The sequence below is a fragment of the Numenius arquata genome, chromosome 10, assembly GCF_964106895.1.
Source record: "Numenius arquata chromosome 10, bNumArq3.hap1.1, whole genome shotgun sequence".
In the NCBI taxonomy this organism is placed as follows: Eukaryota; Metazoa; Chordata; class Aves; order Charadriiformes; family Scolopacidae; genus Numenius; species Numenius arquata.
In genome coordinates, this window is record NC_133585.1 from 26,529,002 (window position 1) to 27,105,717 (window position 576,716).

The following is a 576,716-nucleotide window of genomic DNA, read 5'->3' on the forward strand; positions in this document are numbered from 1 at the left end:
AGGTGCTCCATGCCTCTGATCATCTTCGTGGCCCTCTGCTGGACCCGTTCCAACAGGTCCATGTCCTTCCTGTGTTGAGGACTCCAGAGCTGGACACAGTACTCCAAGTGGGGTCTCACAAGCACAGAGTAGAGGGGTAATGATAATAATAATGCTTCTCTTCTTTCCAGAGCCCGGAAGAAACATGTGTGCGTGGCCCTTGGATGCTGCAGGCACCAGGGTTGTACAAGCACCGGTACGCCAACAGCATCATTTTTGGAAACCCCAGCTGAGCGACTCTCACTTGCGCTCGCACGGAAAGAGAATAAACCATAGCCAGGCAGCTGGGTCGGCAGGGTTATCTACTCTCAGTTGTGAGTCACCCTCTTTATTTGCATATGTTTGGGGCCAATAGGGACAAACCCATCTGGTGCCTTAAAAATTTTGTCAGTCCTGGCTTGTGAGCCAAGTATCTGCGACCACAGTGGGGAAATTTTGACCTTTGGTCACCAGATATTTAGTCTAGGCCAGACAAACTCTGGTGTGACCTTCATCTTCAAAGCCAGGACGCTTCCTCAGAACACCGACTTACGGCTCCTCATGGCAAATATATTCCTTTCTTAACCAAATCTGTGTAAATCAGCATGCATCCGACAAGGACCAACTCTGCGTCATGTGAGATCAACTGTCCAGCTTGGGCTCAGGTGGCCCACTGAATGAGCCACTTGAGCTGGACCATAGCCTACGTAGGAAGTGGGAATTTAATATATGAAAAAAAAAAAAAAAATCAACAGACTACATCTATTTAGGAAAGCAGTGCAACTTCCACCAAAATCAATAGATTTTTTTTTTTTTCCTTTTCTGTCTTGGCACGTCTTAAATTAACACTTTTCCTGAGAAGTCTCTTAACTCAGCTTCATAGCATCGCTCTCTTCAGTCTCTTCTTCAGTGTGCACTTCGGGGACAGCCCATCCGAAATCCCTCTTTTCCAGCAGATAAAGACTTTTAAAAATTAGAAAACAAAGGTCTTTCAAATCTCAAAATGAATGTGAAGATGCAGGTTAATACCAAACCATCTCTCGTTGCACAATATCTGAGAGCAGGTAATTTCAGGATTATAGAATAATCTGGAAAATTACATAAGAATTCTCCTTTTGCTGTAGGAGCTTTGAAGCTCGTTCAGACAGGAAGGTAATTTCCTCTATACAGCAAGTTTCAGATTCTACTTATGACCTTGGTGTCATGACAATTTTGGAACTAACTTGTTCCACACTAAGTATTGCTACTAGAACTGTGAATAATCATCAGAATTAACTAGCCTATAGAGTGATTAAATAATTTCCTCCAATTTGCATTTGATATGTTAAGTGCTGGAGGGTGTTCTCTGCTCTCTTATTTTTACTGCTGTTAAACACTATGTCTGGATTTTTGGCACAGGTGCAGTATGATTACAGTTACTCCAAAATTTTAATCAGATTATGGTATGAGTTACCATTTGACACCGTAAAAATGCCAGTAAGCAGTAGATAAATATTAAGATACAATTAGCTGCCACCACCTTTTATTGTTTGGAATTCATTAATATCGAAATGTCTGCATTCTGTGGCGATGGTATTTTTTTTAACGTTCTGGTTTTTACAAATTATATTTTCTTACAAGTAGTAGTGCAAGTAGTAAATAGGAGACAAGTTGACAAGGTAAACAGATACAGCTATATTAAAGCTACAAAAAATACAAAGTACTGCCAATGGGTTATTCCTTGTGCTTCGTCTGTCCTACCATTGTCAACGAGACCTATTACTCACAACAAGTAATTCTTGGTGAGACGTTTTCATTTTTGAACTGGATGAAACTCTTGGTGCTGATCGTCAATAAAAACTGTGACTTTAAATCTATTGCAAGTCTGGGTTTTCAAATGCATGTCTTGGCCCTTTACACAAGCAAGTGGTTGCTAATGCCAATATGCATCAGAAATGCAATTGTACTATACTTAGATGTGGTTCAACCACAGTTACAACATGGGCCATTAAGGAGCATTAAAAAAAAAGAAGAAAAAAAAAAAAAAGACAGAAGAGAGAGAATCCAGGTTAAAAGGGAACATGTTCTGCTGCTCAGCTGAAAGATTTATCTATAATTAGAAAAACAAAATTGTTCAAAGTTAGAGTAAATAGGTAAAATATTGATATGCCAGAGAACATAAGCATACCACATAGAAAACATGCTTACTTACGTTTTCTCAGGGCTTGTAAAGAATTCTAAAGACTTTCAGCATGGCTCAGGAAATTAGCTTTAACACCATTAAGTGGTGGGACTGTGGACTCCACTCTCGGAAGACTCGCACCTGTTGGACAGGGAAAGGAAACTCTCATCCGTCATCCTCAATGTTTTTCCAGTGTCTTCCATGAAATGCAACTCCTCCCCATCAGTTCTAAGTCTCAAATAATCAAAACCGCATTAGCCAAACGGCATGAAAATTAAATCTACGGTTAATAACATTGGGTAAAGAAATAATAAATGCGACCATGTGATAGCCTGCTTTCCTGGGCTGGAGCTGGAGAGAAGTGGGAAATGCCCAGCTGCCTTAGTTGGAACCGACTCAAAACTTCATCCGCTTTGGTTCAGTTCTCAAAATAGGGCACATGACCTCTAAGTAAGACAGTACAGTAGGTTGTTTTTACGCTACATCGCCGCTCCCGCAGCCCCTAATACAAATTCACTCTCTTTACCGAGCAGGGGAGGAGGTAAAATTTGACACTTGCCGGGTTTCGGCATTATCTTGTTTTGTAATGCATTATCCTGAGCAAATTTACCACTATCTTTAGGAACAGAGATGACATCTGCTACAGAGTGGCTTACGCTTGTCTGTCTGCTGCTTTCAGTGTCATGTGTCTGACATGAGTTAACCTCTTATAAAATCTAATGCGAGGGGAAGAGAATTGCTCATCGGAGGTGTCCGTGCTGCTCCTCTTGACCTACTTGGAAAACTACAACTTGACTCCTTGCGGCTCCCCCCATCACGACACAGCTGCAGAAGGCAGCAACAGGACCACTTTTAAAGGGGATTTGAAATGTGCTATATATACACATTTCTATGCCTTTCAAGAGCGTTATTTCCAAACCTCGCAAAGCCCATTCGTTATTTTATCAAGCCCACTATAGGTCCTTTTTTTTTTTTTTTTTTTCCCCATGGAATTGGCATAATGAGAAAAGATAGCCTTTTCTCTTCACAGATCAAGATCCGAATTGCGTTTTATAATCTGACAATTATGTAGTTTGATTTTTTTAACTAAAACAGATAATCTCCCTTCCCCATTCAAGATGAGATCTTAGTTGTTAGTGACAGCTGTTAAAATGCTGCTAAAAATAGATCTAGTGTCAACCACTAAAAAGCTAAGTGCTCCTGTGAACCACAAGCAGAAAACAAACGAGGTTTCTACTGAATTTGTGGAAAATCTGTGAGCATCTTACATGTACTGGGAAGGGTGCTTTATTCTTCCAGCAGCCATCTCTATATGTAACGCAATGGGAGGGGGAGGGAATCAAGCATTTGGTATGAAGGCAGAAGATAGATATATTCCCTTACTTAATTTTATTTTCTCTCTCCTTTTTTTTCTCTTAAAAAAAAAAAAAAAACACACAACCCAAAAATCAAACCCCACAACCAAAGATGATGATGCAACACAAAGGCTGTGGTTACCTCCAGGCATTTCAGACGCCTTTTGCATTTACACCTTTGCCCTGAAAAAAAAAAAAAAAACCAAAACAAAAAAAGAAAAGAATAGCAGGAAGAGTAAGACAAAAGAAGAGCAACCAATCAGCCAAATACACCGTTACTATAAATTAACAGAAAATAGTTGTGCTCGATAACGGTGGTTATCGATAGACCCAGCCAACGTGCTTGGGTGCTTTTTTTTTGCACAACTGTGATTTGCTGGATAACTTGCCGAGTTGCATGGAACTTTCCTCTGCCTTGGAATTGCAGCCTCCGACCCATCCCGCGGTAGCTCTGCTCGATTAATAAACTAGCTGTATTGCAAACCAGATGTATGACACGAAATGAGTAAAAAGAGAGAGAAGAGAATTGTTCACATTCGATGTTATAATACATCTCAGTAGGTTCCTCCTTTTTAGCTACATTATGGCTAAAAATAGAGCACTGGTGTAGGCACGGCGAAATATGATTTGCTTCCAATAATATAGCAAACTAATTGTGAAATTAAGCTATTGAATGCGCTGTTATCTCCAAGTCTGGCCTTACCAGCACTTTATGCTTCCCTGTTTAACGTTTATCAAGTTACCCACAAACTTTGAGGGATGCAAACAACAGCTGATAAAATATCCGCCTTTTCCAAGGCCCCGATTCCACAGCACAGGTAAAATTCCCTCTCTGTGAGCAGCCCTTTTACGTATTTAAAGACTTCGCCGAGGGTATTAAAATAGGGCCAACTTCTCCCCTCCCTCCAATGCCTTTTTTTTTTTCTTTTTTATTCCTTAAGATGTTGAAAGGAAGAGACGTTTAATGCCCTGAACTTAAAAACGCTCAGTTTTAAAAGACCTTAGCCACAAGTGAAATATTAATTTAAAACCAGTATCGATGTTATTAGCGCCTGTTTTGGTTGGGTGGGGGTTCTTTTGGGTTTTTTTTTTTTTTTTTGGTTTTTTGTTTTTTTTTTTTTTAAATGTCAGGCTGGGTTTGCTCCCCTGCAGCCGCACCAGTGCCGAGGATCCGCGCCCCCCTCCCCGGCGTTACCCCGGAGAGGGGGCGAGTACGGGCCGGGGAGGCAAAGAGGGTCCCGGCCCCCCCCCCCGGCAGCGGGGAAAGGGGCGAAGGAAGGCGCAGGCTCACCATTGGGAGGGTGAAGAGGTGAAGGGGGGGGGGGGGGCGCATCTTCCTCCCAAAACCCCATCCAGGGCCGCCCCGCTCCCCGGGGGCCGAACGGGGCGGTCGAAGGGGAAGCCGGGGGGGGCGGGAGGGGGGGTGTGTGTGTGTGCTGAGGGGAGCGGGGCGGCCCTGGATGGGGTTTTGGGAGGAAGATGCGGCCCCCCCCTTCATCCTCCCCAAAGGTGACCGGGGTTGGGGGGGGAAGCTCCGCCGCCGCCGCCGCCGCCGGGGCCGGGAGAGACGCTCCGCCTGGGGAAGGGCGCGGGGAGACACACTCCTCCCCCGCCGCCCGCCCTGCCTCCCCGCCGCCCGCCCGCCCTCCTTCCCTTCCTCCCGGCGGCTCCGCGAACCAGGAACCGCGGCGGCGGCGGCGGCGGCGGGCTCCGTGCGTGAGAAACCCCGCGGCGCCGCGCCGCCGCCGGGAGCCGCCGGGGCGGGAGGAGGAGGAGGAGGAGGAGGAGAAGGAGGAGGAGGAGGAGGAGGAGGAGGTGGGGGGGGGCGGGGGGGGGGGGAGGGAGGGAGGGAAGGAGGGGGGGGGCGGGCGGCGGGGGCGGTGCGGCCGCCGGGCGCTGCGAGGGGCCGGGCGGGCACCGGGGAGGGCGGAAAAAGTTTACACCCTCGGCCACTCTCTCCTCCCTCCTCTTCCTTGGTGGCGCAGATGGGAGTTTTACCTGGAATGACATAAGTTGGGGGTTTCGGGGGTTTTTTGGTTTTTTGGGTTTTTTTTTTTTTTCGGCTTTAATTTTGGTGGTGGTTTTTTTTTTTTGTTTGTTTGTTTGTTTTTTGGAGGGTGCCTCCCTCCCTCACCACCTTCTTCCCCCACCTTCACCCCCCCCTCCCCAAATTCCACACACCCCCCCCGCACCCCCCCCCCACCCCCACCCCCCCCGAGGGTGTGACCCGCGGGAACACCCACCCACCTTGGCGTCCATGGTGGGAGCTGTCCGCCCCGCACTCGCCCAGCCCCGCACTCACTCGCCCAGCCCCTCCGCGGACCCCTCCCGCCGACACCCCCCATTCCCCCCCCCCCCCCGCCACCAAGCGCCCTTGCCTCGCTCCCGGCGTTTCCTCCGCGTACTTTTTTTTTTTATTATTATTATTATTTTTTATTATTTTTTTTTTTTTCCCTCCCCCGGTGCGGGGCTCCGGGATGGTTTGCTGGCAGTAACCGGGAGCCGTGCCTCCTCCTCCTCCTCCTCCTCCTCCTCTCGCCGCGCCACCATGTCGTAGGGGAGGTGAGTGTCAGCGCGGACCCTTTTGCGCGGGGCGCGGAGCCGGGGGCTTGGGGGGTGGTGGTGGTGTCGGGGGTCGGGAAGGGGTGTCAGCCGCACCGTATCCAGGTCACGGCCGGTCCCGTCCCCCCCATCAGTGAAAAAAAACTTGGCGGGGAGGACACGTCCATTGCTCGGCGGGTCCGGTCGCGCCGCCGGGGGCTGGGGGGGAGCCGCCGCCGCCTCGGCCCCCGTGTCCCCCCCCTCCCACCCCGGGGCGGCGAGTGCGGGTCGATATTTGGCAGAATATGAAAAATGCGAGGGGCACGTGACACCCCAAATCCTGGGGGCTGTTTGCGCTTTTCCCCCCAGGACTGTGGGAAGACAAACACCCCCCCCCCCCACACACCGCTCCCCGCAGCACACGCGGGTCCCGGCGGGCGTATGAGGCGGGTGTGTGGGGGGGTGTGTGTTGGGGGGGGGGGGGCGATTTCGGGTTAAGGTGCGCGATGCCGCCCCCCGACGGGCTCAGCTCCCCCCGCCCCGCTCCCGAGGGCGCCTCTGTCACCCCGCGGAGCTGTCCCCGCCGAGGGGGGGGGGGGGGGGTGTGCGGAGCGGGGCGGGGGGTGTCGGTTCGGGGCCGTGCGTCAGCGGCTGCCGGCCGCTCGCCGGGGGCTGGGGGGCGTTATTGAGGGAGGGAGTTGGGAGCGCATCGCCTGAAAGTTTGCTCGGCGTCTTTTTTTTTTCGCCGCCTTGGGAAAAGGGTATTCCTGCAGCCGGGACGCGGGCACTGGGGCGGGGGGGGGGGGGGGGGAACGGGGTGGGGGGGGCGGCGGGGGGAACGCTGGGGAGAGCGGCAGCGCCCCGGAGCCGGGGTCCATCCCGGCTGCCCCTGGGTTGGGGGGAGGCAGCGGGCGGGAGAGCCCGGCGGGATGCGCGGATGCCCGGCGGAGAGACCGGAGGACGAGTCCTTGAAACCCTCCCGCGCTCCTCCGCCGCCGCCGCCGCTCCGCTCTCTTCTTATATTTATTTTATTTTTTTATTTTTATTCCCCCCCCCCCGTCTGTTTTTCGGTTAAATCACCGCTGCACGGGTACCGCGCGTATTAATTGCGCCGCTGAAAGGCGGAAATCCCGGGCCGGCGGAGAGGCGATGCCCGGCCCTGCCGCCGCCACCGCGGCGCGGGCACCGGGCGGGGGCGGCCGCGCCCCGCGCACCTCACCTGCCCGCCGTGGGGGGGGTGGGGGGTGACGGGGACGGGACGGGACAACGGGGGCGGCCCGGCCTGACCCCCTGTCACCCCCCTTCCCCGGGGTCGCCTCCTGCCGGGGTGGCGAGCGGGGGGGGGAGTGGGGTGTCCCCCGGCTGCCCGGCGGGGGGCTGCGCGGCCGCGGCGGCCCCTGCGGCTTTAAGGAGATGCGTTTTCCAGCCTGTGTCGCAGCAACTTTGTATCAGTCATGTCGCCCGGCGGGTGACTGACGGCCGGCCCCAGCCAATGGGGCGGCGGCTTGGCCCCTGCCGCGCGGCGCGCCGCAGCCCGCCGGCCAATGGGAGCGGGCGGCGGGCGGGACGTAAACTTGAACTTTATCGGGGCACGTGACATGTTTTTAAAAGGACTTGGCACCTTTTCCCGTCCCCTCCCGGGTGCCGCTCCGTGTCACCGGGCGGCGCGGCGCCCCTCGGGAGGGCGGGCGGGGGAGGAAAGGGGGGGGGGTGGCTGGGAGAGGGGGGACACACGGCACGACACGACACGACGAGCGCCGCCCGCCCCGCCGCTCCTCCGCGCCGCCCTGCCCTCCCCTCCCCTCCCCTCCGCGCCGGCGGGGGCTCGGGGACGCGGCCCGCCGCAACAGGTACCGCGGGGTGGGGGGGTGGGGGAACCGGGGTCGCCGCTTCTCTCCGCCACCCGCACCGGGAGGTGTGGCGGGGACTTGGGGGGAGGGAGGGGCACCGGGGGAGTGCCGTCACCCCGTGTCCTCCTTTTTTTTTTTTTTTTTTTTTGGGGGGGGGGGGGGGGAGTGTCACGGTGATAACCGGGGGGGGGGGGGGGGAGGGGAGGGTTGGGGAGCGGAGATTGCGCGGAAAAAAAAAACGTGTTTCTGCCCCGCCGGGGGGTCCGGGCGGCGGCCGAAAGCGGGTTTGGGCTGTCAGGATTCCCCCCCCCCGCTCACCCGGTTCGACGCTTGCGAGAGAGAGAGAGGGAGGGAGCTCCCGGGCACCGCTGGGTTCCCCCACGCGTGACAGCCCCGATTGTACACGCAGGAAAGCGGACCGGGGTGGTGGGGGGGGGCGGTGGGGGCTGAGGTGGGGAGGGGGGGGGCGAGACGGTGCCTTCTGCTGAGGAGCTGCGGTGATGCTCCACATCGCCTAGGACAGGTAGGGGGAAATGGAGGTGCGCCCTCCCTGCGTGGTTGTTCACACGCGTGTGTTTGCCAGGACGAAGGGAGCACCTCCCCACGCGCCCCCCACCACCACCCCGATTCTACTGGGGGTCCGCGGGTGGCAGTGCCCGGGGTGGGGTGGAGGGGGGCAGCGCCGGTAGCCGACCTGCCCCGTGCTGCCCTGGAGAAAGTTGGGGGGGGGAACCCCAGCCCATTTTTAAGGATGAAACTCGGGTCCCCCGGCCAGTTTTATGTCACAGAAGCGGCTCGCGGGCAGCGAAAGTTAAAGAAAATTTCATTTACCAGCAGCGAGACTATAAGAAGTGGGTGGTCGCTTGAGCCATCGGTTTAGTTTTTTTATGAAACTGGATTTACTTCGGATTTTCCCGTATCTAGGTGACCTTTTGGTTGCAGGGATACCGGGTGCAATTTGATGATTTTTTTTTTTTAAATTTTTTTTTTTTTTCTTTTTATGTGGCTGTTGCTGTGAAACTGGTTTCGTGCCTGATTGATGGGAGGCTGGTGCTGCAGAGGGCTGTGTTTGTTGATGTGTTTTGGGGGTGAAATACGTAACTCGCAGTGTCTGAGTACTTATTCTTGGGGGAGGTGGGCTGGAGAAACCGCTGTGCTCGTAATATAAGTTTCCTTCTGCGAATTATCAGATGTTAGAGGGTCTATCAGATGTTAGAGTTGGTTCCGATACGTAACGCGACCTCGGCTTCTGTGCTGTGTCCAGGGATGTTTTAGCCGGCAGCCAAATTCACTTAGTGAAAGTGGGTTAAAAAGGCACGTCCGTGCGGTAGGTGAAGGGGTGGATGCCGTGGAACGACGTGCTAGTCGGGCTGTACCAAGTTCTGCTCAGAAGAACAAACCCCAACCCTTGACGCTATCAGCAACCCATGAGGCGATTATTCGGTTCCGGTATCCGCCGAGGCGCTCGGAGGAGACACAAACCCAGCATTCCACCCCCCAAAAAAAGTCTCTTCGCTGCTGCATTCCTACTAATTTGTCTCCGTCATTTTAAACCGAACTTGTATCAGGCCACAAATAATCTCTCTGCTGCTTTTTGATCCTCTCCGATATATTTACCAGACAGTGCCTCTCTCTCTTGAAGTGCAGGACCAGGGCATTTTCCTTTATTTATTTATTATTTTTTTTTCCTTCGTGTGACCCAGATATTTTTATTTATTTATTTATTTATTTATTTATTTATTTATTTATTTTTCTGAAGTTTTAAAGCATGCTTGCCTATTGATTATGTATGAAGTTTGAAATTCACTGCTGCGGGAGAAGTTTGCTACAAAGCTCGTGCACCAGTGTAACGTTAGGCCTCTGACTGAGATTTCCCGGTCCGCGGTAGTTCTGAGGGTTAAAATTCACTTGCATCCCAATTTTAAGCCTTAACTAAGTTTCCTGGGTTTCAGAAATGCTGGTCACTCACAGCTGCACTTGATTTCTCTAGGAATTAGTCTTGCTCAGCACTTAAATCAGGGGTAGGTGATTATCTGGGAGTGGCTTTACGTGAAAGTAGGCACTTCTATCTGAAAATTTTAGGCTGCAAGAATGTGATTCAATATACGTGATGATGTTCTAATAAAATTTGGGCTCGAGGGGAATGTAAGCATAGTACCATAGTTCTAAGTAAGGGCAAAGAGGTATTTAAGTAATTCATTTTACATGTTCTTTTGTTTTGCTTTTATAATTTTGCTTAAAATAACATTTTTTAAATAGTGTTAAGTAGAGGGATGAAACACTAAATTAAGTATTGGAAAATTAATACAGTCTGAAAGGAAAATATATTTGCATAATATTGATATTGAAACTATTGGCACTTGAGTTTCTATAGTTTCTAATGATACTATGAGCCAATTCCTTGAAAAAATATAAAAATTGTTGTTATTTATGTGTGATTTTCAGAATAATGGAGGGTAGGTCATGCACCTTGATCCCTGACTCAAGAGGGTGGCATGCTCGATGGGAGGGGTTTTTTTGGGGGTCTATTTCAGAACAAGGTTTACTTTTCTTTATATATTCCTCTTGCTTGCTGCCATGGAGGTTTGCAGAATTCCAGATCCCATTTAGTAGCCCCGCGTCCTCACCTAATCCAGATCCCCTTCCTCGGTGGCAGAAACGTTTCCCATCCCACTTCTGCACCGCTCTCCTGGCTTGGTGGCTCCTCAGGTGGCTGCACAAGCAGTTTGGATAGCCGGGAAGGGGTGAGTCAGCACCCAGCCCCTCGGAACTCCTGCTTCCTTCTAAAGCATCCCGTGTTTACGCTGGGGGATGAAGAGGTAAAAAACCCCTTAGCACACCAGCTGCCCTTGCTTTGCTGCCCCTGTAGCACGGCAGGGGAAGGTCTTTGGAGGAGCAGAGCTGTGATAAGCGATTTCCACAGGGTTTATGTCCTGCCTACCACCACCGTGTCCTCTCTGATTCCTTCCCTTCCTTCCTTGCTGTTCTTTTCCCTTTTTTTCCCTGCGGATCCTGGGTGAGAGGTAGCCCACGGTGCTGCTGGCACTGGTCATGGGGCTACGGCCGGCAAGGGTGGGCAGTTGTTGTGCCGACCTTTGCAAGCTGTTCCTTTCGGGGCAGGGCGGGGAGCAATGATTTTGGGTCTTTTCTAACGTTTTCTCTCGGAACCTGTAGGGCTGTCATATCTGCGAGACCTTCTCTCTCAGTTTGATTGAAATTGGACAAACGGTTGAGAGATGATGGATGGGGCAGGGAAACGGGGCTGGCAGACAGACAGAGGAGGATGGATAGAGTGAGCGGATACGCCTTGTTTCCGTAGGAAATTAGGAAATTTCCGTAGGAAGTCGCACTGTCCTGTCATTTATTAATTTTACCTTTTTTTTGTTTTTTTGGTATATGTCTTTGCTAGTTATGGAGACAAAAGGATACCACAGCTACCCAGAAGGCTTAGATATGGAGAGACGGTGGGGTCAAGTTTCTCAGTCTGTGGAGTATTCTTCTATAGGTGCCGGGGAGCAGACTGATGACAGTAACTATATGGAGATTGTGAACGTCAGCTGCGCTGCTGGCACTTTCGCCAGCAGTGGTGCTCAAGGAAACAACAAAGAAAAGCCCGAGCTACTCTCCTGCCTGCAGCAAGACAGCAGTCAGCCTGGTCTCCTGCCCTCTGACATCAAAACCGAAACGGAGTCCAAGGAGCTGTCGGCAACGGTGGCCGAGTCCATGGGTTTATACATGGATTCGATCCGAGATGCCGATTACCCCTATGATCAGCAGAACCAGGGGAGCCCAGGAAAGATCTACCAGAATGTGGAGCAGCTGGTGAAGCTCTACAAGGAGAACGGCCATTGCTCTTCTCCTCTCCACAGCGCCAGCAGGCCCTTGAGGTCTTTGATGTCGGACTCTGGGAGCGCTGTGAACGGTGGTGCCATGCACACTATTGTCAAAAGCCCCATCGTGTGTCAAGAGAAAAGCCCTTCGGGCTGCAGCCCCCAGAACATGGCTTCCTCAGTGTGTAGTCCTGCTGGAGTTAACTCTGTGTCCTCAACTACTGCTAACTTTGGGAACTTTGCAGTGCACAGCCCCATCAGCCAGGGAACCCCTTTGTCGTGCTCGCCGAACGTTGAAAACCGAGGGTCTATGTTGCACAGTCCCGCACACGTTAGCAACGTGGGGTCTCCGCTTTCTAGCCCTATAAGTAGCATGAAATCACCGATTTCTAGTCCTCCCAGCCATTGCAGCGTGAAATCTCCTGTCTCGAGTCCCAATAATATCACGATGCGATCTTCTGTGTCCAGCCCTGCGAACCTGAACTCAAGGAGCTCCATCGCCAGCCCTTCCAACGCCAATAACAGGTCCACCCGTTCTAGTCCAGCAGTTAGCACCGTGGGATCATCCATCTGTAGCCCTGTAAACAACTCCCTAGGATTCCCGGCTTCAGGCACGACGGTGGGACCTAGCAGAAGCCAAGATACTGTTCCCAGTCCAGAAACAAAAGACAAGGGTGCTCAAGAACTCCCGTTCCCGAAGGTGGAGGAAATGGAGAATGCCATCTCCAACAACAGTCAGATGAACCTTGTTCAGTTCATAAAACCCGAGCCAGACGGTTCGTTCGGCAGCGCCTGCATTGGCGACAGCGGCAAAATAAACTCTGATTCCCCTTTTTCGGTACCAGTGAAGCAAGAGTCGGCCAAGCATCCTTGTTCTGGTGCCTCTTTTAAAGGGAATCAAACAGTAAATCCTTTCCCATTTACAGATGGCTCGTATTTTTCTTTTATGGATGACAAAGACTATTACTCTCTTTCTGGGATTTTAGGACCACCTGTTTCTTCCTTTGATGGAAATTGTGAAGGTAGCGGTTTTCCAAATCCAGGCCTCCCTGCGGGAATTAAGCAGGAGCCTGACGATGGCAGCTATTATCAAGAAAACAGTATACCATCCTCTGCCATTGTGGGGGTCAATTCAGGTGGACAGTCGTTTCACTACAGGATCGGTGCCCAAGGCACGATATCTTTGTCGCGGCCAGTTGCTCGAGAGCAGGCGTTCCAGCACTTGAGCTCCTTCCCTCCCGTCAGCACGCTAGTGGAGACCTGGAAGTCGCATTCGGAGTTGGCATCCAGAAGAAGTGATGGGTATCCAGTTCTAGAGTACATTCCAGAAAACGTGTCCAGGTGAGCAGGCAAATTGCTTCTTTCGGGGTTTTTTTGATTGGTGTTTTGGGTTTTTTTTATTTTTTCTTCTTATTTTTCTTCTTTCACTGCATTAAATAAACAGGGTGTGAATTAAAAATGGGGGCTGGGGTGGTATTTCTCAAGCTGGTGCTTAATTCTTTGTTTGCATTTCAGTTCTTATCGTTAGATTTGCTGGTTTCTTGCTGTATTTTACTCTGCCTTTAATAAAAACAAAGTGCTGGCTTTAATATTTAAAAAGCGCATATTATATTCTATTGTTATTAGATTTGAAAGTGTAGCTTTAGTATGTTTATGAGCTCTTACTACTATAAATGTTGTTTTTCCCATAATGAGAGCTCAGTAAAATTGCTCTCATGTGTCCTGTAATGGTTATTCCTTCTTAGCTGGTGCTTGAATGTGTTGTACCTCAGATGAAATGCTGAGGTGAGAATAAGAAAACGATAGTGTCGGAAATCCATTTTTGTAAAGATGCCTGGTTATAAGTTTGCACTGGACTTTAACTGGTTAAGTTTAAAAACTAAACCTTACAAGCCTGTGGCAACATATTATTTCTGTATTTTAACTGTAGGAACATTTGGTTTGTATATATAGAGAAATGCCTCCAGAAGGAGGAGGGCTGTTTAAACTTGACGCGTTTGAAAGGGATAAATGGATAAACTGATCTCCTCACTTTTTGGTGGAAGAGAAACACGCGAGTGTCATTTGAATTTGTGTTCTTTGACTGATTTGTGGAAGCATGTGCTTCTTCAGCAAAGAGGTGTTCCTCTATCTCGTAAAGGACGCTTACTTTCATAAACTCTCTAGTTTCATAGTCAATATTATGAGTTAATAAGCTCATCTGACAGCATGACTGTGTTAGAATGGTTACATAGCCTCTTCATGCGTGAAACCGGCACAAGCCTTTGGTGAGCCTAAGCTCAGAGAAATAGCCAGTAGCAGATTTTGCATTTACCTTTCTCAAGTCTTTTTATATTTTATTTTTTTTTCTCATCACGAGATACGCAACTGCCCTCGGTGAATGAAATGTCTGCCTTATTCTTGGGAATGGGGTGGAGAGGATACGTAACGTTTTCCATATTTGTATGATGCTTCTTGCTTCTGAAAAAAAAGGCAATATCACAGTGAAAAACATAATACCTAAAACAATGATACTTTTGAGGAGGGAAAGCAGCCTGTCTACCCAGGAGGAAAAAAAAAAGACATTAAATATTTCCATTTTATCTCAGACCTGTCCAATACCTCTACAATCTCCTTATCATTTTGCAGGCCATACTTCACTTTGGCAATTTCAAATATGGTCTCTAAAGAACGCACTTTCTCAGCGTGAAAGAGCTGCATCCCACCTTCATACTGACCTTTGCATGCAGCTGTATATTTGTTATCACCCAGGCTTGGCTCAAACATGCTTTCTTGGATCAAGGAAGATGAAGTTACTGTTTTCTAGTTATTTTACCTGATGAAATTTTCATAAATTGCATTATTTATATAGCGAGAAAAGTTCACTAGAAGACTAATGGGATGCCTGAACAGAAAGACACAGTATTTTACTGCCTGTGGAACACTGTTACTTGGACAAGTAGCTCCTGCCAGCCATAAGAGCTCTTGTATGACTAAGTGCTGCTTGCGCTGAGTTAAGGTTGTCATCCGTTGCAGGGACAGGTACGATAAACAGGGGAACGCTGGTAGAAGCATGGTTGTCATCAGTAGTTGCATTCTGAATGACGTTTTTTCTTAAGGTTTTTGAAGGAGGCTTCTGATCTGACGTTAGTCCATGGTAGCTCTTCTCATCTATTTACCTCTAGACCAGTAATTGAATAATCTGTGTCATTGGGCTCGGTGATGGTAGAGGCTTGATATGCTTTTCTGTCTGTTCTCTGAGCTGGTACCTCAGTAAGGTATGCGGGTGAGGGTAGCTGTTGCCTTGCAAGGTTGAAATCCTGAAAATTTTAGTGCTCCGAGCTATTACTGGGCGTGCGGAGTTCTCCTCAGGTGATGGAGGTCTGCAGGGCTGCGACGCTTGAGTCATCCCCACCTGTAGTTCAGGTTAGGACATGTGTCGCCATTTCAAATCCCTTAACTCAGCCCCATCCTTTAACTAAATGTTGCTCTTAATCTGCTTGGTAATGGCTTTATGCTAACGGGTGCAGCTGGGGACCCGTGCAAAGCCCTTACAAGTTTCAAGGTAAATTCACGCAGAGGTCATTTTAGCAGTACAGGTCTGAATGCGTAGGTTCCTTGCTCAGATATTTGTCTGCTGACGAGTCGTAAAGACTCAACACAGGGCATCAGCCTATGTAAAAGCTCACTCCTGCTAATGGACCTTGCGTTGATCTTAACCATTCTCTTTGTTTCTGTGCCACGTTCCAGCTGAAACAGAGGCAATCAGGCGCGAGTTTATCCACGCTCCGAAGTGTGGTAATAAAGCACGTGCCGTTTAAGACCGTGTCAGACCCAAGGTCCTAAGGCAGGTTCCACCTCTCCCACGTCCGCGTGGTGCGGGGGTCGCACAGTCTCTCCTTTCTTCATGTCGTCAGGACAGCGGCATTGCACCTCTGCAACGTCCTTGGGACTTCCCAAGCCAGGTTTTTGGGGTTTTTTTTTGGTTTTGGTTTTTGGTTTTGGTTTTTTTTTTCCTGATGTGTCAACAAGACCAGGCATCGCACCTTTTCCAAACTTCTACAGCATGAGGTTAACCAACCCTTCAAAGTCTGCGATATTTTGAAAGTTTCGGGTTTTCTAGGTCTTCCATCTTTTTTTCAGGTGTACTTACCCTGCAATGTAAATTGCCATTAGCGAAGACTATGGTGAAGGGAAAAAAATAAGCTACATGGTTCTCTAAAGCCAATATAAATTAAATGTAGCTTGTTCTGGCAGTGTTATTTTCTGAACCTTGATATCGTACCCTTTCTAGGCTGCTTCTGACTTGCAGCTTACATGGTGAAAAGGAGTGGGTGACCAGGAACGGAGAAGACCTTCACACTGAGAATGAATCTTTAGAACATTACTGTAATTTTATGGTTTTTTTTTCCTATTGGAATATCACCTTTCTTGAGTCAGTTATACTTGCTGATAGTGCCTGATAAATGCAGTTAAGGCATTTAAAGTGCCTTGCTAACTTACTGACTATGGCAAGTACCCACTATCAACTAGAACGTTTCTCTCTTTCTCCTTTAGTTACTTTTATTAGACATCCACAGTTACGGTTCTTTTTAAGTTAGCTGGTGGTAACTTTCTTTATAACATTGCAAAGTTTGGGGAGCGATAGCCTCTTAAGCAAAATCAAGTTTCCTTATTCCCCTTTAAATGTTTTTCTTCTGCTAATATCATGCAGGGTGTGTCTTTGTTTTTGAAAGATTTCTATATGTTTAATTTTTAATAGAGGGTGAATCATGCGTGTCTGTCTGTGTGTATAGATTCCCCCCCCCCCAAATGACATTTCTAAGAAATAATGGTTTCTAAACTAGATAATAGCAAAGTGGGCTTGAAAATAGTGTGATGTCATTGATGGAAACCCACGCTAAGAATCCAGGTGAGATTTGACTTTAAGATGATTGCTCGTCTGAATCAGGGTACCAGGCTAAGCCTCATGATCGTGCCAGTTAATGCATTTTCAACGTGGCCTAGGAAAATGTCATGGTTGCTTGAAACAACAGCAGAAATTGAGGAGTATGAGCTTTCTGCTGCGTTAGCTCTTACCTGAAGCTGCTTCTGCAAATGTGTCTTTCCTCTCTTAATTTCCATATTGACCCATGTATGTACATGTACATACGTGCTCGTCTCGCCAGTTGTGGTGGACACAAAGGGCTGATGCTCCTCCTGTGGTTTCCAGTGGTGTAATCCGGTGGGGGATGAATTCACAAAGTTCGATGTGGTGTTGTTTAAAAAGTTGACTATTTTAACATCAACTGCATACCTTTAGCAATAGTTATGTCTCAATTTGTCATTCGGACAAGGAGATTTCAAAACAGTGTTTCATGATATTTTTAGAGTCTAATTTGTGTCTCTTAAAAGGAGTTGAAACTTAAGGTTTATGGTCAAATCTTTGATCAAACATTGACAATATTTTAGGGACTTCTTAGACCTATCTGTTCCTGAGTTATTCACATGGATCAGCTTTTTTTTTTTTCTTCATAGACTCTACTTGTAGCAGCCCCCCCCAAAACCCCACCCAACCCAAAACTAAAAATTGACGCAACAACATGATCTTTGTTTACGTGTAACCTTCACTGACTTGAATGGGTGAGTCTGTTTAAAATCTGATTTCAGGCTATTGCAAGTATTTTTGTAAATAAACTTTTATGTTAAATATTATCTAAAATAGTCACTTATCAGAATTATACCTGCCAGCGAGATAAAGGTCTGGTAAATATTATTTTTAGAATTTATGAATGGCCTTGACCTCTGTTTGTTTGCTGCCGGACTTTATGGGAGAAACACTGAGCTGTTAAAATATTCTCCGTGCTTGGCAGGACTGGTTTCCCCTTTAGCTTCCCACAAATCTACTGTGCAAACTTTTTTCACCACTGGTTCTCTCGTATTGTGGACGGTAGCCTTAAATCTGTACTTTTTGTTTGTTTGTTTTTCCAGTTTAAAAAGATACACTTTTTTTTTTTTTTTGATAGGTTCTTGTATAATTTTGTGTCATTTTTAGCAACTCTGGGTACAATCTTGATACAACAGGGACCCCTATATATGGTTGTCTTTATTTCTCACCGAAGTTAGGAGCTTGTATTAATATGTCAGGCTAGGAGTTAAAAAATCTGTATGAAGTTATCACTTGGAAATAAGACTGCTAATGATGCCTTATTTGCCCTTAAAATTGTACACATCGATTGACTCCGGTGCTGTGGCAGGGAAGGGTCCACATTGCTGGAAAATTGTGCTCCGTAACTGGGTGGATCTTCCAAATCTGGGGAAATCGGAGCTCTGTTGTTGATCTGTGTGCCAGTATCTAGGGGTTGTTTGTTTCTTTGTGCGTGGGGGGTGTGTGTGTGGGGGGGTAAGTAACGTTGTGTATTATTAAAACTTTTCTGTTGCCAGTTGATACAGCTGAACTTTGCAATACTTGGCTATTGGAAATCAGTTTGCCGTGGTTTATTATGATACTAGTTAATAATTGTTTCCTAGCTTTTGTATCACTTTTGGTGATACAGAATATCACTATGATATCTTCCTTTGGCTGTTTTCTGAAAAAGGGCAAGGTGGGATCACCTTTGTGCACAGATTTTATCAAGTGGAAGTGTTGTGGTTTTGGCCGAATTTACCAAAACCAGACTGACAGATGGCCCTTCCCTTCCACCCACCCCCCCCCCCAAAAGAGGAGAGAGGAAGAGATAAAGGAGATTCAGAAGTTTAGAATGAACTAAACTACTTTAGTGAAGAATTAATATTAAAATAAAAACAAAGAAGAAAATAATGAAATAGATACAATATATACAAAACCGTATCAAGCTCCCAGGATGACAGTCACGTCACCGGCAGGCACTGGGGAAGTCCCAGACTGGACTCAGTGACGGATGGGAACTGGGTTCCAGCTCTGGAGTCAGGAACACACGGATCGGGATCAAAGGCAGATGAACAGACAGAGTCCTCTCTGGACGTCGGCCATCCCAGGAAAGAACCCTTGACCCTTCGATCCCTCAGCTTTTATACTGAGCATGGGGCAGATGGGATGGAATACCCTGTTGGTCAGGTTTGGGTCACCTCTCCTGTCCCCTCCTCCCCACCGATGTGACCCCTCTACGTTTTTTCCCGTTTCCGACCCTCTAAGGGGCAAATAACGAAAATTGGCTGCCCTTGGTTGTTATAGCAATAAGGATAAGCAAGGGCCTCTCTGCACACCATTCCTTGGCATGGAGCACAAACATTGGTCTTATCACTCTGAGAACGAGCAGTTTTCTCCACAATATGCCGTTAATTTCAGAGAGTTAGAGGAGACCTAGCTTAGATGTAAAATTACAGAACAGAAAATTTGTTCGGGTTTACTTCAAACTGGGACAGGAAGAAATTTTCGTTACCCGTATTCTGACAGTGTGGGTCGGTCCGTTTTAACAAGGGCTGGAAGACGCTGAAGCCTGAAATACGTACTGCATACAAATATTCCCGTCCTATTTTATGGGATATGCGTTGCAATTATGCAGGTATAAGCACGCGTAAGAGTCGCTGCACCAGTACCAGTACTTGTGAAGCGCTTGTGTTGTCTGCCTATGAAATACCCTGAGCGCGTGTTTCTGCTAAAAGATAATGCTTCGTTGAGCCGTAATTTTGGCATTTGTGTTTTCGGGGTATGTTTTAACAAGGTGGGTTCTGTTTTATAACTGTAGGTATTGCCTCGTCGAACGGAGTTGTAGGAGCTGGAATTAATAATGGACTGATTTCAACCAAAACTTCTTGAACAGGGGAGTGCTGTGATTTCAGGTTTAAGCTCTCAGAGGTCAGAAAATACCCCAGTTTAGGATGAATATAGTACCATAACTTGTTCTCTGGCAAATGTGTCTTACAATATGGCTGTGTAAGAGTGATAAAAAGGGTCCGACAAGGAAACTAAAGACAGTGTGTCAAAACCAGGTATTAATATGTCTAAGTTTAGTACTTTTATCAGTTTTCACGTCCAGCTGGTTGCTACACAGTGCTTGGTGCTCGGCATATGAATTACTTTACTTCAGCTGCAGCCTCCTCTGAGTTGAGGGAGATCTGTGGAGAAAAAATGAGGAGTTATTTCCATTGTGTGCGACTGTCCGAGTCCTTGCAGCACGTTTGAATGCACCCTAAATAGACCATGGCATGATGCAACTGCTTGCTGCCCTACTGGTGCAAACCACAGTAGAAGGTCACCCACCGTCTTATGGGTCATCAGGAAAGCCCTCTCCTGCTGGAGCCACATTGGGTTTGCTGCTGGAGGAGGCAGGCTGACCTTGGAGGAAGGCATACTTTTTGGATTTATGCTGCAGGGGAAGGGATGGTAGGTCAGGAAGGGCTGTGTTTGTCTATGCCAGCAGTTCCCAGTATGGCCTGCGCTGGTACCACTGCTGGCAGCAGCTCCAGGCTCCGTGCTGGGCTGTGCACATCCTCGGGAGGAGGCACTCCCTTCTCACGCTGGGAAGGAGGGTGCCTGTGCATCCTTAGCAGTACACGTCCTTCTGCTCAGGAAGCCTGGACTTTTAAAAAACCTTGAGAGTTGAATTACTTCCAGAATGGTTTTTGAATTTTTTTTCCGGTGGATTTTTTTGGTGTCGTGTTTTTTTGGGGTTTTTTTGGGTTTTTTTTGCAACTGAGGTTTATTAACATGATTTACCAGAGCTTAACAGTGTGTTTTCTGAAAGGATGTGTTCTGGGCGGTTGTCTTTCTCTGCCTTACTGAAATCAATGCTGAAGGATTTAAAACAAAAAAAAATTAACCCCCTCCCCAAACCCCCAGAAAACCCCTCAAAACAGAAAAAAACCCCAACAGAAAACCAAAGCTGTGCTGTTGATGATTCTAGATTCTTAGAAGGATCAGTAACATTGGTTGTATCTATTCAGTATGTGAACATGTGTTTTGCAAGACATTGTTTCTTTACTGAATTGTATTATGGCAGAAGTTCCCAGATTGTTGGTAGGTCACAAGAGAATAACTTGAATTCTATTTCTTTATCTTAAACTGTGAATTAAGCTCCTGCAATTACATTAGAATGTGCTGTTAGCTGGTTGCTAAATTAAATTTCTATAAATCTGCAATCTGTAAGCTTCATATTTGCTTCATGGAAAAAACTGATAGCTTAACTTTCAAATTTGGAGGTGGACTAACTTGGGGTTAATATATATTAAGGTATTCCTTTAAAAGGAAAAAAAGTACATTTTGGTTGGAACATGTGAACAGAAACAGAATCCAGTATTTGTGGATATGTAAAATGGCTTATAGGAATTTGTACGCTCTCCTAAGATGCATGGGTACACTGCTGATTGTGGTTAGTGATAATTAATAATAGATCAAAGAGTTACAACCCTGAGGTTAAAAAGCAAATTTCAGACTAATTGCTGAATGTTTCTGACGTTTTTTATATCACTTCACTCATTTCCATTCTGTCTTCTAAACAATACTTTCTACTTGTGTCTGGAGGTGAAATAACTTTTTGAATGGGCTTTCAGGCTAAAGTTTGGACTTGACACGTGAACCTTTTTGGTTTTACTTTTCTTCCCTTGTCTGCTTTTGAGAGGTGCTCTCCCAAGTTTCTGGAAGCGGTGGCTTTATAAACCCAATTCCCTAGCAATTAGGTTTCTGAAAAAGAGGTTAAAAAAAGTCTGTCATCTTTAGTAATGTTTTCTCATTGTTTTGGATTTGGGAGAATATCTTACTACCATTTATATGCGTACATGTGACCATTTCAGGTTCATTTTCAGTCTGAAGTCCACAAAATAAGCATTTATTTTAGAAGTTTCTTTTTGGATGGTGCGATCTATCAGTGGTCTGAGAGGTGTTTTTTTGAACACGGGTCAGAATTGGGAAGTAGGTGGCAACATTTGTTCTAACTGGGATTTTGGCTGTCCCAGCTGTGGCACTGTAGCTTCAGTCAGTTCTAGCGTTTTTTTGGCAATGGTTTTCCGAGGACAGCGTTGTGCTAACGTGACAGCACCATCCTGCGAAGCCTGTCACTACGGTACTTCGTTTCTTCTGTTTGCCAACTCTTCTGGAGAACTCTTCTTCTGCCAGAAGAAGAGTGGGGTAGAGAAGGGTGTGGACGGAGGGTGCACCGAAACCACCCTGGCCTTGGCTTGTGCGACCCCCAGGGTGACTGTGATACCTAAGGCAGATTTTATGTAGTTCATAAATGGTTAAACTGTAGAGAAATCTTCTTTTAGAGAAGAAATTTAGCTATTTTAGTAACCATCCCAAATGGTTTCAAGGACTTAGTAAGATAAGAAAGGATGTAGGTGGCCCTGAGAACATGGTGACCTAAGGATAGGGATGCAATAAATATGGACATTGTTTGACAAACAGGTGGTAGCAGGGAGATCATTAGTTTTAATGAGCAATTAAGCAGTTAGAATGTTTTGCCAACATGAGAAGTGAGCCAGAGGACAGGTGAAGATTGAGGAAGAAAGGACCCTCACTCAAAATGAGGACCACCAGAAAGCACAACTACACATGCCCCAAAGCTTATTATAATACGTAAATGAATTCTCAGAAAAGTAATGAATATGATAATGTTTTCTTGGAATTACATTGAATACGTATCCCTGTTGTGTATAAATTTAATTTGCCAACAGTATTCGGTGCGCACAATAGGAGGAGCGATCCCCCGTGCACCCGGCGCCGCAGTAAAGGAGGCCTGCTTTCTAAAAACTTTAAGTCTTAGAAAGTTCCACCTGCCAGTTTGTGGTGGCAACTGGAGCACCTCTCCCAGTGACGCCCTGCTCCTTAAATCCTTATTTTAATCCCAACCCGCGTAGACTGTGCTAACGGCGCTAACTTCTCGATGGCGGGACTGCAGGCCCTGCAGGAGGAAGAGGTAGTCAAAGTCTGAGGGAGCTGTGGTGTGAGGAGGGGCCTGAGGCGCCTGCGCCCTCCTGCCCTGAGGTGGCCCTTGCGCAAGGCGGCCGCGGCCCTGTGCCCATGTGAATGCGTCACCCGCCGTGGCCTTACCGGGACCTGTGCTCTCCCAGCCCTTTGGAAACAACGGTTTCACAACCAGCCAGCCCCGGTTTGCTCTGGCAGTGTCTCACCTTGTGGGGGGAGGAAAAAAAAAAAAAACCCAACAAAAAAAAAGAACACCACAAAAAAAACCCAAACAAAAAAAATAAATCAACCACGTTTGTATCTTCAGCTCTTATAGAATCATAGAATCATCCAGGTTGGAAGAGACCCTTGGGATCATCGAGTCCAACCATCTACCCTACTCTACAAAGTTCTCCCCTATACCATATCCCCCAACACCACATCTAAATGACTCTTAAACACATCCAGGGATGGTGCCTCAACCACCTCCCTGGGCAGCCTCTTCCAATGCCTGACCACTCTTTCTGTGAAAAATTCTTTCCTAATGTTCAGTCTAAACCTACCCTGTTGGAGCTTGAAGCCATTCCCTCTCGTTCTGTCATTAATTACCTGTGCGAAGAGACCAGCACCAACCTCTCTACAGTGTCCTTTCAAGTAGTTGTAGAGAGTGATGAGGTCTCCCCTGAGCCTCCTCTTCCTCAAACTAAACAGTCCCAGCTCCTTCAACCGCTCTTCATAGGATTTGTTTTCCAGGCCCTTCACCAGCTTCGTTGCCCTCCTCTGCACTCGCTCCAGCACCTCGATATCTCTCTTGTATTGAGGTGCCCAAAACTGGACACAATACTCCAGGTGTGGCCTCACCAGTGCTGAGTACAGGGGGACAGTCACCTCCCGACTTCTGCTGGTCACACTATTTCTAATACAAGCCAGGATGCCGTTGGCTTTCTTGGCCACCTGGGCACACTGCCGGCTCATATTCAGCCGCTTGTCAATTAGAACCCCCAGGTCTCTTTCTTCCAGGCAGCTTTCCAGCCACATTTCCCCAAGCCTGTAGCAATGCACGGGGTTGTTGTTGCCCAAGTGCAGAACCTGGCACTTGCCCTTGTTGAAACTCATGCCATTGATTTTGGCCCAATGATCCAATCTATCTAGGTCTCTCTGTAGAGCTTAGGTTAGTTCTTGGTTAGCTTCTTGGTTCGTAACTGCTGCAAGGTAGGAGTGTGGGAAGTGGGGGCTCTTTTGCAGGTGGTTTGCTGTGTTCCCCATTCCGACACTGCCTCTCGTCTGGGCTGAAGCAAGGCTGGAGTTGGGAACTGGTCTCCTAGTCAGCTTTCATGTCATAGAACCGTAGAATCGTCTAGGTTGGAAGGGACCTTTAAGATCATCTAGTCCGACCAGCAAGCTAACACTGATTTAAAAAAAAAAAATAAACCACAATAAAACCCCAAAAGAAAATCATACAAAAGAACCCCCCACATCACTAAACTATGTCTCTAAGCACTATGTCAACCCATCTTTTGAAAACCTCCAGGGATGGTGCCTCAACCCCTTCCCTGGGCAGCCCATTCCAAGGCTTAATAACCCTTTCCATGTAAAAATTCTTCCTAATATCCAATCTGAACCTCCCCTGGCACAACTTGAGGCCATTTCCTCTTGTCCTATTGCCTGTGACTTGGGAGAAGAGACCGACCCCCCCTTGGCTACACCCTCCTTTCAGGGAGTCGGAGAGAGCGAGAAGGTCTCCCCTCAGCCTCCTTTTCTCCAGGCTGAACACCCTCAGCTCCCTCAGCCTCTCCTCATAAGACTTGTTCTCCAGACCCCTCACCAGCTCCGTTGCCCTTCTCTGGACCCGCTCCAGCACCTCAATGGCTTTTTTGTGGGAAGGGACCCAAAACTGGACACAGCACTCGAGGTGGGGCCTCACCAGTGCCCAGTACAGGGTGATGATCACCTCCTAAGTCCTATTCACCACGCTGTTTCTGATACAGGCCAGGATGCTGGTGGCCTTCTTGGCCACCTGGGCACACTGCTGGCTCTGCCCTCGGGCTAGGAGCGGGAAAGGGATGGCTTCTGGAAGTGTGCCTTAAGGTCGGGGCATCAAGACAGCAACCTTTATTTTCCTTCCGGAGGCTTGGGTCCAAATGTGAGCCACTCCAAAAGGTGGGAGATCTCACTTTTAGCATTGCTGAAGGCTTGTCTCTAGAAACCTGTCATGCACTTCAGGGTTTTTTGAAGACTGGAGTGCCAGGGACCTTGCAAATGAAGGTGGGTGGGAAATTCGCACTGTTTCCAGGCAGATTATCTGAGTTGTCAGCTTCATTATTTTAAACTAAATTAAATTTGTGCTAGAGCGTGCAGTATGGTAGAGCAGTTAGGGAGCTCTTCCTCTGATAGAAGCTTCAGATCTACTTGGCTAGATCTAACTTTGTTAACTTCCAAATTCGTTTGCTTAAATGAAAAAAAAACCCAATGCAAAACAGCAAAAACTTTGCGCAGGTGATGATCCTGGGACAACTTTCTGGAAAAATTAAAGAGTCTCATTTGAAGATAATATAGTATTATGGATGCCATGTCTAAGGATCTAGGTCCATTCTCTTATTTTTTCTTTTTTTTATTTATTGTTTAGTAGAAAATAAACACACCTCATCAGTTTGGGCCCGTCAGTCAAGGGATGCTTGCTTCTGGAACATTGCAGGTGTCGCTTTCCATAACTGGCAAGAGTCTTCACAGAATCACATAGGGTTGGAAGGGACCTCTGGAGATCATCTAGTCCAATGCCCCTGCCAAAGCAGGTCCACCCAGAGCAGGTTGCACAGGGACATGTCCACGTGGGTTTGAATGTCTCCAGAGAAGGAGACTCCACCACCTCCCTGGGCAGCCTGTTCCAGGGCTCTGCCACCCTCACAGGAAAGAAGTTCCTCCTCATGTTTAGGTGGAACTTCTTATGTTCAAGTTTGTGCCCATTTCCTCTTGTCCTGTCCCTGGGCACCACTGAAAAAAGACTGGCCCCATCCTCCTGACACCCTCCCTCTAAGTATTTATAAGCATTGATCAGATCCCCCTCAGCCTTCTCTTCTCCAGACTAAAAAGACCCAAGTCCCTCAGCCTCTCCTCGTAAGGGAGATGCTCCAGGCCCCTCATCATCTTTGTGGTCCTCTGCTGTCCCCTCTCCAGCAGTTCCCTGTCCTTCTTGAACTGGGGAGCCCAGAACTGGACCCAGTGCTCCAGATGGGGCCTCCCCAGGGCAGAGTAGAGGGGGAGGATGACTCTTGTCCCAGAGCTGGGCACAGTCTGTGTCACGTGCATGTCCATGTCTGTAGGTTTGGGGTATAAAGCTGCCCTCTGAAGCTGTGTACAGTGGGAGGCTCCTGCATCATTCCGGGCACCCCGGGGAGCCCGGCAGGGAGAGGACAGGATGCCCTGGGGGGATGCTGTGGCGAAGGTCCTCTTCCCCCCCTTTCTTGGAGGTTGCCCCACAGCTGGTAGCCTGTTCGCTTGGATTTGGGGCGCACCATGTTTTGTTTTCGCTATTTTCATTTTAAATTTGTTTTAAGTGCTAAGACTTTCTTAAGTTAATAACTAAAAGTAAATATTGGCCAATAAACATTCCTTAAGGATTAGAAAAAGTTACTGAACGTGACTGGCTCGTCAAAATTCTGCACCGAACCTTTGTGACATACTGCCCTGCTGCAAAAGGCATCAAGTTAAACCACATTGCTGCAAAATTAGCTCCGTAAACCCTGTATGGCTTTTCCATACTCTTTTCTTCAGGTACAGGGTGGCGAAACAGAATAACCCCAATTGGTTTGAGTAGGATTTTTAAATCCTTATTTTAATCTGAGTCCACGTAAACTAGCTGGAAGATGAACAAAGTTGGGAGGGAGGAGGGGTTGGGGGGGGGGGTTAGACATGTCAGCTTCTACTCAGTGTATGGAAGTAAATATTGGAAGTGGTCCAGAGCTTTATGGCTGCTGCCAACTAATGACATAAGATAATGTTGCAATGAAACAATGCACTTGATTTGCGCTTGTTTCCCAACTAACCTTCCTGATTCTTGAGGCTGCGTGGAATTTATGTTTTTGAAGATTTGACAGTAAAAAGGAGATTAGGCATTGAAAAATTTGACTGCTTAAATGTGCGGTAATGACAACTTCGAACCGCACGTACAGATAATGAGATAAAGGACTGTTACTTCATATTAAACCCATTTGGTGGAAGAAGCAAGGAGGATGAGTGTTTTGGATGGATGTGTTATTTCAAAAAGGAAAAAAAAAAAGAGGCACCAATTTATATAGAAATAGTAGTGCAAAGAGCGAGTTGCTGACTTTTTTTTTTTTTTTCTGGGACCAAAACTGCAGCCATTGTGGGTTTGCAAATTGTCCTGCCTTTCTTTTGTAACATAAACAAGAGTTAACTGTGTGCAGAAGGCTATTAACAAACTCCCTAAGTTTGTATTAGCATTTTTATTTGGATCGGAAATGTGCTTTTGGAAGCAAATCTTCCAGTTGCCACCATCTTCTGTGCCGTGGTTCGCATCACCTGGCAGCCGAGGAGTGAAAAAACAGATGCTTCTTAGCCAGGAGTGAATGAAAGACACTGGAAGAGGCTGCCCAGGGAGGTGGTTGAGGCACCATCCCTGAATGTGTTTAAGAGCCGTTTAGATGTGTTGTTGGGGGATATGGTGGAGGGGAGAACTTTGTAGAGTAGGGTTGATGGTTGGACTCGATGACCCCAAGGGTCTTTTCCAACCTGAATGATTCTATGAGTCTATGAAAAAAAGTGCTCCAGGAACTGCCTAGGGCACTCCAGCCCCCGCTGGAGCTGGCCTGAAGCGTGACCCTTGCGACACCTACAAGGTGGATCCTCAGGACCAACCGGTCCTCTCCGTGGAACTCCTTCTATTGCACCACGCTGCCTGTAATGTAGATTCTGCCTACGTGCTAATTGCTTTTTCAACTGCGAACTCAAGCATCTGTAAATGGAAAAAAAAAAAAAAAAAAAAAAAAAAGGATTCAGGGTTACAGGCAGAGGAGATTATTCCACAGAAAAATTGGAGGCACTGTTTTCACACAGACGTATTCACTTATAAATTGTGTCCAGAATGAGCAGAGTACCTACTTACTCTTCCTTCACAGCAATCTAGAAATCTTAAAAACAGCTGAATTAAATCCTGGAAGTAGGAAATGAAACTGAAGTGACAAATAGGCCGTATCCTGGTTTTTTTCATTGGTGAATTTCACTTCTTTTCAACTAGTTGAAAGATCTAGATGTGGTTTGCAGATATTCTCATATTTATTATAATACTAATCTATAAAGGAAAACAGAATTGGTTTGATTATAGGCAGCTGCGTTAAGTATTTACAAGCAGCTGTAACTTAAGCAAACTAATTTAACAACTTGGAATCGTCATTTCAGGAAAAAACCTACTTTGTGGATCAGTATGTTTTTTCTAAAGTAAACCTATTGATTTGCAGCTAATTTTTATTGCAGATGACTGATAATTTTAATATGAGGCTGACTGAGTTGAATAGGTGATGTGTTAGTGGCTTGTAAATGACTTGCAGCCATTAAGTCTATTTATAAGATAGATACCGGAAAAAAAGAGCTATAAACCTATCTTAATTTCTATTGAAACAACACTACAATACCAGAATCCAGATGAGTTCTGAGCTTGTTCAATAACTTCTTAAGAGGAGCTTCATGTTCTTCTTACTTTCATACCCTCCATACTGTGATGAACAAGATACCCCATGTCCTCCACCATTGTTCTGTGTCCTTCCACCTGTGTTAGCTCCTTCCATGATCTCAAGATACTTCAGGTTCTGCTTGCTTCAGCACAAACACCTGATATTGTGCTTATTAAAAGAAAGTCTTTCTTAAGGTTATGGCAAGGTCCATGAAGCTGACTCTGGTGCAGCACAGAAGCCGGATCCTCCATCTGCCAAGCTCATGTTCAAAGCTTATGTGATTTGAGGTGTGAGATGCTGGCAGCTCCAGCCGTGCTTTTGGGTTATAGCAGTGGTGGGGGGTCAGTAGATGTTCCTGGGGACTTCCCTACACCAGTGCCGGCAGCGTTGATGTTTATAGTTCTTCCCAAATTCTCCTCGAGGTCCCTGAGGCTTTGAGTTTGCGCTGGGTATAATTCCATAGGAGGAGTTACTGCTCATTGGGATATATATTGGCTTTTTTCCATCATGTGGCGTACCCCAGTCTCAGAGGTGGTATTGAAACTGGCATAACTTAAATCAGTAAGCCAATAGAAATGAATGCAATTTTCATGCCGAGCAGAAAAAATATTCAGGACTAAATAGGAATGAGCTTGAGATAAAGAATGCAGAAGAATAAGAAAGGTGATTTAATGAAAAAGAAGAGAAAGATTATAGGAGCAAGGAAAATAGCAGATGTTGGCACAAGAGGATGCAAGTTTAATATAGTGCACCAGATCCTAGGGAAACTTGTAGTTTTATCTGACATGACTAAAAATTGAGAATATTCAACATCTCATCAGTTAGGTTTGCAAGAAATAGCTTTGACTGACTTTTATAGATGTATCTCATGCAATCAGTTTGAAAGACAGCAGTAAATACACAAATGTTTCCCATTTACTGTTTTTGGTCCAATCTAGCCTTTGTCTCATGTTTCGCATGGGCAGATTTAAGGTACTGTTTACCTCTGTACTAGACATGAGACTGGAGGACAGAATTTGTTAAATTATCCACTATTTGGAGGACAGAAATACAAAAATCATGTGCCGTTTGTAGAAGAGCTTGCATTGATGTTGTGGCTTTATTTTTATTTTTTAAGTATACACAAAGCCCAGCAAAAGTGCAGAATTTTTATTCATCTGTTACTTTGTCTACGCTGCCTGCAGCATCCAAAATGCCCCTGCTGTTACAGGTCCCGCAAATGTAAGGTAACTTCCTATCCAACTCTTAATTATACTTCTATATTACGTCAGTTCTGTGGATTAGGAGAGTGAGATGTCAAGAGTAAATTTAGTTTGAGGCTTCTCCGCCAAGTCCTCAGTGCTCCCACCAGTAGCTTAGTATGAATTAGTCTGTTTCTTTAAAGGCTTAAAGTAAATATTGAGTAGGGTTTCCTAGCAACATTTGTAAGGTTAAGTAAAAATCAGATTTGCCAGGTATAGCTTCTAGAGCACACTAGTTTTCCTATTTCAGAGTTTATACTTTTGATACATTATTTGCAGTATGAAATGCTCAACAGAATCTGATAGTATTGTAAATAAATAATTTTAGAGAGTCCTATGTCCAAGGACAAGTCAGCTGAAATATTATTCTTACTTTGGGACACAGATTTTCTTTTACTGTGTATTTGTACTGTGCCTAAACTAACGGGGACTAACCTTACTTGACATCTGCAAGTATTGGCTACATATATATATATGTGTGTGTGTGTGTGTGCATATGTATAAAATAAAAAATATAACAAAAATAAAGCCAGTAGGTATCTTCCACTGTTTAAGCCTGCTAAAAAAAGTTCTTATTTATTGTTGGTTTTGTCAAAGTAAACGAAGAAAAGATGTGCCTGCCCAAACTGGTCTTTTGAGTTAGCAGAGGTGTGAGATACAGGTGGTAGAATCTCTTACAGAAATGCTGGGGTTTTTTTCTTCAACTTTGATTTGTAGTGACAGGAAAGAAGGTCAGCGCGATTCCTTTCCACGGTGACATAAAAGTAGAGGATTCGTGTTCTTTTAGCCTGTTCGCTAAATTGTACGGAAGGATCTTCAGAGGTGCTTTGGATGCGCAAGAAGTGCGTGTGTGCCTATGGTATACCTGTTCTGGGTAGGATAGTTCCCTCTTGAGAAACATAGAAAGCTGGAATTTAGGTTAGCCCAGGACAGACAGATAGATAGATAGATAGATAGTGGAGGGGAGCAAGGAGTGGAAAAATTTGGTTGGCTGCTTCCAGTCCTAAGTTTTTGAGTCTATAAATAGAGTCTATCAGAATATTTCTAGTTAGTTCTGGGGAAAGTCAGCTGCTGTGCTGGGGATTGGCTGTGCTCCCAGAATGAGGAGGGGAAGGGGGAAAAAAAAAAGAAAAAAAAAAAAAAGTATGATAGGAGGCCTATTGAAAACCTACCAACTGACACCAGTGAAATCAAGAAGATTGGGAGATCTTGTATTTGGGCATCGGTTTGTTTTTCTGCAGCCCGTGTCAGTGCTGGATATTCTGCAGAGCGACTCTCCCCCGTAGGCTAGTATGAGCTTCCAAGTTCAGCGGGCACAGGAGGTAGGTCCGCACCCAGCACCTGACAGAGTTCGTAGTTCAAAAGGCAGGACTGAAGCCTGATGTCAGGAATGAGTATGGAAGTAGAAGGAAGCAGTGTATTTATCCTCAGTTCACACCGCAGTGGCTGGCCCCGACAGCCTGCCCTCTCTCTGTGTTAGATGTGTTATATAAAGGGAAAGGGAGAAAGGAAAACAAAAGCTGAATTTTGAGCTAATGAAATTAAGTTATCATGTAAGACGTGATTTTTTTTTTTTTAAATAAAAAGAGAAAGGTCTTGCTGATAATTTAATGTGCAAATTAGTTGAATTGTATTATGATACCAGAAATAGATATTTAAGGGAGTCATGATAAGCTTTGCCAACAGTTAAGATGCTTTCTAGGAAATATAAATTATATACTTGAAAAAATATTCTGGATTGAGATTTAAACACAATCATAGAATTGTTTAGGTTGGAAGGGACCTTTAAGATCATCTAGACCAACCATCAACCTAACTCTGATAAAAAAAACAAAAGAAAACCATACACCACCCCCACCCCATCACTAAACTATGTCTCTAAGCTCTATGTCAACCCGTCTTTTGAAAATCTCCAGGGATGGTGCCTCAACCCCTTCCCTGGGCAGCCCATTCCAAGGCTTAATAACCCTTTCCGTGTAAGAATTTTTCCTGATATCCAATCTGAACCTCCCCTGGCACAACTTGAGGCCATTTCCTCTTGTCCTATTGCCTGTGACTTGGGAGAAGAGACCAATCCCCGCTTCTCTACACCCTCCTTTCAGGGAGTTGTAAAGAGCGAGAAGGTCTCCCCTCAGCCAATGTACAACTAGATTTTAAGTTTAAAAATTATAGTATTTTTAGAAGGTTCTTAAAGTAAACGATAACCTTTCAGCAAAACTTTCCCTTCCCCCCCCGACGTAACCGCAGAAGGATGATCCTTCATACTCTAAGTGGAAAAAGTAGCTTTGGTCAAACGAATAACATTATGCACGTAAGCTGAACCAGACTACTCAGATGAGCATTTATTCACACGTCAGAGTTCATAGGAGCTGAAATTATCTGAAAAGTAAATGAGCTTTTTCAGTGCTGAACTAATCCCAGAAAAATCTGTGCTCACATTGAAAAGAAAAGTGTTCATGACAACTGTGTTGCTGCTCAGACTTTGCTGGCAACTCGTCTTTTTCATTTATCGTTTTTTTAGATGTTGGGAAAAAGTGGTTATATTGAATGTTTTATGGCAGGAGGAGAAGGGATGGAGCAGTGTCAGTGCTTTTAAGAGGTGCGTGCTGCCTTGTGATGTCCATCAGTGTCATGTACCAGTAAGATGCTTGCTTGCTGCTTCTAGATTTCCATAAATATTAGATAAAAAGTCACACCTGTGTTAAACGGTTTTTTGGGGTAGGTTTTTTTTGCTTTTTTTTGGTAATAAATTTAATAACTTTTTGTTATTCAATTATTTTTGTTCATCTTTGTAATAAACCATGAAACTTTAACTATTGCATCAGAAGGTTCTCTGTATTAGTTGGAATAAAATCTCGCACTAACTGATATCCTCAGCTATCTTACTAAACTTTTTTGATTATTTAAATATTAATAACAGTAGAACCGTTTTAGGCATTCTTGAGTGGTTTTATTAAATGGGTGAGTGTAGGTAAAATTTTCCTCAGATGCTCAGCAAAAGGCAAGGCTTTTGGTTTTGAGGAAATGATGGTAATAATTACTTTGTTATTGACAGTTCTTGAAAAAAATGGGGTAAAATGGTAAAGAACCATTATATTCATTATATAACATATAACATTATATATAATATTATATAACATCATATATAGCATTAAATAGAATATTTTATCTCATTAAGATGTGAAAAAACAGCTCCTTAAGAAAAAAAAAAACACCCAAGTTGTTACTGTTTGAACTAACAAGGAGGAAAATCTGTCAGATGTTTGAAATCTGCCCTCATGAGAATCAATGACCATTCTCACTCAACATTTCACCAGAGGATGTCTGTGGGAATTAAAACTCTAATTCACTGTAACTGTGTGTATTGCCTTGGAGAAATGCTGAGGAACAGCTCATCGGTGGAGGGAGGAGGGGAAAATCAACCTATTTGTGGCCCACATAGATTTAACTTGGAATAATGCACTAAATTTAAAAAAAAAATCCTACCAGTATCAGCTGTGTTGTAAAGACTCCAGGAATATTTCACTTTACAGTTCCATTTTTCAAAAAATGAAAAATTTGAAACAGAAGATAAACAACTTCATAATATTTTATTTCTTTTCTGGATAATTTTCTGCCAGGTATTGGGAAGCTTTACTGAAATCTTTGTCTCGTTTGAGGAAGCAGCTCAAAATTCATGTTAACTTATTCATATTCCTTGTGCCACTTGACAAGTTAGATTACGCAAACCAGTGTGATAAACTGATCTTGAACGAGATCAGAATAGCGTTCTAAAATGATGCTTGCAAATAAATCTGGTGACGGTGGATGTTTTACTTCTTTCCAGACTAGTACATTTAAGATGTACATCACATACCCCCAAAAAATCCAAAACCAAACCCCAGCCACCCCCAAAGACTCAAACCAGCTCTGGATTAGACAGTGGTTTATAATCCCCATTTTCTGAAATAGCGTCTGCTCCAAGTTTTAGGAGCAGAGAGAATTGTGTCTTTGGACAGAGGGTTTGGTCTCCCATCAGTTTAAAGTCCTGATGGCTTCTCCTCAGGGGTTGTTTGATGCACAGCCTGGCAGCGATGGAGCATGGAGCTTTTTATTTGCAGTAGTGGCCCTGTTCATATCAGTGGCACTGGCCGTGTACAGAAGGCTTTGCTTAAGCTGCTGTAGGTTGAAAGTTTCCAATGTTTCTAACTTACAGTGTTTCTAACTGGTTTATATTATGCTTTTTTTCCCCCCGAGTTGTTCTGGCACTTCGATTCTTGTCGTGCACAGCATGGCATCTTTTCACACTCCCAAGCCCTGACTGCGGTGGCTTGAATCCTTCATTATTTTGTGATTAATTGTAGAGATACAAACATTATCAAATCAAAATCCCCAAAAGGCCTCTTTTAAAGGATTTGCCTAGCTTTTTTGATTTAGCTGCCCCACAAATTACTTATCTGTTGGCTGTGTGGTTTTTAACATCCTGCTAAACTTGGAACAGGTCCATAAAATACTTTCTGTAATATCTGGGGAATAGAAAAAAAGCTTGGTAAGTTATTTAGTCTGCTGCTTGGGTCAAGTCTTCCAAGGGACAGCAGTGCTGAGTGTTGAATCCATTAAGTACGAATCAGTGGGCTTGCGGTATCATGGTTTGTGTTGTCAGTTACTGTATTAGGGTGTTCAGTGCAAAATTTTCAAGTGTTAGAAGTCCAATTTTTGTCTTTCAGATATATGTAAACTCATAAACTGCAATCGTAGCTGTATAGGAGAAAATTGTGATGCAGGTGAGAAATAGCATGGCAAGAAAAGCGCTTTGCATTAGCTCTTTTATGCGTTACAACATGTGGTGGGTTTTTTTAAAACAGCTTTTATCCCTTGGGATCTAATAAAAGGCTAGAGTTATTTGGTTTATAAACCTGTGTGGTATATTATTTAGATATTCAGAGGGAAAAGGTCAAAGAATGTCTCCTGTGTTATCAATTCCTCAATAGGAAACTATATTAAAACCTAGAAAATATAATACTATATAATTTAGAAACACAATATATAATGTGGGTTGAGAGACAATTACTGTGTTTTATTTCTTTGTATTTTCCATTTTACTGAACGTATTTCAGCAACAATTGGGTTTTGACTGTAATGCTATTTGTAGCAGTTCCATGAAGCTATACAGCAAATTACTGTGGTGTACCAGATAAAATCAGCTCCTCACTTCATTCGTGAAAGTCTTATTACAAAAAACTCTTACTGCTGGCCTACAAAGGTAACAATTGGTTTTGTCCACATTTATACAGTTTCATAAAATCCCCATGGTAAGTTTTAAAGCATTTTTAAGGTGGATGTATTTTATGTGTCTTGTCTGTCATTTTTTCAGAGTTTATTCATTTAAAGCCGTCTAATTTAATTAATGTACAGATACACAGAACATGGCATTTCTCACAAAATCCTGGAATGCAAATATTGAAGGAACCGGTCTCATGTGTCTTAAGTCTTCAGCAGCTAAGCCTGACAAGAAATTAAAAGTGTGTCGGTTGTAGGTGTTTAACAACAGAAATATGTTTATTGTCAGTGGCTGCCTTGGCGTTGGTGTTCCTGTGTACCAAAGATGGTAAGTATTTTCCTGGTTTTGATGACCAGCCTTGGAGTGCTAAATGGCTCACACTGACACATTAGAAAAGTTGGACAGATTGGGTTAAAAAAGGAAGTTTGTGTTGCTGCCAGCTTGGTGGTTTTTCCCAGGAGCATCCTTAGTACGTGTCTCAAAGACCTAATGTACCGCTTACACGTGGTTTGGTACAAAATGGATTGCAGAAGGGAGGCCAAGAGATGGTGTTAAGAATGACTATTGGTAGAAAGGATTAAGGTTTACTTCAAACAAAGGAGTCAAACATAGGCAGAAGAACATTTGGAGAACATAGGCAGATGTCTTCAAGACATATCATAATAAATGGCGGTTTTCTGCCTCCGTTTTCGTCTGGCTACTGCTTAACAGCTGCAGGAAGAAACCTAGATGTAAATAAATTGTTTCCTTTCTAGAAAGTTCATGCTGGGCTTTCCCAGTGATGTGCTGAAGGTACTTGTGCAGCAATTGCAACCAGCCCTCCTCAACCTTGGCGTCCATGAGGACGCGAGCCCTGCTGAGGGGCTTGGGTCAGTGGAGCAGATCTTGCCGTTGGGCGCTTCTGGAAGGGGTCTGCTCTGTCCTTTGGAGCCACTTAGAAAATTCTAGAAAGGCTGGTGGTGTTCTTGGTGCTCCCTTCTGGGGGAGGCAGAAGTTTTGGAGACACAGAGCGTGTCTGGGAGGTGGGATTCAGCTTTGGCGTGCAAGATGTCGTTTACATCTGGGCAAAAGTCCCGTGTTTCTTTTTGACGATGGACTTGAGCATGTTTTGAGTGAAGCGGGCAAACCAGATACAGGAGGTTGCTAATGACTGCAAGTGACTGAGGCTAGAAGGTGCCAAAATGAAGTCCGTATTTATTCTGTGATCTGTATCCCAGAAGTTTACCTTTCTTTCCTGCCTCTGTGTGTGGATTTCACTACTTCTCCCTATTCCCATTCACTGCTGGCTGAGAGTTGCCCCCAGGAGAAGCCCCTCCATGATGTGCAGGAGGAATATGAGGTGACTCTTGCCAAATACAACCTTTGTGAACGGTGTTCCTTTCTTGTTGTCTTCAGTTAAGGTTGCGTGTGTTCCCACGTGTGTTCCCACGTGTGTTCCTTCAGGTTTCACTGCTGGATCAACGTCCTGATGGCCTTTTAATTAGACCAACAAGGAACAGGTCTGTCCAGATTTTCTGGTCTCATCAGGAAGGCTTTAAAAGACTTTGGCCGCAGCAAAGGCAAGCGTGTGTGTGCTTACTCGCTTCAGCAGCAACAAGGGCAGAGGACACGGATCCACCTGTACAGTCTCCTCTGATCATTTGCTGGCTTTTCAGTCTCCTCTGCGTTTCCAAGGTCTCCTGTCTGTTCTCACCCTTCAGAAAGGAGGGTGAGAAGCGATGGAGTAGTTTTTGTGTGCTCTAGCTATCACGTGGTTTCCATGCGTGCTGGGTCTGAAGCACGCGGCAGAAGCATGTTCTCCTCCAGTAAAGCGCAATACGTGCAGATAAGTCTCCTGTTGGCCTTAGGTCTGAAGTTTCTCTGTCCTCGTAGTCAACAGGAAATTTTGGATAGGAAAATGTGATTGTTTACAGTGAGATTCTACGGTGAGGCGTGTGCACATATTTAAAAGATATTCCTATCTGTCTTCCTGGCAAGGGGTGGGATGGGCGTGCAGCCCCTCTGTGCCCCATTCTGCACAAGAGGTCCCGGGCAACGCGCCCCCTTTCTGCCACTTCACTTTTCTGAGCTCAACAAGTGAAGTTTCAAGGCAGGTACTCTACAGCTGCTGTTTTCCACCTAAAACACATTTTGCGATCGTAAAATCAGAGTTCATTTCATCTTGGGGATTAGTTTTGATTTAGGATGGGTTAAGGGTGGTTTTGCTGCCACCTTTATTTTTATAAAACCCATGCAGTAATGCTTGTAAATAATTTTTCCCATTAAGTAAACATTTCACTTTTGTGGTGATACTGACACTGTCACGAAACCAAGCCTGAGTGGTAGAAGAAAGTTTCTCTTGCACGATAAATTTCAATTCTTCTACTCAAAGTGTATTTTCACTCTTAGCTAGGAGTATTAGAGACCAGCGTTGTCTTTTTCTTTTTGGAGCTGCTGGGTCTAATTAAACCAAATCAATAGTTTTTGAGAGCATTAGAGTTTGATTATTCATTATATGGCAATACATGCTCATTTTGATTTTTCTTCAGGTTACTGTATATGTCATGAAATTCAAAGTACCTTGAAATTAATATGTATTTTTAATACGTAGCCTTTTCTTTATTGTCTTACTGCTCTTTCTCCCCCATAAAAGCAACCCTTTTTCAATTTTTATATACCTTGGCATCATAAGTGACACGTTTTCATTTGTAAGTGAAGTTTAGGAAGTGGATATATTTTAGCAAGAAGAAGGAGAAAGGCAAAAAAAAATGGTTAACATTGATTTACATGATGTTTTCCATTTTTTATTCTACCAAAATTATTTTATGTAAAGCACACACTAAACTGTTGTTCTGTTCTATTTTATTCCCTTTCTTTCCTCTTTCACCATTTCAGCACAATACATGTACATATTTCCACTAGTGAAATTCTAAATGTGGAACATATCTCAAGTTGTTGGCCAGGAAACAGTAAACGGGCTTTTACTCTCTTACCTCAAAAAAACGATTCTAGCTAATTTCCCTTGTGTTTGTTGTGAATCCCCAGCAGGGCATAAATGTGTACGACCACACGGAAAGATAAATTAAGAACTGCAGATAATACCAGTCTAAGCCTGCCCTCTCCTTACAGCTCCATATTTCTCCAGTTAACCTTGAGAAAGATTTTATTTACTTGCTAGGAAATTGGGAAAATGTAATTAAATGGCAATTAAAGCATAGAAGTTATTTCATGGTGCTATCGCCTGGTTTGAACTCAGGGAGTTTCTTTAAGAAAATGCTGTGCTCGAGTGAGCTGCTACTGCAAATGAGACAGGAATAAAAATTACTCCGGCTGGCCAAGGAAGGGATGCATTTGGTTGAAAACTTTTGTGGTTTTATAGGAATACTGGAGCAGATGAATGCTCTCATCGTTGGAGAGATGGTGTGTAGGGTCCCAGGTTGAAGCTAGTGTGAACAGGATTAAAAATAGCAAGTATGACAGACCCATTACTTTGTGAACATAATTTATGTTTTGGAAAATAAAAACAAAAGCTAAAGTTTAGAAAGAGATTTGTCCTTGAATTGGTAATAGCATTCAAATGGAAATCTTAGCAATGTGAGGTTGCTCTATGGAGCATAAGAGGAGCTCCAATGAATAATTAAACAAGTGATAGCTAATAAAATATACAGCACATTGCTTCAAACTTAGAAATTGTAACTCTGCCTAAGGGATGAATGTTTTTCATTACTTTTTAATTGTTGCCAGTGTTGACCTTCAAGGTCTTTTTCTGGCAGATAATTTGTTATGGTAAGGATGAGATCATTAAGTATTTTAGCACAAGCCGCATGATGCAAATAGTTTCCTAATATTATAGAATGCTGATGTGGTAAGGGTTTGTTTTCTTAGGAATTTATTCTCCATATTTAGTGATTTTTGGGATCATATCTTAAAAGAGCAATTCTACTGTGATCCTGCAGGAGGGTGGTTGTAGGTAGTACAGTAGCGAACGTCAGGAGTTTCCGCTGTGAGGTTTTTGTGACAGGTTTTGAGTTGTAATAAAAAGGTATTTCTGTAAAGTCTCACCATGATTTTTTGGCTCCTAATAGTGTTTGTATATACCAAGAGCAAATAACCACTTTTCTCCTTTTGCTGGGTTCATGAAAGCATCTGCATAGCAGCCTGCAGGTTTTCCCCGCGCTGAAGCGAACCTCTGTGGCGTCTGAAGCTCCAGGGCCTGTAGGCAAGGAATTAAGTGTTACTAAATTTTGCTACTTTTATACTGTAACTCTGTTTTTACTATTTTAGTGTTTGCATAGGTAGGCACTAAAAATAGGTATTGGGTAAACACCAAATGCTGTCAGGCTTTATGTTTGCAAATCTTAGTTTGAACTCTCTGCAAGTGAGTGTTTTAGTATTCAACTTTTTTTCTTTTTTGTCAGAGAATGGAGGTCAGAGAATGGCTCAGAGAGAAATGGCAGTGGGGAGGAGCAAGCCAGTGTATGACCTCTTTTCTTTAAGTTTACTTGCCGTTATTATTTTTCTAGCCTAAGATGCTTGGAACAAATGAATCAGTTGTTTGCTCAAACGTTTGTTGATGGAAACATTTATTGCTTGCGTGGTCGCTGGTGGAAGATGAACAGAGCTATTGTCTTGTGTTCATCTGTGCTATGGCCAGTCACTTGCGGGAAGTCTATAAATAATTCTTAAGGTAAAATTTACCTTGCTACTGCTCATAATCTAAAGAGAAAAAGCTTACTGACACCTGGAGTTGGGGCAGAGAGCTTCAGCTCAGAGAGTTTCCACAGGTCTGCCTGTAGAAAGGATGCTCTGGTCCAGCCTGCGTGTTCCTGAGGCATCGGTGGAAGGAGGGGAGGAAGGGCTGCTGCAGAGCCTGTGCCGTGATGGATAGATAAGGGCCACCAGCACCAGCAGCCAGTGCCCTGGTGAGGGAGTAGGAGCGGCTGCTGGCCTGGGAGGTGATGGAGGTCCCCGTCAAGGGGAGCGGGGCTGGCCTCACCCCCCAGGAAGGGGGGTGAATTGCAGAAATGGAGCCCGATCCCCCTCAACCTTGTCCCAGCAGCCTCCGGGGATTTCTTGGGGAGAGGGTGGCACGGCTGGCTCGGCTCTCCTCTCCACCAGGAACTGATGGAAGAGGGATACCAGGTTTGTGCTCAGGTCTAGCCAAGCATCTTGCAGTTGCAGGGCCATGTTATTCCAACCCCAGGCATAATGTCCTGGGGTTTCCCCGTGGGAAATGCAGTGCTGTGTTTTGAGGTGGTTAGTCTTGGTGGTCTTTCTCTTGAGCCTGCATCACAGTTTGGGTGGTTATAGATGAGGGAGGAGTCCCATCAGGGAGCACCATAGGCTGGCCCAGCTCATCCCAATTTCTTTTTACCCTGATGTACCCCTTTGGAGAGCTGCAGCAATAGCTGTTTTGTGGAAATGATTTCAGTTTTTTAAATATGCCACATCCTGTAGATTAAAAAAGAAAAAAAAAGTCATTGCTGTGAATTATATTCAGTTGTCCTTTGCTAATCTGCAGACCCAGTAATTTTCACATAAAAATAGTTTTCCTCCACTCTTTTGTGATTGAAAATCCAGCATGTCATTTTCTGTATTCTTGCGAAGAGATACCAGAATCAGATCTGTCACTCATGCTCATGAGTAAGCCCCGTGCTTTGTGGGGAGCTCCCTGCTCCCAAATCAATAAGGTTGGAATGTTTTTTCCCGAAATGCTAATTCAGGAAAATATTCCAATCAATGCAAGCGGAAATGGAAGCCTTTTGATGATAGCCATCAAATATGTTTTAATGTTCTTCCAGAGGTAACGAGCTAACTAAAGCATCTGAGGTGGCTAACGGGGTGATGGAGCCGTGGTGATCCCTGGGGAGACCCGGGGTAGTCGTTGGTGTGACTGTGACGTGCACAAATAGATATAAATTACATGGTGGACGTGGAGAGGTGTAGCACCCAAACTGGCAGGTGGTTTCCCCGGCGGGAACCTCCTTGCTGACCCGAGGTTTGAAGTAGCAACTCCCGGTCTTGCCCTGTATTTCATATCCTTGGAGCGAAGGGTGTGTTGGTGGCTGTTGAGGATATGAAGCCCGTGAAGTGAAGGTGGAGTTTTCCTGTGCGCGGAGGCGTACAGTGGTGAAGTTGATTTCAACATGTAAACTCTATCGTTTAGTTACTTTCAGCTCACTTTCAGCGATTTCCCGCTTACATGTATCTCAGAAAGGTTAAGTAGATACTTAACTTCTTTATGATCAGCAGGAAGGCTAGAATCCGTGGGATCGTCAAAAGTTACTGGCAGCTTTAGAAGAGGAGGTAGTGCTGATCAAAACGAGCCCGGTTAATTACAGAGCTCTTTGGCGCAGGAGGGATTAACGCTTGCAACAATACCAATTATGTTGTATCTGTGGAGAAAGGAAGGCAGTCACATTGCATAGAAAATGTATGCCGGTATACAGACGGTCCGTAGCCCCAGAGCCTGTAGAGCTTCTATACAAATGTGCCACTGAAAGGGAAGTTGCGGTAGAAACCTTTTAAGGTCATTAGAATCACAGAGACCATAGTCAAAAATGGTTCCTTGCCATGAAAGTTTAAACTGTTTTTCAAAACAATGTCAAAAATTTTGGTCATTATATACATATACATATATGCCACAGAAAGGCTGCCTTTTCTAAATGTGACTTCAGTGTTCAGTGTGACATTAGGGAATGCAGGCTGTGTATCAGATATCTGAAGTCAAGTTCTGTTTTCTTTTATACAAGTATAAACTGGAGTAGCTTCAATGAAATTATACTAGATTTATATTGGCACAGGCATCTAGTTCAAATTCTTCTATGGCTCTATTTTTTCTCTAAATACAATTGTGTATACAGTGTGTATAGCGGAGGCCACGCAGCCTCCCATCTCCCCAGGGGCTGGAGGTGGGACAAGCTGAGTGAGGGAGCTGCCTCTGGGGTCCAGATGCTCTCCCTCTAGGCTGGGTACAGCAGAGGGCTACAAAGATAATTAGGGGCCTGGAGCATCTCCCTTATGAGGAAAGGCTGAGGGACTTGGGTCTTTTTAGTCTGGAGAAGACTGAGGGGGGATCTGATCAACACCTATAAATACTTAAAGGGAGGGTGTCAGGAGGATGGGGCCGGTCTTTTTTCAGTGGTGCCCAGGGACAGGACAAGAGGAAATGGGCACAAACTTGAACATAAGAAGTTCCACCTAAACATGAGGAGGAACTTCTTTCCTGTGAGGGTGGCAGAGCTCTGGAAGAGGCTGCCCAGGGAGGTGGTGGAGTCTCCTCCTCTGGAGGCATTCAAAACCCTCCTGGACACGTTCCTGTGCAACCCGCTCTGGGTGGACCTGCTTCGGCAGGGGCATTGGACTAGATGATCTCCAGAGGTCCCTTCCAACCCCATGTGATTCTGTGATTTCTGGTTGGAGAGGAAACCAACCCAAAGAGTTGCACTGCAGTGTGCTGGCTGGTTGGACCTTTTCTAGTACCATCAGCACTGTAGCATCAGTGAGAAAGCAGAGATGCAAAGTGGTGATGAAGTAGCGTTAATGGTTGGCTTTGGCTTGGGGCTGTGGCGAGTTCAGGAGACCACCCATCTTCTCTCGTGCATTTTTGACTTAGCAAGTGGTTACAGCATAGGACAGGAGTAAGAACTGGGCAGTAATAAGCTCCCTCTGAAGACTTACGCCACGGTTTGTCTGTGTACTTTGCTCATCGTACCAACCAAGGGTTTTGTTGTTTGTCTTCAGCAAGTTTGCATTCATGACCCAAATGTGATGTGTATCCTTCAATTCACACAAGGATGTCTGAGTCCATCAGAAAATGTTCTTTTTGGAACATTCACCTCAAAAAAAAAAAAAAAAAAAGCCAAATGCTGACTTTAAAGAAACCTGTGATTTTGAACCCAAATTAGTCAAGTATTTGAATAATGTATTCTGGAAACATACTTTCTCAAGTCAACTAGGAAAGGTACTGCATGGTGCAGCATGCATAATGGCAATGAACCAAAAGAGCTGTCAGGAATGCAGTCTCAGAGCATGAAGCAGAATTAAGCATCATCTAACCATGGTATACACCCTGCAAAACAGTAGATTAGAAGTAATGATAATTATTATCAAAGCTATCATTGGATTAAAAATAGTATTAACTCCTTAAGAGGAAGCACTGTTAATCAACTTGTACTAGAACAGGGAATTCAAAAACACTGGCAGGTATTTTATTACTTGCAGGAAATATGCTACTGCAAAAATCCAGAAGCATAAAGACAATGTTTTGATACAGATTCTTAATGTGGTAGAGAATTTAGATGCCTCTATTTGTTGCTTAACTTGAAGCACACTTCATAGCAATGAAATTACATATTGTTGCTGAATTTATTCAGAGGTGAAATGAAAAAGGACTTTGAAAAAAACAGACCTAAAAAAGCATAAATGACACATGAGATCCCCGACACCTTCGGAAAATAGTCAGCAGTTGTAAGAGTGCCCCATTGACGTGGGAAATATCCCCTTTGCTTGCAGAATTGTTCAGTTATCCCATTGGCGTTCCCTTCTCTTTTTGCATTTGTTTCTCAAACACTGCAAAGAACGTTGCTAAATCAGAACTGTGATTTAGCACAGTACAATTAATTTGCATTATGGTATTCGTATAAAGGGAAGAAATTTGCCGATTGTGTTATTTACTGGGCCTGTTAAACAGTATCTGGTTTACTAAATACAATTTTCTCTGCCTGTAGCATTGTAGGAGAGTTATCCCTTGTATTTGTCTTATGACCTTGATGCCTCCCTGTCCCCAATGTTCTTTTAATGATGGACCAGCTTAATTTGTAGCTGCAGTCTAACGAGAGACTAGAAATGTGTTACAGGATGTGACAATGATCCCAGTTTTTGTGAATGGTTATTATGTGTGCTTATAAAGTGAAATTAAGTACCCTAGTGTTTACTTACATACATACATACGTATCTATCCAGTTTGTCTGTTTATATATAGATATGTACTGTATAACATAGAATTTCTTTTCAATAGCTAGAATTACATGTATTTGTTCTCTGTTTGTGTAATTCAGTAGCTCTTTCTTCTAATAAATCACAGGCAAAATGCTGCATGACAAGCTGGGGAACCGCTGCCCCTTTGGAGTGCGTAGTGTAGGCGCTTGAATTACTTCAGCGTCGGAGTAGCCTGTCCAGTCTCCCCGGTTCCCAGCTGAAATGATTTCTTGCATTCCACTTATTTTGAGCCTTTGGTGTTTGCACAAGATGAATGCTTCTTTTTTTTTTTTTTTTTCCCTTTGCTTTTTTTTTTTTTTTTCCCCCTGCCTGTGTTTATGTCTGTAAAGTGGATGTGGGGAGAGCAAATGCCCGAAGTATCAGGAACTGAAACGGGATGTCTAAAGGCTGGCTTCAGGCCAAGATGAAACACATCTCTCTTGGCAGCTGGGGTGCTTGAGACAGCCCTGTGATACTGGATAACTTTTTTTTTTTTAATCGGTTAGGCTCATCCCTACCTCGGCTGACCTCCTTTGCTGGGCAGCGGGCAGGTCCGTGCTCAGCTGCCGGGGCTTCGCGTGTCCTCCCCGTTGTGTGGAGGTGCGTGGAGCGAGTGATGCTCTTCGTGTGTTTGGTGGTTGGTCTGTCACTCGGGTGGGAGATCACCCCACTTAATCCCAGGAGGAGCCAGCCAGCCCTTGGCGCGGGGAAGCCGCATGCCAGCGAAGGGGTAGAGCGGAACCCGCTGGTGCTCCCCACCTTGGTTGGCATGCTGACTGGAAACAGTGCCAGCGGGATTTGTGGTACCTGTTCCCGGAGGAGACATCTCCCCACAGCCACCTTGCTGTCTGTTGCCCACACACCCCCATCGGGCACCGCTGTGCCCGGCTGGCTCGGGTGTTTCGGTGTCATTGACAGGGAGCAGCTGTCGGAGTGTCTCACCCCTCCTTAGGACGAGTGTCCACTCTGTTCGGTCAGGAATGCATTTAGAACATGTTTTGCTTCCCGTGCCAGACACAATCAGCAAGGAATATGGTTCGGGTGGGTATTTTCTTAGGGGCCTTTCCAGAGAAGTGTAACATATTGGAGTGTCGACCTGCTGGAGGGTAGAAAGGCTTTGCAGAGGGATCTGGACAGGCTGGATGGATGGACCGAGGCCAATGGGATGTAGTTCAACAAGGCCAAGTGCCGGGTCCTGCATTTCGGTCACAACAACCCCAGGCAACGCTACAGGCTTGGGGCAGAGTGGCTGGAGCTGCCTGGCAGAAAAGGACCTGGGGGTGTTGGTGGACTGTGGGCTGAACATGAGCCAGCAGTGTGCCCAGGTGGCCAAGAAGGCCAACACCATCCTGGCCTGTATCAGAACCAGCGTGGTGACTAGGACTCGGGAGGTGATGGTCCCCCTGTACTGGGCACTGGTACACTTCGGCCCCACTTTGGCCCCACTTCGAGTGCTGTGTCCAGTTTTGGGCCCCTTCCCACAAAAAAGCCATTGAGGTGCTGGAGCGGGTCCAGAGAAGGGCAACGGAGCTGGTGAGGGGTCTGGAGAACAAGTCTTGTGAGGAGAGGCTGAGGGAGCTGGGGGTGTTCAGCCTGGAGAAAAGGAGGCTGAGGGGAGACCTTCTCGCTCTCTACAACTCCCTGAAAGGAGGGTGTAGCCAAGGGGGGGTCGGTCTCTTCTCCCAAGTCACAGGCGATAGGACAAGAGGAAATGGCCTCAAGTCGCGCCGGGGGAGGTTCAGGTTGGATATTAGGAAAAATTTTTACACGGAAAGGGTTATTAAGCCTTGGAATGGGCTGCCCAGGGAAGGGGTTGAGGCACCATCCCTGGAGGTTTTCAAAAGACGGGTTGACATAGTGCTTAGAGACGTAGTTTAGTGATGTGGGGGGTGGTTTTGTATGATTTCCTTTTGGTTTTTTTATCAGAGTTAGGTTGATGGTTGGACTACATGATCTTAAAGGTCCCTTCCAACCTAGACCATTCTATGATTCTATATGGCTGCTGGCCCAGGGGAGCTGTGCAGCCCATGTGAGCCGTGGCCGGCCCAGGAAGAAGCCTCTCTGAAAACTTTGATTTTGATGAGACAGAAAGGAGAAGCAAGGATTAGCATCAGTAAGTGGCTTCAAACATTTTTCTATGATTTTCTGGTTTTTTTTTTTTTTTTTGCAGTGGAGCTGAGTGTCTGGCCTGTGTGCTTGGCACCCTTCCTCTCCAAGCTGTGGAAATCTTGCTGGAAGTTGATGCTTCCACTGCTGCTTTCCCTTTTTTTGCCTTTTTTTTTTTTTTTTTTTTTTGCCTTTTTTCTATTTTCTAATTCTGCATATGGATGCTAGCAGGAAGAGAGCTTCAGGTGAGAGCAGAAAAGTGGAATAGAGCAGAAAAGATTGCTCGCTGAACCATCTCTCCTAGAGAGAGAGAAGGGCTGCAGCGGGCTGGGGTGCCTGGGAATGCAGTAGAGTCCTGGTCTGCAGCAAATCCAGAAGTTCTTGCAGGATGTCCCATTGCATAGAATCAAAGAATCATAGAATGGTTAGAGTTGGAAGGGACCTTAAAGATCATCTGGTTCCAACCCCCCTGCCATGGGCAGGGACACCTCCACTAGAGCAGGTTGCTCAAAGCCCCATCCAGCCTGGCCTTCAACACTTCCAGGGATGGGGCATCCACAACTTCCCTGGGCAACCTGTTCCAGTGTCTCACCCCCCTCACAGGAAGGAATTACCTCCTGATATCTAACCTAAATCTCCCCTCTTCCAATTTAAAACCATGACCCCTTGTCCTGTCACTACACTTCCTGACAAAGAGTCCTCTCCGGCTCTCCTGTAGGCTCCCTTCAGATACTGGAAGGCTGCTATGAGGTCTCCCTGGAGCCTTCTCTTCTCCAGGCTGAACAACCCCAGCTCTCTCAGCCTGTCTTCATAGGGGAGGTGCTCCAGCCCTCTGATCATCTTCATGTCCCTCTGCTGGACCCGTTCCAACAGGTCCATGTCCTTCCTGTGTTGAGGACTCCAAAGCTGGACACAGTACTCCAGGTGGGGTCTCACGAGCCCAGAGTAGAGGGGTAGAATCACCTCCCGCGACCTGCTGGCCACACTTCTCTTGATGCAGCCCAGGATGGGGTTGGCTTTCTGGGCTGCCAGTGCGCATTGCCGGCTCATGTTGAGCTTCTCATCCACCAACACCCCCAAGTCCTTCTCCTCAGGGCTGCTCTCCAGCCATTCTCCGCCCAACCTGTATTTGTGCCTGGGATTGCCATGCAGCCCTTAATTACTGTGAGAGTTTCACCTTTCAGTTGTGAAGGGACAGACAATTTCATTTATGGTTTTAGCGGCAAAAATACGTGGGTCAATCAGGGTATTAGTTATCTGTTGCATTAAAATGTTAATGAGTTACTGATTTTTAAATGATTTTTTAAATACTTCGGAATCGTTGCTGCAGGTACTGTGCAACATAGTTATGCGCGTGATAGAACAAATTAGGTAGAGAACCTAGGGAGTATATTTAACTAAAAATGTGGACATTTTTTGCTTATAGCAATTCATTGCCTAGGGTGAACTCAATGGCATTTCATAAATTATCTAATGAACTGAAGTAATTAGTGGTGTAATTAGAAGCCTCGATGTTTTTACAAACTATTCTTATTGTTTTGTAATGGTGTATGTGGAATAATGCTACAATTATTGTATAATAGCAAAATATATATAATTGTATAATATGTATTGTATAATAGTATAATTGTATAATATTATAACATGCAAGGTGCATCATTATTTAAGTTTTTCTAGCTCCTATCTTTTAAAGTTAAATCTGGCATTTATACTTTTACAGAATTCTGCAAACAAAGATTACCAGATTGAAGCAAATGAGTAAAAATAAAATATTTCATGTTTCAGACATGGTACAGGTAGAAAGTTTTTAAGAAGTAAAAGTCTGCTTTCATAGGGGACGCTGAGTACTTTAAATTTAAACAGAACAAAAAACATTCCAGTGTTTCATAGTTTAAAACAGTGTTTCACTTTTATTTAATTGACAAAAGACTTGGGTGAAAAAGAGGTGCGTAACCTGGTGCGAGGTAATGAAAATTGCACAATTGGCAAGATTAATTACATTTTGTAGGGCATCTGTATAAACAGGAATGAGTGGTTATAGCTGATGGCATTATAAAGAATCTTAAACTCTGAAAAGACCAACAAGAGTGAAAAAAAAGCGCCTTGATCTTGTGCTTTCCCATGGATTAACGTAGAGTTCCTTCCTTGAAGCTACTAGGCAGGTCAGTTCTCCGACAGCCTGAAGTTAACTGGAAGTGGGCTGTTAACTTCTAATATGTTTTGGATCCCAGCTCTAGTGAATTCCTTTCTTCCTTGTAGGAGACACTTCAGCACTGTGTCAGAATAATTTAAAAAAAAAAAAAAAAAAAAAAGAGTCATTACAAGGTTTATTTTATTTTTGATTTAAGCAGTGAGGGAAACTTGTAATTGGACATGGTTATCAAAATATGTAAAAATGGTGCCTAGAAATGTGTTCTTATCTCACGTAATTGCTTTATAATTGTTGGGGAGAGGAATCAGATTAGGGAGGATAAATATTTCCAATGCTGAAGTTAATATATATTTTGCAAATAGTGACTATAAGTCTGCATTCCTTGAAGTCAGTGGGAGTTTTGGGGCTTTGCAGAATTGGAGCTAGTATTTGCAAATTCTCAGCTTTATGTAAGCAAGTTTGTGGGGTTTTTTTTGAAGAATAATCAAAACTTTTAATCAAAGCTTTATGTTTAGAATATTTTTTAAAGTAGGAAGTGTTAATCTTGAAGGTATATTTTTTTTTTTCTTCACTTCTTCTCTCCTACTCTCCATTTTCTCATTTAAAAATAATCTGCAGGAACAGTTCCATGAAGCTTAAAAATTGGTGACTGTTTTTCATGCGTGCATTGAAAACAGTTGTTTGTTGGTTTGTTTTTTTTTTTTTAAACTCAAGTGTGTTGTTATGAGAACCACCAGGACTTGCTGCATTTTGTACCTGAAGTTAAATTATTTTTCTGGGACGTTGGGAAAGTATTGAAGAGATTTAGTGAAAATGCTTTTTTTTTTTTTCCCAATTGCTAGCTTTAAACTAAAATTTTGTATACGTAAAGTTACTGTTTTGATGTCAGTAACTTCGTTTGGGAGAATAAAGCCAGTAGCTTTCCTAAACTCTTCCAAAGATTAAAAAGAATTTGTGTGCAAACACATCAAAACTTGTGCTGTAGGCTGTGGTGTAGATGAAGATTGGAAAGGTAAAAACTGACCTGTGGATGTTGTGCTTCACCACCAATTACGGAACTTCTGAAAAACATGCCCAAAATATTTTGTTTACGTGCTACTTCCAGCAAAAATTGTTTCCCTGAATCTGGTGCAAGAGCAAGTATTTTTGCTGCTGTGGAAGCTGGCTCTAATTTTGTTTTTTGTGCTAGCCAAATTTGCATTTTGCTTGACACCCATGCTTGTCTGTTCCCTTGCTACTGAGTAGCTGCAGCAGTCATAATACACGTGTGCTAGATACTGTGTCTATGAAGGCAGTACCAGCCCTAGAAACAACCTAGAGCGTGCCTGATTTCCTATAGAGCCTGCTTTGAAAGTCCGTGGGAGTCCTTGAACAGAAGGAAACCTTCCCAGTTCTGGGAACGCAGAAATGGAGACGTGGAGAATTGGTTTTCCTAAAACTGCCCTGGGCAGACCCGCAGGCGGGGGGCAGAAGCTAAATTATCAGCCTGCGTATGCCAACGCTTGTCCTGGGACCAGCTGCCTCCCACCTGCCCGGGAATAATGGGAAAGGTGCCCCTGTATCCCGCTCGGATGCGTGCCCATCCCAGGAGAGTGTGTAGCAGCCAGGCCTCCGGGGAGCAAATAGGTTTGGTCATCTGTTCAGAAATCCTGTTTTGGGGGAAAAGTGGTGCTCAGACTTCTTTACCCTCTTAGGGATTGTTTGTTCTGGAGGATTTCTATATTTTTGTTGTCCGCTTGTGCGGTCTGGGAGGGAATTTGCGACGTGATATAAAAAATTTCTGCTCTGTGTCAAAGCAGTTTTGCCGTTAATGTCTTAGGTTTTTGGGGTGGAAAAAAAAAAATGTACTTACCCCGTACATCAGGCTCGCCAAAATCAAATCCTTGGTAAAGCAAGCTGCATGTCAAACAGTGATTTTCATACCTTTATGACCTGTACTGGTATCTTTTGAAATTGGAGTCTAACATGAGATGTTTAGTAATTTGCAAAGGTCATTTAAATAAGGCGGTTGCTGACTTGCAGTAGTTACTCTGGGCAATTTTACTTCCTCAGCGAGGCAGGGAAAGAAAAAAAAAAAAAGGCTGTCAAGAACACAAAAATCAGTGTTTCCAGCCCTTCCAGGACTGAAAGCAAAGCTGTCTGTTTGCAGGAAAGCTAGGAATCCCTCTGTTCCCTTCCGTGCGAGTTGAAAATTCATTTTGAGACTAGAGAGACTACAAGATATCAAAGCTTAAAGTTTGAATACTATTAAATGCAGAGTTAAAAAAAGCATTTAAGTTTTGGAAATTGGGCGTGGAAGTAAAAGAATCAGATAAAGATGCTACAGTCTGGACAAAAGAAAATAACCCTTCTCCGAAAGCAGGATTTTTGGCGGAAAATGCCATGAAGCTTCTGGGGATATTTAGAATGTCTCCAGACATAAAACCGGGCAGGGTAGGAGCAAAATAGTTGGAAAGTCACAGAAACTTTCAAGGCTACATAATAAAACAAAGGCACATCACATGGAAGTTCACTTCATGTAGATGGGGTCAGTGTTCCTTTTATTTTTGTTTCAGTAGTGGAAGGAGCGCTCAGTCTGTACTTATTTGTAATCGTTGATCCTTAGCTCTCATCCATATTCTCTGTATTTACACATGCGTTCTCTCTCATAATGCAGCATAGCTACTTTCTTTGTCCTTTAACGACTTGTTTCCTCTTCAGTCATGCTTTCATTCACTTCCTTTTGGCTCTTTCTATTAACTCTAGCCTATTCTGATTCCCTCTTCTTGCTGCTTTTTACCCTGTCTCTCCTTTTCTCCCTGGCCCTTAATGCCTCCCATCTTTCTCTTCGTCCTTCCTTCCTGCCTCCTGCCACTGGGTCCGATGGTTTTTGAACAACCCAGATGTGGGAATTTTGCACCATACGTGTGGAAGGGTGGAACAGAGCGGCGCACTGAGAAATGTATCCTCAAAAAGTCAGTCCTAATTTCAGATTTCCTCATTGCTGGCAAACAGCTACCTTTGTAGATGAGGAAGCTTTAGGAGTAAACCCTCGGAAGACAGGGTTCCCCGTGGCACGGTCCTGTTGAAGCCCTCCTGTAGAAATGGGTGCCGGCATCTCTACAGCTCTATGGAGCATGAAGCAGTAGAGTACGTGCACTCGTGTCACGGGGAAATAGAAATATGAACCAAACTACTTAACCCAGCATGTTGTATTTCTGCTGGAGCAATTCCATTTAGTAAGTTAAAACGTCACTGCTGTGACTTTAGCAAACACTTCCATTTCCTTTCCATGCTTGCTGTACGACGGTACTCCAGGGTTTTTAAAAACATCCACCAAGAGAAGGAAGGATCACGAAAAACGCGCTCTTAATTGCAGGCAGTTTTTTAATATTCCTGGGACCTGTTTTGAAGGGTACATTTGACAGAGAGAAAGGCAGCAGCCCCACACTGAATCCTTTGTCCTTCCTGCGGGGTGAAACAGTAGATAGCTTACTGTAAGTGTGGCTGGCTGCCAACCCGTGGCGCAGATTCTTTTTTTAATACTGTAAACTGGCAAGAAATCAAGAATTGCCGTTCTTCCTCTTATTTACTTTCCCTTCTGTATTAAAAGAGCTCGGTAAATAAGAGAAAGTTAAATGTTGAGAGAAGGTTTCGTCCTGATTAATCGTTGAATAGCAGAGAGTTATTGGTTTGAGGGTTTTTTTTGCCCCCTTTTTTTTCCATTTCTTTTTGGTTGAAACTGGAAATATCAGTTGCTTCATCTGGAATAGATTATCGCAGGGAAAAGTCTGTGCAGAGTTTGAAATGAGGACAGAGCAGAATGCATCCATCATGCATAGTTTAAAATAATCTGCAAGACTGCTTCTGATTTGATCCTTAGATGTACTTCCTCCTGATTTTCTTCCAAACTTGTGTTAATAATGAGTACTCTGTCTCTAGAAAAGACTTTTTTTTTTTTTTTTTTTTTTTGTAAAGTGTACCCCCAGCCTCTGCTTGTAAGTATTTTCTTATTTGTACAACTTAGCTTCCTGAAATAGCTGCTGAGTTTTTTGTTTTGCTGTTATATATAAAAGTGGTAGAGGGGTGTGGAGTTCCTTCTGCTGCTTCTCAAATCCAAGGCATGCCTCGCGAGCTCCTTTGCTTTCATGCTAGAAAGGGAATTGGCTTTTCTGACGATTGTATCGCTAAATTATCGGCAAAATTATCCCCAAGGAAAATAGTTCCGTTGATATTGATATCGTGCACCTTTTAAGGATGTATATGGAGGGAAATACGTTTCTACATGAACGATACAGGAGGTCAAATTGAATTTAAAACTTACTGTTGCCATTAAATACAGACTTAATGTGAAAAATTAGCCCGCAACAGATTGTTTTAAATCCCAAAGTGTATTGTGGTTCGTTCAGAGCTCTGTCTATCTCACTTAAAACATATTAAACATTTAGTAATATCAATGTATATCTGTTGCTGACTTGAGGAACCTACCATATAGGTCATGTATGTACAACTCTATTAAAGGCATTGTTGAAAGAAAAACAGGATTCGTGTTTCGTTTCTTTTATACTTCTTGGCTAAATGGAAGGTTTCTGGAAATGATAAGGAATATTTGTGTTTTGAAAGCAGTGGACTGTGACTGAAGAAATCTGGACTTGATCTGCCAGATTTCTTGAAATAACTCCATCAAGTCATCAGTTGGGTTTTTTTTTGGTTGTTTTCTTCCCTCCCCCCGAGTCCTTCATGTGTAAAATGGAGATAATTCCGTTCCCTTACCAGACGGCAGTATGGTATAGATAAATTCATGAATGTTTGTGGGATAATGTAGTAGCACTTAATAGGTTCAGCATAAGTATTCACATTAATGATTCATGTTAAAGAGTGATTGAAAAACTGCATTAACTCAAAAGTTGAGAGTATGTTGTCCCAGAAGCAGAGAATGTCTGAGGCTTAGGTTCCAATCTGCAATGCCCAAACGAGGGATGCAAGAAATATTTATGCAGGAAATTTTAGCAGTTTACAAGTTTCCTTCCTTTGGTTCCTTCCTTCCTTTAGTTAGAAAGAAATTTTTTTTTCAGACTCTGTTGGATGAGTCTGGATTTCTGAAGTAAATTATTTTCGAATATAAAAGGAATAGGCACATTTTTGTGGACATTTGTGTAGATGACTTGGAGAAAAAAAAAATGATTAAACTGTTTCAAGACGATTAAATTTGAGAGGTGATCCAAAGAATTGAGAGCAACTTTTCTAAGCAATAATTTAAAAAAAAGCTCTTCTGCAAAAGCATGGATCAGAAAATATCCCCTGTCTCAATGATAGCCGTCAGAAATCTTCCTCTCACTCTCCCTTTTCTTCTGTCTTGAAACTGTATCTTGAGCTCATTCGAGATACATAGGGAAGATTTCTTGAAAAATGACAGGTAGAACTATCACAAACTTGTTACCATTTTAAGGGTGTTGGATGAGATGCATAATTATCTTGAATACGGTTTCGGTTTTGCTGCCTTTTCAGTATAGCACGCCACAGGGAAAGCTCAAATTCATTCTTCAAGGATCCTCGATGTTAAAGGGAGAACTATGTAGGTAACAACTCTGTTTTCATTGGTATTTTGCGGTCTTTATTTTTGGTAAATGTGGTTGTTTATTTTAAGTGTAAGTAACATTAGTTTCATCCCTATTTTATCACCCACGTTAGGGGAAAATAAAGAAATATCTGCACAGAGTCTGAGTTATAAAGTGGCCGTATGACTTGAGTCTACTAATATGTGTTTCTCCTTTGATACTGTGAGAAGATTATCTCGGATAGCCAGCAGATTTCAGTATATATTTTTAAAATGCAGGAATAAGTGCTTGATATAAGTATTACAGTGACTTTATTTAGCAAAGAACAGTGTATTGCTGCTGCATTTCAGAATTACGACATTCAGGTAGTTCTCCTGTGGATCTCAAAAGCTAGGTTTTTGTGCTCCTTTAACTATATATTTGGAAGAAACAGAAAATGGTTTTATCACTTTCTTCCTACTGACGTCCTCATTTCTTACAGTAAGAATTTTCCTTGGCTGTTGCAGTGTGTGCCAGGAGATTGCAGATCCTGTGTCTGTACGTAGACCTGATACCTCAGAAACCGTCTTTTATCCGATACGCTCGTGAGGCAATTACCATGAGTCAGATGAACCCTCCACCCCAGGTTCCTTATTATGCTCAGGCCAGAGCAAGACCTTTTCTGGTCAGGGAGCCAGTCTGTGAATTAATGTCAGTGAGAATTACGGGTAAAATCCCCAGCCGTGGCTACTGTCCAAAATCGGTAGCAAGACTGGTACTTTAAATGTCTGCCCCTCCTGGATGAAAATTAGTTGCTTGCATCTCGCTCCTTCTCTCATCCTAGCAAGGGTCGTTTCTGATTTGTCCAACTCAAACCAACAAAATAAGTTAGAGGAGGAAAAAGCATGTCTTCCTCCTTCCCTTCAGTAAGTTCATGTTTGTCCTCACCAGTAAGTCTTCCACTTTTGTTCCCCAGCTCCTTAAACCAGAGGAGGGATGTCCCACTGATTGTCTCTCCCAGCAGGTCACGGCATAAGCTGCTCTCTGTTTTATCCCCCTGGCGAGGCCGTATACCGCGCACTGCATCTACTCTTTCCCTTCCTTTGCCAGGTCATGCCTGATTTTCTCCTTTCAGACAGGGCTTAGACCGACCACAGTTCTCGCCAACTCCTTACTCCCTTTCCAGAGCCAGGGACTGCCGGGCAGAGTGATGTTCGTGGCCCCAGGACCTCCGTCGCCTCCCTGGCCTCCTCCTCTCCACCACGGCACCCGCGCCAGTATCGGCCACAAAGGGCTTTTCTTTATTGCATTAAGCTTATGAGAGAAGATTTAGTTGGTGTGTCACAGTGCCATTCGCCTCCTGTGACCCCACGTCTCAGCAAATCCTTTCGTGGCTGTGAAGAATTCGTTTTGGTTTGAGCAAATTCGTCTTGAAATATTAGAGCCATCTTAGGGGAAACTGTTTTCTCTACCCCACGGTGCCATCTTCTTAATTCTGGGTGGCTGGACCTACGGATGGTATTTGAGTCATTACACCAGTCTTGACTAACATCCCATCTGGCAACAGGAAATTTAAAAATACAATTAATTGAGTTTCCTTAAATCATATGGTGGTGAAATCTTTTCTGACAAACTTTTACACAGAAACAGAAATTTTATGTTTGTGGTAACAGTGTTCACAAAATATGTTTTGGTGTACTTAATGCAACGTTTCAACTTCTGGAGGACAACCACAAAATGTATTTAAAAAAAAAAAAAGTGTTTCCTGATACACAGTTTGTTGATGTTTGTCTACAGTGCAAGCCAGTTAATGAGCTCTTTTCCTATGTGAACAAGGAGCATCTCCTTACAACACCTTGAAATCTTTAAATAACTTAAAGGCTCTTTTCTTTGATGTGAAGTTCACTTTGTGACACCTCGGTGACAGAGTTGTTACTTAATTATTGTCTTTATTATAGGTGTGGCCTTATTTAAATATCTGTGAAAATATCTCATCGGTGGCACTCTGATGCTGCTTGAGCACATGTCTCTGTTGTACATGAGCCACCTTCAGATGGGGCGTGCTCATTCATAATAAAGGAAATAAAATGTTCTACCATCCTTCAGATCCTAAGTGGAGGTCTTCTGAAACGTCAGTGGAAAAGATTGAAGAGTCCAAGCCTAGCTTGGAAAAAAAGTAAACAAAATAGATTTTTTTAGGTGGGATACAGGTAGGATGTGGCTGCGCAAGTACGAAAATGAGATCTAAACCAGCAGGTTAGCTTCCTGCCAAATTCCAGATGACACAATGATTAGAAGTGACTTGGTCTGGGTCTTTGGGTGTGTAAATACCTGTTTCCTCTATGACTGCAGAGTCTTTTATTTCTGGGAATTGCTGAGTCATCATGCCCAGGGGATTGGAATCCACCTAAAAGTACAGATGAGGTTTCTGGTTTCTTTGGAAAAATCATTGGAAGACGAGATACCGGTGTCTCTGTTGGATGGATGCACCGTGGTAAGACCTGCTGCCCAGTATTTGGGGTCCAAGGTCCAATTACTGCCTTTGCTTTAGGGTGCTCAAACATTTTTTTTTGCAGGTTAGTGTCCGGGGGCTAGAGTCAACCCCAGAGCAAGCGCTCGCGCCGCCTGACTGAAAATAATTCCTTTTGACCCTGTAAATCTTCATTTATCTCAGGCGGAGACAGAGACTCGCTCTGACCATGCGATGAGGAAGGTGACTCACGCGTTCCATTCCAAAGACCTTTCATAGACTTGACATGCGTTAGCTCTTGGATAAAGTGTGGACCCTAAGTGCAAGGATGAACTGCTAAGATGAACTTTCATTGCCAAATACGGGAAGGATTTAAGACCCATTCCTGGCATTTTTTTCTGCTAGCAAATGTAAAAAAGGCTTTCCGCTTCATGTGATAATTTGGGGGGATCTCACTCTAAAATTTTCATTCTCCTTGTACATTGCTTATGAAGAATTAAGCACGTAACTTTTGGTTATGGACGATCATTGGTGGAATTTCACGTTGTTTAGTTACGATAATCAAAGGGTGTTATGGACGATCATTGGTGGAATTTCACGTTGTTTAGTTACGATAATCAAAGGGTCAAATAATTTTGTGAATTGCTAGTTTTTGTTTCATCTTTAATACAGTGGATATAGTCCCTGGGGTTGAAGAACAGTGATTGTTACGGTTTTTTACCATCTGGCACTGTGACAAAAATACCCTATCTTGTGTTTCTCTGGCATGATGAAAAAATAGATAAATAAATAGGATTTATGAGTTTTCTTTACAAGGCTTTTCCACAGGGCAATTGATTTTATTTTAGCCTGTGCAAGACAGACCAAGATAAGGAAAAAAAAAAAATGTATTTCTCTCTCTTGCTTTCACAGATCCAGTGTAAATGAAACAAGACTGATATGTACTTACGGATCTTAAAAATACCTTAACAGTTTTTATTTGGCTTTCTGAAAAGAGGATTCTGGTCCTGTATTGTTAGTTCCTTCCGCAGAAGAAAATAGGGTGTTTTTTGCAATAATTTTGAATACCCTTGGGCCCCCTTATGCAGAACTTCGTAATACTTCATGACGAGCACCTTCCACAAGGCTTTTTGGGGTGGGAACCTTTCTTTTTAATTAGGTTGCAGATAAAGCAAGGATTCAGCTCTGTGACGTTAATCTGTTGGAAGTTTCTGCAGTGATTTTTCCCATCAATTGTATATTCTCTGTCAAGGTCAAAAGTATTACTTTTCTTCAAGAATGAACACGTAACCTTTTGTTTAAGGAAGTAGTAGTCTGCTTTGGAAGAGACTTACACAACAGATTAAATTGGTAGAATCAGGGATTCAAGGTAAATCAAAAGGCTTTTTAAACATGTTGAAGAAGTTCCATTTAATACTCAGCTGAGGTTTTCCACGTTGCATGATTAGACAAATGCAAAATTAATTAACAAAAGTCAGGATCAGATGCGTTTTGAGGGGGGTTTGTTAGTGTTTAAAGTTGCTGTTCTTGATAGGGGAATATGCTTTGGGTAAGTACCGGGTCAGGCTGTGAACGGCAAAACCGGCTTGTCATCTTACTTAAAAGGTGCCTTCATACTGAAGGCAATGTAATATCGTTAACATAGTGCTTGCCATTGAGAGAAATGCAGTGGAATGCTACATTTAACTACTTTGTACGAGTCAAGCTGTTGTGATGAGAAAATTTCAATAAAGTTTCTAATATAAAAATGTATTTTGCAAGTCTATAACTCTCTTCAGCTTCTATCACTTGGAATTATATACTGGTTGTCTTCTTAGAAGGAGCCATGGATGTCTTTAATAATTTTCAAAATATGAATAGAATTATAAATTTCTCATTATAATAAGAAATGTACCAGTTGGATTTTTTTAGTGTATAAGATGGTTGAAAGTTGGTGTCAGTATATCACACATCAGCAAACGTGTATGTTTGTGAGGTGAAAAGTAGCTGTTTGGTGCATTAAGGATATTAAAGTTTAAAAACCACTTAAAAAACGTGCCGTAGAAAGTTTCCTCATGCCTGTAGTTCTGTGCTTAAAAGACCTAATTCCATAGTTGTACCAAGAGGGCATTAAGCAGAGTGGAATGTGACGGGGAAGATGCTTCAGGACCCATCCTGTAGCAAGACCCGGTTCAGCCTCGGTCACCCTTTGGAGAAGGGCACCTTCTGGAGGGCATCTGCTGGATTCGGGGCCGGGGGTGTGTGTCACTGATTCAGGACTTGTTGGACTCTCAGGGCAAGAATGTGTTTCGTTGGGCAGAGGTGTGTGTCTGAGCATTCTGGTGTGTGCTTCCGAAGCAAGTCCGCTCATTGTCCCCGCTTCCTGCCGATGTGCGCACCCGTTGCCGAAGGGGCTTGGAGGGCGCAGGCGGGGTTTCTTTTTGGGGCGCCGCTCAACCCAAAGATGTTTCCAACTTGGCAATACCCATTCAGCCAGCGGGTCCAGACTGGCTTTTAGTTGGAAGGGAAAACATCCGAACCAAGTGTGGGCGCCGGGTCCTCGGTGTCCTATGTTTTGCCCTCTAGATGGACTCCTATAGAGTTGCGCTACCGGCTGTTGTCGTAGCCTGTCCTGTCCCGGCCAGTGACTGATAGCAGATGCCTAGGGAAGACGGTAAAAGGCAAGCGTGTAGTAGTGCTTTCCCAGTATATTTTCCCAGCTTTCAGCAATCTGCATCTCACAAACTTCCTGAAGCAGAGATGGTATCTTGTGTTTAATAGCCCTTGATAGATTTTTCTTCCATTAGTTTGTCTGATTGTTTTTAAAACCATGTGCATTTTTATCATCCGCAATATCCTGTGCAGTGAGTTCTACAGTAGAACAATGTATGTGTTAAGAAGTACCTTCTTTTGTTTGTTTTGAATTTGCTACCTGATAATTTCATTTGATGCTCCTTTGTTCTTATCTTGCAAGAGACAAATGATTCCTTATCCACTGCCTTTATGCTGCTCCATTTATCACAGATCTCTTTGATACCACCTTGATCATTTGTCTTCCAGGCCGGAAAATCCATGTCTGTTTAGTTCCTTGAACAGAACCCATTTCATACCTTTGATCATCCTTGTTCTTCTCTTTGCATTTCCTAGTTCTGTTACATCTTTTTTGAGACTGAAGGACTGTGTGCCAGCTAGATAACATGTTCAGCGTGCAGTGTCTCTCGTTTAAATGCTGGCTTAATGATGTGTTCTGTGGTGGTCTACATTCCCGATAATTTTTAACAATATTTGATTTTTTTTTATATTTTTTTTTTACTGCTGCTGAAACTAAACTGGCATTTTCTTTAATATGTCCCTAATGAGCACAATATCTTTCTTTGTAGCGGTGACGGCTCACCCAGAGCCCACGTTGTATACATAGGGTTGGAGTTGTTTTCCTCCCCACCCATCCTCACCACCACTCCCTACAGTTCTTTATGCCTGTCAACACTGAGTTTCGTCTTCCATTTTAGTATCTAGTCCTTTGCAATTCTCCCACTCAGCCTTGGTTTGTATTGCTATGAGTGACTTAGTAGGGTACTCTTTCTGCACACCATTCTTCCCCCTTTTCCAACCCATTTATTCATCTGTGTCCTACAAAACTCCTGCGGAACACTGATACTGACCTATTTTCATAGAGAAACTGGATGTTTAATACCACCTTTTATTTCCCATCTTCTAAGAAGTTATTTATTTGTTTGGAGATCAAACTAGTTGATTGATCCGATGGTGTTTGTCCTCTCATACATTGATTCTCTGGCAGTGCTAACAGATTTATGAGGCAATTGTGCAAATGCTGTGTTGACTCTTCCCCGGCATGCTGTATCTAGCTCTCTGTGCAGACACTTCTGTTCTTTGTAACAGTTCCTATCAATTTGCAAAAAAACAAAACAAAACAAAACAAACCTCCAAATTAATTGTCTTGTAGTTTTCCGGATCCCCTCCGAGAGCCTTATTAGGAGATTGGCACTGTTTTTGCTATCTCACATTTTTCTGGGTTTAAATAAGATTAAGATGAGCAGTAATAGCTCAGCTATACGCACGGGAGTTCCTGCAGAAGTTGAGGGAACACCATCTCATGCTTGTGATCTGTTACCATTCATTTTGCCCATATTTCTTCTCTGACCTTCATCACCGACACTCAAATTTCAGACTGATCCTTAACCCACAAAAGAAAAAAAAAAAAGAAAAAGTTTCCAGTCAGGGGGTCATTTACCTAACCTCTTCCATATTGAGCACAGCAGCAAAAAAAGTCATTTAGTTGTGTTACTGTTTGGGGGGTGGAGTGGGGATTTCACAGAATCACAGAATCGCACAATGGTAGGGGTTGGAAAGGACCTCTGGAGATCATCTAGTCCAACCCCCCTGCCAAAGCAGGTCCACCCAGAGCAGGTTGCACAGGAACGTGTCCAGGTGGGTTTGAATGTCTCCAGAGAAGGAGATTCCACCACCTCCCTGGGCAGCCTCTTCCAGGGCTCTGCCACCCTCACAGGAAAGAAGTTCCTCCTCATGTTTAGGTGGAACTTGTTATATTCAAGTTTGTGCCCATTTCCTCTTGTCCTGTCCCTGGGCACCACTGAAAAAAGACCAGCCCCATCCTCCTGACACCCTCCCCTTTAAGTATTTATAAGCATTGATCAGATCTCCCCTCCGTCTTCTCTTCTCCAGACTAAAAAGACCCAAGTCCCTCAGCCTCTCCTCATAAGAGAGATGCTCCAGGCCCCTCATCATCTTTGTGGTCCTCTGCTGTCCCCTCTCCAGCAGTTCCCTGTCCTTCTTGAACTGGGGAGCCCAGAACTGGATGCAGGACTCCAGATGGGGCCTCAGCAGGGTGTTTAGTTTAGTTCTGGTTTGGTTCTGTTCTGTTTAGTTCTGTTTCTGCTTCAGCCTTTTCTGCTCTGTACAAAGTCATGCCAGGGTTTCTTTTCAGACAGAGACAGATTAGATGATCCAGAGGCAGAACGGATAGACTTTGCTCCTTTGGGACAGTCCATCAGCTTTCTGTTCCCTGTAACCCCAGGCAGCAAGAAGGGACTAGAGCAGAGCTCAACGCGAAGTCTGCGAGTGAACCTCCTTCAACAAAGGCACTGATGAGTTGGAGGAACTTGAAAAACTTCTGAGTTGCGTGGGCTGGTTTTTTTCTTGTTCATTGTTGTCAGTTTTGAGTGGGGTTTCTGGGGTGCTTGAGTTTGGTTGGGTTTTTGGTGTGGGTGGGGCTTTTTTGTTTGTTTGTTTGGGGTTTTTTCTGTTTGGTTTTTAATTCTCTTTATTATTTCCCTTAAAGACAGCTAGAAAACTAAACATGGCAGTTATCTTAGTGCAACATTAGGATTTCATAATTAAAGTCACAATGGGAGGAAATGCAGAAGTTTAGGTTTCGGTAGCAATATTAGCTACATATGGACTGTTTTCACTTCCTGCTTTTCATAATCAATCCTTATTTACGTACTCTGTGACATACATTAATAGCTGAGCAACTGGCAAAACAGGATGATTTTTACCCTAACAGTGTTCCTGGGAAGTGTGTCTGTGTGTGTGTGTGCGTGTCTGTAAAATCAATTTTTAGGTAAAGAATTCAGGGGCGAGAAGTTTTAAGCGTTTTGCTCTATTTTGTGTATGAAGCTTACAGAGCTTGGAAATGACCACGGGCTTTCTGAGTCCTATCCCAAAGTTTGGTTTGATTTCCCATAATATTAGTAATTAGAAATTTGAGTCGTATTGCTCTCCGCTAACACAGGTGATAGGGCACAAGAACCCTGAGAAGGGGGAGATTTGTGACAAACCTAGGGTTGAGGAGTGCGGCAGAGGCTTGGAGGCTGAAATCTTGGAAGTTCAGGGACTATGCAAGAACCAGGGTTAACGTCAGCAAAACCTGTAGAATTTGTCAGGGCTGGACACAAAAGGCAACGATTTGAGAAACTGAAGCGACAGTTCTCAGACCGGGGGGGTCTCATGGATACTTGCAAGGAGGGTTCATGCACAGCAAGCGTGAATGTACTCACCAGCCTTGACAAGAGAAGTGCTGGTCCTCTAGGAGATGCTTGCAGATACGTACAGCTATTTGGAGTCTCAGAGACTAATTGAACGCTTTAATTTTTGTTTAGTTAATAGGTATTTGTAATTCCTGCGCTGTATCAATGTTGGTGGTTAATTGCTTGTACATTTCATTAGGAAAGCAAAATGAGACTGCGCCTGTAAGGTCCTTGGTGTGATCTGCTTGGTGTTGGCTATCGTGCTGTGCAGAAGTCAATATTGCTCGTGAAAAAAACCAGACATGAAACGCAGCCAAAGCACATGAGAGTCCTGGGCTTTGAATGATTCTGACAAACTCCACGCTACCTTTGCCCACTTCTGTCTTAATATATTGTTAATACTTTATGTGGTTCCCTTGTGGATGGGATGTTCAAATTGCCGTGGGATTTACTTTTTTTTTTTTTTTAAGTTGTCCCATATTCGTAACTCAGCAGTGAGTAAATGGTCTGCAGAGCCATTCTTTTTCTGCCTTCTGTGATTTTGGAGTAATCTCAAATGTGACTCCTTTATAATATGAATGGTATATATTTCCGGTTGTGATTTAATGGTTTGGAGAGTGACTAAGGTAATGAGCTGAAGGACTCGAGTTGATGATCTCATCTTTCAGCCCACCAGCCTGTCTGAAATTTTAGTTAATCGCTGCTCATGCACAAATACTCAGTTACCTAGAATATTTCTTGGTACTTCAAAATTTTTCGTATCAAACATGGGGTGAATTTAATAATGTATCAAATGTGACTTTCTATTATTTGAAGGAATTTTCTTCTGCCTCTTTAAGATAAATGAATTTTCTAATTTTCACTGTAAAGATACTTCCCTTCTTCACTTCATAACTTCAGAGAATTTTTGAACAGTGAAGATCAGGCATAACATTTGATGGAGGAAAAAAAAAGTTTGTTTATGAGCGGAATTTAGATCTGATTATGCAGAGCCTCTCAGTGCACTAAAACTGTTGCATGGCATGTTTCATAAAAGTAATATTTTAGTTAAGGAGGATCTCGTGTGACATTGCTTTTCATCATTGTTGAGAAACAGTGATGTTTCACTCTGGGCGTGAGCCACAGCGCACAGATTTGTGGAATGAATGTTTATAAACTCTGAGTTTTCAGGTACTTGTGGGGTTTTTCGTTCTTATTTATGTTTCCAGAGTTGACTGAACTGAATTGATTTAACTCTGCCTGTAACATATAGATGTTTCGGTAGGTATATTAAAGGTCTGCATTCATCCCACGGGGTGGCTTTTTGGACTAAACTGAGACATCCAAGTTAGCGATGCAGCTGCTGTAGTCTCTCTCTGTAATCCATAGAAGCAGAGAGGTACTGCCAGAGGGTAGTTTGAAGGTGCCTTTGTTTCTGTTTTCCATGCAGAGATAATGGAGAAGGGAGCAAATCCCTTCCCTTCTCTTTTAATTCTGAAGTACTGTCATCTTTTCAGCGGTGGGGTTTGGCATCCTACCTCGGGAGAGGTTTGCTCAGTCACAGCCTAGTCTGTGTAGGATGCTGTTCTCGTACTGTTGTTTTTTTCTCGTTAAGAGTGCGACTGTCAGGTTGGCATCTCGCTCTGTTTTGTATCTACAACCAGCAGAGCTTCATTTTTGCATCCCTGTCATGTACTAATGAACTGAGTCTTGAATTCTGCTGTTGCTCCTTGAAAACTAAGTGCCAAATTTGTTTCCACACAAAGCTCCTTCACTCGAGATGTGAAGTAGATTCAGATGTGCTAGCATATACACTTTGTAAAGTTTGTCTTTCACTGCTTTCTGGCTACTGATGGAAAGATTTGATTGCAAGCTGGCTTTGCAATCTTCCTCTGTACAGAGGTTTGTAAGAGCTCTTTATCACCAGTAAATATTCTCAGTAGCATATGGCACTTGGAAACTTTAAACAGGAATAAAATATAAACTTCAGAAACATGCCAATATAAAGAGAGATGCTAACTTCCAATTAATTTTGCACTTACATTAGTTCAGAAATAGTAATTTTCAGGAGCAATGTCTCTACTGATTGTATGTTATGGATTGCTTTGTTCGCAGCGTGCCTCACTATCCTGGCCATATGACATTTGTAACGTGACTGCACTTCTGCAATTTTGCTGCTCTTTCTAAAAATGAACACTGAAGACGCATTCAAGGAGTCTGCAAATAGCCTTGCTGTTATCGAGTGATAAGTCCAGTGGCAGTCTATGATGCTTCTAGAACTAGCTGTGGAGGGGATGACATGGTTTTAAGGTCCGCGTTTTGGTTGAGTGATGTTAGGAGAGTTGCGCTACAGAGCATACGTAGATTTTTGAGAGTTGGGCAGTCGAAGATCCCTTTCAGGGGCTGCATCACCAATGCTGCTTGAATACTTCATTGGAAACCTAGTGCTGATCTTTTTGGATATAGCAGATTGCCCTTTTTTGCTCCTTAAACATATATTTACATATGTTTTGTAAAAATGTATGTAAAAAAACATATTTACGTTTGTTTTAGCTAAATTAGCAGGTGAATTTAGCCTACCCTTTGTAGTCACCCCCCACCAAGACACATACTTTCATTTAATCGAGAAATGCAAGTGTAGAGTAATGCTCTCCTTATGCTGCCGGTGCTATTTACGGTAGTAAACAACCTTGATACCCAGGTTTCTATCTGGCTAAATTTATGTAATTCTTTTGTACTTTTATGGCAATGGAAGAGTAAGAGAGGGCTAGTCTCAGGTAATATAGTCAGTCCTTTGGACAAAGGAACCTGCCATAAGGCAAATTCTTAAGACGTTGGATGGAGAACTGTGGTTTCTCAGAAGACTTCCTAGATCTCAATGCCAGGGGTGGGAATGATTATTGCGTAATGAAAGCGCAAAAAGAAAGTGCCTGCTGGCTCGTAACTGGTGAGGTTTGAATGTAGCCCTTTGATAGACAGAGGAACAAAAAGCTTTGTTATTTTGAAGATGGAGTTTCATCAGTTTTTATAAAAGGGATGGCAAGACAGGGTTACCTCTAGTAGGAGAGAGGTGGGCTTGGTTGCCTAAAAGGTCCCACCCAGTCTTATGTTTTGTGTTATCTAGCTAGAGGAGAAAGATGACCTGCCGGTGTGGAGGAGGTTCGTACTGTCAAGAGAGAATCATATAATTGGGGGTAGCCTGTGAGAGGAGGGCTCTTCTTTGGGGAGAAAAATGGAAATCTTTCCACAATTCCCTGTCTGCTCCATAAATAATGTACACTTGATATAAATAAAATAATTTTCATGATTTGATGGGAAAAACCTATTTTTTCCAAATAATAATTTCCTTTTTCCGTTCAGTTAACCAGATATTCTGCCCATATGAGTTTGTAACTCACAGTCGCGGTAAATACCCAGTTGACAAAGACTTGCCAATGCTGAGAATGAGCATTAAAGTGCTAAAAGAAATCTTAACCAGATAATAGTTAGTAGAAATAAAGCTTAACTGTGCCTTACTTTACATAATTAAGAGTTTGAAGCTTTTAAAATAATTTTTTCTGTCTTCGTTATTTTCCAAGGATATGTATTTGCTCCTGGATATTATTCTCCTTTAGGTCAAGGAAAGATGTGGTGAACTTTGAAAGTTCCTTAGAGGTGTTATTGTTAGGTTTGCTGTACTTTATTCAGATGTACATCTCAATGGAAAAAATGTCGCTTCCACTATAATAGCGATATTCCCCACAAATGGTAGTTTTGTTACTGACCTTAAGGGGCTTTGATTTTATTTATTAGCTTAGTATTATTCTCACATGGATTTTTCATTTCATTTACACGGACCAGTTAGGAGCTGAATTTTGCCTTGACATGAAAAAAAAAAATACTATATTTTGAGTGCTCTAGGTGGCACTTTGTTCATTTGGTTTTTGTATTAATTGTATCCTTATATATTAATACATACAGTAATTTTGATAATTTCTGCAATAAAACATAAAACACATTTCAAACGATATGACAGTAATACATTTAAGATTAATGAATAAACAGTCTGTGTTCATTAAGCAAAGGGAGGAATATGTGACGTGATACTGCTGTGTATGTAAAAGGTATCGTAAAACTTTTAAGCCATATTTGCACTATTTTGATTTCAGCGGAAGGTCAAATGAGTTTTAAAAGAAAAAGTCCACATCATTTACCAAAATGTTGATCTTAATAATGACATGCATTTGTGTAGTTTGTAATATCCATTCTTTATGCCATTAACTTTTATATATTTAAAAGGATAAAATACAAATGCATAAATACAGTGCACGATCAAAATGGTTGGAAATGCTGCTATTCTGGATAAACTAAAAAAATATTTGCATTCTCCAGTTAACAACCATCACTCTTCTACCAAAAAAAATGAAAACATATTATCTGTTATAGTACTTTAGTCGCTAATTTAACATTTTTAATTAAAATAAAAATGCGTAACAGTGAATGTAAGAACTTTTAAAGTTTTGACCAAGAAAAGGAACCTCACATAATGCTTAATGAGATTATAGATAAAATGTTTATTCATAGTGCTCTTTATATAATATGATCTCAGACATCCTTTGAGAAAAAAATAGCTAAATGCCAATCTTGAACTTCAGCTGAATAAAATACAGCGATCCTTATCACTTCAGTAAAAGCTTTGTAACAGAACCTAACTTTTATTTTCTTCGCATAGCAGAGGGAGCTTAGGATATACTTGGAGACTGATTCATTTTTCATGGCAGAAGCTAAAGTTGAAATAAATATTTTGAAAAATAAAGGGCTAACCACTATTCGTGGGTTATGTTTGAGTTATTTCAGGGTACATCGGTTTATTTGTAGTTCAGGTTTTGCTGTGTATTTGAGTCTTGTCTCTTCTAAATCGTGTTCGCTCTTACTTACTAGCTGTGATGAAAGCCATAAAAGTTCAATATACTTCCACAGAACTTGCTGGCAAAATAATAGCAGTCTTTGGCTGAAGCCTGAGTCCCAGCTGTTAAGTCATATTTAAACTCATTGCAGGAAAAAACTGGAGGTCAGTTATCAAAATACGAAGAACCCATATGTTAGCTTGTTGGTTACTCCTCTTTTAATCTTTCAAAGTAGGCATGCATTGTTGGAAGGCTTGGCTTCTTAGGATCTGCTCTTAAAACTTACGCAGCAATAGGAAGATACAGAAAGAGATGTTTTGTCTTATGGCTGTACGAGATACTTAACTTGCTAAGAAAATCATGTAGATAAAATACCAACCAGTGTAACATTTTCACATCATTTGGTCCCCGTATGTATGCTAGGCATACAGATGCTGCTGGTTTTCTGGCTAATACTTCTAATTTGCTTTTCAGAATGTAATTTAAATACTCCTGGAGTATTTTCATTTTTCATGCTGTTTCCTCTGTCTAATCCCATGGGATACGATGTAGAACCGCTAGTAAAGTTTGTTTGTTTTTGTAGGCTTGGGGGGGGTGTGTAGGTGGGGGTTAGTTGCATTTCCTTAGGCATTGTTAACTATGTGTTCAAACGTTGAAACTGAGCCAGGAAATTTCCCCTCATAATTACATTTGTGGTTTAGTGGCAGAACATAATACCACTGCCTTTAATAGTAGATATGGGAGAACGCACAAATAAGATTTCTAGTAAGTCTGTTTGCAAAGCACAGACCTCAGGGATAAAGAGCTGGTTTTGAATATGATAATCACATTCCTAAATTTATTTTCAGTGCTTAAGGGCGGTAATAGAACAAATGGTTGATTAATAGTAATTCTATGAAAGATTTTTTTTTAAAATATCTTAATTTTGAATTACAAAGTAATATATTAGATTAATAATAAAGAGAAGGAGGACTTATTGCAGTAGGTCAGGTTGTTGACTTTCAGATTAGTTCTTTTCTATTTAGCAAAAAAGCAGCATCATTACAAATACTGGAGTATGTGTGTTTAGAGCAGTACTCTTGAAGCCCTGATACTAGTAATTCTATAATGAAACAGGGACGATTTTTTCTTTATTTCTTTGTATTTAATTTCGGGACATTGTAATCCATTACATTCTGCATCTTTAACATGGCAGCTGTAGGGAACGCAAAATGGCAAGCCACCAAAAGGAGGAGTTTTCCTGCATTTAATGTGTAAGCAGCTGCCGCGCCTTGACTTTGAAATTAAGGGCTGGAGTTTGGGTCTGGCAGCAGCCGTCAGCAAGGTGCTGTGCTTTAGGAGGAGGTCCCGAAGATGATGTGATCCGACTCACCTGAGAGTCGGAATTCTTCTCTGTTTTTTTCTGGGGGCAGCAAAGATAACACCTACATAATAAAATACAGAGAGCTGTACAAAAGCAAGAGCTTAAATAATCCCCTAGTATATAGTGGTTACACAAGTCAACTAGTCACGGATGGAGCAGCTCCTCAGCACCAGCAAGAGGGAATTAGTAACTATTCCATTCCTAATTCTCCAAACCGAAACCAGAGGTGCCCTACCTACACAGGAGAAGGGTCTTTTTGTCCCAGCACGTTCCTGTGCCGGGAGCTCCAAGTGCAGTAGGAACCCAACGTTCATGGAGAGAGCGGAAGATTAGTGAAGTTCACAGATTTATTTTACTGAGCCTGTCTGATGAGTTCATCTGGGTAGGACAGTCCCGTCTTCTGTGCCAGGCGTTGGAAGGTATCCATTAGATACTTTTAAGTATCGATTAGAAAATAAATTTTCATGGGCCTGTGCTAACATTATTTCTATTAACATGATTAAACACATTGTTCTTCACATAAGTCTCTTATCAGAATTAATAAAAAAAGAGGAATGAACTTAATGCTGTCCCAATTTGGGTAACATTTTTAGGATTATGTTATTCTGTATTCACCCACCTCGGGCAGGTGAGTGTGTTGTTGTCAACCTTTGTGTTGATTCAGCAGCAGTCTTCATCACTGTTGTATCCAAGGATGAATTCATAGGATCATCTAGATTTTCAAGATAGCCAGACAACTGCAGGTGACAACAGTCAAATTTTTTTGACACATATAGGCAAAATAGATGGGCTCATTAGCGGTTAGGCATCTAGCCCACTTTGACTTCTTTATTTCCTATATATGGATTTTGAGGTATTGAAAAACCTTGAAGGCCACATAGAAGCACATTAAACTTTCTAACCAATAGTTGTTCCATGCTTCACTTTCCATAAGGAGCAGCATCAGTCTTTGTACCTCCCAAACCATATTGCCCTGTTTTGGGAGATGGGCTGGATTAATCTCTCTCCATATGAAACGGATGTTTTAATATCAACATGAATTTGGTTGGGAAAGCACAAGTCACTATTGAATTTGAGGCATAGCTTACCCCAGTCTGGGCTTAATTCAGCATGTAATTAAACACATTTATAACTTTAAGCATATGAATAGTTCTAATTAAATTAATGGGTCTCAGTGCAGTTACGTGATTTTGCCTGCCTGAAACATAGTATAGGATTAGGACCTTAATTTAAAGATCGTGCTTTACAGAATGCCAGAGTTCATCTCTGTTCTTACTAGAAACATTAGCCTATGGTAACATTTTAGAATCAATAAATATTCCTGCTATAGAAAAAGATAAATGCCAGTTTGTTGTAGCTTTCCTGAAGACTTTTACCTATTTGTTTATACAAAGGGTTAGGAAGGCAGCACTGATGAGTAATAACGAATGTATTTTGTGGTTTCGAGTCTGCCACATCAATGTTCTCCAAATGAATTTGGTTTGCAGTAGACACTGCATATTGTAAACTTTTTCTGAGGCAATATTTAAATGCACTTCCCTGGCAGCATAGAAATATAAATAAACATGCGGTGTTAACTATTAATATTATTAATCTGAGTGAACTTCAAAAGTAGCTTAAAAAAAACTGGAGAGTTGTTTTTGTTGGATTTCAAAGGAGACGCTGCACAGATAGCAATGTTTTATCAATCACACAGTGAAAATAAAAGTAGAAACAGCATTTGGGAAAAGGCTTGTAGAATTTTGTACCGATGTGCTTAGTCCATTCCAATGTTATTGTTAACATCTGTGCTGTGATTGGAAGACTTACCACACTAGGGGCCCTTGAGACAGCTATTATTTACATTTGTGTAAATGAATTTGATAAATACATTTTAAAATGTAGGGAATTGGGCAGTTAAGCTATTAATAAAATTAAAATAATATTAAATGTGAGAAGGTGATATTACTACTAATTATTATTATTATTAAGATAATGTTCCAGATAAACATCACCATGTTGTTTAGCTAGAGCTTCTGCATTTATTTAAATGATAATCATATTTGTAAAGAGCAAGGAAGAGCACATTATAAATGAATTAGCTGATCATGACCTGCCTCCATTTCAACCAGCTGCATAAATTTGCTGTTGACATCTATAAAGGCGGCATCTTTGCTGCTGATACAGTTTTCTTGGTCTGTCAGGGAGCTCGTGGCAAACAGTTTTAATGGAATTTCCCTACACATGGTGGCAGTGTGCAAGGTCTCGCTGCACGGAAACAATACTTGCTCTATTTGCTTTTCGTTTGATAAGCCACAGTATAAAGAAGCGGGTTTTTTGCTGTTGTTGTTTTTTTTTGGTGTTGGTATTTTTGTGTTCATGCTGGCTGATGAATAAGGTGACTGTTGTCTGTGTGTGTTTGTAGCCTGCAAATACAACTACTGTCACACTTAATAGAGGTTGTTTATGTGTCAGTGTGACGCTTCTTGTTAGCAGTATCACCTGACCAAGTAAGTTAGGCTTAAAGTGATTAACTTCATAAACATTTCAAGCCTATGTGTGTGCACAAGTGTATGCAGTCCTCAAGTCTGTTTGGAAATTAGTACTGAAAATCACACACGCTGGGCAGAATGCAGAATTTCAACGCTATTGTTTTGCAGATATGGCATTGGGTTCACAACATTTGCAGTGCATTAAAAAAAGTGCTTAAGTGAATAAAATTAATTGTAAAAGCTGTCAAAGCTGTTCTTTCCACCAAATATTTTCCTGTCTTTCTCCGCCACATTTGACTGTCTCAAAGACCTACGTTACTGACATTTAAAATAAAGTAAAATTTCAGCTAGTGGAGAAAATGCTAAGTTATTCTACTTATGCTTTATATAGAAAAGGGTATCTCTTTCTAAAGAGTATCAGCTTTCTGATATGACCTGACTCCTCCCTTTGACAGAGGTATTCTAAGAAGAGCTACCTAGCTAAGGGAATGTTGTGGTTGTGGTTTTTTTTGCAGTAGGACTGGTTTATGTTATTTTTTAACAGAGAAATGAACGTATTTTTGCATATTTTTGGATAAGGATCAGCACACGTGTGCCTTTTCTCAGAAGTCTTCATTGTGGCGTTGTGAAAGGGCTGTCTCCATCACATTGGAATACAGAAATAAAATGTCATTAACAGTGGAATTTGGTCTTGGTGAGAATATCTACAGAGTAATCGTGTTCGGTGTCTACACTGTATTTCCTGTGGTCTTCTGTTGTTAAATTATGATCTCCGTCACGTCGTTTAAAAGTACCAATTGCTTTCATATGGTAATACGGAAAAGAATTGTAGCTAAATAAAATGCTTCTTTGGCACTTACTTTTGGAAATACACGACTGTGTAATTCCTAGGGGAGTTTGAGATGTGATCTTAGATATTTTAGTTTTTCTTGTTTTCTGCACTGTTGAGCATCTCGGTAACCTACTGCTCTCGGACACTCCTTTTCAACCCAGTAAAGCTGTAGATCCTTCCTCCTTCCACATACCTTTGTGTTTCAGGCTACTGACTAATCGACTGTTGTGCAAATATTTTTGCTTCCTGTGCTCTTAAAGAGTCTTCCAGGCAGAAGCTGGGACAAAGACCCCCAACTTCTGGAGAAACACAGGGAGCCTGGTCTTTTCTCCCTTACCCTCGCCGAGATCTGAGCACTGGGCTCACAATAAGGTTGAGAAGCAGCTCAGTAGCCCGAACTTTTCTTACCTTACTTTCTTAAAAATACATGTTTTTTTTTTTTTTTACCTCTCCACTTCTCTTACATCTGTGCTAATGGACTGTATAGCTGTGGTAGTTATCGACGACTAAGCATCTTGAAAGTAGGGCACACCTTGCCCCTGTACAGAGCCCGTCGTGTATGGGAAGGAGCAGTGTAATTAAATCCCACTCCCGAGTTCAGCACTGAGAATTACTGAGATGGCCAGTACCAACTTTGAAAATTAGTTTGTGTCCTAGGATTTTCAGCTGTGGCTCATCAGCTCTCTGCTGATAGTAGTTATCAGCTACTGCTGTCTTAAAATCAGTAGCCCCTAAATCCAACATCTTTGTAGCACTGCAGAAAATTGTTCTGTAAGCATTTGATTGCTCTCTTCAAAGAGATTGAGTGCTTTTTTCCATGGTTGAGCAGGTACAAATAACATTACAGATACTTAGTTGCATAAAAGCTTACAGAAGGTTTAATAAACTACCAAAAATTTAACACCGAAATAAATAACTGGAAACATTACACTTTAGTGCACCTGTTTTATTTGAGCATAAACTTACTGTTTTGAAGAGTTTATGTCTATAATTTAAATTGCAATATGTAAACCTGTTTTCTATTAAAAACAGTACATTCTCTCAAATTGGGCACGTTGCACCAGAACTTTGACTAAGCCGTAATTCACAGCTATCTTCAAAAACCCGTGTCATAAGAAGTCATAAAAAAGTATCCTACCCAAGTTTCATTTGGCAAGCAGAAATAGCTCAGCTACATTAAAATTGTTTCTAAGTTGTTACTAAAATATATGTGTATACTAAAATATATGTATGCCTCTCTGTTTGTAGCATATGCTGTAGTTCAACTGTATTTTTAATAGCCACATAACTGTTTTTCTCTGTACTTTGCCAGAAGAATTCTTTTCAGTTTGAAAACTGTTATGCTTACATTCATCCCAAGGAAGGAATTATTTTGGGAAGGTTGAGAAAAATGTGTTTAACCATTCTGTCAAAAAAAAAAAAAAAACCAGTTTGAGTTCTTAATGGTTGTAATTGAAAGTTTCAAGGAAAAAAAGAAGAGAACAAAGCCTCTGTCCCTCCTGGGATGGGAGGACATGGGACGAAGCACAGTTGTGTATGCGCAGAGCTTCGTTCCAGCTAAGGGAAGCTCTCAGGTGGCTGTTGTAGGGTAGTCCCTCATCACAACAAGCTTGCTTTCCAGTCCTCGGAACAGGCCAGGATTGGGAATCGCATTAAAATGAATTTATCCCACCTTCTTTTGGGCTGAGAGTTGTGAGGAGAGCCCCCTTTACAAGGGGATTACAAGGATTTCTTGTTTTCTGTGCTGCCATACAAGGGTGTAAGAAAAACCTTCAAGAATCCAAGGGACATCTAGTAGTTCAGTGGTCATGAATATTTAAATCTGTAGCTTGCTGAACCGCCTTTGGGTTTCTTAGGGTTTTTTTCCTAGATTTTAATTTTTTTTTTTTTTGGACATATTTAAAGAGCCCCATATTTAAGACCCTCTGCAGTCAGGAAAAGCGGCATTAATTTCCATGGGATTCATGGGCTTCGCTCCTGAAGGTTCTTCTGAAAGCTGACATCCTTCAGAGCACCCCCAGGTACCGCTGCACCCCATCGGTGCCCTGAGTACCAGTCAGCATAGGAATACGCAGCATGGCTCGGCCGTGGTGTTACTTAGGCTTAAGCAGAAAAAGCCCATGATGAATACACGGATGGAGGGACTTCTAGTGACATTCGATGGCTTTAGATCAGGCCTGCTGTCAGTCTATTTCTATATGATGCTTTCAGTGTACTCTGAAGGGTGTGGGGGAGGAAATAAGTGTGACTAACTGAAAATAGACTTCATAGGGGAGACACTATATTGCAGGAGTGATTGCTTTCTAAATAAAGAATTTCTGTATCTCTTGAGAGAAATTAGGAAAAGGACCATAAAGTTTCTGTTGGCCAGCAGGAGAGAACCATCTGCTGGAGTTATGAACAGTTGGCTGCATTTAACAGCCAGTGGTTGATGGTCTCTCCTCTAACCAGGAGGAATTAGTTTATTCAATGCAGGTGATTGAAAGTGAAGAATAACATGCTGGAGTTGAGGAAAGGAAAAAAGAAAAGTGAAAAAAAGCTGTTTAAAAACAAAGTGATGGTTCCAACAGGACAGTATTTTTCTATTTCAATTTTTTTTATCATACATTTCTCAAATCGTTAAAAGGCACTTGCACGTGCTATGTCATGATATTGGTGAATCATTAGCTTCATCTGCAGAGAGAAGTACGACATTTTGGCACTTTCTTTTCTTTTTCCTTTCTTTCCTTGTGGTTTTCCATTTCTCTTCTGCAAACAGTTAGGATGAACTAAAGCATTCTCTGTTTTCCATTAGGTCTCATTTGCTACAGCTTTCTGCCTTTAAATTACTTCTGAACCACAGAATCTGGCAGGGCTCATTGGAAGGCATTTGAGGACAACTACTTGATCTGGAGTACAGCCATGTACGGTACTTGAAGGCATAGAACAAAGCAGTATAAATTGAGATTATTTTACTAAATGTTTATGGCTCTTCCAGGACAGCCAGTAAAATTACAGGAAAAAAAATCTTAATTAGGGCATAGTATGTAAATACTTAATTTTTATTGCATTAAGGAATGCTTTTACCTTCTCTGTGTTAAAACAAAGGCCTGTTTAATGGCTTTTCCTTAGTAGAGTCCCTAATCTAACATTTCTCTTCTAATTGTTGGAGATCAAGTACATGTAAAGAATTGCCAGCATCAGGGGTATTGAATAAATGTTTTAAGGAGGACCGGCTAGGTTAGTCGATTAACCACGCTTCCACAACTTTGCAGCCCAGTTTGAACTCCGTAATGGAGAAAAGGAAAAGCAAATTTTAGTAATACCTAGTGGGAGCCAGTTTAAACATTTTGGACCAGTTCTATATTTTGATGCACTCACGCAGCCTTAGTAGATCCTGTGGACTTGTTACGTGCTGCAGGTACACGTATGTAAAATCAAAGTGGATACCTCCAGCCCACTTGAGTGCATCCACAGAGAAAGTAACTTAGTAAAAGTAATGATGACTTGAGTGGTCTAGCACTGCAATAACTAGCATCAGAATAGAGAATATTTTACAATGTGTTATAAAGGAGTGCTATCCTTGGAGAAAGTGAGGCAGCAGGAAGGGAGAAGTGATGCACTCAACGTTGCAGAGAGGGCTGGAGTTGAGGAGGTGTGACTTGTGTTCCCAGTTCCTGCCTGTTCCTCTAGACCATGCCATCCTTCCCGGGCACTGGACCAGTCAGTCATTCCTGGAGGCACCGTGTTTGATGTAATTCTGAATGGCTGGCCGAGAAAGGGAGGCAGAGCGCAGTAAGTAGCACAGTGTAATGAAAAATAACATTCCTGCTTACTCCTTTAGTTATTATGCAATAGAGGAATTCAAGCCATGTAAACTGTTTTGCAAGGTGTTAGGTCATACTGTTTTCCCTCCTGCCCATTACGGTTTGCAACAAGCTCTGTGTGTATTCAGGAACTGTAAATACATAGAAGCATGTTTTCGAAGCTTGTCCAGTTGCTTGAATGCAAATGAGAGTGATCAAGGTCTTTTGTTCAGTTTTCTGCCGGCGAAAGAGAGTGCCCATGCAAATTATGTAGATCAGGTTATTCCTAGGCAGGTTCTAATTTGTTTGCATGTTACAGGTTAAAAATCATGAATACAAATGGAGATTGACTTGAACTCTTGGGGACCTTCGATAAATAGAGAGTGCTGGGTTTTCTGTGTGCGTTATTTCTCTTACAAAAGAACAAATCCAAAGGGCGTTCTAGATGGATGAAACATCTTTGGGTTTAGTATTAAGATGTATCTGTTGCTGGAAACGGCATGTTTGTATTTAAAGCACACTTTTTCGGTCTTAGGTAACAGTGTGGTTATGTAGTGTTTCAAATTCGTGATGCTGATTCTATAATTATGTGACTTCCTTGCCATTGGCAGTAATGTAGTAGTGAAAGTGATATGCAACGCTTGAAAGGTTAGTGTGGCCAGTTTGATTAAAATACAATGATTACACCTTAGAGATGGATGCTGGTTGTTTATTTTCTGTGCTTTCTTTGTCAAGCTTACAGTCCCTCCAGCTGAAGAAATGCTGGCTTTTGGAGTATGCTGTTGGTACCTGAACGCCCCACCCTTCTAGACTCAATGGGTCTTGCAGGCTGATGGTTTCGTGTATTTGCCCCAAATTGTATCAAATGGCTACTGAAGGATCTGAATGCTTTCTCTCATCGTGACTTTAGTACAAAGCAGGACATGAAGAAGCACCCAGCAGACTCCCAGGATCATGTCCCAGGTGATAAAAGTGCGTAGTTGGAAGAACATTATCTGTGAATTCATGAAGACACTTTTATATATCCCTGTAGCAATGTTTTCATTTGAGGAAGGCTATTAATGAATGTTCTTCTTCTGTTTTCTTTACATTGGGAGTTCCTGCCAAGGGCAAATGCTGCCCTGATGAAAAATGCGAATGGGAAAAGTATAAAGACATATTGCTGATTTTAAGTCACAGCCATGCTTTTCTACTTTAATATTGGCGTGCCACGTAATTTTGTTCCTCGTATACATCTTGTTAATGAGTAGAATATTCCATGGAGAAGCAGGCTTAGTTATCTGGTAGCTAATTAGGCAAAAATTACTGTTGTGGCAGCATTATTTGAGATATAGCGAGGGGTCACAGGGAAGGGAATCTGTTTTTACTTTACTAAAATCTAGAGTGCTGGTTTTCATACTCTCCAAGAACGGGTTGAAATCTTGCATGTCTTACTTCGTTGGGCCAAATGTGGAATTTATTTAGATCTCAGGCAGATACAGTAGTAACACGTTCACATTCAGCAGTATGAAATTTCCCAGACTACTTTAAGTGATGCCAATTAAGCTAACAGCTACATGAGTCACCCAGAATTAAAAGAGAGAAAAGTGACCAGAAAAGCACATAGCCATCTTTGCGTGCCGAAGATTTAGGAGGTATGTCTGAAGACAAGAAATAAGTGTGACATTTTTAAATTTTATACTCTATATAAGTGCCAATTAATATATGCTGATGAAAAGCTGTTTGGTTTTAAAAGGTAAATACCAAATCTAGCTGTGTTCTACCAATATTAGAGAGAGGGTGCTTAACGTGCATCAGGCTTGGTTTTATGAAATGGAAGGCAAAACAGATAAAATGTAAAGTTTTCCAGAGTTGTTCATTCTTTTGTATGTGCTGTCCAACAACCTATATGGAAGAAGAATTCATAATAAGCATGACAGTTGCCAGGGAAGGCTCACCTCTTAGCACAAGCACTCTGGAAAAGGTTGTAAATATTACATTCTAAGCAAGTTTAGCATAAAGAAGAAAGGTGTGACCAAAAAAAAGTACCTCTTTCTTTCTGCCCTGGTTCAAAATTCATCGTCTGTGCCACTGGGGCTGATGAGGAGCTTTTCTTCGTCCAGCTTCACGTCTAGCTGCCCCCTTCTGCTCAGCATGGCATCTCGGTCCTTTTCAGAAGGTAATTCTGCTTGGGGAAGAAAAAAAAAAAAAAAAAAAAGCATGAAGGTGATTTCTACAACTCCTTTATATTTTCTGTAAAAGCAGAGAGCTGTTTAAGTAGCAAGGAGGAAGTCGGCAATGTTCAGTGTGTTCCTGATTTCAGCTCAGCTGCAGAAGAATGAGAAGGGAGAGTGGAGCAATAGAGTGGCATCGTTGAAGGTATTTTTCGTGGTTTCAGCCCAATTTACCAAAATCAGACTGACAGGTGGCCCTTCCCTCCCCCCCCCCCCCAAAAGAGGAGAGAGGAAGAGAAAGAGATAAGGAGATTTAGAAGTTTAGAATGAACTAAACTACTTTAATGAAGATTTAATATTAAAATAAAAATAAAGAAGAAAAATAATGAAATAGATACAATATATACAAAACAGTATCAAGCTCCCAGGATGACAGTCACGTCACCGGCAGGCACTGGGGAAGTCCCAGACTGGACTCAGTGACGGATGGGAACTGGGTTCCAGCTCTGGAGTCAGGAACACATGGATCGGGATCAAAGGCAGATGAACAGACAGAGTCCTCTCTGGATGTCGGCCATCGCAGGAAAGAACCCTTGACCCTTCGATCCCTCAGCTTTTATACTGAGCGTGGGGCAGATGGGATGGAATACCCCAGTTGGTCAGGTTTGGGTCACCTCTCCTGTCCCCTCCCCCCCACCGATGTGACCCCTCTACGTTTTTTCCGTTTCCAACCCTCTAAGGGGCAAATAACGAAAATTGGCTGCCCTTGGTTGTTACAGCAATAAGGATAAGCAAGGGCCTCTCTGCACACCATTCCTTGGCATGGAGCACAAACATTGGTCTTATCATTCTGAGAATGAACAGTTTTCTCCACAATATGCCGCTAATTTCAGAGAGTTAGAGGAGGCCTAGCTTAGACGTAAAGTTACAGAACAGAAAATTTGTTCGGGTTTACTTCAAACCGGGACAGTATTACTGTCTGATCTTGGTAGTGTGATACAGCGGCAAGGGGATATGGTTGAAATCACTGTGTTTGGTGTAGTATACGTCCTTGCAGGAGGTAGGCACACATTTATGGATACTGGCAAAATGTGGATGTAGGTAGCATGTAACTGTAAAGCTACGAAGAGAGGTGCAACGGCTACCTTGCAGGGAGATTCACCCTCACTAAGTTTGCAGATGACACCAAACTAGGTGGGGGTGCTTGAGGGTCGGCAGGCTCTACAGAGGGACCTGGACAGGTTGGATCAATGGGCCAAGGCCAATGGGATGAGGTTCAATAAGGCCAAGTGCCGGGTCCTGCATTTCGGACCAGGCAACACTACGGCTTGGGGAAGAGCGGCTGGAAAGCTGCCCGGCAGAAAAGGACCTGGGGGTGTTGGTGGACAGCCGGCTGAACATGAGCCAGCAGTGTGCCCAGGTGGCCAAGAAGGCCTATGGCATCCTGGCTGTCTCAGGAACAGCGTGGTCAGCAGGAGTAGGGCAGTGATGGTGCCTCTGTACTGGGCACTGGTGAGGCCTCACCTCGAGTGCTGTGTTCAGTTCTGGGCCCCTCACCACAGGAAGGACATTGAGCTGCTGGAGCGTGTCCAGAGGAGAGCCACCAAGCTGGTGAGGGGTCTGGAGAACAAGTCATATGAGGAGAGGCTGAGGGAACTGGGCATGTTTAGTTTGGAGAAGAGGAGGCTGAGGGGGGACCTCCTTGCCCTCTACAACCTCCTGAAAGGAGGGTGTAGAGAGGTGGGTGTTGGCCTCTTCTCCCAAGGGAATAATGACAGGAGCAGAGGAAATGGTCTGAAGTTGGGGCAGGGGAGGTTTAGATTAGATATTGGGAAGAATGACTTTCCTGAGAGAGTGGTCAGGCACTGGAACAGCCTGCCCAGGGAGGTGGTGGAGTCACCATCCCTGGAGGTATTTAAGAAACGTGTAGACATGGCACTTCAGGGCACGGTCTAGTGCCCGAGATTGTTGGGGTAGGTTTTTTGTGTGTGTGTGGTTGGACTTGATGATCTCAAAGGTCCCTTCCAACCATGAAGATTCTGTGATTCTGTGAAAAAGGGATCAAATTATTAATGGAATAAAATACAATAGAAATAAATGCAAAAGTGGAAAAGGCCTAGTATTTTTCCTGCCTGTGATGATGCTAGTGAGGACAGGATAAAACCTGCCCTCTATCATAGAGATAGAAAAAGTCCATGGGATTTAGTGGTGACTGTAAAAGAATGAGTACTTACACACGTAAAGGCGAGAAGCGGGAAGAGGAATGGGGCTGAAGAAAGGGAATTCCAGATGGATGAGGCAGCACAGGCTGAAGGGCAACCCCAGCTGCATGGTCATGAGGATGGGACAGGAAGGAATGCATGAGTGGGCAGTAATGGGATGATGGACACCAGATTGGAGAGGCAGGGTGGAGGAGGGCCAAGAAGAGGTTATGAAAAAAAACCAGGGTGCTAAATATAAATGGGATTCAGACATTAACTGTGTCACAGTGACATAATTACAGCCATTATATTGTTTTAGTCTGGAAGGATACAACATCAGTCCTTAAGGCTTTAGGTTACAGGGACTGAGGGACAAAGTTAAATAAATAGTATGAACGAAGGCAGGAAACAACCAAACCCTGAGTGGCTGCTAATGGCTCCAACCATGGTGGAGCAGGTTGGTAATGAATTAAGTAAATAAATCCAGCTCTATTTATTTAGTTAGTTTTAAATTTAGCGTAATTTGGAAAAATTCCAAAATAAATTTTCAAGCTTTTTTTTTAAAGATAAAACTGAAGACATTGTTTTTTATTGGTAGGTGTTTTTTTAGAACTTCATATTCACTAATGTGTTTTCAACATATCTGCTAACTTAAATGTGTTATCTCGAAGTCCATTAATTCATTTTAAAAACCTGTCATGCAGATTCTGTGATGTAGATGTGTTTTAAATCCCGAGATGGGTTTATTACGACAAATTGCATTTCAAATCTTGGACAATCATTGTCTTGTATTTATTGGCTGGAAAAAAAATAGCGTTGAGCAGATTACTGCTAGTTGAAAAATGTACCGATCTCATTTTCAGGTGGTAAAAACATACTAATAATTAAATTTAACGTGGTTTATGCTCTTACCAGGTTACTGACTTTTTCATCCCTAGGAAAATTGTGCAAGTAATGAAATCACTTATCTGTAATATTTTGTAATTACAGCCTGCCTTCTCTTTCAAATCACTTTTTTTTTTCCCTGACCAAATTCACAGGTGTCTTACGCTTCTCTGCTTGCTCTCTACAGCTGGCGTGAATTTTTTTTAAAAAAACCTTTTCCTTTCACCTGGGGGTAACTGCAGACAATTTTCTAAATCCTCAGCAGCTGCAAGACCGTGAAGTGCCCTCTGGAGGGGTTGGCTTGGCTTGGCTCTGCTGGATGACCTGCTCTGTCTGGGAGGCAGGAGGTTGGGAGAGGGGGTGAGGGAGGTCGGTGAGGGCAGCAGAGGGATGCAGAGGGCTTGTTGAGGAGGAAGGGAGATCTCCTGCAGCCTCCTCCTCCCCCACACACAGGCTGTGGGATTGGGAGCAGGAGCGGTGCTGGTGGTGCTCCCAAGCTGTGGAGGTCAGGTTAGTGATCTGCTCTTCGTGGGAAGACTTGGGAGTGGGTTTTGGCAGTTCACTGGGTCTCTCCGGGCTATGACAGGTGTCCATGAAGCAGTTTGGTGAAGCAGTGAATGCACCACGGTGCGGGGCTAGCCTTGTGCAGGCACCTGCCTGTTGAAACCAATGCCCTAGATTTTGAGGGGGCTTGGGAATTGCCACTTTCCTTTGAACTAGGGCTGCGGACACGCTTCCATCTCGTGTTGAGCGGTCAGCGTCTGCTACCTGTGAGCTTCCAGCCTCCAACGGTCTGGTCCTTCCGCCTCTCCCCTCAGTCTGGTGAGTAGTAGCAGAAAGTCGGGAGGATGGTGGGGTTTCCCATGAGCTGGTGGCACATTTGGTAACTGCAGTGCCATGTGTCGGAATGGGGGAGCAGCCTGGGAGCGATGCCTCCCCCGTGGTGTCTCCCGGTCCCCTCCATCTCCTGTGCGAGCAGGATTAGAATGAAACTCCAGCGCTGTATTGCCAGGTTGTTTGGGTTTTTTTGAGCGATTGAAAATGAGTGTGTGTTGATGTATTGATGGACTTGGCGAACGCTGCTGGGAAGCTGAGGAAAAGGTTACGGAAGTTACACCTGGGAATACAACCTGGGTCATGGGATGAGGACTGCTCTTGGTCTCGCCGTGCGGCCATGCCGAGCTGCGTTGTAATTCTCAGCTCTCTCTTATGCGAACCTTGTGTTTTGGTTGGAAGCTTAAGATAGAGAATGCGTGGGATTTTTTTTTTTTTTTTTTTTTTGTAAGCTCCTAGATAGAAAAACAAAATCGAATGTGACATAATGTAGCACTGGGTTCACTGGGGGCCTCAGGCTCTACTGTATTACAAATAATACTTGAAAGTCAGTGTATTCTGGTAGCCTGACAAAAAACTTGATTATTCTGTACCAGCCTTTCCACTGACAGAATTTTTAATTTATAGTTTTGGTTTAGAGGTTTTCTGTTAACCTGCTGAAAACTTAAACTGAAAAGAGAGAAGTACACTTGATTATTTGCACCAGGCCAGCTTTTCATGTGACAAAGATGTTCTCATCTGTCCATTTAAGTCTCTCCCAAATCACTTCAGTTTTTTTTTGGACTCTGATTAAATAACCAGCACAACTAGGGAAGTTACATCTTGTCTTTGATGAAGGAGGTGGTTTTTTCGTTGTTTTTTTTTTACCTTGTTATTTATACCATTCTCTTTTAATCCCACCACTATTTCACTTCCCAGCTGCGTTGAGGGCAGAGAGTCAAAATGGGGGGAGCTTGGGTGAGGGGCCACGTCCTATGAGAAGATCATTGTTACTGACCTTACAGAAGAAGCGGGTGGTTTTTTGGTTGGGTTGTAGGTGTTTGTTTTTTTTTTTTTAATTGCTACGCTGGGGTCTCTGCTGGATGTCCATGAAAATGCTCTTTCCCCCCACCCCCGGGTATGTGCAGCTCCGTGCGGTCAGTTTTCCACGTCACTTCCCAGCAGTGGAGGATGCTGCCCGGCCACCCTGCCTCTGCAGCACTGGGCAGCTCTGCGCCCCGTTGCTGTCTTGGTGCCTTTTTTTCTGTGGGTGGCTTCGCTAACGCCAGGTTGCTTACAGCCTCTGTAAACTGATGTACCGTCGATGCTGTCTGATCTCTCGATTTATTTCTGCTGCCTTGAGGTATATATTTAAGCAGCGGAAAGGGTGGTACGGTTTATAGCACGTGGGTGCATCCCTGTGCTCGCTGGGTTTAGCTGCTGCAGATAACAGAAGGAGCAAATATTGCAGGGACCTGGGATGACCTGGGAGTATTGGGCTGGCACCTAGGACGCAGGTGCCCCAGGATGCTGGGGCACATGTCCCGGCTGCCAGCCATGGCTGCTGCGTCCTCACCACTGCTGGGGATCTTGCGGCTCTCGCTTCACTGCATAGACATGCTGCAAGTGTTAGTCTGGCACACCTTGAAAACCAGGATAAATTTCCACCACACCTTCTCCTTGTGTAGATGTGACCACTCTCCTTGCTGATTTCAGTGGTTCTGCCTCCCTTTTCTTTTCACTTCTTTGCACCTGCCACCAACAAGCTGCTGCCCTCCATCGCTACGCCTGTGATGGTATTCCTTTGCATTTTGGTTGAATACACCCCTTGGTGCCAAAAATAGCAATGTCTACTCATCAACTGGGCCTCTTTTTATTTTATTTTTTTTTTTCTTCTTGGATTTCTTTGCTTCGACTACTTTGTGTGCTCGTGGCGTTCAGCTCGCTTGCTGTGTGTGCCTTGCTGCGAATAGCCCATGCCATGGCTGAATCTACTGGAGGGCTCTGGCGCTAGAGCAGAAAGATCCCGTTCAAGTCTCGTATTTAGAGCAGGTCGCTGCAAACTCACCTGCCAGGGGAGCGCAGGCAGCCTCAGGGCAATACCTCTAGGGACTGCAAATTCTTTTTCAAGTCACAGTTTTTACCGAAGCCACTATTGTGTTGCTGGTTTGCAAAAACAACCTTTACTTCTTTTTCCGTCTTTCAGGAAGCATCACTTCTTTTAGTGCTGCCGGTTTGGAGATGCTATTTGATCGCATCCTGTGGTTTGTTTTTTTTTGATTCGTGTGCTCTTCGCACGCATCCTCATGCAAAGAAGGACAGGAATCAAAAAACACGTGGGAATGCATCTCGGTACATTGCTCCCATTCCTTAGTCTGCTTGTATCATCTCTGTTTAGCATCTCTTCTACAGTATCACTGCTTCTGTCATCAACACAGCTGTAACTTCTATCTGTTAATTATTTTTCTGTACCCTAGCATGTTGAAAGAAGGGAGTTTAAAAACCCAGAAAAAGCTGCTAAAGTGGAGGTGAATGAGAATGTCTACTCTGTGTGTCCAGCGCTTAAAAGGGAAGCAAATAGAAAGGAGCTCTTTGGGACGTTATCTGCATCTCTTTGTATGTCTAACTCAGTGCCGAGGCACCTGATGACATACTTTGAAAAGTGAGAATATGTAAGTGTCTGTAAATCACCGTGGCTTGACATGCAAGACTATTCATGTCTTTTGATTTGTAAATATGATTTATATTATGTTGCAAAGGATCTGAAAAGTCCTCCCTAAGCCAAAAAATGAACAAACTGTTGGCGTCTGCAGTTTTTTGGCTCATCACTGTACTTAATGATACTTACAGCTTGGAATATTACGTGTTAATGGTTTTACGTGTATGAAATGCCAGTAAACTTGCTCTACTGATAGCGTAAAAGACCTCAACACTGGGAAGTTAATTAATGGGCTCTTTTCTTTTGTTGTCTGAAGAACGGGACTATTTCTCATGGGTGTAAATTCATGATCTGTTTCCCCGCAACTTGTGATCCGTCCAGTGAGTTGTGTCTGGCTCCTAACAGCCAGCAGAGCGGGTGAGTCAGCCCGTCAAAATGCTTTCTGCGAGTCCATCATACAAAGGCTGACGTGCCGACGTGGTCCCTGCCGAGCCTCGCTGCAGACGGTCCTGAGCTGGAATCGTGAAGCAACATTTGCCTCTTGACACGGTTTATTATAGTGGGCTTAAACGTGCGTGACGCCTATGCGGAGTTTAAAAATCACAGCAAATACTTCTAAAGGCGAGTTGGCCAGAGCTGCTGTTACTGCGTATGATGTGCCTTATGTCTGGGTGAGTGTTCAGTCCCGACCTCCTGGCTGGCGGTCAGTTCTTAAAACGGCAAAAGTTTTTTCTCTCATTGCGCTATTTTTAGAATTGGTAGTGGAAAAATCGTGTGTAAATGCACGGGAGTACTTTGGGGACTACTGGCATATATAACTTGTAGGATCTTACTGCTTCAGCCTCTATTTCCATTGTTTGGGTGGCTTCTCTGGGATGAGTGCAGTTTTGGGCCACTTCGTAGAATCACAGAATCATTCAGGTTGGAGAAGATCCTTGGGATCATCGAGTCCAACCATCAACCCCACTCTACAAAGTTCTTCCCTACACCATATCCCCCAACACCACATCTAAGTGACTCTTCAACTCATCCAAGGATGGTGACTCAACCACCTCCCTCGTCAGCCTGTTCCAGTGTCTGACCACTCTTTCTGTGAAGAATTGTTTCCTAATGTCTAGTCTAAACATACCCTGTTGGAGCTTGAAGCCATTCCGTCTTGTTCTATTGCTAATTACCTGTGAGAAGAGACCAGCACCAACCTCTCTACAATGTCCTTTCAAGTAGTTGTAGAGAGTGATGAAGTCTCCCCTCAGCCTCCTCTTCCTCAAACTAAACAGTGCCAGCTCCCTCAATGGCTCTTCATAAGATTTATTCTCCAGGCCCTTCACCAGCTTTGTTGCCCTCCTCTGCACTCGCTCCAGCACCTCGATATCTCTCTTGTGTTGAGGTGCCCAAAACTGGACACAATACTCCAGGTGTGGCCTCACCAGTGCTGAGTACAGGGGGACAATCCCCTCCCGACTTCTGCTGGTCACACTATTTCTAGTACAAGCCAGGCTTTCTTGGCCACCTGGGCACACTGCCGGCTTATATTCAGCCGCTTCTCAATTAGAACCCCCAGGTCCTTTTCCGCCAGGCAGCTCCAGCCACACTTCCCCAAGCCTGTACCCATGCATGGGGTTGTTGTGGCCCAAGTGCAGGACCTGGCACTTGGTCTTGTTGAAGCTCATACCATTAACGTTGGCCCATCGATCCAACCTATCTAGGTCTCTCTGTAGAGCCTCCCTGTCCTCATGCAGATCAACGGTCCCGCTTAACTTGGTGTCATCTGCGAACTTACAGATGATACACTCTATGTCATGATCAAGATCATCAATGAAGATGTTAAACAGAAATGGTCCCAACACTGAGCCCTGGGGAACTCCACTTGTGACCGGCCGCCAGCTGGATTTAACTCCATTGAGCATCACTCTTTGGGACCGTCCAGACAGCCAGTGCTTGATCCAGTAGATCGTATGCTCACCCAGGCCATGTGCAGCTAGTTTTTCCACTAGAATTCTATGTGGAACAGTGTCAAATGCTTTTTGAAAGTCCACTTGGCTTGTGTGAGAGCGAGCCATGTCTGCTGCAGCTCCTTGGTAGTTCTTTTGGGCTTTTTCTCTGAGTGATGGAGCATGTGGAAAAAATGCAGGTCCCAGGAGCTTGTCACCGCTGCTCAAGAGTGGGGGAAAAAAAAACCAAGCAGGTATTACTAGACAGGGTTGAAAAAGTAATTAAGGTGCCCGAGTATGTAATTCTGCGTATGGTAGGATTTCCAGAAACACCCACTGTTTCAGATGCACAAACAAGTTACAGTTCATCAGCTATTTATGGTAATTGTTTGTGCATTATTAGCCCCTGGCAAAAGCAGGGTCACTTGAGTTAAAGAGCATGCATGTGCAATTACTGTTCATGGGTTGATTAGCAGTAACTTGCTATCACACGGTATTTTATTGGGGTTTTTTTTTTTGGTCTTTGGATGGGCAGCCTCCTGAGCTGGGAGCTGCACCTGTGTCCACCGTGCCGGGCACCGCCTCCGTCCCCCCAAAATTGTTTCTAGCAGAAAAGTCTGTAATGCCGCAAACAAAGCGACGACTTCAGCTGAACCAGATTCAATTACTGTGTCTATTTTTGGACTATTGGAAATGGTGCTCAGACATCAAAATGTCTGAGCCTGTGTCAGTCCCGCGTGTGACGTTGAGCCGCTGCGTTCCCGTGGATGGGGTCGGTGTCTGTTGGAGGTTATGGAGAGCGGGACGTGGCCCCCTTTGCGCTGGGAAACCCATCTGGGATGAGGCCAGCTTTCTTGTGCATGTGTGTTTCTGGATTAAAAGCCTCCTTTATCGTTTTCTTTTGGAAAACAGAGGAGCCTTTCATGATCGTGTCTGAAGAAGTATCTCCGAACGGTTCAGGATGTCTTAATTCGGAGCTTCTGGGTTGCTTTCCGTTTTGTACATGGTGTTTTAAACACAACTTCAAAAACAGTGGGAAAAGCAGATGCAGTGAAAGTAAGTTAAACTTTATTTGCAGTACTAAGCCTTTTTTTTTTTTTTTTTTTGTCTAATTTGGATTTGGGTCATTGCTTTAAGTGAATGTTACAGTGCCAAAGACAGGGCCTGAGGGCTTTGTGGTGGTGGTTCAGCCAGGATGGTGTAGGGCTGCAGAGGCTCCAGGGCTGCCACTGAACCTGGTTCAGTGTGGGGACCTGGGGCTGCTGCAGAAGGGCTGGGCACGAGGGTCGGTGGATACCAGTGGTTGTCCTTGTGCAAGGACGCCTCAGTTCGGAGATGCTGAACCCAGCCTTTTCTGTGTCTCTTGACTGCCCCACCAGACCTCTGCCCCATGGCTGAGAGCTCTCGGGGTCCCCTGAGCAGCCCCCCTGCGCTGCCCCAGTGTTTTGCTGCCCAGGGGGAAACCTTCGCAGGGCTCATAGGCAAGCGGTGTGACCCTTTTTGCTTCCATCTCCAGCTTCCCTGCACCACAGTCCCCTTGACATGGGGTGGCTGAAATCTCTGAGAAGCCCCGTCTTTCTACTGAGGGTAGTTAATACTGTTCCCAATTTGTTAATTGCAAAAAAAGTTCTGTGAAAGCTTGAGTAACGTGCAAAGTCCTTGCCTGAGTCTGTCAACCATCCTTCAGTGGAAGTATAGGCAGGAAATCCAGGATGAGGGACGAAGGTGTGTTACTGCAGCTGTGTAATAGAAATGCCTTATTGTGCATACAGGGTGTAGAAACATGTTGCATAGGAATATTTACATAGTGCTCAGGTCGAGAGCCAGGCGTTTCATTACGCTTTTGGGCCGTGGAGGAGGAACGCCACTAAGGGACGATGAGTCTGAGCATGGCTTCCTGGCTGGAGAAGCTGTGGTGGGCTCCACTCCACAGCTGGAAGGGCAATCAAGTGCTGGTGAGGGTTAGGACCCAATACCAGCTGGAGTTGGAGAACTCCTACGTTTGTTTGGCGTCACCAAGGGAGTTAAAAACCCATAAATTGAAACTTTTAGTTGAAAATTCAGCATTGATTTTTTCTTTTTTTTTTACTTGACAGACCATCAGCAGTCTTCATCAAAGCCAAAACAAAGAGGAGGATTAAAAATAAAAGAAAATATTATGTAATTGCGTTTCTTCTCTGTTGAAAGTTGTTTTGTTGTGACATCTCTGAAGGCATTGGCATTTCATACCAGCTTTGTTTGGTTGGATGGAAAGCTATAAAATAGGATTTGCTAGAGGAATAGATTGGTTTATACTGAAGAAAAACCTCAAAGGGTTGTGCTCTTGAAGGGGCAGCTCGGTGAGGGTTTTTGGTTTGGTTTTTGTTTTTTATTGATGTGGCTTTTTTTTTGTTGTTTTTGTCTGAGAGAGGAGAGCTCCTTATTAATCCTAGATTAAAAGGGGGAAGAAAAGGTCGTCTTTCACAGAATCACAGAATCACAGAATCTTAGTGGTTGGAAGGGACCTTTGAGATCATCGAGTCCAACCACATTAAAAAAAAAAAAAAACAAAAAAAACCAACAAAACAAAACACACACAAACAAACAAAAAAACACAACACAAAACCAAACAAACAACAACACCCCCCCCCCAAAAAAAAAAAAAAAAAAAAACCATCCATCAACTAAACCCCACACACAACACCCCACCACAAACCAACAATCCCGGGCACTAGAGCATGCCCTGAAGAGCCACATCTACACGTTTCTTAAATACCTCCAGGGATGGTGACTCCACCACCTCCCTGGGCAGGCTGTTCCAGTGCTTGACCACTCTCTCAGTAAAGTAATTCTTCCTAATATCTAATCTAAACCTCCCCTGCTGCAACTTCAGACCATTTCCTCTGCTCCTGTCATTATTCCCTTGGGAGAAGAGGCCAACCCCCGCCTCTCTACAGTTTCCTTTCAGGTAGTTGTAGAGGGCAAGGAGGTCCCCCCTCAGCCTCCTCTTCTCCAAACTAAACATGCCCAGTTCCCTCAGCCTCTCCTCATATGACTTGTTCTCCAGACCCCTCACCAGCTTGGTGGCTCTCCTCTGGACACGCTCCAGCACTTCAATGTCTTTCCTGTAGTGAGGGGCCCAAAACTGAACACAGCACTCGAGGTGAGGCCTCACCAGTGCCCAGTACAGAGGCACGATGACTTCCCTGCTCCTGCTGGCCACGCTATTCCTGATACAGGCCAGGATGCTGTTGGCCTTCTTGGCTGCCTGGGCACACTGCTGGCTCATGTTAAGCCGGCTGTCCACTAACACTCCCAGGTCCTTTTCTGCCAGGCAGCTTTCCAGCCACTCTTCCCCAAGCCTTTACAAACAAATGTTTACTCTGCAGCTTATCTCAAATCTGTGCTGAGTCATTTATTAATCAATCGCTATTAATTTTTGTATCTTTAGAGGATTTTTACTCTTTGGACTTGTTACTCCTGTATTTATTCTCTTTCAGTTATTGATGCTCATGTTCTTGTTACATATTTAAATTAGTTTGGTTCTGTTCTGAGCTCTTGCCTTTACATATCCCAGCCCATTTGGCAGTTTCACTTTGCAAATTAATGGAAGGCACAGGTAAAGGGATCTTAAAAGGCCCAGCAGTCCATGGAAGAGTGGAGTTTGTAAGATCCTTTAAAAGTTAGTAAGAACTGGCCTTCATCAGGTTGCCATTAATTTCTTGACTTATTCTCCTTCAAAAATAATTGCCTAGGCAAGAAAAAAAGGTCAAAACCCAGCACTGTCCGTTTTTTTGTGACAGTCATTTAGGAACTAATCCCCGACCCAAGTGAATCTGGAAAATTGCACATGACATAGGCAGTAAAAATATTATGAAAATACCTTTAAAACATTCATGTTTTTATTGTATATATACTGCCTTCATTTACGCTATAGAAACAGCTCATCAGAAGGGACCAAGTCAAGAAATGACATCTGCCGATGTGACCAGCAGGATTATGATGATAAAAAGAGGGATGTGGAAACACCTGGCTTCGGACATTATTGGCTTGTTGGGGTTTTTTGTTTTTTAAGAGATACTCCACATTAGAAACTGTTATCTAGGAGGGATTCTGTTGCTGCCATTGGTTTAATTTAATTGTGTTTCCTTGACTCCCTTCTTAGTCTAAAGAAGACATCTGTTCATCTTGTGTTAGTAAAATAATATTTTAGTAACAGAATGTGTCCTTCTGGCTATGCCCTCATTTATAGGGGCTAGTTTCCAGCTAACCTCTGGCTGAAGGATGTTAACAGAGGACAGAGTAGGGCCTGAATACAGTGAATTTAGGTCATACTTGAGTTGTAATTATTCTTTTTTTTAAACTGATAGTTTCTAATAGGTTTTGTAAGTCCAGAGTACCTAGAGCTACAAATTTAAAGATTTTTTTTGTTCTTATCTGTTCTGTTTTCATGATGTTTTTGTGAAATACTCTTTCATGATTGTCCTTGTAGATCCATCCACTGTTGCTATGCATTTAACTTTGCAAGTAAAATGGCATCTTTTAGGTAACTGTGTTCAACAGTACCCCATCCTTTGGCATTTGGTTTTTCCCCCCTTTCTAGAGCTGCAGTAAAACGGATTTTTTTTTTTTGCTGTTGTTGAAACCTACGCCTAAATATCACTTGAACTTTATTCAGCTCTGGTAATTTGGATCAAGATTATAGGCATCCAGCAGACTGAGTGAAGAACTCTTTCTCTGTTGTTGTTTTGAGAGTTTGAGAAACGGAAAAGGTCTGGGTTTTGGGTTGTTGTTGGGTTTTTTGTTTTGTTTTTTTTGGTGTTTTTTTTTTTTTTTTTATAGAATGTCTGTAGGACTTGGTAATTTCTTACTTGACAGAGCAACTGATATAGTTTGGAATCAGAGTAGATCCAAAATTCCTGTCCAGTATGTGGAATTTCCCACGGGCGTCCTTAGTGTTTTAGTTATACTCTAAGAATATATCAGAAAAGTGTTTTGTTGAAATAGTAATGTCGATAGGTTTCTATAGCACCTGTGTGCTTGGCGAAAGTCTGTGAAATCGTAATTATTTTTGGCATTCTAATTTAGTTTCACTTCCACCTTGAAATAAAACTGTGAAAAGATTGAGTAGGCTTCACTGTATACTATTCCCTGTGTAGGAAAAAAAAAATAATTAAGCTGATACCTTTTGCCTCTGGCAGTAGTTTTCAGGATGATTTAGGATTACTTAGAACTCATTTTCCAACTTATCTTCTAGTGTTGGAAAAATGTTATAGAAAGTATTGCTTTAACTGTTGCTGGTACACCTAGAATGCATGTTTTATATGTATTAAGAACAATTCTGTTATTTCCAGAGATCTTTAACTTTAAAAATATGCATAATGAGGAAGCATAATAAAATAAAAGTCTGAGGAGGTTGTATTTTAGCGGGGGTTCTATTATACTGCTTAGACACTCTGACAATGTATAATTTGCTACTATTTATGTTGGTATTTAGTCACACTTTTGGAACTCAAAAAATGCAGAAGGCAGACAGACATATACTTATCCACCAGGTAACAAGCATAGAGTTGGAAAACCGGAATGTTCAAGCAGTTGCAGAGGGTCTCATTTACTTTGTTTTAACCCCTCTGCAGTAATTTGGTCCCTGGGTTCCTCAAGCTGCTTTTGAATTTTGCAGTGCAGTTTCTGCCTTATTCCTGACTGTTCAGTTTTTCAGTCTCTCTTGGCTTCTCTCCTATCAGTTTTGATTTTGAGGGTTCTGTCGTTTTTCTTAAACTTGAAAAATCACAGGTTAGTTGGAATCCAGAAGTCCGTTTAAGGCTTTGTTTAGTCTCCCAACCCTCTCTTCCAACCTGTTAGGTTTGGGGTATTTTTAATTGAGAAGAGCAGGAAAGGTTTACGGCTAAATGTAGAAATGGTGTCTCCCCTTCCAAACAAAGTAGGGAAGGGAGGAAGGTCTTGCAAATCATTGCAAAAGTAAGAGCTCAGGAGGATGATGCCTGTCACTGTATCAGGCACTAAGCCGTCAGCAACCTTTATCTTTCAGGGAAGTTACTTAGCTTCTCAGTTCAGTAGACGTGGAAACAGCGCAAGACAAGATGCACGAAGATGGAAGCTGCTGGGGATTTTTGATGGTTGGGTATTTAATATTTAATTCGGTCAATATTTTCTTTAGAGGATATTGTGAAAATGAGAACGGCAATTACATGCGGTTGCAGAAGTGAAAGGGAATTGTTCTCATCTTTTGTTTTATTTTCAGCTGTTGCTTTTTTTTTTTTTAAATTGAGTTTTCTAGACATGCTTAGCTAATGCAGAGTGCCTCAAAATACTAGGGATATATACAGAAAAACCTACAAAACCAAAGAGAAAGCTGCTGAAGCCGTGCTCCAGTGGGGCACGGTCTATGCCAGTGCATGAGAAGCAACTTTTTGTAGGCTTGTTTAAGGAAAACAAAACGTGCTTTAATTTTACTCTGGATTTTTGTCCACCTTTCAGATGCTGGATTTTTTTTTTTTTTACTATGCTTGTAAAAGAAGACATTTCTGTAATCAAATTTTTGCTTCTTGCACGGGTGCTTAGGGGCTGGTGAAGCTGCTGTGAGCTGGGTCAGGCAGCCGGGGGTCCGGGAGTCTTCCTCCCTCGGTGTCAATAACCAGCTCTGTAGGGACCAGAAGAGCTGGTCTCTATTACAGCTGCCTTTTCAGGTTTGCCCATCACCTCTCAGTCTGCTTTAGTGTTTGCTAATGCCTCTTTTTATCTTCCTGGTTTCTTAATCAAGATGTTGTGAGGCACTGAGCCGAGTTCCGTGCAGAAGTAGCATATCTCATCAATGCTTGTCTTTGCAGCTAAAAACAAGTCAAAAACCAAAGTTCTGTCCAAAAAAAAAAAAAAAAAAAAAAATTAGTTTGACAGGACTTACTTTCCATGAGCTTTTTTGATATTAATTACTTTAATTACTTGATGCTTATTAATTAAAGTCTTTATTAATAAAATCTGAAATCAAACTTCTCATTATTTTGGATGGGCTCAGTATCCAGATGACAGGCTATCATAAAGTTAATCTCCCCAATTACTCATTTTAAGTATTGCAGCAACCCTGGTTTTCTTCCAGGCTTTTGGAACTTCCCTGGTGCTCTAGGAGTTTCTGAAAAGGAGTGTTAATAATTCAGATAAACCTCTTGGGTGTCCTTTGGATACAAGTTATTTGGACTTAATGATCTCAAAGAGTTAATAAATGTTAATAGCTGTTGTCTAACATTGTTTAACTGTTCAGATACAGAAGAAAAATATCTGTTGTGTGTCTCTGCTCTTTTTTGCGTGTTTTTTTTTCACTGTTAGGAGCAGTTCCACAATTTTAATATGGCTATTGGTATCTCTTTTTGCTTGTTCCAGTAAAGTTAAATGAGCTTTTTTGTTTTATTCATTATAATGATGATTTGTACTTTGCCTTTCTTACATTTTAACACTTCTAATTAGTAAAACTTTCTGTTGACTTCCATTTTTTCACATACATACCAGGGTGAGAAGCATAGTGGGGAGCTGCTTGCTTACTTGCTACACTTAACTAAGTTGTTTTTCTTGCTAATTTTGCAATGCAATGTATAGTATTCTTAAAAGTTCCAAGTTACCCTTTACATCTCTAATTATTTCTTCAGTAGTTTTGATTTGGAACTGTTGAGTTTTACAGAACTGCATGTCATAAAGCATTTGTGTATGGATTGCAGGACGGGACTTGATTTTGCGTTTGCTCATATGTGACCACTAATTATTATAGTGTGAGAATAGTTATCTTAACCCTGGTGGGGCCCGCAATAAATTTTCTGCATATTGATCTGTATTGGGGAGATGGGTGTGGAAGGTGTTTGTGACTGTTATCAAATACAGGTAATGTTTTTCTGGATTGTTTAGATCCAGCTAAGCAATGAGTCCTATAAAGGCCCTGTACCATCTGCTGCTCCTCTGTGTGCATCACCTGCTGCAGCTCTTCAGCCATGCTGTTCCAGTTGTGCCGTCCTTTACAATATGTAAGGACTTTCCAGCACCTTTCCCTGTGCCCTTTTCCACGTTAAGAATTAGGCCTTTGGGTTGAAAGCAAGGAGACCATGCTGAAGGAAAGGCAGGGATTCAGACCCAGGGTGATGGGAGCTGGTTTAATCTCCTGGCCAGGAAGGACTTCTGGTTGTTTTGCCTTGCTTTTTTTTTCTACAAGCTGTATTGGGATGGATTTTCCATTGAAAAAAAATGTATTTCTGGTGTTTTTGTCTTTTTCACGAGCTTACAGGTAGTTTTCTTTATTTAAAATGAGCAGTGGATCCATGGAAAATATTTTTACAGGGATTATTGTTTGTTTGTGTGTGCAAAGATACACCTAAAACAATCCACGTAGCGCTCAACACCTTTAAAAGTTTTATACTGCAAGCAAAGCAAAACTTTGGAAGTAGGCCAAAATGTATCAACTTATTTTATTTTTTGATGAGGTTTACCTAACAGAGGAGTTAATTCCACAGACGTATAGATATGTTTTTCCTGTCTGTGTTGGGTGCTGTTCTCGGGAGAGTGAGACTGGGGTCCAGATTTTGAACAAACCCTTGCGAGCTGCTGCGATTCTGCCCCTAAAACTATAACACAAAAAAAAAAAAAAACTAAGAGGATGCCGCAAAGCGAACACTGCTCACCTCTTACTTTGCTTTTTTTTCTCGGCGTGATTGACTGACGTCAGTCAATAGGCAAAATATGTTAAACCGTGTTTCTCAAATATGTAAATGAATATCCACAGTAAGTGTTGAAGGCTGCTCGTGTTGTGCAGTAGGGAATGGTTTACATTGAGGCAGTAGGAAATTTTGTCTAGGTCACAACAGGAGGATTAGTTGCTAAGTTATTTACAGTACATTCCAAAATTATAATTCTCTTTCATTTAATGACTCATCTCCTTAAATGCTCTTACATGTTCTGAGTGGCTCTTTCTCATCGTTCAGATCTTTTCTACTGTAAGTTCTCCTTGAGCCATTGAAGTATACGAAAGTGACCTATATTTCTCCCTGTTCCCAAATTTAATGGCTGAAGAAAGGAAATGAAAAGATGCAATCTGTCATTTTTCTTTAGTATTTATTTTTTTTAAATAAATAAAAAGCTGAATGCTGGAATGCATACTGTATGGAATACCATCTTCAAATGAATTCTCTAAACTAAAACCATCTTGCAAACTCTTATATATTTTATTTTTAAAAAGACCCAAAAACCAGTGCGTGTACGACTTTTTTTTTTTTCTTTCGCTGCCATCACCTAAGGTGACCTGTCAGCATCGTGACTTGGAGCTCAATGGGGGTGCAGATCTTTGAGGAAAGATGTGATTTAACATGAAGACCGCGGGTTCTTGGTCTTTCAAACCAGAGCTTTTGCGTTTTAAATTCACAGGTCTGTTCTTCCCTGCACTGTAAAGAGCCGAAGGTGAGGCTTTTCCCTCATAGGGGCGAGGTGCTTTTCGGTGGCGTTTGCCGCCTGCCCCGGCGGCAGAGCTGCCGGACTTGGGACATGCTCTCCTCCACCGAGCGGAATGAGCATGTTGCAGGAGGCAGGCGCGCACAAGCACCTCTCCTTTCTGAATCTCGTGAAACGCTTCCCGGATTTCCACCTCTGCCATGTGGAATTGAGGGTTTTGCAAACTCATGGACAACGGAGGGTTTTGGCATTAAGGAGTCTGTGGTGGGTACGAAAGAGGCGACACAAGCTCAAGCTGTAGATCACACTCTTTGTGCTCAAAATGCTCCGCTCTTAGTTTCTAGGCTACCTTTAATGCTAATATATTAATTATACTAATAAGAGATATGTCAACGGTGGTTTTCAGATTTACTCTTACTTTATAAATACTGTGAAAATTGAATACAGTTCCACTTCAAAAATATCCATAAACCTGACGTGTCAGTTGGTTCTTTCGTCTGACTTCCTCTCACTTCATCTAGTTGAGAGATGTTTTATCTTGCTGCAATCTGCTTCTGAGGTCAGAAAGTCAAGTTTCCTTCCTGCAGTTGATGCTTCTTCATCAGGAATACAAATACTTTAACTGAGCCTTCTCCCAAGTCACATCTGGGCAGCCCTCTGGTCTTCAAATTATGATGACCAACACCCACTGTGCAACCCTGTGGACTTCAATATAGATGCATTTGAGCAGGCATCTGAGGACAGATTAACAGGTTTCTTGATGTGAAAAACGGTATTTCATTTGTCCCAGAGTGGCATTGGCCTGCAAGAATAAAAGATGTTTCTGGGGTTAATTTTTTTATTTTTTAACCTGCTAATGAGTGATGTTATTTGTGGTGCCCCCAGGAAGCTGAGGAGTTGGGTTCAACGTGGTTTGTTTTTTTATTTAATGAGATTTTTGAGTCTGTACTAAAGTTGATGTATATGTGCTTATTTAGTGCATATAGATGTGCTTTATTTTGAGGAAGTGTTAGTTTTAAATTAAAGATCAGCAGTTGAATATTCCTTCTACAATGGCAAATACGCACTGGCTGCAAGTTTTACTTGCTGATGTTCTAACACCAACCGATCTCAGCCATGCAGTGGAAGATTTTAACCCCCTGTAGCTTGAAGGAGCTGCTGGCAGGCTAAGAAAGAAAAGGTTGCTGTTTGTTGGTGGGACGTTGGTTTTTACGAAAAGCTTGTGGGCTCTTACTTCTAGAGTTCTGTCACACATAATATAGGCACCAATATGCCTATATTATGTGATTCTATGGAAGGTTAGGGGTGGATCTTCTGGAAAGCACTACTGAGGAGAAGGATCTGGGAGTCCTGGTGGATAGCAAACTTTCCATGAGCCAGCAATGTGCCCTTGTTGCCAAGAGGGCCAATGGAATCCTGGGCTGCGTAGGGAAGAGTGTGGCCAGTAGGTTGAGGGAGGCCATTCTCCCCCTCTACTCTGCACTGATGAGGCCACAACTGGAATACTGAGTCCAGTTCTGGGCTCCCCAGTTCAAGAGAGACAGGGAACTACTGGAGAGAGTCTAATGTAGGGCAACAGAGATGATTAAGGGATTGGAGCATCTCCCTGATGAGGAAAGGCTCGAAGAGCTGGGGCTCTTTATGCTCAGGACCAAGAGCTGCAGCATGCACGTGAAGCCTTCTTCATTGGAGCAGCTTCCTCTGTGTGACAGTGCCTTACTTCTCTGAAACATTGTGACATCTTGGGGAACCAGGAGAAAATTAGGAGGAGATCATACAGTGTAAATTTTTAAATATTTCCATATAGATGTTTAGCGCAGATCTTATTTTGGATATTAGAGGGGGGAAGACGTGGTGAGACTTCGCTAAGGTGTTTGCAAGTTCAACAAGAAGGCCTTTGTTGAGGAAATCTAACCTAAAGCTTTTATAGGACATTTCTGTTGTAAATTATGCTTGAGATAGCCAGGCATAATTTTCTACTTAGCTGGATAGAAAAATAATAATGTCCATTTAAACGAATGATTACAAGAACTGTTTCTGCTGCTGGTGATACAGAACCGTGTTGTTTTGAATGGAGGATTCATCTCAACCCTGCCGATAATGGGGATTTCACCGGACTTCGGAAGGGGTTTGGCGTACGCTTCAATTTCTTTTTAGCATTGTGAAATAAGCTCACTTCTAGCAAGTTTCTTAATGCTGTCTTTGAAAAACTGAGTCATGATGAAAGTTGAGAAAAAAAAAAAATTCTCTGCATAAGTATGTTCTGTAATTTACATAGGATCATTTTGATGAATATTAGATTAACATTAAATATGATCCTGTAATATGCTTTCTTCAAGCATAAGGACAGTGGAAATGGCATTCATTTGGCTTTATTCATCTTCTGGATAGAAATGAGGCAAATAATAAATTAGGAGTCTTTTTTTTTTTTTAATAAAAGAAAATTAGTCGATGCATACAGCTTAAGGCAGAAAAAGCTGTTGGCTCCATGATGTTAGCAGATTGAGGTGAAATAACTGAGAATGGTATTCTAACATTTCCTGGGCTTATAGCCTTGTTTAAAAAAAAGTGAACCTTCTGAAGGGGCAGCTCGGGCTCCGAGCTCGACATCCCCGCAGAACGCATCTGAGAGCCCGACCGTAGATGTTCCCATCCTGGCTGCTGAGTTTCAGCCCACTGACCCCACCGCTGAGCAGCACTGAACTCAGCACCGCGTGCTTAACAAAAGCACCACTTTTTTAGCTGAGTTATCTTCCAAATAAGACTATACATCTTTTTTAGACTTTAATAAAATATGGAGGATCTATAGCTTCCCTTCCCAGCTTGTTTCTGTGGTTTATTACCTTGCCTGTTAAAAGCTTTTCTCTCAGTCCCATCATAGACGCTTGTTTAAAAGCTTTTTAAAAGTCCTTTTAGCATGCACAGTCTCTCTTAAGAAAAATGAAGTGACCTATTTTTAAATTTTCTGTTATCTTCAGTCCTCAAATCACTCTTTTCTGCACCTTACCCACAAATTTATTTGCTTTTGGACATTTGTATTGTGTATTTCCTGTTAGTTTGCTTTCACTCATTTCATAATTGAGTACTCCAAACAAATTAATCTAAAGATTACTGTGGCCTTGTTCACTCCAGGAGTTCATGGTGAGCTCCTGTTGGGGTTGCTCTGGCCCATTTTAGCCATCCTAAAAAAAGACAGCAGCAAAAAGGAAAGCGAGAGAGAGGTTGTCCCATGGGTGGCACTCCTTTCTAGATGGCTATCAAAAGGCATATTTTAAAAAGTGTTTGTTGAATGGGCTTACCGGTCCAGAGGACTGCCATATTAATGCTGCATCCTCTGCCAGCCTTTAAATTCATTGCTAAAGAAATATTCAGAAAAATATTAGTGATCTGAGAGTAAGTAACAGTACGGTGCCAGCCTAGACCCGAGTCCTGCAGAGCCAGATGCAGTGGCGTGCAGTGATGCTCCTTCGCCTGCAGCTGCTTGTGGAGATGGTAGCCTATGGTTAGTCTGTTTTCTAATGTGTACTTTCTCTGGTTTGTACACTGATAATCTGTGTTAAAATATCTTACATTTTTCAGAAATATTGAATCTATATTTATGCATGAACTTCTGTCAGTTAGACTCAGCCTACATCAGTAATGGATTGGGTGCGTGCGTTTTGAAGCTTGTCTTCCAACAGCCTGAAAGCTTTTCATTGCATTTCTTTCTTTTTATTGGCTTTTCCCAGAACTTCTTTAAAAACTATATTGTTTGAGGCAGATCTCTTATTCAGTCAAACTCCTGAATACAGGCTTGTTACAGCCTGCTCAGGCTTGCTAATCTAAATATGCATATCCCTAATAGAGGTAAATTAGGAGGATGCTTAAACAACCAACGGGCTGGAAATCATTAATTGCCCTCCTGTGATGCAAGCCTCTCATTCTGAACAGAAGTAATCTGCTGCTTTCTGGTCGCCATGTCTGTCCTCTGTGTGTAATCGTTAACAAAGGTACCTAGCAAGGGATCGTTTCTTTTCAGGTTTTCCTGGGCTTTGTGTTATCGTTGTCAGTTTTGTTCATAAACCATATCATTTGGGGAAAATTGGCCAACAATCTTTAGTTTTCCTAATGAATTTCCTACACTTTTTTTGTTTTCTCATTTGTCACTCAAATTTGTCATTTGTTTATTTTTCAGTGCGGCTTCTCATTTGTTACCGAACTAGGATGGGCTTTTACCCAAAGTCTGGGGCATTCTTTTGCAAAGTAGAGCAGTGGATTGAAGTCCTCGTCTGGCTAATTCAGAGCCAGTTCCCCATCTCTCGTGGCTTTACCATTGGCATTAAGGGCCCTGTGCTTGCTGGAGCAATTCTGAAGAGGCTTCATAGGTTGGGTGTGACCCCTGCGTTAAGCTTTGGAGATTCCCAGTTGGATCTGGATGATGGAGAGGACCGAGCAGCTTGGCATTGTCTGGGCATGGATAGCTGCAGAAATTTGACTGCTGGGGGATATAATCACCAGGGAGATTACTGACACCTGTAAAGCCTGTTAGCTGTCCCCTTAGTATTTTATTTTACACGGGTGGCAGCAAAGACAGCAGTTTAGCTGAGTGTTGTCTCGTGCCTGGGCGACCAGGCAGCGGTGGTGGTTCTCTATAGACAATTGCTGGTTACTAGCGTGCGGTAGCTTAATTACTTAGTTTCTGCCTTGGAAAACAACCTGTGCTTTTGGAAACTCAAGACGATTTGCTACAGGCTATGGGAGGTCCAGAGCACGTAAGTTCAAATCTGAAGACTTCTGTTTCTACAGCATTATTCTTTTCATTTATTTGATAGCTGCTTAGTTGGTGGCATCCATTCTCTAACACAATTTGCTCACAGGTTCCTCTCGGTGCCCCCTGTGCTGCAAAGAGTTAGCCTGCAGATCTATCCACGTGCAAGATCGTGTAAGCAATTAGTCTTCCACGTATGTAAAACAGAAAATGAGGTTTCATGTAAAATGTTGTACGTGCCCCATAACCTGTTTAGGAGGGGTAGAACCCCTAGTTTTAATATTTGGAGGACATGAATTGTCTCACCCTTTTTCAGTTGTGCTATTCGTGTCAAAACTTCTTCTGTCAAGCAAGAATTTTCATTTAGTCTTCCCTTTTAGCCAAACTCCTGGCATCGGTGTATAAGCAGTTGGGGAAAGGGTAGGAGGAATGTTAATATTTTCGGCAGCATTGCTTTGTGTCTCACAACAGTAGTTTGTTATACCGTAGCTGTATTACCTTCAGTATGGTGTCGTTCTAGCTAGTCAACTTAATCCTCAGCTGGAGAATTTAGGGATGCAACCAGGAAATGCATTCCATTCTCATGTCGGTGCAAAACAGTCGACCATAGATTTCAGTCAAGAAAAAAACAACAGACCTTACTCCTTCCCTTAGCCTGTGAAATACGAGTGGTTGCGTTTGCACTGCTCCTTTCCATGCCTAAACTTCAGGAAGTTATTTAATATCTTCTGTTGCCATTTTCGGTTTTAATTTTAAAAGGGAAACATTTTAATCACTTCCATACATGTGCTAACTTGAAAGGGTAAAATTATTGCATCATCGTTTTATAGCATTTGGCAGAGATACTATTCTTGCTAATTTTATCCCAAATCATACCAACTTAAAGTACTTTTCATGCAATCTTCATCTTTCAGTACATTTTTTATACTTAACACACGATTTATATGCTCTCCATAAAGATTCAGAAGTCTAAATGACCTTGTCCCTGTTTGGATGCCCTTCATTTTATCTAGTACAGATTGTCAAATGTAATGTGGTGGCTTTTATGATAGAATAGTCCCAAAAGTGATGGTTCTGTGAGAAAAATACATCAGGGTGACAGTGGCGTACGACAGAGAGAAGGAGCTGATTATAATATTTCATACTAAAAAATGCCAAGTGGCCCCATTACAAATCCGGTTGTACAAAAAGGAGCTGGGGGAGGGGGAGTTACGCCTCTCCAGGAATTGCTTTGTATTCATGAATTCAAGTTTTGATTTCCTTCTCTCTTTTCTTTCCTGAGTATTGCAGAAACTTTCCCAAGGAAACATAAATATTTGCTTTGAATAGTTCAGAAAGCAGCTAGGGGTTTGTAGAAAGCAGGGCAGAACATTTCCCTGCTCGTCTTGACTGTAATAAAAACCCCAGGGCTTCCCAGGTGTGGAGGGCATACACAGAAAATCAGCTGGGTGGGGTGGTTTTGTTTTTTTTTTTGTTTGTTTGTTTGCCTTGAAATTTTACTGCGAGCCGTTGTCCTTTCCCTTTCTTTCGAAGAAACTTCCTTAACGTCACTTACTTAAAACCAGCCAGCAAGATGGAGCAGTCTGCATCCCGTGCTGTTTGGACTGCGAGTTGCGCCGCTAGACCTGGCTGGTTTCCCTCCTTGCGACGATAATCCAAGGCTGGAGTTCACTACGTTTGCTACGCTGAGAAAGTTGCTTTCCCTCAAATTTGTTCTTGCTCTCGTTCCTTCTGAGTGAGGTCATGCGGCTTTTTATACACACCGAAATCTTAAGTTTTCTTGGTTCTGATAGAGAGATTAATGACTTTGGGGGTACGACATATTCGGGCTTCAACCGCATCTTTCTTCCTAGTCGGATGTTGTATTCCTGTTTCATTTTTTGCAATGTTTTTATCTCATTTCATGTATATTTTTAGCATAAACATTTTATTGGATGATGGAGAAAAAACTGTGCCAAGGAGGAAGTGAGAATACTTTTGCTTGAAGCCAAAAGGTGATTCCACTCATCGGGTTTCTATCCTGCACAGGGAAAACTTAAAAAATGGTCATTTTGCTATTCGTGTACTGCACCTCCTGTATTTCCAGTGTTAAACTGCAATTGTTAATAGTGTTCAAGAGTGCTTGTAAACAAATCCCGGGCATGAGTTAATTTAGTCAGTCAAGTGGTAGAATCTTTTACTGCATCTTTTCCTGAGCATAACATACATTGCTGCAGATCTCTTAAAACACATATGAGCACAGCTATTTGTATGAACTAGAAAACCATCTGTTCAGAATTCACTGTCTGAAAACTTCTTCCCTGCAATGTTTTTTTTCATTCTGATTTCAGACCCTCGTTTATTATATATTCAGCCTTCCAATATCTGAAGGGAGCCTACAGGAGAGCCGGAGAGGGACTCTTTGTCAGGAAATGTAGTGACAGGACAAGGGGTCATGGTTTTAAATTGGAAGAAGGGAGATTTAGATTAGATGTTAGGAGGAAATTCTTTGCTGTGAGGGTGGTGAAGCACTGGAACAGGTTGCCCAGGGAAGTTGTGGATGCCCCATCCCTGGGAGTGTTTAAGGCCAGGCTGGATGGGACTTTGAGCAACCTGCTCTAGTGGAGGTGTCCCTGCCTATGGCAGGGGGGTTGGAACCAGATGATCTTTAAGGTCCCTTCCAACGCTAACCATTCTATGATTCTATGATATTTGCATCTATGGAGGGGAGACAGGGCGGGGAGTGGGAAAATGTGTCTAAGTGGGGAAGTAATTCCTGTGTGATTCACACATCTTCTTCACTAGAGAACAAAGCTAATGAAATGTTGTGTTTCTTGCTCAGGTGAGTAGCAGCTGCAGGTGAAGCTGTTGCAACGTATATGTATTTTGGTAACCTCTGAAGAAGTTCTTTATTGCAGAATTTCTTTGGAAGCAAAAGTTCCAGGGGATAAAATTTAAATTTGAACAAGTAATAAAGTAATTCCTAGGACTGATCTTCCATTTGTGTCCTGAGAAAGTTTTAGGGATCTTTGCTGGCAGAGACCTTAGTGTTGCACCAAAGTCAGTGGACCCACTCCTTTTTTTGGTTCAACCCTGGACCGGAGGCAGAGGTTTCAGATTCCTCTAGAGCATTATTTCATTAGCAAGTATGGGAAACCTTTACCATAAAATATTAAACTTCGAGACACAGAACATGTTGCTCTACATAACTGCAAGCCCACAAACCTGAGATCTGTAGTACGCAAAGCACTAGAATAACATTCATCAGAGAAGTAGGTAGATGCAAAATAATTGAAGTAAAATGTTTGCCAAAAGTAATCATACCAGGCTAAGATTAAATTTCAGTGGACCCTTTGGTAGAGTCGCAAACTGAAAATATGTGACTTTAAACTAAAGACAAATTAAAAAAATAGAGATGTGTTGGATTACAGCTGTCTCGCAGGGAGACACAAATTGTTTGTGCCAGAGAATGCTTGTTAGTAGATAAGAACTGGTCTTTGTCTTGTCATTTTCTTCTACCCAAGCTTATGGCAACAACTAAAAGTTGAGAACAACTAAATGCATGATCTTGCATTTCCTGCGTTTGAGCCTTGTCCCACTTCTATAATTAGATATTCAGTGCCTATGCACGGCTCTGATCCTTTTGTGTGGTGATGATAATCCTCACCATTGTGCTAAGGGAGCACATTTTAGTAGAGCAGTGCTATTTTTATGAAAATGTGAAGAGGGAAGACTTGGGACACCATTAGACCACATAGAAGTAACATTCTGGAAATAAATAAGATCATCCATGCAGGAGCGGTTGTATGATGTTTAATAGCAGTGTTCAGTGCTCCGGAGAGCCCATCCTACTTGCAAGCTCAGGAGAAGAGCAGACTTCTTATGACTCGAGACTAGTAAAGCAGGTAATGTCTATTTGAGGAAAAGGAAGGCTGAGAGAATGTATGGTTATGGGGGGTGGGTGTGTGTTTTGTTTTTAAGTAAGACTTTTAGAAGGAGTAAGGACTGTTCTATAAAGTTTGGGGCTTTTTTTATTAACTTTTTTTAAGGTGAAGAAGAGTAATGCTGGGACAAGGATGAGTGCATATAGCTTGGGTTGTGGGACTTCAACCTGGAGATTAAAAGGCTTCTAGTCACGGGAGAGGCAACATTCAGAAACATCTCTGAATGGGAGTAATAAGATCAAAATATTTGATTAGTTTTAAATAGGATTTATGAACTTATGGAAGGGATTACCTTGTAAAGTGTAGGACTGTGCAAACCATGGGGTCTCATCCAGTTTCATAACCAGTTCCGCTGAGCATGGAAGAGCTTCAGTGCTATAACAGAGAGATAACCTCTCTGCTAGTTTCTTTCCTTCTGGTACAAATAGGGAAGAGATGAAGTTCAGACTTGTCGTTCGTTAGAATCCAGTGAGAGAAGTATCTGTTTAGCTTATTAAAAAAATGCATCAGAAAAAAGCTACTCTGGCATAGTTCGGACAACCAGGATATGGCCAAAAATGTTGAGAGTGTGCTAGTATTCTCAATTGTCTAAATACAACTTGCGAACCGCATAACAAAACAGTTCAGACACTCATACTGGACAACCGTACAGCCCTCTCAACTTAAATAGAAACTCAGAATATTTTAGTGATTGTTCTGTTAATATTTTTTTTCCTAACATCTTACCTAAGATTAATATTTTTAATCCCATCTGAACAAGGTAATTTCTGTATCATTTCATAATTGCTTTTAATTTTACTAAAGGCTGTGTGTGAGTAGGCACTTCTTACGCATTGAAGCATTGTAACTGAATCTAGCGCTTCTGCAATTTTGATTTCAGAAGATTTCTTTTCCTGGATTACTGCAATGACCCAGCAGAGACTGAAGAAAGAAATGATAGATTCTTTTCATTCATTTTACTTCTATGTTTTCTGTGGCAGTAAATTCTGTGGTTTTGGCTCGGTGCAGGAACATGCAGAATTGTATTTCTGGGTAGATTATCAACTTATTTTTTTCCAGTAGGAACTTGAATTATAAAGAGGAAACTTTTAACGACATTTGAGGAGCAAGGTTGAATGTGTATATATGAGTCTTATTTTTCTGCAATGCAGTTAGAGGGCTGTGCAGAGAATGTGGAAAACCTTTGGCAGTATTTTCAGAGCAGAGCACTCGTGCTGAATAAAAACGAAGCAGTCAAGAAAAAAAAAAAGAGAACAAGAGAATAAAAAAAAAAAAAAATTGCCTTCCAAATGGAGTCTGGAAAGCTAATGAGCATATGACATCATTTAACTAGTTATAAAAAGATTACAGCTCCTCTGATCCAAGAAGCAGACCCTCAAGGTTTCTGATGTTCCCTAGAAGAAGGAGGTCTAGTGTTGGACTGCTGAAGTTTGTCCTTGCCAGTAACAGGGCACAAAGCACCTCAGTGCCGGCAGGGAGGATTGCTGCTGGTTCTCCATAGCAGCAGCAGCCGTTCCTGGGGCTGGCAGCAAAGGGCTGTGGTCCATCTCAGCTGGGACAGGCACCAGCAGTGTGAACCGGCTGGCCAGAAATAGTCTTCTGCTCTTGGAGTGCCTCCACCTGTGCTCAGCAAGAGGGGAGTTGCTGGAGATGACCTTGTGTGCTGCTCGCACATACCTGTGGAGACACGCAAGCCCCCACAGGGTGGTGCGAGGTGTGAAGGGCCAGGGGGGGACACATCTGCCGTGGGTGCAGAACCCACCCTGGGGAGTCACCACCTCCCTTGGGCCACAGCTCCTGCCCCTGATAAGGGTGAGCATGTCGTCCAGAGCGGATCGGCTCCTCTGAAACCCAAACGCCATCAAGCAGACCTTACTCATGTTCGCTTGTATCATCACGGTGAAGTAGGCAGATCCCCAAGACCGTAGGTGGCCAGTAATCCCACTTCTGTGGTCACAGCGTTTCGGATGAAGGCCGGAGCACCGGTTTGCCCGGTTGGTAGCTCTCGGTACTGGGCATCTTCCTCCATCCTGGTGGCGTGCTGCCGCCTGTGTTACCTTCCCGCTTCCCGACAGCAGCTTTCTTGCAAAGGCCTCCATGTTCCAACCTGAGAGCTAGTAAAAACCATGGAAACGTCATCTTAATTTTTCAGTCTTAATAATTATATTTCAAGCTAAGGATGTATTTTTAGGATGGGGAAAGAAAGAAGTTACATAACTCTTGATTTATTGCCTTGGCTTAAAGAGCTAGCAAACCTGGGATTTTCCTCTCTTGTCACTTTGTTGTAAGCGTTTCCCTTTATGGCAGCAGGGAGGCCAGCGTATGACTCTCTTCTCAAGAGCAATTCAAACTTTTTATAAATCTGCTGAGCGTGTTCCTCTCCATCATGTCTAGATTGCATAGCCAGGAACAGCCACTGCGTCAAAGCGAACCTTGGAGTGGAGACGTACCTTGCTGTTGAGAGAGCATCTAGGAAGACAGGGAGAGCATCTCAGCCCTTTCCCTGTGGGCGGAGGTAGTTTCAAGGCAGTAGGTAGATCTGTTCCGAATTAGAGAATTTTTAAATTAGTTACTTAGGGACAGGGCATTTATCTGTAATGCGCGTATGGAGATAATTAGGAGTAACTCTGCATAGGAATCCTGAAAGTTGGAAAATGTGGTGGACCCGAGATGGAGAGAAGTGAATTATGGTTCTGCAAAAAACAAAATTACAGGTTAGGAAGTGTGTGTGTGTCTGACTTGTTAGGAATAATTTGCATAATAAGAACAACTTGAGAAAAGCAGCATAGAAGTTAATGTGCATTTTGTCTGCTTCATCTGAGATTTGCTTTTATTCTTGTCCAGCAACTACAAACCAAAGAGAAAACTTTCAGTGTTCAGAGGAGGGACATGGTTGGGGCGGGGGGAGAGAACTACAAAAGAAAAATAAGTACTGGATATAATTCAGAAAAGACACGCAATCAAACTGAACAGATTGCTCAGGAAAAGATCTATTCTGTTGCTGAAATCCAAGAAAATGGGGGAAAAACAGGAAATAGTGAAATCTGTTATCGACCATCTGCTAAGCCTAGGAACTTGAGAACCATTCCCATGACAAAAATACTAGATTGTGAACTTAATTTTATATTTCGTAATACTTAAAGTACAGACACAGAAGCCCAATGGAGAGTCTTGTATTACTAAATGCTTAAAAGATATTTAAAATTCTACATATAAATCTGAGCATTAACAGGTTTGAATCTTTTTTTCCGAGATCCTTATTGATGGATTTCACAGATTGTGCCTCGTGAGGGCAAGGCAGCCTTCTCAAACTTCGAAGAGGAGAGGGGAAATGAGCAAGCTAAATTTTCTTTGGAAGGAGGCAGCGGTCTTTCTCCTCCAACTCCCTTGGTTTCCTCCTCGCGAGCGTTGCCACATCTGTGGAAATGAGGCGAGGACCTCCTAATCGTTACCGTCTGGCGGTGGGTCATGCGGATGCGCGGCGGGAACTGTTGGTGCGCTCTGATGTTCAGGAGCTGCACTCTTCCCCACCACCTTCCTGGTGGACGGCATGTTTGTTCTGGCCTGCTCTCTTCTCGTCTCTCCTTCTACGTACACGTAAGAGCCAGAGAAAACGTGGTCCAAAACAATCCCAACAGTTTGGGGTGCTGTAAGCCAGCTGTAAATTCTTCTGGACTCCCTGTATTTACAATTACTCCACAGGTGTAAAGGTGTGAATACTGTTTGCCGTAAGCACTTTCAAAGTGTGTAGATGGAGTTTAATTGTAGAAAATTGTAATCACAGAATCTTCTTGGTTGGAAGGGACCTTTGAGAACATCGAGTCCAACCACAAAAAAAAAAAAAAAAAAATCAGTGTGGCTATTCAAAGGTTACATTGTTCATTAAATTGTCGGTATTAATGAACTTGGTGAACAGTTTGCAAATTACCTTAAATGTGGGCTATTTGGCTGGCTTAGCTTTTTGAAGTCTTTTTCACAGTTCAAAGATAAAAGTGAGAGAAATCTTTGGGAAAAGCATGTGTTTGTATGAAGACTATCTAATTTTTAGCATGTGGAAAAGTTATGATAAACTCAGTTTTGATATATTCAGACATTGTACTTCCTTAACTTATATAGGTCTTTTTCTGTCAAAACTTTCCATCCTTGTTCATGTTCCTGATGTGATGGTGCCTCTGTACTGGGCACTGGTGGGGCCTCACCTCGAGTGCTGTGTTCAGTTCTGGGCCCCTCACCACAGGAAGGACATTGAGCTGCTGGAGTGTGTCCAGAGGAGAAGCCACCAAGCTGGTGAGGGGTCTGGAGAACAAGTCATAGGAGGAGAGGCTGAGGGAACTGGACATGTTTAGTTTGGAGAAGAGGAGGCTGAGGGGGGACCTCATTGCCCTCTACAGCTCCCTGAAAGGAGGTTGTAGAGAGGTGGGTGTTGGCCTCTTCTCCCAAGGGAATAATGACAGGAGCAGAGGAAATGGTCTGAAGTTGGGGCAGGGGAGGTTTAGATTAGGTATTGGGAAGAATGACTTTCCTGAGAGAGTGGTCAGGCCCTGGAACAGCCTGCCCAGGGAGGTGGTGGAGTCACCATCCCTGGAGGTGTTTAAGAAACATGTAGACATGGCACTTCAGGGCACGCTCTAGTGCCCGAGATTGTTGTTTTGTGTCTGTTTGTGGGTGGGTGTTGTGTGCAGCTGTGAGTGTGTGGTGCTTTTTGTGGGTTTGCTTTTTTTTTTTTTGGTGCTTGGACTTGATGATCTCAAAGGTCCCTTCCAACCATGAAGATTCTGTGTTCAGGTTGGGACCTTCTCTTCCTGTCCGGTTTGCATAGCAGCCATGCGTTTGCTGAGATGAAGCAAGATGAAGTGTCCTTCATCTCTGTTGAGGTGCAACAAGAAATGAACATTTGTGCAGAGGCAGGAAGGGAGGAGAATGAACTTTGTTCAGCCCTCTTCTACAGCTTTCTCAGTGTAGATAGATAAACTGTGGAGGGAACACCGCTGCAAAATGCTGTGAACCACTATCGAGCACGTGCAAACACTGCTTTTAGGGGATGGGCTTGAGTGGATTTTCCCCAGGCTGGAAAAACTCTGACTCTAAGGTCAATTCAAAGTTCTTGACACTAAAACATGGAAATACTGACTTTCAAAGGGTCAGTTGTAGGAAATTTGAAAAACTGTCAAAACAGTGTCTTCCCCACACTTTGGTTTTTCAGAAACAGCTATCACGTTTTTCCTGAAAAACACAAATTCTTTCAGCATGAAGCACGTCCATGCTGGAAAATGTTAAATGCCTGGTTTTAAACAAGCAAACAAACAAAAACTTCTCTCCACTTGCTGATAGGAAGAGAAATGTTGGGCGGTTTTAGTTGTAGCTGCTGTTCTGTTGGTCTTACTTAACTTTGTCAGGAGTAATTAATATATTTAACATTTTATGGTATTTTGCAGTTGTAGCCGTAGAACTCGTAGTCACCCTGCACACATACCAGATGTTAGTTTTCATGAGGATTTGGGTGTGATTTTTTTTTTTTTCTTTTTCTTTTCTTTCAATTTCTTTCGACTGACCCTGGTGTATCATATGCTATCCGCAGGAGGGCAGGCAACTGCACAGGGGTGACTGCGGGGGATTCCCACGACTCAGGGTAACTCTGTAAAATGATAAACCTTATGGAGAGATGTATGTATATATGGCATTATACAGTTCAGGTGCAGCAGGGCCCTTCTTGGCGAGTCGTGATCAGGGTCTACACTCTGATGGCACTTATCTTCTGGCTCCCAGCAATGACAGCCTGCGCCTTCGATGGGGGAATAAACCCTGCAGACAACTTATTGGGTGACGTATCTGTATATGTGCCTGTGTGCGGATACATATGTATGGTTTTCAGAAAAAGGCTTGGATGCAGTTCACGTGCAGGCTTTGTCACGCTGCGAGCGCCTGCCTTGCTGCTGTCCTCTAATGCAAGCTGCCACGTCCTTGAGGAGCGTGGAAGAGATGGAATAAAACATCCCCTGGCCTTTATTTATTCTCTGTCTCTGCAGCCCACTGCCCAGATGTACAGTTGTTGCAATTCTTCTCTGCCTACTGTAAATTATAATTACTCCTTAACTACTCCCTAGCTTTTGAGTTACACTGAAATGTGTGTTTTAAAGAAATCTTTGTATCCCGAACAATTTCAGGTTTTGTTTGTTTGTGGTTTGGTTTTTCTTTTTTTTCTTTCTCCAACTCTAAACCAGAAAAGATTGCAGTATGAGGGAGGGAATATAATTGAAAATTCATTTAAAAAAAATACTAAGCTTTTCTTTTACTCTCTTGATCTTGAAGGTTTTTTGGGGGAAAAAAAAAAAAATCTGTGTAGTTCACTAGTACTTAATATGTTGAAGCTTAATTTTACTTGTCTCTCTGCAATTGCAAAAAAGAAAAAGTGCTTTTCTGTGAGGATTAAGTTTCTGTCAGGAGTATGGGTGCCTCCTGGCTGCTTGCTTGAATGTTGCTCAGGTTCTTGCTCTGGCTTTGCGGCTAAAACTTTCTGTGGGCTGGCTTAAGGGAAGGACTTCTTCGTAGCGCGGCTCAGTAGCTGCTCTAGCATACTACATCGATCATGAAGTGAATTTCTGGCCCACATTAAATTAGGTAGAAATTTAATCACGGATCTCAGCGAGACTCAGGTCTTACTTAAGACTATGAGACCAAGACTCAAATAAGCGCTCATAGCTTGCTGAATGGGTTCTTCATGTTCACGTTGTATTTTTTTTTCTGCTTGAAATTTTATTTTGTGTAATTTTTTGCTTTTTCATCATACTCTTAACTTTGTGGTTTGTATCTCCTGATAGATGGAGAAGTGTGCTCTGTGGATTCGGGTGGATATAGCGCTCTATAAATACTGCCCTGCTTCTTGTTCCTCTAAGTTGATGGTAGTTAAACTGGTCTCGCATTCTGGCTGGATGCAGTGTAACTCCGCTGAAAAGGTTTTCCTCTTGTGATCTTTCAGCGTTTGGGTATTCGATTAATAATAGGGACTTGGGCCTCAGTCTGGGCTCAGAGATTTTTTTTTTCTACCCATCCAGTTTTTGGATATAGACATCTGAGATTATACACATACTGAGACTATATACATATTGAGATTATATACATATACTTCTAGCTCCCGCGATGCCATGGCAGGACCACTCTACTGGGAGCAGCTACAGAGCCCTGGGTTTGCTTGTGCTATGGTCCCTGTAAAAGTAAAATCTTCAGTGTTTAAGTGGAATATTCAATTTGGTTATAATCCAATAACTCTTTAATTCTGAGGCTCAAAAACCAGTGAGTGCCCTAAGTAGAGATAGGGCGAATTCACATCACCGTAGACCAGAAGTGGAAATGTCCCTGGAGATTTTAATAAAAAGAGCTCAAGAATTATCTGTCAACTTCTTTAGCTGCTGAATAGAAATAAGAATCCTTGCAGAAAATTTCTAATATGGCTGTAGAAGGGATGACTTGGGATTCTGTTTCTATTCTTAACTAAACCAATGCCTTATCCCATCTCAAAGGGCTGATAACAGGATTCATGTCCGTTTGGCATGGAGGGGTGTCATTCCCTCAGGATTCACAAGTGCTTCCCTTGGGAAAACCATTCCCTGACCTACAGTTAATTCGACTTTCTGTTCTTGCTTTCTGTCTCTCCAGAAACAGGTTGGTAGGGGGTGGCGAGTGATACTACTTTCTACAGCATCTGAGCTGTATTTGTCATTGAATGCAATCTTTGTTTTATACAAGAAATACACGGAGATGGAATAGTAAGTGATGAAGGAATATTTCCAGAATTACTTTTGTTTCTTTTTTTCTTTTCTTTTTTTTTTTTTTTTTATTTGGATCGATCTTGAGAATTGAGGACTGACACTGCAGTATCTCCTACTGAAGAGGAGATCTCTGCAGTGTGTTCTCTTCTTGATTTGAAATGGCCAGCATGGGACCCTTCCCTGTGTATTTAAGTGTTCATTTTTATTTTTTTTTAATTATTATAGATTTTGTATCTGTTGAGGTGGGAGCACCTCATGGCCAGGTTATCTATCTGGTAGCTGTCACCTGCCTTGGAAAGATGGATTCTTCTGGGTGTGGTTGTTCTCATGTCAGTAGAAGTTCCCTGTGCCATTTCATTGTTCACTCTGTGTTTGGTGTCTCTGTGGTCTATCTCAAGATGGAGGTTAAAAAAAAAAAAAAAAAAAAAAAAAGAAGAAACAGACTCCGTATTTCATAGCCATTTAATTTGATGATCATTTATACAGTAAAATGGCAGGATTAAATTTATAAATAGTGTAGGATCAAGTTGATTTAAATGCTTCCGTCCACTATTAATCTTCAAGGAAACCAGTAACAGAAAGGAAATATTGCTGTGCTGTGTCCCACCTGTCTCCATAATTACTTTTTTGTGTCATATTTTCCTAACTCTGTTGAGACCTAGAAGTAAAATGGTGCTGTACAGTAAAAAAACCCCACAACTGTGTGGTACTGTATCTTTTATATATGTACATATTTATTATAATTTTTGTTATAATAATAATTTTAGTTACATAAATATGTATATATGCAATCTGGGCATGATCATCGAACCTGTGACACTAAGGCAAAGCAGCCTTCAATGTGCATAGGATAGCTTGGGCATGTAGAACAATTTTACAAACCCATGTGGCCATTGGCTCCAAGACATCCTGATGATCCTTAATCCCCCCTGGGCTCCTTAACTCCTGGACTGACCTTTTAACTTGCTATAAATTACAGCAGGCTTGAGATGACTTTTAATTTGTGATTGGAGATGATGTTAAAAATTACCTTGCCTCCGTCAACGTACGTAGAAGTCACTTGGAAAATTTGGCTAACCATTCTTCTATGTGTTCTGACTTAACTGCATTATGGGGTAATCTAAGAGCAGGGTACCTAATAAGCTGTATGTTAGCATAGCTAACGTGCATCACAGAGTTGTTGTGATGGCATCAACTGATTTTTCTAGCTTTCTGAATCTTCAGTTATCAACTTTTTAGTAAGCAAGCGGGCAGAATTTTGACCTTGATTTGTATCAGAAAACTGAGCTGCCAGTCTTCATTGCCAAAGGTGTGTTTGACTACCCAAGCTAGATTTTTGAGATATACATAGGTCAGTGTAAGTAGTGTATTTACATCTAGCATTTGAAAATGTGAATTGTGAAGAATCAACGCTATACTCAATATTGCATATTGACGAAAATATGACATAGCTGCTTTCTGTGGGGCTGCCTGAGAAGCAATGCCCACCATGGTGAGCAGATTAGTTTTAGATGTACTCTACTGGGAACTGAGGAAATGTTTAGAAAGAGGAAGAAATGGTGGCAGGGTGGGAGTTGTCTGTCTTTTTTTCAAAAAAAACTGGTATCTTAACTTTTCTAAGCATATCTTTTAATATTTGATTTCTTACAACTTTTGAACATCTTGCCTGGAGATTGGAGATTGTCCTGTTTGTTTTTTGGGGTTTTTTGTATTTTTTTTTTGAAAGTGAAAATACTCACATAATTTACTGAAACTAGTCTCACTTTGGTCAGTATGAGATTTTCTAGAAAAGGATATTTTTGCAGCTCCAGCTCCAAAAAGTTTTCTTTACTTAAGTATCAAGTTGTTAACACAAACCCAACAGGTGCTGCTTCTGAATTATGGATGATTACACGCTCACTTTAGTTTTAAAAAGAGTCTATGATAAAATACTTGGGTTATTCCCAGCCGGAAGCTTCAGCAGATAAACTACAAATGCCAAAGACAGTATTGTTACTTTAGTGCAGGCATTGCATATATGATTTCTGACTGAGATGGGAAGAGAGAAAAATAGCTCCAACTTTTATATTTTGATGAAGAAATCTAGAAGAAACCTGGGGAATTGTATAGAAAAATATAAGAGTATGTAGTATAGTATATTCAAACTTTATGGTGACACATTTAAGCAAAAAAAAAATTTTTTTTAGCCAACAAATACAACATTTATTTCACCATAGCCAAGATTATCAAGATGGCATTGCTGCTAGAAGAGAATAAAACTCACAGGCAAGTTTCTGCCTCAAATACACTTATCTTTGGAATAGCCTAATGTGCCAGTTCTGCTCTGAAAGAAAAAATAGTTTACATACCTGACATCTGAGCCCTTTAAATCTAACCCAAAGATGTGTTTAGCATGCAGAAGAGTGGAAGAAAACGTCTGAATCTTAAGAGAAAAGCTTGAGGAAATAAGGAAGAGAATACAAACTAAGGCAGTCACAAGGGAAAAACTCTTGAAGTGAAAGCTTAGAAGTGAAAAGTATACGTAACTCTTCTAGTCTTCTTATCCTAAGGTTTAATGCTTGAATTATGGTATAACACTGCAGAAGGGATAGTTCAATATAAAGTAATTAACAAATATTGACCAAAGACTGGGGGGGGTGGGGGTGGGAAGGTTTAAAAAATTTTGTGTATTCATCCCTAGCTGTAATGGGGAGATGGAAAGAGAGCAAAGAATTGTTTGCTATCTGTGAACTCTCCTCAAATAATTTGAAAATTAGATATAAAAGGAGTAAACATGCAGTGAGGAGAATGACTTTCTTACATGTTTTAATTCATACATAAATTTACAGCCGAAGTTGTACAGCATCACACTTAGTGCTTGTGACTTTTGCATGGTTCGGGACGTTCGGTCTCTTGCTCAGTTGAGCAGACACATTAAATTTCTATCACATGCAGAAGTATTCTGTGTATCAAGTTAGCATCCTTGTCGATTTATACACAAAAGGTCTTCATAGAGCAAACATAGAACAAACAAGCGATCTCTCTCTCTCTCTCTCTCCTGGGGAACCAGCAGTCCTACTTGTGCACGTATTGACAGGCTTGTTTGGAATTTCACCAAATATATTTAATCCAAACTGAATGGGAGTTTTGCCATAGACTGTCATGAACTTTTACAGATCTAGTATTTAACATCCTTTCAGATCTGTGAATTTCACTGTTGGGGGGGGGGAGAAAAAAATTTAAAATAAAAAGGACGACCATACAAATTTCATGCAGTATGCATTGTATAAAGGACAAATGATTATAAGCATATGGTACCTTTCCATGAACAGACTTGCATATGCATAAAACTTTCTTTAGAAGTAGCCTTGGTAGCATGTAGAGCTTCCAATATATCATTCAGACCCCTAAATTAGACTTTGTTCTTCCACCACTCTCCTCCATGTTACCGTAAAATGACAAGAGATAGGAGTAAATATACTCCCGAATTCCTTTCTTCTTCACTACCTTTTCCCTCCTTCTCCCAAGAGATTCCAGGGAATCATTGTTAAACATTGATACTCATGCTAGCTCTGTGATGCATAACGTGAAGAGATTGCCTTCAGCTGAAAGGCAAAAAGTTAGAAGATTATTGGAAAATACAGGGAGAGAATAATACTATAAGTAAATGATATGGTAGTATGTTAAGGAGCTGATCACACATCTCAACACTAACTTTGTCATACTGGGAAAACCAGGAGAACGTGATTTTTTTTTTTCCTTTGAGTGGGTACCTGTATGACCTATTCTGTATTTCATATACACTCCTTGAGTAAATTAAGGAGGTTTGTAGTGGGGGAGAATTACTATTCTTTGTGCGTGTCAGTTGTCCTCTGCTCTGTTTGCTCCCCTCTGCAGGCTGACAGCAAACTATAAAAAAACTCTGGAATAGCTCAGAATTGCGTTTCTGTATCTCGGCTGAAGTGGGTGGCGTTGGCCCCAGCAGGGCTGGAGTTAGCTGGCGTACAGCTGCTGAAAATGCCATACTTTGTCTCTGTGGCCGGGCTGAGTCTCAATATTGCCCTTCGCTATTCTTGCATATCATTTTGGTTTTAGGTGGCATTGTTTATGAGGACAAAATCAGAGAGGGACTCTTTGTCAGGAAATGTAGTGACAGGACAAGGGGTCATGGTTTTAAATTGGAAGAAGGAAGATTTAGATTAGATGTTAGGAGGAAATTCTTTGCTGTGAGGGTGGTGAAGCACTGGAACAGGTTGCCCAGAGAAGTTGTGGATGCCCCATCCCTGGAAGTGTTCAAGGCCAGGCTGGATGGGGCTTTGAGCAACCTGCTCTAGTGGAGGTGTCCCTGCCCAGGGCAGGGGGGTTGGAACCAGATGATCTTTAAGGTCCCTTCCAACTCTAACCATTCTATGATTCTAAAAAGAAGAGGGGTGGGAGACAGAGAGGGAAAGAATGGTTGTTGGACTAGCAACCTTAATACACGGAAGAAAGCTGGTGAAGAGTTGGGTCACTAGAGCCATGCTCAGAGATCTGGTCTTGTGGGCGGGTAAACGTTAAGATCGAGTGTGAGTTAACATCAGAGTATTAGCAATTTATAGCAAGGTTTTGCATTTATTAGATTTTTAGGTAATGTGTCCTCATGTAGATTATGATGAATCGCGTGCTTTGTTGCATGAGAGTGTTGTTCTGATGAACTTGCAGCAGAGGAGGATGCTGCAAAATAACGTGAGCACTCGAGACAGGTAAACGTGCCAGACGGTATTTCAGATGGGCACCATCATGTTATCTTCCAGGAACAAATGTGTGGGATGCAGCGGTATTTTAAGCAACAAGCTCATTTGGACTAACATAACTAGATGCATTTGAAACAACTGGGTAGACAGTAATTTAGAGGGTGAAGTTCAGTAACAATTTGACAGGTAGTGCTTTAGTGTCGATTATCATCAATCCGATAATTTAGGTACAAAATACTTTTGCAATTTGCCCAAGATATCTCTGCCTGCTAGAGCATCAGATGAGATGGCTTCTTAGGTACTTTTAATAAGGAGACTGGGGATGAAGGGCACAGCTTCAAGTAGCAGTGGTTGTTTTACATGTGTGAATTTCTTGGAACACTTGAGGACTGCGGTAATATGAAAGTGGTGTATGTAATCTTTCTGTACCATCAGTAATAACCACAGCACCTCAGAGAACTCTCAAGAGTTTAGCAAGTCAGTGGTTGATAAAGTTAGACCAGGACAGGTTTTGCCTTCCCACCACCCTTTTTTTTTTTTTTTTTTTTTCTTTTTTTAAACTTAATTTGCACTCCACTTGAGGGGGGAGGAATTTCGGTTTTGGAGTGCGGAGTTATTCCCAATAGTGTTTTGGATGTAAAGAGAAGCTTTCCTACAGGAAGAGGTCCTTTCTTACAGGAGGAGCCACGTGGAAGCAGCACCCAGCCCTTGCTTCCTGGCCAGTCTTCAGACTGTGGCCGCCCTGGTTTGGCGCGGTGAGGAAGTGGGAGCATATGCATGCCTAGGGTAAAAGGGCACAGAAATAAAGGATGGAACAGGTTTGCAGGGCTATTTTAACTACATTTCTGCCAACGAGACATTATTTCCTATAATACAATCTTAAATCCTTTCTTCATTAAAGTTTTAAACCACTCAGCTCCAGAGTAAAACGCTTCTGTTCCTTTTCTCCTTAAAAAATAATGCACATATGTCTACTGAAATTGCATTGTTATATTTAAAAATACCTTAACAGGCTGGTTTCTAATGAGCAGTTCTTTTCTGATAGCGGTGCACTTTTTCTAGAGCAGTGGAACAGCTCATAAATAGTTAATTGGAGCGATGGCCATACTTGTGCACTTGAGTAAGAGTCTTGGTGGCTAGCTTCTCCATCATGCAAACAGGCACCTTTCGGCCTTATCAGGAACGGCAACAATATGTCAAATCTTGGAAGAGGAATGGGAGACACCAACAAACTTTCCCATCTAATTCTAGTTAAATATAAAGCTTAAGACAACAGTATCCAAAGTAATCCAGATATCTTTCTGTAAATGTGGTTGTTTTTTTTTTTTTTTAGGACACAATACCTATTAAAATAAATTTGGTCTTAAGTTAAAATTTTGAAGCCCTTGCTTTATATAAAAGATTGTGTGTTTCTTTTACATCATCTGGATTTCAGCTATTCGGTATGTAGTTTATCCCTGTCATCTCTTTCACAGCACTGGAATTTAAATGTCTGTATCATGTTTTGTTAATACTGTGGCAGTGTATTAAATTACTCTATCTTTAATGCAAGCTCTTCAGGTTTAATGAGTAAAGAAATAATGTAAAATATAATAACCCAAGCCTTAATATTTTCTTGATCACAAGTCAAGCCTTCTGTATAATTTATTAAAGTAGCATAATGTCCTTAAATTTGAGGTCAAGATTTTGCAGGCTTAGCAGAGATTTTTATGCATAAGGGAAAGATGAAACTTTAAAAATATTATTTCAGCAGTTTCATTATTTAGGATTGTGACCTCATGCTCTAAGAATAATTATGGCACATCACGATCAGCAGTTTATCAATATTCATTCATAGACTTCTTGGGCTCTGTTCGTATCACAGTTTCTTGGTTTTTTCCTTTTCATGCAACCATAGTAACTTCAACATAGCTAGTAAAAGCCTTAAGGGGCACAGCCAGTTGCATTATTCGTTTTGGGGGGCTATAATACTCTACAGTATTTATGAAAGCCGCTTTTATTCTATTTTTTTTTTCCTGTATTTTTATTTAGTTGTTATACCTTCTGCTGCCAGTTGGGACCAGTGTTTTTTAGGAGCTATCACAGTGACCAAACACAGCCCCTAGGGCTTGCATTTGGGGCTGCCTGGTAAAAGCTTATCAGCTATGCTTTGGCTGTGGCCACCATGAGCTTTATTGTGGCTGCACAACTGGTTCCTGCAAAAACCTGGGGGGTTGCCACCGGTTTAAAGTGTAACTGTAATGGCAGAAAAGGCATTGAGAACTTAAGTGAGCTTCTATGGCTGCTTAAAACTAGTGTGTGGCTGTGAATGCAGTGGTTCTGCATCAGTCCATGGTCAGGATGGTCTAACACTGAGAACCAGCTATAAGGAAATCCAAAATTAGTGGCATGAACACTTCACCAGTTTATTAAAATGTCCATCTGGCATCTCTGACGAAGCATTAAATGAAGTTCTCCAGCCTACCCACCCAAGAGCAGCCAGCAGCAAAATAGCACAAACTCTTGTATCTGTTCTGTAAATACTGCAGAGGAGGGCGACAGGCACTCGTGGTACTTCTGCTGGAGTAGCTGATCAGAGGGCACCACCTGGCCTGACAAAGGCACAACTGTTTACAGCCATCAAGGACAAGAAGATGATTCCTGAGAAGTTCAAAGATGCAGAGATTCAACTCTACAAAAAGAATAGAGCTCATGCTTTGGAAACTGGTGTAATCATTGACTTCTTACAGGAAAAAGAAACTTCTACCTTTGCTGAAATAATGGTCAGCAGACCCGGAGGTTTGGTTGGCTTGAGGAACAGTTAGTGCAATTTTGCAGCCAAGGAAATCTCAGAAAACCTGAGAACAAAGGTCTGTATATCGTCTTTGTCAAGTAAACCAAAACCTGTAATACCATTAATCTCAAGGGTAATCTTCATGCTTCAGCAAAATTCAGCTGTTTGGGCAAGCTCTTGAACTGGCAACTCTGGCCAATCAAGGCAGAACATCTCAACTTCTCCACATCCGAAGGGCACGAAGCAAGGCTTCATCCACCCGCCCTGATAGCCTTGGTACCTTGTAGGCAGAGCTGCTTCTTGACATGCTTGGAGCCTGCAGTAGGGGAAACTGCATGCCATGTTCATGGGGTTGGGGGAATTTTCAACTTTCAGCAATTTTTTTTTTTTTCTATTTGCATCAAATCCAAGGTCACGCAGCTGATAACCTGCAGCCTGGTCTCTGCCAGTGACTGCAGTTGGTTCCCAGATGCTGGAGAGCCAGGAAGGACTGACTTCCCAGATTAATCTGCCAGACGGCTTTTGTGGGGAAAACTGAGGTCCTGCTTCAGCCTTGCTTCTGCTAGGAAACGTGCCCGTTAGCAGCGCAGGCTAGACGTTTGTAGGCAATTTCTGCTGCTTCTGCAGCAAGTCGCCCGGGCGCTGCGCTTGACAAACACAGTCACGAAAGAGGATAACAAAAGACAGAGCAGCATTTGCGAGATTAAAGCAGCGTTTCTGGAATGAAAGAAGCACTGAACTTCAAACAAGTGCTTGGTAGGCATTTACTTTTATTAACATTCCTCTGTACGACTGTGAAATTTGGATAACGGCCTTGTTTCTTCCAAGCATTAACCAGTTCCTCTTGGATGGTCTTTTGAGCCCTTCCTGGTGTAAAAGGCCTGGAAAGGGTTTTAGGTGTCAAGTTCTTCCAAGTGTTTTCAAATACTCAGCTTAGAAACACTGTTTTTGTATATACAGGAGCACAGATGTAGATTTTCAAAGAGAAGGATGGACGGTGTGCTGCCTGAAGCTGCTTTCTGGGGACTTATTAAAATCAGAATGGCTCTGAGGCAAGTCCAGGAAATATTGCAAAGACATGTAGTTTTGGACTCCAAACATAAAAGATGACTCTATCCACTGTGGCCAAGCTTTTTCAGATTCAATATCTAAACTTCTGTAGGTATACACAAAACTAGAGCTCAAGGAAAACAAGCAAAACAAAAATACTTGCATCGGATGAGTATCTGTAGCCGTTAGTGTGCTGCAAAAATGGGGTTAATTTCTTACCAGCTTAAGCCAAAAAAAATTACTCTTACTATACAGAATAGCAGGATTTAATTCATCATTTCCATGAGCCAGCAATGTGCCCTTGTTGCCAAGAGGGCCAATGGGATCCTGGGCTGCGTAGGGAAGAGTGTGGCCAGTAGGTCGAGGGAGGTCATTCTCCCCCTCTGCTCTGCACTGGTGAGGCCACAACTGGAATACTGTGTCTAGTTCTGGGCTCCCCAGTTCAAGAGAGACAAGGAACTACTGGAGAGAGTCCAGCGTAGGGCAACTAAGATGATTAAGGGATTGGAACACCTCCCTGATGAGGAAAGGCTGAGAGAGCTTGGACTCTTTAGCCTGGAGAAGAGAAGGCCGAGGGGAGACCTTATCTATGTTTACAAGTATCTAAAGGGTGGGTTGAAGGAGGATGGAGCCGGGCTCTTCTCAGTGGTTTCCAGTGAGAGGACAAGGGGCAACGGGCACAAGCTGGAACATGGGAAATTCCATTTAAATATGAGGAAAAACTTCTTTCTGGTGAGGGTGCCAGAGCCCTGGAACAGGCTGCCCAGGGAGGTGGTGGAGTCCCCTTCTCTGGAGATCTTCAAGCCCCTCCTGGATGCAGTCCTGAGTGATGTGCTCTGGGCAACCCCGCTTCAGCAGGGGAGTTGGACTAGATGATCTCTAGAGGTCCCTTCCAACTCTGACAATTCCGTGATCATAATGGAAACTCTTCCAGAAGCAGGCAGAAGAACTTCAGAGGTGCACAGGTACCATTGGTAGCACCGTCTCTGATGTGCAACAGGACAGGCCCGCTGTCTTGTGTGCTCTTTTTAGTGGAAGTTGGTGCTTTGCTTCAGTCACTTCGAATTACAAAAAAAAAAAAAAAAAAAAAAGAAAATATGAAATGGAGCAGTATCCAGTTGGTTTGGGCCTAAGTCTTCTCCTGGCTTTGAACCGAGGAGCGGGGGTTTCCCGTGTGGGCAGCGTTCATGGTGGGGGCGAAGAGAGGAGTGACGGGCTATGGTACAGTCCCACAGCTGCCGGTGAGCTTAACTCAGATGAGCTTGGGTGAGGGCTGCTAACGAGATTTGAAAATGCTGCTTTGACTGATGATTAAATTAGTTTTGAATGAGCTAAATCAAGTATTCGCTCTTGTCACAAAGTGGGACTCCCCACCCCTTTCCCCAAAGAGACCTGGAGGGTATGAGGGAGATGGCGATGCTCCCCAGCTCCTCACTCCTTGGGCGCTGCTGTGCCAGCGAGGTGGATGCTGGAGACCTGTGGACCACGATAGGAAGAGGTGGCAGCCTGGAGGGATGAGGAGAGTCAGAAAGGTTTGTATGGGCTCACAGAGTGCATTTGGACACGCTTGGTGGGATGGAAGACAGGTTCTTCTGGGGGGGATTGCTTGCTTTAATTAAGTAGGTGACACTTTTTAAATATGCTAGTATATGTGAAGGTCCAAAGCTCTAAAGCGATGAGAGTTTTTGAGCACTTTGTCCTACATAACTATTGGTTATGGTGGCAAGTCCAGCAGAACCCTAGACAGAGCCTTAAGGAAATTAAGTTTTATGTAACTGAGCTGTCTATGTGTTCCCACCTAATAAGTTTTGAATGTCAGCCAACTTCAACTAAATTTGACAGTGGGTAGCTATTACCTCTTTCAATTTTAGCTGTTATCTCTTACCAGTTCCATTAAAATAAGTGAGAGGATGGAAGAGAGGCACCCAATTAGTACCCCCACTGGAGGGAAGGTGGTAGTTTGCATTTTTCTCCTGCTAAAGGTTGCAAGCAAGAGGAAACCTTAGGACGACAAAGTTTTGTTATTTCTGCTCCTGAATAACAACTTAATAATTAAAACAAAACAAAACAAAAAAACCACCAAAAAACAACAGTGAAACCACTTTCGTATACTTTGGAGCTCAGCACTTGCTTTATTTTGTGTGTGTTAATTGGGAATATGGAAAGCAGATAGGGAAGTAAGAAGAACTTGTAGGTTTCTTAACGCTTTGTGAGTGGGAGCTGCCTGGAGTGGCCTGAAGCCTGAAGGGCTGCAAGTGGGGATAGGCAGGGGCTACCCGGATCCTCTGGCCGTGTAATAAGTTACGCTGTGATTTGCTGCAAGGTTTGGAACCTGGGTCCTCAAAACTTACTCTTTATTGAGTTGTGTTCTTTCTTCCCTAAGTGCTTACACCGCACATTGCACACCTGTTTATAGCAGAAATAATTTCGGCAGCTACAGCGGGGGTTTGGGGGAGCAGATTGTTTTAGAATAGGCAGAAATTGCTTCACGGAGCAAAGAATGTGTGTCGTCAGGTTCTTTCTGCTTGGTTTTAATTGCCTGTGTCAGTGAGCGATATTGTGGCTTAACAGTGATTGTAAATATCGCGGTCCTTGCTACAGAAAATTCAAAGTCCGTGCCACAGACAGGCTGCAGAAATGAGATCTGGGGGGTGATGGCTTAGCAAGTAATAATGTTTGCTCACTCTGCTATACACCTTGATTACTATGTAAATTGTGTAAATTTATGCATAAGCACATAATTATGCACACTCAACTGTCAGTTTGCCTCTTCAGTAACGTGCTTTTGTGCATAAACAGTTAAACGTCCTTTTCCGGAAACGTGAGAGACAGTGGTATTTTTAATTATTGTACCAGCTCTTATTCCCACTGAAGTTAAATGCAAGCTGCCTTCCAAAATCAAGGCCTGCTATATATTGCAAGAGAGTTTTGACAGTATCCAGCAGAGGATTTAGGAGAGGAGCTGGGGCTGGGTTAGTTGCAGAACATAACTCCCGGGGTCTGTGTTTTCCTTTAATAGTCCCAATTTTCTTTTAGTCTTTGCTATCTGGGTTTCAGCTATTCAGCCAGAGAGAGCGGTAGGTACAGTACTGTGTATCATTAGTATGTGAGCAGTAGAGTGAATTTCAGCTGAATAAAAATGAATTCTTTGACTTGCAATTGTGAACGTTTCTAGTTTGCCTTGACAATCCTGTCAAGACAAATTTGAACTTTGTCAGCAATTGTGATTGCTTGTGGGAGAATTACCAAAAGCCTTTGCTCTAGGTATCAGTCAGTGATTGCAGCCCTCATCTGCTATTTGACCAAAATTTTCCATGGCACTCGGCAGGCTATTACTTGTCACTGCTGACATATAATGGAGGGGTATTTTAATTGATTTAAAAGTTAAAATCTATAGTTATTTAATATGATATAACTCTATTACACGTCAGCCGTTACACTTGCTGTGAAATTAGGGAAAGGAGGGGTTGAAAAGGCTTGGGATTTGGAATATTTTTAAAATACATGTGCAATTGATTTTACCTTCTACAGGCTAACAGTAGAGTTTTTATTTAGTTAATGGGCGCAGAGATTTCCTATTATGTAATTATTGTTGATTTTAAAGTGATTCTTCAGAGTTAACTGTGCGTCTAGTTTCCAAAACCTGTATCTTCCATGGTTCAATAGTACTTCTACTCCAAAGTCTTCACTTTTGTAGTGAGCTCTGAACAACTGCATTTTTGGATCTGATGCTGTTTTGTTTCATGACCTAAGCCATTCCTCTGTTGTGATCTCCTGGTGTCTAAAACAGATATAATTCTGCCCAAACCCAGGGGATGTGTAAAATTAAAAATTGTGAATCTAAAGCCGTAGAGCATGAGTGCATTTGCATATACGCAGGTTACGTATATGCTGGGACTATGAGATCAGATGCTCTAGCAATACTGTCTTCCTTAATTGCTCTTGTGGCTGCAAGTATGCAGTGTCTTTCTAACTGGTGATGGTGATGATTAGTTCAAAACATCTTTTTCTATGTGTCCATTTCAAAACAAGCTCTTTTGCAAGAGAGAAAATGGAGGGAAAGGCTCTACAAAGATGAGCGGTTCACATCTTTCTTCTCTCTCTTTCTTTCTCCACCCCCAAGTTGTTCAGTTTACCTGGCTTTCTAAGTTAGGAAGAAGGATGGAAAGCATACCTGCATTCCTTCTACAACAGTAGGATGAGAATTAGGACTGTTGGAATACTCATTAGTGTATCTCTCTTTTGGCCCGTACTGCCTGACCCTTCACGTAAGCTATGGGCAAAGGGAAGACAGAAGGACTTGAAGTGTACAAATAAATGTGGTAATCAACAATATCACCACCAACAAGAGTGACTGTACTTTACCTTGGTGTAAATATAAAACAAAGCCTCTCTGCAGGTTGTCACTTCGTGTAGCAGAGGTGGGACAAGTAGGAAGCGATGTCCCTGTCTGAACCGGAGCTGCTACTTGCCGTATCCCCTGCTAATCACAATTTTTACAAGCAGGTATGAAGCCTGAAAAGGCTGTTTCACTTGTGACAAAATTCACAGGTTGGACTGGGATCAGAATACTTTTTAAAACCTTGATTTTGTATCAGTGTATTTTCTGAAAAGGTACCACAGAGTCCTTTACCAGCAGCTGGTCATTTTAGACCAAGGTGTTACTCCCGTACTTGGTGGAGCTGTGTAGGGTAGATGTTTGTCTCCTGAAGTTAAGGCAGGAGAAGGGTTGCATAGCTACTTGTTTGCACTAAAGAGAAAATGGGAGTGTTTTTTCTTATTTCACTCTGGTTGGTGAATATTCTGTGAAAACATGAGAGAATCCTCTGTGGAAGGCTGGCCCGTAGGGAACAGTTCAACAGAGGAACTTCACAGTGTGCTGGTGAAGAAACGTAATACATGGATTATATCTGAAAACCAGGTTATACATGGGATTGCACACCTAGAACTTAAAGCTAGCATGTGATGGGTTTGAGTTTCATATTGTGTTTCCAAGGCATCAGCTCTTCATTCCCAGCCTTAGAGTGGCACCTTTATATTAGATACATCGTTTGAAGAAATGATGGCTAGAGAACTTGCGAAGGTGTTGGAGCAAGTCCAATTGCAAACTGTTGGTAAGCATCCTGAGAGTCAGAGAGACTGGGAAGTGAGTCCTAGGCTAGATGGTGTTTGCAGATAGGCACAGGCAAAGCCCACTGGAGATGTAGTTGGCCAAGCAAAGAAGCCACAGTGAGAAGAATGAGGGATTGTAGCAGGAGGGCCAGCCTCACCACTCATAGGCCACATGAAGGTCTGCCTGAATACCTGTTCCCATCCCATTTCTCCTTCTTTGCTTTTCCTCCTTCTCCCAGAAGCTGGCAGGTGTGAATCCCGCATCCATTTTCCCTGTATTGCCTCCTCAATGCAGGCATATTCTGCTTGCTATAACCCTTGGATGTTCCTCAGACATCACAACTGTCATTTTATTGTAGTCAAAAGGTAGCAAAAGCACATGAATGCAATGAGGGGAACGGTAAAGGAAGTAGAAGGGGAAATTATCCTGGCTTTTCTACCTTCTAGTTTTAGGAAGATGTTTCACTGGGGCAGTGGGACCAGGAAGGTGGAAAAAACAAACTTACAAACTGCTCCAAGGTCTGTGTAGTTCTCCAACCTAGAGCGGCAAGAGTCTTTTTATTTCTTATATCAAGTAATAATTGTGTGCATTAAAACACCATGAACAGCTTGAATTTCTTAAAACGGAATAATGTTAGATAAAATGAAGCCTTCATTATTTAAAATAGTGTTTTTAGAAGTCACAGAAGAGATTTCAAAATAATGTGACTATTTGCCTTTTAAAATATCTGTTAATCAGAGATGGTGGTAAAAGTTGGAGTTTGGCTTTTACTGTATCATCTGAAACAAGTGCCAAGCTGGAATCTTCCAGTAAAACATAAATCACTGTGCCTAACGTTATTAAGGATTATTACCTTTTGATGCGTAAGGTCAACTTGAGTGGATTATTTATTTTTCCAACCTTCCTTTTACAAATGGAGGCAGAGCTCACTGCGCGTTGCAAGGTGCTTAAGTCTGTTCATGTCAGGAATTTCTCCGATACGCGTATGAGCTTGGGTCTTATTACTCAGTTCTGTGTTGGTAACTCAGACTAAATAATATTGTGAGCTGTCTGTTGCCTTTCATCCTTGTTTATGAAGTTTAGATTACTGTGCAGACTTTCCTACTGCTAGTTTCTGTTCCTATGTGGAATTATAATATATAGCATACACTGGTACCGTGATGCCAATGTGCTTTCAACATCCATACTAATTTTGTCTTCTTGGATGTGGGAGAGCACAAGGGAGTTGAAAGGGCAAACTCCCCCTCCATCCACCCATTAGATTCTTTTGGCTCAAGCAATAATTACACATGTTGCCTTTCAAAGCCTGTGGGATTGCTCTTATGAGTGAAGGTCTGCCATACTGGGGCTTGTATTTGACAAGTTGGAAAATAGTCTTTGTTCCCATGGTAACCTTTTTTTTTTTGTGCTTTGGTGCGTTTTTCCCCTATGGTTTCATGGTTACTCTGGAGGTTTTTCTGTTGAGGTATTTTAATCCCTGGTAGACTGGGGATGGCAGTTCAGTTTAGTTTTTGCTTTTATGAAATACTTTAATATGATTACAGAACTCTTGTAAACTTTATATTGTGTGGTTAGAGTATTAATGGTGCGGTGGCTTTCTCCGTAAGCATCTCATGCACTCAGAAGGTAAAGCAAACAGTTTGTAATAGGCAAGTACATATGATTGGACCAAGCTGCTTCTGTTATAAACTAATATTTTTGATACAGGTATTCCTTTAGGACTTAGGGGGCCAAACCCTTGCCAGGCATACCAGGTAGACTTTTGTCTCAGCAACAGAATGACATTTCTTAAGGTTGAAAATGGTCAATGGTCTGGTCATCAATGTCATTGTTGGAATAAGGGGTTCCTAAAATAAAGATTTCAAGCAAAGGCAGGTATTTTGGGGAACTGCTTGTTTAGACTCTAAAGGAAGAATTTGAAAAAAATATGAGATTTACGTGAAAAGAGGTGGGTTTCTAAAGAGATGTTCTTATTACTGCTAGCATCTCCCTGCATTTCACTTCTACGTATATTTTTCTTCCTTGTTTGTTCAATTTTTCCTTGTCTTAGAAATCCCCAATAGCAGAGCAAAATAGTCACGCAGTCTTGTCTTGCTTGCAATTCCTCATGGTAATGATTTCCCACTGGTGCCCTCGTCAGCAGGTAAACCAGTTTTAAAATATTGCTGACCAAGAAGGCAGCAGAGCCTCACCGAGTAAACACTGCTGTGCTCTCGTGTGAGAGTGATCAGGATACATAATTAGTTTACACATTTTTCAGGGGTGGAAGATGAGGCCGTGCTATGAAAAATTGGATTTTTCAAAGCTAGGTCTCTTTCCTTTTGGTCATGGCAGGTGAGCAGGTGCGGGAGAAGAAAGAGTTAAAGCAACTCTCTGCCACCCACCCACCCCCCAATAGACTTTCAATAATTAACTAGATCATTTTTTCAGATAAACTGTTCCTGCCTTATCTTGCCATACAATATATGGCAATTTATAATCAGCAGCACAAATACCAACATTGCATGCATTTAAACTGCACTGATTCTATAAGTGAACGAAATATGAAAAGTTAGAGCAAACGCGCCGTGGGGCTTACTGCTGGTCTCTGGTTTCCAAAGTTGAAGGTTTACTCCTGGTAAGAAACTCCCGTCTAGGTTAGCCATTCCATTTCAATAGATTATCATATTTACGTACTAAAAAAAAAAGAAAAAAAAAATCAGAACAAGCAAATTTTATTTCCCTGGGGCAGTTGGATCTTGGTACATTGTGGCAGTAGTTAGAGGAAAAAAGTGCATTGCAGAAGAATATTAGGAGGATGTTAAACTTTTCCGATCTCTAGATCAGTGGGTAAAAAGTAGATTTATTTCCCTAGGAGATAAGTGCTCCTCAGTTTCAGTCCATCAGAACGCACTTTTGTTTACACTTCAGTTTATATTTTTCTGTATTTGCCAGATTATTTTGAGGTAAAAATTTGGATGGCCAACTGTAGTTGCTACCAAAAGATTCCAGTAGAGAAGGTCAAGGGAAAGTCAAGGCTTACAGCTGGGTTGAGGAAAATGCTGGGTCCTCTCAGCATCCACTGAGGTAAATGGAAAGTGAAGGAGCTTAGTACGCTTGCTTCATTTTGTAAAATCAACATATGCCTTAAGGTTAAACTAAATCCAGGAACCTGTTTGGTGGTGACTACAGCACAGGAGAACCCATCAGCTTCTATTTGCAGAATAAACACTACAATTTAAATGCTTTTTTAAAATCCTGAGTGAATCTTTTAAGGGAGGGGGGCAGGGCTTGGGAGAAAATGTGAAGCCTTTTCTCCCAAGTTATCAGTGCATGTCAAAGTTTGCTTGTTTCCATAATTAAGATCCAGGTACAAGTGGGATATATCACCCTTAGGCATTGCTAAATAAAGTAGTAACTTAATGTGAAAGTTGGAGTTGCTGAGGAAAGAAACCATGTGATTTCTCAGTTTGCTTTCCCTTAACTAAATGCGCTTTCCTCTCTGATTTATACATGTTTCATTGTACCAAGCATTTCCTAAGGGGGGGGGGAAGTATAAATACTGGATTAATTTTGTATTCTATACATTTGTATTACAGTTGTGGTATTTGAAGTTCAAACAATTGAAAGTTTTCTGTCTTGGAGTAGAATATTTTTGTGCTTTTAAAAAAAAAAAATAATTGAGAGTAACCACTAAGTTAAATGTAATATCACAGCTACTGAATTTGTCTGATTTTTTTTTTTTTTAAATTTCTTAAAAATATATCATCAAGGTCATAGGTGGAAAAATAAGTTTATTTTGGTGAGATACTGGTCCATTTTTTTTAATTATAGCAAGTAACACTCGATTGCATGATCATCATTAGCTCAAACAAAACAAACGAAAGTGAATAAATGGTAATACAAGTAAGAGCTTCAGGATCCTGAAGTTTGGGATGTTTCAAAAATAATTGATTTATAGCACAAGAAGATATTATTTTCTAGGTTGTTTTTCTTCCTTAATTGAATTTCCTGAATATTTCACATTGAAAATGTATTTTCAGTGGATGTTTTTGTTATCTGTGTTGTTCTAGTAGAGAGAAGACATTAAAAAAAAATTAATTATTTCCCTAACCATTTTTATTACTTATGGACTGTTACAATACTCCAGATGTCAGTTAAGCGTGCAGATATTACGCCTGCCTCAGATATTACGCTTGGTGTCTATCATCCATAATAACCACTTAAGTACACAGCCTCCCTAAAAATATATAGATTTTGTTCAAGATTTCTGAGTCTTAAAGTTTTCGTTTGTTTGTTTTTAAGGGTTAGTCTTAAAAAAAAAAAAAAAAAAAAAATTAGCCTTTTTCAAAGGCTGCAGGTATAAGGGTTGGTATATGTTGGAAATAGGACTCCATGTTTTATCCAAGGAAACATAACCATTTCTGTAATGTCTGCCTTCATCTCTGTAGGAGCAGGATAATGCCCTGAGAAGCTCAGCCAGCAGAATTTGCAGCTAGGTTATTTTAGAGATATTTTTTTTTATGCCTCTCTGCCAAGGGTCAGAGGGCAAACGTGGCTCCGTCTACAAGCAGGAGTGTTGCTGCTGAGGCTCAGAGGTGGCTTGGTTTCAGCGGTCCCCCCCCTCAGCTCAGCATTCGTGAGGTGCGATGCGACTGCCTTCTCCTCCAAAAATCTGACCCTTTCATCCCTGCACCTTTTCGCTTCTCCATGCTTTTCTCGGTCTGCTGACAAGAAGATTGGTTTATACAGTCTGACATTTAAGAAATACCGATTTCCAGGCTGCTGATGTGCTTTATGCAAGTAGTTATATGAGAGAGCCAGGGTGCCCTCCTGCAGTGAAACTTTTTTAGAAACCGATACTGGTCAAGCCTTAGTATTGACAATTAAAATGAGCAGCACGAGGCAAAATCTGGGAGGTGACACACGCTGCTGGGGGAGGTTGTGACCAACATCATTGTGTAGTGGTCAAATAACCTATTGGGCAACCAGCATAACATCTTCTAAATAATTAGTAGGTTATCCTGGGCAGCGAAATTGTTGGTTTTATGTGAACACGCGCAAAAATAATGGAGTTAATGTGAAGAGGAGATGGTTATGCCATCTACGGTGATGGCTGAGTGAATGATGAGTTAAAGAAAGGAAGATACAAGGAGAGCTGCTAGAGAAGTGACAAGTCAAATGGAAGCACTTGGGGACATTAAGATTAGCTGTGGAAACCAGGAAGAATTTGGGGGGCTATTTGGAGGGGGAAAAGAGTATATTTCCAGGGTAGCATAAACTTGGTAATCAATCTCTTGATTTTAGTGCCAGGTTGTGAGGAGCTGTATTGTCACTCAGCGTGGGAGTTCCTTGTCTCCCTTGGGCAGCATCGTCTGGCCTGCTGTGTGGAGGTCGGTGAGGGCCAAGCGTGTGGGTGTGCTCCTGCACTGACATGACCTGGCTCGGTGGTGCCAGGGGCTCTTTGGTGGCTCTTGGTCAGCTCTTGGCTGCCTCCTGACCATCTGAGCTTGCTTGGGTGGGAAGGGTGGGCCAGATCAAGGTCTGGTCTCCATGCTCAGCCAGGCCAATGACATCGTGGTTGTGTTTCAGTATCTGTGTGTGCAAAGTGGACTATCATGTTTTCATGTGCCAGTCCCCAGTAGAGGATGACTCTTGATGGAGGTTACCCTTCAGAAAGGAGATGAGAGGGTAGAAGGAAGATGCCGGCAGTCTCTGCATCTTGAATCTCCTGATTATTTCTTCCTCTTAAAGGTTTTTTCTTTTCTTGAAAATACGATGCTGATCTGATACGATGCTAATCTCAACTTCATCGCACCTTTGCTTTTGCATAGCTTCATTAATTGAGGTGTACCCAGCTTCCTTCTGTTTGTTTTACTACTAGAAAATTTCTGTATGAAAAAGAGAAGTCAATGATGTGGAATTAAAATAGACTCGTCTAGATCTCATAATAATAAAAGCGCTTGGAACAAATGAGTTTGGGATTCATAATTGTGGCTTATGTTTCTTTGGAGTGCTTCATCTTATCATCAGAGAGGCATCGTTTGTTTAAACTGTGCTCCTGTATGACATCTGGTTTGAAAAGCATAATAACCTATATAATCAGCTTCTAAAATGCTGGATTATCTGTAGGTTTATTGACTCTTCTTTACAAAATCTGTTATTTCTAATTAATTCTCCATATAACTATTACTGAAGCCAACTTGCAGAGACACAAATGAGCTTTATGGCAATGGCTAGTCAAGGTCAGCATTTAACTGCCAGTATTTGCACTGTTGAGGATAATAAATCAGGCTTATTCCTAATCACATACCCTACAACGTGACAAATGTTAGTGGAGCCATCTAAGCAACCATTTTACAAATCATTTAGAAGATACATTTGGCATTGTTAAACTGCTCCACGCTGCCCTTGGCTGTAAAAGCCTGGCGATAAAATATGTATGCACTGTTAGATCTCATGTATTTGAATCCTGCCGAGTGTGTGTGTGTGTATGGAGGGGTGTGTATGTTTGCTGCTTTTTTTTTTCTTTTCTTTTCTTTGTATTGGAAATAATGAAAGAGGCGTGAAAGTAATAACACCTAATCAAGCTATGGAAACCACTGGCTTCTGAAAGCAGTGATGAGTAGCCAGTTCTGTGGCACTATTTCATATTTCTTGTGTTTTCACTTAGAAGTTTGTATTGAGAGTAGGTTGCTGCCCACAAATTTTCTGGGTCAACAATAGTCCATTGTGTGAAAGTTTTTAAAAAAAAAAAAAAACTGTTAAATATTAGAGCAATAGTTGTTAGGCTCTAATTTGGATTTGGGCAAATGCATAAACACAGCATTTTCACTTGGTCTAAAGTTTAAGACTTGATCCTGCTGTGGTCAGATTTAGTGTGTCAATTCAAATAAATATTTGGCAGTAGGCTAATTACTGTCCAGGAATTCAACTGTAATGTTTCCGATCTTTTTTTTTTTTATGGTATCTGTTCTTATTTGGACCAACTCTTGTATTTTTCAAAAGAGAGAATGATGTATTACTGAAATAATCTGGATTATTGTAACCAAACTTCTCATCTGGAGAAAAAAAAAAAAATCAAACTAAGCTCAAAAAAAAGAACTAAAATGAAATTAATGTATATAACTTAAAATCAACTGAATTTAACACTTAGTTTTCACCTATTAAGTTTTACCTGCCTGTAACTTTTTCCCCATACCAGTTTACATTAGGATTACTTAATAGAAAATTGTGGGATGTTTCTGTGGAAAATTTAATGAAAAGAGAAATATTTAGCTTGGAGCATGCATGAAAAACACTTTCAAAGTGTTTTGGGGTTTGTTTTTTTTTTAGTGTGATGTTTCTCCCTTTACATATTATACTATTTAGAGCTATACTGATTAATTAAATGCTTGGTTTAACAAAAGTAATGAATAAATAGTGTGTTTCTGTGTCATAAACATTGGATATCTGGCCTTGAAATGAGGTCGTTTGCTCACCAGTTGGATCTTGAAGCAGATCTTGTTAACCATGGTCAAGTCGTTAAGAAAGGAATGACAGCCTGAACGTAAGAGAGATTCAGGAGGAAAAGGTGTAACCGTCCATGCATGCCTTGTTGAGAAAGAAAAGCTTCCACGGAGAGAATGACTTAATCTGAGGTTTAGCAATACAATTTGAGCATATTTTTTGGACCTGGCCTTTTATTATTTGCAGGTATGTACGAACACCACTTTACTTTTGTATGAGGAAATATTAATAGCATTTTGAATTGGCAAATACTTTAGTGTAGCATGGGTGAAAGAGAACATAAGAGATTTTAAAAACAAGCCAAACATTGTTCATTAAAATACAGTCATAGCTAGAGCTGGCACAAGTTGGAGGGGATTTAAGTGCCAACAGCTAATATCAAAGTTTCTTTGCAATAGAGTATTTGAGAATTTCTCTATGTTGGATACTCCTATTAGGAATAAAAATACTTCATTTGTGTTTTAACCTATTCCACTTTGAAACTGATCGAAAGGATGTATGGGAGCTAATTGAATTTCATTCCAGAATGTTAAGTTTCCACCTGTGATGCTGTGGCTGAGTCGTTGAATCCATGCTTTATATTCAAGCTGTACGCTTCACCTTTCAGCTACATTCAAGCCCTTCTTTTAGAGAAGCACTGCATAAAATATGCTATAGATTGTGTCTTAGGTAGGCATTTAATAATAGTCAAGCATCAACTGGTGTCTCAATGCGTCTTTACGGGCTTTTTTACCCAATAATTCTGTGCAAGTGAAATTTTATAGGGTAGCTTGCATGTAAAAAAAGGCTTCCCCACCTTCTGCAAATCCTATGTGACAATTTATTTTCAACTAAAATTAATATATGCTTACATATATATATACAGTATGTAGATATAGAGAGAATGCATGTGTATATGTGTGTGTGTATATATATATAAGTAAAAAACCACGCATACTGCTGTGATACCCTGGAAACATCCCTTTTTCCACAGGAAGTGCTCTCTAACAGAACTACCTTTTTTAGATATTAAAAAAAAATAATAATACACTGACCTTTTTCAGGGTAGAAAGACTAGGAAAATTTTTGCTAGTCTTATGAAGAAATGGGAACATGCAGCATCAAAATTACAAATGCCCCGAGACATTTTGGTGGTATGTCAGAATTGAAGTATTTCCCTTCCCAGACAAAATACCACTGTTTGCAATGAAAAAGAAAAAAAAAAATACTTTTCAAAGAGTTAGTTTTCCAAGTTATTCACATTTACTCTAGGAAGCAGTAAGAAGAATTTGGAAGAATTTTGGAAGAATTTTGTTTAATGAGAAGCTTAATGTTTTTCGTGCAGTATGAAACGTGTGAGGGGGATAACAAATCCAAATGCAGAACTGGATGCTGGCACAGTCTTGGCAAATCCTGAAGAAGACACCTTTCCTTAGGGGTGGATTGATGCTGCGTGCATCAGTATGGCTGTGACTTGAGCACACAGGACTTAACTTAAAGATAGATTTGATGAGGCTTTCCTTTGTCTCTCTAGCAGATGAGCTAATGCCATCACCTAGCAATTATCAACTAGTGTGATGTTATGTAATGAAAGTATAAATAGCACGAGGGCTAAAACTAGTAAATCTAACAGACTAGCGAGCAGACAAGAGCAGGAGCACTATTTGGAACATTTTGATTAGCATCTGAACGCTGTCATTTAAAAAGACATCTAGATTTGATGTTACAGTAACGCTGCAGGCCAGGAGAGTTGTGGTCCTTGATCTGGAGTGACATTTGTGCTGTGCCCCTGGGTAAATCACTTGGCCTCTGTATACCTCTTTAAAGGAAGATAGAAAGTTGGAAAAAGGCAAAGGGTGCATACTTGAGATTTCTTAAGCAAGCTGGTTATCTTATGTTTGAATTAAGTCTACCTGTGAACTTCATTTCCCAATGACTGACCGACAAAGAGCCTGTGACCTGCAATTTGAACTGTCAGATTATTTCACCACCAGTGTAAAGTCTTTTTAGGGTTGTTTTAGTAGTTGTTTGGTAGCATTCAGAGAGGTAATGTGTGAAGAAATGCAAGAGGTCACGTTTACCTGGAGAAGAGAGGCTATGTGGAACGAAAGACTCTCCCCAGCCCCGCTGAGGCGTGGGAGGGATCCAAAGCTTTCATCTCCTTTAGTATCTGGCACGTTTTTCCAAGCATGCCGATTACATTAGGGTGGCATTTCCAGTTCCCTGGGGGAGGAAGGGAGGGAGGAATCATAGAATGGTCTAGGTTGGAAGGGACCTTTAGAGATCATCTAGTCCAACCATCGACCTAACTCTGATAAAAAAAAACAAAGGAAAACCATACAAAACCACCCCCCACATCACTAAACCATGTCTCTAAGCACTATGTCAACCCGTCTTTTGAAAACCTCCAGGGATGGTGCCTCAGCCACTTCCCTGGGCAGCCCATTCCAAGGCTTAATAACCCTTTCCGTGTAAACATTTTTCCTAATATCCAATCTGAACCTCCCCTGGCACAACTTGAGGCCATTTCCTCTTGTCCTATCGCCTGTGACTTGGGAGAAGAGACCAACCGCCCCTGGCTACACCCTCCTTTCAGGGAGCTGTAGAGAGCGAGAAGGTCTCCCCTCAGCCTCCTTTTCTCCAGGCTGAACACCCCCAACTCCCTCAGCCTCTCCTCACAAGACTTACTCTCCAGACCCCTCACCAGTTTTGTTGCCCTTCTCTGGACCCGCTCCAGCACCTCCATGTCTTTTTTGTGGTGAGGGGCCCAAAACTGGACACAGCCCTCGAGGTGGGGCCTCACCAGTGCCCAGGACAGGGGGACCATCACCTCCCCAGTTGTGCTCACCACGCTGTTCCTGACACAGGCCAGGATGCTGGTGGCCTTCTTGGCCACCTGGGCACACTGCTGGCTCATGTTCATCCCACAGTCCGCCAACACCCCCAGGTCCTTTTCTGCTGGACAGCTTTCCAGCCACTCTTCCCCAAGCCTGTAGCGTTGCCTGGGGTTGTTGTGACCCAAGGGCAGGACCCGGCACTTGGCCTTGTTGAACCTCATCCCATTGGCCTCAGCCCATCCATCCAGCCTGTCCAGATCCCTCTGCAAAGCCTTTCTGCCCTCCAGCAGGTCAACACTCCCACCCAACTTGGTGTCATCTGCAAACTGACTGAGGGTGCACTCGATCCCCTTGTCCAGATCATTGATGAAGATGTTAAAGAGAACCGGCCCCAGTACCGAGCCCTGGGGGACACCACTCGTGACGGGCAGGAGACTCACTGCATCATGATATGTGGCTTGTTTTTGAAGAACACTGTCTTTTAGAGTTGGCAGTGGAAAATACTTCCAAAAGATACCTTCAGAGAGTCATGGTTCAAAAAAAAAAAAAAAGCCAACAGAAATGCCCTGTCTTTTAAGAATGCAGTTGATGGTTGAAGCTGGGTTTGCAAGATGCATCCATCTGCAGAACTTCAGGGTGGTTTCTGAACCTCCGGTGCTGCTTTTCCGGCACCTACAGTCATACTTAACAGGCTTCAAAACTACTTCGAAAGTAAGCTGTTAAATTACAGAAATATTAGATATAAGCTCCAGGACCGCTGTCGTGGTAAGCAGGAATGCGGTCAGGAGAGCGCATACTGCTTTGCTGCGCCGCTTCATGAAGTGGTCTTAGTGGTTTTATTACAGGTATTCTTTAGCTGTGAGGGCTTGAAACAAACAAAGAAAATTTATAGCTATCAGGTCGCTGCCTGGGTGGTTTGTTTGTTTGTTGTTTATTTTCGGTTTTAATCATCTGCTACTAATAAATTCCACTGCCCTTGTGGTAACTTCTTACATTAACATTGATATATTATGAGTGTTTTAAAACAGACAATAAAAATATTGCCCTTACTAATTAAAGCAATTCATGTATTCAACCAGGCACTGCCAGAAAGAGTTGTGGTTTCCTAATTGTTAGGTGCCTTGAGCAATATACCTTGTATAAATTCTTAATTGAACTTAGCATTATGGCCAGCGTGATTTGAAATATTCATACCTGTTTTGTTTTGCCTTTTTTTTTTTTTTTTTTTTTTTAACTCCAGCTCTTCATTGAGAAGTGTATCAACTGGATCTTCAAGACCTTCCAAAGTATGTTTGGTGTGCGGAGATGAGGCATCTGGATGTCATTATGGGGTGGTTACCTGTGGCAGCTGTAAAGTTTTCTTCAAGAGGGCAGTAGAAGGTAAGAAAATACAAAATGAAGAACATCAGCAAAAAACGAAAAGACAAAACATGTGCGGGTTTGGGTTTTTTTAATAGAAATATGTATACACACATGCACATACATGTTTTCTTATCTGTTTTCTGCCATTGATAAAATTGTGTTGTTAATCTGAAAAGAAAAAAAATGTTGAATGAACTCCAAATACGTGTGGTATAATTTACGTAGAATATACCAGGATGTTTGCAATGTACACCTTCTGCTTTACTTCATGCCACTGCTGAATCAGGCTTCTTCTCCACTCCTCTGAGTAAATTTTTGTAATTTTTGATGGATACAGATACAATTAATGTAAACATACTCCTGCTTGTCCTGTACTGGAGGGTGAATACGGTTGTCTCGTTATGCTTTGGCAACCTTATGTGACAGTACAATTCACTCGGGTCAGTTATCTGCCTGTGAGTATCTCCAGGGCTTTTGACTCAGTAGTGCATCTGCTTCATCTTTTAGCAAAAGAGAAGATGGCTTTGCTGTACTGTGGTAGATTGATGAGGAAGCATGAATTGAGCGTGGTGCTTTACTTAGAGATTGTTTTCTTCGTTAAGGATTAGGGCTTTCAATAAGGACTATATTCTGATACCTGTATCATCACAGGAGTGTTTTGCTGACGTCTCCCTATTTTATGTTAATTATGGTATAGCTGGTCTTTCCTGGGCACCTCAATAGAAAGAAGTTAGGATCACTCAGAGTGCTGCAGGACCTCTGGTAGGTGTTGCCTTTCTGTGACTTGGGCTATTAGGGTAAAAGAAAATGTTTGGCCTTTACAGACTTTGTAAGCAATTTCTTCAAGTGATAAAAATAAAGTTTTTAATACCTGATAAAGAGTAGGAGTTCATGGCTTGCAAAGGACAGAAATACTGTATAGGTTTCTTGAAGTCTTTGCTGATGAATAGATGTTCTTACAACCACTGATGAAGCAAGCGATATCTACTTACTCATTTATTTTCATGAGGAAAAACCTAGAAGGAACAAAATAGACTCTTAATGTGGTGTCCAGCTTGTGCACTGAGTGAGGCAGTGATTAATTTCTTCTGTGATCATTAAATTTGCTGCTGATGGCAATAAGGATTTAGCTCTCTGTTAAATAGACCTGGAGGGCTTGTGCGTCATTGAGGTCAAGACCTCATATAATATCTCTCTATCAATCTATTTATCTGTCTATCATCAGAAGTGTCAATCTAATTGAAATGAACTTCCCGAAGTTATAAGGACATGGAAAAGGTTTCCCTTGTCTGAAAGTACTTTCTCTTACTGTTGTGCAATAGCTGACCTTGCTGCCTTCATTCCCTAACTTCTTCCTTGAGGTTTTAGTTGCTTAACAAACATGAACTGGAAAACCTTACTCATTTTCACCGAGTGATTTCCTCTGTGTGCTTCCATACCACATCACGGATAGGTCTTCGCACATTCATGTCTAAACTGGCCTCTGAATCATGAGGATATCTTTTGTTTTGGTGATGGTGGTAGGTTTTGCATACACCTGCAGATACTGTGAAGGGACAGCACCTTTTGTTATCTTCCTTCCTCCTTCCTGCCTTCCAGGAAAGCTTCCTTCCCAGTCTTGAATCACTGTGCTGCGTACCTACATTTACCATGCCCCTCTTTTTTTCATGTCCTTTCTGACATAATCTGATGGATATCCCTATCCCTTTATAGGAATTTATTTAAAAAATACCAAAATATCAAAAAATACCAAGGATTCCTGTTATGAGTTAACAAAGTAGCAAGACTACATTTCCAAGCCTTAGAAGCCAAAATTATTAGGAAAAGATTACTCTGTAATCAGGTATAGAAATAAATTTTTAAAATGTACTTAAAAGTTATCAATAATTACTGAAAATTTATGAGTTAAGTAAAAAAAACCCTCAAAACCTGAAAGACAAAACAGTCTTGTCATCCCTAAAAATTGAAGATAGGAGATTTGAATTAGCTTCAAATATATGTTTTAGAATTATTATAGAAACATGCATGTTCCTACCAGTGGTTGTGAACATGACTGTGAGTTCTTGATGCTACCAGTAGCATTGTTGTTACGCAGACACTGAAAATTTGGCTTGCATTTCTCTGTTTTATATACATTTATTTATATATAGATTTTTTTTGTGTGTGTGTGTATATATATATATGCATAAAAGTACATTGTAGAGTATTAGCCACAAAAGGAACTACCAATGTGAATAAAAATTTGTGTAGGTAGTTTTGTAACAACAAACATTTTTTTGTAGAGTCATTATAAATTTTTCAGTTGGGGCACATGACCAGTAAAATACCCCGTCGTGAGGTTTCCTAATTTAAATGAAGTATTTGTAGTAATTAGTCTGTATCATTTGTTCATGAGGATGTTTTTAAAATTACGGTAGTTCAGTGCATGGTATAAATAAAAAATAAATCAAAGTGGAAGGACTATCTCAAATGTAGATCCTGGGCATACCTGTCTCAGCTCTGAGCTAAAGCTGTGTCCTTAAGTGTTTGTGTTCTTGTCTTCATTACAAAGAAAACAGTAAAACTCCCTCTGTGAACATAGAAACAACTTTCTGGGGAATTTAGAAATACAGTGGCTAATTTATTTGAGTAAAAATGAATTGTTCCCTCTATAAAAGATTATAGTGAAAGAATAGAAAAGATTCCTCAAGTTTCATTCACCATATCCCTGAAGTCATTTCTATAGACTTTTTAAAGATTTATGAATATTTTTCCAGTTATATTTTACACACTGTATATTGCATAGGCGCACACACACATATTTCTTACTTGATGCACTAAACATTCTTCAGTAGAAAGTGGCACAAGAAATTATATTCTGTCAAAAATGGCCCCCTCTTCCAATTGTTACTAAATATGGTAGCCGTAGCTGGTGCCATTTTCACAGAACCACAGCATGGCTGAGGTTGGAAGGAACTTCTGGAGGTCATTTGGTCCAGCATCCCCTGCTCATGCAGGGCTTCTTAGAGCCAGTTGCCCAGGACCATGTCCAGATGGCTTTTGAATATCTCAAAGGATGGAGATTCCACAACCTCTCATGCCAGTGACTGGTCATCTTCACAATAAAAAAGTGCTTCCTGATGTTCAGACAGACCTTCCTGTCTTTCAGTTTGTGCCCTCTTTGAACAGTGGAACTCTTCTTCTTGAAGGGGAAGAGGCTTTTGGTCGTTTCTACTGATTAAATGAAAGATTTACTTAGTTTATTTAAGAAGTTACATACTGATAGTCCTTCAGAAGGTATGGTGGGATGAAAGTCATGGGAAAGAGCAATTGGTGTTCAGGTGGAAGGACAAGAACAAGTGATCTAGTTGAAGATGTCCCCGCTCATTGCAGGGGAGTTGGACTCGATGACCTTTAAAGGCCCCCCTCCAACCCAACCCATTCCATGATTCTATGAAGTGGGGAGACAAATTGTGTCAAAAAGCATGGAAACAGAGAAGGGGGATTTGGAGAGAGGGACTGCTGCACACTTCCCAGCTCCTTGGGTCTCACCTAGAATTGCTGACGTCAGCCCACCTTGAACAGCTTTTGAGTGCCAATTCCTTTGCACTCCCCTGAAAAATTCCAAAACAGAGGGATTATTACAGAAAAGAACAACTGCATTGAAATTTAAAACCAAGAAAGTGCACAACAAAGAGCCTAAAGCTTGCGTCTCCCATGGTAAATCTGGTAATTGTATTCCCAGTGAATCTTATTTTGGTGACTTGCAGGAAACGTCTAATGAATTTATGAGAAGGAGAGCTGTAGACTAAAAAAGTATTAAAATGGGTTTACTGGTAAAATTTCAAAAGTAATTTCAGATGGAATTCATTAAAGGGATGTAAATTATCCAAGTGCAAAATTTTGGTGTCAAGTAAGCATGAACTTTTTGGTGACGGATTTGATGAGCAGGAGTCTGGTGTGAAGAAATAGGATTGTGTCATTAATATATATTTGACCTGCCTCGCGAACACTAAAATCCTTTAACCATAAAAGTGTTGATAGATGGTGTCACTGCAAAAGTTAAGACATTTGTATTTATAATACATTTTTACCTAGGATACCTATATTGTATCATTTTCTAAATTACGGATATGGCCAATCATAAGGTTATTTAAACTTTAATTTATGATCATTAATAGAGTCATATGCTGAAAATACGCTATACTGTGAGGGAACCTAAGGTACCTGGCCAGTCTTCTCTTTTTCCACTTCTCCAAGGAGAGTAACAGGCTTGAAGTCAGAAATCACAGCTGTTCTTGCGTATGCTTTGCATTTTTAGTCTTCATTTGTTCAAGTTCCAGAAAAGTATGAGGTAATCTGTCCTAAATCAAAATTTATATTGCTTCTTAAGTTGCTAAAGTTAATCTTTCATTCTTCCTTTGGCTTGAAGGTAAGAAAAGGAAGGCATTTTTTCATCTCCAAATGGTACTAAAGACTACAGCAAAAACAACCATCATCTTCCAGTTATTTTGCGTATTTGCTGGGAGATTTTTGGCTACTTAACAAATTATATCATATTAGTTATAGGGAAGCTTGCTGGTTTGTTTTTTTTTTTTAAATACAAAGATGTGATGTTCAATAAATTTCAGATTGCGCTGTTGATTTCTGCTCCAGGCAGTTCACCTTAAAGCTATTTCTGCCATTTTAAGTCAGAAACCTAGATCTCTCTTCACCTCTGAAGTAGAAACACAGCTACAGCAGCAGAGGATTTCTAGGATTGTGTTTCTTTTTCACCTACACGTATGTTAATTTGACTATTTAAGGGAGGGGGAAATTTGGCTGAAGGACGCTTTTCAGAGTCTAATCTGATGCTGTCTTATTTAAACGGCCTCCTGGATATAGCAAACGTGCTGTGCACCTCAGCGAGCAGCCCAGTAACAAAGAAATCCTACCTCTGCTGCGTGTTTGCACAGCAGGTTATCCAAGACTTCGCTTCAATAGCGGAAGGGATGAAATTTCCCGTGTAGCAATCTGCAGGGACTCAGCCCAGCTGTGGGAACCGAGGTTGCCTCAAAGATAGGGTTACGGAAAAGAAGGGCCATTCTTCATCTCCCTTTGTGCCAGGCTGCTCTGAAAACACGGGACCGAAACAACCCAGGGGGCTGCAAGATGGAGGGTCCAAGCCACCAGTCACCAGGGGTACCTCCCGCTCTGCCTTGCCAGCCACCGAGGCCGATCTTTTTGCCATAATCAAAGGGATCCAGCATCCTTCTAGAGACTCGTCTTCGCAGGAAGGATTGCAAGCTACTGCCAGCCTGAAAATTCAGTGGTAGATAAACTCAGTTCTTTGGCAAGCAAAGGCACCGTGCAACCATTTAGCAATGGGCCAGATGCAGAATATCCCAGGGATGCTCTTTTTTTTTTTTTTTTTCCTTTTTCTGGAAATACTCTTGAGTTTCTGCTTCCAGAAGGCCACACAAGAGGGAAAGGGATAAGTTAGGTGTAACGTGTTTTGTCAGAAACAGGTAATCTTCCTGTGGTTTTCCCATGAACTTCCCAAAGCTCTATACCCCCCCCAGTAGGAAATAAAGAGAAACAAAAGCCTCTGTGTGTGCCTCCTAAATTTTTTTCATTTTAATTGAGGTGGAAAAAAAGTATCGAGGTATGAGAATTTAAATATGCTGGAATATATAGTTCTTGAAGAATTTGCTTAATTAGCATAACATATTTTTATAAAATACTACTTGTGAACAGAAAAGTTTTACCTTAGTGATCATTTAAAGAAGCAGTATTTTTTTATGCTGTAGAAGCTGAAATTGGTACGTTATAGAAAGGCATTTTCCACACCATTTTGCAGTGTGTGCACCCATGAATTTTGTAGGTCTGTATTACTAGAATTAATTATACATACAGTTCTTCACTCTCCACTATTCTGTTCATTCACTGTAATGGAGTCAGTGTTTTTCCATCACAGGCTGTAATTTTCCTTTTATCCACTTTCATAAGGTCAGCGGCCTCTCTAAATTCGACATCACTCAGTATAGATGTCCATATGTTTTCATAGAAATTTGTATGTGGGATTTGAAGTTGACTCTGTTCCTGACCTATTGCAAGAATCTGTTTTACAACCTATCAAACAGAAATATTAGGTGAAGAGCAAGCAGATGGGTGATCTGCTGAGGGCAAGTGAGCTGGTCAGATTCATGTAGCAGCTGCTACTCTTACTTGATATGCCATGGTTAATAGGTGTAAAATAAAATTTAAATAATTAAGGCATCTTAGTTTTGAAACTGCCACCAGCCTTCCATGCTTTCATAGATATAGAAAGGACTTTTCCTGCTTTTTGCTCTGGCAGGCAGCATTGCTCAGTGAAATGAAGTCTTCGTTTACTGCTTCTGGTTGGCTTTAGTTACTAGGAGCTTGGAGTTCAGGAGGGTGGTAGGAGGAAGGATCTAGGAAGGTTTGCACTGGGAGCCCAAAAAGGGGAAAAAAAAACCCAAGCAGCCACAAGTGTGACACAAAACCAGGAAAGATTAGTGAAGGATGGAGCATGTATTAAAATTGAATATTTTTAAAGCTGGGGAGAGTTGGAATGTGAGGGAAAGCTTTTCTTTTTGGCTCTTGGAATATATGGCCTGCATGAGAAACTCCGACTGACGCTCAAAAATAAATACTGGGCGCATGTTAAATGTGGGGTGCAGCGCCAGGAGAGCAAGCATATTGCAGTTGTGTTTCAGCAAGGAGGGGGGTAGGCTTGGAGACCATCTAGGTGATACAGTGTCTTGGTTTTAAAACAAGCAAAGAATGGGCGAGTTTAGCAGCTGCGGTGCCACAGAGAACCACAAGTTGGTTAACGGCTGGGAAAACGACCTGAAAAAATATCTTATATCAAGAAAGCTAAAAATCTGCATTCATTCCTTTGCAAAAGCATTAATAATTTCTTTCCCTCCGCCAAGACTTCCCAACATTTGCGATTTTTTTTTTTGATTGTAACTGTTATTTACCATGTAAGCGGGTGTTGCTGTATAGAGGGAGGGATGAGTACAAGGATGAGAATTTAAATATAGGCTGCTGTTCTAGCCTTGAAAAACGCTCGCATGATGCTAGGAGGTCTGCGTGCAACTATTTTTCTTCTGCACTCTTTCGTTTGTCTTTTGTTATTTGTTTTATGAATACTAATTTCTAAAACTGCTTCATCTACAAAATGATACATTCCGTAGGTGATAGCCAGCCTGCACAAGCACAATATGCAGTAAACAGAACATATATGCAGTGGTAAGGTTCGTTTATCTTAGGTAGTGGCCTTCCATCACCACAAATTCAGGCATCACACAGGCTTTCACGTGCTTACCTTCTGCATCCTGATAAGAGAGGGGAAATTTTGGCATTCTTACGATGTGACAGGGAACTGAGTTGCAGTAATTTTTTTTCCAGTTGTTTTCTTTTTTAACACATCACAGGGTAACAGTCCAGTAGATCAGTGTCTTCATAGGGGTGTGATGGCCCTGTGAATGCATGCTGATTCAAGGTAGCCACAAATATTTTGGCTAACAAAAGTTCAAATGTCACAGCCGTTAGTTTAGTGTTTTCTTGTACACTTCAACTTCCTTTTCTTTAAAAAAGAATGGACTTTTTCCGTATGCCCTGTAGGGAAGGTAGACAGCGTGAGTCTTGGGAAATTCGCCTTTTAGTAATAGTTCCAAGATGGCTGAGCCACTTGTGTAACGTAATTATACAAAATCCATATGTTCAGATGCACCAAGTATTTCAAGCAAACAGGGAAGTATTCACACCATCGTGATGGAAACAATGCTGCGAATGCTTATGTGGAGTATTGTATATACTCACCAGCATGTTAAGGACGGTTTGATTCAGAGTCAAGCATTAGGAAAGCATCTTAAATGACCTGGGGAAAAAAATAATTATCTTATGTGAGGTGACTAAATGCTTTTAGCTTGTTTTAGCTTACCCAAAAAGAGTCTGAGTTGGGACAGGATTGCTGTCTATAAATATTTCACAGTGGAGGAATAGACAACTGAGAGGGAGGAGAATTTATTTTGAACTAAAGACTGTACTGACGTAAGAGCAAATGCGTAAAAATTACATTAGTTCAATACTTTTCTGAGAAGGCTGCAAACCACCAAAAACAGGGACTTGGGGGGGGCACTTTCCTGAAAAGAGTCAGAAGGATTTAAGTACCTACTTTGAAATGGAGTGTAGAAGAAGTAACTGATGTATAGTACGTTTTGGTTATCTTTCATAGTAAAGGATAAGCCAAAGAGGTCTTATTTGGTTAATGTTGTGTCCTGGTAAGGCTGGAGAGTTCATCTGGCTCCAAAAATGAAGGAAGTATGAGTAGTAAAAGAGAGGATGAACCAACTAATATATTTTTAGGATATGCCACTTGTAACGAGGGTAGATGCCCAGATCTTCACAGGGATACAGGACCCAGTTTGTAAAAATTGATGTAAAGTGCTTTGATCTTGCAGAAGGCGGAATTGCTTTGTATTTGTACTAGTAGATGGATGTCCTGCGATGAATTTCCTCATTTTGAGTTTAGAAAAAAGCTCAGGAGAGTGAAGTCCTTTTGGAATAACTCCATCCTATCCAGCTAAGCCTCTGCAGATACCCCCCAGACCCCATCAGGCGACCTTGTGCTTGATTATGTTTGCTGGTAATCCCCTCAAGTGAGAGCCTGGCTACTGAGAAATCCTCTGTCATTGAAGTATAATTGGTCTGGCTTCTTGGGACACCGTGCTGCTGGGGCTTTTTTGTAATGCCTAGTACAATGCAACTGTAAATGGGTAACCAAAACTTGAACGAACATTCAAATTGGAGTTTGCAATCGGACATAAATATATGTATGGGATCTTCTGTATCAAACAGTATAAAGCATATCAAATACCATAAAACATCCTTAGTCAGGTGCTTTAGCTCCTTACAACTGTCGTACTGCTGCTTAAGAGACACCACTTTATGAAATGCTGTTATCTACCTGCCTTGGCAGCTTATCGAAGCGATGTTATAATTTTCACTTTTAGTAGCAAATAGCACTTCTCTTCTACAAACCTCAAGGTTTAGAGCCTGAAAAGGCTCTTCCAGTCTCACGTTAAGTAGTCAAGAGCCAAAAGGGGATAATCCTGCAAGGTGCCGTCAGCTAAACAGTGTTAGAGATAAGGAATTTTGCAGTGTCGTGGCTGAAAGAAATCCTAAATAGATAAAACCTCAAAATAAACATATAAATACATAAAGCCGGAAACAAAGCATCTTTTTGTACCTCCTAATCCCATTTTAAATAAGAGGGTAGGAAAACAGTCTCCAGACAAAAAAAAAAAAAAAGAGTATGTAAAATGTACATACAGATCTGTCTGTTATAGACAGAGGGAACAAGGCATCTGCTAGCATCTCAGATATAAATAGAGTGGGAAAAGGTAATGGCAAATCTCCCATTGCTTTAAAAGAAGCCAGGATTTCAGCCTTTTTTTTTTTTTTCAGCATAGTTTTAGGTTGTTGAAGGTTGGGAGTGCCTCTGTTAGGTTTGAAGTCTAGACTTAGACTGAGGCAGTTTTATCAGGTTTTTTAGAAACAATAATGGCCTGTGGTCAACTTTGAAGCCCACAGGTCTCTATTGTTTAACGAGAGGAAATTCTGTAAGAAGAAATATTACCCAGTTTTAACCTATGCAATTGCTTGGTGCCATCTCTCATAGCTGAGTTGCCAAATCCAGGGCCCTAAGAAGGGGAAGATGTGTCAGTCAGTCCATCTCAAGAGTGATGATGATGCAGGGCTTGGGATTTGTGCATGCTGTGGTTCCTGAGCAGTAAAACTTGCTGATGTCCTGCATCACAGGCAGTGTGGCAGACCCATTCTTCTCCCATTTCAGAGTTTGGAGTAGCAGGGCCACCTGAGGTGGTTGTGTCCTCTCCGACTCATTTCTGCTCCTTTATATGGATTCTTATATTAGGTGCAATGGTGAGTTTCACAGGTTTTGAGCTTCCTGTGGTTTTTTTTCAGTTTGCTATTTTAAAAATATGTTGGGGAGAAAAAAAAAATAACGTTTGCAAAACCACAACTAAATATGAAAATAATGAATGCTAATGGCCTGCGTGGTCTTTGTTCATCTATACCACATATAATGATTTCTAATTCAGCCTTAATTACACAATCACATACAACTTCTTCCATTAGACCTCTGCCTTGTTCATTGAACAGATTGGATAACGTTCAATTAATGAGCAGCTATTCAATATCTTGTATTCTTCTCATTGCTCAGTGTATGGTCCTGTGCCTTCACTGCTGATTACTATTCATCCCTTGCTCAGAAGACATAATTACTCATTTCTTACAGAGCTTTTCTGTGGTGCTCATCACTATAATATCTAAGTGCTTCACAAACATTGTTTAATTTATCCTTGCAATACGAGATGAGATGAGTGGTTATTACCCCTGTTTTACAGTTGAGGAGTTTAGACGCAGATTAAGCTCAGACACACCCGCTGATTTGGGGTTCATGATTTATGATGTCTAGGGCCTCAGGGGGCAGAAGTACTTGGCATTTTATAGCACTTAATATGTCCAAAGTGCAATTCCTGTTGATTTTACTTGCAGCTATGATTGCTTAAACCACTGCAAATCAGACTCTGGATCTCAAGTTGGATATTCAGGAAACAAGGAGGATAATTAGTGATTTTTTTTCTTGCTTTATTATAAAGTAAATTCATGGCAAAGGAGATGCAGTCCAGTTCTTTAGGGCAACATTCAGCTCCCTCATGCATTGACTTTCTCTCTCCTCTCTCTTTCTTTTTTAAATCTCTATAATCCTTTATATACTTTGTTTTTGGTAGCAAGCAAGTTTGGACTCCAAGGACAAGTTTCCCTTTGACTTTGTGGTCCCAATTCACCCTAACTCACTGTCCCCATTCTCCCTAGAATAAGCTACAGCTCTGGCAAGGTGAGACCAAGGGTGTAGATGTAAGACATAATGTAGTTAGAGACTTCTGTTAATCTGCTGTGGGGATCAGATTCAGATTTTGAGGTGTTGGGGCATCTGAGACTTCTTACTTGTTCAGTGCCAGCAACGGGAGCAAGGTTCCTAGGTGGTAGTCGCATGCAGTAAACATCGGTGATGGTGGTGCTTCCTGGCAAAGCTACTTGCTGCTAAGTAGCCACATGGTGCATCAAGGTCTGGGGTTTGACTGAAGTGAATTTGGGAGGGCTGTAATCCAGCTTCATCGCCAGACCTTATCTGCTAGAAGCTGACGCTGTCGGAAAAATATGACGATAATTTCAGAGTGTTATTTAGTTAGAAGAGACTTAACTGAAAAGTAAAATTACTGAAAAGAAAATCGGTCCTGTTTTACCTCAAACCAGGACACTGGTACACACACTGAGACTTGCATTAGATGGAGTTTAGGTTAGGGTTCCTCCAATCCATTTTTCCTTATCTTTGCTCATACAGTACATCCCAATATGTTTAGTATTCCAGTTTGAACCTGTATGAGTTTTCTGCAGAGGTTATTGAAACACATCATAATGATGTGGTTAATTTACTGTCTTTTCTGAATATGCTGCAGAAGTTTCACAACATAATTTTTCTTTTTAGAACATATTCTTTTCTTCGTGTTTTGTTTCAAGCTTCCTTGTGTAACATTTCATCTCATATTTGGCATAGCATTTCTTTGATATGGAAGATATGCCTTAATCACTTTATGCCTTTAGGACTATGAAAGGCTGTGATAATGCACATACATTTATGAAAGAGCACCAGTTTGTGTGGATTAACTTTGTCCAGATGAGAGAGCATTATCATATAATCCCAGAATTCCTGAGATTGGAAGAGACCTCTGGAGATTATCTAATCCGGCCCTCCTGCTTAGAGCAGGTTGGTCAGTGTTGTGCCCAGTTGGGTTTTGAGTATCTTGGAGGAATGTTTGGAGGGCAGAGACTCTACAGCTCCTCAGGGCAACCTGATTGACCATCCTTACCATAAAAATAAAAATAATAATAATAATAATAATAATAATAATAAAAAATTATTCTTGCTCTTCTTGAAGAGAAAAGTGACACCTGCATCCTTCTAGTCCTTGGGAGCCTCACTGTGACCTTTTAAAGATAATCAGGGGTGGTCTCTCGGTGACACAAGCCAGCTCCCTCAGCACTCACGGGTGCAGCCCATGATGTTCCATTTTTTTATATGCTCCTGAGACCGATCATCCTCCTCCCAGGGTAAGTCTTCCTTGCTCCAGGCTTTCCCTCTCACTTTAGATTCTGTTATTTCTCTGCTTTGGATTCAGTTGATTCTCATCTAGAAAATGTCCCTAGATGTTTTTTGCCCTATCAAGTTGCTTTGCTTTACATGGGTGGGCTTTGCAATCTATTAGTGGAAAAGTAAGTAGCTGGGACCAGAGGAAGTGAGCACAGGAGAAAAACAGCAAAGTGTCACCCTCCGAGAGCCTGCTTAACTGCTAGAGGAGCTCAGGCTTCTGCCTGGACCTAATGAAGATCTCTCGCTGACTCACACTGCTAGTTAGTGTGTGGTTGCAAATGGGAAAGGCAGCTCTGTCAAGTCTGAATGATATTCTGCCTCTCAAGATTGACTCCCATGCTTCCTAAGACATTATTTTTTTCTGATTTATTAAGTAATAATTTAAAAAAAAAAAAAAGTCCATCTACAGATTTTTCTTCACTGGTGCACCAGATGATCAGTAATAAGAGCAAAAAGCGGTAATGGAATTACTGTTTTAGGTAGTAGATTTTTGTGTTTATTGAAACTGCTCAATGACTCTCGCCTGGAAAGAGTATCTGAAGAAATTCTAAAGGACTAAATGAATGCATCTGAAAATAAATGTGGAAAGGTTATATTTTAGAAATTTATTTTGGAGATTTAGAACGTAGGCTGACTTTCAAGTCACAGGGTGAGAAAAATGCTAAAATGGAAATAGCCTCTGCAATAGAAAGACAGATGCATTATTTTAAAACACAATGTGATGTCCATAAAACAGAAAACCAGTATAGCATTAGATTAGAAGAAAATTGAGTTTCTTTGAAACTTTTAGTACTGTTCTTACAAGATGCCAATAAAAGGCGTTGCTATTTGTGTGTTACTGACTATTCTGATAAACAGAATATTTTGAATTCTTGTCATTTAATGTTTCGCACCTTTTCCAGAACAGGTGTCAGTACTATCAGTGTTAATGCAGTTGTATCAGATTTCTATATCTTGTTTCATTTACCTTTAATTCTTCTTGCTTCTTGCTGAAAACCGCATCCGGGATAGTGGAATTTTTTCCATTCATTTCCTGTTCACGGCATATTTACATTCATTTGGGTACTACCAGGCATAAGTACTAGAGCATAGTTTTCTCATTTTTACCCGACTATTTATTTTACTTCATCTGGAAATTGCTTTATGTTGCACTCTGATACAGAAAAGGACTGCATTTGATGTTTCTTACTTATTGTTGCAAAGCCCACTCCCTCATTTCTTTACATATATAACAAATAACTAATGCGACTCATGTATTGGAAGTAGACATATGGCAAGCAGTTCTTGCAACGTCAGAACAGCGATGCTTATTACAGAGCAGGGTGATGGATGATATTAAAAAAGCTAATGTTACTTTCTTAGGGAGAGGCTGTATGGTACTGTGTGTGGGAACAGATCAGAGCAACTGAGCTGTAACTTTTTTCTAACAGGAACAATTTAAACTGCAGTTTGAAGGTTTACAAACCTTTTGCATGCTCTGCACAAGTACTCTGCAAAGTCTTTTCTTCATTAAGCTGGGACAACATTTTGAATTTATTATCTGATGCCTCCGGGGAAGAAGTGCGATAGTCCTGTACTTTCAAAACTTGGGCATTTATGCAAGTTTTCTATAAACATTTTAGGAATCTAACTATATTATTCCATTTCTGAAAGGCCATTTTTTGTCTAGGGTATTTAGTTGTAGATGAGTATTATTATATGTATTTTCACAGACTTGTGCTCTAATTTTTTTCCTAAGAATAATTATATATTTGGAGCTAAGCATTCAATTATTTATTCATCCATTTTAGCACGTGGACTTAGCAAATGGACTTGTGTTAGCCTATACACCATATCATGCATGCAAATTCCACTCTTAACAATACTGCTTGAAATTATGTAAGTGATAGGTGCTAATTTTCTCTGATACAACAGAATGATAATGATGGACTATTGGGAAAAAATAATAATAAGTACTTCTTAGGTTGTGTGCACTGGCATACTAAGCTATTCATAAAATTTTAAAAAGGGAATGAAAAGACACTAACGTATTTTAAAATGATGTCTTTTAGTCTTTTTAGTAATAACAGGAAGACAGTATTCCTACAGTGATAGCACCGTATTCCTGAACGAAACTGTCTGGATGTACATTCATTTGTTTGCGAGGATGGTGGTAGTTAATGACTTCAAGTGCGTACAGCCAGGCAGTTGAATTCCAGATATCCAGATATCCAGGTGTTTTATAGAGCCTTGAGAACTACTGAATGTAGGGCACCAGGCAGTCCGTCTTGTACAAGTAGATGTGGGTATGTTTTAGTACAGCAGCGTTGCATACAACTTGATAAAATAAATTAGGGTCTTGGAAAATAGCGCAAGCGCTTGGATACAGTGGTCACACCGAGCTGCACCTTTTCTTGTTCCGCTTCTATTTTGTGAAGGAATCCACTTCCATGTAAGAAGTTTAGAAAAAATATCTGTGAATTATTCCATATTAATTATTCATTTAAAAGTAGGAAGAGGAGATATGACAAGGATGAGATCTTTCACTGACTGTTTAATAATACAGGATCACTCGTGGAAAGCTTATGAAACAGTGAAGGACATAAAAGCACAAGCAAAACATATATACTAGTACATGCTCAAAGAGTTCTGTGATAAGACAGAACAGGGTTGAACAGCAGAGGTTTTTTGAACAGTATTTGGGTAAATTTGCTTACTTGAGTATCCCTTTTTCCATGGAGAAAATGTTCCAGAAATAGAAAACTGAAGGACTGTATCATCTTTCTGACTTTCATTTCAGCCCTTCCTATTTCCATTCTCACTGTATTTTCTTTTACCGTTCCACTACGAATGGGAGAAAGTCCTTGTTGCTGTCACCGTTCTTTCTGTCCTTGAAGCCTTCAATAACAAGTTTCCGATGCAAGAACAATATGCCACCAGGAGAAGAAAGTGGGAAATGCTATGTGTGTTTGTACGAGCCAAGGTGCCCGCTCAGATCCGGGAGGCAGAGACAGATCTGAAGTATTGCCCTGTGATGCAGGTGGGGGTAATCCAAAATCCATATGCGTGTGCATTATGTGGCTTATGCAATCCAAAATCAACACGCGTGTGAAGTCTCAAAAAAAAATTCACTTAAAATTGTCAACTAAAGAAGTCAGGGAAATCATTAGAATTTAGCTATTTCCATCCAGATGTGGGACGGATTAAGATTTCAGCTGAAATCAGAAACGAAGGTTTAGAAAGAGAGGGGAGAAGGATCTCTGGCACCCAGAAGGGGGCACGGAGCAGGCCATGGTAAAAACATTTCTCCCATTCCAGACATGAAGGTAATGCCTTAAAGCGGGACGTGCCAAGCCTAATAAAGGAAGATTAAATTCAAAGCGAGAGAAGTACACCTCTTCAGAAAAAAATCCTGGTGCTCAGGCCCATCCTTTCTTTCTTGCAGAATGAGCTGGCACATTCTCGTGTGCCTGTTTATCTTGTGTATTTCTCCTGTGCTTTTCCCATTTGCTCTGCGTGCTTCCTCAGCTCTCTGGGTCCGATAGGTCTACAAACAGCAAACCCGTTTGAGAGCGTGAGGAATACATGTGACAATCCAGACGGTGCCAAAATTCAGCCTAAGGGACTTAGGGGGGGCCACGTGGCTGAGTGTGTAAAGGGGTAAAATAGCGAACCTGTCTGCAGAGGAGGGCAGTCAAAAAAGGGATTTGAGGGACAGGGCCATCTGCAGCAGTGCAGCAGGTATTATGTAGCACGTCGTAGTAGACTGCTCATGTACTTGGTGATGGGTGAAGTCTGTTGCTTCCCTATCATGAAAGCACTGAATTTTCACTGAATTTCACTGAATTTTTTTTAGAGTTGGAAGGGACCATAGGGATCATCTCGTCCAGCTCCCCTGCTGAAGCAGGATTGCCCAGAGCATGCCAGAGCATGTCACTCAGGACTGCATCCAGGCGGGTCTTGAAAATCTCCAAAGAAGGGGACTCCACAACCTCCCTGGGCAGCCTGTTCCAGGGCTCTGTCGCCCTCACCGTGAAGAAGTTTTTTTTCAAATATGAGTGGAACCTCCTATGTTCCAACTTGTGTCCGTTGCCCCTCGTCCTCTCACTGGCAACCACTGCAAAGAGTCTGGCTCCCTCCTCCTTCAACCCACCCTTCAGATACTTATAAGCATTGATAAGGTCTCCCCTCAGCCTTCTCTTCTCCAGACTAAAGAGTCCCAGCTCTCTCAGCCTTTCTTCATAAGGGAGATGCTCCAATCCTTGAATCACCTTCGTTGCCCTTCACTGGACTCTTTCCAGTAGTTCCCTGTCCCTCTTGAATTGGGGAGCCCAGAACTGGATGCAATACTCCAGTTGTGGCCTCACCAGTGCAGAGTAGAGGGGGAGAATGACTTCCCTCGACCTACTAGCCACACTCTTCCCTATGCAGCCCAGGATTCCATTGGCCTTCCTGGCCACAAGAGCACACTGCATGCTCATTGTCATTTTGCTGTCTACCAGGACCCCCAGATCTTTTTCTTCGGAGAAAGATCACGGAGTACTCATGGTTGGAAGGGGCATTTGAGATCATCGAGTCCAACCGTACACACACACAAACAGACACAAACCAACAATCTCGGGCACTAGAGTGTGCCCTGAAGTGCCACATCTATACCTTTCTTAAATACCTCCAAGGATGGCGACTCCACCACCTCCCTGGGCAGGCTGTTCCAGGGCCTGACCACTCTCTCAGGAAAGTCATTCTTCCCAATACCTAATCTAAACCTCCCCTGCCCCAACTTCAGACCATTTCCTCTGCTCCTGCCATTATTCCCTTGGGAGAAGAGGCCAACACCCACCTCTCTACACCCTCCTTTCAGGGAGCTGTAGAGGGCAATGAGGTCCCCCCTCAGCCTCCTCTTCTCCAAACTAAACATGCCCAGTTCCCTCAGCCTCTCCTCGTATGACTTGTTCTCCAGACCCCTCACCAGCTTGGTGACTCTCCTCTGGACACGCTCCAGCAGCTCAATGTCCTTCTTGTGGTGAGGGGCCCAGAACTGAACACAGCACTCGAGGTGAGGCCTCACCAGTGCCCAGTACAGAGGCACCATCACTGCCCTGCTCCTGCTGGCCACGCTGTTCCCGAGACAGGCCAGGATGCCGTTGGCATTCTTGGCCACCTGGGCAAAGATGTGGACTTTTTCTTTAAGATGTGGACTTCTCAGTTAATATTTACAGTGCAGGTTATTATGTTTATTCACTGATTGGTCAAATTTATCATATGTATTCATTTTCATGGGGTGTAAGCATACTGTACCTTTTGTTTGCTGGAAGCCCTTGATGGTCAGCAGAACCATGGCTTCTCAGTGCTTGATTAGCTGGGTTAATTTTATTTTGCACAAGCATAACTAATGGCTATTTAAAACTTCCAGAAGCCCGCCATGGGTTTCTCCTCCTGCCTGACTGTATTTGTGAGCAGTGCGTTAATCAGCGCTCTCTGTCACGCTTTATTGCTTAATGATGAGGGTTAACTGACCACTTCCTAATAATAATGAAAAACAGAGGTCAGCAATCACTGACTGAGCAAAGAGAAGGATCTCTTCTGACTTGGGACTTCTACTCCTTCATCCTCGGGCAGCGACAAATGTGTCTGCTCCACCACTTAAACATGGATACTTATCTTTAAAGCTCATCTTAATGATAGGTCAATCCATGTCACGTGTTTACCCAATTGAAACGATCAAAACCACTGAGCCAGTTACCTAATTGAAGTCGATGTAATTGTATGTGCAGGAAAACATTGTTTGATTTAGCAAAGTCTGGTTTAGGAGTGTGTAGTTACAGCCGTAGTGTGACGTGGGGATGTGGTGCTGGAGCTCCCCAGCCCAACCATTTTTCTGACGGTTCAGTTATGCCTGTCCCTTCCAGCTGTTGTAGTTTAATTTCTGTGTGCAGGTACAGAAACTGCCGGAGTTCACTGGACTTGCACATTTTGATGATTCTGGTTGACAAATTCATGTTGAAGGATACTTTCAAATTTTTTATTTTTTTTTTTTCCTCAAGCTTGTATTTTTACTACTTGTTTGGGTTTGTGCAAGCTTCGTGTACCTGAGACATCATGCTAGGTGGCCTCGCTGGCCAGTGGGCATCCATGCTGAGGTGGGCAGAAGTGTGTGCTGAGGAGGGGACAGCAGCATTTGCCTGCCTTCTGTCAGCGATGGGGTGGGCTTGCAAAGTTCCTACAAAGTTTTAGAAAAGCACAGAACATAAATTAAAAGCTAATATTGTCATAATTTTCTAAGGTAAATATTGATTTGAACTCCTGAGGCTGAACTGCAGGTTATGAGGGAGATTTTGCAGTCTCCTGTACCGGCATGGCGTATCAGGTGCTGTGGAGCTGCTGTAATGTCTTACGGTTTTCTTCTCAGGAGTGTGTGGGCCAAAGGGGGAGAGGTGAAATGGGATGTGTGTGGGACGTCCATCCCTTGGTGCAGCACTCTTCTGCTACGTAAGCACCTGACAGACCACTTCCAGGCCGTGTAGCTGTCTGGTAGAAGTAACTTGGGGGGCAAACAGTATTTCTTGGGGTCTTTCTTGTGTCCGTAAGTTTCTGTGGCTGCCAGCAGCTGTTTCCCCAATGCCTACAAGAGAGCAGTAGAGGTGGCACCAGACCTATTTTGGGCTCACCGTCTGAGATGGGCTCAGCAAGTGAAACCCCAGGTAGAGCTGGGAGCACCAGCACACGGCTCCAACGGCCTTAGTGGAAGCTGCTGCCTTACATGGAGACGGTTACCCCAACCAGGGGGTTTTCAGCCTCCTTGGAAAGCAGTCTCTCTCAAAAATGCTAAACACAGAAAAATTAAGTTGTGGGAGGGACAGGTCCGGCCCCATGCGTTAGTAGGCACTTTTGATTTTTTTGGCCTTTCTTGAGTTTCCAATCTGTAAAGTAGAGATGGTTGCTACGGGAATTGAGTCTAAGGTTTCCTGCATTCAGCCCTAACAGTGTAGAGACATATATTCTCCTGACTGTCCCCGAATAGTTTTCTTCTGAGCTGCTTCTCTTTCTCCAATTGCCACCTATCTACATCCCCTGCCCCTTCTGCTTCTGTCCAGCATTCACCTCTGGACCTTTTCTTTTCTCCTTCAGCCATTAGGCTCCACACCATCAGATTCTCCTGACCGTTTCCTCTCTTCCCTAGTTTCTCCAATATCCCACTGCCTACATCTCCTTCCTTCCTCCACTGCTTTTTGTTTTTTTGGAGCCTTTCTCCTTTCAAATCTACTACCTCCCCAAACTCTTGTCCTCTCTCCTCATGAAGCTCCTGGTGGTTCCCTTTGCTCTTGCAACCTGTGCCTTGTTCCTCTTCCCTCCAAGCTCTTCCCTTTGCTGCATCCTGGGAGCGTGATGGGGATTTTCTGCATGGAGTCCCCATGCCAAAGTATCGCCTGGCATGTGGAAGAGATGGCTGGAGCACGGGCTCAGCTCAGACCCTCTGCCCTGGTCCATCCTCTCTGCAGAAGGAAACTTTGGAGGTTGGCAGCCAACCTCCACCAAAACCTTTGCAAATCATATCACGTACAAACTGCAACTTTTCAGTGTTTTATACTGTGATCCGTTATAATTTTAAGTGATAATGTATGAGATGGCAAAAGGCACATCTGTGGTATCAGAGCAGTGATGCTTGAAAGGGTCTGTCTCAAAGTGTGAAGGCTCTTGAGCTTCTCAAATATGTCTGCAAAAAATGTAACACGGGGGAAAACCAACATGTTTCTCCCTACCCTTATTCACAAACTTACTTTGCACTAAGCTTAGTACTTCTAGCTGATACATTCTTACACTCGCAAAATAAAATTCAGCCTGAGGCAGACATCCAGCATGGAAAATTTCAGCCCTAACTGCTAATGTGTGGTAAAGTTACAAGCAATAGAAAATGAGGTCTTAAAATGAGAAGTGTCAGGCAACCTTAACTATATGTAGTCCTACAAGATCCACTGATGATAATCTGGTTTTTTTGACAGATTTCATCCAATTTGCAGATTCATTTTGACATATACTATACAAAGAAAGGGAGGAAAAAAAAAAAAAGTCCCTGGAGTAGAACTCTCAGGCTTATAGGTTCCACCTTGTAAGTAGTGAAAGCAATGATCAACCATGCAGTCGTTTTACCTTCTGCCAAATCTTTAAAACTGTACTGCAGAAAGTCCATAAAAAAAATCGCAATATAAAATCAAGGCACTGATGCACTGAACCTGAGACCTGTTGACTTTGTGCCAGTTCTTATCTCATTCTCATAAATCTGAATGTAGTTGCAAGTAAATGTTGAATTATAAAAAATTTTGCAGAAATGGTAACATAAAGCTTGCATTACTTGCACAAACAAAAGCCAGATATTCAGATATGCATATCCAACACAATTTTAGTAATAAATGCTGACTTTCCGGGAAACACTGCAGACTTCTGTCTCGTTACAGATCCTGTTCCCCTGCTGTAAGTTTGTTTGCTTTTTTTTTTTTTTTTTCCCATTTATGGGCTAAAAATCTGTCCAGGGTATTTCTCCGGAGTGGAACTATGAACTTTGTTATTTGGAGCATCAAGAAGTGATTTTAAGTGCAAGCTGGGTGCGGAGGGGGTGGAGGCACGTGGTTACCTTTAAGATAATGTTTCTGGGAGGCCTCGCCTATCAGTGAAGGGGCTCAGGAATCCTACGTGCCCAAACATGGCCATTGGCCTGGAATCTTGTTTGGGGATTCTCTAGCAAGCTGCATCCCCAGCAGGCTTGCTTGCACGCTGCCTGCAGCTGGGCTATTTGCTTTTTTTTTTTTGGGGGGGAGGTGGGGTGGGGTTTTTTTGTTTGGTGGTTGTTTTGGTTTTTGTGTTTTTTTTTTTCCAGATTGCATGCAAAATCTGTGTGAGTGGTAATCACCTGTTCCCTCGATCAGGCTCTGACAGTGTCTACATGACTTTCAAAGTGTCTCTCAGTAGAGCCCCGCTGACAGCTCAACAATTATATAAAATGCTGCTTTCCTAAAAATCACTTCCCAGCGATGTCAGTGCGTGAGGAGCTAGGAGAATCCAGTTACTTTCCTGCTGGCATATAATTTGTCATTTTTCAGAACCATTCCACCTGGCTTACATAGTCTGGGGGGAAAATATTTGCTTAGTTAGGTTTCTTTACCTGGGCAGGCTAACTTTGTGCTGTATGTTTGTGGCAAAGACTGCAGAGATTTGTGTATGTGGGTAACACAGTTTATTTTGAATAGTCCTCTTGCCTCACGGAAAATAAACTTCAGATGTGAATAACTCTTTCCATTATCAGCAATAAAATGTGAAATTTCAAGCAATGCAATCTCCATCTTTTATGGTAGCTTAGTTAGTCATAATTCATTCCTGGGAGGATTCCACTGGTATGTAGCCTAAATTATTTTCCTTACTTAATCTTATTCTCTTCATCAGGTCAAAATCTTTGTGTACTCTTTATTTGTAAAACTAGGCACATGCTTAAGTGCCCGAGGCAAAAGGGCTTAAGGCACATGACTGGAGACTTGAACTAGGCTGTTATCATTTCCCGTCTCTAATTATCAGAGAAGTTACAGGCGGGTGAAGGGCTACTTTAAATTTTCTTGGTAAATCACTCCCTCCGGCTTCTAATCATTTCCGTTCCACTTCTCTGGACTTCCTCCAGTTTGTTTATATCTTCCAGTAATGAAGTGCCTGAACTGCATACGATATTCCAGGTGTGGCTTGTGGCTGCAAAAGAAACGCATAAAGAGAGCATTGCCATGCCAGCCTGCTCCGCTGTGGAACGCTCCTGCAGAAAGAGCCAGAGGTGTTATTGGCACTTAGTTCTCCTCTGCCGCATTGCTTCTTGCATCCAGATTATCCTCTTGTTCCTGGGTGTCTTTGGACATTTATGCTTTCCAAATTTTGCTTTGTTATTTTGTTTTGTTGTTAACTCTTTATTTTGTATTACTCCCTTAGAAGATGCAGTAGCATTTTTGCAACTGCAATTTTATTGCTTGTTTCCTGTCTTTGCTTCTAATTTCTCTACACCCTTCTGTATTATTTTTCTATCCACCCTTATGCTGACAGCTCCTCCTTCTTTCTTCCTACTTCCAGTGAAAAGATCAAAATAAGCAGTGGTTCCTCTGATACTCCACAGGATATCCTCCCAGTGTGATAAACTGTCTGCATTTGGCAGTGACTTATCCTCAGTAGGAATTTGCTTTAGAAATTCTTAACGGCAGAATTGGTATAGGGTCTTCTCGTCAAGAAAATATTGCTAAACAATAACAACTGGATTCTAGATTTCTTGCTTACTGTATAAACATTTTTTTTCAGTTGAGGAATAGAAGGAGAGAGAGGTTAGTGGATGAGAAATGTTGTGGATAAAATGAACTGGGCATTGTGCATCAGTGAATAAATAAAATACATTTCCTGCATGAGTGCATCTCCAACAGCATTTCCATATATGTGTACTTCACCCTTTAAGGTAAGCACTCCTGATCTGCTGAGTGGCTCAACATCTTCAGGGACCATTACCTTGGAAATATAAGGGGTAAGGACACTCCTAGAGGCAGGAGTATGTTGTACCCAGGAGGAAACTGCCAACAAGCATTATTTTTCTTCTGCAAAGAAATAGTGGATTTTTTTACAATAACAGCCTGATTTCCCCCTTTACTTGGCGTAGACATCTAAACTTGGGTAAAATAGAGGTAAAGCACTGTCATTCCTATCCTGCAGAGTCTTCTGCTTGCTTTGTACAGGTATAAATGGCTTTGTACTCTTGGATTAGTTTCAGCTGTGCCTTGCCAAAAACACTACTGCAGGAGAAAGTGTGGACCTTCAAGCAGTCCAAGAAAGCCCATGGGGATGGTGGTGTGCCTCCTTCAGAGGCCAGAGAAGCTTTGTGGAGGCATCATCTGGTCATATAGTTTCCCCACCGTGACCTGCACGCTCCGTTTTCCAGCTTTTCTTTGGTCTCCCAGAACTCATGCCTTCTGTGCTTACGATATTTTGAGTTTTATTTTCTTACTGTTTTTTATAGAGTTCTGTATCTGGTGGGTAAACTCAAGAGCAGGGCGTAGGTGCTGTCTGGAAAAAAACAGTGTTTTCCTGGTTGCATTAGCACTAGTGTAGAGAGGTCTTCTGTACCAGGTTCTCCAGGCTTAGAGGGGCTGAAATGTCAGGGCAAGTCAGGCTCCAGTCATCTTTTCGTAGCGTCTCTTCCCTCTCAAAAACTAGTTCACTTCTGCAATTCCTCTTCTGTTACAACTACTTTAACTTTGGTCTTCTGGTTAACTACAAAAGTAAGCCTGTCTCTCTTTGGAAAACCCCCGAAACCCAACAATGACCCATCTTTCCACATAGCTTCTTAATTATTTCTGCATTTGAGTTTTGGCTGCGCTCCAAATTTGAGATCATTATGCTGCTTCAGAGTGTAAATAAGTGGGACTGGATTAATAAATTGTATGAAACATGGTGCCACACTTCATTATAATCCAGTTATAAAAGTGGAAAAACCTTTTAGTACATAAAGTGCATCTGCTTTTAATTTTCATTTTGATCTTTTCTTTGTGTGTTTTCAGACATGAGTGCACTTTTTCAGGGAGGCTTTTAATGCTGGTGCCTGGCAGTTTCAAAGTTACTTCTGAAGATGGCAAAACAGAGCTAGGAAATTCGGGACGTATTTGGAAAAGCATAGGACTGGATTATCCTCTCATAATTATAAATCACACTGAAATCTGGCATAAGTAGAATCATAGAATCGCAGAATCATTCAGGTTGGAAAAGGCCCTTGGGATCATCGAGTCCAACCATCAACCCCACTCTACAAAGTTCTCCCCTACACCATATCCCCCAACACCACATCTAAGCGACTCTTCAACTCATCCAAGGATGGTGACTCAACCACCTCCCTGGGCAGCCTGTTCCAGTGTCTGATCACTCTTTCTGTGAAGAATTGTTTCCTAATGTCTAGTCTAAACCTACCCTGTTGCAGCTTGAAGCCATTCCGTCTTGTTCTATTGCTAATTACCTGTGAGAAGAGACCAGCACCAGCCTCTCTACAGTGTCCTTTCAAGTAGTTGTAGAGAGTGATGAGGTCTCCCCTCAGCCTCCCCTTCCTCAAACTAAACAGTCCCAGCTCCTTCAACTGCTCTTCATATGATTTGTTTTCCAGGCCCTTCACCAGCTTCGTTGCCCTCCTCTGCACTCGCTCCAGCACCTCGATATCTCTCTTGTATTGAGGTGCCCAAAACTGGACACGATACTCCAGGTGTGGCCTCACCAGTGCTGAGTACAGGGGGACAGTCACCTCCCTACTTCTGCTGGTCACACTATTTCTAATACAAGCCAGGATGCCATTGGCTAGAAGGCAGATTTTGTTTTTGGTGTTAGTGACCTTTTTAAAATTTCTGTTTTCTTAATTCAAATTTTATCACTTTTATTTAGGTGTTTCAGACAAGTGGAATTTTGCCTTTAGCTGCTATTGTTTTTCAAAGGTAAAGCAGTTGCTTTTGATGCCAGTGGTGAAACCCACCATTTGGGGAACGCAAACATCCATTGTCAGCCACGTGAAACTGAGGTTGAGCTGGTTACGGTGGCTTTACGCTAAATGACTGCCACCCTCAAACATCCATTCGCTACACCAACCTCTCATGCAAGCTTTCCATCCGATAACGGTGCCTGAAGAGGTTGGGCTTTGGCAATGGCTAACTTCTGTCAGTTTAACGAGAAGATGGCTCTGTTTTTAATGAAGGTTAGCCCAAAGGATTTTTTTGTGCTGTTCATCCGCTTCTTGTAAGCAATGACATTTTGGTTCATGTGAGTTTGTATTAAATAGCTACTTGCAGGAAACTAAAATTAATTCAATCTGCTTAGTACTACTGGAATTTTAATTATGAAAATTGAATTAGAACTGTAAAAAATCTGTTTTCTAACATGCCCCTTGTAAAGTTATATGTGAACAGAGTTTTTATTTTGTTTTTCTTAAATGTATTGAATGCAAGGAGTGAGGTTTCATACCATGAAGGAGCAGCTACCCTAATCTAGGGGGGAATTCTGGATGTAAATTATATCATGTTTGGTCTTTAGGTTTTTCTAAGCAAAACACGTTTTGAAACCATGATTATGTCAATTAGGCGGAATGATTTTTGAAAGTAGAATGGAATAATTCGATTTATGCCTTGGTAATGTTGTATTTATGCCCTGAGATGACTTTTTTTCTCTTGTCCTATGTCTCTTTCTATGGTTTTGTTTTCAGTGGCCACCAGCATTTGGGCTGAAATTTGACACATTTGTTTTTGCCTAAATAAACATTCCTTTATTATGAAGGGAAGGACTGATCCCTTCAAGATCTCCTTCTGGCGTATGAATTACGTGTCTGAAAAAAAATTGGTATGCTTTAAAAGATTAGTCTTTTTTTCAACTCCCAGTGGTAACTTTATAGGTGTTGAAAATGTCATCCGTGAGTTTAGTTATTCAAGTTATTTAGTTATTCAAGACCTAGGGTGATTCCGGTGTGAAAGATCACCTCTTGATTTATTTCTGTGGCAAAGCAAATTGCAATTCCTAGTGAAAAGGTGCGGTGATGAAGGTGTGGGTCCGGCACCCAGCTGGTGACCCTTTGTTACCGAAAGGCAAGCTTTGCTCTCGATTTGAGGTTGTCCTGGGGCCGGTGATGCAGCCAGAGACATCGGATCCAGCCCACCTGGCTGAAGGGGGACATGGAGGTGTCGCTTGTGAGATGTTCCCCATTAAAATTTGGGATAATTAGGTGAATCCATCAGTGGTTTTGCTGTTATGTGGTGCTTTGCTCAGCCTCTTGGGGTCAGATGAGTAAGCAAAGGGTGAAGTAGCTGTTTACAGGGGCGCGGGAGGGTTGTCCTGTCCCCATCAGTGGACAGGGACTGTTGACAGGGCTACCTGGCGAGCCTGACCGGAATTCAAGGGACAGAGAGGGCTGGGACCCGTGGCTCTGCAGCCTGGAAATTCTGCCCCCGCTTCGTAGGGGTGCTTGGAAAGACCTGCTCATCCCTTTAAAGATGAAAATAGTGATCGTAATGGGTGTAGTACCCTTTCTGCTAATTAACTTTTTGGTGTAGGTTGTTACAGTACTTTAACATACCGTGAAATTTCATCATAATTGTAGAATCTTCTGCTATCCCCTGATCCTTTTTCTTCTGGCCATTTCTGAGTTACCTGAAGTAAGAGAGCTGAGATTCCTGATAAAAAATTAATTCATGGAGAGAAAAATAAAGAAAATAAATAGGCAGATGTACATATTTCAAAGGATAAAACAGACTCCTTTTTAAAAAGCCAGCAAGCAAATGGAAAAAACCCTTAAAGTTCACTTTGGTGAGCATCTAATATTACTTTGGTCAACATTTCTCTGTTTGGGATATTGAGAGATTCTGCTAAAAGGCTCTGTTGTGATGGTATTGCTTGCAGTCTTTAAAAGAAAATTATTACTGACCAGGGTTCCAGAGGAAAAGATTTGTCAACTTATGTGCTAGCAGTATTTTAAGTTGTCGCTATTATTCATAATAATATTCATTATTATGAATTTAGCATATTTCCAGTCTGAGCTGTAGTAAACTGTACATGCAAAATGCAAGAGAAAAATATGCTTTGAAGATAATGTGTCATTCACACAGAATAAAATTTATGATCTGTTGAGCGTGCTAAATGCAAGAACATAGCAGACTTAAACTTCAAAATGTTTGCAAAAACCAAAGGGTAGTTAGGTTTTGGGGTTTTTTTGAAAAAAAAAAAGTTAACAGAACATTTTCACTGAGATCAAGAGTTGGGAAAAGTTTTTGTGAAAAAAAAACACTGCCGATTTTTCTAGTAATATCTTATATAAATAGCATGAATCTCCAGTCCAGAATTGCAAATTTTAAATGGGAATTGCAAAATACATAAGTAATGCTGTATACCTTGATTTTTCTGTCTGTCCTATGAGAACAGAAGTTCTCTCTTAGTTTGCCTGTTCCATATCATTGCTACAAAGAGAGTTTGATAGACGCCTGAATATATCAGTAGGATAGCGGGGCAGACTAAGTGGTTTGAAATAGTAAGTAGAGTGTAACAGGCTTCAGCTCCATATACACTTACAAATACGAATATTTTTATGGAGATGAGCATTTTCAGTAGAGTATTCACTGAAAGAGTATGGCTTAGGGAGCCATACGGTCAGCTAGAAATCCTTACGTTACCAATTAGCGCTCCGTATTCCAGAATACACCCTCCCACCCCGCCCTCTCAAACATTCCCCTAAATGAACTTGATATTTCACACGAATCTTATTTTACACTCTGTACTTCCTGAAATCCAGTTGTAACAGTGAGCTAATGGCAGAACAGGATACTACATCGTGTGTGTAAATGTAACAGAGTTGTTGACCGCTTGTATTGGCAAAAATGGAAGGAAGGGCTTTTCAGTTGCAGTTCAAGATTTTTTTTTTGCATGAAAAGTCTTTCCAGTCCTTCTAGGCCATTTCTTGTACATTGAAATTTTCCGCTAATGTGCATTGAAATTTATAGTATGTCAAGAATGCCTTATCAGATTTTTAGCATGGGAAAGCAGAAGTAGCCATCGTGCATGCAACATAATCTCTTATAAATCTATCATACATACTGCTCTGCAGATAACAGAGACTTCAGAATTAGTCTTCAGTTAAAATTTAAACTAAAATGAAAATTTGGAAACTTGCTGTGAAAGAAAACGCTGTAAAATATTAGATGTCTGATTTTGTCAAAACAACATCCTCTGAAGCTCAAATTCTCACTCTTGGTATTACTGTATCCATTATAATCTCAAATCAAAAGCAATTGAACCGAAAATTAATTTCAGAACAGAAACAACATGATTTAGCTTGGTAAAAAGGATTATTTTGGTGTTTGTAGGTATTTTTCCTTGGTTTTCCTCCTTAACAGATCTCCAGCACTGTGTGGTTTCACTGAATCTGAAATGCATAGCAAAGACCAGATACTTTTCCTATTCCTTTTCTGTGCTGTCTAGTATCATTCAGCATTTCTTAGACGGCATGAAAAGGGAATTACCGCCTTGCTGGTTACGTGGCCATGTTTAGACTTCCAACGTACCCCAAGCTTTCTTAGCTCCTCTGTGTTTCAGGAGGCCCCAGCTCTCCTCCGTGAGTGACTGTTGATATGGCTAGTTGGTATGAACTCTGCCTCTTTTGTGGAGGTGACAGTGGGAGCCCTGGAGATGGTTTCAGTACCGGTTTGGGGCATATCTTGTCTTGGTGTCCCAGTCCCTCCGGATAACGGGATGTCTGGAGCACCAGGTACAGGCTTGGAGAGGCCTTCAAAATCCTGCAGCATGTTTTAAGCGTGGCAGAAAAAAATGCACACGTGTACCTTAAAATTTGAGATATTTATGTGTATTTTTTTGCTCACTTGTCTCACTGTTGTTAACAGGTTTCATCCCTGCTGGGTGGTTTCTCCTGCAGAAAATAGTAGCCTTTTTGGGCTACATCCCATGCTCCCTTGCCAAATTTCCTCTCTCTCCTTGATCCCTCTCATCGGTGCCCTTTCAGTCTGCTTAAAATAGTGAGTGAGAACCATTTTTATAACTTCCCATCTCCTTTGCCAGGATCACCAGACTGAACCAATTGTTTCTGTTAACCTGGTCTCAACCCGGTGAGAAAGTAAGTTTCCTAGGAAGGTGAAAGAGCAGGAGACAGTCTCCATGTCGAAAGGGGCAGAGCATTGGGGTCTGTGCTCTTAGATGTGCTGAGGGAGGGTGTAACAGTATGGCAATTTGAAAACTTCGACATATAAAGCATCAGGGGAAGCAGCCCTCCCTGCTCCGCTTCGGGGGAATCAGCTTTATATCTGTAGTAACTGTTGGAGGAAGTACTGGTAGTTCATCTGGGCTTTCAAACTTTGGCTTTCTGGAGGAAACAAGTGAGGTAGCTAATGCACAGAGCGTTAAGTCATTGTTCACGACGTTATCACCACCTAAGGACAACCTGCAGCTTTCTCTGGGATACCGAGTAAGAATTGGTAGTGTGTTTCACATCGGGCAGAGAAAGAAGGTCGGGTGATCACAAGCCAACACGCTGATTTGAGAACGTTTTTCTCGGTTAAACACTGTTTTAAACAGTTAAACACTGCTTAATGATAATGTGTTATAATTAAACAGCAGTTAAAGACAAGGTTTAAAGCACATAGAGGATGTAGAAAAATACTGTGTTGCAGAAGTTCATAGATTGTCCTCACTATCTTACCACCAACTGATGTGCCTGCGCTTTTAAAAAGAGCCCTAGCTGGGGTTTGTAGACCCTGGAGGAAATGATGCTGTTGAGACTATGTTTTTATCCATGTCTCGGGTAGTTTTAATATGCTTTGCTTGGGGATACTAAATGAGCTGTAGCCATGCCTTTGACTGCAGCGTAAATTGCCCTATGAAATCTCCAATTACTGGTGAATGGAGGAGGGAAGACATTTAGAAGGTAAAGGAGAAGACTGAAGAAAGAGTTGTTGAACAGGAGTGGGGTAAAAGACTGAAGGTGAAAGTAGGTAAAGGAGAAGGTCAGAAAATAAATTTTATTGAAGGAAGGAAATAAAAGGGAGTTGAAAGTAAGGACACTTACAAAAATACCATGAAAATGGTAGATGAATTCATCTGGTAATATAAAAGGGTAAAGAAATTTAAAGATGTCTTGGGATCCAGAAGTAGCAGAAGGTAATTGAGAATGAGGAGCAAGCAGGAAATATCCCAGATATGGTGAATATTTTGCCAAAATAAAAAAAAATTTTAATTAAGCCTTTTATTTATCATAATGGAGGGAAAGCTGTAAATTCTTGCTTCAGAGAAGGGTTTAGACTATACCCATGCTATAAGCGCAGTCTGTAATAATGTTAATAATAGATTGATATTGTGATTTTGAGCAATTGGCAGATACAGCCTTTGTCTGCAGCCGGAAAGCATCTTGTCTGGGAATGATACGGCCAGATAAGTAAAGCTGTGGAGTAATAAGGGACATAGACCCTAAAGTCAGGCTGAATTTTGGGAAACCCCGAGATTTGATATCTAAAATACAAACTCCGAGCGTTCATTATATAAAACGAAGGGACAATATTCATATTTAAGTTCCGCACCTTGTCTGTGGCATTGATAAGCTTATTCTGCATTACTCGTAAATCTCAGCGTGAGGAATCAAGTTTATTAGTTTACCGTGGTCAGACCGGACCGGTTTAAACAGAGCCGAGGAAGTTAATTATCCGACATCTCAGGTGGGTCTAGCAATAAGTAACTAGTTCTGGAGAGAGGGACTCACCGTGGCTGCAGCCTTTGGAGCTGTAGGGGGGGGGGGGGGGGGATGGACGGACGGACGGACGGACGGTGGGGGTGGGGGGGACGGGTCCTGCTGTCGCATGCGGATGGCTGGCTGGGAGGGACTGCCCTAATCTCTTTCCCAGGTTGTTCGAACCAGTTCAAGAGCAGTAAAACAAGGTTATGTAATTGACATGTGATGTAGCCTAAAATAGTGACTGCAAACATAGGCTGCTGTTGCTGGGCAGTTGTCAACTGCTAAAAAAAAAAAAAAAAAAAAAATGCCCTCAACTGTGTAACAAATGGACCTTCTAAATGAAAATGCAGTTCTGATTTCCACTGAATAGCAGGCATTTTCCTTTTTTTTCTTTTTTTTCTTTTTTTTTTTTTTTTACCCAACTGCAAGAAACAGAGGCTCTGTGAAAACTAAAATTTGGAAAGAGATTCATCATTGTACTTATTGTGCTGATTTATCTGAGAGTACCTACCCTACTGCAGATGTTGAAATAAAAACCTCAGGTGTATGCAGTTTGTTTCTTGGTGATGTGATACAACTCCTGTCAAACAGAAAATCCTTTTCTGTATGTGGAAAAATCATTGTGACAGGTCTTACCACTAATTTTATTTATATACTGGCCACTAAAAGGTAGAAATAAGCTCTTTTAATTAATAAAAAAATAAACTATATGGATTACAGAGATGGATTACCCGTTTCACAAAATCTGTGAAGGTTTCGGAGCTGGATGAGGGGAACACATCACATAGCTCAGTGAGCACAAACGAGAGGTTAGGATGTGCAGATCATGCGATGCATCTTGCTGTAGGAGGCAAAGCCCTTCATTAGGGCTAGAAGAGAAAGCAGAAAAACCCGATGTTAAGTTCTATTTGCTGACCAGCTATTCTGGAGGTGAGACCTCAGAAAATCCTGATGATTTTCTGTAGCATGTTTTCTTCGTCTTTCCTGCAGCTGGGAAGGTCTGTAGCCCAGGTCAGAAGTGCTGCAGGGGCTTGTGCAATCTGACAGGCTGGTGGGCAAAGGGAAGGGGCAGAGCTGAAAGGTAAATAACATTTATGGAATTGAGGGAAACTTGGTGTAGATTACAGCCATTCAACCCAGATTTCTTTTTCTCCCCCTTGTTCGCTAGTGTTATCGAGAAGTAACTTCAGTAAAATGGGTAGTTATGCTGGTAAATACTGATTGGAGCAGTAGGAGGATCTTTAGAGGAGTTCCCTGCACTAAGGATGCCCAGGGAATAGTTAAACACCTACACATGCCGGCTGGAGCAGGTGCCAATAGGTACTCCAAACCATAAGGTTTTTACACGTATTGTTGTTATCGTGGATGTAAACTTCCCACTCGGGAAATAGGGAGAAATCTAAGCCCTTATTCCAGCCCAGAAGCTGCAGAAAAAGGGATCCTAGCTCCAATGTGCAGATCTGTAAGGCAGGGCTGGAGGTGGCTTCCAGCTCCTCTTTCCTCAAACCCTGGAAGAAGGCTTGGCCGTTCTGGCAGCCTGCAGGGAGAAAGAAGACAACATTGCCTGCAACTTTATGAGTCAAGGTATTAATTCTCATTGTGGAGGAAGGAGGAAAGTTTATTAATTTTATGTGCATTTTGATGTGCTTCAGTGAGATGCTATTTTAAAAACTGAGAGTTTTTCAACCTTTTTCTGCTTTATTTGGTCCGTAGCTGCCACTCCTGTTTTCTCACTTTCCTGTCCTTTTGCAAGGCTTCCTCAATCACGTCTTTGTATCGGGACCCAAAGCACCATCCCAGGAGTGGCTTTTGACTTTTCCCTTTCCTCTCCCAGGGGATGTTGCCATGGACGTGTGGCTCTAGCAGAGAGGGGGGGATAAAAACAAGAGAGTTGGCTGCCCAGGTGGAAGCGGGAAAGAACAGAATGGAAGGCAGTGGTGCTGCAGGAGAGGAGCTGGGCGTCAGTGACGCACAAGTGAGCATGAGTCAACAACCTAACGCCATCGCCAAAAGCCAGATCTGGTCCAGGGTTGCGTTAGCAGGGCCATTTTCTTTGGCTTAGTGATGGTGAAACTCAGCAAGAAAAATGTACCCAGTTTTGGGCACTCCACGGTATGAAAGAAACTGGAGGAGAATTAAGAGGAATGACAATAGATTTAGGGAACATGACCTATGAGAAAAGATTGAGAGAACTGGATTTGTTTAGTCTAGAACACAGATGGGGAACATAGACGTTTCAATAGGCATGAAGTTGTTGGAGAGGGTGGCGATCTATTACTCTGTATGTCTTGGGGGGAGTGTTAACATCTCCTTCAGTTGCAAAATATTCTCATTTGGGTTAAATGCAAAGGCAAAATACGCAGCTTCAAGGCTAGCTAATCACTACCCTAATGATAGGACTTGTAGGGAAGTTGCAGAATACCTTTCTTCAGAAGGTTTTAAGACAAATTTAGAGAACGGAAAAAAACAAAACCCAAACCTGCCTGAACTGTTAAGCTAGTCTTATCATCTTTCCATGAGTGGGCTTGAATTAAACAATCTTTGGATCCTCTTCCAGCACTACGCCTTTTTTTTTTCCCCTTACAAAATTTAACATTTGATCATAGTAGTTGCTATTTTAACAAGAGAGCAGAATTGTAGAAGACTCATTAATGGTTTGCAGTTCCTGACTTACGCTTCAAAAAAGATTGGGGGGAAAAAATTTTCTTAGGAGGAAGATAAAACATGTGGAGTATTTCAGAAATTTCTGTAATTTTCTAATTTTGCCTTAGTAACAGAAATATTACTGACAAGAAATATCTATACCCCATTCCTACTGCAGCCTTACACGCCTGGAAGTATCACGGCCCCTTGAAGAGCGCAGCATCTGTCAGCTCATCTGAGCAAGTCAGGTTTTGGGACCAGTGGGCCCCATCATTGTGCTGGAGCTTTAAAATGGGGAAAGGCACAGCTTCTGCTGCAGCCTCATCTTGGCAGTAATTCATAGGCCAAATAAGAACAGCTCTTTTTCTTCCCTCCTTTACTGCTGGATTTTGCTTGTTCAAGAAAACATAGGAAGGGAAGACTGAATTTCATGCATACTTCCTTTTTGTTTTCTTTTTTAAGCATATATAAGCAGGGAGTTAAAGAGTCTTTGCAGGTGAGAGAGTTGGAAACATTAAAGTATTCTTGTATGTACATTTGGAAGTGTCATTATGTGGTACATAGTGACACAATAACCTGGAAAGTGCAAACTCAAATATTCCTCTAGCTCTACTGTGAATAGGATAGATCTCTATTTCTTCTTAGTGTGGAACTGTGTAGTACCTATTACTTATTTATTTTGAACAGGAAATTTTCCTGCCATCTTTTGTAACTCTGTATTTTAGATGGAACAGGAATTAGCTTCTATAAGTGCACTTAATGGTAGCATATGTAAAAATTACTTTCATCTTAATGCATTTAGCACATGGGAGATGAGAATTCGATATCTACTGTGTCACTTTCCAGCCCACTGGTGAGTGATTAAACTGGATAAAAAGAACAACTGGATTAAGCTAAACACAAACTGCACAAGCAGATCGATACACGTCTTGAAAGAGTTGGAGGATCTAGCACCACAAAACATCAGCCTCTTTACAGGACCATCTCCATCACCTCATTGAGATCCTGAAGAGCCCTGGAGGTCGAGAGCTGCATCAATTTCAGATGTGTAGGTTTTTGTTTTGATTCTGAAGTTTAGAGGCATGAGTGAGGCTCATGCTGCACAAATGGAAGATACTGATTCATTATGACTATCTTATGAAACAGATTTTATTTTAAAAGTACCATATCCGATTGCATGGAAATCTGAAGCCATTTTTTTTCATCATAGATGATAAACTTTTTAACTGAAAAACTGTTCATTATTATTTCATAGGTGTACTCTACATAGAGGGTTTGTCTGAATGCTGATCTGTTCTGCTTTTTAAGGATTTTCAAGTTACTTCTATTAATGTAAGCTTTAAGATGACTGTGGTTATTTTATTATTTTTTTTTTTTAGAAACGAAAAAAAAATGGTAAGACGACATTTGCTTTTTGGAAAGTCTTTTGCCTTGCTTACTAGAAAAACTATTTACAGATTTTGTACCATACATAAGTATTCAGAGATGCATGGTTCAAAAATTGATGAACCTTGAGTAAGTTATGTTTTCTGAAATTTTGTCTAGAGTAGATAAGCCAGAAATTAATAATTGCAGGCTACTTAAACCATCTGAAGGGTGACTTACAGAATTATTCTGCTATTGTGGGAATATTTCTTATGAGGGTACAGTGTGACAGTGATTGAATCAGCTGAACATTTCCACAATATTTAAGAATGTGACCCAAGTAATTATCCTGGAGTACATAAATGTTAACCTCGTTTTATTAAACCCATTAGCTTTTGAAAGCAGTTGTGAAAAATGTTGACTTTACAGGTATACAATTTCATAGAGCAAACTGCCTTCAGGGTAGTTCTGCAATGGGGTTCATTTTGCAGCATTAGAACTGACTTGTCATATTAATAGCCTGCACCCGCCTGTGGAAGCCTAAAAATGGTATTGCAGTAGTCTGTGATGTACAAAGGACATTGTAGGAGCACTGAGCAATCGTACTTGCATTCCTAGCACAAAATAACAATTTTTTTTCCCTCTCCCCACAAAAAGGTAGTATGCCAGTATTTGTTAGGGCATATAACCATATTTAGACTGTATATATCATCATTTTAAACACTTTTGATTTCTACTTCAATTTTACTTTCATGCTGTCTGCATGATATCTCTTTAGATGTGCTCAAGTCAGCACAGAGCAAAAATGCGAATGGGAATTAAATTGACTTTTGTGTATCTCTTTTTTGTATCACATCATAAACACTATGTGATAAGTAGGTTTTCATTTTGTGATTAGCTGATAATTTTATCTTTTTATTGTTTAGCAGGCCTACTTAAAGACCAACTGATAGATACTGGTGCCATTGCTATATTGTGCAACTTGATTTTTATGCGTGATGTAACTTTATGAGCTCATATTCATGAATTATTTTGCCTAAGATTTATTGTTGTTCATCTGTGCCATAGTGCTAGGTAAGGTCCTTAAATCAAAACCCTTATTTGCCCATCTGCTTGTTGTTTAAACATCTAAAGCATTATCTAAATGTTGGTACCTTTGTGATGTTACAATAGCACTTCGCTTACTCAAGATCTGATCTCTTGTGTGTGAGGTGCTCAGTGAAGAGATGTAAGAAACATCCCTAACTTCATTCACTGTCTAAATAGATAACATTGGGTAAGGGTGAAGGGAAGCCAGATGCAGAGATAGAAAATTACTTATCTGAAGTTTTATGGCAAATTCCTGAAAGACAAAAGCTGGGTCAAACCAGAAGCTAGGTCTTCTGTGCCTCATGAATGTTTCCTCTGTCTTTGTCCTTCCCCAAGGAAGCATGTGTGTGTGTTGTGGAAAATATCTTAGCAAACCTATTTTATGCCTCTTGTGCTACAGCAGCTCCGTCCTCTTACCAAGCCTTCATCTTAGAGTTGTGATTAATGGGGTGAAATCCAGTTGGCGGCCGGTCACTGGTGGTGTCCCTCAGGGCTCAGTTTTGGGGCCAGTCTTGTTTAATATCTTTATTGATGATCTAGATAAGGGGATTGAGTGCACCCTCAGTAAGTTTGCAGATGATACCAAACTAGGTGGGAGTGTTGATCTGCTTGAGGGTCGGAAGGCTCTGCAGAGGGATCTGGACAGGTTGGATCAATGGGCCAAGGCCAATGGGCCAAGTGCCGGGTCCTGCATTTTGGTCACAACAACCCCAGGCAACGCTACAGGCTTGGGGAAGAGTGGCTGGAAAGCTGCCCGGCAGAAAAGGACCTGGGGGTTTTGGTGGACAGCCGGCTGAACATGAGCCAGCAGTGTGCCCAGGTGGCCAAGAAGGCCACCAGCATCCTGGCCTGTCTCAGGAACAGTGTGGCCAGCAGGAGCAGGGCAGTGATGGTGCCTCTGTACTGGGCACTGGTGAGGCCTCACCTCGAGTGCTGTGTTCAGTTCTGGGCCCCTCACTACAGGAAGGACATTGAGCTGCTGGAGCGTGTCCAGAGGAGAGCCACCAAGCTGGTGAGGGGTCTGGAGAACAAGTCATACGAGGAGAGGCTGAGGGAACTGGGCATGTTTAGTTTGGAGAAGAGGAGGCTGAGGGGAGGCCTCATTGCCCTCTACAGCTCCCTGAAAGGAGGGTGTAGAGAGGTGGGTGTTGGCCTCTTCTCCCAAGGGAATAATGACAGGAGCAGAGGAAATGGTCTGAAGTTGGGGCAGGGGAGGTTTAGATTAGGTATTGGGAAGAATGACTTTCCTGAGAGGGTGGTCAGGCCCTGGAACAGCCTGCCCAGGGAGGTGGTGGAGTCGCCATCGCTGGAGGGATTTAAGAACCGTGTAGACATGGCACTTCAGGGCACGCTCTAGTGCCCGAGACTGTTGGTTTGTGTCTGTTTGTGGGTGGGTGTTGTGGATGGTGTTTTTTTGGTTTTTGTTGGGGTTTTGTTTTGGTTTTTTTTTTTGTTTGTTTGTTTGTTTTTTTGTGGTTGGACTCGATGATCTCAAAGGTCCCTTCCAACCATGAAGATTCTGTGGTTTTGTGATCTTCTCTCCCTCTCCCTGCACGTGTTGGCCATCTCAGTGCCGCTCTGCTTCCCAGCCCTGCCCAAGTGTCCCCTCCCCACCCAACACTGGGGATCGCTTCCATCGTGGGCATCACCTTTAACGTTATTTGTACAGCTGTTGGGTTTCTGCACATCTCACCTGCTTCATCCGTGACCTGCTTAGGAGTCTCCCTGCTTCGTTGCTGGTTGGTGTTAACTGCATTTGCAATCCAATTTTTTTTTTTTCTTCTACCTCACGTTTCGGGCATCTTTGTTATGAACTTGTGTTTTGGTTTACAGAGTGTTGAGTTTCTTATGTCTAAAATGCCTGTCCCTGAGACTCGGTAGTTCTTACAGGCGCTTATTCTACGGAAGCCTGCAACACGCTGTGGTATTTTACGCAGGACTATTTCCTTGGCGTTTGTGTGCTGGCAAGTCCTGCGGGTTGCCTTGCAGCCTGTCGTCCCACGTCCTCTCCTTTCATCCCTGTGCACTTGTAGCCCAGAAGGCCAATCGCATCCTGGGCTGCATCAAAAGAAGTGTTGCCAGCAGATCCAGAGAGGTGATTCTGCCACTTTGCTCTGGTGAGACCTCACCTGGAGTACTGTGTGCAGGTCTGGAGCCCTCAATATAGAAAGGACATGAACCTGATAGAGAGGGTCCAGAGGAGGGCCACTAAAATGATCAGGGGGTTGGAGCACCTCTGCTATGAGGACAGGCTGAGGGAGCTGGGGTTGTTCAGCCTGGAGAAGAGGAGGCTCCGGGGAGACCTCATAGCGGCCTTCCAGTACCTGAGGGGGGCCTACAGGAAGGCTGGGGAGGGTCTGTTTACAAAGGCCTGCAGTGACAGGACGAGGGGCAATGGTTTTAAGTTGGAGAAGGGGAGATTTAGATTGGATATTAGGAAAAAGTTCTTTACTCTGAGGGTGGTGGAACACTGGAACAGGTTGCCCAGGGAGGTGGTTGAGGCCCCTTCCCTTGAGATATTCAAGGTGAAGCTCGACGAGGCCCTGGGCAACCTGGTCTAGTTGGGGGTGTCCCTGCTGACTGTGGGGAGGTGGGACTAGATGACCTTTGGAGGTCCCTTCCGGCCTGGACCAATCTATGAATCTATGAATCTATGAATCCTGCCTCTGGAAACCTTCTGCGTTGCTTTTTTTGTCGCATTTGCTGCGGACTGTGTGCCACATCTGGATTGAGACAGCTAAAAAAAATAATCTTCTCTCACTTTTCCTGTCACCCCTCGTGGCTTCCTTTAATCTTCCACATCGTATTCAAGCACCTTACTTTGAAAAGTCCATGTGGTAGTGCCCTCGGCTGACACATTGCATACGTTCCTCCCACAAAGGCAAAACACCTTTTGAGTCTCCAAGTTGTTAAACGCCAGCCTCTTTCCCCAGTTGCCACGTATTTCCCTTCTGCTAAATGTTATGTGTTAAATACCTGCTGTCTCCTCAGGAGTGCTTCTGTGGTGCTTTGCAGAATCGAAGCGATACAGTTGTAATTTAAGCCTGTTTTGGTAAACCCTTCAGAAACCTTCTGCTGTATAGAAAGTGACTGATTAAATCGGAAATCAAGCACTTGGTGAACTGGTTAAAAAGAGAGTGGAGTATGTTGGGAAGGTTAACCTCTACTTTAGTTTAATTTCTGCTTTAGGCTGTGAACTCCTTTAGCGTGAGAACAGCCCTTGTTTTTTGTACCAAAACTAAGAGTTGTCAGGCTGCTCTGTGACACGGCGCATGCAAGAAGGTTTGAAAAAGCTCAAACCAATCATTTGCTTTTTTGCAAAAAGAAAAATCCCAGTCCTGCTTAGAAAAAAAGTGATGAGATCTCTCTTGTGAGTGACACACCAAAACTCTTTCCCAAATTAAACAGAGGAGATGCTCATAGAAAGGCCTGTGACAAGTCGCCAAGATTATTGGGAAGGCTAAAGAATGGAATTGGGAATGTCTGGATTAATAAGAAGCTCAAAATGACTGCAGAACAGCAGCAGAAAGCAAATTGGAATTATGTGAATACATCCTCTAATAATCTGTTTTGTTTTTGGGTCATTCAGGACAGCACAATTACCTGTGTGCAGGAAGGAATGACTGCATCATTGATAAGATTCGGAGGAAGAACTGCCCAGCATGTCGATTACAGAAATGTCTGCAAGCTGGAATGAATTTAGGAGGTAAGCAGAATATTAATAGTTTGGTCTCTTAATTTAATTAGGCAAAAACATTGGAAATGTGCAACCTTTTTATAGTTCTGGCAGCTGCATAATCTCAAAAGTTTAAGGTGGAATTATCCTGAAGAAGTGCTTAGTAGCTAATAACCTCTATTGTCATTCTAAATCAGATTTTTGAGATACATATTTTATGGCTCAGAAAGAAGAAAAGTGGGTGTTTTATGATGACAGTAATTTTAGTGGAATCTCATATAGCTAAAAACGTTAAGGTTTCAAGTATTGCACACTATTCTTTTTGGTGATGAGCATTCTCTCAAAAACCAAAAAACATTTTACACCATCATGAAAGCAAATTCACACGTAGTGACACCTCTCAATTTTTTTTGTTGCTTATTCAGCGTTTATATTGATTTATTTCTGTGACTGTTCAGATATGCAATAATTCCTATGATGTTGCTCCATTGTTCATATACCAGCAATAAAAAGGCAAAACCTTTTCTTAATTATCAAAAGCTATTTGAAAACAGTATGATAGCAAAACTTGCTATATTTTTTCCCATTGTTTCAGTTCTTCAATTGTAGTGTCTACACAAGTCTGACTGTGCTTCAATGGGCATCTCGTTTCAAGTAATCACCTGAGCAAATTGTATTACAAATCACTTTTTCCCACCACCCTTATGTTTATTATATGGTCTGTGAATGGGGGTTTGGGTACTGCTGCAGGTCTTCTCCCTGATGCACAGGGTAACCCTTCCTTTAGAGTGTTTTCACTGTGCCAGAAAATTATAACACAGTCACATTAATTCCTCCCAATCATTTCCTATCTCACAATTTGCTTTTTATCCTCCTGGACCTATTCTTTTAGCAGCTTAGTTTAGTTCTACAGACAGATTTAGCTGCTTGTCTTTTATAGGTTATATGCAAAATCTTGGATCTTGTCTGCTGCTGGGTACCTTTTTCTACCTCCCAGACTTCTTTTTCTGTCTTGTCTCCTGGCAGAAATACTCAAGCAAGCCACTTCTTACTTCTTGGAGGAGAGTAGCCCTGTTAAGATCTCTTTCAAACTCCTTTCCCCATTTTGTGATGCTGCATTGCCGCTTTGCTTTTCCTTCCCAAAGGAAAACAGGACCAGATCGTGGCATGCTGAGGGGGTGATGACTTTCCCTTGATTTTGATCTGCGCTATTGAATCTAGCAAGGGAAGCAGAACGGCACCTTTGTTTGATGAAAGGGGAGCTCCATGGCAGTAGCTCCTTCTTCCCAAAAAATGGTGCTGAAAAACACGTGTGGAACAGGAAGCCCAGGTCCCTGGAGTGCTGGAAACTTTTACTGCAGGTTTTTCCCTCAGCCTGGAGAAGAGAAGGCTCCGGGGAGACCTCATAGCAGCCTTCCAATATCTGAAGGGAGCCTACAGGAGAGCCGGAGAGGGCCTCTTTGTCAGGTGTAGTGACAGGACAAGGGGTCATGGTTTTAAATTGGAAGAGGGGAGATTTAGATTAGATATTAGGAGGAAATTCTTTGCTGTGAGGGGGGTGAGACACTGGAACAGGTTGCCCAGAGAAGTTGTGGATTCCCCATCCCTGGAAGGCTGGATGGGGCTTTGAGCAATCTGGGCTGGTGGGAGGTGTCCCTGCCCATGGCAGGGGGGTTGGAACCAGATGATCTTTAAGGTCCCTTCCAACTCTAACCATTCTATGATTCTATGATTCCCGGTGGCTGGCGTGGGGCATCCTCCGTCGCCGTGCCCTGCGCAGTGCCAGCAGAGCTCCTGCAAGCCTGCCTCCCCAGAGGGGTGTGTGCGTGCCCAGCGCCGCAGCAAAACACAGGGCTGCCGTCCCACTTGATAACCTTTGGAAACAGAAGCATGTGAGGCTCCGTCTGCAGTGTCATGAGTTCATCACTGCCATTTCCTGGGGTGTTGCAAAGGACGTGTCCACACTGCTGCCTGCAAAAAAAAACAAGGGAGGGGATAAACTTTGCTTGAGGGGGTTGCTTTTGTGGGGTGTTTGGTTTTGTTTTTTTTTTAATTAGCCAAAATGCTGTAAATGGGGAATGCATTGAAAAATCTTCCCTCGTGTTGGAGCTTGGTAGTCTGCTGGAAATTGTGATCAGTGATCTGCATTGAGTGACCTGGAAGGCCAAGTCTGCCTCTGCAGCGTACAGCTGGCGTGCGGTTGAGCTTTGCGGTTTAGCTGTTCTGATGATCTTCTTCACGTAGAAAGTGAAATTCTCATTCTGGATTTGATCCCTTTATGCCACATAAAGGAGCTAAAATGGCCTAAAAAGGTCCTTCCGTCACTGCCGTGAATGAGATGTCTGGGGAACGGCTCTGGATGTCAGCGCAATATGGTGCCTTCTGCGTGGTCCAGGAGAGAAAGGCCAGGTTGGGGGCAGAGGGGAGGACTGCTGGAGAGAGGTAAAGTTCCTGCAGCCCAGAGACGGTGTTTAGAGGGTCCCAGAGGCTGCCAGGTTCTGCTAACGGACCTTTCTGCCTTCGAGCCAGCCCAGCTCTGGCAAGAAATGTTGGTAGCCTAAGGCCATTTGCTGCTTAAGCCATCCTTCTTCCCCGAGTGCGAGCTTCGCATTGGGCAACTATGGGGGAGCAACGCAGCATCTCAGACTTCATTTTGGGAACTTCCATCTGCTATCGCAGGGGGTTTCCGGTAGGGTGGGGATCATCACGAAAGCGGGGGAAATGGCAGGAAGAGATACTAATGCTTATTTGAAAATAGTAATTTATCTTCATATAAATTTCCAAGGTTTGGTATTAAATAACATTTTTTCACAATTAGCTTGAGTAGACTATGTTCATATTACTATGAAGATACATTGTAGCTTACAGTTTCATTCAGTCAGCCTAGTTTTGCCAAGAATATGCATTACTCCAATAAAAAACGGACTTTTACCTGTGTCTAATATGGATTTATAGGTAAAATGTGCAAGTATTTTGTTAGGCAGTGTGATCAGTAAGGAGCTGGAGGGAAACAAATTTATAAATGCAATTTAGTTTAAGTCCTATTTGCAGCATAGTACTCTCTATAGCTGAGTCACACTGCACAGTGCTGTGCTCTTTGTGCAGTAGATCTAATTTAAGCTCTCACCCTCCAAATGGAAGCAAAGATAAACACACACAAAAAAAACCCCACAAACTGTATCAGAGATGCCTATGTGTTTGGTTTGGGAGAAACAGAGTAAGATGATACATGAAAAGGGTCGTAAGCATGGCTCAGGGCTGTAATGTAGGCAAGTTGCTGAAGCCATGGACATTTCTTTTCCACTTGTACATAATTATAATGCTTTAACCCCTCATTTACAAAAAATAAAAATACAAAAAAAAACCCAACAAAGCAACCTCCAGTTGATCTAGGAAAAATGTTGCCTTAGGGAGCAAGGTACTGTCTCCCATGGGCTGGAAAAGAAGTTGACTCTCCTTTGCAGTCTACAGATGGGGGTGAAAGACCCCAGGCTGCCACCCAGCTCCTCCCAGTTGCTGCAACAGTAAAAAAAAATGGGCTATAAAGCCCATTTTGTCATTTGAAAGTTTGTGATTGTCTTCCTACTATTACTGAAGATATTACTTGCTGTAGTGGAAAACTGGAAATCAGAAAGAGTTTCCATGTTTCCTGCAGTACGTTTTTGCACAATCCCCAGTTAATCTACTGACCTTTTTTCTTTGGTGCTTTTTTTCTTTTCTTTTGCTTATATTCTTTCTTTTTTTAAAGAACACTTTTAAAATGTTATTTCTTCTGTTTACTGTGTCAAAGTGTTACAGGTTTGTTTTGATGGCATATCTTCTACTTCCCAGTATGCTAACATTTTTTTTTTTTCTAAATAAATGTTTTGATGTGTGGCAGCATGCCATGCTTTAAGCACCTTTTAAAAAATATGTGTAATTCAGTGATACAAAATACACCTTTTCATGAATGCTCAACCAAAATAATTTGGCAGTTTTATTGTTTACCTCCTCTTTTTGTTTGTTGAAAAACAGGAGTATTTTCCAAGCTTTTATATCCACTAATAATCTTTAGAAAATTACTCATCAAGTCAGCAAATAATTTACCTAATTATGTTCTTTTCTCAATTTTTGTTTTGGCTTTATAAGAAGCATCCACAACCTGTAATTTCTGCAAAGCTGAAGTTGCCCAGTACCGTGTTAATTTATCCGGCTTATTTCTAGGAAGTATGTGTGTGCACTGCAGACAGACATATCCCTTTGGCGAGTAGGACTCCAAAACTTTTTGGGGAATCATAGTTTGTTTGTTGTTTTGGTGTTGTGTTTTTTTTTTAAACTCCAGTGCCATATGCTAGACTTAATTATTGGAAGAGATTCAGAGTGAGCAACTGCACTATGAAGGTATGCTGGCCCATTTTTGGTTTATGCTCTTTTCAAGATTCTGTAATTAATTTTCAGTTAATTATGGACCAGAATGACTTCATGATTTGTGAAGTTTCTTCCAGCATACGCTGTGATCAGATTTGTCGAGTCTCTCGCTTCCACACGAGACATTTTCATTTGACTCCCACCTCATGCTGCTGTTCCATAGTCGTGTCTGTCCCCACGGCAGTGGAGTAGTGGTCACAGTGAGACTCCCCCAGTCTCCCACACTGGTGCTCAGCATGGTTTCTTATGCCACCACCAGCTGCATCCAGCAAAGCAGCTGGTGGCTTGCAGCAGCGCCTGGGATGATGCATGGCAGCCAGGGTGGTGCAGAGCCGCCCGGTTTCACTCCTGCTGTGTGCCCTGCTCTGTGCTGAAGCCTGGAGAAGGGAAATGTTTCATATGGTGTGACTTGAGGGGACCCACACCCACCCCACCCTACCCCGCCTTCTGTTGGCAGGTTAGTCCTTGCCCCTCTGATGTGACCTAGTGACCAGGCGTCCCTCCTCCTTCTGCTGAGGGATCAGTGAATCATAGAATTGTCTAGGTTGGAAGGGACCTTTAAGATCATCTAGTCCAACCATCAACCTAACTCTGATAACTGTCATTTAACCGTGTCTCTAGAAGGATCTTCTTGAGAAGATCTTCTTCTTCTTCTTCTCTGGCCATGTCATGTGCCATACATGCTTAGGGGACACAAAAGTGTTGAGAGGTCTATGCCACGTAGGACTGCAATCCTTTTCCTGCCTCAGCTCCCGTATAAAACACTGCTGAGACTTACTGGTACTGGTCTCCCACAACAGTGAGAAGCAGCCTGCTGGAGTACCCTTTGGATATCGAAGGGAAAGAAAATAGATTTCACCTTGCAAATTACATAGTTCATCGCTCTGTCTGCAGAGACTGCCTGTGAAATTTGAGTCTTGGGTTTGCATACATTTACATGTGTAAGACACTTCATGCACAAGATGCTGCATGTGATTTATAGTCTTCACTTGCAGATATTCTTGGTTTTTATACATTAAAATATTTCAATAATCTGAAAAATAGATTAAATGAGAGAATCAGTAATAAGATACAGTACTTCACCTTTTTGCCCAGCTTTCCATTTTCTGTTTAATAACTCATACTAGTAGGGATTCGAAACTGCGGTATTATTTTCAGTTACTGCAGCTTATGTGGTTTATATTATCAATGCTCCTATCTTTTCGAGAAAAAGAAAGCAATAGGGAGAAAAGAGGAAAAAACGAGTATTAGAAAACTCAAAACTAAGACAAACTTAAATATAGCAAAAATGTATACTCTTGGTTTTCTTAAAGAATTTCTACCAGCTTTATACAAACAAAGGTTTCATAAATTTGAAAGGAAAAAAAAAATCCCTGTGTGTAAGAAACTAAAGCAGTCTTGGGTACATGTGTGGTTAACTTTTATCTTTCATTTAAACTTTAACTGCAAATTATTTTGAAATGCCCGTTAACTTTAACTGCATTTTTATTTGCATTTATTATGTGGCATTTTCTTCTGAGGGAATATAGTGATTTTTTCTTCAACTTGAACGTTCAGCTGGGTTTGCGTCAGTTCTTCAAAGAGACTTTTACCGATATACAGCAGTATATTAAAGTTATTTTGGGTTTTGTGAAGCAAAACCTCATGGTGTCAATTTTTCTCGCATGTTAGCTGGACAGCTTAGTTGTGGTACCTACCAGTGTCTAGTTTATCATTACTGTAGTTTCAAAGAACATTCATATTCTTCAAGGTGTGACAATTTTCTGGAAACATTTGTGTTAGAAATCCATCAAGTTACGAGATTGTGTTAAAGTCTGTGCTTTCTCTTCGCAGAGAAGTGAAGCACTGATTTACCTACTTCTATTTGCATGTGCAGTGTATTGAGCCCAAGTGAGTAATGTAACCTTAAGACGTAGCTGGCAACCATGCTACCTTGTGTTGTGATTTGGTTAGGTCTCCCAAATGGTCTTGTGGGCGTACTCTTAAGAGGGATCAGCAGGGAAGTTCATGTTGCTGCATGGAGTCCATGTTGGTGACTCTTCAGAAGAGGACAACCTTCTACCTGAGTAAGGGTCAGTTGTTCTTAAGGTGCTGCTATTGCTGCACCACCACCCCACACCTCGTGAACATATATTTTTAAAAAAAAAAAAAAGAAAAAGAAAAAAATCAGTTCTACTCTTTTGGATCTTGGAGGAACCAATTTGTTCAGCAGTGAACTTTTCCTGCTTTTGTGTCCATCTTCTTATTACAAGATACTGCTCTTGCAGTGCTTTCAATGTGACTCTAACTTTTCAACTTGAACCATCCTCAAGAATACTGTAGGCAACTATCACAACAGTCACTTTTCACAACGATTAAGAAACTATTTGGAAATGGTGATTAAAAATGCAGAATTTTGAAGAGGGCTGGTAATGTCAGAGTAATCTCTCAGGCATCGATTTAAAAAACAGTATTGAAAGCTTGTCCTTCTACTTTGCATTTTGCTGGTGATTTTATTTCGTATGTGGTGGCAGCTCAAGAAGACGCACTGCAGTAGTCGAAAAGCACACAGCTCACATCCTTGGTCAAACTCCTAATCAGGTTCATGTTCTCAATCCTCCTTTGTTTTTCCAAGTTTTTCTTCAGCTCTGCCTTCTGACGAGCTCCCAGCTGCCAGCAACGTTTGTCTTTCCTCCAGGAACAGCCTTTCAGGCTTTTGGCACAGCTCTGCTGAACTCCAGGCTTCCCTGCTTTATCTGCTGGACCTTCCATGGTACCATTCAGGGCATAACACCCTTGGTTGCCAGCCTCGCAAAGGAGCCGCAACTTTTCTGGGCTCCTGCTGGGAGTACGTGTCCCAGCCTGCCTGGTGTCACACAGCAGCACCGTGTGCATGCAGGCTGTATAGTGTTTTGTCTGATTCCAGCAGTGTACAGCACTACTGTACAGGCTCAGAGCTGGCTCTTTCCCGAGCGGTTCGTATTCTGTACGCGTTATCTTGCTTTGGTTCAAAACACAAAATGGAGAGGGGTGGTCACAGCTTTACGAAAGGAAAGTTTAGGTCCTCCCAGAGGAGGTACAAAAAAACTCCCCCACTGTTGTGCTGCTGTTAGGTGATAGGACTGAGGCACAGCAGTGGCTCTTGCTTGGATGCCTTCTGCCAGGCATTTGCTGGCTGGCTGGCTTGCGTGGATCCCCTGTGCAGTGCCCATGAGCTTTTAAGCTTTTCTGTCTGTTTTCAGGGCTCCAGCTTTTGCCTCCAGGATGCTCCCAACGTAGATGACTTTTGTGGGCTCTTGATTCGCCAGGACCAAGGCTGACCCCCTTTTTTCCCTCTCTGCCCTGGTACACCTCTTCTCCGTCTTGTAGGACATTTAAGTATAACAACCTTATTTTCCCCAGGACCCTGAAATGAATTGCTGTATATCTTTTTTGCTCGTACAGATGCATAAAAGCAAGTAAGCCTGTAATACCTCGTGTTCATTGCTTTGTCTCATCATGCAGGAGCAGACCAGAGTGCTTCAGTGTTTCCGAAATTTCTTACACACAGCTTTTGGTGATGTTTTGTTTTTTCCTGACTGACCAAAATATCATGCTTCCTTCCGCAGTGCTCTTAAGTCCATATGCTTTTTACTCTTCCCCACAGTAGAAGTGTAGTCTCTGCTATGAGAGCATGCCTGTGCCCCCCATTCCTCTTTCCAGAGCTGCTGGTTACTGCCAGAGCCCTTCTGAAACCTCCCGCTGTGGTCTGTGGTGGTGTCTTTCCATTACTCACTTCCCCATCACTGCAAGAAGCTGTAGGAGAAGGAGGAACTTGTCCTTTTAGCTTCCGCTGAGCCGTTGCTTCAGAGAGTTTCCACCTGAGTAAGAGGGCATGAAGATTTAGGTTGCCATGCCTAACACGACCTTGGCCAAAGTATGGTGGGCTCGCTATGCTGAACAGTGGTTTTTGCTTTAAAACCCTCGTTAGTTGCCTGCAAGTGTGCTGCAGACCAATTTGGAAGAGCCTGGAGTAGAGCAATGAAGAGTGATCAGCAGTCTTGGAAAGTTGACTGGTGGGGACAGATTGAATTACTTGGTATCGTTTAATCCAAAAAAAAGGCTGGAGGGAAAGGCAGCAAGTGTTGCTTTAGCAACAAGTGTTGGTAAAGAGAAAAAGGAGATGATCTGCTTTCCATGTCTGTGAAAAGCAGAAGAAGTAATGAGCAGCAAGGAAGATGCAAGTGAGGAAATGGAAAAGTAGCTGTTACTGTAAGGCCAAGGGAGCACTCGAATAGGTGGTCTGTGGGCAAGATGTCTGTCATTGAGCGTCTTTAAGATCAGATAAGACAAATGTTGGTCAGAAGTGACGAGGGTACAGTTGGCTCTGGTCTGAGCAAGAGGATGGATCATGCGACTGTCCCAGGTCTCTTCCAGACTGTGATTCACAGAATCACAGAATCTTCTTGTTTGGAAGGGACCTTTGAGATCATCAAGTCCAACCAACAAAAGAACCAAACCAAAACAAAAAAACCACAAAACACAATACCAAACATTCATAGTAGGTAAGTGGACTTTAGCTAGATAAATTGTGTGCAAAAGAAAAAAAATGTGAAAATGTTACTTCCATGTATGAAAGACTTCTTATATTTTGAGGTCAAGGGTCTTCATTGAATGAGCTTTTCTGTATCTCCCCCCTCTGTGCGACAGTATGTTTTGAAGAAGCAATGATGCTAAGACTATGCAAGTCATGTGTTCTTTCTTCTGACATTGTGTTGCTTTTTTGATTGCTACTTTGGCACTTCACAGGTTTTAAATTGACTCTGGAGCTGTGGTTTACTCTAGTAATGTCACAAGAAAAATTTATTCCATCGCAGATTGTGCCTCAGCACGTGAATCTGTTGCTCTTTCCCCTTGTCCTCTCATATGTACTTTGCTTCACAATTACCTTAGTAACTTGTATTTTGTTTTGAACTTATTTCCTGCTTTTTTTCCCCACCAGTTCCCAGTCCATGCCTTTCCATTTTTAGTATCTGTGTTTTGCTAAAAGAAGTGTGAGGAGTGGCAAGGATACCTGGCTCAACGAGCAGGCTTTGGAGTTTGATGTTAGTAGAAGGAACGATCCACAGCAGGTTATGAAGGAAACCTTGAGCACATTTAAGCCTTAGAAATACACAGCAGGCAAGAAGGTGGTGTTTAACAAAGGTGAAGGCACCGGTTGGAGCCACCCAGTACCACACATCTTCCTGCAAATTGATGCTGGTGATTTGTGTGCTTTTGTGGTTCTCTGCCATCATTTTTCCCATTTCCCCCAACGCTGTAACCTTTTAGTAATGGAAATCATCTTCCCTGCATAAATATCCCTGCAGAAGGTGCAAGAGTAGGAATATTGTAGAACCTGAGTTCACAAGACCAGTAACCTACCCTGAACGGACAGTAAGGGGATTTGTCAGTAGGGAGTAGAGAAGGTACTGATGTGGGGCTGCTCTCCTGCCCTCAAAACCATGCAGTTGTCATACTGGAAAGAAAGAGCTGAGGAATCACAGAGTCACAGAATCACATGGGGTTTGGAGGAACCTCTGGAGATCATCTCGTCCAACCCCCCCAATTTGTGTGTGGCTCCTGAGTCTGTCCGCACATGGACCCAAGCACGTTCAGGCATGTCATTTAGACATCCTCTTAGAGAGGCATGTCTCCATTTTAGTCATTACTGACATTCCATACGCAGCTACTTCCACTTCAGAAGAATTTAGAAATGTGCCGCGCTGCCAGTCACAAGGAGATACGTGGTTTCATGATTTGGATGATGTATATGGGTAATATTGCAGAGTTGCATTTTCCCTGGAAAAGTGGTTAATATCGCTTACAGGGTGTTTCAGTAATGTTCAGGGTGATTTACTAAAGCAGGAGATTAACATGGTTGTATTCTTTTTTGTTTTTAATGACTAATCATGAACTAGATGGTGAAAAATATGGCTGAGATGACTGCAGAAGATAAACAGCCAGCTTGTATTTCACAGATAGCGTTGCTGTTCTGGGGAGCAGAGTAGATGATTTCTAGAAGATGAGGGACAGACCAGCAGCATTGAATATATTAGGAATAAGGTCATTTGAGAGAAATCTGAGGTTGATGAAAATTGGGGATATGGAAATCACGCAGGTGAGGAGACAAAGTATCTCAAATTTTTGTTATTTGGGAAAAATACAAGTGGGGATGGGGTGCATTACAACGTAAGCCAGAAAGACTGCAGAGGGAAGTGCAGCACTTACCAAGATGAGTTCTAGTAATAGTAGTGCAAGAACAAAAATGAAACATTTAAAGCATGGCACACTCTTTATTTAGCATGGAGTGGAAGCAGGAGCACTCAAGATACAGGATGAGAGGTGCTGCAGCAGAGTTTGCTTATCAACACTTTTGAAAACCTCTGAAAAGCTTGTTGAATATTCTTCGTAAATATGAAAAGGAAATTTCACACACGGTAAATGTCTACAGGACTGTATCGGGGGCAGTCAGGATGGCTTAGTGTTATGATCAGGATGAAGGGTGCGTAAATCATGGAGCAGACTTAGCATTGGGTATCAACCCAAATAAAAGCAAGAGAGAAGACTTGGACGAGCAACGCCTGCAGAAGGTTGGACGGGAATGGGTGTCTTGAGAGGAAGGTTGTCGCTTGGCACAAGGCAGAAACCAGTGATCATAGCCAAGAGCATTCAGTCTGGTACAGTGGAAGATTTCAAAATCTGTTCTCCAAAGTTTCCCTAACTTTTTTTTTTTTTTTTTTTTTAACCAAATTATTACCAATGCTGGCGGTTCAAACTGCTGGTGTTTCATTGCTGCAGGTGACAAATACTGGAATTGGAGGTGACCTACTCTTCGCGTTTGTTGTTGGTATTTTACTTCCAGTCTTTAAATCTATTTGATGAATAGTCAAAACTACTGATGCATTTAGTAGACAAAGCTTAGCTCAAAAATCATTTGCCATACGTTTGAAGAATGAATAAATAATCAGTAAAATATGAGTTTTGGGAGCATCTGAAAAGAACTGATTAAGATTGGCTTTCATCAACATTATAATTTTCTTTTGTAAGCTTTTTTTTAAGGCTTTGTTTATTGGATGATTTAAATATTTAGTAAATATGTTTCTTTTGAAATTAATGAAGAAGTACAAGAGGGAGTTTTATATACCAAAAATGTTAGCTGTGGGACTGTATTATGTCAGTTTGGGATTTTATATGAAATATATGTGGGGGAAATTTTCATTCTTTAGCCATTTCTCATTAAAAAGCATTATCAAAAACAGCTTGATTTGATTTTAACAGGAAACCACTAATTGGCATTTGGTAAAAGTTGTTCCCACACAGGGAGGAGTACCCCTATGAAACTGTTATTTTTCAATTAATTATCACTTTGAGGATTGCTGAGAAACAAGCAAATGTGTTAGACATTTTCCCTGACAACCTAAATATTCCTGTAAAATGCACTTTGGAACTCGGCTTTCTTTTGTCACTTTTGTCCGCTCTCTCTTCATGAATGCATAGCCTGTAGCTCGGCGCCGCTAAAACAGGGATTAATTCCCTCTGTCTCTTGCCCAAACCCTCCCCACTGTGGAGGAACCAACCCCTCCCTTCTTGATTGCTGTGGACATCACTGTCCCACTCATCAGACAAGTAGGTAACCTGAGCTTCAGCGTTTGAGTCAGACCTCAAAATATGCAAGATTTGATCTGGGCTTTCAGCTTTCACCTTAGTTTTAATGTGATGGCTTCTGTGCCATCTTTGCAAGGCTGCTTCTTTTATCTGTGCTACAAAGACCCATCCCTGTGAGCAGATCTCCCTGGCTATGGGTCTGCAGTCCTGCATCCTGTGTGCAAAAGCCCGTGCACTACAGAGGAACCGTGTCTGTTCCGTGAGATGTGCACAAGTGCTGTCGTGAGGTGCCACCTCCCTGTAGGTGTTTGTATTTCACTGCTCAGTATCTCTAGCCCTAAGTATAATCAGAAGGAAATGCAGAATTCTCATGAAAATATGGTAAGATTTCTCATTAACTGGGTATGTAATTACTTAAAATAGCATTCTCCAAAAGTAGCTGTGAGTGGTTTGCTGTCACACTGGAAGGGCGTCTGAAGCAGAGTCCTCTTGAGGGTCAATTCTGGGTCTACAATTTTACCAATTACTTGCATAGCAAAGTAAAGAGTAAATGCGTAAATGTACAGATTTGGAAATTCTCTGTGGCCAGAATCAGAATTCAAAAGCATCTTCACTTCTAGTGTCTGAAACCAACACGATAGCATTTTCAGGGTAGTGCAGAGGGGTGTGTTGAGGAGTTCAAGTTGAGGTGTGCAAGAATTAAATACCTGAGAGCAGCTGTTTAGAGACTGCAGGGAAGAAAAAAGCACGGTTCCGTGATGATTGTATGGTTAAATTTAGAGTCGGCGATGTAAAATTGTTGGAAAAATAGGCAAGTCTGGTTTGATACTAAGGCATTATTCTGTTCTTGTCAGAGCTGGCAAGTTGAGGGCTTGGTGATTGCGCCCGGTTTTCAGCAGGGCTGGTCAGGGTGGTGGGGATGGGGCAACCTTAGGAAATTGTCACCTACGTTCCTGTGCCACTTGGGAGGATTAGCAGGTACCTGTGTCCTTCCCGATGGACGTGTCTCGTCTCTTTTTGAAGATCTCCAGTGTGGGAGTCTCTGCTGTGTCCCTTGATAACCTATTCCAGTTTTTCGCAGACCTTTCCATTTAAAAAGGGTTCCTTAATATCTAAACTGAATCTTCCTGAAATTTTGTATCGTGTGCCTGAAGAAAGGTGTGTACAGACTAGAGGCCGCCCGAGGAAAAACAAGGATAATAAGAAGCTTAGAAAAAAGAACATAAATCTATAAGGAAGAGTTGAAGAAACACAATTTATTTTGGTGTAGAAGAGAGAAACATAGTAAGAAGACCATGATAGCAGTCTTTCGATACAAAAAGTGGTGTAAAAGAGGGGACAGGAATGATAAGTTGTTCTTTATGGCCGCTGGGGGAATGATAAAGGGAAATCAACTTTACTGCAGAAAAAATGATGCAATGTAATAGATGTTGGAGGAAGAATGAATGGTTAGATGTTGGAAGAATGTGGAGGATATTACAGAATTCCCTTTACTGGAGATTAATAACGTACTGGTTTGGGCAAAGTATAGCTGATCCTGCTCAAAGCAAGAGGATAAACTGCTTCACATACGTTCTTTCTGTGCTTTACAATGCTGTACTGGAGCAGCATTGCACTTCATTGTTTATTAGAATCTGTTCCAAACAAAGCAAAATGCCAACACTTCTGAAATTGGTGTATAAGTAAGCAAAGTAATAAGCGGGAAATATTTACCTAGTTACAGTCAGTTTTTATTAGTAGTTTAAATTTAACTTGAACAAAGAACCAGTATGTTTAAATGAACCCAATGAAAATAGCGTACATTTATGTAGATTAAAATGTGCATTAGAAGCTTTTTCTTTCATTTGTGCTGTACCTCCCTTTTTGGTGTACAGAATGTGAACCAAGAACAAGAATAACATTTATGGATGTGCTTGAATCTTTGCAGGGTCTGACTGAAGGCAAGTGAAATGTGACATACCCACAGATCAGACTTCATGCACGTTTATTCCTTGTCTTTAAGATGTCCAATCCTGTCAGATTAAAGCGTTAGTTATTAATTAGTAAGCAGTTGTGAATGATGTTGGCAATGCCAAACTATGTCATTATTTCAGTTATGCCTACCGTTTCATTCTACTGAATTCAATCATTGGCTCTGCACTTATTCCCCAGTAAAAGCTTGCTTCTGCTGGTGGGGGATAAGAAATTAGGAAATTTTCATTGCTTTGTTAATTAAACTATACTGATTCCTCAGGCTCATGGCTTGTGATACCATTTTCTATCACTCTCTGTCTCCTTTGGGTCACAGCTGTCAGGAACAGATTTTAAAATTTATTTTGCTATGTGAAGGCCAGACCTTTATTTTCTTCCTCACCAGCTTTTCTTTGTATATTTAGACAAACTACTTGGTCTCTTCGGCATATCCCAAATGCCACTGCAGAAATCACCCTTGAAAGGCCACTGCTTTGCAAGAACAAAGTCCTTTTGGTGGTGTGTCTTACATGATAATCTTGTGCTCTCCTTTTAAGTTCCTGTGCAACTTGTCCCTTGCTTCAGTAGTTGCTCTTCATTTCCTTCCCCTCCTGAGTCTGTCCAGTCAAACCAGTGACTCATCCACTCGTCGGTGTGTCTCCCGGCTTTGTACGTGACCCTTCCTCTTACTCATGGGTCACTTTTTGAGGTTCTCCATCTACTGCTGCTCTACCTGAAAAGCAGTGGTTTGCTTCCCAGAGTGGGTAGTGGGTTTATGGAAACTTTAGGGTCCTGTCTTGGTTGTTCCTTTCTTTTTTTTTTTTCCTGAAGAATAAAAGGTACATGCCTAAATGCACTTTGTAGAGCAAATGGGGTGATGCTGTAAGATCTTGTTCACGTTACTGCTTTTGACTTTAATTCCATGCATTTGCGTGCATATGTGTGTGTATATATATAAAATGTCTGTGTTATTATCTAGAAATTTCTCAGCAAAATCTCATAGCCATTGTGCTAGACACTTAAGTGAAAAAATGTCTGTACCAAGATAGCTCAAAATTTTCATATATGTCAAGATACAACAGATTTGGGGGAAGGGAAACACTATTTGTGGTAGCAGTAAAATAGCTAATGAGAACAGATGTCAGCTCACTGAAGTAAGTGAGGCAAAGGCACCAGGCAAACGTGATGAAAAGATTCAGAGGAGGAAAAAGTGGCATTTTGATGGAGCATTTATCCATACAATGGTGGAAGCAAGCGACAAAGTGTGTATGCTTGGTGAAGGCTAAGAGAAGAGTCTACCCAAAGCCTGGTAGAGCTGCCTCAAGGGGAGAATTGGCAGCTTGATCCTTTGGTGGCTCTGGTGCAGTGGGGGGCCGTAGGTGGCTTTTGGAGAGCAGAGGCAGGCGGCAGTAGAGGGGTGTGCGGGGAAAGCCCTCAAGCATTTGGCGTGGGGTGGAAGGGAGAAAGCTGAGAGCTGTTGACCTTGGGAAGGAGGTGGTGGTTGTATCTCAGGTGTCGAGCTCGAGCAGTGAGGATGGAAGAGCTCAAGCAGTGAGGATGGAGGAGCTCAAGTGTTTGAAAGGCAGGTGTACACTGGTATGGCATACAGAACCAGCACAGGTAACGGTGGTCGGAGTGTGTTTGTTTTGCAGCATATTGTCTACCCTCAGACTGCGTAGATCACTGGTAGTACTGTACATACTTTGAAATAATCCCAAATTATATCTTGTTTGAAGTTTATACCAGGATTATTTTTTTCCCTTCCATCTTTTACATGTATTTACTCAAATTACCGCTTTCTCTTCTTCTCTTTTACCTCTTTTTTAAACCTCCATCGCTTTCTGTGTTCTGTGCTGTGTCCATTTTGATGTCCCCTTCCGCTGATGTTCTCTGCTTTACACTAGAATTGGTATATGTTCTTATCATGGGCTTTTGATATCACTTACTGATTCAAATATGTTCTGCAACATGGGTGGAGTAAAGATCTGTTGGGTCAGGATCAGTTTGGTCCTGGCTCTGGTGGAGCTTTACATATGTGATAAATAAAGCTCATCTGTATCATATCTTTAGCTATGCACGTAATAATTGGTTTTTGATAGGCTGCAAGACAAACCCTTATACCATCTTTTTTTCAAAAAGACGCGATTCCACGGGATTATCACTGCAAGTCTTGTAATTCGCTCTGTGTAAAACTATAGATAATTTTCTAAATTTCAGATTTTGCGTTAGAGCACTGGATGCCAATATGAATTTGCAGAGCATTTTAGATTGTTCATTTGCTAAATTTAAACACTGATAACAATTCTGCAAACAAGATACTACTCTGTTACAAAACTGCTGAGCTAAATCATAATATTTATGGGTTCTTTTATCTACTATTGATAGCATTTTGTTCTTTGGCTTTTTCAGATCCCATTCTTTTAACAATAATGCTGATGAAAAATATTAATTTTGAGCCTATGAAAAATAGTTATCAGATGTGTGGCTGTATGGAGTCCTTAACTTAATTTTTGTATACTCCCTGGGGACAAAGGGAATATAGATTAGTTCCCTTTAGACCCAACTTGTATAGGATGCGCAAGTTTACTGTGGTATTTTTAAAAAGAGCATATAGTAGCTTACCTGTCTTGTAACTACCCTAAAACCTCAAACTTAACCTTTAAAAATTGGGAATGCCATAGATTTGTAGCTGATATTCACATAAATTTGTGTTCAGAAAACAATTTACAATAGGATCACATCCAGTTAATGTCCTGTTATCTGACCTAGAGTAGCATTCACTGTTGCAGATAACCAGAAGCCTATTCGGTGTTTTACAGATGGCATGAAAAGTCATGATCCTGAAATCTCGGGTCTCCCTGTGTCGGCTTTGTGACAGGAGTCTTACAGATGAAGGCTCAGTACTAAGGAAGCAGTTGTCCAAATATGAGTTCTCCCCCGTCTCCTGCCAATAGATGTTTTCAAATGATCAAGTCCCATCTTTTTGCTAGATCAAGGCTGTGTTAAACTGGTTTTAATATGGCATCTCAGCCTTCGTCAGTGCCTCTGCAGCAATTCCATCCTTCCTTTCTAGGCAGGTGGGACTGGTATTGAGGGCGATAAACAAGCAAGCTGGTGTTTGCAGGCTGCTTTCTTTGAAGTCTTCCAAGCATATGGAACAATGTGTGGTTTTGCAGAATTTGCAGCCTTTTCTTTGAACATTGGACACAGGCCTGCTCATATTAAATCCAGGTAAAACTTTGCCTATCACTTCCAGAGGAACAGGGACTACGATTTGTGGTCAGACCTTGTAGCTTACTTACTCCTCTGTTATACCGTAATTTATTGTTAGAGTGGCAGAGGTCTGTGGACTTGTCTTTTTAAAGTCCAACTTTATATGACTTTTCAGATACTTCACCTTGTTTTTCATTATTGTTATTGCAACGTGCGAGAGTTTCTAAAATACTTAGTCAAGAAAAGTTGTGTCAGATATTTCAGGTGTTAACCTCAGGTATATCTGCAGTGTGTCTTTCACTATGGTTTTTCTTCAGCTGTTGTTCTGTTTAAAAATACAAGGATTATGATACAATATCCTGGCTGCAACAACACTGAATAGGAGGGCCCAGAAGTCCTGCTTTTAGGGATAATGCAGTCACCGGCTGTGCAGCCATTTGGGTGGAAGTCTTGTCCTAACCCCAAATAGAATCATAGAATTGTCTCTGTTGGAAGGGACCTTTAAGATCATCTAGTCCAACCATCCAACCTAACTCTGATTAAAAAAAACCAAAAAAAACCCCAAAAAAACCCACCCCACCCCACATTACTAAACCATGTCTCTAAGCACTATGTCAACCCGTCTTTTAAATACCTCCAGGAATGGTGCCTCAACCCCTTCCCTGGGCAGCGCATTCCAAGGCTTAATAACCCTTTCCGTGTAAACATTTTTCCTAATATCCAATCTGAACCTCCCCTGGCACAACTTGAGGCCATTTCCTCTTGTCCTATCGCCTGTGACTTGGAAGAAGAGACCAACCGCCCCTGGCTACACCCTCCTTTCAGGGAGTTGTAGAGAGCGAAAAGGTCTCCCCTCAGCCTCCTTTTCTCCAGGCTGAACACCCCCAGCTCCCTCAGCCTCTCCTCATAAGACTTGTTCTCCAGACCTCTCACCAGCTCCGTTGCCCTTCTCTGGACCCGCTCCAGCACCTCCATGTCTTTTTTGTGGTGAGGGGCCCAAAACTGGACACAGCCCTCGAGGTGGGGCCTCACCAGTGCCCAGTACAGGGGGACCATCACCTCCCGAGTCCTACTCACCACGCTGTTCCTGATACAAGCCAGGATGCTGGTGGCCTTCTTGGCCACCTGGGCACACTTCAGGCTTCAGCTTTGCCACATGAAATGCCCCATGTGTACCCCATCCTTTGGCCTGGGTGGAGAACCTGTGACTTCTGGAGCGTTTTCCGCGTGGCAGTGCTGATGAGCAAGGCTTTTACCCACCGATTCAGCAGTGGCTTTTTTGGGTTTTGTAGTTGGTATTGCAGTTAGAGAGCAAATGTGAAAAACAGCTTCAAAAGACCGACTCGGAGTATGTACTGCTCAGGGTTTGTATTTAATCTTTAGTTGTTAGTTTCTGTGGGAGTTACCAAACCAGTTGAGCTACAGCGCTGGCTTGAAGCCAAATGAAAAATACAGTTTTCTTCACTGTAAACATGACTGTCAAGCAGTAATGTTTTTCTCAGCTTCATTTTAAAGGGATTATAATGGAAGAAAATGAAACTAAAACACGTTTTTATGCCAGTATTATACATGGAAGAATGTTATTTCCTTTTAATGAAAAAATCTTACAGAATAGAACATCCAAAATTATGTTTTAATATGTAATCAGTGATCTGTGTTGCTAGATACTTGATGGAGTTGGTAAACCAATACGTTTCTTATTCTGGTGCAGTTATGGCGAGAGTGCATTCTTTTTGGCTCTGCAAACGTGAAAGATATGTAAAGTTCTTTATTTTTAGTCCTGTTTTGATAAAAGAAAAAAAATAGTGGCTGATAAAACCTAATGAATAACAGCAGCAAACACTAATCCCTATCCACTCCTTTGGGCTTATTTCTAAACTCTCTTTTCAGTGGCCTGTAGCTCTGCTAACTCGTCATCAGGTATTCTGCTGAACTTGGCCATCCTTGCTTTGCTTTTGGCATTTATTTTATTGAAGAATGTGTAAGTTCAGCTTTGCCTTTCTAAGATAAACGGAAACTAATGCTCACAGTGATTTCACCAGGATGTCGTCATCCAGGTGCAACTGCACCAAATGGGGGACGACAATATTTTCACTTACTTTTCAGAATTAAATTTCTCAGAGTTGTCTGCTTTGCCTGTAACTCCCTCTGTTATATTTCGCAGAGTGAGGAAAAAGCTTGTTTAACAAAATGTCTGATCAGCTGCTGCGTTGTAAAATGGCTTTTTGGGTACTAGGAATGGAAATTACCTCCTGAAGAATGGATGTCAGCATCCGTGTAACTTGATGCACTGGAGGATGAAAAATCCTTCAGTTGTGCTTCGCTGTTTGGATGAGCGTTTTTAAGAGTTTCGTAATAGAAAAGTAAGAAACAGGATCGGAAGGGACTTTTATACGGGTCTTCTCCGATGTCCTCTCTCTTGAGACGGAATCAGCTGCAGTGAAACTTCTCCCGACAGATACTTGTCTCACCTCTTCCTTATAACCTCAAATGACAGCGATTCTTGTGTTTCCCGATGTAATCTGTGCTAGTGCTCCAGGTAATTAGGAAGTTTTTATTACGTATGTGTGGATACTTATACAACAGAATTTTAAACTAAATTTTATTTGGACTGGCACATTTTTATTTGCATATCTAATCCTTTTAATAAAAAATGCAACCCAGTGCACTTGGTCTGGATGTTTGCAGGCATAAAGAAATTTAAGAAATTGTTGAAAGCAGACATACCTGCTGTAGGTGAAGGAAAAGGGATGAAAGTTACGCAAAGACCTCTGAAGTTCTCTGTAGATCTCCTGAGCAACATTGATCCTTCTTTCACTGTGTGATGGAAATGACACCAAACTGATGGGGAGTTGGGCTAGATGATCTCTAGAGGTCCCTTCCGACTCTGACAGTTCCCCGATGTTCAGATTTTGCACTTGTTGCTCAGTGCAATACGAGCTGCAGTAGTAATGGATTTTGTGCATTACTATGAATAGCAGGTGATAGTCAAGGAGCAGCCGTTTGACTGGGCACCTTCAACATCTTGTGTAGGAGTGGTAACATTGCTGTTTTCTGTAGCAAAGTCCCGTGTTTACCTGAACAAATAGGCTTTTTGTTGGATCTTGGGATGAGCCAACTCCTCAGAGTTCAAGGTACCGTCCCAGCAAGGAAGTGTTGAAAACAACAGGCTATTGTTGCGCTTGGGCGTGTGTTGTCCCGGACCCTGGGCGTCTGTATCCTGCCTCGCCAGGCGCTACGAGCTCCACCGCAGCCGCTGGCTCTGGGCAGGCAGCCCCAATTTCAAGGAAACAGTAAAACACTGATGGCTGCCGTCACCAGCGATGGTATCAGGGCAACAGCAGCTCTGCTGCTGAGGAGACTTTTCTTAAAAGGTGGGGGTTAATGAGCTTGTAGAAGAGTAATGAGGTAATTTTCTGGGTATTTGTGGGGAGTTTTCTGCACCATAATAAGAGGAGAAGGAAGAAGCACATAGAGCAAGCTTTGAAAACTTCCCAGGAGGCAGTGGCATGGCATGCTGAGCTGGGGTGGAAGTGAAGATGGGGTGGAACGGGTCCAGCGGAGGGCCATGAAGATGCTCAGAGAGATGGAGCACCTCCCCTATGAAGACAGGCTGAGAGAGCTGGGGTTGTTCAGCCTGGAGAAGAGAAGGCTCCGGGGAGACCTCATAGCAGCCTTCCAATATCTGAAGGGAGCCTACAGGAGAGCCGGAGAGGGCCTCTTTGTCAGGAAGTGTAGTGACAGGACAAGGGGTCATGGTTTTAAATTGGAAGAGGGGAGATTTAGATTAGATATTAGGAGGAAATTCTTTCCTGTGAGGGTGGTGAGGCACTGGAACAGGTTGCCCAGGGAAGCTGTGGATTCCCCATCCCTGGAAGTGTTTAAGGACAGGCTGGATGGGGCTTTGAGCAACCTGGTCTGGTGGAGGTGTCCCTGCCCATGGCAGGGGGGTTGGAACTGGATGATCTTTAAGGTCCCTTCCAACTCTAACCATTCTATGATTCTATGAATGTTTTGATAATGGAGAGGAGGGGTGAGATGGAGGTTGGCCAGAAAGGATCCTGAAACTGCAGAAAAGGCGCTATATTTAAGGAAAGATAGTGAGGGGAATTGATGACAGGGGAAAATACTCAAGGAGCTAGACTTGGGACAGGGCACGGACCAAGAAGGGTGTTTGCAGTAGTATTCTACGTAGGAATGAGATAGACTTGTATTTACTGATGCCAGTAAAAGGGATGTTGCAATAATCAAGAGACAGGAAGATAAAAGTCCAGACAAGGGTTTAAGCTGTGTAGAGATAGACAAGAAAGACTGCATTTGAAAGAATTTACTCTGAAAGAGCTGCAAACAAATTCAGTTCATTATTTATTGATTTAAAGATTATTTTAGTTATGTTTTTCTATCGAGAAAAGAGGAGTGATGGAGTTCTGGTTTATTTTCTTGAGTGTGTTGTTTTTTTTAACTCAGTTGTCTTGCTCTTTACTTCCCATTCTTTCCTCATGCTACAGGATCATTTTGCTGGAGTGGGAGCAGGGCTTTCTGCCCACTTACTTATCTGTGCTTCACATGGCAAAGCTGGGAAGGCAACCCACAAAGAATGGCTGGCATCTCTGTAAAGAGTGGAAGCACACTGGCGTTCTGTCTTCTAAAAATAGTTAGTAAAGAAAAGTAGGGAGGGTAGCATTAAAGAAAAAAGAAAAGGGGAAAAAAAAAAAGGGGGAAGGCAAATCATTAAAGAAATGTTGATAGCGGTGAGAAAGGTGTTACACGAGGCTCAGTGGTTTTCTTTAACTGGGTACATATTTTTAGCGTTCTTTCAGAACTACTCAAGAGGACGAAGCTCTCACAGAAGTATCAAAGCAGTAAAAGCAAAGGGATTTGACTAGCTTAGGCTGTTCAAAATGGATTGACGGCATTTCAAGTTGAGGCGCAGCCAGGCGCGGGACTCAAAAGCCTAGGAGGGCTCCGGGTTTGATAATTTTAGGCACTGCCAGGGAGATTTCTTTTGATGACCGAATGCAATGGGGAATATGAATTGCAGACTTGTAGGTGGTGATTCATTTAAGCTACAAAACAAATAGACTTCTGAAAATGTTTAATGGGCACCGACCACCGTAACTAGGATGTTTTATGCATGTCTGTATGGACACAGGTACTGGACATTCTGTCACCTGTAAAAATATCCAGTAAAGCAATGAAAATGAGCTCATATGTGTCTTTTGGTGCTTTTCCCAGTGTAACAATGCTGCAGGCAGTGAAGTATTTTTTAAGGTCCTACACCTGTTTCACTTGAGAACTTTGAGATGAAACTTTATGCTTCCATTTTCTCTAAAGCCAGGGGTCACACTGGCTTCCTGTACTGACCTGGTTCTTGTGCTGCTCATCTTTACAGCCCGGAAGTCCAAAAAGTTGGGGAAATTGAAAGGGATGCACGAGGAGCAGCCACAGCAGCGGCAACAGCCGCCACCCCAGAGCCCTGAGGAAGGGACGACGTACATTGCGCCCGTGACCGAGCCCTCCGTAAACACTGCACTTGTCCCCCACATGTCTGCTATCTCACCAGCACTTACTCCCTCTCCTGTTAAGATCCTTGAAAGCATCGAACCGGAGATCGTGTATGCAGGATACGACAGTTCGAAGCCAGACACAGCGGAGTACCTGCTTTCCACCTTAAACCGCCTAGCCGGCAAGCAGATGATTCAGGTGGTGAAGTGGGCAAAGATACTTCCAGGTGGGACCACAAGGCATTTGGTGAAATTTCTCTTCACTGTCTCTTTTAGCTTAATGAACTATTTGCTTGACAAATTGCGTCTTTAATCTGTGGGCTGTGTTGAAAACCCTCACAGGGGCGTGTGCAACGAACATCCGAGAGAAGATTGTTGGATTTTTTTTTTTGATTTATGTAATGTTTGTTTCTTATGTCTGTGATTGATATTTTAAAAGCTTTCCTTTTGAATAATAGCCTCTTAAGAAAAAAACATGTTTTGTCACTGTGATGAAAAATTATAGTTTTGTTTTTTCAGAAGTATACTTTGTGGGAATGTTGCTCTTGTTTATTAATACTAGAAAAATAATGAGCAATGTATTTGTTCAGTGCTGTTTTGGCCAACCATTGTAGAGCGCAATGTAGTTCATGGGTATTTTCTGGTTTGATCTCTAGGATTTAGAAACTTGCCTCTAGAGGACCAAATTACTTTAATTCAGTATTCATGGATGTGTCTGTCATCGTTTGCCTTGAGTTGGAGATCATACAAACATACAAACAGCCAGTTCCTCTATTTTGCTCCAGACCTGATCTTCGATGAGTAAGTATTCCTTAATGGTCCTTTTCAGTGCAGGCTGAAAGGATTACTCTGTCTTTATTTGGTTTTCAGGCATACCTGCAGTCTAAGAAAATTTCAGCTAATTCCAGCTTAATAAGTAGCTTAATTTATGGGTTTTTTTCAGGGACTCAGTTTTCAGTTGGCAAAGGTTTGATACTGCCATCCACTTCTCCTTATGTATGTAGATGTGTTCTCAAACTAGGACCATCCTGCTGGCTTGAAATATGACTGATACACAACCAAGACTTATAGAAAAAAAGCTTTTTTTTTTTTGGTATCTACTGGAGCTTGGAAAAATATCTGACTTCTAGGAAATGTGATTGTTTAAATTGCCAGGTTTTTTCAGAGCAGTCATATAATGCTGCTTTTCTTAACAATATACAGCTGTTCAATGTGTGTTCTTGACAGTCTTAATTACCCTTCTTTGCAACCATGAAGGGAGCCAGAACGTTTTTTCAGTAATGAAACATAACTTCTTTTATGATGCATTCAGACAAAAAGAAGGATCAACCAAGGAACCGTTCCTTCTGAGTATGTGTGTTCCTTTATATTTTGTGTTTTAATGCTTTGCTTTTGATGAGTATAATTTAATTTCTCTTCCATTTGCCCAATGTTTATTCCAAGACAGTAACATCAAAATTTAAGCGAATACACATGCGGTCAAACTGGGGTCATGTCATATGCTTATCCCAGAAGGTTTGGTTTTTTTTCTAGAGGTAAAAATGAGCCATAATCAATAGGATATGGGTACTCTTAAAGGAAAAAAAAAAGGGTAGGAAAAGAATGAACAAAAAATAACTTACCACTCAGTCTACTGAGGCTTTCTGAAATGTTTTTCTTGGAGAAGAAGATGCTTTGTCGCTGTCCATCTTAATAGTCTTTCTTTGATTTAGGAATTCCTAAATAATTAATGCATATGAGATTGATCCCAAAGTAGTGAGCAATATTAAATAAGGATCGTTTGGTTTGGGTTGTGTTTTTTTTCAGAGGAAGAACTGGCGATTCGCTGTATGTGGTTGAAAATGTAGTGTTAGCCATTTTCCTTGGTGAAAGCACCTCTGCTGTGACTTGGACATTAGAGAATCATCACAGAAAAAGTATCTGTAGCTAAAGCTAAGTGAAAATGTGAACTTTGAAGAGTTTGGTTCTCCTGGGGAAATGTAGACTCAAAAGTTCAAACACAGAAGCAGCTTTACCCCATCTAAGGAAAGTCAGTCAGGGCGTCAAAATTTATTGGACAGGGAAGTCAATCCCACTTGCAAATAAAAGTGTGTATGCGTTGATAGCGTTCTTGGTACAGCAGCTAGAAGCAGCTTCCTGAAGTCGAGATCAATTGTGAGTTTTATGCTGCAAGCCTTGAAGGTAGGTGCCTGCAGAATTGTACTGAGGTTGAGGTTGGGATCCAGTCGGTAATTAGGAGTGCAATGTTATGGAGTGCAAAATAAAAACATCCATCCAAAACCAGATATGAATGTAAGATAGTGGTCTGGTCTCCTGCATGTTTGTGCTCGTTGCAGAACTACCAAAGGTAGCAGAAGGCAGATGTTTCTAAAGAGAAGAAAAATAAATTACTAGGAGCTGTGAGATGTGTGACAGGGGCTTTTGAAGTAGCTAATGAGGGCAAGAAATGTCCTGGGAGGTAAAAGGGCAGGAGTTCAGTGCTTACTCCAGGACGGTAATGGGCACATCTCTGGAATGAGAGGGCTTTTCTCGCTTTGCTCATGTTTCACTACTTGATGGGAAAGCATTGCCGCTCAGGGTGGTAGTTGTGAGACTGCATTTGGAGTCTGAGTTTTGGGCTCCCCAGCACAGGAAAGTTTTTGAGAAACTGCAGAGAGCACCTTGGAGGTTGGCCAAGACGGTTGGGGGCTAGCTGGGACAGTGAGGGAGTTGGGTTTATGCAACCAGGAGAAGACCATGCAGGGTGCAGTGGGGATTTAATTGCAGCCTTCAGCTTCCTGATGAGTTGTTACAGAAAAGATGGAGTCAGACTCTTCATGGAGGTACCCAGTGGAAGGATGAGAGGCTGCAATCACAAGTCTAGGACAATCAACTGCCTCCTGGGCAGCAGGAGAAATTTCATAATGAGATGGTGAAATAGCAGAGCAAGTGCCCAGAGGGACCTTGGAGTCTCTGTCTTTGAAGATGTCCAGTGCTTGACTGGGCAAAGCCCCGAGCAGCCTGCTCCAACATCAGCATCAGCCTTGCTGTGAGCAGGGGGTTGGAGACTTGAGACCTCCAGAGGTCCCTCCCAAGCTAAATTATTTTGTGATTCCAAGTTTGATAGAGATGCAGTGCTTTTCCCAATTTTGATATAAAGTCAAAGGTGAATTACTGGAGTTGTAAAAGTCAGCCAATACAGTTCAGTGTAGAAAGCATTCAGATAAGCACAAAACATAATATATATTTTTGTTTGTGAAAAGGCACTGTTTTGAAGCTTTGCTCTGGCATAGCTGAAGGCTGGTCTTACCTTTAGTTTTTGAGTACCATGAACGTGGAAATGTGATGTGTAGTTATAAACATGGCGCTTCATTTCTGTGCCATGAGCTTTACCAGACCTCTCTAAGGTTCACGTGGTGCACCTTTTTGAGTGTTTTACTGCCCTTGTCAGTTTAGGACATGTATTATTTGGTGCAGAATGAAAGGGAGATGGTTTAAAATGACTTTTCCTTCTGCTGGCTTGAGAGAGTTATGTTCCTGTTATCACCTGGCCAAGATTTTCTTGGTATTCCTTCACATTGTGTCTGGAGAGGTCATTTCCCATCTCTACGCGAGAAGCAATTAGGAAGGTCCTTGGCCAGCAGGATACACTCAGGGCCCTCGAGGGTTTAGCATTTTTCTTCAATGAACAGTTAAAAAAGAGTGAAAGTAGAGGTTGGCATTAGCAGAATTATGTTGCTTTGTTTTACATTAAATGAAGTTTCTGTTTACTCTTAACTACTATGAATAAAAGGAAGTCGTAATGTTTCTGGAAGGCCATGATATATGATCTTGTTTTCTTTCTTATTCTGAAGGCCTGTAAACAAGGCAAATAACAAATGAGGATCTGTGTCATTAATAGCTGTTAAATGTACCTTTGGTTGTATAAGTACAGTGCAAAATGCCTCTCTACTTGACACGTGCCTTGATTTCCTGTTAGGCTTATGGAAGGCTGGAAATACTTGTCCACCTTCATTTAGTCATGTTACCTATCTAATTAAGTGTACTGTTTGTCTTCATGGATCATGCCAATATTCCATTGCTTTAATTGGGCTTAAGTAAACGTGAAGATGTGAACTGAGGGATAAGAAAATGGTTGCTCAGCCTGTTACAGAAATGCCTAAAAACAGCCTGAAAGAGGCATAAAATAGGACAGTACATTTTATGGGGGGGTGTGGTGTGTGTAAGTTACGGTACGTGGGGGTTTTTCATCTATTTCTTTTGTAGCATAATAGTTGTAATCAAAACTAATATTCTATATATAGAGTTTTAGTTTTAATCCACAGTAAATCTTTAAAAGACCATCATATGTGTGACACCACATAATTCCTATCGCAGGTAAACAGTCTTAAAGGATGCCTATTGCATGTGTAGTAACACTCAAAAGATGTTGCAATAATGTTAAGGCTGCAAGCTCAAATCCAAGAAGTTGCAAAGTTCCAAAATTAAGGTGGTCTGTGAAGTTGTGGTTTGAACCTTTGAGTATCCATAACCAAACCTTTGATTTATGTTATCCCATAATATTTTTGTGTGTATGACTCCTTCCTTTTTCTATCGATCAGGTTGGGCGAGTTGTGGGGATGACAGAGTATCATGTAGTGAGAGACTGTTGGATTTTTTGCTTCATTTGTTGCTGGTGAGGAAGCGTTACCTGGAATGAATCTAGGGATTTGGGAGAACAGAGAGATAGTATTGGGGAAGATTTTCTTACAACATGGCAAAAGATTATCACTGATTCAAGACCTAAGCTTTGAGACATTTCAGGTTCCTACTGCAAAGTAACAGAAATCCCACAGAAAAAAAAAAAAAAAATGGCTGTTGTTTATTTAACTCGAGGGAGGGAGAATATTTCTCTTAAGACTTAGCCAAAGACTTTAGCTGAAATTTTCTGATCTAATTCAACCTGAGGCAGGCACATGCATGGACAATTCAAGTCCAGAGCATTGAATTGGTAAAATTATACACAACTGAAAGCAGGAAACTGAGTGGTGCTGCTTGGAGTGGGTGTTAGAACAAAGCAAGGGATGTAGCAAAATACAGGTTTTTTTTAGTGGTAGCTTATTTTCGGGGATGCTGTCTGAAACTATGTAAAATGAACTGTTTGCTACAGGGAACAAGCTAAAACATGATTTTTAAGACATGGTCCTGGAAGATAGGGAAGTTAGTTTCAAATTTCTTTGGTCTCTCCCTTACTGGATTAATTAATCATTGAACTAATAGCTAAAACTGCTCTTTCTCTGGCTGTGTCCTTTTGAAGGAAAAGTCCCCAACATTTTTGACAAGAGACGGCATGACAGTTTAGGTCCTACAAGAAGTCTGATGATCTGAATCTTTCAATAGTAGGAGTTTATGTGTTTGCAGGGCAGAAGTCAGATGCCTGAATCCCAGAGGAAGGCAAGGGATGCTCCTTCTTGCCCTTGTTTCTATGATAGGCTCAGCCAGTTGCTGTCCCACCAGCTAGTGGTAGCAACTTCCCAGGTATCTGCTTCCACCCGTACATTAAGTCAGGGCATCGGCTGACAACCTTTCAGAGGCTCAGGAAGGGATAAAAAGCATTTACGAGTGCAGCACTGCCAACAGAAACCCAGCAGGAGCCAAGATGTGGCATGACGGGGATCCTTGCTCCCCCAACATGGGAAACCAGTGGGAGCAGTGGGACATGGGCTGCTTTTCAGGGCCACGGCTTCTACTCCCAGTACATATCCCCCTCCCAGCTGGTACCCAGAAACTGTGTCACCTATGGCAGGCTGCCCTGCTTATCCACCCCTTCCCTAAGGAAGTGGGATGGTGGCTTTTCATCTCTCCACAGGTCAAAAACCCAGCCAATGGCATTGCTGATGAATATTAAAAATCAAGGCACGTGTCTTCTTGGGCAAGCGTTAGTTTCTGCTGGTGTAAAGAAACCAGAGGGCCAGCCCAACACTGGAGTTCCCCTACAGGTCTCGATTTTTCTTTTGGTCTTAGGTATTACATGGTGTCTCTGTAGACTTCTGAATCCTTAGGGACTTTCGAAGAGACTCAAATTCCAAAATCATTTACTCTTTTTAGGAAATCTACCCAAATTATCTTATTTACCATTCCAGCCTTATCTAGCTGTAAAATAGCAATGATGTGGGATACTGAAAGAGTTCAGTAATGCTGAGACACTGTGCTGAGACCACATTAGTACATTAAAGTCAGCATCAATATTTCAGCAGTATTTTGCAAATGCAGCGAATGACTAATGTACTGTGTGTTTTCTTGCTCCTTTGATTTTTCTTGGTTTGTCATCTGCAGCATAGAGAATAAATCATAGGAGCATAAGTGTGCAAGTTCTGAATTTCATGGCCGTTGTACTTTGTTCTAACTGTCATCAGATCTTTACAGAGATTTTTACCGTCGTCAAGGACTTGAGGGTTGACCTGATAAAAACAGCACTAGGCATTGCATGAGGTACCAAAAATCAGTAAAGTGAACTTGAAAAAACAAGTCTGAAGACTGGGGGCCAGTTTTCACAAGCACTTGGATCAGCAGTGTCTTTTTTTCCATCTCTGAAATTATTGTATTACATCATATGCAGCTCGCTCCTTAGAGTAAAAAGGTTTCAGTAGAGGCTGCAGTTTATTGGATATTATGTGCAAAACATTAAGAGCAGAATATACTGATTGACGTATTGGTGCTGCTTTTGACTGATGAGGTGAATCTTCAGGCTATGGATTTTGAGCTAAGAAGTGGCTGACCTTTCATTGTAGCCACCTGGGCAATTGTAACACTACTGGCCACTTTTCTAGTTTGTAGTGCGGTATGGATGGCTTTCTGATTATAAAATTCAATCATCTACTCCAGGTATTTTTAAATAACCCAATAATACTATGTATGCAGTGTAGTTTAACAAACTAACAAAGGTTACTACAAATTAATATAAATCTTTCCTTTACAGTGCAAGATTTAACTTTCAGTAAAATAAAAACATAGTATTGCAAGGATCTTTCATGCTATGCCTTTGGTAATTGCCCCAAGTGTGAATTTTTAAAATTTAAAAGCAGACAGAGGTTGATATTAGCAATAGAGGAAAAATAGAGAATAAATTTTTCAAATGAGAAGGTTGATGTAGAGCAAATGAGGTAGAGAGAGCCAGAAAACCAGCTTCAATACATGGCGATTTATGTGAATTTTCTGTGCTAATGTTATCATGGGATGTGAACGGGTAGAGGATTTTGTAACACTGAGGAAAATCATAAAACTAAATTAAGAATTAAGATGTAGCTCGGCTGAATAGGTAAGATTTTATTTTAAATCTGCATTTATTAATTATGTGTATTTTATTAGTAAATAGCATGTTTATTGTCTATTCATTATGTTCCTAATATCCTCTCATCATATACTTGTGGAGGCTGGGACCATTAGGATTTGGTGTTCCTAAGGCAGTGCGAGGATGCAGCTGCCTCTCTGTGCCCTTTCAGTGCTGAAGCCTCTAAGTCTTTCTGGTATTCTGATTTCTATAGTAACAGCAGAAAGATAAATGTAATAAAATAAGCTGAATATTTAAGAAGAACAGATTTTTTTTTTTTAATCTTAAATATACCCCAGAGCAGGGGGAAAATGATTACTTAGATCATCTGTGAGTGGCGATAAAGCCAGGAAGTAACTCCTTTTATTGTTTAAAAGATCACTTTTTCCCCATTTACATTTTGCAGGATGATGGGTGTTAACCCTTTTGGTTTCTTTTGCAATCTGTTAAACCTGTAGTGTCTAAATTTAGGTACATTTTTGTAATCTCTTTCATCTGCCATTCTTCAAATCCCTCATTTTTAATTAGTATTGCCACAATGATTGTTGATAAGAGTTGTCAGTGTTCATTCTTTGCTAATAAATTGTGTGATCCCTGATCGTGTTAAAAGGTCAGCAAGCTCCCCCTGATACTCCTCCCTGCATGATTTTTGCTTGCATATATTATTTTGAAGAGGAGTGCTGCATTCATACAACCTAAACTGTCAGTGCATTGAGAAGTGGATGTCTTGATCAGTAAATTTTTATATACATTGGTATTATTATTTACTTTTTCATGAAGTGCAGCTCAGGGATTCTGTTACATGCCCACCCCAAAATAGTGCAGGCACAGAAGGAAATTTTGAAGAGCTACTGTCATACTTGTAGATAATAGATGTAATATGCTTTAGCTAGATTCCCCAAGTCTTATTTTGCTTTTTTGTTTGTAAACAGGTCAATGGTTGGGCAAAGCAATAGATTCAACTTCTTTGCATAAATTTCTAAAGGCTCTGCCTTTTCATGCCTTTATCTCTAAACACTTAAATTTCTAAGGGGTTTTAGTTGAAACTGTGAAACTGTAAAGGAAGACAGGATATAAATTTTTAAGGAGATCCGTAAGAATGTGAAAACTGACAGGAGAAAGGTCCATCTAGCACAGTTTCTCATCCTTTAGAATGCCCACTTGCAAAGAAAACATAAGATCAGGACAAGGGTAAAATGATACTTTTTCATTTGCCTGTTCCAGTGGTCAGTCATATAGGTACTTTCTGAATGGGAGATTGCATTTGGACAATTGTGCTTAATAACCCTTCTGTATCTTTGTTCTGTGAATTTGCCTAATACTTTTTTGAACACATTTATAATCTTGATATCTAAAATGTTCTGTGGCAGTCACTTCTGCAATTTAATTATGCATATGTTTTTGTTGGAGATGTTTCTAAAGCAGGTAACTGATAATTTAATGGAGTGCCACTTCATTCCTGTGTTTGTAGTAATACTGGATATATTCCTTTTCATTCTGTGTAGGCCATTTATCACTTACAGATCTCTGTCAAGTCCCATTGTTTCTTCTATGAGCTAAAGAATCAGCTAGTCAATGTAATCTTCCCTTGTTTATCAGTTGTTTGATACCCCTGGCCATCCTCATCTTCTCCTTCAGTGCTTTTGCTAGCCTGTTGTATTAATTTTGGGAGGAGGCCAGACTGACTGTTCAGAACGCAGTGGATTTATGCAGTAGCAAAATTATGATTTCTGTCTTGCTCTCGACTCTTCTTCTCTCACTCTTTACTTTTTTTTGACCATTAGTCAACATTGAGCAAGCATTTTCAAGACAGAAGCCCCAGAAACCTGTTCTCAATTACACTTGGGTCTCTTTATTGTGTGATGTTTGTTAATTTAGGGCCAGTTCTTTTGTATGTGTGGTGGAAGATGATTATACTGTCTGCATTGTCTTGCAATTAGTGATTTTCACCATCACAGAGTGATATGGTGTTGGAAGGGACCTCTGGAGATCATCTAGTCCAACCCCCCTGCCAGATCAGGACCACCCAGAGCAGGTTGCACAGGAACGTGTCCAGGTGGGTTTTGAATGTCTCCAGAGAAGGAGACTCCACCACCTCCCTGGGCAGCCTGTTCCAGGGCTCTGCCACCCTCAAAGGGAAGAAGTTCCTCCTCATGTTTAGGTGGAACTTCTTATATTCAAGTTTGTGCCCATTTCCTCTTGTCCTGTCCCTGGGCACCACTGAAAAAAGACCGGCCCCATCCTCCTGACACCGTCCCTTTAAGTATTTGTAAGCATTGATCAGATCCCCCCTCAGTCTTCTCTTCTAGTCCATTCTTCTCTTCTTTTCCATTTTGTCCGCACAGTTTTGCAAGATTTTTCAGCAGTTTTTCACAGGCAGCTCTTGATCTCATTGTCTGGAGTCATCAGCAAGCTTTGTCACTTCCATAGGTCTGATTTTTTTCAGATGATGTATGAGTACAGTTTTCAGCCCAAGCCCCAGTGCAGAGCTCTGTGAGACTTCCCTGGTAACCTCCATTACTTGTGAAAGATGTCCATTTATTATTACCCTTGGCTTCCTATTTTTAAGCTGCTAATAATCCATGAAGATGCCTCCTCCTTATCCCTAAGCTCCCTTTAAGAGCTTTCAGAAGATCTTTTTAATAGCTTTAAAATCCAGCTTTGCCGTGATTGCATCCCTGCATACCTCCTGGTGCAAAGCGCAGCATGCAGGAGGTCCTAGACCAGCAATTACCCCTGCTGGCACGCCGACAGACGCTATTGCAGCCCATACCCGAGCTGCATGCCCCAGTTTCCTTTGTGTGGAAACCAGGGCAGAGGAGAGGAGGAGGAGGAGGAGGAGAGGGTTGGTGTTTGCTTAGGTCTCACCCCATATGGCCGTGGGATGCAGCTAGACCTGGCATGTGCAAAGCATTTCAGTCGTACAGACGTTGCCTGTACCCACCAGAACATCCTTGTGCCATCATCAGAGTGCTCTTACCCATTCGTGAGACATGACCTCTCTTTGCCGAAGCTGCGCTGACTTTCACCCTGTATAGCGTATTTATTTATCTATTAATGCTTCTCTTTCAGTCGTTTTGCTAGAGATAGAAACGAGACTTACTAGCCTCTGGTCTCTTGAGTGCTCCCTCTCCACTCCCAGACCCACTTTAAGAAATCAGTCACGTTTGTCACCTTCCACGCCTTTTATAAGGGCAATTTAAGCAATAAGCTGCACAGCACAGTTAGTAATTCAGCAATTCCGTATTTAAGTTACTTTACAGCTCATGGATGGATGCCATCTGGTCATGGTGATTTATTACTATTCATTTTACTGTATTTTTTTTTTCTTTCTAAACCCTCTTCTACTCACACTTTAATTGGAAAACAGTCCTCAGTCGCTTACTGAAAAGGGAGACTCTGGTGCAGAGCCTTCCTGGGCTCTTTTACGGGGAGCACTGACGCAAAGATTTTATTTAACTTTTCTGCTATGGCCTGATCTTTCTCAAGCACTTCTTTTTCCTCTTGATCAGCCTGTTGGCCCAGCGGATGTGCTGGCAGGTTTCCAGCTTGTGATGTGTTTGAAAGGGTTTGACTGTTAGTTTTTATGACTTCAGCATGAAGGCTTGGCCCATGATTTTTACATTTAGCTGGCCTAATTATGCTCTCTTAGTATTGCCTCGGCATGGCTTTGGGATGTCCACAAGCCTTTTGGGGGAGGGTGTCTTTTCACTTCTCTCAAGGTCCTTGGGCAGGAAGGGCTAGGATAGAGGAAGAGGTTTGTTCCTTTCAAGCTGAACATGGTGCTGCCTTAATCTTTCTGCACGTCAGCGAGCTGTTTGGTGGCATCTCCAAATGCCTTTCACGTGTGTAGTGCTTCCTTTTGCTACTGACCCTATAGAGTTAAATATTAATCTTCCAGATTAAAAGAAAAACGAGGAAGTTATTTCTCTATAAACGAGTACGAAAGGAACGCATGGCTCGGTTTACTTCCAGAAAATGCCAGGCTTTGCATGGCAGCGTAAGCAGCGTCTTGATTTCTGAGGCATTGTCGGCACAAGAGGAAAATTGCTGCTGCTTGTGGAATATAGCAGTAATTTTGCTGATGAACCACTGCAGGTGACAATGAGCCCTGGCATAATGGATATATAAAACGATACCTGATGGGCACCTTTTCTGGCTGGTGATACCTTTCTCTGATGAAGTTTAACAGGGTGTTTGTTGTGATGTGTACATTATCATCACTTATTATTGAATGTGCTATTGAAAAAGCATTTTGGTAAAGGCATAATTATGTATTTTCTCATTTAAGCTGTGATTTGTCTCTTTTGGAATGCAAATGCAAGCCGAAAGAGAGTATTTGGTATCAGCATTCTGCTAACTGCATAATTGACTGTTAATTCCAGAAGATACTTGGGGTGTTTTGCTATCAATGTGCTTGGTATTTTAGGGTTACATAACTGGGTGATTATTAAATTGAATTTTAGCACAAGTCCTCTGTTACTGATGGGGAGCTGAAACTCTTCTTTGGCAGTCATTATCCACGAGCAGTTGCCAGTTCCTTTGTTGATACGCACATAAGAGGAAAATGCTTAGCTGAAACTTTAAAGCAGCTCTAAATTTCTTAGTATCAGTTCACGGAATCGCGGAATTGTCAGAGTTGGAAGGGACCTCTAGAGATCATCTAGTCCAACTCCCCTGCTAAAGCAGGATCGCCCAGAGCACATCACTCAGGACTGCATCTAGGTGGGGCTTGAAGATCTCCAGAGAAGGGGACTCCACCACCTCCCTGGGCAGCCTGTTCCAGGGCTCTGGCACCCTCACCGGAAAGAAGTTTCTCCTCATATTTAAATGGAACTTCCCATGTTCCAGCTTGTGCCCATTGCCCCTCGTCCTGTCACTGGGAACCACTGAAAAGAGTCCAGCTCCATCCTCCTTCAACCCACCCTTTAGGTACTTGTAAACATAGATAAGGTCTCCCCTCAGTCTTCTCTTCTCCAGGCTGAAGAGCCCCAGCTCTTTGAGCCTTTCCTCATCAGGGAGATGCTCCAATCCCTTAATCATCTTAGTTGCGCTTCACTGGACTCTCTCCAGTAGTTCCCTGTCTCTCTTGAACTGGGGAGCCCAGAACTGGACGCAGTATTCCAGTTGTGGCCTCACCAGTGCAGAGTAGAGGGGGAGAATGACCTCCCTCGACCTACTGGCCACACTCTTCCCTACGCAGCCCAGGATTCCACTGGCCCTTTTGGCAACAAGGGCACATTGCTGGCTCATGGAAAGTTTGCTATCCACCAGGACTCCCAGATCCTTCTCCTCAGAAGTGCTTTCCAGAAGATCCACCCCTAACCTATATTGATGCCTGGGGTTCTTCCACCCCAGGTGCAGGACCCTACATTTGCCCTTGTTGAACCTCATTAGGTTCTTCTCTGTCCATCTCTCCAGCCTGTTCAGGTCACGCTGATTGTATTCTCTAGCATCACCAGGAGGACTTTCTTGGGATAAAACTAATTTTTAGAATTGACTCAGTTTAAAAATTGCCAAGTTTGTATGCCTGGGTGGCTAAACCCCACAAAATACCAGCTATGTCTGTAGGTCTTTTTTAACGTGAAATGACTTTCCTTGTCTGATTATCAGCGTTGAGCACTGGTGGTTCTCAGTATAACCCCTGTTTTGTCCTGGGTTTGGCAGCTTCTTCTGCCAAGGTCGTTGCTGTCGTGCCAGTGCTCCCAGCTACGCACCCCTCCCCTGGCAGCATCCCGGTCACCGGCAGAGAAGCTTGTTGGGGTTAAATGTTTTACTTTGGTAATGGTAGGTTTACACCTTCTTGTGGCAGGGTTGGTGAGGGGAGATCCTTACCCCGAAGTGCTTTCCTTGCAGCAACTTTTAGAGCCGGAAAGCTGTCTTTTTCGCATACTGTGCTTCCTTGCAGGGAGCAGCTTTCTCCTGTTGCGTGTCAGATTCCTGCAGGAACACAGCAGCGGGAGGCTTCTCCAGGACCCTTGAGCCCAATTCCCTGCTGCTGCCAGAGGATCTCACTCTAAAACCTCCTTAATTTCAAAGTAGTGCCAAGTCCTTGCTGCTGTGTCAGATTCATAGGGCACAGAGGTTTTTTTTTCTCCCCACCTTGCGGGTAGAGAGAAGAAATGCTGACTGTCAGTAGTGGCTGAAGTCAGGCAGGACAGGGCAGAGTGATTTGGGGGCAGCAGGAGGAGCTGAGGTGACATTTGGTGGCAAGTCTTGCAGCTTTGCTTTAAGACATGACTGCTGGCACTTACCTGCCTCTGTATGAAGGAGCATGTACACAGGCAATAGCTGCAGCAGGCAGTTCAGTGGTATCAGCCAAAATGGTCTGGGAATGTAGGAGTATGCTGAGAACCCAGACTGATACTGGGGGCTGAGGAAGTGGCACTTTGGTTTCAGTTTGTTTGGGGTTTTTTCCCTGGGCTGTTTTCCAGCAGCACGGTAGAGCAGGCAGCCAGGGGCTGTGATGTTGTAACCTGGCTGAGATCCACCATCGCTTGTGTAGGCAGCAGGGTGGTCGTCTGAGGGTGTCACCTCTATGCTACCTCTAGACTAACACTTTCCTGGATAAACCACCGAATTCCCAGCCTATGTTTATCCATGGCAGTTTAACCAACAACAGGGTAATCGTTGAATAGTTGAATACTCTATCCTGTACTGCTTAGGGAGAGCATCTGCTGCCTTATCAGTAGGAGGAGGAGGTCGCTGGTGGTGCCAAAGATGGGTTGTTTATTTTTGCTGACTTACTGACAAGTTAAAGGAAAAATGGGCATGACCCAAATTTCTCTGTAGTAAAAGCTGATGACAAAACTGCCGTTAATTTTGACAGGATTGAGTGCCCACATTTGCCATTGATGCAAGGTAACAGGTATTTTTTCCTTCCTGGAAGGAGATCGCTCTAAAGCTTTAAGAGTTGAAGGCAGAATGTTGAAGGGAGTATGTTTTAGTCTCTTTCTGCTGTGCCTTGCAGAGTGAGCAGAGATTAGAAAGTGCTGAATAAGAAATAAGTGCTGAATGAAAAGTTGTGATTTAATTTTGCCTGAATTCTGCATGTATTTTGGCTTGAATTTTGATCAGTGGAATAAATTAATGATGCTGCTCCAGTACTGCTGACTTTGGTTGCGTTTTTAATGGCTTCGAGGTGGGAAACAGGTGTCTGGGTACAGTACATTGAGCAGAATGATGCACAGTGTTTCCCAGTGCCACCGCACACAAAGCAGTGCAGAGATTGCCCCTCTGCATGGAAAAAGAGGTTCAGTTTTGTGCTAGGAAGTGTCATTCTGTTCCCCATCATTCTTCACGATGGAGCTGGTTGAAGTAGAATACTCCCTCAAGAAAGACTAAATTGTTGTTACAATAACATGTTTATTTTTTCCTTTCCCCAAGAACCTCAAAACTTTATCCAGACAAGTGAACCCCTCCTAAGGCAGGTAAAACAATTCAGGCCAAGGGCTTTTTCTGATGAGATGGTTTGAGCAGCTGGACAAGGGACTCCTGTGATCCCATGTCCCTGGTCTTTTTCTCCATTTGTCCGCAGCTTGCCTGCCTTGCCCTAAATGTGTCTGGAGATGTTTCACTCCTCTCTCTGCCAAGTTCAAACTGACCCCTCCTGGCATGGTGGAAAGCATACCTTTATTTCTGAGGTTTCCAAACCGGTTTTTGACCTTCAGGCCGTTGGCAGGTTTTCTTGTTGGGTTGCGTTTGTTTGTTTATTTGTTTTGGTTTTGTTACAGTGTAATGTGCTTTCTGAATTTCCCTGAAATGATTTTACATGATGGACAGGCTTCAAAGGGATACAGGTTTTATTCTAGCAAAGGAATGGCTCATGATTATAAAATTGGAAACAGTTCTTGTAGGGGAAAAAAGTGTAAAATCAGGAAACACAAAGAATATCTTTTGACATCAGACTTTTCCTACGGGTGTTGCTTAGTATTTTCCTAAGTCTTTTCTGAGCTGCAGAGGCCAAGTGACTTAAGTTAGCTGCATGTTTGTTCCTCTGAGGTGCTGTGAAACGGGATGCCTTTGCCCAGTTTTTCTTGGGATTATCAGCAAGCCACTTAAGTACTGATGAAACTTCAAAACACCCACCACAGCTTTCCCTTTCTTTGCTTCCGTGTCTAATTTAGGAAGATGCCTTGTGTTGCGCCTTTCAATAGTACCCATGAGAAAGTAAATAAAGCATGGTGTCAGGTTTGGTTTGGGCCTGAGTTTCGTTTGTGAGTGAATAATCCTCGGTGCGTGGGTTCCTCTTTTTCGTTACGGTCAGTTGAATTGCAGTTTCCATCCTCAACAAGGAGATTAACGATACTAGACTTTATGATGACTTCATAAATTATAAGTTACTTATTCATAACAAGTTGTTTCTGTACAGCATGCCTATAGTTTCACAATTTTTGATGTGGCTGTTTGGTTTCTGTGGAGGTCATGTAAGGATATTCATGAGACACATGCCTGGTTTGGTATTTAGGATGCCTTGTCTTAAACAGTTTCCTTAAGCTATCGATCCTCCCCTGGTGGGACTGCTCAAATCCTACTTCTCTGCTGTAGTTGGGTGGCTCATCCCTTGGTGATCTGGGGCATCAGTCCCCTTTTGGCCAGGTGCTAAAGCCACTTGCCTCATCGCTTGCCCCTATGTAAAAGGACGGCTACTTCCACAGAGCAGGGGAAGAGGGGGGTAGCTGGGTTAGTTTGCCACTTTCTCATCCATGTATTCAGCTCTCCCTGGGTAGATGTTGAGGATGACCAGGCTGGATGGGGTGTTGAGCAATGTGGTCTATTGGGAGGTGTCTTTGCCCATGGCAGGGGGGTTGGAACTAGATGATCTTTAAGGTCCCTTCCAACATATACCATTCTATGATTCTGAAAAAGAGGCTGAGGTGGTGGGCTGGTACCACAGAGCTGACCTCCATGCAACCTGCCTGTGGAAAGGTGGTAGGAGATCTGGATTCAATTTGGGAGTAAAGGTGGCAGAGATGAGAGAGGCGAGGACCTAGAGATTGCATGGGGAATTGTTTGGGACTCAGGGAAAGTACCAGGGAGTCTCTCAACTAGGAACACATTTGCTGTAGTTCATTGAGAGAAACCCAACAGCACGAGCAAAACCCTTCTTCTCACCGAGGCACTTGAGGTGCCTCGGAGGGCTTCGCCAGCGGAGGTACCCACCTCGTCTTCCTCCCGGGGGAAGCGAGGGGAAAAGCAGCGGCAGTTCAGTTCCAGTGGGGATGCGGTGAGCAACTTGGTGAGCAGTTAACACACGGTACCCTTGGCCAAAGCAAAGAGGCTCTGCAGGAGCAGGTAGAAATTGGGCAGAGCAGTAGCTGGGGGCAATGGGCTGGTTGCGCTCTACCTGCGGGAAAGGTCAGGCAGAATGTGAGCCGGGCATTAAATTAAGCCTGTAAGGAGACACTCGGGGAACTTAAGATGGATTAACTTAAGGTGTAAAGTTTAAAGCATATTATTATGAAGGAGGATTAAGCTAAACTGAGCTAATGACACCACTTTTGAATGCGTATCCACACAGTGGATTCAGAGCTTTGGCTCCACGCCTTTTATTACTTAAATGTACTTACCTTCTTAAATGTCCCCATAAAGATACATGCCCTTACATTCCAGATCTTCACGTTCTCCATTTTCCATGTTGAGGAGTTTATATGCTGTGTCAGAGGTAGAACTGGTTTTGGTTGGTTGGGTTTTGCTTTTAATTTTTATTTCCTTATTAAAAAAAAAAAAAAAAAAAAAAAAGGCGGGGCGGGGGAAGACAACATAGAAGTTTGTTTTAATTTTTCCCCGTGGCGGTAATGGCATTTGTGATGACCTGGTGGTATTTATTCTTAGATGAGGCATTTGTTAAGAAAGTAATAACTTTGTTCATGTTATGTTGACATGCCTTAATTTCTATATGCCCCGTCTCTTTTAATATATGAGCCATTTCTATTGCTTGGGATATCTGCGATGTCAGCATCTGAATTTTCCAAAAGCTCTGTACCCTATGTGGGTTAAAAATCGGATGCAAAGTTGAATACTGTAAACTCCCCACAAAATGCTTCTCTTACGGTAAACAGTCATGAATTAACTAACATAATTTGTAGTTAGTAATAATTTGTAAATTAGTAATAAATCAACTGAATTTATTTTTCAGGAGGGAAATTGGTTTGAAATTAGAGGTTTGCTGTATGTTAAATAAACTAGTGACTAGTTCTGTGTATAATTTTATCTCACCACAAACAATGCCATCAGGTTTTCCTTGAGGTAAACTAGAGAACTTCTATTTAGGCAATCGTATAAAAGCACAACAAATACTTTTTCTCTCTTATGTTTTTCTTCGTAAAATGTTACAAAAAGTGCAATGCAATGTAAAAAAAGAAAAAAAAAAAAGGTTTTGAGTCAGGAGACTTTTAGGTTAGCTGTCACAGACAGTATTTTGCCACACTGTTTAGTGAAAGCATACGAAACCTGAGACAAAACCTCAAAGTGTTCTGGTTTTTTTGCTGTGTGGCTTGTGGTGTCGGGTGAAAGCTCGGGTGCTTCTTCTGTTTGTGGAGGTCAAATGCAGGCAGGGATGGTGGCAGCTGCTTTGTGATCTGAGGCTGGAGAAACTAACTTTGGTGTGCTGCAAGAGTAACAATGGATATAATGGACTGCTCTTTTTGAATCCTGCTAGTCTTTAGCAGTCTGAGATGTACCTTAAAATGTCTTTTTAAAAATACAGATGTCCCTTATTAATCATTTGCCTTTCAGCTTCAGTACGTATCCCTCTCAACTTCCTGGGAAAGGTCAACTAGGAACCACCATTATCTGTGTCTTAGACCTGGATTTGGTAATTTTGGGAAGAGGGAGGGAGGCAGGCGCAGCAGGAGGGAGATCCCTCTCTGGGGTTTTTCAGGGTCTTTTTCCCCAGCTGTCTGTGGGTCAGCTCACAGGTACCTGCAGCCATTTGGTCTCTGGGCAATAGCAACCCAGGCAGGTGGACCTCAGGCTAGTTTAGGGTGATGCTCCCAACGGGTGGTAGGCTGAGTCATGCAGTGGTCAAACATGAAGGAGCCCCCATCCCTGCCATACTTGTTCATCCATGCTAAGGGCATATCCAAACACCAGGAGAGATCCAGCTGCTGATGGTTGATCCAGGGTTGGCTGCAAGCATTGGACGGTGGCCACCAGCCTCAGGCAGACCCGATGCTGGTGCAGGACCTCAGACACAGCAGCTTCAGAAATGCCTAATTCTGTGCATCTGGCATCTTTTAATTCTGCAAATCCTTTTCTGTTTCACCCAGTTCCTAGTTACTCAAGGTCCCTCCATGTTTTTTCATAGCATGCAACCAGTATTGAGTGTCCAAGTGGCACGTGTATCTCCTCTGCAGCTTGTGGCCAGGATTGTGTGCTCATGCCAGTGTCCATCCAACAGCAGAGGCTGATTTTCTCAGAGGGCCAAGTGGTATTTCAGTCACAGTCCAAAGCATTCAACGACTACTTTTTTTCTATTTGTTTTCTTCCCTGCAGTCCATGATGCCTAATAAAAATAAATAAACGTAGTATTACTACTACTATTAAATTTAAAAAAAAAAAAAAAAAAAAAAAGAGAGAAGCTGGAAGTTCTCAGTCTCAAGAAGAGGGTGGAGCAGGGGAAAAGTGGAGAGCCCATATAACAATGGGGAGTCTGCTTTATTAGTATTAAGGAGGAAAATAAAATCCGCTCTGGCAGTAGTGAAATACAACACCAGGAAGATTACATCAGTCTTTGTTTGCACACAGTATGATTCTTTTCTTTCACCAGCCAATTTGTATATTTGAAAAAGTGGTTGCTTGGTTAAAATAATTAGCTGTGCTTCATCCAATTCCCCAATTATGTGAAAAAAAAAAATGTTTGAAGAAATAGAGACAATTGTTGTTGACCAATTTAAAAACAAAAAACTAGTGGTCACTGAACAATTGTCTAAATACCTGCATATATATATTTATATATATATAGTAGTTTCAGAATGAGGCAGGCAATTCTCAGTGAGGCTTTGCTGTAGGTTTGGGATAGCGGCTTCAGAAATGTAGCAAAATCCTAACTAATTCACCTGAAACTTGTGCAGGATAGGTTAGCCTGGGGTTGCCTCGGGGAAGACAGATAGGGTCTGAACCTAACCTACCGAAGTATACTTAAAGAAAAAAGAGAGTAAACTGAATACAAGTCACGTATCCTTATTATTTTACAATATAACAGGCAAAAATCTGTATTAATGAATGAGATCATCTTATTATATACTCCTTTATTCCAGACTGGTTTAGATTATTATTTTGGGGAAAAGCATGCAGAATTTCTTACTCTTTCAGTGTTGAATAAGAGACCATTGCAACAATTTGACTAAGAATTCCCCTAGGAGGTCCAGTGTAGTATATTAACAAGAACTTCAGTGACTGGGAAATCGTTTCTCCTTGTTGTTCCTACACTTTCATCCTTGGAGCTAGACCTGTTGCATTTTCAGGACAAGTAGTAATCAGAGATTTTGAAGTGGAGGTTAACTGGGAAGGATGCATAAGTGCTGCTGGCTGAGGCAGTGGTCATCCCAGTCATTTCTTAACTTCAGGCTCCCCAGTAGACGTAAAGGCAGTAACACAAAATCATGCGTTTTATTTTATTTTTTGTTAAACGACTTCCCCATTTTCCAGACCTGCCAGCCGTATTCTTAGGGGACTACTTGGGATTAGAAGAGTCAAGATGTCTGCTGACATGGTGGAAATGCCTTATCCCAGGGCCCTCCTGGCTTGTGAACCCAACCATGTGTGGTGGGCAGCAGAGCTCGTTGCCATGGGTTTTTTCCTCTTGTCTGTGGCTGCAGGCAGCCTTGGAGGCTACTGGGCTGGGGCCAGGGCTGGCTGCCCTGAGGGGTGCAGGCTGCAGCTCCTCCTTGGCCATCTTTTCCCCCAGCTCATCGCTGTACCAGACACGCCTGAAAACTTATTTCCACCTGTACGTCAACTGATGGGTGACGTATCCTTTGAAACGTGCGTGCAATGAGTATAGGTTCCCCTATTTGGTGGCCTTTTATGATACTGCCACAGACTTGGTGGACAAGGGCAGAGCAACAGACATCATCTTACCTGGACTTATGCAAAGCGTTTGACACTGTCCCGCATGACATCCTGGTCTCAAAATTGGAAAGTCATGGGTTCAATGGATGGGACCACTCAGTGGATCAGGAACTGGCTGAATGGCCGCACTCAAAGGGTTGCGGTCAACAGCTCAATGTCCAATTGGCAGCCAGTGACGAGTGGTGTTTCTCAGGGGTGGGTACTAGGACCAGTGCTATTTAACATCTTTGTCGGAAACATGGACAGTAGGATAGAGTGCACCCTCAGCAAGTTTGCCAATGACACCAAGCTCGGTGGCATGGTCGACACACTGGAGGAAAGGGATGCCATCTGGAGGGACCTGGACAGGCTTGAGAGGTGGGCTTGTGCAAACCACATGAAGTTCAACCAGGCCAAGTGCAGGGTCCCGCACCTGGGACGTGGCAATCCCAGGCACAAATACAGGTTGGGCGGAGAATGGCTGGAGAGCAGCCCTGAGGAGAAGGACTTGGGGGTGTTGGTGGATGAGAAGCTCAACATGAGCCAGCAATGCGTGCTGGCAGCCCAGAAAGCCAACCCCATCCTGGGCCGCATCAAGAGAAGTGTGGCCAGTAGGTCGCGGGCGGTGATTCTGCCCCTCTACTCTGGGCTCGTGAGACCCCACCTGGAGTACTGTGTCCAGCTTTGGAGTCCTCAACACAGGAAGGACATGGACCTGTTGGAACAGGTCCAGCAGAGGGCCACGAAAATGATCAGAGGGCTGGAGCACCTCCCCTATGAGGACAGATTGAGAGAGCTGGGGTTGTTCAGCCTGGAGAAGAGAAGGCTCCGGGGAGACCTCATAGCAGCCTTCCAGTATCTGAAGGGAGCCCACAGGAGAGCCGGAGAGGGACTCTTTGTCAGGAAGTGTAGTGACAGGACAAGGGGTCATGGTTTTAAATTGGAAGAGGGGAGATTTAGATTAGATACTAGAAAGAAATTCTTTCCTGTGAGGGTGGTGAGGCACTAGAACAGGTTGCCCAGGGAAGCTGTGGATTCCCCATCCCTGGAAGTGTTTAAGGCCAGGCTGGATGGGCCTTTGAGCAACCTGCTCTGGTGGAGGTGGTTCTATTGATTCTATTGCACCAGTTCTGACCCCTTCACCAGCCTCATTTCTGTCAGCCAGGGCACAGCTGAACAAATGCTGACAATTCAAACACATTTTAAAACGTTTTTGCCAGTTCATTGACATCGTCAGCGTATATTTTTATTTCTGTTCCTTTTTAGGGGTGTGGGTGTTACTGCTGCCTGTGGTCTACTGGATAGCGAAGTGAACTTGAGCCATCCACAGGAGTTGAGCAGGGCGATGCCCGGGTCCCCAAAAACTCACAGGCAGTGGGTTTTTCTCCCAGCCCAGGAGCATGGGGGACCAGGCAGCCGGCAGGGGGGCTGGCGGGACTCCAGCTTCGTCTCCGTAGTTCCCAGCTCCCTTACCTAACCCGAACGTTGCAGCTGCGGTGTGTCTTACTGACCTCTGCGCCGTTGAGGGCTTGGTTTCCAGGTTGCGCCTGGCTTTCCACGTCGCGCTCTCCTGTGTTCATCCTCTGGATTTTGTTTCTTTCTCGTTGCAGGGAACGGATGCGCCAGTCCGCTATGTTTGAACTGTGCCAGGGGATGCACCAGATCAGCCTGCAGTTTGTTCGCCTGCAGCTTAGCTTTGAGGAGTACACTATAATGAAAGTTTTGCTGCTGTTAAGCACAGGTAAGTTAGACGTGTGGTTACGTGGGAATACTCGAAAATATTCCAATTTACAAAGAGGTGTGGTGATTTTAACTAATGTGACAAAGAGCCAGACTGTTTCCAGCCAGGCTGCAGGAATAAGCCTGGGTTTATGTCTTACGGTTTATCTGCAGATCTCGCTTTCTGTTAACCCAGGAAGTGTCGTGTGTGTTGGAAGGACAGTAGTGACCGTGCAAGGGGCTTTGGCCCCCCCTGTCTCTGTAGGGAACTGCTCAAGTTGGCCAGGTGTGCCAAGAACGTGCAATAGCTGTGGGGACTGGGGAGAAACCCCAACTCAACGCTCAAAGCCACTGGTTTGGGTGACTTAACGTGACCTTCAAGATCAAAAGATGTACATTGCCTGTACTGCAAAATGGGTATTTTTCCAATGCCAAGTGAATTGAGGATGATAAGCCCTTTTACAGGGCTCTGAAATTTTAATAAATGACAGTGCACGCTTTATTCTTCTCTCTAGTGTCATGCTGTGAGTTTTCTTAAGATACAAAATTCCGTCTTGATGTTTGGTACAGTGCTGTGGAGTAATTAGCAGATCTCTTGATCGTATCTTACTGAAGATACTGAAAAGCTCCTGTCCCAATACAATTGTGTAAATGCGCAGGCAGTTTGTACATCCCTTTTCCGTCAGTCTTGGTGGAAAAAAACCAATTACCCGTAAACTAGCTTTATTCTATATAATTGTGCTCCTTTTTGTGGGACCCACTCAGTGACATCGTGACGAGAAAACGCATCAGCTCGACTGGTGATGTCGCTGCTGTGAACTCACTGGGCAAGAATCCCCCCAGCAGGAGGAGGCTGGTTGTGGGGGCTTTGCGTGGGGAGAGGAGGAGTGGGAGATCAAAGGGGCCGCTGTGCTTATTCTGGCTCAGTGGGCAGGATGCACGCCTGAGGCTGCTGGCACCAGGGGCTGCCGGGGCTCCTGCTGTGCACGGAGCATCTCCCCAGTTTGGTGGGGAGCGGAGGCCAGCACGCCCTTTGAGATCTGGCTGTCTTCTTCCATATCCCCATCTTCTGCCCCAGCAAGCTGGGGGAAGAAAAGGAATGGCAGACGACAGGAGTTAGCTGTGCGGCACTGGAAGGCGCTTATCGCCGAAACCACTCCAGGACGCCGGAGCTGCAGATTTAGACATGCAGGAGCCTGGATGTCTGAAGTCCAGCCACAGCATGAGCAGGTTGGCTGCAGGCAGAGTTAGGTGCCTACGAAGGGGTTTGCATCCAGCAAAGGCGAGTGGCAACCCCTTCGGGCGAGGTGGTGGGATGGGCACTTTCTCCCCGTCTGCGGTGCCTTTCCTCCAGACCTCACCCTTCCCACCCAGCTGGTAGCTCTGTGGTTAAAGAAGGAGGATGTGAAGCTGCAGTTCCCATCTCGGCTGGAGGGGATTTGGATCCGCTAACAGAAACCTCCTGGGGCTGTAAGTTTTTTGGGCTCGGCTGTCTCTTTCCCTCCCTGCTGTTGAACATTCCAGCTTCCCCAGATGGGGGGAAAGGACACCGGCTGGGGAGCACTTTGTCTGCTGGCCCGCAGGGTCTGATGCCCAGGTTGCACTCCGAGGGTTCAAGGAGATGGTCTGCTGGTGAAACTGGTATGGGGGGAGCTGATGGGCTCCGAGGGGAGCCCTGGGAAGTAAATGGGTTTTTTTGAAGGCTGTCACCTGCGGTCTTTCCAGAAGCAGCTAGCAGTGCTTAACGTGGATGTACTTGAGGATGTACTAGCTCCCAAAATGTTCTTGAGAGAGTATCTGGATTGGAGATCTGGCTCTGCTGCTTTTTAATCAGCCCTAAAGGGGGAGAATCTTTAGAAAAAGAGCCTAAAGGCATTCTAAAAATGTAGCAAAATTTCTTTAAGCTAGGTATTTATTATTCTACTCTCTTGGGACTGTTAACTAATGACTTGAGTTATTACAGGAGTCTGTTAGGCGAGATCAGCCTGGCCAATTAACTTCAGCTAGCTGCATCCCTTTGAAACGCACACCACGGTCACGAGAAAACCTACTAAAAATAGTTTGTTTTGGGAGAATCAGCATATTTACATTAGAGAGAGAAGAGTGAAATAGAAATGAAGGCAGTGATAAAAGCCGGGAAGTGTCACATGAAGGGCAGCAAACCTGGTTTCAAATGATTATACCTTGATACAACCTTATGACAGAAAACACCAGGTTTGTTTTCACTTCAGTTTTTTTATTGAATAGTGTGATGAGCAGAGTACAAGTTATTCTGAAACTTTCATGATGACCACATCAAGGAAGTTTCACTCCATTTACATGTGGAAGAAACCACACATTACAACTCAATTGTTTTCTTGCTATCCACAGACCATAGATTTTGGGAGCTTGCCAAAAGCATTGCTGCATTTAATAAGTAAAATCAGAAACACTGGGCAAACCTCCAGAATTTCATGTTTTGCTTGAGTTCTCTTTATTTGTGGTCTTTCTTTCTTTCTTTCTTAATCATCTGGCTGGGCTGTTGGTATAATAATTTTCAGACAGAACAGTAAAATACATAGTAGCAGGCAAAGGAAGAGTGGCTCTAGCAGTCTTTAAGCAGCATGTAGGAATACAGGCCTGTAAATATTAATGGAACTGTAAAGCCCATGCTTTTTTGTCTAAGGGCCACCGTATGCTCTGATGGCTTTACTCATCTTGATTGGAGTATCTATGTTCATTCATCTTGAACTGAATTTTTACATCTGTTCTTCTGTCTGTCAGCTGAGTGACTTGGAGATTTGGCATGTAGAATTTAAAAATTAAATATTCTGTTTATATAAGATAAGATATATAATAATTAACGAGCAATAGCCAGGTTGGTGCATTACCTCATAGGCTTTTTCTAAAGATTCCTCCTTATGCCCCTTTCCAGCACCTCATGGTCGCAAGTCCTTGCTGCTCATGTGGTGGTAGAGCTCCTCCTTGTTTGCCATTGCTAAATTTGCCTGGTGGATACTGGTGATAGAAGGAACTCGTGCTTTTTCTTAAAGCTTCTACTCTGGAGCCTTTTGGGCGGTTGTTGCATGCTTATGATGTGATTGCAGTGGGATAGAAGGCAGTTCACAAGAGAAGGAAAGAGATGAACAAGACAATTTCTGTCAAGATGTTAAGTCAGGGTAAGCTACGTTAGAAGATCACCTCTTTTTTTTTGCTTTCGTTTTTTAATAAGTAACTTCCCATTTAGCTTACTCTGACATAGCTGTCTGGCTTGCTTAGAAAATACTACACCGTACAGGAGTGAGTTTATTTTATCTTCCTTCTGTGGACTAGCATTAAGACATGCAGGGTAGAAAAATACTTGATGGTTAAGCATCATTCAACCAATCCAGGTATTTAAACGCCATAGCGTTTTGTGTAATGTTCTTAATAACCTTTTTGGGGTCTTTCTAGAGATCTGAGCCTGTAAGTCATTCCTGTTTGGGGCAGAACCTGCCAGAGTGCAAGGGTGTTTGTAGTCTGTAAAGAAACAGTGTATTTTATTTTTTTTTTTTTGGAAATAGCCTTGCTGCTATCAGTCACAGCAAAAAGCATCAGAAAAGTCTACTTTAGTCCATTTGTGAAATGATCCCTCTGGCAGATGGGAACTTTGATAGGACACTATTGCGACTGTGTGTTGTGGTCAAACACTGGGTCATGATGCCTGTTTGAAAAATAGTCTTCCGTTTCATGCAGAATCATGGCTCTGTTTGTTCTAGGTGTTATGCAGATGCTTACTAACATTCAAAGACATTTTAGATGTTACTTGATGGCATAAAAATGTGTCACTTGGTCTAGCATTTCTGCACATAACAGCTGTAATTCTGTACCTTCCCCTCCTCTCCCAAGTGTGGGGAACCATTCAAGAACAGTAAATCACTTCTTCAGCTTCTAAAAAAACACCCTTGATCCATCTGCCTCTTTTTTTTGCCTTTTTTTTTTTTTTTTTGTGGTTGGGTTGTATTAAAAGCAGTTTCAGCATGAGGTTAGCATGTGTTGTATTTCTGAGATGTTATCTTGTCCTCTGCCACAGCTTCTGCAATCACAGATCTGGAGAGGGTGCTTGAATCACTTGCAAATCTGTATGATGTTGTTGATTCCTTACCAATGTCTGTAAAATTATGGACTTTGCTTAATGGTTTAATTCTTTCATCCATTAACTAGTGTAACTTTTTAAGTATGCACATCAAAAGAATAAGCAATGCAGTTAATATTAATGTAAGACTGTCTTTTCAATGACAGTTCCCAAGGATGGTCTCAAAAGCCAAGCTGCATTTGAAGAAATGAGGGCAAATTACATTAAAGAACTAAAGAAGATGGTAACTAAATGTCCAAGTAACTCTGGGCAAAGCTGGCAGAGATTCTACCAACTGACTAAACTTCTTGACTCCATGCATGATGTAAGTATAACTCCTCAGGGAGTGCAGACAAGTTAAGCAAAAATCTCTCCGTTAAGGTAAACCAATAGTCTTTAATTGTGTTGACTAACAGGGAGAAAAAAAAAAAAATTGAATTCTTTTTAAAGGAACATCTGAGAGAAGTTGTTAGCAGATGAATTTAAGGACAACTGCCAGGTAAAATAAGAAAATATAAGTCATTAAGGGCTGGGTCCTGCTGCCTTCTCCTATGTTAAATGGTAGTGTGTTCCTCCGATGATTCGCTTAAGGTCGGTAGAACTATCCGTGGGGTCAGAGGCTCCTCATCAGGAGAGGTGATGTTACCTGTGACCCTGAGTTAGACACAGTGCGAGTGTGCCACACAGTATCCCGCAAGCTGCTTCTCAATGAAAAGTGCCGGGTTGGTGCGTCGTGCATCTAACATGCCTGATGTGCTAATACATGCTGAATTAATTTGGAAATCTTTTACAGCTGGGGTTGCAATAATGATGACTTTAAAAGACGTATTAAGACCTTGGAGCCATCTTGGGTATTTGAAGCTTTATCTGAGCTTTTCAAGTATAAGATTCACTGTATTGTTTATTTCTACAATCCTGTCTTGTTCCAGTGCGAGGTGTTTGTTTTGCATGTGTCAGGTGTGAGATGTGATGAATGACACGGGAAGCTAAAAGTTTAGTCCCGAAGCATCCGGGCTGTTGGTGCCTCAGCCCAGAATGACTCTGAAGGGTTGTGGTAGGTGGCTAGTGCACAGGACCAGCTTGTGATTTCAGGAGGGGGTATCCGTAACATTGAGCTCTGTTGGGTTGGGAGCAACCCGGCTCTAGCCAGTCAAATGGTAAGTGCAGAGATTTACCTCTCCAGATGCTTTGAGCAGCAGCGGGATTGTATCTCCGTGCTCTCCATAACGGAGCCTGGAGTCCCTACAGATGAAACCAGTGACCCAGCCTCTAATGGTCTCCTCAAGCTTTTCCCTCCTGCCCCCTGAGAGTGCCCTGGCCACCAGCCGCTTGCCTGGGGCCATCGGGGCTAGCATCCATCCTCTCTGAAGCTGCACCGTGGTGCAGCAAGTGACGAGAGACTCGTGGGGCCAGTGAGAGGGACCCGTAGTCGTGTTTGGGTACAAGAGAGGGAGGGGTCCTGTGAGCAGAGGCTGAAGCCCAGCAGCACACCCTGGTCACCTCCCACTGAAAACTGGTAAACTGGATCACCTCCCACTGAAAACTGGTAAACTGCAGCAAAGGATAAAACCGTCCTACTCCCTCCTGGGCCAGCAGGGTGGTAACTTTGCTGCATGAAGAACCTACAGCACTTGCTTTTAGAGCCTGCATATAAATGTACTTCTTTGTCCTCGGCTTAAATTTCGTTTTTGTAGAGACAGTACAGTACAGTGCACTTCAGGTCAAATCTGTATAAGAGCCTGAGGTCTGTTTACAGAATGTACATATGGAATTATTTTTCAAATATTGTTCTGTTGTTCATTAAAACATTGCACATCTTAGTGGGAGGCAGGGAGAGTACTATCAGTGCGGCAGTAATAGCTCGTTCTTCAGAGATCTGGTTTCGCTTGCTCCATGCCAGCAAAGGAAGTTGTAGCGTTTCAGTGGAAAGAAAGGGGATGGGCGATAAAATCATTTGCAAGATACTCGCATCTGAACCTTGGGGCGGCATAACAAACCCCTGCGCTTTTAGGGAGTTTTCTAATCCTCTTCAGAATAGGCAGTGTCTACGATTTGTTATTTAAATGGGTGTGTTTGTGTGGTTAAGGTGACTGGATGACAGACTCGCGTTTGGTGAGAACGCTGCCGTGTCCTACAGACATTTTCCAAAACACAGCGTTAACCATTGGGAGCTGGACTAACCAGAGGAAGCAGACTGCTCTTGCGTTTTATTTAATTTTTAATTAAGCTATTTTTACATTGCTTTTGTTTTAATAGAGCACTTTGTTACAAAGGACTTTTTAAAGAAAGTCCCATTGTCAGCATTCTCCATTAAAATGGCCAGTTGTCTGCACAACAGTGCTTCCTTTCAGAGGTGATATTGGAGACTTGTTCAACAAAGGCACTTGTTTATTTTTTCTCTTTAAAACTAATTTTTTTTTTGCTTTTTGGTTTTTGAAATCCATTAGAATAAATTTAGAGTGGCAAGAATTACTCTTCCCCCCCCCCCACTGACTGTTAGCACAGAATCTCTCTGTTCTATCAACATAAATGCAAATTTTCTGCTGGATTCCTTAGTATAGGAGGAACAATTTTTCAGCTGTCACCTATGGATTTTTTAACTTTAACTTTAAAGGATGGGAGAAGAGAAGGCTCCAGGGAGACCTCATAGCAGCCTTCCAGTATCTGAAGGGAGCCCACAGGAGAGCCGGAGAGGGACTCTTTGTCAGGAAGTGTAGTGACAGGACAAGGGGTCATGGTTTTAAATTGGAAGAGGGGAGATTTAGATTAGATACCAGGAGGAAATTCTTTCCTGTGAGGGTGGTGAAGCACTGGAACAGGTTGCCCGGGGAAGTTGTGGATGCCCCATCCCTGGAAGTGTTTAAGGACAGGCTGGATGGGGCTTTGAGCAACCTGCTCTAGTGGAGGTGTCCCTGCCCATGGCAGGGGGGTTGGAACTTGATGATCTTTAAGGTCCCTTCCAACTCTAACCATTCTGTGATTCTATGATTCTGTGATATTTGGCGCTGAGTGGTCTAACTGGAGCTGAGGCCCCGTGTTTACACGCTGCCGTAGCCGTTTGCAGCTCAAGCCTGAAGGGGCCGGTGCAGAATTCATGCTTATTCAGCCTTCCTGCTGCCTCCAGCTCTTCCACCAGAGCAAAGCAGCACCTCGTCGTTCGTGGAGTTCGCTTTACCTGAGTGTAGCCATAAAATGATATAAAAATACTGCTCCTTTGCACCTTCGCACTTGCTTTCATCGACCTCATTTTTAAGTAGTCTTTCTGAGGGCTATGTGAAATAAAGCACGTGGGAATATCAGATTACAGTCTGCTTGGCTTATATAATATAAGGAAGGGAAACAAAAAAAAACCAACAACCCCAAACAAGATGGTTTTACATTGCTCGGTGTACTAAATCACTCATCCACACAGTGAACATGTGTGCAGGTAGAAAAGTGCTGAGGTGAAGGGAAAACAAACAAACAAAAAATTTTCAAGAAGGCCAGGTAGGCACTTAAGTATTTCAAAAAAATCAGCAACTTTATTTAATGATCCATAAAGCCTCCAAGCGCTAACAGCGCAACCCAAAAATAAAAGAGATGGAAACCCAGCAGACAAGACAAACAGGGTTTGGCACCCGTGCGTGTGCACGCCTGCACCCAGCCTCCTGGAGCCTGCCTCACTGCTGCCACTGGGTCGGAAGGGACCTCTGGAGATCATCCAGTCCAACCCTCCTCCCAAAGCAGGTCCACCCAGAGCAGGTTGCACAGGAACGTGTCCAGGAGGGTTTTGAATGTCTCCAGAGAAGGAGACTCCACCACCTCTCTGGGCAGCCTGTTCCAGGGCTCTGCCACCTTCTAAGTGAAGTTTTTTCTTCATGTTCAGGTGGAATTTCCTGTGTTCCAGTTTGTGCCTGTGGCCTCTTGTCCTGTCACCGGGCACCACTGAAGAGAGTCTGGCCCTGTTCTCTTGACACCCACCCTTTAGATATTTATAAGCATTGTTGAGATCCTGTCTCAGTCTTCTCTTCTCCAGTCTAAACAGACCCAGGTGGTGCTCCATTCCCTTGATCATCTTCATAGCCCTCTACTGGAGTCTCTCCAGTAGCTCCCCGTCCTTGAACTGGGGAGCCCACAGCTGGACACAGTACTCCAGATGTGGATATTTACTTGCTGTTGTGCTATGGATCAGCCTTGCTTGCGCGGATGGACCCCAGCATGGGTATCTTCTGGGAGCATTCAGAGCAGAAACGTCATCAACATACTTCCTTCTTGTAGGGGTTGTATTTCTACTGTTGTGGCTGGCCTGGGTGCATCGTTTCACGAAGCAGCGTTATGTGTTGAGAACCATACACAGGACATAAAGGTTTCAGTCTTGTGCCCGTGGGATGGCCGTGGGCATTTCAGGGAAGAGACGCGTATGCAAGCGCTTGGCTGTAGGTGGACTGTGCTGTGTGATCAGACAAACGGCACGCGGGAACATTAGAAACAGATGTACTGCACATGGTATCAAAAACTTCATTTGGATCCTCCTCAACATCTCCTGTTGGCTTTGGCAGGAAGGGTTGTATCTTGCATGGCAAGCCTCATTTCGTATAGGGAGCTGAGTGTACGGTTAGGCAGTTTGCAGAACAAAAGCTGAATTTGGTTTCAATCTGGCCGATACTAAACAGACTTTGAGTCGAGGGGCTTTTGTTTCGATGCCATGACATTAAAACCCTAATGTGAACCTTCCCCTTGTCTTGGCGAGGCAGAGCGCTGCACTGCCGTGTGCTTGTTGATACTTTCTGCCAAACAAAAATAGATTCTTTAAGGCTCATGCTGCTGAATAATTAATTTTTTATGGTTCCTGAAGGGAATACTTTATAGCTGAGGCGGATCTTTCCGTAGGCTGAGAGCGCTAGGATTACACTCGCTGAAAAAGCTGTCGGTGGGAAGAGGGGCAGGGACCCCCGAGGGGCAGGTTCGCCAGGCACGCTGCGGCGGGGGCAAACGTGCCTCCGCAGGGGCTTAATCCCACCAATACAAAGCCGCAGATGAGCACCCCTCGGCTGTTGCCAACACCTTTGGGTGCACTTACTCCTGCTACTCATCTGCCAAAGTTGTGTCCCACCGCTGATGAGCTGTTTGGAGCCTTGTTTTAGTCCCAGTGCCTGAATTTGCAGAACAGGCATTTTCTCTTGTTTGCTCAGAGGCTGGATCCGGTCCCTGCTCCCGGTGTGGCCCCGACAGAAGCAGCAGCCCCGTCAGAGCGTGCGCGGAGCTGTGTTGCAGCAGCTCACGTGCATGTGTCGAGTGAGAAGTTGACTCCCAGCTCCCTAATGTAGACAGGGGCTACTCTGCTCGGTTTGTGATGGTTGGGTCTCTTCTCCTTCACATTAATAGGTGTTTGTTGGAGGAGGGCAGAACCCCGCTACTGTTGATGGAACAACAAGGGAGTCTCGGCTCGAAATTTACCCTGGCCGAGGGCTGAGGATGCTTCATTGCTGTGTGATACTGTGGGTTTGCGTGCATCCTCCGAGCATAGAAAAGTGGTTTGGCTCAGGTTGTCCTCCATGTCATGTCCAGGTGTCAAGCGCTGTGGTTTTGGTGTGCACATGTTTATGATGAAAACCCGAAGAAGTGAGTGCAGTTCTTAAATCAGATAAATCACAGAATCACAGAATGATATGGGGTTGGAAGGGACCTCTGGAGATCATCCAGTCCAACCCCCCTGCCAAAGCAGGTCCACCCAGAGCAGGTTGCACAGGAACGTGTCCAGGCAGGTTTTGAATGTCTCCAGAGAAGGAGACTCCACCACCTCCCTGGGCAGCCTCTTCCAGGGCTCTGCCACCCTCACAGGAAGGAAGTTCCTCCTCATGTTTAGGTGGAACTTCTTATATTCAAGTTTGTGCCCATTTCCTCTTGTCCTGTCCCTGGGCACCACTGAGAGAAGACCGGCCCCATCCTCCTGACACCCACCCTTTAAGTATTGATAAGCATTGATCAGATCCCCCCTCAGCCTTCTCTTCTCTGGACTTTTAGTCTTTAGACCCAAGTCCTTCAGCCTCTCCTCGTAAGAGAGATGTTCTAGTCCCCTCATCATCTTCGTAGCCCTAAATGCACCTGTCCGGGCAGAACTAGGTTCCACATTTGTTCTGGTCAGATACTGTTAGTGCCTAATCCATATGTATTTTACCTGTGAGGTCAATACTCTGCATAGGTGCAATCAGAGGCTTTATCCCTCGGTCTTAGAGGTTTTACTCTTTGGGTTAGAGTTCAAGGTTTCATAAGGAGTGGGGAATTAGCCACTGTGGCACCAAAGGACCTCTGTACCTCTGGGAATCAGCCTGCGAGCCACCCCAGGGGGAGATAATTTGTTTCCTGAGCCCTCAGAGTAGTAATTAATTTACATCATGGGATTTTCATAGGACTGGGAGCAACAAGGAAAAATAGTGGCAATGGAATAATCAAGACCTGGCTGCCAATGGTTTCCCTTAACCTTACTGATTGTATGAGAACACTGAGGTTTCTGACAGTAATAGCTGTAGCTAATAATAGGAAGAAATTACTCAGCATTGTGTCGTTACCCTACTGCTGTCTTAATTGCTGTATCAGTAGGCTTAATCGCCAAGATGCTCCTGATAGACAGGTGACTGTGGGCTTTCATACCACACTCGGAGATTGCGAGAGGTTTTTGAAGTCAGGAAAGTAACTGAGCGCAGAAATGTGCACCCCTTGCAAATCAGACAGTTCTTACCGTTTCTGGAAATACAAGGACGTGGTGAGATTGCCAAACTAAAATCAATTCTTTTTGCTGTAAAAATTCTGCAAGTGCTCAAAGGTCGCTGTAACTGTATTAACTTCGGGGACTTCATTAAAGGATTCATTTTTTTTTAATTATGAAGAACAGTATGGGTGAAAAAGTCCATTTTATGGAAACCCCACCCCAATAACAGAAAATGATGTGTGATTAATACTCCTATTTCTCAGAGGTGCTTAATACAGCATACAAACGCGAAGATTGATTTAAGTAAAAATCTCAGAGTTTCTAAGACTTCTGTAGCCTTGAAAATGTTGAAGCGCAGCACAGTCTGTAGGGTGGTGATGAGAGAAAGCTCCGTAATTAATGACTGCAGCGGTGATGGGTTATAGCTAACAGCTGATCCGCTTGCCAGCGGAAGAGCTGTCATGTCTTACAGCCGTCCGGGTGACACAAAGGTGGTAATTCTGACCTCTCTGTGTGTGTGTGTGTGTGTGTCTGCATCCCCGCAACCCAGCTCACATTAATTTATTGAGTGGTGTTCTCCTGGCTAGAGAGGCTGGGGTCTCCGTTCTGGGAGATACCCAGGACCCAGCTGGGCAAAGCCCGGCACCCGAGCTCCCGTCCCCGGGCACTGGCCCAGTTGCCTCCCACGCAGATGAAGGCTTGCAGTGCCGTCAAAGCCCTGTTTTATTGTCAGGTCCTAAAGAGAGTTAAAACAGCTGCCCACTAAAGCGGTGAGGACGATGTCCTGGTTGCGTCTCAAGGAAATGGGAATTATTTTAGTTGTGGCCCCAACTGCGCTCTGCGAAGCTGCAACTCTTCAGCCGTGTGCTTCAGCCGCCGAAATAACTGGAGATTGCAAAAGTAAATATGCTTCTAGTGCCTGTTGCGCTGCTTGTGAAAAGAGCGGGGCTTTCATTCACGCTGCTTAATTTAATTCTTGAAAGAGGATGGATAATCTGCTTGTTCTCCTTGCCTGTGATCTTGATAATGTCACAATTTAGGGCGGGAGGCTGATCCTGCCAAAATTTTGCCATAGGGTTTGTGGTGTCACTTCTCAGGGAGTGAGGACCATCGTATGGGACACGGGTTAGTGGTGGTTTTGTCAGTTAGGTTGATGGTTGGACTCGATGATCTTAAAGTTCCCTTCCAACCCAGACCATTCCATGATTCCATGATTAGCGTTGCCTTTCAGGCCGCTGTACTGGAGGAGGGCTCAGCATTTCCAGTATAAACTGCCAGAGGCAGAGGGTCAAAGCAGTCAGGTAAAATGTAGTCAGGAGTTCCCAGAGCACGGGGATTTACGAGCCTTCGAAGAACAATCAGAAGTGTGTTTGAGGTAGAAGATTCCTAGGCCAGATTGGGAGGTGCTGGGTGGCTCGTGTTGCCTCACCTGTTACCTTTGGTGTACCAGTCACGGTGACTGCGGTGACAGAGCTTGTGCCTTACAGAAGAAAGCAAACTTTTTCATTTCCTTACTGAGGGGAGGAGCTTCTCTTTTAAAGCGAAAGACTAGAATCACAGAATGGTTAGAGTTGGAAGGGACCTTAAAGATCATCTGGTTCCAACCCCCCTGCCATGGGCAGGGACACCTCCCACTAGAGCAGGTTGCTCAAAGCCCCATCCAGCCTGGCCTTGAACACTTCCAGGGATATCTTATCCTTAAGGGTCCAAACCCAATTATTATTTGATAGGAGGTTGTAGGTATTTTCTTTTAAATTGCTGTGTAAACTTAACCCTTCTCCTCTGTGGTGGGAGTCATAATGTGCTATGTTAGGATAATATCCATGATCGCATCCTGGTTTTTCCCCCCCTGGACTGCTAACTAACTCATTGATTGTATAGAACGGAATATTCTCGCTTCAGGAATGTTACTATTTTTTCATTTCCCCTTTTTGTCCACGTACTCCCCAGCTATACGTATCTACTGGATACTACTAAAAGCTTGCTAAGAAGGCAGAATTAATAGTTTCCACGTAGGCTTTTCTGTGGTCTCGCTGCGTTCAGAGGCTTCACGGGAGCGTGATGCGGCAGGAATTAGCTGGCACTGCCCGGGAGGGGAGCCATCAGCACCACCGGGATGGCTGGCGATGTGACAGAGATGACACCCCCCCCAACTCCCTCCCTCCCAGTCAGTGGTGGGAAACTACTCCTCTTCACCTTCAGGAAAAGCAGCAACTTCACCAGGTCACTGTCAAGGTCGTGTTGGGGTGCGAGGCTTAGGTGCTGGTATTTGGTGACAAAGGCAGAGATTACACCAAGAGAGAGTTTCCTTCACTTTCTTTGGGTCTGTGTTATGTTTGGAATGCTTTTTTGGCACCCAGTATGAGCAGAAACTGCCTCCTCCTAATGGGTCTATGCTACTTATTTAGCATGCATCCGTTTAATTAATTAGCCTTGCCTCATGACGTGCCAGACCCTCGGGAATGAAGTTAAGCAACAGCAGCCAGGCTCGTGCACCGCTCAGCAGCAGGGAGCCGTGTGTTCAGGTGATCTCACCACTTCTCGGCGTCATTCATAAACCACGTGTAGGTTTGCAAGGACAGCTGTGAAAGCCCTGAAAATAAGTAAGTTCTAAGGTGCGGTGCTACAGGAGGGCAGTCTGTTGGTGCCTGTATTTTTTTTTTTTTTCCTTCGTACCCTTTTCTGCCTTCCAGAAGTCCCACTTTTATTTACCCTGGCTTGAGCAGGAGCCTTGCGGCAGAGTGCAACCCCGCCTGTCAGGAACCGACGTGACAGACTCGGGTTTGATCGGCCACGCCAGCCGAAGTGGTTTAAGTGCTTTGCACGGACACAAGGCGCCAAAACGTGCATAACTTCTGAATTTTTAAACAGCGGAGGCTCTAGGTTGTTTTTTGTTTTGGGTTGTTTTTTTTTTTTCAGTCGTGCAACACAGTAATTTGGTGAATTTTTAATGGAAATTAATAGGCAAAGGGGAGCCTGGGTGCGCTTCGTTCGCGGTGCCGCGGAAGCTGACTTGCCTCTTGTCTGGCTTGCACCGTTTCTCTTAGAGATTGCAAAGGGTCCAGCGTGCTGCACGACGTCAGGAGAGTCGCTGAGATCACAGCAACCAAAAAAAAAAAGTAGCTTTGAAATAACATTCTCTTTGCTACTAAAGGCCATGAACAAGTGCTCCTCGACTGGATCAAAGTATGACTTAAACCTAACCCAGCAAAAGCCTGCACGCGTGTAGGTTGAGCCACGAGATTGCTTTGCCATGTTTGTATCATTAACACAGAAGCGATAACGATGGCTAGAAGTGGTCTTCTTCTTGTTCTCCCACTCTACCAGCATCTTCCTTTATAGCACAGAGGATAAGCTGCAGTTTGCAATTTTGCCTGGAGAAAATAGCACCAAGCGAGGGACGAGACAAAGCAAAGCACTCAAAAGCCCAAATTAATCCTCGTTCTTGTAGTGCGATTAGGTTTCCCGTAACACGTAGACCAAAATGAAGCTCTGTAACTGACAAAAGAGACCACCACAACTTGGGACAAGGTAGAAGAAATCAGACTAAACTTCTTGGTGCCTTGGAGACACATGGTGTTATTTTGCTTCCCCACACACCAAAAAGCTCGTGGTAGCTCTATGCCGCTTAGTACTTCAGCTGGAGACCCCCTCACCTTTATTAGGGTGTACAGACCGACTGTACAAACTTGGCAGAACTGGGATAGTTTCACCTGTGAGAGCCTCTGGTGCCCAGAGGAAGCCAAAGCAGTGCCGTGGGACAGGTTAAGGGCAGGTTTGTTCTGCTGGCAGAGGCGGTTCCCACCTTAACAGCTAACTGGGTCCTTGTGGTGCTACGGAACAAAGCTTCCTTCTCTGTCATTGAAGAGCTAATTAGACATTTTTATCTTTAAAATTCTCAGCGTCATGCGTAATCCACTGAGAGAAAGGAAAAGTGTGCTGCTAGCCACCACTACAAAAATAGAGAACTTAGGGTTCTCCTCAAAAAGAAATACTTCCCTAAATATTGCCTCTATAGTTTAATGAGTAGTAAGCAGGAAAAAAGCTTGGGGGTGGGGTGTGTATTAAGAAATGCTTTTGTATATAAGTAGAAATGCTTTACAATTTGATATGGACTGGGATGACCAGATAATCCCATTTAACAAATGTGTGTCCAGCTGCAATTTAGAGACGCGGCAGTTCACGCCTGATCCTTTCCCTCTGGTGAAGACATTGAGCACCTATGGTTTCCATGATGGCCGGTTGCCTGTTGGTGAAAGGAAAAGTGCAGTTACGCTGAAAAATCAAATCTGTGGTATTTTGGTTTTTTTCCCAGTTAGCACATTTCTAACAAGTCAAGTGGCACTTTGAGATTCACGTTCTTTTGTTTGCTTTTTAACCCCCGCCAATGGACTGCCACGTCAGCGTAAGATGCCATTTCTTGGTAATAATCCATTATCAATGAGCAGCTGTTTGCGTGCGAAATTCTCTTGTGGCTTTCCTAAAAAGTGTTTCTTTCTGTGTTTCAGCTTGTTAGTGACTTATTGGAATTCTGTTTCTACACCTTCCGAGAGTCTCAGGCACTGAAAGTAGAGTTTCCAGCCATGCTGGTGGAAATCATCAGTGACCAGCTACCAAAGGTGGAATCCGGGAATGCCAAGCCCCTGTACTTTCACAGGAAGTGATAGAAAATGTCTTAAATGGAAGAACTTTGCCTTAAGTTTCCCTGTGTTATTCCACACCCATGAAGGACCCAAGAAACCATATTTTAAACATGCTATTTACACTTGTTCAGCAGTCTCCGAATAGTCTAAAATCATATGAAGGGTTTGGGGAATGGAAAGCAGTTGACTCGGATTTGGCAAGACCTAGATGTTTGGAAATCACCCCATAACCCTAAAACACTTAGAAAAATGTTCCTGTTCCTCTGGATGAAAAGCCATATCTAGTCAATAACTCTTTGATTTTGATATTTTAACAGATGATGGAGTTTTAAATATGCCATGTAGTTTCTGGTATTGTTTGCTTGTTTTAAAAGGGTTCAAGAACTAATGAGAACTTTTTAAAGCTTACCCTTGGTTTGCACATAAAACGTAAAGTCAATATGGGGCATTAATATTCTTTTCTTGTAAAAAAAAAAAAAAACAAACAAAACCTATATATATACACACATATATACACACACACACACACACACACAAACCCTAATGTGTAAAGTAATAACAGAACATTTGGTGTGGAATACTCTGTTATCCCCACCTGTGGCATTTGTTATCCCATGTTATCCCATCATAGATGATATACACTGTGTTAAGTGTCCATTTACTATTTAATTAAAAAGGATAAGATGTGAAAACAAATGCCCTGGTATCAATTTATAGTATCTATTGTGCTGGCTTTACAAATAATTTTTTGCAGTCTTTTGCTGTACTGTACATTGCTGTATGTATAAATTGTGAAGGACCTGAAATAAGGTGTAAGGAACTTTTGTAAATGAGACAAAAAAAAAAAAATCTTTAATGGTTAATAGGATGAATGGGAAAGTATTTTTGAAAGAACTCTATTTTGCTGGAGACTATTTAAGTACTATCTTTGTCTAAACAAACAAGGTAATTTTTTTGTAAAGTGAAATGTTCTGCATGCATAATGAACCGTTTACAGTGTATTTAAGAAAGGGAAAGCTGTGCCTTTTTTAGCATCATATCTAATTTACCATCCTACAGTATCTGTTGTAAATAACCACACTTAACCTTTTCAGTTGTATTTAAGCCTTTCTATTTCCCTCTATATTTTCCTCCCTTTTTGTCTCGCTTGCAAGCGTATGTGACTTGAGCACATCTGAGAAATCCTGCTTCATGTTTCTGTAGGAAACTACACTCTGTTGTGTTTGCCACTTTACGAAGGTTTCATTTAACAAGACAAATTACGGTCTCTCCAAAGCTTTTGCCAGCTTAATGATATAGTGAGTTCTTGCCCTCTATTCCCTTTCTCTCTCGGGGGAACGGGGGGGGAGAATAAGATGTTGAATGATTTTTCTTTTTTTATTAAGGTTTCCCAGATTGTTTGTTTTTCCTTTGAATACTGGATACATAAAGCATCTTAAAAGGTCAGATTATTATTTCAGATGGGGGAGAGCGATTTCTGATTATGATGAAGGGAACATGCAGATCATTACAGTAAGTATATTGAACAGATTTGTACTGGTGAGAGGGATGGTAAGGTACCGATAAGGGCAGATTAGCTGAGTAGAATTTTTAGTGAGAAACTAAAACGTATGTAATTTTGTAAGCCTTTTTGTAATAATCAGAATACATCCGAGAAGACAAATGTTCACACTACAAGTTCGACTCAGTTGGTCTGATTTTGTCTCAAAAATGTTTTCTCTAGAATAAGACTGCAAAGAAAAAAATTTTTGAGGTGATTTTCACTATTTCACAATTTATAAGCAAATACAAAATTTTGGAGTAGAATAGAGGACAGGTGGACTTTTCTGAGGCTCAATTGTTGCTACCATATGCTCATGTTTAAATAGAATAGATTTTCAGAGTCCTAATCTCTAGTGTTCTCTCTGGGTGCCACTGGTATTTTTGAGCTCTAGTTTGTCCCTTGGCCGGTCAGAATGTAGCATTTCTTTTCAATGGTGGTCGAGTTAAGAATTCTACACCCTTATGAGTCCAAATTTCGAGGTGCGCTTTGGTGCACTGAAGACGGTCAGTGCTACTTGTCTTTTTAAATGACACCTGCCTTATGCAATGGGTAATCTGTAAAGACTGTATTCAGAGAGGTTTTTTATATATAAATATATACATACATATATTATTTGCATTTTGGAAGTCTAATTCATAGGCAGATCTTTAAATACTGACCTGCACAGCAATATGAAAGCCAAACTTCCAACGTTGAGATACACAGCATGCAGACTGGTTGTTTACAGTAAAGACACAGTCATACATCCATCTTTCCATTTACATATTTTTTTTTTAAAAGTCTAAAATAGAAAATTTCAAAGCCAGGTTCTGGGTGAATACAGTCTGCAGCAGCTTTTTATATTAACAAAGTTACTGCCTCCTTTTCTGTCTCAGAGTAACTTTGCTTGATTAAAATAGCAAAGCCATATTCTACACTTCACTGTTAAATGCCTGTCCCAGTCCAAATTGTTGTCTGTTTGCTCCTATTTTTGTACCTTATTACTTTTAATCTTGGTTTGGTACAATTCATAATTCACAGAAACTTCATATAATTAAACACACTAAAATTAGTTTTAAAAAGCAATTTATATCTTTATGCAAAAACGTATGTCTGTCTTTGCAAACAACTGTAAGCAGATTATAATAAATCCTTTACTTTAATCACCTGTTGTTTATGAAACCATTCATTGATTATTATTTTTTGCTAGAGATCATTGAAGTAATAGATACAATTGGATATAGATGTTGTAAGAGGCAGTATTCTCTTATCAAGGACACTTAAGCAGAATAGCCATCACTTTTTTTATCTAAACCTGTGTACAGAAAAAAAACAAAAACAAAAAACAAAACCCCAACCCTATTTTTTAGCTACCAGGACGTTACGTTCTTTTGAATTTGTTTAGAATGAAATAGGCATTTGTCTCCTGCAAAATACAAGACGAACTCAAAACACCTTTTTAGAAGTGGGCTTCTCTTCATCGAGCTAAATTATTTCGTTGTAAGAAGGAACGGGGATATACAGCAAGAGCATTGTATACACAGTTAAAAATGTAAAATAGTGTTAATGTACTGCAGCGGGTGTTTCAGGAATACGACACGCGGTGCGACAGCACAGTCGCGCAAAATAAAATAGAAAAGACTAAAGTTCGCAATATCAAAATCTTATTAAAAAGATACTTTACAATCAATAATGCAAAAAGCTAATTCACAGGGTGGTGTTTTTCACTGACTTGTTTAAACATTTATGAAATTAAACAATTCTACAGTTAATGCACTTTTAATTGTTTATTAAAGATTTGACTTTTTCTTTTTTTAGAGCAATGTTTTCAGCTGGAGGTCAATGACTTGATAAGATAGACAGCAGTTCTGAGGCCAGGAAGCTCAGAGGAATGTTTAAGAATTCTTGGAGTTTAAATAGATTCCTGGATGAAAAATAAAAGCAGCCAGCAGTATGGTGTAAACAGTAAAATCTATGCATAATGATGCATTTATAATTAGGGGTTTGCTTCTGTATGTTTAAAGCTTTTTAAATAAATAGAAAATATTGTTTGGTCTTTATGTTAATGTCTGCAAGTACCTATTTTTCTTTTTTTTTTTTTTCTTTTTTTATACAAATTGTACAAATATACATGAATTAAACTGGTTTGATTGCAAGTATTTCTTGCATTTTAATCTCAGATAGGTGCTGATGCAGCGATACCCTTAGAGACGAGACTTCTGCTCATCTAGAAATGGTATCAAGTAACATAAAGTAACTAACCAGGTAATATAACAGCTTCCTTCACACATCTACAAATTCGGGTTCCTCAAGCTCCGTTAATTCGGATGACGCGCTGTAGAGTAAGGAACGCCCAACTGCGAGGAACTGGGTTCACTTCACCTGGGTATAACTCTGCTCGCCAGATGAGGTGCTGCCACTGTCACCCACACAACCCCACGTCCCACTCCGAGAAACAAAGCCGGCAACCTTCACATAGCCAGGCAAGCCTGGCTTCCCCTCTCAGTTCACCTGGAGCTGTTGTACCCGTTGGCCAAAGTCAGAATTTCTCTCATGGAAGTAGGGATTTGCTATTTTAATATACCAAGGTTTCCCCAGGGACTAAATCAAACTGCCTTCTCGGGGTCAGGTCCCTTCCAATTATAATCGTGGCGAGATAGTTGGAAGGGGAAATAAAACCCCTGCTATCTTGGGTTTGTTCTGTGCACTGTCTACCTCAAAAATTCACCACTGAGTCCCGCACGAAGCTAGGTCTGTGGTGTAAGACCACCGTTTAATTGCATTTGGGGGTTTTTTTAATAACAAGTTAACACAAAATTTTATTGCCAAAAATCCTTGCACCTGCCTTCTGTTTGCTGAGTTGTCAGAAGGAAAGAATAGGAGAGGCTCAGCAGTGTTAAGAAAAATTTCTCATATGTTTACAAGCAGATGTATCTGTCATATGCTGTTCTAGAAATAAGAAAACGCTAGCGCTACTTAAAAACATAATGAAACTTGTGATCTGACCTCAAGCTGGGACGCTGCTTTCTTTCAGGTGTCTACAGAGACTGGGAGTTTATGATGAATACAGTATTACTAAGAGAGAAAGGAGCGGGAAAAAAAAAAAAAATGCCCTTTAATTTCAAAGATTTAGCTAGGTAACACATGCCATGCCATGAGGTTTTTCAAAAAGACCACGTTAATTGTAGCTGTCGATTGGATGAAGTTTATTTGGTGCTTACCTGTGGTCACGGCAAGCACGGGTGAGGACACTCTCTTGAACTCCGATGTAGAAAGCGACGTCCAAGGCACGCTCAGCTTAAAAGGTGAAAAGTCCAGTGCAGACTTTCAGTTAAACCGTGTTTAGCACTGATGCGTTTACAGCCTACGTAAGCTTCTCTACCAGCAACTGTTCTCTGTAAGTTGCAAACCAGGTAAGAATTGTGAAATGGGTTAAGAAAGAGAACAAGGAACAGAGCATTGAGAAGGGCAAGCTTCTCCCCGAGTCTTTTCTGTGATATAATTACAGAAGCTCAGCCAGCAAAAGCTGTAAAGCAATGTAGCAGGAGCACTTATTTTCATTACAGGGCAGATAAATCAGCCAAGGAGATTTTTCTTTCACTCCTGATGAAAAACTGGGCATCAGACAGAAACCTGCCATGAAGATCAGCTGGGACAATGACAACCAACATTCAGCGGCCTGAAAACCCCGGGGTTTGTCACCCAGCAGAGTGAAAACGCTGCCTGGCCGAGGCACAGAGCTGCACACTGTCCAGTGATTTAACACAGCCTGTAAATTCCTACTGAGCCCAGCTGGTCAGGAGTCTCAGCTTTTCCATTAATTATTCAGCAAACACACATTCGACCTTAATCCCCAGGCTGAGGGATTCGACCTCTGGCCCCACAGTCACGGCAAGGCAAACGTCATTTTGCATAAAAAGCACAAAATAGGGTTTGGTTTTTGTTTTGTTTTGTTTTTTTTTTTTTTAATTCGCCCTCTCTAATTTTCAGCCCGCGTTACGCATTCACTACCACGAGTCTCAGCTTTTGAAAACTGACAAGTCCATGCCCCTACGCACAGTGACCAGCACGTACCAAGGGAGGGGGAGCCCAGCCGGAGGATTTAGCTGAACCCGTACCCACAGCCGTGACATGAGAGCAGTTCACTGTGAGGGGACAGAGTCTGGCCGAACCGACAGAAAACAACCACGAGAAGAACCACTCCCACTGCCAGGCCAAAAGAGAAGAGCCCTTCCACCAGCTTTCTCCACAACCGATTCCCTGTCCTCCTTCCTGCCTCAAGTTAACAGTGCGTTCCTCTGCTCTTCCCAAATCTACCAGGCCGTGGAAAAAGCCAGACAAGAGGCATGCCCTAAGGCCCAGCTTCAGGAAAGAAAACCATCTCAAAGGATGGGAAAAGGGGCCTGACTTTCTTTATATGATTTTTAATTTCTAGCATCCTTTAATCCATCCTTTAATCAGTAGGAGGGCATCGTTTACAGCACTGTTCGGCAGCGAGGGTGAGGAATGAGATGTGCCGTGGCTACTGGGCTGTACAAGGCTGTACTCGCAATTAGTATGACGGGGCTGACGTAGAAAAACCGTACGGTGGGTAGCAGTTACCACAACTCCATTCCGAAGAGGCAGCGTGGTTAGCCTGAAAGCCAGATCTGATCTGGCTCAGCTCACACCACTGCCTTTAGACAACGTCTAGGACGTGAGAAAGCTTGGATTAGCCTTACCTCTGCTCAGCGTATCATTTCGTAGTAGAAAAGTTTTCGTCTTGTTTGGGTTCCGCGTGGCTCCAGAAGTAACAGGAGTCTCAAAACATCTCACCTAAAGGCAAATAGGGTCACAAGACTCGATGGAAGAGACACTAAGTCTTTTATTCCTTCTCTATATATCTGCCTTTTTAAACCACCTCAGTTAAACAGGAAAAAAAACCCCAACCAAACCAAACCACAGAGCTACAGCTGAGAAATACATTGAGAATCTTGGAAGACAGCGGCCAGAACAAGATCACACACGCGCTGCACGTTTAAACCAACAACAAAACAAATGGAAGCGACTTAAAAGAGCTTGTAAGCTTCAAGTTATCACAGCTCCGGTGTCTGGCGAGTCAGCATACCTAACTGCCGCTCCTACTAGGCTAATACCAAAGGTTTACCTTCTCCCTCTTCTTTCAACATTTTCCACTTGATCTCCTTCACAGAAGTCCAAAACTCATCATCTTCAGTGCTTGGGTCACTTAGTCACCACCCCAAGACAAGAATTGCCTACAAGCTGTACAGCAGAGAGTCACTGCTGAAATACCGGGAGAATCCACCAAATGAAACTCCTCCAAGTGAGGAGGTTTAGTGCTGGAGAGCTGCACTGACTTGGCCCACCGTTGCTCCATCTGGAAATGATTTGTGCATACTCCAATGGTCTGTGCAGGCTGGGCAAAGGAACAAAATAATGCTACGGAGTTAAATCTTTGGGGGGAAAAAAGCCATCCCAACCTTAAGGCAGCATTAACCATTAACTGGTTTACTAATCACATTAGTTAGAAAAAACTTGCAAGCTACGTGTATCTGCAGTAAATGACTCAATCCAGAGTCCCATTTAACAAGCAAGTGAGCCTGTGTCAGCATGTCATCCCGTCATATTTTCCTGCATCCTCTCCGCTGCCTCCCAGAGGGTCTTGCTTGAAGGAGAGAAAAATACAAAGACTAATGATAAATTGCACATAGCTTTTTCTTTTTTTTTTCTTTTTTTTTTTTTTTCTTTTTTTTTAAATAATCACAAGGCACAGATTTGTACACCAAAAGATTTCTGGAAGGTTTTTCTATGACCACAGATAACCCTCTTACTACAACTTATGAGGCAGCTACTTGAGGATTCTGATACTATGAAGTATCATTAAGACCTTCCAATTGACAATTACAGGGGAGGACAAAAGGGAAGCTCAGGGAGGAGCTAGCCCGAGAGACAACAGATAAAACGCAAGACGCCTCCAGGATGCACAAGGATCACAGCCAGAGTTTCGCTTTTCCTTTTGGCTTGAGCTTGCAGAGTTGCCTATTTTAAGTAAGGAGCCTGCGTGAGGCTGACTGCATACAGCTGCCAGTAATTATTTCACATCGTAACTTACAGAACCAGAGCAAAATATTCTCCAACGTAGGAATGACTTAGGTCAAATAGCAAATAACGTTTTATTTCATTTACAGTGATATTTTTGAGTAGTAAAGGAACCCCGGCATATAGGAGCCTGTAATAAAAGTTCATGTGTCTTATCTTTATAAAATAAATGAAATCATACACACAACATAAACGAATGTGTTCTTTGAAGACATTTGAAAAATGTCATGTCTTTATACCTATTATTTTACTTACTGGTGTCTGTTCCATACTGTCTATTCCACTTGGAAATATAATTTAATTGTCGGCATGATAGCTATTTTTATCCAACAGTATTTTCAAAACCCAAATAATATTCTGTTAAAAATGCTGGTTATCAATGCATAATCTCCAGGACACTAAGTTTATAAAAATCTTCTTCAACTGATAGTCGAATCACAGATCAACCAAATATTTGACTTAAAATACTAGTTATCTTGCAAACAAACACACCGCTACTGCTCTTTACAATTGAAAAAAGCACCCTATTAAAAAATTAACCTGTCCCTCCATCCCCCTTTCTTGTCGTCCCGTCCCTCCCCCCCCACATTCCAACCCTTAAAGAATCTTTTTTTGTAATTCATATTTGGCAACACTTAATGTCTTTATACAGATTAGGATCTTCAACCCATAGTCAGGCTCTTTGTTGATTAAAAGCAGTCACAAAAGTAGAGAGAAGTGACTATAACAAAAATCCATGGATACCATGTACACCTTCTTGGCGTTCAATGCACAAAGCTATAAAAACTGAACATAATTTTGTGGAATAAGTCCTCTCTTGCCATTTAGCGTGCCTTCTAGCCATCCTGGTTCTCTGGAAAATTGCACTGCAAAAGAAAAGGAAAAAAATTACTGCGACTTTTTATGCTCGAGTTAGTACTTTTAGCTTTAGCTCCATGACACCAGGCAAAGCATCCATACGAAACATCCAGACTCCTGCAATGACCAGTTTAAGAATCTGGCTACGAAAGATGAAGAGGATGATGAACTCAAATACTTGCACAATATAAGTGCTCAAACTATCTTCTGCAAAGAATACATGGTGAAATAATAGCTTTTAGGTACAGGAGACTTCATTAAGGAAACAGCTGATGGAACTTAGAACGGGTTTATAAAATAGAAAAGGAGGAGAAGTTAGAATTTGTATCAAATAGCGGGAAACAATTTCAGTAGCTGGGGGGCAAAGCAAGACCAAAACCACCTTGAGCAGAGGTGATGAATCTGGAAGCTCCGAGCCACAGAAAAACAGCATAGGACCTTTCTCTGCATGAAAAGTAAGCACGTAAAGTATTACAGGGGAAACAGAAATGAGCCAGATCTCACTCCAGGTATCATCTCTTCACAGAGTAGAGCTGCTATTGGAAGAGACCAATGGACAAAATCATTCCTCTGGTTAAATCCTCTCTCTGAAATTCAAATACATAGCGCTATTCACAGAACACGAAGGAAAGGCTTGAATGACACGCCACGTTCCTTATTGCCACCCTAAGTGTTCAGCAGTGCTGAGCCCAAAGGTTATGCAAGAGTATCTGGGAATCTAAAATAAGAAAAATTTCAGCTCAGACTCTAAATGCCCCACAAGTTATTCTGTGAGCAACAGAACTAATGAAATCTGGCTTCCTAGATATATTTTCACCACATTTGACAGGAAATTAAAAAAGAAGCATACGCCTCGGGTTTTTTGGAAAACAGGCTAAAAAGTCCTCAAATCCCCCTATCAAATTTCTTGTAAGAATATGATACAGGTATCTATCTACTTACCTATGTAACCGCAAAATCCCACGCTTCCAGTGACCTACAATATTCTCTACCCCATTAATTTATCCTCACAGTGCTTCCGAGACAGACATTATTTAGGGAAGAGATCAGACAAATGCTGAAACATGCTGCCAGCCATGTCAGTGCTTTATTTAAAACACATTAACACATTGGGGAATGTGATATTTGTAGCCTCTACGAATCAGGGAAATAACAGTTAAGAGAGCACAACATGTTAAGTCTCACTTTCAAAAGCATTGTAAGGCTCTAAATTTGAGCACTTAAAACATACTTTCCTCTAGTTTTTTCTTTGTGTCCTATTATTGTCAGACGGAGAAGCTAGAAGCTGTGCTCAGAAACCCCGGTTTAAAACAACAGCGATACCTCCAAGGAATCCAGAAAACAAAACTGCTTTCAAATGATAGCAATAGTTTAGATTCAGACCAAAAGTCTGGGCTTGTATTTATAAAGAATGTTTGACAGAAGATTCCAAAGGAAAAAAAAAAAAAAAAGAACACCACACAGCAAATTACCTTTTAGAAAATTATGCACAGTCACTTACATTACTATTAGTAATTAGCAGTCCCTCCTCTCCCTTTGTCATTTTTATTCCACAATTACAGAGTACACGTGCGTTTGAAACTGCATCGCTGACACCACCAGAAACCTCCCTCCAGCAGCTCCACCGCAGCGGCTGCAATTCTACCCCTTCCAGCAGCTCCAGCAGCAGCCAAACCTCTCCCTGAAGCCTCCCATGGCTACGGAGCACATCTGTATTACAGGAAACAAACTCCAAAAAAAAAAAATAAATAGAATGACAGATTGGGAAGAAAACAGCTAGAAAACCTTGGAAAAAGTTGGAATTTTCTGCTTGTCCTCTGGAGCTCAACCTCAATTTCCATTAGAGAGAGGACAGATAGTACTGGCACGTGGGTGTCTGTCATGCCGAAATTTACTTTTCCCTAAAATTTACCCAGGGGAGGAAATGCTCAAACTGTGCCGAAACACTTGGCTCAACACAACGGCAAATTTCAAAAGAAATATTTTCTAAACAAGTTCGGTAACGTAAGACTGAAGCCGGCACACTGCAGCACGGTCACAGGTAACGCAGGATGGCCGAGCAACTGGGCTCGAGCGACAAGTATCATATTCACCCCCGAAGATTAGACATCGATGGTACAAACGGAGCTCTGTGCTTGGGAAATCAAATATCGTACGTGTACGCTACACGGCCCAGGGCCACGTAATTTGTTAGCAGAAGTTTCTTGTAGCCTCTACGAAGACGGAAGAAAGAATTAGCACTGGGATTACATGCAAGATCACCGTTTCTAGAGATCAGCCTTTTTATAAAAGAAAAAAAAAAAGCACCAAGAAGTAATTCTTAATATTCAGCAGCGGTGGCAACCCATATTGGGTAAGACACTTCTGCCCCCATTCAAATCACCTTGAGCAAGAAAGGTTAAGATGCCCACATACGTCGCTGACTTCTGTAGGCAAATGATATTCACGGGGAAGCTGTCCGAACGTAAAGCTGCATTAAGCTCCAATGATCCTGTTTTCTTTGCTAATCCGTTTCCAAAGTTTAGTGTACAACAGCATTCATTGCAAATAAAAACCACTGCACCGCACAAAAGACATCTTGCTATCGTGCACGGCTCCTCCTAAGCCCAGGACACAGGCTATTCCTGAAAAAATACCCTGCTTAAGGGAAGACGTTCCATAGTGTCCCCTTTCTGTCATTTCTTCTCCGTCAACGATTACAGTTCTTAGCACTTTCTCAGGCCTGCCTCATTTAAAAATACCTTGCTGCAGAAACCACAGATTTGGCCTTAAAACTACAACTCATTATTGGACCAAGCAGCCCATAGGAGTAAGTCTGATGTTGCCTAGGGACAGGAGGGGAAAATACTTGTAGTGTAAAAGATACAGAGAACTAAAAATTAAGTATTTTCGGCAAAGTTTAACACACGTATAGCAAGACTACACAGCAAGGCCAGCCTAAGAACCACCACCAAAAGCCATCACACCTCTGGGGTCAGGGGAGATAGCAAAAAAGTTGAGGGCCCAGAGTGGGACGGCAGCTTCCTCAACACCTGCTGCAAGGCCATTTCAGCAGTCTCACGCTAGCGGAGGCGAAGTGTAGGGAAGGAGAAGGTCTGACCATCAGTAATGATGGCGAGCGCCACGGAACAATCATGCCAACTCAAGTGGACAAACAAAATCCACAGACTCTCAACTTGCAATGAGATCTCTAAGTAAAAGCTTTTCCGATTTCATCTTATCAAGAAACACAACAAGGTCAGCTTGGCATTTGCAGCATTTCTTCTTACTTTTGTGTGTTGTCTGTAGGAAATAGCTTCAATATTGCCAATGTTATGATTATCTAACTGCAAATACATAGAACTTGCAACCAGCCTTCCCAGAGACTCAATGCTATAAGCAGACCTTGTTCTGCTTTGGCAGCTCAAAAGTTTCACAGGTCTCAACTACAAATGAGACCAAGACTCTTTTCCACAGTGGTATTATAGAATCACAGAATCATTCAGGTTGGAAAAGACCCTTGGGATCATCGAGTCCAACCATCAACCCCACTCTACAAAGTTCTCCCCTACACCATATCCCCCAACACCACACCTAAATGACTTAAACGCATTCAGGGATGGTGCCTCAACCACCTCCCTGGGCAGCCTCTTCCCGTGTCTGAATTCAATAGTGTGTCTGAAATGTCAATAGTTCATAGCCTTGGTGCCACTGACTTTAGCAGGACTGAATCAGACACCGATTCACACTGATTTCCACGCCTTTGCGGAAACTAGCTGTTTCAGGAGGGAACAGAAACGGGGGAGGCAATCTAACATGCATGGTGCCTGGCACAAGAGGGCCTCCCTTTCTGATGGACCACTTTATCAAACAAAGCAGCTAGCTACATAAATGAGGACGGCATTTTGCGGCAACAGAAATCTCACCGCTAAAACCACTACACCACCACAACACACTTCCACATAACTCAGTCACGCTGGCCAATTTTTCACTGAGAAATTAAATTAAGGCAATAAAACGTGCCTGCAAGCCCGCCGTGTTCAGAAATCCCTAGGGGGTTTTGAAACAATCCCTGTGGGTAAAGTTGACCACAGAAATACACAAATATTTAGCGTGCTTAGGGTTAGCATGGAATTTGAAATTTAAAACCTCGCTGTTTCCCTTAAGTATGTTGTGAGAAGCCGAATTATCCCATGGGCAGGACACAGGGTTAGGAGTCAAGGGGTCTTCCTGACCTTGTTGAAGATTTACTGTGTGACTACAAATAAAATAGTCTGCCTATAAGGGCTCAGGCTTGTGAACAAAAGCAAACACACTGATACACCACGACAAACCAGTGAGGGTGGAACTCGGCTTGAGACTTCCCTATTTAGCAGTGTCTAAACTCCTATTACAGCTGGTAGAGATCTAGTCGATACAATGGAAAGAGAGAGCACCCAAAGAATAATTTGGCTCGCTCTAAAACAGAAGCGAGTTCCCTGTGCTACAACTCGGTGACCTGTGTATAGACACTGAGACTTGGGGTCTTTCTCCTGAGTTGATTCTCATTCCACCTGGCAGCTGAACCTCACTGACAGTCCCAGGCACACGCCAACTACAAGGTAAGACGCATCAGTTTAAACATCTTCCACGTTGACGTTTCTCTTCCAGAGACCACTGCTTCCACAGCACTGTTGGCAGGAGCAAAGTCCGACCGGTTAAGGTCAAACTACCTTTGGTGACTTTTTAAAATTTCTAGCAAAGTCCGTAGGAATTCGGTAGTGCTCATCTGGTGCTTTTTATCGGTGAAGTGACTGTAACTTTCAGCAGCAGTTTGAGGTAACTACTTCCAAATGGCCCAGAGGTATCTGAAAAGGAGAACATCTGTCCACAGCCTGTACACTCAGTTTCCCCAGGTGTAAAATGGAGATAATTAATGCACACGAGTGTTTCCAAGTGCTTTGAAATCCACAGATGAAAGGTGCACAAAGAAGTAGCTTTACCCCCATTTTTACCTCAACAGAAGAATTACTTGCACATACAGTGCAATGCAGTGTTTTGGGAGCACCACTTCTCTTTGATGTAAATCCTTCATTTGTCAGTACCATAAAGAGAAGGAGTCCAGAAGCCACAGCATGAGTAAGAGGGAAGAGAGTGCCTTGGAGTCGAAACCAGGGACAATAACTAAGGCTGGCACTTTGTTACACTGGGAAAGACAAAGGAATAACAACCGCTGTGTGAACGTGGCTTTTTGTGTTCCTACTATGCTTGGTAGGGACAATCGATGCCACACCTTTCCTGAGGAAAATGACTATAACAAAACACTTTCTCAGTTTTCCCCATCATTTCTCTGCCCTAAACCCCAATTTTAAAAAATGGTAAAAAGCTTCGATGAGAGCTATCTTGTCAAGTTTTCAGGAACTGCTAGTAATACTGCCAAGGGATTTTGTTGTGTAAACACCATTTATGCTATCTGAAATACTTCTCCCTAGTGAAACTCCCATTTACTGACTTCTAAGCAGTCTCTTTCAAGAATCAGAAATTTAATAACGCTTGGCTCCGAGGCTGGCAAGGTTTCAATGCCAGGCAGTCTGATTATTTTTTCCATGATTATTGGGAATATCTGCTTCAACAACAACAACAACAAAAATATACAGCCAGCATATGTCTCTCACAACCTCAGATCAAACTCTGCTTCTTCCCATATGTGCCCTTATCCAGCTGCAAACTCTTCAAGCTCTGCCTCTAACCACTTGAATTATATTGTTATGTGCTGTCAATAAAATAGCCTGTAGCAACTGGGAAATAAAAATATTGGCACAGCCTAAGGTAAATTGAATTGAAGATTTATAAAAAAAAAAAAATTCCAGTGGATATTGTTCAGATTACATTATTCATTTTCTTACACAATACAATTAAGTAGAAAACTTTGCCTTTTCTTTTTAACTTACCAGATGGCACCTTAGCGTTTATATTCTATGACACTTTAATGGAAAGACTGTGGGATTTGGGGCATCACAACATAGATGCAATATTGAAAACACTTGAATATGCAAATGTTCAGATTCTATACAAATTCCTATCAGGTGATTCCTTGCCAGTCTGTAACACAAGCAGGTTTGGGGTTTTTTGCCTTTAGAAAGAGGAAATGGAGACAAGAGTAAAGGTTAAACTCTTAACTTCTTGCACCAGTATTACGTTTAGCAGCTATGACAGGTGCAAGACTGTACTTCACTAAATGCCATTATCCTGTCTCAGGCTAGAGCAGCCAGAAAGATTCATCCAGGATAATAACAGATAAGAGAGAACTGCTGCAATCAACATCTATGGATCATGAGAAACGAAAGAGAAAAAAGACCTGGGAAGGGAAATGAAAGAGAAAAGGAAACAAAGCAGAAAAGAGAGGGAAGAGAAAGGAAAAAACTCAACAAATAAACAGTAAGAGGTGAAAGAGGCAGGATTAGAAAAGTGAGACAGGCAGGGTGGAGAAAGGAGAAACAGATAAAACCTTCACTAATGGCAGCAGTGCTTTTTAGTAGACATTAATTTAACAGTTACTTTAATGGTTGATACTAGCTGTATGTCAACTTGATTGATGCGTTGTCACTTTGATAGTTAAGGTTATTGGTAGAGCGGCAGAATTGATGTATTATTACTTTAATTCTTCATTTGGGGGCTTTATTAGGGCATATGGGAATTTAAATTGAGTAACTAAAGAACCTGAATTGATTCACTGGGATCTGATCCCAGCGTAGACACATGGGTGCCCAGTGCAAAAAGAAAAGGCCAACGTGAAGGCATTTCAGAGGTTTCAAATATGAAGACTGGTCTGCACTTTTAATGAGAATACCTATCTATACTGACAGAGCCATCCATGACATAACCCACTGGGAAGCATTATGGAATGGCCATTAAGTTATTACATGCGTCCAGTTACAGCCTTATTACTTGCACGGTCTCCTCCTTTCTTTCTGCCAATCCACAGCCTACCTTAGGCTGAAAGCCCTGCAGGGCAAAGACAATGCCTATAAAATAACCAGGATACAGTGGAATAAACCAATGCAAATATATTTAAGGAAATGTGATCTTTCCCATTGGAAATCTGCAATTAGGTGTTCAAAAGGCAATCCACGTAACCTTTTCCCAAGCTTCCAATCTTATTTGTACGATGATACGGAAAAAGTCTTACAGTTGAAACTCTAAGTCCGCAGCTGCCAAAGAGTCGAATTCCCTATTTGTTCTTGAAAAATCCAAATCCCTGTGTGAAAAACTCAACTGAGGCTGTAATGCACCAAAACCCTGGTAGCTTTGCCGTAACTTCTAGCCATCTCTTTGCACAAGAAAAGAATCTTAACATTGCTCTCGCACAAACGCGTGACACAGAAGGAACTGCTTCTTGAAAGACCTTCTTGTCCCACGCCAAGACAACTGGCGTGCAACCCTTGCCGTTCTGCCTTAGAAATGCCTCTCTTCTATGTATCAGATCTTTTCCCCCATGCACTAGATTATTTTTTTTTCCTCTACACAATTTTACGTCTGCTGAAGGTCCCTATCAGTCATGTTTTAAAAAACTTAAATTAAAATAACTGGTGTTAGATACTTTAAAAAGAGCAATCATTTAGCTAATTCATCTTTAAAAGGTTTCCCACCTAACTTGATTCAGACGTGATTTGCCTGCAAGGCAGCTCTAATAGGAAACACCAAGTATGATTTTATAAAGTGGGTGCTTTAGGAAAGAACCTAGTGGGGACCCCAGACCACCTTACACTGCAGAAAAAAGCAGAACTGAACTCTGGAACAGGCTTACTATTTACTTGTTTGGGATGAGGCAGAGGACAAGAATGTACTATGCTCTACCTGCTTTAAAATAAGCATCACAAAGGACGGGATGTGTGATTTTATTGTTGTTGTTATACATGCAAAAAAAAATAGCAAGATTCTGCTGAGCTTCCCATTTGTTTCAGCTCATTAGACAAATTAAGAATGTTCTACTGGGGTTGGGCAGGACAGGATGAAAAGCTTCTTATTTATGAGAAGAACTTTCCCACACACACTTTTGATCCAGTGCTAACAGAGTTAACAGGGTGCATTTTGGGAAATATAAGACATATTTAGTTAGCTTTTTAATGCCTGCAGGTTGATGTCTTCCAGCTGTTTTAGACTGTGTACTTTTCTCTTTTTCCTGCTGGATGTAAACTGGGAATTTGGAATGCTCCTCCTTCATTGGACATCCAACCAAAGACTCTCACACGTGGTATTTGAATGATCGGGCAGTACACCTCCTAAGTGCATTTGGTCATGCAGAATTAAATACCACTTTCCATCTGGAAAGCACGTATCAGGTTTCTGACCTGGTGGCAAAGCTAAAAGCTGACAATGGATGAGAAGAAAACAGGCATCGCTGCAGAATTCCCAGATTCTTTAGAGGCCAACATGCCTCTTACTACCCCCCTGCATCTAGATAGATGACCGAAATACTCACAGGGTTCTTTGGATGTAATTCTCGGATCACTTTGAATCCCTTAGTCTGCACAAAACATGGCTGAAGATTTGGCCAAACTTAGGAGTCTTCTGACTTTTAGTATGAATGCAAATTTTTTATCAAGGTCTTGTAACAAACAACAGTCTTACAGTACTGCTGCTATGAACTAATTTCTGCTTAGAATTGTTATTAAATTGCATTCAAGTAACAAGAATTGACAAATTTGTCCAGGCCCATGTTGAGCCATTCCATACCATCTCTTATAATAGGAATTACCTTGGGATAGAAAGAAACTATGCATCTTCAGAGTTTGTATTACAGTAGTCATTGGCATAAGGTTTAAAAACTAAAACCATCTCTATCAGCATGAAGTCCCTGTGCAGTTGCTGAAGAGTAGAGCCATGGAAGCTCACTGAGAAGCAACACAGTCTTGAGCACAGGAATCACCTTCTGGATGTTCACATGTAATAGTATATTTGGGTCCACAAAAATCTTTAAACACAGGCCTCTATTCTGCACCTTAGTCACTATTCCTTTTTCTACAAGCACATACACAGACTAAGGCACCCCTTGACCCAAAAGGTAAACACTCCCTTTTCTCTCCTGCGATCACCTGATTTACCTGGAGCTCTGCTTGCTTGAAAATCCTTAAAACAAGTTAATAGGCTTTAAATGAAAGCCCATATGTTATTTTTACAATGATAGGTCACATTTTAAAAAATACAGTTTCATAGGCCAAGAAGTTTTTCTCTATCGCCGAATAACGTTTTTTGGTACTACAGCACATTTAAACGCTGATGAAAAATTAGACCAATTGAAAGTGTCTACTCATCAGAAATCAAAGGCATTGCCTCACAGTGCTAAGTATATGCTAAGTAGCTTCTGCGTACCAGAAATCTTCTACGTCACCAACTGTGTGCGATCAGCAGCGTTGGCAGAATAGCAGTTAGGCTTGTATTTTTATCCAGAGCCATTTAAGCAGTATTGTCAATTCGTTTTTCATTGCTTTATATTTACTCAAAAAGTACTTACCATCTTCAAAAATTGCTCCTATCTGAAATGATAATTCCGAACTATGTTCTGCTTCGCATGAATAAACTGCTCTTGCTTTTCGGTGGGCAAGGCTGAAAAATGAAATTATGAATTATAGTCTTTTTTTGACTAGTACGAAGACACTCTCCTTTCTCAACCACTCTCTCTCCATTCTTATTTGGAGATGACTAGAACTTTAAACATGATCTCACATGCATCATTACAGGCTTATAATTCATACACACAAATGCCAAAGCTGAAACTTCACAGCTTACTGTTGGCATTTCTGAATATCAAACTCCCAACTTTATGCACACTTATTTTTATGATCATTAAACTCAACTTTCAACTACAGTTAAAATTTTGCCAAGTGCTAATCAGCAATGAAATCAATAGTAGGCAAAGCATACCATACTTAATTTATCGTTAATCATCGTTATATCTTCTGAAATGTGTCTTCATGAATCTTGCAATTCAGCTTTTCACTACCACTCTGCAGAATTTGCTTTTTATATTTCTTTATGATACAACATTACTAGACTACTGAACGTACTGTTTTGTCCTAAACACGGTAAGATTTCTAACATTTCAGGTTGAGGTGTTCTCAGGGTGTTCAGCCATCAATACGAATTTGTCCAAAGTACTCATTTCTCCAAGTACCATAAGCAGAGATCTTCGAATATATAAGTATTTTTGGCACATCTTCCTTAATCACGCCTTTGCTAACTGACAGTTTGCTGCTGCCCAATGATGCTTTGTTTAGACACACCACCCACACCATTAAATCATCTTTTGTTGAGCCCAGGCAACAACAACTACACATAAAACATTGGAAAAGATTCTCCTTGCCCCGAGGAACTTGCAGTCAAACATACAATGCAATTCTGGTGCAAAATGTGACCAGTAATGGGAAACGGAATTTTCTTACCAAGTGTCGGAAAGAATTAATGAATATACTCAATTACTTTAATTAGAAAAATAAATATAATAAAACTTCAAGGAAAAAGCTAAGATGGTGAAGACTTTCAAAGGAAAAAGGGAAAATACTTTAAAAGATGGACAACAACATGGAAGGAAAAACAAGATGGAAGAAAAGCAGGCCAGAAGAGTGAAATAAATTAATGAAACCAGAGAGACAGGTAAAGACACGGGAGAGTCTTTCAGAGGCAAGAAGGCTAGGTTGAAATCTTAAATTTTAGGTGGCTACGTAGCCGTAGGTGGCTACGGAGAAGAAAGAATCTGTATTTTAAAACACTGCAGTAGAGACGCTATGAATTGACCACTCAAATCAAAATCTGCTTGTATTAACCAACAAGCCACTGGCTCAATCTGGATGCTTTCTACAAGAAAGGTGTTCAAAGGAAAGATAAGACAAAGTAGACAGTTATATTATTCTGTCAAAATCACTAAGGTTGCATTTCTTGATTTGAGATAATTGTTCCCATACTGCAGAAGACATGAATTAGCTATTTTTAAAAGCATACAGAAAAAAAGGAGGCAAATAAATAACCAGCAAAAGTTGAAGTGTACATCATACCTTTCCACTGCTCTGTCACTCCCAGTGGCAGGGTTAGAGAAGAAGAAAGCGGGTGGTACAGTATTTGTGGCAGCAGGGTTAGCAGTTGGAGTATTCATCCACGAGACCATCGATGGGCGGCTTTGACCAGGACTAAGAGGAAATATATTCAAGGCAGAATTAACAAGGTGAATAAAATTTCTTTCCATACCGAAATGTTTGAATCTCTATAGCTAGATAACTAGTTAAATTCTCAAATTCAAAACCTGTAACAATGTCGAGCTGCTTTTGCAGACGTGGACATCATATGATTCCGCATTTCCTCCTGGAAAGTATTTCTCCTACATGCCCTACATCCTAAGCTAAGACAAATTACCTGAGATGTATGACATAACCAATAAAAAGACAAAACTCCACATTCCTTATCTAATAAAGACAGATACAATGAAACTGCATATAGCAGGCTATTATTCGAGCTGCCACTTTGCCTTTACACGTTTTGACGAATCTATTTAAAAAATCTTCTCAGTGCTGTACTAAGGCATGTATGACTGGGAAGATTTGAAAAAAAAGGCTGCAGCTATTACAACATTGGGATCACGACGTTGGCTCTGGATTGAGATCTCATTCGCATAACTGCGTAGATACTGCCTCAGTGGCTGCCCTCATGAACACACTGTTCAAATATGTATTAAATTAATGGCTGAACACATAAGTTGCCACAAGAGGAGAAGAAATAGCAGCCAAAGGTAAAACTTTTATTAGTCACTGAAAAACACACAAAGTCCGGCCCAACTTAAAGGACGTTCCTAATTTTACACCTTGAAGAACTAAAGTGTTCCAGCACCTGAAGGTTTGCTTTCCCTACATGGACAAAACAACAAACAGTCCAAATGCTTAATGTCAGCATAGCTTTGGAACAAAGAGCTGGACTTCAAGCAGTTTCTAAGCAGAAAGAGAATTAAAATCATTCACACGCAGCTTTCACACAGGAACCATCACTCAGAAGTACAGACTTAACAATACAGCATTTATCAGTTGGTCCGATTCCAACGTTAACCTCTTCGTTAGCATAAATCTGCAAAGTACCACCAAAATCTAGGAATCCAGTCGAGAAGGTTTTTGTGGGGGTGTAAATGCACACCTAATCAAGGTGGGTCGACCAAAAGCAAAAAAGGGACCAACAATCACCCCAGTTATAATTGTAAATGAATGAAAGCAAGCAGGAAACCTAACTTACATAGCTCATTTTAATCTTCTTGTGCACTGGGACGTTTAATTTCCAGAAGAAGGATCACTAAGATGGTTTACAACTAAATTCAACTTTTACAAACTGATTTTCCTAGCCAATATATCTCATAGTCGTTCTAGCAATTACATTGTTAAGCAGACATTTATTTTGATTATTTATTCTTAAATTTAGTACACTGTAAACTGGTGAACAGCACATTCCTTATTTAACAAGACAACAGTTTTTCCTTTGGATCTGTGTCAGGCAGCATTTGGATGAAAACTGGAATTCACAGTGTATGAAAAACAGCATTCTACAGTTAATTCCACTCATAAAAATGAAACTTAAATGTGCTGGAATCATAACCAGAAAGGTTTATCAAAACATGCTCTGCTTTTAAAACTATCACGTTTACCAAATAAAGGAAGGAACCGTATGTAGTAAACTGAATGACAAGCTGGAGTGTGATGACTGGAAACATATTTCACGATTAACTTTGGGAAGGGGACATCCAGCCTGCTTCATCACTTCCGAATTTTCCACTACACGATTTTTTACATCTTCCAATAACTACATACCTTTGAAGATGAGCACCTACATAATTCTGGGGTTCACTTTTCCTTGAACTTGTCCTCTTCCCCCCATTTTTATCTAATCATTGAAAAAATTTCCTCAGGTAAAGCAAAAACCTTCAGCTAAAAGTGACTTCATTCAGAGAAGAAAAACAAAAATTGAACATCAGCATTTGTATTATTTTCTGTAAACGCTAAGGATAAAAAATTCCTTGATGCTACTGTAAAGTTTATAAAGTTTGCTAGAAAGTAGATTATTTCTCCCTTATTCTGCACATAATGTATATGTGCAGAATTAATTTTAACTCAGTAACATAAAAGGTAAACCTAAGATAAAAGTTTTTCAAAAATGTATTAAAAAAAAGTACCCTATTTGCACAGACTAAACTACTACAGTTAAAACGTGACATTTAAACAAAACTAATTTTCCTTGTGCTCTTATTTATTCAATTCAAATCAATTCCAACATTAAGACTGGTGTCAGGCACATTTCTTAAACATGTAAAACTACAGAAAATATTAAAATAATATTCCAAGTATATTGCCAGAAGCGTATTACAATGTCTCTAATGCAAACTAATCACGAGTCAAGAATATTCTACCAAGTGGTCCTCTCTAGCGCATACCTCTGATGTGTTCTGTTTATTTTTCAACAAGTAAATAACAAAAGCTCCCATTTATTAAATATTTCATCGAAATGCATGATATGAACCTATGCAACTTGATTAGCTCTAGAACAACACACGCATGTAAGACACAGGATTAATGATTTCAAAGCAATACTCAGAAGAGAGAAGACACAAAAGATACCCTCCGACCCAGGAAAGCAACGGTCATTCGTAAGAATAGTTGGAGTAAATGCCAGATGGTTTCTCACTGAGACTTGGAGAGAAAAGAAAAAGGGAAAAAAGAAGGAAGGTGTGCTGGCGTGTTTATTTCTCACATTGCAGAGACGCAATCTATCAACTGGTAAGACTACACACTGTCCTTTACCAGGCAGCACGATATAAAAGCATGTAAAAACTGGCAGGTTTTCTACCAATTCTGAACCACTCCAACAGTTCTAGGGGAAAAACACTCCAGAAGTGCAGGTACGTGGAGGGCTGGGCTGTTCCTTCCCCCACTTCTTGATGAATTCCCTTAATACATTTCAGCTGGAGTGAAAGCACTGCAGCACAGCTCCTGAATTCGCCTGTCACCTCCAGCTCCGGGTTACCGAGCGAGAGATCGTGATCTTGGATCCAGCAGGGGGGAAAAAACATTTTTCAATAGCAAAAGTTTCACCATATTAAGAAGAAGAAGAAAAAAAAAATTAATAGCTTTAAATATTAAGCACATTCTAGGATTTCAGGGAGGGGGTTATTTACTGTACTTGGCTATCTCAAGAACCACTTAATTTTATTATTAAAACAGAAGGTTTTACTCAATAGGAAAAATCAGTTCCAATGTTGTGGTGTGTAAGCAACAAACTGCTGGATTTTATTTTGTTTTTCTTGAAAAGATTCTTGTGATAGAAAAGTTACCTTGCTATGAAGCTTTGCACGCCCTGTTTATCGAGATGATGATATATGAGAAAGTATTGCGTAGCTTATCATATAGCATCTCAACTTTTAAGAAGGTATGTTGAAGAAATCCTTTCTCCTAAGGGCTAAAACGAGGGCAATGCATTTCTTGTGGGAGGGGGGGGAAAAAAAAAGAAAGCCTGATATAACCATATCTCTTTGAGGAAAAAATGCTATTGTCTGACATAGGGAACGTTGGGAGAAGGAAGGGGGGGGGGGGAAATGGCCTTACTGAAAATAAGCTAGAGATTTTGTACTGATATTCCGAAACAAACTCCTGAAAACAAGATTTTATTGGATGTTTATCTGGCTGGTTCCTAAGGTAACACAGCTAAAGAGCAGCCTCTTATCTTGAGAGCGAGGAAGAGACTCTGTGAAAAGAATCCACGCTGCAACTCTTCAGGAAAAAAAAAAAAGAAAAAAAAAAAAAGGGTTGTTTCATAGACGAGTTTGGCAGCCCCACGGCTGTCGTATCACTGCGTCTGGCTGACAAACTCAATGAGAGTGTTCTTCAAAGGTTTCATTATAAGACAACACAGGACACCAAAAGGTGTCGGCTATTTCTGATTCAATATGCAATCCAATATTCTCCACCACCAGACAATGATCTTCCTGCATGTAAAAACCCTGACGCCTTGGCGAGGTGAGGAGCAGGAAAAAAAAAAAAAAAACACAAAAACAAAAAACAACTGTGGACAAAATTCTAGGAATTGTCATAGTTGGAGCAAAGCTGCAGACAAAACAGGGCAGAATTTCCTCATCCGTGTTCCCTCTGAAAAGAAACTCCACCCCCAAAATCTAAAGTATGTTAACGTGCACACAACATTCCCGAACCCTCATTTGTACAGAACACACCAGCCAGCACTGAAACAGAGGTTTTGTTAAACTTGGATTGTGAAGTCTCAGTGAAGCGGCTAGCACCTTAGTGAAATGATCTTTCACGCCAGCCTAGCAAATCTGAAGCTAACGTCTGTAGCAGCTGTCCTAAGTTAAAGCATTTTTAAATGATAGTTCACAGAATCACAGAATAGAATCACAGAATCTTCATGGTTGGAAGGGACCTTTGAGATCACCAAGTCCAACCATACACACACACAAAAAAAACCAAACCCAACAGTCTCGGGCACTAGAGCATGCCCTGAAGTGCCATGTCTACACATTTCTTAAATCCCTCCAGGGATGGCGACTCCACCAACCTCCCTGGGCAGGCTGTTCCAGGGCCTGACCACCCTCTCAGGAAAGTCATTCTTCCTAATATCTAATCTAAACCTCCCCTGCCCCAACTTCAGACCATTTCCTCTGCTCCTGTCATTATTCCCTTGGGAGAAGAGGCCAACACCCACCTCTCTACAACCTCCTTTCAGGGAGTTGTAGAGGGCAATGAGGTCTCCCCTCAGCCTCCTCTTCTCCAAACTAAACATGCCCAGTTCCCTCAGCCTCTCCTCCTATGACTTGTTCTCTAGACCCCTCACCAGCTTGGTGGCTCTCCTCTGGACACGCTCCAGCAGCTCAGTGTCCTTCCTGTGGTGAGGGGCCCAGAACTGAACACAGCACTCAAGGCGAGGCCTCACCAGTGCCCAGTACAGAGGCACCATCACTGCCCTGCTCCTGCTGGCCACACTGTTCCTGACACAGGCCAGGATGCCGTTGGCCTTCTTGGCCACCTGGGCACACTGCTGGCTCATGTTCAGCCGGCTGTCCACCAACACCCCCAGGTCCTTTTCTGCCGGGCAGCTTTCCAGCCGCTCTTCCCCAAGCCTGTAGCGTTGCCTGGGGTTGTTGTGACCGAAATGCAGGAGCCGGCACTTGGCCTTGTTGAACCTCATCCCATTGGCCTTGGCCCATTGATCCAACCTGTCCAGGTCCCTCTGTAGAGCCTTCCTACCCAAAAAGCAGACAGAGCAAAAATGAAGTAGGTACATCTATAAGCTTATAGCGCACTGCTGTGTTCCCTGGAGTGACGAAAAGAAAAAAGGAGAGAGGAGAGGAGAAAAAAAAAAAAAAAAAAAAAAAAAAAGAGAAACTTTAGCTCATCACAGGGGTTGCATCCGCATCTGTCCCTTCTCTGAGCACGCATTCTGCTTCCCCTGCGCTCACCCAGGGGTGCTGCTGCCAAAGCCCAGCTGCCCAGCTCACTTGGACCACAAGACAAGGAGATGGCAAAGTCTGCGTTGCACGAAGCCCCCGACTAAGTTATATTATGCCTGTTTCAAAGGAGCTGCAAAACAAGCGCTATTGCTTTGCTCTGCTTGAGTAACAAAAGGGGGGCAAAAAGAAGCGCCCGCTCCGCTAAACCCCGCTCTCAAGCTGCTGAGTCACTGAAGAGGTGGCAGCTGAAACAACAACAAAAAAAAAAAAAGAACTGCAAAATAAGCAGAATGAGGGAAGAGCACGGCTATGTACCTGGACTGTGCCTTCTGCAGCTGCTACAGCATCTTCTTTTAATAAAATGTGATGATGACATTAGGTGTTATAAAAAGTCTTCCAAGAGGCTGAAACTGAAGTCACTCATCATTTATGTAAAATTGCAAATTCACACCACTGCCAGAAAGTACAAAAAGAAACTATTCCAATTTTAAGGAGACTATAGATGCAGTCTACTGATGTAGATATAACAGGGCTGACGGGAATTCATTCAGCAGTCAAACAAAATTAGTAACTATCTCCAAGGCTTCTATTATGTGCAGAACACCACTATTTCTGCCCTCCCTTGCCATCTGATGGCTCTTTTAACATCAGTTTGCTCACTGGGAATTTGAACAGCCTGAGATTTCACGCAGAACAAGTAGCTTCTTCCCAGCCTGGTCACAAAGACCCTGAAAGCACTCAGGATGCTGCACAGCACGGCTCTCATCACCATTTTGAAAGCCTCCGTGGATATTAAAAACCAAAAAATGATGCCCATAGTGTAGCACATACACACCAGTGAGCTGGGAAATGCAATATTTTAGTGTCAGGAGAACCAATAAAGAAGAACTACAAAAGAAATGAAAGAAAGACTGAGTTATTTCCTCTGGTCCCTTGCATATTTCTGAAAAGCCATTTACGTTGGTGCTTCTGTTTCTCCTCTGGGTCTTGAGTACCTTCAGTATTTGACTGCCAAGACTGTACCTTACATACTCCTATAGCATCCCGAGGTGGGATTCAGTTTGAAAACTATGAATCTTACTATTCTGAGCCCAGAAATGTAACTGCTTTAAGGAGCCATGCACCCCAACTCGTATACACACTCAGTGAAGAGATGTGAGGGACAAGATGGTTTCCATTCCCTCCAGGTGCAAAATCCCAAAGGCTTACAGAGGGAAAGAGGAAGGGGCAAGGTAAACAGATACTCAGGATACACCATCTTGCACCATGACTCCATCCAGGACAACCATCAGAAGCCACCACGTTCCAGTTCCCTAGAAAACCCAGAAACCCTGCAGTCTCAGATCCCAAAAATGAACTCTCCAGCTGAGGAACAAGACACTAATTTTCATGATCTGAATGAAGACGAGATCATGCAGATAATGTAAGGGACTTCCATCCAAAAAGGAAGATTCTGACCCAATTCTGAAAACCCAACACTGTGAGAGGTAAGTCTGTAAGCTCTGTAGATAAGCCCGGCACAGGGCATTGTACAGTAAGCACAAACAGATCCCATGACAACAATGGGCCAGTGAGAGTAACAAATCTTTCCTTATCAGAAAAAGATCCCCAGAAAGATTAATTACAACACATACCAAGTCCAGGGAATACCAAGTGTTCAGATTTTTTGGTTCATTCTGAGGTCAAGTGAAAACAGACATAAGGCAGTCCACAGTGGCCACAAAGATGGTTGGAAGTTTGCTTGGTTAGGGGTTTTTTTGTGTAAATCCAGGTCAGAAAAATATTATGGGCAAATCACAAAAATATATCTATTCCGTATGGAGGGAATAAAGAGTTACAATACATGACCTGCTTGTTAAACCCAGGGCACAACATGGCAAATATCACTGTATTTGTACATTTTCCTTTACAAAGCAAATCCCTGAAACAAGGAATCCAGTGCCTCAAATAGCAGAAGATACAGATCAAAAAAAACTGCTAAAGAATGCCTACATGGACAAACACATTTCATCTAGAAAACACTGCTTACCTTCAGAATGCCAACTACGGTGGCAGTCTGAATTAGAAGGAACATGCAAGGAACTGGCTTCATCTAACACAGAAACTCTATTTTTTTTTTTTCCCCCCCAGAACCAACTGCAGCTTTGAAGGAAATAATCATAGAATTGTCTAGGTTGGAAGGGACCTTTAAGATCATCTAGTCCAACCATCAACCTAATAAGCATTTTGAGAATGCACTGCCAGTGAAACTATACCAACATCAGCCCCAAAACAGTCTGAAACATGCTCTCCCTTCCAGAAAGAGTAACCACCTCTGTCAGAGCAAAGCGGAGTGGAACCTGAGGAAGATAGATGGCTGTAAAACGTTAATTCTGTAGCCTGAGGGCAAGTGTGTACGAAGACTTAAAGCAGAGAGGAAAAAGAAAGAATTCAAATGCTTTGGTTAACATTAACCTGAGATTGCCACTGCTGCTCTGCCATAAAGGGAAAAAAATGTCCGTACCAGTGGGGAGCACTACAAGGGAGCAATACTTTATCCAGCTCACTACCATATTTATCGGTTTATGTCTGAAATTAGCTTGTGCTAGGTATCCTTGGATAGAAGAGATTTTCAAACATCAGGTAGAAAAGCTAATTTGCCCATCCCAGGCTACTTGGAGTTTGAGTCCCGTGTCTATATAAACTACTCTGTAACTTTGTGATTGACAGGGAGGAAAAAAGTTCTACCATACTGCGTATGGAAAAACAAAATGTAGTTATTTTTAGTATTTGGCTCTAAATGGAAGTGCGAAGTTAAAAATATCTTCAGGAAAAAGGTTGAAAAAAGTTAAGGGTGCAAGATAACCTTAGACCAGCAAACTTGGGTCTCTACTGAGAGCCACCCCTGCCGTGGGCAGTAAGAGCCAACCACCACCCAACCCTCTACTCACCCTTAGAGCAGCACATGACAACACAGGGCATATGTCTGATCCAGACAGGGCTTTCAAAGAAAATCTACCATCAGGCAGACACACACTCACAGACATGAAAACCAACAGCTTAGCAGGGCTTCAAAATGGCACATATGTGAAAACATCACCTTCCAGTTCCACCCTATGCATAGTACATCTTTAAATAGTGACATGACAATTGAGCAGTCGGGGCTTTGTGAGACGTTTCAGATCAGTGGTGTAGCCCTTGCACTCTTAGCTTCTTTCACCACTCCGGCCATGCAGTCTCCCTCCTAGTGGCAGCCGGGAGGTGAAGGTGTATTTGCTTTCATTTGGTGCTCCTCTCACCATGCTGGAAGCTGTAGCTTCTTTTGTTTTTTAAAGGTGAGACAAGGAAAGGGCATGCATCACAAAAAACTCTGCCAGGAAACATCAGCTATCATTCAGGAAAAAACAAGCTTTTCCTTCCTTGAAAACAAATACCACAAAAAATATTCTTGCTATCCTTCACGTGTTCTTGCTTAAAGCCAACTACTGATATAAACCAACCTTGGAATATCTGACATATCCTGACCCACAATGCAACATCCCTCCCCTGGGAAACAATGCAAGCAACTCTTCTTCCACAAAGAAGTCACCATCACCTTGTTGACTACATAATTCCATAGTGATGGATCTCTTACGAGTAACACCCGTGTGTTACAAACATCAGCGCAAACTTGAGAAACCGGATCCTCTTGTATTTCCATCTCCCCTAGACTTGGTATGCTATTTACTGTAGCTCAAGTGAAGACCTGCAATACCATTTTAGAGAAGATACTGAGACTTTAAGAATTGTTCCAATTTGGCACAAAACACAAAACATTTTGAAATTCTGCACAAACAGAAAGGACTGTTCTCTACCTAATTCTGGGATAGTCCAATTTATGAGAATAGTCTATGACCAAAGCAGAGTTCAACAGCCAATGCTACATTTACATGAGCTGTGAGAGCAACCACAGCTACACAATGGCAAGTCAACCACCTCCTCCCCCTGCCCGCAGGACCCCATGATGCACAATGACTGCTGCCCACCAAGTACATTCTCCGTTGCTGACATTTATCTCTGCCATTAATACAGTGGGACTGTTCTGGGTTTGGTTCTTTGTTGGCTTCCCCCCCCCACCCCCACCCCAGGCAATGCCCTCTGAGTCATCAGAACTAGAAATGGAAGAGAAGCCGATCTAGGGTGAGAAAGTAGAGGAAAAAAAGAACGTATCGTTCCCAGACTACTCTCTGTCACTGTCCAGGCTTGTTACAGAGGTAGCCCTTAAGCAAACTTCACAGACAGGTGAGTGGAAGAAAGAAACTACTTCTGACAAATAATCTAGATGCGCATACCATGCACTTTTTTCTTTTTTCTTCCAGAGTTGTTTACTTAATTCTTTCTAACTGAGCACAAAACCTCAAGTCATCAAACAAAGTTTCCAAAACAGCAGTATAATTTTTGACGAAAATCAACAAATGCAAAAAATGCAGTGTTCCTTCAAACACGTGAAGTTCCTGAACCCTCTGGATACAACCAACACTTCCTTCTTTTATTCTCTGAAGTGACAACATCAATGTTCTGCTAACACTATAACTTGTTCCTTAACAAGCTATGCTTGCTTTCATAGACATTCCAGTTTTATACCATCCACAGCATGTTTTCCACACACACACCTCTTTTCATCAAATACAACTTACTTTAAATCCTACCCACTACTAGAAGACAGTACAAGAGGATAAGGAAAGAGTAACTTCAGTCCTCTACTGAAGAAACTACATTTATGTAAAATACCTTTAAATATGGAATTCTTTCAATACTTACGAGAAGATACTGCTCTAGCTAATAAGTACTCTAATCAGCAGTTAATTATTTGTGTGTGCATACAGAAATAGAAACCCATCATACGGCTTACATCTATACATTCTCATGTGTTACATACACCTACAAGTATATTTTACACACTTGCTTCATCAACAGAACAGGCTACTCAGAATGCCATTATGGAAAATATTTGTAACAAATCTTTTCTCCAGACCTGCTCCTTCCATCTTCTTGGCACTGAAGGCTGGAAAACTTTGTCTTGATACGTTAAAGTTTGCATGAATAGCAAACCAGAGAATTCAATTCCAGTTCAACTTCTGCTTTAAAAAACAAGTTGTGTTCAGCTTTTTTGTGTATCAAACCTGAACACGTATTACAGAGACAGGTCTAACACTGTAATGTCAATTTTTGCTAAACTGAAGTCATGCTCAAAACCGGAACATCTACAGAGTCTACTGAAAGTGACAGACTGCACTTTCGTTGCAAAAAAAAAAAAAAAAAAGGCATTTGTTAAGAAGAGATTAACAATGATAATGTTCTTAGACAACAGCAGCTGAGGTACACTGGTTAGTGTATTTATCCAAACCCGAAGTTTGACCCTAAATCTTAATTGCCCTGCATCTAAGTGTAGCTTAGCACTGTCTTGAAATAAAACTAGGCTAACACATCATACGGGGCATAATTTACATATTTATTGCCTCAATAAAAAACATTTACAATTTTATAACAGGTTACAATAAAATGCACTAGGTTTCTGTAGAAAAAGAAAATTTCTTTCCTACAAACATTCAAGTAGCCTCTAAGCTCCACCACAACATATAACCACATACCTTTTTGTAGCAGAAGAAAACCAACACAATTATATGTAATTTCTAAAAATCACTCACTTGCCACCACACTGAATAGGGAAATGTGTGCACAATCATACTAGTTGAAAAATTGTTACCAAATATTCAGGTTACTTACAGATTTGTTGTCCAGCCTGCAAGATCTCCACTGTCCATAATAAGGTGATTTCCGTCCAGGAGTCCAGGGGGACTACTAGAGAAGGCAGGCGTCGGAGACTGGGAAGAAAGAGAATCCATGCTCCCAGTTGGGGTGTCTTCTCTAGGAGAGCTGTGACTGTCGGCTAGAAAAGAGAGCACAAGTCAGAAGGATACTAAAAGAATCTTCTCATGAACCAAACAAGCTGCTTTGGTAACAATGTCCTGAAACATACATGAGAAGAAACCTTACTGTCCCATACAGGATATTTTAGAGGACAAGTAATCCCCCAGCATTTCCCAAAAGATACCATTGTACAATTTCCCCCACCCCTACCACCAAGCTATCTTCGCAGCACAACGTATTCCCCATCACCTCTTCCACTTGTGTTTTATGTGGACGAAATGCCAGATTTTGGGGGGTTATTTTTAGACAAATGCATCACTTCAGATAACAAAATAGTTTAGGCTATGCACATTTGCATGTCTCTCTAAAAACACAGTCTCTAAAAATGATCTAATACACACTAGAGGAAATGATTGCTCTCAAGTACCATAAGCACAATCCTATCAAACATGAAACAATGAAATTTTAAAAGGTCAGAATAAGTAGGAGATCTCTAACAAACACGCAATATCCAAGAATGTTACTTTTATTATTCCTTTTCAATAGCATTACTTTTAAGAGAACTCATTGTATTGTGGTCTACTATTTGTTTTCATAGGCTACTCTTAGAATATTACTCAGGAGGCAACACATTCAGATATGGTTGCTTAAGAAAACATTAAAGGAACACCATTTCTATTCCATGAGCAGTAAAAAAAAGTTACCAATGTGGCACAGCCTTCACCGCAAACCATGCTGACACATTTAGCTAAACAGCACATTCTTCACCAAAAAGGTAACCTTCACCCACATCGCTTTCACAGAATCACATGGGGTCGGAAGGGACCTCTGGAGATCATCTAGTCCAACCCACCTGCCAGAGCAGGTCCACCCAGAGCAGGTTGCACAGGAACGTGTCCAGGCGGGTTTTGAATGTCTCCAGAGAAGGTGACTCCAAACCTCCATGGGCAGCCTGTTCCAGGGCTCTGCCACCCTCAAAGGGAAGAAGTTCCTCTTCATGTTTAGGTGGAACTTCTTACATTCAAGTTTGTGCCCATTTCCTCTTGTCCTGTCCCTGGGCACCACTGAAAAAAGACCGGCCCCATCCTCCTGACACCCTCCCCTTTAAGTATTTATAAGCATTGATTAGATCCCCCCTCAGCCGTCTCTTCTCCAGACTAAAAAGACCCAAGTCCCTCAGCCTTTCTTCATAAGAGAGATGCTCCAGGCCCCTCATCATCTTTGTAGCCCTCTGCTGGACCCTCTCCAGCAGTTCCCTGTCCTTCTTGAACTGGGGAGCCCAGAACTGGACCCAGTGCTCCAGATGGGGCCTCCCCAGGGCAGAGTAGAGGGGGAGGATGACCTCCCTCGACCTGCTGGTCACACTCTTCCTGATGCACCCCAGGATGCCATTGGCCTTCTTGGCCACAAGGGCACATTGCTGGCTCATGGTCATCCTATTGTCCACCAGGACGCCCAGGTCTTTCTCCTCAGAGGTGCTCTCCAGCAGGTCAGCCCCCAACCTGTGCTGGTGCAGGGGGTTATTTCTCCCCAGATGCAGCACCTACACTTGCCTTTTTCCATTTTAATTTTTTACTTGAACAACAGTTGCACATTTTATAAATTCTAAAGGAGGTGTATGAGGACAATTGCAAACATTAAAGTGTCCAGCACAGCTAAGCCCGCAGTCTCAAATGGGGCCTGTGGTTGTTTTCAGAATATTAATATTTAAAAGTAATGAGATTCATTTCCAGCCACCCTTTACAAGGCTCCCTGCATCCTTTCCTTTCCTCCTCTGCCCATCCTACTCCCACTACCACTCGTGAACACAGCCCACAGCCCTGCTAAACAACAACAACATGTACCTCTAGAGTGGATTAGACACCGCTGACCCCACGGCCTTGCTTAAAAAGAGTTCTGCTCCTTTGGGGTCAAAAGCTTTGAGGGGAAAAAAGAACAACGAAGTCCTAACGCAGCATCACAATAATATGATCAAAAGCTATTAAAATATTGTGCTTGGTTGACGAGCAGTATCTCTTACATACAGCACTATACAAGACAAAGTCCTACACAATATTACTATCTAATTCTAAACAAATTAGCATCCATGCAGTGAACAACTGAGCTTAATTCTATAACATCAAGCTAAGCACTACCGTTGCAATGATTTCTTTCATTTATTATTTTTTTTCCTACTTAATTAAAAAGGTAACAACAATGAAACGCTGACAATGAAAAGCCACCTTCACTGGATAAAATCCTTCTCGCAACTTTATTACTGCCTCAACCAGTTCAGTTCTTTCTGCTTCAAAAGTAGAAAGCTAACAAAGCACTCACCCGCTTCCCCAGCCATCTCATCCTCCCCCCCTCCCAGCAACTCTCAGAGAGAGATTTCCCTAGAGAGCAAAATGACATACAACGAAAAACACCAAAATGATAAAAGTGATCATCTGGAAATTTCTCCCTAAAGCAGCTGCTAATTTAAGGATCTAAATTAGCCTGTAGTAATAGAGTATAATAAGCTCCGAGGAGGAGAACGTTAACCTGGGAAAGTGAGTCACTGGCATTCCAGCCCAATCCTGCTCAGCCAGGCCACGACGCTGCTGCTCACGTTTACATGGCATGAGAATCGTAGGAGTGCCAGGTAAAAGCTAATTAATTACATCTCATTTGCAGACGTGTGTGTCACAATGATAAACACCTGAGAGGTTAGACAGCAAGACTGCAATTTTACTTTACAAAAAGAAACTGAATTCCTTAAAACTAAATGGATTTAAGTCCTTTTAATTCATCACAATGTCTTTTCCAAGTGGTAGTATTAATGCAACCCAGATTATCAGACTACATAAACCATAAGACCTTATCTATGTTTACAAGTACCTAAAGGGTGGGTTGAAGGAGGATGGAGCTGAACTCTTTTCAGTGGTTTCCAGTGATAGGATGAGGGACAACGGGCACAAGCTGGAACATGGGAAGTTCCATTCAAATATGAGGAAAAACTTCTTTCCGGTGAGGGTGCCAGAGCCCTGGAACAGGCTGCCCAGGGAGGTCGTGGAGTCCCCTTCTCTGGAGATCTTCAAGCCCCGCCTGGATGCAGTCCTGAGTGATGTGCTCTGGGCAACCCTGCTTTAGCAGGGGAGTTGGACTAGATGATCTCTAGAGGTCCCTTCCAACTCTGACAATTCCGTGATATTAGAAGGCCACGTTTACCTCAACCATTCAGTTGAACAGCAGTAGAAAGGAATATTAATCCATTCTTTGATATTATGAACATGACCAACTCACCGCACCTCCCTACAGAAAGCAGACGTTTTTCTGTTGAATCGCTCCTCAGAGCACACAGAAAAGGTGAAAAAATGCTAAACACTTCAGTCACGCACAGTAGAGTCTACACTGGAGACTGCAGTACCCAGGCAATTGCACTTGACGTTATCATAAATGAAACTGTGTGTTAAATCTTTCCTCAAATTTTACTTCTTCCTTCCTGAGCCGGTGTTTTCTCACAGTCAATACAGCGTTGCACGCTCAAGAATAAAGACTGGGTTTTGAACACTAAAACCAAATCCGGTATTTAAACAGGAAGACAGGGATTAAGTGAACACCCTCTAAAAACATGTTTAAAGATACTTCATGTTTCTGATGTTTTCAATTATCTCTTTCTGTAAAGTAAAATACCTTTATTCAGGAAAAAGCAATTCTGTATAACTGCAAAAACAGATGATCAATGATCATCTAGCACACTTTGATGAAAACAATACGTGCTGCTCAAAACCTAAGTCTTCAAAATATAGCGTCATTGCTCTAATTTCTGCAGTAGAAATAATTCACCCTGCATGTCAGCGGCAGAAAGTTCTGCTAACTTCAAAAATTATAGTAACTCCTGCACACGGCAGAGGCCATAGAATTATATCTAGTTACCTCTCTATTAAGATCAATAACCTGCTTTTGATTAATCTCGAGTTGGGCTAAACTATCTTCCAAAGGGTCTTTGTCTGAAGACATCAGCAGATGATAAAGGTAACGAACTGATATTCGCTGATTAACGCATGTACCTTCACTTCGTTAGGCTTTCTTTTCAGGCATGACCCATGTAATATGCATTGCTAATAACTATAGCATCTCCCATATCCAGTTTTTGTGCTGTGTGAAGGTATTTAAACAATCTCCTTTGTAAGTTTAACACTAAATCTCTTACTCTAAGAGATTTTGCAGTTTTGGAATCCTACACCTGTCTTATAAATCTGTTACGATTTCCCAGAGTTCTTTCTGAAGAGTGTACATCAGATCTGAATTCATGATTTTTTGCTGCGGTCCCACTTGTGCCATGTTGAGCGTTAATTCCACCACTTACTCCTACTCACCAGTCCCCTGTTTGTACATCCAAGGCTGGCACTTTTTTGCCCTGGCTTTAAATTAATAGTTTCTGGTGAGCTGATTGCTCACTGTGACTTGGCAGAGTCACCATTTTTAAGGATGTAGCTCTCCATTCTGTAGCTACGGGCTACACTTTTCCTCTAAAATCTATAAATTCATTTTTCAATACAACCAAGCTTATTTTGTTTGAATGGGTGCAGCTTCGCACACGACCACAGCTCCTACGGAACTTCCATTGTCATTATTTGCAATTCCCCCTAACTTTGTCCCATATGTAAATACCTCATCAAGGATTTTTATTTATTTTTCTAAATACTGCTATTACATTAGCATTCTTCCAGTTTCTTCAAGCTTTTTCAGCGTGCTACAAGATGTTTTAAAAATTAACATCGCCGAGCTATACAACCACAAGACCAGAGAGCTTTTTTAGAACAAGTCAAATGACTTCACATTATTCAAAATATTCACCTTGCAATAGGCCTGTCTGGGAAGATTTCTGTGTGATCCTGCTGATTAGAAATCCCGCATCGATTTGCACAGCTAAGTTCTTTTTAACAATTCTTCAAAACTTGTAACATATATTGACTGCTAGCTATTTCCTCATTTTTTCCCCTGCATTTTGCTTTGAGGAGCCAGTAAAGATTCCAAGCTGCTGGAGATTAAAAAGCCTTTAAAGGTTTGACATCGTTTGTTTGTTAAAGAGTGTGTTAAGGACATTGCTGGAATTGAATCGACTTTATGGTTTTCATTTTACCTCAGAATTCAGGGACTCCCTAATATTGATAGTCTAATATTTTTACTGTTTCTCTCCTCTCACTCCTCTTTACCTCCAACATTGTTCTCCGGGGAACAGCATTGTCAGGTTTCCCACATCTATGAAAATGCTAGCTGCCACATTGGACTGACAGGTCCTTTCGAAGAGGAGCTCCAGAAACTTCCTATTCTTCTTTTCTACCACTTGAATTCTAATGAGCTCTTACACTAAAAAAAATAAGGAAGATGTGATTTCTTTTAAAGCTCATTTATATCACTCTTCAAGCATACAGTTTGGTGTTCTTGGTGCCTTCACTTTCTCTCCCTAAAAATGTCGATCCCCTTCCCTTTTCCCTCCCATTACACTTTTACCTTTGGGTGCCAAAGAGTGCCAGAACAGATGAAGGACACGAGGGTTCTCAGTATAAAAGCAGTAAGGTCTATATGAAGTCTCATAAATTTTTGTTACCACTCCAGCCATCAGCTCTTCACCTTTTCTTCCTTATATTTGTGGGAAGCCTCTGAGTGCCTTTGGCCTTCAACTTGGCCATCTTTCTAGAGTTGCCACCAAACTGCTCCTACGATCCATCTCCTCAGCCTACGCAAACAGGTGTAAGATTCAATTTTACTCTCAACAGAGTTAAAACTGGTTTCACATTCTCACCACCTTTTGCATACTATTTAAATTTTTTGACTGCTCAGATCCTTTTAAACTGTCATCTAAATTATCTTCTTGTTTCACTGTTCTAGTCACAACACTCATCCAAGCCTTAGAGCTTTCACTCTGCCTCTGCAACAGACACCCGTGCTTTGCCTTTATGGCTTTTCATAGTTCAGACCAGCCCTATCTAGAAAATAAGATAACTTAGGTTGATCCTAACCATTTACTGGTTGTGTCTAAGCTGGTACTACTTACCATTCCGTTTCTAACACAAATAACCTTCCTCCTTCCCCTCTCCTCCCTGCCTTGCGTCACCTTTTCTCATAATGAAAAATCCCCAAAAGGTAAGAAAGTACCTATATAGACTAACACTTATCTCATCTAGCTTCTCTCTGGCAAATACGTAACCCTCAATTCCTCTTCTTGTTTGTCTGAATGAGCCTCAGATAGTAAAGGCTCTCTGACCCTCCATACCAGAAATTTGAACTCAGCTTCTACCTAACTGAGCATGACGTGCCTCCCAGTTGCCTTTTTTTCCTCCTTTTTCCATCTGGCTAGTCTAAGAATATTTTTTGTTAGCATCCAAAGTTGAAAAAAAAAAACCTGAAATACTTTGGCAGTGTCAATAATCAGATCCTTACTTTACTCCAAGAACTCTAAATAAGAAAAAACACTTGTAATAAAAAATATAAAAACCCCAGTGCTAACACTCTCAGTTACTTGCTTGAGTGACAGCGTTTTCTTCCAACTTCAGCTTAACTAAAGAATTACATTCTTTGCTATTAAAAGAAAGACTAATCTTTAACATCAACATAGCAACCAACATCTATAGTTTAAGGATAGCCAGAGGATGAAAACAGTTAATGAAAGTGAGTGTTTCTGGAGTAAATGAGGAATATATGACAGTTTCTACTGAGATACACAGAATGGGCAGAACCAAACTGTCGTATATGTTTTAAATGCTCATCAGATACACAAATCATGGCAAAATAAGAGGATAGAAGACACATCTAATTCCACTTTGATACAGTCACACAGGTCTATTCGTGGACAAGGGGCGATGGGGTGAATTACTGAGGAGAGTATATTAAAGATGCTGCAAAATCCCTATTACCACCTTCAAGTCTGACATTTTCTGCATCAGGAGATGGAGAAGCAGCAGCTGCACTGCTATGCAGGCACCCATCCTCCCCCATCAGCATCACAGCTGCATCCAGCTCAGAGATAACAAACATCCATTCACCATAAATAGCTAACTTCCCACAATAATACACAAGTTTAACCAAGTAGAAAGTAGCTTTGCTCTTATGTTAATTTGTGGGTATGTACTATGTTTTCATTTTAATAGGAGTCTCGCAGATCAGAGATAGAAAAGAAATATGAGTATCATAAATATCCTCTGCCAAGTGAGAACTTAGTTCCATGTGCTAGAGCTTCAGCATCCGCAGAAAACAGGCATGAAAATCCTAACCAAAGATAAGTTGTCTCACCCAGTTCATAAAACTTGAAGGGATCCCACGATCCAAAGTACCAGTCCTTCTGGAAAGGATTCAGCCATTCCTGGAAAACTAGAAGTAATTCTAGCGGAGAAAGCTTTATGTGATAGTCAGAGAGACCAGAGGACTCTGCAGTCAAGGGCGGCCTTTTCTAGATGCAGGGCCACATCCTTTGTTCACTATTTACAGTACAAAGCCTCCTGTGGCAATCCCACCAAGTCCCAGGTGAACTCAGACATTCTTCTATTTCTTCAAATTTTTAACCTTTTCTGTATTTTAATGAAGTAATCTGCTTCCAAGTAAATTAAGAAACTGTGTGCTTTCCTTTATCACACCACTGAAACTGGTCAACACAATTGTTTAGTCCTCACCTCCAGGTTACAGAAATTGTGCTATTTAAACACGTAAGTTCCCAAACTAAGGTGAAATCACATAAAAGCAAGCTAATAGTGATCTATTATTTGGCTAAAAATAATCTCAGAGAATGCTAAAACTAAACGAGAGAGTTACTTCACTGTTCCCGAATAATGGGTACTTTGGAGGTCAGATTCCTGTAAACACTCAGAAGAATAGCTTTATATTACCACATTTCATTATCAAGAAGTATCCATTATCCTCATTGGGTAGCAAATCCTACACACTGCAGTGCTGCCTTAGGATGCAGCTAGTTCTTACATAAACTTAGATATTTAACTAGATATAAACTAGATACTTACAGACTCATACACCTAAAACCAACAGAGCTTTCATGGAGCAAATGGACAGCAGACGGCCCACGTACCCATCAGGTTCATGCTATCTTTCAAAACACAGGCAGTAAGAATTAGATCTCTACGCCAGCTCTTTTTTTTCCTCTCAGACAAAATAATTAACACGGCTATTAGAGCTGACTACGGGTTTTTTTGCCTAGATAAAGACCAACTTTGATATATTTTTCAAACGCATGCACGTACAAGCATGTGTATCTTCAGCACAAAGTAGCTTTCCTGTAGAAAGATTGTTTTTCCCAACTCCATAATGATTCAGATACATCAGAAAAAGGAGGAAACTGCACTAGACAGAATTTGCCTCAAGACTGGCTGATGTAACTCAAGAATTGTAGCCAGAAAGGTGGGTGTCTGAGTTGGGGCTAGGAAAGGGAAAGAAATGTGCTCATCTGGCTAGTTACTTAGGGGCAAGTGGGGTTTTGGGACCGTGCCCATGCCCCCCTCCTTTTTGATGCTCTTTTGTTTATTTCTAAAATGCAAAATTCAATTTTAAACAAGCACCTTTCTAGACACACACTTAGCCTTAGCAAGCAATTATTTCAATAAATATCTCCCTCACTGCAGGTCCTCTCTCAAAATTCAGGAGAAATATCGCTTGGATTACTCCTTTACATCAATAAAATCTGAAAGACACACAGAATTGTAGGGAAAGCCTTTTGCTGAGCAAGCTAAAACTAAAACGGGTAAAGAATTCCAATTTATTCCTCAAGCTGTGGAAAACCAGTTCAAGACAGAGTCACGGATACAAGGCTGGGGTGTTAATTTATATCACATAATTAAATTTTGAAACACAACAGAAATCAGATACAAGCATGCAGAGGGGTTCCTCTTTTGATTTGTGTATACAGTAACAACAAGAACATATCTAAACTCAAAGATGAGTCATTTTTTACTAGAGCTTGCCTGGCAGGAAACCACACACAACCTCCAGACTTACCAAGCTGGCCAGATGCCACACATTAATTTCATGGCTGAAAAATGCAGTGATGAACCGAAGCCACTTCCTGAAAACTCTGTCAAATAGTAAGATAAATGGATCATCCCACAGCTTTCATGGGTTTTTTTTGGTAGCACTGAGCGGTTTGGGTTTCCATAGGTCCAGGCAACACTTATCTATGGTCCAGACCTGTATTGAAACCTACCAACAGAGCAGCTCTAGTCTGATCAGTGAGCATGAATATGAAAAACTAAAGCAGGTTAAAGGGGTGCAATGCTGTAATCAGAGCTCAAAGTTCCCTAATTCAGAAGCACTCCTTAAATAGCATAAAAACCTCCAAAGTCCATGAAAATATTTTTCCACATTTCCTCCTCTTTTCTGTTGTGTTGGCAATTCAGCCACTTATCAGCCAGAAAAGGTCTTTGTAAGGGTCCTTCCACCCCCAAAAGGGAAGGTGTTCAAAAACTCTTTTCCTGAGCTGTCAAACAGAGACAATATCTCTGTGTTTCACTCACAGTTACCTCCCACGACTTAATAAAGGAGAAGTTTCTTACCAAAAATTCCACAACCCATTGTGGTACTTGGATAATGGCAAAGACAAACAGCCCTCACATCGTGTCTGTGATGGGTCTCTCATAAGAAAGCCACTCTGAAACATTTTCAGTGTTCTGCTGACACTTGGCTGTGCCCCATTTTGTTCACCTCTTTCCTTTTGCCGTAACAGTGGCTTCAACGGAGGAACGGATGAAGCAGGATGCCTATGGCTTATTAAAAAGACAACTCAACAGAAGCTAAGCAGCCCTTAAGGAAGTTTTACCAGCAATTTTTACTGAACATCCAGGTGACACATTTGGTGAGGAACCTCCTAATCTTCTAGCTGATCATTTAAAAGGCAGCAATTAGGAAGACAGATTTTGCTACCTCGATGTAGTTAGGTCAACATTTTCTTCCATGCTTTGATTATTCTACCACTATCCACGCCTCTCAAACTCTAGGGTTAGATGTCTGCAAGTGCAATTTTTTTATTTTCTCCTTAAACATCTGGCGAGGGCTCAGGGTTGGATCCAGCAGCACTGTGGAACGGAGGCTGTGGAGATGGCTCAAGGGGGCTGTGCAGCACACAAGGCAGCACTAAGCAGTGTTACTGGCCAGGGGGACAGAAGTAGAATGACAGAATCATAGAAAGGTTAGAGTTGGAAGGGACCTTAAAGATCATCTGGTTCCAACCCCCCTGCCATGGGCAGGGACACCTCCACTAGAGCAGGTTGCTCAAAGCCCCATCCAGCCTGGCCTTAAACATTTCCAGGGATGGGGCATCCACAACTTCCCCGGGCAACCTGTTCCAGTGCCTCACCACCCGCACAGGAAAGAATTTCCTCCTAATATCTAATCTAAATCTCCCCTCTTCCAATTTAAAACCATGACCCCTTGTCCTGTCACTACACTTCCTGACAAAGAGGCCCTCTCCGGCTCTCCTGTGGGCTCCCTTCAGATATTGGAAGGCTGCTATGAGGTCTCCCCAGAGCCTTCTCTTCTCCAGGCTGAACAACCCAAACTCTCTCAATCTGTCCTCATAGGGGAGGTGCTCCAGCCCTCTGATCATTTTCGTGGCCCTCTGCTGGACCCGTTCCAACAGGTCCATGTCCTTCCTGTGTTGAGGACTCCAAAGCTGGACACAGTACTCCAGGTGGGGTCTCACGAGCCCAGAGTAGAGGGGCAGAATCACCTCTCGTGACCTGCTGGCCACACTTCTCTTGATGCGGCCCAGGATGGGGTTGGCTTTCTGGGCTGCCAGTGCGCATTGCTGGCTCATGTTGAGCTTCTCATCCACCAACACCCCCAAGTCCTTCTCCTCAGGGCTGCTCTCCAGCCATTCTCCGCCCAACCTGTATTTGTGCCTGGGATTGCCACGTCCCAGGTGCGGGACCCTGCACTTGGCCTGGTTGAACTTCATGTGGTTTGCACAAGCCCATCTCTCAAGCCTGTTCAGGTCCCTCCAGATGGCATCTCTTCCCTCCAGTGTGTCGACCATGCCAGCGAGCTTGGTGTCGTCGGCAAACTTGCTGAGGGTGCACTCTATCCTACTGTCCATGTCTCCGACAAAGATGTTGAACCTGGTCCCAGTACCCACCCCCAAGAAACACCACTCGTCACTGGCCGCCACTTGGACATTGAACCATTGACCGCAACCCTTTGAGTGCGGCCATTCAGCCAGTTCCTGATCCACCGAGCGGTCCATCCATCGAACCCATGACTTTCCAATTTTGAGACCAGGATGTTGTGCGGGACAGTGTCAAACACTTTGCATAAGTCCAGGTAGATGACGTCTGTTGCTCTGTAGTGAACACACTCTTCATCAGTGAATTTGCACCCATTACAGAACAGAAATCCACTTGCTCAGTGCGATAACCAAACTTGCCAGGCATCATGCACCTTCTTGCTTGCAGATTCCCTGGTCTCTGAAGCTAATCAGCTTGGCCCCAGTCAAGTAGTCTCAGACTACAATCCTAGCCAAGCTAGTCCCTCCACTATTACTTCTCCACGACATCCCCCAAGTTCTCCTTCAATCTCACTATTGGTTCAGTAAGTTGCAAGTACAGCTGAGAAGGAAAGAAGTGATACTAATGTAATTCACCTTGCACTGAGCGCAACTTTCAAAAGAAGAAAACAGACAATAAAAGGGAAAAAGAAAAGCAAATAGAACAAAGACTTCCAGAACCTAATGGAAGAACAGGAATAGCTTTTTTTCTGACTGAATGAAAAAAACTGAAAGAGTGGGAGCAAAACAGGAAGAGGAATCATATTTTCTAACTCGCATATCAGCCTTTCAGAAAGTTCACCACCACCCTCCTCCAAGATCTCCTCTCCTATCCATGTCACCAGTGAAGGGAAGCAAGGGCACCCCATGTGAGAAACCACCTTACTGGGTGAAATGCACACTCCCATCCATAGGAAACTGCCTGAAGAGCTGAACAGCTTCAAGTCTTCGTTCTGTTTCTACTCTTGTGGGCTGGGTGAGAGCACTTACTTTCAACCAACAGAGGTTGGCCAGGGTACAGCTGGCACGTAGCAAAGATACGTCAGTGACTCTCAATGCCCAGGATTAATGGCTTTTAGCATGCCAAGCTGGCCTTCTTACAGTATTATGTGCCTTTGCACGTCTGTGTGCAGAAGGCGGAGAATTAAAGAGACGATGGATTATTACAGGAGATCAGAGATTTTTAATAATGCCTGACCTCAAGGAAAGACTGACACTTTCTCCTGAACTCCCCATTCTTTCTTTAAATTCAGATTTTAGTTTGAAGTCTATTCATATTCCCGTTCCCTACACCTCTGACTCCTGTTGTGTGCGTGCGTGTGCACATGGTGACGTGTTTATTTTGAACATTTCTACAGCCTCTAGATTTCACGTACTGAAAGTGGACAAGCACTGGCGATGACACCAAGGCAACTCTCATACAAACCATGAAGATTTGACGAATATCATTTGAACAGAAGTAAAAGTTAGGAGATGTTTAGCACGTTATGACAGTTAAATTTGATTTCAGGTAACTGTGCAGCAAGTAGGCCACAGCAAGTAGATTTCTCACAGGTATGACAACGGCCATACGATGTATATTGCGTATACAAAGCACGGACCAAAATTATTCCACACGTCCAGGAAAATAAGTACCTTCCATGGACCCAAAGCTTTCCAAGCAGAAGTTGATTATCTGATAGAAAACTAGGACCCTACACATACCCACTATTACCTAAGAAAAAGCTTCACCTTTACTGACAGCAGCTCAAAAAGCCTTTTACTTTGCACTCATCCTACTCCGAGCCACCAGGTGGAAAAAGCTGTGATAGATCAGGCAGAATTGCAGGAACTATTCTTGCAGCAAGGTGAAATCTGAAGTATCTTAAATTCCACATGGCAAACCACAATCATCCTGATCTTCCCCTCCCAACTAATATTGGTGCGCCTGTTTCGTAACAGCAGAACTGTGTGTTTTGCTCAGCTGTTAATAGCTTTGTAAGCAAGTGTTGCAAGCCCTTATGGCTTTTTGATATGCCTATGTAGCTGCTTTTCTTTCCATTTCCCCTGCTATGTGCCAGGTTACAGAAACACTTCCAAGCAGCAGATTCAGAAATAGAAAGAGTTCAAGGCCAGGTTTCGCACCTGCAACCTTGCAGCTCTGGGCTGCTCCAGCCCTGAAGACCAGTCCCCCTATTATAAATCCAAGGCTTCCTCTAACATCCAGGTTTTATGTTCAGTAATTCCAAATTAAGTTTATGGTTTTTTACTTAGTTGTTTGGGGCAGGAAGGGATGGGAGGAGGAGGGAGAGAGAATACTGCATGCAAGCTATATAACCATTACATGTATTACATTTGACTTTGATGAAGTAATTTAATTGAATGCCACAGTAGTTCATCCAAATTGATTTATCACTCAATTTAAGGACACTGTTTCACTCCAATTCCCACCAAAAATAAATAAATAAATAAATAAATAAATAAATAAATCAAAGAGAGGTACTCCTATTCAACGCTAACATACCATTCATACTTTGGCTTCCCTAAATACTTCAGAGGGTAATACAAGTTTGCACAAAGTTTTAAAGGGTTAAATGAGCAGTTCCAATTTTTATTTCTATTGGAATTCTACACAAGAATCTGCTTTCTAAAGTACTATAAATATAATATTTAGTTTACAGCAGCAGCAGAAAGCTATTGCAAACACCCCATATGCCTCCTGGGAAACCCCCCCAATATGATACTCGTGTGCTATGTCCATGTATGTGCCAATGAGAAATTTTGACACCTAGAGTGGATTCAAATAGAATAAGGCATCAGCAAGTGCCGTGGCTTACGAAGCGTGTTTTGGTTTGTTCAGAAAACAAAGTTGTTCTGTAGTTGGACAAATTTCCACGCAAGACCCATTTCTTGACTCCAGGTGTGATTTATGCAATTCATGCTGACTTTCTGTTCAGCTTTGATGTGTTATATTGCCTACCTTACATAGGACTTTTCTTGCCATGTTGCCCTAGTAGCCCTGAAAAATAGTTTAATAATCTCTAAGTCTCTGGCGTGGAAAAAAATTAAACAAAACAAACCAACAAATTTTATTTTGCTACAAGATGAGAAAAGTACATAAAAATTAAAACAAAATTGGAAGGGAACAAACCTGTAACTATGTGTTGCCCTCTAGAAGAAATACAAGCAGAGCTCTCTTCTTGTATATACTGACTGTCAAAATGGAAAATAAAGACCCAACAACATTTTTAGAAGAACAGGATAAACAACTCGCCTTTCTAGCTAAGTCTTTCTCTCTCTGCGTAGAGAGACAGAGAGAGAATGCAAAGTTGTTTGTACATAACCGAGACTGTAAGCCACAGGAGTTCCTGCATTGCTACTTGATTCACACTAAAATTCATTCAGATGGTAGACGGGAGGGAAAAAAAAAAAAAACACAACCAAAAAAAAAGAACAAAAAAGCTATTTCCAGAAAAGGGGAATTAAAAAAAAACAAAAACAAAACAACCAAACCCCATGCGTTCATTTTAGAAGGCAAGAAAACTCTGGAAACAATCCTAATGTAAATCTCAGACAAATCTGCATTTTGCTGAAACAAGAACTTCGGGTTTAGGCCACGTATGAAAGTAGCTCAGAGTTCCCCATTAAGTCTAGTTCTGCTTGAGACAGCGAGGTGTCGAAAAACTTCAGAGCGAAAATTTAGTAACTAGCTTACCACAGAGGAAAGAAGTTGAAAGAAAAACAGACAGTATCATCTCTGACTTAAGTTTGTCTTGCAGAAAATGAAGATCCTTACGGTAGTAAATATAATACTGGAATTGTTTGCAAATAGGTTTAATCATCTAATTGCCACGTGCAAGGAAAATCTATGCGCTACCAGACCTCAGTACAGCTAATTACTAGAAGGCAAAATAAAGATTTTTATCAAACTTAGTGTGTGTTCTTCAGCAATTATATCTATCAATATTTATGTCACTTACAGGCCTCGCTGGGTGGTTGCTGCATACATTTTTTGTGCAGTCAAGAAGCTTCCCGACTGCAAACGTGCTTTTAAAAAGAAAAGCTGGCTCGAACCCTGCATTTCCAATTCAGGCAGTGGATTCTGAAGCCTGTTAACTCCCTGGAGCAGCTGATAGTTAAAGACTTGTTTCCGCTTTTCTAACAATTTCCTGGTTTGCATAACAATCCTAAAAGAAACACACTCAAGAAGTTTTCCAGCACAGAGAGATTTTTGTCTCCAACATACTTCTAGTTTCAAGGCATAGGAAATATTTATATATAATTACAATAACTTCAGAGAGATATTTGTCTACAAATACATTTACGTATAAATATGTATCAGCTACTTGGTTTAAAACAAGATTATGATAATTTTGCCATATCCAGGAAATACAAAACACTGGCTTATGCCTGGTGCTTAACTCATGCCATTGTGAATAAAGAGGGGGGAGGGAAGGGGTTTAATGTTTAATTTCCTGTTAAAAACACACACAGGATAAAATCTTCCAAAGAGCAGTTATAAAACATGCACTTGTTAGCCAAGAAACTAGGTAAATATGGAACGAAGCCCAGGCTCACTTTTATTCCTTTCCCCCCCCCTCCAAAGAACAAAGTAACTGAAGGCTACGGCGCGTATTTGGAGTCACTGAGCTCTACTCAGTGACTAGATAATTAATCATTCCGGCTGATTTATGCACCCTCTATCCATTGGGGTAGTTCTTCGGATAACGCAATGACACAGTGGGGCCCAAGGTCCCGTATTGCCATGTATATTATATTCCACACATGCCAACCAACCATTATATCGACTGCTGACTACCCTACTGACACAACTCTCCGGCTAAACACAAATAAAATAAGCATTAGCATGTAGTTGGGACCTACCAACAGCCAGTTTCTAGCAACAACAGATTGAGAATACCGCTACCTTCAGAGGCTGCTGGAGACACTACAGAGGATATTATTTTTTTTTTTTAGAAGCCACAAGGCAAAATATTATTTTCAGATCCCACTGAAACTCGGTGCCATCCAACCTGGAACTGTGACTTCACCTTCACTGTGATTCAGCCTTCATCAAAGTTCCACCATGCAGAATGACGTATTAGACTATTCTTTAATTCACCACACTAGAACTCCCAGACAAGTACCAAATTTCTGTATGATATATAACAATTTCAGCCTTTAACAATCACAGTTCTTCTCTTTGTTGAGGTGCCAGAATTAGACAAAAATGCAGACTATATTTAGGGGAAACTGAACATTCATAACCGTTTTCAAGAGTAACACTGTATTTTTGGATCTTACAGTAAAAAACAAGCCATCAAATACTTTCTGTCTACTGCATTAGGGTCACAGTCAGGTCCTCAGTGCACACCTTGCACCACGGACTTGGAGAAGCTGTGGTACTTCTTGTGACCTGCTGGGATTCCCATTCAAAATTAGATGTAAACAACTCTGTGAGTAGCTTCAATTTTATTTTGTTTTGTTTTTCAAATGAGGATAAATTTATCAAGAGCACAAGAGCCTTCTAAGCTTTTGGTAGCACATTATTCAAATTAACACAGCTTAAGCTTTTTAAGCAGATGCACCTTAAACACCTTCTAGTCAAGACATTTAGTTTCATATTTGATGCAAGAAAAGAAAGGCACAGAGATTACGTATCTCTGGTGAATTAAACTGGATGGCAGGCATGCTGAATTTCTTGTAGACTCTTTGCAAAGCTGGCTTTGAGACAATAAACAGTCCTGAGTTTATTTCTAAAGCCTGCACTTAACAGCCATCGTAGGCATTTGTGCTTTTTCCTTAAGAAATCAACCACTGTTGACCACTGATTTAATGACAGTTCATCAGTGAATCTCATACTACTGCATGAGCTCAAAATCCTCCTGTTTATTTTCACTTGCTGATAATCAGGGCACTTTGTGCCCTGATTCCATGATTCTTCATGTGAAACCACAATTGACTAACAACATTAGGTGGGAGAAAGGGAATAGGGTGGAGAAACTCTGTAACACAAAGATCAGCCCTGACGTGCCTTCACAGTACTGTACATACCCCCAAGCAATGAAATTTCAGGAAAATGATTATGTTTCTGGCCAACAGTCAGAATATATAAAATGTTATACACCCTTTGCCTCACTGTATGTTGCTACTGCAGATTCCGTGCAAAAGCAAGATTAATTTTTTTCTTTGCTTCTCAACAGTAAGGCAAGTTTACAAGTATCACTGCTAGTTACATCAAGGTATTAAAGATTCAAGTGAAGTACTAGTATTCTCAAGTGCAGTGCTGACCTGAGTCTTTAATCCAGATGAATTTAACTGTAGAGTGCATTATCTCTTCTCATAAAAGATTTGCTATAATTTTCGTTCTCTCTCCATTTATCTTTTGGCTGTGTCATCTTCAGTAGAGGTCAAAGAGACTTCCCCAAAGAAACAGGAGCTGCTTCTTTTTTAGAGGGGGAAAAGCATATTTAAGACAGTTTGTCCTACTTTTAAACATGTCAGAGGACAGTACTCTCTATACTCTTCTTTCTCTGTACTCTCCTTGCTTCTTTACGTGTCCCAAAGCAATTAAACGAGCACGCACGTGTATGCACACACGTATACAAATGAAACATGACACAAAAACACCTACTGAAGATAGGATATACAGCCCATCTGCTGCAAAGACTGAAATTATTACTAACATCTTACCATCATCCAGCTCAAGACAGAGATTGTACACAGCCAGAGGCCTCTTAATACGTTGTCCTTGTCTTCTTGATTGCCTTGGTGGGGCATTTGGAGGAGACACTGACATAGAGATTGGCTCAGGGAAAGTGGCATCAGGCAGGGTTTTGAAAATCTGCAATCAAGAACACAAAGGGTGTTAATTATTTATCACGAAGAGCAACCTGTGTAATGCAACTGTAAACCATTATCAAACAACATTTGTTTTGGATTTCATTCAAAGCGGGCGGGAGCCAAAAATCCATTCCTTCAAGTTTGGGAGTATGCCGTGGGCCTTTAATGAGTGCTTTTAAAATAAATAAATATAATATGAAAATAAGCAAGAGCACTATCTACAGATTAACCAAGCTGCAAATCAGTTAATCCAAAGACAAAATACTTACAGCCCCACTTGCCTGCTAGGATGAAGGGGAAGGGAAAGAAGGGTGATACTAACTTTGTGAACCAGTAACCAAAAAGCTTTATAAGCTTTAGCTAGGTTCTATAATTTGGCCAGAATACCCATTTTAATTTTCAAAACTTGTGATATCATTATAATATCATCTCCTTTAATGAGAAAAAAAAAATACTCTTAAGAGAGCAAGGGGCAAATTTTGAGGGGAGGAGTTTTTAGTGAGAGATACCACAGTAACATACCATGGGAGAATTCTTTCATTTAACTACTGGATATTGATTCACATTTATATGAAATGATGATATTCACAAAGACGCATATAAAAAGGATTTCCTTTCCTGTCATCGTTATCTTTTGAGTCATGACCATTAGCCTATCAACACTCCATACAAAATACCACGGCATTTCTCTCTGGATTAACCAGCAATGCAGATTTGCTCAACCCGATAGCATTTCTACTTTAACTGGCACATCCAGGGTACAGTCTAATGATGCTGATTTACTTCTAGAAAATTATCATTATGCTGATGTAGAATTTAACAGCAGCCTTTTACAAGTGATCACGGCAGATTCACATGAACAAATTAGCTTTATATATATATATATATATATATATATATCATCAAAGACAAACCAGTAGATGAAGAAAAACACAAACAGCAGCTATACAAGAAAAGTCCTGTGTCTGTACAGCACCTTACAGCAATGCAACACGGTAATACAGCAAGATGTAATGAAACAGTATATGGTGTGTTCTTCTACCCTGTGACTTTACATTGCCACCTATCTGTATAGGAAATATTATAAAGAGGAGAATCGTAATGAATCTTCGAAGGAGAAGCTTTTAATGAAGTAGAAATTCATGCAGAAGGTATAAAGAGACACCACAGATAACATGTTTTTGGATTCCTACAGCACGTATCAGGTGCAGCATGAAGCTAAAAGCCAGCCAGGCTACTCTACAGGCGAGAAAAAGCCATAAAAATCCTCTGGTAAGGCACTCAAGACATAGTGTTAAGATATAAAAAGCTCTATATGCCATCGTATACTGGCACGTTAACCCTGAATATTAACAATTGTAGGAATAAAATGACCCAAGAACCCATGTATACACTGGTTTATAGCTGCTTAATCATCACGCTCGTACTGGCAGGTAGAAGACTCTGCTGGTACAAAAGAATCAGAAACACCGTTTTCCATGAAAACTGTCAAAGAACGATCATATTGCCAAAATTGGGCAGCAGCGGGCCGGAAGCCTATATATGGTGTGCAAAGGAAAGCTCCAATGAAAAATATTACCTTCCTTCCCACTAAGTGAATGTTGCTGCGGGGGAGATAAAATGATGTAATTTGAACTTTCCCACACCGGTGTTAAGAAAACTGGCTCCCACTCCTTCGCGTGCTTATGAACAAGGGATGGCGAGAGAGAGTCAAAACAGTGCAAGGAACTCTCTGAAAACAAAATGTTTATAAAGCAGAAAGGAAACAGTCCAACCTGGTTCTCCCCAGTACAGGCACAGCAGCACTCTCAGACGGTGACAAAGCTCCAATTGTGCTCAGAGTGTTAAAAGCCATTTCTTAAAACACGATGCAATATATCAGAATGAAATCTAACGTGCACCTTCCGTGGCACTTGGCTAACAGTACCACACTGCCCCCTTATGTGTAAATACAAGGGTAGATTGAGCAGGTTTAGGGATAAATATTTGCTTCTGAAAAATTCAAAAGTACCAAAACTTTAAATGCCATCTTTTCCATGGACTAAGTGTTGCAGTTGGGCTCTCTGGTAAATAACTCTCTGCCAAGAGGTTTCAAGCATGTTGTTTACTATGTCACATTCCGCAGCTGTGTTTATTTGTACAGCCTTATCCACACATCTCCACTGAAATTAATGATGGTGAGAAGAACAAGTATTCCCCAGGAGTACTTTGTAAGAGATGAGCTTTCTTGTATGCATTTAGGTGTCTTGCACAGGTAGCAGTAAAATCCTTAAGCGCTTTTTTCCTTGTCTCTCACAGGTATTTCAACATACTCTTCTAAAACTATTAGCACGAGAAACCAAGTCACAAAAGCAAAACACAATCAAGAAGACCATAAAGGTGATCCTTACTCAATGATAGCGCCAGACGGGCAACAGGACAACGACCTGGTGACAGGTATGAAACCAAGTAGATTTCTAATTGCAAGTAGCTATGTGATGGGGAAAAAAAAAAAAAAAAAAAAAAGTTTGGTGGTTTGTTCTGTTTTAGGGAGGAAAAACCCCTATACAATAAACAGGAGAAATAACAAGAAAGGAGTGAAGTCACACTTCGGCATCCGTCTCCACAGAGAAGAAAGGGATTCCTGAAAGAAGTATTTAGATGCGAACCAGAGAATGCAACCTCTTGACCATCCGCAGAGCAAATCTACCCATGCAGAGCAAACTGAGACTGTCACACTCAGCAACGAAATCACCAAGTATCACGAGTTGCCCTGCAGGACTCAGAGACACACAAAACCAAACAAAAAAAAACCACTACTAAAAAGATCATTAGGGTTTCTTTAATATATAAAAGAAGCAGGAAACATCCTGTCCTCACGTGTTCCACAAAAAAAAAAAAAAGTATATTCGGGGTCATTTTTGCTCTTTCAAGCAGCTCATATTTGTGTTCATCCCTACTTTGGTATTTTCTTTTTGTCTTTTCAGTCGGAAAATAAAATCCAGTACAGCCCATCCATAACTAGACCTGCTTTTTCTCTTTCCGTTGCAGGCCAAAGCTACGGCTCATACCACGGTTTTGCGAAGGAGAGCATCTGAAAAGCAAGCAGAAGGTCGACCCCTGCCCTAAGAAGCACATATACAGCATTCTGCTTCTCTTTCTTGCTTTATTTTCACTTAAATAGACAAGTGTTTTTCATCATGCCTTGGTGCAGTGGACAAACACCCCCTAACAAAGCATTGTGACGCCGGGGGGGACGGAGACGTGCCTGGTTTCAGTTGTGGGGAGGAAAGTTTTTTGGTTTTGATTTTATTCAAATTTGCTCCTAGCCTTATTAATTATTTAAACAGCACCGAAGTATAAATGTTTCACAGCCAATAAAAGACGCCTGCTGTGAGTGACCTGTTGTCAGAAGCACACTGCATACGCAGTGTAGATGGAATTCAAAAGTCATACGCACGCAACGTCCTCCGTGAGCATCTGAAACGGCACCGACGTTCCCGTGGTTTGACTGACTGCACAACAGCATAGGACCACACCTGCCTTAGGTTCAGAATATCTTCTCACACTGCAAGCTGTTGCTATCAGATGGACGGCGAGGCAATCACATCTATTCCAATCGGATGGAAACCCTCCCATGGGAGAACAGGATCGGAACATGCTATTTAATAGAAGATTTCTTTGCTGCTCCGAAGAAAAGCCTCCCTTCAAGTAAAACCACCACCACTCATCTGGACTGCAGAAGTTACCATAGCTTAGACTAATAAAAAGACAAGAATGAAGTCTGCTCTTCTCCCCCTCTGCTCTGCACTGGTGAGGCCACAACTGGAATACTGCATCCAGTTCTGGGCTCCCCAGTTCAAGAGAGACAGGGAACTACTGGAGAGAGTCCAACGTAGGGCAACTAAGATGATTAAGGGACTGGAGCATCTCCCTTATGAGGAAAGGCTCAAAGAGCTGGGGCTCTTCAGCCTGGACAAGAGAAGGCTGAGGGGAGACCTTATCTATGTTTACAAGTACCTAAAGGGTGGGTTGAAGGAGGATGGAGCTGAACTCTTTTCAGTGGTTTCCAGTGAGAGGACGAGGGGCAACAGGCACAAGCTGGAACATGGGAAGTTCCACTCAAATATGAGGAAAAACTTCTTTAGGGTGAGGGTGCCAGAGCCCTGGAACAGGCTGCCCAGGAAGGTCATGGAGTCCCCTTCTCTGGAGATCTTCAAGCCCCGCCTGGATGCAGTCCTGAGTGATGTGCTCTGGGCGATCCTGCTTTAGCAGGGGAGTTGGACTAGATGATCTCTAGAGGTCCCTTCCAACTCTGACAATTCCATGATTCTGTGAATTACCTCATTCAATAAGGAACAAAACCAACCTCAAAGGTTAAGGGCTTCACAGTCACATCCAGTGTCACACAGGTTTTTGAGACTGTGGCTTAACTGCATTAGATTTCTAGAATGCCAGTTCTCTACGATTTAGTTCTCAAAAGCACTGGCATCCTGCTATTGTCCTACTTGGGGGCCGACTCGGAAGCTAAGTGAAACAATTTAGGTAGGGGAGAAGACTTAACGCACGTAGCCCTCAAAGTTTTATCATGCAACAAATCCTGACTAACAACTGACTCTTACTCAGCCGTACCCCAGTTAGTCCAGCATTTTAAATGGTTGTTTAGGTTTGATCTTACATGAAAGCAGAATTGAAAGCCACGCTTAAGCGGTGGGATCAATCTTCGAGTGTAAAAATCACAACAAAAGAGACGAGGCTCCTGTTGAGCTATTCAAAGCACTGGTATGTTTGACCTATTTCTCTCTGCGCAATAGTACAAAACGGGTATTTTACAGGGCTCAACAAACCACAAACCATCTTGGATATACACCGCTAATAACAGCTCTGTCTAGAGCAGTCTGCCCAAGACCATCCCTACACACAACCATTCCAATCCCTAAACCTGTGTCCCACAAAGTCTATGGCAGCATTTCTTGAGAGTAATGAGCCAAACTCAACATATTATCATACTGCATTCTACCAGCAGATCCACATGGCAGCAGCCCAAGGAATTTTGCCAGATTCCCCTTAATCTGCAACAACAGTGTTGGACTCTAGATCCTGAGCTCTTATACTAGAGCCAATTTTAGAAATTCAAAAAAACCCATGGCTGAGAGGATTTAACTTGGCCTATTCCACAAGTTTATGACTGGATGTATAGTTGTACATGGAAATGTAGATTAGATTCTGCTGCTACAAGAGAATACTGATCTGTTCTTTCTGGTCTCAAGCAGAACTAATTAATGAATTTCAGTATGTTTGCCAGGAATCACTTTAGGAAAAGACCCAGACATCAGGTCATCTCTGTCTGCTTTGTATCACTGGGGTAATTAAAATTTCCACTAAAAATCAGTGGGAGGCAAACAGCAAGGACAGAGTGGGATGAAAAAGAGGGGAGAAAAAAACTGGAGGCTTAGTAATAGAGCTAATGAGGATAAACTTATAAAAAATCATTAACAGCTTAAAGCTGTGCCATAATTTTGTTGCAAGACAAAACCCCCATTCGCTCTCGTAACACCTACCACACAGAACACACATCTATTTCCTTGGAATACATGAAGAAGAATCAGAGTACCAGAAGTCACCACCTAACGCAGAGGTGGCTAGAACCTGCAAGGTCATTCCAAAGTCTTTGAAATTCAGGTAGCGGTATAGCTTCCACTACTACAATCATATTTTTTTAGAGGACAGTATTTCTCAAGACAAGAAGAACATCACTAGCAGTTTTTATTTGGGTAATTTCCGTTCAATACATACTTGATTTGCAGTTGGTAAATAAAAGAAACACACCGATGCTTCAACTAATGTTTATTGAACAATATAAACACCATCCACCAAGGCCACATATACTGCTCTGCCCTTATACATTTTATGGCTATTGTACTCCTTGCGTTTCCATGACAATTTGCTATAATATACGCTGGTCAAAGAATATTTTATAAATTAGCAGCTAATGAGATAGTGCAAGAGAAACTTATCACCACCATGGTCTTTTCTCGACTAAGCTTCTTTTCAATGAAATGCAAACCCAACTCAGTTTAGATTCAGCAGCCTGTACAAAACAAAAAAAATCATATATTTATATTACAGGCAAAAATGTCCCAAAAGAGAGGCCTATTGTCTTAGTGGTTCACAGCGTGCTCTTACCCTGATAGACTTTCTAAGCTTTTTTTTCCTCTTAAGATAATGAAGACAGTGGTTGTGCCATTCTTTTTGCCTTTTCCGCAAGCATAAAGCAACAATGTCTTTTATGTCAAGTTGTAATTTTACTGTACATATAGGCATTTCAGGAAGCGTAAGGTGAAAATAAGCATCTAAAAATACATCACAGTAGCTCAGCCACTAATTATAACCACTAGCCGCTAATTGTATACTAATTGTATCCATTTTTTAACAGTAAAAACACATTCAATAAGATGAACACTTCTAGATTATTTTTTTCCTACTTGAAGGGAATGCAGAAGCTAATTGGAGCTATGAAAAGTTTAATCATAACAGGAATTGCAAAAGATCAACTTCTGGAAAGCTAGGACAAATTTTATTTCAAAATTGATTTCTGCACCAATTATAACAATTTTATAAAATTTCTAGTGTACTGAAATTTTTTAAAAATTATCCTATTTTACTGTAGTTCCTTACTTTTTTGCATTATACTTTACTATGAACAATGTTAGATCAATTTGTTTCATTTCTGGTTTTAGTCAACATGATCCATTTCTTCTTCTGGTTCTCAAACACATGATTCTGGGTCCAGTCCTTTTCAATATATTTATCGATGACCTGGATGAAGGGATGGAGTGTACCCTCAGCAAGTTTGCTGATGACACAAAACTTGGAGGGGTGGCTGACACACCAGAAGGCTGTGCCGTCATACAGTGAGACTTGTAGGAGACAGGCTGGAGAGTTGGGTGGAGAAGTGTAGGTGCTGCAACTGGGGAGAAATAACCCCCTGCATCAGCAGAGGGTAGGGGCTGACCTGCTGGAGAGGACCTCTGAGGAGAAAGACCTGGGCGTCCTGGTGGACAATAGGATGACCATGAGCCAGCAATGTGCCCTTGTGGCCAAGAAGGCCAATGGCATCCTGGGGTGCATCAGGAAGAGTGTGACCAGCAGGTCGAGGGAGGTCATCCTCCCCCTCTACTCTGCCCTGGGGAGGCCCCATCTGGAGCACTGGGACCAGTTCTGGGCTCCCCAGTTCAAGAAGGACAGGGAACTGCTGGAGAGGGTACAGCAGAGGGTTACAAAGATGATTAGGGGACTAGAACATCTCCCTTATGAGGAAAGGCTGAGGGACTTGGACCTTTTTAGTCTGGAGAAGAGAAGGCTGAGGAGGGATCTGATCAACGCCTATAAATACTTAAAGGGAGGGTGTCAAGAGGATGGGGCCGGTCTTTTCTCAGTGGTGCCCAGGGACAGGACAAGAGGAAATGGGCACAAACTTGAATGTAAGAAGTTCCACCTAAACATGAAGAGGAACTTCTTCACTTTGAGGGTGGCAGAGCCCTGGAACAGGTTGCCCATGGAGGTTTGGAGTCTCCTTCTCTGGGATATTCAAAACCCGCCTGGACACGTTCCTGTGCAACCTGCTCTGGGTGGACCTGATCTGGCAGGGGGGTTGGACTAGATGATCTCCAGAGGTCCCTTCCAACCCCTACCATTGTGTGATTCTGTGATTCCATAAATACAAAACACATGCACTAGAAATACTTGACATCTAAATAGAATCTGTGTTCAGTGTACAAAATGTGATAAAAGCTGATTACTTCTAAAAATCATATTAAATCTTTTTGAAAAAGGTTTACAAAATCTTCAGTAAAAATTATCAACAACTTAATTAGAATCCTTAAGTAACTTACCTCCCTAAGAATACCATCGCGTCCACTCCAACACAGGTGCACCTGCCTCGAAGTAGTTATCCTGACTTTTGCGCTTCAGCATCTCTACACTGTAAAATATGATTTGCTGTGCACTGGCTTCTATGAGATTGCACAAGACAGATTTTCTGAGGCTGTGGATTTGGAGGCTTGAATTCCACTACAAACCACAAAAAGCTTTTATACAATATTCACAGTCGTTATATTTTGAAAAAAAAAAAAAAAAAAAAAAAAATCAGATCAAGATTTGAAAGATACCTGAAGCTAAGTCTCTAGAGAACCACCAACCAGAAAGCATCAATAATGCTCTTGATGTTGCCTGGCACACTCTATTTAGCTACAGTGCTACAGAGGATGCAGCCTCTGAAAAGTAACCGGGTATAAGTCAAAACTAGAAACAGGAAACATCCTTGGCTGGGCACCAAACCACAAAGCTCTATAAATAAATAAATAAATCCATCCAAGACAGCCTTTTCTTCATAGCAAAGATATCATTTGCTGAGACCATCTGCCTAGCAGCCTGACTACCCCTAACCACACTGAAACACTGCTTTTAGGGATTTGTGGACACCGTGAGTCTCAATCTCAAACTAAAATTGCAATAGCTGCTCCTCTTAATACAAAAGGAACTAGAGCTCTGGACAAACTGTAAACTACGAGAGCAACAAAAGAACCAAAGGAATTTTCAGATAAACCTCATGTATATGTAAGACTGTAGATCCTAATAGCCGCTCATTTGGCCTGACTACCTTGAATCACGAAGTTCACATTTGAGCTTTAATGAAGAAACTGAACATAGCCTGTAAAACGTGACATTACGGTCTAGAGGACAGCTGTGAAAGGATGAAAGATAAAAACCTGTACCAAGGTTAAAAACGCGTGTCCTTTGATCGCTTGCGAATTACGAGTTTGTTGACTCAGCCTTTCTAAAAGTAGCACTCCCGATACAAAGACTGCAGCTTTCCCTGTATTGCATCTCGCTCCACCTTTTAACAATTCATGAGAAGGACGCTCCTGATAGCAGCCCATTCACTGCTCCCAACCAATCCCTTTTACTCATTGAAGGCAATGAGAGAGTTAACCATCCACCCGGCTGGAAATACCCACACATTTGTCCACTGCACCAGCAGAAACAGCAGATTCACCTTCTCTTCTGTGTTCACCTGCTGTAACTCACACCAAGGAGAGTATTTTAAAAAGGTTGTCCTTCACTGTTACAGCTACACATAATAGCTTTGCGTATCTTGTTTAGTTACAGGAAATACTTAAAATAACAACAAAAAAAAGTCTTCAAATTAAAAGATTAAATACTCAATCTAATTACCTAGCTTTCTAAAACATAACATACTAAACGCAAAATAATGCAGAAGGAGAACGTTTGTATGTATTTTCTCTTGCAAAGAGCATGAAAAGTCCTGAGAAGATAAAAGGCAGCACTTACAAACCCAAGTCAAGAGCCAGCAAAAGTAACAACCACGGCCAAACACACCACAGGTAAACACCATCTCCCCTTCACTTGTAATAAATATACACATATAAACATTTATACACACACACAACTACAAATAGATATATCTGTCAGGTGTCGTTTTCTACAAAATTTATGAACAGAAATATAAATAATTACGTATTGAGAATAAAAACCTACATTTGACCCCTGACCACAATGTCGTCGTACATGAGAATGAGACGTCAAAATCTTTGCAAATGACACTGCTCCAACTGTAGCTGACCACACAGCCTCACCGGTATTTTCTTCACCACAAATTTCCCTGCTGCCTTTATAAGGATTGATATCATCATTGCTTTGTACAATATTTTCCACTCTTTGTTTTCGTTAAAATACATTATTTATCTTACGTTATGACTGTAGGGTATTTGGAGGCAAAGAACGTATTTTTCATTTGTATGTCCATTTGTATTCTCTGCATCAAAGTACTGATGCTTCATTAGTGTAAATGGCATGCATATGAAAATATTGGAAATAAAGAGTTAACAGCTGACTGCCACATCTAGTTTATTCAAAAAAAAAAATCTGTTAAATGGTTTGAAACACGCTAACCTCTCTGGTAAGGCAAAAGGTTGCTGGAATTTTGAAGAATACGTACAAAAACACAAGCACGTCTCGCACTATTATCCATTAGCAATGATCAGACAGGACGGCACTCAGGTCAGTTTAGCCAATATAAAGAAAAAACAGTTTGTAAATTCAATACTTACCATTTAAAGCAGCAATAAAATATAATTCTTATGTCACACAGCTGCTGCATAAGAATTTACTTTTTAAACTCTTCAGGAATCCAACATGCCCCCTCTCCATGCCCCCTGCAGTATTTCACAGAATATTTTCTTTGACTAACAAAATTTTTATTTAAGAACATGCATTTTAGCATTCTCCATAAGGACTTCTCCTTTGCTTCCTCCTCCACACGTGAAAGTACAGCACCCTGACCATCAAGACTGAAGCAAATATTAGTCAACCGAATTCCACTACCTTATCATCGCTTCTGTTTACTTACTTAGGAACGCTGCCTGTGGGCAGTGGAAGATGAGATCTGTATCACCCGGAAATTTCATATAAAGTGAGGGAATTTTCCCAAAATCAACCGGAAATAACGTAGGCAAAAGGAGAAGGCAGAAGTCTGTGTCCCTATTATTTGAACGGGCCATGTATTCGTAGTGCAGCATCTCAGCAGACCGGTTCTATCCTTGAGAACATGACTTTTGTTTTGGTTTTCTTTTTTAATCTAATATGGTTACTCACTGTACGCGTTTTGTTTCTTTTGGAGCAGTCTAACAGCATACCAATCCAGGTATTGATCCAGACTCAGTTCCTTTTAATTTCATCAAGTGCAGTCACAAACGTGAATGGAGATTTGATATACAGTCCTCTTACTATGCATAAACTACATGAAGGTTTAGAAAATGGTAGTCTTTTAAACAAGCAAACAAACACAGATTTGCAGTCAATTCAGCACACCACGTGTGCCTGTCTCGCATGGAAGGGCTTTCTGCTACCCACGAGGCAGAGAAATGGTTTAAAGAGTTTGCGCACACTATAGTGGAATGTAAGAGCTGCTGTGACTCCACCAGAAACCATGACGAATTTCTTTGTTGTGCCTGCTGCCCTTTCTGCAGCCAATCATTAAGGCCTGTAATCTGAATTAAGTACAGGAATTGTTTCAATGACACATCCGATTAGTTATGTGCTTAAAATTAAGCACATGCTGAATCCCCTCCTGAACTGAAGCTCATGAATTGCTTTGCAAACGCTGCCCTAATGGAGATGCCTTCATGTAATTTTTCCCCCCTTCAAGTCAAATGCTTGTTGACTTGAGAATCATTCTGCTTGGGGAGCTTTCAAATTGGGAAGTTATGGATGCCCCATCACTGGAAGTGTTTAAGACCAGGCTGGATGGGGCTTTGAGCAACCTGCTCTAGTGAGAGGTGTCCCTGCCCAAGGCAGGGGGGTTGGAACTCGATGATCTTTAAGGTCCCTTCCAACTCTAACCATTCTATGATTCTATGATAATTACAATGCATTGCTTCTGGGTCTTCTGTTGCAGCCAAAGGCAAAGCAACATGAAAGCTGAAACAAGACTTCTTTAGTATTTCTCATTATCTCCATTCACTAGGACTTCGAAAGACCTGCTGTGCCATCAGAAAAAAAAAAAAAAAAAAAAAAAAAAAAGTCTTAGATGACGGGAGCATCGCTGTACCCTGAAGCATCTACCTGCAACAGAACAGCTTTAAACGTGCGGTGATGGTAAGTGGAGACAAAAGCCACACCTGGCTGTGCCACTTGGTACGCTCAAGCACACAACTGACTTCACCCGCTTCCATTTCTTCTGCCTCACGAATATTGCGTGTGTTACGTGCCGTGTAGCATGTTTTAAGACTGAAGATTTTTCAAGTATTACTACACGAAGTCAATGCTGGCTTAAGAGCTCAGTAGTATTAAATTCTTGTCTTCCTTTAGTCAAAAAAAAAAAAAAATGTATAAAAGCGTCTAAGGTAAAAAAAATTAAAACATTTCATTAAAAAAGATTTCTCCATAAAACTCTTTTGAACAAAACCAAGCTAAAACAAAGACAGATTTTGTCTAAAGTATGTAAAATCTTTGCCCTTTATAAAAAGATTAATACAGAAAACAAGTGAAAACGGTATCTGATGTACACAGGAACTATTGAGCTTTTCAGAATCAACATCTTTGAGGTATTTTTGCCCACAGGTTATCTGAATTCTAGAAAAAGTTATCTTTTACCATGCCTATTCCCTTTCAGTAGACTCTGGCTTCCCAGTCTCCACAAGGGACTTCTGTCTAGCCTCTCTCTTTTTTCCTTCTAGTTTTCTTTCATTGTAATTTTCATCTTGTTCTGTTTTTGCAATCTTGCTATTTGTACTCGCTATTCTTTCCTCCCCCATACGCTGGTTTAAATATTCCAGACCCACTGAGATTTTTATTCCAACCTCCTCCCTCATCTTCTTTCATTGCTTAGACTTCTTTTTTTATCCTTTTTTTTTTTTTTTTTGTTCCCCCCCCTTAAAATAATGTTCAGGGAATCGAGAAACCAAAATGGCTCACATTACCTCTGAGGCATCTCTAAATGGCAAATAAAGCCCTTTGAATAGTGACATTCATTCCAATGAGGTGCCAAAACACAACGAACAGCCAGATGAACATGTGCGTGCTCTTCATGCTACCGTGGAGGAGACTGCTCTTCTTCCTCACCGCAAGTGAGGGAAGAAAAATTAATTTATACCCTTGAAACTTCATTTGGGGGGAGGAGGAGAAATCAAAACCTTTTTTTGGGGGGGGTCCACTTTTCATCAGAGGATTACCTAAAGGCCAAGCAAAGTTTGTTCCCGGGATTGTAGAAGCACAGCTGCAGTCAGCCCCCAAGCTCGTCACCTCAAGAAAAGGAACACCAAGGAAAAGTAGAGCTTCAAAGCAAAATGAACACAGTAACAAGACACAAACGTGAACTTCTTGATGCTTTTTTAGTGAAGGGAAAGATATGAGACATGGAAATCAAGGGAGACCAGACAGATAGGACAAGGGAGAAGGGGACAAGACAGCCAAATATGAAATTACAACGATCTTGAAGACCTGCAAAGCAAAGGAAAAGAAGAGTGCTGGCACACGTAGCCCAGCCAGCACAAAACACGGCAATTCAAGGCAAAACTATAGAGAGATCATTTAATTTCAAACCTGAACATGATCCTACTTTGCCCGGCATATCTGGCCGGCCTTCCCCTACAGCCATATGACAGCAGGAAGCAAGGCAATTCACAGGTCTCATTCTCCTCTGGTCTGGCCTCCCTTCCATAGCGGGTGTTTCTGAGGGCCCTGGGTAAAATATTGTCTCATCTTGGGTCTAGTTTTTGCTTTTTCTATCACAGATCTGCTTCTACAGCTCATCTTCTGACTGAACACTGGGAAATACTCTTCCTGGAAGAGCCTTAGCCATAACTGACAAGAACAAAAGCTAAACAATTTTTTCCTTAATGCTCTTCCATCCCCTTTCTAGTCTTCATCATTGTGCAATTCTAAGGCCAGTTATACAACATCCCAGGCTGCACAGTCTAGTTCCAGCATTCAAGTCTCAGCGTTGGCCTGGTTTTGCCAAACATCCCCTCCTCAACCTACTGTAACTGGTTCATAGCCATGGTTTGGAAGGACGTATGCAGCCTGTAAACAAGGCGAAACTGGTACTCACTGGTTTCTTGCACAGAAATTCTCTAACTAGGACCCAGCTGAGCGATGATGGTGGAATGACTGCACCAGGATTTCAAAGCTAGTAACACAATTAATTATGTCTCCTCCTAAAAATGAATTGTAGATCTCCTTCAGTGAAGGTATCCACACAAGACATAATGAACATTGATGGAATTTAAAAATATTTGAGGAATTACAACAATTTTTTTACCATTTTGCCCACCAAGTTACTGTATTTGAACCAGAAATATTGATGGCTATTCCTTCTACAGTTTGGAAGTTTGTTAGTCGTTTCATTTGCTACAGGGGAAAAGAAACACCTCTCTGCAATCTGCCAGAGCCATAGATTACATATACATGAAGTGTGAAGTGTTGCTTCACGTTTGTTTGTGTCAGGGTATCTCCATCTTGATTCCACCACTCTTCTACAATTCCAAACTTTGCTTCTTTTAGCAGAAGCTGCTAAAAATTAGCAGAGGCAGAGTAGTGGCTGAATGAAATGTTTTTAAGTATTTTATCTCACACCTGGTGACTTTTCCTAGGACTTCACCAGGGCTATAAATAAAAATACCTAGTGCAAGACTCTTAGAAAAGCCTGAAATGCATAAAAATTCAAAGCAACAATATAAAAGGCACTTTAGACTGACAATAAGCCTCCTTGCCATTAGAAGTAGGTCCTCGGTCTGCCCTAATTGAGGAAGGCTCACTTGTAAAGGCAACATATTCAATTTGACTATCAAATTTCTGTAATGCCTTAACGCACAAACTCCATCGCCTTCACTATAAATACACAGAGGTCACACTTAGGGCTTCCTTCCATCTTGGAAGCAGCTCTAGCGTGGGAGAGGTTGCTGCAGGCAGACCACTGATGGCAAGTTCACTGTTAGAAGTGACAGTGAAATGACAGAAATCCCTTTAAAAAAAAAAATTATAGCCTTCTAGTTCTAAAGAAGGCATAAAAACAAGGAATTACAGAAAATGATGCAGTATCATTTTGATGTACTTTCCATTCCCTGCTTCTCTACGTTTTCAGAGGAGCAAGAAAGGCCACTACAAATGATGTTTCAAACGTGACACTGATGTCCAGGTTTTAACGACATGTGACTGAGCTGGCGTAAGAATAAGATGGTGTTAATCTGTGATTTGAATAAGCATAACTCAACCTCCATATGTTATTAAATCACCCTGGCTCTGCTCACTCTCTCTTCACTTTCTTAAATTTGTGTGGTCACTGCAATAGCTTCAAGATCACGAGCTTACGGTACGGTTTACCTTCGTTTGTAAGGTCCAAAATGAATAGCATGGCTTACAACTCTCAGGATATTTATCCCTTAGAACTTGAGCCACATCTGCAGCACGGTATTTTTCCAACAGAACAATACCATGTCTGCTCAATGCGTGTGTGTGAGGACAGCATTACACCCTAAGTCAACTACGCCAACAAAACCCACCATGTGGATGCAGCTATGCCAACAGACGCCCGCTTTGCCCACCCTGCATCATTCGGGGAGGTAGCACAATTACATCATCAGGAAAACCTGAGACAGATATTATTTAGAGTAGATAAGACTTGACTTAGCCAATTTCAACACTGTTAACCTTTAAAAGAAGTAGCTATTTCAATGCTCAGAGTACTTAAGAAAGAAGAGAGGAAAAAAATCACATCCTGAAATTTTTCTAAAGCACTTTTTTTGACAATAAGAGCAACGGAGATGCTGCCCTTCCTCCCAGTACAAGCGAAGTGCCTCAAAAATCCAGTTCCAGAAATCAGTTTAGACACAAAGGATTCCCAAAGGAGTACCCAAACAAAGAGACCAGACTTTTTTTTTTTTTTTTTTTTTTTTTTAAATTTCAGATCCCAGATTACATGCAGTGATATTCTGGACAGTACCTTGTATGTGTAAGACACCTTAGTAACTGGCAGCTGCCACAGCAGCAGCAACTTCTATTTTCAGTATTACCTCAAATGCAAAGGCTTAAAATAACACACATCCAGCTGAAAACAAAGGAAATGTTAATACCTGACACTCTCATAATGCTTTTTACCCATAAAATTCAGAGTATAGAAAAAAATTCTTTTTACTCTGTGATCTCTGAGAAAAATGAAGACATAGAAAAATTAATTCAGATCCTGGTTAAAGTACTTAATGAAAGACCTAAAAATTGAGCCTGGGCTTTCTCTTTTCCAGTCCTGTCTCACTTTTGCCCAGGAAAAAAACCCACGGAAATATCATCATGAAAATCTATCTGACTACCATCCACACAGAAGCACCACAATTGCCAGGAAATATCCATTCTGAAATACCAGTTTACCTGCGAACAGGAATATTTTAGAGTATAAACAGCGAAAAGCGTACAGTGTATAGAGGATATTCTTTATAATTAAGCTACTTTTAACATCATACTTAACATCCACTCTATCCATTAAGCCTAGTAGAACGGTTTAGACAATGCTTAGAAACACAGAGATGTAGCAAAGCTTACCTTCTCGTGATTTTCTATCAGGATTTCAACAACGATATTCTGAAACTTCAGGTCCATGATGGCTGCTACAGTTTCTTCCTGTGGCCTCATTAAGGTTGGTCCAAATACTACCCCTAGATTTGCCACAGTCATTAGATTCCTCTTGGCATGCTTTGAAACACTTTTTGAAAAGAATTGAAGGAAAAAACAGGAAATAGGTTATGAAAAATTTCCATTACTGTTGGAAACTGCAGTCTACAAATGAAAACATTACATTTCCTTAATCTATGTTTTAGAAGTTTGTTTTGTGCACAGTTTCTTCAAATAAAGTCTTACCGAATTCTGGAAAACAGAAAAGCCATTCTTCCACTGGCAATTTAAAAACAAAAGCAGTCTCTTACTGAACTTAAATATATAAAATGCACTTAGCCTTGGACCAGGGCAAGTGTGAAACCAACTTAAATTTGCTAACAGATCTCCACTATTCACTTTGCCAGAATTTGCAGAAAGAAAGTATAATGTTCCCTTTCTCACTTCAATCAAACCCTCAACCGCTGGCAGGACTGCTAAAGTAAATACTTATATGGCTTCATTAATGGATTAGATTTCTGCCTTTCCCGCCAAAATATACACAGCATGAGTCAAATGCCTTTTCTGCTTTTGCACGTTTGGTTCTTGGTATTGTGTATGACAGCATCGAGACGGGCTTCAGCTCCAGCCACACTTAACTAAGGCCCTCTGTAGTTAAACAAAGGTAAGGACAAGAGTTCTGATGAGGCAGGAAAGCAGGTGATAACACTTACTTCGCTAAATGCTTCACCAAAATTTCCAGCATCTCTTTGTTCTTTTCTGGGAGTTTATGGACCAAGAAGTGAACAGCATTAACTCGAGATTCAGGACTCCCACTTTCTATGGGACATAGAAATAAATACTGATCTCACAAAATAAAAATGAAATAAAATCCACGAAAACACAAAGCTTCTTCCACCCCCCTGCACAGAAGCACACTGCACATACTTTGCTCCACCACTTATGTATCTCCAAACAGCAATATTGAACATATGCGCTTTGTTTTCACAAGAAATCTTGTTCTAGAATTATCAACTGATTTGCTTATTTTGTAAACTGATCTTTCAATCCACCTGCAAAAGGATGCCTTTGTTCATCTATTTTTAAAACCCGACAGATGTAGTTATTGTTTTGCTGCATTGGACTCATCTGCTTATGAATATACTGCAAGATGAGGAGCGACATTGCTGGGTGCCACGGGGTGGAACTGTACTGCTTTACATTTCAGCATCGTTAACTGATTGTCCTCATCATTAGAATTCAGTTTTGTTGGTACTATGCAGCTAACGATACTGCATTTATGCTACCTCACATTGGAAACTGCATAAGACAACGCGTGCAGAAGATACATACACTCAGAAAATCTAATGACCTCAGACGACACAGAAAAATAATCATGCAAAAAACCTACCGAGTGAGATTACTACAATAAAGACCCCTCAATAACAACAGCATCTCTCTCTAGTACAGTACAGAAATAAAGTAAAAATAAGCAAGGGGCTTTTTATTTTTTTGTGTTGAGTTGAATCATTTTGGCCCATATAGGTTTCACTAGGACACAGATGAAAACAAGAATCTGTAAAAGATTAAAATAATTCCTATTCCTGTTTCTCAAAGTTGTATTGAATCACAAAATTACATCTGAGTCATGGTTACAATGAGTGGAGTGGAAGTTATTTCTCTTGTATATAATAATACTTAAGTACAAGGTATATAAAGAGAAAAATTTAGAACCTACTCTGAATGCAAGAAGTTTTGACACCAGGACAACACATCAGGTCCCATTTTACTTGAAGGCAACTATGACTGTTAAAAGTATTTCATATAAAATACCACCATATTTCTTCAGTGCATATTGCTACAGCTTTTTCTTTTTTTTTCTCTTTGCATATTGCTACAGATTTCAGGGTTGTTTTTTTTATTCTTTTGCAGTGAACACCCCTGCACAGATTGCAAGAAGAAAGGCTAACAAAATGCAAAACGTTTAGCTTCTAGTCAGCTAATCAAAATTCAGAAAGCCAGAAAAACATAAGCCTTCTTTAAAGCAAGACTATTTTATATACATGTGAAATCACAAACTCTAATTAAACAATAGCTAAGCAACTTAACCCTAAGATACAATCAAGGCTTATATGGTTTCAGTCTACACTGGTATGTATAAAGAAAAGGAAACTGAAAGGAGAACCTTTTAATTTTGGCCTTTTCCTCCTCCCCTCCTAATAGTTGCAGAGGAAAGGATATTCCTTACTATTCCTGGTGTTGTTGGTTTTTTATAGCCAACATAGGAAACAACGCTGACTACCTATTTTTAAGCGTACCGTAACTCAGATCTGCAACATTGATTAGATTTCCCTCCCCACTACATAGAATCAAACCCTCTAACAAAATTGTTTACTGCTTACGAACACTGTACTATTTAAAACAGGTAACTTCAACTGAATTCCTTTATTGGAAGAGACTATAAAATAGAGAAAGGAAAATAAAGTGAGAAACTCCTAGCAAAACTTCATAGGTCCAGAAATTATTTTAACACTTTCCAACACAAACGGGCAGACGCACCATCAAGGTAAGTATGTTGAATTTTGTTGAAGCACTTGGCCTCTAGGATGTGTTTTGGCAATTAATTTCATCAGCTAATTCTCGTTTCAAATTAAGGACCACAAATGAAGACAATCTGCAGTCCTGGAAAGTTGTAACAGCAATCCGAAGAAGATAAAGCGATTGTCTCAAAGTTTATTTTAATTTTCCTTTCCACAGTTTGCCAGAAGTGCTACAGGCTGGAAAGAAAATCACCTAAATATCTGTTTGATACTTTGCCAAAAATTTTCTTACACAGTTTCCCTCCATCCTCTTCCAAAAAAATTCCATGTACATTAGATAACATACAGCTGAACTACAAATGCTGTTGTGTCTTCTCCAAGTCTGTATTTGAACTGCCATCGTGTAATCTGGCCTGCTCTTCCCTTTCTTCTACTCATATCTGAGGAACATTCAAGCCAGCCTGGATGCGGAGCTAAGGGCGCTGAAAACAAGGGTCAGGCAGCTGTGCCCGATTCAAATGAGCCCAAATTAGTGTATTTTCTTTTACTAAGCTTCGTACTCTTTATAAATGGAAGAAAAAAAAAAATCTAAGTAGATGTTTATCATTATATAATTAAGATAATAAGAATGAAAGTTTACAATGTCTATCCAAAAGTTCTTCAATAAAGTAAAAATTGCACTTTGTTAAGTCTGTCACAAGCTTATCTGTCAATAGATACGCCATATGTAACACATACTAGGACTACACACTGGTTAAAACCTACATATTTTTACATATGGTTTATTCCTTATTTCTGTTGATTATTTCTTATTCCTATATTTTTACTAGGTTGAAGAATTTTTCTGAAGTTGCATTTGCAGCATGCTCCTAAGGCCATCACATTAGTATAAGAAAAGATTTCTATTTGAACTACAGTCATATATTTACTGGCAGGAACGATGAATTCTCCATGCAACTCATATGTCATCAGTGGCTCTGGAAGGCTTCTGTAAAACAAGGATGATGTAATAAATTCAGCTATACTCTTTTCTGTCTGTGTTTACTCTAAGCAAGAAATCATTTCAACATTAGTATAATTCAAGAGTAGTATAATCCTCACACTAGAGGCAACCATTGTTACGGTGGTCCTTGAATTCAATGATGTCCAGCACAAATAGACAACTCGGTGTCATCAGGAAAATAAGACTAAATACATCTATTTACCTTCCAGGAGCTGAAGTGATGCTTCCAGTCAATCCTAAAGCACCTCCTCAAATTACAACACTGAGACCGTTACTCAGATGAAGATGGCATATATATAATATGTGATTAATTCTTCATTAGGGTTTTTAAAATACAAAGAATCACAAGCCAAGGTCTTACTGGGAAGAAATAAAGGTCCTAAAACAGTAAGTTTGCTGAACAGTAGCCATTCCCAAATCAAAATTCTCGAGCATTTCAAATGGAAAAATCTAAATTGAAAACCTTAGTCATCAATGAAAAATGAGCGGAATAATGGAAATCAGAGTTAAGACCTTCATTTATTAAGTTGACTTTACTGACGCTTATGAAATACTGGAGTAAACACTCAGATGGCAAATACTGTAGGTAGGAAATATTTCATCATGTGCACTTTTTTTTTTCCTTCTGACTTTTTTTTTTTTTTTTAATTCTTTCCTACGCTCCGTAAGAGATACTTTTATCTTGATAATAATTCTTCAGTATTCTTTGATAGTGGTTGCAGGAATACAGCATTTAATAAAAACAGCAGATTAGCAGATTGAAAATGCTGTATTTGTATTACACTACGAGAGATACACAGGAGTTCTACGGTCTATGTTCTTAGGCAATTCAGTAAAACATTTTGATCAGGAATTGGCCAAGCCATTTGAACAGAGAACACATCTAAAATGCTTACTTTTAATGCTCAAAATATTATTACTATTGCACCTAGAACATCACAGCAAGGGCCAGAAGAGAAAGAGGAAAGTATTAAAAAATCCATAACCTTTTCCTCTTTCATTCTACCACCTTAAAACCCCAAAAGGCAAAAAACTCTTTTAAAAATCTGAGCTGATTTTCAGTAACGACTCTCAGTGAGTTTACTAACAATTCAGCTTTCTGTACCATCAGTGAAATGCTGATTTATCTAACGCAGAAATGTTTGGGGACTTGTCTCATATGAACATGAGTATTAGCGTTGCTAAATCATTTTGCTTCCGCCAAGACAAGTAACAAACATGGTATCTGCACAACGTAGAACCTGTATTCCAAAATACAGGAAAAGGAAGTAATGTAGCTTAACACACTGCATAGGAGAATTAGAATACAGAATTCATAGTCTAGAAAATAAATAAATGAAAGAGACAGGCTTACCGCAGATATTGCTTCATAGCACTAGTAATTGTCTTCACTTCCCAATCTACAGAGTTTTCCAGGTCAACTTCGTTGCAGGTTTTTGCATCTAGAAAATAACCAGAAAGAGAAGCAGGACATGAAAAAAAAGGGAATTCTAAATCAGTATGCCCTACACGAATGGCAATTGAATTTTATCATTATGTATTTGCTCACATGAAAGTAGAAGAAATATGTCCTTACTATTAGTTTACACTAAGACTTAATACCCAAACCGCTTTATAAATTCTATTTCCATATTTTAAGAAGTATTTACCGTTTTTTTTCTTTAATGAAGGATTAAAAAAATCACTTTCATGTAAAAAGATCTCTATAGCAATTGATATTTTCACGCCCTTTAAACAGAAAGATGCACACAAACACAGAAAGATGTATAAAAACAGTTTAGAAAAAAGACCCACTAAGCATACCTTATTTTTTCCTCTTTTATTTAAAACGCAAGTACACCTTGAATTCTTTCCATAGATTTTCTTGTAAACTGTTATTTTGGACCGCTGATGAAAATAGCCAAAGTGCAGTACGACCCTCCTTATTGTGTGAAAACCTTCAAAAGTTGCTCTTTGTAGAGCAAACTAGTTGTAGTTCCTCTTGTAGAGGAACCTTACTGATAGAGAAGAATCCTTTTTAGAAAAGGATTAGAAATTTAGAAAATATAGAAATTAGAAATTATATAGAATTTAGAAATAAAGAAATTTAGAAATTTCTAAATCCTTTAGAAAAGGATTTTTTCTAAAAAGGATTCTTCTCTATCAGTAAGGTTCCTCTACAAGATGGCCTGAACGTTTCCCTTCCCTGATGAGCTTTAGCCAAAGGGAAAAAAATACTTGCTTGCTTGACCATTTGTCAGGTTCACAGAACTCCTCCTATCTTCTACCAGGTGAGCTGGGAGGGTCTTGTAACACAACAGATGAAATTGAACTCTCTCATGTCTGAATGACTCACCAGGTGAAAGGTTTTTCGACAGAACATAGAAAACAACACAGCACACCGGAATGTTGTGCAATCAAAAAAAAAAAACAAAAACCAACCCCTTTGGGCCTCAAACCAGGAAGCAATAGCTAATTGACACAAGATGATCACATGTATACGGCCAAAGGAGCCCAATGTATTTGGTAACTTCAAGTGCTTGAGCTTCTGTTATTACCACGTTTCCATCAGTCACTACAGTGAACTACAGCAGTAGCTGAGACCGATTACGTGTTGACCGGTTCATACAATTCAGAATTCATTTGTTACGTTGCTCGTCAGACAAATGACAGACACGTTTGAAAAATCAAATTAGGATCCCTGATTAAAGGTGCAGTCCTTTTACTGGGACAAAATAATTCTGTTCTAAAGGCTGTGCCAAGCAATTATTTCTGTAACTGAATATTCTCCCTCGTTATATCAATTATTTAAATCTCATTTTAAAATACAAGTCAGATAACATTTTCTCCCAAGTTGTTACGAGCCAACCACCACCAAAAAATACTCAAGATTGTCTCAGGAAAAAGTTTCTTTTTTCCTCTTTTTAGCGTGCTCGTTGTTTTCTGTGTTCAAATTCTCTTTTTTGAGAAGAAAACCTTTCCACTGAATTAATTAAATAAAACCTGCCATCGCATCAGAAACTAGTGAAATCTCTGGGGATTTTCTTACTAAACCACTATGTAATATCCAGTTTTTAAATAACTCTTTCATAATCATCAACCTCTTTTACAGTCAAAGGATGCGCTCAGTTATGTGAAATTTGTTGATGAATTTGGGGAGGAAAATAACAAGCATCTGAATCTCAAAGCAAGCCTCTTAAAATAAAAAAAATAGAAGGTATTGCTGAAATATTTCATTATCTCTTGGGGGAAAAAAAAACCAAAATGAAATAAATCAAAATATAACACCTCCCCCAAAAAAAACCTCGCCCTTCTACCAACCCCAAACAATCCCTAGTTTTGGGTTTGACATTTGCCCTACATAGCTCTGCCCCCCCCCACCCCATATTTGACTGTTCCCACTCCATCTTTCCTCTCTACTTCAAACATCCTGGGCCATTATACGAACTGGAACTTCAACAGGGATTTCAAAACTGACTCTACTAGTTTTCATGCTGCTTGTTCACGTAGCAGCCACTGTGCACCGCATGGCAACTTTACGCGTATAAAAATAACCGTGCACATTTATGGAACAGCTTTTGACAGATCAGCTCTAAATTTTATGCAAATCTTTCCGACAATAACAGAGCTAGAGTTTATAAAAACAGTCCAGTTCACCAAACTAGGTTAGGAGGAGACTCTCTCTGCTTTCATATGCAATATGCCCACTGTGGGAGTATACGCATACTGTCATTCACTGTATATAAAATAATAAGGAATTCAACGTCATTGTTCTGAAAGCTGCTGGTTTTGAGAAGGCAGAGATACCTAAAAGTTTTCTTCTTCAATATGTAGAATTGTAGAGCCTGGAGAAGAGAAGGCTCCGGGGAGACCTCATAGCAGCCTTCCAATATCTGAAGGGAGCCCACAGGAGAGCCGGAGAGGGACTCTTTGTCAGGAAGTGCAGTGACAGGACAAGGGGTCATGGTTTTAAATTGGAAGAGGGGAGATTTAGATTAGATATTAGGAGGAAATTCTTTGCTGTGAGGGGGGTGAGGCACTGGAACAGGTTGCCCGGGGAAGTTGTGGATGCCCCATCCCTGGAAATGTTTAAGGCCAGGCTGGATGGGGCTTTGAGCAACCTGCTCTAGTGGAGGTGTCCCTGCCAATGGCAGGGGGGTTGGAACCAGATGATCTTTAAGGTCCCTTCCAACTCTAACCATTCTATGATTCTATGTAATGTCTGGCATTTTTCACGCCAGGCAGTACCAGAAAGCGAAACTGAACTCATCAGCAGAAGCTCCAAGTCCTTAGCCATGAGCCAGGGTCTGTATGAAAGCTGACCCCTATAGCAGTTTGCACAAAACTTCTGTATGAAATAAGCCACATCGGATCTATTACGTAGATCGCAGATGAAACAGGAATTGGTCCTTGACGCATCTCAGGAACTGAGCCTCCTGACAGCTGACAATGCACTCTACACTGCTTATAGCAGATTCCCATAACATTGGAAGTCCTAATTCTGTATCCCTGTTTACAAGGAGTTATCAGATTAATTTAACATTTTCGCTTGAAATTTAATGAGCGTTTTCCTTCCCAAATGCCTTGCTTAAATTTAGGCAAGATTAATGCTGCAAAACTGGTCACCATAGCACAGTGCTAGTTACAAGTAACTTCAAGGACTAAGTTAATTGCAAAATTAAAAAAAAAAAAAGGAAAAAAGTTAAGTACTGTGTATTTAATTGCTGACCGTCGTTTTACAGAAGACTTAGTTTCACTAGATTTTTTACATTAAAGATGAAAATCTGTACATTCATAGTACTAGAAAAGCATATCTTGGTCTTCTCATGCTCTCTTGACTCTCAATGCACTTTCCCAAATTTTATAGCAAATATTCTGAAAAAGATACAAAACTGCATGCTATTACGTCCCTGGTTACCATTTGGAAGATTTTCTTTTTGCACTCTGGGCCTTTCAGGCTGTGAATCTCATGGCCAATGACAGGTAGCTTAAAATACTTTGAAATCTTATCAAACATTTTAAAATACAGAAAGTTAATATGAGGTTTCTGTGATTCTGAAAAGATCTTTCATATAAAAGGGTATCTAAGAGTATACCCAGAGACAAAGGATTAAAGATTAATCAGTCATTTTAAATTCTCTGTACCGCTGTATATAAAAAAAAAAAAAGCCTCTTTATTCTTCTCTGAGGACAGACAGATAGAGAGCACAGATAGGATCGCTTTCAACAGAAAAAGAGCACCTGCTTGCACCCAAACTTTTTTCTGTTCGGTATTTTGCCTCGTCTTGATACCGCTGTATTCTTCATACTTCAAATAAATATATGAATCTCGGGAATGACAAAAAAATGTTTCTAATCTTAAAAAAAAAAGTAACTAAAAGCAGATGCTGGAATCCCCAGTAAACTCTTCCAGCTGCTACTGAACCACTGGCAACTTGAGTCTATTTAATTTGGATACCGCTAATGGCAAAGAGGAAAATTTGCCTGCCAGACCTGCCCGCCCAAGCTAAGCCAGTAAGTACAAAACTGAAAACCATCTTATGGTGTCAAATGCATTTAATCGAGACACTCTGAGTGATAACACATCATTCTTCCTATGATCAACGGCTAAAGATGGTTATTGTTTATTGAGGCTAACTCCAACACAGATAAACAACCATGAGAATCTGTTATAGATCAGTCATTTTTATTAAGCTCGGTTCTTATTTCCAAAAAGATTCTTTTGCTACAATACTTTAAAGATACAGGCAGGTTTATGTGCACTAATGGAGAAGTTCTGGGTGCTGTTAATATTGATTAAAGTAAGATATAATAAATTAATATTTAGCAAGGTCATTATGACAGATTGATACGACATGCAGGTCCTCAAGCCTGATGTCTTATCATTTCTAGAGAGACAGCCTGTTTGAAAAAATAAAGGAAGGAAAAGAAAAAGTCTTACAGGTGGCACTGAACTGACAGCAGCATATAATATAAAAGCGCTTTGTCATTCACATAATGTCTGGGGTAATGAAATGAATTCACTTTCTGGCTTCCTCCAGTTTGCAGTGCCAAAGAACACTGTGTTATCAGCACAGATGGAGCATGCATGGTTCTGGAGAAGAGCCTGGTGCAAACTGCAAACAAGCTTCTTTGCATACCAATGAATCCCTGAGAATCAGACCTTTGCTGTCAAGTGACAGGTTTGGAAGCTCTATAAAAATGAACTAATCCCAGTGGTCTTGTCTGACTGCGTGTACTGTCAGTGCTCAGGACAAGAAACTGGGAAACACGACACATCTTGCAGTCATGGCTACTACTTTGGTGAGAGGTACCAGGCAGACAAGAGATTTCATTCAGGTGCCAATACCTCTCTTTATTTTTCCCTAGGGACAGCAGAATGGCAAGAGAACTACAGTCACTGGGGTTCAAGACGCATCAAAATTTGCAGAAAGAAAAGAGGGGGAAAAGTTTCTGAGAATAATTTTATGAATCAAAAAAATCTTAAAAGCTACACATGGCTAACTGGGTAGAAGAGAGACTAAGATGTTACCCACATGTAAGAGCTATACTACTAAGTTTATAAAAACAAATCCTTTCTCCATCTGTCTCTCGCCTTGGCACATAGTTATTATTAATACGTATATCATATTCCTCCTCTTAAACCAAAGAGCTCTTTGCCAGTAGGCTTAAACTAAATGTCTTATTTTGCACAGTGATTAACTAAAGACATGCATGGGCGTGTACACCTGTACGTCTTAGACACGGGAGAAGAAAGGTGGAAATTTCAAACAACGAAGCAATAAGTTTCAAACTTTCTTGAATTTGTATTCTGAGTTTTCTGATCAGACCCTTCAACTTAGGCTGCTTTAATCCCACTTACATCAACCTCGTGCAAAGCCCGCGATTTGCTCCTACAAGTCCCATAGCAGTTTAGTCTTAGTTTATTCTTACCAACTAATCTTTGTCTTGCTAAACCAGGGGAACTTACAGTGATACGGGGATTATTTACACGGACTAAAGCAAACTCGATTTGGCCCATAGAAAGAACAACTACAGGCATATACTTTGAAAACTAAATATTGGCAATAACAAAACACAAAATAAAACATTGAAAAAATGATTGTAAAATGGAGGCATACCCATCAACAAACTCAGAAGTCTCTGGACCTTTGAACTCACCCCCACAACTCTGTACAGCCCTTGGTCATTTATACCTATTACACAAAAGGAGAGAAAAAAAAAAAGGTCAGAAGATCAACCACAGTCAAATTTAGCATTAAAGCTTTTCCCTGGGCAACAAATTGTCCTCAAAGACATAAACACTACGTAGTGTTAACACAGCCATATGAACAACATTCTAAATAAAGTAGCGCAAGAATCCTTTTGGTTTTCTGTGTTTTTAAGATAAGTTCGTGTTACGTTTTGATAAAGGTTTCATGTACCTCAATTCCACTTCAGAAACTGGGAATAGAAGCAAATAAAGACAAACCTTTGCTTGAAAAAAAAAAATTAAGAAATCACTAGCTGTTTTAAGGTATTTCTTTTTAAATCATCACCCACATTCTAATAACGCAAGAACTGAAACAACAAATGCTAAATTAAGATTTCTTTAATAAATATAATTTTGCTTTTTTCCAAATATGTGGCTGACAAAAAGAGTTTGGATAAAATAAAGAAAAACTTGAGCCTATTCCCAGTCCTCAAAACCAATGTTTTTTCAAGTTTTTAAACGCTTTTCATGTAACATATGAGGCCCCAGTCCAACCCACTGTGGTCCACATACTAGTTATGTCCAGAGGCACCATCAGAGGTTACTGAAATTGGCACTTCTGGTTTTCTTTGGGATGAATAGAGTAGCCATCACCAGCATAATATTTTCAGTTCCCTACTCTCATTTCGTGTGGACACTAGACCACTTTCTTGTCATTCCTCAGTGCCCTTCCATCCTCACATTCATTTCTCTACCCCTTTTCCCCTGCTTTTGCCTTCCTTCACCATACCCAGTTTTATCCCCAGGGAAGTAAAACTACGAATATAAATTGAAGGAAAATTGGAGGGGGAGAAGGGGCAGGGAAGGATAAGGGCAAAATAAGGCATGTCTTTCTCTGCACATTGTTTCAGAGCGCATCCAGTGGGAGGTAAAATATTACAGTCCTGAAGCTGACACAGATGTTCGAGGCCACATAACAAAGCAGCCATCGACAAACAGCACCATACTCTACCTCTATATTCACATTGGCCTGGAAGAGGAGAAATGCCACAAAATACCTGTGCTTCTACTCCAAGGAAATCTTTTCAAGTAACAGATTATGTGGTATTCTCATTCAAAATATCCTTCAACAAAAGACTTGCGGAGAATTCCCAGTTTCAATACCAAGCTGTTCCAACCCAGAGAAGGAAAATTAAAACCAGTCATATGAGAAAAAGTTTCTTCCCAAATAAATATTAGATGAAGTATGTAAAAATCATTAGCCTTTTAATGAATTACTGTCAGACACAACCATAATACACAGCAATAATTCTCAATACGGTGGAGAGAAATTTGCATTTTCTACCTCCTCCTCCTGCCTAGCCTTGCTCCATCCTTTCCTTCTTCTCTCACCCCCTTCCTCTTCCTCACACAGACCGCAGCCTTCTCAGCCATCCCAGATCTTTGAGAGCCTGCTGAACTCCTCCCTATTAGAAGAAAGCAGGAAGCTGATGGCCCACGGCAGCAGCTGCTACTTTCTCTTGGTTGCTCCACCTGGGCAAAACTGGCTCTTTTCTTTCCCCAGGATGCAGGCACCACTGTAACAATGCTGAGCCTTAGGCTAGATGTCATGGCCAGAGCTGGCTCAAATTAACCAAATAAGCCAGATCTCCATTATGTCATCAAAACCCACAACTCGCTCACAGTTTAGCTGCATGCAAAAGAAAGAACCACAAATGCTATGTGGCCACATTTCTATTCTTCTCAAAATATGAAGTTATCAACCCAACCAAGTAAGTTTTCCAATGATCCGCAGAAGAACAGCGTGATAGCATGCTATACACCATTTAAAGACTGCCAACAATAATAAAAAAAAAAAATAAACATAGTCCTTGATTCACTCCAAACAAGGATGCACTAGGAATCTGCCCTGAGAGCAGCAATTATTTACTTCAAATTTCTCAGAGGTGGCCATGAAAACTCTGGTACAAAACTAAAACCGAGCTTTTTAATGCTACGGCTAAATGCATCACACTGTTTTTATACAATGTCCTCCACTACTTTGAGTATCACAGAACAAGCCTTTTGCATCATATGCAGGAAGCTAAAAAACTGAAGAAAATACTGTCACAATCAAATACAGCTCAGTTTTTGCTTGTCTCTGAAGTTGATTTGTGACTTCCTGTGATTTTAACGGTAAAACTAGGGGGAACCAAACTGTGCTGACCCCAAACATACATTTACAGGCTTAAAAATAATTAAGGTAAAACCACAGAAACTACTGCTCAATATGAAAACAGGCATGATATGTAAAAGTCTCTGAAGTTATGACAGTACTGAAACTAAGACAATCCTCCAGCAATAATCATGAGCCTGTGATAGCAATTTCCAGCTAATTGATCAGTTTCAAATTCATCAACCTAAAAAAAGCCCAGCTAATTGCTAGTAGACATCAAGACATTTCAAAGAGGAATTCATATTCCAACATAGTTTTAAATGATACCTTCAAACATACCTTTAAACGATGTTTTATTTAAAGTATACAAACCTGGCTTGAAACAGTACCGTTTCTGATTTAATCTGTACGTTTCAGACCTTCAGCAGATCCAAGACTGATAACGCTTGGCATTTACAGAACACAATTGACAAGATGACTCATTGCAAGGAATAGCTTACCCCGAAAACGTTGAAGGGTTCAGACGCTGCGTCTGCCGGCTCAACCAGTCACTACTGGCAACTTTTGAGCGGTAAAGCCCTGCAGCCTAATTTCCTTCATATTTACATTTTTCTCAAGATGTTTGGGCTGTCTGATAGTGGAATTTGGCACAGGTATACAATTTGTGAAACATACTTAGGAAAATAAGGTATTGTAAGTAAAATAGTAATTTATACTATTGCAAGCAAGGTATGTAGGCAAGTTTAGTTTCTGGCTGCCGTGGTACACGGGGTTCACATAGACTAGTAATATAGGTGAAAATACAACTTTTTATACCAAACTGCATAGTACAGAAACAGTCATACAAGTGACACCCTAAATTCACGGTAAAGCCAGATTTTTTTTGTTCCATGAAAAGGTTTTCTACTTTTCCTCACCGTCTTCTTTCTCTCTCATGAGCAGGCAAGACCGGACAGACAGCTCAATGCTGCCATCTCTCTCTGCAGCTCAGATTAGCAGCTCCAGCAGTTTTAAAATCAAGACAAACGCTGCTCTGACAAAACACTTCCCTACCACATCCTCACACAAAGGTACAACCAACTACTCACACACAAAAACACGCAGGGACTCTTCACTACCGGAGCAAACAGCTCTGATGTTTCTATAAACTTTTACCCCATTGTGTTACTCTTAGTACAGAATTCTAAATAAAATACTCCTAACAGAATCCCAAAATGTTCTCTCAGACACAAAACACGGGGGCGCATCCAACCAGCATCGCGCTCAGTACATGACAGACAGGCTGCATATCTTGATGCCTCGGTGTCTCCTACCAGGTAAAGCATAGAGAATGCTGAACCAGAAGCCTACATGCTTTTTAACCAAGACACTGCCTTTGATTCTTCGATTCATTCAGAGCAAATAATTTCCCTTTTGGCTTTATAAAAGGGAACGTAACTGAGGAAAAAATTATCCAGCCATTGACAAGTTTGTGTTCAATATCTCTGTTATGCTCTTCTCTCTCTGAATACCAGACTTTTTCTGCTATGACATGACAAGACTATTCTCAGTTTCCACCCACACTAGACTGTCCTCTCTTTCCACCCACGCCAACCTCACACCCATTATGATTAAAAGAGATAAAAACATGGCACACAAGCACAGTCTCTGAAGAGGCATCTGTCCTGTTTTCTTCTGCCGAGCATAACTTGCCTTTGATGTGTTATCATTAAAGTAAAATAATCAAGTAAAGATTGTTTTATGAACAAGTATACATATAAAATCTGCAGCCTGAAGGATGGATTTTCTTCATCAAACAACTACTTGGCCAAACCCTTCTGAAGCAAACAACTGAATGCTCTCCTGGCCCTCCATTTGTTTAGCTCAGCAGACATCAGCAGAAGGTCCTGCAGCTTCTGCAGAAAACAGAAACCGATGCTTTAGAAATGCTTCGGTCTGTCTCATGGATGAAGTCAGGATTTTGTTTGTTAAGCCTTTTTTTTTTTTTTTTTTTTTAAATGCAGTTGACGTTAAGTTCAGAATCGGTAAACAGAAAATCAGCAACAACTGCTTGAAATGCAATGGATGAATCAAGTTCGTTGAAACAGAGCTAGGTGGATTGCTGAGTTCCTGGAAGGTAGTACCTCACCTAAACCCATTCTTGAAACCCTGGGAAAATAAATATTTCTTGAATACTGGTGTGGTTTTTTTTCCCTTAAGTACTTCCCAAAGCAAAATTAATAGATAAAAGTCATTTTCATTGGTAGTAATTACCAAAAAGCAGTCTATTGACTGCAGGTCTTACAAAGGCTGTGTACATGGGACAGTGAAGCTGCAAGATCTCCAAAAACAGGAAATAGTGCAGCTAAATTTGGTAACTTCAGTTCTCTACCAAGTATGTTTCAGGGCAGATCCCACTATGGGGACACACACTTCTGTCCCATGCAAGCTTACCAACTGTCTCAAATAATGATATTAAGTGGGGTTACACATATATTTTGCACCTTCTTACATGCCCCTAAATCGAGGCATAAAGGACAGAATGGACTTGAACCACCACTCAATTTAACCTATCCACCCACAGCCACGAGAAGAAACCCCATATCTAACCCATTTTTCCAAACAGCCACTTCATGAAGAAAGTTATCACATTTTTTCCACAGTTATGGTATCAAAGAAAGAGAAAAAAAAAAAAAAAGACTACTTGAAGAGAACTATTTGAACACACCTATAGATAACAAACCAAAATATAGTGGACTCCACACTGCTTACAGTAAGCATGATTGATAAGGTATTGTAAGGTAGAATCATAGAATCATCTAGGTTGGGAGGGACCTTTAAGACCACCTAGTCCAACCATTAACGTCACACTGCCAAAACCACCACTCAACACTGTCCCTAAGCTCACATCTACCCATTTTTTAAATACCTCCACATATGGTGATTCAACAACTTCCCTGGGCAGCCCGTTCCAGTGCTTGACATCTTTTGGTGAAGATATTTTTCCTAATATCCAATCTGAACCTCTCCTGGTGCAACTTGAGGCCATTTCCTCTTGCCCTATCACCTGTGACTTGGGAGAAGAGACCAACCCCCCCTGGCTACACCCTCCTTTCAGGGAGCTGTAGAGAGCGAGAAGGTCTCCCCTCAGCCTCCTTTTCTCCAGGCTGAACAACCCCAGCTCCCTCAGCTGCTCCTCATAAGACTTGTTCTCCAGATCCCTCACCAGCTTTGTTGCCCTTCTCTTGACACACTCCAGCCCCTCAATGTATTTTTTGTGGTGAGGGGCCCAAAACTGGACACAGCACTCGAGGTGGAGCCTCACCAGTGCCCAGTACAGGGGGACCATCACCTCCCGAGTCCTACTCACCACGCTGTTCCTAACACAGGCCAGGATGCTGGTGGCCTTCTTGGCCACCTGGGCACACTGCTGGCTCATGTTCAGCCCACAGTCCGCCAACACCCCCAGGTCCTTTTCTGCCAGGCAGCTCCAGCCACTCTGCCCCAAGCCTGTAGCGCTGCAGGGGGTTGGTGTGACCCAAGGGCAGGACCCGGCACTTGGCCTTGTTGAACCACATCCCATTGGCCTCGGCCCATCCATCCAGCCTGTCCAGATCCCTCTGTAGAGGCTTCCGACCATCAAGCAGGTTGACACTCCCACCCAACTTGGTGTTGTCTGCAAACTTACTGAGGGTGCACTCCAATCCCCTTGTCCAGGTCATTGATAAAGATATTAAACAGACCCGGCCCCAATACTGAGATACTGAGCCCTGGGAAACACCACTCATGACTGCCCACCAACTGGATTTCATTCCGTTCACCACAACATTTTGGGCCCAGCACTCCAGCCAGTTTTTTACCCAGCAAAGAGTACACCTGTCAAGGCCATGAGCAGCCAGTTTCTCCAAGAGAATGCTGTGGGAAACAGTGTCAAAGGCTTTACTAAAGACCAGGTCCTAGGTAATTAGTTACTGTGCTATAGACCAAAACCAGCCTTTCGTTACATGGTCACACGCTGCCCTTTTCATAAAATCTGCCTCATCCTATGCAAAGAGAAGATCCAGTCTATATCAAAGCAGGGTTTTGCAGTGAAGGCACCTTATCTGTAGGACACCAGCTTTATCTGAAGTGTTTCCCAGCTGAAATACGCAGATTGTAAATGCCAGTAACTGGAATTTTAAAGTGATGAGACAGGCAAACCTTATTTGAAAAATATTCAAAAGAACAGAATGAACAAAAATAACACCAGATAGAATACGATCTAATCTGGAATAACGTATTTAATGCATCAGACAGGACTGATACAAAAAAAGTCCAAAAGAAAAAGGATTTCAGATACTTCTTACTGCTTAAATGCTAAACTCATAGTATCACAAATGCTGCTCAGTCTTACTAATGATATTGTACACTAAGTGCATATATGGAAGTTATAGGAACTGCCTACAAGACACAGGTTTTTTTCTCAGCTGCTGCACCACATAAACATTGGCTTCCTTTGTCATGAAAGGGGCTATTACCTTCTTCTGAACATTTCTTAAAAACACATTTCTTGAGGGAAAGCCATAAATAAAAGGCTGGGACTGGACAGAAGGAAGCTCCTGCCCTGCTCAGTGTTTTCAGTGCAATATCTACCAGGTTAAGTCTTTCCCAGGGATCTACAAAAGACTAGATCACTCAGGCCTTCTTTGAAGAGCACCCCAGCTGCTCCACCACCTCCACAAACAGGTTGGGTTGATCATTACCTCGTGTTTCAACAGCACTGATGCACTTTTTGATGACGGTGAACCCTATCTTATCCAACTGTGCACCTACAAGGGAAAAAAAAAAAAAAACCCACAGTTTGAAAAGTTTTAAAGCACCATTACAATTATGTCTTTTCACTGAAAGATAAGGCTGAACTTAATCACATAGCTAGTACTTCTCAGGCAAAACTGTAAACACTCTGGAACAGGAATATTTCACCACTTTTTCTAGAGAAATTCCCCTTTTCTCCTTCACAACCCCGCCTAGCCGATGCAAAGGTTCATTCTGGTGGTAGTGGCTTCACTGAATCTGTTCACAGCAGCAGCCTTTGAAGAATGGGATCTCTGATTAGGTGCATATGTTGGCAAATGCAAAATGGAGCTTAACAATACTAACTGCAACATCGACAACATCTGAGAGAGTTAACCAAACGGGACAAGGAAGTACTTATGATGAAAAAAAATAATCATAAACAGCAGGGCTTTTACTGAGTCCTACCCTAAGCCAAAGAAATTCCCACACTAAAGATACAGGACACATGTATATCATTTCACAGCAGTTAATGATCGGACTATATAAAAGCAGATGCATTAACAGGACACCAGCTGAGACCCAGCGTTCCTTTGTTGTTCCTATCTTACGCTTTTTCTTCACATCAAAATTTCATTTAAAAGCTTATATTGCAAAACTGCCCTTCCCCCAAACATCTGGCCTTCTTGCTCCTGGGGACCTGATCTTGCACCAAGAAAATAAAAATCTGTGGAAAAACTTCTATTAATAACACCAAGATCCAGCTTTAACCAACAACTTTTTTTTAAAAAAAAAAAAGGCAAGCGTAAATTGCCTGATAATCCAAGAAGGATAACTGTTTTCGCTCATATAGTTTGCTAACAGAAGAAAGCTAATGTTGCTATATGTTATATAGACATCTCTTCTACTTCCATATTATGGTTTACATTTTAAATACGTGCATTCAGGTTCTTTGCTGACCTATACGTTCAGCTGTGATTGCTTTTAAAATGATACTTATGCATTCCATCAGATGTGTACACACAATCTGGATTAAGAAATTATTATGCATTTACATACAAATTAACCTTTTCTGGAGTCAATTCAAGCATGAAGTAAATTGGCAAAAACAGATTATTTCTCTAGCTTATGTCCAGTCCTACAATTCCTACATATGTACTAAACTGCATTACTACAAACCCCCATCAATTACAAGACCCACAAAAATATATTCAGAACTCGAGAGTAAAAATAAAATATTTAATTATGTTGAAATCCATAGGAAAAAAATTACCTTTGCCTTTCTCAATTGTAAACTGTTAACAAAAATCAGCTTTAGTAGTAATTCAAATACTTACTTCCCTCTCGTTTTGCATCTGCTCTATTCAAATTGATGAACAGCTAACACAAAAAGAGTAAAAAGACAAATTATTTTAAAGAATTTTATGAAGCCAGAAGCAAGACACCCCCAATCTTAATGCCCAGTAGGCACAAATACAGCTGTTTGCAGCTAGAACATATCACCTTAACTACAACAGCTCTAACAGCAGGACAAGAGCTCCGTGCCCCCTCAGAAAGCAGATAATTGCACTTTATAAGAGTGAAATTTTAAAAAAAATTCTCAACAAATACAGTTCCTTGGGGAGCAGAACAATGTTACTTATAGCCACTGAAATTAACTGTGATTTATGTGCTCCATGTTCCTATATTTCTCTGCAGGTTAATTTCCCCACAGTTCAAGTTCACTCAAACCATTGTGAACTGCTTTGATGAATCTTGGGAATTATGTCCCTGCTCTGCATTCCCAGAAGTTGTAAGCTTATTGGAAAGTCCAGCTCAGACAATGTGTGATGGCAATAAACACCTCTGCAGATGAAACAAGATTTTTACGACAATGATGTCAATAAAACCTACTGCTAAAATCCCCAGTAGCCAGCTACTGGGGACAGACACATGACGGTGTCATTGACTAGAAAACCTCATTATTTTTGGCCCATAAAACCAAGACCAATATAGTATTTGCAGTTGTAAGAATAATCTGCAGTGCGTTTTAATTCCACTGTTCACATGCATTTCCTGATGTGAACCAGAAATTAAGCAAATTCAAGTACAACCTTGTTCCCATTGACATGGATTTTTTTTTTTAATCTAGTTTTAAAATAATAATACCATCACCACCTTATATCTAACTCACACAAGTCTTACCGCTGGAATGCAGTATGTCAGCATAAGGCTAAGTGGACAAGCTTATACTAGACATTTTCTAGAATACCAATATCATCATTGTGATGGGAAACCACTTATAAAAATCGATGCCATCTTACAATGAAAAATACCTCATATCAGCATTAACAGTTATCTACACCGAGCTTTACCAATTTACTCTCCTGAGTTTTACATCACTTTTATTCCTTCTTCACTAAATATATCATTTTGCAAACTACATAATCCCAGTTTATTAAAGTATAAATGGGATCAGGAAGCAGGGGGCAACGAACGTTTAAACAAAACAAAAAAAGTCACTTACAGCTTCTTTTCCATCCAAGGCTTCCATCCACAGCTTCCTGTCCTCCTCGGAAAATGCCTGCATGGTCACAGGAACCCCAGGCCTGCAAAAGTACCGACCACACAGAGTAACTGCATTCACCAGCAACTAAAAAACTGCCTTGTCAAATTCTACTTCCAACTACAAGCAAAAGCTCATTGCCCTGAAAGTCAGGGTTGGTGGTTTGTTTTTTTTCTTTTTTTCTTGATTACTGAACGCTGTTCATCTTTAAAATGAAGGTGTATAACTGATACACACAGTAGGAAATGGGGAAGATAGGCAGGAAAAAGGAAGGGAAACCTGCAAACTATTTATTGAAATTCATTGTGGATAGCTTGCTGGTTCCAAAACTTGCTGGGAGTTACTGAGTTTTGTGAAGTCTAAATAAATTTACTCTTGAATTGCTGTGCTGCTACATAAAAAAATGTCTTTTGTCAACTTACTTGATGCACAGTCTTCAGCTTAAGAGCAGTGACCACAGCTTTCCAGTAAATATTTTATAAAAAATAATCATGTCTTAATCAGTATCTCATTACAAAACTCCACTATTGTAACTTTCCTAAAAGGCAAGGATGGACAACTGTGGGACGTAGGGATTAGTGAACAGAGCTTAACATAAATCTACTTCTGTGTTTATATAATAGGAAACTAAAAAGAGTAATCATGTGGTTTCGCATAGTGTAGAAATCAAAGAGAGTTAAAAGCAGAACAGGTTATTTGGGTAATTATTTTTCTGCCAATTAAAAAAAAATAAATCATTATATTCAGCCTGCCAATACTTTTGGCAAATTTGTAAATCTGATTATATAGAGATGGATAGAAACAGAGAATTCATAACATCCTCTCTCTCTTTTCTATTAAATCTATCTTCAAGGAGCAAAATAGCTGTAGGGGAAAATGTTATCTGAAAACAACAGCACAGAGAAAAACAGCACAAATCCCACTTCTACCTAAAACTGTAACAGTCCATATTTTTAAAAGTAGAGACATTTCTAGTTCCTTTTCACCTTGTCATAAATTTTACCAAACCATAAAATTTAATCACAGCGTAGAACTCTATAGGTACAAATACCTCCTGCTCAAAATCTCTTTTCAAACAACACGTGGAGGACAAGGCACACAGACAGCCTCTAGCAACCCAATCTAAACTCAGGAGACAACTCTAACTTTGGAAAACGGCAGCAATCAAGCAAGTCACTCTCTTTTGATTAGTTAAAGCAAGGAGACTATTAAGCCATAAGCACGGAATCTCTTACTATTCTCACCGATAAATATTGAACTCTTACGGTGGATGAGGGAAGCCTTGCCTCAGTTTCTGCAACTAATAAGCTTTATGACTAAAATAAGCTAATACTGGTATCAGTAATAAAAGGTAGCAACAGCTTCTCAAGCCATACCAGCTTTTTTCAATGCAAACTGGTCTGCTAGTAATACAGAGCTACAACCATCAGAAACATGCAAAATTAATCACTTGGTAGAAAAAAATACCCTAAATAATTAGCTAAATTAACCAAAAAAACCCCACACAATGGTTTGGTTTTTTCTTGTCTACTTTTTTTCACTAGTTAAAACTAAAACCAAAGGAGTTACTTTTATGCAGGTCAAACTTTCCTTCTTTTCACTAGAATTATAACTGTCAAGTCTTCAAAGAGTATCACCTAGAGGCAAGACATCAAACTTGGTATATGTTGCATGAAATATTATTTATTTGTCTTCAAATTAAAGTCAAAAGAGACAAAGCCTTCCCTCCTCCTTGTCCTGTATTGGTAAAATTAAAATATAAGTAGTATTTCAGAAGGATGACGCTCCTTATCAATAGAAAGTCTTTTTCCTACCCAAGAAGACCTCTGCTGTCTCTTCAAGATTTAAATTTCTCTACATTTACCACTAGTCACCTCCACTAAACATGATGGAATACTAGAAACAGGAAACCATCACTTTCCAGAGATTTAGCTAGGATCCTAGCACCCTCAGAGCTTACAGTCGTTAAATACCAGAATTTAAAGGAAAAAGAATCATCTCAGCTTTCTTTTTAAAAGAAAAATCTGTAAATATTCAGCCAGCTCCAAACTATGCTCCAGTCACGCACGAGGCTCAGTGTTTGCTACTGAAAAGTCCTTCGTAAAATTTTCGAATCTTGCCTTCTTCCGCAGCACAGGAACAAAGAAAACCCCATGGCCAGCTGTCAATCTGTATGTTATTTTTTAACTTGGACAAGCCGAGGGATAAGTGTGCCCTGAACTGATACCAAGGAAACAAGCTAATGGCCTGCAGCATAGAACTGATCTCCATGGGAACATCTCAGTACTACACACATATATTATTAAGAGAAAAATGTCTGATATCAAGGTCACGGTGGACCAGTTGTGTCTATTATACCTAGACAGAAAGATGGATTAGACTTTTCCCACTTTTCCCAGAAAAGAGAATGAAAAATTGTTTTACAGGATCAAGGAAACACTGCTCTCCATCCATCTCTGTTTAACTCCAGATACCCTATTGAGCAGGGATGACACACAGAGGCAGGTGGACTGACATTTCTCACAGTACTTTCTTTAGCAACTTTATCAGACACAGTTTGAAATCTGTTATTCGTACTGACCAAAACACTGACCCAAGAGGAGCTGATGTCAAGACCTTAAATCTCTACTTCCTCTCCTACTGTTGGGACACAGTGTTAGAAGAGCTAAAACACACACACACACACCCCCCAAGTCAAAAATGCAAGTCCAAACCAGCTGCAGACTTGTGACAAATGCCACCTGAGCTGTAAATGGGTATCCTGCCATCAGATGCAGTGGTAGTTTCACATTGCTTTACCCACTGCTTGTATTTATTTACCCACTTTACACCCACTTGCTCTATTTATTTGCAGTACCCTATTAAATTGGATTCCCTCACCTTCATAACCGAAGGAAGACTACACTGCTGACAAAAAGCCATATTTATAATCTTTTTAAGATCCTTCAAGAGGAATAAACAAGCAATTCTTGTCTTTTGAAATAAACCAACAAAATGGTGGTGTTTCTAGAAGGAGCTGCAACAATATTGAGGACGCACTGGATGATTACATCAGCCACAAAAAGCCTCAAAATCCCAATGATCTTATTTTCAATCTCAGAATCAAACATAAACCCTCAGCAACATGTCACTTTGGAGAACAGGCTTGTGATAAAACATGGTCGTGACTGTATGAATTACTACTGTGATCGTAGTCTTTCACTGTAGTTATATGTACTTCAGTTTAAGCCCCGTTTCTTCACTATGATAACAGCAATTCATAATAGTTTCTCTAACTTTTTCTACGCTTTTCTTTTACGTGAGCTCAGACGAAGTCTATATTTCAGTTTACATCCTCACCGCTTCCGCTACGCACACAACAGAAGAAAATCCAGTGAGCCATGGCAGCGCTTGCCTGCTCCTCCGGTGACTATTTCCCATTGGCAGTCTGAATGAGCATTGAAAAAAATAAGTAGAAAACACAACAGTAATATTACAGTCCTTTGTAGCGTGTTTCATGAGCTTACCTGTCGGAAGCTTCTAAGTCAAAACAGAATCGCCTGTCTATAGTATCTATATTTCTTTTGGTACAATACGTAAGGACGAAGAGTTCCTCATCACCCTGTAAAAACAAAGTTTTTATGCGCTTGACCCAGTAATTGAAAGCTTTGGTAAGCCAGCTATAGAAACCAAGTAAGGTAAATTTACATTAAAATAATGGCAAAAGCCATACTGAAAACTGACACTTGCAAAAGAATTTGCTCATGGGTGCCGTTCAGGTCTCTGCACAATAGAATTCCATGGTTATTTATGGAACATAATGCAAAAGCACTGAGTCCATTTTAGCTGGTACTTTACAGCATGACACAGTACCACAGTAATTTAAACTAACAAAGATATTTTGCTATCAAGATTTTGCAGATTACAACATAAGCACATAGTGAGTGTAAGAGTCTTCTCCCATTTTATGTCAGACAGTGATTTTCATAGTAAAGGCTATTGCTAGAGAACACAAAGTGTTCTTTACTATCTGTAATCCATCTTATATATGGTCTTATGGTCTTATATATATGGTCTTATAACAGGTCCAAGGATATGGACCTGTTGGAACAGGTCCAGTGGAGGGCCACGAAGATGATCAGAGGGCCGGAGCACCTCCCCTATGAAGACAGGCTGAGAGAGCTGGGGTCGTTCAGCCTGGAGAAGAGAAGGCTCCGGGGGAGACCTCACAGCAGCCTTCCAATATCTGAAGGGAGCCTACAGGAGGGGGACTCTTTGTCAGGAGGTGTAGTGACAGGACAAGGGGTAATGGTTTTAAATTGGAAGAGGGGAGATTTAGATTAGATATTAGGAAGAAATTCTTTCCTGTGAGGGTGGTGAGGCACTGGAACAGGTTGCCCAGAGAAGCTGTGGATGCCCCATCCCTGGGGGTGTTCAAGGCCAGGCTGGATGGGGCTTTGAGCAACCTGGTCTAGAGGGAGATATCCCTGTCCATGGCAGGGGGGTTGGAACTGGATGATCTTTAAGGTCCCTTCCAACTCTAACCATTCTACGATTCTATGATTATAGACAGAACCAGTCTTTTCTTTGAGACCAACCAACACCAGGATCGTATTTTACCCTTAAGTATTCAGAAATCAAATAAATTCATCCGTGAATGCTGCATGGGTTGTACCAGATTTAGTCGGATTAACTGTACATTTTAATTATGTCTTGTCTTATTCAACATCTCCAGCCACGGGAGGTTGTCACTGAGGGACTTATCACATTGTGGGTTTCAAAATGGGAGATCTTTTAATACAGAAAAACTGGCTTCATAAGTGTTTTAGAATGCCGAATGCTTACACACATACTATATTAACTAAAATGGCTTATTACAATTAGAGTAAATTGGGATAAAAAATTCATAGAAGTACTGAAATGATTAAGGAAGCCAAATGCCACTAATTTTCAGTATGGCAGGTTTTCCAGATCTTTTGAAAGATTCTTCCAAATCCAATATATTTGTAAACATACACAGCCCTCAAAATGATGAATGCCATCTCCCCTCTGCTCAAACTAATGGGCTTAATACCCTGACAAAATTCCAACAACGTGATTTTCTAACCAAATTTGAAGATAGGGCAAGGTACTGCATTTACAAGCATTTACTCAAGCATTATTTTCCAGTTTCAGGTATCTTTTTTTCCTTGCAACAAAATGCTCTTCATCCATATTAATGCATTCATTTAATGCATCATCTCTGAAGGTGCCGAGTGCCCTCAATTCCCAACTATTTCAATAGGAATTAAAGCCATTTAAAGATCAACAGAGTCTTGGGTCTTGAATATTTCAGATGCTATCAAAGATATCTGAAATTACATTCAGTTGTCAGTACAAATTACATTCCTATTAAAATCCTCTTTTCGAGTTCCTCTTCTGGCACTTACACCTCTGAAAGAAAAATCTGACTGGAACATGTAAGAAAGAAATTTTTAAGTTTATTATATTTTCCTGATTTATACTTTAACAAGTTAAATGCCCCATAGATAAACCAGATTCTAAATGGTGAAACATCGTGCGTTATCTGTACCATGTTCTCTGGTCTTCTAAAAGGAAGCAACTGAAAAGTCTGCAGAATTCTTATCTATTAATCCATCCGTAACTTTAGGTTAATGTCCTTAAATGGTAGACTGAATTGTATGAAGAAAGAAGAAAAAAAAGGGGCAAGGAAGTAGAGAGGGAAAGTATTTGACATATCTTATCTGACACATCCTCTGATCTTGACACAGGGCGAGTATAAGAGTAGAATATAAAAAATACACTTACAGCTTTCCCTCCTGATCTGTGTTCAAATGGGATCATGGTGAATTTCTTTGTCTCTTTCCTATACGTGCAATAGTGCTTCACCCAACTGGAGCCGAAGGGGGCAGGCCCTACAGAAAATGGAAGCATTAAAATAGTATGTACTTTTTCCAGTTTGTGTGTTTTCTTCTCCTGCTTTTCAAAATGATACTTAAGACTCCCACTTAATTCCTAATAATGAAGAATTCAAAACAAAGGTATGAATTAAGAATAAAGTAATACAAATGTTAACCAGTGCTCACTATTTTAAAAACTGATATAGGTAGTGTTTCACATTTACGCTTTATGACAAATTGAAAGAATTATTAACATATCTTTCTCTCACTACTACAGATAAAATAATTTTTCCCTATGAAATAAATATCTCTTAGAAACTTTATTTAAGCAGAACATGGAAACCTAGTTTTACACTTGGGGTAAAATTTGGAGCTAAATAACTGCAGATTAACGCAGCTGCGTTGCGAGCTCTACATTATCTACTGATTAAGGTCTGATCACATTTTCTGACATCACTCACTCCTAACTATTTACCAGTGCACACCATACATAGCATTCACTTACTTAAGAGCCCTGGTGGATAGCAAACTTTCCACGAGCCAGCAATGTGCCCTTGTCGCCAAAAGGGCCAATGGAATCCTGGGCTGCGTAGGGAAGAGTATGGCCAGTAGGTCGAGGGAGATCATTCTCCCCCTCTACTCTGCACTGGTGAGGCCACAACTGGAATACTGCGTCCAGTTCTGGGCTCCCCAGTTCAAGAGAGACAGGGAACTACTGGAGAGAGTCCAGCGTAGGGCAACTAAGATGATTAAGGGATTGGAACACCTCCCTGATGAGGAAAGGCTCAAAGAGCTGGGGCTCTTCAGCCTGGAGAAGGCTGAGGAGAGACCTTATCTATGTTTACAAGTACCTAAAGGGTGGGTTGAAGGAGGATGGAGCTGGACTCTTTTCAGTGGTTTCCAGCAACAGGACGAGGGGCAACGGGCACAAGCTGGAACATAGGAAGTTCCACTCAAATATGAGGAAAAACTTCTTTCCGGTGAGGGTGCCAGAGCCCTGGAACAGGCTGCCCAGGGAGGTCGTGGAGTCCCCTTCTCTGGAGATCTTCAAGCCCCGCCTGGATGCAGTCCTGAGTGATATGCTATAGGAAATCCTGCTTTAGCAGGGGAGTTGGACTAGGTGATCTCTAGGGGTCCCTTCCAACTCTGACAATTCCATGATTCCGTGATGTTAACTGTTAAAACTTGGATTCTGACCCTCTGTATTTCCTCACACCTATGAATTTACTTTGTTTGCAAAGGAATCTTCTCTTTTGAAGGACTCTGCTCCAGAGTATCAGGGAAGCCCTTCCCAAGCAGCTCAAGCTGACAGAGGATTTCACTGCTAACTTGGAAGGTCTCACTGCTCCTCCCCAACTCAGCTTCAGGAGTACCTACCTCTTCTGAATACTTCCAGCTGGTTCTAAAGCTCATGAGGAACAAGACCAGTGAACTGATCTCACAGAATATCAATTTTTTCTTAGGTTTTTTTTTTACTGCTAGTTCTCTTAAAACTTGTTTCTGAACAGTGTAATACCAATGTTTCCATGAAGAATGTTGTAGAGTCTTCAATTTGTGAATCATTTTACGGAAGTCTTTACTTACACAGTAATCAATTAAATATCATAAAAGTAAAATCTCTCATCAGAATAAGCCAACAAACTGCCAATAAGGGCACACATCTAAAAAATATGACTTATGCATAATGTTTTTTTAAAAAAACAAAAAAACAAAACTAAGAGAAAACAAAAGAGAAAACAAGAGAAAAAAAATAAAAATAAATTGCTTTATGGTCATTCCTTGAGTGGTAAAAGCTCTGCAACTTTTTCGACTTATTTTACTGGAGTGAGAAAGACTTATAATTTTTCCAAGTATTGACAAGATGCGATTTGTGTGACATGCATCTTCACAGCACGATTTTCAACACCAGCTATCTAGCATATAGCCTGCTTTATTTAACCCTGTGATCCCAATTAGGTAATGAAACCGTATCACTGAACCACGGAAATGCCAGTGAATATCATCATACTAAACTAGCCCAATTTTCAGAGGCCAATTTGATCACTCGTGTCCTTGTGTGACAGCAAATGTTTGATGGTTTTAGGGGAGGTCATTAGTAAGTGATTAAAAATAACATGAAATACAACTTTTGGTCAAATAAAACTTCCCTGAATTCAATCACCTTTGCTAAGAACCATCAAGCTTTCAGCACCACGCTCTTTTTAGGAGCTGCAGTAACACTGCCATTAGAGACTTTGAACATTTACTCAGATGACTCTGTTTAATAAACTGTAAATTCTTTGCATCTTCATGTCACCCGCAGAAATAAAACTTTCCTGTATGCACAATATGGGCACTAAAGGAATACAAATATACCACTTACTTTTTTCCTGTACATAGAGATAGCCTTCCATCGTGAAGTGATTTGCTCTTTTATGTTCCTGAGGATTTCTTCTGATCTTGTTCATGAGCTCCTCCACCTCTGACCTTGTGCCTTCAAAACGATTTCGTGTCTAAAACAAGATGGCAAAACCCCATTAGCAGAAAGAGTGGAAGAAAGACCTACTCTTCCTGTCAGATAGGAGTTATAATAATTATTTATAAAATGAGAGAATGATTTAGGCCATTTTATCAGAAGTTTTCTGATATTCTTCAAAATTGAAGTGTAGTTCAGATATTAGCTCTTGTACTGTGGGACAAGTAGATTTCTAAAACAATGCACTGATCTATTCAGAAAGTAGTGAAATACAAAGTACAAAATTACTTTGGATTTAAATATTGAAGTTTCCTTAGAAAAATATTACTACAGATGTTGGTTTAATTCATGAGATCCTTACTAGTTGTCAGGAAGGAGAGGATTTTCTGTGGTTATTGAGAAAAAAAGTGACAGAAAGGTCAACAATGTATACATGTTGAGACTACACACACACCAAATGTTTTGATCACACACAAGCAGCAGCATGAAAAACAAAAAACCACACAAAAAAAACCCCAAACCACAACCAAAGTCCAGTTGATCGTTATTCCTGAATGTCACTCATTCCAAAGGTCGCAATCAGCCACAAGAGAGATATTTATTAGAATATCAGTAAAAACAATCAGAAAGCAACCACATCATCCACAGCACAAATTATACAACGTGACCACACAAAATAACAGAGCAGCTCACATGGGACACAAGAAACTCTTTAGTTTGGTCTGAAGAACACTGGCAATTGGCCAACAAGCAAATAACAAAACCAAAAATGATCCTGGTGGTACCTAGTTTTCTCCAGATACCTACTTGCCCAAACTGCACAAACTGAAAACACACATTTAAATTCCAAGCTGGTATTTTCCCCAGTTGATACATGTGTTTCGAGGAAAGCACTTCCAGATGCATGCTTATGTGTCTTGTTGCTTTCTGAGATCACCTGTATTTTTTTGAAAATGGATGAGCTTCTGAAAACGCTGCCTCACCTATTTTTTCTCCCCCAGGACAAGCATACAGTTGCATACACTGACAAATATATCATGAATATAAACAGGTATCCATTCCTGCACATAGACAGTAACACTGTGCTCCTGACTGGCCATCTGTATGTGCAAATTCCAGATTTGTGCTTGGAAGGAGTTTATTCATGGGCACAAATACAGTCCATGCAAGCTGGTCAGAGCAGTCACCCATACCCGTACGTTTTACAGAAGAAAGCTGAAGATATTCTTTAGGTGATGACTAAGAACAACGGCCTTCTTACCTCCAGGCAAAACAACTGCTCTGAACCCTCCCCATATCCATCATCTCAATTTCAGGTCACATCTGCTTGCAAATTTTGGAGTTAGACCCTGCATATAAACTCATTTCCAAGGCTCCAAACAATTTTGTAAGCTCCTTTTCACTTCCTAGAGGAGCTGCATCAAAAAAAAATACACTCTGTACTCAGGACAAAGGCAAAAAAATTGACAGTGACAGATTGCTCATACCTAAACACTCCTGTTTGAACACCGATGACTCCAAAGCTAGATGTTTTAAGTGATCCTGACAGGATCTTTGTCTTAGCTGTGCAGGGATCACAAATCCGAGGTGTGTGAAATGCACTCTGGGAGCATCCCGGGTTTCTTGAGAAACCCCAAGAAAACATCTGTCTCCCTTTGCGCTGTGACAAAGCTAAGCTTAACCAGGTGTCAACCACAGCTGCTGCACCAGCGTGGCTATTCCTCCTCTTCCCAGGGAAGGCCAGGTTTGCTTGCAAGGCAGGAGAGCGTGGTCACGGCTGCAAGGACCTTTGTATGGGGCTGGGCAGAAAACTGAGACAACAAGAGAAAAGTTCTGGGAGCGCAGATGAATCTAGTTGGAGATGCAGGATTTTTTACAGAAGAATAAGACTGTTGGAAGAATCAGCTTACTGGAGCTTGGGCTACAAGGCTGGGGTGGAGTTTTTTCTTTCTTTCGTTTTAGGGCAGGAGTGAGGGGGGGAAAGCAGGGTCTGGGGCAGGGCGCAGAGAGGAAATCCACAGCATAATTCTCAAAGTAAAGACAACCCGAATGAAAGGGAAGGCAATTACTACAGCTATACTGGCAATTCTCAAGTCGCTCTCCATATCCAGCCAGGCTCTCTGTACTCAATCTTGTACCCTTCAATTTCTAACATGTCAGCCCAGTGTTCTGCCAGCAGCTCAGCTGTACCACAGCCAAGCCCTAGTTCATTTTTCCTTTGGGATGTTTTGTTCATCTTCAACACAGTGGAGAATGTGTCATGTCCTCTCATGATCTTTTCAGATGCTTCCTTCTATTCTCTTCTTACCTCAGATGGTTATTAAGCCTTGCCTCCTTTCTCTCTACAGCTTTTTGATATCCACGTCGTTCATTCTATCTATTCATAAAACTTGAACTGTAATGCTCGACCCCTTTTGGATTTCCTGGGGGACGCTATAATATCATTCAGTCAATTGAAAATGCAGCTGTTGAGGTTAGCTTACTTTCTTATTGCTCATTGCTTCTTCAGATCACTTCACTGGCTCTTTTCCATCTGTAATCTGAAATCCAGCTCTTCAAAACTGTATCACAGCTTCCCTCTCATGTTTCATTTCTGGCTCGTCTCGCATCAGCTCCCCTCTATCCACTGCAGCTCCGTGCTGCTCCTCACTCTGTTAAGCTAAGCACACAAAAGAAGCAAGACTGTCCTGAAATTCCTTCCAGCAGCACTGATTTCTGCCATGAAAGTCTGCTTATGAAGTTACCACTACTCAGTTCCCCTACCCAAACCAAACGATGGCCCAAGAGAAAACTCGAAACTTAAACATATGGGAAGAAAATTAAAGGAATGGTATCATGACACAGGAATCATTCCACTATGGATTACAACAGCCCTAATCCTCTCTTCCACCTTCCTGCCTCCCTGCTATTATCTGCTAGCTAAGCCACTTCTAAAAATAGACTGCAAACCCTGAGAAGTAGTTTTTGTGTCTTAATTCCAGGTGCCCTTAGAGGTCAACAAAACAGATGCACCATCATGAATTGTTCCCAGTGATGTAGATGGTTTGTTCCCTACCAACAGGCCTCTCGCACACGCAATTTCCTCTGAACGAGTTTTATTCTTCAACAAATCTCACTACAACAGACCATCTGACTAGGGACTTTCAGTCCCACTGCTTCAGCCTGTCACCTTGCTTCCTGGTCTCCCAGTCCTGAGCAGATCACACCGCAAAAATCTGGTGTGAGGGTACACTAACTAGTGGTGGGCTAACCTGTTAGCCTGCCCTTGAAGGAACACGTCCTTTCGTCAAATCACCACGGGTGCTAATACCAAGTCTCCTTACACAGTTCTGCACCCCAAACCAACAGAGATGTTTCTGGCTGCTTCAAGAGAAACGGAAACTCCAAGTCACACCGCTGGCAGACAGTCAAAAATGTGCTGATATGCCAAAAACCTGCAGATAAGCCCAGCCGTTTTTCTCTGTTTTTCTTAGTTATACATAATATAGCCCTAGCAAGCAATGACCCTCAGACGTGACCACCACATACTCGATTTCAAACACACCTAAACCACACCAAGAACTTCGGCATCTCATTACCTGTCCTCCGAACTCTTCAGTGTTGTATGTATTTTAACAGATTTAATTCGTTTTTAAACACGATCATGATATTCCTTGTCTTATTTCTCTATAAAAAACTGGAAAAAGGAGTGGTGGCCTTTTACATGGTGTTTGTTTTTTAGAGGAATATTAGAAAAGACAAAAGAACTCCCTGCAATCAGTGGTGATTTGTTCAGTGATGTGGCTGGTTAGCCAGGAGATGGCACTATATCCCCAAAGTCCACAGGCAACTTACTAACACCGAGGAAAAGTACTGGCAATATATAGAGTAACTTAAGTGTGCGATTTTACTCAAAAAATTAGAAAAGGCATAGGTATCAATCTCAACTTACATTTTGTATGTTTATCTGCAGGGCCATTTTGTAATGATTGAAGTCTTTAGCAAGTTCATATCCCTGGTGATAAAAAGTGAACAAACCCTGGAAAAACGATAGCACCTGAAACACAAACAAAAGATTCATTAGAAGGAAAAACTCCATTTACTAGAGTATGATTGCTGCACATTGCCTTTTCTGGAAAGATGAGAGGTGACAGAATGATTATTTTTAAACAAATTTCCCCTAATGCCTACAATTTATTAATAACTATTTGGAGCCAAATGATCAGCTATGTATAAAGACATTTTTGAATCATTCTGTCCCTGGAATTTCTCAACTGATCTCTACTTTAAAGTTGACCATAGGCAATGTATAATGTCTATTTCCCAAACTTTCCTACGTAACGTTTTCCTACCGCTGCTCTGATACCAATGATGTCTGGAATAAATACTTGTGCACAAGGAGGTAATGATCATTCTGACTTTTAGTCATCATTTCCCTGGTCCTTCCCCTCCCTGCCAATGACCACGTTGAGCTGACTATCACAACGGTCAACCGGTTTGTTCGAAGAAGCCCTCCAGTAATTTTATCCATCACTGCTTTTTTGAATGCAGATCTGACCCTTTATCACAACCAGCAAATGATCCACATTGCAGTTGCTGACTTCAGTGTTCCAATTTAAAAGAATGAACAAGTTACACTATGTTGGAAACAAGGTGAGGAGCAGTACTGCCTACCTCTCCTGTTTGGTTCAGGTTTTTGGAAAGGAGCAAGTTACAAAGGAAAGACCAACTCTTCTTTAATAAAGAGAACAAACCAAAGAACATATTAAATAAAGTCTGAAGTCATATGCAAATAAACCATTTTCAAAAGGTATTGTGAAGGGGAAAAGGGGTAAGAATTTGGTACTAAATAAATTCAGTTTACTGAAATAATTTTACTAATTTTCAGTTTACCCTAGTGTAAACTTCAAATGCAAATTAAGCAACATAACGTTCAGCCCCATCCAGAAGGAGCTTTCAGAAAAGAGAAAGGGACATGTTTCAAAAACATAATTTGAAGACTCTAGCCTGGCTCTGAGGAAAATTCAAATGGTTTGAAACACCAGAACTGAATCCAAGCCTATTTAGGATTTTAAAAAAAATACTATTAAAAACTAGAAAATTAAAAAAAAAAATAAAATCCCAGGAACAAAAACCACCAACATATCAACAACAAAAAAATGCCACGCAAACATTTTTCAAATATATTTTTCCCATTCCTTGAACAATGCCAAGGCATTTTAAGCAACTGATTCCCACTTAAGGATTTTAGCATTTTTTTCATAAAGGAATAAGCTATATTAAAATATGCAGCTCATTAGCTCCATAATGACCAACTACTTTGATTAGGGTCATTTGGAACTTTTTTCATTATTACATTAAAATAATTGTATCAGAATAAAAGGGTAGGTTTGGCCCAAAACCACAAACCTCAGAGCACGAGCGAATGGAAGTCACTTCCACAATCCAGCCTCCCTTTATCTCAGCGTTACACTTTACTGTTCTCTTGCTGTTTCATGAAGTTGCATTTATACTACAAAGCTAATGCAGACTTCAGAAAATTTTATAATAAGTTGTTCTCAGAGATTTAAGTAAGTCTGGTGAGTACATGTATGATTTTCACTGAAATTCAGTGGAACCCCTTGATTTCTGCACAGATTCAATTACAAAATCAAACATATCAGACTACATGTTAACTAGCATTTTAGCCAGCAGCACCCTCTTAATTAATTTATATCTGCACTCCTTCACTAACAGACCTCTAAGTGCAGCCTTCATATTGAAAACAGAACTCCTTCCACTAGTTAGGAATAACATTTCACTGGTTAAAAAACACAAATGCAAGAAGTCTGACCCAAACATCATCATCTTGAATCCTCTATTCTAACTCATACCATAAATCAAGGTTTTTGCAGTACAGCACAAGGTTTCAAACCTTCTCTGAAAATCAGCATCAATGGATCCAAATCAACTGTGATTACCAAGGTCAACTTTGAGACGCCTGGTTAACTGTATCTGCACTGGGAATTTGCACACGTGTTAACAAGTGCTTTAAATTGTGTTAAAGTCACAGAATTGCATAGGCTTTCCCAGAAAACAAGAGTTCCTTGGCTTTTGTCCAATTGCATTGCTTCTCTGTCCCTTATGAATGACAGGGTAGGCTGAATTCACTGGTACTTACAGGTTCCACACACTCAAATTTCTTCCGCTCCTGTATCTCTTGCAACTTGCACACATACTCGAGGGACAGCTCGTAGAAGTGTTTTCTATTCTGCTCCACTTGGTTATCTGCCTGCACACAGAATACAGCTAATGAAGTTTCAAAGACATTTTGCAGACAGCTTCAAAATGACACACGTACTGCATACAAGTGGCAAGCGATAAGATTTCTTCAGACTGAGATTTGTTCCTTTACAACACAGCTCATTCATTTACTTTTAAACGGCGGCAGCAATTCCCTTTTACTAGATAAGGTATGTTGGTTTTAATCACCAGGCTAATATTTTAGAAATAACACCTCTTCAAGCTTCTTTTCTATGGAATCCAAGCCAAATACATCAGAGCAGGTACTTGTGCACTGCTTTAATCACATTGAAAAGGTGCCTGCCCAGACAGAGAGAGGGGGCTAGCAGCATCTTCCGTTAGAAAAGGGGGAAATCATCTCTCCAGTCAAACGAAGGAAGAAAATGTTATTGTTGAAAACGACATTGCTGGTACTGTAAGCTTTACGCTATAAGCCAAATAACTGCTGTAAATAGCCAGAATTCTGTCGTACCCGTCCCACACCTTTGCTCACTCTGACTGGCAAGAAAAGTAATTAAAAAGAATTCACTTATTGGTAAAACACTTCACAAGTTTCCACAGACCATCAAATATTTTAAAGTGCAGCTTTATCAGCTGCAGCTGATTTTCAGCTCAGCTTTGCTAAAATGCTTACACCATATTGATGGTGAACAGTCATATTTCAGCTGCCATTCATCTGCAGATAAAAAATTAACTTTCTAGCATACATGTATTATTTCATTAAGTTACTAAGGTACGTGTGCTCTCATTAAACTATAAAACTTCAAGAATGGGGTAACGGAAACCTTTATTAAAATACATTAAAGAAAGGCTACAAAGGAATAGTCTATGTGATTAACACTTAGTCTGCCCATGTGATAATACCAAATGCTTCTACACTAAATTACAAAAGGGAATGGAGAAAGGGTTAGGTGAAAAGACCAGACGCACTATCATATGCTCTCTCTTAAATACTGAGACTATATCCTTCAGGCAGAACAGTGACTGCTGTGCTTTAAGAGGATAAGTCAAATTAGCTTTAAGACAGTTTTGCCTTAAGACGTACTTTGCTTTACTGCTCCGTGCTAGAAATGTGTCAGCAGTTAAAGGGGCATAACAACAAATGCCATTAAAGAAATTATGCACTGCTACGCACATCAGTAAGAAAACACGTTTCGAAAAGCCAGACCATTTCTATGCGTGCTATAAGCCATCCAACATCGGAATTGCTTTGAGTTGTCAGCAAAGCTTCTAATGATATATACATGTGCTGAAGGGTCGCCATAGAAAAAAAGCTATGAAGTGTGTCCACTGGGACATCTGGCTAATCGATTGTAAGACTGCCCTATATACACCAAAGCCCCATATAAGCCTGTTTCTATCCCTCTTCTTTGCTTTTCAGCTGTTTATTGCTTTGGTTGCCTCCCCCAAGAATACAATACCCAACACAGCCCTTTTATTAATTCCCTCAATTCCCCTGTAAATACATTATCACATCTCTCTGCAGTTTTTTTGAGGGATGAGCCTCCCTGTGCACCCAGCAAGTTCTTTCACTGTTATGTTGTAACTTTGTGTACTGCCCAAGAAATACAGAAATAAGGCACACACCATGCCTCAGCGGAGTTTCAGGAATATCCTTCCACTAAGAGACTCAAAGGCGATGTCAATGCAAGACACACTCCACAACAGGGAATGTTTTTCATCAGTTTTTTGTCAAATTTATACCTGCATATCTTATTTACTCCAGTCAGAAAATCACACAACTAGTCATGTATAATACTAAATTAGGAAGCTTTTATATATATATTTATATAAATATGCAATTATATACACCTATTTTCTAAGCTTGTGCAAGGAAGTTTTTCCTATTTAGCACTCTGACAACATGATGCAAGTCTTTTTTCTTCTTTTTGTTTTAAACTGCTTATACTTTTATACTCCAAAATTAAATGTACAAATAAGAAGAGCCTGACTGAAGAATTTCAGAATTTTTGTTCATGAAACTTTGAAGGACATCTAAAACAAATCTATTTGCTCGTTCTAGTCTCCACACATGCTCTAAAACGTTAGACTGTATTTGATAGAACTTCAAAATGCCTCATGCAGGCATGTTGTATTTTTCCCACCGAGGTTAGGTCTCATTTCCAACTTTGAAATATGGTTCTCAATGTCATCAAGTAAGAGATCATAATTAATACTTTTTTTTCATATTTTCTGCGTCAAGTTCTTTGGCAGCTGATCAATTTGATAAAAGGTCCTGAGACACGAGCAATGCCCATTAACTTCACCGGGACAACTCAACCCCCCCCCAAAACACACTTGCTCATGCATATGAGGGCCTATATTGCACGTACACTATGGAGAAGTAACATCCTAGTGAAACTCGAGAACAAATGAAGAGTTCTTAAGTTCCTACCTACCTTGCCAGTTACATTAACCATTTTTTATGAAAAATGGCATAGATTCTATGGGGTGAGGTAGACAGCAGGGAAAAGAGTTATCTCTGAGGAGAACACTGTGTTTAGTGATACAAGGTATTAATAGACCAAGCATTAATAATTCTGACATAATTACATTTCTCTGGAAAAAAAAAAATCCACTGCCTACAGCAAGTCTCTTCAAGATGTCTCTGCTGTTTTCTCACGTACTATTTGCTGTGCCTTGAGGAATAAAATCTATTACAAATAAGGATGATGATAATAAACCCACAGGGACGGAAGGAATGTCAGGCAAAACAGATCTGTTTTTAAGTTATAAATTGTCAACAAGCTTTTTCTTTGTAGCATTATTTGAAAAAGAACAGATCTTCAAAACATCAGAAAGGGAAAAAAAATAGCACAAAACCACTTTCGTTCAGGAATATGTCTTGCTGGACTTTGCTTTAAGCATTAACACTGGACACTTAGTCAATACATACAATGCAATGCAAATTACATATATGGTAAAGCCTCATTGGAAATGCAGCATTTTCCACAATATACTTGCACTTTGCTATTCCCTTATTATATATAAAAAAAACCAAAAAAACATGATGTTCAGTGCTTCATACACACGCCAAGTAAAGCCCCCAATTCAGAAAAAGGTATGGGTACACCACTAAGTCCAGCAAATACTGATTTTCTCACCAACCTTTCCAGTTGACAGAATTTTTTCTTGTACCACTAAGAACGCTGGGTTTGCACCTGCATAAAGTATATTTACCTATTCAAAAGCTGCATAAAAAAAGAGAGAGGCAACACTACCTCTTGTAATTGTAGCTCTTTCTTCTTAGCTGATAAATTCAAATGCTTTTCTAACAAACTGTAGTTCTTCTCTGTCTCTTTATCAAACTTCTTCTTTTCCTCCTAGACACAGAAACAAAGTAACATTCATTTATATATAAAAATGTAAGAAAAGCCTCCTTCTTTCCTCTTTTAAAATCCCGCTTAATCAGAAACAAAGAGAAACAATGTATCATAGCTGCAGGAACTAAGGAAAAGTATGTATTCAACTCATTTTTTAAAACTAATTTAAATGCTAACTTGAAATGAAATTCCATTGCATCACTCTGGCGAAGGTTATCACACGAACGCTTACATCTTCTAAGTGACAAAAACCCAAAAAAACACCTCTTCTTGATTTATTGCATCATCCAGATCACTTTGTTTTAGAATATGGGACTTCAAGGGAAATATCAGTTTCACTGAAAAAAAGAACTTTCTATAATTAACAGGGGAAAAGTTCTAACAGTTCCACAGTTCAAAACCCAAAGTGAATACAGCTCCATATTCCATAGGATTTCTTGATTTTAAAGCCATACAAAGACCTCTGTGTTGAATTCCTGCTTCTACCAGACTGTTGTTGCTCCAGAGGAAAATAAATAAATAAATAAAAGGGAAAAAAGAAAAAAGAAAAATATCCGTAAAACATAAAATCATGCTAGCAAAAGAGAAACTCCCACAGACAGGTATGCAAATGTATTTCTCTGACCATCAAAAGCAATGTACTGCAAGAGGGACAGCCCAGGCACAAATACAGGTCGGGTGGAGAATGGCTGGAGAGCAGCCCTGAGGAGAAGGACTTGGGGGTTTTGGTGGATGAGAAGCTCAACATGAGCTGGCAATGCGCACTGGCAGCCCAGAAAGCCAACCCCATCCTGGGCTGCATCAAGAGAAGTGTGGCCAGCAGGTCATGGGAGGTGATTCTACCCCTCTACTCTGTGCTCATGAGACCCCACCTGGAGTACTGTGTCCAGCTCTGGAGTCCTCAACACAGGAAGGACATGGACCTGTTGGAACGGGTCCAGCAGAGGGACATGAAGATGATCAGAGGGATGGAGCACCTCCCCTATGAAGACAGGCTGAGAGAGCTGGGGTTGTTCAGCCTGGAGAAGAGAAGGCTCCGGGGAGACCTCATAGCAGCCTTCGGGAGCCTACAGGAGAGCCGGAGAGGGACTCTTTGTCAGGAGATGTAGTGACAGGACAAGGAGTAATGGTTTTAAATTGGAAGAGGGGAGATTTAGATTAGATATTAGGAGGAAATTCTCTACTGTGCGGGTGGTGAGGCACTGGAACAGGTTGCCCAGGGAAGTTGTGGATGCCCCATCCCTGGAAGTGTTTAAGGCCAGGCTGGATGGGGCTTTGAGCAACCTGGTCTGGTGAGAGGTGTCCCTGCCCATGGCAGGGGGGTTGGAACTGGATGATCTTTAAGGTCCCTTCCAACTCTAACCATTCTATGATTCTATGATTAAGTGTTTCTAGGAAATTTGAGTTCTTGGATCTACTTTAGTAGAAGACACTGTAAAACAACCCTTTTGTTCCCTCAGTTCTAGTTTACTAACTCTGTGAGTTAAGAGAGAAATCAGTATTGAAAAAAATGAACCAAGCAGTTTTGAATCTATTTTTAGTTTAATTAATTGCAGTTGAAAATAATCTAAAATAAGTAAAATCAAGTATTATATTACATCTTCAACAACTGACTCTAGAGACCTACTTGCTTTTCTTTTTTTCTGTTAACCTTTCATTTTTAATGATACTATATAAAAAAATATTATAAATGACACATGGTTTTGTTCTCTGGATTCTGAAGATGGCATTCTTTTAAAGAGGGGATCTAAGCTGTTTAGAATTGCTTCTCAGCAAGCGTTTTTACCAAGAATGCTAGTTTTTTCTCCAGTACAAGTCTAAGAATTTCCTTTAAAAAAGCAGCCACAATATTCCTTACAAACTGAGAAATGTAAAGATACACACATGGTATTACTGCCATTAGAGACAACATATTAGCATACGGGAAATTAGGAAGAAAGTAGGGGCGGGGAGGGGGAATCTGTGTGTTTATATTAGCAAAATTTTCATTGATCTGGTCGACATTTGAGAGCTGCCAGAAAAAAACTAAAAAAAGACTGCTATTGTCTTCTAAGTAGGCAAAGCCAGAAACTCTACACGTGTAGTTAGGGATTAGAGCAGCAACACCTTTTACTAAGGGGTAATTCGATAAGGGTGCCGGCATCCAGCACTATGGAGCTAAACTTTTTTCCTTTTCTTTTTCTTCTTAAGCCTAACTCAGACCATTTAATCAGCAGGGGATGTAAGATACAGGAAAATGTGAGGCCGCAGATTCAACTTTTATTTTGTAATGGCAGAGCGTAAATTTCTCCTAAAGCAAATACTACACAATGTTCCAGCTATATTTCACTACTAGATGCCATAACTTGGTTTTCAGAGCTAAACAGTATTATATTTCTAGTGTCAGTACTTTCATTGTATTGAATAAGTATTCAGTTAAGAATATTCAAAGAGTTAAGTATTTTTAGAGGATTTTTACTTAAAAGTTACACAATTACGCATGACTGTTCTATTTAAGGTCATCAAGAATTCTCTCCAAAAAAAAAAAAGGCTAAATCACAAATAAGAGCTTCAACTTGAAGCAGTATACAGGGACACAAGGGAAGAAACATCCATTCAAACAAAACTGCGAGATGCAGACTGTGTGAATGTAACTTGTCATGTTAGAAACATCAAGGACAGAGTTCTGACTAAGAAATGAGTGAAGATCATGAGATAATTTAAAGCATTAGGGGTTCTCACCCCAAAAATGGCAATGTTCTTTAACACCCAAAATACTTCTGAAATAATCCATTCACGACAGCTTCTTCTATGACAACAGCTTACATCTAGCAGGAATTCTCTTCCTCCTTGGAAGATTCCCTGCACTACAGACCAAGTTTTTATTGAACGTTGGGTGTGACGTCTGATGTACTTCTCAGAAGTCCATAAAATGACACAAAGCTCATTGTACTACTGAACTGCAATGATTTATGATCAACAGGGCATTTTCCATTCACGAACACTGAAATCGTATTCAGAACATGTTAATCATTCCTGCGAAAGTCCAAATGTATAGCGCGCTCATAATTGAAACATTATCTTAGCTATTAAATATCACTGCTGATGAAGTCATGAAATCATGAAGTAAAACATCTGCAGAGTGGTAGTTTAAAAATATATGAATTGAATTGTGCAGCAGAAAACTGTTGTTAAATAGCCAGGTTTTCTTTTATTTATTTTTTTTAATACACATTCAAATTTCTCATTGGAAGAAGGAAGGTAGACAGGTAGAAAGAGATCAAACTTGTCCTTGTTACTTTTATCCAAAGCTAGTCTGTATTTAATACATGAAGTTTACTTTGCATTGATGGCTTTTTTTCAATATACACAACACAATGATAAACTTAAAAAAATTACTGAACACTCAAAAAAAATAAACAAAACACCAACTTTGCATGAAATCTTGTCTTTAGCCTCTCCATCCCTATTTTTTTTCCACTCATGCAGAGGCAACGTGTTATTTATTCAAAATAAAAAATAAAATAAAGGCAATTTTCACTTTGCAGGTTGCAAAAAAACACGGTTAAAAGCATATGGATGAGCAAGCTCTTTTGGGTAGTTAATATTTTTCAGCCTTTGATTGTGCAACTGCAAGCAAATACAAAGCAGACCAGGATTACCCATTAGGAAGGGGGGCAGGCTGTTAGGAGGATTGCTCCTATTCCAGGCACAAGAGACAAGGGAGGGGGAGGAGAGAAGAAAGGGAGAGGACACATTCTTCTCTTCTCTTCTGGAAACATACTTCCCATTTGTTTCTGAAGCAAGTTCTCAAAGTAGGAATAAAAAAAAAAAAAAAAAAAGTGTGAATGCATGAAATATAAATAACAGTATTGTGTCTGCCAAATACATGTCATTACTGCAATGCAATCCAAGTAGAGAAATTTAACAAACTTATCATAAAGGCAAGGAGGGACAAACCTTTACAGCTCCTAGCTGCTCTTTCCTAAATCTTTCCAAAGGTTTGATCAGAGTTTCAGTAACACTGAGTGCCTGAAGAAAAAAAAAAAAGCATGGGTTAGGTTTCTATAGCCGGACGGACAAGTCACTTTAGCATCAGCAATAAAAAGAAAAAAGCAAGCAAGCTCTGGGGTAAAATAAAAGAGAAGCATGCAAGTTAGGAGCCTTAAGTCCTAACTCAAAAAAAAAAAAAAAAAATCACATCTCTGAGTTCATTCAAGTTTTCAAAATTTCTATTCCTTATTTAATTTTCCTGACAGTGAATTGAAATCTAAAACAAATGCAGAAATTTACAGGCTTTACTTGTGCCAGTCTTGCAGCTCAGGCTGACGGTCTCAATGGCTGAACACCAGAATGAGACACAGGGCAAATTATTTCCATTTGGGGACACAGAAATGTCTGCAACAAGAAACGCTACAAAACAACTGCAGAATAGACTACTGAGTAGCAAGCAAATAATCATCTTTTAACACACAGTGAAAGCCATTAGCATTCATATATATTTCCAAATATTTGCATTGAAGTACATTAAGAAGACCTTAAGTTAAACTAAAATCAAGAGGTACAAAAGTCAAGAAACAAGAGGTTTAGTTGACTGGGTGAGCATCCACCAGTGCACTTATGATAAATGGCCTCATAGCCATACTAAAGAGAAAGGAAAAGGAAACAATATGCCCTTATGAGACACAAAACTGTAGCTTATTAGATCTTGCCAGCAAACACAGTTTTTAGTTCACATGAAATTTCACCAGAGATGGAGTAGGGTTGGGTTTGATGCAAACAAGGCTTAAAATTTAAAACATCTTTGAAATTTCAGCGAAGGTTGGAATTTCTTAAAGGCAACAACAGCATGGAAAAGATGGAAAGAGCATCGGAGGTGTGGAGGAGCAGGTGGGTTCCTTTTGGTCTCAGTCCTAAGGGAGACCCCACAGCATGAATTGTGCCGAGACCTGGGCTTAGCACAGCCATGGGGCTGAGCTGCCAGGAGTCCAGGCAGAGCTCCCTGGAAGCCCACCTTAGATACAATAGGCTTTCTCTCTCTTTTTATCTCCTGTTGTCCATGTCCCCCCCTCCCTGCCCCCCCAAAATGTTTAAAGTTTTAGATAAAACATTGCAGGCTTAAACAAGCCTTCTGGAACACTTCTGAAAAGCTCTTATCATAAATAAAACACAAGAGGGATGTATTAGAGATCCGGCACAAGACAAATCTGAACAGCACTGGCTGCTCTCACCCACCCCTGGAGCCATGCGGGGATTACTGCCGGAGTCATCCTGCCAATTTACTGTAACCGGAGCAACCCAGCTCCTTAAACAGCCAGGGCAGCACACTAACTCATGTAGCTAACTGGAAACCCAAATATGTGGCAAGTCTGGGCCAAACTGCACGTTGCACAGTCATCCGTACAACAGACACTTCCTAACTGAAGAGCGTTTGTTCTCGTGGCCCAAACTTTTCCCTTCCGCATCCATTTCCTGAATTTTGCCAGAAATCCTTAAAGCACCCTTCAGTGCACCCTTGGCAGGAGGCAAAAAGAAAAAGGAAACCTGACAATTCTGTCCTTCAAAAGTGTAGAGCAACACCAGGCTAACCACAGCACAGGAGACCCTTGCCTTGAGCTGGGGGGCGAAGAAGGACAACAGAGCAACTTCTGCCATGTCTCTAGCCCAGCACAGAGCTATCCCGAAAAGCTCATCCCAAGGCTCTGGGAATCCTCTTGGCGGCTGGAGAACCATTCATTCCCCGAGCTGCATCTACTCCCACCAAAAGAGAGCCAGAGTGGTCAAATGTCCCAAACGGGAGCTGAACTGTGGTTCTAGGAAGGATTTAGCCCACCTGGCAGCCCGTGCTCATACAGCCTATCTTCTCAAGCAGTTAACAGGAGCCTCCAGAGCAGCTTCTAGGATACTCAAGTTTTTCAAGTTTTGTCAGGCTCCCAAAACTTTCCTGGAAATTCTTAAGGGCTGAAAGGGAATTGTAAGTAATTTGGATTTATGATCAGATCGAGCACCAGGAACAGTTTCCTAAGGGCACTGAAGAAGCGCCTGAGGACTGAAGGATCTCTCCTTGCTGACCACAAGGATTCTCACAAGTCGGAGTGGAGAACTAGCCACAGAAGTCCTTCTATATCGGAAAACTTGGAAGTTTAAATTGTTTCTGCCAGTTTCCTCTACACTGACAAAGTGAGAGAGAAAGCTTTGAGGCTTCCTCAGAGCAAAACGCAGAGAGAGGATGACGCTGGCTGCCAGGAGGTAAGAGCATTGCGGTTAGTGGAATCATTTAAAAGCATTTAAAGGTAGCAACTAAGCACTGAAATGGTCAGAAGGTTAGAAATAAATATCTAACAACAAGTTGCTTATTAGCCGTTTGAATCTTTACACAAAGAAAGTGAAATGTAAGATCAGCAGGCAGTTAATGTATGCTGAAGTCCAAGTCAAAGAAAACCATAGCACCTCGATGAAAGAAAAGAGAAGAAGAGAAGAAAAAGAGAAGAAAAAAGGAGAAAAAAAAGGAAAAAAGGGGGGGGGAAAGAGAGGGGGAAAAGGAGGGGGGAAAAGGAGGGGGAAGGGGAGGGAAGGGGGGGGAAAGGGGGGGGAAAGGGGGGGGAAAGGGGGGGGGAAGGGGAAAAACACATGCAGAAAAACCAGCAGGGCTGGCTGGCTGCAAATCACTTGGTCTGCTACGCTCCTGTGCAGCATTAACCATGGGAACCACTACAGGAATTTGAAGCAGAAAATAATCTTTAAATCAAAATGGGATGTTCCCTCAGCGACTGCCAACAAACAGATTCCACTGCTGCCAGTGGTATGATATGCCAGTAACTCTCTCATTAAAAGAAAAACAAGCTTCCCCTTCTCCCAGAAAAAGGCATTTCTCATTTTGCACAACTTAAACTTTTGTTAACAGATGTCCCTCCAGCAGCATTTTGCCTGCCATAAATACAGGTATTTATGATTTGTCACCACCTTTGCTTTCTGTGTCTGGGTTAAACAACGGGGCTCTTGAGTATTTCTTGGTGAAGTGAGATTTTATAGACCTTTGGTCATTCTCACGGAGCTTCATACCAGGCCCATGTGTAAAAACACGCAAGGAATATTTCCTCCTCACCGAAATGAGCATGTATGTGAGTTTGTATGTGTATAAACGGAAACTGTCAACCAAAAGGTGACTGCTAAATTGAACAGTGTACTACAGAGGTGTTCTTCTGACTGCCAGAAATAAAAACAATGTTCATAATTAAATTATGCACTATACTAGATCAAATAGGGAGGGATTCGCAATGTTTTCCAGTACTTAGAATCCAGTGCCGGTCATGAAAAGCTACAAAAGAATACGTACTTATTTATAGAACAAAACCATTATTTACACTGCTATTCATCATTAACTTAGTTTATTTATAACTTAGGAACTCAAACCAACTTTTTTTTTTTTTTTTACCTTTTTTTTTTTTAATAAACCCATGGATAACAGGTCAGTACACAAAATAGTAAAATTCTCCCAGTATAAGACAGTAAGCTAAGGATTCCTTGAATATATTTGTCATTATCACTTGCACCTACCTTAAGAATTAGGACTATGTTAAAATGCAAAATTTCCAAAAAAAGTTATATTAGGCATTTAAGTTAAATATTCATTAATATAAAATTGCACGTTCCTTCCTCTTTCGACTTCTGTCTTGACTCTAATTTTCATCCCTCCACGCCTCTAATCCTGGCAGATTATGATGACAGGAACGTACTATTTAAAGGGCACGAAAAAGCTTCCTTCTCTATATCTCTGATCTATCCAAACCTACCTGAAAGGAATATACACTCCATTTTAAAATCTGACAGGCAAATTATAGCAAGTGTAATTCCTAAATGAAATGAATATGAAGAGGTCATGTCTCAGGTAACTATCTTAACCAGCTTTATGAACGTCAAAGTCGCAGGAATGCTTTAAGAAATGTTTAACATGAACAATGAACACATGCCTCGGGCAGACAGTCTGAAACTGCTTATGCTACTCCTTTTCTATTTGCTGCACCCATGGAAAGGTCAAAAAATTACCTTAACTCGAACATAAACCTGGCAATAGCAGCAATAAAATCATCGTTGCCGTCATCACCTGATGATTGCTGCATTTTCAACATCTTAAAGCAGGCTTTCAGCTTTGTGTATACCTCCTGATTTCAGATGCCTTCACAAAACTCCATCTGCTCAGGCAGAGAAGTTGTACAAAATGGTGATAATCCTGATTTTTCCAGCTCCATATTCTTCAAAAGAAATAAGTAACAGGTCACAGATTCAGGGACCCAAACCAACATTTCCTAGAGCAGCCCACAAAGGCACAGACTAAATCCATTAGCAAGTACATTTACAGCTGTTTGCTACTTCATCAGTCAAGTCAACAAGATCCAACAAGTAATTTACCAGTCGGTGCCAGTCCACAAGGTGACTCCATTTACCCTGTCACTTCTTCCCTTCTCAGAGAAGGTGGGAGTATAGCTGTTTAGGGAGAAAATGCTTCCCCAAACACCTCCCTCTATGCACTGGAACCCGACAGACAGCACCACCCACCAGCATTCAGTGTTTCTCATGCTTTCTCACCCTCCTGCAGTAGACAGGAGCAGTCTCTCTAAATTCCCACTCCCCTTGCAGGCACAACCAGGCTTGTCTTGCAGAGGAGGAAGGCTGCTTGCATGGACTGTACAGGAGCATCAACCCTCAAGGGCTGTCCCAGAAGCTCAGTCCATCCCCTACGGCTTAAAAGGCTAGCACCAACCCAAGTTAATCAAAATTTATTTTGCCTTATTAGACAAATGCAGCAGTGGCCTCCCAGCTTTCATCCCAAAGATGTCCTTAGATCTTTACTGGAAGAACTGGAAATCACACACTGCTCATCAACAGCTCTGGTGGCGAGGTAAATACACGCTCCGACTCTGCTCCATTCTGAATCCAAGCATTCTCCCATACAAGACAGGTTTACTGGGAAAGGCGGAGGAAAAAAAGCAGCCGTAAACATACACTTTGCTGCAGATGGCACAGTGACACAGGAGTGCCGAGTTCCCAATTCTCATCCCAGGAACTGGAATGCAGATTAGATGCCAAACAAAAAAAAAACAAAAAACAACAACAAAAAAAAGGGTTTTAAGTTTCCCAGTGCACTGACTGGAAAGATTTATTTGTAGACAGAGGCAGGATGGTTTCTCCCCTCGACTAAGGGGGAGCTAAGAGCTAAGAGGGATGCCGCCAGTTGGTAGGGAAGAGCTCATGAAACTGAGCAAGTGTCAACGAAACTGGATCTGGGAAGGAAGTTTTGCCCGACTGAGTGCAACAGAGAACACGGAAAGGAAGACATACCTAGCAGTGACTCAATAACAAAGTAGTTAACACTGCTGCTAAAGAAAGACATTTACCTTCTAATAAATAAATTTACAACCTACAGCTGCACTTCTGCTTACAGAGGATATAGCTCTTTTGTGTTTTTTCCTAAGAAATTGCAACATTCAGCCTAATAAAAAAGTTTATCATGATACCGCCCATGTTAGGGGAGAGGGAAATATATAAAAATTGCTTATTCCTCCAAAAAGCTTTCCTGTTTCATATAGTGATTTGTTATTGAAATTTCTCAAAGCATTAAGATGTATGCCTGAAACCCTGTATTATTTAACTTTGCAGATACAATTCCACTACTGAGGGCACCCTATGTTACTTGCAAAGCCTTCATCTCTGTTCTTTCTTTTCCCACGAGAACGTGATTTGCTCTCCCAGTTACAGCAATATGCTCCCGGGTAGTTGCACTGCCAACTCTCCTGCCAGTAAGCCCTGCAGATAGAGTGGCATCTCTCTCTAAACACTTCTCAGCACTGGTTTTGTCTTTAACTGGAGCACTGATGACTGCAGTCAGCACAACCCACACCCAAAACTCATTTGCTTGTTTTCAAATGCAAGTTTTCTTCTTGTAAAAGCCTCTGGATTTTCTCACTGCTCTAGAGCTTTCCCTGGAGCTTTACAATCGTAAACAATAAAAGACACTCAGCCACACATTGGGACTACAAACATGGGTATTAGAGGTTTTGGGCTTTTAGAAGGGCTGGAGACTATAGACTAATGGATTTTTAAGGTGGTCTCATACCACATTAATACTTGCGCAGAAGCTATAAAAAAGAAGTGATGCCTGTCCCTCTGAGTTCATCTGCTGTGGAGGAAGCCATCTGGTAACAAGAGAGTCCAGCGGACAGAGATAGCTGTCCTGGATACAATCTATTTCTGAGACTTCTGAGATGCCAGCAGGCACCTGTAACAAAAAAATCACCTTCCTCTTAGATATTCCAGAAAACTACCCCTGGGGTTTGGCAAGACGACAGCAACTTTCTCAAATTGTTCTAGGGTGAATTTCCTAGTCCATCGGCCCACTGCCCCACAAGCCACGACGCAGGCAGACTCCTGTGCTTCGCACTTTCTAGCTCTTTTAAAAGCAGCACCCTTGTCTCACAGAGAATATACTAGCAGGACTCCTGGGTCCCACCTTCTGGCCAAAGGTTATTTCCTCTTCAGTGGAAGTTTATGACTGATCTGAAGGACAGACAGCTAAAAATGCCTCCTATGACCTATCAGCTCTGCTCTGAAAGACCGTTTGCATTGATTCACTTGCCACGAAACCACTGGCCTCAAAAATTAATTGGTATCATAAGCACACAATAAAAACAATAAATTCTTTAATTTAAAAAAAAAATTAAATTAAGACAGTAGTTCTTAGTAAAGACTACTTACTAAAAGCTATTTAATAGTCCTGGCTTTTGAATAAGTTTATGAAACACATTCCACTACAAAGAGAAAAACACTACGAAGTCATAAACATAACAAACAGGAAAAGAAATAGAGACAGAATTTCACAAATAGTAACACATCAGCTTTTCCCCATCTGAAGTGAAGGAAAGCTGTAGGTAACTCCTCCAAAGCCAGAGCTTCCCTAGCAAACCCAATATGCAAGAGCTGAACAGTGGGACACAGCGGAACATTGGTCCGGTTCTTATACAAGCAGAGAATCACTTCCAGTCCACACTTTGAAATCAGCTATCCTATAAAGACCTCGACAAAGGGAAAAAGCTGCTCAGGAAAGGAAATAGTATAATGCCCATTTTCTTCATTCATGGCAAACCTCATCACTGAGGAAAAAAGATGCCACTGAAAGGCAAGGAATCCAACAGCGAACAACAGCTTCAGTGTTCAGTCAAGAATGAACTGCTCGATTATTGTCCGTGCTGTCCTCCACAAGAAACAGTGGTGTTATTAACAACCAGCAAAATCCAAACTGGTGACAGTTTTACAATGCAAATTCCAAACATTTCCCATTGATGAAATAGCAGAATGAAAATTCTCGGGTGAATTATGTTGAGAGATGCGAGACCACAAAATCATCTGGAAGAGGAAGCTAGTGGTAATGGAACTTTTCAGCCATATTCACTCAGAGGTGGGAGGAACGCCCCAGGATTGGCTTTGTAGTTTTTTCCTATTGTACAGAAAACAGTCATCTTTGTTTTATAGGTTAACGTGCACAAGTTCATATGTAACTCACAAAACAATTTCAGAAGACTGTATATAAACATTCAAAAAGAGACAAATATATAAACCAAACATTCAAATGTAAGGAATCACCAAAACATAAGAGATGTGCCTGAAGTAGTCTTAGTTCAGCATTCCTGTTCCATATTCCAATAATTCTACAACTGCCCTCTGGCCTCAGGCCATGCAGAGGAAAAGTGAAGGCTGAGCAATGAGATATGGCAGCAATTGTTCTGCTTGTTTCTAAAACTGGAAAATGTTTTATTAAATTGGACAATTTGCAGGAAGGAAAAAAGGGATCGAGGTCCTGTGATTGAGGTAGTCAAATGCTGTTCCTGAGAAAGTCTGTTTTATCTGTGCCTCTATCTCTGCATCTCAGATGTTCGATATGCCTCTGGCAGCCTAATTTTTCAGAAGTGGTCACCAATTATGTCTTTTCCACTGTCTCGGCAGATATATGTGCACTGTCAGTGGACTTAACAGGATATAAACATATGGAGTACTATATAATGAACTCTTCTTAAACAGATCTTGAATGCAAAACTATTGATTGGGGCTTTTTTTTACCCTAAATCAGTGAGTAAACTCATTCCTCCTTCAGATTTCTTCAGATTGCTGTTAAAATAGATTAAGATTTATGAACCCGTAAACATCCATGTGGAGAGGATCAAAGAAAAGCTCCAAAAAATTAATACCACCATCTTCCAGCAGAGTAGGAACAGAGTAAACTAAATGCAAAGTCACTGAACAAAAGGTAACAGTAAGCTATTCATTAACACTCTGTTAAGCGAGCACTTAACCTGTAAAATAAATACTTATACATTTAAGTACTTCATGATAAGAGGTAAGTATAAGTACATATTTGCACAGATTATTTAAATTATACCTATACCCTTTTAAGCATATGCTTTTGAACCTTAACAACTTATTTTAACTTTGGAAACCACAACTGGGAAAGCTCTTCCCCTCTTTTTACTTTTTTTAACAAGGAAGAAGAGGAGGAAAGAATAAAACAGTGACTTCACTGAGACATTTCTTTAAAAATCCGTAGTGAAACAGTTTCTCATGTTTCTGATATATGCTGGGAATAATTCTGCTTTCAGAAAAATGCATTGGGAGAGATGTTATTTTGATTTTGATTCTGACAACCTGGTAAAACTGACAAAGAATGCAAAAGGATTTTTGAGAGGCCAGGACTGCAAAGATACCTGTGTCATAAGAACAAGAGTCTTTCTTTTTTTGGGGGAAGGAAAAAAAAAGGGGGGGAGGACACTTAAAAAAAACTACATAGCATCTTTCATCCCAAGATATCAGAAGGAATAGAAGTGTGCCAAACTGTAGCAGGAAATAAAAGAGACTGCGTCAAAGTAAAACAGTGAGTTTACACTGCCTCAGGGAACCGACAGGAAAGGTAGTAAGGTGAATATAATTGCATCAGAAATCCTATTTCAAGAGAAACATGATAGAGTGAAAAGGAAACACACAATTAGTTAGGGACAAAGTCCAGAAGGCTAAGGCAAAAACACCTTTTATTTGGCAAGGGGCAAAGAAAACCCTAAAGAAAAGGAGTTCTTAGTATGTATTTCAGAAAACGGAGACAAAGGATACTATAAACCCATTATTTACCTGGAAAGATAGTTAAACCAACCATTGACTGTAAGACAATGGCAGGTCTTAATAACCTTTGCAAAGAAAAAAAAAAATCTCAGTTAATTACAGCAAGCCATCTAACAGTAGGGAAAAAAATGGACTACAAGAGTAAGGATTTTTTAAGAACAATTAGATATATTCTTACATTATGCAACTGAAGAATTAATTGCATTCAAATCAGAAGGGCCTTTGCTTTAGAGTAGTTGAGGAACTTGGTAAAGCAAACCAAAGGGACAGGCAGTGAAGTCCCAGAGGACAGTAGAAGAACAAACACAGCGGCAACTTAAAAGTGAGAAGAGAAGGAGGAAACAGGAACTGAGGAAGTTATAGACCACATGTAGCAACTCTGATACTCAAAAGTCCTGAAACAGGCTATAGACGGTTAAAAGTTACTTTGAATTTTTTAAGAATAACATCTAGTTTCCTTTTTGAGATCAGCACAGTAACCGATCAGCACAGATCTCCTCACTGAAGTCTTCAATGCTGACCCACACAACGGTCTCAAAAACAAAGGTGGCAACCCGGTCTTAACAAATAAACCACAGGAAGAATGAGTAAACAACAAACTGGTTGCAAAACTACCCTGAAAAATGCCTGTTCTGCTAAGAGGACATTTCAAGCATCCCATAAGAAACTACATCTAAGTTTCCTGCATGATCTGGTTTTCGGAGTGACCTACCAATAACTCCACCAGCCTAAAATATCTGTGGAGTGACATAAATCCAAGAGAAAATGTCAGTGCTTTCAGAAAGCAGGATTAAAAATAATTTTGACATAAAAGAGACATGGTCTAAACTCATCTGTAATTAAATTGAACAAGTAAGATGTAAAAGACTGTTTTGAAAGGGTCAAAATACTACTGTGAAGGAAAAGGGATCAGCTTTACTCCATGACTACTGTAGAAAAGTTCCCAAAAAGTTCCCAGATTAAAAAAAGTTCCCAAAAAGCTCCCAGATTTGCAGTAAAGGAAATATCAGGCATAAGGGACGGACATCGGGTGAAAAAAATTAGAAGAATGAACATTGGAGTAGAAGTAGAGAAATCTCTGTCCCTGAAAATTTTTAAAGAATAGGTTAGACCGGCACTCATCAGGGATCATTTAGGTATACACGACCCTGACGCAAGTCACACCTCTGGCAGGGCTGCAGGCAAACGCAGCCAACGTGCTCAGTTGAGCTAACCCAATGGGACATGAGACACTAGTAGACAGGACCAGAGAGTGATGGACACGGCCCATAACCGTGTGAGAAGCTGACAAAAGTTACAGACAGAGCCATGAGGGGTGACTGGACTTCCAGCGTGGTTAAGGGAGAGTTACGTGAGAAACAGCTGAACTCCAGAAGCAGCCGAAGGGCAGGACGGAGGACCCTCAAGGGTTTGGAAGCCTGTACAGCCAGCACATCAGGGTGACCGCACCGGTAGTGCCAAGTACTGCTGAGATTACTGAGGGAACAGTACAAGCGCTATCAAATTTGGTTATGATTCAGCAAGACTGGAATCAAGAGGAAAAACTAATTACGGCAGGCCGGTCATTTGGGAGAAGACTGGATGGAGGAAGGGAGGTATGGAGGTGGTAAAAAGGAAGGTGAAGGAGGAGGAAAAGGGATAATAACCACAAGTGATCAGTACCTACCAGGCAACCCTGTGCTGCTCATCACTGCAGCTTAAATGAGGGCAGCCAGTGGAGCCCATCACAAGAATCAAACCTGCTTCTGCTGTCAGGAGAACTGGGGCTGGGAGGGAGGTTTCGTTATCTTAGCATCGCCATGTTGGTGCTTGTTCATCTCCAACCTTTTCCTACTAGCCTTGTGAAGTTCCCTTTCATCCTCGCGCTTCCGTGACGTTTTTGTATTGTCCAAGGAGCAGAATGTAAGTCCTATGACTCCATTCGTGCTTAACACATAAAAGTCATTTCCAGAATATCCTCAGGGACAAAGCAACCTATTTCCTTATCTGCCCTGAAGAAAGTCACCAAGCTACAGTGCCATGGAAATGTAATATTATTTTTTTTTTGTACTGGCCACTCCATAATAATTTCAGTGAAACGTTTGGATTAATGCTGAATTCCCTTTTCACAAGCAACTAAATCCTTTGACAGCTGGGATATAATTTCAGCAGCCTTTGAAGGAGATGGGAGAAATGGTAAGACCATGAAGTGCAAGACTCAACATCTGAATGAAGTTATTAAATATCCACCAAATAAATATTCACTGGACAAATGATAACTAAAAATGTAAATTTATGGTAAACACTAACAGAAAGGTTTTACGGACTCTAGATTTTCAGAAAACCATGAGAAGTGTAGGTGACGAGTATTGAATTTCAGTTTAGAATGTATTTTAAGCACACATCTGTTTAATTTACCATACAGTTATGAAAAATATAACCTTTTACGCAAATATCTAAAAATTAAAATGCACAGCAATATCCGAAATGCCCTTAGTTCTATAGTAAGTCACTGATTAATTTTACTTTACGTGACTGACACTTATCTGCAATTCTGCACCGAAACTGAAGTGAGCAGTCAGAAACCTTCTGGTCATCTTCAAAATGGTAAGGGGAAAAATGCTCAGTAAGAACATTCTTAACAAAGATGACTGAATGCTTTTGAAAAAAATCCTGCTATATGCTTTGCATCTTAATGGAAAAATCTTTGGATCCCTGACCTGGCTCCAAACATCTGTGAATGCAACATGCCTTAATATTCTCCATGGGAGTACCCCTAGAGTTCATGCCACTGTTAAAACATCTATTGAGAAGTCAAAAAAAAAAAAAAAAAGTCAGAGCAGCAGCCTCTGAAAATGATCTTTATCAGTCACCGTACAATCATTTTCTCAGAGACTCAGGGCCCCTGTTTTATTAACTCAATCTAGAAAAGACACATAACATTTGCTAGACTACAGATGAAAAGGCCATGCATCTGGTAACTCAAGAGAATATATTCTGTTTCTGTTTGGAATTAAATATTTGTCCCACAATATTTTATACTCCCAAGTTTTTCATCAAACTGTCACCATTCTAACAGATACTTCATATTCTTCCTATCAAGAAACTGATGACATTAATTAGCTTTTAGTGTGATGATACCTTCTGTGTGAGCATGGGCAGCAAACCAAAAAAAATAAGTAACGCTGGTTTGTGGCATTCAGTCTGAAAGACAGAAGTGTTTTACTACATGGACAGACAGCACAGGATTCTGCACAGCCTATTCTGTTGGTAACCTATCACTGCTGAAGATCTATTGACACAGTCATTGAAACGTGCCTCATAATTCTGAGTCCTGAAGCTGACATCTCTCAAAAACCTTATATCAAAATAGTGTAGGAAATAATTTGACAGGCTATAAAGTATTTTCCATTTTAAAACTTCCCAAAGGCTTTCACTAATTAGGTGTATGCAACTTCACTAAAATACAGTTATGGATGGCAGACAAGAACAAGCAGAGCTAAGACTGTATTTCAGAATTAAGAAAAACAAAAGAAGCATTCAAACATACTTGAGCAAATCCCTACAACTTGGCAAAACAACCGAACATACTGAAAAATTGCCTCTACTATGTAAAGACAATATTCTTCAGGAATGTGCAAGGAACAATGTAGACCCTAATTCTGACCCAAGTGTGGTTCCAGGTCAGAATGACATACCAGGACATAATATGACACGCTCAAAGAACCGTGACTGTTACTAGGCTCAGAACTGGTAGAGAGAGAAATGTTTCAAAAAAAAAAAAATTGTTCACAAGTTCTTTTCTCACTTATTTACAAACTCCTACACTGCAGGCACAGCATCTGGCCAAGAGGAAGACAGAACACAAATTAGTCTCAGTTTCCTCTCAGCGATGCCAAGTGGTCACTGACTTTTAGGACAATAAAGATATAATCCCATGGCAAATACTGAGGAACATAATTTCTACGTAGGCAGATCTTAGATGCAGGGTCTGACCACACTCAGAAGAAAACTGGGTACACATCTTCTGCTCTACGAATCCCCACTCCGAGATGAAAGCTGGGCACACAACTGCAGAGGAGAACCATGGTACCATCTAGAAAGAAACCCCCCATCTTCTGGACAACTTAGGAAATCAAGATAGCAAGGTGTATTGCAGAGCTCTCAGCCCACAGTCTATGCGCAGCCAACTTCATCCATATTACACTAAAACCCTAAGCAATCACAGATGTGAATGAAGAACACTCCCTTCTATACAACAGAGCAACTATAGATTTGCAGATGCAACCATTCCCCAAAAAACTCACCTACAAATAAAAGGTTTGTAAGTCTGCTACTGCATCCAGCCAACAGATTGCATACCAAATCCACTTAAGTGTTGAAGCCACAGAAACCCTGGATCCAAATTTGGCCAACCTTCCAACCTTGGGTGTCCTGCCGCAGCACTAAGTCTTTCATCTTGCTTTTTACTGTAAATGGTAAACAACCTTATGATGGTTTTCCCATTTACCCCAGCCACAATTTATCAGGGCACTACCATTTTAAACCAACTCACAGTTATCTGTCCTTACATGAGAGCTTTTTTCTTTAATGAGGACTAGCTGCTGTCTGTGACTCTAGACGATAGAATCAGAGACTGCACCATGAGAGCTTTCACTGTCAAGTTATTGATATCAACATCTTGGTTAACAAAGCAGCAAGCAATTGTAACTGACTTTCATCTTACTTCATCTGTGCTACATATACAGCTTTTTAAAATTTTTATTGCTACTCACCAGTATTTCTCTTTGTTCTTCCAGATTTTTTAAGAAGTTTGAAAACTCATGAAGTGATGCATCTGTAATACAAAACCAGAAAATAAGTTTAATCGTGTTGCAGGATGGCACAGCAAAACACACCTACTTATAGTCACTTCTTACCTACCTATATATCTTTCATCATCTGTCTCTGCATCACCAATGAATTCAAATTTAAAGTCTCTCAAAGAATGGGCAAATTTTCTCTGGGCTGCTGAAAGGTCTGCAAGGGAAAAAAAAAAAAAAAAGCAAAGATTGAAGGTTAGAGAATCATTTTAAGGCTGGAAGATCCTCCTATCCCTAGAATAATCAACTTTTACAGAAAAATCTTAACACAGGTCTGCCTAAAGACATTAGGAGACATCCGATATTGCCTAACTCTTCTGATCTCATCTGGGAATTTGTCGCACAGATTTCTTTATACAAGGCTACATAGTAGAAAGTGTGATCACGTGTACAGTATAAGGCCTATTCTTATGCTTCATTATACCACAATTTAGGGCACAGGCCCTACAAACAGATCTGCAACTACAGAAGTTTAAGGCACAACACTCAGAGTAAGTACTGACAGTTGTCTTACTCTATTAAGCTAAATTTACTAGTATATTTGTCAGCACAAATACGCGTCTTAAGATTTTCTATATACTTTATATGGATAGCTCTGCTAGTGACACATTTATACATAAACCAAATTTAAAAGAATTGTTGCACTGGAACTAGAAATTCCATGGATTCTATGCCAAAAATGAGTTAAGTTAAATGCACAGCACTAAAATTAATTTTGTATAATAACTGCTTTGTAATATTCCTGAAACATTTTCTTCATCCCAGTTTTTACCTATTAGTGTTTGACAATTTGGAGTTAGAGGGCTACACTCTTAGATCCCTCAGGAAGTAAACAGACCCTATATTCAGCCACAATACCATCATTATAAACCCTTATTATGATTTATAAAGCTGCAAACAAGCAGTGTACACACACTTTTCTGTTGTGCTGACGTGCAGTTTGGGATTGTCACAAGTTCTGGAAGGATGGAATTGCTCAATGGAAAAAAAAAAAGGATGCATGTCCTGGTACATTCCTACTCAGTGGTAAAGGTTTTACTCACATTTTTGTTGTCAGCCAAGGTTAAGGACAATTTAAAATATTTAGTTAATCTATAATCTTTTTCTTAACACACGCAGTTCTGAAGGGCTAAGAACAACTCTTTTAACAGACCAGCTAAGCATTTTGTTCTTTAATGTTAACTGGAGATAAAAGACTACAAAGTTGGGCTTTTTTGTTGTTCTTGTTTTCTTTTATATTTTTTTTTAAAACTTTATGACAGGTCCTGCATCCACCACACTGTATGTTTTATCACGTGTCAAAGTCAAGTACATACAAAGCTGCACTGAAACATCAGTTCAGACACTTAAAAGGGTAAGTCACAAATATCTACAAACAGCAAGGCACAACCTAAAATGAGAAAAATGCTTTCTGTTCCTGCCATTCCACATTCCTTTGTTTTCAGCCATTTCTCGTTAGTCCTTTCCTCACCTGTTGTGTAACAGCACCCTTCCCTGTGATGCTCTGCTGACAGATACTCGCCTCCCTGTTGCAACAGCTCCTAAAGCCTGTACATGTGCCCTTCAACACATGAAGCAGCAGGATGCTGCACAGGCTTGAAAGAAGAAGGATAAGAAGGTTGAAGGAAAAAGCAACATCATTCCCATGCGAAAGGAAACATGAGTGTTTGAACTCGAACGCCTATTTGTGAGCCAGGTCACAACACAAGGCTGAAAAGAGTTTATTTATGGGAGAATGGGTCCAACACCACACACTCTACCAAGCTTATTTAATTTTCTTGAATCCGATAATCCCCTACCAAAGCCCTGTCATATGAGAGCTAGCCCCATGCTAGAGGTAGGAATTGTTTATTAGACTTTCTCCTGCTTGTAGAGGTGAAGTATTCAAATAATGCTGAGCAAGGAACATGTCAAGAGAAGGCATGCAGCACCGCATGCATGCACCACCCCCTTTCCCCTTCACAGACTGAAAGGGTACTAAAATACTGGTGGGCTATGGACTTTGATGAGCTTTTCCAGAGTGGTGTGAAAGAGCAGTCCTGCACGGCTGCATATCCCACCTCTCCACCAGAAGTCACCTCTCTGGTGACAGTGACAGCAGACAGAACCTGTGCCCACACCCCGACTCTTTCAGTGCAAAGTCCAACATCTTCGGTCAAGTTAAGAAGGGGCTGAATCAGAACACTGAGCTTCTCACAGGAGCAGAAAGCCGCATTCATGCATTTCTCTTTACTCAATCCACTAAAGGATTGGAAATCATTGACCAAAGGGCTGAGTAGGTGGTTGGAAGCGGTAATCTTTTAACACGCCAAAGCTAGACTTGCAGAATTCCTGTATTAAAGCCATGAATATACATTAAATTTTTGCAAAGACCTTCCACAAAGCATCTCTGAAATGTTTAAGAACTGTTCCATAAAATTCTGGAAAGCATCAGGGAGTGGGGGAAGGCTGGGGGTTTGGGACACAGAAGAATGAACTGATGGGTGAAGAAAAGCCACTGAAAGAAAAGACAACATAATAGGAAGAGATTTTCTGATGGATTTTAAGAACTTGGCACTTTCAACAAAGGTGAGAAGTCACTACAGCAAAATAATACCAACCACATGTTGCAAGATGTAACTGGGAAGAAACAAACCTCCTGACTGGGGGAAGAACACTCCAGTCATTTGGTTCAACAGACTGCTGCAATCACCAGTGTCCTAACTGTTGGCAAAATAAAGATATTTTTAATCCTGCTTAATCAACAGATGTTAAGTACAAGATTCATCCTCCAACGTTTATATATCATCCATCGGTCTTGTTTTATTTTGGCTCAATTTACCTTTCAGGTCACATTCTGTTTTCAACCCCTGCACCAAAACAGTACTGGTCTAACATAAAACAGGCAGAACCACTGGTATCCGGCTACTCACAGGAATGGAAGAGCCTCTGGCCTGCATCTTCCTAAACTAAAAGAAACAAAACTCAGTATCAAGTAGAGATGGAGAAAAACTTTCACAAAAGGTCAGAGTAAGAAAACTGAACCCATTCTGCTACAGCACAGAAAAAATTATGAAGATGGTGGCTAGGTGAGGGGTCTGGAGAGTAAGTCTTATGAGGAGAGGCTGAGGGAGCTGGGGGTGTTCAGCCTGGAGAAAAGGAGGCTGAGGGGAGACCTTCTCGCTCTCTACAACTCCCTGAAAGGAGGGTGTAGCCAGGGGGGGTCGGTCTCTTCTCCCAAGTCACAGGCGACAGGACAAGAGGAAATGGCCTCAAGTTGCACCAGGGGAGGTTGAGGTTGGATATTAGGAAAAATTTTTACACGGAAAGGGTTATTAAGCCTTGGAATGGGCTGCCCAGGGAAGTGGCTGAGGCACCATCCCTGGAGGTGTTCAGACGACGGGTTGACATGGTGCTGGGGGACATGGTTTAGTGATGGTTTTTTTTGTCAGAGTTAGGTTGATGGCTGGACTAGATGATCTTGAAGGTCCCTTCCAACCTAGATGATTCTATGATTCGATGATTCAAAAAGGTATCATAACCCTGTGTTGGATTTCTTACCGTCTGACACACCATGTCCAAAGTTAGGTTGATGGTTGGACTAGATGATCTTGAAGGTCCCTTCCAACCTAGATGATTCTATGATTCGATGATTCAAAAAGGTATCATAACCCTGTGTTGGATTTCTTACCGTCTGACACACCATGTCCAAAGTTAGGTTGATGGTTGGACTAGATGATCTTGAAGGTCCCTTCCAACCTAGATGATTCTATGATTCGATGATTCAAAAAGGTATCATAACCCTGTGTTAGATTTCTTACCGTCTGACACACCATGTCCAGAGGGAGACACCTGAGACCATCTGCAGGCAAACCTTCCACTGTGGAGCAAACAGCATGTAACTGCTCCAGCCTTTACCCTGCTAAATTTCATGTACCCTACATTACATACACAGACGTTCACAAAATTACAAGCATTTATGAAATGCTATAAAAACAAACTAGATGCTGATATCATAAGTACTATACTCTCTTACTATTGTATCATGATATAAATGCTGGGCATTGTTGCTTAAGTTAGAAATTTCATAAACGCAACTTGGCTCCCTTCCATCCTGTGTCAAAAGACCTTTACTACAGCAAATTTTTTTGGCTGGCACTGACAGATACATCCCAGTATTGTTCCACATCAGCACTAGAACTTGCAAGACGAGTATGTGCTATCTAACAGACCACAAACATATAAAGATTCCAGCTACATACGTTAGAATAAGACAGCACATGAGTACAGTACGTATTGAACAGCATGCCCAGTTATGATGATTATCCAAATAATGCCGGAGCCTACTGAAAAAACACAGTGAGAATTTAGGGGGCCAGAAAGTAACTATTTTATTCCCTTTAACCTCCACATTCTACACAGTAACACCAAAGAGAAAGATATAGGAAGCAGTTATAGGGTTGCTGTCTGTTGAAAGCTGCTGCTATCATTTAAAGGGAGGAACAGGGCATTCACCATCAAAGAGCGTTTAAATATCAACCAAACACTAACACTCTTTCCTGAATAAAATGTAAACCTGGCGAACCCATAAGGCAGAGTCATTTCAAAGTCTCACTTTCTTAAAACACTGAAAGAAATCAAGCATCTGCTAACTGTTTTGACCAAGAGACTGAAGAAAAAGACACATTTCCAAAGAGAGGAGGGAGGGAGATAAGGACACCAGGGCTTTTATTTTTCTCTTTTTGTTACTGTTCATAACAGTAAAATGTATAATTTTTTGTGTGTTTGAATGTAACTACTTAAAAGCACACCAGAAGAAACAGGAGGAGCTGCCAGCTCCCCTACTTTGCTCTGAAACACTACAGTCACAAGCACTCCAGTCAGCTCCTCCTGTGCCAGACGCGCTGCCAGTGCCCCACACAAATACCTCTACATTTTTCCGTTTGGATTCGGAGGAAAATATTTTTGTTCCTTATCTGAGTTAGCCGAGCCAACACCACAGCAGTAGTTGCTAGGCGGTGGCCAGCTCTCCCAGCACCGGGCTCCCATCACTCCCTTTACCACCGGGACTAACTCCAGTGCCAGCCACCCGAACTAAAGCTCTTGCAGGAAAGCGGGACAACGTTCCTTCCCAAGGCTACTCTCTAGATCTCTTTTGCACGGCAAAAGAATTAGCTGTTCGCAACAGCCCTGAATATTCTTCTACAGCAACACGCAGATTTCGACAGCAAGCTTCACTTTTACTGCACTGTGACGACTCTTGAAGAAGAATTGGAATTGCATCGCCATTCCTTATCCCTAACTACAAATCTCATTAACACTAACATATACGCTCCAAGAACCACAGATTTCTAGAGGCTTTATTTAACAGAGGTTAAAATCGCTCAGGTCTCATTCAACAGCATTCTCCTCAAAAAGCTAAGAGGTTAACAAATTACTTACTAACTCCCCAGCTCGTCTTCAAGCTACGTTACTACTTTAAGGACTAATATTAGACTTCTCGATCTATTTTCCTCGCAGTAGGCCAAGATCGGGCAAGGTTTAGTGATGGTTGGTTGGGTTTTTTTTTTTTGTCAGAGTTAAATTGATGGTTGGACTAGATAATCTTGAAGGTCCCTTCCAACCTAGAAGATGATTCTATGATTCTAAGCTACACACTGTCTTGAAACAGGCAAGGACAAGCTGAGGGAGAGTCGGCCTCTCCCCACTTCTTCCCAGCATCAAATCTCACGTGCAAGAGCTAATGAAGTAGCTCCAGAGGAACATGGCACTTAAAACAGCTTGTCCACGAGCTGCAAAATTGACCTGGTGTGATGTTTTGTACAAAACGTGCCATCTCAACACTTACAAAAGCGACTCCGTGCTTCTCCTCTGTGTCCCCTCTAGCAAGGCAAACAATGAACCGAATATAATTCGTGACACTGCGAACATGAACAGGATTTAGTTATTACCCCAGTAAGGTGGATAAACAGGATTTACTTATCAACTTAGCAGATGCAAGCCATGTGGCAGGTTCTTAAGAGCAGTAACGTGTTCAAACTCCCAAAAAACAAATAAACTTTTTACCACTCATTTTTATCTAATAAATATATTTTAAGAATCATCAAAACAGAAAAAAAAAAAAAAAAAAAAAGGCACAATAAGGCTAACAAAGTTATTCATTTCCTTCCAAAACCAGAATGGAAATCAAACTCAAAGACAAAAGGTTTCTGGAGTCCTGTTTTAACAATGTCACGTTACCCCCAGCAACTCATGAGTTTCTGAAAGCTTAGCAAATTCACGTATGAGGATTAAAAATCAACCCATTACTGATTTGTCACGTAGCTCTTAACTTTTTATTTTTCCTTCCCCAGCATAATACAGTGTAAGCCTATTTAGACTATCCCACACCTTTAAAATAAATAAGAAAAACCGTGACGCCTCTCCATTTCAGTTTAATTCAACTAGCAACACAGCATTGCCTATAAATACTTAAAGGGAGAGTGTCAGGAGGATGGGGCCGGTCTTTTTTCAGTGGTGCCCAGGGATAGGACAAGAGGAAATGGGCACAAACTTGAATATAAGAAGTTCCACCTAAACATGAGGAGGAACTTCTTTACTCTGAGGGTGGCAGAGCCCTGGAAGAGGCTGCCCAGGGAGGTGGTGGAGTCTCCATCTCTGGAGACATTCAAAACCTGCCTGGACACGTTCCTGTGCAACCTGCTCTGGGTGGACCTGCTTTGGCAGGGGGTTGGACTAGATGATCTCCAGAGGTCCCTTCCAACCCCGTATCATTCTGTGATTCTGCGATTCTGCTCCTGCTGGCCCCAAAGGCACCTTTCAAGCCACAGCTCTCGAGCGTCCCAGCAGTTGACAGCTTCACCCCCTCCGCATTCATATGCTCAGGTCTGAAACTACTACGACAACTATACCAAAGTTATGACGTGTTTTATTACTTACTAAAAACCCTCAGAAATTTGGTGTCAGAATGAAGTTACTCTAGATCAATTTTACACATGCACATACACATGAGAGCTTAAGTTTTCCAAACATAATGAAAAAGAGGAAGAGCTAGCAAACAGCAGTAGTAATATTTTAGGAAAAGCCTTTCAAATTTTAATACAGAAGGAGTTTAGTTACTAAATTTTTCTTTAAAAAAAAGCTTTGCATTTCAGCATCAAACAGAAAAAAGGAAATTGCAGGAATAAATGGAAAACACCCCTAAAGTAATTTACATGTAAATACAAGAAATTAGTAACAATTTCAGGAATCCTCATCTCTAATGGAATTTTCTTTTTGTCTTGTCACAGATAGGAATTGCAGTCATTCTTCTGTTACATTAAGTCCAAATTTTTTCACAATTCTCCCAACTAATCACAGGAAGTGAACACCTAGAAGCCAAAAAGCATGTTTTTATCGTACAATCTTAGACAAAGACAGAAAACTGAATATTGGGGAAACGAATATCATTCTTCAGAACAGTGCCTTTGTTAAGAACTGACTGGTCTTACGTGTTTTTTCCACAGTGTTTGACATTCCCTATTACCAGTTTTAGTACATGCTAGGGTCGTTAATTTTGGCATACTTATATAACAAGTAGAAACAGGCAATTTAGCCTGAACAAGCCACATGCAAATGGTATGGCAGAGATATACTAACCTTCTCCCCAGTTCCTAAGAGATAGAACCACCCAATTTTTGCAAGATTTCTATTTCATAGGTTCATTCTCTCGTATTTTATGATTTTCCTTCTTTCAAATGCATAATCCCATCGTTTAAGTGCCACTACTCTCCTCATCAATCAAAACAGGCAAGTTAAGAAAGCTTTCAGATTTTAGCAAGGTTTAGCAGATTTTCACAGATATGCAAGATGGTTTAAATGCCATAATCTCCAACCATTGTTTTCTCCTATAGAAAGTACGCAGCATAATTACATAAAACACATATCATCTTATCTGCCTTCTCTAGTTCTCCAACTTCTACCAGTGAACATGGACTTAACTCATTTCTCCTCTTTCTACCCTTGCAAGTACAAGGGTACAAATGCCACATTCCCCCACATCAAAAACCAACCAATTACCATGTTGATTACCATACACGAAATATCACAAAGTAGCATCTTCTCTGGGTATGGGTAAACTGCCAAATCACGCTGGTATTGTCGCCCCGCTGCACCACACCTTCTCGGGCAATGGTTATTCACTTTTTTAGCTGGATCTTTGAAATCAGCAAGTCAGCCCTACTCAACCCTGCCAAGGGCACCTTCCTCTTTGCATCACAGGCATTAGGCAAAACAGCACACTCAATATCTCAGTGGAGATTCAGGCTCTCCTAGAGCATCTCCAGTAGCTCTTACAAAAAACCTGCACCCCTCTGCCAGCTCAGATGGTGACAAAATTTTTCAGTTCTGCCCTCCAGGAACACAGAATCACAGAATCTTCTTGGTTGGAAGGGACCTTTGAGATCATTGAGTCCAACCAACAAAAAAAACCACAACACCAAACACCAAAAACAAAACAAAAACAAAACAAACACCCAGACCCACACACCACACCCACCCACAAACAGACACAAACCAACAATCTCGGGCACTAGAGCATGCCCTGAAGTGCCATGTCTACACGTTTCTTAAATACCTCCAGGGATGGCGACTCCACCACCTCCCTGGGCAGGCTGTCCCAGGGCCTGACCACTCTCTCAGTAAAGTCTTTCTTCCCAATATCTAATCTAAACCTCCCCTGCCCCAACTTCAGACCATTTCCTCTGCTCCTGTCATTATTCCCTTGGGAGAAGAGGCCAACACCCACCTCTCTACACCCTCCTTTCAGGGAGTTGTAGAGGGCAATGAGGTCCCCCCTCAGCCTCCTCTTCTCCAAACTGAACATGCCCAGTTCCCTCAGCCTCTCCTCGTATGACTTGTTCTCCAGACCCCTCACCAGCTTGGTGGCTCTCCTCTGGACATGCTCCAGCAGCTCAATGTCCTTCCTGTAGTGAGGGGCCCAGAACTGAACACAGCACTCGAGGTGAGGCCTCACCAGTGTCCAGTACAGAGGCACCATCACTGCCCTACTCCTACTCACCACGCTGTTCCTGATACAAGCCAGGATGGTGTTGGCCTTCTTGGCCACCTGGGCACACTGCTGGCTCATGTTCAGCCCACAGTCCACCAACACCCCCAGGTCCTTTTCTGCTGGGCAGCTTTCCAGCCACTCTTCCCCAAGCCTGTAGCGTTGCCTGGGGTTGTTGTGACCAAAATGCAGGACCCGGCACTTGGCCTTATTAAACCTCATCCCATTAGCCTTATGCCAATTAACTCATCCCATTGCCAATTAAACCTCATCCCATTGGCCTCACAGCGTAAGTAACAATTCATGAAAGAAAAAGGCAAGCTACAACCCTGCCAATACATTGACTGCTTCAGGGGTGGAGAAACATTCCTGCAACTCTGGCATCAGATCTGCATCCTAAAGGCTCTGCTGAAGGGTCAAGGCAACTGTGTGGAGTACCACCAAGACAATTTGCCTTCAAAGGAATCATAACCATCTTCCTGACCCTTACAACCTCCACGTCTCTGACAACAAAACAGATTGAAAGAAGTAGTATATTAGAATGCAAGAACTAAGAAAAATTCACAATGCAGAAAACTACGAGAGCATTCCACCAAATTCACATGGTACCCAAAGATGAAAACTAGCAGTTCGGGATTTGCTGCAAAAGTTTCCCTATATCATGCTGCACCACATGGTAGCAAGATGGACACCAATATTATGTTATCTGTTCCCAAAAGAACACTCTGCATCAATGCAGAGCGAACAGTTTGAATACGTAATACCAAAATGGTTGTACCATCAAGCTTTCACTGGTGAAACTTTCTACAATACCCTCGGCTCTGTAAGTAGCACAGAAGTGGGGACTATCTTCCAAAAGTGACTGAATTAGAAAACGTGAGATGAAAACATTCCTTTTCAGAAATCAGGATTTTGCTATTATTCATGTAAAGATGTATGAATTCAGAGGGTGAGATTACACTTCAAGTAGTGAATTTTCTAGCACAAATTTAAAACTGACTTGTCTTTTACAAGACAACTCTGATCATTAAATGGAACATAAATTTCCAGATGTCGTATCCTTCAATTCAAATTCTTGTCAAACACCACAAATTTGAAGACCCTCCTGCACTTTTTCATGGTTTATTTACTTGTATTTATTCTGGAGGATGACTATGTTCCTGTTCCACAAACCATTTATATCCTAAATTAAGCTATTGATGTCTCAAGGAAAATTTGCAAACAAGCAAGGGTGTTCACTAGCAAGGACATCAGAAGACCATACTGCTTAAGGATGAAAAATTGTGCTACATAACTAAAAACATTCTCCTCAAGTGGGAAATTCTGTAGAAGAAATAAAGTAGTTACAGGAAAAAAAAATGTTTATTTTACAGATACTTATCCAAAATCAGCATTCTGAATGTTTAATTCCGGAGTATTGCTTTCTTCCCCAGACTTATTTCCCACACAATAACTATGTTTACATAAACCAGAATATATTGTGTTGAAATATTATTTTGATTGCAAAAGAAAAGGTCAATTCACTGTTGGGTATGAGCCCGATTTTGCCATTATATTCTCCAACTTACAAGAGTTTTGTGGATGGGGGGCGACTCCACGTAATCAAATCTATACTCTGAATACGGACAATTAAGCATTAACCCCTCACAGCTCATCTTAAATGAAATATTCTCTGAATCCAGAGCACTTTACTTTTCAAAATCCAAATAACTAAGAGGACACATCTACCTAATTTCTTCAGTCATCAAAATTCACTCATGGCAGTCAAGTAAAGTTGTTATATCGATACAGCAGGAAGACCTGACCAGGGCACAGAGATTTCCCCCTTCCATGAAACCTGACTGACTTTGTTATTTGAAGTTTCTTGTCTTAGAAAGCACACATACAAGTGAAACTTGATGTGGTTGAGAAAGTTGGAGGGGGAGTACAGCTCAGCCTGGGATAGGAAGGTCAGAGCAAACATGCCAGCTTGCAGGAATCTTTTTACCTCCACAGTAGCAAGCAAGAAGGGAAAAAAAAAATAAAATTAAAAAAAAAAAAAAAATCTTTCCCCCAAGTTTCTGGCTAAATTAATCCTGAACAGGATTTCATGCAATAAAGGCCTTTTTCCAGACAAAGCTCTCTGCCTGCTTAGCTCCAGCCATCTGCAAACAATGTAAGTGTTAGTGCTTTTCATGAGAAGTCAGAAGACGAGTGCTTTTCCATGAGAAGTCAGAAGATGACTCCATAATGGGAAGTGGGCAGCCAAAACACAAGGAGAGCTGGCACTCACCTCCCTAGTGAATGACTAGAGCAAGTATTTTTATCATTTTTAAAAGCACATGCTGTTCAACTGATGGCTTGTAATATTTTATGAAGCTGTATATCAAGTCTGCAGAAATGTCAACATTAAACATGAAAACCTTTCCAAAAAAAAAAAAATCTACATCATTCACAATGTTTTCTCTCTTCAAAACAGCAGATATCTCAAAACATTATCACTTGTATGGAATTGCAGCCTGTTTGAACCCTTGCATATGTAGACAAAAACCCACAAGGAGATCAAACTTGCAAGATACTGTGATTTCTCCACAACAAAACACGTCCAAACATGCACTCGGCACACTCGCACACGCATAATTAGAGTGTTATATGAAATGGCTACCAAATACTTTGTCATCAGTAAGACCAGAAAAGGTTCAGAAAATGAAGTTACATTTTTGCCAGTTTCTCTGCTCGTGAGTCATGAAAATTAAGCAAAATTCTTCCAGTAGGCTAAGACCTTAGATAGCACAGCTTTAGTTTCCCAAGTGCAACAGGATTCAAGTGGGAGAGGACAGAGGGAAACACAATGAGGAATCAGACAAATGAGCAGCTGAGATCTGTAATTCAACAAGTAATGGCCAAGTGCCCAACCTTTGGGCTATTTATTTACTTAGTCATTTATTAAAAGGTGAGAGCATGAATGCATTTTGGAAAATACCTGACGATTTAGTGCATTTCTACACTAAAAATTAAAAAAAATTAAAATCCAAATTCAAAATGCAGAGGTTAGGAATTCTGGCAAGACTTGCATTAAACTCCTTTTATTGAGGTACCGACGTTTTTGCCCACTGTAGGCAAGTCGGAGTGAATCTTCAGGGTCAAGAAGGATGGGATGACCACAACAGGCCCCCTAAGAGGGAAGAGCTCAAGAATAATTTTGCTGTAGTTAGTCACAGAAGTGACATGAATTCAAGTTTTGACAGAGAAAACAGCTGGCAGCAGCCTGTACTTACATCATATATAGTTTCCGGAAAAAGCACGGGACAGCATTGCAGTGGGTAGCTAAACTAGATGCCCAAATCAAAAAAAGGTTTTACTACACACTTTTCCAAAACTGTCAAATGGAAATTTCACACGTAAAGCAACACAACAGTTGTGTGTTAAAAGGAAATTTTTCTAATAGCTCTCACATGAGCTTTTTCTGGCTAAACCATATTAAAACTGAAGCTTCTAATTAGATCAGACCAAACCATATACATACACTACAGAATATTTCAACGTCTGTATACTGACTACAGGATTCCTTTAAATAAATAGAAACAGCAGAAAGCACTGAAATACATGAACCGTGAAAGCAAGTGATGAGCCTCCCACTTTCCTTTCTCTGCTCTCACCGTTGCTCTTTTAAAGTTGTCACTAGAGGAAGCCCTGAGGCTCCAGCATCATTTCACCTGCCAGGTTCTCTGATTATTGCAGTTTATTTGCCTGGACAGAAGAATACAGTTATTGCTCCTGCCATCAATAATCACTAACAGAGCTTGCCAGGAAATATTTATTCAAATATTCAACTATGTAGTATGGTATATGCCAAAAGAGAAACTTTACTTATCTTTGGTCTGCACAGCTGTGCAATATTTGAACTCTATGCACAAAGAAATCCTGTAATTCTTCTGTCAGCTGCAGATTAGAAATTTTACAAGAGGCCAATGAATCAATTGTAGGATTTTACTATGCACGTAAAAGAGAAACACAGTCAAAGTTACTAACTCCAACTGGGAAAAAACCTTTGACCTTAAAGTTACTGGCACACAAGCATGCGAAAGCCCTGCTGGTCTAGGATTTCTCCAAAATTAGTTTCCAATCTGGGTATCACCAGCAACTGTTCCCCAGATCAAAGATCACTAAATGCTCAAAAAAACCCAAAACAACTGAGTAAAAGTAATTTAGGATAGTCAAAAGTAACCACCATATCCTCACAAGAGGCACAAGGCACGAGAGAAACATCTCGCAATCTTACACAGCAATTCCAACATAACTCATAGGCAGGAAACCAAGCCATTTGTACAGTCCTCTAATGCAACTTTCATATTTCATTCTGTTTTCAAACAAAAGGAAGACTTCTCATATATAACACAGTAAGAATCTTTTTTAGATTACTTACGTCCTTTACGCTTTGACACAAGAATTAGCTTAAATTTACTGTCTCGGTTTTAGAGAAAAGCCAAGCTGGCTTTGTTTCTAAGTGAGCTTAACATGTATAATTAGAGAGTGAAAGTACTAGCCTATGTAACTTAACTGTTTCAGCGCATTACTATGTACTCTGCATTTCTGACATAGGGTGTTCTCACGAGAGAAGACAATCATAGAATTGTCTAGGTTGGAAGGGACCTTTCAGATCATCTAGTCCAACCATCAACCTAACTGATAAAAAAACCATCACTAAACCATGTCTCTAAGCACTATGTCAACCCATCTTTTAAATACCTCCAGGGATGGTGCCTCAGCCACTTCCCTGGGCAGCCCATTCCAAGGCTTAATAACCCTTTCCGTGTAAACATTTTTCCTAATATCCAACCTCAACCTCCCCTGGTGCAACTTGAGGCCATTTCCTCTAGTCCTGTCGCCTGTGACTTGGGAGAAGAGACCGACCCCCCTTGGCTACACCCTCCTTTCAGGGAGCTGTAGAGAGCGAGAAGGTCTCCCCTCAGCCTCCTTTTCTCCAGGCTGAACACCCCCAACTCCCTCAGCCTCTCCTCACAAGACTTGTTCTCCAGATCCCTCACCAGCTCCGTTGCCCTTCTCTGGACCCGCTCCAGCACCTCAATGGCTTTTTTGTGGTGAGGGGCCCAAAACTGGACACAGCCCTTGAGGTGGAGCCTCACCAGTGCCCAGGACAGGGGGACCATCACCTCCCGAGTCCTACTCACCACGCTGGTCCTGATACAGGCCAGGATGCTGGTGGCCTTCTTGGCCACCTGGGCACACTGCTGCTCATGTTCAGCCCACAGTCCACCAACACCCCCAGGTCCTTTTCCACCGGGCAGCTCCAGCCACTCTGCCCCAAGCCTGTAGCGCTGCAGGGGGTTGGTGTGACCCAAGTGCAGGACCCAGCACTTGGCTTTGTTGAACTTCAACCTCAATAATGCAGTTTCTTGATTCCGTGAAGTTGAGCAATACCGCAAAAACATTCACAACCTTCCTTAGAAACTGCTACGTATTTCCTGCACTGGAAGCAACTGGTCTCACCACTTTGATGATATGAGGAACACTTTACATAATAGAGTAGGAGTACAGAAGTTCAGTACTTGGTTCAGTACTGTTTGAGTTTCACTGATGGAAGCTGAGGAAAACAGAAGGGAAGAGTGAGCCAGCATTTCCAAAGAAAAAATTGTTTTATAAAATGTTCCGATTTGTGAAGTTTCTATTCCCATTTCTGGGGTCGAGGCATTACTAAGCTTCAAAGAATTTGTTTATAAAACAGGAAGTGTTGATTTTTGTTTTGCCTCTCTTCCCTGGACCCACCACCACCAATTTATATTCAAGTACTGTCCCTGCTTATCATCAAAGCATCCACGATCATGTCTTGCTAGCCCAGACATAATGAGCATACCCAGAGCCTTAACTTGCATGTGTCAGAGCGAGTGAGAGTGGACAAAAGGGGAATAGAGGACTAGAGCTGACCCATGACTGACCACGAATGTTGTCAAGTTAAAAATCTAAGCATAGATTCCCTTCTCTAAAACAAGACAAAATGAAAAAAAAACCCCACCATTCTACCAGCCTAACAGTTCAAATGAGAAGTTGTTTGGACAGTGACATCTATGCTATATGTACAATACTCACAGAAGAACCCCACATTTCAAGGCTGTTGCCTGAAATTACTACAATACAAATACGGGATGATAAATTATGCAATTTGAAGGAGTGCTGCGGCCTTCACCAATGAACTTACTGTATCTGTACAACACAGGGAGTTACGCACAGCACATACACCTACATACACAGAATTGTTCTAGAGAGAAAAAAAATAACTTAAAATCAGCTTAAAAGAAAAAAGGAGGTATGCCACACCTTCTACGATACTTATCTTGCAATAGGATCATGCAAGAGCACTACCAACAAATCTATCAGGAGAAACGCTAGTTAGAAAGTAAATCAAAACCATAAAACACTTGAGTTATTCTCAATAGCCAGAAGACAGACCTCAGGCTTAGAAGCTGTGAAAAGCTCTTAAACCCAAACCAGCATTGAGAATAAGCAGGGGACTAGTCATCAACACTTCCTAACATCACAAACTTGGAAGTGAGGAACGAGCCCCTTTACAGGGTAGCTGTGGCTTGTCAGGGATGATGTGGGCTCTGAGAGGAAACATCACCTCCAGCTCTACTCAGTACTCAGGATATAGCCTAGCATCTCACACCCCGCTGAAGGGAAAGACCTTCCCACACGTATGTTGTGCTGTATGCTGTTAAGAGTTTCTTTATACCGGCATAGGGAAAGAACCACCACAGCATGTCACTGTGCGTGAGCACCCTCAGCAAGTTTGCCAAGAACACCAAGCTGTGTGGTGCGGTCAACACGCTGGAGGGAAGGGATGCCAGCTAGAGGGACCTGACGGGCTTAGGAGGTGGGCCTGTGCGAACCTCATGAAGTTCAGTAAGGTCAAGTGCAAGGTCCTGCACCTGGGTCAGGGCAATCCCAAGCACAAATATAGGCTGGGTGGAGAATGGATGGAGAGCAGCCCTGAAGAGAAGGACTTGGGGGTGTTGGTTGATGAGAAGCTTAACACAAGCCCACAACGTGTGGGCTCACAGCCCAGAAAGCCAACCGCATCCTGGGCTGCATCAAAAGAAGGGTGGCCAGCAGGTCGTGGGAGGTGATTCTACCTCTCTACTCTGCTCTTGTGAGACCCCACCTGGAGAGCTGTGTCCAGCTCTGGGACGCCCAACATAAGAATGACATGGACCTGTTGGAGTGAGGCCAGGAGAGGCCACAGAGATGATCCGAGGGCTGGAGCACCTCTCCTATGAAGACAGGCTGAGAGAGTTGGGGTTGTTCAGCCTGGAGAACAGAAGGCTCCAAGGAGACCTTAGAGCAGCCTTGCAGTACCTAAAAGGGACCTACAGGAAAAATGGGGAGGGACTCTTTATCAAGGAGTGCAGCAATAGGACAAGGGGTAATGGTTTTAAACTGAAAGGGGGGAGATTTATTAAATATTAGGAAGAAATTCTTTACTGTGAGGGTGGTGAGACACTGGAACAGGTTGCCCAGAGAAGCTGTGGAAGCCCCATCCCTGGAGGTGTTCAAGGCCAGGCCGGATGGGGCTTTGAGCAACCTGGTCTAGAGGGAGATATCCCTGTCCATGGCAGGGGGGTTGGAACTCGATGATCTTTAAGGTCCCTTCCAAGCCAAACCATTCTATGATTCAAGTGCAACATTTATTTTGGTTATCAAGGAAGCAATAAAATACTTTGCAGCATTATACTTCTAAAGCATTTAGTGCAGCAGCAGTTTGTGAGGTTTGGGGATGAAAACCAGGAGAATTTACAATTCCTCCTCTCTGACACCTTAGGAAAATTCACAAAGTCTATTATCCAACTGGGCTCTGACAGCACCAGGGATAAAGGGCATTCTGTCTGACTGCAGGCTGACTGCTGAATACTCATCGGTGACATATGTTAATTATTCAACTTGAGACTGTAGGATAAACACTGCATGTCCATCGTTCTGCACTCCAGCTGTACTGGCTTTATAGCTCAAGCTTTACCACTCACTGGTACAAACTGTCCTGGCTGCTCACAACACTTTAAATGTGCATGCCTTTTAAATCAGATTATTTATTCATATATCAAGCTTAAAATCAAGCAGAAAACAACCAAGATGATGGAAGAAAGGAAAGTAATTAACGAACAATCCCTGACACCAAACAAAACACAATTTTGAAGAAAGGGACCAAATGTGAAATATTACGACAACTGTGGGGTATAGTTGCCTGACTAGGTCTAAATTTGGCCAGGCTGACAGGAAAGACTACGTAGTTGTCCTGTGTTTGTCCCACCCTCTGTACCCCCAAACATCACCAAGAAAATAGAAAATGTTACCAGTTAAAATCATCATTCAACTTACCAACTGCCATGTGGTTCACCTCAGTTTATGCATTTTAGAGTCCAAAATCAGCAAGAAAGCAATTTGTTTGGCAGAGTTTTCAGTGAAAGGGGCTCTTCTGTAAACTGTCTTAAAAATAATACCCAGATTTAAACAGTTATTTTTTTGTAGATCTAAAGAGATGGTGTGCTTAAATACTCTCCAATCTCTGGCTTGAGGCAAATCAAGAGACTTCAGTCTCAAGTGACCAGCCTATGTCTTTTGAAACAGAAACGTAGGTGACAAGACTGTTACGTGGAAACTACTGAGCTCTGCAAAGGAAAAAAAAAAACTATAGGCTGTTAAGGAAAAATACGCACTGAAGTATTTTTTTTTAAACCTTTTTTCAGTATATCACAAGCCTTTAAAAAATAAACACTTTGTTTTTGAAAGTGAAGTCACTTTGAGTCACAGATTCTCAAGACTCTAGAGGAAAAAGGATTAGCAGAGTAAATTCACCATATACCAGGAACCTGCAACCCAGAAATCTCAGTATAACAGCAGCAGGATCATGAGGGTCCCTGTGCAAGAGGGAGGTGCAGCAGAAACCCCCAACCTAGCAAAGCCACATTTAAGACAAACTTCGGGGGCTTGAATGACAACACCCACGCTGAACACTCTGGTTATTGCATGCTTCTGTAACAATTTGCAACCACTCTATTTTAGGAAGATGGATTTTATTTCTCTATTTTTAGTAGTTTATTTCAAGAAGGAAAAAATTAGATGGGAGAAACATTTTAAAATAAACTAGAAATTGGCCTGGATGGTAGAAAAAAAATCCCTTTCTCCTTTTTTAAAGCTTTCTAATTAGCACAAGTAACAGAAATGGTCATAGTGGCAGAGCAGATACATAATCCTGAAAGCACGTAGAAGTACACAAAGAAGACTGATTAATGCTGCTACAGAGTTACTTACAAGCATTAAAAAGAACCTGATCATAGTGAAGGGAGGGGATTTTTTTTATTATTATTTTTTTGGTCCTCTCCCTTCTCTTTGGCTTTTTCTTTTCAGTTAAAAAAATTAAAAAAAGAAAACAAACAAAAAAAACCCCAAACTGTGTCTTTCCTAATGCAACGCCCCTTGATTTCTCATAAGTTTTACATTACATTGATTCCAGCTGCAAAACCAAAACCTTTAAGAAATACTTATCAAAGTTCCTTATCAAAACACACAAATTACCTATGAGATAAGAGTCATTTGAGCAGTAAAGAACACCCTAAAATTAACCCCACATTTCAACAGAGATGGGAGTGGCAGAGTTGTTGGACAATGTAAAATACATATTTCCCTAAATTAGACCTTTCAATCTGACTCCCTCAGTAGCCTGTTCCTTCCCACACTCAAGGGAAAAAGAAAACCTACAACTCAGGCTAACATGAAAGAGGCACAGACTTTCCATATATTCAAAGTCATAAGATGAAAGCAAGAGAGCAAAAGAGAGACTGAGATTACTCAGCTAAACCAAGTCACAGGACAGCACGGGTCTTTGCTACAATGCAGTATTTCCCCCCTTCTTTAAGTACCTAACATAGTATTAAAAAAGATGTAATATTAAAAATTACTTTTCCAATGGAAAAACACATTTCTTGTCCTACAGAACTGAAACCATGCTGTTCTCCTCCCTCAGAAAGATAAAAACCTGAAAGAAAGCATGACTAGAACTTCTTGAACAAGTTCTGTAGGTAGAGAAACAGCAACAGTAACAGCAGGCATAAAAGTCTTCCCTCAGGTTTTGGTCTCCTGTCTCACCACAACCATGCCCAACCTTGCTCAGCAGACAACAGATATCAAGGTGACCATCTGGGACACAAACTAGAGATTTAATCCCATCCCACCTTTCCAAGTGTAACTATAATCTTTGTTTTAAACATACGCACAAGAAAGGCATGCGTTGCATGTACAGCTAAATAGACAGCTATTGTGCTTGGACATCCTGCTATGCTTTCTACAGTAAAAAACAAAACCAAAATGAAACCACAACAACAAAAATATAATAATCCACCGAGAGACTCTGCAATCGTCTCACAGCTGGTCTCCTTAATGCAAGATAACCATCTATTAGCATACTTGAAAAGTCTGTTCTTTCCCCTGAAGAACCACCATGAACGAATGAAGTATCCTTGGATTCAGCCAACTCACGGCAACCTCCGCTCTTCAACTGACAAAGCCTGTTCCCGAAATTCTGCTAGGATTTCTCACAGGCAGTTTGAGATGGCTAACTGGAAAAAATCTGTGAAGATCATTTTTTTTAGCTTTGGGAACGGTGTACTTCATGTGCCCGGAGCACCACCTTTATGAGAAAACTGCCAAGCACTTGGAACACCAGGTGTACGTTGTTGTTTACAGAACAGTAACATGGATGCCCTGGCGGCTGAAGTTCAGTCCTGCAACAACAGCACACTCAAGAGCTACTCAACACGCATGTATTTAAGAAACAAACATAATTAGTAGAATATTAGTGAAGTAGGTGTCTCGCGGCAAGCTTTTGAGAAGCTGGCAATATTTTTCTGACGAACAAGAAGAGTCTATCACAAGACAAATCAAGTACACTTTCTTTTGCTCAAACCTTATTTTGAGTAATTCACAGCTCGTTTGCCACAAAAGGCAATACAGCCCAAAGGAAAGGAGTCAGGAATCCCAGTTTTGTATCTCGCTTGTGCTGCACCGCTGCTTTGCAGTTGTAGGACTATGCCATCAATAAAATGTCCATAAAATAAATCATAGAAAGTCAATAAACAGTCTGTACAGCAAAGGAGCTAGCCTGATTAAATCTACCACGTATGGAAATAAGGTAGCAAAATACTGGAAACCCTAAAGTGTTCGGTGAATGCATTTCCCAATGGCAGCTGAAAAGACATTGTTTGATTTCTGTAGGAAGCAGGAGATTCCAACCTAGTCCTAATAACGTAAATCAGAACAGTTTCTAACAAATTGAGGTCCGTAAGCTGCTGGCAGATCACAAAGACAGAAGTGGTCCACAACTGGTCCTCAAAACCACAGCGAACAATCTAGTGCACTCCACTGGTACTAGCAACTATCCTACTCCATCACGTCATCTAATGCAGCATATTTATGTTAGGATGAATGAACGAGATGCATCCAAAAGTCAAGCATGCTTAGTTCCCCATGAAAAGTAAAACTTGCAATAAAAATTGAAGACAAGGTGGCAGTTCATAACTTCTTGCTTCTTCTTCTGCTCCTCATAAACGAAAGCTCTTTATGAATGTTGCAGAAAGCTACAACGTACATGAAGATCCCATGGCCAACTAACACATTTGCATTAAAACTCCTTGTTAATCTCATTTTCTAGTCCCAGTTAGCACCAAAAATTAATTCCTACCCTAAAAGTTCCCCCGTGCAATGTCTTCCTCCATTTACTAATGTTTCTTCTCATGTCCAGGTTTCATAGTAAAATTATTGCTGAAGCATGAGGAAAAGAACACACATTTTAACACATCAGCTGTGATATTCCAAAGGAAATGGGATTCTTAAGCAGCATTAGGCTCTATATTCATTAGTCAAATTCAGATTACCATTTTCTACTCTGCCCATTTAAACTGGCACGGTTCTGTGATTTACAAGAACAAGATGCAACACACACACACAATTTACAAACACAGCTCAATGAATGGCAGTCCTTCAAGGTCTAGGCTGTTCCAACCAATTCCATTGCCGTTCTGAGGTATGACCAGTACAGGACAGTATCAAGAGTCACAGACCATGGCGCCTTGCCTGCCTCACAGGCTGTCTACATACAACATCTCCGCTTTTCTCGGACACTTTGCTGGGGAAAGTTCGCAGGCAGGCAAAAGAGAACCTCTTATAACGGGATGGGAGAGCAGTCACACAAGCAGCACCTTCCAGACTACAGGGAGGGAGACGAGAGGCAGATGAAGGGCTCAGTGGGGCTCAGCAGCACAGGCCAGGCCACTAACGCGGCCACAGTAGGTTTGTACTTGTTCTTAATAGTACCACCATGGTTTAGGGTTACCTGCGTTTTTCGAAGAATATTGTGGCAGTATTGTTTCTCACTGTCCTGCACAAGATGAAGGCCATGCTGGCATGAAAATCTCAGGCAGGATCACTCGGAAGCTACATAACAAAGAACACTTAGCCTTTAATGTTGATTATCTTCAACAACTAAGGCTGCTTTACTTTTGCATTGGCGCTTCCAGTCAGGATTCACCCTGCAGATAAAGCTTTAGAGCTGTATGCCTACCCTATGCTTGCGATTCTCCAGCTGCAGCCCACTTGCACCTCTAGCAACCCGCAAAACCTGCCAGATGTGGTTCCTTGCAACTCCATAAAATTGTAAGCTCCCCTACCTTTCTTTCCAAAAGACCAAGGTCCATGAAAAATTTTGAGGGTTGACACCGGACGAAACAGATGTGGGGTGGGTTTGAAGTAGTTGCACGTGGTACCAACTCCATGGGGGAAAAAAAAGAAGTACGCACAGACCTGTAACTGCCATTTCAGTTCACCTTATGACAGAGGTGTTTTCCTACGCTATTTCAAGAGCAGGAGCGTCCAACTGAGAAATGCAACAACCCCAGTTCTACAAAGACTCCCTGACTCCTATTTACTTTTGCTCTTACTTGCGTTGACTGAGAGCAAGATGAGAAAACACACATGACTGCTGGAGAACAGGTATCAAAGATCTTTGCTGGTCAATAATGCCAGAATTACAACTCCAGCTCTCCAGAGGAAAGAGATCTACCTGAAAAAAACCTGACGGTAAATGGTGGAATGAATTAGGAAAAAAACAACACAAAAGTCAGGATATTTGCAGAAATAATTAGTAAGATGCATAGCTAAGACACAGATACTTTGTATGAATCTTCTCACTTACACGACTACAAGCATTGTTCTTGTTCTGTTATCAACAAAGGCAGAGTCAGGACCAGAACCTTTCACTGAATAGAAAAACAGTCCTGTCTGTTTTGACTACCTAATGAAATTTCAAGATTAAAACATGGGGAATAGGGAAGAATTAAAAAATTAAGACTGGGCACAGGCTAAAAATTGTAGAGAATCTGCCTGACCCAACATTATCATAGAATCATAGAATGGTTAGAGTTGGAAGGGACCTTAAAGATCATCCAGTTCCAACCCCCCTGCCATGGGCAGGGACACCTCCCTCTAGAGCAGGTTGCTCAAAGTCCCGTTCAACCTGATGCTGAACACTTCCAGGGATGGGGTATCCACAACTTCCCCGGGCAACCTGTCTCAATGTTTCACCACCCTCACAGTAAAGAATTTCTTCCTAATATCTAATCTAAATCTCCCCTCTTTCAGTTTAAAAACATTACCTCTCGTCCTTTCGCTACGCTCTCCTACACAGTCCATCTCCATCTTTCCTGTAGGCCCCCTTGAGGTACTGCAAGGCTGCTCTAAGGTCTCCTTGGAGCCTTCTCTTCTCCAGGATGAACAACTCCAACTTTCTCAGCTTGTTCTCACAGCAAAGGTGCTCCAGCCCTTGGATCACCTCCGTGGCCTCTCTGGACTTGCTCCAACAGGTCCATGTCATTCTTATGTTGGGGTCCCCACAGCTGGACACAGCACTCCAAGTGGGGTCTCACCAGAGCAGAGGGGCAGAGTCACCTCCTCCAACCTGTTAGCCACCCTTCTTTTGATGCAGCCCAGGATATGGTTGGCTTTCTGGGCTGTGAGCCCACGCGTTGTGGGCTTGTGTTGAGCTTCTCATCAACCAACACCCCTAAACTATATATAAAAATATATTGCTGGGCCCACAGTGTAATCCATTCATTGTATAAACATGCTTAAAGCAGACCTTTATGACCCAAAGTGAAATAATCAACACATAGCTTAAAAGACTGGAATGAGATTATTGTAGAAAATTTAGTAATCTAAATTTTTCCAATTCTATAATCTCTTTCTTTCATTGTGCACTCCAGAGTATCAGGATGAGTTACACTTTATGTCACTATCACAGCATTATACTTCAGTCATAAACACAGAGGCCAACAAAGCGCTTGCGGGCTGAAGAACTTGTTTTTTTAATTTTCTTTTCATGACACCGGAAGACTTTGCCTAACCATGATCCAAACGTGAGGAGAATTACTCACGTAAGGCATTCAGAGAGAGACTGCACACAAGTGTTGCACTGAACAGCGTCTTGAACTACACTTGGACCACAAAACATGAAAGACCATGTAGCCCCCCGCCTTCTTCCACCAATTCACTCAGGCGAAAGCAGGCTAGCAGCTCTGAAGAGCAGCACACAAAAGTCCAGCCATTTCCCTTGCTTCCACATTATGAAGTAACATGAAATACATCTCCCCTCACACAGCCAGTTTCCACCCCAAAACTAAACACTGATGACCCATACTTTCATTAACTGCTGTCCTGTTGACCCTGGAGCATTTAACACATCCAAAAGCCAGAACAAAGTTCAAACCAGGACGATAACCTCTGCACATGCGACTGCTGAGTATCTGAGCTGGGGAAAGGCCTACACACAGATATAAAACCTCGCCTGAATAAAACCTCGCACCGGTTCACCAAGTATTTCTGAAAGTAGATCAGGGAAAGCATCACAGTGCATTTCGTGCAAACAAAAAAGCAGTTTGAAACACAGAATTCAATAGTCAAAGGGTATAACTGGCAGAAATACATGCAGAAAAGTTGTTATTTGGACCATACCCCAAACCAGCATTTCATAAGGCATCTCAAAGTCTTTGTACCCATTACTCCTGTCCCCAACAGTAATGTTAGGAGACAAAGTCTGCAAATAGATTTAAAAAACAAGAACAACAATTTTTTCTTGTTCAACACCAGCAGAACTGAGACACTCCTTTGTGACATAAACCATAACACCAACAGGATTTCTTTTACAAGAAAGATTGTATGTTAGAAACAGCGAGTTGTTAATTTAAGCAAAATAGCACCTTGAAGGGACATACCTGAAACCCCTGATCAATGTGCAGCGTTACCCTTGTTTCTGCTACTTCCCCCATTTGCAAATGTAATTCTACAACTAAACATGGTACCAAGATGCGAACAGACATCCCTGGGCTTGTGCAAATCCTGCACCCATAGGAAAAGGGCCACCAAGGACACACGGCACACGTAGAGGAAGCGACCCACTGGGCACATCCTTTTAAAAACCACAGGAGCTAACTGACGCGGCAACATTGCAAGGAAAACTGGATTCAAACACGAAGCAAGTCTAACCTGTTGTTGGTTAAAGATAAGTCATGAACCCACAGCAAGACAAACACAGAGGATGACTCTGGTGACATCGTTTATAGGGGTGCAGCAGCTGGCAAATGCTGTGCACGTCGGTGTCCTGCACACACACCACGTGCCTGAGAGTCCCTCGGCTGGCAGCAGCCTTGCCACAGCAGCGGTCCTTACCTTCTTCCCAAATCAAAAAGGTATCTGCACGCTGCAAGGGTCTCTCAGCATACTCCTTGCTGCAAACTACCTGCCTAGCTTCCGTACGCGTGTCACAGTTTGAGCGTCCCAAGCTCAGGACAGCTGTGGGTTAGGCAGGGATTTTGAAGGAGCAGGGAGCAATGATTTCATGCTAGTGAAATGCCCTGAGAAAATCTTAAAAAAAAAATAATAATAATATGAAAGCGATGCATGTCTACCAGTACTCAAGTGCCTTGGCATAATTTGTAATTATAAGTAGAAATAAATATATTGAATTAGGAAAGCTGGCTTCATGCACAAAGCCAAAGAACAAGACTCAAGGGACTTAGTTTTATGTTCCAGCCCATGAATAGACTTTGACAAAGTCACTGACTCACACTGTGCCCCAGCTATTTCCCAGGAAGGTACCTTAGGCTCTACGGTATCAGCAGTTAAAATCTATTACTGAACTATGTACCCAGCTGTTCCATTTGCTAAGTCTCACTCTCAGCACTTCTGCTACAGGTGCACTGGTAATGAAACAGCGCACAGCCATTTCATTACAGCATACCTATCAATCTTAAACACCTGGTTTTTAAAGCAGTGGGTAGAACTCACGCGGTTTGTATGTTAAAAAAAGCATTAGTTATTCTTCAGGAAAAAAAAGATACACAAAACTACAATTAAAACTTTTGAAAAAAGACATCTATATTGTAAAAAATAGCACTTTCAAGACTGAGAGGTCTATCTTTTCCGGCAAATCAGTCTACAGGCACTGGCATAATTCCAATGCGACCTGGATGCAGAACTATAACAAATATTTAATTAGATCTTCCACTATAAGAAATAGATAGCCACTATAAATCTTAACCTTGATGATTCAATATAGCAAGGTTAAAGAAGTAGTAGCTTCAACTGCATATTAAAAAAATTAGTATCCTCATCAATACTCTTCATTTATTTTAAATGTTGAATGAACCAAATTTAACATAATCTCATATTAAGGCAGATGGCTTCATGTATAATTTTGTTTCATTTCCTGGCTGTATTTCACAATAACTTTTTTCAATAACTTTGTTTAAAAGAGCTTTTTAACAGTACAACAGAACAAAAATGGATGATGCTGCAACTCTACATTCACTTCTACACAATGTTAGACAAATGCACTAAGCTGTAATTTACACTGAAGGTCTACCACGTGGTAACTGCCAACAGTTTGGGGGTTTATTATCCAGAACACCAGATTCGTATCTGACCTAGATCACGAGCAACTAAGCAGATGTTTAATCCTCCAGTTGCCAAATTCTTCATCACGCTATGAAGGCATGGCCATCAAGTAACATTCACACTGCGCAAATATGTGAGATTAGTAAGTCAGTATTTATTAAAGAATTTCAAAAAGTTAGCAATTAAGGGGCTTATTTTAGTAATCCAGGACTCATGAAAGCTGGAAACAGTTTAATTTGCTCATAGCTGCACCTGAAGTTCCTCCAGCGTTCTCTAAGTATTAGCTGTTGTCACAGTTTCCACTCTTGCATACCATGCTGCGTCACCGGGTCATTATATCCTCTTTTGACAGTTAAATTACATATGGAGCTTCTACAAATATTGGTGTTTTCTTTTGCAGTACTGATACGATTCAATTAATTGGGGGGAGGGAAATTTCACCAAGCATCAGGCAATATGCCTCCCTATCCATTCTCTTCACCCTCTTCATAGTGTACGGATTAGCTAGATAACTGGCAAAACCAGAAGGCATTTACAGCACTTTCCAGGATATCCAGCCATCTTCAGGAGGAAAAAAAAAAAAAAGTATTGATACTTATATAAATAATATTCTAACATTTTTATAGCACTCATTCTCGTATGGATCATTTCTTCATTTCTGTACCTAGTATTTATGTACTAGTAAGATACTCGATGTGCCGTTTCCCTGACAAGATTGATTTATACTTGGTTTTAAAAAAAAAAAAAAAAAAGACAGTCTAACAACATCACAGAAATCAGAGAAAACAAAAAGACAACAAAAGGAAAAACCACAAGAGCTAGCAATACACTAGGGGGAAAAAAAAAAGTCACAGTACCAATTCCTGTGATGCAACTTAAATAATATGCTGTGATACAGCCAAACACGCCAAATGGAATAAGATGCAAACATTTGTTCCAATTTATCTTCTATTTATTCGAAACAGCAACGGGGCTGATGACTCAAACCAGAATTAACACTTCTTCAGTGAAGCTTGACTAACGTCCTATCAGCTGGACCAAAGGAAGCTCTGGCTGCTCACAGCGCAGCACTGCACGGAAACAATCCAGCAGCCAGACTTGTGTAATAGAGAATAGGGTGTGAGAGAGCCAGGTCATCAGCTGAAAGTTGCTTTAGACAGCTGCAAACCTAGCTTTTCTTTGGCATTCTTTGTGCTTTCAAAAGGGTTTCAGTCACAGACATTCAAGTTCTCTTCAAGTCCAAGGCTTGAAAGCGTTTGAGAAAACTAGAAATACCAAAGGAAAAAAAGGAAACTACATACAACGCAAGTCACAAGCTCACCACATTTTTTTTCTTATTTGTGCCTTCTATATTTGAAGTTTCATTCGACTGCAGGAATTTCATAATCCATTCCATGGCTCCAAGCAAAACATTAATAGACAAAGTTGTTTTGCTCAACTTGGGCGACTCCTGCTACCTGCAGGAATGTGTAATTCAGAAAAATGCCAAGGACTGTTCCAATCCCTTCTTTCCTTGAATTGTAAACTTTTCAGTTTTGTTGGACGTGCCTTCTTTTCTATCCTAGCTTAAAAAGAAAGCAGAGGAAACAATCATTAAGACAATTGAGCAAATGACCACATTTGGTTGAAAGCAACCACAACTGCTTCTGACTGTATTCATTTAGCCTTTTTGCCACAGTAATGCACAGACGCTCCCTCTGATAGCGGGAAATTAAAATTAAGAGAGTCTTAAAGCTAGAAAGTAACAAAACACACCCATGCAAAGCCCTTTTAAAGGAACGGAGAAAAGACTCTTTAACCCAGACTGCATTATGTACTTATCTTCCCAGCATCTCTCTTAGGAATTTGTTTACAATGTGAATAATTTCCATGTGAATTGCTTTAAAGCAGCTCTCTTTCATTTATTAGCAAGCTAAATATATTTCAATTTCTTAATATAAATGAGAAAAATTTTGATGTACAGAACACAGGAAGGAAATAAGGGAACAGCAAATAATTCTTTGTGCTTTTTCTAAAGTTTGAAAGCCAGCATTTGCACATTGTATATTTCTTCTGCAGAAATGATGCCAGTAGAAATCTCAAGTTGCTAGAGGACTCTTCTATCTAATGTGACAGTTAAGTGATCTTGGTCATGTTCTCTGCAGTTTCAGCTATCAAGAATGGGGACATTTCTGCACGCTTACACTTTATTTGCTTTCTTTTTCTAAATTGCTTCCTTTGCCATTAAAGAAAGCAACAGCGCAAGACAGTGTTACTTAATCCAACATTATAATCCATTAAAAATTAAAAAAGAGGGGAAACACTGGGAATTCAATTTATTATTGACCTCCTCGGCACTAGGGAGGACTGACAACATAGGCACTTCCTGTGACTATCAAATACTCAAAATCAACTTGTTTGCAGTATTTCACAATGTCTGCACAGCTACCAATCTCTTTCAACATTTTTATCAACGATATAGACAGAGGGATGGAGTCCACCATCAGCAAGTTTGCAGACGACACCAAGCTGTGTGGTCTTGTCGATACACCAGAGGGACGGGATGTCATCCAGAGGGACCTGGACAGGCTGGAGAGGTGGGCTCAAGCAAACCTCATGAGGTTCAACAAGAGCAAGTGCAGAGTTATGCACCTGGGCTGGAACAATTCTCGCTACCAATACAGACTAGGGGATGAGGTATTAGAAAGCAGCCCTGAGGAAAGGGACTTGGGGGTGCTGATGGACGAGAAGCTGGACATGAGCAGGCAATGTGCACTTGCAGCCCAGAAGGCCAATCACATCCTGGGTGGCATCAAGAGATGTGTTGCCAGCAGATCCAGAGAAGTGATTCTGCCACTTTACACTGCTCTGGTGAGACCTGGTATGAGTTTCAACAAGGGCAAGTGCCAGGTTCTGCACTTGGGCCACAATAACCCCAAGCAGCGCTACAGGCTTGGGGAAATGTGGCTGGAAAGCTGCCTGGAAGAAAGAGACCTGGGGGTTCCAATTGACAAGCAGCTGAATATGAGCCGGCAGTGTGCCCAGGTGGGCAAGAAAGCCAACGGCATCCTGGCTTGTATTAGAAATAGCGTGACCAGCAGAAGTCGGGAGGGGATTGTGCCCCTGTACTCAGCACTGGTGAGGCCACACCTGGAGTATTGTGTCCAGTTTTGGGCACCTCAATCCAAGAGAGATATCGAGGTGCTGGAGTGAGTGCAGAGGAGGGCAACGAAGCTGGTGAAGGGCCTGGAAAACAAATCCTATGAAGAGCGGTTGAAGGAGCTGGGACTGTTTAGTTTGAGGAAGAGGAGGCTGAGGGGAGACCTCATCACTCTCTACAACTACTTGAAAGGACATTGTAGAGAGGCTGGTGCTGGTCTCTTCTCACAGGTAACTAATGACAGAACGAGAGGGAATGGCTTCAAGCTCCAACAGGGTAGGTTTAGACTGAACATTAGGAAAGAATTTTTCACAGAAAGAGTGGTCGGGCATTGGAAGAGGCTGCCCAGGGAGGTGGTTGAGTCACCATCCCTGGATGTGTTTAAGAGTCACTTAGATGTGGTGTTGGGGGATATGGTATAGGGGAGAACTTTGTAGTGTAGGGTAGATGGTTGGACTCGATAATCCCAAGGGTCTCTTCCAACCTAGACGATTCTATGATTCTATGACCTCACCTGGAGTACTGTGTGCAGGTCTGGAGCCCTCAACATAAGAAGGACATGGACCTGATAGAGAGGGTCCAGAGGAGGGCCACGAAAATGATCAGGGGGTTGGAGCACCTCTGCTACGAGGACAGGCTGAGGGAGCTGGGGTTGTTCAGCCTGGAGAAGAGGAGGCTCCGGGGAGACCTAATAGCAACCTTCCAGTACCTGAAGGGGCCTACAGGAAGGCTGGAGACAGTCTGTTTACAAAAGCCGGCAATGACAGAACAAGGGGTAATGGCTTTAAATGGGAAAAAAGCAGATTTAGATTAGACATTAGGAATAAGTTCTTTACCATGAGGGTGGTGGAGCACTGGAATATGTTGCCAAGGGAGGTGGTTGAGGCCCCTTCCCTAGAGACATTCAAGGTAAGGCTCGACGAGGCCCTGGGCAAGTTGGGGGTGTCCCCACTGACTGCGGGGGGAGTCGGACTAGATGACCTTTGAAGGTCCCTTCCAGCCCAGATGATTCTATGATTCTTCTTATCAAGCAAGGAACACTCTTATACTCTAATTAAATATATAAATAATCATTTGGCATAGAACTATAATCTTTTATTTCAGCACAGAATGGACAAAGTACCTACAAAACTTTTCTAGATGTTCTTTATGCAATGCTCCCTTCCCAAAAACAACACAGGCAACTCAATACAAACACATTCGCTGCTGACAAGCCGCGATCTGGCCACATGACTGTCCTGCCTGTATTTCAGGTATTAGCTATGTCAGACCTAATTATCAGAGACAGCTTGACAAGGTCTTTCACATTATTCGAAAAAGATGCACTTGCCAAAGCCCTAGTGGAGGCCATGGTGTATAACAAATCTCACCCAGCTCAGCTGAGCCTTGTAGTTTTGCTGACAGTTTTTCTGCATAAATTACTCTACATAAGTAATTGCTGGCTAGCCAGCCTCAGAGTGCCGGCAGGAGTTCAGTGACCCACGATGCGCAAGAAATACATTTTATTGTAAACATGATGGGCAGTATCAGGTTCTCTTCCTACATGATGTCTGCTACAGAAACGATACTGTTTTTAATTGTACCAAATTGTGAAGGTTTCTCCGTCAGTTTGACAAAGGGTGCTTCAGGCTATTCTGCCCTCAACTTTAAATCCTGCAATGCAAATAATAACCCTGTCCAGGAAAGGGCAGCATATCAAAGAAGGTATATGGACTGAATTACAAGTTTTTCTGGTTAGTAAATTTTTTCTTCCCTTCATTTCCCATCATGGATGAGGGGTACAGATATCAGGACACAAGGCATAAGCACATATACAAATACCAGCAGGAGCTCATAGGATCACAATATGAACATTACTCGTATCACCGCCCATCCAAAGTGTTTAAACGTTCAGGCAATGTTTCAAGCGTCAGCATCTAACTTCAGAGCACATGGAAAATTTATTCAAGGGGAAGCATATTGGCACATTTGATTAAGCAAGAGTCCAGGATAGTGGATGCACGCTGCAGCCTCATACATGCAAGACGGGAAAGCACAATATCCACTCTCCCCAGAGAATTTACAGTAAAAGTTCTGCGATAATTTATACTTCAACTCCTTTGCTTCAGCACCTAGAGAAAGGAGAGATGATACAAATAATTATTTAAATAGAAATGACAGCTACATCTTCCAGGAGAAGAGGCAGAGCAGGCAGCGAAAGGAAGTGTTCTGCAAATGCACATGACAGCAAACACAAGGAAATTTAAGCATACAAACTACCATCACACCCAAGATACTATATTGTCACTAAACCACAGACAGAAGTCCTGAAAGCCAAGGCGGGGATGGGGATGCAAAAAAACGTTGAGAAGGAGCGGGGAGTTCCAGTGCCTGCCACCTGTCCTGGGTTGAGAGACACAGGGCTAACTTTTCTTCTAATGCTGGGGAAAACTGCACTTTTAGAGGACTCTAGTGTCCGAATTCATGAAAATATTTACTTTAGAGCCAGCTAAGCTCTGTGGGATTCAAGGTCTCAGTGTTTTCGAGCCTTGCCAGGTGAAAGAATGAGGAGGAGCAAGGCCTGGACACTTGACCCAAGCTGGCCAACAAGATTATTTCATACCACGAACGTCACATTCAATATAAATTAGAAAAGTTTGCTGCGTAGGTCTCTCTCCCTGATGGTGGCGGTCCAGACAACTCCTTGCCCCGGTGCCGGACCCCTGAGCCCTTCCTTTCCTCCCAAAGCCGTTGCGCTCGCAGTATCCCACACCTGCTGTCCCCTGCTGGGAGTGTACAGCTTCCTACTGATATAACTGGCTGAGTATAATTCTTGTATATCTTATATCAGTATCGGGATTAATATTGGTTCTTTAGTATTAATTGTTTAGTCTTAGTCTATTAAATCTATTTATATTTCAACCCTCGTGGTTCTTTGTGTTCCCCGATTCCCCCTTCTGGATGGGGAGGGGTCATCGGGTGATCGGATAATTGTCTAAGCGACAATAAATTGTTAAGGGTTTTCTCAAACCATAACACCACCTTTAACCAAAACCTTCAGCACAGGACAAAGTCTCTCACTGCCAGGCTCTGGCCCTTACAAACGTAGTGTTAACTGGGGACTAGGGAGTTTCCACTGACAGCAAGAGATACCATCTAACCCAGGCACAGCGCTGCAAAGCATCAGTAGATTTTCCTCTGGAAGCTCCTCCAGGGTTTTTCTACCTTCTGCCATCCAAGTTTTGCACCTAGTGTCAAATGTGCGTCTGGGTGAACATAGGCCCTCCGTACATCTCAAATACTGATTTATTTTTTTGTCTTTACTTCTTTAGAGGCACATTTAAAGCCGGAAGTTCAACTTGTACTAATATATGTTATTGACCACAGGAATGCTCACAAAAGCACTATATAACTGTGAGGTGATGCAAGAGAAAGAAGAGGTGCACTGGGATGTCAAAAAAAGACAGAAGTTTGAAGGGAAAGAAACCTCTAAAGAAAAATAGAGAGGAGGTGAGATTCACTCCTTTGCAAATACCTCTCTGTTCCTGTGGCCAAAACCCACTGCACAACAACACGGCTTTTCTCCAGCATAGCCCACTCTTTCAAAACAAGTGATTTGATCTCATATTTATTTAGAGTATAGAGTTAGCGATAACAGAAGCAAATTAAAAACAAACCCGAGTATCACAAGCTGATCCCTCCTGTTTCTATATCACAGCAACCTACACCAAAACAAGGTAAAACATACCAAAGGCCAGCCTAGGAACTCTGGACAAAGTTAGTAAGGTAAGTTTTGAACAATGTTTGCAGTTGCATAGCTTAGATAGCACTGCGGGCAGAAAAGAGATGGTGGTTTCCTAAACACAGTGTGGAAAATGAACAGAGTTTTCCCACAGAAATTAATTTTTCCCAGTAAAAGATACACAAAATCATTATCTACTCCTCCTGTATTTAAAACTTCAAAGTGCCAACAAGACTGATGAGACAAATCATTCACCTACAATTAGCTATATGGATACAAAAGGAAAGGAAAAGCACTCATGTTTTCTTTCCCAAATAAGGTTAGAAAGGGGAGGGGGGGGAATCTGCCCCAGCTCTCCATCTCAATTCAGAGACCAAATCCCAAAGCAGGCATCTGCACGTGGGAACCTCTGCATAAACAGTCCTCTTGCGTTCTTGGTCTGATGTCAACCCAGAGCATCACCATCCTCTTTCTCCTTATTAGCAACAGAGATTAAGAAAGTGCTTTTTAAGGCAAGTGATATTACTAATACCAAACTGCCTTAAAAAACTGAAAACTTTGTGACTACTGGCAACTTACAATTAAGCTGGTTTGCTGACTGTTGCCCATGACAAACCCCAACACGCTTCTGAATCGTATTTTGTCATCTTCATTCCCACTGGCGTAAACAAAAGCCACACTGGTTTTATATACAATTTATAATCTTCCCTCCTGGTTTCCAAAGATTCACGCTACTCTAATTTAAGACATTTGTCCAAAATTAAACAATGTAAAACACTGGAACTAAGCAAGAAAGATTTAGATTTCAGTTTAGTGGGAGCCACATGTTTTGTGTTAGGGCAAGCCCTGAGTTAGGATTCACTTGCAGGGTTTTCAGATAATTTTTATTTGTTATTAGTTACCACTGTCAAGACACAGAAAGAAAAGGATCCAAAAATTCAGTCAACTACTTTTAGGGCTGGGCAGCAGCCAGCAGGAATGCTCATCGCCGGCTTCAGTGAGGGTTTGCCAAATGATGAGAGATGTTAGCATCGGCAGGGAAAATTTCCTTTCTTGGCTTTTATCTGCTAAGGGCTGCAGTCACCAAATTAGGACTAAGGATGGGGTCCAGAAGGAACAATTTAGGGCTAAATTTAGGACTGGTCTCAGTAGTTAGGACGGTCTCAGTGCCTGTTAGGACGGAGACTAAATTGGTGGGGTCGCTGAGCTAGGAAAAGGAGAAAAGCGAGCCAAAACTGGCAGTGAGCTTGGACAGGTGCAGCTGGCTCCACCTGCATCTCAGGGAGGCAGGACTAAGCCAAGGGACCACCAGCAGCACTGTCAGTATGTGCCCAGGGTGGGACAGCCACCCGCGCCATCAGCCGGAAAGGACTGCTAGGCACGAGGCAAGGTTTGGATAAGTCAAAGCCACTGTACTATGACTAGTACAGTGTCAGTAGGTTACTGCCTGACCAGATGTAGTTCTGGAATTGCCTGCTGGGTTTGGGGTACATTTCCAGCCAGCAGAAGCCCACACGTTCCTGATTCTAAGAGGGCCCCAAGGTAATCAGAGTCCCAGGTCATTTATATTCCAGAGAGTACATAGAATCAAACAGATGCAGTCACTGCCTCACTGGAAAATTTAACATGACTATGTGCTAAAACTGAGCATTTAGAATGCCCCACATCATCTTAAAATCTGCAAGCACCTACACCAAAATAGCTCTGATCGCTGCTTGGGGAATTAACAGGCAGTCTGAAACTGTCACACAATTCACAATACAACCCCAACCATCTGCAAAGCTATTCTGTTTTGTAAGACATTCTAATGCAGAGGTAATAAGGTCAAATGTCAGGGCCTCCTAATTACTAACTCTATCTCCAACAAAGACTTGATGTGCAATCTTATCTAATCACTTGGTCTCTCACTTCACCCATCAGTAAACAGAACTAGCAGCCCAACCTACTTTGCAGGATGTCGAAAGGGCTAGCATCTAAAATGCCTTACGCACTTTGGATTTTTTTTTTAAGTGCTATGTAGGTTAAGAGGTTTGTTTGTTTATTTTGAAGACTAATCTCATATTTATGCATTTTAAATTGTACATACATACTTTACATGACAGAAAAAACAATGCTACAAATAGAACACCGGAAACCATTACCAAACCCAGCTGATCAGAAGTAAGCGACCTCACCTTTAATTTCCCTGATGACTTTTCCTGCACAGAGCTCCTTCCACTGGGTTTTTCTAATGGCAACTCTAAATAAAAGAACTTCTTGCTATCAAGAATCCCCACTGCACCAAGCTGCTCACTGCATGATTAGGGGGTAAATCAGGAATTCATGCAGAAGGGAAATTCCTTAATTATTTCATATGCAGAAAGATTAGTCATTGCCAGATAGATACACTTCATTTTGCTTAGACACAACAGAGGGCACGCATATAAAAACAACTCTCAATACTCCCCATCACATTCATTATCCACTTATAATGTATCTTACTGGAATCTAATCCATTCCAAAAACACGAAATTACCTCACAGACAAACATCATCATAACTTAAGGAAACAAACAAAAAAATTAATTAAACTGTTTGCTGACACCAAGGAATCCTCAGCTCCCTATGCTACGCGTACCACTAAAATGTTCCTGTGGGCTTTGATCCAGAAAGGAGCAATAGTCCATAAAGCATCAAGACAGTTTGTGAAGTGACTGCCAGAAACCAAACCAAACAGTTTTAAGCAAACAAAAAAAAACCACAGGGGAAAAGGAAAATAAATGCACAAATTCACTCAAAACTGCTCAATAAATGAAATCTATCACAGCAATATTACAATGTTGTACAAAATAGTATGGATTTTTTTTTTTCTGGAAAAGTTAGAGAATCTTTCAACTGAAGAGGCTGAAGAAAACTGCGCTAGAGAGCTTTATAATGGGTGTTTCTCTGGAAACAAAGACAGCAAATAAGTGAGTAACTTCAAAAAACAAGCAAGCAAGAAACCCCACCACACCCCTTCTAAGAGCAGCACTGACACGCTGTCTTTGACGTTACTAATTATTGGTATCAATGTATTCCATCGACTGTTTTTTAGGGCTACAAAAGCCCAGTATTTTCGCCCCTCATTGTTCTCCTATGAATAAATACTCAAGTGACATTGACAAAACCTCCAGTGTTGCAAGGGCGGGATGCAACTAGGAGAGATGGCAGTTTATTCTGGGGAAATAAAAGGAAGAAAAAAAGCCTAGGAACAACATTCCTATTGGTTTTGTCATTAACTTGCCAGCAGAGAACCCTCTCCTCTTGTGATGTCAGTGGCCTGTGACAATGCCATCACCAGACATCTTTCATTCTGTTCTTGCTCTGAGTAAATTACTCCTACTCAATGAATTACTACTGAGTAGGAAAGAGCAACAGCAGGTGCATGAAAGCAAAGGAATAATTATTTACAAAATCTAAACCATACCTCTTCCAAAGCCTAGCAAGGGATTAAACACTTCAAAGAGGACTTGAGTCAGCCTTTATTCTGTCCGAGTGGCTCTATCACAAACTTTTTTAGGAACTCTGAGCCACGTCCCCATGCTATTGGACCTTTCCTGTTCTTCCTTAATATTTGAACTAGAAGATTCACATAAGTTTGCTCTGTAAATTTTCACCAGAACAGGAAGCTAAAGACATTAAATGAGGTGAGGGAGGCAGCAATCTCTGGCAGGCTACGGCAAGAATCATCTAAAAAGTGACACTATTAAGATGTCTCAGAAGGGAGACAGAGAAGAGACAGAAGCTCAAACCACTGAGCTGATGTCAACTATTTTCCAAGCAAAATTCCTTCCTGGCATCCCCCAGTGCCTCTGTTTGTCTCTCTGGGAATGCCACCCCAACCCACCCATCCAAGCACTCAGAACGAAACTCGGCAGCTGCTCATATCTCTCTCAGCTCCTACGCTAATAATAGTGTCCAGGAAGCAATGTTCCAATAGGGCCATTCAATAATGTCCTCGTGAAACGTGAGATCAGCTCCCGGCCACTATTAAAATACAGGAATTTTCCAGATTTAAAAGAAACTGAAGGAGAGGGTCTCAGGGAAAAAAAAAAAAAAAAAAATTCTATAATGAAGAATGGCATCCTTTCTCAAAAGATAACTCTATTTATGCTTAAAGACACAAATTCTCTTCACAAGGATTTACTTTCAAATCCAAGACATCAAAAGCATACGATCCCTTTTGTGTGCAAAAAGCTTTCAAGATCCTAAACACAAGCAAATCATAGCTATTACAACAGGACCAGAAAGCATATACAGAAAGCTTTATTTATAAAAGGATGGAAATTGAAACAAATGTGGATAGAACTGGGTTTTGTTTGATGCATCGGAGATTTTTGGGTTTTTTAAAAACTGGGTTTTTTGTTTGGACATCGGAGATTTTTGTTTCAAGAGGGGCTTTGCCTGTTTGTTTCTGTTACATGTTCCTTACAGACACTGTCAAGTTCCATTCAGAGAAATTTTTCTCTGTACCAGAAAGAAGTTAGGGGAGGGAGAAGCTATCAGATTAATCACTAATGTGGTCCAGTTGCTCACTTCATCCAAACCAAGACCGCTACTTTTCTAGACTGACATCTTAATTCCCAATTTAATTTTAAAATTACCACATCAATGGTAGTAACAGCAAAATAATTTTCTAGAAGGTATCATAGCCATCTTCCCTGTACAAGCAAAAGGTACAAAGAGAAAAAAAAAACTTCTCAATGAAGCAAGCTATTCAATAACTTTACAAATCTGAAGTGGATTTCAGTATGTCCACGGAGCAGCATAGCAAGGTTGGCATACCTGAGTTTTTCTTCACATATGGATAATTCCTATAAAAACATGAATAATTACATGCTATAAACCTTAGAAAAGCCAAACCGCTGACTTAAATTTCCACTTGAATAGTCTGCATGGCCAGGGCCGAACAGCTGCTTTCCGAGTTCATACTGCCATGCCCTCCATACTGAGATGTCTGAAACATGACTGTGGGAGAATACGGCACATTCTGCTATCACATTCTATATTAAGCTAATTTAGTTGAAGAGGATAAAAAAAAAATAAAGCTTACAACTACAGCTCAATTCAAATAATGACTACAGAAAAAGAGCAGTGGGTGCAGTCTCGCATAACGCGGAAGGGGCTGATAACACTTCCCTACAACATTTCAACATTTGTGAAATACTTTATAGATAAATGCCCCCAAGTTTGAGGCAATAGATTAAATAGCAACAGAAAGAAAGAGATAAAAAGATGAAGGGCTTGCCCAAAGCTGCTCCCAAAGTCACTTCTCTAGACCCAGCTTGTTCTTTTGTTCATACCATAAAATTATCTATGTATATGAAAAGATGAAACATTTTTGGCTTGAAGGGAAAAAGCGTGGGATGAAGGGATGAAGACATGTCATCATTCCATTAATTTAATTCACTTGTTTGCTGCTTAGTGTTCTTGTCAGAACTATGCAAATAAAAAGCTCTATCACTACATGTACTTTTTTTTCCATATTATATTACAAAAGACTCAAATCAGTTACAAGAGGAGTAAGCGGAGATCTACACAGCCAAGATGTGGAGGGGAAATGTAAACCATATTGTGCTTGCCTCCGGGTAAAAATCTAGTTGTATAAAAGATGAAAATTTTACCCCTCTAATTTCACTAACCTTGCAGACATGAACCATGTCCACTATAGAAAGATCCTCAAGACTGACAGCAACCTATAGTAGCAATTAAAAAAAAAAGCCCTATATACAATACAAATTACGTTACACGAAAATATAAAGTATTTTTGTACCTAAAAAAAGAGGAATTCATACCTAAGACACGTTACAATTACAGACATATGAAAGTTACTGGAGGAAGGAAAGGAAATAAAATTTCCAGGCTGAGTGTACCCAAAGAATCACTTCTGCTGAGTCTCAAAGCTACAATTTCAAAATAATATTTGCATCTAGGACAGTAGCTTGGAGGACTTTTCTTCTTCTTAAATATACACATTAAAACTCATTTTCTGCTAAGTCAATCATCATGATTACTAGGCCAGATATAGACACAACCCTTCTCATGGGTCTTCCAAGCTGCTAGACATTAGATCTCAACCCTCCAGGAGGGCATTTCCAGTCACCAACTCCCTCAGAGCAGGTTATGCTCCTTGAGCACTACCTAGAGATAACGGCCACCAGTCCTCAGGTGCTTGGGCTGTGCAACAGATGAATGAGTCTTTCCAAGGCAGATAACCCATTTCAGCTCTTAATCCACAGCATCCTGGCTTATCTAGGTTCAAATCTCCTTCTGTTTTGCTCTAGACCCTCAGCAAAGTGCATCTGAATCAGAGAATCGTGAGATTCAAGGGCATAACACAAGACATTTCCTTAGTTCATTATATTAACTACGTAACAACTTGAGCTGAATGTCTGCAGCTTAGCCCCATTCCTTCATAAAACATCACAAAAAGACTGCAGTAAGAGGAGAGAAACAGGTGCCAACAATAAATTTTCATGCTTGACTAGCTAGTTCCCTACCCCTCAAGGAGGGCAGGCTTCCCCCTCAGGTGCAACCCCACAGAATCCCGTGGGAAGAGCAGTAATGGTGTTGGTAGACACACAGATGTGTTTTGTTAAAAAAAACAAACAAAAACCCAACCAAACAGCTACAGAACAGAGGAGCATTTGCAGATTCTTTTTAGCATTAGATTCTTTTACTTCTACGAGTAAAAGAAACAAGAAAGGATGCAATACATCCAGGTAGCTTTATTTCTTTTAGCAAAGGTGCTGAATCTGCTGGAACAGGGCAACAGCTACGCAAGAGGCACAACAGACATTTGAGACTGCGTTTTGAAATGACTGAAAGCATAAAGGAAAGTAAGACACAATAAAAATACAGTGATGTTATCACAGAGGAAGAGTGTTTAAGAGCAGACTGGAAGAAAGTCAGCTTTGTTCCAGAAAAGCTTGCAGGCTGAAGAATTGAACGGACAAAAGCTTTGGAGAAACAGTCATTTGGCTTGTAACCGAGTTTGTCAATTGGACCAGGCCTTTTCGACAGAGAGAGCATACAGCCTGATATTTTACCAGGAAAAAGGTACTGACAGTGTAAATTACACTGTTTTGTTCTCAGAGCACTGCTGTGTTTCAAAGGCTGAAACTACACAGCGTTCACAGTCTGTTAATCCACATAAGCTACAAACTCAGGCCATGACAGATTTATAAGAACAGCGACCCACTGCTAAAATGATATTTTGAAACGTTTTTCTCAAGTCCTTGGTGACCTGGCAGCACACTCCCTCCACCTGTTTGCAAAATGGTGGGATTATTTTTTTTGGAAGAAGAATTTTTTAAGGAATCGTATTTTCATTTAAATCCGCTACAAGTTTCCCGATCAAATTTAACTTTCTTTACTCCATCATACCTACATTCAAATATTATTAATATTTTTTAAAGCATACAGCTCTTTCTAATGACTGACAAAATCACAGATAAAGAAAAATGAGCAAAAGTAAAGTGCTCTCCCTTTGCTTGGGAAGAGCACCCAGCTTCCGAGATTTGATACGTTATAGTCTAATTTTTCTTAAGACTGAAACGCTGCAAGTGCAACAGAAGCTTCAGACTCTTCACCATGAATTCATTCATCACTTCTAAGCCTGCTTGCATCAGCCTAATAGAGGAAACAGCCACATTTCAAAGATAAAAGACACTCACCAGAAACAAAGTGGCTGAGAACCTGCTCCTGGTTCCACCACACACACTACAACGTCCTCCAAGGCCCAGGTCTGATACACAGCCCTGCCGAGTTTCATCCTGGATACTCAATTTTCCTTGCCAAATTAAACAAAGCATTTTTTTTTTCCCTCCTCTTCAAGGACATGCAGTCCTGACCAGCCAGGTGTATACACAAAAGCTGGTGAGAACTAAGGGAAGCTATAACAACCAGATCTATTGAGAGACAAAGCCTTCTCTCTGACCTACCTAATGAGCTGATAACCCCCACCTGCCCTGTCCTCTCAGCTGAAGAGGCAACAACAGGACATTTATTCAAAGGTGTGGGCGGTAGTAAAACCACAATCTGTTTAATAACACCATGACTTTCCATCTCTGTATGTTATTTTTCCCTCCCGCTGCTCCTTTCCCACAAAGGACAACCCCATCATGAATGATTTACAGGAACTTCTGATTTGGCCTTGGCCTGCGATGGCCACATTGCTTCTCAGGGCCTGGATGTTTTCTCTCTATTTTTATCCTGAAAGATGAGCAAACACACAGGAGGGAAAAGAAAAACAAGGGGAGGAAAGAAAACCAGAGCAGAAGGAGTAGAAAGCATTCGCAAAGAGCAGGGTGGCTGCAAGAAGCTCCATCCAAAGGTGAAAGTAGATATGGAAAAACGAGAAGACATTGAGGTTGTCTGCAGAAATTATCCAAAAACATCTGTTTAGAAAAATAATTTGACGATAGCATAAACCCAGCCACAGACATCCCTTTCTAGTATCTTGTTTCCCAGCGAGATACCAAACGTGCACCTTGGCGAGCAGGCATATATCTATCTATCACAGATGTATAACGTGTGGCATTTTAAAGTGCAGCCACTGTAGCTTCCCTCTCTTCTATCAGTTACACCCAGAGGGCACAACCAACACAGGAGCTGCTGGGACAGAGCACATGTGCCTACCTCCACTCATTGCAAAATGTGATGGTTTAGTTTAAGCTCGGCAAAGAAGATAGGTTTGACTCATCAACAAGGCAGATTCTGGGTGCTGATTAAAACTGACAACTACAGTGGGTGGCAGCAGCCACCAGCAGAGAGAGATGCTAAATTCCCTGAACAGTAGTTTCTTAAAACTATTCTGCCAATATGTGCCCAAGCTCATCTGATCGTATATTTTATGCTCACTAGATATTCCAGGAAAGTATTCAACTGCTCAAAGTGTCTTAATTTGTCAACTCAAAAACATTAAGACTTTTAAAGGATGATCAAAACACTGAACATGTCGTAACATCTCAAGAACAACTGCCATAGAACAACAGCAAGTCTTCTTTGGAAACTCAGAAAAGTGGCATCAGACCCAACAGGAAACCCTATCAAACATAAGCAAGTCATAAAAGTTACCTCAAAAAGCCACAACCTACCCTATCAAAACATTAAGAGTATTGCCAAGATTCACACGCTGTGGACTATCTCCCTCAAATAGCCAAGTCTCTGTTTTTGAAGTTAACACGTTAAGTGTTGCAATAGTGACTGCAGTTGGTATTGTAAAACAAAAGCACTAAAGTCAATGTAAAATCAGTGTCTTAAGCTCTGCTTGTTAAAATTTGCAATGTTTTTTGCAATACAGAGCCAGCAAGCATAGGATAATTTTAGGAATTGCATGCACCTGCAACCTTAGCAGTGGGTCTGTTTTTCTTTCTTTAATTGCAACCAGGTGTTTGCACTTTACAGAATGTAGGGCAAACCCATCCATTTGTCCAACTCCTTCAGATGGATTCAGATTCCATAAAATTCAACATTACGTTTCTAAAAAGCTTGCCGTTAAAAAAGAAATGTATCAGGAAAAAAACTTTACAACATAATTTACCAGACAACTTTTCTAAAAATTACAAACCACTCTACTTACTTCTACTGGTTTTGTCCTGAAGACTGACAATGCCACTAATCACTGATGTGCTCTTTAATGACCGCTTACATGGTTTACCTAAAGCTGAACAATTACATATTTCCCCCAAAGGATTAAAAGAACAGAATCACTTCATTTAACAATGGCCTGTCACATCTCTTACCACTGAGAAAATCCACGTGAATTCATGAAAATTCATATTTTCTGAAATCACATCTTCTAGTTCACTAGCACAATGCTCTACTTTTAATACAGGAAAAAAAAATGAACAGTGGAACATCTACAGGACAAAGAAGGTAATGGAGCTAGTTAGTAATCCAAGCTGAAGAGACATGATTCAAGATGACAAACTGGCATCCTCCACAGAATGAGCTTGACACTTTTTATAGCTACTGACACACTAATGAATGCTTTGCTTCGGGTGGAGATAAACACAAGGTTCTGCAGAGTATCTTCTTAAAAGAAAGCACTTCCCTGATCCTTATACAGAAGCAACTTTATCTACAAGCAGAAAAAAAAGGTACTGTCTTAGATAAGTAGGCCCTAGCAGTGGCAGTTAAGGGAAGGGAAGAGCAACATTTTATTATGTTATTATAAACAGTTCTCTCTTAAGGGAAAGCTGTATCAGATGGGCCCCAAAGTACCCCTTTGGCCTTAGTTTTCTAACATTTCCATTATTGAGCTGAATTCCAATAGAAAGGGTTTTTTTAAAGGTATATGCTGCTCACTAGCCTTTGCAAAACAAGATCTAGCGCTGACCTAGCAGTAATTTTAATCTAAATGTGCCCTAACATAGTATATTTCAAATTTAAGTCTCAGAGCGTTCACTTAGAGCACTTATTTGCTTATTGTTATCACACCTAAAGCATGCCTTACAACAGAAATAAAGCTCATTTTTGAGGTCCTAACTGAAAACTAAAGCAGCTTTCTAAAATGCTAGATGTGAAGATTTATTAATTCACAGCTGTCACTGAATTCAAGGTGAAATAATCAAAGACAGTGCTAGCTAATTACTGCTGATTTAGGAAGCTTCACACAGGAGTCCAGCTGAGGCCCTCTCACAGTGTTCCCCACTCCCCTCTCCTTGGTAAGTAAAAATGAGCTAAGTTTTTACTCAGTCTTTGGATTCTTTCTAAATCTGTCCATTTCTTTTCTAGAAGTTATGAATGAGTCCTATATTAACTGTTTTACCTTACTTCTTTGGCACGTGCCAAAGCGTCAGTAGAACAACATTTCTGTTGCAGAAAATTCCCAAGGCTTTGAGAGCTGGCACATATTATACGTTCAGCAAAGTGGTTTCGTAAGTGCAGATTATACTAAGGAAAGCTTAAAAAATGGACAATTAGTGCTCAAGGAAAAAAAGTACCGTGGCTCAAGTGATCTGAGTGGCTTTTATGCTGTGTTATTATGTGGATTACAACAGCTTTTACAGTTACATAAGAATATCCAGACCGGGTCAGGCCAAAAGCCTACCTAGGCCAGTATCTGAGAGGTCAACCACCACCACCACACGCTATGAGAACTGGCCAAGAAAAAGAATAGGGGTTTGGCCAACTCAGACATCAGATGGGGTCTTGGGTTTGGGTTAGGTTCTTCAGTCACCTTTGTTAAAAGAAAGATTCAGCCTATTCCAGTAGGTTGGAGGTGGGATTGGGAATGGCTTTATTCCTGTTACCAACAAGATTTTTAGTCTTCTCTGCTTACCTTCTTGATTGCAAACTTGTAAATGACCAGTGACTAATAACACCTCAGAAGAAAGGAAAGAGAATTCACTATTTTTTTTTTCTTATGAATGCAGAAGTACTCCCTGGAGTATTCCAGCATTCTTCAGTAACAATTATCAGTAACTTTTTATATTCCAACAAACTCTTTCTACAGATAAAAGAAATTTGGTTCTTGTTTCATATTCTGTCTGGTAGAGTACAAGGAATAACTCTTCTGTAAAAATCATAAACCAAAAATAGCAATAAAAAATAGTCACCAGAAGCCTGAGCACACTGAGCTGCCTGCAGAGACCAGCACTGGGTAAAGCCAAAGTGTCTGCTTTCCTTCTCTGCTGAACCAAATACAATGGCCAAGACCTCACAGAACTGAGCTCACGACCCAAAACCTGAGGGTACAGGAGGAATTATCCTGCTCTCAGCCAAAAGAGAGACAGCAACGTAATAAGGGACAGGTCTATCCCACTGAAAACGCATAACGGGGCCACCAGGTAGCAAGTTTCTCAGGGTGCAAGTGGAGGAAGGTGGCTGCTCGGCATTCTAGCACAAGGGATAAGAGTATTTGAATGCTGTGGTGCCCACATGGCAGTAGATGATCCTGACTTGATGCAAGGCTCTATGATGCATTTTAGCCCAGAGACCCATGTGGGGCACCCTTCCCTACCAAACTTTGTGTGGGCTTCCCTTAGACGGGCACTGCATACAGACCACCTCTTGAAAGCCTCCTTGGGAGCTCAACTTCTCCGTTTTCCCAGCTTCTCCATCTTCCGTCTTCATCGGCCCATTACAAAGTCATCACAGTGGACTGAAATGGAATCTGCTCTGCTCTAAGCCTAAATGCAAGAATGGGGAGGCTCTGCTTTCAGGCACATGGAATAGCTGTGAGCACGCACTCACAAGTATCCTTTGCAAACCCCCAGTGAGATGCCCAGGGCCAAAACCTACGCTCACACTGACTCCTCCTACTCCTCCCTGAGGTCTCATAAAAAGTGGCAACTCCTGCTGTATGCTTACAGAAAAGCCTCACCTCCAAAAACCCCAAACAAATTTCACACTCACGTCAAGAAGACCAATAGCTGGACCAACATACGGAGAAGAATTCAGGAGCAAACACGTAGTATTTATGCACTGTATTCTTTAGCTTCCAACAATTTGCATCTCAGAGATTTTAAAAGCTCAGAACTGAACCTCTCAAGTTCCTTTCACATTTCAGAATAAGGATTTTCCAATCAGGCACCTTTAAATTCAGTTTTTCTTAACAGAAGAACAACTAACTCCATCTAGAAGTTATTTATAAACTATTTTGATCCTCACTTGTTTAACTGAACTGGAATCCCCTGAGAAATATTGTATTACTCTTCTAAAAGGCGTAAGTGTATCCTGCTTGTATTTACTGATCACTAACAGTAGGAAAAAAAAAAAAGAGACTTTCTGTACTCCTCTTAAACATCGTTAACCATCACAAAAAAGAAAGAGCCACCTATTGTTTATCCATTCTTCCAACACTTAGCTTGAACTAGACAACTCAGTGATTCAAACCATTACACAGGAAACAAGACAGCTTTGAGTCAGTCTTGTTTATCTTTCTATCAGATTCTTGAAACAACTGAAACTTAAAAGTGTAAAGATACACTTGAAGTATGCTTCATACTGGAAGCTCAACAATTTAAGAATACAAAAGAACCTTCTTTTTTCTTCTTCTTTTTTTTTTTTTTTTTAAGCCGTATAGTCCTGTAGTGATGAAAATCAATTCTTCTGAGTTTTAAGGAGAAAATACACCCCCATGTAACTGAGGAGACAAATGGAAAGGAGCCAAAGAGAGAATCCACATCATGTTACTGGTTTGTCCTGCGAGACACTGATGACTCCTGTGATTACAGGGAGCGGTAGCAGCATCTGCACACCACCTCTCAAGATGTAACCCAGCACAGGCAGCATCAAAGTCATTTACAAGGCTGTCTGTCAAGCAGGAAGTGGGATCTATTCAATCACATCAGTTATTCACACCTAAAGAATCCCCGCGACATTTCTTGTAAGTCGCTGCTTTACAAGTGAAATAAGGAAAGCGCTGAGGGAGGGAAACACAGGCAGTCTCTACTGCAGTCATTTAATTTCCCAGATTCAAGAACAGTAGTGCGCCTACTACATTTTATATTTTATAGCCCATTCACAAAAACTTATTGTGCTCACATATCAATTAAACCAGATGTAAATTTCAGAATTTACTTGGTTGGAACTCGATGATCTTTAAGGTCCCCTCCAACCCAAACCATTCTACGATTGGTTCTAGAAACAGAGATGTACTTTAGCTACTATTAAGATGACATTTTTTGTTCAAAAGACTAAAATTGTAATCAAGTGTTGTCTAAGAGGCAGTCATCTAAGCTCTCAAAATGCCCTGCTTTACTACCACATTCTCTAGATTGTGGCAAGCCGGTCTTCGTGCAGAAAATGCAGTGGTGACAGAAGTGAACAGCTAACTCTGTGTCTAGACCACTTCTGAAGCTGGGGTTTTTCAAACAAATATTAATCCCATTTGGTTTCCTGACAGCAAATGAATCAGGTTCCTCAAAGAATTCAGATGCTGTTGTTTTCTTCTGAAAAGGCAAGGAGGACCAATACCCTAACCGCTGGGGTTTTAACGGGTTTTATCTCCTCCTTGTGTTTCCTCTGGTTCAATTTGTCTTTCAACATCCGTTGAACAGTGGCACTGCTTCACCAGCAGCAGAGGAAGACAACTCGGCTTCAAACCTGTCATGCAGGGCACTCTCACGGGGAGAGACAACTGCAGAAGCCCGAAATGTGCAAGGAAGGATCCAATCTCTGTTTCCACTTCTCAAACAAGTAAGGTGAAGCACAGATGTTTGTTAGAATAAGGTACAGCACCTAATCTCAAGAAGAAAACTTCCGATTATCATCTCAGAAAGGAAGGAATTGCTTTGACCTGAACACCGGGCAGGATCTCAGAGAGCTCCTCTGAATACTTCTCATGGGCTAGCCGTAAGTATTTTATCAAGCACTCTGAGGCCAGGTGGCTCTCCTTGGCACACTGACCCCCTTGGCTCCCGCCACACTCAGCTAAGGGTGCCATGCACTGCATGCCAAGTCACAGCTACCAGCACAGGATTCTGCTGTCGATAGGAGGCTCAGAGGAGTTAGGGCTTTCCTCACCACCATCAGCTCCACACTGTCAAATTAAGTTCTGTATATGTAACCATATTTGAGAAACTGAGGGTTTGGGGCAGTTGCCAAAATACTGTCTAGATGCTTGAGGAATAGAAGTAAAGCGAAATGATTTCCCTCTACCGTTCTTACCCAAGTTTAGGGACACTTTTTTACTTTGCACTCCAAGTTAAGAGGATTTATACTGACAGTTCAAGTCCCAGATTTCAAATAATCCTCAAGGAGCATGATTTGCAATAACTGAATATTAACAGGCCAAAGAATAAAAGTTAAACAAGTGAAATTCGATACAGCATTTCCCACCTTTTTTTTTTTTTTTTTTACCCAGGCACATCAGAGGCAAAACCAGGAAAGAATGTTTCTTTATTTGTACAAAATGAGTTATCTCAGTTTTTAAAACCCTCACCATATCCAGACAGCCACGCTGCTCAAACCGTCGGCCAAATCCCTCTCAGCTTACTTTAAGGGAAGTATCTTGGAAAGTCTGGTTCCCTGACTTCAGAAGTTTTCCATGATAGCAAAGATGCAGTATACTTTTGAGAACACCATCCCAGAGCACTGTGTTAGTGTTTTATTTGAATAATTGGTATAGTCAATCATCCCACTAGACTACACTACTATATCTTAAGTTAAATGGAAGAAATTATATTACCACAATAGTACATTAAGAACACGCATTAACATGGTCATTCAAGGAAAATAACATGATTCCTACATAAACCACAGCATAGCTAACGATAAATATACGCGTATATATTTTTTTTCAATGAGTAAAATGCAAAATTAAAAGGCACCATCACATTTTGAGAGGCCAAAGACACAAAACTGGCAACTAGTGCTGTCACCACAGAACTGTAAACCTGGTAATTGCTGAACATACTTGAAATTTTAAAAGGGGTATTTCCAGCAGCCTCTTCACGGATTACAGAGATATGGATATATATGTGCACATCGTGATGGGGAGGTATGCAACTCGCAGGCGCTCAGCTTGCACCGCACCGGCTAAAACTCGAAACCCAGTTCTCTCCGGATTTAACACCGTTGCTCACTCCGGGCTTGGCACGGCCAAAAGGCATCAGCCAGGCCCGGCCAAGAGGACCGGGCAGATGCAGCCGGCGGTAGGAGAAGCAGAACTTACCTGCCGCTACCGCCGCTAGCCCTTTATCCCCTCTCCGGAGGACCTATGCCCCCAACAGGCGGGGGAGCCCAAGGGAGAGGCTGGAGAAAGCCAGTGCAAAACTCACTGCAACAAAAGCGAGCGCCACCGGCTCCAAGGCTTTGAAACCTCTCGGGGCCGGGCCCCGAGCCGCCGGCAGCCGCCCCCGCAGGCGACCCGCCGTCTCTCCCCCCTCCCCCGCACCGCCCCTCCACTCACTTTTGGTGGCGGCGATCAGGTTTTTCCCATCCTTGAGCAACTCCTTAATAAACTTATTGGTCTTCTCCAGCTCGGCCTCGTGGGCTCTCACCCGCTCCCTGAACCAGGGGCTGTCCAGGTAGCAGTCGCTGAACTCCAGGGGCTGCAGCCCCATGGCTGCCGCTGCGCCGGGGTTCGCCTCCTCCCCACCGGCCTCTCCCCGGCTACGCCACGGCGGCAGCGACCTCCCCGGCAGCCGGGCGGCGGTGAGGCGGCAGCCGCAGCCACAAAGAAACGGAGAGCGGCGGCGGCGGCTCCCCACACACACAGGGCTGGGCGCGGGCAAAGGCGAGGCGAGCGGAGCCGCCCTCCCCGCTGCCAGGGGCGGCGCGGCGGGGAACGGCTGGGCCGGGCCGGGCCGGGCCTGCCGCGGCGGGGGCCACCTCCCGCCCGCCCCTTCCTTCCTTCCCGCCCCGCGGCGGCGGTTACACAAGGTTGGGAGCCGGGAGAGCCGCCCGCCCCCGGGGGAGGAGGGCAGGTAATGCCCCACCAGCCGCTGGGACCCCGGGGGGGAGTCCCCCTTGTTCGGGAGAGGGGGCTCCGAGGGGTCCCGGCAGGAGGGGGGGGGAGTCTGCCAGAAGGGGGGTCTGCTCCTGGGCCCGGCGGCGAAACGCTGGGTGAAGGAGATATCTCCCTCACCTTTATTTCTTCACGATTGTAATAAACTGACACAAAAGAGCTCTCCTGTGAGAGCAAGGCCCTGAGAAGACGGCTCGACGCTGAGCCGTTTCGGTTAAGAATGTTAGGAAAGCCCTGAAAACAACAGAAAAGGCTTATAATTATACTTCATATAGTTTGTATTTATAGTGTTATAGCTATTTTCCTTATAGTTATATATATAGTTATTTCTATTACAGTTTGTATTTATAGTTTGGGTATAACGCCCCTGTTTTAACGATTTCAGAGTAGTGCGATTCATAGAGATTCGGTGCAGCTCCAAAACCTTTAGATGACTGGGGTGTATCTATTTTAGTCGTGAACGTATTGCCCAGATGTCTTATTTATTTGGGGAGTAACTTCAGTCTATTTCATTTTCTGGCTTTTGGCAAACCGAGTAGTTAGTTCCTGCTCCTTCTGAAGCAATGAGCTTTGGTGTTAATTTAAATGTATTATTGTTGGCCCCGCAGTTAAGCCTTAGTCTGCATTGGCCGGAGAATTAATAGAGTTACCTTTTTTTGGGTATGACTTACATTTTGAAGACTCGCACTGAAAAGAAAAAAAAAACAAAAAACAAACCAAACAAAAAAAGCTACTTTTATCTTTCTCTTAAAAAGTAGCACTTAAAATTTCTAGAAATGACTGGGAGGAAGATAGCTGGCAGTGTTACTATCATCCCTCCGGCGTGTGACGCCCAGCGCTGACCTGCAGAAGTCATGTATGGAAGGAGGCGGGCACTTATTTAAAATAAATTCCTGTTTGTACAATCAGTAGGATTCAATTTTGCAACATTTAAGTTTTTTTAATAACTATCCGCTTGAGAGTCTGCTTCAGAGACCACCAGACTGAGGGGGTGCGCTGCCCTCCCAACGCGGAGCTCGGGTGAGTAAGCACAGATTTTTGTGATCAAAGATAGTGTCCTCATTGTTCATGTAGATGAGGAAAATAAGAAAACACAAGTGTGTAAAGAAAGGGGTGGGCAGAAAGGGCTTGATATAAAGGCTCAGGAGTAATCATAGTTCCCGAAAGTAGTCTTAAATAGTGTGGCCCCTCCGAATAAAAAAACTGGCTGGATGGCCGTGCCCAGAGAGTTGTGATTAATGGGGTGAAATCCAGTTGGCGGCTGGTCACCGGTGGTGTCCCTCAGGGCTCAATTTTGGGGACAGTCTTGTTTAATATCTTTATTGATGATCTAGATAAGGGGATTGAGTGCACCCTCAGTAACTTTGCAGATTACACCAAACTAGGTGGGAGTGTTGATCTGCTTGAGGGTCGGCAGGCTCTACAGAGGGACCTGGACAGGTTGGATCAATGGGCCAAGGCCAATGGGATGAGGTTCAACAAGGCCAAGTGCTGGGTCCTGCATTTCAGTCACAACAACCCCAGGCAGCACTACAGGCTTGGGGAAGAGCGGCTGGAAAGCTGCCCGGCAGAAAAGGACCTGGGGGTGTTGGTGGACAGCCGGCTGAACGTACTGGAACAGCCTGCCGAGGGAGGTGGTGGAGTCACCATCCCTGGAGGTATTTCAGAACCGTGTAGACATGGCACTTCAGGGCATGCTCTAGTGCCCGAGACTGTTGGTTTGTGTCTGTTTGTGAGTGGGTGTGGTGTGTGGGTCTGGGTGTTTGTTTTGTTTTTGTTTTGGTGTTGTGTTTTTGTTTTGGGTTTGTTTTTTTGTTTTGTTTTGGTTTTTTTGTTGGTTGGACTCAATGATCTCAAAGGTCCCATCCAACCAAGAAGATTCTGTGATTCTGTGAATCATCTGCTATTTAGAAGTGTAGATGACTAGGCTGAAATCACAGCAGGCCAGGAGGTGCTACTGGGAACAGACCCTGAACATCCAGCCTTTCAGCTAAGCGTCCCACCTGCTAGATCACATTACCTGCTGTGATATTTATTTTCTAATATTAATTAACTGAGAAGTTTCTGTGCTACTCAAAACTCTGTTTAAAAAGAATTAAAAAAACCCAAACAAACCCTATCTTAAAGAAGTAACAAACAATCCTTATCTCTGTTTAGATTACTGGAGCAGCATTTCAAGAGTAGGTATACCTTCGTGAACAGTTTGTTTACTTTGTCCTGCAGTTGTCTTCAGGATTAAAACTAGAATAGTATTTTTCATGCTTGTTTGTAATTACTGTAAATTCCTTATTACAGTTCCACTGGAGTGTCGCAAAGTAATTGAGCTTGTTTGGAGGTTCGAGCAGGGAAGCGCAGCTACCATACACCCTTGACAGGTGAACAGTACGTCTCTATCGGGGAAGGTTGTCCTCTTCGACCCAGCGCGCAGCTTCAGCAGCGGTGAGGGAGGAAGGGGACACCCACCTAGCCAGCCAGATCAGCAGAAATCAACCCTGGCAATCAATGGGGTAACAGATGTCGCAGCCAGATCACCCTCACATCCATAATTGGGTTGCTTGCATTGTGTGGAGTTGCTTGCATTCAAATTTTAAAAAAAAAAAAAAAAAAAAAAAGTGAATGTTTAGCTTAGTCCTGAGGTTTTTAGCTGGCAAAAAAAATACCAGGTCTAAAATTTAGATTTGTTCTACCATGACAGGCCCATTAGGGGAAATTGGTCCACCTACCTCAATCACGTGAAGTAAAAATGTATTCCATTCTAGTTGCAGGTAAAAGGAATAGCAGTAGTCCAACAGAAATACATACATACACATAACACACTTTTCCCAGAATAAAAAGAGTTAACTTGTATTTACACAATAAAGCAAGGAAGCAAATTCACCGTTCTGTTGATATACACTATTTATCCAGTATTGGTATCCAGACAACATACTGGATTCCTACCACCAACATTAATAAAGATATCTTTTCCTAAACCCGACCCACCAGTTCAAAACATTGTTGAATCCTGAAATGACAGAATTGTGATTTCAAAAAAAAAATAAAATGAAATGGAAGACTGAGGAGAAATAATAACCCATTAATTAAAATGGACAGACGTTACTTACCTAATGAGCAATAAATGAGTTGCACTTTCTTCACTAATTAAGGCTAGAAGTGTTTTTGTATCAGCAGTTTAGAAAATTGTCCTCTTTTCTGCCATCCCCTACTCCAGGTCACCTAATTTTACAGCCTTCTTGTAGCTTCTTTTAAAAGACTATGACATAGATTGATTATGTGAAGCTCTGGTAACATCCTGTCCACACACCGTGTATTTATCTTTGCTTTGGTTGTTTTCCCTTGATTCTCCTTGCAAGGAAGTCACTTTATGCAATAGTTACACACCAGCGTAGCGTAAGTTTCCTTACATATTACCTTCCTTACGTTCTTGTCTGATCACTTCAACATCCTGATTTTTCATGAAAGACAGTGTTCTTATCTCTTGCTGATCAATCTGTCTGTTATGGAGAGATGAGTTAGAAATTAGTGAATTTAACTTTCAGTTTTACTGTCGTTTTATTACAGAGCATTGATACCAGCTCCTACCATTTGCAACACTCAGCTGTGTTGAGTTGTTGAAAATGTCATTAGCAAAAGCTAATTCCAAGGTATTATTTCTTCTCTTGTCTAAGCACTTTTACCTCTGTTAGGAGAAAAGTGCCCATCGTGGGTTTATAGAAGGTTTATAGGGTTTCCTTCTGACTCCCATCTTGCTCGTGACTGTGTCATCACTGCTGGCTTGTGAGATGTTAGGGGCCTTATGCATATGTGAGGTACCTCCACGCTGCGCGCTCCCTTTCCTCTCACCCATCAAGAGTGCAAATAGAAGCAGACTAATCTCTGACCACCCATGATGCAGACCAACATTAATTATTCTACTGTCAATCAATTTGATTATTATTATGGTAATCATGTATATGTCTGATACGATGGGCGTTCCTATCTGGCACTTCTTTACAGCACAATCCTTACCCAATGAATTATTTTAGTATGCAGCTGTATGCTTTTTCAGTGTGGCAAACATTATACTCTGTGGCCATTTTTTTTTTCTGAAATGTTCCATTAAAAAGTTGTGAGTATGAGATTAACAAATAGCCTCCCCGGCCTTTGAACTGAGCTGATTCTTGCGAATTTTGAGGACTTTACACTAACACTTTTTAGTAATCTTCTCCCACAAATGGGTCAAATTAGCACACAGTACTACTTAATTTATGCTTAAAATAGGCACTATAAAGCATTTATGCTATCCATCTGGCATTCACTCTGGCAAAAAAAATAACCAAATAAACAGCTGAACAAGTCTGGAAAATCATGGAACTACAGAAATAGTGTCTCATTACAGTATTTGGTACAGTCCAGCTCCTGTTACACCTCACGGTCCACAGGTGATAATTGTCTGTACTTTGTTGTTTGGGTTTTTTCTCTCTCCATATCCCACAGGTGCTAATACTTTCTTTTTCCCCATACTATCATCCTCTAGCTGGGAAGCATAATTAAACTAAATCCAGAGAAGCCTGTTCCCCATCTGTAACTAATTTAAAGTTCATAGTTTTTCTTTCAGAACTGAAGGAAGGCTTGGGTGCTTGTTGATACCAGATGATTTAGTAAGATATTACATCCTCCTTTTGAACTCAGTTCACATATAAAATATTTGATAAACTTTCTGACACTAGTATTTGCACATCCTCGTGGATTTCATCCAGCCCAAGTGCTTTACCAGTTCTTATTTTATGGCTTTCTAGCATATCTTTCCTCTATCAGAAGTTGATCCTAGTGTTGTTCAGGTCACCTGTTCTCATTTTTTTCCTGTGGGTCACTTCTCTCAAAACATTTGTAGGCTTCCCCCCTCTTATAATGTTATAGAATAGTAATTAAATTTGCCGTGGATTACAGCTTAACTGCCATTGTGTTTCATTTAGACTCATGTTCTCACTCCATATGCGCTATCTTCATCTTGTTCAAAACGTTGGCCTGATATTTTAAAGTGGTACTCATTTAACATTTCTCAAAAGTGAAGGCATATGCAATATCCACAGCTGTAAAAGCCTGGAAGAGCTGCATTCATGCTTTGGAGAAGGAAAGTAAAGATGAACAGCTTCCAAACATTTCATAATTAGTAAACAATGCCATGGCCTGTTCTTGTCCCAGAACTAGGACAAGACCAAATGAACTCTGCCTTTTTTAGAAAAGATCTGCACTCCAGGGCCCTGCGTGTGGTTGTTCCCCAGAGCAGGCAGCCTGCCAGGCAGCACAGAGAAAGAAGGTAAGTCGTGTCATAGGCATGGAAGGGAGTGAGATAAGGGACTGGAGACGTGGAGCAAAGATCTGAATTTTGCTCCTCGCAATCTTTTGTTGCTGCAGAGCTGAGTTGTTAAGTCAAAGGTCCAAGACCACTAGGACGCGTTTATGACTTAAAAAACTAGGCGGTGTGAATGTTGTCCTCAGCTGTCATTCTTGGGACTTTCCAACAGTGGAATTAAAAGTAAATTTTAGGAACACCGTAACCACAGGGGAGTGCCTGCACAGCACATGGTTCTTGCACTAGATTTGGTTTAAGGTGGCGGTTCTTAGCGGGTCTGAAGAGCAATCAACAGCGAGGGACTGGATTTAGCATTGCTGTGGGTCGCTTCTAGTCCTGTGTTTTTATCAGCTGAATTACCAGCTTTAAAAGACTGGATGTGGATGCAGAAAGAACATGGAAAATGAAAATACCTTTATCCCACCTCTGTAGGAAAAGTCATAAAACAGTTTTTAGTCAATTCACCATATTTCACCTGAAAAGTAAGGAGCTAAACTAGCATTAAGAAAATAGTTTAGTCTTGTCTGTACTTTTACTTACCAGTAAAATTATAAATTCTTTTACTTGCATAGTGCCTCCTTTTTGTCACCTTTCAAAGCATTAGCTTTTCTCTAACACTAGTTTCTGGCATTTTTTTTTAATTATTATTGGCTTTTAAAACATGTAGATCTCAGCTGTCCCTTTAAGGAAGTAAAAGATAAAAATAAATGAACATCCACACCTTTAAACTGTAGAAAAAAAGCTTGGGGGGCGGAGGGGAACCAGGTAGGTCACCTCTTGTCACAAACGGAACAAAAATAAAGATTAAGCACGATGTTTCTTTAATCTTGCTGTGGGCAATCCCGCGTTAGGCTCTTACGGTCCTAGAACGCCCCCGTTAGGGAGGCGAGAGGGCCCCGGACCCACCGGGGAGGGTTTGCGGGGACAGAGAGGCCCTTGGCCGGGGGCAGACCCATCGTCCCCTCAGGGCCCGGCCGCCCCCACAGGGCGGGAAGGCGCCCGCCGCCCTGCGCATGCGTGGTGACTTCCGCCCGGCAGGAAGATGGCGGCGGCCGGCAGCGTGCGCCTCTGCACTGTGGGAGCCCCGTTCGGCGCCGAGCAGGTGATGGCCCCGGGAGCTCCTGTATCCCCCTGGCCCGGCCGCAGAGGGAATCTCCTACCGCCCTGCTCGGGTCGGCGGCTCTGGGGCTCGTCCGGCGAGCGGGGCAGTGTTGGGAGGTGCTGCGGCCTGCGAGGCTTTCCCGCCGATGGGAGCCAGGCCCCTCGTCTTCTCGGCCCCCCGGGCCCCCGAATCCGTACGGCAGGCGGGTTTGCACGGCTCTCCCAGGTTTTGCGGGCCCCTGCGTAAATTGCTGGTGCTCACTTGAGACGTGGCCGATGTTTGGGTTTTGTTTTTTTTGGGTTTTTTTTTTTTTTTCAAGAAAAAAAGCCAAAAAAGCGCCTAGTTGTGATGGTGCCGTGTTCCCTGCAGTCCCTCCCCATGTAACGTTCGCTTTCTTCAGCTTTAGGATACATCTGAAGATCCTGAAGGTGGTATCAGGCCCTCTTAAGTAGGTAAGCATTAAAAGTTAAAGTGGTAACCAAAGCAGTTATAAAAATGCGCATATTTATTATGTTAACTCTTTAACGTTTTCTTAAGGGGGGAAAAATAGTTGTGTTGTGTGTAAAATAAACCATGTGAGCTCATTGGCGCTTTTTCTGGGGGTCATCGCTTTATGAAGCTACTGCTGTTGAAGTGGAAAAGTTTTAACCTGCAGATTTTGTGGTTGATTATGAAACTTATGAGTGCATAAATTTCCAGTCTGCAGTGCTCTTTGGTCAGAGACATGCTAAAATACGTGTCACAAAAACTAATTTTAAAAAGCAAAGAGGTGTAACCTATTTCCAGGATGATGTCTAAACATAAATGCGATGCGCGCCTGACTTCTGAATGGTGAACGTTCATTTTAAAGTTAGTGAAATTATCAATGGTATAAAGATGAACATGGTTTTGAATGCTTAGGATCTGGGGGGCAGGGAGGAAGGATGTATTTACTAATGCCAGTGAAAATTAAAACGTTGATCGATTTGTCAGCTTTGCGTGCAACTTTTTTGGCCTGCAATATACACAACTTTTTTTTATTTTAGGCCGAGTGAGTATTTACGTTCTTCAGAATGCCCAACTCCAACGCTAAATTTCACTGTAACAACAGAGGTGGTCAGGAAGCCAGCAGGCGGGAGTTGGTTTCCAGGTCGTTGCAGAGTGCACAGCATTGCCTGGAGGACCAGGATTTTGGAACTGCATACGCACACTATCTCCTGGTACTAAATCTAGCTCCTGAGTTAAAAACTAGTGTCAAAGTAAGTGCTCTTTGAACTACTTGAAACAATTTTATTTACTGTATTCCTCTTGAGATATTTGTGATGTGGTTTGTGCTTGTTATTTGTTGTATGTAATTGATTCTCCTATTCAATCTTCAGAATAAAAGCAGAAAACAGTAGTAATGGGGACAGCCAGTAACTTTAATAAGTTGTGTATGCCTACGGGAAGGGAATTTATGCACTTCTCTTTTAGCCTGTGTGTGTCAAATAAGTTTAATAAACGTAGAGCCTTATTAGTATTGGCTTGTAGTACAGCACGCGTTACTATACGCAGAGGCTCTTAGTGTACACTGCTGGGTGATGATACCCTGCGTGGATATCTGAGAGCTTGTTTCTGCTTCTTCAAGTGAGCCAACTAACCTGGGATGGTAGCAATCAATTGTGTGCTGCTGCTTAAAGAAATGAGGGTGTTCAGGTGCACATCAGAATATCTCTAAATGTTTTCAGGGCTCAGTTCTCTGCTTCTGGTAACTGCCAGCAACTCAGTGATACACATTTTGTTTTCTAGGAAACATTTCAGTTTACTCTCTTTAAATGGGCAGAAGAGCTAGATTCTCTGGCACGGATTCAAGATCTGTTTAACTGTTATGAGCAAGCACTTGAACTGTACCCGAATGATGAAGTGATATGTAATAGTATGGGAGAACATCTTTTCAGGTTTGTAGTAATGTATATTCAGTTTTTGTAAGGATCGCGTTTAGTATTACATGTTAATAAACAATACCTAATTCAGCAGAGCACATAAAATGTGCTTAAAGGAAGCAAATGCAAGCATGCGCATAATGCTGTGTAGTGCTTACTGTTGAACTTCAGATGTTTGTCAGCTTCAAATAGCATAGCCATTGCTGAAATAAATGTTGATAGTCACAGCAAAAAAAAAAGGCAAAACCACTTTTACTAAAGTAAAAACTATAAAGTAAAAGCACTGCCTTCAAATATTTTCTAACAATCTATCAAGGAATTACTACACAAAAGAGAGACCAGCATTGTTCAGTCACTGTGTTAACTATAGTTATGGTTGACCTACAATTTTTGTAGTTCTTCCTTTCTTTCCTGTTAGATTCCTGAAAACTGTCTTTTAATTCTGTTCCTTCTTAAGGTCACATATAACAGACCTTTGAAGTGAAGAAGCTGGTCGTGTATACTGTTCTCTGTAGGACTGTTCTTAAATGATTTGAGCTTATGCTTTTATTAGTGTACAGCGTTCTTTTCCTGCTTTCTCCAAACAGTGCAAAACATGGTGCTTTGCTGTTGCTCAGGGTTCTAAGATCTTCTGAGACTGGAATTTTAAGATTGAAATCCTGGGTCCTAGGTCCAGATAGTTTTGATTAGGTTTGCTTTTTTGCGATTATTTTGTTTGCTTTAAGGAGAAACTCTTCCAGCATTGTATTAAAATGTACGTTTGTTGCATTTCATAGATTTTGGTTTTTTTTTTTTCAGCGCCGACTTCTTTGAGAATATGTTATAGGTATCATAAAAACTTGCTTCAAGTTAACAATTTAGTTCCAAAGTTGCCACTTAATGCAAGCAATTCAAAACTTGGGGTGTTTACAGCATGTTTGAGAACGGTTTTGGGGTTTGTAGCAGTCTCTTGACTTGAAAATCTGAGGCTGGATTGCAGAGTTGCTGCTGTCATGTTGTTGCAGCAAGTTCTTGCAAAACCTGTTCTAGTTTGTTGAAAGTTGTAGTAGCAGATGAAGACTGGTGTGTACAATGGTATTTTTTTGACTTCCTTTGCATTTTGAAGTGATTTGTTGTAGAGCTGTAAATCATTCTTTTTCATAAGGTAATAGCAGTGTTTCTAAAGATAATATTTCTAACTAATGCAAAATATTTCCGTTGTCTTTTAACTCATATAAGACCTCTTCGTAGATCTACAAATATTTACAGATGCTTGGCAGCTGAATGCATGCTTTCTATTTTTTTTTTGTTGTTGTTTTTACTATTAGAATGGGCTTTAGAGATGAAGCAGCTGGATATTTCCATAAAGCGGTGAAGCTTAACCCAGACTTTGCTGATGCGAAGGAGAACTTTTACCGTGTTGCGAACTGGCTTGTGGAACGCTGGCACTTCATCATGCTCAACGACACCAAGAGGAATCTTACTTACCTAAAAGCAATTGAGAACGCTGTCAGCTCAGGATGCAAATCTGTCCTTGATATTGGAACAGGAACAGGAATCTTGAGGTGTGTCATAAGTGCGTATTTAACATGAACTGAATAGAAATATATTTGTCAAACAAAATTTGGTTGCTAGTGGAAAAAACCCAAACATTTTCAGGCCTTTTTTGGGACAAAGCTTAGAGGAAACAAAGCTTTCAGGAGTCCCTGAGTCTGGAGGTTAGTGTCTAGTAGTATTTTTTGAACCCATTTTTTTATTTGATGCAGGTGTTTTTTGTGTAGAAAGTTTCTTAATGAAAATGTTGTAGTATAAAGAGTGCATTTAGCGTAGCTGCAGAGTGTCCTTATGCTACCTGTATTTTTTTTTGGTAATAGCATATCAAGAGGATATCAGTTTGTGTGATCACGGAATCACGGTGTTCATACAAGAGATATTGCATGATTTTTAGACTTGAACTGTTTTCTCAGAAATATAAAGCAGATGCAGAAATAGAACTTAAGAACAACCCGTATCTGGTCATGCTTTACCTAAAATGATTTAAACTGGAGGGAAAAAGCACTGATTCTTGTTTTTTAGTATGTTTGCAAAAAAAGCAGGAGCGTCTTTTGTCTATGCCTGTGAATTATCAAAAACCATGTATGAACTTGCCCGTGATGTTGTGGCAGCAAATAATATGGAAAGAGAGATCAAACTTCTGCATTTGAAGTCACTTGACCTAGAAATTCCAAAGCACATACCTGAAAGGTACGTTGTTGCGCTCTGTTGTGAAGTATTTTTAATTTGCTCTTAGTTTCAAGAAAATAGAAAATACCCTGTGACCTAAGCAGGAAATAATTTTGTCTATGATATTAACCATAATGGGAGAAGGTTCTCTGTATTATGTTTTCATAGAGGAGTGAGAAATGATAACATGCTTTTTTTAGATTGTACTAATTTCTGTGGTAAATCAACAATGTCATAAATTAAGGAGTTTAATTCTTTGCTGGTGGGAGCTTCGGGGCATATGCAATTATATCACAGCAATAAGAAAAGAGGAATTAGATTACTAAATCATAAAAGTCATTTTCACATACTTTTAACTTATGGCTTACTTCTGCAGCCCATGGCTAGGGTGGAGGTATGTAGTAGGGCCTTCAAAAGAAGACTGTTTCTGGGACATACCACACCCTGGCAACTTCATGTCAACTTCTGTGTCTGTCAGAGAGATCAGAAATTGCAGATTGCCTGCCTCTTCTGATCAGGGAGTGAGCAAAAACCCTCCCCTTCCCTCTCCTCTGTCCCCTAAAGAGAGTGCAACTGTGTTTGGAAGCAAGAAGGTGCCACATCATGTTGCGTGGGTTCCTGGTTGCATCTGGAGGGCCGGTGGTGTCTGGGCTGACTCTAGCTGTGAAAGTCAGCACCCTGCCGCGGCAGGGATCCATAGGGCTCTCTGTGTGGCTTTGGACATTGGAGTACAATTCAGTGGAAGGATGTTGCAATTTGTCCTGTGAGAATAAGGTTTTGTGTTTGTCTTGAGCTTTTTGTTTGTGTATACACAGCTGCCCACCTGTCTGTATAGCAGAGATCCATGTGCTTTGGAAAATTCAGTAGCTTATTTTTCCAATATTAAGTATTGTCTTACAAAGCATAGCACAAACCGGGACAGAGCTACTGGGACAAATCATCAGCTTGGAATTGCTTTTGGCAAATTAGAATTTGATCAGCGATCTAGGATTTTTATGCTACCCTGCCCCTCTATCTATTAACTCACTATCCATTGAGCAAATTCAGCAGCGGTTCTTCTGGAGGATCTATAAATTTCTAGCAGGTAGAAATCTGAGGGGATTTTTGTGTGAAGGACTGGTTTATCACTTCAGCTCACTGCCGCTAGGGATGCAGATTAAACCTGGGAAGGAAATAATCCAGTTTACTTTGAATTACTAACATTTAATAAAGTGTCTGGTTGATGGTACAGGCTTATAATCTGAAGTGATGAAACTCCCATGATTTAGCATGGCAGTCAAGCCTTGTCTAGTTGTGTCAGCTGAGCTTACAGTAACTGATGATAAGTATCCTCTTAGTGTATATGGTGAGTTACTGGATGTTGCCTCTCGGGAATAAATTGTTACTGTTCTGGAAATGCCTTGTCTTATCATGCTGTATAGTTTTTGGTTTTAATTCAAAGGATTTAGGATTTTGGGGTCAGTCTGCACAGCAATTTTAGGGTGCTTTGATTATAGGTTGTTGGAGGTTTTTTTTATTCCTTTTTAACACATGCATGGATCTCTTGCACAAGATTGAGACAAAATACATATTCTGCAGTATCACTGGCTGTGTGCCCAGGCTGAAACATCTTCCTGTTTTGGCTAGATTCTTCCCACGCAATGTATTTATAAACACTGAACAAGAAGCTTTATGGCAAACTCTTGCTCAGTATTTATTCTCTTGTATCTGCATCTTGAATAACTTCTAACAACAATTCACACCAAGTCATTTGTTGGAAGAATTAAATTGCCCATTGAAACTTTAGAACACTGGTGAAAGTTTTGATCTGAGCTCACATTGGTGTGGTGTTTGGGGTGTTTTGTGGTTGGTTTTTTTTTTTTTTGAATGATTGTTAACAGGAATGTGTGTTACACATTATATTTCACGGTGTCCTTTTTCTCATCTAGAGTTTCCTTGGTTGTCACAGAAACAGTTGATGCTGGTTTATTTGGAGAAGGGATTGTGGAGAGCTTGATACATGCTTGGGAACATTTACTTTTACAACCAAAGGTAGGTGATGTGGGTACACGTGTATAAATGGGACTCCTGTTTTGTTAGATATATATATTTCTGCATAAATGTGTGTGTGCACGTGCACACATTCATGCACATGTGCATGAGGAACAACTGTTTTGTAAATATTTTATACGTATTGATATTTTAAAAATGAGTGATCTGGATTTCTTCTGTAAATTTGATTTTGGTGAAAGGCAATAAAGCGCACGTACTTCTGTGAGCTCGTGTTCCGAGTAGACAGGTACTTGCAGTGCATGTTTCCCTTATGTAGCTTTCCAGCATACAGAGGTGGTTCAGCCTTGGTCACTGCTCCTTTTTTTTCTTCCCCCGCCCCTTTGTAAGTAACACCAAAGGGATTTGTTTGTGTTCTAAAGGTGCTTTTCTCCTGTAAGTTTGATTGCAGCCCAGTCATTTTGAGACACCAGCTAGTAGCAGAAGGTCGTGTCAGTCTGAGCGGAAAGTGCTGAATTATGGTAGAATTATTTCTCATGATAACACTAGAGAACAGTCAGTTATAATTTGGTAAATGTATTCTTATGTTCTTAATTTATTTTTGCTAACTTGGAACTTTTCTGGAAGACTGAACAATTCCACTGGGTCTCTTGAATTTTACTTTATGTATTTTGCATTTTAGCGAGCATACATTAAGCAAAGTAATACGACAAGGAGTCTTACATAAATTAACCTCTGTTAGGTTTTATGAAATAGAAGGACTTTGCTTTTATTCTGATGTTGCATTGATTCCAAGTAATTTTAAAAAAAATCTTATCTGGCAGAAAGCTTTTTGTATTGTATTGAACAAACTGATGACCTCTAGTGTTAAGTGTAGGAATGATGCATAAAGGAAAGGTCCTCAAAAGTTTCAATATATTCTAACAGAATATAAATTAAGAAAACACTTTTAAAATAATGCAGAGGAAGTAGTAGACTGAAAAGTAAAGCTGATGCATGGATATATTGAAGCACAGTAAAGAAACTCCTTTAAGGGTCGACCGGAATGACTTAAGACCAGAAACTTTACTAGTCACTGAGAACTTACTGATGTTTTGACTGTAGTATTGAATGGCTTATTAATATGTAACCTGGGCTTTACCTCAATGGTAGAAATAGGTCAGTATCTCATTGCATGTTATTATTAATGTTTTCACAGCCTAAAAATCAAGATGTCAGTACTGGAGACTATGGCAGAGTCATTCCTGCAAGTGCTACAATATTTGGGATGGCAGTGGAATGCAAAGAGATACGTAGACACCACAGGTATGTTTAAACTCTAGCACAGTTTGAACCTGTATTTGTTATTTGGGAAGAGAGAGTGGTGGTTTTTATGGAGGATTTTTTATTGTTCGTTTTATTTTTTTGAACAGCTCATTATCTGTTTTACTAAAGACATTGCTGCTCTCACCCTCCCCACCTATTTTCCAGGCTCTTTTTTTTGTTTTTTTTGTGGTTCAGACTTTCTGGATCACTTCATCAGAAACTCTTGATTTTCAGTTATGGTGAAATACATGCCTTTAACACATGCTAAAGAAATTTAATTCCTTAATAGTAAAATTACTTCTCAGTCTCTGTATTGGAGATTCTTGGATTAATGCTTGGCCTTTATCCTCCCTCATTTTACCCTCTTTGTGATCCGCTCCATACCTCGCTGCTGTATCTAACCCTTTCAGAAGATGAGGACAGGACTTTGTAAAGCCTAATAAGCCTAAAACTTATTAACAATAACCCCAGCTAGCATTATCTTTCTGAATACGTGCCTTGCTTAATTCTGAACTAGCATACAGTAGGGTTTCTTTGCTCAGACTGGTTCTGACTGTGTATCAGTTATTTTCATACTCATTTTTTTTCTCATCTTCTAGAACAGTACCGCTGTGTGGAGACAGTATCCGAGAAGTTTGGACTTCATGTATTTTGTTTAGGATTAATTTCGTTGCAGATTTAAGAAAACACAACTCTTATAGGAGCTTCAGTGTACTGCATGAAAAATCGCCAGGCTGCATCAGTGATTTTTCTGATGCAGTAGACCTGGATAATGGCCAGAAAGAGACAGAAGTTCCCATAATAGATTGTCACAGAAGAACTTTCTTTTAGGGGAATTTAATTATTCATGAATTAGAAAATAGGTTTTTGCCTTGAAACATGGCATTGACTGTTCCTTACAAATGTAAACAGAATGAAAGTTAATGTATTGTAACTTCGGATTGTTGAATTAACAATCTGTTCTAGTAGTATAGCTTAAGGTCAGGTAGCTAGCGGGAGTGAAATGATTGCCACAAATTAATTATATGCTGTAGGATTTTAAATTTCCTTCCTTTATAGTTTGGCATCCCTTTTTCCTCCAGTAAGAATACCTGTCTTAAATCTATTTTAACAAGTGCTATTAAGCTTTATGTAAAACACTTGCCTATTCTCAGATTTAAAGTATCCAGATCTCTTTGAATTATTCTGATATGTGTATCCCCACATTTCCTTAAGTGTTTTCATGGTCTACAGCAAAACTTTGAGGTTTGGATGTGTTTTTTTTCCGAGCAGGATGCGTAATGAAATAGCAGTGTGACAGAATCTCTGTTCTGATGCTTTTTATATCATTTAGCACAGTTTCTGTCTTCTACAATTAATACAGGTTTTCTCTGAGCTTTTCCTCATGGTTTAGTTTTGGGTTTTTGAGTGGTTATAAGTAGATGTAGCATCCAGGAGTCTATGAATACCTGAGGGTTTTTTCTGAAGTACATTTAGGAGTGTGTTTAATCTATCATTAAACACTGATTTATCTTGCTGAGGGATCAAATCCCCCTTCACTCCAACTGTTGATAGTCTTGTATATCATGATCATCTATCTGTATCCAGTCTGACCTTCTACTTTGTATTCTGTTCCTTGTTTTAGCAATTTGAAGTTATGCTGCATTTCTTGTGCTCTGATTGTTTAAGGATTTTTTTCCTATGATATAGTGAAAATCTAGATAAATCATACCAGTTTTATTGTGACTCTTATTTTTGATGCACTTAAGCCAACTTTACAAAAACTTTTGTGCTGGTTTACCCATTATTGTAGCTTTACAATTATCATTAAAATATCAAGTAATAATGTTTCTTTACAGCTGGTGCTGCTTGTGCCTATTGCTTGTGTTCCCTGGAATGACTATAGGGCTTAACTCTTATGTGGTGTTGTGTAATATATATATTTTTTTTTTCATGGTAAGCTTTCATTTTCTCCTGAAGTTGCACTCTATTTGAAGCAGTTATTTCACATCCATGCGAAATGTGTTTACTTCCAGAAGAACAAATGAACTGACAAACTTGTGAGAAGACTTGAGTTCTACTAAGGATAAATTCACACTTCCTCAAAACGTTTAAGATAGCAGAGTATCCTAAATACTGTTTTTCATGTTTGAACTAGATAACTTTCAAGAGTCATATGTAACAGTAAAACAATATTCTAGGAGAACATAGGTGTGCTCCATTAGTGCATCTACACTTAGTAATTTTGAATGAAATATGCCAGAATATGAGTTAATTTACTAATTTGAGTCACTGTAAGAATTTCAGGCTTCAGACTTTTTTTTTCAATGTGTAATTTTAGTTGATTGGGCCCCAGGAATAGAGGCAATATAATGGCTCTACTTCTGTGCTTATGTATTCAAACCGGAAGGGTTCATGACAATATAATAATCTGCTGACCTCTTCCGCGATACAGGCCTCGTACAGCAGCTGTTCTGTTTTAGTTGCAGTATTTCTTTGAAAATAACGCACATACTCAGTTTCAAATGAAGAATACATTCTCATCCTTGTTGTTAAAAATCTCTAAGTTACTTCACTGAGCAGCTGAGAAGATTGTAATTGTTGATAATGTTGCTCTATTTTTTAGTATTTATTGAGAAGTACTTACCGCTTTATGCGTTCTATATGACACATACACTTTTAATGCTAAGGAATCTGCTCCGAAGATGGAACCCAATTCACTTTTGGTTTTTAGCTATGCATAAAGTTCAAAATATAAGAATCTAGAATTCAGGCTATGAGGCCTAAGGTTATATATTATTCAGGTTATATAGGCCTAAAAATCCAGGTTATGGATTTTTCAACCTATTCAATTCTGTGGTTGGGAGCTTCTCTGGATCAAGGAGATGAGTGTATCTGATGAGAATATTGTCAGAGCCTGTCTAGTCATACTTAGTTGAAGGGAGATCTTCTGCAGGGATGGGAGGTTCCTGAGGAAGTGATTCAGAATTAAAAATAGTTCTAGAAAGAGAAATTTAACTTGTGGTCATTTGAACTTGTGAGTGCTAGATCTCACTGTAAGAATGCAGATTTATTGATAGCTGTCACTTAATTGGGAAGCACTAAGTCCTTCACAGCTAAATGTACTTTTTCAGAGTAAGCTAAAGTGTAGCTTGTGTAAGATTTGTCTCATGCAACTTCCTGACTCGTACTTTGAGAATATTTTTTAAGTGCTCAAACCTAAGAGATGGACAGTGTATGTAAGTAATTGTTTTAAAGTAGTTACAGCATTCTTTCTTCTTTGAAGCTTTCTGTATAAGGTTGTTTCTAGAAACCTAATTGATCTTCTATCTTACAAGAGAGGATACCTGTACTCTGAATTGTCAAAGCCTTTTCCACCAAGAAACCAACTCTGAGACTTTCTTTGCAGCTGTGTAACTATGAAAAATGCCTTATTTTGCATAGATTGTGCTTGATAAATACATAAAATTACTGCAAAATGGAAGTTTTATATCAAAGAGACTACAAAAACAAATTTTCTTATTGCATATCTATTTGTCTTTGTTCTGACTATTCTGTTCACCTGAAAGAAACACCTTCGTTATCTATTCAATGCAGCAGCAAAAAAGCTTTATTTGTTCTTATTATCACAGGATATATTCTTCTTTCTAGTTCTCTGTCAAGACTCAAGGAGTTGTACTTACGGGGGTAAAAGTCTGTGGCCTTTGATAAAGGACATGCTGAGCTTTTTCTCAGTTTCTAGTGACATCATTCAGTTCTGATTCTTGAAAGAGATGTACATTTTCTTGCTCTAGAGCTGCTCTGAACGTAACAAAAACCCCACAGAATTCTTCTGTTATTTTTTAGTTTTTCTATTCTTACACTCTCTGCATTTAAAAATGCTAAGCCTGGGAAGAATTTCCTTTGGGTTTTTTGGTCAAATTATTTGTGGTTTCATTTCTTCCCCTTTTTTTTTTTTTGTTTTCTTTTACTCCCAGAGTGGGAACACAAGAAGTTGCTGGTGTCCGCTTGCCAAATTCAGTGCAGTTCTTTAGTCCAACATACGCTTCTGCTGGTTCAGAGGAAACTGTTGAACCTTACACCACCGAGAAGCTCAGTCGTATTCCTGGAGGTTATGTACCTCTGACAGAACCCTGTCAAGTAATGACAGTAGATTTCAACAATCTGCAGGTAATAATTTTTTGTTATGTCCTTCATAAGTAATCTATTTATGAATGATGAGAGCCCCGTATCTTACTTGCTTTCCAGGTTCAATTTCAGAACAGTTCCCAAGTGCAAAGTTGGTAGGGCTGTACTGAAATCCTCTGCTGGTTGTGATACTTGTCTGGTTGTGTGGTGATGTGATTCATCAGGTGACAGTTTGTGAGTTTTTGAAGGTGGAGTTTTTTGTTTGTTTGACATAGTTTAGGGAACTAAATTAGCTCACCAAGGGATCAAACAACTGCCAGCCTCAGAGCAGGGAGGGGGAGAAGGAATGCAATAGACCCATCTTAATGATTTCTGCAGTTGTGAAGCTGACGTAGTTTATTCTTCTAAAGTTAGAGTCTTCAAGAAACTCTTGAAGACAAAAGAGAAAGGAAGAGTTTTATATCTAACATAAAAATGTCTGTAAGCGTTGATGGGTAAGTGTAAAAGAGGGGGGAGATTAAATACGATAATTTCTTTATCAGGTTGATTTCACCCGTCAGCTCCTTTGGTATTTGATGGTATTTCTGTAATATGGCAGTCTGAAATATGGTAGCATTATTTTGTGTGTTTTGCTCAAAGTACGTTTGTATGCATATACTAAAAAGGCCTGAACTGTAAGGCAAGGCCCTCAGCTACTCGCAGCTGAGCATGCTAAAAAGATGGTACATCTGATCTCTGGTGTGTTTCTTACTCATTGACCTGTGGTGAGGAGTTAGTGTTAAGTCAGAGCTAAAAATAGATTCTGTTATATAAATATAAAGCATTCTTGGCTACTGCTTGGCCAGGAATTGCAGTGTTTCTGAATCAATAGCTTTTTTCCTAGTTGGCTTGTCTGACATCCTGAGATTAAAAATGAAATAAGACAAGGCTCTTCAGTATACTACTGGGAGCGATCTCTCTGTGACCTAATGTTGCTTCTGCTTCTAGCATCAATAAGAAACTATTGCTGTCATCTGAGATGCCTACTCTTAAGCATCTGCCTGCTGGAGATGTAAAGATAATTTCAAAGAGTGAAAAAACAGCGTTACTCTTTAAATCGTGTTTCAGAACCACTCCTTTGAAGTTTCAGTTAGACTAAGGGAATGTTTCTGTCATAAAATGGTGAGATATGATTAAGTGGGGGTAAAGGGAAGAGATGCAATTAGTTGATTGGGAATCACTGGTTACTGTTGTTACTTTTTTTTCACTGAGCAAATACGGCAGTTCCAAACACTGGTAGGTTACTTTCAACTTGGGTTTTTTTTGTTTGTTTTGTCTGTTTTTGTCACGGCCACACCTGTATGTTCAATCTGTGCAGGTAAACAATAAAAAAGAAAAATCCTCTGTGCTTCTATTGGAATAAGAAACCCTGCTATACTTACAGACAGTAGCAGAATTACCTACTAAATATTGAAATTAAAATATGAACTCACTTACCTCGCACTAGTAAGGTAATTTCGAAGACCTGTTTTCTAAACTTGTATTTCAAAGAATGAGAGGGATTTTGCATTTATCTGCTTGTACTAACTACCCAGACCTAAACTGACAGACCTGAGAAAAAGACTTAAAATATGGTACACAGTGTTTCTCAAACCGTGTTTTAGGAGGCTTCAAAGACATCAGTACAGATCAGAGAAATAACGATCAGAAGTCAAAATTTTTTTAAAAAAAAAAAAAAAGGGGGCAACTGAGTTGTATGCCGATTACTTTATTACTGCTATTATTAGCAGCAGCAGCCCGGTTGCTCCCAGGCAGGGGAATGTGGCTGTAATTACAGGCTGCAGACACTTGCACCGAGCCAGGTACTACCTGGGTGCATGTTTACTGGCAGCAGATCAGTGCCACTGGGAGTGGAAGTGAGTGTTTACCTCAGCAGCCAGTAATTAAAGCTCAGTCTCACTTTCAGGCCCTAGAGGAACTGAGCTCTTGCCAATGATTGCACATGCTGGCTCTTTCTAATTTTAATGAGAAGTTACTGTGTGCAATATTTGAGAAAATCTGGATTAAGACATAGGAAACCTAATAACTGCATTTTTTCTGTAGTTTTTCCTTATTTTTTTTAATGCAAGTTATCTTTTTTTATTCAGAGGATATATGTGGCATAGCATAATTTTGTACCTACTCCTGCATCACTGCATTATTTTCTTCGCTGCCTCTTTAGGTACAGTGGTTGATAAATTACCATCCTGATGTGTTAGAGCTGTTCGAGTCTGTAGTTGTCATAAATAATAGAAAAAGGTTTATGCAGTGGACAAACGTGAGGAATAAATACGGGATAAGCGACATGGTAGAGAGTGGAGAAGGCTGGATGCCTTCAAGTAGGTTTTAAGTGGTGTGTGCCGCAAGATAGGGATGTAACACTACAGTGACTAAACTAGTGGATGAGAACCTCGGGCCTCCTGCTTTTAAGGAATAATCAGGAAGAATATTGTTAATATAAAATACACTTCTGAACAGCTGTAACTTTCCAGAAACTGAGAAACAGATGCATGCTTTTGCTGTCTTGCTTCAAGGGGCTTACTGCCAGCAAAGCTTCAACTTCCTACTCTTTGTTCTTTTTCTCCAGTTGAGGATGTATGGAAAAAATGACTAGCAGCAAAGTGTTTTTATTGAAGAGCAGTGAGATCTCATTATGAACTTTATTAGCATCCAGTAATTCTGACACATGCATTGTCCAGACATCTCTCAGTTGTGAGAAGAGAGGCAGACCAACTCTTGGGAGAAGACAGAATGGGAATAAAAAGGGAAATAATAAAAAAATGCAGTGTGTGGGAGCTACTCTTAGAGTGGAACTTTTCTTTTGCCCTGTGTATTTTAAGATTGAAACTTAGAGAGGAGAAATGTTGACGTTAACAGATCAAGAAACTGATAAATGCTTAGGCAAGGCTGTTGTGTTACTAAATAGAAAGGTTGTGACTTAGAGAATATTTGGTCCCTTGTGATTGACCTACTGTTACTTGGTTTATGCCAGAACTATGTACATTAGAGCTGGGCCTTTTATGTTTGTCACTGTTGGTAGCAGAAGGTAATTAGTGAGGAAAATAGACTGTACATGGAAGAAGACCTAATTCCTATTACATACTCGGCATGCTTTAGGAGTACTGGAGATCTTATAACCTGATCCGTTCAGGGCAGATCTTGGTTCTTTAAATAGTGAAATTGTACACGCCTGAGCTTTTACACAAAGCCCAGGTAGCAGAGGAAATATCCTCAAAGATATTTGACTTAGTGTTTTTGTAATGATTTTGCCAAACCTGTGTTTAAGTGAATTCAGTGCTTACATACAGTATTTCTAGAACCGATTGAATGCAGGTTTTAAGCGAAGCATGTACCTAAGCATTGGCTTGAATCCAGCCCAAAAGACTGGCTCTGTTCACTCTCACGAGGCAGGCCTTGCCAGTCTGGAGCCTGTCTTGCAGTTTTCAGTGTTTTTAGATGTAGGTGTGTTTGCTTTAATGGCTGATGGGCGCAGGTTGGTCACTTGTGTAACTGCATTTGCGTGTGGGACGACAGTTCCTGTGCTAGTGAGTACTAATGATAATTGGTATTGTAGCAGCTTGTTAACTTCAGGTTTCTGTTGTTATGCCCTCATGGGTCGGTGCAGAAATTTGAGTGACTTAGTGAGTGTAATAAAAACCATCTTTTATTTATGGAAAGAAATGCTCTCATGCTTTTTTTTCTCTTTCCACTTTGGTCAGGAGCTGAAAAGCCTTGCAGCTAGAAAGCCCTGGAAGCTCAGCCTGCCAGTCACTGAAGGAGGAATACTAGATGCTATTGTGGTGTGGTTTGTACTACAGCTTGATGATGAGCACACCCTATCTACAAGTCCCAGTGAGGAAACTTGCTGGGAACAGGCAGTCTATCCTGTGCAGGGCCTCCTTGGTACGTCCTGTGGATTTTCTTGTTGCAGTATTTAATATACTTGGTTTCATTTTGGTTTTTGGTAGATAGGTTATCTCGGAGATTAGGAAGTGGCAGCAAATAGGTGTAGGAAAAGTTCAACAGCAAGTAGCTGTGAGGTGGTCCCTGAGCACATTTCTGGACTGTAGTGCACAGGTCTGGTTCGTGTGACTCTCCTATAAAGCAGATAAAGGACCTGCTTAAGATCTGGAAGAATGCTTTTTGTTAAGTTGGTTTGTTTCTATACTGAATTAAACGCATTGTGGAGCAACTCCAAAAAGTGGGACTACTAACTGGCTCCACTTAGTCAAGATGTGACTTGTATCTTGAAAACACAGTGCTCAAGGTGGGGCTGCACCAGAGTGGGACAGTTCACCTCCCTCAGCTGGCTAGCTGTGCCCTTCTTGGTGCACCCCAGGACACGGTTGGCCCTTTTTGCTGTCAGGGCATGTTGTTGACTCATACTTGCCATCCACCCAAACTCCCAGCTCTCTTTCCATGGGGCTGCTCTCCAGCATCTTGTCCCCCAAATTGTACGTATAACCAGGATTACCTCAGCCCAGGTGGAGAATCCGGCGCTCGCTCTTAAATTTTGTAGAGTTGGTAATTGCCCAGCTCTCTCTGTAAGGCCTCTCTACCCTCAAGAGACTCCATAGCTCCTCCTAATTTAGCATCGATAGACAGTAGGGGCAGCTGTGCCTTAGAGCGGTTCAGCGGAAAGTGTAGGAGAGGGAAGAGATTCTTGTGGCCTCTGTTGCCATTGAAAAAAATATTTGTCAAACTAGAGCAGTTCTGTTTTGAAATTCCGGTCTGTATCAGTTGATTTACTTTCTTAGAACATACACAGAGAGTATCCAAAGACCGTCTTAAGCTGTACACCATAAATGTTCCAGTAAAATTTATTTTTAATAAGTTACCCTTTCTAAACTGTAGCTGTTGTTTTCCATGTAACTACAAATTTACCTTTGTCTACAGGAGGTATTAAAATGCACACATTTAGCATTTTAAAGCAAAAGCAGTTTCTTTACCAGGCTGGTTTTGTCCTGCTCTGCTGTTGACAGAACACTTAAGCCTTTCCATGATTAATAGGTATTACTTTATTTGGAGAATAAATAGATTTTGCCTAGTTTGAGATAGTTTAAGGCAAATGTCAACACACAGTTACAAATTTCAGCTTGTGAACTACCGACTGGAACAATTCTTTCATACACACTATGAACAGCTAATGAAGAAATGAGGTAATGGTTTTCTTGGGGTGTTTTGTTTTGGTTTTGGTTTTTTTTTAAGCACTGTATGGCTGCTTCACTGATACTTGCTGTAAAGTAACTGACGTGACTCTTCTGTGCTGTTTTGCTAAGATTACTGTGTGAAGACTGGAGATACCGTGTCGATGGAAGTTTGCTGCCAAGACTGCTACTTGAAGATTCAGAAGGTTTCTTCTTTGACTTCTGACTGTGGGATGGACGTCAGTGACAGAGACGATGCCCTGGGTTTGGGCAATGAGGCTGAATTGTGTAATGCTCTGGCTGGTCTTCAGACAACTAACAAACAGGACGGCAGCGGTCAAGTGTGTGTGTTGGAATCCACAGAAATAGCCCTGCTGAACAACGTACCGTACCACGAATGCTTTAAAGGTGCCATGGGCAAAGTGTTGTCGTCATTAAATCCGCGTAAGGACTTGCAGTCCATGGATATTGATGGACACGGCAGTGGGATGCACCTTCAAGAGAGTCGAATCAAGAGCTCTCGAGATGTGGCTCCTGATCCTTTGTACATTTTAGATGTGTCTGAAGGCTTCTCCATCCTGCCAGTTATAGCTGGCAAACTTGGACCAGTTAGAGCCTACAGTTCTATTGAGAAAGAACAGCATCAGACAGCACTTAATGTCATTTCAGAAGCTAACCATTTCCCTAAGGAAACATTAGAGTTTTGGCTCAGTCACTTAGAAGATGAAAGTGTGGTGCTACAGAGACCCAAATCAGACAAATTGTGGAGTATTATTATCTTGGATGTTATAGAGTCATCAGGTTTAATCCAGCAGGAGGTGATGGAAAAGGCTGCAATATCCAGGTACAGTATAAATGGACAACAGTATTCCTAGGAATCCATCATTATCTGAAAACTTTTGAAAATATTCCTTCTAACTACAAAATTACTGTCATCTTGCTTCTGTAGAGCAGAAAAAGCTGGTTTTCTGAACAGATTGAACCTCCCAGAGTGTTTCTGGTGTGACCATTGTATACATGTATCTTTTTTAAAAAGGGGGAAAAAAAAAACAAGTGTCAAGATTTCACTTTCATAGACTTCTTTATATTTTGTATGCCAGAATGTGAATGGAAGATCTTAGTGCTTGGTCTGTCAGAAGTTCCCAGGATAGCCAGCACCTTAGAGAATCACAAAATATTTTTGGTTGGATGGGACCTTTTTTTTTTTTCGGTTGGATGGGACCAATATTTTTGGTTGGATGAGATAAAAAAAAAAAAATCACACCAAAAAATCCCAGAACACCAAAACCAAACCAAACGCCCACAACCACACACCACACCACCCACAAACAGACACAAACCCACAGTCTTGGGCACTAGAGCATGCCCTGAAGTGCCATGTCTACACGTTTCTGAAATACCTCCAGGGATGGCGACTCCACCACCTCCCTGGGCAGGCTGTTCCAGTGCCTGACCACTCTCTCAGTAAAGTGATTCTTCCTAATATCTAATCTAAACCTCCCCTGCCCCAACTTCAGACCATTTCCTCTGCTCCTGTCATTATTCCCTTGGGAGAAGAGGCCAACACCCACCTCTCTACACTCTCCTTTCAGGGAGCTGTAGAGAGCAATGAGGTCCCCCCTCAGCCTCCTCTTCTCCAAACCGAACGTGCCCAGTTCCCTCAGCCTCTCCTCGTGTGACTTGTTCTCTAGACCCCTCACCAGCTTGGTGGCTCTCCTCTGGACACGCTCCAGCAGCTCAATGTCCTTCCTGTAGTGAGGGGCCCAGAACTGAACACAGCACTCAAGGTGAGGCCTCACCAGTGCCCAGTACAGAGGCAAAATAGTAACTTAGTAATAGAAACTTAGCCGAGGTAGATTTCAGTGCAAGGTTAAAAAAGCCCAGGTTCCTGTACGTGTCAAACTGTTGCTGGAACAAACTGGTACTGCTAAAAGACAAACACAGGGTGTTAGAACAGCCAGGGAGGCAGCAACCCTGTTACCCAGGGTGGGAAGGAATGCAGAGCAAAAGAAATAAAATAATGGAAACGGGTAGCCAAAAAAAAGAAAAAGTAAATGTGAAATGGGTTTATCCCCTTTTTGTGGTGCTAGTCGTCTCTGTTCATCCTTAGTGACGGCAGAATATTCCAAATGATTTATGTTCATTACCTTTTCTAAGTTTGGAATCAATCTTTGGGTGACACGAAAGAATTTTTGCCCTAATAACAAATGGGAAATTACTCTTGAATTTTGTCATACGCAGACTCAAATCTGTTGGCATGAAAATACACCCAATAGCACGCTATTTAGATGCCCAGTTCCCTATCCAGAAAAGAGGCCTGCTGTAGGAAAAGGAAACCTAAAACCATCTATATTGAATGGGATGTGTTTGATATTATGCTGCTCTCAGCAGTGTGATACTCTGTAGCCAAGCAAGGTTCAGGTGTTTTGTTTTTTTTTTTAGGAAAATATGCTGTCTCCTGTATCGCTGTCATCTGCAGTTAAGCATTTCTTGAAGAAGGGTGACTTAAATTCCCACCAGGTTTTGTTTTTCCTGTGGGTATGCTGCCTCCTTAACCAGTGATCCCAACGGCGTGTACTTCCTGACTTCCAGTTTTTGTAAACGTTTCTGCCAGTCCTTCAGGGTTAGATGCTGGTGCTGTGAATAAATCTTCATCTCGAAATACCACCGTTTCCAGTACCGATGCTGAGAAAAGATGACTTAATTCCATAGTTTTAGTATTATGTGACAAGTTCTCCTGGTCAAGTGGGGTCACGCTCAGATGCTTCTGAGCAGTTGACTTCAGAGGAAGAACTGGTGTGCCTTTCTTAAATGTAGTTAATGTTCATAGAATCATAGAATCGTCTAGGTTGGAAGAGACCCTTGGGATCATTGAGTCCAACCATCTACCCTACACTACAAAGTTCTCCCCTATACCATATCCCCCAACACCACATCTAAATGACTCTTAAACACATCCAGGGATGGTGACTCAACCACCTCCCTCGTCAGCCTGTTCCAATGCCCGACCACTCTTTCTGTGAAAAATTCTTTCCTAATGTTCAGTCTAAACCTACCCTGTTGGAGCTTGAAGCCATTCCCTCTCGTTCTGTCATTAATTACCTGTGAGAAGAGACCAGCACCAACCTCTCTACAGTGTCCTTTCCAGTAGTTGTAGAGAGTGATGAGGTCTCCCCTCAGCCTCCTCTTCCTCAAACTAAACAGTCCCAGCTCCTTCAACCGCTCTTCATATGATTTGTTTTCCAGGCCCTTCACCAGTTTCGTTGCCCTCCTCTGTACCCGCTCCAGCACCTCGATATCTCTCTTGTATTGAGGTGCCCAAAACTGGACACAATACTCCAGGTGTGGCCTCACCAGTGCTGAGTACAGGGGGACAACCCCCTCCCGACTTCTGCTGGTCACGCTATTTCTAATACAAGCCAGGATGCCGTTGGCTTTCTTGCCCACCTGGGCACACTGCCGGCTCATATTCAGCCGCTTGTCAATTGGAACCCCCAGGTCTCTTTCTTCCAGGCAGCTTTCCATGTTCTTTCATTGCTGTGGAATGATATGCTTCAGGCGTGAAATCTCTTCTCATTTTACAGATGTTTGCTTCACAGCGGAGGGAAGATTTTCCCACAGTACGTGTTGGTGTATGGGATGCTTGTAGAATCAGAGTCTCTGTTACTGGAGAGTGCTGTTCAAGGAACAGAACCAACTCTTGGATTTAATATAGCCCCTTTTATCAACCAGTTCAAGGTATGAAGTTGGTGGGCGTCTTCCAGGCACAGTTCCAAAGCCTGCAGCTGTCTAGCTGCTTAGCTTTGGTGTAAACTCCAAGAAAACCTCAGAGCTGAAAACTTTCTCATGTTGTTGAAGTTACCGAGAGAGGTTTATGTGACCCGACAGGGTCCTTGAGATAAACTAAAACGGGTAACGTTTGTTTTGGAACTGGTGTGGGAGAAGTTTTGTCTGAGTAATGAAAGACGCAGTGTTACTGTGCGGAAGAGTGACTGTGCTGTTACGTTCTCCTTCATCACCGTGTGTCCCAACAGAGACATTTCAAAAGGGATTAGAAGGGTGTATTTTGCATTTTGGCTGTCTCTTACAGGCATTACAGTAATTCATAGAAACTTTTGCGTTACGATTGTCTCTTAACTTTTCACTTTTTAATGGCTATTGATGCCTGAAGTTATGGTATATACTCTTAGGTACCTGTTCGTGTGTATTTGGATCTCTCTACGCTACCGTGTCTACCCTTGAGCAAGCCAGTGGAGCTTCTGAGGCTGGATCTCATGAACCCTCTGTTGAACAGCTCCAGCAGAGAAGTGAAGGTGAGTTGTGTAGACAGAAAGTTAGGAGTGTGCTTAAATGCTCTTCTGCAGAGCTCTTTGTTCATTGCTCACCCTGGCCAAAAATTCCAATACAGAATTGACTTGTCTGCACATCTCTCTCAAATGGATTGGAATAGTTTGAACTGCTTTATTTTCTTACTTCTTTGAAAAGGGTGTAACTAATTAAACTCACATTTTAAATATTTTTAGGTGCAAATTTGTAAGTCTGGCCAAGTTACTGCCATTCCCTTCTGGTATCACATACATCTAGATGAAGACCATAGCTTGAATACATCTGATGAGTTCTCGCACTGGAAACAAGCTGCAGTTGTTCTCGATGAGCCCATCCGCGTTCAGGTTGGGGATGAACTTGCGCTTGATGTTCAACACCATAAAAGCAATATTAGCATTACAGTTAAACGGTGAAGAATGTAATGTATTAACTGATTTGTGGTTAATTACCTATGCATAAATTGACTCTTCATAACATGGCTGATGTTAACTTATATTAAAGTCTAAATTCTATCTACGGATCAAAAAGGCTGTTCGAGAGAGAGTCCTTTTTTTCTCCAACTGTAGTTCTACTGCTCGGTTGACAAAGCGTCCTACCGGCGTGTACTGAGCCGGTAGCCTTGCGGTAGGGACTGCAACGCCGTTCCATTGCAGTATCGCAAGTCAGTGTTGCGCACAGATAATTGTAAAAGGTTGTAAAGGAGCACTGTTGAATAACTCAAGTTGGACAGCGGAAGGTGAAGTTAGTAAACTTTTTAGAATGCGGCGGAGAATCATTTTTGGTAAGATAATGCACCTGATAAATTGCTGTAATAAACCTCCTTCTAGAAGAGTGGAAGAAAGGTCTCCAATTTAAGTGTATTAGAGTAGGGCAGAGGCTTTTCATACTACATAGAAAACAGCTGTTCTTAAACAAACAAACAAAAAAAAAAACCCTAAAACTCAAACAAAACCGTGATCCATAAAAATCTAAGTTACTGTGACATAACTAAACCCAGTGGGTACGGGATATTTTCACCAAAGTGCAGTTCTATAGAGAAGTGTTTAGGCATCTTATGCTGCAAGACTGCTGATAAAAGCAAACCCATTAAATAATACTTAAATTGCACATATAATAAAATAATAATTAAATTGCAGCTCTGAGGAGAAACACCTAGGAGTCTGGTGAACAACAGGATGACCATGAGCCAACAATGTGCCCTTGTGGCCAAGAAGGCCAATGGATCCTGGGGTGCATCAGGAAGAGTGTGACCAGCAGGTCGAGAGAGGTCATCCTCCCCCTCTACTCTGCCCTGGAGAGGCCCCATCTGGAGCACTGGGACCAGTTCTGGGCTCCCCAGTTCAAGAAGGACAGGGAACTGCTGGAGAGGGGACAGCAGAGGACCACAAAGATGATGAGGGGCCTGGAGCATCTCCCTTATGAGGAGAGGCTGAGGGACTTGGGTCTTTTTAGTCTGGAGAAGAGAAGGCTGAGGGGGGATCTGATCAATGCTTATAAATACTTAAAGGGTGGGTGTCAGGAGGATGGGGCCGGTCTTTTTTCAGTGGTGCCCAGGGACAGGACAAGAGGAAATGGGCACAGACTTGAACATAAAAAGTTCCACCTAAACGTGAGGAGGAACTTCTTTCCTGGGAGGGTGGCAGAGCCCTGGAAGAGGCTGCCCAGGGAGGTGGTGGAGTCTCCATCTCTGGAGACATTCCAAACCCGCCTGGACACGTTCCTGTGCAACCTGCTCTGGGTGGACCTGCTTTGGCAGGGGGTTGGACTAGATGATCTCCAGAGGTCCCTTCCAACCCCATAACATTCTGTGATTCTGTTATAGTGGTTAGGCTTATTTATTAAGCTTTTTAGCAATTAATAAGACAGTAAAATGATTTAAAGAAAAATTAAGGACAGACTACTTAATGAGACTTACTCAATGAGACTAAGTAAATGGCTGAAAATGACCGCTACTGAGTTTTCAAGCAGTGCGTTAAGTAAGGCAAGAGCAATCTTAAGAAGATTTACATATGAATATAAAACGTTCATTTGCAAATAAACTTGGTAAGTCACGCTGTGGAATGCTGCTGTAGTTTTCTAAAGCCAAGGTAGGTGTCACTGAAAGATTTCTGTTTATTTTTGGAGATTCAGTAATAATCATTAACAGAAGGGTATGATCCTAGAAGATACTGTGATGAAAAAATACCTTTTCTCCTAGAAAAAAAATAATAATACTGTGCACATGGAATAACTGAGTAATAATAAAATAACAGCTTTCCAGAAATGCTGTGAAAGAAGCAACCAAGACACTTAACTACCTGTTTTCCTGTCAAAGTCCGCTGCTTAACTTTCACACCAAACAGACATAACTTCAAGCATTACAAAAAATTCCTCATTGTGAGATTTTTGAAAAGCCAGAGCACAGGAGCTACTTAGCTTCCAGCAGCTCTGATCCTTCAGGTATTATTTCTACTGCCACCCCTTTTTACCTGCATACACAGAATCACAGAATGTGTTGGGTTGGAAGGGACCTTTAAAGGTCATCTAGTCCAACCCCCCTGCAGTAAGCAGGGACATCTTTAATTAGATCAGATTGCTCAGAGCCTCATCAAGCCTGACCTTGAATGTCTCCAGGGATGGAAGTTTGCCGACGACACCAAGCTCGGCGGCATGGTCAACACGCTGGAGGGAAGGGATGTCATCCAGAGGGACCTGGACAGGCTTGAGAGGTGGGCTTGTGCAAACCACATGAAGTTCAGCCAGGCCAAGTGCAGGGTCCTGTACCTGGGACACGGCAATCCCAGGCACAAATACAGGTCGGGCAGAGAATGGCTGGAGAGCAGCCCTGAGGAGAAGGGCTTGGGGGTGTTGGTGGATGAGAAGCTCAACATGAGCTGGCAATGCGCACTGGCAGCCCAGAAAGCCAACCCCATCCTGGGCTGCATCAAGAGAAGTGTGGCCAGCAGGTCGTGGGAGGTGATTCTACCCCTCTGCTCTGCGCTCGTGAGACCCCACCTGGAGTACTGTGTCCAGCTTTGGAGTCCTCAACACAGGAAGGACATGGACCTGTTGGAACGGGTCCAGCGGAGGGCCACGAAGATGATCAGAGGGCTGGAGCACCTCCCCTATGAAGACAGGCTGAGAGAGCTGGGGTTGTTCAGCCTGGAGAAGAGAAGGCTCCAGGGAGACCTCATAGCAGCCTTCCAATATCTGAAGGGAGCCCACAGGAGAGCCGGAGAGGGACTCTTTGTCAGGAAGTGTAGTGACAGGACAAGGGGTAATGGTTTTAAATTGGAAGAGGGGAGATTTAGATTAGATATCAGGAGGAAATTCTTTGCTGTGCGGGTGGTGAGGCACTGGAACAGGTTGCCCAGCTCTCTGCTCGTCCTCTTGGCACACATTTCACCTGCAGGAAATCAGATTATTTCTAACACTGGCCACAGTGGGCGCTGAAGTCCCCAGGTGCTGTGAGCTTTTACAAGTCGTTTCCTTTTAGAGCATGGCTATTACACGGAAACAGATACCTACAATCATGTATAAGTAGATTCTGATTCTTCCTAAGCCCAAACAAGAATTCCCTTTTCAACACAACCCTTAAAATACAGAAAGCACTTGTACTTTAAACTTGTACGAGTTGTACTGAAGATCCCCTCCGTCCACAGAAAGGACGGTGGCATTCATGTCACGCACACTCTGAAATTACCATAGCAGTAAATAAAATTGAAAGAAGATGAACAGTTTAAATAAAATCTTTAATTGATTATTTACAACAAAGGCAATGACTTGGCAAATTGAAAATGATGATTTGCATTTTCTCACTAAATTCAGATACAGCAAGTACAGTCAACTATAAAATCTGCAGCCTAGTGAGTAAGGCGCGATATTTACATCACACTAGTACTGCAAAAAAAAGCACTTAAAATTAATTTGCTGTGACAGCCAGAAGTTAAACGTTTATCCTGTAAATGCTAACGATCCTGAAAAAGAACCTTCAGATGTCACTTAAAAGGTCAGCGCTCTAGGTTTTGGGTTTGTTTTTTTTTTTTTTCCTGTCAGATTGCAAACATGCAATAGTAGTAAAGATCTGGTAACAGGGTAAAAACAATACCCCTCCGATTTTGTCAGTTTTCACAAAATAACAGTTTAATAAAGCCTAATGCCAATAACTCCAATATTAGAGTAGCTACTTAGTTTTACCTCGGCAAAGGTCTCTTCTGGGGTGGTGGGTGGGGAAAAAAAAAAAAACCAACAAACCTAAATCAACTAGTATATTTGAAACCAGGCTCTACTAGAAGCATAATACGATATTCACACCCACACAAATTTAGGAATACAAGTTACAACAGAGGCATTGTCAAGGTAGCCTGCTTTAGCAGCTTAAAAAAAAAAACCGTAAGCATTAAAGAATTTATTGCAGCCCAAAATAATCAGTTTTGTTTTCTGCTTCGACATCCTTTATTCCCCTCCACACAGAATACGGTAGTAACCGTTATTCTCATTTTAGAAGGATAGGAAGCAAGCAGTTAAGTGTAAAGTATTATTCCAAAACCTCTCATCCTGGCTGTCTCTTCTATATGTAAAAGCCATATTGCAAATTAAGAGCTACAAGGACAACAGATACGCCAACCGTTACGTTCCGAGCGTGGAATTTTGTAGCGAGGCCTGTAGGGAATGCTTTCTTCGTATAGATTCTTTGCTGATGCTCTGTAATAATTATCTTCATGAAGGCGTTTTATTTAGCTACGCAGGAAAGGGAAGAAGATGGCATCTGTACAGCAGTTACCGTTTCGTCCACGCTCCGTTCAGCACTGGGGCGTGGAAATTACCGTCGTTAAGAGGACAACCAAAGCCAATACAAACACTTCTTTGCTGCTGCCCTCCTTAAATTACATTCTTGACATTCAGTCTTCCCACCGCTAGTAGTACTTACGCGTCACCTTTAGAAGAGCAGAGCGTTTTTTTTTTTTTTCAAACGTTTCTTTTGTCTTAATAAAAGTCGGTGTCGTTTCGACATGATGTGTAAAGCGTTCAGCAGTTTAAGGAGTTGATCCTTAAATTTATGCAGAAACTTTTACAGCGTGCGTGTTTTACACTTCCGGGGCGCTCACCTCCGTTACGGATTCCGAATCCAGATGTCAGTTACAGCCATATCCTCTTCCTGTCTGCGCAGTAGCTTTTCCGAGCTTTTTGCCTTTCACCGCTAACAGTACACGTTAACAGAACACGTGTGGCAAGTCGATAGCAGGCTCCTTGACAAGTTCAAAGAAAAGGCGAGTCTAACTTTTACCCAAAGCTTTCTCTGATAAATTGTGCTCTAGTTCGGGTGACTCCTCGGAGCCTCGAGTAGCAGAAGCGTTATAAATGCCATCAACTGCAGGGGCTGTTGTTGGCGTTGTGAGAGGTGTCACAGTGTGTCCAAACCCCTGATAATGACCCATGGGTGAAGACGGCATTGAAGAAGCATCGGAAATTGGGTCTTGAGTAGATGAAGACAGTAAACTTGTATGCTCGTTTTGTTCATGATCCTCGGCAAAAAACATTTTCCTTGGCTGGCCCAAAACTGTCCTTCCTAGAATCATGCCAAATGAAAATACTTTTCAATACTTCCAGCACTACACCAAGGTCTTTGGACACATCAACACTAAAATAGGCACGTTAAATTAGAAGATGAGTCTTTGTTTTATAAGAGTTTTACATGGGCATTGTTAGCTGTAATAAATAAAATGATGTCTTTCCATTAAAAAAAAAACAAAACAAAACCCAACACAACAAGCCCCAGATGCACCACGCAACAAAAAGGACATCCCTTTCTTTTACCTGTCACACCTGAAACTTACCCTGAGATCCATCTACTCAAAAGAAAAATTAAAAACTAGAGTTTAAATCAGTCAGGAGTCCCGGCAAGAGCAAAGTGCCTGATATGCCATGAAATCATCAAAGGGATGCAGCTGCCGCTGATTTGATATGGAATGTTCTCAAGGTACTAGAGAGATGGCTAACAGAGTAAAACAAAGCTGAAAATACATACACTGTTACCAGATCATACAGATCTGTCCGTGTTACTTACCAACGTTTCGAACCTGTTCCGATATATCTGCCCTGATATCAGAAATATCCCACATCGCAAGAAAAGAGTCAAAGCAGGACCCTTCTTCAGCTTCTTGGACGTAAGGTTTATAGGAAAAACTGTAGTGATGCGCAATAGCAGCCAGGAACATCTCGACACAAATGATAAAATCCTGCAAGGAGAGAGATACCGACTCAATCCTTCATCACTGGAGAAACAATGGAAAGGCTGCAATTGCCTTGGGATATTGGCATCAGCTGCTTTTCCGCCAGAGGTAGGATATTCTGGGCAGGCTTCAGGGAGCCATAGATATTGGAATCAGCCCTTGCCTGCTGGACTGACTTGCTGGAAGCGGATATTCAACAGGCAGCAGCTCTGCAATGAATTCTTGCAAGAAGCAATGCGAGGCTGTCCAACAGAAGTATTTAACTGGGACACGTTCCTCCTGCCCAACGCGTGCACGTGGAAGTGTTGGGGATAAAACTCACTTGGGGTGACTGGCTGTAGCATAGCCCAACTTACAATAAATTCAGCACTAACTTAGCCTGTGTTCATAGATTCATAGATTGGTCCAGGCCGGAAGGGACCTCCAAAGGTCATCTAGTCCCACCTCCCCGCAGTCAGCAGGGACACCCCCAACCAGACGAGGTTGCCCAGGGCCTCGTCGAGCTTCACCTTGAATATCTCAAGGGAAGGGGCCTCAACCACCTCCCTGGGCAACCTGTTCCAGTGTTCCACCACCCTCATGGTAAAGAACTTTCTCCTAATATCCAATCTAAATCTCCCCTTCTCCAACTTAAAACCATTGCCCCTCGTCCTGTCACTGCAGGCCTTTGTAAACAGACCCTCCCCAGTGAATTTGACAAAATTTGCTTGAGATCAGCTACGTCACGCTACGTACAGCCATGCCTCCTGAGAAGGAATTGTCTGCTCTTACCTGTAGGCCGGTAGCCACAGCTTCCACACTTTGCCATTCCCACGTGTGTTTCTCAGAAATGACGCCAACTTTCACCAACAATGCAATAAGCACAGCTTGCCTATAAAGATTGGGGTTTTTTTTTAATTTACTGTAACAGCAGTGCCAAAAAATCTCCGAGCAAATCTGGTAAACAATGCCTGTCTGCGTGCATACAGATGTATGTGCATAGGAAGAATCTTACAAGAAACTTACTGTTTATATATTTAGATTTTAAGAGGAGGAAAACACAACAAAACAGACTTAAAAAGACGTGTCATTCATCCACAGTCCTAAAGACCAACAGGGAACACCAACCAAAGAGTGCGTTGCTCCAGTTAGTTATTAGAACAAGTTGCTTCTCTTTCAGGGTACTACTGCAACCCAGAGTAATCTTCAGATAGTCAAATGCACTCTCATACTTAAAATAGTAAACGTACAGGAATTTATTCTGAAAAGGTTAAAGCAATGTTCTTTTAAAAGTAAAAAAAAAAAAAAAATCATTTTTTTTCTTTTGAAATAACTGCGAGTGAAGATTCTAAAATAAATTAGGTTCTTGAGAACCACCTTACAAAATGGCAAGTCTAAAAATTAATCTTAAGTGAACAAGCCTGCTCTGTCCAACATAATAGTACCGGTTTCCCCTCGCAGCACTTCACTTGAGTACGGGGAGATTTTTTTTTGAGGCCTCCAACCTCAGTAACAAATCCAGCCTTTTTAGCTCTTTGACGATCCAGCCTGAGAACAAGGAGCAGTAAGTAAATAATTCACTTACCAGAAAGAAACAAAAACGACCATCTTCACGCAAAGGAACTTGCCGACAGGTTGGATAGGATTCAGTTCTTCACGTAGTACTTTATAAAACAGCACGAGACAATACATAGCAAACTAACCGGAAAAGAAAATGAAGAAAAGCTTTATTTTATGAGGGACTTGTTTTGCAGCATCTCTTCAGTTAAAAAAAATATCACCCTATAATACAAACCTAAAAGCTACCTATTTTAGAAAAAAGGCTCTGGATTTATGAAAACTTTTGCCTTACTGTTTTAGGGCAAGCCTTTTTTCTTTTTTTCTTGAAATTGTATTTCTGAAACGCACGGTATTGGCAGACAGAGACTGAGGTCACCTACACACTAAAGCATAGCATAGGAAGGTCCCACCAAATCTTTTCGATGCCAAGCACATCTCTAGAGAAAATGGCACAAAAAGCACATGTTCTTTCAGGCTTCTGTTAAAAACACCTGAAACGTTGCCTCTTTACGAGAGGCGAGGCGACGAATGCCATCTTCACCACAAATCTGAACAAGTTTCCCATTAATGGCAACTGCAAGCAACCAAACCAACGTATAGCTAAACCTAAGGAACTGATCTCCCCTTTTCACCCACATTCTCCTAGCCTCTTGCTACTGAGTCTCCTTAAGCAATCCTGTCAACCAGGACACGCAGAAGTATCTGCTGCTGGGACTTGTCACAGCAGAAAGCAGTTACAGGTCCTTCGTTAACAGTCACCCATCAAGCACAGCGGTGGCAGTAGGAGGACGCCCTGTTTGGATGGGATGTCACGCTGTTCTGACTCCTGCTGCTGTTGCCAAGAGAAGTGAGAAGCTCGGAGGCTAGAAGGCTAAGCAGCAAGGAGCCGGAGCTGCTGCTCTCTCCACTCACATTAGCTCACGCGTAATGTGCCCCAGGTGAAGCAGAAAATTCTTGCTCTGGATTCCCAGCAAGCCACTAAACGCAATCCCTGACCTCCAAAATGAAATTTTTCAAGTCTAGGGGCTGACACCTTCCTCTCACCCTGACATCATCTGGCAGCTGAACCAACAAGACAAGGTGTTAGGCCGGCCAGAATCTCAGCACAGCACGCGCTATTGCCATTTTTTCCCTGTCAGTGTTGTTACCACCAGCTTTGTAACACGCTATTTTTAACGTGGCCGCTGCTGATTCTTTGTGTGCGTGCTGGGAGGATGCTGCCGGGGTAAGGGCAGTGATCTCTTCTGCAGAGGTGCAAGTCTAGAGCTCTAACGCGCCTGGGCCACATCACTTCACCAATCAAATAGTTTGGGGTAGAGAGATGAGACACTTTATGAGACACAGTGAGACACTGCATCCAGTTCTGGGCTCCCCAGTTCAAGAGAGACAGGGAACTACTGGAGAGAGTCCAACGTAGGGCAACTAAGATGATTAAGGGATTGGAGCATCTCCCTTATGAGGAAAGACTCAAAGAGCTGGGGCTTTTCAGCTTGGAGAAGAGAAGGCTGAGGGGAGGCCTTATCTATGTTTACAAGTACCTAAAGGGTGGGTTGAAGGAGGATGGAGCCGGACTCTTTTCAGTGGTTCCCAGTGACAGGACGAGGGGCAACGGGCACAAGCTGGAACATGGGAAGTTCCATTCAAATATGAGGAAAAACTTCTTTAGGGTGAGGGTGGCAGAGCCCTGGAACAGGCTGCCCAGGGAGGTGGTGGAGTCCCCTTCTCTGGAGATCTTCAAGCCCCGCCTGGATGCAGTCCTGAGTGATGTGCTCTGGGCAACCCTGCTTCAGCAGGGGAGTTGGACTGGATGATCTCTAGAGGTCCCTTCCAACTCTGACAATTCCGTGATTCCGTGATTTTATTGCTTTATGCAGCTATACAGTCAAATAATAGAAGTTTTAGGCTGTCTGTTTCCCTAGTATTTTGCATACATAGTATTTAACAGATTGTAACTTTGACTTACAGTGGGAAATAGTCTACCCATAAGAATTTTGGGGGCTGACCTGCTGGAGAGCACCTCTGAGGAGAAAGACCTAGGAGTCCTGGTAGACAACAGGATGACCATGAGCCAACAATGTGCCCTTGTGGCCAAGAAGGCCAATGGATCCTGGGGTGCATCAGGAAGAGTGTGACCAGCAGGTTGAGGGAGGTCATCCTCCCCCTCTACTCTGCCCTGGAGAGGCCCCATCTGGAGCACTGGGACCAGTTCTGGGCTCCCCAGTTCAAGAAGGACAGGGAACTGCTGGAGAGGGTACAGCAGAGGACCACAAAGATGATGAGGGGCCTGGAGCATCTCCCTTATGAGGAGAGGCTGAGGGACTTGGGTCTTTTTAGTCTGGAGAAGAGAAGGCTGAGGGGGGATCTGATCAACGCCTATAAATACTTAAAGGGAGGGTGTCAGGAGGATGGGACTGGTCTTTTTTCAGTGGTGCCCAGGGACAGGACAAGAGGAAATGGGCACAGACTTGAACATAAAAAGTTCCACCTAAACGTGAGGAGGAACTTCTTTCCTGGGAGGGTGGCAGAGCCCTGGAAGAGGCTGCCCAGGGAGGTGGTGGAGTCTCCATCTCTGGAGACATTCCAAACCCGCCTGGACACGTTCCTGTGCAACCTGCTCTGGGTGGACCTGCTTTGGCAGGGGGTTGGACTGGATGATCTCCAGAGGTCCCTTCCAACCCCATATCATTCTGTGATTCTGTAGTTACCAGATGCCAACACAATTACTGTCAATAGTTCATATAAAAAGATTCACGTAATACTAATACAATGACTTAAAAGAGCAGAAAGATGTACTCCTGATACTCACTAGCTGTGACATGTTGTTAAGTATAACTAAGTAAGTCCACGCGTTGTTGAAGCTGAAGTTTCCTTCATCATACACTCCCACTAGTTCACAAATTCTGAAAGAATTTTTAGAATTAATCACTATGTACTTCACAACAACAGGTTCTATGACATGTATGAAGGCACACAGTCAAGCTTGTCGCATGCAAAGTTTTTATAAAATTTTAAAAGTCGCATAAAACCTGACTTAAAAATACGCAATTGTTGAAGCCAATGAGAAAAGGGAGAAGCAAGAAAAAAGAGACTCGAAAAATTAAGAGATCATAAAAATGCCTTTCCCACATAAACAGTACTTCACACTCTCTCCCACTGCTTTCAGCATCAGGCATTAAGTATTTATTATTTAAATCCTGCAAGTAGTGATTTGCTATAGAGAAGTCATAAAGAAATCATAGGTTGATTCAAATTGCCAGGACCCATTTAGCATGTAACACGACCGGTCTGCTTTCAAACTGCGTTGATTCAATACGAAGGGCATGAAAATTCTTTCCAGTGTAACTCTCAAAATTACATCGAAGATCAGTATCAATTATTTATGGGCATACTTACAAAGCAATAATGGTAGTAAATGGTCTGACAACAGTGTACTGCAAAACACCCAGTTTACATCTAAATAATAAAACTCTGCAAGAGAAACACAAAATTCATTGTACAAGAATTTAAAGACAATTCACTTATGGAAATTTCCTGTTCTCAGTAGTTTCCCTAAACTGAATTTTTATTTCATGGTAGTTTCAACTTCTGCTTCCAGGACTTCAAATGTTACAGTGTATAGGGTGTACATATGCAATACACAAAAGACCTAGACTTTTATAGATACGTAACAGGAAATACTCAATGATTCACTTCTTTCGGCCACGGACTAAACAAAGAGAATGCAGTTTTCACCGCGTTTGAAGATGTTTAAGAATGGCTTACATCCACAGTTTGTCTTTAACATTTTAAACAGCTTTACTAAAATCTCTTAGGAGAGGTGCTTATCAGATTAAGCATGCAGGAACAAGCAGTTCACGGGCATATGGCCTTTTGTCCTTCACCTGGGGAAGTAAAAGCAACAGGCCTACCAGTGATTCTACATGAGGTTTTGGGCAAATATTGTACGGTAACAAAGGAAGCAAATTCAAGGAGACCTTTTTCCAGTATTTTTTCAAAAACAAGAAAGATTCCTTCAGGACCACCTGAGCCAATGTATGTTAGTAGCTAAGTGCAATTTATAGGACGATTTACAGCTTGATGAAAACATGTTCACAGCTGCTTTCAGAAGAGGTTCATAGTTGATAAACAAAGTGTGTGCAAACTGACTCTGCCAAGCCACAACAGTTATACCACTAAATATGAAAAAAAATAATACTTGTATCTGATTACACAGCTTAAAATTTTAAGATGTCATCATGTACTCACTCTCCCATAGCCCACGATGGACAACAACAGAGAGGCGGCAGATGTCTCTGCTGATCTTTCGCTTCTATTATTAATACGAGGTTTGGATACCGGTTGGTTAGATAATTTGAAAGAAAAACCATAAAATTATAGATGACATAAGCTTCATAGCATTCCCGACATGTATCCACATATATTGCAATGTTGGGGTATTTCAAAGCTATCCACTGTAAGAAGAGAGGTACACAGAAGGTTACATGCAAGAAAGACAACAGTGATTCCAATGACAACACTGGCTGGCTAGTTCAGCAAGCGATAATTCATTAGACAGCAGGCACTAATTAAACAGGGCTTGAAGCATTTGGCTAATAAGAGCGTGATGCTACAGCTAGAAAGTAACATTCTGTAAAAATGCCAGTAGAATTTCAGGTCTCTTCTCCGCTGCCTCAAATGGAAGCACGCTTAAAAGCACCACGCAAGAGATGCTCTGGATTTTTGACCACGCAATTAAGTCTTTCATTTAAAAGTAACTAAGGAGATGGTTCCCTACACATAACCTACCCCAGTTAGGAGGAGACAAGACAGAACCGTTTCCTGAAATTAACATATTCATTGCTAGTATGGCTTTGAGAACTAAGTTTTTAGTCTGTCAGTGCAAAGTTGATTTCTTTTGGTGTCTAATGTGTAAATGTTTGTTCCAGCACGTTTGCAAAATGTAGTAGAAAGCGGCAGCTTAAAGTGGTAGCCATCCCTCTAAACAAGAATTTCAGACAGAAAAAGTGATTTTTCTGCAAAATTGTCTTTATGGATCAGCTGTCAGAGCTCTCAAATTTTTGATTTTGAGTATCACGCTGCTGTTGCACGGTTTAGTGCATCCTGTCCTACTGGGTGAGGTTTTTTTTGTTTGTACATTGTTTTTTCTTGGGGGGGGGGGTGGGGTTAAATAGAGGCAGGTCTTTTAAATTTGCTTTGCTTCCCTAGGTTGCAGTAGAGCGAATGCTCTGCCTTCTCTGACCAGAGGAACACAGGAAGACACATCACAATTAAAAAATACTAGAGTAACAGATGCTGCAACAGCTTTGGGGAAGAGGTAATACTGCATCTAGTAAACCGAGAACACCGTATTTGAATCTGAGAACTTTAATTTCAGCTCAGATTAAGCACTCTAGGAGGATATCACATATGCAGCAAAGGCCATAAGATCCAAGAGTCTGGGGAAAGATTTCAGTATGCCAGAAATGCTTCTGAACGCCTGGCTAGAGCTCATTTAACTAGCAGGCATTTTTCTTCCAAAGGAAAATTCTGTACTTGAAATATCAGCCTGAGGTAGTTGATATTCATAGAATCATAGAATGGCTAGAGTTGGAAGGGACCTTAAAGATCATAGAGTCCCAACCCCCCTGCCATGGGCAGGGACACCTCCCACTAGATATTCCCCATAGGAAACAGATAATGTTGTTTTCTTCCCCACTCTCCTTCACTCTCAGATACTCTAAATCCTAGTCTTTCAAAAATATAAAAAAGAAAAAGGGGGGGGGGGGCGCTGGGAACACACACACACGGGTGACGCTTCATAAACACTCAAGAGATGAGAGAAAAATCAAAGGAAAAGTTCCTGGAAAGCTGTCTCTTGTGGGGGAAACAGAAGCATTTGCAACGTCAAGAGGTGATGACAACACGTAAACACACATCCTGTACAGTCCACAGATTCAGGATGTTTGTTGCCTAGCTCTGCCTGAAATCACCCCTACAAGTGACATATTTACAGGAACCGTATCTGGTATGGCAAATAGAATCTATTGCATCGAAGTATTCAGAAGTGGGTTTTTTGTGGGATCTTACCCTTTGCCCCCTGAAGCAAAAAGGGAGAAATTTAGCACTCGGGAAAGAATTTTAGTACTAAGCCTAACTCGGGAAAGAAAGGAAAGGCACTCAATTTTGAGACAGTTACTTGGATCTGTCTGGTTTCCAGCTCAGCTGTTACTGAAGATGGAAGGACCAAAAGCAGGCTCTTGTCGTACCCATTTCCACATCTGTCATAAAGGATATTCAAGGAGAAGTTTAAGAACAGTTAGCAAAAGCGATCCCACAAGCTCCACAAGAAGAGTCTAATATCGCCAGAACTACGCTTCTGATGTACTCCATAAACAGGAATGCCCAGAAGTTTCTAGGCCTATGACCCTCCATGCAGCATAGTTTCTGCTAACTGTGGCACTGTTTTTCCTCACTCCCACAGCAAACAGAATTTTATCAAGCTGTTAACAGTAAGAGAACACTTACACTGTCTAAACTGTAAATCGGCACCATCCACAGAATCCTGTTACAATGATAAAAGAACATTTCATATTACTAGAAGTATTTTCAGTCTGAATTAAATTCAACATTTGTAGCACAGATAAAATGTGAAATGTTACCTTATTATTGGCTTCTGTAATTCAGGTTGAGTATAATGGACTAAGTGTTGTAGTATTCCCCAGAGAGATATTGGAATAGTCATTAGTAGAAATATCCCAGCGATAAACCATGCCTTGGTATGAATTCCAACCTTGCAAAGGAAAAGAAGAATGCAAGATCAAAGTTTCTGTATTAGTACTTTAAAGTTTTACTAGTATAGCAATAAAAATAATTCATCTTTCTTTTTCTTTACTGTGAATAGAGTTTTAAGATGCATATTAAGTACATATCCCAATATTACGTTTAGTTTTTCTAACTCTCCCTTCCGGATACACAAACTCCCAAAGTCTCCCTTGCAATCTGTTGATGTGGCTTAGAGTAAAACTTAAAAACTCAAAAGAAAAAGATGAGGAAGGTTGCAGAAGTAAACAACGACATCACCAATAAACACAAAACGTTCTACAAGAACATAGTAATGCTCACTATTTAATTTACTGAAAGCCACAATGGATTCCTTGCTTTAGGTCTGGAACTTGTCTCAGTTCTGTGCTTCATTATCAAGTTTCTGAAAGCTTGGGGATTGAAAGTATTTTTAGATTTAAAACGAAGTTCCAACTAGTAATCAATTTCAACTAGTTTCATTTAACAATCTGAAATAGATATGCATTCATATATACATATGGCTACAATTTTAAACCAAAGCTGCCCAAAAAACAACTATATTAATAATCCTAAGTACCCAAAACTGAGAAACACAGTAAACTCTTCTCAAACTTTCTCAATTTCTTCTCTGATCCCCCACTGTACATCAACATCCAACATCTTCTGTTGCTTTCCATTTCAAAGATCGCTTCCGAGTAGTTTCTCCACCACTGTCAGATTCAATGATTTTAAAATTTCAGGTACCACTTTGATATAAACATCCATTATGCGGAAGGTATGAAGGCATCAGAACAGAGTTTCAAAGTAGGAAATTTACAATACCCTCAAGACAGACTGTACTGTCATCAAGTGCTTAAGATTATACCATGAAAAAGCTTACCTCCAGTGGAACAAGCCTGTATTAAATTGGACAATATATATCTTAAGGTTACAGTTTTACTTTTTGTTGGAAAAGTAATGCTATCACACGTGTGCGTAATTCCTGTGCTACTGTTACGAAATACTACAGTATATCACACCACCACAGACGTACCAACAGCATGAAAGAGAAGCTTCTCTATCTACTACTTCAATTCTCCCTACCAGACAGAATTACCTCAAATATTTTAAACTGAAAGAGGGGAGGTTTAGATTAGATATCGGGATGAAATTCTTTGCTGTGAGGGGGGTGAGACGCTGGAACAGGTTGCCCAGAGAAGCTGTGGATGCCCCATCCCTGGAAGCGTTTAAGGCCAGGCTGGATGGGGCTTTGAGCAACCTGGTCTGGTGGAGGTGTCCCTGCCCATGGCAGGGGTGTTGGAACTCGATGATCTTTAAGGTCCCTTCCAATCTAAACCATTCTGTGATTCTATGAATGCCTGCATTACTACTAAGTGTCAAAACAGACGTTGTGGGCAGGCCAGGGGCAGAGCTCCAGCCGCGCCTGGCTCTCATTTCTTCAGCACCGCATCTCCTGTTAAAACACCCAGTATAACTGAACCGGAAGGAGAAAGAAATCCCGTCCCGTGTCCACCCCGCTCCGTTCCTGCTGTAACGGCACCATAAAGGCACGGCGGAACTTCTCCGGCCTCTCCTCTCCTCTCCGCCCGGGGCTGAAGGCCGCCGCCAACCGCCTGAGAGGACCGCGGCCGCCCCGGATGGGCCCGGGATGAGTGTGTATGTGTGTGTCTGTGTGTCTGTCTGTGTGTGTCTGTCTGTCTGTGTGTCCTCTCCCGCCCCGGCCCACCGCGCCCCGTCTCTCACCTCCAGCTTCTGCAGCTCCCAGACGCAGAGCGGCACCACCACCAGCAGCCCAACGATGTACAGCAGCACCACCAGCGGCCGAATCCACCGCCGCCAGTTCCCGCAGGTGCACGGCATGGCGGCGGCGAGGCCGGCCGCGGCGGCACCCACCGGCCCTCCTCACGCCCCACTCCGGGGCCCGCGGCGCCTCAGCGGGCCGGCGCCGGTTCCCGCCGGGCGCGCATCACCGCCCGCACGCCCCGCCGGCTCCACATCAGCCGCCGGCTCGGCTCGGCTCGGCTCGGCGAGGCCGGCCGCGGCGGCACCCACCACCCTCCTCAGCCCGATCGCTCCCGGTCCCGGTCCCGCTCCCGGTCCCAACCCGGCACCGCCCCGCACACACCCCCCGCGGCACTTCCGTCTGGCAACGCTTCCGGCCGCCCCCCCACCCCTCCCCTCAACCTTCATCCACCGCGCCGATTGGCTGCTCGCCCTGCCTATTGCAGCTTGCCCCGCCCCAGGGCGGGCCGGCACCAGGGACAATGGGCCCATAACGGCGTGGCCTTGCCCTCCCCGGAAGCGTGGCCTAGTGGTCTCTTCCGCCTGTCCGGTCCTCCCCTCACTTCTCCTCCCTCCCCCCCGCAATTCCCTGGCAATGGTCTCTCCCGCGCGGGGGAGAGGTTGAGGGGGTGAGGCCGGGCGCGTGCAGCCCGCGCGTGCCGGGACCGTTATTTCGGCTGTGGTAATGGCTGCGCGCGCCCACGGCCGTTAGTCGCGCGGCTCGGCGCTTCTCAGCTCGGTCGCTCCTTCCGCGCCCTGCCCTGCCGACGGCGGAGGGAGAAGCCTCCCCCGACCACCCCACACCCCCCCGCTCCACCTCCTTCCCTGTCAAAGTAATTAATTAATTAATTAAGGAGCGGTTGAGGGGAGGAGGCGGGTGGCCTTTCCTGAGGTACCACAGCGCGAGCGGATAGCGGGTGCGCGGCAGAGCAGAGGAGCGTTGGAAACAGCGCGTCCCAGCAGGTCTGTGGGTGCTAAGGCAGAGCCGGAGCTAAGGAGACCAGTGTTGGGAAGCGTGTGGACAGGCAGAAACGGCAGGAATTTAAGTTGAGAGAGACAATTACTGTAACTTCACAGCTGGGCAAGGCCTCTATAACCAGGGTCCTGTCTAAAACACCTCGATGGATGCTCCCCTGAGAGCAGGACGGAGTGAGCAATGTGGTGTAGAGAGGTACTTAACAATTCCAAGAATGGATGGCAGGTTGTGACATGAAGACTCCACTGGACATGTGCATAATGCAAAATATGTATTAAATTTCAAGTATTTGCTGGACCTTTTTTTTTTTTTTTTTTCCTTAGAAGTGCCTTGTAAAAACTGCCAAAATGCCAGTTAACTCTGTAACTCCACTAACAAAGGACAGGACCTCAGATACTGAACTAAATTAGGACCATTAGTGATACTCCAAGGAGCTGCAGCTGTAAATTCTTGGAAGGAGGCAAATGCAGATTTCAGTTTGAGGCATGGCTGAGAAGTGTATGCTGGAAGAAACCGTGCAGAGTAAGAGGTACTAAAGAACAGTGGCTGGGGTCTCTCTCTTTTTTCTTTCTCTAGCTAAATTCCTGACTTTTCTTGTTCCTTTTCTTTTTTTCCTCTGCATTGCAATTGCTTGCCCGGGCTTTCAGTTATTAAGTTACCAATGGTGCAGACCTTTATTCAAAGAATGAAGCTACATGTTTTTTTTAATAGTTGCTGTCCCTGTGTTGTGGAAATGACTGGAAACATATTTTCATTGGATGTATGCACAGTGAAAGGAAATTCCCTACTTAGCAAAATCCCAAAACTTGTCAGACTGCTTATCCCAGAGTTGACATAATCAGCATAGTCAGGCCAGATTCCTGTTTGTGAGATCTCTTTTGCCCTTCACGTGCTGCGTTGATGTGGCATCTAATAGTTCACAGGGCTAGGTGAGTGGATGAGGCAGCAGCTCATCTTGGCAGGAAGCATTCAATTGTTCAGCCGCTATGAACTGCTGAAGCAACTCTTCCCTGCCTCCTTCAAGGAAACATCAATGAGGCTGAACTCAGCCCACAGGTCAAGAGTTGAAATATACTGGCTTAGCCAGAAACAGATTGTGATAGTGGGTTGCTAAATTTTCCTTCTCTGTCTGATGTCTTAGGAGGCAAAGCAACCTCAGGTATTATTGGTATCCTTGGTAACTGGTAGGTTCCTCTACAACAAGTGAGGGCGAGTTATGAGGCCTTCCCTTTTCCACCTGCATATAATCTATTGTATTTAGTCTAGTACTTCCCTCTTCCACCATTATCTACAGCTTAGAAGGGTTGTCAGAATTAGTCATCTCAGCAACAGCTCGGATCACCTGTCCTGATTTCAGCTGGGATAGAGTTAATTTTCCTCCTAGTAACTGCTGTGTTTTGGATTTAGTATGAGAATAGTGTTGATAACACATATTGGTTTAGTTGTTGCTAGGTAATGCTTATATTAAGTCAAAGACTTTCTCAGCTTCCCGTAGAAGCTGAGATGGAGCATAGCCAGGACAAGCTGGCCAAAGGAATATTCCATACCATAGATTTCATGCTCCATATATAAATGGGGGTTGGCCAGGGAGCAGGAATCCACGATTGCTTCTCAGCACAGGCTGGGCAACTGATCATTGAGTGATGAGCAATTGTATTGCATCACTCATTTTGTATATTCTTTTATCATAATTGTTATTATCTTCTCTTCCATTACTGTTCTATTAAACTGTATCTCAACCCACAAGGTTTCCTTTTTTTTGGATTCTCTTCCTCTATCCCACTAGCGCGGAGGGAGGAAGTGAATGGCTGTGTGGTCCTGGTTCCCAGTTAGGGTTAAACCACGGCACCATCTTAAGTAAAAAGTCTGATACCCCAATTGCCATTCTACAATTTCCTACCAGTCAGTGAATTAGCTATAAATTTAATTTTAAAGTTTAAGGGTAAGAAGCATTTTAAGGGAACTGAAATATCATTTCTGTGTTAGAGTTATAATAAAAATCTAGTGGAGGTTAAGTGATTTGCTTTGAGGTTATGGCAGACTTGTGAACAGAATCTCCTTCACTGATACTGGCACTAAAGAACAGTTCTTCCTATACTGTTTTGAGCTGAAATACTACATTTCTATATTGTATTAGCAAATCAGTATTAAGGTACCTATTCTGTTCACTTTGTTCTTTGTACATAACCCATTCTTGACAAGATGGTACAAGTAGTAGGTCAATGAGAAGCTACAAGCTCAGTCAATAATAAAAAGAAGTGTGTAAATATAAATACTTTTCTCGAACATGTAACACACACAAGCCCAGATGTTTCCAACATTTCCGAAGAAGCAGACAACACAAATGCATGAGTACTAGAAATAACTATGATGGTAACTTAGCCATACTTAATATATCCAAAATGACAGAAAACATTTTACATCGTTAATGAATAAACACGATATTTTATTAAAGTTCAGGAATTTTTTTAATTCCCCCTGTATTTTAGTTAATTGAAGGCCAAACATTGGTTTGTGGTTTTTTTTTTATACTTCCCTAAGAATATCAAGCTGGAAGATGGCTTAGTGATGTTTTTAATACCAGTTCTTGCATCATTTGTAGGACTCTTAGGGTTTCTTCAGCACTTACTAGCCTAAAAAAAATCATTGAGGAGAACTCAAACACTTCACAGCCTTAAAATTATTGTTTTGTGCTTATCCAGTCCTTTTCCACCTACTGATACTTTGTACCTTTGCCTCAGGTTCCAAAGTAGGCATCTTTGCCTGAAACAAGTCTCGTCTCTTTGATTTCTTAGAAAGCAAAGCTTAACACAGTTGTGTCATATGGTTGCCTGCCTGTCCTCCCCCTCTAGTGAACCTGAATCTTTTGGCCAGTTTCAGCCAAATCTGAGTCAAGGGTCAAAGTCTCAAACTCCAAAATACATTCTGTTAATTTTGTGGAGGCTGGTAAAGGGGAAACAGCCAAACTAATGCTGATCTCTACCTTCCTGAAGGAAAGCAACCTCGCTTTACTCATACTGCTTATCACAAGCATACTCCCTGGCCCATCACTGTAGACTGGTTTTAATTAATATTTTATTAGAATAACATTGGACTAGAAACCCTAATAAATCTTTCCAACCCTGTTGTTTTTGATTTCTTGTGATGCCCTTGGTGATTGATATACTAGTCTGAATTTATGCAAGAAAGGTAATTAAGTTGGATACCCTACTCCAGTGGCAGTTCTTATGTAAAGCCATATTGTAAATATGTAAATAAATATACATCCTGAAAAAAGGTTAAAGAAATGTACTTCTGCAAATAGGTTGCTTTGAATACTTTCAGAAAGTTTTTCTACAAAACAAATCAAAAGTAGAGTGCTTTTTTACCATAAATCTGAGGATTTTGGGTATTTTAACAGTCTAGAGGGAAAAGAGGTTTTCCACCAATTCAAGTCAAAATATGTGAGTAATGTTCAAACAACTTTGGAAAATGCCATCACTATACTATAATATGTAAATTAAAATATATTTCATAGGAGAGGTGAAACAATCATTCTGTTCTATTTTAGCATTGGTAAGGGCTTAACTGGAAAATCGTGCATGATGTTAAAAAAAAAAAAAAGAAAAAAGAAAGATGTGGCTGCTGAGAAGCAACCAGCATGATCAGAAGTTAAAAATGCATACACTTTTGGGAAAGACTAAAATACCTGTCTTTAGAGAAGACTTAAAGGAAACATGATAAATGTGTAAATATTTGCTACAAAGGTAAGAATTATATTCTGTTACTTTTGATGTAGATAGCCCAAGTGTGCTCAAACTGCGGCAAGAGGAATTGTGTATAATTTAGCGCTGAAACAGATTCAGTGATCTCCACTAATGAAGGTTCTTACTGGGAATCTTACACTTCATGTCTGAAAAATGCTTCTGGGTTTTGATTAGAAGAGGAACTGTTCTGATCTGTCAGGTTCTAGTCTTCTGTTAGGAAATCTTTAATTAGGAAATCCCCTTTCTCACTACTCTTGTCTTTTAAGAGAACTGAGGGCATGTTCTGTCTGTGTTGTGCCAAGCTTCCATTGTCAATTCTTCTTCTAAAATAACTTCATAGACCAAAATGATTTTATAACAGAAACAAATAATTAACAAATTAATAACAATATGGCCCTCAAAATGTAGCATTCTTGTGAGCTGGTAGTTAAAAATGTTCTTTAGTCGTGTTTTGGTAACACATAAACAACTGTATGAAATCTCATCCTCACACATAGATTCATGTTCATGAATGTATCATTTTTCAAAGTATTGTGCAGTGAAAAAGTCGTAATTGATACATAAGAGAAGGGATCACTTTCCCAAGTGTAGTATGGGTTGTCAGTGAACTAGAACCACTGTGCTGGATTAATTCTATCTCCAGAACACACACAAACTTCCTTGTTTTCAGCAAGAGGCTACATGTGAAATATTGCTAAAAACCAAACCAACAGAGTTCATCTTCACTAAGTATTAAAGCTTCTAATATTAGAGGAAAGAGTAACAAAGCTACTCCCCGGAACTTGGAGATAACAGCTGTAGTAGCATCATTCTCCACTACTGGAAAGACTGATGTGAATTATTGTTGATGTCAATCATTATGTACATTCTGCTCTCATGAATTTCAAATTTATTTAAAAGAGAATTATGTCAAAACATAATAAACGGGGATTATTCCTTAGTATATGGAACCCTATAAATAATTTACAAAATTAAAATGGCAAAGAAAATAAGACTATTTTATAATTGCAGTTGGAAAAATATGTGGTATATATTATTCATGAATTATATTTTTATTTATATGTCAATACTTTCATAGGTTTCCTAATTTTTTCTTCTTACTTTGTATTATGCAAGTGGAGATCCTTGGTGATAAGCAGGCCGTCCATCTTGCCTGATCAGAATTTCACTCTGGGATGGGCAGTAAGGATTAAACTCATATTCTCATACAATGAAAATCACAGATTTCCCCTCTCGTATTATGGTGGTATTACTGTCAGCTATTTGAGGTGTGCATCCAACAGTGTACAGCTGATTAATTCACACTCCACTCTGGTGCTTACTCACACTGGCAACCATTCTAGTGCGTTTTTGTTTCATTTTATTAAAACTTAACGAGAGTTTAAAACTCAATTTAATTTCTTTTTTCTTTCCATCATCGATTTTCTGTCACAGTTCTAAGAAATTGATCTTTGTTATGGAAATGCTGCCATCACATTCTGATGACTTCCTTGTTTCTTTTGTGGATGATCATTGAAGGGAATGTTTGTTTTTTGGATCCAGAAGCGCCTGTAACCAGCAGTTTGGGTGGTGACTTAAGATGCGGCTTCTTTGTTTTCACGGTTACTCAGATTTTGCATGTTAGCTATCTGGGGACTTGTTAGCTACCTACTGCCACTAGGCTATTTGGCATTTTAAAACGTGAGCTCCTGTTGCAGTGGAGTTAATGGACATCTGTCTTTGCTTGGAAAAGCACTGATAGAGTTTTTTTCATTTATTTTATGTATGATGTCTCAAAATATATTAAGCAATGTAACAGTAGGTGCTGTGTAATAGGAAGTAGTGAACATGAAATAATCATGTGTGAATAACCCTCACACACAACTCCTCAGAAGGGCACATCTGTCATTCCTGCGAAAGAATGGAAAGAATGCATGCCAAATGTTTGAAAATTCAGCAAGATTATTATGAAGTCTTCTGACCACTCTCAAAGGAAGGATCTCCCTGTAGAATTCTGTAATACAAAAATCTTCTGAAAATTTTATCAAATATGACTTGCGGTAAAGAACAAACAAAATTTAGATTCAGTTTTAACTGAGCCAATGTACCTCTTCACTAAAAGTCCATGCTCCAGATGAAGGACAAATGTAGATTTTTGATGTGTTTTCTCTAACAGAGGACTGTTTGGTATGATTTGTGGAGGAAATACTCATTTAATGTGAGAGTGATTGAGCACTGGAAAGGTTGTGGAGTCTCCGTCCTTGGAGATAATCAGGACCTAACTGGACGTGGTCCTGGGCAACCGTCTCTAGGTAGCCCTGCTCGAGCAGGGGGATCGGACAAGATGACCTCCATATGTCCCTTCCCACCTCAGCCATTATGATTATGACACTCATAGGAATAAAATACACACCAGAATAATATAGCAGCATGATATGTTGGAAAAGATGCTGCTCAATACCTTCTCCACAACAAAATTTTTCAACTCTTAACAAAGATCATATAAACAAATCTCTCCCATACCCTGTCACCTATGAAGAAAGAAAACTCTCATGTGGACCATGACCATGGTTGACCCTTCCAACCACAACTTTTTTTCATTAAGCATAAGAATATATTAATTGATATTAAATAGCATTACCTGCAAATCATCTTTTCTCCTTTACCTGTTATGTGCCTTTCTGTTGAGAAGTTAGCATATTTTTATTGAAAACTCCCTTCGTTACTGTTGAGGTTTTGTTTATAACAAGGATTCCCAAACTCTGGTACGTAAGTTATTCCAGTAAATTATCTGGTCTGGTAGAGAAGCAGGCAGTACTGTTGCTTAGGTTGTACCTGCTGTTACAGCCGCTGTCAATGCTCATTCAGAAAACGTTTGTGAACTGTGATCAAAAAACCTCTCTGTGATCTCTTACCTTGCAGCTACAGCTTTAAAACACAGTATGTGTACCCATCTGAGATTGTTAACAGAGTTTCAACTGCTGGAACCTTGTTTTTCTTTCACTCCCCTTCTCAGGAGAGAATATGTGGGACCTGCATGTATGTTCCTCAGCGTTATAGGAAAGGATGGACTTGCCTGTAGGTGGGGCACAGGGACTATTCCTGGGCAAGTTTTCATCTCAGCCAAATTGAGACATTAGCATTGCCAGTATTGTATTGAACATGAGTCAGGCAGCAGAAGACCATGAAGCCAAACTAAAAGCTGGGGGTCCTTTTAACTGAGTTCTGATTTTTGAGCCTTTGGAAAACTCGTGTATTAGTAGCAGAAAATGTGTTTCTCCCATATAATATTATTTTAAACATTTTAACCATGAACAAAATACCAAAAATATATCAGGCATTAAAATTACCCTAGAATAACTGAAACTGATTCAAGAAGGGGAAAGAAATACGTGAACCCAAATATGAGGGGAAAAACAACATGGGAGCATCAACTCCATGATGACTACCTTCCCTCCTTCACCGTATCAGGTTCTGCTGCAAAAGTGTGCTTCCTTCTGATTAGTACTGCCACAGCAAGAAGCAGATGTTCAGCAGGCAAATGATAGAATAGAATAGAATAGAATAGAATAGAATAGAATAGAATAGAATAGAATAGAATTCTGCCACAGCAAGAAGCAGATGTTCAGCAGGGAAATAGTAGAATAGAATAAGAATAGATTAGATTTCAGCTGGAAGGGACCTACAACGATCTTCTAGTCCAAGTGCCTGACCACTTCAGGGCTGACCAAAAGTTAATTCATGTTATTAAGGGCATTGACCAAATGCCTCTTAAACACTGACAGGCTTGGGGCATCAACCACCTCTCTAGGAAGCCTGGTCCAGTGCTTGACCACCCTTTTGGTAAAGAAATGCTTCCTAATGTCCAATCCTCCTCTGGCACAGCTTTGAACCATTCCCACATGTCCTGTCACTGTATCCCAGGGAGAGGAGATCAGCACCTCCCTCTCCACTTGTTCTCCTCAGGAAGCCGTAGAGAGCAATGAGGTCACCCCTCAGCCTCCTTTTCTCCAAACGAGCCAAGCCCAAAGTCCTTAGCTGCTCCTCATAGGACATTCCTTCCAGTCCTTTTACAAGCAATTCAGCCTACACAGCCTGTCATGGAATACAGTACTCCATTTACAAGTCTGTTCCTTTAAGTGACAAACATATTACCTGATATTTCTTACTGAGAAGATATACATTATGAATATGATAATATCAGAGAGTGAGAAATACGCTGAAAGATTTTGCAGCTATGCAAAATTGTGAACTTACCTGGGGAAAAATATCTCCAAGATTTTCCATATAGGCATCCCATATTTCACAGCTTTCCACATAAGAAGTCACTTAAAAATCTCAAAATGGGGCTGTTACAAAATTTTATTTTAACACAGTTAAGCAGCCTTTTATTTCCATTTTCTGTTGATTACTACCTGCTTCAACACACAGCTATCTGATTGTGCTGCATACTTGACTGGCAAAAAACCACATTAAAATGTTGTAATAGATGCATTTTTGATGACTAAATTTATAGTTTTATTGACTAACTAAGTACTTATTAGTTTGTATAGCCCTTTACTCATATTTCCCAGGTAAAGCTGCCCAGATGAAACTGAAGTAAAACCAGAGATGTTGATTTTTCCTATTGGAAGATGAAAACAAAAGGACAAACTGCACTACTGTTCATTGTATGTTCTGCCTAAAAATAACTAAAATGATGCATATTTAGAAGCATGTTTTTGCTTAAAAGATGTATAGAACCAATTTTAAAATCTTCAGTATTCCTGAATTACTTCAGTTCTATTAATTCACGCCTCCTTCCAAAATCCCAACTTCATTCTTAGTTGTTCCATAAAGGAAAAGAAGAAAAGTGCAGGATAAAAGTGAAGGGTACCAGAAAAGTATTTACTCAGCTATGACTGAGGTATTGCGTAAACCAAATCCCATAGAACGGTGTGAGTAACCACTAGGATGTGCTGTTGGCCTAAAATTGAAGCCCTGGTATTTACGAGACTGAAGTTTCAGAATTCTCAAGTACGGTGTAAACATAACCCCCTAGTATTCTCATTTCAAGATTTCAGAAAAGAAGTACAAAATGTAGGTTTCTGTAAGGGAAGGAATGGGGTATTTGAATGATAGGAAAATTTTCCAATCATGCAAATATCCTTAGCAGGCATACTTGAAGTGAGAGTTTACTAAAGGAATATCATAGTCATGACCATATTCAATTTCTTGAATATCTAACATTAGAACTTTTATTGCCGAAAATTATGCATATTGTTGCAAAGTGTGGTCTCTGCGGTAAGACCTCATGTGCATATCACATGTGCAATACATGCAACATCTTTACACAAAAAAAATAGTGTTCTATAACAAAATACTTGTATTCTTGGTCTTCTGTTGCTTGTAAACGTAAACATATATCAAGCAGTGTTTAACTAAGATTTGTGTATTTAAACTAAGAACTACTGGTTGTAAAACTATGTTTATCAAGATGTAGAGTTCTGAAAATTGTTATGTTGGAAATATTTGAAGCATGGTTGTTAAAGCTTACAATTTGTCATTTCAGTAATACTGACCCGTTTTATCCATTTTGGTACTTTAGCCTAGAAATTGATTCATATGTTAGGATTTTCCAGCACTTGCCACTTTATAGTGGCTAACATACTCTTAAGTTGTGTGTGTAGAAAGTAGATTGCTAAGCCATGCAACAGAACTTATGGAAGGATCTGTTTTAACTGTTCAGGCCAAGAATATGATGTGAAGGGATTGGTAGCTGGCAATCCTTTCAAGCCAGCAACAATTCTTGCAGGCATCCAGAATTACAGAATTCCTTCAGCAAGGAAGGGAGAAAGCATCCTACTTTTGTTATTTTTTTGGTTCATTTCTTCTGGATTTTCCATCTTGAAAAACAAAGCAGAAGCATAAAATGTAAAAGATTCCTAAAATACTTCAATGTTTATGTAGTATAGACAATGCTGTTATTGGTAGTGATTAAGTGATCTAATAAGCCTTTTCTTTAATTTGAGCGATCGTCTAACTGATGCATCAAGCTTACATAATATTAAATATAGTATTTCCAATCATTCTTTCTAACACCACTCAAAATCTGAGGTTTACTAAAGATAAGTTTTAATCATGCTTTCTCAGTTATTTACCTATCAGTGTTGTTACTAGTCTACCAGAATTGAAAGGTAGCGCTGCAAAGCGTTTTGTATTCCTTGGTAAAAACCCCACAACATAAACCACTTTAAAAGAAAAAGTCCTTGGTCATTTAAAACATGTCAGCATAACAACTCTTGCTTCTGAAGAGTAACATTTTATCTTTTTTCTTTCTTCTGAAAGGCACAAACAGAGTTCTAGTCTGAGAGCCAGGAATTCCTCCATTCTAATTCTGATACTGACTCAGTTGTAGCCTATGGCAATTTATCACAATTTTTTATATATGTAAAATGGAAATATTTGTCCAGGGGCAATATGAAGATTAATTACTTAATATTTATAAATCATTCTGAAAATCAGCATTATGCAGATATTGTGATTGTTTCTGAGCAGTTGATTCTAATCTGGGATGAGGTCCAGAAAAGGACATAAGCACCTGATGCTCAAGTAGGGGGAATTTAGATGCCCTGGGTCAAAATTGCAGTCCTAACAGTGTTTATGCATCTACCACATAACCCTGGAGGTGCCTAAACTTGATTGGAAGCTCAAGCATTTTTTATTATGAGGTGCATAAAGTACTCCAGCAGTGCTTATTCATGTTCTCAAAGGTACGTAAACCTTAATAGGACTGAGCAGCCAAGTAATTAACTCAGACTAATGCCCAGTAGGTGTCCAGAAATGAAGCATTCCTCTGTATGTCTCCCTGGAGAATTCAATCCAGTAGGTGAGCTTTGAAAATGCTTACTAGGCCAGGACTTTGCAGCAACAGCTGGCCCCACAGTGGAAAAATCTGTTTCCCTTCAGACTGCAGCTCAGTGCTTAGAACAGACAGAAATGTGGATGAGATCCAGGTTCAATTCCCTTGTCTGTCTGAAGGGACTCAACCCCTCCGTTGGACTGTGCTTTAGTCAGCAGGCAGCAGCCTTTTTAGAATGTAGGAAGGATTCTCCCATCTTCAATTTCACTTTCCAAAGAAGATACTCACTATTCACCATCAGCTTTTAAGTCTTGCAGGTTTTTCTTGCTGTCAAATTTTACAGAAAATAGACAAATAGTCGGTCCTAGATAAGTACGAAAATAATTGTAGGAGTTGGGACTAGAACCTAGGGCAGAGAGCTCTTCAATGAGTGCCTGCTTACATTAGTCTGCTCCCTATACACCATGATGACTTTTGTGGGTGTACCAAATCCAAAAACTTTCCTTCATGCATTGTAAAAAGACTAAACTCTGGATTCAATTATGCAAGTGAGGAAGATGAAAATCAGATGGTGTGATACTTAGGAGTGCAGTGCTTTGTCTTTTTCTAGATCTGTCCTATGTTCAGAAACGGGGATCTGTCAGATACGATACAATGAACAGAATCTCCCTTTCTCCCTTGCTTGCTTGCTTTATTTCTCTCTATGCTTGTGGTCCGTTCTTAAAATGACCAGATAAGAAACATAGTCTTACCCTGATCTTTTTCTTCAGTGGTCAAAAGGAAAAGTCCTTGTGATGTTAATGAAATCAGAATTGGGCTCCAAGTATTAATGGAAGGAGAATTTTTTTACAAGTTTCTTGTACAGTACCTATTATACCTAAACCTCATGCATTTCTGCTGTGATTTTGTCAAAGCTGCTATTTCTGCCAAGTCAGTACCTGTCTCAAAACTTTAAAACAAATTAATTAAAAGGAATTTTATAGTGATTTAAATTCAAATGCTCAGAGATGTGGTCTGTTAAGTGGATTAAAAGACTGCTAAAAAGAAGAAAAAAGACAAGTAAATAGGCTTTTCTTTCCAGAATACATGCATGATTTTGCTTTTATCCTTGCATGGATGTGTTTAGCAAAAATATTTGTAACAGCTTGTGCATTGACTAGGCAGTCATCATGGAACAAAACTGTAAAGACAAAGTTTTCACTTTTTGAGGAATGTTGGTATAAAGAAACATGAAGAGCTGTGAAGATGAAAATAGACTTTGATCCCCGCCAACACGTAAACAGTAATGTGACTGGAAGACAGTCTTCACACTAAATACATTTCTACATATCTGCAAGTAGATAGCTATTAGTGGGAAAAAAATAGAGTTTTTCCATAACCATGAAAAACCATAAAAGCAAAACCTTTCCTTTTCTAAAGCAGCACTGTTGTTTAAACGTGATAATGTTAGAGGGGTTTTGGGTGCCTGTAACAAATTGCTTGCTTTTGTGCTGCAGCTTAAAAAAATCCATGAAACAGACTCAAACCCCCTGAACTGGGCCTCTGGAAAAAAAAAAGAAAAAGCTTTTCCATATTTTAAAGTGGCTTTTTAGGCCTCCCGAGTCTTCCTGGCACATCATTCTCAGACCCTTATGGACTGGGATGCTGCCAAACATCTTTTTTCCCACAAAACTTTAATAAACTTTGAGTGCTGGACAGAGGAGTCGTGCAATTCCCAAAGAGAGATTTCACTACAGGATTCCAAAATACCTACAATATAGAAACTAGCCTCTGAATGAACCCAGCAATATTTTTCCTTCGTTTTCTTACAAATACAAGAAATTCAGTTCTGTGTCTTACACTGGTTTAGCACTTTGCTTTCCTCTGTTTAAGGCATTGTTTTCCTTTAGCAGCAATATGATTCCTAATATTGTTTTATAAATTAGATGTGCTTATTCTAATGCAAGTATAATTTGATTTTGCCAGACATTAAAACCTACTGACATTTACTTCCAACCACATCAAAATATTTTGTAACTACAAAGTTTAGACACACATTTCCCAGAAGGCGAACACACTGGAGGAGTCATGGGCCAAATTCAGCTCTTAGTTACCATGGTTAGAGGAAGTGAATCCAAGCAAGTCTGTAGCATTTCTTTGGACTGTAATCCACTGCTAGACCTTCTTAAACTTTAGCGTTCTCTAACATCAGAAACAAAAATATCAGCTGCCATTGAAAATGGAGCTATTCTATATAATTGCTTTTTTTTCTCCTACACTTGCCTCTAACGCCTGTGCTACTTAGAGTTTGGTGTAAGCTCATTTCCTGTTCCAGGTAGGAATATTGTTTGTTCTGTGTGTGCTTGAAGTAGTTCAAAGGTAAAGTAACAGCTAATTTCTACTGATGGATTTTGAAGGAAGTCCGCAGGAGGTGGCAAAGAGAGAACTACGGCAAAAAGGTTCACATTAGTCATCTCAGACTCCTAGTCAGTGTGCTACAGCTGGTAGTCCAGTCGTGGGGCAGGAATACTGAACTTGATTGTTTCAGTTAATTTGTAGAGTGTTTATACATCAATAAATATAGAGCATTTATACATCAGGGTATCATTATCACAACAGGCTTGGTCCTGTTCTCTAAGCCAGCGCTCCCAGGTGTGTGTAAGCACTCCCATGGATTTGGCTGGGAGTGGTTTTCAGAACTTGATGATCTTGAAGGTCTCTTCCAACCAAAACGATTCTATGATTCTATTCTAAGATGCTATGAATACCGAAGGATTGCGTAGGGTCAAAAAGATAAATTCAGAGAAATATCCATCATTTACCCCAAATGTACTGGTTCTCACATCAGTTTGGTGAAGACTTGGACAGTCTACCAGTGAAGTGTAACTGTATACTTATACTGTCCTTACACCCTTCCCTAGATGTCTGCTATTGATCATCATGGGTGACAGGAAAGTCTGACTCAGTATAACTGCTTTAGGTTTTTAGATTCTCATGATCATTAATACAAAGAGAGACTGCTCATACATATACAAAATAGAGCTGACTCTTGCACTGGACAGGAATGTGTTAAATTTACATAGAAAGTTCTACAGTAATCTATTTTTATAGCATTAATTTTTTCTTATACCATTTTTTAAAAAATTACTTTTACTTTTGAAGGATCTCTCAATAAATTGGCTTGTCCACTCCCTAAACTATATGCTACCAAAACTGAATGTTTTAAATCATGATTGTATATTCTGAATGCAATTATTCCACATATAGTCACACTACAGTCACATATTAAATCCTACCTTGTGACACTAAATGTCTCTATGTACTCATTCCAAACTGCATTTCTCTTTTTTGCTGCAATTTTTCAATTGCAAACACATCACTTACTTGGTGATCACAGTTACCTGGAGGTCTGCTTCCATGATTCCATCTTCCCATTAGAGAGCAGCTTCTGATTATCTTCCTCAGATGTATCCCTGTCCTTTTCCGCAAATTGATACCATTTATCTTCTGCCTATATTTACCTCCTTTTAGGGTTTAATCCATTCTATGATGTCATTATAAAATTAAATTGATTTACTTCCTTGTTTATGGTAAATCCTTCATCTTCTAAATTCTTTATCTTTTTAAAGTAATACTTGTGCAAGGTGTTGAGCTGATTGTCCTAAAATGTAAATTCTCTAGCTATGTTGGGGTCAGGAACAATACAGCACAAGCTGTAAACTCCCTCACTGTTAAATTCCACATATTGCTGTGTTAATACACTTCCAAGTTTGACCTGAACTGGCTTTTTCTAGGCAGTGTTTATATTGGTGAAATTTCTAATGCAGCACTCCTGCAACTCCACAGATAGAAACAAATGGTTTGGGTTTGGTTTTGGTGGTTTTTTTTTTTTCTTATAAACATGCAATTTTGTGACAAGAAGCTAGTTTATGTTAGAGTCCTCTTTAAGGATAAATTCTGTAATTAGAGTCCTGAAGAGATTTTGTGTTCTGGACCTTTGTTTCTTTCCTAAAATTTGCAACAAAAATCATGACTGCCAAAATTACACTTGATCTAGTTCTAAATTAATTCCTTTGTGTACCTGTAACCATTAACTGCAGTAGCACTTGATATAATTTGTTGTGCTGCTGAGTTAAGTTTAGGCTGTCTAGGCCAAGCTTTTTGTCTGTGTAGTAAGATTAGAAATACTAAATCTAGATTAAAGTTAATTTGGCTGAATCTGTTTATATCTGTAGTTTGACAGCTCTAGAACTGTTTGTAATAAACATACTAGAATCATAGAATGGTTTAGATTGGAAGGGACCTTAACGATGATCTTGTTCCGATCCTCCTGCCATGGGCAGGGACACCTCCCACTAGAGCAGGTTGCTCAAAGCCCCATCCAGCCTGGTCTTGAACATTTCTAGGGAACATTTCCACTTGAACAACTTCTCTGGGGAACCTGGTCCAGTGTCTCACCACCCTCACAGTAAAGATTTTCTTCCTAGTATCTAATCTAAATCTCCCCTCTTCCAGTTTGAAGCCATCAATCCTTGTCTTATCAATTTAATGCATTGCAAATTAGACTTCAGAATCTTCTATACTATGTATATCTAGAAGGTAAAAAATGTATTTATTACTCTTAGCTTAGTATAAGGATTGCATAAAACCTTTTGCTTCCTTGATGTGAGACAGAAGCCTTCATCTTTTTATTGATTGTGATTCTGAAGAGGCTTTGAGAGAAAAGTTGTGGAAAATTGATAGGAAGCCTTTCCTAAAGATGGGAAACTCATTTCAGTACCAATATTTAATTGCTTTTTTTCCCCATAAATTTTATTCTGTTTCTGATAATCACTTGCCCTACAACCGTTACATTTTAATTACTTTGTCTTAAGGAACTCCCATGAAAATTCAAGGTATGTTCACATTGGAACTGTTGGTATACCTAAGGCCAGCTTTAGGCCTAGATAATGTTAACATTTGAAGTAGTGGAAGTAGTCAAAAGTTCAACATAAGTTAATTCATACTGCTTATTTGTAGTGATAAGACAAGAATAAGAAAGGATCTCAGAGAGAAGGACAAGATAGTAAGAGAGATGCAAGGACAAACTGTAAGCACCGAGTCAGAGAAATTGGAATTCAACACACAATTTCCAATTTCTCTACCTTGTGTATTAGACTGTTTAGAGAAAGTTTCTGTTATCTTTTGAATTTGCAGTGTTCTCAGGTTTCTGCGGAGTTTGGCTAACAAAAAATAGTTATCACTCAAAATTTCTTGCAGATCACTACTCATTATCAAACTTATAGTATTCAATATTATAAAGTTTCATCTTTAATGTTTTATGAAATTGTTATGCAGCCTATGTTGCCATGGGCTTGCAGAGCATAGTTTTGGAAAAAAATTACTATTTATACAACGCGTAGTTGAAGCAGCATTTGGAATAGATTTTCAGCTCCCGGGTGAGCTCAGAATTGTTCTTGAATTGCATTGTCTGTTTATTTGGGTTGGTCAATCCTTTCCATTTTCCATCTTGGCACCCGCTGTAACAAACTGGTGCTAACACGTCTGGAACTGTTAACCCGTTCTAGGCCTAGCATGGCAGTTTGGGTTACAAACTAGTGGTGAAGTTATCTTACCTGAACTAAGACATAAACAGTATATAATTAATTACCTGTGTTCAATTTTGAGACTTTAGAGGGAAAAAGTTAACCAATTATCCAATAAATTAAGCATTGTGTGGCATTCTTATTTTCAATTCAAGGGAAGGATTATTACCTAAAAGGTAATCTACTATTACCAAATGGAGCAAGTATGGCAGGTTGGCTTAGTTAAAGAGCTCCTTTTCTTGTGATTTCTAATTCTTTTTCATGTCATACATTTTCCATATTATTTTACTTGATTATTTTATTTGCATACAGAACAACATTTATGAAATCACATACCCGTGGCAAAAGCTGCAAAGTGGGAATGACTGTACATCACAGTTCTCATGCAGTGTTCAGTTAGTGCAAACTGTGTTTTCCCAAAGCCTAGAAAATACATCCTTAGAACAGCTAAATATGTAATCAACTACAGAAGATGAAATTTTCTGAAAGGAGGCAGATCCCAGAGGTCTGCATATGAGGAGAATTGTAAGGGTTTTCAGTTTGACTCAGCAGGGTAAACCCCCACAGAGATACTTTTCTCTTGTATATTATCAACTTCTTCAGGAATACAGCATACTACATCCCCTGCAGTAATAAATATTGATCCTATGATTCCTCTGACATAGCATTGCTATATTTCTGAGAGATATGTGCTCACACTATAATACGTCCACATTGATTTCAGTGTAGACCAGAATTGTTTCAGTAAAACTGATCTGCATAATTGCAATAGGCATGTCAGGGATACGTAATGTTAGGATATTCCAGCCAACTGTACATTTCCAGTATCTGCCTGAACAGTGAAGAGGACACATGCAATAATATCTATATCTGTTGAGATCTGTGCAATAACTTTTATAAGTAAGAATTACATCTTGGAGTAAAGACAAGGACAATACTCTAGATTTTCAGAATATCAGTATTCTATAGTAAGGATTGTTCCCTGCAAGCAGACAATCTTCCTGTTCTCCTATTCTGGCCACCTGTCTCTGTTGGTGGGGTGGTGTGAGAGGAGAACCCTGTTACCTCTGACTTCTTCTATTAAGCTAATTTTATAGGAGGACAAGTGTGCCAATGCTTCTTTTCTCACCTGAGTGTATGAGATGATAATTTCACAATCATTCATGCAAGCCCCAGAGAATCATTTACTTCTTCTGTCCTGCTTAACTGTAACAGGCTTAGTCATATTGCCATAGTTACCATGCTGATGGGGCTCCATCATACATTCTGACTGAAATCTCAGTCCTGCTGAAGTCAGTGGCAACTTTATCATTTACTTCCGTAGGTTTAGCATTTTATCCCAAGTTACTGCTTCATAGAATCATAGAATTATAGAATTGTCTAGGTTGGAAGGGACCTTTCAGATCATCTAGTCCAACCATCAACTTAACACTGACAAAAACCATCACTAAATCATATCTCTAAGCACTATGTCTACCCGTCTTTTAAAAACCCTTGGGATGGTGATTCAACCCCTTCCCTGGGCAGCCTGTCCCAATGCTTAAGAACCCTTTCAGTGTAAAAATCTTTCCTAATATCCAGTCTAAACCTCCCCTGGCACAACTTGAGGCCATTTCCTCTTGTCCTGTCGCCTGTGACGTGGGAGAAGAGACCAACTCCACTTCTCTACAATCTCATTTCAGGGAGTTGTAGAGAGCGAGAAGGTCTCCCCTCAGCCTCCTTTTCTCCAGGCTAAACAACCCCCAGTTCCCTCAGCTGCTCCTCATAAGGCTTGCTCTCCAGATCCCTCACCAGCTCTGTTGCCCTTCTCTTGACACACTCCAGCCCCTCAATGTCATTTTTTTGCAGTAAGGGGCCCAAAACTGGACATAGTACTCAAGGTGGGGCCTCACCAGTGCCCAGGACAGGGGGACCATTACCTCCCGAGTACTACTCACCACGCTGTTCCTGACACAGGCCAGGATGCTGGTGGCCTTCTTGGCCACCTGGGCACACTGCTGGCTCATGTTCAGCCCACAGTCCGCCAACACCCCCAGGTCCTTTTCTGCCAGGCAGCTCCAGCCACTCTGCCCCAAGCCTGTAGCGCTGCAGGGGGTTGGTGTGACCCAAGTGCAGGACCCAGCACTTGGCCTTGTTGAACATCATACCATTGGCCTCAGCCCATCCATCCAGCCTGTCCAGGTCCCCCTGCAAAATCTTCCTACCCTCCAGCAGGTCAACACTCCCACCCAACTTGGTGTTGTCTGCAAACTTACTGAGGGTGCACTCAATCCCCTCATCCAGATCATTGATAAAGATATTAAAGAGAAATGGCCCCAATACTGAGCCCTGGGGGACACCACTCATGACCGGCCTCCAACTGGATTTAACTCCATTCCCCACCATTCTCTGGGCCTGGCCCTCCAGCCAGTTTTTTTACCCAGTGAAGAGTATTCCTGTCCAAGACATGGGCAGGCAGTTTCTCCAGGAGAAAAACTTGAAATTATTTTAATGGCTGGTTTTAACTTTGATTGAGGTAATACCTTCAGCTGGCGAATAAAATAACATCCTTCTTTATTTTCTTATGATTTCAATCAGTGTAGATGCATTCAGTTGTTGTGTGAACAAATTATAATCTCGGCTAAATAAAGGTAGCCTGTCTAAATCTTGATGCCATTTTCATATTTGCCAAGCAGATTATTAAAAAAAACCCAAAACCCACAAAAAAACCCAAACTCCAAAATTGATAAAATGTACAAAAGTCCTTAATTGGAAACACATATTAGTTACAAAACACAGAACTGGGATACAGTTCATATGTAAGACCACTTCTAGTCTGAAAAATTTGGAAATCTTAGAGTGAATTTGATCTTTCTTTAGCTGCTTTTTTATACTGAAGTTGTAGCTAATGATTTTCTTTGTAGATTAACCTCATGCCTTTACCCCAGTCGCATTTCAGACATAGGCTTAAACAAATTTGGGTGTCCAGGCCAAATTCTTTTGTTTGTCATCAAGTGAATTTACCCAATTTTTTAATTTACTACTGTGCTAGTCTCTTTTCTAGAATATTGAGTATTGAAAGAAACTGATTGTGATGAATATGTTTGTTCTTTTCTATTTCTCAACAAGCACTTCTGTGTTAAAATATTTTGGTCTCTGATTGCCCACTGGGCTATTCACATCTTTGGTTATCATAGTGTACAGTCGTGTGTGGTATGAAAGTGCTCATTGTTAAATTACAGAGTATTTTTTTCTTTTTCTCTAAATGGCTCACACTTTTTAAGTAAATGGAAGAGAAGATCAGGGTGGGGTTTTTTTAATATAAATTCACTTTATATGGGAAAACAACCACTGCTTAAAGTTCTGTACGTGCAAATTCTCATATATACAAATGATCGTAAACATTTCATTCCTTGATTTTTGAGAAGTCCTTGTCATTGGAGTTGCTGCAGTTCATTTGTGATACAGGAAATCCATAAGATGCTGATATAACAAAAAATATTAGCCAAAGACTTTTTTGCAGTGCAAGAAGGCAATGTTAGTTAACACTCAGTAAGGCATTTCTCTTTCTTCAGAATTATCTCTGAATTCTCTTGGAGCTAATACTTTAGAGAAACATTCCAGGGAAATCAAAGAATTTTGCATTGGATAGTTACGTCTTTCTAATTCCCAGAATTTAGACTTATTTTATATACCAGAGCATAAAGATTTATAGCCCTTACAGTATTTTATTCCAGCTCATGTAACCGTGGACATTCTCATTATTAATGTAAACATCTACTCTTTTAATTAGAATTTCAATTCTGGCTGAATTGACAAAAGTAATACAGGGTTGTTTTGGGTTTTTTTTTTTCCTGTAAAAAATCAATATATTTTCCACTGGTAGTACTGAACTGTAGTATTCACTTGTCCTAAGAGTACTATGTTAATTTTCTGCTAAAACTTGACCCTAAAAATTTTTTACTTTTCTGGTAGTGTGGTTCAATTGTGCTTCTGTATTGGAACATACCATGTATCTGGAGATGGATGCTTTATTACTACTGTGCAGATATTTGAAAGAAAGCTAATCCAAATGTATACTTTATTCAGAGGCAATACCAAGGAGGCCACTGTACAAAAATTTTGGAGGGGAAAACCACAAACTTTAGACGCAGAGATTTCAATAAATATGAAGTGTGGATGCAGGATGGCACAGTGGTGTCTAGTAATGATGGATTTCTAATCTTCCCCTATGTTTAAAATATATAGCAGAATGCATGTTCTCTTGGATGGCTTCTCATTAATCGTTTTGGATGCTTGATCCAGTAACTTGTAGGCTCAGTCTTTTTACTCCCAAGGACTAAGGCAGCATGAGATTAAAGTAAAAACCTTATTCTGAGATGCACCAAGTATTTCCAAATCATAGATTTCAGAGCAGTTTGCAGATACTCAGTTACTCTGAAAAATGTGGGCAGAGTGCTGTTGAGGAAAGGAATAAATTCTTTTTTCTTATCAGTTGTTTGAGCTTTATTGTAATAATAAGCTACTGTAACTAATGAGAATGCAGAACTGTGACTCCAGCAACAGTTCATTTCAGAAGCAGTGGTATCTGTACAGGGAAAAAGCTGATTCTAGATGAGATACTAGAGGTCAATTAATTTCTTCTTGCTTTAGAGAAACTAGAGATGACCTACTTTTTTTTTATTTAGTTCTTATCTTCCTTTCCCAGACTTGGACTAACGATAAGCTGCTTCTTTTAGAGCCACATTTTATATATGCCTGGGTTTGATTGGCTTTTTTTTCCTATGCAATTGGGAAATTGTTTCTGTTCTGTAAACTTTTAACGTGTCTTCTCTTACTCTGATTTTGGAGGTAATTGCCTTTATTTAGTCTTTGAAAGGGCGAGAAGTGTAAATTAGGGAGACTTTGCTGAGCCAAGCTTTCCACAACTGATTGTCTGGAAGAAATTTTGCAAGGCAATGTTAGCATGCAGTCCGAGTGTGTTTCTTCTAATGAAAATGCATGCTTTGCCTCAGGGACATTTGAGCAGAAATCTGTTCGTACAAATGCAGCAGAATTTGAATTTGTACCATGTCTTCTCACAAACTGAAACCCATAAGGCTTCACAGAATCAAATGATATAGTAACAAGATTGTGGTAAGTATGTAAATGATGAAAGAGAAACAGAAAAATAGCAAGTAATTCCACACGCAATGGAACTTAGAAATACTGGCTTCATTTGTGTGTTGTGGTTTGATTCTCAGGTGTCTTACAAGTTGCAAGCTCTGATCAAAGCTTCTTTTGCATCTGTAATGTTCATAACACCTATCATGTGAATTTGTTGAGTACATATAAACTCCATTTCAGCAATTTGCTGCATAGAGCACGAGTAGAATCTTGTTCTCCTACCCATCCTGCAGTTTTTTTAAAATTCTCTCTAATTTTGTAATTATGATAACTCTGCTCTGTAAAATTTATTGAAATTGGGTAGGGGGGTTCATAGTTGTCTTTGAAAGATGGAGGCACAGACAGGTAAACACCTTAAACTGACCGTATTAAAAGCAAAAATAAGCATATTCAGACATGAGGGTTGCATAAGCCTCCTTTCACAGAACCAAACTAACAGTTCTATCAGGTGACATTTATGATGAACTACTACATAGGCACTTTTTACCAAAGCAAAGGAACGGGCTAGGTCAGGTCTGAAGCACAGTTTCATATGTAAATACGTAAATGCAAACATTAATATAAGTGAACAACTATGTGTGCAGTATCTTTGAAGCAAATAAGTATAAAACATACCAAAGAGAAAATGTTTACTGAGGTAGTTTGAAAAAAATGCCTCTTGAAAACAAGGAGGATAACTGGATTCTAAAATTCAACAAAACTCTGCAAATTGTTTGAGGTTGAGATGTGAGGAATAAGTTGAGATAAGAGGAAACAGTCAGTTAAATTTTACACTGACTGGACTGAAAAGAGCTGTGAATTGTGAAGTTCACAAAAAAGACAATAGTGATAGTTAAATGGATTTTGATTATCACGAACAGATGTTACAAAAAGTGTAAAAAATTAATCTGAAACTTGTGGAATAGAGATCCTGTCAGCTGCCGAGAAAAGCTAGACTTGGTTCAGCTGAGAGGAATGCAAACAGCAGACATAAAAACATCTCTAAAATAAGGGGAGGATGGAAGCATACTTCTTGTCATTCTGATGTAAAAGAGAAAGCTTCTATGCAACAGCAGAGGAAAATCCCAACTAAACCTACACTGCTTTTGGTGCACAAAGAGAAATGCTAGAGCACCTTTTTGCAGAAATTGGCAGAAGAAGGTAAAGGTTAAAATTAAATATGGTTGAATTTCAGAATTGTGGAAGACTTTTGTTGGTTCTTTTGGAAATGTAGCTTTTTCAGAATTGAGGGAAGGTACAATACTAGAAGGAGTATTTACAATTATCAGTGGGAAGAATAGGAGAGAATTTAAAAAAATTAAATACCTTAGTAAATTTTACAGAAACAGTTCCACCCTCACCATAATTGTCACATCATAACACCTTTTGTCTTTATGATTGGTTTGTGAGTGGAAGCAGCAGCCGCAGTGAAAATACAAAAGACCATGCATGGCAAAAAAAGAGTCTGAGACCTCTCAAGACCTCACTTGTCACTGTGTTTTAGGCTCTGTCTGTCCTTCCACTGGCTGGAGGATATGGATTGAGGATCACAGATTAGTATTTGCAGGCTTTGATCCCCAAGTAAGCTTCCAAAAATCATTCTAAAGCATTCTAAAAAACACCTCTCACATCTGTTAAATACTTTACCCTCTTTTTTTCTTTAGTTAAAAAGTTTTGTATTTTATAATGCTGCCGCTAAGGTCAGTCAGCTTTTTGGGGTGTAGGAAGATGGTTTTTTCCATCTAGGCTGAACTAGTTTTAAGTATGCTTTGTGTGTCCACATGCATGTATCTTTGCCATGTAATGGAGCCAACTATTAGTTTGAAAGCAATAGATATTTGAAGTGTTAATGCTGAAAGGAAAACTGTTCTCTTTTCATGACTTGTGGTTGGTATCAGTGCTGGTGAAACCTAGAAATGGTCCATTTAAGGATCTGAAACTTTTGCAGGTAGATGCTTTTTTTTGGTAGAAGTTAAGAGTCCTAAAGTTTCTGTCCTGCTTGTCTCTACTTCTCACTGGCTTACGTAGACAGGTAGAAAAGATTGTCTCTGAACAATCAGGTTATTGATTTGCAGATATAGTATGAATTTTTTTATTCATCTAACCATCACATAAATAACAGAAGAGGGAAATGCGCACAAAGCTTTTTCATGCCTTGAAATAAAGAAGGGGCAATTTGTAACTTGAATCCATTCTTCACATCTGTTTTCTGTTTACCTTTATCATCTGCTCAATACATTCTGTCAATGGAGCAGTGAAAGTGTCAGGATGTAAAGAGACTCAGTAATTCAACCTTCTCAAAGGAGAGCACTTTTAGTCATTTACTATGGTTTTTGATACAGTTTAAGGATGAAATGTTTTGCATAAAATTCAGCCAAATCTTATTCAATACCATGCTCCCAAGCATTACTACAGAGCACTGTCAGAAGACTGTATATAGGTTTATAACATATGAACAAAAGTTTGTATGTATTTATACACGCATATGTGTCACAGAGACAAAAGCACACAAAAATACATAAACCAATTTAAAGAACTTTTTTTTTAATATACTTTAGAAGATTTCTGTGAATGTAAACATTTGGGAAACTTGTGCAGCAGAAGTCACTATAGGCACTATTTTGACCTCGTAAATAAAAGTATGCAGGATTATATCTTTTACTTGAAATGTAACGGATGTTTAAAAATTTGTGGAATTTTAATTACTGTTGCTTAGACTGGCACAATATATGCTATAAATTTCCTAGCAGATTTGTGCATGAGGCATATTATATATGACACCACATGATTTAATTCCACTATTTAATTAAAGGCTACCTATTAAAATTTTTTATAGCCAAACAAGGAATCCCTTGCCATGTAACCATAATGGATGGAAATAGTAAGTAAATCACCAGTTTACATCTATGCAAGCAGTATTTTCTATATATTATTCATAGCATTTGTATGGTTAACAATTCTAATAAACTATCAAACCCCATTAAAATCTTGAATGTTGTGAGAGTAAGACAAAGAACTCTGTATGCGTAAGGCACAAATATCCTTAATGCACATCCAACTGTTATGTACTTCCATAGTTCTGCACTCACTATGACTATAACCTCATGTTTACAATGTGTAAGTAGTGTTGTGTATAGTTGCTATGATAATAACCATATTCTTAGAACTCTTTGGACAGCTTTAATAATGTTTCACTGTGTTCCACTGATTGTTTCGACTTCAAGATTTAATGCAGCTATAATCTAAATAGATTAATAGGTTCATATAGTTTAAGAATTAACATGGCAAGTTAATTAAAAACACATTGTAAGGTGCCCCACTGTGGGCATCTTTCATTCTTTTTGCTGATATAGATTACGTTTATTACGTTCGTTTTGTACAGAGCATTAGAATAAATAACACAGTATAGTACTGTATTATTAATACCTCTTTTTTGGTATTAATCTGTGCTTAAGTGCCAAATGTTGACGCTACTTTAAATGGTCTCTTCCTATTTTTGAGTACTGAAGTGCTACAAATGTGAACTGCCCAGCTAACATCCTGACCCATGGTAATGTTAAGTAAATAAAATACTGGTGTGGACCAAAACATTTTCCAACATAAACCTGATAAGCAACAACAACAACAACATGCAAAACATACCGGTGCATGGAATATATCCACCACACAAATGAAAGTAAAAAGACAAATGGGCAGAGAGAAAATAAAGTCACAGACATTTCATTTTGATATCTTCTGGAAAATTCTGGAGTGATTAATTCTAGGTGACAATCAGGTAAAAAGACTGTATTGTACCAGTCACAGACACCGGACAGTTCCTGCTTGGTTCAGAAGAGCAAACCACCTCTGTAGTTCAAGACAGTTTTTTCATTTTTATCATTTTCAGAGACAGAATGACCATCCAGTGGATCTCAGTTTACAGAACATCACAGTTATAGTCAGTCAATCTACTCGGTCACCTCTAGAATTAGGTACAAGTACGCACGACTGAATTGATTATGGAACAGTCACTGGGCTTCCTGTTGAAATAGCTTTGTTGTGACTTTTTTTTTCCTGTTTGATGCTGAAGTGGTATTAGAGTCCTTAATTTTCAGTTTATGCTGTCTTTATGGCTGCTTCGATCTGTATTGTGATTGTTTAGCTCTTGATTTTTCCACTGAATGCTTGTTCCATTCATGGGCACTGAAGTCACTAAGCTTTTAGATTGGGAGCAGCAACAGCAAAGACAGGACTGGAAATTAAAAAAAAAACACACAGTTTACATGTTTATATATGAAGACTATGTCAAACTTACTGGCTTAGCATTTTAGTTAAAGTGGATCGTTCCACTTTCAGTTTGGTATGTGTGCTATGCAAGCTGCTAGCAGGTAAACTAGACAATTTATAATCTTTCATTCCTTTGCATGCCTCTTCTCCCAACTGCTAAAAATAGATAATAACGAAGTGGTTTAATACAGTTCATTAACTGGACAAAAATCTTATCAAAATGATCTTACCTGGAAACAGTTTTTGAACTTCTTGCTCACAAAATACAGAGCTATTGGGTTTATACAAGAGTTCATGGTTGCCAGGTTGATGCTGATATAATCCAATGGCAGCAAGAAACTAGGCAACAAAAGAGAATGGAAAACATTTAAACTGTTCATATACTGTGGAAGCATTTGTGCTTTTTGTGGTTACGATCTCTTCTGTCAGAGAAATGAATTCTCTCTTACCTAACTCTCTCAATCTAATCTTGTACCATGTCTATAATAGGCTGTCTCACAGAAGTTCACAGAAGCCAAAGGAAAGTGATTGTAATGGTGACAGGCAACATTTAGTGAAATTATGCTACCCCATTAAAACCGAAGTTTTTAATGCTACCCCATTAAAACTGCAGCTGAAAAGTCATAAAATACAGTGTTTGCTCACCTAACACCATAGTTGCATGCATGAACACATTTCTCACATAAACTCCGTGTGCAGCATTATATATTTTCAGTTGTAAATACAGGAAAATGTAAACAAATCAATTATAAATCAATTTTTTATACAATTGATTGACATAGAAAATGAAATACCTGAGCAGTTCACATCTGCCGGGGTCTCTTTCATTGTATACCATTTTCTTCAAAATTCGGCTCAAGTGGAGGGGGAACCAGCAAAGAGCAAAAATCACCACTAAACAGAAAACTGTCTTTGCAACTTCTCGACGCTAGAAAAAGAAATAAAGATAACTATGACTGAGTGCCTAATTCATATTGGTAGGTGATTGTAGCGCAGTGATATTGGCAGCAAAGTAAATAATCTAGATAAAGCATGCAAGGATTCCCAAAGTGGAGCTTCCAGACTACCTGATGTGCCTGAACTGTTTTTTATGGGGCTGGCCTTGTTCTTGATCCTGGCCATCCTCTCCAGAACCTGCTTATTAATGAGACTGGAGCAGCTGGAGCACACAGGTCATTGCTAGGACATTGTAGATGTTAGCTAAGGGAAATCCACTGCTGGGCTTTCCTGAACCTGATTACTTTCCCCGCCCTTCTTATTCCTCTGCACTGGATTAGTTTTCTGGCAATACCTCAGACAAGCCTCTTTCTTCAGAAACATGCATAATCTGCAAGAAAACTTTCATGTGTGAGGGAAACTGGGATCACACCTGATTGATAAACCGCTTGTACCTCATTCTTGATGTGGGGCAACCTAAACCCAAGACACCTAAATCAATTGGCAATGAAAGTTCCATTCAACCACATACCTAGTCAGGATGTTAAATTCTCTCTGCTGTATTATTTTATATGTAGTATGCATAATGTTACATAAAGGGATACTGCATAGTATATTAATTTTGCTATGTGATCCTTGCTATGTGATCTTGATGTTCTTAAGTAAATAGTTCCTCTACAAGCAAAGTTCTAGAAACATCTGTATTACAGCTTAATCTCATAATACTTAGTCAGGAAATAATTTCAATTTAATGGATATTTTAAATGGCACTAGAGATTTACAGTTGTTTTACTGGATTTTTGACAATGCATACCAGTGGTGTTTGGTAGGCATGGATTTGATAAAGAAAAGCATAGGAAGGGGTAAGAATACCGCTTCTGAAACTGGCACTGTAATGTAACAACAAGCAGCATTGCAGGGCTCTGTCATTAAAAAACTTAAAGTAAAATGTGTGATTCTTCTTTCTTATAATAGCAGTTTTCATCAAAATACGAAAAGGATTGTGACTAGACATTAATGTGGACAAGGCTGTAGGGAAGGAAGAAAGAAAGAAGGGCAAAAGGTGATCGTTAAAAAGACAAGCATTTATAAATAGTGGTGTTAAAGTCATCCTCCAGCAACCAGCCCGAGTTGCTTGCTGGGCACTGCACATCAGGACGGGAAAGCTGGAGGGTGGATTCCCCCAGCCTGTACGTACCCTTCTAGTTCTAATGGGTGGAGTAGCTTGTGTGTGGCCCTAGGACAGACTGTGTTGCAGGCCTTGGGGCCTGATGAGGGGGAAAAGTGAAGGATCTGCACAAGAGGAGGATTTTCTGATCTGCCCTGGTCTGGAATGAATGAGCAGAGGAGGAACCTCTGAGAACTCACTCTGATGCAGAAGGGGCTGCTTTAGGGACTCACATCTGTGAATGTGGAATTGAAGGAAAGAGTGGAATTTGAGGGGCTGATGTTAACACGGGGGAAAAGCTACAGATTGTTTTTAAATTTCAGCTAGGAATTAAACATCAGACAGTACTGCGAAAACAGCAAAGTGAAATCTGACAGTTCTGTGAGTGACTACTCTATGATCATTTGTTTGTACTATTCTCCTGTTGCTCTTTTCAAAGCAACAGTACAGTCCTGGTACTGCAGCAGTGCAATACCCCTGGAAAAAAAAATCCACTCTCTCCTAAACCAGGTTATTCTACAGTTGCTTTTTGTATGAAATGAAAGTTGCATATCAAAGTGTGCCAAAAGTAGGGAGGACCCATGGAGTCATATCTTTATGAATAAAAAGAAACATTTTTTTTTTGTCAAATCTTTGTAGTTAAATTTCAAAGCATTTAGCCAGTAGTGATTTGGGCTTAAAGAGCAGGCAAGCACAACTGTCATACATAGGTAAGAAAAGAAAGAAACTGGCTAGTTTCCTGAGCATGCTGTCTTCAATAGCTCCTTAAAACTATGATTTAGTCTTGTGTTCCAGGTTTAATTGAATACCTTAAGGTAATAAATAACCTACATCCTCACTTTCTATTTCTGTAATTTACTGTATTTAAGTACACTTTGAAACATTTCTAAGCTAACCCAAAGAGAGAAGAACAGTATTTTCAAACAATGGTGTTCTTAATATTTACCTGCTTAAGGTGTTCACTGAGAGCGATTCTCAAGTTGCTGTTTCTTCTGTTTAACATTTCACAAGTCATTAGTGTATAAAAGATGGCAGTACACGCCAGCGGCATGCAGAAATAGAAACCAAACAGCCACCAATCCTTTGCGTCTTTGTAGAACTGTAGATAAGGTAAAGAAAAGAGGAGATATTTTCTTGTGATTCAATGGAAGGTACCACAGAAATGTCTTGGAAAGCATGACAGCTGTTACTCTGGTATCTGTCTGTTGGTAAACTGCACCAATTATGTAAACTTTCTTATTATTGATCCATTTTGGACCAACATCAAAATCGGAATTGCAGCAGTGTAAACATCTGTTTTACCTTACGGGTGACCTGCCTGTGCATTTGTTGCAATCTGTCTTGAATTGGAATTAATTTTTTTTAGTTGTGTTTTCTGAACATTCGCATTCATTCATGAAAACTGGCATCCAGTTTCATGGAAAAGACATGCCAAAATGTAGACAGTGTCAGTTTGAGATAACAAATCTTACTAAAAGCTTGTGTCAGGAAATGCCATTTACCTCTATGGCTTCTGTCCTGATTCCAAAAAAGGAAAATTCAAAATGTCTTCTAAGTTTAATCACCTTTTGTTATCAGTGAAAAGATTGGTAGTTGGTTTGCTTATGCACTGGGCAGATAGGAGCCACTTCCTAAGTGTTTGTCTGATATATATATATCAGCTTAGGGATGCCTTCTAGTGGTACAGTTATTTTTAACCCTTTGGCTGCCATTCATACCATTTGCCTTTTGTGAGAGAACACTGAGGGACTTGATAGAGTAGCAGTACTTTGCTGTATAATTTTAAGTGTTAGCTGTGATTTAAGCTGTGATTTATATTAATATATTTATGTATTATGGGAAACACTATATTTGACAAAACATTTAAAATTAGTCTTTTCTGTAGACGATTATATTTTCAGACTTGAGAAAATATTGTATCTTGTTTTTTAACTTTTATGCTCAGCAAAAATGGTGCACTGAAATATGACATTTTAAATACTTCCTGTCTCTATGTTATTAGTCACTGAGATGGATGTGTGTAAAAGGGAACCTTCTTTCTCATAATCTTTCCCCTAGCTTGTTTATTCCTAGCGGATGTGCTCTTGTAACATCACAGTTCCCACACCAAATGTCAAAATGCTAATAACTGAGGATTATATTAATCCTGTTTGAAAAAGTCAAACTTTTGACATCTTGTTTACATTTAAAACTGAATGGTACTAAACTTTGAAAGATGAAAAAAATGGATGCAATTAATAGACTACTATTTAATAATGTTCGTTTTTACATCTGCTTTAGTTACACCGGAAAGTTGATTTACTAAAAAAAGGGGAATGCTTTTAATTTTTCTCCCTCTGTCTCAACACAGTTAGCTGCTTACAGAGCTTGCTAATTTAGAATATGCTGCTTCTATCTAGGCCACAACCCCACCTCGGAGAACATTTTGAATTCTGTTGATTAACTTGTTTCCTCCTCCTCATTAGCCTCATCCCTGTGTGAGGAGGGGCCTCGGTCTGCTGCATAGTTGCACTCCCCTTGGAGGCAGAAATTCCCCCACTGGGAACTGAGCTTCTGCCAGTAAAAAACCAGAAAACAATATGCCTCACATTTGAAGAGTTTGGGCTGAGGGGAAATCTAATTACCACTCCTTCTGCAGAGAAAAGGATTACAAATACATGGAGACAATTATCTTTTTCCATGGCAAACTCCTCCAAGTCAGACTAGAATCATATTGGTTGGGCAGCACAACAAAATGTGTACTGTCTGAAGCCATGCTAGGTTTACAAAGAAAACATTCTGCCATATCACTCTACCAGCTTTTGTGTGCATTGCCTGTCAAGAAAACACACACATAAGAGTTCTGTGTCACAACCCTGACCAACAAACACATCAATTCTGTATGAGGACCTGGCTTTGTGAAGTTATAAAACCTACATGAAAATGTCTGTAAATGATTACTTGTGGAATCTGAGTTTCACAAAGCTTACATCAAAGCACAAAATTGGGTTGATTTAAGAGAAGTAGACATTCTTTTGTTTGTCTTGAAAGCCCACATGGAACTGGTTTTCTACAGGAAACGCGCATTTTAAACAAGTTTCCTAGTGCACTCACCCTCTTGGGAATCATGGTCTAGCATGAATCTTTTAAATCTTTCAAGGGTAGCTTTAAACATGAATAAAGCTCCTATTAAAAACAAAAGTTAATCATAATTCCTTCCCAAAGTTTTGTAATTGTTTATTGTGATGTTTGTGGTAGTAAATACTATAGTTAAGGTTAAAATGGTATTTCCATTTTAATCTCATGTTTCTACTTGCTTGCAACACATTGAAACACAACACTCTTCATTTTGACTGACACATCCAACATTTATTCTCAGCTTGGACATAAATGCTGGTTTGTTTCCTTGAAAATCAAGCTGGCGTGGGGAGATTTGGAGCTTTTGAATTATGCTGAGCAAGTAAAAGATACTAATTCCTGCTAATAAAACAAAACCAAAACAAGCTATTCCACTTATTCCACATTAAGAACAGAACAATAATCATCGAAGTTAGCGTGCTTATGGAAGACTTGAACTGTAGTGTTTTTGAGAAGAGGGAAGAGAAAACTATTCTTTTTCTTAGGGAGAGAGGGAGATTGTGCAGGCACATTTGTGGAGTTAAACAGCCGTTACAAAAAGGAAATTTGCTGAAGTGTGCATTTCATAAATCTTATTCTTAACTACGGTATCTACAGTCACATAGTCTGTAGAGTTCAGAAGCAAAGATATAGTAGGTCCTGGGCAATTTCACTCCATCTTCACCTGCATTAATTATTTCCATTAGGGAATTCCTTTTGTGTCCTCTTGCTCTTTCTGCCATCCCTGCAGTTCGTGTAATCCTGCCAAACTTAGGGATGTTCCTTGAAAAACACTAATCATCCACGCTTTTTCTAAATTTCCTTGCTCCATTTTGACCTGTCCCAATTCTAGCCCAAGCCATGTTCTGATCCAATAAAAGGAGAAATGCCAGACATCAAAAAAAGAGAAACTTGCACTCTATCATGAAAAATTGTAGTCCAGAAAAAAATATGGAGTTTCCCTCAAGATCTTGCACTATCTGCCTTCTCTGAGATAAAGCAAAATATTACTCCTTTTTTTTATTACTGGGTGAATGGTGGCTGACCCTTCTTTGGGTTCACAGAGAAAAAATTAAGATACCACTTTCCCATTTTCTCAGCGTAAAGCAGGTAAAAAATCACTATCCCCCTATGCAGTAAAGATCTATTAATTCTGTAGTGACTACTCACCTGACTTGCTTTGAACAAGCTAATGTGGGTACTAGCACAGAAGATGAGGGCTATAAAACTTGCCAAAACAGCCTGGTGTGTCTCAGGCACTTCTCTTGATCTTGAGTTGCTGTATCTAGATGACAGCTAGCAGTGCCCAAGCTACCTAGGTTGGAGATGTGAGTCTGTCAGATTTGTAGTCAGGATTTCTTGTAAATGAAGATATTATTCTCTGTTTGAGAATAATATGTTCGTAAGTGATGTAGACTGGGAAAAGTTATGTTAGAGCATGGCCCCACCCTTTTCTTTATCTGCCAAAAGAGCTGGCTACTGCATGCAAAATGATGACTAATCATGGTAAAACATGGGTTTTGACAGTTACAAGCTCCAAGGTGTTGTACCTAGGAACACAATACCTTCCAAGGCTCTGGCTACCCTGATACCTCCCTTGATTGTACTTTAAAGCAGGCCAGAATTGCAAATTTCTGTATTAAGAATCCTCAGTAGCGAAGAAATCAGAATGTTGTGAAGTCCCATTTAGTATCTGGCTGAAAGTGGAGACAAGTCACCCTAAATGAAGGACCCTCTTTGCCCCAATATACATTAGAATACATCTTGCACTTTAATGGATCAATAAAACATACTATAATCCAGTATCTTAATTGTCTAACCTATAGACTGTGGATTCCCAAAAGAGGAGAAAGGATGTTACTTACCAACATAAAATTATTGGTAGGATTGAGCATGCAGGTAACATAACCTTCATCCTTGTATCTGAAAGGTACCACAGCAAAACCAATTGCTTCTGGAATAGCCAGTATGAAGGATAGAAGCCAAATGGAGAAAATTTCAATAGCAGTGATCATAGGAATTCCGATTCCCTGAACACGGCTCCAGGAGGCAACTGCTCTATACCTGAAAGAGACAGTCATTAGTTTCCAACCTTCAGTTTCTTCCTTAAATTCAAGGATCTTTATTCAATTTTATTTATTAAGTAAAATCCTAAAGCTGACACCTTAAGATTTGTATTGCTTGGTTTTCTTCTGCCTGTTCCAGGGGCTCTGCCAGCTATCAAGCCGCCTTGGACATGGCAGAGCACATCAAGGGGTGGATAGCAGAGAGCTGGCTGCAACTGTTCTGCTTAGGCACAGGATTGCGTGGAATTCTGCTATGTGGACTACACTATGATTTCTAATTAAAGTAGGCAAGGTTTGTGAGTGTAAGATACAGTGTAAGACTGTATCTTAGACTAGATCAGCTAACAGAACAAGAAGAAAAATAGCTTCCAGGCACACAAGCCGTTCTAATAGATAGAAAACAGCTATCACCAGCTACCTCAGCTGTAACAGCAGTGCTATCTGAAGCGAAGTTGTCAGCTTCCATGCAGTGAAATACTGTGAAAATAATCTTCATGAAGTGAAAATGCATTTTTTCTATTCACACTATTCAATGTTAAAAATACTGGGTTTGTCAGCATATTCTGTATTTGCCTTAGACTACAACTTAGTGCTAGTTAAGACTGTCTGATAGCTATCTCAGCCTCTACATCACCTTTCTGATGAGAAACTGAAGTGCATAGCTGAAAAGTCTGTACATGCCAAAACCAGCGTATTTTCCCACTACTTTATCCCTTGGATAGCAGATTTCTCTGGAAAAAGTAGAATTATTGAAACCTACTTTCCTATGTATGCATCTCATAACTAATCTTGGTAAAAGGTGAGGACTCTTAAGGAAGTTTCAAATAAAGCCCATGCATTTTTCCCTTTTCCTTTTCCTCTCTTTACCTTCCCTCTCTCCAATACCGGAGGATTCTTGTTACCAAGGTGCAGCCTTTCCCCCAGTCGGGGAACTGAGAGGGTCTTTTTCCTCTACTTGCCTGCCTGTTTTCAAGGAACATGTAGAAATTTATTAGCTCTGAGACCTCAACCTCTCTGTCAACTCTGGTCAAAGGGTTCGAAAATTATTTGGAGAAAACTGATAGGCATACAATACAAAGTACAAACCAGTCTATAAATAATATTTTCAGTAGAAGAATTAACTGTTGTCTAGCAAAAACTGCAGTGAACGAGTTACAACAATTTAGCAAAGACAGTGCTATCTAAAAATTATGGAAAGAACAAATAATATTTTTGATTTTATAATAATCTGAAATGCATGCTGGAGAGCTTTCTGTCATTGGTGATATAGCAGTTGCTAAACTGCTTATTTTACTGGTCCAAAATAACAGCACCTTCTCATTGGGAATTACAGTGCTACATGGCATCCACTGATGAAATAGTCCTCCTAGTTAAGGAGGAAAAAAGTCAAGAGAGGTTATTCATCTGCTTTAAAAATGTCAGAATAAGAAGTCACTGAAACGGATTATAAATAATAGGGAGCTGTGTCATTTTACTGTCGTGACTATGGCAAGTATTCTTTTCTTCCTCAGATGTGCCCTCATTTTTTGCCCCCTTGAGTCCTGGCAGATACATTTGGATATGTGCAGCTGCCACCTCTGTTCTTAACACTGTTCCAAGGCACAAGCCAAGGTTAAGCTTTTCAGAGAAAAGCAAATGGGATGGTGATTTTAGCTGGACAGCTGCTAACTGGATTGCAAAAGGGCGTACCAGCAAGCACAAGGAAGGTGAAAGGTACGGGGAAAGGAGATGCCCTCAGCAGACCAGGAGGATACAGTTTGTAAGTATGTAGGCTCTGAGTTGCTGGGATGAGTGAGCTTTGGCAAGGGAAGGAAAGAATAAGGAAATTTAGATTAGAAAGCTTTGGGTTGAAGGATTAGGTTCTGGGAGGGTGGGATGGCAGAGAGGTGATTGGAAGGAATACAGAATTTTGGCATGGGCATGAAGGCTCAGGGATAACGGTTTCAGGAAAAGAGTAGTTGAGAACTCTGGGTTAGCGTGCTTTGAGTGTACTGGGAAGTACTGGATTTTGAATTTCTGAGATGGAAGGAATGAAGAGCTTCGGATGGGGAAAAACGTTAGTTAAGGGATATAGGAACTAGGGTACAGAGTTTAGTAAATTTAGAGTTTTTAAGGCATCCTCAATGTATTTTCAAGGCATCCTCACCCTTCCTCTAACCAAGACACTCATTTGGGATTCACACATGCAACGTTTCTTCTGATTTCCTGTATGACACCCCCTTTTTGTTTGGAAGTGTGCTTATTAACAGGATGCAAAACTTGTAAATTAAATCCCCTGTAGCCTTAATGTTAGAGGAAGGAAGATGTATGAATGCAAGATCAGGCTGTAAGCTGCTTACAAACTCTTCAGAAAGCATTATTACACAATATCACTGGAAGATCAGAGCCTTGCATGCCATCATTCTTGCAGTAAACAGACTAGAAACTTTTGCTTTGATATCTATTGCAATATCATACACCGCGTAGTCATGGGTGTACTACAGACAGGTTCCCAGAACATCACTTTAACAGAAATGTATGAACAAAGATTTTGAACATACTAAAGCAAGCTACATTTTGGACTTGCAGATTGAAGATAAAAATATCTTCTAAAGGCATCCTTATCTTCAAAAAATACCAGAAAGGAGGGAGGCAATGGTTCACTCATGGGGAGGAGGTATATGAGGTTGGAATTCTGAGCATTGAAACAAATAGACTATACTGAGATAATTAAGATAGTAACATTCAGCATAATATCTTCTCACGCATATTTATTCATATTAAAATTAAAATTTAATTTTAAATAACTGGTGATCCTTTTACTTATTTTACCAAATACCAAATTTTGGCTTTAATGACCAAATGGAATATTGATAGAAACATAACCTTTCACACAAAGACTCAAATATTTGTGAACTCTGAAAATTTAACAATCAATTCAAATTTTACTTTCTGTTGACTGGCAATTTGACAATCGGTCCCATCAGCTACACAAGGTACACAATACTATCTCATCCTTGACTGAATGATGTTCTTAGCAAACAAGGGCCTGTAGACTGTACATATTTTTCAAGTAAGAAATGTGAAGTTTTTGTTGTGTTACCTGTGTAACTATGTAATTGACAACAAATGGGTTGAATACAGTTATTTCCTGTCTTGGTTTTTTGTACCTGTTCTGCTTGAGTTAAATCTGTTTTGTGCATGAGAAGATTAGTATGCAGAACAGTAAGGATTTAGGTCCTGTATATATTTTATTAGCAATTTTTTTTTCAGTTCACAATTCAAGTAACTATCAAATAAGGTGTTATTGGTTGAAGAATTTTATGAATGGTTTCAGCTAAAGCATAAGAAGCTCAGTAATTAGATCAGAATTTGCTGAATGCATATTAACCTGCTATTACTTGGTCTCTACTCATTGCTTTAAGAGTGATTTGAAAAGTAGTGGTAGTATAATTTTCCAAGTGGGTGTTCCATGAGTTATGTAATATATAGGATATTTGTCTCACCACAAACCTCCCATAATTAGGAGTGGTAAAATACTGCAGGGTTTATTTCCCTCATACTTAGAAAATACAGGATGTCTGCCAGGGAACTGACATAAAATACACGCATCATGCATTACGTTTAATTCCTCAACCTAAAATCTGCGTGTGTTTTGTCTTAATTTTCTTTTTTCTGTTTGTTTCCCTTTTGTCTCCAAACTTGTCTAAAATATTCAGTTCTTTTCTAGGTAATTTCCTTTTTTCTGTTCAGTGTTGTGGCTCCTCTCTCCCCTTTTCATTTTCTACTGCTCGTGCATGTGCTGTCAACTTCAGTATATTGTGCTCTTCAGTTGCTCTCCCTCCTGTTTTTTTCTCCTCCCTCTTCTCCCATTCTTAGCTGTTTATTCCAACTTGCTTTTCGTGGACTCTGCAATCCCTCCTGCTACTTATATTTAGAGATGCACGGTATTTAAGGACAAGGGATCATTACATCATGAAGTATACATACATACGATTAAATATCTTGCGCTCCTATCTAGTTTTAACTTGTTTAAAGTATTTCTTTCAGAAGGACATCCTGCCTTGATCTGGGAATGTTAAAAGCAGGATGCTTTCACCTTGTCCTGGTGGTTTGTTCTTGTAGTTAATTGCCCTCATTGTTAAAAATGTGTACCTTATTTTCATTTGGAATTTTTCTATCAGAAACATTTTTCTATAGATTCTTATTATATCTTTCTTTGCTGAGCTAAAGACCCCATGGATATCTGATACATCATCTGTATTTCAGTACTTGGATATTATATTTCAGTGGCTTCTTAACTATCATTTTTGATAAGCAACAAAAGGAGAACTCTAAGTCCACTGGCTCATTTCTGATGCTTTTCTACGCCCTGTATGTGATTTCATCATTCTTTGGTAAATAATAATTTCAGAGCTCAAGCTCGCCTTCCAGTATTGGCCTCATTAATGCAGCATGGTTGTAGTTTTTGCTGTGGCCCGGATTAGTTTTTGGAACAATTTGGATGAATTTTACCATAGTGGTATCTAACTAGAATTTTAAAAAAATTGTGGGCCTTATGAAATGAAATCAAATTACGGGCTATAGCTTGTCTGAGGACTATCAGCCCACTATGCCTGCTGTCTTACGGAGTAGATGCTTTTGTTTCGCTGTTCCTTTTGACTACATTCAAAAACTAGTTATTCAAGTGGGCCAGTAGTATAACATTCTGTTCTGCAGGTATCAGCCCTTTATAAGAGGGAAAAGCAATATAGAAACAATGAGAGTTTTGATCGAGGATGTGAGAAGCACTAACTGTCAAAATTAGTGTAAGGACAGTTCCTAAATGACATTAATGTTGCTGTTATCGTCCTATTCTTCGTTGTGAAAGATCACAGCTGTTCTTCATTTTAAAGATAGCCAGCATTGTATTGATTGCAAAGCTCTTAATACAATAAAGCTCTTAGAGCTTGTGTTATTGGTAAAATCTTGACTTATCTAACACACTTACTGGAAGTTGGGCCAGATGAAAGTACCTACCCTGAGATGATGTTCTATGCAATTTGGTATACAGAGGAGGCAAGAAGAGGGTGTACATGTAATAAATGAGATCTGTATCTTCACTCTTCTTACAACCATTTCTTCATTAAAATTAATATGCCTGAGGTATAAGCAAGAGTAAAAGCTTAGGAAAGTAAATATTCTTCCTCTTAGTCACAGTCAGGCACTATTTAGAAAAAAGAGTCAGACTATCCTCGCCATCATGACCTAGAGTTTAAAGATGCCTGGGGGCATTTGAAACAAGTGTGAGCTTCCTCTGAAGGGTGAATGGCTGGTTTGGTGTTTTCTGTCAGCCTCTTAAAACCCTCTCCACATGCGAGTGGACATTGTTCCCCTCCGGCATGCACAGTTAAACCTTAATACACTGTCAGTGCAAGTCACTTTGTGTGAAGGGCAGTAGTAATGAGTGGAGTGGAGCCCTTGTAGGAAAAAAAAAATAGTCTTGTTCTAAATTAAAGCTGTAGTCTGTAAGAGGGACAGAGAGTCAACAATTATAGAATCATAGAATCATAGAATCGTCTAGGTTGGAAGGGACCTTTCAGATCATCTAGTCCAACCATCAACCTAACTCTGATAAAAAAAAACAAAAGAAAACCATACAAAACCACCCCCCACATCACTAAACCATGTCTCTAAACACTATGTCAACACATCTTTTGAAAACCTCCAGGGATGGTGCCTCAACCACTTCCCTGGGCAGCCCATTCCAAGGCTTAATAACCCTTTCAGTGTAAAAATTTTTCCTAATATCCAATCTGAATCTCCCCTGGCATAACTTGAGGCCATTTCCTCTTGTCCTATCGCCTGTGACTTGGGAGAAGAGACCAATCCCTGTCTCTCAAAGCTATTGAGCTCTGAATTTATTATAGCAATTGGCTCTATCTTTTTCTACCTTGTAGAATGTTATTTCTTATATAGACACACTAAATAACTATAAATGAGATCGTTTTCAGGAGCTTTTTAAAGAAAATAGTAACTTGCCTGTAGACCAGAAACAGTCCAGCTGTGACAGCACATAATTCTATATTTACTCATTTTCCATAGTAAAAAGCAAACATTAGCTGATGTATAAGTTTGTATTAATGTGACTATGCCACTTCCAGTGCCCAACCTAACTTGTTGAAGGTGCTCTCAAATTCTGATTTTATGGTGATTTAACCTAGATTCACATTGTGTTAGCCAATATCAGAATCTGGCTGTATACATCTGCTTTCAAACACACATTCTCTGCAATCATTTACTAGAGTAGCTCCAATTAATAAAGAGTATGTCCTTGGCAAAGCATGTAAATGGGGGGACGAAATTAAATAGTCTGAGTCTGATCCCATGCAAGACTTTATACTCAAATGGAAACAGCATTTGGTTGTTGTGAGGCTTAGCAAATCAGTGCTTGTAAAAAAACCCACAACGTATATAAAGAGGTAGCTTCATCTGAGTTACTTCCAGTTTATGAAATTGTATGTAACAGTAGGACTAAATCTAGTGAAACTGCATTGGTCGGAACTTATCTAACAAATTCTCTGTTTCATATGTACTTGATCTATGATTTATTCCTTAGAGCAATCCATGGGATTGTATTTTATTCTGGACAGATATTGTTTGAGAAATAGAATTCTTTTCATAGTTCTCAGCCTGAAAAATGGAAATAGAACACTTGCCTGTGTTACATTTTTTTTCACAGAATCACAGAATCACAGAATCTTAGTGGTTGGAAGGGACCTTTGAGATCATCGAGTCCAACCACATTAAAAAAAAACAAAAACAAAAACACACAAACAAACAAAAAAACACAACACAAAACCAACCAAACAACAACACCCCCCCCCAAAAAAAAAAAAAAAAAAAAAAAAAAAAAGCAGCATCCATCAACTAAACCCCACACCCACAACCTCACATACAACACCCCACCACAAACCAACAATCCCGGGCACTAGAGCATGCCCTGAAGAGCCACGTCTACACGTTTCTTAAATACCTCCAGGGATGGTGACTCCATCCATTTTGTTTCTGGCTTCAGCTAATGAGTTACTAATGTAATAAGGAACTGTATTTCAGGTATGGATACTAGTAAGTTACTCATCCATTGCAAACCTTGTACATCAACTTTTTATGTAAAACCACCAAACCAAGATTAATTTCAAAGTTTCTTTTAACTTTGCATCGCTGTACTAATACAAATAATGTATTTTATTTATCAATATTTTCTGTATCAGAATTACTGATATTTTGGACTACAACATGATCAAGTAAAGTCAAGAGCAATAAAAATAGCTTTGACAGAAGTGAAGTCTTCATCTGCTATTGCCTTAAATGGATAAAGAAGAAAACTATAAAAGAATAATGTTTAAAAGCATCTTAGCTGTTGTTCTATTAAAAAGTTGATGTGTCTCCCTGAGCGCTTCTAACAGAGACATTAATTTTCAAACTATCAACGTCAAACTACCAAAGCAAGTTTCCAACGTGTTTTTCATCAAAATAAACGCTGGTCCATAGGCAGTGAGTTGAAAAAAATTATTTTTAAGACTAAAGATTATGATCCTGTTCAAATACAAAACAAACATTCGGTCATATGAAAGAAAGAAGTCCGAATACTTTTTTGTCTGGTAAAGGAAATTGAGATAATGCTTTACTAGAGCTTTTAAATACCTTAAAAAAAACCCATGAAGTTAATTAGTTCAATGACTTAATGTTATACTTTGAATCAAAGATGTGGTGCTTTGTTTTAGCCAGGATAGCAAAAACCAGAATGTGAGTTACATCTATACTGTAGTCTGCCTGCTAAGACGACCATACTGAGTAGTCCCATTTTAGGAAAACTGCAAGGGCAAGAATGGTGTCTGTCAAAAGAGTAAAACATGCTGTACCTGTCCACACTAAGGGCACAGAGGTTAAGGACTGTGATTCCCACCGATGCCTTCTGTATAAAAGGAAGGAATTTGCAAAGAAACTGTCCAAATTCAGAATCTCCAAAAGGCCACTTCTGAGCAAGGAGCTAAAGAGAAGATAAACAATAATCAGAATATTTAAACAGTAACTTTGCATGTATATAACAATTGTAATTATTTCTTGCCTTAGACACAGGTATTGTAACCCTGAATTCTCCATACCTCAAGCATATCCTTAGTACTGAGTGAATCTGGAAAATAACTGCTACTATAGAAGCACAAAGGGTGCAAGCTTAAACTTAGTTGTTGACCTTGTACTGTTGTAATAGTAACTTGCTTTGTTAAAAGATTTTTTATTATTGTGCTTCAGCCACCAGTACTGAATAATGAAAATATCTCAACCCTATCATAAATGGTTGCAATTACCATGTCCCAGAACCAAGCAGTCAAAGCATAGCTCATAGTTCATAATGAAATACCTCAGAGCCAAATTCTCCTGCTGCACGCAAGTAGATTCTTGTCATTATAAATGTACCACTATGTAGCTCATGACAATATTCACTGCCAGATTCTTAAGTGTGCAGAGAAAATATTATATGTACATAATTCGTTCCATACTATGTTTTAAAGGACTACCATCATACATACATGTGGGCTGTACTACAAGGCAACAGAAAAGCATCCATTTGGAAAGATGTGAATGAGTGGCTGGAGTTTAGATTAGTATTTCTAAGGAGGCATTTACATAACAGATATGAATACATTGATTTATGTGAATAGTTGTGAATAATTAGCATGTAAACAGTAATATTTCTAGCTGTAACTGTTAAAGCTTTGAACAAGTACACATACATAATACAGGATACAAAATTATTCAGGGCAGTCAAATCTACAACTATCAGCAGATTCACAGAAGATCTCCCTTTTCTGGACACCTGGCAGCAAAATGGCAGATTACATTCATTTATTTAGATAATAATTGTCATAAGTGAAAAATTGTGAAGTCCATACAAAGTACTGAGCTCTAACTTAATTGAATCCACTCAAGAAAGGGATCTTACAGTCACCATGAATAGTTCTTTTGAAAAATGAAGTCAATAAACTTTCTCACCAGAAGACTAAACATCACCCTTGCACTACTGTGTTTTTTAATCTTCCTCCCTAAGTCTCTACTACTGAGCCTTTTGTCAGGGGTAGGATAGTGAATAAGAAGTAAGATGAGTTTGTTGTGTGCCCAGCAGTTCTTATACTTTTATCAGCTTCTGTTAAAGTGGTTGTGTAATAGAAAGCATTAGATTTGAAATTAAAATATCAAGTGCTTGAGTCAGATATGTAACTTTGTCAACATCCCAGTGGATGTTGTACCCCCTAGGTAAACAAGGGGCACATTTGTAAAGGCAGTAATAATAATTGTCTTACTGGATAATTACATAATTATTACTACTGTGCAATCATTGGTTTTATATTAAGCCTTACTGAACAAAGCCTAGAACACAGAATATTTTGATGGTACCATCTAAATTTGGAGATGTTTTTATTTGGTTCAGAGGAAGACAGCAAATGATACAACATGGAGTAACAATTATAAGCTAACCCAAGCTTCTGAAAGCTTCTAAAACCTAATTTTGCTGAATTTTTGAAGAATGTCAGATCCAGACCTGGGACAGTTTTATGGAACTAAAATAGATTCAAACTTCACAACAGTTTTATTATCAAGTGCATGAGATGAAGATAAACTGCTGGCAGAACAAGCATTTCCAATGCATACAAGTTGTATGATGTGCCACAGCCTAGCTGTTCCTGGGAAAGAGTGCAGAATGGAAAACAGGGAACAAGGAAGCATACTTTCATCTGCACAAATGTGCAAGGACTAATGCCTTTGCATTCTGCATGCAAAAAATAGTTGTGTTCTTTCAATGATAAACACAACCTATGAATAATGTATTTTTAACATTTTTACAGTTAAAACTGAACAAAGATTATACTGTTTGGAATGTAATTAATCAATAGAAATTTGAGTTGTTGTTTTTAGAGTTTATTTTCTTGCAGACCTGTTCTGCCAGGTCGTCTTCATACTTGGGCAGACTTCTTTGCTTACACTCAGTTCACGTTTTGAGAGTTATCTTTGCGACCACAAGGACTAGAAATTTTTTTTCAGTAAAAGCTTAGGCTCTGGATCACACTCATCTAGTAAAAGTGGGTGGATTCTGTCTGTAGAATTAGAAAAACAAATTTTGGTTTTAGCAGAACTGTAGTATTCAAAGTAAACATTTTATTTCTATCTTAACTACTGTTACATTGAAACATACTAGTAATCACTATCTTTTAACGATATAAATGTTAACTGTGGGGAGTTAAAATTCGCATCTGCCTTTGCCTCAGTTAAGTTTCACGGCATGAGTTTTTCAGAGCACTTTGCTGTAGAGTACAGGAAGTTTATCACTGAATTCCAGACTTGTAAGAATTCATCTTCTCTTCACCAGTCCTGATCTGGCTTGTTTACATCCCCCTTTTTTTTATAGCCATTTATCACAATGCTGAATTACTTGTGCTTTTTTTCCCCCAAATAATACCTCAAAAAAACTGGAAGCAGCTATGTACTACATACTGCCTGTGTCTTTCTAGGACCATATTCATATTGTCATTTGATTACTTGTATTTCAAGACAGATTTTAGCAACTCATAGCTTTCAGCCAACTGGTTGTTAATACTGTCAAGCAAACCTATGTGTATGACTGCTTATTAAATAGGAATAGAGTTACCTCTTAGGCATTATATTTTTTACTGGATTATTTTTTTCTCTTCTGCTGAATATTACCATGAGATTTCTCAACATAACCTATAGGATCAATCCAAGTTTGTCTATTCCCTAGTTTTTGAGAGTGTTAGAATATCATATAAAAGTTGTTACGTTTGCTATTTACCATCAAGACCACAGCAGAGAAAATGCGAGCACCTTTGCAATGGTATTCCAGTTTAGGACAATCATATTTGATGAAAGCCAATCCCCCTTGTGCCAGAAGGCTAGGGAATGGATCGCCTGTATTGGTGATTTAACTATTGTCAGTACCTTCAGTAAAAAAGGTAATGAGATTATGCCTGCAAGCTGTTGATTAGTTCCACTGATTTTATCTGTAATTATATACTGAATGAAATACATTGAAATTTCTGGCAGAATTATTTTCTAGATAGATTTGCAATATAATACCAAATCTTTGCAGGGCATAATTTTGCCGTTTGCCTACAACTCTTGCATGAGGCTTTAGTTTATGTCAGGGCTGCAGAAAAAATGTTGGAAAAAGAAGGGGTAATCTGAATCCATGGTAATTCTCCAGCCAGTTGTAGTCGTGTGGAATTTCAGCTCCAAACTCTTGTCTGGCTTTGGGTAAAATCTGAATAGTTTTCAGGCACCACTGAGTGAAGGCTAAATTATAAATGGCACTGCCAGGGAAAAGAAGCCCTAGCAGACTTTTGTCAATCCCCTGTGCCAATCAGAGCCCCAAAACTGATTTATCATTATAGATCACACTTTAAAAGGCATCAGAAAGATAGCCACCTATTCATTTATGTGCACTGACTGTGGCTGTAGCGTATACCCAGCAATAGAAATGAACAAGCACTTTGTAGTGACTGTGAAACTGTGTTACTACAAGGCAAATATTAGCTTCAAAAAGAAAAGTGTTGTACTTGAAAAAGGTTCACTAACTCATTACTCCTCACAGGGAAGCTTTATCATGGTTACAGCATGTACACATCTTCCTCACACCCCAGGAAGCTCTCCTTTTTTAAGATTAAAAGTATTTTATTCCTTTTGTTTCTTACACTTTTCCACTAATTGAAGTAACATCAGCACCAAATCATTAGACATTCTTTTCAAGTTGATTTTAATCAAAATCACTGGGATCAGAATTATGTGATTTTTTAGATTAACTTTGCAATCATTTCCATGGGTATACTCCATTATCATTCTGCATCAGCTATGCATTCATTACTTCCCCTTGGATCAGGTGCCAGTTTTTTCTTCTGTATATATTTTTAGTTGGCAAATCTGATCCTGTCTTTGGTTTTACTAATTTTACATCAAAACAAGTCCGTTGCCCTCTGTTCTGCCCTAGCAGGGTACAGAAACTTCAGAGGGAAAACCACATTTATTTTGTATTTAAAAAATGGGCCCAGGAATGTAATTGAATTAGTCTTGATTTACTTACATACAATATAAGGACTGAGAATACCGGCTCTGCTCTTCTACTGGTTTTGCATGTTTTAATCTCCAAACAAAATGAATATAAAATTATAGTACATTGCATTTTCTCTCAAGGCACAAAGATAGGAGGAATCAGACTGATTATCCTAACTTGTATCCCAGTTCTCCATGAGTTGGTCAAATGGATTGTGCTTTTGCAAACCCACTCACAAAATCTCTGAGATTTCAAAATAAGACATATGGCAAAGGAAATGCACTTTTCTCCATGTGCAATTTGCAATTTAGGAGTATTTCATACAGTTCAACTGTGGTGCAATTCCTGAGTGAGAAAAGAGTGTAGTCAACAGCATATTTTTACGCTGAAATCAGAAACCAAGATTTCAAGGTTCTGCTGTTGGTCTTTAAAAACCTCAGCAAAGTGACCAGACGGCCACAGCTTCCTTGAGCATCCCCCTTTCTCTGCTGCTTTATATGGCCTCTCTGCCCTGACGCTGCAGCTTGAAACAAACAAGACAGCAGTGCTGAGAACATTCCTTTGCAATGATTTTTAAATGTCACTCAGTTGATTTTATTCTACTGCTGTTGCTATTTTCTAACCCCCATTAGTATGCTAGCTGATGTACAAAACATAGATAAAGTCCCACTGTGCATCCCAAGCAATTTATATATAGTCTAAAAGAGAGAATGTTATAATCCAACCACATGAGTATTCACCAGTACATGCTCATGTGCATCCACAGTGTTTATCTAATACTAGGCTGATACTGTGTGTTTACAGGCAGATGATGACCCTGGAGCTCAGCCCAAAATAGATGGACTAGGTTAGGTGCCGGATATGAACCGCATCTAAGCTGCTCTATAAAAACTGCTTCGGTAAACAACCACATATCAGGAGGTCCCCTCTCTCTGCCATGTGGCATTGAGGATGAAAGCAAAGGTTTCATACCTGCCCTTTCCTACTCTGATCTCATCCTAGTGCTCTAGAGCCTTTCTGTTCCTATATCCACTTGGGACCATTGTTGTGCACAGATCTGTTTCGCAGAAACTGGGCTGTGTTTCATACAGATAGTGCTTGCCCCTTGTGCCACCCCCATGCAGGGTACTCTTCTGAGTTTCATGGCATTTAAGTGTTCAGTTATACTGATGGAACAACTCTGGCAACAACCATGGTGGTCAGAGTTTCTGCTCTGTCTTCAGCAGGACAAATAGAAATACCTTCTTTATTCCATGACTTCTGTTACTTTTGTGCAGTAATGGAGAAACAGACCAAACCAGATTTCTGTTTGTATAGATAATGTCTACTTGTCTAAGTGACCAGCATCTTCTAACTGTGGAGTAAGACTTATAAAACCAGTATATTCTGGGGTGATTTCTTTTTCTTGCAACATAGCCCAGAATGAAAGACAAGAGAAATTCCTCTGGTTTTGTTAAATCAGCAGATTTGGGGTTTTTTTTAATTTATTTTTTAAAGGCTAGTTTCCTCTAGGAGACATTAAGCTGTCCTAGTAAAGCTCTGTTTTAAATTGTGTTCTGCAATTGTGCATACCCTTGTCTGCTTCAAGGCATGAGCCAAATATGGTACCTGGTGTTTCAGTTGGAATCCAGGTGAAATCTGACTGAACACAGAAGTATCCAAGGTCTAGACCAGTGAGCTGACTGCATTAAGTGACAAAAGATGATGATTCTGACTGAAGTGTTCCTCTTCTCTCTGATCTGTAAGACTGGTTAGTTAGGAAGAAGGGTGTATTGAGTCTCCTGTTTGTGGTGTTTTGATTGTGGTATTTTGATTCAGTGACTCAACTGGGACCCTTCTGTCCCTGTGAAACTTCATAGGACAAGAATTCAGTGCATGTTGAAGTGCCTCTCTCTCTCAAGAGAGAGAGAGAAAGGCCTCTCTCTCTTGAGACCAACTCAAGCCTTTATCTTCTTCCTACAACCCGTACATCCAAGACAGAATTGCATCGTAGGACAATTCTCATCTGTTTCTTGCTTGGGACTCACAGGCTGTTGCTTGTCCCACATATGTAACTCAGCTGTGCTCTTCCACTTTGCTGGAAAGATGGAGAGCTGTAAGGGTGTAGGAGATAGAATGCAACCTGTCTCTGGGAATTCTTTCCCTTCCAACTGCTGGAGTGAAAAGCCTCAACTTTGGGAAGGACAGCAAGTAGAGGAAAAGTAGAGAAAAGCAAAGAATAAGGCTAACATTTATAATGCAGGGCACAAGACCAATATTGAGTATATCATGGTTACATCACAGTTTGGGCTTCTGCTAACTTTGGTATCACTTGCTTTTTTCTTTATACTTAGGTTCATGATACTGCCATGGTAGGGAAGGCACTCTGCATCTCTTCAACTATAATTTGCAGGAAATACATTCCTAATTTTGCTACTTTGGGTGGATAAAAGAGTAACTGTGTTCTTTTCTGGAAGGAAGAAAGGTTATGTGGGGATGCATGAGAACCATCAAAGACATTTTTTCCTCCGGTTTGCCATACCACAGCTTTTTCTGCTATTTTGTTTGTCTTTGCGCAGCTGAGTAAAGTGGAGGTAGCAGATGGTCTCATGCCATCTCATGAATGCCTACAGTCTCTTTCTCCTGCTTAGGCAGCTATGGAAGGGAATGTATAGTTTTTGCACAAGAGAAAATAGATTATACTTCAAGAGATCCTGAAAGGTAAGAAAACAAATGCCTTGTTTTTGAAGCAGAACATTGTCTCAACTAACCGGTAAAAAAAATAAATCCCAAGTTTTACAGTCTTGTTAAAATGTTTATATTTATTACAAAAATCTACTTAGTGGTAAAGCATTCCTAACAACTCTAGACATCTCCCCTGTGGTATTTTTACTGTTTACAAAGTAGAATTAGTTTCTTTTTTGTTGTTCTGTGGTGTTGGCTAACTTCCCATCCTTTTAGGTAGACTATTTCTCAAGCTGTACTGCTCTTCTTCAGGGAAATGAGCTGCAAGGTGTACTTATGTGATTTGTTCAAAAGAATTTTTTCAATCCCTGGGCAAAATATTGCTTTTGTTATTCTTCCAGCTGTGTTGTCTTTTGTGTGTTGCTAAAGAGAGTGACAGGATTGCTAAGAAATTACTGCAGAACTGGTAAACCCTGGATATGCACAATCAAAACAATTCCTTCTTATCTGTAGAGTTCAGCTGATTGAAAAATAAAGAGAGTGAACACACTAAAATATTCTGTTAAACTTAGAGTCTCTAGGCACTACACAGTACTACAAATCCACAGAACAGCAAGGCAGGCATGAGATGTGAAACTGAAGATAAGAGAGGAGGTGCCTGTGCATTGAAGGGAACATATATCCCACCTCCCCAAAGTACAGCCATTAGTTAAATGCAGAGTGGAACTTGAACTAAGACCTGGAATATAAAATCTCTTCCTTAACTCCTACTTCAGTATGCATATTAAACACTTTCTGCTAGGAAGCTGTAGTCGGTAAATGGAGAGAACAGATTCCTGATTGACTTCCCTTCCCTGTTCCATTTTGCATAACTTCTGCCTTCGGCATTCAGCAATCAATTCCCATGCTACCTCTAGATTTTTTTATGTATAAGCACTACATGGAGTCATACACCCAAATAATAGGTCATGTTCTGAACAAGTTATATGAATTTCTGCATCACACTGGACTACCAACATGTTGCTTCTTGGAATCACTGATAAGCTTCAGTGAAAGCCAATATGCAGTTGTTAAGCTGGTGGCCTCAGAACTTCCTACTGGTGTTAGTACTTTGTTGAGAAATATATGCTGCACACATGACAAATAATGCTTTTAAAGGGGGGTTTCTTTTCTAAGTACACTTAATTTTATGTGTGCTGTGGGCTTGGCCTTGTAGTCCTTTGGCACGAGTATAACTACTGTGGATATCACTTGTTCTATTAGCCTACAGGATCAGTCTGAATGTGTTTAATTATCTCTGCTTATGTGTAACATTAATTCTGTCAGCAAAGGTAATCAGATATGCCAAATAATTTGTGATTAAGAAGGAATTGGCTAACACCTATGCATTTGCTCTGATGTTGAAAAGTGCCCATGGCTAGAAATGCCTCAGCTAAGTCTTCCTTTACTGAAGACAAAATGGCTGAAAATGTTTGCATACTGCCAGCTACCTTTTATATTTAGACTTATAATGTGCTAGATGGACTACTCAGATTTAGATGGTGTCACCGCTAAGGTAAGCATGAATACCAATTTACTAACAAAAAGCTTAGTTCATTAAAGAAAACATCATCTTCTTGAGCTGGTTGAGCAGTGGACACTCTTCTTGTTTTCTTTCACTTTATATCAGTAAAATAATTAGGAAAATGTTTTTATTCACATTTAAAGAAACAGGTTAGAAGCTGGCTAATTTGCTTAATCTACTTCTTTATAAACTAATGGTGTAAGGAGTTAAGCATATTAAGATGTAAGACAATATAATTTATGTCGATCCTATATAGTTCACTTTGAAATAAATAGAACTAATTTAAACATTTTTCTCTAACTTGCATAGAAGTGGAAGCAGAGAAAGCTCAGGATTTCCCAATAACATATTAGAACTGAACTTTGCCATTCCAGAAGTGAGAGCCTTGGCCTAGAGTGTTTCTAGCTCCAGGAGCTCAGGAAAGCTGAGCTCCTGGAAAGTCTTATGAAGAGCGGCTAAGGAAGCTGGGATTGTTTAGCTAGAAGAAAAGGAGTCTGAGGGGACACCTGAAAGGAGGTTGTAGAAGAGGTGGGGGTCAGTCTCTTCTCCCAAGTAACAAGTGATAGGACAAGACGAAACAGCCTCAAGTTGCGCCAGGGGAGGTTTAGACTGGATATTAGGAATAAATTTTACACTGAAAGGGTTATCAAACATTGGAACAGGCTGCCTAGGGAAGTGGTAGAATTGTCATCCCTGGAGGTATTTAAAAGATGGGTAGACATGATGCTCAGCGACATGGTTTAGTGATGGTTTTTGTCAGTGTTAGGTTGATGGTTGAACTAGATGATCTGAAAGGTCCTTTCCAATCTAGAAAATTCTATGATTCTATGAAAGAGCTATGGACAGGTTTTTCTGTGGAGGGAACAAGTTGTTCTTGCTGTTGCTCTGCTAAACGTTAGCTAGTGACAGCAGCAGCAGCAGTCGTAAGGGCTTTCCGGAGCTTCAGCGCAGCCAAGGCAATAGCAGTGCTATGGATATTCTGCTGCTGCCTATGTATAGCCTTAGAAAATTGTCTAGTTTCTGTCTGGAAAGCAGTTCTCTAAAGAAATTTTTATACATTGCATCCAAACTTAGGTCATTTGCTACAAAGACATATGGCAGTGATAGGTAGTGCAGGTGATGTAGCAGATTTCGGCTATGTGCTATGCCACCTGATAAGGTGGTAGGAAAAAAAGGAGGTATGATAAAGGAGATATGAAACCTGTCTTTTCTGCAGTGCCTTAATCCCACCTCTACAGCAGCATAAAACATAAAAGTTCTATTTCCCAATCTTCTTTTCACTGCAAGGAAGTCATTCTTACTGATTTGGAGGCTTTAGGCTTTGGCATCTTGAATGTCTGCGATGAGTATGTTTTGGGTAAAGAGGAAACTGTTTGGGTCCAGGTGGTATAAACATGTGATTGAAAATGAAATTGTCTTAGTTTGGGCTATTAAAGCTGGATTTATAACTGGCATCCTTCCTGTAAAACTCAATTTGTTATCATTTTTAATATTGATTTGATACTACAAGTGGATATACTAGTGGTAATTAAGTGTAATGGGGCTTTAATACATTCAGAATATCTTCAAAGGAGGCTAGTGAATATTACTTACATCTCAATCCATTTAACAAATTGCTAAGGGGAATCCACTATATAATTACAGTAATTGGAGAAAGTAAGGGGGAATTTTTGGGCCTACTGTACTGTGTAGAAAGAATAAAAATGTCAAATGCCTGTGACTATATCTTTAGCTGACATAAATTACATAATTCCTTTTTTTTTCCCCAGCATCACGTCTCTGTTAATAGTATAAACGCATAACAGAATGACGGACTCAATTCTCCCGGGAACTTACATTTTTAGTTACTATCATCTTATAGCCGCTTCTTTCTAAGGATTTGTAAAATGGATTTGAATATCAGTAACATTACCTACTTCTCTTTTGAAAGTAGTTTCAAAATAGTTAACTCGACCTTATGTTTCAGGAAAGTAATTATACCTATTTCTGATACTACATTATAATTACATAGTATTGCACATTTTGTTCTATACGATGGGGCCATCTTAATACCGTACTATTGGTTATTTTAATATGCAGGTGAATGCTTGTTTATTCTAATTCTGATTTCAGAGCCGTTTTATCCTCCTAAAAATGAAGATCTGACCTATAAGGTATTAAGTGTTTGACACTATTTGTTTATATAGGATGCTAATACATGGTTCAGCATGAGGCTGACTGAAGCTACAAGAATCTTTAAAATAAAGTTCAGAACCAAGTGTATAAAATACTTTAAAGGAAAAATAAAACCACTGTATTTTTTTTTCCTTAAAAGACTTAAAAGACCACTTTCAAATTGCGATATTTCCAGTGGTCACCCTTCATACTGTCACTGAACAAGAGGAGCTAAATGGTGTGACAGATTTTAGGATCCCTAGTGATACAAACAGGAGTGCTATTTAACAAAATGTAAAATCAACTCCTAATGTAAACAGACATATTACTGAATGGTTTATATGAAAAATGGACTATAAATAATAACAGAATTTCTTCTCAGAAATACTAGAACTCCCTTATAAATGCTATAAATGCTTCCCTGTAGGCAGCTAACCTTATACAACAAGATGATGGTATATGGTAATTTTTAAGTAATTTATTTTGGAGGTTCAAGCATTCAAAAAATTACTAAAAGCTAGAATGCTTGTAAATGCAATTTTAATTCTGCCTTCTTACATGTGCGAATTGACATACATTGATGTCAAGGGGCTGCAGTTTAATTCACGGCCTTTATTTATCAAATACTTCTCTGCAGTATTTTCATACAGTCTAAGGTAATTTCATTTGTACAGATACTCGGGACCACAGTTTAGCTCATCATATAAGACAGAGCAAGGCAAGCAAACCTATAGAATACCAAAGAAGTGTCAGAAAATTCATAGGAAAAAATGTATTGCAAAGTAAGAAAGGGAGTGTAAAAAATATTGTTACTTTTAACTAGAAGATTTTTCAGAAGACCATCAAAAGGCAATTCTGAAAGGCAAAATTAATTCCAGATTTCCATTCCTCTTTGTAAAGAAGCAGCAGAGTTCTTGAAAGGTTAAGAGAAAATTGTGTAATAAAAATACCTGTTCTTTCCCAAACTCATCTCTGAAAAAAACACATGCCATTTTTCCTTAAAATTTCTTATCAGACATACAGTAAGAAGTAAGAACACTGCCTTAGCAATTATCCATAAAGACATCAGGATAATTTACCAGTGAGGAAACTGTAATGCATCATGGGAGATGCAGTCCAAGGCACAAGTCCAGTTCACCAAGAATAATGAACACATGCAGAACCCCAGTGCCATGTCCCGTTAGGCATCCACACAGCTACAGAAGACAGGTGAATCTCAAATCAGGCTAATCTTTCTCATCAACTTGTTAATCCAAAATACTCTACATATATCTGCTATCTTGTCAACAAATTGATTATTTTATTTTCCAGGTGGAATATTGAAAAGTGGAAACTAGAATTTACATTAAATCATGTGCATTATTATTAGCAGTCTTTAGCCTAGCTTCAAATTGATATATTAAAACCAGATAAAGTTAAAAGACTTATGTGTAATTTATGCTACTGGAAGATCAGAGACAGGTACTGCATTTTACCGTGGGTAATATGCCTTGGTACAAATGTAGTGTATGCACATTCACATATTTTCAATCCATTTATGAATTCAAATTTTTATGATCTTGTCCTATCAATACCTGTGTTAATAATGCAGGTCAATAGTTATGATATCTATAGTTATAAAGATAAAAAATAAGTCTCTTTGGTTAACTGTTTCTTTAATTTTAAAATCCAATTTGAAACTACAGGACACTAGTTATTACAAGGTTATGCACTAAAATGTTTTGTTTAAAACATATGTAAATAAAAGCTAAGTCTCTAGAATCTTTAACGGCCAAAATTGTGAGGAATGGGTTTTTTCATTATATTAGTGCTTTATTTACTAACAGAAACACCTTAAGTTTTTACTGAGAAATGAAAGAAAAATTATAATATCCTATCAGCTATGCACCTGTATACAACCCACAAAGATACAGATAGAAGCTTACAATATTCTTTGACAATTTTCCAAGATAAGTTAATATCATATTAATTCTATGATTCTATGAATACCAGCAAGGTATATTAAAAGAAGACTCAGTTTTGTTCATTCAGGCCTGTTCTGGGATCATGCAAGTTGCATAAGGAAACATACATTGCATCAGAAAAGGCACTGCTTTATGGCTTTGTTTAATTAAAATGGAAAATAAAAAAAAAACTGGGACAGGATAACTTTATACCAGATTAAAGAATTGCTGAGGATACTTTTTACGCTTTGACAAATCCAGGTGAAATTTAATACTTCAAAAATGTTCTGTGATATAATTGATTTTGCTAACTCTGAAATAATTTTGAGAATCTGCTATTAATGAACATTAAATTAAAACATTATTGCTCAGTTTAACTGACATAATCTATCTCTGCAAAGTCATAACATGAAGCCTGCAGATCACAGAGTATTTTCTGTAAAAACATAAAGGATAGGATATTCCAAAAATAGCAACTAGTCCAATGCTGTATGTCCATCAAGGAGGAGAACAGTTTATAAAAAGTCTTCCCTCATAAATTCTTTTGCTAGCTATAGTAGCTATAATAAATGAAGAGTTCCTGTGAAAAGCCCAAGGCCGTGCTTTGGTTAAGAGTTAAGAGCTACATCATCTTTAAAAGGAGATACGCTTTTTCTTTATGGAGGTGAGACCTGAGAGCAAGGTTTTTGTTGTAGAACAAAAAGGAGTTGTATTTAAGTGGACTATTCATTGACAAAAGAGCACTCCTTAGAGGAAGGAGTAACCATAGAGAACAGACAGAGTGCTTGTAAGGAATCTGCAATTAGAATGTAGTGTTGTTGCATCCTACCTTGTACACAATGATAGGAATATCAATGACGATATAGATAAGGTCTCCTAGTGCCAGGCTGGCTATCAGTGCATTGGGGCCATTCCTCATACACTTGTTCTGGTAAATGATCCTCAGCAGAGTTGCATTCCCAACCATTCCAACAATGAAAATAGCACAAGATACCACCGTGTTAATGTATTTGAAAGTTTCAGCAATCTTAGTCTGCTGGGAGCATCTGACAGTTTGGTTGGACACCAGCGGCTGTCTGGTGGTGAGCAGTATGCTGGATTCGATCCCTGAGAAAGTGGAAAGGTAGTTTCCCAAGTCACTCCGATTGGCAGCGTATCTGTCAGAGCTGTCACTGAGGACAAATCCTGGAACCAGCAGCAGCAAGGAAACTCTTAAACACAAGGCTTCCATCCTGAAGTCCCGAAAGAGCAAATTCAGTGGGACAGGGGTTTTTTCAGTATTTCAGTGAGATAATTCTCACTTCTTCACCTGCAGAGAGAAACAATAAACAAAAACAAAAAAGAAGAAAGGACCACAGAATCAATACAACAGGTAGACTACACACCTTGTTTCCCACTTAGGAAGGGTATTTGAATGTACAGTCTCTACAGCACATATGGAGAAACACCTGTTTATAATCACAGTGCGACTCTGAAATCTAGATTACTCCCCATTTACTGTCTGACAAAATGCAAACACAAAAAAATCCATAAGTAACTGGTAGCTTATACAAATGAGATCCGGCAAAAGTTTGGGACAGAATTTGTATATGAATGGAAAAAATATGGTAGATGAAGTTCTGTTTTAAAATACAGTCTTGCAAGAATAGTGTACCAGCAAAGAGAGGCCTTGGAGACTGTGGAGTGATATTTTAGCTGAAATAAAAAGTGACCATATTTTCTTTTAAAAAGTAAGGCAACAGCACTGCACTAATAATTAAAGGTAGTAAATTTGTTAATTTTCTGAGTATTTTTGATATGTTGCAACAATGCGACTTTATATTATTTTTCTCTGACTTTATAATTACCTGGATTTCAAATGAAGACTGAAAATACATGTATTTCAAATCAAAATTGGGACTGGATCCAAAGTCCCTAAATATTAGGAGGAAGACTTGTATAGTCTCAGGGTAGACCTCGGGCCAGGAAAATCCCTTCAAACTTTATGTGTCATTTGGTTACTGAATGTCATTGCAACTCATGTTCAGTACTTAGTCATGGTGAAGTTAATTATAAAAATTTAAGTTCTTTTAAAGATAAAAAATACTTGGTTTAGTATTCTAAGCAACAATTCATGACACTTCCAGATAGGAAAGGAAGCATCGTAGCATTCTGTCCCAGTAAGTACGCCTGCCTATGTGTAACCACCAGAGCCGGCTCCTTGCCGCAGGGGGTATAGATCTACACCTTCAGTGAACCCAAGGAGGCCAATCAAGTCCATTTCCTTGAAGCCTCAGTCTAATTTATGATAAAGATTTTTTTTTTTTTTCGTGGCTCAACTGCAAAACAAGACAAAGTGCTGCAGTGTTGCCAAAAAAAGAGTGGAAAGTAAAGTATTTATAACTTTCTGATTTCTAGGGACTCACATGAAGGATTTAGGAGGATCTTCTAAATAAATGAATCCTAATTTCATTCCCTATGGGGCTATTAAGTCAGAGTTTATGGCAAGAAATTTACCAGAGAAAGAATGTGGAAGACAATTTACTGATAGGAGCCACAGTATAAATATTTACTACTATTACCCTGTTCCGTTGTGTGTGGTCTGTAGAAGTGTGTATGAACCTACACACAGCAGCAACCGCAATGTTAACCTGAGTATTCCTGTCTGGTGTGTAGAGTGCCATCCCTCAGACCAGGGATCCATGTTTACAGTCTTTTATATTGGTGTATTTGAGATGAGGATCTGACCAACTGTGAGTCCCTATGCACTGCGTTTTAAAGTTGAATATACTAAATACTAAATCCTTCTTTATTAAGTGCTGGTTACGATGGTGTCTCAGGGCAGTTAGCAACAGTTTGCGTGATGTAAATGCTTTCCCTTTAGGTTTCCAAATCATATCAGAAACAGACGTATTTGACTGTGACTCTTTTCAGGCAAGTATTCATAAAATACTTTTATTGTTTACTATGACTATGGTTCCCCAATTTACAAATTGAAAAACTGAATCACCAATGATTTAAATGACTTTCCTAAGTTCATACTTTTCCAAGTAAATGTGATACAGCTATGAACAGAACCCACAGCCCTATGCTTTAGTGATTTTATTAGTATCCTCCTTATTTAACGACCTTTTCATGTGAAAATCTGATATATATATATCATATGAATGTGGTGGTAGCACAGCAATCATGCCGCTAGCATGCAAAGCTAGGAACAAAATTGCAAATTACCATCTCTTCCCTCTCCCGGAAGAAACTTTTCCATGAGAAGCAAGACTAGAAAATTTTTAATATCATCATTTCAAAGGATATTTTCTTATGGATTCCTGACAGTCTTTCATTCCTCTGTGCATATTTTCAAAGTGATTATGTTCTTACAGAATATAACATGCAAACTGCCTCATGTAAGTAACATACTAGCATCTGTAATAACTTTTTTATAATAACGTCATCTAATATTCTCCTTCCCGTGTAATCTGAATACCTGGAGTGTGTGAGGCTGTTGTGTTGTGTGACTGGAGGCCACACGCGTGTGCTGTGCCTGTGCTCCTACAGCACTGCAGAGGTACCGCAGAGGCAGAGAACAAAACTCCTAACTTGCCTGGGGTGTCAAGCCAGAAAAATTCCCATGCCGAGATTCACGAGAATACACCCTACTATTGGAAATGAAATTGTTCAAAGTGTTAAAGAAGAGCCAAAACCTTAATCCGTCCAAAAGGCATCTGAGATGTAAACAGGAGCTAATGAACTTAACCAGGGCACGAAAGCTCTGGAAGAAATACCGCCGCCAAGACGGATTTCTCTTGGTTGTCTCCCATTCCAGCACAGACAGTGAGAGCTCTCTGCTGCTGGGATAATTGCCTTGTGTTCCTTCCTCTTAACACAGAAGAAAACCTTCTCTGCTTGTACCATTATCAAAAGATCGATTCCAACAAGCACTTGATAAATCAGTACTACCTCCCCTGCAGCCTATATAGAGCATCTGACAAGATCTATAAATTGTTAAACTTTATTTAATAATAGTTATCCCAAGCTGCCTTGTGCCTGTCTTTCGTTCTTTCTCTTCCTTTCTCCCTCTCTGCCTCTCTCCCTCACACACACACACACACACACACAGAGCACACAGAGGTGCACCATCGTCACCTAATCATTATCTGGAGCGTTATCGAGAGGTGCTCAAAGTGTCTCGATGCTCTGTGCCGGGCTGTCCCCAGGGACGGGCAGTGACTCCCTCCCGGCTCCGGCACACACTCACCCCCGTCGTGCCTCCCCCGCCGGGCTGGGGCTCACACTCATGCTGTGGCTGCTGCCGCTGCTGCTGAGAATTTCCTCCGAGTGGCTTTTCCTGGGATAGTCTTACCAGATCCTCCTGCCTGCGTCTGACTGGGTGGGATTGAAAATCTCCACCTCCGCTAGAGCAGTAAAAGAAAGAGGCAGACTGAAGAAGTCAGAGCGTCCCCTCTTTTCTGCCCCCTCCCCCAATTAAAACAAACCTCCAGCCCAAACTGAGCCCCTGCCAATGTTAAACACAAAGGCTGCCTCCCGGGCACAGGGGAACACTGAGCTCTTTAACTGTTTCCTCGCTGAAATTGAGCTGAACCACTTTGCTGAACTCATCTAAGCAACAGCCTTGGGAATCCACTACTGGAGCTGCCTGCTATAGCACATGGGCTTCTCAGAAAGGTGGTGAGTCTGATCGAACCAGACGACACAGGAGCCGTGAGCAGAGCAGGGAAAAGAAAAATCTCATGATGAAATATACAGCTTCTGCTTTGCATTTCCCACGGGTTTGGCCAGGATGAGAGTATGTTTCCAAGACAATCAGTAAAACTCGATGTGTAAGAGTTTCAAAAAAGCTGGATCCATAAACAGTGATTGTTCCTGGGTGAATATTTCTGTGGTCCATCCAGGACACACCTTGCTAATACCTCTTAGTTTTCATGACCAAAAATGCATTTACAAAGTTAATAAAGTGTAGCATTTTCTGGCATTCCTATGTTTCCTAATACTGTTCTTCTGTCAAGGGAGTGGTACAAAAAAACTTGCACAGAAAAACCGCAGAGTTCTCTTATACCTCTTTTTCTCATGATGAAAAAATACTAGTGTGTCAGAGGGAGCAGCTTGTAGTGGAAACAGTTTCAAAATCCCTTCATGCTAGCAAGTTCAGGAAATTTTGAGTCCCTTGTTGAATCATTTCAGGATCCTCATTTCATGGCAAGTTTCCATCTGTCCGTAGCATAGAAATTATTTTCTGAACACATATGGGCTTCTTTTGGATACATAAAGGCAGTCTTCCTAAATATGATGTAAAAATACGTGATCCTAAAAGAATAAAAACAGACTGAAAAGAACAATAGAAAATGTGATGCTAGTGGCCTGCAGAATTAAAATATCTGGCACTAGATCATGCAAGAAATTGTTTTCAACTTTATGAATTTTGCATAGTTAAAAGAATGTTTTGGTAGACATTATTTTAAATCATCTGATAAATCTTGAACAAGAAAAACCAGCATCTGGATTGACTGGAACAGCAGTACTTTACTTCTTCTAGAAAGTAATCTCAGTTAAATGATGTGTCAAAACACAAGATCTTTGAAGGAACCTAAGTCTTCAGGCTGAGAATCACATGAAGCCTACTGTTTGCAAATGAGGTAGAAAAGTTTAATTCAAAATCTCAAATTGCCCTGAAGTTGAATAAATGCTGATAAACCACTAAATTTTCCATATACTGCTAAAAGTTCCTTTGAATTCTTTGCAGCTTGGTCATAGATGCATAGTATTAATGATTCGCTTTGTCAAGAATCCTCTGTATGATGGTTTATTGGAAAAACTATTGAAGAGCTAGAAAGGATGTACTTAAAGATCATGCAAACTTTATGGGGTGCTTTATTGAATGCAATTCTTAAATTTCTTATATGTTCTCTAAACGTTCTTAACAGCCTATTTCTTTCCTAGGATCATGTGACCTTTATGTCTAAACAACTAGAGTTACAAAAGAAGAGAAATTTCTATTTCTGATCTCATTCAAACACGCATTTGTCCTTCCAATTCCTGATTCAATTAATTTGGAAGGTTTACATCATATATTCAGACACTGCCATGCATAACTATGTTTAGTATTAAGTGAAATAAATTTACTAATGCTATAAAAGGTTTGTTTCAAAATATGAAAAAAGAGAGGTCTTTATTACCATTGTGAATACCTCTATTATTGCCAACCCACATAAGTAGTATTAATTATTAGAAGTTACTGAATTGCTAAGCTCTGTGTTCTTTGTTCTTTGTTATTATTATTGTTGCTTATTTATTAATTGGACCCTGTCTTTAGTCTTTTAGGTGTCTAAAACTGAGTTGAATTCTTGTCTTAAACTAAGTTAAATTCAAAAGTTATGTTTTAATTGTTCCTGCTAGGTTTTTTTGTGCTGTGTTCAGGAAAGTAACACGGAAGAGGAAGTTATCATGTATGAATTATCCAAAACCAGTTGCAAATGCAGTTGACCTCAGCTACTAAGAAAAAGTGACAAAATATAGATAGTTTTTTACACCAAGATATTTTCGGCTATTAGAGACACTTTCACCATCATTGTAGGACTGCTATCCTGTGCATGCATTCTTTTATGGAAGTGCTTGACTGAGGACTCTCTTCCAGATTCAGTGCAGTTGAAGTTTCCTCTGACCTCTTCTGTTTTGTATCTTCAACAAACTATTTAGCTTGTCTTACACAACTACAGAGTTGTTCAGAGTAAGGGTAACATATTAGTCTCGTTACAGAATAACCCATTATACTTCAGTTTTAAGGATACCTGGGCTTTGCAGCTGGAATTATGCTTCAAGAAGACTCAGCATTTTGTAAAGCTATTAATTTTCCTGAAGCCTTCAGGTATTAGAAAGGAATACTTTATTGCAAGTTTTACTAGCCTAATGAAACTAAACCTGCAGTGCCTTTTACACAACTACCTCAGAGGCAATAAAAGAGGATCTTTAGCTATGTTTGGAGGAATTAATTTTATTGATTGAAAAGAAAGTTTACTGAATGTATTACCTGTTAAGCCACTTATCTCCTCAGATTTGGTATGAAATAGGAACATAGGACATGGAGTCCTAAATTGCATTCCTGAGATTCAAAGGACCAAAACCAAAACCAGATATTGTCTATAATTGGCATTTTCATAAGCAGTCAGTTGATGTGCTTATAATCTGTAGCATTTTCAGAAAATCGTAAGTTATTCATGGCTAAGTATGTAAATATCTAATTATTTTGCTTTCTTCCACTTGATTTCTGATACAATTTTTGTTCCCTCAAGAAACAATACAAAATATTACATTAGGAGCCACTTGGATAATTTGGAAAAATGAACATAGATACTTCGGTTAAAATGTTGGATAACTGGTCCACTTTGAATTCTGTATGTAGATCTAGTGAATAATTTTGCTTTGTATTTTTTGAAATCAAAAGGAACTTTGCAAATCCAAAAGTTTTCATAGAAACATGCTAGTTTGAAAAATATTTGCTAGGACTCTGGTTCAGTCAAAAGTTGCACCTCATTGAAAAAAAAACAGAAAAAAAAAAACAAACAAAGAATCCAAACCATAGATGGTATTTCTATCTTGTTTAGGTTTTCTGTTCTTTAACAAGAGATACCTGTATACAGCAGCTTTAGAATAATTCGGTTAAAATGAGTACTTACCAGAAAATGTAAATTCATTAAAACTCAGGGCCCATTATTTCGAGTGATCATTGAACTATTTATTTGCTTCTATTGCAGAACATTTCTATGTCCCAGTAGCTGCTTTATTTAAATTGTATCTCTGGTAATGGCATATCTGTAACTCTATGTGCTTAGCACAAATAAATCCTCGTTCTGGCAAGACTCTCTTGCTCTTCCCTCCTTCCTCTCTCCTTTCCTCCCTCCATCTCTCTTTCCTTCTTTCTCTGTTTCTCTCTTTTGTTTCCTTCATGTGGCTAGAAATTTTGGGCAATTTACAACATGAATTTATAATTCAAAGAGATTTATAGTGAAAATTCTTTTATATTAGTTTATTCTAATAACTGGAAAGGTATTTGCTTTAGAACCACTGAAATATTCCTGCCCTTCGGCTACAGGAATTTGAAACCTGAAGCTGTAATGGAATCAAAAGGGGAAAAGGATTGAAGTTTAAAGGACAAAACCGATCACAGGGCCAAACCATTAACATAGTGACAACGATAGGAGCTATTGCACCCCAAATGGGAATATTAGTCATGAACTGTGGCTTGGGTGTATATATGTTTTGCAGAATCATAATAGAAAAGTTTTAGTAGGAAGTGAGGTTGCTGGACCTTTAGTGTGCAGATTGGAGAAGTAGTAACATGTATTGTTAATTCCCTTCAATTACTGAGCATTTTAGCTTCTACTGGGGAATATTTTTCTACTCTGTTCAATGCAACAGACTACAAACATTTTGGGAAAGGTTTACTGGAAGAGGTGATGTTGTTGGTCTCCATTTCTGTAGTTGGAAAGCCTAATTTTCAAGCTCTTGTTTCATAGAACCTGATGGGAATGCACCCATGAGTGCTGAAGGATTTGGCCAATGTCACTGTGAGGCTACTCATGAAAAGGCTACATGAGCCAGCGGTGGGCCCTCGCAGCGAAGGAGCCCAATGGGATCTGCAGCTGCATTAAGCAGAGTATTGTTAGCAGGTCAAGGGAGGCGAACCCACACGTCTACTCAGCACTGATGAGACACATCTGGAGTGCTGGGTCAAGATAGATATGGACCTGCTGGAGTGAGTTGAGCAAGGGGCAACATAGATGATCCAGGTACTGGAACATCTGTCATATGAGGAAAGGCTGAGAGAGCCAAGACTGTTCAGGCTTGAGAAGAGAAGGCGCAGGCGGGATCTTATTAATGTGTATGAATACCTGTTGGAAGGCAGTAAAGAAGGCAGAACCAGATTCTTCTTAGCAGAGCTCAGTGACAGGAGAGGAGGCAACGGGCACAAGCTGAAATACAAGAAATTCAATTTAAACATAAGAAAAAACATTTTCACTGTAAGGGTGATCAACAGGTTGCCCAGAGAGGTTGGAGAGTCTCCACCCTTGGAGACATTCAAAACCCAACTGGAGACAGTCCTGAGCAATCTGCTGTAGGTGACTTGCTCTGATGATTTCCAAAGGTCCCCGCCAATCTCAGTGGCTCTGCAATTCTGGGATTCTGTGATTCAGATGAAACTTGCATTATGTCAAGAGTATTTTCACTTGAGCTTTAGAATTGAGTTAGACTTTTTCTATCGGAAAATGGTATGGCATTGAATTGTGCATGAACTACACTAAAAAGAGTACTTGTAAATTAATATTCTGTAGCAAGTTGGATATTGTCCAAAAGAACAAAGTGTTATGTTTATTGAAACATTTAGCAAAGAGTGTATTTTTTAACATTAGTTCTATAAAGAAATTATTTTCTTTTTCTTCTCTTCTGAGGCCAAGCAATTGACTGTAGAGAGCATTTGGGGATCTTCAGCTGTTCTCATTCGTCGTCCCTATTTTATCAGACAACCCTGAAACTAGCTGTGAGCTGAGGGAGTTCAAGGAACCTGCTCCAAAAAGACTAGTCTTTAATGGTAATAGATAAAAAGATTTTTACATAATACCCTAAATATGCAGTAAAAATGTATATATAAAGAACAACAAAATAGAAATATGTCACAGAAGATGCCTGTTACACAATTGTGCAATGAGTGAAATCATGCAATGAGTGTTTATATGCATACTAAAGGAGAAAATGGAAGAAGGAAGAACAAATATATAGAAAAAATAAAATTTTATTTAAAGAACACTAAGAGGAAGAGAATATATTAGATTAGAAAATATTTCATAATTTATGTTAGTTCACAAAAGTAAGTTTCAATCTGCATTTGCAGATGGGAGCCTGTGCAGAACACGCGTTCTGTGATAGAGGAATGCTATTCTGCTGCCAGATGCTTCTTTTATATCTTAAGCATTAATAAAATTATCTAGATAAGATAGTGAGATATTAGAATGCCATTTTGTCTTAATCTAAATAAGGTTAAAATTATTTCCATTGGCTACGCTGCGGTGAAGCATTTCCACTTCATGGAAAACCCTGACTCATCTCATTTATTTCTAATGTTTCTAAGTTACCTAATTTTTTGTTAGCCTAACTTGACTTAAGTTGAAATAAGCTGCTTGTACATTTACTTTGATACAGTAAACTCCTGTTCTTATATTATTCAATGTCTAATGATTAGTATATACTATTCCACATATTATCTTATTGTAAGTGATACAGATAGGCCTATTTACAGACTTACCATTAAGTGATAGATCTACAAACTTCTGAGTGGTTTTTTTTAGATGTGAGGAATGCTCTGCAACTCAATTTTAGGACAGAGACTTTTCTAACGATCAAGGTTTCTGGAAAAGGTTGCATGATTCCTTTCTGCTATCTAGAAAAACGTTCTTTATTGGAAACCAAAGCAGACATTTAGGTAGCTAGGATAGCATTAAGACACTGTAAATAGAAAAAGCTAGGTTTATAATACTTGAGAAAGAAGGAGCAGACAGCTCTGCAGATATTGGTGATAAAACCCAACCATCTTCCAACCATCCAAGAATGAGCCTTCTATTTTTATGTTTATGCATGTGGAGTATTCTGTTTGTTTTAACAGTACAGCTGGCTCTATCCCATGCTTAGAGGGATTCACGGGTATAGGATTGGTATGATATGCTGTCATGTGCTGCCACAGGCGTTGTATGAGTATCACCTGAATTGTGATACTTATAACTGCTTAAAGGAGATAAAAATAGTTTTTATTAAGGAAGTTACCTTTGTTACCTTGCTGTGACATGGACCTCCATTGCAATGACTTTCACCCTCTTTTACCTACATGAGAAAAACCAAGCATGATCGTTATCATGTCAAGAGACAAATGAAAGTCCCAGTCTAATCCCATCTACCTAAATAGACGTTTTGTGGTTTTTTTTTTTTACTTCATTCAGTAAAGAACTATCAATAATCTCATGAAAAAAATCCAGGATAATGTCAAACTAAACCTTTTTATTCGACCAAATCCAGCATTTTCTGTATGACTGATGTAAAACTACCATGATTCAGGAATTTCTTAACAGTCATATACAGATCCATGAACAAGAACGTATTGATGTTAAAAAAATCCTGTGTTTTGATTAGAGAGATAATTCAGAATTATATTTTGGGTGTTTTCCATAAAAATAGCGTAGATTGATTCAACAGAATCCAATCTCACAAATATCTCTCTTACAATAAAAGTGCCGTGGCACCCATTTTATCATTGGGAATTGTTCTGTGTTTCGTGAAGTTAGACACTATATGGAAGAAGTGCTTTTACTGGCACTTGGCTGTGTTAATATAATTCAGTGATACAAAGTTTCAGAATTGTCAAGAGAGCTGAATTTGTCTTGAGGATTCAGAGGCTTGGGAGCCAACTAACCTTGGCTCCTTTCATTCCGCTTCCATCCCAGCGTGTTCATAGAGAGCCTTATCTCTTTTGCTGTTTTCTTTCTAATGAGAACTACTCATATCTTCTGGATGTGCCTGGTAGGCATCGAACACCGACAAGTGTTCATCAGCCATCTTCCTTCTGCTGATCCTTGTCCTACCCACTGTTGATGATCTACTGTAGTTTCTCACGTAGTTGGGAATGTGCACATTTCTTCATATGCTAAACTATAAATGGATGAATTTTGCTAGTTTACGCTTAATCCCAGTCACAGTGCTGGAGTTTGGTGTGGTGAGGAAAGACGGACAAGCAAATCAGGAGAATGTTAAGCCTCTGGCTGACAAGGCCCCTGCCTTGCTGCCCATGGTCTATCCCCTTTGGCTGCTGGCTCCCCAGCTCTGGGGGAGCAGCTGGCCTTTGCTGCTCCCTGACAGAGGGAGGGCATGCTGGAAAGAAAACAGGGAGTGATTTTAATCCAAGTATCCCAGACGAAAGATCCAACTCAGTTCTGCTATCTTTTGACAGAAGTATTTCTTTCTCTGGTGATAACAATCTTACTGTCATGGTTTAGGCTGGTTGCTTTGCCTTATAAAATAACTTCCTATGTGTTGAGCCACTGTGAATTAACCTATGTCCTCTCAAACAAAGGGAAATTATGGAAAGATAAACTAATAATGCTATTAAAATATACAGGCATATTGATGCTATATGTGTATTCTTTGGTTTTGTTTTTATTCTTGTCACAGTACTTTCAGATTTTTAAGAATGTGAAATGAAAATGAACAAGAGATATTTTTGCCAGTCTCCCTTTCCTGTCTGATATTCCACTACAGTTATAAGGACTTTCATTTTATAATATTGGGGTTTTGTCATGTTAAAATCTGGTGTAATAAGAACATAAATAACATACAGAAGAAAGTCCTCCAAGAAGTCCTTTGTATCAAGCTGTAACACAAGCCTATTCTGTTTGTATAGACAAAAAAAAAAAGGTAATTTGAGACCTATGCAATTCCTGGGCACAGTAGGGTAAATAATGATATTAGCTTTCTGTGATAATTCTTATGAATATAGCCAAAAGTGAACTATTGTTAGTAATTGAATAAAATCAGGTATTTTAGGTAAAAAGAAGCAGTATAGCTCAGTTTTTAAATTTTTAACTACTTCTTATCCTACTCACAAACTTTCATCAACTCTTAATTGATTTAATGTGCTATTCAATGTAACTATTCAGGGAGTAGGCTAAAACATACAACTAATAAATGTATGCAAATATTATTTTATGTACTCTTTGAACTAGTGAGTTTATAATTTGCATCATACTTTCCTTGGGAGGAACATCTGGAAAAACACTTTCCACTTCCTTATGAATGTAAAACTTATTTTTTCTAATCCATAAATAAATGGTATAATGCTAAATCTTAACTAGGTCAGATTTAAGACAGTGGGAATATAATGTTCTCTTTTGCAGGGTGAAAGGTCGGTAGTTATTTAGAATAGTGTATTATGAGTATACTAAAAACATTAATATTGTTGTGAAACAGATGCTGAAAACATGCATATCAATATTGTGATCAAATGTTATTTACTTCAGGCCCACAAAAGTAAAAAATATGCTGTGGGACACTTACAGCACTGTTGGATCAGATTCTCAGCTGGCATAAGTGAGTGTAAATCTCTTGATAGAAATGGAAATACATTTATTTGTATTGTCAGGGAGTGATCATAAAAGATATAATTATATCTGACTCATATTAATATACTTTGTAGGGAACCATGCCATCATGTACATGTATCTCAAAACGTATCTGAAACTGGACAGTTGCTGCAATTTTCTGCAAAAGCTGTTTCTGCTTGTTAAGAATTTTGATTCATTTTCATAACTTTTTTTAGTACTTCCTGACTATTCTATGATTATTAATTCGTTAGGGGCTATAATAATCTACAATTGTACATTTTCATTAAGTGTTGAAAAATAGTTGAAAAAATAAAATTTTTATTCTGAAATCCTCTGTAACACGAAACATTCTTACTGGAAGTGAGGTTCCTGGGAGTGACAGTATTTAAAGAAATCTGCATCCGAACAAGCTTTAAACTGAAAAAAAAAAAAAAAAAAAAAGAGTATTGACTCTGTGAATGGGCCTCACTCAAAGCTTGAGTGAGGCTAATTTTTTTTAATAATTGCAACTAATGTATATGTATGAAATTATATTGTTCACATTAAGTTTATAATCAAAGATAAAGTTTAAAAATTTAAACACATTATTTATACAGCCATATGAAGTGGGGAAAATGAGTGGGCAAAGCTGGATTCTTGCAAATGAAATAGTTTAGCTGTTTGGCATACACTCATAACAAAATATCTGTGATTGATTTATAATACAGAAATAGCTATCCTATTTTTGTTTTTCAGTTGGTGCTATTTAAATCTCATCTGTACTATTACTTTTGAAATAATGGCCAAGAACAATAGAAGATTTACAAGAATTGTGAACAACGTAGGAAAGAAATGCCTTTGGGATTTAGACTTAGAATACTGTAGCGGTCTAGCAAAATGCAAAATGGACAAAAAAAACTTCTTCCAGCTTAGCTTAGAACCTGTACTTTAGACCTTAGACTGAACTTTCTTTGGGTCAGGATCTGTGTGCTGACTTTTTCTCTTCAATTTATATTAAAAAGTGGAAAAATGGGGAAAGCTATACCAAAAGTCTCAATGTTATTTTCTAAAATTTTGTAATGCTGTCTTGGAATTTTGCAATATACTGAAATACTTGAGGGATTTGCTTGTGAAAAACTTTTGCTGAGATATTTTGGTCTCTGCAACTGTTTTTAGTTCAAGTTAAAGAACAAATCTATTAAAACTGTCCTACCTCTGAGGAATGTTTGTTAGCTCCACTAACTGCACCTTTATTCCTAGATAAATGTCCTCAGATTAAAGAAGTTCACCCACCTTTGCAGTTCTTTGAATACACATGCCTGTACATATATATCAGATACAGAACGCTAGAAGATCTTCTTTATTGTCAAAATTCATATATGCAAAAAAGTCTTTAAAGTTATGCAGAAGTAGGAAAAAAGTCTGTATGATTTTTGCTGCTAGCATTTGGCGAGACTAAAGGGAAATGAAACAAACAGATGTCCTATAAGCTGTCAAGACCTAATAAGTCTGGTATTAATAAACATGTCTGGGCCAAGTACTCTCTAGAGATAGTAACAATAATTGTTGCCTTCAGATAGTCACATGCTTAGTCTCTGCAATTTTCTAAAGGCTTCAAATTCTCAATTGTTGTGTTTTTAAAATGTTTTAATTAATCATTACTTATTATAATGCTGTCTGTAAATTAAGTACCCACCCCTAATGAGGTGTCTCAACATGAAACAAAGTTTAAGAGTTTTTTTAGTGGTGAATAGGAACTGATAGTTTAATTCCTTCTGGCCTGGAGGGCTGGTATGACTTGGTATATTAAGAAATGCTAGTTTGAACAGGTACCTTTGGCAACTTATATCAAAATGATGAGATTCACATTCAGGCTATTTCCTTGTATAAGGTCGTTCTATTATAGTACACCTTGCCCTCCATTGTCACCTGGTGCTTCTGTCAACTAACGCTGTACTTGACTGAGCATCTCAAGTGCTCAGGAAGGTGGATGAATGATACTTTCAGAGACATTCTTTTTTTCACTTAGGACTTTGGATATGAAGTGATATTAACTAATCAGCTTTTTATTTCTTCTGGTAGAGTACAGCAATTTTTGGTCTCTTATTTAACCACCATCAAACCATGTATGTGAAAACCCATAGGTCTAGGTGGGCACTTGCAGAAATCACAACACACCTTTCTCGAAAGCATGGTTGGAACAGTTTTAACCACAGGTAAATAGAGGGAGTGTCATAGAGCATTATTCTGTTCTACTATTTACCCTAGCTGAGGTTAACACCATTTGGCTTGCTAAACAAGTCATCACATCAGTCAGTCACCATCTTAGGAAGGATCTTCTTCAAAGAAAGCAATTCTTTCATGCTTTTTTATCCTCCAATTTGCTTGTGCATATTTATGTTTATAATATTTTCCTTACTTCACTTGGTTATATACTCTATCATGACCTGCAGTATTCTACAAACTAGACACTGTTTTTTAAGATTTGTACCTAAGTATGCGTCACTTTACCCTATTTGCTGAGTTATTGCTGCAAAAGCTACCATTGTAGGGTATTATTGTTTGCTTTCGTAGAATCACAGAATGTGTTGGGTTGGAAGGGACCTTTAAAGAGTCTAACCCCCCTGCAGTAAGCAGGGACATCTTTAATTAGATCAGATTGCTCAGAGCCTCATCAAGCCTGACCTTGAATATCTCCAGGGATGGGGCCTCCACCGCCTCTCTGGGCAACCTGTTCCAATGTCTCACCACCCTCATGGTAAAGAACTTCTTCCTAATGTCTAATCTAAACCTACCCTGCTCTAGTTTAAAACCATTGCCCCTCATCCTATCGCTACATGCCCCCTTCAGGTACTGGAAAGCTGCTAGAAGGTCTTCCCAGAGCCTTCTCTTCTCCAGGCTGAACAACCCCAACTCTCTCAGCCTGTTCTTGGAGGAGAGGTGCTCCAGCCCTCTGATCATTTTAGTGGCCCTCCTCTGAACCCACTCCAACAGGTCCATGTCCTTGTGCTGAGGACTCCAGAGCTGGACACAGTACTCCAAGTGGAGTCTCATGAGAGCAGAGTAGAGGGGCAGAATCACCTCTCTTGATCTGCTGGCCATGCTTCTTTTAATGGAACCCAGGATGCAATTGGCCTTCTGGGCTGCGAGTACGCATTGTTGGCTTATGTCCAGCTTTTCACCCACCAGTACCCCCAAGTCCTTTTCCGCAGGGCTGCTCTCTATCACATCATCCCCCAGCCTGTATTGATAATGAGGATTGTCCCAACCCAAGTGCAGGACCTTGCACTTGGCCTTGTTGAACTTCATGAGGTTTGCATGGGCCCACCTCTCTAGCTTGTCCAGGTCCCTCTGGATGTCATCCCATCACTCTGGCGTGTTGACCACACTGCTCAGCTTGGTGTCATCTGCAAACTTGCTGAGGGTGCACTTGGTCCCACTGTCTATATCATTGATGAAGATGTTAAACAGCACTGGTTCCAGTACGCATCCCCGAGGGACACCAGTTGTCACCCCTCTCCATCTGGACAGTGAGCCATTGACCATTGCACTAAATGACATTGCTTTGATTAAGTCTATGCTTCTTAGAGGTCATGTAATTCTGAAAAAAAAAAAGAAGTTATATTACTGTATTCATTACAGACAGTCCTTTTAACTTATTTACAGTATCTTGTTTTGGCCACCTATTTCTAGAGCACTATATTTATTGCTAAGGTTTTAAGCTTCATTTTTCCTACTAGAATTTCAGAAAACTAAGTTAACTTTGAATAATGAAGAGCTGAAATAGATCCAAAATTCTGTTTGGAAGACATTGTTTTGTTTGGAAGATGACACATATCATGATATGCATGCATTTATCTGAGGGGTGGGGGTCCTTTGCCATTTTCTTTATTTATGCATATGTGGTAAACCATACTCGGAGAAACACTCATGAGCTGTGTTTATACTGGAAAGCATTCAAAAGACTGAATTGACATTTTAACCACATCTTTCATTAAACATTTACATTTTCAGATATATCTGATTACTGTTTCTCTCTGTGTACTCATAAACATCCAGAGGAATTAAAAATATCAATATTTAAAAAAAAATACAATCTTTTAATGTAACATCATTGTAGATGCATATGAAATTCTCAGTGGCAGTGCTGTGGCTTTTTTAAAGAAAGAAAAGATGTTAGGGTTTTTTGCTTTTAAAATGCTTGAGTCAAATGTTTTCAACCACTTAATAAAAACAAGCTGGTACTAAGCTTTTAAAATAAGACTCAAAATGGCTGGCACTAGAAAGAATATGTTTGCACAGAAACTGGAACATTTTTGCAAGTTTGTGGTATTCTTTTTGGTTTTTAGTAGGAGGAACTGTTATACAAAATCTGCTCTCTGATTGCTTTGAAGTTGAATAGCTCTTCTCTCCTAGTTCAAAGCAGGCTACAAACAGGCATCTTCTGAATTTAGTTGCCAAATTTTAGATGGTGCTACCCATCCATTGTTTGTCACCAATCAGAAGCTGAACATAGCCCTCCCCTAAAGCTCTGTCAGGAGAAGGAATATTGTATATATTTCTAATTCATCTCATGCCAAGTCCACCTGATAATACCCACTTGTACCTAATGCATTAAACTAGAGCACCTGAGTTGGTCTGAAACAAATAAAGGGATCCTTGGGCAGGCTGTCTTTGTAGAGAAAAGTTGTTGTTAGCAAACAGGTAAGTGAGCTCTCAAAGATAAAATTTCTTGCAAAGCCGATATCAGTTGGTGTCTATGACTCTAAGAGTCATAGTCTCTAATAGTCATATGATTCTAATAGTCATTTTCTGAGCTATAAAGCTCAGAAAAGTTTTTCAACTCTTTTAATGTCAAAACTACAGGGTTCTTCTGATTTGTTAAGTGGCCAATACAATTAACTGGCATCTGCTGGCAGTTGCTACAGCCTAAGCTTTATAGAAAGGAAAAAAAATGAAATAAACTAATGTTTTAGTTAAATGTTTCCAGCTTCCTGTTTTGTACTGTTTGACTTTTCCTTATATTTTTTTTTCTTATTCTGTTGTCAGTGTATTGTTCTGATTAGCCTGAATTCCAAACAATGTATGATTTGCTGCACAGTATGTGAGTGTGCTGACAGTGCTCAGCTTGGCCATTTACTTTGTAATCGATTGAAAAAGTCCTTCAGATGTGGAAGACCATCTTCTAAATAGAGGGTGAAGGTTTAGCTTTTCCTTGTGCTATTTTTTATTTCTTTTTATTTACATTTGTTGTTTTCTTATACTGTTATGCTTTTTAATGCTTTTCATAGCTTCTCTTAATTCATCAATATGCTTTCTGAATAGACACTGAAGTAGAATCACTGATTTATGGCTAATCACCATGCCTGATTTTCAGCTGTTAACTCTGACTGTCAAGTACCACACTTATTTTATTTATGACTGCAGAGTATGTGACTCTTTGGTGAGAGGTAAGTTTTGTTCAAAGTGTGTTTCTTGAAAGGAACACGCTATTTGCTTAGCCAAAATCCATTAGTAAAAAGCTATCCAACAAATATGAAAAAAAATTACCCCAACCCCAAATCACGCAGATAGTTTATAAAAACTTCAGAAATCGCGGGTTTAAAGTCTGCCTAGACTAAAATGTCTAAATGGTTTCATTGGGGAGCAAAGAGATAATCTTTCACTCATTGAATGTGTATTTTACCAAGTAAAACCTATTTTGAATCAGATTGGAAAGATTTTTCTCTTTCCACCGATCTCTGCCAGAATCCAATTATAGAACACATCCCAGTAATGGCAATAAATAATAGTTATAAGAGGAGAATGAGGAATGGGAGGGCATGCTACAATTTGTTGTTGCCAAATAAGACCCTTTAATAAGAAGCCTGCTTATTCTCTTTAAAGTGACATTTCAAAGGTTTTCTTCCCACTTTACAACTTTAAGAATTGGTATACTTCCAGCATCTTGGTACGTTTGAAAATTAACTAAATAAAACATATTTTTTAAACTTCAACAGCTTATTCCTCCTCTGAATAAAATATCTGAAGCATATAAGGAATGAAATCCTCACCACTTTTGAAGTCACTTGGAAAATTCTTTCTTTCTCAGGGATGCTAGAATTTCCCCAAGTGACTTAAATTTTAGACTATTCTAAATGGCATTTTAGAGACCGGTTTTCTTGTGTAGGAAGTCAGACTGCCATTTTACATTGTTATCCTCTTTTAAACTTTAAAATAAATTCCAACTGGCATCTTTCTCAAGCTCATTAAAGAACAGACTATTCTCTCCATCTTCTCTACCTAGTCATGGAGGCCCGAGAGCCAATTTGGAGTTTTGAAATTTTCACACTGAAAAACGGAAGGTCATGTAAGAGTCCATGCTCCTGTGACTGTACAGTAAAGATTATATACAGCTTACTTTTCCTGTGAAGAATTAAGAATACTGGCTGTGCCAACAGAAAAGCAGCAAGTCCAACAGTCATGATTTCTAGAGAGTCATAGTGGCTATTTCGCTGACATTACATTAGAAACATTGGGGTAGTTATACTGATAATTATATGGGGCACATCAAGAGTATTTCTCTGTGCGTTTCCAGTGCTGATTAGTTTCTCTCCATTTATTTGCTACCAATTCATTTTCAATCAAGGAAATACCTGTGCTTGTTTTCTGATGGTAATCACCCACAGCGTTCAGGATCTGTGGGTGTTGACGCTAGCTCTATAGACATAACCAGCTCCATGTTGGAAGGGACGCTTAAGTGAAGTCACAGCCATCAAAGTGATGACTTCAGAGACCTGCTGTTAGTAGGACTTAAAAATCTCAGCAATTTTGATGAAGCTTTTGGTGTGTTTTAGATTAGTTGGTTCTAAACCTCTTTCCCCTTCCTGTGTCTGACAAAAAGTACTGTGGATACAGAACCGGTAGCTTCTCTTGACAAGATGCAAGGGAATCCAGCCGTGTTTGTGTTACAAACAAGATATTTTTTTTTCTTTACCATGGAAGTGAGTTGTAGCACTTTGAAAGTGCACAGAATAAAATATTGGACTGAATACAGATGTTAAGACAAAAGATAGTAGAGACCCCCAGAAAGAGGGTGAAAATCACAGGAGATATCTTGCCAAGAAAAATTTTTTATATTTCCAGAACTACACAAAGGATAATATGTTCTTTATTATAAATCTATTCCAAATTCCTTTCAACAGAGACGTACTGTAGAGCGTATCCAATAATATAGTCCACAAATAAGTATGCCTAGAGTAAGTAAAACTGGTAGATAAAAAAATGATAGTTTGCAATCTACAGAAAAAAATTATGTTTGAAATTTTACATGGCATGGGAAATATGTAATCCCACTGGAGGTGAACACACATTTTTATCCCTGTACTTGGGTTGTTGTACAAGGTATGCTGCTTCAATAGAAGATACCAGGCTCAGAGCTAATACATGTTTTCCTTTGCTTCTTGTCACTTTGTTCATAGGAAGGAAGCAGATGATGTAATCAAATTGCACATGTATATTTTACAATATATACTAAACCACACCAAAAGGTGAGTTGAGAAAGATGTGTACATTACAGGAGGCAATTGACCATTTTCTGGCTGACAATTTTACATTTTGTCTCAACACGAAGACTGAGTTTTTCAAGTGTCTACCGATATGGGTATGTGTCAGTACTAGTGTCAGTTTAGTGACAGTGTCAGTTTAGGCTCTAACCTCAACTAAGTAGTCAGAAATTCTTTGTAGCCTACTATTAAAAACATGCATCGTGACTGGGCAAACTGCTGTGCTATCGTCCAGTGTAAGTTCAAACTGCTCCAGTAAAGTACCTCTGATTTTATATAAAGACCCCTACATTAGCAGCTTGCCTCTTGTAAACTTTGTATTTTTGCTCTTGTCTGTTACAGAAAGATAACTATCACAGCACACAACCAATAAGAAATAAATTTCCTAATGCAAAAAACCAAAAATTGCTGTATCGGTACTAACATTTCTTGGAGCCAGAAATGTAACCATGGAATGATTAAATTTGGCCTACAAATATTAAAACCCTAACTTTGGCAGTTCTGAAACTATTCTGTCTTAGGTAGTGCTGTTTTGTATGCCAGTTCTGCCGTTCCTGATAGGAGTTATAATGTAACTTTCTTTTTCTAACATCAGCCAGTCTCTGATTTATAAACAAGTATGCAAAGGTAGCTGAATATGTGTGTAGGGATGACAGGAGAATAGAAAAACCTTGTGGGAGTGCCTGCGTGTGAGTAGCACTGTCATTGAGAGATTATGTTCAGACCTTTGTTAAAACTAGCATGCAAGTCCAGCATCTCAGAAGCAGCCTTAGAAATAAACTGTTGTCCAGAATTTTATGTCATAATTCTTTTGTTTCTCCACCTCTTCCTTAGGTCCTGTGATATCCTATGACTTTTCTGGCTAACCTATAGTAGGGAATTGAACTATCCATCTGCCTCTTTCTTGCTGCTTCTTACTCTTTCATGTTCCTATTACACCTCCAATAAAGGTGTTAATGAGGTGGCAGTTGTTACGTGCCTCCTGTCACAGACTATACCTGAACCTTGCTGCTTTGATTTTTCTGAATAGCTGATTCTGATTAGAATTATTTCAGACTATAGCAGAAGCTTTGATTTTTGGTCTGTTAGTTCAGAGTTTACCCAAACTGGTAAGCGTATAACTGGTGATCCTCAAACTAATTTGAAGTGATCCGGTTGTGACCTTCAATGAGTTAGTGTATGGTGATTGATGGGTTCCGGGTTGTGATGTTAGGCTTGGAAATGCAACAAATGAAAGCAAAGGGACGTGAAGAAGCCCGTGAGCAGCAATATATATTCCCATTCCCACTGGATGTGCTTCTACATTGGCTCATGCTGCTATTGTGGAACTTTTAATGAGCTCCATTAGAATTGCTTCATGTAAATAAGCAGTTAGATGGAATGTAATGAGGAAGCTATTGCACAACTCCTGACTAAAGCAGTTCTATAGCTCATGGATAGCGAAGCTTTTCTTTCTCTTCTGGGAAGAGAGGAATTTTACCTAATGTTATTTGCATTATTGAAAAGGAGCAGTGCATGCTGTCAGCAAAGCCTCCACTTTGTGCTAAACATTATGAACTGTTCTGCTCCGTGTGCTTAGAGCTGAGTTTGACCTGGAGGATGTTTTCATCCCACTTTCGAGTTTTACTGCATTTGTTTTGGGGAAATATGTTATGTGTGACATATTGGAAAAAAAATGCACTGTATTTTTCAGGCAAATATTTCCTTTATTATTGTTGATACTGACTAGACCAACCCAAACTACTTGGTATAACTGCTTCATGCCCTGATAGCTGATACTATATTGCATCTGAGAAGAGGATTGGTTTTTCTACAGTGTTTTGAAATATTACTTTACTGTATTAGGGGTAATATGTATATCACTGCACATACCCCATGTGTGTGAGGTTTCCCTAAAAAAAAAAAAAAAAAGGAATTTTCCTATATACAATAAAACCAGTATGATGTAAAATCAGTTTGAACCCATGATTAGGAAGTTTTCGATGGTCTAGATCAATATCTCAGACTAGTCCAGTGTGTAGTGGCATTGTCCTAGATGTAGAGATAAGATGGTACTGTGCGGCTTAAAGGAAAATTGGTAGCACTGACCTCAGGTCAGGGAAAATTATGTCTATGGAGAACACAAAAGGATTGCATGCCCAGATGTTATATTAATTGTTACATGTCAAACTGTAAGATTTTGTTAGTAGTAGAGTGAAGTAGGGTAGTGAGTGGAAGTTTGATGCTTCTCCAAAATGTATACCTATTTCTGAGATGTAGAAAACTGGTCTGGAAGCTTCAGGAGACCAGGCTTTCTTGAGAGTTTTCTCGCACTTCTGTGTTTTGTCTTTGATGGAAGTGCCATTCAGACAGCCTTTCCTGTAGCATTTTGACACTACCAAATGTGGCTTTGTCTAAAGAAGCTTCTCAGGAATACACAAATGTGAATTACCAAGTCTCAAACATGAACTGATGTTGAGCGACAGTGAAATTGGCTTAATTTGTATGAAGTTTAATTCACAGTAATACTTTAAAAATGTATTTTCTTGAGGAGAACATTCATGAATCCAAAGCATAGACCTTATTCTACCTTAAATTAATGGGGTTTATTACCCTGGTGTGTGTAATTTGTGTTATTGCATTTCCACAATTTTTGGTTTTCTTAGCAGGTGCCAAATTCTTCACATAAAACTCACTAATCTTGCCTTCCTCTGAGTAAATGCTGCTGCATCTCGGAAGTGTGCAGCTGTACCCATCTTTTCCCCTTCCCATCCCTCAGGTTTTCTTTTGCTTAAAACAATGGTTTGCTGGGATCTTTGCTTATATTTTTGTTGCCCAAAGAAAATTTTAAAAAATAAATATTTGTCCCGTGCTTCTTGAAAGAGTAAAATAATAGCTTTTAAGGGATTACTTGGGCATTAGCTTCCCTTTCCCTTGTCCATGTTGTAGGCAGAAATTAATTGGATTTCTGCTCATGAATTGTGTGGTGAATCTATTATTCTTTTTAATGTGAGTTTTATTTATTCTCATTAACATAGCTTTTACTGACCTTAGGAGAGCAGTTCAGACAAACCAATTGGAAATCTAGGATCCAGAATCTCCAGAAAAGTGGGATCAGGCTCTGCTGTTACAGACAACCGTATCATTTAGTGCATTACAATATTTATCAGTGGTCCTCCTTGAAAGCAGTTAGGTTTCTTGCCACTCCTAGTTCCTAATTAAAGGGTGTTCAAAAAATACTCTTTCAGTTTTTGGCCTAAATTTATTTAGAGTTTCATTGAAGAAAATTTCTCTTATGCTAATGTTTTATTTAACCTAGGTAATTTTTCTTCCTCAGTGTTGTTTAGAAAGAGAGAAATCGTTTCTCTTACAGACCTTATTTTGCTTGGCTAGCAAACCAGATTGCCTTATATGTCTTTCTTACAATAGGTTAAATAGGAACCTATCATTCTTTACCTTTTTCCACCTGACTGATTCTTTCCTGACGATGAGTAATGGAAACTGTGGACAGCAGTTTCTGTTGTAAACCAGGACAGATAGAAATGACTTGGGGGGGTAGGGGGAAGAAGCTAGCAGTATTTAGTCGACATTCAACTATAAACCATCAATTTGAAACAATTCATAGACTCATAGAATAGTTTGGGCTGGAAGAGACCTTAAATGAGCAGAGCAGAAAATGCAGTGTTAAGATACACTCCTACCGGCTACTGCATCTCAAGGATACAGTGAAGTTGTAATGCCATTGCAAAAGGCACTAGTGAAATCCTGTGTTGTATTTCAGAATGCATGTTCTTGCTGTCCATATCACATTTAAATCTTACTTGTTTGTCTCTGTTATTTAAAGGTTATCTGTTCTCCTTCTGAGATGATTTCTGTGGTGGCATACCTAATGTCCTGATTTGTTTCATGAGGGAAAGTGTTTTCACAACATTTAATTGTAAGCAATGAATGGAGGTGTCAGTATTCATTGCACCTAAGCTAGAAGGGTCATCTGTCTAGAATGTTTCCTAGTCACTGGGGAGAGATCTCTCTTCCTCCACGATAAAGGCAAATCATCCTCCTAACGTACCCACCTAAATATGATAATTTGAATACCTTCCTTTCTGCCTTCTGCTATCTTTATTAACATGTTCCTACTTTGTATAAGAATTTATTTGTTCAGTGTTCAACTTGGTGTGAAAAAGCATATTGCTAGATGTGTCTACTAACTCATATAAAGTCCTAATCCTAGCTCCAAAAGGCTTGGAGCCTGTAAGGAGTTGGGAAGATGGATACAAAATGATACATGTGTGATGTTACCTACTTATAGGTACTGTCAGGTATAAAAGTGCCCCGGTCTTGCTATAGTCAAGGACCTGACCTTTAAAGTCCTTGTGATTGTGTAGCTGAAATTAGGCATGTGCAGCTATTAATAAAATTATGTGCATAGATGAATGTTTGCCAGATTTTATCTTATGAGAATATTTTTTGTATAGGTACCATGGTAGGATTCCATCCTAATCAGAGACCGAGAGAGTTCTAGAGAGTGAAATCTGAGTATAGAGAAATTGGAAATGATAACTGATCCAATTGATAGTACTGTTTTATCATCTTTTTTTTTTTGAGAAAAAAAACTTTGATATACATGCTTTAGAGGTTTTATTAGCAATAATTTGCATCCCTGTGCAAAACCTGTAATTTTCACTTTGCCATTCTCCTGATGCAGTATTTTAATAATGTATGATTTCACTTTCTGCCTGTCATTTTAATGTTCATAATTTATTAAGAAGTCCCTTTGTCTTTAATATTTGGACCCTCAAACAGGGACTTCTTCAAACTGTTAAATTCTCAAAAAAAATAGGTACTTGTATATCCACTTCTGTACACATAGATTCACAGAATTACGGAATCACAGAATGGTTGAGGTTGGAAGGTAAGTCTGGAGGTCATCTGGTCCAATCCCATGCTGAAGCAGGGCCACCTGGAGCTGGTTGCTCAGGACCATGTCAACACAGTCATAGGCTGTTTATCAGGTCTATTTTCTGACAATTTATAGCATTCATATTTCAAATTATATTTGTAGTGAGTAGTGCTTGCAACTTTAAACAGCAGCTTGTTATTGTAAAACCTTTGTATTTTGAATCTGTGTCGGTGAAAGAACCGCATAAGCATGCTTGGGAATATTAAAAATATCCTATTCTCATTTATTTACTAGATTTTAATTGACTTAATCTAGAACAAATGTGTTTGAAGTATTCAACTCTTGAACACAAGCTGAAAGAACTAGAAAAAACAGCTGGCAATACTTATTAAATAATCAGTTCCATCTCACTAACGTCTCTATATTAGTAGTAGTTTCTGTAAGATACCCCCAGCTCAAGTTTAAAAAAACTGCAATAACTTAGATCCTGTCAGTGGCTTCAGGAATCAGCCCGTGGTTGGCTGTTCCATGGAAACATTCAAGTTTCAGGACATCCTTTTTCCCTCACAGCACTGCATTCTCTGTATTCTGTTTCACATATTCTCTGAAAAGGGGATACACTAAAGAAATCAAATTGTAGGTATGCTCTGTATAGCACTAATAATAAAGTTAAGAGATATTGTGAAATTTTGCATTGATTCATCTGTGGCTTCTTTTTCCAGGGAAATGTATGAATAAAAGTTGCAAATAGAAAACAAAACTTGTGAACTCAAATTGGCGTATGTCCCCAAGCTTGTGTTCTTTCTCACTTTGGCAGTTTTAAATCAGGCAACCAAAACGTACTTAATTGGTGTTGTGTGTAAGCCAGAGGGAAACCCAGGCTATGCTTGTCCTAAAAGTTTAACGGTAACGTGAACAAAGCTTGCCAGTAAAAAAAAATTGGCTTTCTCAGTACTCCATGCCTTGTTCACAAATTATCTAAAGAGGATTGTACTTTAGGTATATCTCTCCAAGATAGTCTCAGTTATTCTAGTTCACCCACAGTAGCTTTAAGCAGTAAAAACTCTGTTGGAGTCTTCAATATAAGCCTACCAAAGTGAATATGTGTGCAAACTCCACACTTGCCAGCTATGTAATTGTTGCTTTCCCTGTATATAAAAAGTTAGTTAAAGCTAGCCAACTGCCTAATCCAAATCCATCTGAAATTAAATGGATTCTAGTCACCAACATAAACTTTGTGTTATTTTCTACCTTCGGTAGTCTTTGAGCTTCCATTGTATTTATAAGGTGAATTATGTGCTATGGGAAAATGGTGCTATAATTCATTGCTTTCTCAGTTGCCTTCCTTATTGAATAAATCCAATGTTAGGAATGTTCATAGCTGTATGAGACAATGCAAATACAAATGTGTAAATAACACATAGTGTGTGTATAATACATAGTAGTGTCTTTATGGCTGACAAGTGGAAATTGAAGTAATATTTGGAACAGAACAGTACATCTCTAAATGCAATCCATATGTTAGATTCTAGTTGCAGTCTCATTGGTGCAGATTGCGTGAAATAGCGCTACTTCAGGATTTACAGTGATATCAAATAGATTTTAATTGAAGCTAAAATGATTTAGGTCAAAATTTCAGAGGCAGTAAATTAAAATTGAACTTGAAAGTTAACATTAGGTATCTTAATCAAGTGACCTAATAACAGATGGGATGAACTTGTCAGAATTACATTGGAGGTAATATAAAACTCTCATCTCTAAAACTTAGGCCATGCTATCATGAGTCTTAGACTGGCTCGGAGAACATAACATGAGGAAAAATAACTATGAAAGCTTCAGCTCAGTGCCTTAGGGGTCAGCAACATAGGACTATGCTGACCAATAGCATGAAATCAAGATCTGTGAATACATTTGATTTACTAACTTAAAATACACTGGTTCTCCCAAAGTAATGTTCTCTTTAGTTAATTTCTTTATTTCTGTATTAGTACAACAGGTAGCAGAATGGAGTATTTTCCATAATAAAAGCTCATAGGTATTACAGTAATACAATTGCATACGTCAGGTGCCGTTAAGACATTGTTTACGATTTAGAGGACATGGAGATAAACAGAGGTATATATGGAACATGTATTTATCTTCTTGATTTTATTTAAAAAAATCAAAAGAGGCTTGGCAAGTGTAAAGTATAATTAGTTGAGGTGTGTTACAAACACCCTATTGTGTGCACTTCTGAAATTCCCACCTCCTACATCCTCTTCTCCAGACAATGTTGATTTTGCTTTGTAGATTTCCTTGGTTTGAGACCTACCATGTTCCTAACTTGTATAGTAACAATCCCAGTTTCTAAAATTGCTTATGTGTATCGATAACATTATCTGACAGTTCTAATACTGAGACTGCAAAGCAAACACTGTGTACAGCATGCATGCATAGCTATATAAATAATAAACTATGTGTTTAGTACGAATGGTAAGGTTTTCACTCTTTCTGTAGTTGGGTGGGGTTTTTGTTTGTTGTTTTTTGTATCCAAGATTGTTCTAGCTTTTGTTTTTCATCCCATTCCCCTCTGATCAGGCTGCACCAAAACCCAGTGGGAAATGTGTGCATTTTTGTGAATACTTCACGATACCTTTGGTTACAAAGAAATAGGGCACTTGGGATCAAAAGATGTCAAGGCTGAATCAGCCTTGGATAGATATCCAGACGTTTTTGTCCTGGAAATTGAGCAAGAACAGGCTTCTTATGAATTTTTATTACCTCTCTGTGTCAGCCAGATCAAAAGTGCTATGAGAGTAACCTCTCTCACGATCTTTCTGTCTCACATTCTTTTTTTCTCATGTTTCTTTCACTTCATCTTTTGCATATCCCTTAAAGGGGAAGGTTCAGAGAGAACAGTATATTATTTTGAAATGTGTATAATGTATGCTTTTGGCTTTCCTTCTCAAGGAGATGTTGGAGCTTGTGCAAAGTAATTTTCCTGTTTACGAAGTTCTTTCCTGTTGTCACAAAGTGGACTTGAGTCAAAACTGTGTAACTGGTCTTTTGTGGCATCCTTCAGAAGACACGCTTTGAGAAATATATTTTTTCAGAAGGTTCTGGGGACCATTAAAGATGGCAGTGGGTTCCTAATGACCTCTGTGGAAGCATGTAGGTGTCGGAATTTCAATGGGATGTAGGCATCTTGCCTGCTTGTCTTTCTGAAAACTGAACTCGATGTTTCCCTGCTGCAGCTCCCCTTTTTTTATTGGTTGTATTGTGCAGTACTATATTGCTATGAACTGTAGTGAGAAATTAGTGTCAGCTTATGCTGTGCAGTATACAAATTACAAAGAGTGGAAAGGTGATTTAAAGTTTGTAATGTCAGTACACAGAAGAGGGAAAGAAGGTAACAAGAGATAAGGAGCCTAAAAGAACAATAAAACAGCATGGCTAACATGATACTCGGTGGCAGCAGGGCATGAGATCTTAACAGTTAGCAGCACTAATAATTTTATGGCAGCATAGCAAAAGAGAGCCTGGGAGATGGTTGTGAGAACTTTATCAGTGTTTACGGGGAGCTCTATGCGAGTGTGAAGGGCAGCATGATAAAAAGCCCAGTGATGATTTCTTAAAACGTAAGACGTATCAGAAGATCTCCATGGCTAATCAGAAGCGGAAACTGGCATTTGGATAACAAACAAGGGATAATCAGTAGGGAATAGGTCACAGATAACAGAGTCACAAAAAGTGAAGGATCTGATTGTTGGTGAAGAATAAGGACAGTACCGGTTCTAAGATTTCCTAGGATTTTCACCAATGGTCATTAGGGGTTTTAATGACTGCAGATTCAGTGGTTATCCAGATGTAGGAATAAGATATGGGACACTTTGAAGAAGGACAGCTCGAAAGCTGTGTTCAGCTTTGGAGTCCTCAACACAGGAAGGACATGGACCTGTTGGAATGGGTCCAGCGGAGGGCCATGAAGATGATCAGAGGGCTGGAGCACCTCCCCTATGAAGACAGGCTGAGAGAGCTGGGGTTGTTCAGCCTGGAGAAGAGAAGGCTCCAGGGAGACCTCATAGCAGCCTTCCAATATCTGAAGGGAGCCTACAGGAGAGCCGGAGAGGGACTCTTTGTCAGGAAGTGTAGTGACAGGACAAGGGGTCATGGTTTTAAATTGGAAGAGAGGAGATTTAGATTAGATACCAGGAGGAAATTCTTTGCTGTGAGGGTGGTGAGGCACTGGAACAGGTTGCCCAGGGAAGCTGTGGATGCCCCATCCCTGGGAGTGTTTAAGGCCAGGCTGGATGGGGCTTTGAGCAATCTGCTCTAGTGGAGGTGTCCCTGCCCATGGCAGGGGGGTTGGAACTTGGATGATCTTTAAGGTCCTTCCAACTCTAACCATTCTATGATTCTATGAAACAGCAGCTTATATAGTGAGACTAGTGATGAAACAGAGAAGGGATATAGAGACATGGTTGAAAGGCAAGTAAAGAGAAAACCTTTTGTGTTCGCTTTTAAAGCGGTTAGATACTAAGGAACATTTGTGAAGGGTAGAGCTGGAGAACACTATGGAAATTAAAGAAAAGGTGAATAACTTCTATAAAACTTCAAACTAGAAAATTAATTGTTCTGCAGAGGTTGAAAGAAGTTTTTAAAATGTTCTTGTAAAAGTGAGTTCTTCCTGAAATCAGCACACTTCTTTGAAATATTTGAGTTTTTTATTTTTCCAGTGAATAAAAAATTTATCAAAATTTTCTGACCTGATCTAGCTCAAGCATAATTTTTGAACACAGGAGAATTTTCCCTTACTGCACTGATATCAGCTAAGTTGCCACTTCAGCTTCTTTATATTCATGCCATTTGGATGAGGGATGGTATCTTTCATGATAATTCCTTTCAGTTCAGAAATTGTTCACCGAATTACCAACGCATAAAAAAAAGGTAATGCCAGAATTCATGCCTTAACTACTAATCTCAGCTGATCCTCGTGGTTATAGGCTTATTTAAGTCAAAGCTGTTTTAAGATTCCTCTTACTCGTGGTAACTTTAGCTCTGCACTTTTGATTAAGAAACATGAATTACATTTCCCAGTTTTCAGATGAGGTTTATCCTTTTATATTACAGTAGTTTTGAACCAATGTTATATAAAGTCTACTGTTAGGTGATAATATAAAGGAAATATTGAGAAATGTCTGAATCTATAATCCAAAAGTCCTACATCATTAACTGAAGTTCTGGTTCTCCAGTCCTATGTCTTTTTCTCTCCCCCCCTCCTCATGTTTTAAAAGAAACTTCATATCAAGTATCCATTTAGAAACAGTGACTAATTTATCTTTTGGGAAAAGTAGAACAGGGTGAATGAGTTACTAGTTACTTGCAGATATATGTTAGTCTTAAAACAACAGTTTTAAAGAGATGTTTTTAAGACAGCTGTATTCGTGATCAAGAAAAAATTAACTGCACTTTGCTGGTATCATCACTGCCAGTTTCTAAACTTTATTACTTTTTTGTTTTTATTATTACTTTGCCAGAACAAACATCTTCATACCTACGGGGATATTCGTAAGAATGGAATTCTGTCATCTCCTTTTCTGATGGATACTGGCAAAGGCTTCCAAGAATCAGTGAATCATGAGACTTAGCTGATTTATTCTTGATGTTCCCATGGAGAACAGTGTCCAGAATCAGGCCCAGTTTCTGCAGTTCAGGAAGCTTTTACGTTGTAAACAAGACATTAGAGTGAAAAGATTTTGCTTCTTTTCTTACTAAAATAACTAGTTTCAGATGCGTTTTCCTCTTCCATGCAATTGCTTATGAATTTAATGAAGAAAAATGGATCCAATGCAAATTAAGTCACAGTTTTTCAGCAGCATTTCCCAACTGTCATTTGTTCTCATACTGTATGTTTTACAATACCCACAGTGCTCTCTTAAGAGTTGGGTTCAAACCTCCCTTGAAATAAGAACACTGATAAATCATTAGGAACTCTGGATGAAAAAGCAAGCAGGGACATTGTGTGATTGTATTCCAAATGCAACGCCATTTTGACAGAGGTGCCACATGGACAAGGTGGTAAGTGTGTGTGGTTACACAGAAGGCCAGATACTGGAAGGGTCATTTTTCCTTTGGAGATGCTCACGTAGTAGTTTTTGCTGCAATAGTGTACTGTGATTAGCCATCAGTGAGTCATACTGCAATTCCTCCTCATGTAGAAGAGTTATTTGGCTGGTTTGTAAACGTACAGGTCATGGGAGTCATTTGACTAGCGTGTTCCTGCCCTTCTGTGTAGGTGGGACAGGACATGGAGAAAAGCACAGGGGAGAGGAGAACCCATGTTCTCCCTTCATTCTCCACAAACATATTTGAACATATAAAGACAAATTTCCAGGTTCCTGACTACACTTGAGAAAGAGGGTACTTTTGATGCCTCAGGGAAAAATAGTAAGGATTTTGTGATGTTGTGGTTTCTGGGCTGGTAGGAAGACCTTTTCTATTGATCCTGTCCTGTCTTTATAACCAAAGACACTGAAAAAGAAACCAGACCTCAGTCTTTGTAGACACATTTGGGAGTTTCCAATAAAAGGGTAGGATGAGGGCTGTACTGTGGTTTCTCGGTCAAAAACCCAGTGCATAATCTGAACATATGTGGAACTGAACCATGGCAGTGATCCAGGACATGGGCTTTTAAGTATGCTGCTTTCAGTTTTATAAGAGTAATGTTTGCTGCTATGGCTTGTTGTCAGATCACTTCCTCACACTGTTGCCCTGGTACTCTGCTGGCAGCAAAACCACATGTGAGGGCTACCACTAGGAGAAACCCTCAAATGTCCCATATCGGGGAAGAAAGAGAAGCAGCAACCAAAAGTGAGAGGATTGCTTTTGGTCTGTCAGATTTTTGCTTTTGCTTTGTTACATCAAAGTAGTGGTATGGGAGCCCTACAGCATGAGAAACCTGATGGATTATCTCAGAAGTACTGCGAGGGGGCAGGCACATTTGGTATATCTACTGCCCCTGTTGTATGTACTATCTAGATTCTTGTCCAGTTTAGCTTCTGGTCCATGCCTGTTACTAAGTTCAGTTCAATTCAGAGTGAATGTGATCATGAATCTGTTTTAGTATTAACGACTGGGAGGGAACTAGGGCCCCAGAATGAAACGGAGAACAAAACAAATGCAGATGCACATTAAATACATTAAAGTCCCCCATCTTAGACGCTTTCTTTCTCCCTGCCTTCAGTCTTCTCTAATTTCCTAGAAGCTGGTCAGTATGTATGCAGACCATTTAAGCCTTTCCAAATATTCTAAATTAAGAAGCACTTTAATAAATAGTCATTTATAGTTCATCTTGTAATGCTGGCAGGTCCTGGGAGAACTGTGTGCTGGTGCTCACAATCTGGGGAAGGGTGGTTGTTCATTTTTAGACCAGGCAAACTGAAGGGGTTTACTACTTCTTATTGCACTTACAGCAGAAGCCTAAGGAAACAAAAACCAAAATATGCACAGAACTTTCTCATGTTCTCAGCCAAATCATTTCAATAACATTAGAAAATGTAGGGCAAAGTAGATGAAGTGTCTGACCACATAACAGTCCCGTCATCAAGGATGAGAAGTATCACATTTATGGGAATGCAGAAATGGGGGAATCATCCAGCAGAGCGGAAGAAAGTGACTTCAGCCTGCCTCTTCTCACACCTCTGCCTTGTCATCTGGGTCTTCCCTTTTGTACATCCTGCCAAAATCTGTGGTACCTGTCAGCCTCGATGATAGGACTGTCTTGCATGATCAGTGCTGGGGTAGAGTTTCATGCTCTGTGGGTGAGGCTAGAAGCGCACACTGGACTTGAATTTATTAGAGATCCATGACCTCGTGGATTTTTTTAAGCTGTAACTGTCCACTTCTGTTTTGTCCTTCAGATTTCTGACTTGCTTTGCTTTAAATTCAGATTCCAGTAATTCGGGTTTGTGGGGTTTTTTTTATAAATTCTTCATGGTTTTGTGTCAAAGTTCTAAAAATGTCTTTGAAGAATTACATAAGCTATCATTCATTCTTTGTACATTGCCACTTGTGGCTATTTTATTTTAGAAGAACCTGACTTTACCTTGTTTTTTAGAATTACCTTTCTGTGATATTTTTCCTGAGATAAAAACAGGGTGCAAAATTCTGCTTCCCTGCATCCCGAAATTAGTCAGGTATTACAAATGTAACTGAATGCAGAATTTGGCCTAGGTTGTGTAAAGCTCCTGAGAAATCCTATAGCTGTGTGGGAAACATCTAACTTTTCTTGCATTTTCCCATTCATTGCTCCTCCTCTTTCCTGTTCAGCTTCTGGGATCCTCCCCAAAGAAATCCAAGACATGTCTCTCTTAATACATGTGTGCAAAAGCGTAGATGCAATGTTGGATTTTGTGCCTCTTGAAAGAACGGATGGGTGTGAGCTCAAATTACTTCCAGTTCACATACTGGTATTAACTGAGTTACCTGTTCTTATGAACAATAAAGGAAAAATCATTCAAACAGATTACAATTTAGCCACTAACTTTCAGTTGGTTGAAAGATCAAAAATAAATTGATGCGGGTTTTGATATAAACCAGAAAATTAAATACCAGACCTTATTTTTTTAATCATCAGGAAGGAAGGACATTCTAGTTGTGAATTTTCCCAGAGAAAGTCAGTGTTATAGCTCAAATTAATGCTTTGCTCTCTGCTCTTACTTGGATTACTTGGACACTGCTGCGCTTCATGTTATTAAACTGTTTCGACTTACGATCAAAGTTCATGCTACCACAAATCACCAGCTGGCTGGCTGAAAGGATATGTACAGTGGTTGTGGGATCTGCAGGCTGCAGCCCACATACATTTCCTACAGACTTTTGAAATTCCTCTCTATCAGTCCTCTGGAAATACAAAGGACATAGCAAAGAGTCACATTCCTCATTTCTCATGCACATAAGAAAGATACAAGCATTTTAAAGTTGTCTGATGCTGGACACAAAAAGTAAGCTTCAAAATGCACAGTTACCTCCAAATCTGCTGGTTTCTCCCTGTGTTCTGCTCTCATGCTTCGCTTTTTAGTTTGCAGTGTTAAGGCAGGAGTGTATTTAGCACCCTGACTAGAAGATAAGTGAAAACACATGCATAGCAACTTCAGATACTACAATTTAAGTGACCAGTATCTGATGCATGTATCCCAAATTACGGTATTTCTGACCCTACTACAATAAAGTAGCTTTTGTTTTGATTTGGGGGCTTTGTGATCCAGCTTATTTACAGAGATACTGAATTCTTGTTCCCATGCTGATTTTTCTTTTCTAAGTTTTCAATCAACTATTTCTTTCCCTTCTCTGCTATATCCACTGTGATCAAATTACCATATGTACAAAATTCAGCTGCAAGATTTCTGACTTGCCCTGGGTCCTGGGAACATACCACCCTCATTTTGATCTCTCTAAATTAGCTTCCTGTACAATTTCCTGTCAAACATGAGTTTCATGAGATTTGTCCTTGAATGTGTGTGTGATCATCCCTTCTCACTGCAATGAAATTTTGGCTGCCTAACTAGCTGGAACGTTTTCACCAAGCCTGCTTTTTATAAGAGTACATGATAATGAGATTTATTTTATATTTTAAGATTAAGTCTCAGGAATTATTCTGCAGAGATAATTCAGGTAAACTCTCATGTGAGGATTTTAAGCAGGGGCTTCTGATAGTCATGTGTTTGTGGGAAGGGACACCCCCCCACTCCGCCTCCCCAGCATCTTGTAAATTAATTTTCATATTATTTGTTATGATCTCAGCTTCATGAATCTTCTTACATTTAGATAACATAAAATGAAATTGCAGTAAGAAAGCAGTGTCTACTCGTTAACACAATTGCAGGAATAGTTTTTATTGCGACTTGATGTGTGACTAAGCAGAGGAAGACAGTAATAAGCATTCTCAAATGTAAACATTATTTCCTGAGGGATGAATCCTGAGGATGTTTTGTCTCGCTGAGAGAGCTTCTGCTGTAGGATACATGTATCTTATCTGAAAAATCAGATAAATATGGTTTCTAGTGAGTCTAAAATCATAGCTACTTTCAACTCTCAGATTTTTTCTCTACTTCTTTCTTTGGAGTATTGTGAGATTTAATTCTGTGTGCTGAGCAGGATTAAAAATGTAGATACAAACTTCTAAAAACCTAATACCTCACTTCCCAATTTGTTTCTAAACTGAATTATCTGAGGAGTATGTTCTCAAATTGAAGATTTGCAGGGCACGAGGCTAGCTATAGGTCTGCTTCTGGCAGGGGACACTTTCTCTTGACTGCCAGACGTAAGCCAAACAAAGTTTACCAGATTTTTGATAGTTTCCTGAAAACACTGATTAGGGAAAGCAGCAAGTAAGTATGTTTGTCTTTCATGCAATATTTGTAGGATAACTTTCAAAACCTCGAAAAGTTAACACTGAAATTTTCATGAAATTACCTAATGCTAAGAAATTATGATTGGTGCCCAGTGTCTTAAGGATAAATTTTACTTTGACCTAATTTGTGAAGTTGCAAGAATATTTTGCACTTGCAGCTGGGAAACCTCAAAATAAGCATGAGCTGGAGGCACAGCTCCTAATAGCAGAGCACTTCTTGTAATCTGATGATTGATGCTGCATGATTACATATACTGCAAGCAAGCATACCCTATTTGTTACGCTTTCTTGGCATACTGGATCTAAGCTTTAGTGTAGTGATACTGTGTGATTGATTGAATGTGGCTGATCTTATCCTTCAATCAGTTCTAGCTACAGAGGTGAAAACATTATTTGTATTCATAGCTTCTTGCTTGTGACCATTCCTTTTGACTGTTATTCTCCAATGGATGTTTCTTTTTGACCTAACTTATGACAAAACATTTTTGTGGACTTCTTTGTAGGTGTTAGGAATAAAAGCATAGAAGAACTATGATGTGGCCTCTGGCATTTTTGGCATGTGCTTTCTGCTAGCTTTTCAGGTCAGGAGCAGCTTTTGTTGCTCTGTAGGACAGCTAGAGTACTGGGGTCTTGATCTTACAAACTTTAGTTTTAGAGACAGCAAGAGTCATGAGGCGAGGGTTGGGGGTGAGATAAGAATTGTCTTTCAAGTTTGCATTCAGATACCTAGTGGCTGGTAATGTATGCAGACTTCTGAATTTGGGTGTAGTTTGGCACAGGCAGCACATGCCTGGCTATGTGGAAATGTGGATCTGCCGGGATGGGAGACAAGGCGCTGTTTCCTGGGACTGATCCCAATTCCAGAGATTAGGTCCCTGACAATTTAATTCTACCTTAATTGTAAAATGGGGCTCCTTCCAGCCCCACTGGGGAAACAGCAGGGAAATGGCTGGGAAACATGTGGAGGTGCTGACTACACCTACTCTGACAGATCTTTTTGATCTTACCACCCATTCCTTAATGATTTGACATCAGTACTCGGTCTAAGCCCAAACCAGTCCTAAGCTTCAGGCATTCAATCAACTGCTACTGACTAGGAGATACTAAGAAGTCTTGTTCTTATACCACTACTCTCCCATTCCTTCCTCTGCCTAAATCTAATCAATCCTTGCAGCCCAGACTAGTCTGAACTTAAAACCCCCTAACTCGAAAACCAAGAAATAGTCAGAGGAGCTGTTGCTAACTCTCTTAAGTACAGCTTAGCAGCTCCCAGGAAGCCCTGTTGTGCCAGAGGAGTGGCAGGGAAGTCGAAGGTGAGCGAATGCTTCCTGGTTTTGTCAATTCTGGATGAGAATCTAAAGTTTAGCTGAAAATCAGCTATGAGAGGGTTTCACCTAAAAATGAGTGGAGATTGTTTCAACCTTCTCTCCCTTAAAAGTACATTCTGCTAGGTGTCTGTGTAGGCTGGATGGGACCTTTTTTTGTTCCAGGTCATGACAGAGTCATACAGTCATGGCTTGTGGAGGGAAAGAACATGGCATAAGTAGATTGTAAAGTCTGGTGTGCAAGCCGGTTGTGGATAATGGTGTACAGAGTATGCGAGGGGTTGTAAACAGGTTCTTTGTGTGACTTCGACCACACTGTGGGGGGGAGATACTACACTTCATGTAAGAAGTAAGATAAAGTAAGGCTAAATAAGGAATTTAGCCTTTTTCTCTTTTTATGAAGTCACATCTTTGAAGAGGTCTTTGATGCATCTGTGTCTGGATAGGGCTGCTAGTCAAGAAGTGCACTTGAAGGTAGTTTCTGACTATTTTGTTGACCAGTTCTGGGAGGTTCTCCGGACTACTTGGTGAACGTGACTGGGATTTTTGGTGCATGGGCTGGAAGGAGTAGGGAGGCATTTGGATTCTCAAAATGGGTGGCAGACCAAGTCAGTGCCTGATGCCAGGATGGGTCAGCTGAGAAAGCTATTGGCTAAGACCTTTAGGCATGATCTAAAAGGAGAAGCTTGATTTATGGCTAGTTAGAAAAGGGATATATGTAAGGTACAAAAATAAGTTCTGCCTGGTTGTGAACTGTGATCCACAAGAACTGAAGAATTGAGGAGTGGGTTCACTTCACTGGCACCTCCTGTGTAAGCATCCACAGACCTTGCTAATATCTTAGAGTAGTGGTATGTGGTAGAGAGCTACTAAATAGGCTTCTCTCTATGCTGGTTGGCTGTGAATAAGGGTGTCAAAATCAGAGGGCTTAAAAGCAGTCTTTCACTTGTCTTTCATTGCAGATGCTGTTAGGGTAGTTTAACAGTTGAAACCTTGACAGAGAATAGAAGAAAGGAAGGGATGTGTTCTAGCTTCAGTCAGTCACAGATTTTCCCAAAGAGTAAACGTAGTAACTGGCTGCCTAAGGCAGCAGTTTATAGGCACTCGCAAACAATCAAATGTGTAAGGAAACAAGATTTTCAGACCGAAAAACTAATGTCTAACTCTTGCCCTTTCCATTGCTGCTGGTATAAAGGTTGAATATATGGATTATGGCTCTGCAGATAGTGTCTCTTAGAAGAAATAATCACAGCTCCTGTATTCTCTCCTATTCATGGCTTTTTCAGGAGCAGAAAGCCTTGCAGTGTAAGATTTTTCTTATACCATCTTCACTCTGGCCCTTTTCCCCTCTCTGTGCCTCAGCAAAAAGCTGCAATTTGCCTCTTTTGTAGTTGAGGAAGAAATAGGAGCAGTCTCGGAGGGAGAGGGGTTTAGTATGTATCAAGAACGGACAAACAGATGGAAGAAAGTGAACAGAAAATAATTTCCAACTGTAGCTATTTTTCTGAAGACAGATGGAAGGAACTGTGACCAGTTAGATATGGAAAGTATATATATCGACATGCATTTTGAGAGAGAGCAGTTACAGCTTTACCCTCTTATCTTTTCTCTTTGAACTATCCCGCTCTATATTTAGCAGATGCAACGTGGCAAGTGCTAGAAGAGGAGCTGTTACTTATCATCTAACCCCAGAACATGCTTCAGCCCTGTTCTGGGTACGTGACCAAGTACCTAGAAGTGTATCACACAGCCCTTCCCACTTATTCCTACCTATTCTTAGAGGAGAGAAATTTCCCTCGGAGATTATAATTCATTAGTGATTTACAAGTAATAAGATTTGGTTTTTTAAAAGACTAATTATAGCTACAATATGACACTCCTGCATTCAGAGTAGCATATTACTGTATTACCTGGTAATTTTGGGTAAATATTAAATGTTTAACGACTCTATTCCAGTGTTTGTGGACAAAGCAAATATACTTTATGGCCTAATTCTTTTCTACTTTGTCTGCATGTAGCGCAGGATTTGGTTTTGATTTACCTCCACTTTACTGATTGCATTCAGGTGTAATGAATGACATGCAGAGAACAGTGATTCAAAAGATCAGTTTTCAGTTTGGGCCCTTGTTTGGTTCAACATTATTGCCATAGTTCTTACATTTTTATGTCACTTTCACACTTGTAAGAGTCCATTATCATAAGTTTTACTCTTGATTTATGCTTGTTTAAGCAGAATGATAGTAGAGCTCACAAAGGTTGAATTAAACAGTTTAGCTATACAAGTTTACTTTTTTTGATTCAACAATGAGGGAGCTTTCACAGTGGTGTGGTGTGTGTTTTTTTTTTTTTTTTTTTTTGTACCTGCTGATTTCTACTTTTACTCATTAATCAGGAATATAGTTTTCATGCAAGTCTCCCCAGGCAGTTCTTCTTTTATTGTTGTCTGCTGAACTCAACACATCTGTTAGACTATGGTTTCTGAGATAGGGTAGAGATTGCAAATTTTAAACTTCTTGAGTCTTGAGAGTGCTACTCAAACATGGAAGCTGTTCAAGGTATTGGTGCCTCTGGATATGTATCTAAGATTACTAGCAAAACACAGGTGTTTACCAATGCTTAGATCTCTCGTGTGACAAAGCTTTCTGTAGATTCACCTCAATTTAACTGTCTAAATTTCTTAAACTGCCCTTCAGATACCTGCATCTTCTCTTTGAACCTGTCCTTTACGCAATTTTTACCTCATCTTGTCAATGAAAGTAGTAATATTTTTCTTTTTACAGGATAATTAGAGTTCATGTAATCTGGAGGTAGTCTGGTAAGACTGGTCATATGGGTACTTTGACAGCTAATGATAAGGACAGTAACATCATTTTAGAATCATAGAATCTTCTAGGTTGGAAGGGACCATCAAGATCATCTAGTCCAACCATCAATTTAACTCTGACAAAAAAAAAACCCCACATCACTAAACCATGTCCCCCAGCACCATGTCAACCCATCTTTTGAATACCTCCAGGGATGGTGCCTCAACCCCTTCCCTGGGCAGCGCATTCCAAGGCTTAATAACCCTTTCAGTGTAAAAATTCTTCCTAATATCCAACCTGAATCTCCCCTGGCATAACTTGAGGCCATTTCCTCTAGTCCCATCGCCTGTGACTTGGGAGAAGAGACCGACCCCCACCTCTCCACACCCTCCTTTCCGGTAGTCGTAGAGAGCGAGGAGGTCTCCCCTCAGCCTCCTTTTCTCCAGGCTGAACTCCCTCAGCCTCTTCTCTAAGACTTGTTCTCCAGACCCCTCACCAGCTTCATTGCCCTTCTCTGGACCCGCTCCAGCATCTCAATGTCTTTTTTGTGGTGAGGGGCCCAAAACTGGACACAGCAATCGAGGTGGGGCCTCACCAGTGCCGAGTGTTTTATGCAAGAACAGACAAAACTGGAGAGGTGAAGAGTCTAGCCAAAAATTTTACAGGGTATTTGTGTGATGGTTCTTGCACACCTTTTTATTACTTCCAAATTGTAACAAGAAAAAGCTTGTTTCTTTGAGCATGGCTAGTGGAAACCTTATCAGAAAACGTTTTTCTTTTTCTGGAGACTAATACAAGAAATAATAAGAAATAATTGGTTCAAATACATTAAAGTTGTTTGTCAGCTAAAACATTCTAGGAAACAGTTATCACTTAACAAACATTGCCCTCACTGACTTGCAGAACAGAGTCGCTTCCCAAACATATCCTACTCAGAAAGCAATACCAGGTGGCTCAAATGAATTTGTGTCTCATTTGAAGGAAAAAGCAAATTATTCAAAGCAAACCTGATCAGTCTCATGTATTTACAGTCAATCGTTTAGAATCCATTTTAGAAGAAAGGAGAGGGCAGATAGCAACTGTGGTGAGGTTGTTGACTTGGAATGCTAAGCGGATGGTAATGTTAAGCAAGTGATGGCTTTTATTTATTATATGAACATCAGTACGTGATACTTTTCTTTAGTTCTTTGTTCTGTCTTTTTCTCTTTTTTTTTTCCTCTACTTCAGAAAGGAACTTAAATACAAATTTCAGTTGAAACAACAATTCTTTTCAATCCAATATTGTAATTATTAGCAAATAAAACAATGAGATTTTGTTCTGATGCAGTAAATGGGTAGACAATGAGCGAGGAAAGCAAAATGCTTTTCTGAGAACAGGGACATAAAACTCATATGAGCTCATGATGGATAGACCTCTATTCTCAGGAGATGCTCTGTGCTTTAGTGGGAACCCATGACCGATTTCCTAAGGGTTGGCCAAGTGCCCAGTAGGAAAACCAACTTTTTAACTATTACATGCTATATTCAGTTTTAAGCCATTTAAAATTAAATTTAGGGTAAGAGAACATCTGCTGCAAATAGTCCTGCAGGTGGAGACCTCATAGTTTTTCATTACCTGACACACCTCTAAGATAAATCATATTTAACTATTATTTTTCCCCAATGTCATTGTAATTAAAACTTCTTGTAAAAGAAAATGGGGAAGAATGTTTTGTAAGAAAATCCAGAGAAACTCTGGAAGTTCTGACTGAAAATTAGCCAGCTAAACAAAATGATTTTTCTATAAAACAGTTGGATTTCAAAAATTATGTATTGTCCATCTTTCTGAAGTCTTTGCCACTTCACTCATTTTAAATGGTCAGCACCAGATTGCAAAACATGAACTTTAGTTGTTGCTCAAGAAAAGTAGACCCAATGGCTCTAATGAGTTGCTTCAGTGACCCTTCAGTAAGATCGTCTGATTTGATCTCAAAGATCAAAAAGTTTCATTGCTTCCAGAAGACTGAAAGCCTTTTGCTCACACAGAGGCAGCCTTCCATGCAACTTTCAGCAAGCTCATTTGACTTTAGCCTGAGGTTCACCACTTTAGAGTCCCCATTCCTTGACACCCCGGCAGCATGTTGCTCCGGCCAAACTCCAGCTCCCTCCTTGGCTGGCTTTCACAACAGCAGATGCTTAGGCTGTGCTATCTACCTGCCAGCCGTTCCCCTAGGTTCTCTTTCTGCCCATGTTGTCTCTTTGGTCAGTTATTCTTTCAACCCTCTCCTTAACCTTCATTCAACTAAACCTAGTTCTATAACTGCAAAAGAACAATTAAGATCAGTGCTGTTATCCTTTGCTGTGCATGTTTGTAGTTAAACCTGGAGAAGATAGTTTTCTGAAGTGGCACTGCAGCAAATAGAAAACTGTTGTGCTTAGCAGACTATGATCACTTGTTTAATCTTTGATTGTTGTTTTAAATAGTAAAGCCATCTGTGCCTCTGAGCATGTTTTGATACAAATAAGATTACACACACATGCCCCTCTTCCCCTGCCCCCCCAATGCACTTTCTCCTACAATACAATGCAAGGCAAGGTGGATAAAAATCTTGACTTGACCATTAGTGTACTTGTATTTGTGGTGTCATCATTCAATTTGAATACATACCTCTCTTAAACTACATGAAGAATGAATTTATGGACATAAAACTTTGAAACTTCCCACTGAAATAACTGATTTTAAAACAATAGCCAGTTTGTCTTTGGACTTATGTAAGTACAGAGGAAAAGAGGAAAGAGGTGGTAGAAGCCTTTTGCATTGGCCAGAGATGCCCTACAATGTGGAACAGACTGTCCTGTAAAAGGATAGTTTCCCAGGTACCAGTCTGTTCTCTTGATAACACATTGTTCCCAACTCAGTTTAGGCTGGCGTCTGATCCTGTCATCTAGTCTTGTCCTTTAAATTCCCCTAAGTTTTGGAAGAAGGGGAATTATTGGCAAGAACCACTCTTGGCAATTTAACAACAGTGCAGCAGTAGCATAAAGTCAGTTTTGTATCTGCTGGGCTATGCAGAAGGGCACAGTTTTCAGATAAATCCTTTAAAACATTTTTTTTCAAACTTCACTTAAGTACAAATGCAGAGCATTGCAAGTTCATTATGCCTAACCTTATGAAAATATTCAGTGAAACCATTACTTGCCATACTTCTGAAAGCAATGGGGAAAGGGAAGAGATTTTCTGTTTACTGTTTGCCTTGTCTGATGCAGAAGTGGAGTCTAGCTGCCAATACTGGGACCTGGCCACATCTGCTAAAAGATAGCGATCATTTTTCAGAAGGGAAAATTTCCCCAGAATCCAGGAGATTAAGGCTCCTCTGTCTTGTGTTTATAAGGAGTTTGCTCGTGTTCTGGTACTTTTTACATTGCTGAGTGCTTCAGGTTAAAAGAAACTAACTCCATGTTGAAATGTCTTTTAGAAAACCATTTATGTTTTATTTTATTTTTTTTATTTTTAAAAACTTAAGTTATTCCAACAGGAGCCTATCCTGAGTGTTTAAGAAACAACCAACCAAATAAAACATGCTTTATCTCTGGCTTAAAATGGTCTGTTTTGAATCCTATTCATAGCGTTTCTTTACAACTTTGAGGTTGAAATACTTTCTATCATGTTTGTATTTCCTAGCCCGTACTTGCAGGATGAACTAGGTTGCCCCTTTAACTGATTTTGGTTAGGCTAGACAGGTTGGACTCCTAGGATTTAACATTACTGCCCATAGTTCTTCTGATCATCAGTTACACTTATTCCTCTTCCCAAAACTGTCTCCATGTTATTAGGACCCTCCTCAGAGTCTGGACACCAGATCTGGATACCTCTGTCAAATACTGGGGTATAACCATTTCCTATTGATGCTCTAAATTCCCTTGCATAGGTATCCATTAATTACATTTGACCTTTTTGGTCCCACCAGTACAACGGGTTCTTCATGGCTAGCTAATGGTCGTCTAAACTTTCTAGTCCTATCCAGTGTCATGGTTTTCCAAGGCAAGATTATTTTTTGTATATTTATACTTTTTTTTTTTTTCTTAGATGTATGACTTAACATACGAGTTCAAAATAGCCACATGCTGTTTGCAGGTACCCAAATTACCGAGCAGTCCTGAGAAATCAAGATCAACAAACTGTCCTCATTATGAATCCTCCATTTTCCCTATAATAAGCAAACTATATATTCATTTTATGTATCTCTGATCAGCAAAAGGATTGATAAGTATAGCATCAAGCAATGGCTTTATGATTTTGTGTATGCTGTGGAATAGAAAAGATGGGTACATATGCAAGTCATGGCCACATCCTTACCCGGCACATAGGCCATTTCTTCCTGCACACTACCTGTTTGTACAAAGCTGTTGTGGAGGCTGGGGCCTCCATGGTAAACTTGGGGTCAGTTCCAAATGTGGTGAAAGAGTAGGACAGCGCAATGAATTTTTGAAGCACACTGGCTGCATGGTTGTACACATCCTAGCTGATTCCTTGGAAATGTGTCCTTTCAGTTAGGACTTCCATTTACAGTTCTATTTTGACAGCAACCTCTAGTCATTTAGTGTCATTTAAATGTGTGCCATATTGGGTTTATGTTGTTCTGTTTTTGAAATAAAAATGACTGCATTTACACCAAGCTGAGCTTGTTTTATTACTCTCCAAAGGGCCTGAAGCTTCTTTCTTTCCAAATACACAATTACCCAACTTTCTTGGGTCTGTGTTCAGTCTCTGATTCACTCTGACTACCAGGCAGTTCTCAATAGCAAGGACTGTAGATAAAAGAATGAATAGGACTTGGAATTCATTCACAGCAGCATTTCCTGCTCACACCTAACTGCATTAAACAAAAAGGCATCTGTCATTACGGCTATCTTCCTAACCACTTTTGAAGATCATAACCATGCTTTCCACTCATGATTTTGTTGGAAAAAAAGAAGTGGAAAGCCATCTTCAGAAGATGTCTGTTTCAGAGTGGGCTGCAGAACATTTGCTCCATGTCCTATCACTTAGCCTGAACCACAGCATTCATTCTTACTGTTTTCACTTGTTTCTTGTAGTCTTTTACAAAAGACTTTTGGTGCCTTTAAGCAAATGAGTTAACTGAACTGCTGAGGATCTCAGTGTTTTTCCATGAATATTTCAAAGCAAAATTCTCCTCCTTTTTTTTTTTTTTTTTTTTTAATAGGCAGACTTCTGTCTCCCTGTCTGCCCCTCCTCTGTCCTGTCTTGTGGCGCAACTCGATGTGTGAATTGTGATACTTGCCACTATATGACCGAAATTCCCTGAACTACGCTCCACAAAAGCAGCAGTGAACTTGACAGGGAAAAACATGAGCCTATTTGTAAGGCAGAAACAACAAGGACTTCACACTTTGTGTTTCTGGTGTTTGTTTGTTCTTTATCTGCTGTGCAAATTCAGTTGGTTTTGGTTACAAGCCACTGGGGTATTTTTGTTTGCTTGCTTTTTAAAAACAAAATTTATGCAAAGTATTATGCAAGAACAACTCAATCTTTTATTGCAGTTATAGAGCTTTTCAATGGGAGGGGAGCAAGAGTAGAAGAGAGATCCTAAAATTAACTTTCTGTTAACCAGGCTAATGGTGAGACCTTGATTAAGTAAAGCTCAGGTGTTGCAAAATGTATGCTTTTGGAGCTTAAATATATTATAAGGAAAATGCAATGCAGAAAGGATAGTGGCAGCTACTCCAACTACTGAATCAATACAAGAGCTTATTATACAAGTGCAGTCGTGTGTCATGTAGATTTTAGCTACCTCATATGAAGACAGCTGGGCTTTCCCCTGCAAGTAGTTTGAAAATGTTCTGCTAAGCATCCAAACTTAGAGAATAAGTTAAGCAACTACATTTTCAGGATTTATCCATCACAGGTTATTTCCATACATGTCAAATATTTACAGAAGATTAGTGAAAAGGAGGTAGTGATAACTATGGGTGTTGTAGAATACCAATTAGGTATATCTGATACTGTATTTTAACAGATTATTATTATTATTGTTATTGGTTATACAAGAATGAAATACTGGGACAGTATTTTTCTTGGAGAACTTACAGTCAAAACCAATGTATTGACAAATAATAGCTGATGTGAAACTAAAATGAAAGGGCCTTTTATTTTTACTATACTTACATGACCCTTTTGATTTTTACATAAGTTTAATGTTCATTTCTCTTCTAACCTGATGCTTAACTCGTCTACTCTTTAGAAAGCTGTGAGTGAAAAAGTAAGCTTTCTGTTTCTGATGGCTTTGGAAAGAGAACAGAGGGAGCAAAACGTTACCCAAAAATATATTCTACATGCCAGAAGTTTTGCTTTTAATTGCCTTTTTCTTCCCTCCGCAGCTGTGCTCTTTTCTGAATTTATGTTCATCATAATATTTCTAAAACAACTTAAGACTTTGTTTAAAATCCTTGAACATCGAGTTTTGTAAATTGATTTTCCAAGATGCTAATTAAAACCTTTATTTGTCATTCACTCTACACATGACTTTTCTCTGTTTCTGACATAAGTGTCTCTTGCCACTTTTGCCCCAACAGGCAGCTTATTATTTGCAAGCTGCTTGTACAGATGCTGTGCAAGCACTAAGAGACAGTTCAAGAGGAAAAGTAACCAAGGATTATTTTGCTAACACTTCTATCCATGTGACATACATTCAAGTTACTCATGTGCACATTTCTAAAATCTGTTCCCAGGATACTGCAGGAAAAAAAATCCACTAAATTCTCTGACTTCACATTTGTTTTATCAGTGAGTTTGTTTTGCTTTCGTTTGTTTGTAGCTTTTGGGAGTCATATGATAACTATTCATTTTCCTCTTTCTTTCCTTTATTAGTGTTTGTCGCTGGTCTGTGTACAACTCTTTTAAAATGTACATGTATGACTTATTTCTGCATAGTAAGGTGCACATCACAGAAGACAGATTTTTAAAGACCTAAAGAGGAACAAAAGTATGTTTGTGTGTGTGTGCATGTGTAAAATGGATGCTGATTTTGTTAGCCGTATCTCAAGCAACTGCAATTATCTTGGTAATTTCCATGTGGTTTTCTGGTTATTTTTCTTTGATTAGCAATATATTTATGTGAAAACAGGTGTAACTTAAATAAAGTTATTAATTAAGGAAAAGAGTACTTTACATTCTTCCCTTCCAGTTTTTAAGTATTTGTATTTTAGAGAAAATGATTGTTCAGGCTGTCAGGCAGACTGAGCAGGACTGATGGGATTAAAATGTTGCAAAATTTCAAAATACTTGTTAGCCCTAACAGAATATTTCTGGACTCAACCAACAGTGGTGTAAGAGCTTCAGTGAAAGACAAACTCAAATCCAAGAACTTAATGTTGATTCATGTATTCAGTTGAATTGAAGCTAAACCATTTCCTTTAACTATGGTCACATCTCCATTCTTCATCTTACCTGAATTGGTAATATTAGTCTCCTTTCCAATATCATCCTAGGGAATGTGACATTTAATTCTTTATGCCAGGCCATTCTAGGTTCAAAAGCCTTGGATCTTTTCCGTGAGTTCTGAGGAGAAGCAGTCGTCACAGACATACATACTGCACTGAGATAGAAATGTGCATAATTGTTTGAGAAGCACCAAAACTCAACCAGAGTGAAGGAGGATGCTGAATTCTCTACTATGAATCAAACACATCCTGTGTATTGTGGTTATACACAGCCTCAGACTTACATTTCCCTTGGTGTGATTCTCAGCCCCAGTTGACTCACTGTCCCAATCAGGATGTTTTTGCTTCTGGTGGTGGTCTGTTCTTTTTGGACGCAATATATGTGAATCTCAGTCTCTGCTGCTTTGTTCAGTGACTGGCCCCATGGTTACAGTCCTGGTCAGAGCATTTTTGCTGAATTAGGCTATTCCTTTAGTACAGCTGTGTCCTGTTTGTTGCCTAGGCTGACTTCAGTCTGAGGCTCAGTTTTTTGCTTTCTTTTTAGTTCCACCTTTTTGCTAGGACTGGCCAAACCCAAAGGGCTGGGACTATGTCTCAACTCAATTTGAGCTGTTTCTCAGTGCCACTCCTCTACTGTCAACTAGCAACAAGAAATCTGGTGTAACATTTCCTTCCATTCATCTCACAAGCACAATGCTGGACCAGTTGCCCATTGTTCACAGCAACAATGGAGAGAAATGTTGTCCTTTTAATACTGTTGCACGTATTAGCAACAGGAGCTGGGGCTTGGGATGTTTTCTGCTGTTTCAGCTCTCTTTTCCCATGCTATTAAACATTTTTGGTAGTCATTTGGAAGAAAGGAAAGGGGTGTGATAACAGAAGAAAAAGTGCTAAAAGTGCATGACTAAATCCCATCTTCTGCGCACGCAGCTTAAACAGCAGCACGGCCCCCATGTTCTTCTGGAGCTGCTAAAATGCAGCTGGTGAAAGCAGAGCCCAGGCCAATCTGAAATTATGGCGTAGAAGGAAGTGCTTTTCGCAACTTGTTCTGTATTTTCTTCCTCTATTTATGATAGCTGCTTTTAAACTATTACTCTGGACACTACTTTTTAATTTTTTGGAAACTTCTCGGTGGTTCTTGAAGTTCAATAGCTTCAGTGGCAGCACGTGTTAGTTCCATCTCTGATGAGGGAGAGGAAGGTTCTTAGTTCAGTGAAACTCATCTAGCAACAGTGATCCGCACACGACCCTCAGGTTTAGCTAACACAGCAGGAGTACGTGTGGAGTTCATGTATGTATGTGAGCAAATGTATTGGTAAGTGGCCACGTGCATTTCAAATGCTGTGTAGCTTTATGACCACTAGCAGTCTCCTGTTTATTTAGGAGGGAAAGGGAGAATGTTGTTTTAAAAGTCTGAAATGGAAATACCTACATTCATTGCAGTTGTTGAATTACTCATATTGTTGATTCCTTCATTAATAGGAGCAAGAATATATTGTCATAAGTAAACACAGATCATCTAATCTTCCTTTTCTGTGATTTTGAATGAGAGAATTCAACTGCATTTCCTAGCCGGGATTCTATTTCGTTTATTTGTTCAGTACCTTGCAGAACCTTGCAAAAGCTGCAAGTTAAGCATGAAGGTATATGGCATAGTTTCAGAACAGTCAGGAACATGATATAGTGATCCTTTTGTGGTGGTCAAATGATATGAATAGTTCTTTTGACACACTAAAATATATATGTATTAGGACTCAAGGAACATTTTTTCTGGATAATAACAGGCTTTCAAAGGTTTCACATTTGTTTTTCTGTGCCAAGTGTGTATGGGAGAAGCCTACAAGGTCAAGAGAAAATAAGCAAAAGTCAAAGACAGACTCGTAAGACAAATAGTAACATCTGGTAAATGACTTCCTTCTACATTTGTAGAGCTCTTGTTTACTGCAGTGAATGTGAAATGTTTTTCTTGGCAGGATTGTAGGATTAAAGTCCATCAGTCTGGGAATAAAGTTCATACAGGTTTATAATATTACTAATACAGAGTAACAAATTGCAAATGTAGTTGCATTTAAAACCTGTGTGTAGTAAAAAAATAAAATCATCAAACTGATGGTTAGAATGGTTAGAAAAAAGTAGGCTTTATCCTTTTTTTTTTCTAGTAGTTTTTGAATATTTCTCCTGGTTTATCCTAGTATATGAAGTGCTGTGATTGTGCTCTCTGTCAATTGACTATCATGTAAATCTGTCTTTGTGCTAATTAAAGGCCTGTGTTCTCAGTCAGAGAAACAATAGAGCAAAGTAGCTAAACACTGCTAATGATCTAGACCGAGGACGCTACACGAATGAAGTTTTTGTATCCCTTATGTCATGGACCCCCAAAAACGGGAAAAATCTGCTGAAGAAAGGTAAATAAAAGAGGCAGAGCTGATCTGGTTTGGTGAATTTCTGTGGTATCTTCCAGCTGATCCCACACGGCCTTCCTTCTAGACAGAATATTCAGGGAGAAATAGTCATGCAAACAGAGTTTGATTTCTATGGGAACTGTCTTCCCAGATGAATGTTTTTCTTCTATGGAAAAAAAGAAAAGAAAAAAGAAAGAGAGAATGCAGATTGTATAATTTTTTTATAGCATGGGTATATCAAATATACAACTTGCCCCTTCTCCCTCTCCACATCTTCCTTCCTTCTAGGACTCAAATTCTGCAGAGGTTAAAAAAAAATCAGGGACAGCTGGGCTCCTCAAACAGAAGTTGCAAAGGTTTATTCAATTGGAGGAATACTTCAGTGAGTTCATGTAAGCATTTCAAGTTTTATTCTCTGGTAATTAATATTCCTGTGGTATTTTACATTTCTTGGACTTTGTTCAATGCTAAATAGTTTAACTGGAACAACAGAAGTGATCACTTCTGAGATCAGGCACTTGGATCAAATGGAAGCTGAAAAAAACCCATAGGACTAGCTGATTCATAGACTAAAATCAGTGCTGTAGTTTAATCTCAAATGCATTGTGGAAACTTCTTTGTAGCTTTCGAAAGTTTTAGTTGTGATATTAAATGAAGTCTCTAAGCTAGGCAAATGAAGATTTCTTTGTGCTTGCAGGAAACACAAGAGAGGGTTGAAAGAGAAAAGAGAGGTATCCATGTAAAGCTCTTTCTGTAGAATTGTGTATAGATACATTTCTAGAATAGTTTCAAAAACCCTGATTGTAATTTGGCAATATATGTGTATCTGATATCAAATCCTGCTTGTATTACTTGAAAAATCAGGCCAATTTCTGGAGAACAAGATGTGGCTGCGTTGTCAAAATTCTTGTTTATTGCCTACAGATTATTTGCTAGTTAGTTTTCATGCCAATATACCAGCTTGGTTGTATTGACTTGAACACAATCTCTCCTGACTTAAACTTGTGTTGTGGAACCTGGCACTCTGCATTTATATTTATTATGAAGTCTGTTTATTGTCTTTGATAAAAGCAGGAGAACCCAGTCTGCTTGAAAATCAGGGTGAATTGTTCAGTTATCCTTCTAATGAGGGACAGTTGCATTTTGCTATTATCTTTGATTAATATGCTCTTCACCACTACACGACTTCCCTACAGATTTCACCAGCCACATGTCAGCAAGTGCAAGAGCCAATTTCTTGCCCTTTGTAAGTCAGGCCAAGGGGAGGTCTTGGGAGCAGAGAGCCATAATGGCCCGTGAAAGTCTGAGAGCAATTATTTCTAGCTAATCAAACACAAGAAACAGCGGGAAGCAAAGTTTATTTATGAAAGAGATGTCTACTAAGAAACCCACAGTTTTTAGTTACTACTTCCAAAGAAAATTGCTAGAAAATGATCAAAATAAAAACCCTGTGATATTTGAAAATAAGGACGGTTTAAAAATCAGTCAGAAGAGAGAAAAATCTCTCATGCATTTAAAAGATAAGATTGATTAATTGTTTCTTATCTGCTTTCTAAATAACATGATACCTTTTCATGTTTTTTAACGTGATAATGTTATGAAAATGATTAGGACAACAGAAAGTGGATGTTTCAAAGTGAGTCAAGCTTAATTTGTTTTGAAAGGTCATAGTTAATGAAGTTTTAAGGTGTAGACTAAGGCAAATTATTTATAGTCTGGATTCAGGCCAGTGCAATGCCATATCAGCCCCCGGGTAGCTTAGGGGGGAATTTCACCTTAAGCAGGAAAGAACTTTATTTCTCTGCATAGTAGAAAGCTGCCCAAAGCTACCCCACTTCAGGGAATATAGAGTATTAACTTCCTAGATACTCTTATTCTTTCCCACTGTGCTACCATCTTTTTCTCTTTGGGGATGCTGGAGGGGACAATTTCTCCCTGATGTTGCAGTAGAAAAAGTGTCTCATCCATTTGTGTAATTGCTTGGTCCCCAAGTAGACTTTGTGTAGATTGTTCCCCATATCCACCTGTCCATCACCACTTTCACACTCCAGCTCTGCGTCCGATGTCAGCTCTAATCAAATGTAGGTGACTTAGGTTGTCAGCAAAATTGAAGCTCAGACTTTTATTGCAAAGAGCAAACCACTGCTAATTCTGTTGTGAAAGTTGTGCCCTATATTTCCTCATGATTATGTATTTGATGTGTATTGTGTATTTGGTGGGCTACATTAGGAGAAGCGTGTTGATGCCTCCCTGTACTCAGCACCGGTGAGGCCACACCTGGAGTGCTGTGTGCGGTTCTCTAGTACAAGAGATGGAACTCCTGGAGAGAGTCCAGCGAAGGGCCACTAAGACGACTGAGGGACTGTCATCAGAGGAAAGGCCGAAAGAGCTGGGAATGGTCAGCTTAGAGAAGAGAAGGCTCGGGGACAATTTATCAATATATATAAATACCTGAAAGGAGGATGCAAAGAAAGTGGAGCCAGATTCTTTTCAGTGGTGCTTAGTGCCAGGACAAGAGGCAGTGGGCACAAATTGAAATACAGGAGACGCTGTCCTGAACAGCAGAAAACACTTTTGTAGTGTGAGGGTGAGTGAGCACTGGTGCCTATTGCCCAGCAAAGTTGTGGAGTCTCCCACCTTGGAGATATTCAATACCTATCTGGACATGGTACTAGGCAACTGGCTCTAAGATGGCCCTGCCTGAGCAAGGAGGGTTGGAGTAGATGAGCTCCAGAGGTCCCTTCCAACCTCAACCATTCTGTGATTCTGCTAAGGGTGAATATTTAAGCCACATGTGTTAAATAACTTGTTTTCAGTCTCCTTGGAGCTCAGTGCTTCTTAGAAATCTAGATGGAGCCACACTCCATGGTCCCTAGGATAGGAAAGATCTTCCTCTGCAAATCAAAAGAGCTGTTTTTCTCATCTCTCCTGTTACCATCTGTTCACACTAGACAATTTAATCCACATTAATAAAGACTCAGCTCTGAAAATATTTGACAAAAATCTCTACCGACCAGTCAATCATAGCCTGAAATAAATGTTGAAGAGCACTAAAATGTCTTGGCCCAACTACCAGACATATCTGGATGCACTGGACCATTGTTCAAAGGTTCATTATGCATAACTGTGATTCTGACACTGTCTGCCCAGATTATTAAAGAAAATTAAAAAAAAAAAGCGCCATCTGTTTATTATACTTGCAGGTCACTTCCTGCTTATGCAGTTCTTGGAGATAAATGCTGTGAAGTATGGAACAGTGCCTCTTGTATTTTAAATTAATTCAAGAAGGCATACTGGTATTTGTGACATCATAATCACATACAAAGGAAAAGAGAGAAATCATGCCTTTAGGTGAAAAAAACTGACCAAGAAAAAAATTGTGTGTGAGCAATTGAAATGGCCTTATAAATAAAAAAAATAATATTTTATTAACAACAAGCTAAGGCTTCAGAAGAACATGTATTATTTTCTAAATCAAAATTTTTTAATTTTTTCTTTCCCAGGTACAGCATATGAATGGAAAGATCCTGAGCCTTTTCTGTATATCTCTTCGGTAAGGTTTCTGTTATGATTTGACTTTATGGATTTCTCTCTGACAAATGCATCATGGGTTCCCCCCCATCACTGATGATCTGATGTACTGGGAAAGTGCAAGTAATTTTTTAATTGCTCTTTGGTGGCACTCTTAAGTTCTGCATCTGTCTGTGTTAGATGGAAATACGCTGCTCTGGTGACAGTAAATGCTGTGTGTTTATACTTGAGATGTTTCCTGTGAGCTTCTGGAAGATATTGGACTAGACCCTCAGAAAACATGAACAATTACAGTTATATTGCATTTGGCCTATGAGAAGACTTTTTTACCTGTATTTACAGCTATGAAGGGTTAACGGTTGCATTTTAGTTTGGTTTAAACAGAGCTTCAGCAAAATCTTTACTTCAGGGACTATCTGTATGAGCTGCAAGGGAAATCAACCTATGTCCGTATACTCTTTGGAGACTGGCTTACTTTGTGACAGTGCAGCAAAGAATGTATCTGCAAAACAGTAATTGCACAAATAATCTGAAAGAGGTATTCATGACATGTCACTACTTTTCCAGAGAAATAGCACATAGGTGTCCTAATGTTGTCGAGAGATTAAGAAAGGACTTTCTTTTTTTGGAAACTGTTGAATAAGAAGTTGAACAGGACCGTAAATAGCCTTGGCACTCTGCAGCATTAATAATTGCAACTTTTGTAGCCCTTGGAAATAGAATTAGGAAGAGTTTCTCTGCTCTCTCCCTCGTTTGCACAGGCATGCAGAGGTGGGACAGAATTTTTTGCCAATTGGTTCCTTTGTTGCTGGCAGACAAAAAGATGAATTAGTGTTGCAACCTGCCTTTCCCTTTCCCTTTTTAAAAGTTTGCTTAAAAGACTAAGACTAAGATCAAGAGCTTTGCAGATGTATCAAGAATTAATGACCCTTGTGTAAGTCACACATCCCATGCCAAACAATCTGCATCCCAGCTGAGGTGACGAGTACAGAGACAAACTCTGACAGGGAGGATGTCATGGGAGTAGCAACTGTACAGGAACAAGTATTGGGAATGACTTCTTACAGGGAAAACAAAAGAGGATTAGGGATTCAGAAAAAGACGTGACCAAGATGTCCATAAAAATGAAAGTTGACTAGTATGACAAGTCTTGGATTTCAAAGTTTTGTTGGATCTATATCTAGACCCTAATGGGTCTGATTTATCTTTTTTTCCTTACTGTCTTTTTGGCTTTTCTTTGTGTTTGTATGAGACAGAAATATCTTCTTATGCACGGATTCTCTTGAGCTTTTCCTACTTATCTGTCTTTTAATCATAGTGAAGAATCCAGGTCTTTTGATATGATCCCCTATTGCAGATGAGGATGAGCTAGGATGAGGGGAATTACCCACTCCATGCTAGGCAAAGCTGAGGTATAGTTAAGAGAAAACATATGCATGGAGCTCTTTGTTTTAGCTTTTTCTCCATGTGCTATAGAACTTTCAAGGAAAGAACAAATAATGCTTTCTTCTGGGTAAGGCAGAAGTTACTATTCAGTCAGTGTCACATTCAGTTTGGCCTCATTAGGAACATGGGGAGTTGCAGCCTGTAGACAGACTCAAAGAATGTCTGGGCCATGACAGATGAAGTCATCACAAGGGAGAGAGGTATTGAGCCCTGATTTAGTATGTAAAACTGTTTTAAGCTGTGTTTAAACTCTTCATGGCCTGTGCCAGAAATTATTCAAAAGTCTTATCTTTTTGTCTGTGCAGAAGATTCAGGCCAGGTCAAAATCCTGTGCCTGGATCCTTACTATGGAAACTTCTGCATCAGGCCTTAAATCAAAACTGCATGGGTCACGCCTGTCTATGGCTTTGAATAAGAACAACCAGCACTGCAGCGTAATAGGGTATTTATTTCTTAATGCAATTAAAACATTTAGAAAATAAAAGACAAGATGTGAGTTATATAGTTATAACACAGTCCCTCCAAATAAGAAAATGCTGGGCATCATCAGGAATAGTACCAAGGAAAAGACAGAGGACGCTGCTTTGCTGCTATATAAAAATTTGGCTTTGCCTACATCTTAAATACTGTATGTGATAATTGTCTGCCCATCTCTAAAAGGACAGACTGGAGTTAAAGGAGACACAGAGAAAGGAAACTAAAATGGTCAAGAGGATGGGGCAGCAGCATAACAAGGAGAGACTGAAATATCCGGGACTCTCACGTATGGGGAAGAGAAGGCCGAGAGAGGTGGAATTGATTTTTACAAAGCTATGAAGAAGATAGATCAACTGCAGTCCATTATTCACCAAACCCTGTATTAACAGAACTAGGGGGTACATAATCTATTTGGTTTTAAATCAATCCTCTACTAGTTTCATTACTTCGCATGCTTTATAGTTAACTTCTGGTATGTGCTGCCACAGGAGATGGTGGAAGCGGACAATATCAACAGATCAAAAAATTAGACAAAACCATGGATTACTCATCCATAAATAGGCACTGAAGGGGTTAGGCAGGAGGATTCTGTAACAACCCCAGTACAGCTCTTGAGGAGGAGACAGAATACTTAGCTAGATGAACCCCAGTAGGGTGTTTCTTATGTTTTTGTGTTTTTAAGGCTGTCACACGTGGTGTCTGGTGAAATCAAAGGCTAAAGATTTAGGTGAATTCTTTTTCCAGCAGAAGTCAAAGATTTTTTCCTTATCTTTTGGGTTGGCTATTCCAGCTTATGCACCGTAATACACCAGTCAGCAGGCGAGTGTTTCCTTCTTTCTTTCACCTGTAGATCAGCCATTTCAGCCTTGTGGAACAGAAAGTTAAAATTTGTTGGGTTTTGGGAGGTTTTTTGTTTGTTTTTTTGTTTTGTTTGTTTGTTTGTAAAGGAGACTTCTACCAATGCTTGGAGTTAAGTACAATTACACACAGAGTAAGAAGAAGTGGTAGAATTATATTGTACAATTATTTTATTTTTGGAAATAATGCCCAGAGAAGCTGTGGATGGCCCATCCCTGGCGGTGTTCAAGGCCAGGTTGGATGGGGCTTTGAGCAACCTGCTCTAGTGGAGGTGTCCCTGCCCATGGCAGGGGGGTTGGAACTTGATGATCTTTATAAGGTACCTTCCAACCCAAGCCATTCTATGATTCTGCTGTTTCCTGCTTCTCTGTCTCTCTTCTCCTCCGGAAGCAGGACAGGCCTTTCCACACCAGCCTGGGAGAGGAATAGGCAGGAAGAAGTTTGTATTCCTTCAGAATACAGAAGTCCTTCAGACTCAAACTCTCCACCTTGCCCAGTAAAATGCCAGAATATTTTGTCTGAGGTAAGCAGGTCCCAAGCAAAGAATGAACGGTGAGCCTCTGCTGAGGTGTAGGACCTGACAGTATGGGAGGAGATGAAAAGGAGTGGGTCTCTGTGTCCCAGTGATACTTCACATAACCTCTACAGTCAAGTCCTGCTGGAGAGGTCACAGACCCCTTTGCAGCCCTTCCCAGTGAGATCAAATTCTCTCAAGCAGGAGACTTGTGAAGAGAAGGAAAAACCCCATAGCTACCTGCAGATACCTAAATCTTAATGGTTTCGCAAATATCACAATAGTTGGTGTTATCATGAGACAAAGTCATATTTTGTGTCAGTAACACAAAATTCCAGCAATGTCACCTATTGCTGTCACAGTCCTTATCATTAAGGCAGTTACTGGGCTTCCCAGCCAAACATAGCTCACTCTTTGGGAGATATTGGGGAGGTGGGGAAAGCAGAGTTGATGCTTGACAGCCTGCACCTGGGAGCGTACATGCAACCTTTTCTGCCTTATCACACAGCTATACCAGCCAAATACTTTCTTTGTGTGTCAGGAAAAGGGGCAGTGACAGGAGCTGGCTGCCAGTATTTGACAAGAGAGTGGTTCAGGGAGAGAATTGCATGCTTAGTTGAAGCTAAAATGCTAAGAGATATATACCTACAACTCTGATATTTGATGTGGCTATGGTGAAAGAATTAGTGACCATAGCAGTGCTGCTAATGAGTCACAGAGTCAGGTTTCAGGCAAAATTTTGCAAAGCCTAGGCTGTAGTGTTTCTTACCATTGAAAAGATTTTTGAAGATAAACGTATGGAAGAGAGAAAATTACAGGAACATATTTGCAAAATTCCTGTTATTATTTTTATTTAGTTCTCAAAGAGAGCTTTTAGAGACTCAGTAGCAACCTGTTTTTCTTGACTTTCACCAACATTGTCTGATATGGAAGGGGTCCCCCAAACGACCCTGCAGGGCTTTAATCTCTTTTTGTGCTCACTGATGGCCAGAACCTCTCGCTCTGACAAAGACATGTGTGGCTTGACATGTGTGGCTTCAGTTACGAGCTTCACAAACAAAAGTTAGCTTTGCTATAGCTTGAGTGCCAGAAAATAAACACACATACACTTAAAAACCAATGAAAGTCAGGCAAAGTCTTTCTAGGGCTTTTAGTTCAATCACTACAGCCCTACTCAACCAGGGAGACTAGAGAACAAGTAAAGAGTAGAAGGAAGAGTCCTATCTGCCTTTCATGTAGAAAAAACTGACTTCTTCATCCTTTTCAAGGCAACAGAATGTCAAGTCAGGTTGTGTTGCCTAAGGCTGCTATGCAGTGAGGGGATTTAAATGTAACCTCCGCATACAGAAAAAGGAAGTCCCTTAATTCATTCAATATTTTATTAGAAATCTCTTAATGCTGGTCTTATTCCTAAAGGTAAACATCTCAGAGGCTTTTCAAAGCCTGTATTTCATTATTTAATAATCTGTTTTCAGTAACACAATTCCCTAGGTCTGAGCTTGTAACTAAGTCCACAGGCTGGAAATATCAGCAGTCCAGGAACTGTTAAATAATTAAGCCATTGGTGCCTGTAAGTGTTATGGCTTGAATCGCTCATATTTTATTTTCACAAACAGCTGGGGAAAAAAAGTGCCGTGAAAAAAGATCACTTATTAGCTGTTTTTAAGGACAATATAACTTTTGTCTACAATGGCAGGGTTTGAAATTATAGGAGTTTTTGTTTAGAAAGTAGAATTTATAGGAGAATGTTTAGCAGTGAGCCTGCTCTTTGTGTAGAGCAGTTTCACCTGTATGTAATAGACTTCTCCCATCTTCTGGACTCACTGGAAATCCCTACCTCCGTTCAGAGGCTAAACACATTTTTATAGGACTTCTGTATAGCAACGTCTTTAAAAGAATTTCTGGGAATAGCCATTGACTGGAAAATACAGGTTAGTGTTTGGCTGTGGAACAGCACAGCCCTGTACTAGGTGTGTGTGCATAAATGCTTGTTCTGGTGTTTGCACGTGTGTGTGCATATATGTGTACACAAGCACAAGTTGGCATGTACCCTGTCTCTCAAATGGGGGAAATATCTCTGAAGGTAATGGAAGGCCAAATATTTGGGCTACTCATTTTGACATTTCAGACACTGAGGTGGAAGTGGGATCATTTTGAACACATAGGATATGACATAGGCTGCTCTCTAATTTCAAGCAGATGGAGGCAGGTCAGTCCACTGAGGGAGTTTCTCATCCATGAATGATATATGTCATGATTTTTCTTCATCAGAGAAAGAAGATGAGATTGGTTTTATCATCATACCATTTACCCTGGAGGAGGACAAAGTAGTACACTCCTGGATATAGTGTAAGAGAATAGGACTTCGAGGAGGCATAAAGGAGGGCTTTTGTGAGCACTGATAATATGCACTCCCTAATTTAGTCCAGAAGGAAAACAATCAAGTGAGCGCCATAATTTAGTATGGAACCAGATTACTTTCTTCTGTAGACAATTTGAATTCAGTTGATATCTGGAGTGAGATGGCTGGGTAGAAGTGGGACGGGAGGGACAGAAAGGGGAAGAAAATGAGATTTTGATGAAATGTGAGACATGAGAATATTTTCCTTGTACTGCTAAATGCAATTCTGTACTTAGCAGTGCAAAAAACCAACAACTTAGTACAAGGCAGGAAATACATACAGATTGTCTCAAATACTGGTTTTTGTTCTCTTGGTATGATAGTATGACAATGCAACCTTTTGTATCCATCATCAAACATACTTATTAAACTGAGATCTGGAAATAAGTGGTTAGGATTAATCTACTTTTTTTTTCATTGTGTCCATTTGTTTACTTTGGCTTTTTGAAATACTTTGGGACTCACGTGATCTGTAATGGGAAATCTGTCTGCATTCCCTTCCGAGTTTATTTTCTGTGTTTACAAGCTTGGACTAGATTAACATCATTACTAAGGAGAAACTAGGTTTTGGCAATGCAGGAAGCTTTAGCAACTTTATATATACATACAATATTTAAACATACAAACATGAGAGTAAAAAACAAATTCTAAATTCTTTGCTTTCCAAGCACTCATAATTTATGAAATAGTAGGAATTGGGCTCACCTCTACACCTTCAGTTAGACTCCTGTGTCTTCTGTATGTCTGTTGTAAGATGGTTGGTAATTTTGGCTATCAGCATGAAAATATTTTTTCTGGTAACTTTGAGGCGAACAAATTACCTCAAACATCTAAAAAAGTATAAAACCATGAAGTTTGTTTTTCAGATCACCAAATATTTTAAAAGAACTTTCCTCTTGACTGGAATTTACTGATCTTATTCGCCGCCTTGATTTAAACATCTTATTGACATCTTGTTATGATTAGCTGCAAAAAGAATGTGGAGATATTAATGACTAGTCAATATCCTGTGAATTAAACAGGCTGGGCCTATTTTCTGCGATTGAGTAATGGTGAAGAGCAGAATTAAAAAAATCAGAGAGCTGTTTATGAATGTTACAAGTCAATCAAAAAGAGTTTCTGTTATTATGAAGCCATTGCATTTCTCTAATAGCTATGGTTTAATTATGAAAGAATTTTTTTTCGATCTGTTAGCAATAATTGAAAATATAAGTACTGAAACTAAAGAACTTCCTTTAATTATTATTCAACTTATTTTTCAAAAACATCTTTTTGATTATTTTCTAAAAAACAAAGCCCTACCTTATGGTTCATCTTATGAAAGTTTAGAATTATGATTTTAACAAGTATAAAAGAATTATTTATGCAAAATTATTTTTTCCCCAAACAGCCTCTTGTATTTCTAGTTGGTTTCCAGGATATAGTATATCTTATCTGATGGTCATACTTACCTTTCCTGTGCTGGAAAGGGAGAAAATTGAAGCTTCTAAAACGTGGCTTAAATCTCAAACTAAATTTTTCATCCACAAACTAATAGAAGTGATGGTAAGAGACACTACCTCTATCCTGTGGCCCAAGACTATTTTATTCTAGTTTTTGGTGTTTCTCATAGAACAGATCTTTTCTTTGTTTTTTTTTTTAATCTTTACCCTAGGATTTGAGAAAATTGCTGTAATATCATTGTACTCTGTTCTGTTTCAGCGTCACTGTTTTTTTGAGTCACTGCAGTCACTGCACTTGCTGAAGTGAGAAGGTTTCTTTTTGAGCAGTTAGGATTCTAAATGTGAAGGTTTTCTTTTCCTTTTCTTATATATATGTATTTTTTTTCATTGGAGATTGTTCATTTGTCCAGTGATGCTTTCAGTGCTAAAACTTGCTGATTTGTCTTAGTGAAGTAATTCAATGCAGTAGCTGCACCAGACAGTAAAACCAACTGCACGACATAGCAAGTAACTTTTGGTTCTGAAGGACCTAATTAATTTATTAATATGAATTTACATGTATGGTAGCTAACTCACACCAAGAGGATTCTGGACGTAATACAATGCTGTGTTGCATTAGGTCAGGGTTTTAGAGTGCAGGAATGTTTTTTAATGTTGGGTGTTTTTTTTTTCTTAAGTCCTTTTAGTCTGTTGCAATGACAGTATTTCCTTTAGTTCTTCAGATGACCTCTCTGAACCTAAAGTTCATATTTTAAAACACCAACCAGACAAATGACAGCGTGGAAGCTAATGACATACTGATTTTATTTGAGACTGGTACTTCAACATTTTGCTCTTTAAAGAACACAAACATTTTCTGGTTTCTTTTTTATAATTGCCAAAGAGTTGTGTCCCCAGTCACCTCACTAAAATAAATCAAAACAATTCCTTGTATGCAGTGTAATATAACCACAGCAGATGACTTATTTTAATGACATTTTATCCTTTTTTGAGAGGAGCAGAAGCGTTAGTGTGAGAGATGAATATTATTTACAATAGTAATAATATATTTAATCAGTTTCAGGTAAACAACCTCAAATCACCACAGATTTGCAACAGGGGAAGCGTATATACAGTAAGTTATCGTAGAGCTCCTAAACTGAGGTAGCTTGTCAAATTTTCTCCTGTTCTCACTCACTCTGTGGCAAATGTAACTTGCCTCCCTTTTTGTCTTCACTCTGGGGATAAAAGGACATTCATAGCAGCAACGTAAGAAGCTTCTACCAGTTTTCCATCAATAGGCAAATTCAGTATTGTATGGGGAATGCACGTCCCTGAAGAAGGAAGAAATAAATAGCTCATCTTGAATGAGTATTCTTAGAATAAGCACGTGTGTAAATATGAATGATGTAATGCACATTATTCTTTAAAATTAAGATTTCCCTTTGGACTTAGCAGGTAATTAAATGCCACAGTTGCGGAGAAATTGAAGCAAGATGCTAGTAGGTTATTTTTTCTCTGTTGTAACAACTGTAGTTTCTTTTTTAAAAATCCAGCTTATTAAGCTGTTTTAGATGTCACAAAAGGGCTTGGACAAATAGCTGTTAGGTCTCTGCATTAATCTTGATAACTTTGGTATTTTTGGCTTACTGTAAACCACAGAAAGTCATGCTGTCATGCATCTGTCCACAAAATTAATCTTAACACCACACTACAGCTTGCTTTAGAGGCCACTCCTGACATAAAGAAGTTTAAAGAATCCATCAGTTGCACCTAGAATTTCACTGTATCTCTAAAGTAATGGGAATGAAAGTCCAGTGCGGTTCTTAATGCTTGCTAAAGTCAAAACTTACTGAACTTCATTACCTAGGTCCTTGTTGTTTTAAACCACTTATTAATGAATTGATTCATTTATAATTATTTAATTTCTCATCTATTATTTATTTGCTTTATTTAATTAATTTATACATTTATAATTTAAACATGTCAACTAATTATGAATTATTATTAATTATTCCTTATTAATATATAAATTATTCTGCTTTCAATCATTAACTTTCAATATACCATGAGTTTCCAACAACAGCTGTGCATTTTCAATACACTATACTTTATTGGTAGCAGAGCTGATATTTTCTTCAATAATGCTATTTTATCCCACTCTGGATTTTTATTGTTTATTCATAACAAAGTTTTCCTATTGTATGAATTTTAAAGTTTTTCTCTACTACAGTTTCAACGCTTTAGTTCTTGCTACCATAAATGCTGCCCTACTATCTTTCCTCTGAAACCCAAGTGATGGTTCAATGAATAATTGTAGGGAAGTTTTACCCCTCTTAACAGCTTGCTCAGAATAAATGTGTCTTGGGAAAGCAAACTAAGAAATGAAATATTTGTTTATATATATATCTCTTAAACCTCTTGCTTTCCCAGTTTTATTAAAGAGCAGAGTTCATTTTAAACTGATGATTCCAAAGGTAGATCATTGAAAAAAGATTCAAAGAGATCTAATTAAATTGTCCTTTACAAAAACATCTTTGTGGAAAATGTGACCTTTCTGGTTTTTATGCTATGGATCACCAAATTCCATTTTAAAGTTTCACAAAAGGGCAGAGCGATTGATTGTATCATCTGTTTTCCAGGTCTTTAATTCTTCTGCATCTTGGCCAGGTTAATAGATTCCAGTTGTTAAGCTTTTGTTCTTTTTTTTTTCCTTGTTGGGCAGAATAGCCAGTAAATGGCTAGAACACATTTGAATGCATAACATTAGAAAATCAGAGGGAAAAACCTCATGGATTTACAAAAGGAAAGAAGTAAATGGATGGTATAAATAGGAAAGAAAGAGGAACTACGCAGTTTCATGGCTCTTTTTCTAAGACATGCAGAATGTATCTGCTGATGTTGCAGGCGCTGAGGCTGCAGTCAGATACTGGTGGGCAGGAGTGGGACACCAGTAGTGTACGTTTTGTACATGGTGCTGCTGACCCCCAGCTCTTCAAGGCGAGGCTCTGCGGCCAGGTTCTCTTCTCATGTGGGCAAGGTGCCTCCACTGGAATAGCTCAGGGGGAAGGTACACCACTTCTGAAAACTCTCAATCACCTTAGCATGCCTATTCTGGCAATTTAAAATTCAATTGGCATGAACATTTGGCCCAAGTATTTAAATTTAAACTAGCATCCTCTCCTCTGAGCATTATAGAGCTGTGAGGAGAGCAAATGCTTTGAGCCAACACTGTGCATTACGTACTGCAAGAATTTTGCCAGTGTCGGTGGTAAAGGAGCAGTGAAGATATATTATGTCTTAAACAGGGTACATTGTCCTAAACTGAGTGCAAGTATATTCTGAACCTTGTCTTCCATTTGCAATGTTTGGAACCTATCCTGATATGGTGTAAGTAGTCTAATTGGATTATTGTGCTAGAAATGTGGCCTTTGAGATTTTTTTATTGTTAGGCTTCTTAGCTCTGTTAACCTATACCATGATAAACAGCAAATACTGTCAGCATGTCTATGGCACATCTACTTCTGTTGGGTTGACATTTTTGCATATACTGGAAAAGAAACCAAATTACAAATGACAGCCTACAGCATTCTCCTTTGCATTAGTTTGAATGAATTAAGCAGATGTTTTCTTGTGGCTTTTTGGTGGAGAGAAAATTATTGGTTTTGCCAGATCCTTGACTTCTTTTGTGTCAGGCAAAGGGTGTCTGCAAATCCGCATTACCTCGGGGAGAGTTTAAAGAATTCACCAGTTCCTAAAGGGTCCGTTGCTGGATCAGGCCAATGGTAGACATAACAGGAATGCAAATTACTTCTATTATACAATTTTAATAAATACGATTCAAAGACAACTGTTCCTGCAGCTTGTCCAACAGAAAAAAAAAAAAAAAAGCTCAAGCCAACTGCTAAACAAAAATGCCAGTAGCTATGATGAATTATAATTCATTTTGGACAGGAAACAATAAATATATGACCTAAAGGAAAAGAAAACTTCAAGCAATGTAATTAGGGGAAAAAAATACCATTAGTATTACAAGCTATGGGCTGAGCAGGAAACTCCCAAGTGTAAAAAATGAGGCTCCAAATCTGCAATTGTTCAAAAACAAGCTGGAAATACATACGGGAATGATGCAGCAAGTCTTGCAAAAGGTCGGGGTCTCCAATAAAAGAAAATTTCTATGATTCTAGGTGCTTATGCAGAGAAATTTCAGAATAAATATTTGATTTCACATACAGAAAAGTCCTAACAACAGCCTTAACAATAAGACAGTCACTTTAGTGTTACAGCAATGTTTTGCCTACAGAAGATTGCTAAACAGATTTCTGCTTTCCCATGCTTGAAGAATGTCTTCAGTTTGAGAGCTGTATATTTGTGCTTCTGGGCCAAACCCTAAGCTCAGGGTGATTGGCCTTCTGCCTTTTCCTGTGTCTCATCTGCTCTCTCCTTTTCCTCTAATTTTATAATGTAATTCCTCTTCCTGTTTTCCTTCTTACAAGATATTTCTTACCCTTTAAGTCCATGTGAAATGGTCACTAGTATTCTCTTCATTGCCTTATTTCTACAACAGGAGAGACCCCATGTCTACAACATGAAACTTAAACTTCCTGTCGTCAAGTACAAATCTTAAATCACCCAACAATTTCTACGTATCCATTCACTGAGCCATCCTTTCTTCAGTGCCACAGGATATTTTCTTTTTTTTCCCCTCCCTATTCAGACCCTGCCACTTTCCACAGGATTAAGGCTGCTTGTGAGCCACTGTTTTCATGCTTCAATTTGTAGCTGCAGTGCCATGCCAGGAAGCATAGTCTGCTTGCTGTTACTCTGCCAGCCTCAGATCATAGGATGGAAAATAATATTCAAAGATAGATCCCTGAATGTCAGAGGTAACAATGCTTTAAAAGTTCATTTGGTCATTTAATATTTCCCTATTCCTAATCTCATAAGATTTTTGATTTTTATTTTTTTTTAAATTATGGAAGATAACACTGGGCCATTGGGTTCCAGTAAAATTAATGCTTTGTGTTAGTGTTAGATTTAAACTAGTCTTAACCATCCACTGGCAGTGAGACCTACATCTACTGATGTGTACTATTTAAACCAGTAACAGACTCTGTGGGACTTCATGCTGTGGTATATCGTAATTTCAGATGTATGTAGATTGCAATTTGAAGTTGTTCTGTAGGTTTTTACTGTATGTTTCTCACATTACGGAATAAGTTTGCTGAAATTCAGAGGAGATATGTAGTAACAATATGTAGTACTATTTACTATTCTAGGGTCTTGGTTTTGTCTCTGTAACTAGTGACTGAGGTTAAATGTGTGGAGACTGGGAGTCACAGAAGGTATTATCAATGAGTGGGAGCAGGGTTGCGTTGCTGTGCCTAGATACATAACAACAAACAGCACACAAAATATTAGACTAGAGGGAAAGCAGAGGAGCGGCCTTCGCTCTCTTGGCTGCCAGACTCGAGCTCTTGTGGACTGATGAAAGGAATGTGCTCCAGAGGTGAGGCCATACTTAATGAGATAGCTCCTCCATGATGCTTAGAAAGTTACGACAAGAGAAGAGACAGAGAACATGTAAAGTCTCCATTTGATGTTTCCTCCTGTAACTGTTAAATGGAAGTCTATGCCTAGCACATGAGGTTGTATTGGTGGGTTTGCCTGATCCTTCTTGTACTAGCATACACCAGGACTCATTTTCACCACTTATCAATTGTATTTCAGAATAAAAGGTATTTTTAGCTACAATTTATGTGTGGCGGAACAGTATAAGTGAGCATGTGCAGAAGTGAGTGTAATTCTTGAGGCAAAAGACAGTACTGTCAGTGCCAGGCTGACCCAAAGGACCCCATGTATGCAGCCTGTCAGTCACTCCTGGCCTATCCATTAACTGTTGCCCATCTCCTACCGGTCTTTTTCCTTCTTTATCCAAGACCACCCCGGCATGCTGGTGCACTATGCGGGACAGCCGTGTCCCTGCTTTTATGAGGGTGGCAGGAGATTTACATTACTTTGTCTGGGCATGTTCAGTTTGGAGAAGAGGAGGCTGAGGGGAGACCTCATTGCCCTCTACAACTCCCTGAAAGGAGGGTGTAGAGAAGTGGGTCTTGGCCTCTTCTCCCAAGGGAATAATGACAGGAGCAGAGGAAATGGTCTGAAGTTGGGGCAGGGGAGGTTTAGATTAGATATTGGGAAGAATGACTTTACTGAGAGAGTGGTCAGGCCCTGGGACAGCCTGCCCAGGGAGGTGGTGGAGTCACCATCCCTGGAGGTATTTAAGAAACGTGTAGACATGGCACTTCAGGGCATGCTCTAGTGCCTGAGATTGTTGTTTTGTGTCTGTTTGTGTCTGTTTGTTTGGTGTGTGGTTTTGTTTTTTGTTTGGTTTTTTTTGTTGGTTGGACTCGATGATCTCAAAGGTCCCTTCCAACCATGAAGATTCTGTGATTCTGTGATCTCTGGTGGCTAGCCCGGGAGCCCAGTTTGAGCTGATTACTGATGTCTGCCAAGTCTGATATTCAGATTAGTGAAAAACAAAAAAGTGATATCTGAGTGACGTCTGAAATTCCAACCATATAAGATTCCAGAGCTAGAGACTATCTGTTCTGATCCTGTGAGAAGAAGAGACTTTGTATTTAAATGTTGAATGTTAGATTAAATATTAAGGGTCTGATTCTTCATTGCATTGCACTGGTGTTATTCCAGGATCAGTATTCTGACTGCATCTTTAAATATTAAATTTCTTCTGACAGGATGGAAGCTGATATGCAACCTCTGACATTGGGCTCCCATGCTGTTTCTTATGTCACAAATGATGACAATTGCCAGAAACAGTGACTAGCAGCAGCAAGAGACTCTGCAATATTCACTTTAATTGCATTCTGTATTTTCAGATATAATTTACAGTTTTAAAGTGTTGAAAAATGAGCGTCCTGACATGAGCACTCAGTATCCTGTAGCAAGCCACTGGGAACAGGAAAGTTTTTCTTTCAAGATTCAACAAAAACAGTCCCTTACTGTGTGACAGAAACAGGCTGCACCAAACCTGCCAATGATTCAGCATGTTTTTCTAAATTCAAACTGGGCTGCAGCCTAAAGTTTGCAGCAGGGATTCAAACCCTGCAGGGAAACACCAGAGGCTCAAGCCTTTCTCCCAGCATCCGTCATGGTGCCAGGTAGGAAACCAAATGAGTAGCAAAACACTCTCTGTACTAAAATAGCATAACAAATGGCTCCAGGGCACACAGAGAGAGGCCAATACACAGCATTAATTAGCCTAAAAGTAATTAGCAAAATATTGCTGAAAAATCATAAGTGGCACAATTGAGAGCTGGATGAGGTTTTGAACTCAGCAATATGAAAACCCATGTGTGGTAACTGTGAATTTGATGCACGTTGGGAGGTTTCAGCGACAAGCAGACCGGTTTTGACTGGAAGAGAAAAACATAGTATAAAGTAAAATTTGTTGTAGAAATTAAAGGCTCCAAATGACATGTAAATTTTTCCTGCAAATTCTGATTTATGCAAGACAGAGAAGAAACAGACATTACTCTTTACTGGAATTAGTCACATGAATTGCAGTGAACATTTTCTTGACTTTAGCTGTGTTTTTCTAGGTGGAAACTGTCTTGAAGTGAATCATTCATTTTTCAAATGTGTTCATTATTCAAAAGTTTTGGACAAATATTTATGAGACTAGATTTCAGCATATCGATCACGCATGAATAGCCTATCCTTAGTTTTACTTCCCACATTCAATATTTTGTATGACATCCTTGAGCCATCCATCATATAAGTCTTAAGTTTTAAAATATTTTTCCATTTTTTCACTATACTTCTGCTCTTGAACAATAGGAAATGATGAACATTTGCTAAACACAGGAGTCTAACATGACTGGAGAGATGACTGGAGATTGTTGACACATCTTTCCCCCCCCCCAATTCATAGATTTTGTGAAGTCTTAAGGTGATTAGGACTTTCACATTTCAAATAACTTTTCAAAGACTTCTCTATAATTCCAAAATTTGTCTCATTTTGTTCTTGTTTCATGCTAAAACATTATCCAGATATTTAACTGCATTTTAGAAATTCATCTTCAAGAATAAAGGTGCAGGTACTTCTGCTGACCCGCACATACTTTATACCCAACTCACATTTGCTTAAGTAAGCAAAGTTATGGGAAATGTCACTGACTAATATGAAAAGAGCAAATGTAGTGCCCATTTTTTTTTTTTTTTTGTATAAACTGGATTGAATCAAGAGATAAGGGTCTTAAAAAAATACAAAATCTTCATGCAACTACTAAAAAAACACTTACTCCACAAAGTGGTGGTATATGCTGTTGTGAAGTCAAATGCCAAAGTGTATTATTGAAGGATCTGGGAGTGGACAATATGCAATGGGTGTATGCATATAGTCAGCATAACTTTAGTCAGAAGAAAGGCTGATGTCTTCTTCTTTCTGCTGCTGTTCAAAAGGCACCTACAAGTTGTCTGAAGGGCACATCTTTGTTGCAGTATCAACAGCTAGGTTGTATTTTGCAATGTTGTCATACTTCAAGTTCTTAAAATACTGTTCTTGAAAGACATCCAGTTGACTGCTTGGTTATGTGACAAAGGTATCTGTGGATAAACCAAAATGCCTACTCCCTTTTGCTCTTCCACTTACAATGAGAGCAGAAGGGGATGAGAGATTCTTGCTGTTGAAGTTTTTGTAGAAACCACATATTATTGTTGGTCAGAAAATGTAAAATCTGCTTTTCTTTTCAAGAGCACCAAAGTTCATTATTGCCTGAGTTACTTATCTCTTTTTTTTCCATGACTAGTCCTATATTTGTATATCGCATACTAAATCTACTATTTTTGATAGCACATTATGGCAATGTGTACTAGCAGGCATATGAATGAAGTTCATTGCTTCTGTTTTTGAGAAAAAGGCATATGAGGATCTGGAAACAGCTGAGCATTAAATTAATTGAAACTCAGATTCTTAATACTCAGATTCTTAATACTCTTAGGGAGTAAGTTGCTACAAAATGGTAAGATATCAAACAGAAGCTCAAGATCAGATAAACAGATTATACCTGATATACTTTATGCTTTCTCAGAGATTACAAGAATGAGGAAGAAAAAAAATACATATTTCTGGACTTAATCAAATGTAATGTGACCATTAGATTTGCAGCACAGGAGAATAATGAGGGAGGCAAGTAGTTAATGGCTAGACAAGGGCCAGGAAGTAGTGTATCATAAAATAAATAATTAAAAAAAAAAAGGGAGGGCGAAGATCTGTACTGTTTCCTCTTTCTCCTGTGAATGTTTTCATTTGAGAGTCATCAGACTAAACAGCAACAGTCATTCCTCAGCCCTACATATATCTATGATAATTAAATGTTCCCTTACTGCCTGCTCCTTCTATAGAGGATGCCCTCTGCTGCAGAATACATTGATGGGATGACGCATGATTCCTGCAGTGCAATTTTAAGAGATTACTAAGAGAGGACTACATATAAATTGCATGTGTCGAGCATTAAACCAGGCTGAAAAGTTTTACCAGAAGGACTTTAGAAGGGATAAATTTTGACGTGTTAAAATTGCCTAGGCGGCATGTAAAAGAATTTCTTTCATGAATATAAGTTACATAAACGGAAATTCAGTTATAGTGATCGTGTAGACATAAGTAGTTAGTTTGTGTCAATAGCAAACATGGCAAAAGAGCTTTAAGAGGCAGACAACACAAAAAAATTTTAAGATGGACATGGAGACAAAGAGTCCCTGTTGGAGATGCCTAATCTAGGTCCTGGAAGTGAAAGAGCTGGATGAAAGCAGCCTTCTGCCCAGCTAGCCAGTCTGGGTGTCTGATGGATAGTCAGCTGCCTAGTGACAGTCTCTGGTATCACAAAATGGGTCTGGGGAGTGTTGGATTCAGAGGAGTTTCAGTTAGTTACACTGGCTGACTTGCTTGGGGGTCTGCTATGTCTATTAGGGCTGGCACTTCTAGAACACCATTAGAGACTTTTAAAAAAAAAAAGTCAATTAAATTATGAATCAATATGTCTTTTAGCATATAATAACAATGCATTTATGTAAAAATTAATAAAACCATCTTCTGAACCCCTAATACCAGCTACTTTTCTCAAATGGTCTTATTGCTATGGGAGTAGTCATATACCTTCATCCAAGCAATAAAAGTGGTGATGGTTGTCCAACGTCTGATGATACTGAAAGCAATTTTATTTACAGAATATTTTTTTTTCTGGGAAGCAGGAGAATTCCTCAAGAAGCAGCTGTTTCCTTTCTATGCAAAATCTGGAAAGCTATGGTGTACTCAAATGCTTAGACTTCGTTACATGTTATAAATGCTCAAATGATGAGATCTAAAACAATATTTAGACTGGAATATACTGAAAGACAGGATACTTAGATTCAAGAGCTTTATTTTTTTTTCTGTGGAAAAGTAGAGAGGAACAGCTATCTATACAGTTTGTATGAAGGGTTGCATTTGGATTTGAATTACCTTAATTATTTATACATTGAGAGTTTCCAGTTTAGACTTAATCCTAAAAACAAGTCCAACGAAATATTTTTCTATACATGTTATTTATTTACACATGAGATTTATCAAATCTTCTGTGATAATGATAAAGAGGATTTGCTAGTTGGTAATTTTGAAATAGCATGATTTAAAAAATATTAATAAGTAACTGTATCCATTCTTAAGCTTTAGGGGACATGTTTGGATTAAGAAAAGCCTACAATATGTTTTTAATGCAAACATGTAAAGCATCTACCTAATTCTGCCACTGTGTCACCTGTGACCTAACAACATTTGCTGAAAAAGATACAACCAAGAAATGCAAAAATAAACAAAATACTTGGCATTTACGAAGTTTTTTTTATCCAAAGACTGTAAAGGTAAAAGTGTTTACAAAAAAATGCTGAAAAGCTAGGCTTTGAAGCAGCTCTCCTTCAGCTGCTGAATAGAGGCGTTTTTTCCATTTGGAAAGCATTAGATGTATTTGTCAAATTACTGTAAAAAGTGAACAGGTTATGTGTTAATCTGTGTTAATTAATGCCTTTTGCCTCAACAAAATTTCCATGTCCCTGACAAAAAGGCTACTGGGCTGCATTTGCAGATTGACTACTATCCCTAAGAAGATGTTAGAAATATCATACTCCATGGCGTGACGTTGTCCCCTAAGTGCTGTTTATGTCCTAAATACATTGACAGCAGCTGTGTTCACAACCAGGGTGGTCCAGTGCATAAGGCTTAAAGGTGGGAGTAAGGAGAGCTTGCTTCTGCTCCAAAATCTGTCACTGGCTATTTCCTGGACTAAAATTTCTCTCCATGTCTCTTTCACTTAGCGTTGTCTTTCTCTTGCAGCTGGTTTAGACAGAATGTAGTAGATTAAGACTGATTAAAACCTCGGTTTGAACTCTCACGGAGCACTAACTGGCTAACGGTTTCTAATCCCTCCAGCTGTTACGAACATTGCACCCCACTGTAGCTGATCTTGGCCTAGAATCAACTTTATGTGTATTCATTGCCATTTAAGTAGAATATAACAATGAGTATGGGGTTGGCATAAGGGGTATGG

General features: G+C 40.8%; 5 protein-coding genes across 7 annotated transcripts; 2 read left to right on the forward strand and 3 right to left on the reverse strand.

Moving 5' to 3' along the window:
- The first annotated feature begins 8,812 nt into the window (after nucleotides 1-8,812).
- Nucleotides 8,813-240,171, forward strand: NR3C2 (nuclear receptor subfamily 3 group C member 2). 3 transcript variants are annotated; one of them, XM_074155106.1, is made up of 9 exons: nucleotides 8,813-8,876; nucleotides 11,335-13,096; nucleotides 136,976-137,115; nucleotides 176,248-176,364; nucleotides 198,902-199,240; nucleotides 199,670-199,814; nucleotides 220,965-221,095; nucleotides 225,334-225,491; nucleotides 236,363-240,171. In XM_074155106.1, exons 1-9 carry the CDS (start codon nucleotides 8,813-8,815, stop codon nucleotides 236,516-236,518), a joined length of 3,012 nt encoding a protein of 1,003 aa, XP_074011207.1. In that variant the 3' UTR covers nucleotides 236,519-240,171. The 3 variants fall into 3 exon arrangements, with proteins under 3 accessions (XP_074011207.1, XP_074011208.1, XP_074011209.1); XM_074155107.1 differs by lacking the exon at nucleotides 8,813-8,876 and having other exon boundaries at nucleotides 11,322-13,096; XM_074155108.1 differs by lacking the exons at nucleotides 8,813-8,876; nucleotides 198,902-199,240 and having other exon boundaries at nucleotides 11,337-13,096.
- Nucleotides 240,172-244,170: 3,999 nt separating this feature from the next.
- On the reverse strand, nucleotides 244,171-406,287 carry ARHGAP10 (Rho GTPase activating protein 10). Its single transcript, XM_074155219.1, has 23 exons — nucleotides 406,098-406,287; nucleotides 357,403-357,498; nucleotides 357,255-357,316; nucleotides 343,300-343,371; nucleotides 339,259-339,360; nucleotides 335,916-336,026; nucleotides 333,708-333,812; nucleotides 329,684-329,813; nucleotides 327,230-327,336; nucleotides 324,949-325,043; nucleotides 321,404-321,485; nucleotides 320,235-320,277; nucleotides 318,867-318,932; nucleotides 311,920-311,994; nucleotides 306,174-306,261; nucleotides 304,746-304,804; nucleotides 302,011-302,116; nucleotides 301,229-301,388; nucleotides 284,984-285,134; nucleotides 267,163-267,325; nucleotides 255,986-256,117; nucleotides 254,449-254,540; nucleotides 244,171-244,984 (listed from the first exon to the last, which is right to left on the reverse strand). The coding sequence occupies exons 1-23, from the start codon at nucleotides 406,249-406,251 to the stop codon at nucleotides 244,896-244,898; spliced, it is 2,340 nt and encodes a 779-aa protein (XP_074011320.1). The 5' UTR covers nucleotides 406,252-406,287; the 3' UTR covers nucleotides 244,171-244,895.
- A 6,714-nt stretch (nucleotides 406,288-413,001) lies between these two features.
- PRMT9 (protein arginine methyltransferase 9) lies at nucleotides 413,002-434,616 on the forward strand. The gene is made up of 14 exons (XM_074154727.1): nucleotides 413,002-413,092; nucleotides 413,493-413,544; nucleotides 414,118-414,330; nucleotides 414,860-415,008; nucleotides 416,301-416,537; nucleotides 417,049-417,216; nucleotides 419,124-419,226; nucleotides 420,383-420,489; nucleotides 424,446-424,638; nucleotides 428,334-428,517; nucleotides 429,894-430,605; nucleotides 433,346-433,499; nucleotides 433,952-434,074; nucleotides 434,285-434,616. Exons 3-14 carry the CDS (start codon nucleotides 414,145-414,147, stop codon nucleotides 434,498-434,500), a joined length of 2,532 nt encoding a protein of 843 aa, XP_074010828.1. The 5' UTR covers nucleotides 413,002-413,092; nucleotides 413,493-413,544; nucleotides 414,118-414,144; the 3' UTR covers nucleotides 434,501-434,616.
- Nucleotides 434,617-438,117: 3,501 nt separating this feature from the next.
- Nucleotides 438,118-450,478, reverse strand: TMEM184C (transmembrane protein 184C). The gene is made up of 10 exons (XM_074154975.1): nucleotides 450,362-450,478; nucleotides 448,477-448,607; nucleotides 448,343-448,379; nucleotides 446,084-446,289; nucleotides 445,232-445,306; nucleotides 444,645-444,738; nucleotides 441,864-441,976; nucleotides 441,071-441,170; nucleotides 440,134-440,305; nucleotides 438,118-439,635 (listed from the first exon to the last, which is right to left on the reverse strand). Exons 1-10 carry the CDS (start codon nucleotides 450,476-450,478, stop codon nucleotides 439,343-439,345), a joined length of 1,338 nt encoding a protein of 445 aa, XP_074011076.1. The 3' UTR covers nucleotides 438,118-439,342.
- Nucleotides 450,479-474,695: 24,217 nt separating this feature from the next.
- On the reverse strand, nucleotides 474,696-508,962 carry EDNRA (endothelin receptor type A). The gene is made up of 8 exons (XM_074154306.1): nucleotides 508,804-508,962; nucleotides 505,399-505,878; nucleotides 492,046-492,173; nucleotides 483,962-484,160; nucleotides 479,947-480,099; nucleotides 477,691-477,824; nucleotides 477,127-477,235; nucleotides 474,696-476,861 (listed from the first exon to the last, which is right to left on the reverse strand). The coding sequence occupies exons 2-8, from the start codon at nucleotides 505,798-505,800 to the stop codon at nucleotides 476,721-476,723; spliced, it is 1,266 nt and encodes a 421-aa protein (XP_074010407.1). The 5' UTR covers nucleotides 505,801-505,878; nucleotides 508,804-508,962; the 3' UTR covers nucleotides 474,696-476,720.
- Between the last annotated feature and the right edge of the window lie 67,754 nt (nucleotides 508,963-576,716).

Bases quoted from the DNA above. Each gene is read 5' to 3' on its own strand.
- ARHGAP10 (XM_074155219.1), bottom strand. From the start codon at position 406,251: ATGGGGCTGCAGCCCCTGGAGTTCAGCGACTGCTACCTGGACAGCCCC. The intron at 336,027-339,258 runs GTAGTGTTGCCT...TTCTGTGTGCAG, and splicing joins AAGAGCTACAATTACAAGAG to GCAGATAACCAAGTGGAGCA. The intron at 329,814-333,707 runs GTAAGTTGAGAT...ATCTTGTTTTAG, and splicing joins TGCAGATAAACATACAAAAT to ACACGAAATCGTTTTGAAGG.
- TMEM184C (XM_074154975.1), bottom strand. From the start codon at position 450,478: ATGCCGTGCACCTGCGGGAACTGGCGGCGGTGGATTCGGCCGCTGGTG. The intron at 448,380-448,476 runs GTAACATTTCAC...TCATTGTAACAG, and splicing joins TTACAGAAGCCAATAATAAG to GATTCTGTGGATGGTGCCGA. The intron at 439,636-440,133 runs GTAAGTAACACG...GCATGATTCTAG, and splicing joins GGAACAGGTTCGAAACGTTG to GAAGGACAGTTTTGGGCCAG.
- PRMT9 (XM_074154727.1), top strand. From the start codon at position 414,145: ATGCCCAACTCCAACGCTAAATTTCACTGTAACAACAGAGGTGGTCAG. The intron at 428,518-429,893 runs GTACGTCCTGTG...TGTTTTGCTAAG, and splicing joins TCCTGTGCAGGGCCTCCTTG to ATTACTGTGTGAAGACTGGA. The intron at 433,500-433,951 runs GTATGAAGTTGG...ATATACTCTTAG, and splicing joins CTTTTATCAACCAGTTCAAG to GTACCTGTTCGTGTGTATTT.
- NR3C2 (XM_074155106.1), top strand. From the start codon at position 8,813: ATGAAACTGGATTTACTTCGGATTTTCCCGTATCTAGGTGACCTTTTG. The intron at 8,877-11,334 runs GTGCAATTTGAT...TGTCTTTGCTAG, and splicing joins TTTGGTTGCAGGGATACCGG to TTATGGAGACAAAAGGATAC. The intron at 199,815-220,964 runs GTAAGTATTCCT...TTCTCGTTGCAG, and splicing joins CCAGACCTGATCTTCGATGA to GGAACGGATGCGCCAGTCCG.
- EDNRA (XM_074154306.1), bottom strand. From the start codon at position 505,800: ATGGAAGCCTTGTGTTTAAGAGTTTCCTTGCTGCTGCTGGTTCCAGGA. The intron at 492,174-505,398 runs GTAGGATGCAAC...TCTTCTCTTTAG, and splicing joins TTCCTATCATTGTGTACAAG to CTCCTTGCTCAGAAGTGGCC. The intron at 476,862-477,126 runs GTAAGATCATTT...TTTAATTTCCAG, and splicing joins AGTTCAAAAACTGTTTCCAG to TCCTGTCTTTGCTGTTGCTG.